The sequence below is a fragment of the Lepisma saccharinum genome, chromosome 27, assembly GCF_977018435.1.
Source record: "Lepisma saccharinum chromosome 27, izLepSacc3.1, whole genome shotgun sequence".
Lineage (NCBI taxonomy): Eukaryota > Metazoa > Arthropoda > Insecta > Zygentoma > Lepismatidae > Lepisma > Lepisma saccharinum.
The window spans coordinates 58,559,403-59,051,643 of NC_139255.1; the positions used below are offsets into that span (position 1 = coordinate 58,559,403).

Below are 492,241 nucleotides of genomic sequence, written 5' to 3' on the forward strand. Positions count from 1 at the left end.
AGTACACAGCTTTCTAACAAATAGGGTCGCTTATGTCACTGTAAATGGAGCGATGTCATACCCCATTTTCCCTTACTCTGGCGTTCCACAGGGTGCTGCTTTATCACCATTACTCTACATACTATACGTTGCCGATATGCCAAAACCCCCACAAGTTTCTATCTACCAATTCGCTGACGACACCGCATTTCTCGCCTGTTGTTCAACCATCCAAGCTATAAACAAAACTCTCCAACCAGCTATAAACTCCTTCCAAAGATGGTGTGACACATGGCGTCTCACAATTAATGCTCTCAAAACACAAGCATTGGTGTTTCTGCAGACAGGCTGTCGCTCGAAGATCCAAAGGAACCCAACATTATTAAACATCAAAATACGGGGAACTCCAATTCTGCCTGCCACCACTGCAAAATATCTGGGAGTCATATTTGACTCCAAGCTAACCTGGAAACCTCAATTGCTCAACATCGTCCAAAAAGCTACAAATCGTCTGAGCTTGCTCAAACGGCTAATTGGAACATCCTGGGGACTCAACTCCCAGGTTGTCCTACATACCTACAAGGCTTTCCTTCGACCAGCAATTACTTACGGCCACACTGCATGGATATCAGCGCCAGACTCATTCTATCACAAACTACAAGTTCTGGAAAGACATGCTCTTCGTTTGGCCTTCAGAGTAGTCCTACCAAGTCCTACACGACTACTGTACGAGCGAATAACCTTTCCCGAAATCACAACCCACATCGAAGCCATCCGTCACAAATATATAACTGGTCGAATGAACTCGCACCATCCACAACTTCTTAGCACAATGTACGAAGATGCTCTACACGACTGCCTTCCCACATACCACTGCATACCATTACAGCATCTCTTAACCATGTACACCTTCCTGATAGATCCACAGCATCCTGACTACCAGCTGTATAATATCCATCATCCTCCGGAACTACGGCACGTGATATATCCAACACATGCCGCACCATAGCAAATTATTACTTTCCTAACAGAAGTAATTTTCCCACTACTGCATAAATAAGATCTAAGTGAACTACCCTCAGAATAAGTAAATATGTACCACTTCATTACTGAAAACACTTAGACCATCACCTTGCAAGGGAAAACATTTATGGAAACAATTCACTTACCAAAGAGAAGGTGTACCCTTCTAAATGGAAAACGAGGACAAAAAAAAAAAAAAAAAAAAAAAAGTGTCGCAGAAAAACAAGCACGCATCTCACAAAATTTAAGGTTCACAGTTGAAAGTTGCGTTTTCCGCCTTCAATTGTCAAGTTAAATGTGAGTCAACTGTATTTTTATTCTAGAAACTAAGTATTAGTACTGAATTGCGATATATCTCATGTGTGCAAGAAGTGTCGCTCAAGTATTTTCACAAGTGTTCCAAATGTGTAAAGTGTACCAGAAGTGATCAAAAGTAGTTTCTGCAGCACACTTCTTACACACTTTTGGGATACCTTTATATTGGAAGTACTTCTTGCACACTTCCTGTACACTTCTTTTGGTGCACTTTTTGTACACTTCCTGTACACTTTTAGCACTTCGTGTACACTATTGAAGCACTTCCTGTACACTTCTTGTGCACATTTAATGTGTACAAGAAGTGATCAAAAGTAGTTTCTAGGAAGTGTCCCAAAAGTGTGCAGAAAGTGTATTTTTTTTTACAGTGTAACGTTACGAGGCGTGAATAATGATACGTTAAAGTTGAAAGGTCAAACCTTAGTGGATTTATCATTGAATGATGTATTGTATAAATTGCCGGTTATATTGTGTGAAGAAGAACTGCGTTATCCGTTGATTGGATGTTCATGGCTTGACAGTATTCATACAGGTTGGAGGAACTTGTTAGCACAATGTAACACAATGTTCACAAATACGGGGTCCGAACAAAATGATAACGCAGATATTAATACTAAAATACCGGAAAGTGAAGGTTTGAGAGTACAGCTGGAGAAGAAACTTGACCAGAAAGAAAAGGAGAATAAAGAAGAGCATCTGAGGCAATTGGCTCAGAAGGCGAGAGAAGAGAGAGCTGGAATTCGAACACAGGCAATGGGAGATAAGGATGATGAATCAAGGGAAAGTGACCAACTGCGATACAAGAGACATAAATATATGACTGAACGGGAAAGGCGAATGGATCGCCCACCATTTCTTGGATCACGGCGGGGCCGAGTAGAGAGGAAGAGACTTGACAAAACTTATCTTGCATATCTTCCGAATGATCCAGTCTGGGTGCAGACCCCGAAAGTAAATTCTCCGAAGCATGTACCAGGGATGGTATTGTCTAGAGTTGGCAACAGCCTGATATATAAAGTGCAGTTGTTCGACGGATCGACACGAACGGTACACGTCAGGTGGCTACGAAAACGTGAGTGTGAACCAAACCCCTCATCAACAGATCTACCTGATCCAAACCATGAATCGATACCAGAAGGACAGCCGGAGGATGCAGAGGGAAGAGATAACCAAAACCAACCATATACAGACGCTGGGCACACCCCAATCAGAAGATCGAATAGACTTAGGAGACCTCCTGATAGATACAGTGAGACCAGCACTTAAAACAAAAAAAAAGAGACTCCAGGAGGAGATGATAGACGCATGATAAGAGGAAGAAGAAGAATATGTATTCTATAGCATGTTATTGATTGGTTGTTATAGTAACCGTGTGTAAGATGTACGTGAATGGCTTCCATGTATTAAAGTTATATTGTTTAATTTGAACCTACGTATTTTGTATGTCTTGTGCATGTATAGATAAGAACTCACACAACAAAACAAGGCTTACAGTCAGAACGTGTTCCAGCTTGTCATCGGTAGTAGACAGTTTCCGATGTGAGTTTAGTCGCAGTCTAGGTGTGATGCCCGTTCGTCCCAAAGTTGATTTACTCGCGAGTAAGAGTTAAAATAGAGTTAATCCACGAATCGGCTGAGGACATGTTGCACCAACAGAAACCCCACAAAACTTGGAAGTAAAAGAATCAACTTTCCGTCCGAGTAAAAGTGGAAGTAACCCAATAGCAGTGCAGTAATGGCCATGGGCATCCGGAAGGGGGGGCAAGGGGGGCCGTGGCCCCTCCTGGAAAATGAAAGTCAACCAAAAATTATATATTTTTGACATATAATTCCATTTCAGCCACAATAATATGTGTCAATTATTGCATGAATATGATAAATTCAAATTTAGCAATGTTTTCTAAGGGAACAACACTATCATTTAGAAAAATGTGTCTTGCTTGTCACCTCCTGGGAAAAAAATACATTCCTTGCCCCTACCTGGAAAAATTCCTCCGGACGTCCATGGTAATGGCTGCCACCTGCAACCGGCAATGTATCACTTAGAAATTTCAAAACAAAATAAATGTTTGATCGGAAGTAATAAACTCAAGCCATGCACATAAAATATATTTTACTACATACGCATTTACTGTGGACATTCAACACTACAGAGTTTGTAAAAATGGATGACAAATTGACGTCATCACGCAGTGTATTTTGGGAAGAAACAGCATGAAGCTGGGCAAACAGATTCGCAGAAGGTTACATAAAGTAGAACTGTATAATATGTATTCATGTCCAGATATTATTAGAATAATTAAATCAACAAGACTTAGGTGGGCACGAATGGGAGAGGAATGAAGAGTGTACAGGATTCTTGTTGGGAAACCTGATGGTAAGATACCAGTACAAAGGCCAAGACGAAGATGGAGCTAAAGGAAATCGGTAAGGATGGAAAAGATTGGATTGATCTTGCTCAGGATAGGGACAGATGGAAGGCTTGTGTTGCTGCAGCCATAAACCTTCGGGTTTAAGAAGGCTAGAGATTTAGGCAGCGAGAAATTTGCTATATTTTACACGTACACATTCTTTATATATCTGGAATCACTTTGGCACCCAGAATGCTTACCTGGCAGGTTTTCAACGCAGGATTTCAAAAGAGGGAGGAGTCTGACTACAATATTTCCTTAGTAGGGGAAAACACTTTTTGGGGCGCTCTAAGTTTGTTCCAAATATTATCTTTTTGTCCGTTCTGCTCCCCACCTGCCTCGATACCCAGGGTGACCACACCTCTGCCACAGCTGCTTCGTGACCTCCAACATTTCTACGACTATCTGTGACTAAGGACATGTGCAATGATATTGTACCATTTTAAAACCATGTTTTATTTTTTCATCTCAGTGTCCCCTTAAAAGACACCGAACACCCTGTAATTACGTAGATTGTCAAATGCCCAACTCATAGGTTCGGAGCAATTAGCCCAATCATTGTCTTATCTAAAAACTCATAACTTCCTTTGCAATTACTACCTTTTCGGTTTGCTGAACAAGTATTATGTCCTTGCTTCCTATCAGTTCGGGCTTAAAATAAGTACCTGTGCTTCTGCGTTTCGTACAACCTTTACTTACTAACATTATCAATTGTCTGTCCACATCGTAGAGGGCTTTTTTGCGCGCCCTATGTTGCGGCACTACTTTCAAAAGCTCAAACAGAAACGTTCACAGTTGCAGAAAAACTTAGCTCATCTTCTTTTCTCAAAATTTTGCAGGACGTAGACCATTCCGCACTTGCCCCCCCTTCCCCTGAGGTTACTGGAAAGAGTTAATGTACTTCCAATGGTGAAATTGTAGAGATATTTTATAACAAAACGAATTGTTTTCTATGACTTACAGACCGTAAGTTACACCAACTATTATTATTATTATTATTATTATTATTATTTGAAGTACGGTTACATAGTGGACACAAAGTCGCTTTTCCCAATCATTAATTTCTTCATTTATTGGGAAAGCGACTTTGTGCCCACCCTGTATAAGCTTCCAGTCTATTTTACACTGATTATTTAACTATAATAAATAGCTTTTTGTCCTACATGAATTAATGTTAAGTATACAGTTATGCAAATTGTATATAGATATACTAAATTAAATAAACTCCATTGCGCAACAGCCCTTGAAGGGCCAGGGACTAACAGAGCGGCTTTTTATTGGGTGACGAGTGGTCAGAGCATAGAGTCCAATCGTCACTGTTTTCTGGCTTTCGTGACCGGAGCCCGTTACTTCCCAATTGTCCTCACGACGCTGGGTCAACGCCGAAATTTTGGGGCAACCAACGGGAATCGAACCCTGGACCTCCCGAACCAAAGACGAGAGCGCTAACCACTTGGCTACGCGGGAGCCCATATAAATATACAGAATATGGAAATTACAAATGTATGTATTAAAAAAGAACATAAGTATAGTAGTAGTAATAGAAATGTAATAATAATATTAATAACAACAATAAAAATAACAATAATGACAATAATATTCATAATAATAGAAAAAATTCTGTGGCTCGAACCCCCCCCCGGAAAAAAAAGTCCTGCGAGCGCCTTTGGACCCATACATATGTTTCTGTGTGTGTGTGTGTGTGTGTGTGTGTGTGTGTGTGTGTGTGTGTGAGAGAGAGAGAGAGAGAGTGTGTGTGTGTGTGTGTATATATAGATTTAGATCTTTCTCCCCCATTACTCATCAATTATTTTGCACCCTGTCTTGACTACATCAGTGGGTATTTCTCATTTCTTTCTTGGCCTCTCAAATGGCGCAGTGGTGGCCAAGAGGTACCGGGTTCGAAACCTGGTGGAGGCACATAGTAGTTCTGATCCCACTTTAAACTGTAGGTCCAGTCCCAATTAGCCTTACTGTGCATAAAGTGGACTTAAAACACCAAAGCAATCAATACTTTCTTCCGCTTCCATTCTGGGCAGCAAACACATGTTTACTGCCGCTGGAAATCTTCCCTCGGTGCAGAAGAAACAACAACAACCGTGTTTGGAAAGTTTGGGGTAAACAAACATCGTCCACTTTCACCCTTTCCTGCGGAAGAAGCCTCGTGGGAAAGGGTGAATGTCCATTATCTTAAAATGGTCAGGTAAGCGACGTGAGGTAGGTTGCTTAAGTAAAGGAGGACATTCATTTTACCTTTTCGTGGTAGACGAGACAGTCGCTGAATTCTTTGAATTCTTGTTTTGATCCTAACCACTTTGTGCCTGCACCGGGTATCGAACTGTCGCTGAAAAATTTGCATGTGTCCTCTTTTACAACAGTTACTGCACACCGTGTCCCTTTGTGTACATTAGTAGCATAGGAACGATTTTGATTTTGATAGTAAAAGTATATACAGAAGGTCGTTTCATGTCCATGGTAAGAAAGTTAGAACCCACCTGACCTTAAGAAAAACCATGACGCCACGAGCGGTGGTGCTCCACGTGATACCCCTGTCTTGTAGCAATGGCCCTGCAGCGGAGTTTCCATTGAAGGAGACTGCGTTGAAGAACACATTGGTCCAAACGATCATATTCCTCCTGACGAGCTTTCCAAAGACCCTCAATTGTGAGGAGCCGTCTGCTTCCCAAGGCTCGTTTCAACAACGGAAACCCACAGAAATCCATGGAAGAGGCATCGGGGGATTTCACAGGAATGTCTGTAAAGGGGATTGCATGAATTCCCGTTTCACGTGCCATCCGGTGCCGTATGACTGGAAGCCTTGTCCTGGTGGATGACAACACGAGATGTGTCGCTGCCATAGAGAGAAGGAATATCATATCTGTAAAGTGGCTCCAAAATATTCGTCTGGTAATAGGCTGCATTTATTTTAGCCTTTTTTATCACTCTGCGCAGTGGAAGTTTGCCGTTATGGCAGTAACCACCAACAACCATGAACCCGCGTGGAAAACTTTCAGCTCATTCACGTACCCACTCAGATCGACCTCTTGCATCACGTGGACGATAGTAGATGGCCCTTTGATTACCACATCCCGGCAGATACATCCATGCTTCATCCAGGGACACCACATACTTCCAGCGGTCCCCTGCCAGATGGCGTTCGTAGAGCTTCCGACTATCGGTCTTTCTCTCTTGGACATGTGAGGCACGCAACTTATGATCTTGAGCCTTGTGCTTCCGCACAAGTTGTAAATCTTGGGCTATGATGCAATTTACAGTTGCAGGGAAACATTGCACTCCCTGTGCAATCACTCTTTGCGTTGCAGGGTTTTCACATTGCACCAAGGATCTCACTTTCCGCACAACATCGGAGGAACGCTTGGGCTTCCGATATGTCAGAGGCCCACTTTGAGTGGTTCCAGCAACAGGTACGGTGCAAGCTTTATGGCGATTCAACACTGCATTGATGCCCTTCTTTGACACATGGAATGCTTTCATGTGGCACTGTTTAATTATCTGGCTATAACTATAACCAACGTCGGAAAGGGCACAGATGTACTCCTCCCAAAAGACTGGAATTTTTGGTGCCATATAAACACTCACTCACACACCAACCATCGTTTTTGCAAGTCAACACACAGTACTTTCGTCCTACTGGCTCTGGCTGATCTGTGCTATGCCTACGTGCTGCTCCTTGGTGATCGAAATCGTTACCATCAACGTGAAACAACCTTCTGTATATACGTATATATATATATATATATATATATATATATATATATATATGTGTGTGTGTGTGTGTGTGGGGGGGGGGTGTGTGTGTGTGTGTGTGTGTGTGCTGTATACACACACGTATACAGTGCCTTTGTTTTGGCTGTGGGCCGAGGTAGCGCATAACATGGTTAAGATGCCGGCATTTTCGTCCCGTAACGTCTCGCTTAGTTACGCACATATCTTAAGCATGTAGACAATTATACGAGGATCATTGTTGTTGGAGTGTCAACATGTATGAGAAAGAGACATCAAAGAAGATACGCACTTAACTTCGTTTAGTAGTTCAGTCTCTTTATGTGCAGGCGAAAGAGTCCATCCTACTTTATCTTTTTTCTTTTTGTGTTATTTACTATTTACTATCATTACATCTATATATCATCGTTTATATGTAAGGTGAAGCTCATATGTTTTTCCCTGGTTATTTTCTTGGTTATCATGTGTAAGCTCTAACCCAAACTGTCAGGTTAATACTCTATACTTCTCTTTCATATCTAATCTTATATTGGCCTCCCCCATGGCGCAGTGGTAGCGTCATTGTCTTGTAATCAAGGGGTCCCGGGTTCGATACCCGGTGGAGGCACAAGTGGTTCGGATCCCACTTTAAACTGTAGGTCCAGTCCCGATTAGCCTTACTGTGCATAAAGTGGACTTAAAACACCAACTCAATGGATCTAATCTTATATTAATTTTTATATTACTGTAACACATAATATCATAGTATTGTACCTTATGAATTCTGCTGATTGCATATTTTGTGTACCAAACAGTGTTATAATACAAGACACTGTAAGTGGGCATTTGCCTGTAGTGTCATGTATTTAAATAAATAAATAAATTACAATCATTCAGTGTAATCTCCTGCTGCTGTGTGAACACGTTTCCAAACATCTGGCAGTCGTTGGATGCCGTTGAGAGCTCCCGTTCGTGCCAGTGTGCTCAGAGACCACCCTGTGGCCGGAATAATGCTCGGGAAGTTTGTAAAGCGTTTTCCCCTCAGCGGTTCCTTCATCTTGGGAAGCAAATAAAAGTCGCAGGGACTCATGTCAGGAGAATAAGGTGGGTGCTCCAACGCCGATCATTCTCCAGCAATCTGCGAAGTGCATCATGCGACAACTGACAAGCATATACCAACAGCGTTGCCACTACAAGAAAAATGTCCGTTATATTTATATTGCATAATGAGTACTAATCTGTGTTATAAGGGTTCTTCAAAGTTGTTCACGCTCTATCTCGGCCCAGAGCCAAAACGAACGCACTGTACATATGTACATGCATGTGTATATATACACAACAAGAAATGTATTAGTTCACAAATGAAGCAGCTGTCAAAAACGCCTTTGAGGAGTTTCTTACAGTCCAGAACGTTGAACATCTACGGAGGTGGCATTAATGCACTAGTATCTCGTTGGGTGAAGTGTGTAACATCTTTTGGTACCTATTTTGATTAATAAAATTTCCTTTCCACTGAGTTACCGTTATTTGAAGTTTCACTACCAAATCTGACATTCATGTGGAACAACTTAATAGAAATTACAAAGTCCCCTTATTCAGAACTGAGAAAGAATTGAAGGATTATGAGAGAAATGAAAGCTAGTTCATGCCATTGTGATTAACTAATACAAAGAAGCCTTTAAAATGTTAAGTGATAAATAACTTTGCTAAAAAATTACGATTTGTATTTTAGCTTAAAATCCCTTGCTTACAAACTATAAGTGTCTGGTTATAAGAAATTTGAGTCAATGAACTTGAAAATATTTTGGGACAATTCTACGAAAATCATATTCTGGAAGATAAATTCATATGTTGCCTTTGTATTCTTCATTAATTGTACAGGAGATGCTTGAATTGCAAATGATAATATATACGTGTATATAGAATGACATAATTAAAATGTACATATGCTGATATATCATTACATGTTTACAGAAGGGAATGGGGTTGAAAGGAAATGAGACAGAAAGAGGAAAACACAGTTGCATGATTCCTGGTCTTCAGCAACCAATGGGCGGCGTGATTGGCACCAGGTTGTCCGATGTATCTTGAGGAGCTATCGGAGGGTCTGTGCTGGGTTTGGGACGATTTACGATAGCTCTTTTCAGGAGTGTCCATGCACTTTCGATGCAGTTAAGGTTGGGGAATAAGCTGGAAATGGCTGCGATGCCCTTATCATCATCCGTTCTTGCAGGAGCCCAGAATCCATCGCATCGCGACGTCTGGCGTCTGACTGCCCTCCTCCGGAGTGGGTGAACTAAGGTCGGAATTATTTCAGCATTGTCCCCGCATAAAGCGGCTCTGGGGCTCACCGAGCCTCAAATCAATGGGTACCTGGGGACAACCGGGTAAAGGTGGCCGGAGCGTGGTGCTGATGACAGCACCTCCAAAATGGTCGAGATCAAGAATGTGTGTGGGTCCTACGCCCCACAGCCCTATCTCAGGCATGGTGCAAAGTACACGGGGTATAGAACTTAGGTAGTATAGAACTCGACGGTGGGGATAGAACTTGGCATTGAAAATTTGCTATTAAAATCCACTCAGTGCCGTTGAGTTAAGCCGGCTTTAGACGAAAGCATTTCCGTTAACATTTTTTGCTAGCATAAATGCTATGTAAATGCTTCCAAAAATCTTAGAACAGGTAGTGCTTTACACGAAAGCATTTTATGGAACATTTCGGTTAGCTGTTTCAATTACAATGTACAATACATGCAGCACGAAAGGCACGTCGATTTACGCCGTCAATGCTGATTACAATTGAAAAAGCTAAAATATTCTTTCATACGTGTACGGTAAACGTTACAAAGTATGTATTTAATCAGCGCCATTCTTCTCTACCTAAAACCATTTAATACGAAGCGATATTCCTCTCGGTTGAATAGTTATCGTCGTTTAAAAGTGTGAAGTGATACGTTGTTTACATCTCACGCGGCCGCCATTACAACTTCGCTCGTGACCTAGAGCTCGCCTCTGATTGGTTACGCTACGTAAAATGGTACGGACCGAGCCAATCCTTGAGAAATGCCATGAAATATGCCATGGCATCTGATTTCTCGCTTTACACGGTAGCATTTCTGTCATGGCGTAAATGTTAAGGAAAATGCTTTCGTCTAAAGCAGACTTTAGGCAACGCAGCCAACATCTTGCAGAGAAGCGAACACTTCAGGATGAAGATATCCCATTTTTAATGCCGGTGAGTGTACGCTGTCCCGGGAAACTCTGGAGCAGGCGAACGAAAACAAGTCCCTGCGCAAGTAAAGTGTAAATCACCAACCCTAAGACCTTCTGTAAACAAACCGTCTCACAGAGTCGATGTATCACTGAACACGGAGACCTTCTCGCACGCATAGAACTCGCCATGTTGAAAGTGGCACTATTTCCTTGATGTTCACATGATTTTTTTTTTAGACAATAACCAATGTTATAAAATATCATTATGTACACAAATATCTAAGCTCATTGAAAGTTACAATGTATATTCCTACAAAATGTTCACACTTATCTTGCCTTGCCATGTCACCAAGTTATTTTACGAAGTGCACTATATTTGGCGGAACAAAAATCGTTATTAGGATGCTTGTCAAAGTTTCCAACCGCAATAAATTTACGAACTTTCTTTGTCTTGTTTTGATCATCATCATCAATATATTTATTGGACTTACAGCATTGCATATGGCTCTTTATGCCAATTATATATTTTATTTACATAAAATCTACAAACAAATTTCTAATACACTCCTATCTATATTAAACCTTAGAAATATACATTACCATGTTATATCATTTTGTCTAAAAAAATTGCAAGTAAAATATATTCAATTCGCATGCAAGAAAGAAGTCAAATTTATGCGAAATGATTACTGGTGCAAAGAGTTAACCATAAAGGTGAGACAATAAGTACAAAAGAAAGAGCATTGGGTTTAAAGTGAGACGTCATTTGCGGCAGCGTATCCCATACTACAAATTGGCCGTTGTTTTACCTTACGTAATGAATCCTGTAACAACGCTGGATTTTCGTGTGGATTATTTTGCTTCTATGAGTTTTGTTTACAGAAGGTCTCAGGGTTGGTGATTTGAACTTTAGTAACGCGAGACAGCTCGACCAATGGATGCGTATGAAGGGAACTGAGTGCATGGAGGAGGAAAAATCTGGTGGCCACCAGCCGTTTGGAGCAGCACGCACTGCTTTCTCCCCTCCTCTACCCTCATGCGCGGCCCTGTTCCACAGATTTTATAGACAGAATGCAGTAAAATAAAAATTTAACCCCAGAACACTACCGGACGTAAAATTTACGTATCCTTTGCGCTCAAATCCTTCCCCTACCTCCCACCTCGCACCCACACGCTGAAGGTATTGATTTAGTTTGTTATGTTGTGCACTGTACGTCAGTTTTACGTAGCTGTAGTAAAACGAGAAAAATCTTTCACGTAATTTTGGCATTTGTAAATTCGATTTGGATAGTTAGATTTTGAAAACAAAAGTTTAGAACCATGCACTATTTTCTTGTAAGACTTTGAAATTACATTCGTTCCTTATATACAGCGTTATGAATATTATTATTGTTTGCTTTTCATTGTTTGAACTTTTCACCTTCATTCTTAATGTACGAACGGGCTTGTCAATCAAGACCTTCTCTAAAAATATTCTATGTTTAATAAAACCATGTTTATACATTTTAAAATGAAGAATAAAACTCCAATATAAGGAAAATATAATGTTCACAAAGAATCGTCATTTTGTTCTCACGATGTAGAGGTTGTTTTAAAAATCGATTCCTTCATGTACGTGAAATTTACGTAGCGGGAGTCGGTCTGCAGGTAACACGACGAATCTAGAGCAACTAAAAGTGGTCGTATCGCATGAGGACAAGATAAGCAGAGTCCTCTGGTGTTTCCTCCGATTGTTCAGTCAAAGGGAAACAGGTACTTGCGAACCTTGACCCTTCTTGCATCCCTGAAAGATAATTAAATCCGCTTCCGAGAACCGTCCGTTTTTTTGTAAACAATCGCCTTATCGGGCGGGGGAAAATTGTAGTGTAATAAAAAGAGCTGCGTGTTGCTATCGGCCGTCGTATCGCTTCCATGAATCGGGAGGAGGGGCCATCGATTTCGAGGTCACAATCCTCGCTCGGTTTGTGTATCGCGAAAAAACTCGCTTCTGTTTTGTGCGCAGAATGACTGGCGACGTGGATTGATTATATTCCCAGTGTATAATCAAAATGTATCATATTTTCTTTTCTTAGTCTGAAGTACAGCTGTCCTACATAATCATAATATAAATATATTACATATCATTTACATTATATATATACAGTATTGGTCAAATTATTGGACTCATTTGTTTAAACAATTAAACAGATAATCTCACTTTATGTAGAGAAATTTGAGATTTAATGTTTTGTGATACACATTGCATTGTTATACACACTGCAAGTATACTGTCAGTACTTCGTGTGACCACTTTTGGCTCTTTTCGAGCCTTTTAATCACTGCTTCTGTACAATTCCTTTATCACTCATATTTCTAAACTTCAAACCACGTGGTTTATGAAATTACATGTTGCACCGGAGATGCAAATAAAGAACCCCCTTACAACAATCAGAATTAATATTATTTCCTTTCTAATAACCAAAAAAATAGCATAAACAACACGGTAAACAATGTACGTATTGTTCAAGGCATTTTTGCAAATGTGCAAAGAAACATGCTGCCACCTATTCTTGGGACAGAGCATAAGATTATATCGAAGCAGACAAACAGTTTAATCCCATAAAAAGTTATAACAATCGTCAAATTTATTTAGTTAGAACACTTTCAAAGCAAGGAAAGGTGCTTCTTTTATACAATGAGTCCAATAATTTCACCAATACTGGATATATATATATATGGTATTATATTATTATTATTATTATTTAAGAGCAATAAGCAGAATATGTTGAAAGTTTAGACTGAGAATTATGTGAGGCTATTAAAAGTTTCAAAGTTATTGTTCCATTTAAATTCTGATTCACCCCTGTAGCGATATTCATTACTAAATTTAATTACTCGTACAAAACTGGGTGTGTTCAATATCAAACTGTTACTTTAATTATAACGTTGGCAATATTTAACCATATCCAATAACATAATTATAGATAAGGTAAAGTTCCTCGTGCATATAGCATATGCTATGAAGGCACATTTAGAGGATATGTGGTAGGCCTCCACACATTCTCGATCTCGGCCACTTTGGAGGTGATGTGATGAACACCACGCTCCGGCCGCCTTTGCTAAACCCTTTGTATTGTCTTGTTTTCTTCTTGCTACAATTTCAGTACAAAATGGTCTTTCAGCACTGTATCCGAAAGTTTAAGTAAATAAATTAATGACTTCGGTTTCTTTTCGATGAAATAATACACATCCCACCTCTGGTACAGTGGGATTCATTAGTATTACCGTGCAAATTGTCCATCACCATGTTCGTGCACTTTATTTCACCCAACAAGAGCTTCAAGAATTAAATGAAAACTCAAAACAAGCTGTTGACAACTTCTGCACCAGCATACATAAAAATCCATCGCATAAAAACACATAGGATATAAGAGAAAAATTAATGAACATAGTCATGGACAATTTGCACGGTAATACTCATGGATCCCACTGTACCACTGTGTTAGTGGTATGCAATTAATTTTAGCAGGTAATTTGCAGAGCCGTAAAATGTGCCGCGTGTAAGGAGCCTAGGTCAGACACACGTACGCGGATTAACTATACTGCACTGTCTTGCCATGGGAACATTAGAGTCTGTCAGTGAAGGACTTCGCCCTCGAGAAATCACTGTGTCACAGCAGAATCATCCCTGTCTTCCGGATCGAAGTCCAAGTCTCGAGCTTTGGATCGCAGCTGCCTTCCTTCGTGTGTCACAGACCTCCTGTTTCCTACGGAGTCCAGTTCACCCTTGCTACGAACTGGCTGCAACTTTGTTTACTTAAAATTGGTGAATCACTACGTCTCTCTTCCTTCAAGTTGTCTCTGGGTGTATTTTATTATCTGTTCTTTAACTGTGTGTGTCTCGTTCCGTGGGCGTCGAGGTCCATCGCTCCCATCCTCCTGCCCATGGACATGGTTCACCTCAGGTTGGACAAAAAACAATGCTTGTTACTTTTATTGTTAATAACGGAAATAAAGTTTAGTTAGTTATTATTCGAACAGAATAAAAAAAGTAAAAAGAATCAAAATAATAGTGTAAATATATATACTCTACCATTTGAACCAAAGAACAAATGCTTTCACAATTTTTTTTAAAAAATAAAGTTTTATGTGAAATGTCGCACAACATAAACACTATGACTAAAATTCCCCCTAACTTTTTCTTGAACGAGTTGTGTCAAAGTTAATAACAACATAGTATAACTATGCATTTCAGTACACTAACTATATGAAATGTAAACAGATGTGCTCTCATCTTGTGACTCAAGTGGAAAATTGTCCCCAAGGTTATAATAATAATAATAAATTGGAATAGAATTTGTTTATTTTTTTATTAGTTTATAATAATCATAATACATAATAATTATAATTGTTGTTATTATTTCTGATATTCAAGTTTTCTCAATGTTTTCTCTTCCCCCACAAAAATTTATGGCAGCGACGCCTGTTTCTCCTTCTTCTCTATCTATGCTCGTCTTTTTCTCTCTTTCTCGTTTATGTGTATTTCCTCTCTCTCTCTCTCTCTCTCTCATTCTGTGTATTTCTCCTTCGACCTTCAAGTAGAGTCCACGTGCATTCGGAACATCTCCAGCTGACTGCGCGAGTCTAGCCAGCGAGCCTACGAGCAGTGTACAGCGTGAGCATTAGAGTTAGCTATAGGCGCAGAGTAGAGATGACGTCAGCCGTTCACTTCTTGATTGGAGGCGTGTTGAGTTATGACTCGCTCCCAAGGTGCAAGCGCAGAACGGCCAGAGCTGTTACGGATATAATTTCACTCTACGCAGCAGACAGAAAACCTCTCTTTGTGCGTCTCGCAATGTGAATGTGTGTGTGTAAGGGAGATAGAAACAAACAGAGAGAGAGAGAGACATTGGCCAGTCAGATCCAGGATTCGAGAGTCCGATATTTATTTCTTTACGAAGAAAACTTCAGCCCAGTCACCTGTTGGCAACTTCACACCGAAATCATCAGTTATGAAAAGAATTGGAAATTCAGACGCACGAAACTGTTTACAACAAAATATCTGTAAATAACATCTCGATTCCTCACATTGTGCAATAAGAAAACTTATGAAACAAATAGAAATGCAATACGAAGTGATATTTTGCAATAAACGTATGTACCAGGAAAAAAATAAGAGATAACTTGAGAATATCATATCTGACGAGATGAAGAGGAAAAATTGTAAACATTTATTTACACTCTATAGGGACGATTGCAGGTAGGCGCATCCGGCCTCCGTGGGGGAGTGGTTAGCGTATCGGGTTACGAAACCAGAGGTCCCAGGTTCGAATGTTATAAACTAATAAAGACTAACAAATGTTTATTCCAAATGTATTATTATTATTATTTGTATTGTTCTTGTATCCTTAGGGAGACTCTTCTGCTTGATCTACCAGATGACTGAGTATACAGCACAACTGCATGTTTATTATTACTTTACATGTCATGCAGTTGCCATCTCCGTGGAGTGGTTAGCATATCGCACTGCGACGTCAGTGGTCCCGGGTTCGAATCCCGGTCTGGGCATGGGTTTTATTTGTGAGCCTCCCTTCATGAATTTCATCATCATTCATCACTCATCCTTATCTTCGCGATTAGCCAAAAGTGGTAGAAGTGCAAAGTAAAATAAACGAGGTGAATCAGTCATACAGTTACTGTACTGAAATGCACAGTTATTCTGTTCTGTTATTAACTTTTATGCACCTCATTGAAGAAAAACCTTTAAAAGTTTGGGGGTAGTCGTAGTGTATGTTGTGTGACCTCTCACATAAAACTCTGATTTTTGGAATATTGAATGCTGTAAAATCATTTTTCTTTGGTGTATAGAATATTGAAATATAAACTGGTTCTTACTTCAATTTTTCTATTTAACGAATCTGTATTTTGTTATTCTGAACACACCTTGTTATTTTAATTGTTAATAACACGTATATTGTGATTTTTTGCAACTTGAAATGAACAATGTCAATTCCCGGAGGGTCGACCCCCACCCCCTCCTCCCGACGCCCATGACCAAGACAGCTGCTTTGTGAGATAAGGCTGTTATCAGTGGTGGAATCCGTTATTGTTACAAGTCGTGTGAATACATACTGCAAGACCAGTCGAAAGGCGGAAAGTAGTGCCTTGCGAGCAGGACACGATGCAGGAAGTGGAGACTCCCTCAAATGCTGATTGCGAGGCCAAGGAATGCTCACAGTAGCCGGGTTCGTTGGTGTAATGCAACGGTTCATTCACCACGGACGCCTTTCCATACATTGTGATGTTGCTGACGTCCCAGGACTAAAGTTCCTCATCAACAGTATCTTATTACAATTTATTACAGAGGAATTTGAAGACGTCAGGCAGGGCCGGAGCGAGAGAGGCAAGGGGGTTTGAAGCCTCGTCATGAACACAGGACGCCATTCAAAGCTTTTTTCTTAAGATAACGAAGTCAGAATATGCGATTGGAATAGGTATATCCTCGTAGCTGGAATTTATGTTTCTTAAAGTAGTACTAATAGTAAATTTTAAAAGATGTTCTTCAGACATAACTGAAATATTTTTAAATATGCTAAACTCTTTTGAAATTCAGAAATGCAAATCACGAATCCTGAAATATAACCTACATTATTTTTCACTGTGTCTTTCTTTGTTTCCTCATTTCAAAATTTGTAGGATATAAACATCACATAAAATATTGGTGCTTCGTAGTGCCGGGGGAGAGGGGGGTACGAGGAGGGTGTCGAAATATGTAGCTACGGTACTGATATCGGGGTAAATATTACCAAAGGTTACAGTTTTGTATTAACATTTTCCGCTCTGTCATTTCTAATTTCCACTTCGGTTAAGATTAAGGGGACAAGATACGATTGTGCATTTATTTCAATATCGCCCAAATGAGCACTGCTACTAAAAAAAACCTGGGTGTATCCAAAAGTATGAATTTCTCTCCATGTTGCAAGTGGAAGCGTTTTTTTATGTTGATATTAAGCTAGATAGGACCTTTAAATAATATGACGAATAAGAATTTTCGGAATCCCATGTATTCCTTATGGGGAATTAACTTCAACATCAAGTTACGGCTAATCAAATGGGAGTTTCGACTTTTCTGCTGGGCAATCACTTCTTCAAACTGCCCCCTTCCCGTTGATATCATTTTCTACTCCATCGGAAGTTTGATATTCCCAAGATAACAAATCAAATAATAGTCCCATAAGCCCTATGCATTTCTCCTTGCCTCTTGGCAGTGTTGCCAAACCTGGTGAGCATAAAAGAGCTAAATTTCACCTTAAATTGAGTTAAAAATTACTTTCAAGGAGTTAGATTTACGAAGTCTGGATAAAGTTTTTCCTAGGGTAATGTTAGTTGTCAAAGGGGTGGGGCGCTGCTATTACCGTTAACTCTAATTTGATGACAATTTATTCTTAGTTTTCACCATCTAGATCCGGCGGCATTACCCATTTCATGGTCGTACGAAATCGAAAATAAAGGATTCCCTAGTAACAATATTATGCCAATTTCACGTCAACACGGCGCTATATAAAAAAAATGACTTGGGATTTAAGAGGGGGTGGGGTGACGCAGCCAATATAACAATATCACGTCACGTGCAAAATGTATAATTATGACAAAAGTTGGTCTAGGTGTATGCCGGAACCAGTGATGGTATCATAGTGGCGCACGGGGACAGGCGCCCCAGTTCACAGGCAAACGAGTGCACGAAAGAGCCAGCTCTGGCTCCAAGAGAGCTAAGTTGGCAACACTGACTCGGAGGGAAAAGCCGGGCGTAGACTGTCAAGGATGAATGACGAACTAATGAGTGATGAAACAAACTCAATTGTACATGCACATCTGATCTGGAATCGAAACTCGGACGTCTCGCGGGGCCTTCCCGAAGGCGCAGTGGTAGCGTCGTCACCGGATCCCACTTGAAACTGTAGGTCCAGTGCCGATTAGCCTTACTGTGCATAAAGTGGACGTAAAACACAAATCAATCGAACATCTCGCCTTGTAGCGATAAGGTTGGCTATGAGTATGTATGGTAAAGCAAGGCAAAGTTCCTCGTCCACATAGCACTGTGGGGTTAGGGTCCCACACATTCTGGATCTCAGCCATGTTGGAGGTGATGTGATCAGCACCACGCTCCGACCGCCTTTACCCCCCCCAGTGTTGCCCTCAGGTGCCCATTGATTTGAGGCTGGGTGAGCCCCAGAACCGCTTTTATGCGGGCAGACGGGCGGAAAAATTCCGGCGTTAGACCACCCATCCCGGGAATCGAACCCGGTTCTCCCGTGTGGCAGTCTGATTAATTTATTGAAGATTATCATTTTTGTTATTTGCGCGAAGAAGATAAATTTAGTGGGGTGTAAGGGGTACCTTCCACGTAGGCGCCCAAAAGTCAACCTCACTTCCACGTAGTGCACCCTGGACTAAAGACTAACGAGGCTCTGGCGACTGGCACTATGGCCAGTATAATTTTGTGTGTGTCGTCCTGTTTTTTGTCTTTGTGTGTGCTGAGTGCCCCTTTACAGCCTCAGCTTTTAACAGAAGTCAGAACATTTTAAATTTTTTTTATGCAACGTTAGAGTTGTTCTATGTCATGGTAAGGGGCTGGTCCCCGTATAATGTGACGGGAGCAAAATAGCCTAAGTGCTCACGCTCCCAAAATTTTAAATTCAAATTCTAGTCAAAATTCAAAGATAAATTTAGTCCCTCAGATTGTGGAAACATTGATTGATAGTGCCCTCTTTCCTGAGCACGCCCCTGCACATAGCCACCCTCTCTCATTACAGCTTGCAGATCATGCGACACACTTCTTTTAAGTGACCTTGGAGCCAGTGGCGTGCGGTGACATTTAAAATAGGGTACGCAACAAGTGGCCAACGGAAATGAATTATGGGGGCCAGAACCCCCCCCCCCTCCCTGGCCATCATGTTATTCAGAAAATAACTTTTTTCTACAATTTGATAATGGGAAATTTCTCATCCTTGTATCAATATCCAAATGTAACGAGGTAAAATATATGTATGATATTTTATATTCGCAAATATATTCTGATAGTAGCTACGTAGAGTCCAACAATTCAACTTTGATTATTTCCTTCATGCAGTGCGATGAACATTGAACGGGAAGGAAATGGCTCAATCATTTTCCGTCCTTTCAAATTTCATGTAATAAATTTGATAAATCTCAGTATCCTGTACTATTTCACTTCATCTTTCGCAGAGGAAACCAACGAATAAGGCCAACAATAAAGTTTCACTGTTTTTCTACTCAGTCAATCACTCAGTAGAGATATTTTTTCTTCTTCTCAAAAATCAAAATGACTAATATACTGCTTACCATCCTTCACAACTCCTGCCTGAAACAATTTTTCCAAATCGGGAACAGACCTTCCATTTCGGATTGTCTACACTTTTTTCGTAAATTCCGAAAATCCCTTCTCCAGTATGTCATCAATAACTCCCGGTCCCCCTATTTTATCACTTCACAGCACCGACAAACAATAGAGATCCTGTAATGTAAATAATATGAACGAAACACTCGCTGCAAATTTCACACGACAGAAGAAAGCAAACGTCAACTTCCCACAGCACGTTGTGTCCGGTCCGCTATGCCCGAAAACCACGCGTTCTTGTGGACGAATGAATCGGAGTTGCCAGTCGACAAAGTATTTTGTAGAAGGGAGATAATTAAGGACAAGTAGAAAATACGTCAGCATACATCCCAGAACACTTCAAAAGCTAAACTACCGTACATCACTTTGCAATGTCTGGCGGAAGAAGGGGGGCTCATTCTAATCCCATTGTAAGCATTGTGTTTTATTATGTTTTTCTTTTATCATTCATTCATATCGTTGGGTCAACAATCAACACCCATGCTATGGAACTCAAAGGAAATGTTGATTCCGAAAGGAGATAAACAGATACTCTCATACTCTGAGAATTGTGCAAAACTTGCAAATCGTTCACATATTTTCCCCTCGACACAGTGACAGTCCATTCTGGTCCTCACCTCCCTATACGAAAAAAAAAAACTTGCTAGTGTAACTTTAACCTCACATAAATATTTTATATGTGATAGTTTACGCGTATATTAAATATGATCTTCCACCACTACATATTCTTGCCCTCCTGTCTGATTCCTGTATCACTTTTTATAATGTATTTTTATTGCAACCCAACAGTGATCTATCTACGCGTGGCTGCTAAATGCTAGTAAGCTAAGCATTCCAGAAAAAAATATGTTGACTACTGTCAACACTGCATACGCTGTCAAAATCTTGGGTACCCTCGATGCTTAGAACCTGGAAAGAAGTGGGAGAGAGGGTAAGCGCGGGCAGACCCAAACACGTGGTCGGGCTGATATGAGCCAATGGGGTTACCTTCCGAATTTCTAGGGTACCAAGCAGAAGAAACAGCGTCTTTCTGCGGAAATCGGCAGGAACGCGGATCGGGTGGGTGTCGGTCACAATCGGGATCATTCGGGACTGCCTTCAGGAAGGCAGCAGCGTGTTCGTGCGGAAATCGGAATTTCTTGCAGTGGAACTGCTTTCGGAGCGATAATTGTTGAATTTTCATGTTCGGGGAAGACGAAAAAATGTTTATTTTTTCTTACGGTGTTGTGGGTACGCAGTGAGTACCTTGCGTATCCTGAATGCACGCCGCTGCTTGGAGCTGTTGACGTGCTTCGCGTTCTTATCACTGGTCTCGGGATGCAGGAATTCGCCGCAACGTCCCGGAGGAAAACAGCTTCTCGTCTCCTGGCTCTTCCCGCGAAACAAGGATCCGTGGCCAAGTACAGAGAGAGGCACGTGGGGATTCTTCGAACTCACACCGGAAGTTCCACGTGGGCGAGACGCGTCGCAGATTCCAGAACGCATCTCGTGCGCCTGAAGTTTTCAGCCAGCGACGGTGACGAATTTTTGCGATGCGTTGTAGAAATCGCGTACTATCTGATCGTGACAACGATGCTGCGTATTTAGTCGAACACCATGTAAGCGCCAGATTAGAAAGTAAAAATAGATCAACACCTTGCTTATATTTTACAGGACGAAACGTTACACGACATTCGTTCATGGAAAATGAAACTTAGTCAGTTTGAAGGAAGGCTGTGCCTGTGGTTAGCGCATCGCGCTGCGACGCCAAGGGTCCCGGGTTCGAATCCCGCTCGGGCTTGGTTGTTTGTGATTCACCCATTTCATCACTCATCCCCATCTTGGCAAATTACACGAAGTAAAATAAACTAAATCAATCAATTAACAAGTGACTAACGTATACACTCACCTCACTACTCCGCCAGTTTGTTTCTTTATACAGCATATTTGCAGAAGATACAAGTGTATCAATCAATATACGCCGTATAAAACTCACCTTACTACTAACGTTGTTGTCCCTACACCGCTCATATAATCGAATCAGTATGTATGATCATGGACGTCCGCATGGGGGGGGGGCAAAGGAGGCATATTTCCCCCCATAATAGTGATGGTCCCTCATACAACACTGCTTCAGTCTGAAATTATCATATTAATTCAACGCCCTTATAATAATTAACATAAATTACCGTGACTGAAATTAATATTGAGTTGAATATGTAAATTTTAGGGTGGACATTAATTTTCCGGGGAGGGGGGGGGGTTGTTGAACAGCGGTGAGTGTGGGACTCGGATCTTGCCAGTTGATTCCGGGTTCGAGTCCTAATCAGGGCATGGATGTTTGTTTATTTCATCAAATCATTATTCACGCTCATTACTTTTATGTAGTAGGCTACTAGCTGATTGGCCGGCGTTGCCCGGGTATTTATTTATACCAATCTTCTATTAAAGGTGTCCGTGGGAGAAACATGGCGATCTTAAACCCACTCCGCAGTACTTAATAGACTGCCCTTGTGATTTGTTGATTGTCATCGGGAAAGCAAGTTTGTCTGTCTCTCTTAAATGTCATCGTGAATGTCACCAATTAGCATAGCGACTTCGAAAACTATGGATTCGACACTAATGTAGGTCATTTTTGACATTTTGTTTATCACCCCCTCTCACCCCCCTGCCGATAGGTGGTGAACTTGGAGTTGAACGGCATTCAGAGTGTCACTATTCATCTTAGCAACCCCGAAAACTATGGATTCCACACTAATATCGGTCGTTTTCGATTATTTTTACATGTCACCCCCTTCCCACTCCCACCCCTAGGGGTGCCAGGGGTGTCTTACCCCTACAGTATTCTTTCCAGATTGCAAGTGGTATGTCTCTCCAGGCGTTCGAGAGTTACGCCGGAACAAACATACATACATGCATTTTTGTGTAGATTTTCAGCGAAAAATGCAGGCTCGACCAGGACTCGAACCCGGGTCTCTGGCAATCCGTGCCATTGCTCTACCACTGACCTACCGAGCCGGCCTGGCTTCCCCTGCATTTTCGCTGGCGCTGTTTTACCTGTGTGAAATCGTCTCTGCGAGTGCTACTGCAACGGGATCTGTTGCCTTTGAAACACTATAGACGTCGACGTTGCCTGGTTCCTCCCAGCGTAGAGATGTCAATCAGCATTTTTAGCTGGGGAAGCCAGGCCGGCTCGGTAGCTCAGTGGTAGAGCAATGGCACGGATTGCCAGAGACCTGCGTGCGAGTCTTGGTCAGGCCTGCATTTTTCGCTGAAAATCTACATAGTGTGCCTAATTTAAAGAATGCATTTTTTATATATATAGATTTACTTATTTAAAGTGGCCGCGGTGGCTCAGTCGGTAACGCGACTGACTACCATGCTAAAGGTGCCGGGTTCGATCCCCGGCCGGTTCAAATCCCGGAACTTTTCTAACGTTGGAAGCGGCCCCGGCGCCCACCCAGCATCGAATGACATGCATACCTGGGGGAAACCCTGGGGGGTAAAGGCGGTCAGGGGCGTGATGCTGATCACATCAACCCCACTCACGACCGGATCAAGAAAGTGTGGGGCGTTACCCCCACACCCCCTATACGCCTTCATGGCGTGGTGTGTCCACTTTAGGCACAGACAGGAAACTGGACATACAGGTTAAAGTGTAACCCTCTAACATGTTTTTTTTTTTCCCGTCATATCTTTTCGTTATTTCTTCTTCTAATCTATTACATTGTTGTAACTGGTATGCATGATTTGCATTATTTCTACGTATCTCCATTGTAATTGGAGCAAAAGCTCTGTTATACGTCATAAGTAAGTAAATAAATATGACGTAAGAGTGTAAACGTCACATCCACGTAGTACACCCTGGAATGCTTTCTAGTTCTGTGGGGCTTAAGTTGTGTTTGTCATTATCCTTTCATGAATTTCATCTCATCAGTCGTCATCATTCATCCTCATCTTCGCGATTATACGAAAGTTGCAGAAAAGGAAATTAAAATAAATAATTAAATGAATCAATCACAGCTATTAGTTTCGTTTTTGGTCTGACGAGGATCTGTGACAGGATTGCATGGTAAGCAGCTGATTGCATCACCCTTCGCTCGATTAGGGTTGAAAATACGACTACAGCACCAGAGGATTCTTCTCTTTGTGGTACAGCAGTATTATTTCAGCAAAGATCAATACAGTCGAAACAAGAAAGATTCGTTTCAGTGCATATTTTGTGCAAAACCAACAAGGAAAGACTAAACCAATGCAGTTAGTGCTATCGTTAAACGTAAGTGGAAAAACGAGTATGTTGAGGTACTTGCAAGAAAAGAATCGTAAAAATATGTAAACGCCAAAGAGCTGAGATATCGAAGGCGAGGGCATCTTGCCACTTATGCTCTCATGTTTCTTCTTATCAGGCAGGTTAACAACTCTTGCTAACGCTGCTTATCTGCGCCTCTGATATTGGGTTCTTTGTGGATTGTCTCAAAGCACTGGCAATGTTCCCTCCTGCATTATTTGTGCATCTTTATCTTATCTGTACTGATTAATAAGAGAGTGATGCACGCGGTGCAACGTCAATAAAATGCATTGGCCTGAAAGTATGGCGTTACCAGGCATGTGTCTCAATAATAATAATAACAACAATTATAACAAATAAAATTGAAATGATAATATCTAAATATGCAAACTAATTCATGTTCTATCGTTATTATTATATGAAAAGGAAGAAAAAGGTGGTATAAGAATAGAGACAGCACTTTTTCATTATCTAGTGGCCGCGGTGGCTCAGTCGGTCTGACTACCATGCTCAAGGTCCCGGGTTCGATCCCCGGCCGGTTCAAATCCGGGAACTTTTCTAACGGTGGAAGCGGCCCCGGCGCCCACCCAGCGTCGAATAACATGGGTACCTGGGGGAAACCCTGGGGGGTAAAGGCGGTCAGGGGCGTGATGCTGATCACATCACCCCCACTCATGACCGGATCAAGAAAGTGTGGGGCGTTACCCCCACACCCCCTATACGCCTTCATGGCGTGGTGCTATGCACAGGGGAACACTTTACTTTTTTTTTTTTTACTTTTTCATTATCTTACGTGATAATGTGGGACTGTGATATGATCCATATTTTTATGTGACGTCACCACTAGAAAATATGTCACTGGTATAGTCTTTGGTGAAAGAAAGTGTAATTTTGGTGTGAATGTGTATAAATTGTACCTTATTTTCATGCGTATCGGTAGTTTAATATTTATTGTAAAGTAGTATTCTGTGTTTATGTATTTATAAAAATATTAAGAAATGCTTTGTGTGGACTTTGTATGGAAACCTATGTAGATGTCGCTTTTGTTGGTAGCATGTTTTTGAAATTAGGAAGTGGTTCATCTGTGTTTAATCTGTGATCTTGAAGAAAATTATAAAAGCGAGGATTTCGCATGAGAAATGAACATTCGCCGCAGATCATCGACAGAATTCAAACCCAAAAGAACTGCTCTGTTGTTGTACATACCTCTTGGTTGGTGTGGTAGTTCGGGGCATAAGCTAGCCCTATGCGACCATAGGTACGCCGATAGCTACGCATTGAGGTTATGTATTGTACTTGAGCCAATACACCGATAAGGTAAAATCCTTATATTCTTTTGAATTATATTTTCTTTATAATTGTAAAAAAAAACAATAAAAGATCTTTCCATTTTATCTAAGGTAGTAATGTAACTTTATTTCTCTGTCCTGTGAAATATTGTCGCTCCCTAACACAATTCCTGTACCTGGGAGTCCGTAGCGAGTCTCGTCGTCATGGGCGTCCGGAAGGGGGGGCAAAGGGGGACCGTGCCCCCCTGGAAAATGAAAGTCAACCAAAAATTATGTATTTCACATATAACATTTCATTTTAGACACAATAATATGTGTTAATTATTGCATGAACACCATAAATTCAAATTTAAGCAATGTTTTCTTAGGGAACAACACTCTTTTGGGGGAAAATGTGACTTGTTTGTGCCCCTTGAAAAAAAATACCTTCCTTGCCCATGGAAAAAATCCTGCGAACGTCCATGCTCATCGTTTACCGACTAGTATTAGACAATTATTGTTATTAATATATGGAAAGCAAACAAACACATTTTAATTAACTTTAATTCAGGAATAAAGGTCTACGTGCCAACTGGACCTACAGTTTAAAGTGGGATCAGAACAGCTGTGTGCCTCCATCCGGTATCAAACCCGGGACCCCACGATTACAAGGCGACGACCCTTCTACCACCCCTCCCTGTGCCTTCATGGCACTATGCAATGCTCATTTATCAGTGAAGTCAATCACGTGCCTGTCATTTCCGATTTGTATCTGAATGACCTTGAAACGTAAAACTCGAGGCCACACTTGTCCATACCTGTAGCTTCGCTTCCCCCTCACAAGCGCCAGCAACCCTTATCAAGCCCCCACCACGTGGTACTCTCCTCTTTTCTAATCTAAACCCCGAACTTCCGGTGAGCCGGGAAGTCGGGCGCCCGCACAGCATCACGTGCATATAACGGTGGGGAATCAATGACGTATGCGCATGCGCCCAGGCGATGCAATCCAGTGTTGCCACATGAAGGGAAATTTCCCTTTTGCAGGGAAATTTTAAGGTCATTTGACCACATTATTACAGTTTATGTTAATCTCGAATTTCATATCCACATTTTTATGTTATTTATTTATTTTGCTACTCCAACTTGTTTCTGCTCCTTTAAGTTTATTGTGCATTGCTGTTATGCATCTTTGGATAAATAATAACGATGATGTCATGAGGATTAACAATTAAAGGGATTCCTGACCAGGATTCAAACCTGGGACATCTGATCAGGAAGTGATGAAACTGAAATGTGAAAGAAATTTAGAATATTTTTTATTCAAACGAATAACGAATTCAAAGGTACTTAACTACGTACTACTACTGCTTCCACCACCACCACTAATAATGCTGCTACTACTACTACTACTAATTATTATTATTATTATATAATTTATTTAGGGGAAGGGAAAATTTGGTGCTAAAACGGAAATTTTGCCCCTTGGAAAGGGAAATTGTGCCCCCATATTGTGGCAACACTGATGCCATCCTATCGCATCGCATCGCATCGCATCGCTCACTTCGAAGTTATGCGTAAGTCGATGAGGATGATCGTGAATCAGCGAAGAAGTCGAAAGAATGCATCACTCATCATCGGAAACTTGTTCATAGCCCAGTATAATGTGCCCTTGTTCCTATTTTACGAGGTTAAGTCAAATTAAAGACTTAAAATTAAGACAAAAATTACAGGACAGACTGTAAACAGCTAAAATTTACACGAGGTATCGACTCTGTTATTTACAAAACGACAAGGTTGCAATCGAATGAGCTTCATAACACCATTTTTGTCATTTTAAAGATGACCCCAGTGGCGGCGATTAGGAAGAGTCGCTTTTGCCCCCACACTAGGCTAAATCTTATACAGGGTGTTTCCGGGCTGATGATACAAACTTTCAGGGATGATGGAGAAGGGCACATGTAGCAATTTGAGATAAGGAAACCCTGGTTCGAAAACGCCTTAGTCGAAAGTTATAAGCGAAAGTCGGTCTATGAAGATGTAATACTTTTAATACCTGCACAAGTTTCACAAGCTGCTACATTCACAACAGTTGTTCAAAGTGGCGTCCCCCAGCTTCACTGCAGGCAGGACATTGTCGCACAAAGTACTGGCGTACCCGTTGGAACAACCTCGGGGTCGTTCGAACAATGTCACATTCAGCGAGAATTCTTGCCAGATCCTCTTCAGTCTCGACGGGTGTCTGGACAAAAGTTTGTGCGACGATGTCCTGCCTGCAGTGAAGCTGGGGGACGCCACTTTGAACTGTGAATGTAGCAGCTTGTGAAACTTGTGCAGGTAATAAAAGTATTACATCTTCATACACCGATTTTCGCTTATAACTTTCGACTAAGTCGTTTCCGGACCAGGGTTTCCTTATCTCAAATTGATACATGTACCCTTCTCCGTCATCCCTGAAAGTTTGTATCATCAGCCCGGAAACACCCTGTATACGAGGGAATGTAAACTGTCTTTGCCGGTTTGCCCCCCCCCCAGTTTTGTCACTTGCCCCCCTAGTTTTGGAACCCAATTGCCGCCACTGGATGGCGCCTCCTGCATTCACACGCACCAGCGAAGAGCAGTGTTTTCTAGCCGTGTGGAAGCCTAAAACTTATAGACATTCTACGGCAATTCAATGTGTCTGTGCATGCTTACCACGCCAGCAAGTTTACAAATAGAGGAAGGAGTTCGACAATGACCTCAATCTGCATGCAGATGGGTGGAAAGACCTTCGCAGTGGCTCACAAGCAGTGATGTGCCGTAAACTATACGTTTACGTCTACATGCGTTGTCTACACGTAATCTACGCGTAGATTACATTGGGTTGTAGTTTACATAGATTACGTGGACAATCTAAAGTGCATTAAAATTAATTTTGAAGGGTTTCATGAAAGAAAAGTGACATTTTCAACTATATTGGTTGCTAACGAAATGAAAAGAATCCTATTTACAACAAAATTTATCTTCTCTTGTATCATCAACTATGGAAGAAGATAAACAGTATGCAAAAAACAACAACAGATGGCAGTCGTGAGGCAAGAGTGTTTTTTTTCCCCATAAAACACTAGAATATTTCCTATCTTAGGTTTCTTCCTAGGTGTGAAATTGTTCGAATTTGGAAGAAAGAGTATGAAAAGTTCTCTTCACACATTAGCAACTGATACGCAATATAATTTTCTTTTAATTCCACGGCGCCCTTTGCTAAGTTATCACCTTTCGCCATGTTGTTTACATAGATTACATAATCTACGTGTATAAAATAGTCTACGTGTAGAATGTAGACTATCGTTGTTTACTCGTAGACGCACATCACTGCTCACAAGTGACTGCACATTGATTCCAAATATTCTTCTTGAGGTATACAGCCACTAGCTGACTTGATCAGCAATGGGCAAACTTGCAGCAAACGTGCAGCTAACTTGTGCAACTTTACAGGCAGAAATCTACTAGATAAAAAACAAAAAATGGAGTTTTTCATTTGATAGTACGCCCCGTATACAACATAAAGTTAATCGAGGGGTCCCGGGTTCGATCTCTAGTAGAGGCACGTTGCACAGTGAATGGCAGTGGCGGCGATTAGGGGCTGCAGTTGGCCCCCTCCCCTACTTTTGCCACTTTTGTCCCCGCACCATGCGAAACCATATCTATCAAGGGGAGTAAACTCCCCCCCCCCCAGTTTTTTGGAACCCAATCGCCGCCACTAGTGAATGGCATTCCACTTTAACCTGTAAGTCAAGTTCCGATTAGACTCTGTAGAATTACAATGCAAACTTTGTTTCTGACGTCATTTTTCAATCAAATTTGACAGAGTGGTTAGTACAGAGCACTACGAACGACGCCAGGGGTGCCGGGTTCGATTCACGGCCTGAGCATTGTGTTATTTGAGTGTCCCTTCATCAATTTCATCATATCATCCCTCATTCTCATCCTTGCGATTATTCAAAAAGGGGCAGGAAAGCGACGCTAAGTAACAAAAATCAAAATCAAATACTTACAGCAGAATTGATCAATTTTTCCGTGAGTTTGCATAACTCACAGGATAATTCAGACTTAAGAAAGTGTAGCGTGGGTAAATCATGTCTAAATTTCAGATTTCAAAGTTTTTTTTTCTCATTTTGCACTTCTTTCGCTTAATTTCGTGGCATTCAAAAACATGTAAAATTACCACAGTCGGTTATTTCACATTTCGTGTTTCCGTCAAAAACGAAATATGCATATATCTAATTATCACCTATCAAATAGTTTTCCGTTTTTTTGTAATACGAAATGAGTGATGCCAATTTCTAGGCTGAGGCTTGACCCCTCTCCCGGGCTCCACCAATGGTAAAAATACGTCGCCGCCTTGGAATCAAGGGGTCCCTCGTTCGATACCCGGTGGGAGCACATAGTGATACGGATCTCACTTTAAAACTGTAGGTTCAATCCCTATCTGTGCATAAATTGGACTTAACCGTAGCTTACCCGTGTCGTACGAGAAACGTACTTACCTGAAGGGGGCTCAGGCCCACACTTTTTTATTACTATTATTTTATTATTATTATTCTTGAATCACTGCTTCCTTTGTTGGTTATATATTCGCAGTTATTTATTAATTTTACTAATTACATAGGTAATTACCATTATGACACGCATTCAAAGATGGCGTCTGATAGGCCCACCTAGTGCATTTTGCCTCCTATTTACATTACATTTAAGTTTTTATGAACAAAAGTAATGCAGAAATATTGGGCACACCCTAGGGAACAGTCATTTATTTTCATTTTTTTCTAAAAGTTTTCAGTTAAATCGAAAAAATAGGGGTGGTCGGCCTGACAGTCCCCCCTTAGGGGAAACTAGGGTTAAGACAAGAAATCTAAGTTCGATCCCTCCCCCACATCACGACAATCACGATGAGCAATAGAATAGAACCAGGTAATTACGTACATAACCAGAGGCGTCTCCTGAACGCATGCGTCAATTGTGGGAAAAAGGACAGCTTGCTCTGCGACGACATTAATGAGCATTTCTACATTCTAATTTCTTCATATAGGAGAAGTATTTATTTTACACGAGAGCGCTCAACTAAGATTATATGCCATTTCTTGGATCTGAAGTGAAAGGAAGTAATAATTCTTTTCACACAATTGACGCATGCGTCACTTCAGATCCAAGAAATGGCATATAATCTTAGTTGAGCGCTCTCGTGTCAAATAAATACTTCTCCTATATGAAGAAATTAGAATGTAGAAATGCTCATTAATGTCGTCGCAGAGCAAGCTGTCCTTTTTCCCACAATTGACGCATGCTTTCAGGAGACGACTCTGAATAATGCATAATTATTATTATAATTCACCTTTGCAATAGCGACAAGAACTTAAAATAATATTCTGTTTAAACTATCCTTTGATATTAAAATTCAATTAACAATGGGGCGAAGCACTTTAAAACAGTATTATATCCACTGTCCTGTAAATGTATATAATGAAACCAGCTAATTAAAATAATCAGGACTGCTCAATATTTAGAAAAAAAACAAAATCTAACGCCACTCTTCCGTTGGGCACGGCATTGATTTCTACCCTACAAAGTTTTCTGCCCGAAGAAACTGAAGCTGACCGGTGAAGAAATCAATATTAGTGAGAAGTCGGTTAATCATAATCACCAACGTGAATCCTCATCATATTATTATGGGATTTCTTCAAATACATTTTTTTAAATCAATGGATATCCTGAGTCTGACTTTCTAAGGGTTTGTTTCTGGGTAGAACCCAATGTTCTGGGAGTAATATTTCACCAGTGCATAGTTGCCAACTCTAGCGGAAGTTACTAACACGAGATCAGAACCTTAGAAATTTGTCCGATAGACCGAGAACTTGTAAATGAAGGTGCATGTGTCAATTCCATCCTATTCCGCCAATCCAAAATAAATAAATCAATCCATATTAGGCGGGACAGTCCCTTTTTTTGAGTCTATGCCCCAAACGGGACACCAAAATGTCCCTTTCTGTGACAATGACTTATCGGCATAGAATTACTGCAATAATGCACCTTTCTACTACTGCTATGAACAATGGCATTGCATTTCAATGCCAACAATGTCCCACATTCCGATTTTCTCTAAATATTGGAGTTTCCTCACTGTTTACCTAATGTCCCCACCGAACTAGTGTTTTCGTACGAGAATGGTTTCTGGACAAGTGACAAGTATGCTCTTTCGTTACAAACTTTGAAAGCTATGTTGATAAATAAGGCGAACTTTAATCACACGTGTGTAAACGTTTTACAAAATGTTATTTGAAAAGAATGATGTGCTGAAGAAGATCCTTTCATGGGTAAAGTATCAAGAAATGATTTCTAATTATAACGGACTGCTTGGTTGGAGTGCAGTGTTTATTCCCATATTATGTACGTTATTTACACTGTATTTATTTATTTATCTAATTGGTTTTCAAACAAAGATATTTATGACGAAACAGATTTGAGCATGCACTTTTAAAGTGAGTTGTACAAAGCTTTGTTCTTCGATGTATTGCTTCATACTCTAGATCAACATGAACTAAGTTTAATAGTTTTAACTTTAAGTGAACTTTTGAGATCATACTACATTCTTCAATGTTCTATGGATATAATATATATGTGTGTGTGTGTCTGTGTGTAGAAATTGCCGGACTTCTGTTTTGTTTTACGTACATTGGTGTTTTATTTCTATTATATATGATTAATATATAATAAATATATACAATCAATAACAATCGTCTTTATTAAAGAAGTTGTGTTTCGGCCTCTTGGGGTGCTCTTACATCCAACCCTTGTCCATAGGAAAGTGGAAAAAGAGATTTTTTTTTTAAAAAAAAATATGAATAATAATAATAATACATATATATATACTATGTGTGTGTGTGTGTGGAATTAAAATTATAGTGGTAATATTAAAGAGGAATAAAATAAGAGAAATAAAATAAGAGAAATAAAATAAAAATAATAATGATAATCTTATTTGAAAATAAGATCCTTAGGAATATATTTGGACCTAAAAGGGATGAGGAGACAGGTGAATGGAGAAGGTTACATAATTTAGAACTACATAATTTGTATTAATGTCCAGATATTATTAAAATAATTATATCAAGAAGACTTAGGTGGGCAGGCCACCATGTGGCACGAATGGGAGATGAAAGAGGAGTTTACAGGATTCTTGTTGGGAAACCTGATGGTAAGAGACCTGTAGGAAGACCAAGACGAAGATGGAGGGACAACGTTGAGATGGACCTAAGGGAAATCGGTAGGGATGGAAAAGAGTATATAGATCTTGCTCAAGATAGGGACAGATGGAAGGCCTGTGTTGCTGCAGCCATGAACCTTCGGGTTTAAGAAGGCTAGAGAGTTAGTTAGTTATTATTAAAGAGAAGAAAATAATAAAAATAACCCAGAGAAGTTGAAGATTTTTTTCTATTGTGGTCCCTTGACTAGTTTTGATAAGAATTGTTGCATAAACCATGCCAAATTTTCAAATACGGGACTGGTTCCGTTTTTTTTTAAAAAATTGAGAACCTAATCATGTTCTTTTTTTTCCGAAAGGGGGGCATTTCTGACATGTCCAGTAGAAATTGCCGGCCCCCATAGCGGAGTGGTTAGCACATCGCGCTACGACGACAGGGGTCCCGGGTACGAATCCTGGCCTGGGCATGGATGTTTGTAGGTGTCAATTCGTGAATTTCAACTTATCAGTCATCCCCATCTTCGCAAATTCGCCAAAAGAGGCAGAAGAAGCGAAGTAAAATAAAGCAAATCAATCAATCAATCGAGTAGAGATTTTCGCCAACTCGGCTTGTAAACCTCAAGAGTTCATGTCAACCTAATGGTCGCCTTTCAGCCCCCTCGGGGTGCCTCTGCTCGAACTGTATGTGGGAACCTCACGAACGACACCAACACAGTCCATTGAAAGCATGAAGTTTTAATAACTCCAACGTGGGAGGGGGAGGAAGAAGTTAGGGTCGGACCGGAACTCGCAGCTGCCGTAATGACTTCCATCTCACAGAGGTCTCTGTAATCGCTCCTCGCAAAACTCCTTCAATGCCCTTCTTGCCTGAAGGGGGAACTTGAAAGAAGGCAGCAGGATTTTTACGATTCTTCTTTCACGCATTCGCTGCCGAACCAGTTCCGCGTACCTTCTCCCTTCCATACCTTATCCTTTTCAATTACCCACCATTCGCTACTGCACGTGATTCGGCTTCATCCAAAGGACCTTGAGATGCGCGGTGCATGCAAGCCTCGCATTGGAACCGTGCCAGCAACGAACGTAAACAGCTCGCTTCTAATTGGATTCGCCTGGGTTAGCGGGTACATCCACGAAATATTTGCGATTCTACATGTGCAACATAGTAAATGCAACATTTCCACATGGTTTCCGCCCTGAAATAACAGTGGCACACTGTCATCCTACGTGTTGATGATAACACCAATATTTTTTTTTTTGCCGATTCTCGAGAACGTATTTACAAACCCTATAAGCTGCAGAACCAGAGGTACATAACACTTTCTTATTGGCTGTGTGCACCGGAAGTGTTTATGTTCCGTGTCCATTGTTCCTTGCTTCTTCATTTACATCAAAAGTATGGAAAAATTAGACTTGTGATTATATAGTAATAAAGTTTGTAAACAGATTGTCGAAATTATGTTAAGAAATATACGTTTATATAATAAAATATAATGTTTAAAATGCTATACGTTGAATATACATAATTTTCTGAATAGTCATTGGCAGTTATAATGTTTACACTGATGTGACTTTAAATAGAAAAATCATTCACTTCAAGAAGAGTTCTGATTTCTGTCTTCTAAAACATTAATGTAAATAATTTTGCTAAAAAATGAACCTTAGTATAAATGGGATTCTTATCTTATTGGGATGGATATCTGAAATCTACACTGTTAATTTCAACTCTGCCATCTAGCGTTAACTTGAAGGAACGCTGCATCAACTTCCGGAGTGGCAGCCAATCAGTAGCCAAATAACGCTGGAGGTTCTGCAGTACTATAGGGTTTGTAAATACGCTCCCCGAGAGCGGGGTGGGTGTTATAAAATTTGAGCCCCTAGGTTATTCTTTGTTTTGGGTTCTGCCAATATTATTATTATTAAATTTAGTTATCATGGTACCTCACTTCCACTATATTAACACTTGTAAACTTTAGAATATACACACATCTTATTAAAAAATTATTGATTAAACTTCGATAAATCAATGCACTCATATTTAACAAAAGAACACTCGCCTAAAACTGTTTCTTTCTGGTTTTCGTGGCACATTGTGCGAATTAACGGGGGGATGCCAGGGAAACACCCCCCCCCCCGGCGAAAGAAAATAATTTTTATTCCTGCCAGGGGTGTTTTTATCCCCCATAAAGAAGGTGGAGTTGAAAGCATATATAACTATGTAACATTCACAACCATAGGCGTAACTTGGCGGGAGAAAGAGGGGACACTTGCCCCACCAAATTTTCGGATTGATTAAAATTTACAAGTTAGGGAACCTGAGGTGCAAGGTAATAAAAAAGGTAAAGTACTTCCCTGTGCTTAGCACCACGCCATGTATAGGGGGTGTGGGGGTAACGCCACACACTTTCTTGAGTGGGGGTGGTGTGATCAGCGTCATGTCCCTGACCGCCTTTACCCCCCAGGGTTTCCCCCAGGTACCCACGTCATTCGACTTCCAACGTTATAAAAGTTCCCGGATTTGAACCGGCCGGGGATCGAACCCGGGACCTTTAGCATGGTAGTCAGACGCGTTACCGACTAGCAAGGTAATAAAGAATATTTGTGATTTCGTCACAGTCATTTAGCAAATAATCTTGGACGCTGTTTATATCCGATGGAAAACTTTTCGAGTCTGTCCCCTCAACATTAGGCCCAAGTTTAATTCTGCCTCTCAATATTAGGCCCAAGTTAAATTTTGTCCCCTCAAAATTAGGCCGTTTTATTCTGCCCCTTCAAAGTTAGGACCCACAAGCTACGCCCATGAACACAACTAAAAACCCATTCGCCTCCATTAATGGTCCAGTCATCAAATATTTCCCTGCCGAAAAGTATGCAGCCTTGTGAATTAAAGAAAGACACCATTCTACAACGGATCAACCTCACCGAATATGTATTCAAGTGTTTACAAGACGGTAGGTTGAATGAAAATGAAGGTTGAACCTAACAATGGAAATTTGGAGTAGTTGTTGCTGTTTCTAGTTCCATAGATCTTTTTGTGTAAGAGTTTGGGATTTCGTAGAGTGTAAATGCAGGCCCGTAGCTAGAATTGATATCCAGGGGGGATCACAGGTTATCAGGAGGGGCTTTGTAAACCAAGTCCATTTTTCAAAAGTTTAACAGTATTAAATGAAGGTAAATTATGTGTGTGTGTGTATCTGTGAAGGGGGGGGGGGTCATTTTAGAAACATCATACAAATACTACATTTTTTTTATATCTTTTAAAATATCACTAGAAGTGTCAATTGACTGCTACTGAAATCATCCCTTACTTACTACAAACTCCATAGTACTTTTGATGATACAGATATTTATATCACACAAGAAAAATTGACAGTTTTCAATCATAGTGCCTAGCGTACATTCCACCCCCGGGTGGAAACAATAAAACTTCCCTTCGTTCTACTAGGGCCACTATCTATATTTTCAGCCTTGGCAACACTGATTGAAGTTAGGCGCAACTTGACGTTTGCACGGAATCGTCTGGCATTATTGACCATAACGTACTTCAAATGTTTTGTCAATAGCTTCATTTGTGTTGTTTATGTTGCCTTGGAGATTGCGCGACAACAATAAAATGGAATTAACTCGTGAACATTTTCGTGCGATGATTTTTTACGATTTTCGACGTGGATTATCAAGACAAGAGTGCATCGATCAACTTACTTCCACGTTTGGCGATGAAGCCCCATCCTTTGCCACTGTGAAACGCTGGTATAACGAATTTAATCGTGGCCGCCATTCGTTCACCGACGAGATTCGCGAAGGTCGTCCAAAATCAGTTGTTGTTCAAGAAAACATTGATGCTGTGCAAAACCTAATACTGCAAGATCGTCACGTGACATACTGTGAGATCGAGGCAACCATAGGCATTAGTTCCACCAGCATATATAAAATATCACATGATCATTTAGTTGTGAGAAAGGTATGTTCTCGTTGGATCCCACACAATTTGACAAAAACTGAAAAAGACGCTCGCGTCAATTGGTGCAAACAAATGCTCAATAAATACAATCGTGGTGCTTCAAAAGACGTATATAAGATTGTAACAGGTGACGAATCATGGATATATGCATACGAGGCGGAACGTAAACAGCAGTCGACTGTATGGGTGTTTCAAGATGAACCCAATCCAACAAAAGTTGTTCGCGCTCGAAGCACATCGAAACAAATGGTCGCCTGTTTTTTCGGGAAAACTGGTCATGTGGCAACTGTGCCGTTAGAGGAACGTAGAACGGTCAACTCTGAATGGTACACAACAATTTGTTTGCCAGAGGTCTTCGGTCAAATACGGAAAACAAACAAACGCCGTCGGATCATTCTTCATCAAGACAATGCCAGCTGTCACACATCTCGTCTAACAACCGACTTTATGAACAGTCAAAAAATCGAATTGATGGGTCATCCGCCGTACAGTCCTGATTTGGCACCCAATGACTTCTTCTTGTTCCCGAATGTCAAGAATAAATTGCGTGGACAACGATTTTCGTCGGCGGAAGACGCCGTTGATGCGTTCAAAAACCATATTATGCAGGTGTCTCAAGAAGATTGGAAAAACTGCTTTGACAAATGGTTCGAACGAATGCAAAAGTGTATTGACCATAAAGGAGAATACTTCGAAAAACAATAAAGCAGTTTTCAATGCCAAATTCCTGTTTTCTCATTGTTAGGCTCAAAATATAAATAGTGACCCTCGTATGTTGACCTTTGATGCAGATACTGAGGGGATTTGGGCCCCCCTGGCCCCTACCTGGCTACGGACCTGTGTAAATGTACGAAGTGTTTCCACGTTATGTGTAAATGTTTCCATAAGATGCAATGACCTCACTGTTCCACGGTACTTAGAACTCCAAGCCAATCGTTTAGTTAACTGACTGTTAACATGTACAAATTGGCATACCCAAAAAACATACTTCCCAATCCCAAAATGAGGTTACAAATACGCCACTGAGTGAGAACAACCCCCCCCCCCCCCCGAAGCAAAAAGCTTTATTCATACAGCGTGTAAGCATATAATATGAAATACTCGAATCAATATAGTGTGCAGATTTTTCAACTCATTAAAAACAGCATAAATATATACGTGTGATATGTGTGTGTGTTTAGGGGTATTAGCCCAAAATATTTTAATACAATTACAAAAAGTGGAAATTTGCATTACCTTTTGGAACTTCATTTGAAATTATGCTATACTTTTTCATTAGAAAATTACACAATTTCCCTCTTCGCCTCACGAGATAGAAACACAAAAACGCTATATTCTGTGGCTTAAAGCCGTGGTGAGCAAGATCCGAGTTCGCTCAGCGTTGCTCTCTGAGGGAAACCGGGTGCACGAAATATTTTCAGCTGGACTGTGCTTCGGTGGCCAAATATGTTAACTCTCTCTCTTTCGGTTCATCTCTCACTCTGTCTTTTTCTTCGAGGTGTAGGTGTACCAGCCATGGAGGTGGGCTGGTACACCTAACGGCAAAATAAACAGTAGGTGAATTATCCATCACCATTTTCATTCGGTCTGTATTACACAATGTGATGATAATGAATTGAAATAATGACGTCAATAAGCAAAGGTCAATGCTTGCTTCGAATCAACATAGTTTCATTCCTTAAAACAATACAGGATGTAGAATGTAAATAGCGGTAGACAATTTGCCTACCATTATCTTTGCCGTTGACTGTACAATTCAATGGCACCATCGGAACTTCAATTTTCGATCGAACTATATATACCTGGTATAAGGAGCATGGTACAATTATATTCTTTTGTGGTGCATTTCGGTACAATTCGAATATATAGTATTTAATTTATATTTGTTGTTGTCGGGTTCCAGGGAAATGCGCCGGCGCCCGTGGCGGAGTGGTTAGCACATCGCAGTACGACGGCAGTGGTCCCAGGTTCGAATCCCGGCTTGGGCATGGATGTTTGTGAGTATCCATTCATCAATTTCATCATATCATCACACATCCCCATTTTCGCAAATTAGCCAAAAGGCACAAAAAGCTAAGTAAAATAAAGCAAATCAATCAATCAACAAAAGGCACAAAAGCGAAGTAAAGTAAAGCAAATCAATCAATCAATCAACCAAAAGGCACAAAGAGCGTAGTAAAGCAAATCAATTAATCAACCAAAAGGCACAAAAAGCGTAGTAAAGCAAATCAATCAACCAAAAGGCACGAAAAGCGAAGTAAAGCAAATCAATCAATCAATCAATCAACCAAAAGGCACAAAGAGCGTAGTAAAGCAAATCAATCAATCAACCAAAAGGCACAAAAAGCGTAGTAAAGAAAATCAATCAATCAATCAACCAAAAGGCACAAAGAGCGCAGTAAAACAAATCAATTAATCAACCAAAAGGCACAAAAAGCGTAGTAAAGCAAATCAATCAACCAAAAGGCACAAAAAGCGTAGTAAAGCAAATCAATCAATCAACCAAAAGGCACAAAAAGCGTAGTAAAGAAAATCAATCAATCAATCAACCAAAAGGCACAAAGAGCGTAGTAAAGCAAATCAATTAATCAACCAAAAGGCACAAAAAGCTTAGTAAAGCAAATCAATCAATCAATCAACCAAAAGGCACAAAAAGCTTAGTAAAGCAAATCAATCAATCAACCAAAAGGCACAAAAAGCGTAGTAAAGCAAATCAATCAATCAACCAAAAGGCACAAAAAGCTTAGTAAAGCAAATAAATCAATCAATCAACCAAAAGGCACAAAGAGCGTAGTAAAGCAAATCAATCAACCAAAAGGCACGAAAAGCGAATTAAAGCAAATCAATCAATCAATCAACCAAAAGGCACAAAAAGCGTAGTAAAGCAAATCAATCAACCAAAAGGCACGAAAAGCGAATTAAAGCAAATCAATCAATCAATCAACCAAAAGGCACAAAAAGCGTAGTAAAGCAAATCAATCAATCAACCAAAAGGCACAAAAAGCGTAGTAAAGCAAATCAATCAATCAACCAAAAGGCACAAAAAGCGAAGTAAAGCAAATCAATCAATCGAATCCAGGGAAATGCTCCCGTTAAAAGGCACAGATGAAAACTAAACACATCATGAGAGCGTAATTTTAATCCGACACCGACTTTAATCTGGAGGAGGAATACAATGGGGTTGACTCGTATTGTTGACACAACAAAGTTCACCAACAGCAAACACCAGCGCTGCGGTTGTTGTTCTTCGCAGAAAGCCTCAAACAATGGAAGGTTTTCTGGCTCGGTTTGTGACAATCGCGACTTTTATCTTGCCAGAATGAATGTATTTCTCGGCCGCAAAGAAACATTGCATACTACACAAATTGCTGCTTCTCAAATAGAATTTTCCATACATATAACGAATTTGTCTTCGGGCACAGGCTGCATTTGACAGCACGTCCATTGGCGTTGTACCGATTCTTGAGTATGGTTCATGTATTTGGTCAATGGCCTGTTTGTAATCAAGGATCGGCGATAGGGTTCCAAAACCGAGGGGGGCCGGCAAGGTGACAAAACTGGGGGAGCAAAGACAGTACAATTCCCTTTGTGGATAAGATTTAGGATAATGCGGGGCCAAAAGTGGGGGGCAACTGCCTCCTTTCGCCTCACCTAATCGCCGCCACTGGGTCGATGGTTTGTTACCCGGTTGAGGCACATGGTGATTCGGATCTTACTTTAAACTGTAGGTCCAGTCCTGATTAGCCTATCTGTGCATAAAGTGGACTTTAAAAACTCAAAATCAATTTAATCTTTCATCCTCATCGTCGCGATTAAATCAAAAGACACGGCGACGTAAAATAAGGAAAATACACGAAATACTGGACTTGCTCTCAAACGATCACGACAGATAAATTCCAGGTGGGTCGATCAGGAGGTAGTGAACGGGCATTGGTTAACGATTAATGACTTTGTTGGTGTATTAGAAAGTGAGAGTTGCTATATCTTAACGAAAAAACGCTCGACTTGTATCGAGAATCGAACCAAAAAGTGGATCCTTGAATCATACTATTTTCTTCTTTTATTCGTATTCAGTTCATTAGCATGGAAAAGAAATGCTGACGTCAGCTATGCTAATTACGATACCTTGGGAGCATGGTCCAGGCAAGGAATGGATGTAGAATTTCTCCCGCGTCCTGAATAGGCCAAAGGCTAAGTAAGCAGCGGAAAATTCCCGTCGATGTGTCATGCCACAGGTGGTAGCCCTGCAGCGAGCGTATTGGGTGCAAGCGCTTTGCTTCGAATATGTAGGGGAAGGCCACGAAAGTCTAAACATCTCAAAGTTGTTTTATTCTAAAATTCGATTGTATGTAATTAATGCCTTCGTAGTTCGCAGTGATGTTTTTCAAGCCCTCATTTATGTAATGGAAGAAGAGATTGGATGATGTAATAGAGGGGCAACTCGCGAAATCTTACATGGCTTGTACAGTGGGGAGCTCGGCAAATTGCCCATGACCATTTTAATTATTTTTTTCTCTTACATCCTGTGTGTTTTTAAGCGAAGGATTTTTATGTATGCTGATGCAGAAGTTGTCAACAGCTTGTTTTGAGTTTTCTTTTAATTCTCAAAGCTCTTATTGGGTCAAATAAAGTGCGCGAACATGGTGATGGACAATTTGCACGTGAATACTCATGGATACCACTGTACGGTAAACGCGAGTGTCCGTAAGGGGGACAGGCGGTTTCTTAAAAGCGAATGCTAGGTGCAATATACACGCAATTTCGACAACTTGTCAATTTCACATCATTCAACCTCACTGAAAGCATGTATTTCGTCTTTATACCCAAGTTTTCTGCCTCTTTGTGCTAATCGCTGCTATGACGATGACACTTGCATGCCTGGCGGAAAATACGCGACTGTACAGCGTGTTCATGTTGCGTATCTAATCTAGGGGTCCCTGGTTCGATACCCGGTGGAGGCACACAATGGTTTGAATTACACTGTAGGTCCAGTCCTGATTAGCCTTAATGTGCATAAATTGGAATTAAAACACCTAACTCAATCATGTTGCGTATCAGAGGATGAGAATTTCTCATACGTAGAAAAAACTCCGAGGCGAACTTACTTACCGTATAATACTTACGGTGGGCGATTTCAACCAAACTGAATCCGCAGCTTGTGCGACAAGAAATGTGCACACACACTTTTCTCCGAATTGAAATCTTCAGTCTTGTAGAGAAGTATACCCAATTGGTTTTCCAAGTACAGCCAACAGCGAAGATAATAGGCAAATTTTCCATATTTTCATTATTTCTTTATTCCACATCCTGCGTGATTTTAAGGACTGGAGTTCCTTTTTGGAAATCCTCTGCTTATTGACGTTATTACATGATCAACACCTTGTGGAAAACAATGAAAATGGCGATGGAAAATTCAACGATTACTTTTGCCGTTGGGTGTTTCCAGATTTCGCATAATTGTGCGAAGTTACAGACAAACACTATTATTTCTAGGAAATAGCTCTGTTGTTACTATGATACCCAAGCAAATTCTACTCATTTGCCCAGTCATGTATAAGTTGTTTTGAAGGTTACAGATATCATCTGTAGGGACTCTGAGTGGTGGATTTTTGATCTCGTTACAAGTTTCCGGGATAGGGATGTGTTCCGTGCGAGCACCAAACATACTCATCGTCGCGATTAGCAACAAGTTGCATAAAAGCGACGTAAAATGATAAAAAATATATATATACTGAAGGTACAAACTCGATTTGCCTATTCGAGCATAAAGTGAGCTTCAAACCAACTTCGTCTTCTTGAGTGTAAGAAATAAGACATGGAATTTTTTTTTTACAAAAAGGAAATGGTGCACACATGAACATGAGAAAGCTGGCAGTGAATCTGGCAGTGAATCTAATTATGTACGTGTATAACCCCGAATATATGCTTTCCTGCATAGTACTTGCATAATAACATGATTAACACTGCGTAAAAATAGTGTGGGCAAGCATATTGCTTTTATGTTATTCCAAGAAAATGAAAATATATTCAAGGATAGTAGTAGTAGATTCCGACAGAATTTAACAGGTTTCATTCTTAACAAATGATACATTCTAGTATTAATTTCAGTTGGCAATATGCCAATAAAATTTCAAATGAAACTTATCGCTACTAAACAAATATGGTACAAAAGACTTTCCTTTTTGTTAAAAAAAATCCTAGACCAGACAGTTTGTTGTGTTAAAGAGATTGTACATAAAAGTAGAACATGACTGGGCCGTTAAAACATTTTTCAAAAACCATTTCGTGACCCCTACAATTATATATCCTCGCCCCAATGTCAAAACCACAAATGTGCAAATTTTGACGGTTTCACCTACTACTTGACTACTTTGTGTCGATAGCTAACGCTACGACTACGCTAACTTAAATGGAATAATTCAAAATCATAAGCTGGTACATATTTTACCGGACAATATTTATCCACATGTAAAAACTTTTTCCCTGCACGTTTATTTCTCACAAAGTAAAGATTTACCACATTTGTGCTTTTGGCATTGGTGCGACGATATCAAAATTGACCTAAATTTGTTCAACTTATGTAAGTATTATTTTATTTCAGCGTTGTTTCCAAATAAAAATGTCATAAAATATAATTAATCAAGATTCGGTAAAGAACGAGGAATATGTAAAAAATTACAGACTTGCGATTTCGTCATGGCATGTTCAGGGTTCGAGCCCAGACCTAGGCGTTTTATCAACTTCATATCATTATTAGATCTTTACGCGATTAGCCTAAAGAGCACAATAGAGATAATAGTCGATAATCAACTATTCCAAAATATTTAAATAGACAAGTTTCGGTTATTACTAACAGAGAACAGACATTTTTCTTTCGCTAATCCCATTGCCATTGCGAATTATAAAAAAAATCGTGCCAATACAACCACAACACATGCTAATATTGACTTGCATTGGCTTTTGGGAAACGAAAAAACTCTTAAAATCAAGAACCCAGCTTCCTCACGGAGCTGTTGCCAAACATGGAAGGAGAAGGCCTGCTTTCCCTGCGGAAAATGCCAACACGCAGTTAGAAGTTACAAGCCAATTCACATGAGCGAGCACACATAAGCTTTTGACAATACAAACGTTCTTCCACGCGTAACTTTCCCTTGCGCCTCGCCTCTTACGTCACTGCTGGGCGGGATATCAGCTGTTTCCAGCCCAGGGGGGACCCGTACTCGACAAATTTTTTTTGCGATACGGCGTTGCCAAGCTGATTGAAAGTTGTTCCGAACAGAGCGTTCTCCTTCCGATCACTTACTTCCACAGCATTAAATAAGTATGTCAAGTTTATTTTCTATCAAAATATATTCGTGCACATGAATTTTCTTCCACACGTCTCTCCATTGGTTAACAAGCGTCATTGCAACGCAATAAATACTTGTTATAAATACAAGATCAAACTACATGTAAATATATTTTATATATATATATATATGCAACTTTTGTAAATATGCTACAAATGAACAGTCGCTGATCGAAGTTTGTTCAGATTTTGCTTACTAAAATGGGCAAATGTTACGATATCAAAACGAGCTTAAACATCGCCGACTCAAATGTGCCCAGTTGTTAGCACGATATATCTACATTTTGAAAAGAGAAGTTAACGTTGAATAAATTTAATTGAACAATTTTCATTACAAATATAAATTATGACCCTGAATTGATTTTAGACATTCTTGTTCTGTTTGAAAACGTTTAAAAAACCTGCATTTGTTATCACTGTTAAATAGGAAAATTGTGATTGTTCTTTCTTCACTGTTTTAATAAAATGTTTGCTTGCTGATTATCAAAATACGAACTAGCTAATGATACCACGAAATCACAACATATGGAACGGAATAATGTTACAATGTCTATGACTGGTCATGCCAACAATGGAGGGTGATTTATCACTTATTCTTGTCTACTGTGCACAGTTTCCAGCACTGTCACGTCACAGAATCACAGTACACAAACCTTCTAGTTCTTCCTCTCTTAGGCCTAATGCACTGCTGTTGTCCCATTCGTACAAAACAGCATGACTTCAACTTTGTTTGTGGTCTGAAAACTGAACACTTTTTCTCTGCACTTTTCGGGGTAAGTAAACATTGCAGAACTTTGGTGGACCAACAGTGCGTGCAAACACCGCCGTCGCCCGGCGGGAACTTTTTGCGAGGGCGTCTTGTCGCCGAACTGTTATTACACAACCACCGAACACAGGTCTTCGAGGACGAAACACTGGCACTGTCTACATTGTCACTGCCAACTGGCATGGAAATGAAAACGAACACTTGATGCTCACCTGTTGACCGAGAGCACTTCCAAGGGGTCGCAGTGGAGACCCCCAGCGGGGGATTACAACCCCGACAGGTTCTGGTGCTGCTGCTGGAAGCTCTCGAGGTGCTTGTTGATCTCCCTGTGGAGATGGTCGGGAAGAACCCCAACATTCGAGAACAGAGATCGCAGGACGTTCAGTTCTTCGGTCAGGAGTTCGATCCTCTTTTGCAGACGGTCGTTCTCTTTCAGCAGTAGTTTCACTTTCTCCTCCGTCTCTCGGGAACGGACCTTTGCCTTCTCTCGCGATTTCCTGACGGCGATGTTGTTTCGCTCTCGACGCCTCCTGTACTCGTCGCTCGACTTGTCGACGCTTTTACCTTTCTTCCCGCCGCCGATGGACCTGGACGCGTGGGTCACTGCAGAAAGCGCCTTCAAGGTGTGGTGCGCATCTGCTCCGGGGACCGTCGTTGGGGTGAGGGTGGTGAACGTCGCCGAGTAACCCGATGATCCGACGGACGCCGCCAGTCCGGGGGAGTACGACGAGGAGTAGGGGACGGGTATGGCTCCTGTGGGTTGCCCACAGGACCGGAAATCCTGGGGATCAATTGGTTCTTCCTTTATGGGCACGGGGGTTTCAGCGCTGTAACTTGCACCAGAATGTACTGGCTGGGGCATATACGCCAAAGTAGTGCGGGGGTAGTTGAGGGAGAGATGCCCGCCGCTGGAAGTAGTTGTCGGGGCCACGGGCCCGTTCCTCACTCCTACTGGATGCTGGTGATGCGGGTAGTCCGTTTTCGATGCGTTGACGTGCACGGGTTTTCCGGTACTGTCCAAAATGTCCGTGAACAACCCCTCGCTGAACTGGGAATCGTCGATCAAGTTTTGAAGGTCCAAAGATATTTCTGGCGTGTTGAGGTCTGCCAGTTCGTTGTTATTGCCCCCACCGACACACTGATCCTCCACACCACTCTGCAGGTACGATAACTGTTTCGCCTTGTTCAGCGCAGATTTTTTCACCACTTCCGCGACGCTGCTGTCATACATCTGTGGTGAATCCATGCCTACATAGCATACTGACGATCCAACAGAATCACTAGTGCTGCTACTAAAATCGTCCAAATAATAGTTGTTGTCCAGCCCGCACTGAGTACGTAATTCCGTTAAGGTAGCCGTCGTGAAGCACGTCGCCTGTTACGGGCGATGCAATTCGAGCGAAAGTGAAAACTGTTGAACAAAACGCGCACGCTTTACTGCGACTCACTACGACGCACGTATCACTCGCAACTTTCTCCACTGCCAACTACAAGGTTCCGAGTCTTGTCGAGCTATGACGAGAGCGGAGTGAGTTCATTCTGTATAAGGAACAAGATCGGAATCGATGTATTCATCCGCCTCGGAGCCACGAATGTTGACTTGCGCGAAGATAACGCCGAGCGTATTCCGCACTGGCAATCGGTGGAACTACTTTCTTCGGTCGACTTGCGCGCGGAGAGGAGTGAAGAGCGATGACGTCAGTCTCTTCTACGTCACGGTGACGTAGAGCTCTGGCGTGCAGGAATGTTCCCGAAGGTGGGGGAAGAGGGTCCCGTGACGTTCTATTCAAGCACGTATGCGCCGTACTTTTTTAGTGTTTACGGATGCGCCCGCCATCTGTTGACGCGAATTCTACTTAACGTCAAAACTAGCTGCGAACGAAGATGTTTCTTGAAAAACAACAGCAGTGATTTTACGCTCAGCGAAAGGAACATCTTAGTGACGATAAACATGTCACTGACTCGAGTAATACAAGTCAACATATAAAGTACGAGACATTGGTGTGAAAGTGTTCCGCTTCGGAACATTCTTTATGTGCAGAAATGGTTCTATGAGAAAGAAACAATGATGGCTTTAAAGAAAAGGATTATTAGTATTAGTACATGATATTGGAGAATAGCAGGATAGGCTTTTGGAACGAGAAGGGGGGGGGGGCGACATCATGTTGACATGATTGATGAAGAGATCGAATTGATAAAGGGACAACTACACGAAACGCCTATGCCCTTTCTCGGATTCAAACCCAGATCCTTCGGTAACGAGGCAATGAGTCTATCTGTAAACACACCCACTCAACCAATTGGCATATAAAAAGATGAAGATTAACAAATCAATGCATTTAAATGCTGGAAACTCAAGCCATTATCAATTATACGTACAGGGTCCTTAGAATTGACATTTCCACAACGCTCAATAAATACGTTTAGTTGGAATGTACTTGGTTTTCATACTTTCAACAATGAGGACACGTATGTATTGGTGCACGAGTGGAAAAGTAACATTGTAGTCCAGTGGCGGATCAGAAGTCACAGTTGGGAGGGACGATTTTCAGTTGGGCCTCTCACCTCACCGAAAATAAATTCCAACTTACAATTGCACTGCTTTATGTAAACAATATATAGTACTGTAAGCAGGAAACAAGCCGATTTCCATGTTCTTCATATTAAGGTATTGTTTTGCAAAAAATAGGATCCAGGACTGGAATAAGTTTGTTATTATTGTGTGCGGTTATGATAATTCCTCTGTCACAGTAAACTGAAAGATCATATATGAGGAATATCTATGGATTTGTGGATAAATAAAGAAAACAAAAACGTATTTCTTAAACAGATCTCGGATTTGGTCCCATTTTGAAGCATATTGCACAACGGTTCGGACTCATATTTAAACTGTTCATGAGCATAAAGTGGACTCAAACGAAACTCTAAAAATATTATCGAGTCTTTTAAACTTGGTGATAAAAGAACATTTGAGTCTTCAAGAATATTAAGCATGATGATATATTCAAAAGCATGCCAGTTCGGCTGTTGTAGCAGTGATGTGCAGTAGACTATAAGTTTACGTCTACATGCGTTGTCTACACGTAATCTACGCGTAGATTACATTGGGTTGTAGTTTACATAGACTACGTAGACAATTTAAAGTGCATTAAAATTAATTTTCAAGGGTTTCATGAAGGGAAAGTGACATTTTCAAGTATATTGGTTCCTAACGAAATGAAAAGAATACTATTTACAACAAAATTCCTCTTCTCTTCTATCATCAACTATGGAAGAAGATAAATATTATGCAAAAAACAACAACAGATGGCAGTCGTGAGGCAAGAGTGGTATTTTCCCCATAGAACACTAGAATATTTCTTATATTAGGTTTTTCCCTAGGTGAGAAATTGTTCGAATTTGGAAGAAAGAGTATGAAAAGTTCTCTTCACACGCCAGAAACTGATACGCAGTATAATTTTCTCTTAATTCCACGGCGCTCATTGCTAAGTAATCACCTTTCGCCATGTTGTTTACATAGATTACGTAATCTACGTGTATAAAATAGTCTACGTGTGGAATGTAGACTATCGTTGTTTACGCGTAGACGCACATCACTGTGTAGTAGTCTCGCTCCGCGGGAGTCTGGTGCGGGGCACATACATCTCCCAACAGTTAGTAAAACTAATTGCTAATGCAAAGAGCTCTAAACCTGGGCCTCCTAACCTCAAATTCCGCTTAGTTCTAATAATGCATATGTGTTTAGGGTAGGAGGGCCGGCGAGCAATTACTTGAATTTAATTGAATTAAAGCAGTGTTGTTAAAGCTCCAAGAACCCATCAATTCTAATGTGTTCTATTGGGTTGCTCTGCAGGACCGGTCCAAGTTGTATTGTTTCATCGAAAGAAGCTTCCTGTACCGTATTTAAATTGATCCGCTAAAAAGGTTCCTGGACCGAATTGAAATACTTTACAGATAAAAATGTTCTTTACGGTCCAGAACCTATTTGCGCTTGCTGATTTTCTCTCCTGGACCGGAATTGAATTTATTTAAAATTCCTGGACCTTTATCAACCCTGAATTGAAGTGTTAAGTGTACGTTATGCACAGATAGGCTAATCGGGACTGGACCTACAGTTGAAGTGGGATCCGAAGCACGGTGGCTTTACTGTGGATCGAAACCGAGATCTCTTGATTACAAGGCGACGACGTTACCACTGCACCATCGGGAAGGCCCATAGCAGTTAGTTTTAGTGACCGTTATAGTGTGGATGTTCCCGCACCAGACTCCTCCGCTGTATGTTGGCATTTCTGGCAACACCCTGAAGCCGAACCTGATGACCTATCGGCGCATCAACGTTCGTAGCGATGGACGTCAAGAGGAGGAAAACAAGTCTTATCAACCGGGACAGCCGAAGAGTAAATACCTGCGTTAACTCCCAGGGGTGACATGATGTGTGGCCTCGTCCCAAAAACTGACACACTGTCCACGGAACAGCGTTGCCAACCTCCAGATGGGAAAAAAGCGCTGTTTAATCTGTGAAATTATGCAAGTAGTGATAAATTGTGATAGGATTTATAAATATAATTATGAATTATTAGTATTATTAATAATAGCAATTTATAATTATAATTCTTTTCGACAGAGATGACTTCAATATTGGACTAGAGGAAGTTTGATTGATTGATTTGCTTTATTTTACTTCGCTTTTTGTGCAACTTTTGGCTAATTTGCGAAGATGGGGATGAGTGATGATATGATACACTCACAAACATAAATGCCCAGGCCGCGATGTGCTAACCACTCCACCACGGGGGCGGATGATTCGTCGACTACAAAGCGGAACATTTGTTCATATGTGCCACACAGTGGCGTGTACTGAGTCCAAAATCTTGGCTATCTCAATATGCCACGTGGTCCTAGGCTATGAGTAGAAATAAATTTACCAACTCCTAAGAAATCAGGTTGCCAACTCATAACAAATCAGGTTTCCAACTCATAAGAAATCAGGTTGCCAACTGATCAGAAATCAGGTTGCCAACTCATCAGAAATCAGGTTTCCAACTCATAAGAAGTCAGGTTGCCAACTCATACGAAATCAGGTTGCCAACTCATACGAAATCAGGTTGCCAACTCATAAGAAATCAGGTTGCCAACTGATCAGAAATCAGGTTGCCAACTCATCAGAAATCAGGTTTCCAACTCATAAGAAATCAGGTTGCCAACTCATAAGAAATCAGGTTGCCAACTCATAAGAAATCAGGTTTCCAACTCATAAGAAATCAGGTTGCCAACTCATACGAAATCAGGTTGCCAACTCATACGAAATCAGGTTGCCAACTCATAAGAAATCAGGTTGCCATCTCCAGAATCAGCATCATCATCTCACTGATATGAATAATATTATTTAGATTTCTGATCGATTTTTCTCCTGAATTTTATTCTCTAGACTTCAGGCTTCGCAGATAGCCTAGCTAGCGTAGAATATACGCTCCTGGTGCCTCATAACTTCCTACCATTTATTGCCTTGAAATGTTCCCCGCGAGGTAAACTGGGGAAAATAAAGAAAATATGAAGAGAAGAGGGTGTGATCGGACCGGGAATAAGAACTGGATATAATTTTATTTTCAATATCTCAAATTATCGTCTTTTGAAATTATTTTTTCCCCTCCCAGAGAAGCAAGTATAAAAATTATGCTAGATTTTCCCATTATGCAAACACGTGGTGCTAGGTGCCACCGTAGCTAAAATTGTGCTAGATTTAGCATCATTATGTTAGGGTTGGCATCAGTGCCATGGGAACCTTTCAATACGTTTAGGTTCACTTGTGCCCACGTGATTTTCCTTCTTCCAAAACCAGTTCCATCTCTCCGGTAGAAACCGTCAGGTTGATTAGGGTCTTTCCTCCACTCCAAGTGCTCTATCGAAATACAGAACCTACCAGGACTAAAATGGAAGTAATAAATAAGAAGCCAGGAACTAAACACAGCACAATCCCTTTCTCTTATCGCAACGCGCTTATCACCACGAGACCTGGGGAGTGGCGACGTACGAATGCATTCTGGACACTATGGCCTTTTTGATTTTCAGGAATTTCGTGTAACGTGGTGCTGTACAGCGATTTTTACAGCTACTGCGGAGACCTTGGTGGGATTCCGATATGGACCACGTTTTATACATAGTCCGCGAGTTGTAGACAGTGGCGTGCCAAAAGGGGGGGGGGGTACGTTTACTTTTTTAAAGTACTCCGCCCTCATTTTGCCATTTTTCCTGCCTTGGACGTTCTTGTTTTTAGGAATGCTAGACCGAAAGGGGGAGGGGTCGTGAGCCCCACCGCCCTAAAATGACTTTGAGATCTTGTTTTAAGTCCACTTTTATGCACAGATAGTCTAATTAGGACTGGACCTACAGTTTAGAGTGGAATCCGAACTACTATGAGTCTCCACCTGGGATCCCTTGACTACAAGGCGACGACATTTCCCACCGTCCCAAAAAGGTAAGCAACATAATTGAAGCTCAAGTATTGGAAATGAGGATTGTTACATTATTGTGCTACAATTTTGTACTAAAATCTTTAACATATAGTAATAACCCGTGCCTCTCCAGCCCGTAAGGGCCTTGGGCTATCTCCCGACTGACAGTCTTCCTCCCACAATCCTACCTAGAGGTGAGTTCTTGTACCGGTAATGGGGTGACGTGGGGTCAGCGCGTCGAACCCTCAGCCGTCGTAGGAGATATCAGAGACCGGGTCACGCTACTCACTCGTAGCTCCCCAATTTCCTCACGATGGTGGGGTGCCACCGGTCCTGTACACAGGCCGAGAACCCGGGCGGACTCGAACCCATGTCGTCCCGCAGCCAGTCCAAAGCACAACGCCTTCCACCGCAGGGCCACGGAGGAGGACTCTGTAACATACAGTGCATAGTTAAAACAGGAATGTGGGCAAAGTAGCAAACAATGTAATAGCAAAATTTAGAACATTTCACATGTGCAAGGATGTAATTTGATGATCATATTTCCATAGTTTTCCAGCAAAAGTTTGAGCCTTCGGCACAATCCGAGTGTAGCACATGTCTGACAGCCATAATGAACAGAATACCATAGAGTAACATGTGTTGATCATGATATTCATCTTTCACGGACATTAAAATATCAACTTACAAGGAATCGTTATTGTTAAATAAACGTATTTCAAGATTCGAAATCGTAAAATTAGTATTTATTCAGTGAAACTAGATTTGCGTACATCCGAGTGAGGATCCCGAAAGAAATGAGGGGCAGTGACATTTACTATTATACTAAATGCTGTTCAATAATTTGGGAAAATATACTAGCTCTATTCGTTTGCAGGGGGTACAGGTTAACCAGGGGACTTTGTCCCCTATGTTGTCGTGCATAGCTCTTAGTATTTCTGAGAACTGATAAATTCTCTTTCGTTGCTTTAGCCTGCAGTGAACTGTAGCCTAATACAAGAATTAAAAATCGACCAGAATTAAATTTCAAGCAACTTTAATTGGAAGATGAAAGATAAAACAGCGATGAAATAATTTAATAGCCTGTGTAACTACTAAGCCAACAAAAATGTACATGTCACAGTTATATATACACACACACACACACCACAAATCTCCATTCAAAATTCTTGAATAAAACCAGATTTTTGGATGAAAACCCTCCTTGCACCCTTCGACATCGAAAATGCTGGATAAATTTCTGAAACCGTCTTGGAAAATTAAGGCATGACCCGCTCATTGAAAATAAACATATTTCAACGAGTTTGAACCGTTCAAGTTTACATATGAACCGATCAAGCTTATTTCAGTTCAGATTCGCTTAGAGGGAAAGAGTTTGTGAGTCGAAATTAATTTGATCCATTTCCCCATTTATTTGACTTCGCTTTTTGTGCCACTTTTGGCTAATTTGCGAAGATGGGGATGAGTGATGACATGATGAAATTGATGAATGGACACTCACTAACATCCATGACAGGATTCGAACCCGGGACCCCTGGCGTTGTAGCGCAATGCGCGAATCATTCCACCACGGGGACCGCCCCCTTACTTAGACAGCCTGAGTGCGTTCATAGTCGAGCCTATAAGATGTTCAAACCTTAGTTTGCCAACGCTGCTCATATTTTGATTCATACATATGCCTATTTATTTCAATCGCTACAGAAACATGGGGATTTTTTTAAAAAGTAAATGCTCTGTAGTTTAAACTCAAGATTTGTCTGATCATAAGAGAACTTTGCTTGTTGTCTAAAACAAACACACGTTCATCGAGATAACAGAACTGCGACTCATCTAGGAGCGATAACTACTTGCTGAGTCATCCAGCGACCAGCATTTTTCGTCGGTGTGTTGTTTTTTGCGTTCTATTGCGCAATAACAGCGCAACCTGCCTTCATCATTCTCCTGCCATCTGTTGTCAAAATAGAGAACCTCCAGCGGTTTGCTTTGCGTCACCTTGCGTAATGAACGGAGATGTTTCAACATGCTCCACCTGCATTCTGCACAAATGAATTTCTCTGCCATCTGTGAGCGCTTGCCGCAACTAACTGAATGTTCATGATGTGGAATCTACCACTTGCAACTGTAATACGCAATGTTTTAAAATACAAGCTGTAATGTAAGAAGGACAGCAATCTGAGATAAGAAAGAAATAAAATGTATGTTACCAGAGTTGTTAAAGCTCCAGGATCCCATACATTCTAATGGGTTCTATTGGGTTCCGTAACAGGACAGAATCCTTTTTTCTCGCACAATTTAAATTCTGTCCAAGTTGCGTATTCTTTCATTCCAATATATGATATAATACCCTATTTAAATTGATCAGGGGAAAAAGTTCCTCGACCGAACCAATCCAGAACACATTTACGCTTCCTGATTTTCTCTCCTGGACCGGAATTGAATTTATTTAAAATTCCTGAACCTTTAACAATCCTGTGTTACCCCTTAAACAGAAAGAAACATTGCAAAACTGAAAATAAAAATTAAACTATAAACATACGCTACATACAAAAATATACAAGGTTTTCTCTTATTTTTAGGGGGATGAGCCTTCACACGCAGTCACGTGATTCTAATGCCTCTGGTGGAAACGTTTTCTCATTATTTTGTTGGGCATGGCAGTTAATTGCCGCACGGTCACCGGTATACGGTTGTGTTGCACATATCCTCTGTTGATATATCTATTTCTTGTTTCAATTACATTGAGCAAAGATTCAAAATGTCAATCAATTAGAAAATACTTGTGATGGTTTTATTAAATACTAGCTGATTATCCGGCGTTGCCCGGGTATTTATTTATCCCAATCTTATATTAGACAGGAAAATAATGAATTCTAACTATAGTGTAAAATGTAACTAATTTTAAATGTGATCGCGAATGTCACAAATTTGCTTAGCGATTCCGAAAGCTATGGACTCGACACTAATATCGGGCGTTTTCGCAACACAGAGTCATATCAGCCTGAATGTTATACAACCCGAGAAACACTATCGTTGTGCGGGATTGCATAGAGTCACGGATGTCTGTTTGTGCGGAATTTAATATCGGTGGTTGTCGATTATTTTTACATATCACCCCTTCCCACCCCACATCTAGGGGTGCAAGGGGTGTCTTACCCCCAAATATTCTTTCCAGATTGCAAGTGATACGTGTACCAAGTTTGGTTGAAATTGCTCCAGGCGTTTGAGAGTTATGCCGGAACAAACAAAAACACCCTCCCACACACATACATATATTTATATATACAGTGCGTCCATTTCGATCTGCAGCCGAGAGATCGGGAGAAACGTGGCGGGCGGCGCTGACGGAGATGCCGACAATTGAGGCCTGTAATGCCCGCTTATTTTTGTGGACATCTTGCAAAACGAGCACTAACCTGTGTTATAACACGCAAAAGTTCTTCTGTAATTCTTCCAAGTTCCACCCTTATATACACAAATAAATACGCTTTAGAAATTATATTAAGAGCCACAGATAATACTCTGTAAAACATTTTAATCATAGTTTTGACCAGTAACGTCCTGCTTAAGTTTATATCCTTGAAAGAGTTTTGTGTCGATGGGGATCGTTTGGAGGTTTCGAATGTGCAACACTGTATCAAGATTACGCTGCAGACGAACCGTTAAAAGCTAATGGTGTTCGTGAGCTTCCTTGCAATCCGAAATCTCCTAGCTCAAGTTTTTTGTTCCTTCGCGACTACAGAGCTGTGAATATAGTGGCAGGCAGATGTAAACCAAGAGCGTGTTAATTTCGTACTGTGCGTAAGAGTGTTATTCTTGGTTACTTGCCGTTACTTGTTTGTGTTATTGCAGTGTGTATGTGTGTTGTGTCAGTCAGACGATTGGAATGCCAGCCGCAAGGTTCACGTTAGAACAAAGAATTTTTATGTATGACACTTACGTGAAAACAGACTCGTGTCGAGACGTGTGTAGGCAATTTGTACAGAAATTCCCCGGCGTTTCACCTCCACATAGAGATACGGTTAGACGTCTTGTCCTTAAATTACGAAAAACTGGATCGTTAAATTTTAAAACACCTAAGCAAAAACGACGGATTCTAACCGAAGCAAAACTCGATGAAATTGGTGCAGCGTTAGAACGTTCTCCAAACAAACCTTTACGCCGTGTTTCACAGGAGATGGGCGTGTCAAAATCATCAGCACATACAGCCACTAAGCTACTAAAATTAAAACCGTACAGAGTTTCTATAGTGCAAGAATTACGGCCCCCTGACAACGTAAGTAGAGTAAATTTCTGTAATTGGGTTTTGCAGAATATTGTAGATGGTATTGTTGATCCACAGTTAATATTTTTTTCGGATGAGGCATGGTTTCACTTGCGTGGTCATGTTTGTTCACAGAACAATAGATACTGGAGCACTGAAAATCCCCGAATAATACACGAGGTTCCGTTACACGATGCAAAAATTGGTGTGTGGTGTGCTGTAAGTGCCAAAAGAATAATAGGGCCTATATTTTTTGAAGACACAATAAATTCAGAGAGGTACCGCACACAAATACTCGCGCCGTTTTTTCAGTTGTTATCAGATAATGAGAGACAATATGGGTATTTTCAACAAGATTCGGCCACAGCCCATACCGCCGCTGATTCTTTGGACGCTATAAGGGAGGTGTTTGATGACAGAATAATTTCAAGAGCTTTATGGCCTTCACGTTCGCCAGATCTTACCGTATGTGACTATTATTTGTGGGGAACCTTGAAAAATAGAGTCTACCGAAATAACCCTCATAGCATCGACGAACTAAAAGACAATATAAGGGCAGAACTAGGAAGAATTACGGAAGAAGAACTTTTGCGTGTGAATCAAAATTTCATCAAACGATGCCAGGAATGTGTGAATGTAGGTGGACATCACTTTGAACAACTCTTATAACACAGGTTAGTGCTAGTTTTGCAATATTTATATAAATGTCTGCATATGTCCATAAAAATATGCGGGCATTACAGGCCGCAAATGTCGGCACCTCCGTCAGCGCCGCCCGCCACGTTTCTCCCGATCTCTCGGCTGCAGATCGAAATGGACGCACGGTATATTGTAGCGTGACGTCGGGTATGGTACGGGATCGAGTCTCGCCAGGATATATATACAGAATAGATTACTTTTGATATCTTGAATCTTTGTTCTTATTAATAGTGAGGAGAATTTGTCTTGCATTCGTATTTTACTTGTATTGCGTATATGCTATTGGTATACATATATCAGTCCAAATACGTAAATGTTCTTTGGAATGTACCATAACGCGGTTACTCAATATGCATCATGCATAATCATGGCGATTTTGTACTATTTTGAAGTTTCGGCAGCGTATGTTGCCATGTCTTTCTTTTGGCCTGTTTCATGGCATGGTTTTGGATTCGTTTTGATTTTGCACCTTTCGCACTGTCGTTCTAATCGGCCATTTTGACTTGATTTGTATACGGTAACATAGTTCACAGATTTTAAGGAATATGCATGTTGTTATTTATTGTTGCTTTGCTTGTTGAACTTCCTCAATACTACCTTGGTAACTTAACAACTATGACAACAATACGATACCTGAGCTCTGTTTAGTTATATCTACGAAACAGCTATAAGCAGAAGCTAATCTAAGAAATATTTTTTTGCTCAACAAAAACTTCTTTTGGTTTCTCACGTCAAATTTTCGGGTAATAACAAACAGCCATAATGCATAATATAAAGTTATCAGCAGTTGTTATTCACACGATAGAGAGCTTAAAGAATGCAGGTGGGTCCACGGCTATTGACGTCACCAACTACGTTCACAAGGAATATAAGGCAAACGTCTCCAAAGCAGTGCTGCAAAGGGCAGTTCAGCAAACCCTTCTTCGAGAGGTTCGAGATGGCACCTTGGAAGTCAAGCGAGGGAGGTATAAGCTTCGTGGGGTCGTGAAAGGCAAAGCTGCGCCTCCAAAGCGTGGTGAACCGTTGGAGAAGAGAGTGAAGAAACTCCTAAGATACAAGCTGGCTTCTGTAAGTCTCACACGGCGACGCAGAAGATCACAAACATCAGAAAAGAGGAGCGAGAAGCGAAGAAGCAACAGCAAAAGCAGACACAGCTCAGAAAACGAAGGCCACGGATCAGCAAAGAGAGAGGGTGAAAAGACAAAAGGAAAATCGTGCCCCTGCAGCTCAAAGGAAACTAAGAGGAAGGAATCGCACCATCGAGCGAAGTCCAAGAAGCGAGTGACCTTTAAGGACAAACGTGGAGAGAAACGCAAGAGAGGAAGATCAGAATCGAGTTCCAAGAGTAGATCGAAGTCATCAGATCACGACACAAAGAAAAAGAGCCGGAAAGAAATATGCAGAGAAGTCAAAAAAGACAGATCGAAGTCTAGATCCAAAAGTAGATCAAAATCGCCAAAACGAAGAGAGAGGTCGAGGCACGGACACAAACGCAGGGAACATTCCGAAGAACGCGAGAAACCACGACACAGATCGAGAAGCAGAGGAATATCAAAACATAGGTCCGAAAGTAGATCAAAATCGCCAAAACGTAGGGAAAGATCCAAGCATGGACACAAACGCAGAGAACACTCAGAAGAATCTGGGAAACCACGACACAGATCGAAGGACAGAGAAACATCAAAACACAGATCCAAGGGTAGAAAAAGCAGGCCTAAACACAGATCACGACATGGTTCCAAAGACAATTGCAAGGACAAATCAAGATCCAGAAGTCCATCGAAGTCTCGCAAGCACCATTCAGTGAAGAGGCACAAATCGCCCAAACGACACCAAAGAAAGTCTCGGCACAGGTCGACAAGCAGCTCGAGGTCCAGATCCAAAGACAGGAAGGGGAGGTCAGGAGGCAAACGAAAGAGAGAATGGTCGGAATCAAGATCTAGGAGCAGGTCGAGAAGTCCAGGAAAGCGTAAGTCCCGATGCCGACTTGTGTGCGAACCAGATGGAAAATCGAAGCATGCATCAAAAAGCAGAGAACGGCGCAAATCCAGCGGAAAGTCAAAGCACAGATCCAAGAGCAAGTCTGATCGTAAGAGAAGCCATTCAGAGTATAGAAGAAGAGGAAGGAAGAAGTCAAAATCTAAATCCCGTTCAAAAAAGGCTAAAAGATCATTCACACCATGTGTTTGCTGACACGGTGTCATGAAACAGCGCCCTGCCTAAACAGGATTTATTGAACATATTTCAGATGCTTCCAGAATCGCAGAACTTATTCAGCTTAACTACCATGTATAATTTTTCTAACGAAACACTGTTGCCTATGATTATTCAATAAATTTCTCCAGCATTTCGCTTTAATTACTAGAATTTCATTAACCTTATAATATCTTGCAAATAAATCAACGTCAATTTTCAGGCAAACAAAAAATGATAACATTTGGGTTTGCGTGGCACATTTTAAATTCCGTAGCATATTATGACCTGAAAGATAAAATTTTATTTAAACCTAAAGTTCACCATCTTAAATTTAGGCGTTTGGGCTTCCGAGATAAGACAAGTCAACATAGGTTAGATGTGAAGACTTCTTGCAATGCAAACTATTAAACGTTGTGTATTCATAAAATATTAAACTTCAAGAAATAAGTTGAACTGTAAACATCCAGTTTAATGTACTTGACCTAATTCCATTAACTGTTATTAAGCCGCTAACAACTCGATAGAAACGAGACATGATAGATTCGATATTTTTTACGATTGTCTCACAACTACAGTAAACCCATTCCTTTACACATATACTTCCATATAACTTGCACGGTTATGACTACACAATTGGTAAATTATTATTTTTTAACACGAATATATGTCAATGTTGTTTGAATATTTCAATCTCGAATTGCCGATGAGAATCAAGAGCGGATCGTTGTTCATTGCCGATATATTTAGGTTTTATGAGTCATAACATATGAAGTTGATGACAAGACCACATTATGGACTCGTCGTTGCCTTGTAATCAAGGGGTCCAGGGTTCGATACCCGGTAGAGGCACAAAGTGGTTCGGACCCCACTTTAAACTGTAGGTCCAGTTCCAATTAACCTTACTGTGCATAAAGTGGACTTAAAACACCAAATCAAACAAAAAAACAAACACATTATGGACTAAAATCATAATATTACAATTTTCAGGGTATAGAATCGTAAGAATTCTCAAAGATTCTTAATCCAATTTACTTTGTTTGATTGTGTATTATATTAGCGGTTTATAGTTTCTATAATGATGGTTATTAATAGAAAGCAAGAATTAATTAAAATCTAAGATTTAATAAAAACATTATAACTATTTTGTAATCTCTTTTCCTTACACACACACACTTTTTGGGTTTGGCCCCTCCCTAAAAAATAGTCCTGAGCATACGGGCCTGACAGGGGGTGAAGTACAATGTTGCTAAGTTTACGAATTCTGGGCTTTGCAAATTTTCATGGCGGTCAAAGAAGTTGAGAAGTGTACCTTATTGTGCTTTGTCATCGCTGGATCTCCCGATGACCGGACGCCTCGCCTCTAATTTCTACATCCATAAAAAAAAAAAACTTACACCCCAGATGATAATTTTTGGAAAACCTCTGACCAGTAAAGTCATTCATTAGAGTACGGGTGGGGAGCTCAAAGGCGATCGATATATTTTCAGGTGGACTTTGCTTCGGTGATCATATCTTTATTTCTTTCATCCTTTCTTCATATCTCTTCGTTTCCCCCTTTCTTACTATACCTGTCTCTCTCTTTCTTTCTTACTCGGTTTTTCTATCTTTATTCCTTCCTCTCCTCCTCTTTAACTTTTTCCTCCTTATCTCTCTATATTTCTTCCACAATTTATCTTTCCATGTTCCTTTCTTTCATCCTCTACTCTATAGGTGTGTTTCACCTACGTCACAAACTGTTGCATTGTGGTAAAATTGGCCGCAAATATAGCGGCTGTGTGCATCCTGACGTCACATGAAGCCCACCTAATGCTTTTCTTTCTCTCACTACACCTCGTTGTGTGGGCGTGATACTAACTTCGCTATAAATATTCTGAAATTTCTCATATGGATTGGCAAAGATTATTTTAAGGTTTACTTATATTCATTTATTTATGGCATAGGCGGAGTTCTGGAGGGGCCAGGGGGGGTAGCCCCTTCAACTTAAAAAAGACTAAAACAAAATAACTAGTGTTGTCCACGGGACGAGACGGGACAGGCTTTTAAAAATTCGAGACGAGACGAGATTGACCATGTGTCATGAGACAAACGAATATTTTCGAGACGAGACAGCATTTCCACGAGACGAGACAGGCCAAAGTCTCGTCTCGTGGGCAACACTAAAAATAACACATGATTAAGTTCAGTTACTACATTTTTATTATGAAGCCATACCGGAAATCTTGACGTTTGGCATGATGGTATGTGCGGTAATTGCGCCGCAATAGCTTGTCTTAGACGATTTGATTGAAGTGTACACTTTGAAGAAAGAAAAATGTAAAATGACTTTGTGTTGAGTCAACAGTTACTGCTGAGGCATCAAAAGAACTTTTCAATTTAATTTTTCTGAAATTTCTGAAGCTTACTATTGTACTGTAACTTTTTAAAAGTAATATGAGTATTGTATCAATAAAAAATTAATGAAATGCAAAATGTAATAATCGTACTGTTTTGCTTCTTTTAAAACTAACAACCAATATACTAATTAATATTTGTTTACTTAAGCGAGGAAATTTCATATTTTCAAATCTAATGTTTCTTTTTATTTCCGTGGGAAGGCCTCCGGACCCCTTATAAACTACGGGATATGCAATACCAGAGAGTTCATATGCTTCTCTCAGAGTCTGGACCCCCCAAAGGAAAAGCTCAAACTCCGCCCATGATTTATGGCTTCTATTATACCTACTTGTCTCGGACGGACAATTCAATTAAATTAAATTCAAATTTTCTTTATTGAATGTAGGGTAACCAGACGTCCTCTTTTACCCAGACATGTCCTCTTTTTTGGGTCCTAAAAAAAAATTTACGGGAGGATTTTTAGGAAGATGGGGAAATGTCCTCTTTTTTTTGGGGGGGGGGTGGTATAGACAACTGCTTCAACTTCAAGATTCGTAACAAAATTTTATATTTATAAATATTTGTTAATATTGTTTCTGTGTTCAATTTCAAAGTAAGAAATACAACACTCTCAGTTGCAAGCGCAAGGACAAGAAACTTTTCTCCCAAAAAAGAATTAATAGGTGTTTATGCAGTCCATTCTTATGTAATATTCTCCATTCCAGTGTTTATTCATCTCCTTTAGGTTCAACTATTCTCGTAAGTTCTATATTTTCAAAAAACTCTTCAACGTATGTTCTTCTTTTAAAGTTAGGAACCAAGTTTCACAACAGTATAATACTACCGTCATAGTAAATAAATATTAGAATATTCAAACATTTGCCTATAATGACGCCTATTATTAAGTTTTACTGAAAAGGTGTAAAATTATTTTAAAGGGCGAGGTTCAGCCTGTTGCTGTTCTCCAACCTAACTCGTGTTCATAAACCATTTTTTTTAAAAAAATCGTCCATCAGCCTCCCTCTTAATCAAAAAGGATACACGGAAAGGCACCAGCCACCAGTTACGAAGAATAAATAATGTCCGTAATTTCCTCGGTGACCGATTGCGTCATGTGGTGAACACACGATCGTTAGACGGCCCCAGGTTTGAGTAGGCGTTGAGACGGTGTTCTTTTCTGAGAGTCCCTTCATAAATTGTTTCTTACGTATCATTCATCTGCATCGTCGCTATTAGCCTAACGAGGGAGAAAACTGACCTGAAATATAAATAGTGAACGTTGTTTCTAGAAGTGTTTAACTTTAATTATAAGTTCCATTTGCGTTAACATCTGTGTGTACTACTTAACTTTCTTTTGCCAAGTTATTTTGTTATTATTCAACCCACCCACCAAAGATAATAATAATAACGACAGATTCCAGCACCATGTCTGCCTATAACGAAAGTGTTGGGTACCGAAAATAGCCTTGATGTAGACCCAGTCGAGTCCTTACGTATCTTAGCGTCTGCTGTCTCTCAAGGCCATCTAGTGTGATTTCGTCACGGTCAAAAATGATGGCGAAAGGAACAGGAGTGCGTGAAAACAAAGGGGATTAGTTGCGTATAAGTGTATGTGATTTACTTTTCAGACATGTGTACGTCAAGTAACAGAGAAGAAAGTTTTCGAGTACGTATAAATTCTATATAAAATTACATTACCATGTCAGTAATGCTTAAAAAGTATGTGTGTGTAGTATGGTAGCAACCTTGGGCAAGAAGTGAGCTCGTCACTGAGGTGTAACAACAGGAGAATGCTTCTGCATTGGATTTAATGTAATAAATAATTATGTGACATTTCTGCTCCCAGCAAGTAAACGTAATGACTAAAATTTATATTTAATATTTATTGCAAAAAGTGATTTGAGTATGGGCAGTGTAATTACTTGTCAATGTAATCGGTTGTGATAGAGCTTTCAAGTGTTGTGAAACAAAATATTTGTCTTTTTTTACCACGTGTAATAGATGGTAGATTTACTTTGCTTTCGTATGCGTGTTTTTATTACAGAAATGGTGGATTTTTTTATTTTTTATGAATGACAAAGCTTTAAAGTAGCCCACATGATTATTAGGTCAGTGAACTGTGAGTGGAAAGTTGGATGTTGACCTACAGTCATTGTCAAGAAACATCATTACTGGGAATGTTTAGTTTATTTAGCAGACAATATTATGATACGGAAATTAAAACTATATATATTTTTTTAAGAATGGGGAAAAAAGATATGTTACTTGTCACCATTGATGTCTGTTATTTGTGGTTAAGAATGAAAGAACATTGCTTTACATAATAATACTAATGAAACAACAAAAATACCATAGTAATTATGAGGCACATATGATTACCAGAATATTATTTTGAACGTTAACATATTATAAAATTTATTGAATCAGTCAGTAGTTATTTGATAATTAAAACAAACATAAGACATTTGCAATATTGAAAATTAGTCATGTTTCATGTCTTGTGGCTTTGTAATTTTGTAAATTTGGGGTACATTTATGAAGATTACATTTTTAGGAATGATATTGTGCTTAATATAAATTTTATTGATAGACAGTGTAATTTTGGCATGGTTTGGCACAACCTATGGAGCTTTTTTTTCCATCACATGTATAGGAAATTGCATAAGAACCAAATGTAACTGCTCTATGTCATCACTAACATATTATTATTAGTCATGGGATAGATTAATCAGGCAATATAAGCATTTTACTAATCAAAGTAGCATGTATAATGGGTAACAGTTTCATACATCGGAGAGACATTTCTTCATTTTTACAGAAGAAACTACGGTAAATATACGATAACGCCTGGACACCTTTCACTCCTTTATTTCCTTAATTTTACCACTGGTAGTTACCTATTTTGCCTTATGGAACATTCTTTAAGATGAATTTATGCCCTTTTCCATAAAATACTGTCAACTTTTCATATTACGATTGATTTTTCTGTAATAGACAATATGGCGTGCACTCGTAATGGATCATGGCACGTCATGACGTGCAAGCTTGTGTTTTGTCGATTTTCAGTGCGCAAACAGTGTTTCAAACCTTCATGACAGAAAATTGCATACTATTTCGATATGTTTTTCATGTTTACCTCCACAAACCAAGCACGTTAGCCCCAAAAACCATTGACGTTAGCCTGAAAATCCATCCATGGGTAGCCCCACAAACCATTGACGTTAACCCCCAAAACCATCCACGGCTAGCCCAACAAACCATTCACACAAGGTTAGGTTAGGCCTGTTAGGTTATGTTCCATTAGCACTCATTTCACTCCTAAATTCATCAAAAAAAAAAAAAGCACAGCGAACATAGTTAAAAATAGAAATTTTCGTAAAAAGAAGGCACGTTTGGAAACCTTGCAGAGATCGCGTTACTTTCAACGCTCTCGCCATCTGCACGCACACAATGGAAACAACGGCATAATGTGGCAGGAAATGCCAATTTCTTACGTAAAAAGTGATTAATTCTTGTTCGGCAGCATTAAACTACGAAGTTTTTACTTTCCTTGAAAGAAAATACCTCCAAGAACGTCCAGAATGCTAAAGAAACTCATTTCAGTAAGTACTTTCTCCTGTAAATTTGAAGAAATCCGTCCGGGTGATATCGCTTATTTACTGAAACTACTTATAGAAATGAGTTTCTCTAAGGTTTTCATTGTTAGTTGATGTATTTTCTTTCATCGTGGTATGTATTTGACTGGGAAATCATGTCAGTGTTTCCAATATCTTTTTTTTTAACTATGCTTGCCTAACCTAACATAACCTAACCTTATCGGAAATGGTTCGTGCGGCTATCCGTGCATAATGTACAATTTGCACACGTGACGAACACAATAGTAGGTATTTTTAGGTGAAGAAGGTTGGAAACGATGATATTCGAAAACAAAAGTAAGCAATTTCGCACCGTTACTTTCGTTCGGTAGCACTTAGAAAAATGCGTTATTTTAGTAGAAAAAGTGTTTCGTTTTTGTGTAAAAAGCATAATGGCACCTTGAACTATGTTCCGCGATACACAATTGATAAGTACGAACCATGCAAAACACAAAATATCCGATTTTAATGTGTCTCCGATCTATGAAACTGTTACCGTATACTGTATTGCACCTTGGTTTTATGATGTGAGTGTCCATGTGGTTTCTTTTTAAGAAACATTCATCTCATTACATACTTTATTTGAATAAGTAGGTTAACCATCCACAAAGAACATTTGCAGTTTTATATCCATATTAACAAAAAAATTAAAAAATATCAGTGCATCCCTAATTATTATTATTTATATTTTTACAGGAGAGAGAAGAATTGAAGTAACATTTCTTGTGCTGCATGCGATACCATTACGATTATCCTCTTTCAGAACTAGAAACAGAAGTTTGTTAAATTGCAGTGTAACTTTTGTGTCAGAAGTGAACGTGGCTAAATCAAAGATTATGTCTCCGAGGCACAAGGACCAGAAAGGAGGGCATGGACAGAAGAAGAGCAACTCGAATCCTAACAGCGAGGAGTACCGTCGCAAGAGAGAGCGCAACAACCAGGCTGTTAAGAAAAGTCGCGTGAAGAGCAAGATCCGCACACAGCAGACGCTGGAGAGGGTGCAGCAGTTGAAGCAAGAAAACGAAAAACTGGAGGAAAAGATTAAACTGCTGACGAAGGAGCTTAGCTTCCTCAAAGACTTGTTTTTAGCCCATGCCGGTAAGTTATCCTGTAAGCTAATTTCTGATTTTTAATAAGCTTGCCTACTTACAACTACAGAAACAGTGCATTATGGCATTTTATGTAATTGATTTATACTTGTGACCAAGTGGTCCTACAATGACAACTACATAAGAACTCCACATTACTCTTTATGAAAATATTGTGCATGGAAAAGTTACTTTGCGAACAGATAATGTAAATATATATATCAATAGATATGGACATTGAATTTTCGCGATGCGCGAAATGTGAATAATATAAAAAAAAAGATGCAATTTTGAACACACTACACGCAACTACACCCCCAATGATGAAAAATGCATGAGTTTTATTTGCGAAGTAATGCGAAATGTGTGCTTTTTCGCGAAATAACCGTGAAATGTCATCAATTTAAGTACACGAAAACCGGCAATCGAGGATTTTCGCGCAAACTGTCGATTTGTAACGAAACGTTTGCCTATAGTTTCCTACCACTTGCAGCTGAAGAACGTTTTATCTTCGATCACATCAGGAAGATGCTGCAAATTGGAATTTCCCATGCACATAATCTCAGTTCGAAAACTTCGCTCCCTGTCAAGCTGCATTCCTTTCTTCCTCCGAATGTCTACTCAACTTCCAGTTTCATCGAACTTGCTAGCTGTAGCAGCGATAAGATTAGTCTGTTCCCCCACATCAAGGGAAACAATGGTGTCATTTGTGTTCAGTCATGAATGAATTTTGTTTATCATCATGTGATTTTGAACATGTGTTTGTGTATGTGCAGTAGTGATTATTTTATTTGTTGGACAGCAAGGATATCCTTTAAATACATACAATGAATAAGTCCCTTGAGGTATGCAATTTAGAAATAAAGTGATTTGTTTTGATGTTTTCTTTTTGGTTGGACAGCTAAGTACTTCTGTATGTGTACAGTATATAAAAATGAAGTAGTTTATCAATTTATAGCTCTTTTGGTCCTACTTTACTATACCAGAGACACCTGTCAATGATTTATTTCGCACTTTTTTACATTACTAACGTACTATTCTGCATTGCGGAACAATGAAATTAGGTGAAATAATAAATTTCTAAAGAAAATAATGTCTATTTCTTACATTGAGTACTTACTGTTCTTCCTTATTTCCACACAATATGGCGATAGCTTACCCGTTCATCACGTGCTGTGCCAGTGTTTTGTCGATTTGGAGTGTGCATGCAGTGCTGCAACCTTGTTCACCGAAAAATACCTAAATTTAAAAAAAAAAAATTAAAAACACTTAACAAAATTTTTCCACGAAAAAAAAATTCAATTTTTGACATAAGGAGTAATTATTAAACCATTGACTTTAGCCCCAAAAACCATCCACGGGTAGTCCCAAAAACCATTGACGTTAGCCCAAAAATTCACGATAGCCCCACGAACCATCACGGGGACGAGGTATGCCTACTAGGTTAGGTTAGGTTAGGTTCCATTAGCACTCCTTTCGTTCAATTTAGCATATACAGACAACGACACGTCATCTAATAGCAAAAAGATGGTGTGGGTTGAAACACTGACTATGGCGTTTACGTTATCAAACACATGGAACATTGTGCTCTCATGCAGAAAGCAAATGACAGCAGCAACAATGGCACGTCGGAAAGAGATTTTCGTAGAAAACCATATGCATTCGCATTAAAATGGATCAAAACTACATTACCGAACATCAACAATGCTACAGAAAATGATTTGCGTAAGTACTTTCTCCTGTAAATTTGAAGAAATCCGTCTCTGGTATAGTAAAGTGTTACCGCTCTTTTGTACGTTGTTTCCTCTCATAATGAAAAAGTGTGTGCCAATTTTTTTTTCCACCGCTGGTATATACCGCTGATCTAACATATTATTTACCGCTCTCCTCAGTTTTTATTTACCATAAATTTGTCTCTCTATCAATAGATTTACGCAAGGTCTGATTGTGCAATTCCAATGCCATCATGACTCTCACACACAATTTTTACGTGTATCTGTGCTACCCTTGGCCCTCTTAACCCCCTTGAGAAAGTGAAATATTTTGCATGGTTTACAGTGTGGCCTCAGCCCAGTTTTCACCATATTTTTTTTTTGTCAGAGAAACCCAGTCAAAAAGTGTTGTTATTTTTTTCCCCCAAGAAAATGTTGCAAAATATTGCTTTAGATCATCATCCTTTGCCGTTTCCTGTCTCTGGCTGGGTCAGCATAGAAGTCAAGCCTCCATTTTTTCCTGGTCTTCCACCACTCCTCTCTTTCCACGGTGTTCCAGTCTTGTCCCCTTCTCCGCTATCTGCTCTTTCCACCGACATCTTGGTCTCCCCCTTGGCCTTATTCCCACTCCTTGTACATTGTAAGCTCTTACTGGTAGTCTTTCTGCATCCATGTGTCGGAACCATCTCATCTGTGCCTGATCTATTCTGTCCTGAAGCTTCACCACACCCACTGTCTGATCTCCTCATTCCTTATTCTATCACTTCTAGTCTTCCCCAATATACTCCTTAAAAATTTCATCTCCACGTCCTGCATCTTTCTTTTGTCTCTGTCTGTCATTGTCCAAGTCTCTGCTCCATACGTAATTATTGGCACATAGTATGTGTTGTATATTACCTTCTTGCATTTGATAGGTACATTCCTGTTCCATATTATCTTCGAATGCTTTGATAAGAGTCCACCACCCATTTGTCCTCTTCTGTTTACCTCCTCATCTATTCTTCCACTTCTCTCAATTATGCTTCCTAGATATTTGAAGCTCTCCACGGTAACAGTTTCATACATCGGAGACACATTTCTTCATTTTTACAGAAGAAACTACTTACGGAAATGAGTTTCTCTAAGGTTTCGAACATTAGTCAAGGTATTTTCCTTCATCGTGGAATCTTTATTTGACTGGGAAATCATGTATTTTTCAATAGAAATATCTCACCGACGCACAATTGCCATTGCTTTCCTACGTGAACCGGATGTTGCATACGTTTCATGACGTAACCCCCTGTCAGTGTTTTCAACTCCCCTCCTTTTTTAACTATGCTTGCCTAACCTAACCTTATCAGAATGATTCGTGCGGCTATCAGTCAGCTACCCATGCATAATATACAATTTGCACACGTGACGAACACGGTAGTAGGTATTTTTCGGTGAGGAAGGTTGGAAACACTGATATTCGAAAACAAAAGAAGCGATATCATTCGCAAAGTAAGCGATATCGCACTCTTACGTGCATTCAGTAGCACTTTGAAAAATGCGTTATTTTAGTAGAAAGGGTGTTTGTTTTCGTGTAAAAAGCATAATGGCACCTTGAACTATGTTCCGCAATACACAATTGATAAGTACGAACCATGCGAAACACAAAATATCCGATTTTAATGTGTCTCCGATCTATGAAACTGATTCATGATGAAAGTTGTGCAAATTACTCACAATTATAATATTAAAATATATTAAAAACTTACGTTTTGCGAGTATCTATACTGCTTCTGCTACGTTTCGGGACGCCACTGCTCCCTTCTTCAGGCTGTTCACTTTTAGGTTATACTCAAATTCATAACCTCGTCGACCTTTTATTAGGTATAGGATATGGGATTGGTTAAGTGTGTGTGGTTAAACAGTACATACTTAACACCCATAACAGGTGTGCGTCAATTTTACCATGCTGTTTTCCTGATTAAAACTGCCCCTTGTAACGTTAAAACTTTTAAAACTAAATAGCCACGGCCCGCGTGTGCTGCAATTGCAATACTTCCAAGTTTTCCTCGTAGAGCGTGAGGCCGGGCGCCTCCCCTCTCCTTCCCCTCCAGTCTTTCCCCCCTCTCCCCCCCCCTATCCAGTTCACGCAAAGTCAAGTGAGAATTCCTCTTCCATTTGAGCTTGGCGTGCTACTTCCGGGGTTACGTTAAAACCTATTTTTACGTATTCCTTCCCATCCCACTTTTTGAACATTTTCCCCCACATCTCGTCGATATTCCCATCGTCTCTGTTTAATTTATTCTCTCTTCCCTTACAAATATATGACCCTTCATATACATTCCTTCTTAAAGGTTTTTCTTCTTCCCTAAGCACTTTCCGTTTGGTGATAATGTGGCCTTCGTCAAGGATATGTTCGGAGAGCCCCGTTTTGGGAACCCCCTCTCTTATATCTTTGTCATGTTCTCCCCACCGTACATTCATGCTTCTTCCTGTTTGACCCACATATTCCTTCCCGCATTGGCAAACTATTCCGTACACCCCCTTCATCCCTCCCTCATTTATTTCTTCCTCTTGTCCATCTTTCTTATACCCGGTGAAATGCTTTTCCAAAGTTTTTGGAGCTCGCATCCCACACCTTACACCATATCCTCTTACAAGTCTTTCAATTTTTTCTGATATTCCGGGAAAGTATGGAATGCCTACATATTTATATTCCCCCTCTTCGTCCCTAACTTATTCTTCTTTTCCTTTATTGTCTTTCTTCCTTTTATTCCTTTCTAATTCTTTCCCGTATGTGACTTTAGCTTTACCTAAATTCCCCTTTAACTCTTCTTCTCTGTACCCGTTCCTCTTTCCTATTTTCATTACCCATTCTATCTCTTTACGCAAATCTGCTTGGTTGTTACATAATCTGTGAGCTCGTAAGAAGAAGTTTTGAAATACGTTATTCTTTGTTCTGTTGGCGTGGGCCGATTCTTTGTTGATGTATAGATCTCCCGATAATGCCTTATGGTGAACCCCTGTGTAAATTTTCTTTCCTTCTAAACGAATTGCCAGGTCTAAGAAACTAATCTTACGGTCACCCATCTCCTCTTTAGTAAATTTTATTCTTTCCTCTTGCTCCCCTAAGTTTACGAATAGTTTATCTACTTCCTCCTCCTCACCAATGACAAGGATGTCGTCTACATATCTGCCGTAAAACTTAATTCCCCTATTTATTAGGCTAAGTGCTATCTTTTCGATAAAATGCATAAATATACTGGAGACGATTCCTGAGACTGGGTTTCCCATTGCTAGCCCTTCTTTTTGAATGTACATTTTCCCGTTTCCCCAAAAATAGTTAAACCCCGTACACAGGTTAAACCATCTAACATATTCCCATGCCTCGACGACATGTATACCCCTACTCATCAACCATCTTTGCAATGCGTCGGCAGCTTTTTCTCTAGGAACACTGGGGTATAAATTTACGACGTCAAAGCTCACCACGCGATCAGAGTTACTAATTTCTAGTTTTTCAATCTCCTCTTTGACGTCCTTGGAGTTCTTAATACTAAATTCTGTTTTTTCCCCCACTCTTTTAATCCTTTTAACTAGGGTTTTAGCAAGCCCGTAACCCGGGTGGTTATACATAGGAATGATAGGTCTAAGAGGAATCCCTTCTTTATGTGTTTTTGGGATTCCGAAAGCGGTTGGGATTTCCCCCTTTTTACACCCCTCTTTTAACTTTTTCTTTTCTACTCTTGCTATTGTTATACTGGTTTCTATGCCTTTATTAATTTCTCGTCTTACTCTTTTTATCGGGTTCGAATCTACAATCTTAAAATCGTTGTTGTCAAAACATTCATCTAATTTCCTCCTATATTCTCCTTTATCTATAACAACAATCTTATTTTCCTTGTCAGATCGTATAATGTGCACATTACTGTCTTTTGCCCATTTTTTAACCTTATTCAACTTTTTTATGTCTTCCTTATGTATTCTTGCCTTGTTAACGTTCCCCCTCCCGTTCTTTACCCTCTTGTTATTCTCTTTTCTAATCTGGTTTTCTATGACGTCATGAATTTTGCGTCTTACCTCTTTCTTATCTTCTTTGTCGTCAATTACTGATATTATCCCTTCCGCTGCTATAATAAATTCCTCCTTTTCAATCCTACTTTCCCCTATAGCGTATTTTCGCCCTTTTCCCATAATTATCCTCATTTCCTTGGGAAGTTCCTTCTCTGTTAAATTCATTATGCAACCATCGGTTTTCTCTCCACTTTCTCTTTCCTCCCGATCTTTCATCCCTATTTCCCTATAACCTCCTAATTTCCCTTTAAGCTTCTTTAATTTATTCTGAATCTTCGTTCTATGGTTATTTTTTGCGGCTTCAACGTATTTTTGGTGCCTTTCTTCAATCCTACCCCATACCGGTCCTTCTAGCAAGACGCCAAGCTCTAGATGGAGTTCTAAGCACTCTTTGTTCAACTTATTGATCGTGCCATATGTTTCCCTGATACGTTGATTTATCATTCCTATTTGTAAATTCTTTTTCTTTACTTCTCCTCCTATTTTCAACGGTTTAAAACCCCATCTTAGAAAGTTCGGGATCACCCCCAACCTCTTACACTCCTTGAGGAAAAATTGTAAAATTGTAAAATTGACGCACACCTGTTATGGGTGTTAAGTATGTACTGTTTAACCACACACACTTAACCAATCCCATATCCTATACCTAATAAAAGGTCGACGAGGTTATGAATTTGAGTATAACCTAAAAGTGAACAGCCTGAAGAAGGGAGCAGTGGCGTCCCGAAACGTAGCAGAAGCAGTATAGATACTCGCAAAACGTAAGTTTTTAATATATTTTAATACTATGAAACTGGTACTGCTCTCCACTACCCTCAACTCTTCCGCATCGATCTTTATTCTTGGTTCATTTCTGTCTCTGTTTCTTGTTGTTATTAGCACCTCACTCACCTCACTGCTTTTTATCAGTGGTTCTCAAACATTTTTATCATTAGACATTTAGTTACGACTAAGGGGTACAATGTACCCCTTCCACAAAGGTTTTCACCGAATAGTGGGTTTTGGGGATTTTTTGGCTGCCTGATGGTTGGGGCGTTTTCGATATGTTGGAGACATGTATATGCAATAGAGCAAAATGGCATTCAGGCTGTATGCGGAAAATGGTAAACAAATAAACAATAGAATCCTGCATTTATTTTTTTATTGGGTGATCCTACGTTTAAATTTTTATGATTAGTTACAAAAACAAAAGTGTGAAACACATGTATGCTAAGCAGTGCATAACAAACTTTAATTTTCATATATTTTTCCCAGAGGTATTGAAAATGTATGTGCCTGCATAGCCTGACACAATTTCTTGATCTTGTGTTCCCTAAATATATAGAAATTCATATTGTGAAGAAACTAATTGAATTAAGGTTCTTTTTAAGGACATATTTTGGTATATCTGGCCATTTCTACTTAATAAAGCATATTTTGATGGATTTTTGGGCATATTCAGCATATTTTTGCTTTTTCAAGAAATATAGTCATTTTGCAAGTGGATTCGTTCTTACTCCCATGCTCACTCGAGGTTTTTTTTTACTGCCGCAATTTTTTTAAAATTTATAATTGGAAATTTACAGAAAGTATTCATTTTCATTGTGCATTTCAACTCATCAGGGCCCATAAAGTGAACTAAAAATATTATGTACATATATATTTCAGCATCAGTTAGATATTGATGTTTGAAACAGTCTAGTTATAAGGCCATATTTTTTCAAATTATAGTGCATATTTTGTAAAATTTTAGGTCATAAGAACATATTTTATTTTACATATTTTGGTGATTTTTAATCAAAAATCCTAGCCCTAGTTATTACGTAACTGCGAATTTACGTAAGTTGCGTATTACGTAACATTTTTAACACAAAAATGTAAGAAGTTACTTTGAAAGTGAAACGTGTTACACAAAACCGGTAACATGTTCAAATATGCCCCATTCATAGAACCATGAATATGGCACATTTGAACAGTGTCTTCTTCTTATTTATTTTACTGAAAAGGAAATATTTAACTTACTTACTACCTTGACATGCATGATCTTAGCTTTCAAAATGCTAGAATCAAATTTGAAGCATTTCAGTGCTTTAGTGAGTGTTGTTCCCCCTGCACCAAAGGTCTGTAGTAATCAAAATTATGTTGCTGTTTTTTCCGATATTTTTAATAACACATTTCTCTGGAAATACAAACTTTCATGAACACTCACAAAGAACACCCATGCCCGCGCCTGGATTCGAACCTTGACTTCTAGCGTTGTCACATGCTGTGCTAACCACTCCACCATGGAGGTCGACTTTTCACAATGAGAGGTCAGTGTGTCGCTTCCTAAAACCACTCATCAAACCATACCCAGCATTGTACTTCTATTTCGTGCTTCAGAATATTTCCAGCCTAATTTCCGAGCAAAATCGTATGCAAATTGCTGTTCCGTTTCTCTGTGACCGTTCAAACCATCTTCAGCCTAAAATGATGCACTGCATAATGATTGTTTTCACCATTTGAAATCACATGCAATGCTTCACTTAATATTTTTATGAAGAACTTATGTGGAATTTTGATCACTGTTCAAATGGCTTCAAACGCACTGTTCACTTATGCCCTAAAAGGGTTGTTCACAATAATAGCACACAAACTTATACATAAGCAATAAGAGCCTTCCCGATGACACAGTGGTAGCGTCGCCGCCTCGTAATCAAGGGGTCCTGGGTTTGATACCCGGTGGAGGCACATAGTGGTTTGGATCCCACTTTAAACTGTCGGTCCAATCCCGATTAGCCTTACTGTGCATAAAGTGGACTTAACAACACCAACCCAAACCATAAGCAATATCTTGCCTAAAGGTTGTTGTTTTATTTCAACTTTTGACGAGAAAAATTACTTTTCAGGGAGTTATCACATATTCTCACACTGAATGTTTATTACACGATTGACACGCACCTTCTGCCTTTATGGCTTTTTGTTAGTCTTGTTATAACCGTTTTATTGGACTTCTCAAAGGATTCTTAGGGTTAGCAGGTCCTAGCCCTTGCGTGGTCTGTGGTGCAGGATTTATTTTTCATTATCCTATATTGGTTAGGGATACAAGATCATCCATATCTCTTACTAGGAGATTTATTTAAACTTCCGATGATATACAAACACTTTTTTTTCAAACAGACAGCACCTGATACAACTTGTAGGCCTAAACCTATTAGTTGTACCTAGGTTTATAACCCTGGTCTTTTTGATGATGCAGGTGAATGCCTTATTCAGAGTTGGGTTTGTGGAATATCTGCCAAATGGAGCACAAGTACACCAGCCAATCCGAAGATTGAAGCAAGATATTACCCAACGTCCCCTGAACCATCAACCTTTCGGCAACCAGGAGAATGTCCCGTAGGCTTACAAAAGTTTAGCTCTTTTATATCACAATTTTGTTTACAATTTACCAAGGTTACTTCATAGTTGTTTTATATTTCCATAGTTTCAGCATATTTTCCTGATTTAAGTTAAACAATTCATTACCTATTGTAACATCAACAGTAACATTTTTATGGAAAGAAATTAACAATCTTTAGAGAAAAGATTCAACACTAATTCTTAACAACATAGACTGAATAGTTTAGTGCTTAAATGGCATGTGTTGACAGGGGCGACATGATTAAAGGTCCAATTACTAGCAGGCAGTGCATCTGCAGTGCTGTCATCTACTCCTACTGCCGTCAACTCTGCTCAGTTTCTTCCTTTGGTAGGAAATTTGCAATGTTCAAGTGTGCACCAGTTTCCCCTAAATTTTCGGAGCGCAAAGAACTGAACTCAGGGATTTGATAGATTCCATTGGTCCCAAATCTTGCAGTAAAACTTTTAAATCATATGCCATAGTGTAGGAAAGGAGTGGTGGTAAAATCACAAATGTTGTATTTATGATAACTGCCATAAATGTAAAGCTTGCAATTTTTACAGTTGCAAGACAACTTGAAGGATAAGTCTCGCATTGTGTAAGAAACACACATCTCAGCAATGTTAGGGAATAACTTGAGCTTTAAGTTTTTAATAAAGACTGTGTGTTTTTTTTATGGAAGAACGAGAGTAAGTCACCAATTTTGAGACCACAATAACTGCAGAAAATATGAGATTGTTAGCAGAAATGAATCTCAACTAAATACACCCCAGGAATAATTTTGTTTTGAATTTGCATTTGGTCAAGCCATTTAAAAAGTGTGGATGAAAAATGTATTTTTCATATGCTGAGATAGATTCCAAATTCTGATGGTACTTTCAAATCTCTGTCTAAACTACATTTTTTTTATATTAAGAAAAGAGAGACTTAAGAATTTTAGGGCATCACTTAGGCATGTGTGGGTAACATTGGGGACCAAATTGAGGGTCCATAATGTTTTGACCATGGGAACTGCCATTTTCAGAGCAGCCAGACATTTTGGAGCACAGATACGGTATTCCATTTAGACTAAATCAGCCAAGACAATTAAGTATGGCAGACTTATAATTTGGCATGGTTAATACATGGAGATGGTATTTATGCTTGAAACATGGAGAGAAATAATGGGAAAACACAACTTACGAGAAACTTATTTAATGGCTTATTTCCAATATAGACACAACATCCCAAGTAACCAAAAGTGGTTGGCCAACGGTAATTTTGGCCATGGTTTTTATGTTGGGTCAACATATGGTTTTACTACGTTGGGCCAGCGTACAGAAAACTAAAGAATGGATAGGTTTGTTTTCTGATATATATACATAATTTATTGTAAGGCTAAATGTAAACAATAGTTCAAGAAGTTATTTATGAAAATAAAAAGATTCACAGCACTTTCTCAGTCACATGGTATCATTGTTTTCAAGGCACCATACCTTTAAGTGGTAGCATAAGAACCTTATAGAGTTTACACAGTTTCCACCTTGCATAGAATTTAGTCTTCACGTAACATTGCTTAACCACATTCACAACAATATCTGTAAGAATGCTCTTGTTCTACTACAGCAAAAGAGATTAACGATAAGCAATTCCCAATACATCTTTCATCCATGGTGGCTGACAAAGGACTGCTGAGTGACTGCAAGTTAAAAATAGCTTCTATTTTAATTAAAAATATATTATATTTCCAGTATTGATGTGACTGAAATATACCAAAAGAAACACTGTTACATGTCACTTATTTTACACTCTAGAATTTTCAGCATTCTCTTGAAAGTTGTCTTACCATTAAAAAGTTGTTTATAAAACTGATTTTGACTCACGTTTCCATGGTTGGGCAAATGTTGGCCTAACGTAAGACCAACGTCAATTTGCCAACCAACATAAAGCCAACCTTTCCCACGTAAAAATTGACGTTGGCCAAACGGTGGTGGTTACTTGGAATTGCATTCACAAAATAATTTGTTTCATAAATTAAAGTTCAGAATGGAATATTCACTAAATTTATTTTTAAAATGCTGCATCTTGAAAAATATACTTTAGCATAGCGCTTCTAAAAATGGCTTTTTTTTGGACAACTGATTCCAAGAGAACATGTAATGGGGTCCCTGGTTTGAATCCTAGCGTGGGCATGTTTTTGATTGCCCATTCATCCCCATTAGCCAAAAATGGCATAAAAAGCGAAGTAAAATAAAGCAAATCAATCAAATCACTGTAAAAAAAGTTAACATTATAACCAGTGCTTGTTTGTTCTGGGAAGAAACGTTATCGTACTATTCAAGTTGTTTTGTTATGTTATTGTGTTCATCGTAAGAACTACTCAAAATTGTGTTATGTTCATAAACGATGATGCATACAAGTATACACATACAAACACATTTATGCATTTCTCTTCTCTTAGTAAAATAAAATGTTATTAGTGTTATCCTCACCTGTAATAAGGTGCCAGTATGGAGTACCATTGTGTACTACCCCCTGTAGTATGGTTGTTAGATAAACCGAAATAGTTTGCATAATTACAGAAAATTTCGAACTCCCCCTGGACATTTAATTTTCTGATGTTACTTAAAATGTTGCTTTTTACTCAACACACGGACACAACACAACTTCCGAGGGAGGATTATACTGGCATCAGACTGCAGCGTCAACAGAAAGGGAAAGAGAGTGAAAAAAAAACAGACTGTAGCTTGCGACTGTTGCAGACCCCTTTCACTGGGAAAGACAAGCTCTGATGCCGGGCCGCTTTCCGCCAAGTCTCGTAGCGAACTTCAGGGAATTCTCTGTAATAGTAAAAAGGATACATTCTTTTGTAATTTGAGTATATAATACCTTTAGAAGTATACTAATGAACAAAAAAGACAACTGAAACATAGTGTGTAGTGGTGTACCACGTGGTACCGACAAATTTTGACAATTGGGCCTTTGTCCATGCATCCACCCTGAATCCTTAATTGTCGGACGTTTCTTATAATGTTGCTTTTTACTAATTTTTGCTTGTAAAATTTATTTTTTCCAAAAAGATGCAGCAGTTTAGAAGCTATAGGCACTTCTATAAATCTAGCCCATAATTACAAGGGTCGTTCAAGGTTGACCGGGCTTTTCGTACGTAAAAGATCGATGAATAGCTGGATCATGATGAAACGTGCGGGTGACGTAATGTATTCCTTCGCGAGTAAATAGCGCCTGGCATGACGTATTTCACGCATGCACAGCAGTTGCAGCGAACATGGCGGCAAGCAGTGTGTCTGTGGCTATGGAGCAGCGGTGTGTAATCAAATTTCTCGTGAAGGAGAAAGTGAAACCAGCTGAGATTTTCAGACGATTGCAAGCACAGTATGGTGAACAAACGATGTCGCGGACAAGAATGTACGAATGGTGTGAGCAGTTTCGCGAAGGACGGGAGCTGGTGACAAATGAAGCGCATGGACACATTTGCCCGACTGCAATCACACCAGTGAATATCGCACGTGTTGAGCAAATGATTCTTGAGAACCGGCGAGTAACAGTGCGGGATATTGCTGCCGAGGTGAATATCAGTGTCGGGAGTGTTGAGACAATCATTCACGACCACTTACGCTTCCGCAAAATCTGTGCAAGGTGGGTTCCCCGCCAGCTGACATTCGATCAGAAGTGGACACGCAAGACGGTCTGTGAACAGCTTCTGAATCGGTTTCGAGCAGAACATCACGTGTGATGAAACATGGTTGCACAATTCAACCCCAGAGACCAAAAGACGCAACATGGAGTGGCGGCATAAAGGTTCCCCGCCCCCCAAGAAAAGCAAAATGCAGCCGTCCGCTGGAAAGATCATGGCAAGTGTTATCTGGGACATGAAGTGCTCCATGTGGATTTTCTGGACAAAGGGAGCACGATTAATGCCCAGTATTACTCCACATTGTTGAGTGGTGCTGGACGAAAGTCCATTCGCAAGAAAAGGCCTGGGATGTTGTCTGGAAATGTCATTCTTCTCCATGACAATGCCCGCCCTCACACGGCCAATGTGACAACAACAACTCTGGTCGACATGCGCTGGGAAGTTCTGCCCCATCCCCCCTACAGTCCAGATTTAGCACCCCTTAAAGACCATCTGGGAGGGAAGAAATTCACGACAGACGAAGCACTGCGGAGCGATGTCCTCCAGTGGCTACGACAACAACCAAGTTCTATCTACGCCAAAGGAATTCGGGCCCGACCCTGTGGCCGAGTGGTTAGCACATTGCGCTGCGACGCCAAGGGTCCCGGGTTCGAATCCCGGTCAGGCTTGGTTGTTTGTGAATGTCCATTCATCAATTTCATCATTTCATCACACATTCCCCCATCTTCGCAAATAGCCAAGAGGCACAAAACGCGAAGTAAAATAAACTAACTCAAATCAAAAGCCAAAGGAATTTGTGAGCTGCCAGAACGATGGCAACAGTGCCTCGTCAGTGAAAAACTGACATAGTTTGGTGTTTCTTCTGCTACCTATTTCCTCTGCAGAAATAAAAGTCCCGGTCAACCTTGAACGACCCTTGTATATAGGGTAATCAAGGGGGAAGAGAGGACTTTCTCAAACTTCGCTTGTTGATAGTAGTAACAGTGAATATATATTGTTTTGTAATTTGAGTATATCATACCTTCATGTGAATACGAAAGATGAGAAAAGACAGAACTGAATTATCATGTGTAGTTTTGAAGAAATGGCACGTTAATTGCTGCCGTGTGCTGCAGCTGCTGCAGCTCCTCAACGGAAATACAGACGAGGTTCCCAGATAGACCATTCGGATGATAAAGGTTAAATAGTTTTTGATTCAGTCAACTGAAACAATACAAACTGAATGTTACTACCAGGAAAAAAATTATTTCATTTTTAAAATATATATTTTCAACATAACCTGGAAAAAAAAAAAAAACAGTTTTGCTGAACATTTTCGGTTGTTTTTAGCTTGCGGAAATGTGTTATTGTGAAGTAAAGTACGTGTGTTACCTTACTGTGAAAAAGAACAGCCCGAAGGCTTCGCACAAGTGAATATTGCACCGAAGAAGGCATTCCACAACAGCAGCTATAATACTCTGAAATGTCAGGTTTTTACATACGTGGGCCATACTTTGGGATCAAATATCTCCGCCATTTGTGTTTTCCATGCGATGAAACCAATTTTATCTTATGTAAAATGTCTAAATCTGTCTATTTAAGAAAATTAACAATTCTCGAGGGAGTATGGTGGGTAACGGCCCTGAATCAATTTCTGTATGAATGTATTGAACAGGTATTTTGATGCATAATGAGTTTTTAAATGCACTTTATGCACAGATAGGCTAATTTGGACTGGACGTACAGTTTAAAGTGCAATCCAAACTGCTATGTGCCTCCACCACGTATCACACCAGGGACCATATTATTACAAGTTGATGGAATTAAGATTTTACTATCCTGCACCTGTATGCTTACGTGGATATGTCAGATTTGGTGCTGTAAGAATTTTAGAATTGTTAGAATACCATACTCCCATTTCCAAGTGAAAGGAATACTTCAGATAGTAGTAATAGTTTATTAAATGGTAGAAAAAGTACAACAGCCTATACTTTGACATGGAAAACAAGATGAAAGAAATATATTTTTTTTGACACAAGCCTCCATGAGCATGGCCAGATATTTTTGTAAGGATGGGATCAGTCCATTGTTAAAACTTCATGAGTAGAATTAATAGCAATAATAATAATAATCATAGTTCTGATTATTATTACACAATAATAGCTATTGTAAACTAATAAAAGTAATGTACCAAATTTATGATTACTTCAGGAGTCTTTCCAACTCTATCCACCGGATGAGTGAATATCCAGCACAACTGTTTTCGGAAAGTTCCTAATATTAAAAAGGAACTAAGTTACACTTACTGGTACTTTAAAAGTAACTGTAACTTACTTTTACAGTTACTTTATGCTAGAAAATTTCTTGCAAAGAATTTCGTACAACTGATGATCATTAATTGGAATAAAATAAATATATGAAGACTTACTTGTGTGTTTTTATGCTTCTTGTTGGTACATAATATAAGTGGAGGCAGAAGGTATTTCTGTAGGGAGGGTACAAATGAGCAATCATTTCTTGGGAAGGAGGGAGGGGTTTCAGTTCCAAATACAGAAACCACTTTTCCAATTCCCAATAACAATAAATGACACATGTTTTAAATTGAATAACGTCCCACATTTTAACTACATGCAGCACTTGAAGTGAGGGGGATGTGGGGAGAATGGTATCTCAATAATTTTTACAATGCATCCCCAGCTACCCCTAACATTCCCATCTTGTCTCTTCGAAAACGTTACGGGACGGGACTTTTGAAATTAGAGACGAGACGGCTCATGAAAATTCTCATCCCATCTCGAAAAAATACAAACAAAATATTTAATCAGTTGCAAATTTACTCAGAATAAAGTAGTTTCCTTGTTAACCCAGACCAGTGTTTATTATGCTTAAAGAAGGGTATCCTACAAAGAGTAGTGAATGAGTACTTAAACTTATTTTTAATAATCTTTCGAAACCCATTGTTACTTCCCATTTTTCAATTTATTCAAGGTTAATACTTTTATGGTGTGATAGTAGTCCAGATACAAATGCAATTCATAAAATATCAATTCAGATATAAATGTTTTGTGAAAAAAAAATTGTGATAGAGAATGCGCAATTTAAGAAAATATTGTAAACTGTACAAAGAAAAGTGCAGGTTTGCTTTTAATATTTTTTTTATTTGTTTATCCTTTTAAAAGTTGAATATTTTTTTTAACACCCTTAGAAACAATTTATGAAGCTTTTATTACAGAAATAGATATTTAGCAATAGTAAGAACAAGAAATCCTTTCTTTTGTGTAATGAAGCAAGTATTGCAGTTCTGGATAGGTTTTTGTGTTCGCACTAAGCACATTTAAAAATAAATATGTATTGCTCCCAGTGACAAGTGTGGAATTTAAAGAAGAAAATAACTTGGGGAATATAATATTTTTGACTACTATTAAATTTTGTATTCTTATTGCAGTAGTAATGTGAATATGTATATCATGCTCTGAAATTTGTGACATGCATATTGTGCAGTGGTTCAGATCCTGGATGAGCAAGGGTATAGCCCATCGTACAATTACCATCCAATAAGAAGGCGTAGCCCGTCGTTCGCTATACAATTCCATTGTGAATGAATGATGGGTGATAATCGCACTGCATCCCTTGTGCACATATGTCATAACTACATCTCGGATTTTAGGTTTTTTACCTATTTTTTCCTTTGCAGGTAAAGAACAAGTTTCATTAAAAAGTGCAACAACTGCTGAAGTTTTATAGTGCCTAAAATAACCTATTTTACTTGTTAGAACCTATTTTAGGTTTATATGCCTAAATAAAACCTATTTTTAGGTTTTTATAATTTTTCTTAGGTTTTAAAGGATTTTTACATCTCTCAGAGGTATTTAAATGAAACAATCCAATGACTGGCGAGTTTGAATCATGTTTTCTGTCGATTCCTCTCCCCTCAAGTCTATGATGTTTTTCATAGCTCTAAAGAAAACAAAATATCTGACGCCACTGTTACCTGCACACAGTGGCTGTGGTTAGAGGGGCAGTTCCCCCCTACCTTTTGCCCCCACACTAAGGACCCTTAATGCTAAGCCTTGGCTACTAAGAGAAAGTAAACTGTTCTCCCCCCCCCCCTCATCCTTTCCAGTTTTGGCAACCAATTGCGTTTACTGCCTGCATAGTCCAAAGTGCAACCTTCTGATGTGTGTGGTCTTGCAAACTTTTGCGTCAGTACGGTCCTTTTGTGGCATTCACACCTTGCGAAGTAATGTTTCAGCATTCAAATTTGCACCAGTATGTTTCAGTTAAAAGTTAATTAAAAGATAAAAATAAAATCGAGCATCTGTTTTACCTAAATTCACGCATAATTCCCAGAGTGAATTATTCACGCATTATTCCCACAATTCAAGGTATTCCAAGTGAGTAGCCACCCTGATATTATGCAGCATATTATTCATAAATAATTAATTTTTCTTACCAATAAGTAACTTTTGCTAACTGCACGTAATAGGGGACTATTTTGAAAATGATGCATACAAATGACAATTTGGTTAGAAAATTAACATTTGGTTTTTATATATACCTTCTAAAATTTCTTACAATTCTTCTGATTTTTTTTTTAACGATTCTATCTAGTCAGTAATTTTCAGGAATGTTGTATCATTTAAGTGTTTTGGAACCTACTTCAGGATTTTTTGATCCTAATTTAATATTTTTAGAAACTACTATCACCAATAAAAAGAAAACAGTACACAAATACTAAAGCTTTACGAGTACAAACAGCCAGCCCACTTCGAAACACGTATTGCACACTAAACATTGTGCACCGCTCACAGTCTGTCCAGCAAATGTCTGACATGAATCACTCGACCCCGCCGGTCAGCTGTTGCCACTTGGCAGTGCTGCCCTCACACAATGGCAGAATTTACATGTACTACACACCTTATCTTAACATGGTTATACTACTTCAGAATTTTTTAGGTCCTAATTTAATATTTTTAGAACCTATTTCAGAATTTTTAGAAGCTAAAAATCCGAGGTGTAGTTATAACCACATCTTTCAAATTTCAACTGCTAGATGTCACATTCGTTGCTGAATTTTACTTGTACTTGTGTCAAATTAAATTGTACTTTTGTTTGTACTCTTGAGAATAACATTTAATAATTTATGTCCAGATTGTGGAAATTTCTTATAATGATTCCCGTTTAGTTATTCTAGTCACTTTCAAGAAATTCTTATGTGAGAAAATTTATACAAATGTAACATATATATGTGGAAAGAGGAATTGTAGATTTTAGGAAATAAATGTTAAATAATACCACACTTTTTTATAAACACCAAAAAAATACTGGGGAAAACTAGTTTTTCTAAGTCACCCATCTGGAAAGAATTTTAAGCTGCCCGGTGGAGGCACATAGTGGTTGGGATCCCAATTTACACTGTAGGTCTAATATTGATTAGCCTTTCTCTACATAAAATATGCTTAAAAATACACAGATCATCAAGCACCAAACTAAAGCTATCGATTGAGTTCCGATTAGCTTATGTGCATAAAGTGGAGTACCTCTCGGCATCGTGTCTCATCTTCATCATGGTGGTAAGTGATAATTTGATTTATCAAAAGACCACTGTGCCTAAGTGGCGCATCATGTAGTTGAAATTAAATGTGCAACTTTATTAAAATCTCTACTTTTTTCATGTTCCCAGCATAGTGACATAATTTCATCGCGAAAGGCGTATTTCATGTTTACGCCCAATATAGGATCGACACAGAAACATAATTACTGTATAAAGAAGCCATGGTAGCTCAGTCGTTAGGTCGTCTGACTACCATGCGAGATACCTAGGTTCGATCCCTGGTGGGGGAGAACTGGGATTTTTTCCACCCATTCAAGTGGATCTGGTGTACAGTTGGGTATAGTTGTCCCCCATATGTGCCCCCCCCTGCCCCATGTTATATGGAAGTGGGTTAGTGAGGAAGGGGAGGACATGTAACAATGTATTAGTGCCGAAAGCGAATTGAACATGGCACTACTTTGGTTGTTATGTATTTACACACATGGGGACAATTGTACCCCAAGCATGCGACTGCCATTAACTTTGTAATATTACATCATTTTGAAAGAGCAGCAGAAATTTACAGCTGTTTGAAAGACAAGGAAATAACCTTTTGCACGCTTGAACAGTATAATTCATATTGTATTTCATACCTTAAAGATAGTTAACACGTTCTCTGCCAGGGTGGTTTTAACAATTCCTTCCTCCTACGTCAAATTGGTTATTGGACTTTATTGTGCAAATTCCTAAATTTTGCTTTTTTTCTGTAAAAAATAGAACAGCCAGAACACTTTTATGTGCTCTCGACTTGCCTTGCCTTGTCGGTCATGCTTATGCGCATCATTGTTATACATGTGACTGACGGCACGCTAGGAAAACATAGTGCAAACAACATGCTTCGGTTATAATGAGCAAAATCTTGATTGGTGTACGACAGTTTCGGTCATTATGACCGATGTGGCAGAGAACGTATTAAAGGGTTCACCATGCCACTATACTAGGGATGGCCAGATCCGGATACTGACGGATCCGGTTGGTTCCGGATCCTAAAATTTTTCGGATCCAGAATTTTCAGATCCGGATCCGGATCCGGTACTTTCAGATCCGGATCCAGAACTTTTGGATCTGGATCCAGAATTTTCGGATCTGGATCCTGAATTTTCGGATTCGGAATTTTCAGATCCGGATCTGGAATTTTTGGATCCGGATCCGTTTTGCCATCCCACATGCGCTTCTTTGGAAAGTAAGAATGTGTTTATAACATATTGTTACCTGTTAATATACATATATATATAATATACATACATACACACACACATATATATATAGTGTGTGTGTGCGCGTGCGAGATTTGTAATTAATTAATACACTTACAAGGGAGGTCTAAGTCTCCCCCTCCGATTTCCATGAAACTTGGCAGGTCCACCCCTCAAATGTCAAGATGAGGAGAAATTGAAGTAGGGATCTGACCCCGAAACCACGTAAATAGGGCATAGGAAGAAACAGGGGGCATAGGGTCTCTCTATACATTCAAGAAATTCAAGGAGGAGGTTGAAGACACATTCAAAGTTGTGAAGTCCGACCTGCAGATTTTAAGGAAGGAAACGGCAGAAAATGCCATCAGAATCGACGACCTCGAAATGTACTCTCGGAGAAACTGCCTCGTCCTGCATGGCGTTCCTGAAAGATCGAACGAAAATACAGACTCCCTGGTACTTGACGTTCTCCACAAGAATCTAAACTTACAACACATCACTCTGGAGCACATCGAAAGATCTCACCGCCTTGGCCCTCAAAGAAGAACCGCCGCCGATGCCGTCCGTGAAGGAAGGAGGCCCATCATCTTTCGTCTGACCAGCTACCGCACCAGGGACGAAGTTTGGAGGCGGAAGAAATCTCTGAAAGGTACGAAGCTGCTCATCACCGAATCCCTGACGTCCGTGCGACAAGATGTGTTGCGGAGGGCAAAAGACCGGCACGGCCAACGGAACGTGTGGACCGAAAATGGAAGAATTATCATACTCTTACCGACTGGCCGGAAAGTATCCGTCACAACACTAGCGGCACTTGACAACATGAAATAAATGCGGGAGGAAAAGTAAATTTGCAATAAGGATTCATGAGTGTATGTTTAAATAATGCAACTGTGTGTGTGTTGTGTATTATGTGTTTTTATTGTGTACAAGCGCGTGAAACTATTTTATCTTTGCGTATCAATTTTTCATCCTTGTGCATACGTTCCGTCCATGTGAGTGTCTTTAAATTTAAATCTAATGGAAGTGTATTATTATTTCTGTGTTCACTGCACCTGCCTTTCATCAGCGCTACTTTTATGGTAAGTCAAATCTTTTTTAAACTAATTATATATGTAATCTCTTTTAAAATGTGTGCTTTCCATCCATTTGTCAGCACTTCTAAAAACCGTAAGCAATATTATGGCTGATAGAGACGATTTGTGTAATGTAAATCCGGCAACGCCGACGTCGAACTTCTTCAACCAACTTTGCAACATTTGTATCTCTCCGACAAACAGCAACAATGGCCTTTCCTACTTAACTGCAGCGCTACAAACGGAAACGGTTTATCCATATTCTGGGCCACAGCTGAATCTTGCACCCGGCAGCTTTAACGCAATTCATATCAACGTGCAAAGTATTCTCGCTCATTTCCTAGAAGTAGAAAATATAATTCAAATAAACAAAGACGTGCATGCCTTACTGGTCTCGGAAACATGGTTGAAGGAGAGTCTTTCGGACGATCTGGTGCATCTTCCGGGATTTCGTTTATTTAGGAAAGACAGATACGGAAAGAGGGGAGGGGGAGTGGCAATTTATTTGCGCGAGGACATCCCTGCCAAAATTATCTCAAAGTCGCCCGATGCCTATGACGGTTCATCGGAATATATAATCCTCGAAATCAGTATCTGTCAACAAAAACTCCTCCTGGCGGTAGTCTATCGTCCACCTTGCACTCGCCTTGATAACTTCGAGAACGACGTTGCAAACTTTCTACCAAAATATTCACACACGATCGTTCTGGGAGATATGAATACCGACCTATGTAGCAAAAAAGAAAAGGTTATAGAATTCCATGACACGTTATCTGCTTTAAATCTTTCCATATGCCATTTAAATCCAACCCACCACACGGCCACTTCCGACTCATGGCTTGACGTCATCTTGGTTTCTGACGAAAATCGTGTAACGCGCCATGGCCAAATACCAGTGCCTGGAATTTCATACCACGATTTAATTTACGTGTCCTATTATCTTCGCGTTCCTATATATAAAGCAAAACAAGTTTCATATAGAGACTTCAAAAACATTAACGAAGCCCGCCTAAATGAAGACGCTGCCCTTTTACCATGGCATTTAATCAGTACGTTACCTACAGTGGATGAGCAAGTTTCATTGTTAAATAGCTTTATCCTCCAATTGTATGATAAACATGCTCCAGTCAGGAAGAAGCGTGTTTCGCGTCCCCCTGCTCCCTGGCTGACGGACGAGTTGCATCGGCTTATGGCGATGCGTGACAAAGCGTACACCAAATATAGGAAGGGGATGAAGGTTGGTGATCATAACACATCCATCTTTGAAAATTACAGAATCCTGAGGAACCGTTGCACCCAGGAAGTACGAAAATCAAAGCGCCGATTCGCGTCTGAACTACTAACATACGAAAGCAAACCTGACGTCCTCTGGAAAAAATTGAAAATACTGGGAGTTGGGAAGCAGAGAAACCACGAATCCATTAATAAATTTCCACCGGAAGTATTGAACGATCACTTTTGTGATCTTCCGATCGTCGATGATAATGTGAAACACGAAATGATTCGTAACATTGAAACACACTCCACAACTGCTCCAAAATTTTGTTTTTCTTATTTTTCGCCAGAACAGGTCAGACAATTGTTACAGAAGATAAAGTCATCGGCCATAGGAGTAGATGAAATTTCTATCCTCATGATTAAAATAATTCTCTACCACGTACCTACTTGCTCCTATCACTCATATTTTTAATTTTTCTTTAATTACCGGCGCATTTCCCTCGTCTTGGAAACTCGCCCTGGTACGCCCTATACCTAAAACAACATAATAAACGTCAACGATTACCGACCAATCAGCATCCTCCCAGCCTTGTCTAAAGCCCTAGAGCATCTCGTCAGCGATCAAACCCGGGACTTTCTAACGCGAAATAATTTAATAGATCCTCTTCAGTCTGGCTTTCGAAGTAACCACAGCACTTGCACGGCTCTTGTCAACGTAACCGATGACATGAGGCTAGCCATGGACAATAAGCAACTTACGATTCTGGTACTTCTAGACTTTACAAAAGCTTTTCAGACAATTGATCATGAAATTCTACTCGCTAAATTATCATCGATATTCAATTTTTCCGACTCCGCGGTTAATTGGTTCTACTCCTATCTACAAGAACGTCAACAATGTGTCGTTGACCTATATGGAAAACCGTCGTGGAAAAACATTCCATGTGGTGTCCCTCAAGGCACTGTACTCGGCCCCCTCTTATTTGCTATGTATATAAACGACCTCCCGACGGTGCTTAACTGCTGTAAATACCATATCTATGCCGACGATTTTCAGTTATATTTCTCTTTCCCCCCGCAAAAAATACTGCATGCAATAGAAATTGTGAACAATGACCTTAAACAAATAAGTACTTGGTCTGCACACCATGGCTTACATCTAAACCCGACTAAAACCCAGTGTATTCTTGTAGGTTCCCCTAGAATTTTGAGCAAAATAGATAAATCTAGCCTCCCTAGACTGAACGTAAATGATATTCATCTGCCCTTCTCCACTACTGTTAAGAATCTGGGTGTGATACTCAACCACCATCTCACCTGGGCAGAGCAAGTTAACTCTGTATCTAGAAGAGCTTTCGGTGCATTGCATTCACTCTATCGGCTCAAAAACTTCCTCCCTGAACGCATAAAAATTAAACTGGTCCAGTCTCTTGTATTTCCCATTGTTGACTATTGCGACATTGCTTTCTTGGATGTCAATCACGAGCAAGCTAAACGACTGCAGCGAATTCAAAATGCCTGCATTCGTTTCGTTTTCGATCTAAAATATTCAGAGCATTTGACATCGTACTTTGTGAAGGTCGAGTGGCTTAAATTAAGCGATAAACGTAATTTTCATAAGTTAATTTTACTGTACAAAATCCTCCAATTAAAAGACCCGCAATATCTCTATAACCGATTTCAACATCTTTCCGACTTTCACAGCCGCAACACCAGATCGCGCGAAAGGTCTCTGCTCTCCATTCCACTCCACAAATCCAACTTTTATGCAAATTATTTTACTGTTAACTCAGCAGGCCTTTGGAACAAGTTGCCACCTGAAATTCATGTCTCTTCCTCAATTGTGACGTTCAAAAAATTGTTAAAGTTACACATATTATACAATGAAAATTAAATGTTTGATTTCCCTAATAATATGGCGGGTGCAGAGAATGATAGAAGGACGTAAGGCACAAAAATTATTTAGCGTAATAGTTAAGATGAATTATCGTCAAAGTATATCGTTTTGGACTGTGTTTTAAGTATGTGTAATATTGGACTGTCCTTAAGAAAGTGTAGTGTTATGTATATGCTTGTACGTGTGTAAGGGCAAAAATATGTATGTGTGTGTGTGAGTGTGTGTGGCCGTATTTATAGGTTAGATTACCTTTCTTATATGTAATTTTTCTTTGTATTTTTTATTTCTCTGTAATTTTTATATTTTTTTCTTTATTTTTTTCAATATTTTAATTATTTCATATTCAATTTTTTTGTAAACATGGTCAAGTGGAAGAAAAGGATCCACAGCCTTAACTTCGCCATGTAAAAGGAGACGAAATAAATAAATAAATAAATACACCTGTCAAATTTCATGGGAATCGGAGGGGGACACAGGGGTCAGATATTCCCCACGTCTATTCGTCCTCATCTTGACATTTGAGGCGAGTTTTGCCCCCTAAAACCGTTTTTTAGCTGAAACAAAAATACACGTATTTCTTCCATTGCGCCCCACTATACACCTGCCAAGTTTCATGGAAATCGGAGGGACACAGGGGTCAGATCCTTACTTCAATTTGTCCTCATCTTGACATTTGAGGGGGTTTTGCCCCCTAAAACCGTTTTTTAGGTGAAACAAAAAAAACACGTATATCTTCCTTTGGGCCCTACTATACGCCTGCCAAGTTTCATGGAAATCGGAGGGTGACCCTTAGATAACCTCCCTTATTAGTCTTACACTTTGTAATTATATAACACTGCATATATTATAATGTTTTATTTTAATTTGTAAAACTGTAACTGTAGAACAATTGTATAATTTTTGTATAACATTTCTATCTTGTTATATGTGTTAAAGGTTTCATCCTGGAATGGAATGTCTCACATTTATGTGTGTTTTCATTTCCAATACATTCGAATGAATACATATTCGTTTCAATGGCATTTACAAAATCACCTCTGACATTTTATGTTAAACAAGTAAGATTATTTTTGTGTACGAGTGTCTTAGCCGATGCGTAGCAAAGTATTTTAGGAACAACACTTGAAAAAAATTCTTGTAGGACTAACTAATGAAAAATTTCTTTGTAATCGAAGATCATAATACCTTTTAAGGTGTGGTAATATTATAATGGGATTGAGATACGAAACTCTCGGATCCGGATCCAGATCCGAAACTTTCAGACCCGGATCCGGAACTCTTGGATCCGGATCCAGATCCGGAACTTTCGGATCCGGAACCAGATCCGAAACTTTCGGACCTGGATCCGGATCCGTAAATTTTGGATCCGGATCCGAATGGATCCGGATTTTTCGGATCCGGATCCGTTTGGCCATCCCTACACTATACAGAAAATGACATTTCTGTAGAAGTGTTAAGATGAATTCCTGTGTTGCAGGTTCCACCCATGGAGCAGGCATGGACAACATGGATCTAGAGACATTCCTAGTGGCTGAGCCAGGAGCGAGTGTGCCGGACATCCTGAAGGGCAGTTCACTGGAGAACGAGAGCTCGGAGGCGAATCGAATCCACACACTGCAGGCTGGTGAGAGGCTTCACTTGAAAGAGGAGTCGGAAGAACTCATGGATTTTCAGTACAGAAGGGCTTAGCAGGACGGAGGTGTGCAGGTAACATATCTAGAAATACATTTCGATCAGGGTCTGTGTATACTAACGAATTGTCTGAAATGCAATGGCAGTTATGTGGTGTATTACGAGGGCTGCTGGAAAAGTTTCTACAAACTACCACCAACAGTGGCGCTAGTGTTTATGTTTAAATTATCTTTGATTGTTTGTTTAAGCCTCTTTGTTTATTTTTCACAGCAGTTTGAAGTAGTAGTTTCGTGTGAGAAATGGAAATTTCTCATGAACACTTTCGGGCAATGATTTTTTTATGATTTCAAATGTAGCTTAACACCGAAACAATGCATCAAGCGACTTCATTTGGCTTTTGGGGATGAAGCACCATCCAATTGGACTGTGTACAATTGGTTTTCCGAATTCCAGCATGGTCGCACATTTCTCAGTGATGAATTTTGTGAAGGTCATCCATCCATGTGTGTTGTTGCCAGTAATGTTGATGCTGTGCATGAAATGATTGAGAGAGATCAGCATGTGACATACCGTGAGATTCAGGCATCCTTGAATATTGACATGAAAGCAATACATACGATTTTGCATGGTCATCTGAACGTACGGAAACTTTCAAGCCGTTAGATCCCACACAACTTGCCCAAAGCTCAAAAACAGGCTTGTGTAAATTGGTGTATAGAAATGCTCAAAAAATTCAACTGAGGCAAGTCAAATTTGGTGTACTACATCGTTACAGGGGACGAAACTTGGAACTATTCATACGAACCCGAAAATAAACAGCAATCCACTGTTTGGGTGTTTCAAATGAGCTGAAACCAACAAAAGTTGTTCGTTCGAGGAGTGCTGCCAAGCAAATGATTGCTTGTTTCTTCTGTTATACCGGGTATGTGGCAACAATAGCTTTAGCAGATCGAAGGACTGTAAATACTGAGTGGTATACAACAATTTGTTTGCCAGAGGTCATCAATGAATTGCATAAAACAAACCCAAATCGTTGCATTATTCTTCACCACGACAATGCCAGTTCCCACTCAGCACACCAAATTGTTGATTTTTTGTCCAGTAAAAATGTCGAATTAATGAATCATTGTTCGTACTCACTTGATTTATCACCTAATGACTTCTTTTTGTTTCCACACATGAAAAATAAGATGCTTGGGGAGCGATTTGTGTCACCTGAAGCAGCTGTTGATGCATTCCGAACAGTGGTTTCTGCAGTATCAGAGTGGAGAAAATGCTTTTAAATGGTTTGAGCATATGCAAAAGTGTATCGATCTTAAGGGTGAATACTTTCAAAAACAATAAAGCCATTCCCAGAATTTCACATGTCTTTTTCATATTGATTGCAGAAACTTTTCCAGCAGCTCTCGTATCATAGTGATCATTATACTGACTCAAATCTTGCTGCAGCATTTTTCGACTATGGAAAGGCCTTCTGTCCCCGTTGTTCTAGCTTGTTGATCATGCCTGGCAGGAAGCCAAAAACACAAGACTACACCTTCTCCTAATGCTGAAGCCCAATGGCATTATTGGCAATGTTCAACCACCATTTACAACACAAACCTAAATGTGCCACACATTGAACACAGTAGGTTCCTATCATACATTGAAGAAACCTGTACTTTTAACAGTTCACTAGTTTCTATTTTAAATATGAGAGTCAATTCCAAGTAATACAGTGTGTCCGAGAAAAAATATACCAATAAAGAATTTAAATAACTCAACAATCGTTAACGATAGAAATATCAAATAACGTTTATTTGGAAGAGGGAAGAAAGGAATTTTTTTTTTACCACCAGAAGGGAAAATATCGTAACATAATTAAGCGCATGTGCTGCTTTGTTCGTGAGTAGTATGTACAATGGCACCGTTTACTGTTCGTCAGAAAGTTGAGTGCTGGTTTTGGTTTGCAGAATTCCTCCTCCTGTAACGGTACAAAGAAGAATCAATATGGACAGGAAGCACCAGAACGTCATTACATTGTTAAGTGGCATAAACAATTGCTGGAAACAGGGTCTTTGTTGAGGAAGAAAGGTAGTGGTCGGAAGCATGTGAGCAAGGATAAAGTGGTTGCAGTTCAGGAAGCTTTCCAGAGAAGCCCGCGTAAATCTGTGAGACGTGCTAGTTCTCAACTTCAAATTCCACGTTCTACTGTGCATGATATTGTACATAAAAGGTTAAGGCTTAGAGCCTACAAGTTACAGCTTGTTCAGAAACTAAAGTGCAGTGATAAACCCGCTAGGTTTGATTATGCTAGTGAAGTGCTATCACGCATTGATGATGACAATGAATTCCTGACACGCGTAACATTTTCAGATAGGCATAACTGTAGAATATGGGGTGAGCAGAATCCCCATGCAGTTATTGAACATGAACGCGACAGTCCAAAGTTGAATGTGTGGTGTGGTTTGACACGAGATTCCGTAATTGAGCCCATTTTCTTTGAGGAAGCTACAGTTGCAGGTGCAAGTTACCTGCAAATCTTGCAACAGTATGTTGTACCTCGTATACCTCATGGGTACATGTTTCAGCAGGATGCCCCCCCCCCACATTATGCCCATTGTGTTACTAACTTCCTTAATAACAATTTCGCTGGTAATTGGATTGGGAGGGGTGGACCCATTAAATGGCCACCACGGTCACCAGACTTGCCTCCTTTGGGGTTATGTGAAGATTATGGTTTACCAAACATCTGTGCAAGACCTCAATGATCTCCGTGAAAGAATTATCAATGCATGTGGCTCCGTCACTCATCAAATGTTGAAGAACACTTGGATGGAGGTTGAGTACCGCCTTGATGTTTGTCGCGCCACCAAAGGAGCACACATTGAGATCTACTAAGGTGATTTTTTTTCTTGTTCTTTGGTTAAAAAAAATTCTATGATTTTCTCTTCCAAATAAACATTATTTGACATTTCTGTCATTAACGATTGTTGAGTTATTTAAATTCTTTATTGGTATATTTTTTCTCGGACACACTGTAGTAAAAGCTCATTTAGCCCTTTCCAATGCAATTTTTCTGCTACCCGCGTACTCCCGAGCTCTTATTTATTTTGGGTGGGAACAAGGTTGGGAGTGCATTACTTGCAATTAACCTACAGTTTTACAAGAGACGAACATAAATATGAACTCGCGTAATGATTTTATTATCTATTTTAAGTTACATCAATTTTTCCTACTAACACCGCAGAAATATAACACAGGATCATTAGAGCTGAGCCGATACCATGACCGATTCCTTCCGATACTGATACTTCTATAATTCGAGTATAAAATAACAAAGGCTAGTTACCGAGTCATACTAACTCGTCACATCACTTGGCATGTATCTAGAAATATATTTGGGGAGCCAGTCCAAGCCAAATGTCTCAGAAATATAATAATAAAAGTGTTTCTATTTAATATGTTAATATAATTATAGGTCGATTCGTAATAATACGTAAATTAATTAATTAGTACTTAATTTCTCCGATAGGTATGGAGTATTGTTGTATGTAACCACAGACTAAGAAACGGAGGAAAGACAACATTAATACCTATTTTGTTCTTTGTTTCTTGACTAAAAAATTTTGTTATTACATAAATAATAAAAGGATGCTATAAAATCAGAGATATAACAGCAAATATTCATCATCTAGCTTACGTGTAGTTAAGATCGCTAAAATTTGTGTAAAAACAACTGTCATGCCAAGAAAATTAATGTCAAAGAAGTATAAATTGAATATATATTGAATAACAAAAAGAATGATGGTACGTCCATTTGATGAAAAGTAAAGTTCCTGATAAAGATTTTATGTACATTATTGTAAGTAGTGGTGAACATAAATCTTTAGAGGGGCCTCCCGATGGTGTAGTGGTAATACTGTCGCCTTGTAATCAGTGGATCCCAGGTTCGATACTCAGTGGAGGCACATAGTGGTTCGAGTCCCACTTTAAAATTTAGGTCCAGTCCCGATTAGCTTCTTAGTATTGTCATTCAAAGCCGTATGTTCCCATTCTAATCTCGGCGGAAATAATTGATTGATTGATTTGCTTAATATTACTTCACTTTTTGTGCCACTTTTGGCTAATTTGCGAAGATGGGGATGAGTGATGACATGATGAAATTGATAATGGACACTCACAAACATCCTTGCCCAGGCCAGGAATCAAATCCAGGACCCCTGGCATCGTAGCGCAATCTGCTAATCACTCTGCCATGGGGGCCGGCTTTTGGCAGAAATAAATAACCCTCATTGGCTGATACCGGCAGTCAAACAAAAGACTGACACAGAAGGGAAGAGGACAAGAAGAAATTGCTGAATCCCCTTCCTGCTTGAAGGTAGATAAAGCAAAGCTAATTTCACTGCGACCTTCATCCCTCTTTTCCAAGAACTCTGTAACTACCTGACCCGGCATTAGCATGGCGGGTGGTTTAAAAACACCCACCTATCTTACGACCATGAGCTTCAAGCAAGAATTGGCAATAAGTGGTTAATTCCTACAGCATTAACTAAGCAGTTACATGCCTTCATGGTCAAGTTTGGGTTCAGCTTTCACTTACCCATGCCTTTGATCTTGCCATCTGCTTCCCAGGAGGGTGGGGGTTTATCCAGTGTTTCTAGGGAAATCTATGGAACTTCCTGTGCTGGTCTCCCAGTCTGTCACAAGGAAGGGTGAACGAACTTTTAAATAGGACAAATGTTGAGACAAGCTGCTGCCTTTGCCTGCTTTTCTAGTCACTGAAAATCTTTGGTATCGGTAAAAGAAAATCAACCGATACTCACCGATGCCCTCACCGACACTCGGCTCAGCCCTAATGATCATATGTTCACATCAAAACACATGGACTGCCGAGAAACAGAAAGAATACGACCTGCACCAGCGGCGGTCAAATGGCAGAGCCATCGTGTCACGGCACTACCCTCAGAAGAAACGCATACCTTGCCAAAGTATTGTTAAATTAATACATTATAGTGTGTAGACAAGGAGATTCGTATCTCGCAATCAGTCAAGCTCATGTGGGAAAGACTTGGGCCAAGCTGATGACGGCGTGGCATCGCCAGCTGTTTCGTACCCTCGCAAGGCAACGGTCCGAGCCATCCAAGACCTAGCCTAACCAAGTTGAAACTTGTGCAGAGGGTTGAAGAAGTCTCAGCGGGGAACAAGGTGGCAGGGGGAGGGGGCTAGTCATAAGGCACCAGCCGAGCCCGTTTTCGCTTGGCACGATGAGGGACATAGTTGCCACCTTCAGAGATAAGTTGCTAAATATGAGTGATTTGTAAGACCTGTTGGAAAGTAATTCATGAGAAAGGTACTATCTACTTTTTTGCCTACTTTTGGAAAAACAAACATCGTATTTATCCAAAGTGAAATGAACATTTAGATATAAGATAGATGCGTCTAAAGGGCCATCCAGACTTTATTATATTTTTTTAAAAGTAAAAAATCCTATGGTGATGCGAGTTTCCTTTGACATTTCAACAATTTCTTTTACAACAAATGTCTAGGATTTTTTCGACGTCCAGTTGGCATACGTATGTATGGGGGTGAAGAGGGTGAGAGGATTTCTTTGTCCCTTACTCTTGTAATTGTTGTGTTTTTAGGGAAGTGTCCTGTAATGTATAAAATATACTTTAGTGAGTGAAGATGAATCGGATTAGTGCGTTATTACTTATTACACACACTATCTTCCACGTTACCAAATGAGGATAAACTAAAAGTTAATCGTCATGGCCAGTGATGCAACCACAAGGAGGGGGGCGGGGACATTGCGAAGGTGGTGTTTTTATGTATATATATATATATATACAATAATCACCGTTCCTCCACCTAAAACTCTGATTTCACAGTTGCCATCCACACCAACAGCCATAACACCATCTTCAATAACTGTTTCTGTGTTGCCATAATCAGTCTTGCCAAAAGGGTTAAGTAAAAATCAAAGAAGGTAAAAGGATGAGGATGTAGATAAGGTTTGAGGCATGGCAGGTCCCCTTGGGATGGAGGGTAAATTTGCCAGTGGCCGTGTGCACCTGGGGCGGTTGCATTTATGGGCAAGGGGGTGTTGGATGTGTGGTGAAGGAGTGTTGTGGACCAGGATGTTTTGGACGGGGGGGGGGGGGGCATTTGAAAACCACTCTGGTTTTGTCGAGAAATATGTTTTTGGTTTCAGGATCACTGTGGAGAATTGGGAGAAGAGAGTGTAGTGTGTGCCTGATTTTGTTGAGGTGGGGATGATATTGGGTGATGAGTGCAGGTGGGTTGCTGGCAGCAGGTTTCTTGGTGGTAGTGGTGTGTTAGGCAGCTCGCGATATTTGCTTGGTGACCAGGATGGAGGGATATCCATAGTTGACCAGGACCTGGTGTAGGCGGAGGTTATAATTCTGGCAGGAGGTAGGTGAAGTGTTCAGGCGCTGTCCCCTGAGGTCCAGAGAGAATGGAATAGCTTTTTTTGTGTGGAATGGGTGGGAGCTGGAGAAGTGTAGGTATTGCATGTGGTTGGTGGGTTTTATATGGATGGAGGTAGTCAGGTGTCCTCCCTCGATGTGCACGTCCACATCCAGGAAGGTGAACTGGTTGGGGGAGTGCATCCAGGTGAAGTTTAGGGAACGGAAGTGGTTAAGTTGGTCCAGGAAAGCTGACAAGGATGGTTCTCTGTGTGTCCAGAGCATGAAGATGTCGTCGATGTAGCGGAGCCAGAGGAGGGGTTGGGTCGCTAAAAATTCTTGCTCAAGTTTGCCCATGAAGAGGTTTGTATAGGATGGGGCCATTCTGGTACCCATGGCTGTACCTCGGATTTGTAGGAAATTTTGGTTTTTAAAGGTGAAATTTTTAGAAGTGAGGACAAGGTGGGCTAGGTGGGTCAGAAAGTTGGTGCTGGGGTTGTGAGGTTTGGGTCTGCTATTGAGGTAGAATTCTATGGAGCGGAGGCCATGGGAGTGGGGTATGTTGGTCTAGAGGGAAGTGACATCGATGGTGGCAAGGATGGTATTTGGGGGCAATGGTGGGAGGGTGCTGATTTTCTGGAGGAAGTGGTTGGTGTCACGGAGGTAGGAGGGCAGAGCTTTCACAAGAGGCTGGAGATGGGAGTCAACAAAGGTTGAGATTCTTTCTGTGGGTGAGTTATAGCTGGACACAATGGGTCTACCAGGGTTGCCAGGTTTGTGAATTTTGGGCAATAGATAGAAGGTGGGGGTGCGGGGATTGTCAGGTATTAACATGGCTGTGATACGAGCTGTTAGGCCTTCAGGGGGGCCACGGGTGTGGATGAAGTCCTGGATTTTGTTGAGGTGTTCGGTGGATAGGTCAACTGTGGTGGGTTTGTAGGTGCACTACCCATCATTGTAGATACGCCGGCCGCTTTTGACCTGCACTATCTGTTGGCTAGAGTCTGTACAACACGAGGACGTACATGTTGGACAGGCTCCGACACCTGAGCAGGCGAACAAACTCATAACATAAACTTAGCAAGTAACTGGTGAGGCGTGATTTTAATGTAACATTGTTTCCGTCGACTGTGGGAAAGTGGAGAAAACGACTGGTTACATCAAATTGTTGTTTATTTTAGTAAGCTCGGGCACGGGACACTTATCTGAAATAAAAAAAAATGAGGTTTTAAGTTTAATATACCATTCACCATTTCCCTCCACATTGTACAGTAATGCACTGTATTTACTTGAAACGTGTAGTCATATTTCTGACTCACTCTGTATATGTTTCTGTAGTGTTACATATTATTACTATTACAGTTAAAGAGTCATATTTTTGCTTAGGTGGAGATACGTTTTGTGAACCACCACAATTTTATTAAGGCATAGAAGGACCTTGCATACTCCGCGAAACCATTCAGTACTCACTTGTTTTGCTTTAGCAGTACTCTTTGCATGCATTCTTCTGGTAAAACTTTCAGGCTGATATGATAAGTTCTGAAGGCACTGTCGTTGGAACAAAGGTTTCTTCTTCTTGATTGTAACATTCCTCAAGGAACTTGCCATTTTCTTTCTGGAAGATCTAAGTACTGCACTGACTAATTCCCTGGATATTATCGACATAGGCAAGCACATGTTCTCCTAGGATATTATAAATCTTGAATAAATTCTATGTATTTTTCAAGTATTGAATTTTTTCATGTTTGGTAGAATTCAGTTGTAAATTTGAATATACAGTTGAACTTGTCAACAGTCAACAGTAAATAATATGTATAACTGAGAATTACTTACAAATCAGATTTAGATATCGTTATTAAAATACTGTAATTGTATCTATTTTGAGGAACACGATACACGTAATACAGGTTATTTCTGTCACAAAGTGGTGAATTAACGAATCTAAAAGTTAGCTTCTTAAGTTTTATGTGTATTAGCATCCACTTCCAGTATAAATTTTACTTTCTGGTCAAAAACTCAATGTGCTGACCAAGGCAGAATTTATTTTATTTTAAAACAAACTAAATGTTACGTTTCAACCTTCTATCAAGGTCTTCTTCAGACTCTGTACCAAATACAAAAGAAATAAGGTACACAAAAATAACTCCCCTCCAGACACAAGATTATTAGAAGGTAGTTTATCTGGAACATTCCTTTCCAGGTGTTCCAGCAGGTGGCCTTCTGTCAACTGTTGTTTCACCTGACAGGCAATTTAGATAACCATTTCCTTTCATCTGGAAGGTGGTTGGACTCTTTATCTCACTCTCTTTTTCCTTTCTTTCTTCATTCCTCTTCCTTCTTTTCTCCTCCTTCACTCTTGTCCTTTCCACTCTTTCTAACACCTTCCATTCTATGTTTATCTTCAGTCCCCCATTCCAGTTCATTATGTCTTCTTCACCTTTCTTCTCTATTTCCTTGGCCTCCTTCCATTTTCTCACTAGTATTCTCTTCTCCCTTCCTATCTGCTTAGCCTCATCCCACTCTATGTCATGTCCTGTTTCTCTCGTGTGCTTAAATATCGCATTTCTCTCTCTCTTTTAAGTCGTACATCATCCCTATCTTCTTTCAACATGTCTTTCAGCCTTTTTTTTCCCTCCTATGTACACACACTGACATTCTTTACACTTCATTTCGTATATAATCTCTTCCTTTTCTCTGTTTTCCTTTATCTTGTATGCATTCTTCGCTATTCTTAAGATGCTTCATCCTCCCTTACTGTAAGTTTTAATGCCCGCTTTCCTAAGCACTTTGCATATCTTTTCGGTGGTCTTCCCCATACTCCTTATGCCAAACCACCTCTCTTTTCCTTTCTCTTCCTCTTCTCCCCTGCCACTTTTCTTCCTTCTTCTGTTTATGTCCTGTTTTGTACCTTATTTCAATTGTACTTGGTACAGAGTCTGAAGAAGACCTTGCTAGAAGTTGAAATGTAACATTTTTTTTTTTAAATAAAATAAACTCTGCCTTGGTCAGCATATTGAGTTTTTGGTTACCATGGAAACTAGGCTTAATGGTGTTATTTCTGGTGAAGCATGTATCATTTCCTCCATTCACTGAAGGAAACTCTGTTCTGTTTTTATTATGGAACACTCCAAACGTCAGCTATCGGCATCTATTTAACGTGTGTACTTTTGTATTGCGATTACGTAGAAAAGAAAATGTGTCTCATGTTCGGAACAACTGCGGTAATCTTTCCCTTCTGATTTCATGCCACCTGTGCTTGCCTTCTCTGCGACATCGCTGTGCCACACTCGTATTTCTCGCAACTCGAGACCGACTGCCTCTTATTTTGTTTCGTATTTGAAAATCCCCTTGTGTTGTTGTAACCACAAGAAATGTTTAAATAAGATTTAAAAGTTACAAGTTTAAATTACATTTACCGGGACCTACAGTAATTTATGTATAAAACAGAATTACGCAGAGCTGAGTTATGTATAAAGCAGTTTTAACTGTATTATATCTTGTGGTCGCAAGGGTAACCTGAACCTGAAGTTTATATTTGCATGCCATAATATGGTACATATCAGGGTGGCTACTCGCCGGGAATTCCTTGAATTCCGGGAATTATGTGTGAATTATTGGCTCAAGGAATTATGCGGGAATGCTACTTGAATTTTTCTCTGCAGACATGAAAAATTACAACTTTTTTAATCCAAATCCTATTCACATTTTATGCAAATAAAATTTTTTGTAAAATTTTCTTGCTTGCTTCGCTCGCAATTCCTCCTTTTCTTAGTCTTATCAAGTTTATAACCATAGCTAGGGGGCAGTGGGATTCAGCCATGGGGGCCAAACTATCTAAATGAAAAAAAAATTGATTGATTGATTTTGTGGTTTTAAGTCCACTTTATGCACAGAAAGGATAATCGGGAATCGACCTACAGTTCAAAGTGGGGTCCGAACAACTGTGCCATGTGTTCAAAAAATAATTGAAATCGTTTGTTCGAACACAAATACTTTAGCACCAACTTCTACCCCCTTTTTGCATATTTTACGAGGATAATAACGTCTTTGATAATACTACTACTACTAATAATAATAATAATAATAACAACAACAACAATGTTGGTCCGGGCAGGTTCGAATCCTGGCTTGGGCATGGGTGTTTGTGACTGTCCTTTCATCAATTTCATCATATCACTCATCCCCATCTTCGCAAATTAGCCAAACGTGGTACAAAAAGCGAAGTAAAATAAAACAAATCAATAATAATAATATAACATTATTATTAACAATATTTTATATTATTAGTAGTATTAGTACATTTATCCTGGCACTTTCTCCCCACCCGCTCAGACAAAAATCTGTGGCCGCACCTCTGATTGTAAATAGAAACTCAGCACCTTAAATTAAATATTTTAATTGAATTATAATTTTTGCATGGTGGAATCACATAGACCCTTTATATTATGAAGATATTTGTGTGTGGATGTTGAGAGGTGGTAGGTAATACGTAAGGTTGAAATAGAGAAAACATCTGCTTGAATTTTTGGAGAGTTCGCCTTGAAAACCGGGAATTTTACTTGAATTTTATCATGGTCCTAGAGTAGCCAACCTGCATATGTATGCAATCCCTCAGAGTATCTGTTACTTTGTAATTAACTTTAAAGAATAGAATTGAAGCTACTCTTACAATTACATTCTAGCAAAAATGAAACAAGTAAAACAACAACGATGTGAAAACACTTATATTACATGTTAGCATGGTGGTACATAATTTGGATTTTCAATTAATTGGTTGTGAAGCATACAACAATAACAAGAAAACAGTACACCTCTCTTTCTGCACAAAAGGCAAGAGTTCTCGTGAGCTGCTTCTTGAAATAGTACTTGCAGGGTCAAACAAAACTGCAAGCAACAACTCACTCTGGTGCAAATAAGAATGCTTTTGTTAAAAATAACACAAAACACAAATTTTGCAATAATCGTTGATATTATTCCTTCCTTTTATTTATTTATTGAAATTTCCAGTACAGCAGAAGCCATTTTAAACCAGAAATAAACAACAGTAAGACAATAGACTAAGATTAAAAACACACAAAAGAGGATAACATAAAATAAACACAAATAAACAAGTCAAAACAGTACCAAGGTAAACAGACCAGTTTCACAAAAGCGTTACTTATGTACAATTTTTCCTATGTTGGTGATAAAAATGAATATTAAGTGTATATATCTAGTATTTTGTTTGAGATGATATTGAACTGATTTGGTAGCCTATGGAATAGTGAATGTTGTTTGAGTGAGAGCCTGGGAGTTGTAGTATGGAAGGTTTCCATGGTCCGTGTTTTATGTCTAGGCACTCTGAGTGAGAGTTCGTTGAGTATGATGCTGTATCTTAAGTTTCCATTTATGATCTTGTATAGCAATTTCATATCTGCAACGTATTTACAAGTTTCTGGAGTATTAATGTGCAGATTTACATGCAGATCTGTCTTAGGCAGGTGTCTCAGGGCAGGCACTTTATATCGAACGATGGAGAGGAAAAAGCTGAGAACACTCTCGATCTTGGAGGTATGAGAATGGGCAGCCATGTTCCAGATTGGTGAACAATATTCTAGAATGGGGGACACAAATGTCTTGAAGTAAATGGAAAGTGCTTTCGGGTTATTGATTTCGGTGAATCTGTAAAGTAGGCCTAGCATACGCATTGCCTTTTTTGAATCTATGAGGATACCTAGATCTCAGTATTGTGCTTCTTTTGCTAGAAGGAGGTCGGTGAGGGTATAATTGCCTTCAAGAATGTTTTGTTTCATTGAAATTCTTATGTAAGAGCATTTCCATCGCTTACACTGAACTTGTGTGCGTGTTTACTACCCCACCGTTGTTCACATACACCATCTGGTGGCTTCTTTCGAAAGTACATTCCATACACTTTCAAACGTATATCTTAGATTTTTCGTGTTATGCCCCGTTCGCGAGAAAAAAAATAGTTGCCATGACTTATGACTTAACCCACGTATAATTGCATGAAATGGTAATATATATATATATATATATATATATATATATATATATATATAATGGAAGCTGCTTAACACATCAAGGACACCATCACATCACGAGATAAGAGACCAAATGTCCGTAAAAACCTGCGTGCCTGCATTCGTAACGGAGGTGCCCACTTTGAGCAAGACGTGTAATGTTCTTTAATTGTATTGTTCATTGATTCCATTCACATGAAGATGAATGAAGTATTATTTCTTGTACACAAATGTGTATGTTATCAACATTTGTACCTTGTTGGATAGCAGATGACACAAGGAAGTAATTAAAGTAATTTGTACGCTTCGTGTCATACCATTTTTGTTATTAATACGTTGCCAAGTAAACTAAGAGTGCATTTTTTTATCATCACTTGTAAGTTTAGACCCACCCATTAGTTACATGTGATTGTTATTTGGGAAAAACTTTTTTTTAAAGGAACCACTTATTTGTTAGCTATCAGAAAATGCTGAAATAAGTTCCATACAATGAGCAGTTTTTTCTCAATTCATCTTTTTATGTGCAAAATTTTCATTTTTTAAAAAACAATTGAAATTCGATTATCTCAAACTACTAATTTTCGGACAGGGTATCATATGGTCAAATTTATTGCAAATTGTCTCGACTACAACCCCTTTCAAGGAATACATCTAATTACCAGTCACCCTGTTTATTTTTAAAATAACAATTACAGTATATATTTTTTGATGTTTGTGTGTTTTCTGCATTATGTGTGTAATTAAATCAGAACAATAAACATGCCATTATAAATTTTTGCACTGCTACTAGCCGAATTTTAAAATTGCAGCAATATGGTAGAGTCGCCCTATATTAGAAAGTATCATATAGTTAGTCGTGCTCTTACCAGTTGAGCCTTCTTTACGAAGGCTATTCTCGGTGCAAGAATTAGTTACTTTTAATCCAGTCTTGTATTAAGTAATAAATTCATCACCATCCTTTGCCATTTCCTGCCTCTGTCTGGGTCGGCATAGCAGTGAAGCCTCTCTATTTTTTCCTGGTTTTCCACCACTCCTCTCTTTCCACGGTGTTCCAATCTTGTCCTCTTCTCTGCTATCTGCTCTTTCCACCTACATCTTGGTCTCCCCCTTGGCCTTGTTCCCACTCCTTGTGCATTGTAAGCTCTTACTGGTAGTCTTTCTGCATCCATCATCTTCAAGTAATAAATTAAATACTTTAAAGTCACATTTCATAGCTTATGTTAGTTGGATTCAAGGCTTTGTTAGCCCGTATTTGAAAAAGAGCTAGCTCTTGAGGAAAAGGAGCTGGCACCTGAATTATTTTTAGTTTTGTCTACTTATGGGTGTAATTATAATAATAATAATAAGAAGAAGAAGAAATTTGGAATAGAATGGGTTTATTTTTATTAATAATACTTATTATTGTATAATAATACAGAGCATTCCCTGACATTCGCTAAGAGACTCTGCGGCAAGTGGCCCGGCATCAGCACTTGTCTTTCCTGCTGAACGGGTCCGCGACAGTCGCTTATATTAAACCTTGTAAAAAACTTTAGAGTAACAGGGTCAGTTCTGAATAAAAGTGGAAAGAAAAATGGGGAAATAAAGTATACAAAGTCAATCCGCACACCATCTGTGAGTTAAGAGAGTATTGTATGAAAAATCGGGAGAATTACAGTAGACGAACTTGCACGTGTAAATGCCAATTTCCTTCGGAGATGCCAGGAATGTGTTGCAGCAGAGGGACATCATTTTCAACACCTTCTGTAGTCAAGGTTAGTACACAATATGAAAACTGTAATTTTAATAGCCGACTCTAGCGTCTGTCCCGTTCACCGGGAAAGACAAGCGCTGACGCCGGGAAGCTTGCTGCCGAGACTTGTAGCGAATGTCAGGGAATGCTTTGTATTTATAATCACGATAATAATCATTATTATTGTTATTGTTCTTACTGTTTCGAGCTTTATCAACGACGTGACCTCTTTTACAAACATTTCTGTTCGTCCACTTCAGTGTTAGTTAAATCAGTGTTATTGATTAGATTTTGAAATTTCTAATTGGTTAGTTAAAAAAACAAAGCCTTGTGTGGATTTCTTGCATGGTCACCTTCTTTTAAGTTTATCTTGTACCATAGTGTGTCTCAAAACATCTATGTTGTCTCTTTCAGGGGGAAGTGAACCAGTCCAACGTAAATTTCACTGTGAAGAAGCATAGTGACTACTGTTTGTTTTGGATCGTACAACACATCAGAAAATTTGATGTCTGCACCTTTTCTATCTACCTAATAATGCAAGTCTTTATAAACGTAAATACTTCCAAGTTTTGCATTTAATCGTCACTACATCATGTCATTGTTTAGTGTTTTTTTCCTGCCTTATGAACTATATAAGCAGCATCAATTATTTTCGTTTAGCATATTACGTAGAGCAATTCATAATAAAGTAGTCCATAAAGAGATGAAATATATCTACAAGGAAAATATAGTGCAGTATAATCGGCTGTTTGGTTTTTGATTATTCGTTTCAGTGGAATGTTTTTTTTAGTACAAAAAGGACAAAACCCAATATTGTTTCAGTGTATGCTACAAGCTCTTCCATTGAAAATATTTTTATAGTGTAGTATTAAGTATGTCTTATATGTATAAAAATCTTTCAGGAAATCTTTGTGATTCATTGTAATTAATACTATTCACTTTGCACATGTAAATGCATCATTTATTTTTTGTAGGGAAAGCTTTGTTTTTACCTTTATTTGTTTGTGAATGTTTTCGTAGGTTTAGTATGTTGTAATAAAAAATAGGAGTGTTAGATAATTATCATTCTGATTGTATTATATTATAAAAAATACATAAAAATTGACTTACTGCCCTTTAATCTCAAAATATGAACACTGAACATGTGTCTGTAACAATTTTATGATTATGGAAGTTCAAAAACAAGTTTTACTTATTAATGTTGATTCTTTCTTAGCATAATTGTTATTACATGATGGAACTTAAGGCATTCATTGATGCTGTGAAAATGGCTGAAATGCTATTGCGCAATCCAAACTTTTTAATCTTTATGCTGGTGTTCTAATCAACACTGGGTATTGTAAGAAATATGACATTGGAAGAGAGTACCATATTTTACAAATAAAATTGTGTAAAATTGCAATATTTTTAATGTATTACAATTACAGGTTTACAAACGTAAGTGCTGGTTAGTTATAAGCTTGGGATACATCTTCTATTGTTATTATGGCTATGGTGAGAATTATCAAAGTTTGAATGTGAAATGATGAGGATGAATCAGATGAAATAGATGAAGGGACAATCAGAAACATACATGGACAGCACACGAGACTCGTATAATATGCATTTCTGAAGTTATTTCAGCAGTCAACATTTCTCAATCCACAGTGTCAACGGTGTACCGAGAATACCTCATTGCAGGCATTACCTCCACTGCGGACAGCGCCGACCACATCGGCTTAATGACCATGACCATCAACATCTGAGCAGTATCGTCTGTGCTATCATACAAGCGACACTGGGTGTAATCACATCAACAGTTATTGAGGAATGTACGAGAGAAATGTCTGTGAGGTCAGTTAGCGAAATTTGATGTTGATGGGATGTGGCAGCAAATTACCGACTAGACTGCCTTTCCAATCAGCACGCAATTGGAAGCAGCACCTCACTTTGGCTCATGCACACATTGATTTTACCATAGATGATTGAAAAAAACATAGCTTGGTCAGGATTCACGATTCCAGTTGGTACAAGCTGATGGTAGGGTTCGGGTGTAACGCAGGCAGACCCCATGAGGCCATGGACCCACGTTGTCAACAAGGACTGTACAAACTCCTGCTGGCTCCATAATGGTGTGGGGCATGTTTATTGTTTATACGGCATGGTTTGGGTCCTCTGGTCAAATTGAACCACTCATTGACTGGGAATCGCTATATTCAGCTGCTTGGTAACCATTTGCAGCCCTTCATAAACAACAATAGGATTTTCCAGGATGACAATGCGCCATGTCACCGGGCCATGATTGGATTGAGGAGCATTATGGACAATTCCAACGAATGATTTGGCCACCTAGATCGCCAGACATGAATCCTATGGAATGCACATCATCGAAAGATCCATCGTGCACTAGATCCTACACCTGCAACAACGACGCAATTATGTGCAGCGATCGAGACTGCATGGCTGAACATCTCTTCAGGAGACTTCTGCCAACTATAAGAGCCCATGCCATGCCAAATTACTGCACTTGGCCGGTCTAAAGGAGGTCCCACATGATATTAGGTAGGTATCCAATTACTTTTGGCACTTGAGTGTATGTCTCTTCATTTGTAGCAAAGTCATTAATAGAACAAAATTGTCTTGCGACAAAAAGTTCAAAATATACATTATATGGCATTATGAAACGATTCAGATGCTTTGAATACGAACAATATAACACCTTCATGGAGTGTTACTTGTTTTAACCAATGCCGAGAATATTTTTTATGTATTGTAATGGAGTTGTAGAACATACCTTAATTTTAAACTTATGAAAGCACTAAACACTTACCATTTTTGCTGGCGTATAAGATGCACTTTTTTCCTTTAAAAATAGGTCTAGAAATTGGGGTGCGTCTTATACGCCGATACTTGGTTTTTCATTACCTTCATTTCTGGAAATTTTCTCTGCATTGACTTAGGCAATTTCTTTTTTGCTTCCTTGCGGTGTGCGCTGAAGAAGATTAAAATATATTCTTCCCTAGTTAGATTAGTTAAGTTGAAAGTAGATTTACATATTACTTTCTATTTGAAATACTGTAAATTAATTATAAATTCAGTGATAACGATTTTGTTTCCTTAAAAATGTATATGCCGGCAAATATGGTATTTCCCAATTTTAACAGTTTCCGAATTCCAAATGTTTCTGCATTACCCCGAATTTAGCATACTACATCATAAACAAATCGCATACAATAACTTGTTTTTTAAACAGTAAGTGTATTTTGATGTTACTGTAAGGGAAATGTTACATCGAAGCGACACATGTCGCTTGGGATCGAGCCAATCAAGAGGCAACTTTTGACACCGCAGCGGTATGACATGCCCCAAAAAGCTGCGTTCAGTTGGCGAAATCAACGATGACGTGTGACTTGGAAACTAACCTACAGAAATGAAAGCAACCTTAAGCGCCAAGGTGACACAACATGCTGCACGTGTCACTCGAACTGGGCAGTTTTCTTAATATCGTGCATCGTGTCACCTTGGCATGTTGGTCGCACATTCGCAGTGTGTGCTTTTGTACAGGCTGAAGGTGCCCTTGTCGCTCACGTGCCACTCGTACAGGACAGCGTTTTCCAAATTTGCCGCTTCGGTCTGAAACCTCCTTTACACAAACTGCAATATAGTGAGCAACACACGAGAAAATGCTTAGATCCTATTTCTCGATAAAACAACAATAAATTTAATATCCATGGAATTGTGCAGCATTTACAATTTTCACGCTTGTTTCTGTTTTTGGTTCTTCGGTGACACCCTTTACTTCAGAGCATGAGTTGACCATGTCCGTTTAGAGAAGCCAGCCTCCGTAGCGAAGTGGTTAGTATAGCATGTTACGATGCTAGAGGTTCCGGGTTCAAATCCTGGTCTGTGCAGGAGTGTTCTTTGTGAGTGTCCCCTTCATCAATTTTTTATCATATTATTGTATTCCTCATCCCCGTGATGAGCCAAAAGTGGAAGAAAAGTGACATAAAATATACCAAATCAATTGTGTGGATAAAACTACACATTTTAGGCAATCCATGTACACACACTGGGTTATGCAAGACTTTTCCATGCATTACACACTAAATTTGGACTAAAACAGTAGTTACATATTAATATACTGCAAATTTTGTGGTTTTATGCCTATTTTTGAGTGCATCGTACAGATCCTGACGCCAGTGCAAATTTTCTCTCGCACATCGGTAGTGGGCAACCTCGGATAGTGGGATTAGCACAGTGAAGAATTGCTTCTCGCATGTAAGTAAATTGGCTGTGGTGCGTGTCAGTTTATACAACAGATATTTGATTTTCTACTGTGAAGCTGTTTAAAGAAGCCCCTCCTGGAGTTCAGTTCTTACTAAGGATCCATGTTAAGGGGAGGAGTTACAGTTACGCACCAATCGTGCATTTATTTCAATATCGCCTGAATGGGCACTACAACTAAAAAGAAACGAGAAAACTGGGTGTATCCAAGAGTATGAATTTCTCTCCATGTTGCAAGTGGAACCTTTTTTTTTATGTTGATTATTAGGCTGGACACGATGTTTGAAAAATATGATGAATAAGAATTTTCGGAACTCCATGTGTTCCTGATGGGAACATCAAGTTATGGCTAATCAATTGGAAGTTTCGACTTTTCCACTGGTGAAATGCATCTTCAAACTGCCTTCTTCCCGTTGATATATCGTATTTTCCTATTCCATCGGAAGTTTGATATTCCCAAGAGAACAAATCAAATAATACTCCCATAAGCCCAATGCATTTCTCCTTGCCTCGTACAGCCATCCTGGCAGTGTTCCCAAACGTGATGCGCATAAAGGAGCTAAATTTCACCTTAAATGGAGTTAAAACTGACTTTCAAGGAGCTAGAATTAAGAAGGCTGGACAAAGTGCCTCCTAGCGTAATGTTAGTTGTCAAAGGGGTGGGGTGCTGCCAATACCGTTAACTCTAAATTGATGACAATTTATTCTTAGTTTTCACCATCTAGATTCGGCAGCATCACCCATCTCATGGTCGTACAAAATCGAAAATAAAGGATTCCCTGATAACAATATTATACCAATTTCACAACCAGTGATGGCATCATAGTGGGCACGGGGGCAGGTGCCCCAGTCCACAGCCAAACGAGTGCACGAAAGAGCCAGATCTGTTTCCAATAGAGCTAAGTTGGCAACACTGCCACGCGCGTAAGAGCTTAGGAAGAGCCTTGTGGAAACTGTCCCGCAGTGTTCCTCAAGAGTTTCTCCTCGAGTTTGCGATTTGCAGCCCAAGCTGGCAAACACCTGGAAAGATGGCCTGTCGTTCGGAGTTCACCAGCGACAACAGGAAATGCTCTCACGACAGTGGCAGTGAGGAATCAAACCATGTATCCTGTGGCCATGTTGCTTTCTGCCTCCAAATTTGTTGGAGGTTTACTGACTGGCATCACGGTAAGTTTAGTTTGCGCAGCAATTTTCTGAATTTTTCAGTGTCTGAAGTGGAACATGCCAATGAAAATAGACACGTGCCAAATAAATTCAGTGATATTGGACAGAGAAACTGAAGATTCCATTACAGTGCCGGATCTACAAGCCGCAAAACCTCGCAGTCGCTGGGTGAAGGGACAAGTTAAGCCTTTAGGGGCCCTCAGCCATTGACATAGTAGAGGGTTCGTATATGCGTATGTAAAAAATAAACGTAGTTACTGCAGATTGCAACAAATATATCATTTTCCAGGTGTGAGAAAATAGTGCATAGGTATATATAAATTTTAAGTTCAATTCAATATCGCGGACGTCCGCTTGGAACAAACCAATGTGGTTCACTCTAAACCTAACCTGTTTCTATCATGACCAATTGTACCCATCCTAACTCCTTTACTTTTTATAACTTTTGAATCACCCTCTAGGCCGTTATATGTATGCGACTTTGTCAACATGAGATCAAGCATTACACACACGCATTATATATACACAAGGGTTGATCAAATGAAAAGGTACGAAACGTCGTAACAAACGAATCGTTTATATAATACCGATGCCGCGATGGGAGAACGTAGCGTGATATGTAGGGGTGCGATTGGAGTCGCCACGCGGCATCGGAGCATGCAGGGGAACGCGCATGCGCAGGAGAGAGCAGAGGCTCCGATACAGAGCGCCGTCCCTGTGACGCGGCAGTGCGTGTTCGGACAGGATGGCGTTAACATTGGCAAATTCGACTGTTGAGGAGCAGCGAGGCGTTATCCGTTTTCTGACAGCGGAAGGTGTTAAACCTTCCGATATTCATCGCCGGATGGTGAACGTTTACGGGGAAGATTTGTGTGGCAAATCAGTGAGGAAATGGAGTGCCACACGGAGGGTGTGGTTCTACTCCATGATAACGCACGTCCACACGTATCCAGGGTCACACACGCGGAACTGGCCAGGTTCAAGTGGGAGCAGCTAGACCATCCGCCCTACAGTCCGGACTTATCCCCCTGTGACTTCCATGTGTTTGGTCCCCTGAAAAAGCATCTCAAAGGAAAGCGCTTCACCTCGGACGATGAACTCAAGGACGCTGTGAAGGAGTGGGTCGCGTCACGGCCAAAGGAATTCTGGGGAAAAGGAATCATTCGGCTCGTTCATCAATGGGATCAATGTGCTCAGGCCTATGGAGGATACTTTGAATAAAGTATTCATTTACACCAACAGTGTCGTTTTGTACCTTTTCATTTGATCAACCCTTGTATATACACACACACCGAGTGGTCCAAAAGTCCCGGAACGGTCAGATATCGTGAGAAATACACATCGAATCGGAAAACGAAAAAAATACTTGTTGACTAAGTGAAAGAAAGCTATTCAATGATATCATACTTGATTCCCCACCCCTGGGGTGGGGGCAACTGTGAAATATTAAATGGAAACCCCCATTTTGTGTTGAGAATCGGAAAGATTCTATGATCAAATGCAGATTCCGAATCTGCAATGGCTTTCACTCTAACTCAATTAGGGGCAGAGAAAAAAAATTGGGTTTTATGAAATTTTAACTTTTTTGAAAATTTAAAATTTGCATATATCCGTCCCTAGTTGAGCTAGGAGGATGGTTGATAGCTCGTTGGACTCTGAATGAAGTCCTCTTTCCGATTCTACAATACAAAATGGGGTTTCCATTTAAAATTTCACAGTTGCCCCAGCCCCACCCCCCGGGGTCGGAGGTGGTGAATCAAGTGTGTTATCATTGAATAGCTTTCTTTCACTTATTAAACAAGTATTTTTTCGTTTTCCGATTCGATGTGTATTTCTCACGATATGTGACCGTTCCGGCACTTTTGGACCACCCGGTATATATGCATATATAATATATGTGTGTGTGTGGAAGGGGCCTTTGGTAATATTTTACGGGGGGTCCCAAGATTTGTACATCCGACACTGTTCCATTAATTAATTAAAAGTATTAATTAAAATATTCAAATTAATTAATATATTTTTATTACATGAATAGCAGGTACGTATCTAGAAATATGTTTTTTGGGGGTCCGAACCAAGTGTATCATAAGAATAGTTAATTAAATCGCGGTGTCTCCCGGCGCGAAGACCGCCTTTATGGCAGTGACCCTCTGTTGCCGCGTTTATCTGCGAAGGAGAACTCGCGGTCAAACATCCAAATTACGCCCACTGCTTGGGCAAGAGCCGACAATGTTAAAATTCCCCCTTCCCAAAGCAGCCAGTAGGGTAACAGGATTTTGTCAAGATTAACGTTCTGCGCTGTGATTGCACACCAGTTCTTAGCTTGACTCGACTGTAGATCCAGTCATTGTCAATTAATTTAAACCAAATTTTCTATTTGTGAACAAGACGTAACCGAACTAATACTTTCTACGATTATGCCGTAATTTATTTATTGATACTAATTTCAAAGGTACAGAATTTAAAAATTAGAAATGCATAGTGCATTCCGTGACATTCGCTACGAGACTCGGCGGCAAGCGGGCCGGCGTCCGGGCTTGTCTTTCCCGGTGAACGGGTCCGCGACAGTCGCACGCTACAGTCTTGTTTTTTTCGCTCTCTTTCCCTTTCTGTTGACGTTGCAGACTGACGCCAGTATAATCCTCCCTCGGAAGTTGTATTGTGTCGTTTCCGTGTGTTGAAGATCCACAAAAGTTTACAACAAAGGATTTATCTGGTCGAGTGTTACTTCGGAAAGAAGAATTGTGAAGTGCGACGACGTTTTGCTACGAAATTTCCTGGTGTTCCCGTTTCACATTTGACCACTACTATATTAAACCTCGTAAAAAAAGTTTCGAGTAACAGGGTCAGCCTGCGATTTTTATTTATGGGAAAATTTAAAAAATAAAGTATACAAAGACAATCCGCACACCATCCGTGAGTTAAAAGAGAGTATTGTACGAGAAATCGGGAGAATTACAGTAGACGAACTTGCACGTGTAAATGCCAATTTCCTTCGGAGATGCCAGGAATGTGTTGCAGCAGAGGGACATCATTTTCAACACCTTCTGTAGTCAAGGTTAGTACACAATATGAAAACTGTAATTTTAATAGCAGACTCTCGCGGACCCCGTTCACCGGGAAAGACAAGCGCTGACGCCGGGCCGCTTGCCGCCGAGTCTCGTAGCGAATGTCACTGAATGCTCTGTATTTACGAGCAAAATGTTTCGAATCAGCGCATCGACTTTTTAAAAACTAATTAACCGGGCCACGGGATCACGAAGGTTCAGAACCACTCGTGTATAAGGGGATGCAATCCAAAGGCTATAGAGGTGACAGAAACGGTTGGATTCCATCTCCTTGAGGCTACGGGCAGGCCTAAATGATAGTAACGTAGACACACATTAATCATAAATAGGAGAGAAAGAAATTATTTTTGTATCCCAATAAGAGAAGCAGTCCTACCCAGGGACGTATCTAGAAATATATTTGGGGGGGTCCGAACCAAGTGTGTCAAAATAATAATAAGGTTTAAATTAAAATAATTATATTAAATTAATTAAAATATTCAAATTAATTAATATATTTTTTTACATGAATAGCAGGCACGTATCTAGAAATATGTTTTGTGGGGTCCGAACCAAGTGTATCATAATAATAGTAATAATTTTTAAACAAAAATATATTAAATAAATTTTAAAAGTATTAATTAAAATATTCAAATTAATTGATACTATATTTTTGTTTCATAAATAGGTGGAGATACGGTATAAGGATAGTGTATTCATTATCTACCTTATGTGTAGTTAAGGTCGGCAAAATTTGTACAAAAAAAGCTTCCCTGCCAAGTAAATTACGTAATGTCAAATAGATAAAGAATTGAATATTTATTAAATAATTAAATAAAAATATTGTTAAATCCAGTTTATATAAGTAAAGTACCTTGTAATATTTCATTAACGTTATGATAAGTAGTAATACAATAAATCTTGCATACATCTTCTTTGGTACTGTCATTCAAAGTCGTATGATTCCAATAAATTCGGCGGAAATAAAGAACCCTCCATTAAACAACAAGCATATTTTCATTATTTAATTAATTTTTTTTCATTATTTAACTTTAGTACTTAGCAAGCCCTTCGGGGAGGGGGTCCGGACCTCCCCTCCCCTAAATACGTCCTAGATCCTAACTTGTTTCAGTATTCAATAATGATATCGTTGTTTAAAACACCAAGTTAGTCCCTGACTGACTCAGAAAATACCTCTGTGGAATTTATGACCTTCTTCCGCCTCTTTACGCATTTCCCACATTTGGACTTTCTCTGGGCTCTAGCAATTATCTACGAATCAATCGAGTTGCGATCATTTGAAAATTAGGCGTGAACGAAACAAATGCGGTAATGACAAAGCAGACCGCCGAACGCACATTAAATCATTCCGAAGGCTTCCCAGGGCTCCCTGTTTTGATCACGAATACAGCCAATGGCAATGTTCAAGAGCTGAAGTCGCACAGCTTTAAGATACCGACTATACCTGCAACCTGTGTCCTGTACATACTGATACAGCTCCCGCTCAGGAGATGATCTTCAACGGAAGCGAGCAGGGTCTCCGAAAAACTGGGTCGCCAAAGGACAGAGAGTCTCCGAAAGACACCGTCGGCAAAGGACAGGCTCTCAAAAGGACAAGTCGCCAAAGGACACAAAGGACAGGTTGCAAGACGCTGTCTTTCGGAGACACTGTCCTTTGGCGACGCTGTCTTTCGGAGACCCTGTCCTTTGGCGACGCTGTCTTTCGGAGACCCTGTCCTTTGGCGACGCTGTCTTTCGGAGACCCTGTCCTTTGGCGACGCTGTCTTTCGGAGACACTGTCCTTTGGCGACGCTGTCTTTCGGAGACCCTGTCCTTTGGCGACGCTGTCTTTCGGTGACCCTGTCCTTTGGCGACGCTGTCTTTCGGAGACCCTGTCCTTTGGCGACGCTGTCTTTCGGAGACACTGTCCTTTGGCGACGCTGTCTTTCGGATACCCTGTCCTTTGGCGACGCTGTCTTTCGGAGACCCTGTCCTTTGGCGACGCTGTCTTTCGGAGACACTGTCCTTTGGCGACGCTGTCTTTCGGAGACACTGTCCTTTGGCGACGCTGTCTTTCGGAGACCCTGTCCTTTGGCGACGCTGTCTTTCGGATACCCTGTCCTTTGGCGACGCTGTCTTTCGGAGACCCTGTCCTTTGGCGACGCTGTCTTTCGGAGACCCTGTCCTTTGGCGACGCTGTCTTTCGGATACCCTGTCCTTTGGCGACGCTGTCTTTCGGAGACCCTGTCCTTTGGCGACGCTGTCTTTCGGAGACCCTGTCCTTTGGCGACGCTGTCTTTCGGAGACACTGTCCTTTGGCGACGCTGTCTTTCGGAGACCCTGTCCTTTGGCGACGCTGTCTTTCGGAGACACTGTCCTTTGGCGACGCTGTCTTTCGGAGACACTGTCCTTTGGCGACGCTGTCTTTCGGAGACCCTGTTCTTTGGCGACGCTGTCTTTCGGAGACACTGTCCTTTGGCGACGCTGTCTTTCGGAGACCCTGTCCTTTGGCGACGCTGTCTTTCGGAGACCCTGTCCTTTGGCGACGCTGTCTTTCGGAGACCCTGTCCTTTGGCGACGCTGTCTTTCGGAGACCCTGTCCTTTGGCGACGCTGCCTTTCGGAGACCCTGTCCTTTGGCGACGCTGTCTTTCGGAGACCCTGTCCTTTGGCGACGCTGTCTTTCGGAGACACTGTTCTTCGGTGACGCTGTCTTTCGGAGACGCTGTCTTTCGGAGATCCAGTGCCGGATCTACAAGCCGCAAAACCCCGCACCACGGGGAAGGCGCCCGGAGACATGTAAGCCTTTTTGGCCCCTCAGGCATTGACATAGTAAAGGGTTCGTACATTCGTATGTAAAAAATGAACATAGTTACTGAGGGGTTCAGAAACGAGTACAATATAGTATATAGGTAACGGTAAAGTTCCCTGTACATATAGCACTGTGCCATGAAGGTGCTATATTGGTATGTGGACTCACATATTTTCGATGTCTGACATCTTGGAGGTGATGGGATCAGCTCCGGCTTTACCCCCCCTAGTATAATTTGATTTGAGGCTGGGTGGGCCCTAGAGCCGCTTTATGCGGGGACAAAGCCGGAAAAATTCCGACCTTAGTTCACCCAGCCCGGGTTTTCCTCGTGGCAGTCAGACTAGAATCATATCAGGCTAGAATTTCACGACAAATGCAGTGCTGAAGGTTTCTCCAACCCATCTTTAATCAGGATGAATTTACTACTGCATGATTGTAACAAATGCATCATTTTCCAAGTGATAAAACATACAGATATCACATCACACCCTTCTCATTTAAAATTTTTTAGTTGAATTCATTGTGGTGGCCACCAGTATGGCGGACGTCAGCTTGGAACACACCAATGTGGTTCCCCTTAAGCCAAACCTGTTTCTATCATGACCAATTGTACCCAGCCTAACTCCTTTACTTTTTATATAGGTGTTAAGGGACTTTTAAATCTCCCTCTAAGCAGGGGCGTGCCGTGAATTTTCGTGATAGGCAAGCGATGGGTCAGTTTTTCATTTCGGCCAATTACAACTTTTTCAATTGTAATACAGGGAAGTGTAAGGCTAAATTTGGAGCCAAATTACCAAAAATTTGATGTTGATGAAAACTTTTAGGAGTATATTAATAACATTTTTATGAATACTGTGCGAAGTGAGAGAGACCGGCTCCCGTGGCAGAGTGGTTATCACATCGCGTTGCGACGCCAGAGGTCTCGGGTTCGAATCCTGGCCTGGATGTTTGTGAGTGTCCATTCATCAATTTCATCACATCATCACTCATCCCCATGTTCGCAAATTGGCCGAAAGTGACACAAAAGGCGAAGTAAGATAAAACAAATCAATCAATCAATCAATTAAGAGAGGGTTATGACCCCCCCCCACCAAGCCCCCCTTCTGTACGTCACTGCACGGGTGTGATTTTGGAAATGTTCATGTCTTTGCATTGCATTATTGAAATTACTGAAGTCATTGTGGTCTGAATCGTTCCAGGTTCGAACAAAATTATTTATTAATAACATTGCTACTGCATAACCATGCCTTTTAATGAAAGGGCCTGGATTCGATACTCAGTCGAGTGCTTTGGATCCCACTTTAAACTGTAGGTCTAGTCACAATTAGCATTTCTGTGCATAAAGTGTACTCAAACAAATTTAAACATATTATTTTTACAGAGACATTTTTAACTGCTTAATGAAAACTATCCCGTTTTTCTTACTTGTTTTGGTTATGAAAATTCAGGACACAGTCTCTCATGATTCACCACCTCCAACTTTCCCTAATCTAGTCCTTACCTGCACCACTACAAGGCCCAAGATTTGTAGATCCCGCACTGCAAAGAGAGTTAGAAAAGAACATGATGCAAAGAAAGTTATCAAAAGGACAGGTCGGAAAAGGACAGGTTTCAAGGAAAGTTGAAAAAGGACAGGTTGCAAAGATACTTCCAAAAGGACATGTCGCAAACGGACAGGCTGCAAAGGTAGTTTTCAAAAGGGGAGGTCGGAAAAGGACAGGTTACAAACAGGGGTTTATCCAGGATTTTTCCCTTGGGGGGGTGCTGGAAAATTTTGGGGGGGTGTAAGTTTGGGGAAGTTAAGTGCATATTTTGGACCGTTTTAAAAATGTTCGCCCTAATTCAATTTCTTCAAGGATGTTTCTAGAGATTAATCACCCCCTCCCCCCACCTCCCTTCCCTTCACGTAACATTTCAGAAGAAAAAAAGATGTCAAATACAGGAAAAAATGGAAAATAGATTAATGTTAACATTTCAGTTTAACGTTTCGAGTATTGCTTTCCTTCCGATAATGTTCAGTACTTGATTTAATCAATCGTTAGACAAAACACAAGGGATGACGTTAAAAAACACAAAATTTTAACATATTATTACCAGGAATCATTTCATGCAATTCTTAAGCTAGTTATAAAGAAATTAGGAACACTTGCGCAATATTTTAACTGTATTTGTATCGTTCTTGCCGTAGGTGTAACTCGGAGTTCAACTTGGGGGTGCCAAATTGAAATATCAGTAACAATGCATTGCATGGGTGTGCTTGCACTTGCCTGTCTGAAGTAGTAGTAATAAATGCAGATATAATATGACTTAAATAAATTATGACACTGCCAGCGAAGCGAGCAAGAAAATTGTTAGAACTATTTCTTTGCAAACTGAGTATGCATATTATTAGTTAAACATAGCGACAGTATCCCATGATGTTTACTCTTTACAATCTTGCTTTGCTCGTTCGTTGAAGACTTCAATACGAAATTCCTTGACCGATTTAATTCAAAAGCAATATCAGGTATCTATCAAACGTGCAGCCCAACTTCCCACTATATTTTAACGTCTTCATGGCCATGCTCTAAATATATAGAGTTTCATTACTTTATTTCAGTTTGTGAATCATCGTTTAAACAGAGATTTGAAAACACCAGCAGAATTTGGAACTCACTCGCTACATAGAACTATTAAAATTATACATGCATATTTTCTGTTAGAACAGTAGGGGGCAGGGGGCAGGGGGCATGTGGTGAGGTAAATAGGAGCAAAGCAAGATTGTAAAGAGTAAACATCATGGGATAATGTCGCTATGTTTAATTAATAATATGCATTATACCCTTACAAAACTTTGGAAAATACGCTTGGCGCTTTTGAGAGTTTATCTTTCAAATACTAAATGAGAGACTCTAGGGAATTAGGAGTCACGTGCCTCTTTGCCTTAAAAGAAAACGAAATAGCATGTGCAAATAAACGCATGGCATGTTAACTGCAAAAGGAAGAAAATGAATTTTTACTTCAAAATTGAGGCAATGCTTAATTTTATTTTCAATTATTTAAAAATTGAATAGCATTTATTTCACTATCCAACACAAAGAGCACAATGAACCAAACAAATTTTCTCTCTCCACGTTTTCCAGCAGGCAGTGGCAACTGGCAAGTGCCGTCGTGCCCTCACTGGTGTGCCTATGGTCAGATATAAATTTGGGACATAATGTAAATTAAATTTCTTTTATGTTTAATTCCTTACACTCAGGCCCGTAGCCAGGAATTCTTTGTGTGGGGGGGGGGCAAAGTCAATTCTAGAGATGCAAATTTTTAATATATTGTGTCGGTCGCATTGACAGATATAGCAGGGTACACAGAGGCACTTGACACCTTCCCCAAAAGAGATAAGTAACAGAAAAGAGATAATATCTTGAAACTGCAACGGACAAAAAAAAACTTCGAGCAACATCAAATGGTATTTTTTCGATAATGACCTTTCCAGATTGCCAAAGAATATAAAGTTTAACATAAATAGGCTAATAGGGACTGTATCTACTTGATATTTACAGGTTGATAATGTTAATAGACGATTAATGGGCCTCTCTGAAGAACTGATTAAGGGAGCCCTTTATAAATCATGCTTCATAATGATTCCCTCTAGTTTCCAGTATGCAAGATTTTTCCACACAAAGGAATCAATGGAATCTAACGAGAATCCAACAACCCCATTGTGTTCTGTTATGCAAGAAAAATCGAATTAATTAAATAATAATGATTACATATTATCTACACTTTGATGAACTATGTAAAAATTTGTAATACTTTTTTTTTGTACTTGCTAAAATATGGGTGTCCAACACTGACTCTATTTCCTTCAAAGGGGAGACTCTTGCATCACTACAGACAATGTTTGGTTACTGGTTACGTTAACAATTTTGCAAAATATTATGTGAATTGTATTATATTATAGTTGAAATACATGTTTTGACACCTGACAAACAAATAGGAATCCCTTGATTGATCAATGACTTCTTGGATTACAGTGTCATCATTAATATTTCATATTAAGTTTCATAGAAAGAAATTGTTTTAATAGGGCGCTAATAATTTTACGGGGCACTATGGCATTCTCTTTAACATTTTTTTTCATATAGATCGTTTGGTTCCCAGGGCTGACTCCCACCGCCCCATAGCTATGGCTCTGAACTTGGACTATAAGAATAGAAGGCATTGCGAGCGAAGCGAGGAAGAACGTTTTACGAAATGTACTTTTATTTGTATAAAATTTGAAATCGAGAGGGGGGTAATTGCCCCTTGCAAGTGCCCTTGGCCTTCTCGAAGAAAAATGCAAGAATCTCGTAAAACATAATTCCATCATGAGTATCCAATTGTCCTGCTATTCTTACATTCTCCTAGCCTTGTTTTTTTTTTTTACTTCAATGTTTGCTTCCCCTAGAATGGACTTCCTTCCAAGGTCAGGAGGGTGGGGGGACAATGCCCCCTGCCGCCCTGTGGTTGCGGCACTGTTTATGAGTGTCTCTTCATCAATTTCACATCATCATTCATTGTTGCGATTAGCTAGAAGTGGCAGAAAAGCAACGCTAAGTAACAAAAATCAAATATCCACTCCCTCTCTCTACCACATGAATCACTATTACCAAAAAAGAAATTTTTCCCTCTCAATCCTGATAACGACTTTATACTGAATCCCCCACACGTTTATAAATCACAAAATCAATAAGTGTCTTTGTTATGTTGCTAGAGTAATTGTAAAGATTAGTGAGAATTCTAGGCGTTCTGTATTTTTCACAGGGGTGGCAAAGCAGGCTATCAGGGGGGCAGTTGTCCCCTGCCCCCTCTAGCTACCTACGGGCCTGCTTACACTTCCTTTGCTTCCTCTGAAAAGTTGAATAAACTTAAACATGTCATTATGTCAGTGAACGGACTAGATACAAAGAGAAAGACAATCTTTACTAAAGCTATATCTTTGCAAACTGACAATAACTTTAATTTAATAGGGTACCAGTAATTTCACAGGGCACCACGACGTTAACGTTTTTCTATTTTTATCTGTTTTGCTTGTTCGGCACCCCATTTGTACTTAGCGCCCAGGCAAGCACCACACGTGGACCCTCCCCCTTTTACAACTCTCTTTCTAATAGTATCGTAACGCAACTTTATTTTAATTTCTTTTACAAAGGTAAGGACTCTTGGAGCCACAAAAATGGTCATCAACTATAGACGTGAATGAATCACTTAGGTTCTTCATGAAATACTTGCCATTTTATATCGAATACTCGGTCAGAAAATTTTATATTGGTACTTTATGAATATCGGTTGGAAGAAATTATACCTACATATAGTGTCACTGATTTTCTACTCACCACTTTCGGTTTCTTTCTGTCTGGTTTTTCATTTTCTCTATCTTCTTCGACAGTTTTACAGTCTAGTTTCAGACATTGTTATACACTAAACAGAACGACAACACACGAATGGAGATGCTACACTGAGACTGACCTAAGGCCAAAGGCATTTGACTGTTCTTTTCTCTACCGCTCCAAAATCATTCTTCTCACCAAGTTACAGAAAATAGTGTTGCTAACCATAGTAACAGAATTCACTACAAGGAGTCAAACCTGTATCTTTTAATTTCTTCCCTTACTTTTATCGTACATTTTTCACATGAAAGAATTGAAAGGAAAATGTAACAAAATGTAAATTTCATTGACTCAGGGGTTGAATAATTGAATTTACGAATCTTAACGTATTTAAGAAATATATAAGGTATTCAAACGCTGAACTGTCAACACTGTGCGCGGAATGTGCTCCCTGTAAGGAGGGCGAGAGGTGAGAGTTTGACATTTTCCAGATGGCAGTGTCCCTTCCCCAGAGCTGACCGAAGCCTTGTCAAGGGAGCTAGTGTTTCCAGGAAATGGCCATGCTGCACATTCCACCCTCCTTCCTTGACACTTTGGTTTCAGTTGACCGAAAGGTCCATTGGACTATGCTCCTTTCTGTTAATGTTGAAGTATTGTTATTCTATTGTTGATATAAACATCCATATTTACACCCCCCCTGTAGGGGGGGTGTTCCACTTTTCTGCTTGGGGGGGTGTTCACTAAAATTTGGGAGGGTGTTGGGGGGGTGTTAGGGGGGTGTGGATAAATCACTGGTTACAAAGATAGTTGCAGAAGGACATGTCGCAAAAGGACAGGTTGCAAAGGGACATGTCGCAAGAGGACGGTTGCAAAGAAAGTTTTCTACAGGGCAGGTCGGAAAAGGACAGGTTGCAAAGAAAGTTGCAAAAGGACATGTCGCAAGAAGACAGGTTGCAAAGAAAGTTTTCAAAAGGGCAGGTCTAAAATGGACAGGTTGCAAATAAAGTTTTCTACAGGACCGGTCGGAAAAGAACAGGTTGCAAAGAAAGTTGCAAAAGGACATGTCGCAAGAAGACAGGTTGCAAAGAAAGTTTTCAAAAGGGCAGGTCGGAAAAGGGCAAGATGCAAAGAAATTTGCAAAATGACAGGATGCAGAGAAAGTTTTCAAAAGGGCAGGTCAGAAAAGGACAGGTGGCAAAGAAAGTTTTCAAAAGGGCAGGTCGGAAAAGGACGGGTTGCAAAGATAGTTGCAAAAGGGCAGGTTGCAAAGAACGTTCTCTACAGAGCAGGTCGGAAAAGGACAGGTTGCAAAGAAAGTTGCAAAAGGACATGTCGCAAGAGGACAGGTTGCAAACAAATTTCTCAAAAGGGCAGGTCGGAAAAGGACAGGTTGCAAAGAAAGTTGCAAAATACCAGGTTGCAAGGATAGTTCGAAATGGACATGTCGCAAGAGGACAGGTTGCAAAGAAAGTTTTCAAAAGGACAGGTTGCAAAGATAGTTGCAAAATGACAGGTTGCAAAGATAGTTGCAAAAGGACTTGTCGCAAAAGACAGGTTGCAAAGATAGTTCCAATAGGATATGTCGCAAGAGGACAGGTTGCAAAAAATGTTTTCTACACGTCAGGTCGGAAAGGAACAGGTTACAAAGAAATTTGCAAAAGGACATCTCGCGAAATGACTGGTTGCAAAGATAGTTGCAAAACCAGTTACAAAAGGACACGTCGCAACAGGACAAGTTGCAATGATAGTTACAAAAGGACAGGTTGCAAAGATTGTTGCAAAAGTACAGGTTGCAAAGAAAGTTGCAAAGTGACAGGTAGCAAAGATAGTTGCAAAAGGGCATGTCGCAAAAGAACATGTTGCAAAGAGAGTTGAAAAAGGACTGGTTGCAAAGATAGTTACAAAAGGACAGGATGCAAAGATAGTTGCAAGGGAAATGTCGCAAAAGGACTGGTTGCGAAGATAGTTGCAAAAGGAAATGTCGCAAAAAAACAGGTTGCAAAGATAGTTACGAATGGGTAGGTTGCAAAGATAGTTACAAAAGGACATCTTGCAAAGATAGTTGGAAAAGGACAGGTTGCAAAGATAGTTGGAAAAGGACATCTTGCAAAGATAGTTGGAAAAGGACAGGTTGCAGAGATAGTTGCAAATTGACATGTCGCACAAGGACAGGTTTGATAGATAGTTGCAAAAGGACATGTCGCAAAAGGACGGTTGCAAAGTTGGTTGCAAGAAAAGATGTCGCAAAGGACAGGTTGTAAAAACAGTTACAAAAGGACACGTCGCAACAGGACAAGTTGCAATGATAGTTACAAAACGAGGACAGGTTCCAAAGATAGTTGCAAAGGAGCATGTTGCAAAAGTGGTTGAAAAGTGACAGCTTGCAAATATAGTTGTAAAAAGGCATGTCGCAAATGGACATGTTGCAAAGATAGTTGAAAAACGACTGGTTGTAAATATAGTTACAAAAGGATAGAATGCAAGGATAGTTGCAAGGGAATTGTCGCAAAAGGACAGTTTGCGAAGATAGTTGCAAAAGGAAATGTCGCAAAAGGACAGGTTGCAGGTACGACTGGACAGGTTGCAAAGATAGTTACAAAAGGACATGTCGCAGAAAGAACAGGTTTGATAGATAGTTGCAAGAGGATAGGTTGCAAAGTAAGTTGCAAAAGGACAGGTTGCAATGATAGTTTCAAGAGGACATGTCGCAAAAGGACAGGTTGCAATGATAATTACAAGAAGACATGTCGCAAATGGACATGTCGCAAGAGGACAGGTTCCAAATATAGTTGCAAAACAACAGGTTGGAAAAATGGTTGAAAAGTGACAGCTTGCAAAGATAGTTGTAAAAGGGCATGTCGCAAATGGACATGTTGCAAAGATAGTTGAAAAACGACTGGTTGCAAAAATAGTTACAAAAGGACAGGATGCAAAGATAGTTGCAAGGGAAATGTCGCAAAAGGACAGGTTGCGAAGATAGTTGCAAAAGGAAATGTCCCAAACGAACAGGTAGCAGTTACGAATGGACAGGTTGCAAAGATAGTTACAAAAGGACATGTCGCAGAAAGGACAGGTTTGATATATAAACTCCTCACAAAAAGTTTGGAATATAAGAAGAAAGTGAAGAAATGGGAACAGAGACATTTATTGTAGCAAGAATGATACACCCTGTGATAGGACAAGTGCAAAAATAGAGGACAAGTGACGATGCCAGCTTGCCAAGTTCACCAAAGCAACCAAATATAGTGAACGAAAAACAACCAAAATCAAGGGAAGGAAAAAACGTTTTCCCTATGAACTGTGCAAAACGGCCACAGTGTGTGACACACATAAAGTGAGTCCCTCAATAATGTGTATGGCCTCCTCTTGCACTGTGCAGTTCCCGCACACGTTGTGGCATCCCAGAGATGAGTGCATCGATGGCATCCTGTGGGAGACGGTCCCATTCAACCTGGGCAGCCTGGATGAGGTCTGGCAGTGATTGCGGAGGCTGTGGACGACGTGAAATGGCTTGCTTCAACATCGCCCACACATGCTCAATGCAATTCATGTCCGGGGAGAGTGCTGGCCAATCCATACGACGAATTGCCGGATGCTTGCAACAAGTCCTGCAGGAAATTGGTCACTGGTGCTCCACGATGTGGACGTGCGTTATCGTCCACAAAGACAAAGTCGGCACCATACTGGTAGCGAAATGGAAGCACGAAAAGCCGTAGCACTTCATCCACATAGCGTCGAGACGTCAACCGCCCTTGCAGTGGAATGAGAGGTGTCCGTCGCCCGTATATGATACCTGCCCAAAACACGATTCCACCACCACCAAAGGGATGGACTTCTTGCACATGCTGCTGCCTCCCGTAGCGTTGGCGACGTCGCCAAACACGTTGTCGTCGCGTATCAGGCCGCAAACAGATCCTTGTTTCATCGGAAAACATCACATGCCGCCATTGTTGCACATCCCACCTACGATGTTCATCAGCCCATATTCGTCTGTTCCGCCGATGGTGAGGTCGCAGTGGCACACGTCTCAGCGGCCTATATGACCTTAGTTCGACACTATGCAAACGATTACGCACAGTCTGGGTCGCGATACGAACGCCGGATGCTTGCAACAAGTCCTTTTGCAACTCCCGGGCAGTCGCTGTTGGCCTTCTAATGCAGTCACAGTAATGTATGCATCCTGACGGCGTGTTGTCAATCTTGGACGACCACTTCTCGGCGTGTCTGATACACTGTTCGTGTTCCTGAATCGTTTCCATGTTTTGGATACCGCTCCTTGGGTGACCCCGACCACACGTGCAACCTCCGCCTGTGTACGCCCTTGTTGCAACAATGTCACAATCCTGGTGCGATCAAACTGCGTTATCACCATCGTTAACGCCAGATATCCATTTAACGCTTGCACTGCTTCGAAGACACTGGATTTGACATGCTGCGTGACGGCCAGGTAAACTCGGCCGGTACTAATAGGTTGTACCACATTGTAGATGGCGCTAGCTGTTGCCCGGATATGCACGTAAGTAGTAGAGGAATACGATAGTGGATGTTGCTATTTAATATTCGCAATTTATTTGCAAGGGTGTTAATTAATTTGCACGTATTTATAACTAATTTGCACGTACTTATAACTAATTTGCACGTACTTAGAACGCATTCGCATGTACTTAGAGTACTTTACATTTATGTATTTGCTTATTTATAACTTTTTATGAATATATAATTATTTATTTTATGAAAAATATGCATATAAAAGGTAATTAGAGGTACTAAACGCTATGCATATGTTTTTATATTCATTACTGCAAAGTATGTAAAGTATAAAATGTTAATATTAATGTTTATAATATTGAAAATAAGTTTTCTATGGTTTATGAACTGCTATGAACGGTGGTAATGGGTGTAGGTACAGGTCCAATTACGATTGGGGACGTCCCGGTACTCGAATCCGCGATATGCAACGTTATTAATTAGTACTATGCAACAATTTCATTATGTTATGAAACACGGTGGTTTCACACGCTAGACAGAATACTGTCTCCGAATTTCGACTCGGCGGTGAAGGTAGACGAGAAAGGAATTTGGGGAGTGTGTGTTCAAGGTCAAATGACGTCAGAACGTCAGAACAAAGAAGGAACCTGATTGACCAATCAGAGAACGCGTCGGTAGATTTTCAGAACCGGTTTTTTCCAAGGTTAACCAGTACGCAATAACAGGGGAAAGGTATGCAATACTGTAGGGCAGGGGAGGGATTCAACCAGACAACAAAGGATGTCTGGTAATGCGCAGCAAGGGTCAAATTTTTGAAACTGTGCGTCGCTTGCATGCTAGAACATGTTTCTGTCTAAGTAGGCCAGGGTTACTGAGAACACAAGAAAAAAGGATTTTTGGATACCCAATTAGATTGGAGCGAGAACATTAATTTGAACAAGGAGAACGAAGCGTAGGGGTTTATTATCTGTACTATGAAGAAAGAAGAGCTTTCAGGGACTGGGCCTACAGTTTTCACTATTTGCTTTTATCACGGGGTATCGAACCTAGGACCCTTTGATTATTGATTTAGGTAGTAAATGTATGTCACTGTGTGCTATTTAACATATTATTGAGTTGATTTTTTTACCAAACTTTGACATTATGTCAAACATTTTCCCAGCTTATCCTTATTTTTTCTCAAATAACACAATTTCATCTATTCAGGCAACATTTTTATTAAAATGTCTCACAAAGACATTTTTCAATTTTTAACTTATTATTTTACAACTTTATGTTAATTTTTTACCAAAATAACACTATACTATTCAGGCAACATTTTTTATTAAATTTTGGACTCCCAAAGACATTTTTTTCAACTTTTAACTTATTATTTTACAACTTTATGTTCATTTTTTACCAAAATAACACTATACTATTCAGGCAACATTTTTTATTAAATTTTGGATTCGCAAATATATTTTTATAACTTTTTAACTTATTATTTTACAACTTTATACCTATTTTTACCAAAATAACACTATTTATACTATTCAGGAAAGAATTTTAGTTACATATTCGACACACAAAGTGTGTGTTCTCAACTTTTATCTGTTTATTTCACAAATTTATACCGATTTTTACCAAAATAACACTATTTATACTATTCAGGAAAGAATTTTAGTTACATATTCGACACACAAAGTGTGTGTTCTCAACTTTTATCTGTTTATTTCACAAATTTATACCTATTTTTACCAAAATAACACTATTTATACTATTCAGGAAAGACTTTTAGTTACATTTTCGACACACAAAGTGTATGTTCTCAACTTTTATCTGTTTATTTCACAAGTTTAGCCTAATATTTACTCAAATAACACGATTTGAACGTGTTTTTTTATTGCATTTTGGACACACAAGCACTCACACACACACATACAGAGAGAGAGAGAGAGAGAGAGAGAGAGAGAGAGAGAGAGAGAGAGAGAGAGAGAGAGATTTCTTTCCAAGTTTACAGGATTATTCTCCAAGTTTACTCAAATAACACAATTTAGATGTGTTTTGAAATAAATTTTGTACACATGAAGTGTGTTTCGTCAAGTTTTACCCTTTTATTTTACAAGTTTAGGCTTAATATTACTCAAATAACACAATTTAATCCAGTCAGGAAGGATTTGTTATTATATTTTGGATGCACAAAGAGATGTTTTCACCTTTTTTACTGATTTTTTCCAGGGTATGTATTAATTTTTATTTATTTTGTTTTGTATTATATATACATTTACAAATTTTTAACTTAGAGTTTAGTATTTATTTAAATCTTTTCAAAAACACTAAAGAAAAAGTACTTTTAGCTAAAATGTAAGCCACAGAATATATTATTATTATTATTATTATTATTATTATTATTATTATTATTATTAGGGTTTACTGGTTTCCACTATGCTATTTTTGGTTCTGTATTTCTATATGTATTTCTTTAGGTCAGGTTACGCCTGCTATGTAGGAAAGTTTGTTTATTTTAGAGTTTGCTGAGTATTTTGTTACTTTTATACTAGGTAAAGTTTCCTAAATATATCAGGTAGGGCTCCATCCATATACTTTTGTTTTTTCTGTTTGGAGATGATGCGATCAGCATCACTCTCCATCTGCTTTTTATTTTATGTACCCAATATTATGTTGAGGCTTAGTGAATTCTAGAGCCTATTTATGCAGGAGAGAGGGCTTGAAATTTTTGATCTCAGATAACCCACAACTATTTGTCAGAGTATTTTAAAGGATATTTTATATTTATTATGTGCCACTAGAATATCAAAGCTTGCTTAATTTTTATGTCTGTAACGCTGTTATTGTATTGTCACGGTATCTAGTGACATGTGAAACGCAGTTCGATATAAATTATTTTTTGTTTATTGATTCATTTTATGCACAAACATGAAAGTGTGAGGTTTGATTTATTTTGTGAATAAACTTGTATCCGAGCCAGACGTCGGGAGTTGGGGACGAGTTTTTCTTGAGTGACAGTCGCCGCTTAGAACATGACATATTTGCACCAACGCGGAGATAAGGGAAGATTATTTTCGCCGCTACCGGGCTCGAGTCGCAGCAGGCGTTCGAACCCATGTTTACGGATGACCAGGAAAACCAGCTGGAGCCCAACTCTGCAAGGATCCAGGACGCGTCGCCGACCGCGCCTTTCAAGACAATGGGCAGAGGTCATATCCATCCCCTGAGAAAGCGAAGCGAAGCCACCTTAGCGTGGGTTTCAACGGACGAATTTGAATCTCTTATATATATGCGGTGCTACCATCCCAGAAACAGTTTTTACCCGGATTTCATAGAGAGAGCATCTCCGCGCTACACTCTCGCGTGATTATTGTTTTGTGTCCGTGAACTTTGTTTCCTTACGTACCGTGAGCGAATTGCGGATAGAGAGTTACCAGTGTGCGCCTTATTTTGGTGAAGATTACGCGGTGATTTCTTTTTCGCCAAGCGTTAACTACATAATCATGGGCGGCTAAAGGAGATTGAGAAGGGAGTCTGTCGACTTCCCTGACCCCGCAACGATGCATCGCCATCTTCCGATGAAGCCAGTCAGCCAACGCCACAGACGACACCAAAGCCAAACACTGCCCAAAGCCCGAAGGACGTTTTCAGAACGACGCCGATCGAAGCCCGTCACCAGAGAGAGAGATTGAAGGACGACTCCAGAACGACGCCGATCGAAGCCAGAGGGAGAGATTGAAGGACGACTCCAGAACGACGCTTCCAGAACGACGCCGAATCGAAGCCCGTCACCAGAGAGATTCCGAACCGACGCGTGACCACGTACACCCGACGCTAGTGACAAGAGGAACGCCCGAAGTACTAAGGAGGTGCAAGTACACCAGATCGTCGCAATTATTCTTCGTCGCGATCGACCTCGGAGGACAATTTCGCCACAAAGGAACCGTGTGCAAGTCCCGCGTCCAGGAGAGATGAATGACCACGCCATGTAGCAGAGTCTGGTACAGTATACTTCAGAGGGTCTCATGTACATGTAAACGTGCGTCGTTAGTATCAACACCGTACAGTTAACGCCGAAGTCTCACTTATTCGCAAAGTTACGCTGGAAACCCCGAACCTAACTTCCGTCTCTGACAATTTTTGGTATTGTAGTAAAAAAGGGTTATTTCATGTTCAGATGTTCTAATTTAATTGTCTGCATTCAGGGCTAGAAGCTCCATTTCATTTCTTTAATATTTAGTATAAATTGTCAAAGTGTGCTCCATGTCTTGTGTAACCGACCGCCCCGTCGCGCCATTAAATTTGTCAATAGTTGACTGATGAGTCCTTTTTAATTGTGGAAAGCGTAGTTTTTTTATTGCAAGGTCGTGCGCATGAAGTAGTATTATTTGTTGCATAGTGGTTTTTAAGGTAATTTTTGCTCGCGCCGACGATTGATTAGTGTATTCCGGCAGCTGGAGCCAATTAAGTTTTTGCATCACTATGTAATTGAGTAGTTGTTCTCATTGGACGAGAGAGGCTTGTGTGTAATACCCCCGTCCGAGAAACTTGTATAATGTCGTGCTTACGACTCGTACGTTCATTCGAACGAAAGATTTAACCACGCCGACCCAATTGTCTTAGTTAACCGCTTTCCGAGGGCTGGTGCTTAAGTTAATTTTAAAAGAGCACAGGAGCTGGCAGACAAATGCCCTAAATTCACATAAAGGTTTAAAAATTAAAAGGAATGATATGTTAATGAGATCCATGACTTGTATCCATACTTCACATGTAAAAATACCTCATGTGTGTGAAAGAGAGATAGCGTGAATGTTGTGAGAGTGAGGAGGCTTTGTAAACAGTTGTCGATTGCAATATTTTTTTGTTGTTACAATATATATTAACTTTTTTACCGTTCGTCAGTGTTGTTATTTGACGTTTTTCAGGTACCGGATATTATGCTATTAGTGTTTTATGATTGTTCGAATCTACATATCAAAGGTAAACAAAACAGTGTAACATTTCAAGGTATTAATCTCCGCCTCGCAATAGTATGACAATAAACGACCGTCTCAGTACCGAACTTGATAACTGGACCGTGAGTCACGACCGGTTTCCCGTACGCATAACGACGTTTGGCCCCGTGCCGGGGTATGATTGACACGTCATTTCGGGGACCGTGAGTGCACTCGTTACAGTATTTCTAGCTAAGGCTTACTGGATAAAGTACACGAAATGTTTATCATTTCGACTATTTATCTTTATACGAGGCCAAATTTTTAGTGTAACGAAAATTATTGTGTGTCTATAAAGACTGAAATTCTTTTACCGAGGGGTCCACAACTGGACGCTTACCAACATTGTTTTTTTCTTTTTTAAATATAACCATTTATCAATATATTGACAATTCACAGGACAAGACGAAGTTCACAGACGACTGACTATATGAACCATAGGTCCATTTGCTAAACTTTTTTCTATGCTAGAAGAATAATTTAGCCTTATAGCCTTTTTCAAGGTATTTTTGAAGTATTACTGGTGTTTTGGGTGCATCAACACTTGGGTTATTTCCATTTGGTTTATTATACGAGGCTACAATTACTATCTGAACACTGAAATCCTCAGATTGAAACTTAAAGCTTAGGCTGTAACTAGAGACTTAGTATGTATATCGACAATTTATAGGACAACACGAACCTTACAAAGGATTGTAGGTGACGTAGGACCAGACGCCTGAGCTTTGTTAATCTGCAAGAAGCACTTACAGCTAATATTACGAGGAAATGAGGTTGATTTTTACTGTTTCACAAGAATGCTAACTTTTATACACCCAATATTTGCTTTTTCAAGTAACTACATGTGCCAGAAGCACTTACAGGCCAACTCTAACTAGACTTCGACTTATTCTATATCAGGTGCTAAATTTATAAAGAACTATGATTGTGTATATTTCTGAGGAAGTACGGAAAAGCAGATTACCCGATTGAAGTATCTGAAAAACAGATATTTCTATGTAAGTATATTTTTATTGACTGGATTATTTAACAGATCAAACAGGAAGACTGCAAAATTCATTAAATGTAGTTCTATCGTATAGGTGGTTTCAGAGATATAAAAAGAACAAATATAAGATTTGGCTTTTTTTTGCTTTTGAGGCTAATCGCGACGCTAAGGGTAAATGGCGAAGAAATGTAACGGAGGAGAAACACTCTCAAAAGTTATGGTCTGCATGTAAATTAATACCACAGAGATATTACAGAAGGTGTAGGTTCTACCACCAGAACTTTTCTATTATAATAATACTGGTTATGCTGTACTGTTAGTTAAAGATGCTGATATTTGAGAAACCTAAAAGCTTATTTGCAAAATTTTAAGATAAATAATATAATCTGTTAGACTGTAAACATATTTTATATCCATTCTGCACAGGATCCGATGACAAAATTTAAAAATTGTAATCGCCCAGACAGAGACTCGAACCCTGGACAGATAGGTTAAAAGCCTAACGCTATACCAACTAAGCTATCTGGGCACAAGGTATTTTTTTTGAAAAGTTAGTTATGTTAAGAAATATATTGAAACATTTGAGAACACTCTTGGTCTGGTTCGACAGAGAAGGAGACAACATTTCCAAATTTTTACAGACTGGGTGTATTTTTCCACTATAGAGGCCTTCACTATATGTAATTCGAAACGCTAAAGTTCAGCTAGCTTCCAAAATTGAGGTAAAGATTGTGTTTGACGAGATTAACAAGTTACAATTACCTATATCCAGTTACGGACAAATAAAGCTAAAACTCTCAGATTTAGTGTACTAGCAAAGTTTTAGTAACATTTTCTTCACTTTAGTACAAATACCAAACAAATAGGTATATTTTATTTATAATTTGACAAAATGTACTAGTATTTAATTCACAAAGGTAGGTAAAAAAACAGTATTTTTAAAAAATATTGTTACTGCCTTCAAATTTTATGTTATTTAGCCACTAACAACTGGTTTACACTGTTTGGCATCCTTTAAATAGGAAAAGAAGGAATTATTTGTTTAGTATTTTTACTACTTTATATTTATTTAAGAAAACAATTCTACAGTTTAACTTAATTTTTAACAAATTGTTACTAATTTATATATCAAAGTTATGTTATTTAGAGTGTATGAAGGCGTGTAAAGTTAATATTTGTACTTATCAGTGCAACTAACAATTATATTTTACACACAAAAGATAATGTTTACAGTTAAATTACTTGAATCAGAGAATAATATTTTACAGTAATTGATTCATTCAGCACTAGTCAGTACTTTTATTCATTAGAAAGTTTTCTTAATTTTCTATTACGCATGCTATTTTGGGCTATTTTTAAAATGTATTTCAAGGGCAAACTGGTTTAATTTTCTGCTTATAATGCAAAGTTGACATAGTTTTCGCACAATGCATTGTACATTTGTTATATCCTCTACTTACAATCCAAATATTATGCTTATTTAATGTATAACTAACTAACTCTCTAGCCTTTTTTAAACCCGAAGGTTCATGGCTGCAGCAACACATGCCTTTCATCTGTCCCTGTCCTGAGCAAGATCTATATACTCCTTTCCTTCCCTACCAATTTCCTTTAGGTCCATCTCTACATTATCCCTCCATCTTTGTTTTGGTCTTCCTATTGGTCTTTTACCATCAGGTTTCCCAACAAGAATCCTGTATTCTTTTTTTTCCTCTCCCATTTGTACCACATGATCTACACACCTAAGTCTTCTTGATTTAATCATTCTAATAATATCTGGACATGAATACAAATTATGTACTTCTAAATTATGTAACCTTCTCCACTCATCTGTCTCCTCATCTGTTTTAAGCCCAAATATTTTTCTAAGGATTTTATTTTCAAATACTCTCAATTTATGTTCCTTTTTCAATGTAAGGGACCAAGTTTATTTACTGTATTTATCTTTTATTTTTTGTAATTAACAAAAATTAAAAGCTTATACTGTAGTTATTATATATTTTCTATCAGCTTGTAATTAACAAAAATTAAAAGCTTATACTGTAGTTATTATATATTTTTCTATCAGCTTAGTTTGAAATTAATATTATTAGTTATAGTCTTCGATTTATAACTATATTGCTTTTTTTATCAATTTATCTAAGAGTACACGCAGACAAACATATGTGTACACACTTTTATGTACATAGATATGCCTTTTTTCAATATTTTAGTATGAATATTGCATTTTAGCTATTCAAGCAAGGTTGGGAAAAGTAGGATTTCTGATAATTTGTTGCAGGATTTTGTTGTCCAAGTATAGATGAGAACTGAGCTGGGAGACTGTTTTGAACCTTTTCATGAGAGTTTGCATGTGAACTGTATGCAAATTGAGCACTATTGACTGTGCATGCTTCTAAGTTTTGCTGTTATTTCACATCAACTCTGTGAGACTGTAGACAGTTTTCCCATTTCAAGTAGTTTTTATTGATTGTATTTGTATACGTTTTGGGGACTTAGCAGTTTTATGTTATGAGCAGCGGCGGCTCGTGACTTTTCAAAGATGCGTGCTACAACTGATGCTGTTTTTCATGTACTTATAATGCCCCCTACCCCCCCCCCACCCACACATACGTGCCGGCTCTGTGGCCACGAACGTTAAGTGGTCGACTTTCGATCTCGCTATCGAAGTTCCGGGTTGGAGTCTCGGCCAGGGTATGGGTATTGTTTGTGAATGCCCCTTCATTAATTTCATTATTACAAAGTATTACAAAGAATACCCATACCCGGGCCGAGACTTCAACCCGGAACTTCGATGGCGAGATCGAGTGCCTTTAAATACAGTGCTGTTGTCAAGATGTTGTTTAACAGCATTGTCTAAACTGCTGACAAAATCAAGGAGCCCTAAAAATACCCCAGGTTTTGCGGAGGAATCTGTTTCATCGTGGCCGGCCACGCAGGGACAACTCAAAAGCTCCACAGTGATGCAGTCTATGATTTTTGACAAGACGTGGCGATTTTTTCAACTTGTTCATTATGAGATTCTAGATAAACGTGGCTTAACTGCGTTGCTATGTTGACAGTTCCGAGAGAGACAAAATTTAACTCATTATTCATGTGCTTTTTGCTTTCACTATGCTTTCTCATATATTCACATAAATGTCCTAGATCTTTTACCCCTCCTTCAGACCACGAATCATTACTTCCAAAAAGTATGCAAGAAAAACAGAATAATGCATTTCGAATTTGACACCCACAAAGCCATGGTTCACTATATTACAGTTTTCTATTAAATCGCCTTTTATGCGTAGCGTTCTTACCTCCCTTTGCATTTTGCGATAGATCCAAATCTGGCAACGGCCGTCCTAACGCTTTTATTTCCAACTTTTCTTCAAGTGTTCTTGAAGAGAAAGGTCGCTGCAACAAAGAATCCACAGAATTCATGGTACACTAACACACACACACACACTCACTTTCACTTCTAACAACAACAAAAAGCTAATCCTTCATAACAATGACCACCACTTCACGCGCCACGCGATTTTAACACAATGAACCGCGCGGAAAATTTTCGGATCTGGAAGCCGGGGAAAAATGACGGTACTCTGTAAGTTTGTTTCTTGACTATTGAAGTGCTACATAAACACAAGGAAATATGTAGCATTTAGAAACAGGCAATTTAGATAAAATATAAAATTAGAATTTCCTGAACATAAATTACGTAGCAGAATCCACTTTCGGAAGCAAAAAAGGCACGGACTATAGTTTCAGAGTTGCAATCTTTACAACTTACCACCGAAATAGATTAAAGGCTAAGGGGTAGTGTCAATTCGTGTTCCAACCTTTTTGCAGGTGCTGCAAATGTATACGACATGCTACAAACATTACATAACTCTACACTGATAACGTACAGAACGTTTGAAAATTACATTAAGAAACGTTGTTCTGACAGAGGCAATAGGTTGTCGTAGACTTTCTTCTTATCCTGAGATGGCACACTTACCGTGCTGATTCCTCCTGTAGCACGCTAGCAGACGATTTTTCTAGAGCCGGGACACTATCCCCCGTACAAATCGAGGAGTGGGGGTGTACAGTACATAAAAAATTCAAAGTACATTGTTAAAGTCAAAGTGTGTTAAAATTCAATTTTTGAAAGTTAAAGTTTTAAAAATACAATTTTCTAAAATTAATAATTATAATAGTATATTTTTGTTAGTAGAAGTTTTGTATACTAGGGCAAATTATTTTGTTGTTAATGTAAAATTTGTTAGTTACTGTAAAATTAAAGTAATTAAAAATCAATTTTTCAAAGTTAAAGTTTTAAAAATACAATTTTCTAAAATTAAAAATTATAATAGTACATTTTTGTTAGTAGAAGTTTTTATACTAGAGTAAATTCTTTTGTTGTTAAAGTAAAATATGCTAGTTAATGTAAAATTAAAGTAATTAAAATTCAAAAAATAAAAAATACTGAACAAATAAACAAATAAAGATCTAAGAAAAAAGCAAACGACCTATGTCAAATTCAAGCAGCAAGAGAAACACAGAAACACAGAAACCAACATGGCATCCAGAAAGAGAAATCAATAGTCACACCCATAGCACAGTTTAAAAAACTACATAGCTGAAACCTTAGAGAAACATAAAACTGCAAAGACAATATATCTAGATTCTTCCAAGGCATAGGATAGAGTAAAAACATGGCTTGCTTATGGACAAACTCAACAACATAGGAATGAAATAGACAAGCAATCCTTTTTTCAGTAGAAAATTCCAATTACTCAAGTAAGCTACATCATACGTAGTACATAAGAAGAGCAAATTAACATCATCAGCAGTAAACCATCATGCAACTTCTACCTGCTGAAACAACTAAGTGAGTATAATTTATCAGAAAAATGCCTACATTTCAGCCTAATTTACCTCTACATTAATACCAGAATACTAAGGATTCAAAAGTGAACACTAAGAATAATGTTCAGACTAAAGTATAGGGCATCTTGCAACGGATTATTACTCCCTACATCTACAAGTCAATAACAATTATTCTAAATACTACGAACTTGGACAAAATATAGTCAAATACACAACACAAGAAGGAAAATAATTACAAGTAAAACAGCAGACACTCAATATCTCAAAACAATCATGTAAAAATATTCTACAACAAACTGCCTCATAACATAAAACTGCTAAGTCCCCAAAACGTATACAAATACAATCAATAAAAACTACTTGAAATGGGAAAACTGTCTACAGTCTCACAGAGTTGATGTGAAATAACAGCAAAACTTAGAAGCATGCACAGTCAATAGTGCTCAATTTGCATACAGTTCACATGCAAACTCTCATGAAAAGGTTCAAAACAGTCTCCCAGCTCAGTTCTCATCTATACTTGGACAACAAAATCCTGCAACAAATTATCAGAAATCCTACTTTTCCCAACCTTGCTTGAATAGCTAAAATGCAATATTCATACTAAAATATTGAAAAAAGGCATATCTATGTACATAAAAGTGTGTACACATATGTTTGTCTGCGTGTACTCTTAGATAAATTGATAAAAAAAGCAATATAGTTATAAATCGAAGACTATAACTAATAATATTAATTTCAAACTAAGCTGATAGAAAAATATATAATAACTACAGTATAAGCTTTTAATTTTTGTTAATTACAAGCTGATAGAAAATATATAATAACTACAGTATAAGCTTTTAATTTTTGTTAATTACAAAAAATAAAAGATAAATACAGTAAATAAACTTGGTCCCTTACATTGAAAAAGGAACATAAATTGAGAGTATTTGAAAATAAAATCCTTAGAAAAATATTTGGGCTTAAAACAGATGAGGAGACAGATGAGTGGAGAAGGTTACATAATTTAGAAGTACATAATTTGTATTCATGTCCAGATATTATTAGAATGATTAAATCAAGAAGACTTAGGTGTGTAGATCATGTGGTACAAATGGGAGAGGAAAAAAAAGAATACAGGATTCTTGTTGGGAAACCTGATGGTAAAAGACCAATAGGAAGACCAAAACAAAGATGGAGGGATAATGTAGAGATGGACCTAAAGGAAATTGGTAGGGAAGGAAAGGAGTATATAGATCTTGCTCAGGACAGGGACAGATGAAAGGCATGTGTTGCTGCAGCCATGAACCTTCGGGTTTAAAAAAGGCTAGAGAGTTAGTTAGTTATACATTAAATAAGCATAATATTTGGATTGTAAGTAGAGGATATAACAAATGTACAATGCATTGTGCGAAAACTATGTTAACTTTGCATTATAAGCAGAAAATTAAACCAGTTTGCCCTTGAAATACATTTTAAAAATAGCCCAAAATAGCATGCGTAATAGAAAATTAAGAAAACTTTCTAATGAATAAAAGTACTGACTAGTGCTGAATGAATCAATTACTGTAAAATATTATTCTCTGATTCAAGTAATTTAACTGTAAACATTATCTTTTGTGTGTAAAATATAATTGTTAGTTGCACTGATAAGTACAAATATTAACTTTACACGCCTTCATACACTCTAAATAACATAACTTTGATATATAAATTAGTAACAATTTGTTAAAAATTAAGTTAAACTGTAGAATTGTTTTCTTAAATAAATATAAAGTAGTAAAAATACTAAACAAATAATTCCTTCTTTTCCTATTTAAAGGATGCCAAACAGTGAAAACCAGTTGTTAGTGGCTAAATAACATAAAATTTGAAGGCAGTAACAATATTTTTTAAAAATACTGTTTTTTTACCTGGATATAACTGTAACTGTAACTGGATATAATTGTAACTTGTTAATCTCGTCAAACACAATCTTTACCTCAATTTTGGAAGCTAGCTGAACTTTAGCGTTTCGAATTACATATAGTGAAGGCCTCTATAGTGGAAAAATACACCCAGTCTGTAAAAATTTGGAAATGTTGTCTCCTTCTCTGTCGAACCAGACCAAGAGTGTTCTCAAATGTTTCAATATATTTCTTAACATAACTAACTTTTCAAAAAAAATACCTTGTGCCCAGATAGCTTAGTTGGTATAGCGTTAGGCTTTTAACCTATCTGTCCAGGGTTCGAGTCTCTGTCTGGGCGATTACAATTTTTAAATTTTGTCATCGGATCCTGTGCAGAATGGATATAAAATATGTTTACAGTCTAACAGATTATATTATTTATCTTAAAATTTTGCAAATAAGCTTTTAGGTTTCTCAAATATCAGCATCTTTAACTAACAGTACAGCATAACCAGTATTATTATAATAGAAAAGTTCTGGTGGTAGAACCTACACCTACTGTAATATCTCTGTGGTATTAATTTACATGCAGACCATAACTTTTGAGAGTGTTTCTCCTCCGTTACATTTCCTCGCCATTTACCCTTAGCGTCGCGAATAGCCTCAAAAGCAAAAAAAAGCCAAATCTTATATTTGTTCTTTTTATATCTCTGAAACCACCTATACGATAGAACTACATTTAATGAATTTTGCAGTCTTCCTGTTTGATCTGTTAAATAATCCAGTCAATAAAAATATACTTACATAGAAATATCTGTTTTTCAGATACTTCAATCGGGTAATCTGCTTTTCCGTACTTCCTCAGAAATATACACAATCATAGTTCTTTATAAATTTAGCACCTGATATAGAATAAGTCGAAGTCTAGTTAGAGTTGGCCTGTAAGTGCTTCTGGCACATGTAGTTACTTGAAAAAGCAAATATTGGGTGTATAAAAGTTAGCATTCTTGTGAAACAGTAAAAATCAACCTCATTTCCTCGTAATATTAGCTGTAAGTGCTTCTTGCAGATTAACAAAGCTCAGGCGTCTGGTCCTACGTCACCTACAATCCTTTGTAAGGTTCGTGTTGTCCTATAAATTGTCGATATACATACTAAGTCTCTAGTTACAGCCTAAGCTTTAAGTTTCAATCTGAGGATTTCAGTGTTCAGATAGTAATTGTAGCCTCGTATAATAAACCAAATGGAAATAACCCAAGTGTTGATGCACCCAAAACACCAGTAATACTTCAAAAATACCTTGAAAAAGGCTATAAGGCTAAATTATTCTTCTAGCATAGAAAAAAGTTTAGCAAATGGACCTATGGTTCATATAGTCAGTCGTCTGTGAACTTCGTCTTGTCCTGTGAATTGTCAATATATTGATAAATGGTTATATTTAAAAAAGAAAAAAAAACAATGTTGGTAAGCGTCCAGTTGTGGACCCCTCGGTAAAAGAATTTCAGTCTTTATAGACACACAATAATTTTCGTTACACTAAAAATTTGGCCTCGTATAAAGATAAATAGTCGAAATGATAAACATTTCGTGTACTTTATCCAGTAAGCCTTAGCTAGAAATACAATAACAGCGTTACAGACATAAAAATTAAGTAAGCTTTGATATTCTAGTGGCACATAATAAATATAAAATATCCTTTAAAATACTCTGACAAATAGTTGTGGATTATCTGAGATCAAAAATTTCAAGCCCTCTCTCCTGCATAAATAGGCTCTAGAATTCACTAAGCCTCAACATAATATTGGGTACATAAAATAAAAAGCAGATGGAGAGTGATGCTGATCGCATCATCTCGAAACAGCAAAAACAAAAGTATATGGATGGAGCCCTACCTGATATATTTAGGAAACTTTACCTAGTATAAAAGTAACAAAATACTCAGCAAACTCTAAAATAAACAAACTTTCCTACATAGCAGGCGTAACCTGACCTAAAGAAATACATATAGAAATACAGAACCAAAAATAGCATAGTGGAAATCAGTAAACCCTAATAATAATAATAATAATAATAATAATAATATATTCTGTGGCTTACATTTTAGCTAAAAGTACTTTTTCTTTAGTGTTTTTGAAAAGATTTAAATAAATACTAAACTCTAAGTTAAAAATTTGTAAATGTATATATAATACAAAACAAAATATATAAAAATTAATACATACCCTGGAAAAAATCAGTAAAAAAGGTGAAAACATCTCTTTGTGCATCCAAAATATAATAACAAATCCTTCCTGACTGGATTAAATTGTGTTATTTGAGTAATATTAAGCCTAAACTTGTAAAATAAAAGGGTAAAACTTGACGAAACACACTTCATGTGTACAAAATTTAATTCAAAACACATCTAAATTGTGTTATTTGAGTAAACTTGGAGAATAATCCTGTAAACTTGGAAAGAAATCTCTCTCTCTCTCTGTATGTGTGTGTGTGAGTGCTTGTGTGTCCAAAATGCAATAAAAAAACACGTTCAAATCGTGTTATTTGAGTAAATATTAGGCTAAACTTGTGAAATAAACAGATAAAAGTTGAGAACATACACTTTGTGTGTCGAAAATGTAACTAAAAGTCTTTCCTGAATAGTATAAATAGTGTTATTTTGGTAATAATAGATATAAATTTGTGAAATAAACAGATAAAAGTTGAGAAAACACACTTTGTGAGTCCAAAATTTAATAAAAAATCTTTCCTGAACAGATTAAATTGTGTTATTTGAGTAATAATAAGCCTAAACTTGTGAAATAAACAGATAGAAGTTCAGAACACACACTTTGTGTGTGGAAAATGTAACTAAAAGTCTTTCCTGAATAGTATAAATAGTGTTATTTTGGTAAAAATAGGTATAAATTTGTGAAATAAACAGATAAAAGTTGAGAACACACACTTTGTGTGTCGAATATGTAACTAAAATTCTTTCCTGAATAGTATAAATAGTGTTATTTTGGTAAAAATAGGTATAATGTTGTAAAATAATAAGTTAAAAAGTTATAAAAATATATTTGCGAATCCAAAATTTAATAAAAAATGTTGCCTGAATAGTATAGTGTTATTTTGGTAAAAAATGAACATAAAGTTGTAAAATAATAAGTTAAAAGTTGAAAAAATGTCTTTGGGAGTCCAAAATTTAATAAAAAATGTTGCCTGAATAGTATAGTGTTATTTTGGTAAAAAATTAACATAAAGTTGTAAAATAATAAGTTAAAAATTGAAAAATGTCTTTGTGAGACATTTTAATAAAAAATGTTGCCTGAATAGATGAAATTGTGTTATTTGAGAAAAAATAAGGATAAGCTGGGAAAATGTTTGACATAATGTCAAAGTTTGGTAAAAAAAGTCAACTCAATAATATGTTAAATAGCACACAGTGACATACATTTACTACCTAAATCAATAATCAAAGGGTCCTAGGTTCGATACCCCGTGATAAAAGCAAATAGTGAAAACTGTAGGCCCAGTCCCTGAAAGCTCTTCTTTCTTCATAGTACAGATAATAAACCCCTACGCTTCGTTCTCCTTGTTCAAATTAATGTTCTCGCTCCAATCTAATTGGGTATCCAAAAATCCTTTTTTCTTGTGTTCTCAGTAACCCTGGCCTACTTAGACAGAAACATGTTCTAGCATGCAAGCGACGCACAGTTTCAAAAATTTGACCCTTGCTGCGCATTACCAGACATCCTTTGTTGTCTGGTTGAATCCCTCCCCTGCCCTACAGTATTGCATACCTTTCCCCTGTTATTGCGTACTGGTTAACCTTGGAAAAAACCGGTTCTGAAAATCTACCGACGCGTTCTCTGATTGGTCAATCAGGTTCCTTCTTTGTTCTGACGTTCTGACGTCATTTGACCTTGAACACACACTCCCCAAATTCCTTTCTCGTCTACCTTCACCGCCGAGTCGAAATTCGGAGACAGTATTCTGTCTAGCGTGTGAAACCACTGTGTTTCATAACATAATTAAATTGTTGCATAGTACTAATTAATAACGTTGCATATCGCGGATTCGAGTACCGGGACGTCCCCAATCGTAATTGGACCTGTACCTACACCCATTACCACCGTTCATAGCAGTTCATAAACCATAGAAAACTTATTTTCAATATTATAAACATTAATATTAACATTTTATACTTTACATACTTTGCAGTAATGAATATAAAAACATATGCATAGCGTTTAGTACCTCTAATTACCTTTTATATACATATTTTTCATAAAATAAATAATTATATATTCATAAAAAGTTATAAATAAGCAAATACATAAATGTAAAGTACTCTAAGTACATGCGAATGCGTTCTAAGTACGTGCAAATTAGTTATAAGTACGTGCAAATTAGTTATAAATACGTGCAAATTAATTAACACCCTTGCAAATAAATTGCGAATATTAAATAGCAACATCCACTATCGTATTCCTCTACTACTCACGTACATCACATGGTGTTCTGCCTGCATTCTTTTCTCATGTTTCCAACTACATTCCACCCGCACTGCGCCCTGCCCATGTCCTCTCTCCCCGACAAATGGAATATTCCAGACTTTTTGTGAGGAGTTTAGTTGCAAGAGGACAGGTTGCAAAGATAGTTGCAAAAGGACATGTCGCAAAAGGACAGGTTGCAAATATGGTTGCAAAATGACATGTTGCAATGATAGTTGGAAAATTACAGGTTGCAAAGATAGCTGCAAAAGGACATGTCGCAAGAGGACGGTTGCAAAGATAGTTGCAAGAGAAGATGTCGCAAAGGACAGGTTGTAAAAACCGTTACAAAAGGACACGTCGCAACAGGACAAGTTGCAATGATAGTTACAAAAGGACAGGTTCCAAAGGCTGTTGCAAAGGAACAGGTTGCAAAAATGGTTGAAAAGTGACAGTTTGCAAATATAGTTGTAAAAGGACATGTCGCAAAAGGACATGTGAAAGATAGTTACAAAAGGAGTGGTTGCAATATATTGTTACAAAGGGACAGGTTGCAAAGATAGTTGCAAGGGAAATGTCGCACAAGGACAGGTTTGATAGATAGTTGCAAAAGGACAGGTTGCAAAGATAGTTCCAAAAGGACATGTCGCAAAAGGACGGTTGCAAGGATAGTTGCAAGAGAAGATGTCGCAAAGGACAGGTTGTAAAAACAGTTACAAAAGGACACAGGTCGCAACAGGACAAGTTGCAATGATAGTTACAAAAGGACAGGTTCCAAAGGCTGTTGCAAAGGAACAGGTTGTAAAAATGGTTGAAAAGTGACAGTTTGCAAATATAGTTGTAAAAGGGCATGTCGCAAATGGACATGTTGCAAAGATAGTTGAAAAACGACTGGTTGCAAATATAGTTACAAAAGGACAGGATGCAAAGATAGTTGCAAGGGAAATGTCGCAAAAGGACAGGTTGCAAATATAGTTACAAAGTGACAGGTTCCAAAGATAGTTGCAAAAGGAAATGTCGTAATAGGATAGGTTGCAAAGATAGTTGCAAAAGGACATTTCGCAAAAGGACAGGTTGCAAAGATAGTTGCAAGAGGACAGGTTGCAAAGATAGTTGCAAGATGACAGGTTGCAAAGATAGTTGCAAGAGGACAGTTTGCAAAAATCATTGCAAGAGCACATGTCGCAAAAGGACAGTTTGCAAAGAAAGTGGCCAAAGGACAGGTTGCTATTGTAGTTCCAAAAGGACAGGTTGCAATGGTAGTCGCAACTCGCAAAAGGACTGGTTGCAAAGAAAGTTGCAAAGAACATGTCGCAAGCAGGGACGGCGACAGGGGTGGGCAAGGGTGGGCAAGCGGCCACCCAAAAATTCCTGTGCCCACCTTATTGCCCACCCAATCAAATTCACTAAATACATATACTTAGAGATATGTGAATGTTGCAATAAATAAGTGTATTCTCGTGTTCATTACATGTATATTTTACTAATGAATATTATCTATACCCTACTAGAAATGTTCACATATCATCATCCCATAAAAAGCTCATTTAACTTTGTCATTAGAAAGCAAAAGGAATTACTAGAGATCTTGAAACAAGAAAACTGTGACCAACTGAATACTTCTATGATTAGAAGCAGCTAGTGGGCTTAGGATGCGCAACATTATGGAGGGTATGGTCAAGATGAGATCAGGATTTAAGGTGAGCTTGAGGGCTGCCGCTCCGGGCCTTCACGAAGAGTTATAACTGAAACTGTGGAGGGGATTTGGATGGGGTCTTGGTGTTGTAAGCTCCAGGTCTTCACATATATAAATCCCAGCCTGCGTATGATTAAAATAATCTCTAAATAAACAAATAAAAACCTTAGCGTTGCTTCCTTCAGCAACACAATAAATTATTTCGACTTTTTAATTAGGTCTACATTGAAATTCCAGAAGTGTATCTTTCTTTATTTCATTACAATTTTTATATTTATATTTTACCTGTCATTTTGAAATATGTACATGGTATACAAAATAACAACTTTGTATGCGTTCTACTAATAAATACTAATAAGAAACAATCACAATAACCAGTACAATACGGAGGTATATTAATTTTGATGTAACAGTTATGTGGGTTTGGAAAAATCAACAGAATTATTGAATTGATAATGGGTGACTAATTCTATTTAAAAATCCTAGTTCCACACATAAATTTTGCCTATTAGTTACGAAATCATGCGATTTTTCTTGTGATTAACTTACGTAGAATTAAAAAGAAGGGGTTGGAAGGAAAGCTTTGTTTGAGGGCGTCAGAGAACTAATCAATCACGATGAGAATGGGTGAAACTGTAGAAGCATCCGAGGTTCAGCCGAAAGAGTCAGCAGAATCTGTAGATGCAGACGATGTAAAGAAAAAAGGTGTCACGAAGTATCCATTAGAAAAATTTGTTTCTTTGTTTTGAAATCCACTTTTATGCTCAGATAGGCTAATCGGGACTGAACCTACAGTTTAAAGTGGAGTCCGAAGCAGTGTGCATTGTGCTTCCACCAGGGGAGGGGGCAGTAGAAACCAGAACCTCTTCACTATAAGGCGACAACGTTATGCCATTGGGGAAAAAATATACAGAAATAACTTACAGGGAACGTGTTATATTAACACCATCATAGGCGTAGCTACGGGATGTGCCGGGTGTGCCTAGGCACACCCTAATGGGCTGCTTTATCAAACAGAATTAAAGACAGATATTTCAATAAGAGAGAAAATAAGCGGCAATTTGTAAGAAGTTGAAAATGTCATTACTTTTTACAAACGTGTGCATTATCGCTGATGAAACGAGTGTCTATAGTTTTTCGATATTTTGATGTCATTGGAGAAAGAAGATATTCACTGCATTCTACTCTATACTACAGCGCTTTTCTTCTATACCTGTCACAAGCTGCACGTGTGAGAGAGAGCTTTCTCCAAGCTTACCCAAGTTAAAACTAAATTAAGAGCAACTCAGAAGCAGGATAGATTGGAAGCCCTGTTCTTGCTATTTGTGGAACAGGAAAAAGCTTAGCCTATTGATGTAAATGAAGTTATTGATGAGTTTAAGAACATTGTACCTTTTGACAGACGTCTCTTGTTATAGATGACGTGTATTTTGATGTATTTGTTTGTAACATTTATGAACATTTTTTGTGTGTGTAATTTCTATGCAATTTAATTTTTTCTACTACATATATTCAGAAATTTTCAACACTGTCATTTAGTGAATTTATATTCCTTTACACACATCAATGAAGTTAAAGAGCCAAGTGATTGTTTTGCAAAATATGCTATTAAAAAAGGTACAAGACCTCATTTTTTTTCTTTGTGCAACCAATATAAAGTTCTAGCTACGCCTATGATCAGCATAAGAGATGCGTTCATTTAAGAGGGTGTATTGCCAGAAACAAATATTTAACATTTTCGGAAAACAACGTTATTGTTTACGGAGTTAGCTGCCTTGATCCAAGAATGAAACAATGTGAAATTGAAACTACCACCTCAACTTTCGAAGGAGTATGAACTAATGAAACTCCACTTTTGGAAGAGTAAGTAGTTGCTGATTCGACTGATTTGTTCTACGTGAAGTCATTTTTCTGCTAATTTGGCTAATGGTGACGATGAGGTTCAATTGTGATTAGGTGGAAGTGACGAAGGGGTGGGGGAAACAAATACAAGCAGACATTGAAAATGCAACCCCCCACAAATTATTGTTTTGACTGTGGTTCCAGGCGCCAGAGACTCGTTCGCCTGCAAGTTTCCAGGGTATACTGCGTAGGATAGAGGTTGACATTTGAGCGCTTTCGGAAAGATCACGCCATACAACTCAAGTCGTCTGTGAAAAAGAGATGAATTACCGGGTATGGGGATCAAATTCGATGAATTCGTCCAAGATCACATTCTACAAAATGTAAACTATTTGTTACCTCAGTGCATGTGTTCATCTAACCATACGTGTGTAACGAAAACTTACTTCAGAAAACGAATTACAACTTAGCCAACAAAATTTTTCAATGTTACTTGATTATTACTTTTGGACGATATTTTGTCAAAATAGTCTTTCATAAGCCTGGGAATACTTTATGCAGAATAAACAAAGAATTGTTTTTTCCGTGTGTGTTTACATTCCCAATAAGACATTAATTTTAATCCAAATATCCAGTTGTCGCGAATTGAAGGAGGAGGGGGAAGTTCACCCGCCACATTTTGCCACTTGTTGCACCCGCACTAAGACTTTTCTACCAAAAAAGTAAACTGTCCTTGCCCCCCGGCACCCGATTGCCCTAACTTCAAATATTCAGATACATTAATCAGTTGTAATAACCTTGTAAGCCAACAAAAGTGATCATTAACCCCTAAGTTTCAGTTAAAAACTCATATGATGAAAATTATATGATCAGGAACATGCATTTAAATTACGAAAAAGTAATTTAATCCTTCACCATTGTCTACCATCACACTTTTTATCACTGTCGCCTAATGTAGGTATGTGCCTTGTATTTTTGCACTTGAAGGACAAAATGTTAAAGATAAAAAAAGTAAAAAAGGTAAAGTGCTCCCCTGTGCATAGCACCACGCCATGAAGGCGTATAGGGGGTGTGGGGGTAACGCCCCACACTTTCTTGATCCGGTCGTGAGTGGGGGTGATGTGATCAGCATCACGCCCCTGACCGCCTTTACCCCCCAGGGTTTCCTCCAGGTACCCATGTTATTCGACGCTGGGTGGGCGCCGGGGCCGCTTCCAACCTTAGAAAAGTTCCCGGATTTGAACCGGCCGGGGATCGAATGCAAACAATTCACATTTATTTCACTACATTGACATGAAGGAAAGAATGTGATTAGAATATATGGCTGCGCACTTCCTTGAAATAATTGTGTCCATCGGAGATAAAGAAGTGGAGCAAGATGCGAGAATAGATTAGCAAAGAAAGAGGGAAGACACCAAACACACACACACATACATGTGATGTTAAGAGAAACATTTGAAGAATGGTTCGAGAGAAAGTGAAAGGGAGAAAGAGGTAGCAAAGAAAGATATAAGAAGCCATTAGGGAATAAAACAGAAAAGATAAAAAGGAAAGGGAAAAGAAGTGAAGGAAAATCGGGAGTGTAAGACAGAAGGGGATACATATGCATGTATGTCCTATTCGTACATATACGTGTCTTACATGCCTATATATATATATATATATATATATATATATATATATATATATATATATATATGGCCTTACATTTATACCTGCCTTCCTGTGCATAAAGTGTACTTAAAACACCAAATCATTCAATCAAATCAATCAATCAATTTATACCTGCCCACCCTAATCTATCAATATACAACTTCTGCCCAGTGCCCACCCGGTCGAAAATTTCTGACGCCACCCCTGGTCGCAAGAGGACAGATTGTAAAGATAGTTGCAAAAGGTCGAGTTGCAAAGGTAGTTGCAAAAGGACGGTTTGCAAAGACAGTTCCAAAAGGACATGTCGCAAGAGGACAGGTTGCAAAGAAACTTTTCAAAAGGGCAGGTCGCAAAAGGACAGGTTGCAGTAAACATACCATTTCAAGGTTTTTCAAAAACTGTTAGGAAAACGCCGAATGTTCACGAAGAAATTTTACAGTTTGTTGTTGGGGATAATACCGCAGAAGGGATTTCAAAGATGATACAGTTGCTGTGCTCTTCGCGTTTTGTCTTGTGGCAGACGGAAGGTGTAATGTATTATGTATTTTGTGCCTTCATTGGTTACATTGAAAAGGTTAAAAAATGTGTTTTTAAGGGCAGGATGATTTCATTTGTATTTCACTACATAGTTCAATAAGAATGAAACGTGTATCTGAATGTTTACACTGTACAGTGGGATCCATGAGTATTACCGTGCAAATTGTCCATCACCATGTACCCGTGCACTTTATTTGACTCAATAAGAGCTTCAAGAATTGAAAGAAAACTCTAAACGAGCTGTTGACAACTTTTGCACCAGCATGTATAAAAATTCATCGCTTAAAAACACATAGGATGTGAGAGAAAAATTAATGACAATAGTCATGGACAATTTACACGGTAATACTCATGGATCCCACTGTACGACCACTTTCTTGGAGTAGGAGACTTAAAAAATATCATCACGGACGTCCAGTGGGAAGGCAATGGAGGGGGCAGCATCCCTGGAAAATGAATGTCAAAAGGACATTTCCAAAAGGACAAGGTTGCAAATATAGTTACAAAATGACAGGTTCCAAAGATAGTTGCAAAAGGAAATGATGTTTCCGTATGCATGCTTTGTGGGGACTACCCATTCATTCATTGACTCTTGCATAGAATGTGGTCTAGTGCTACAATTTATATATTGTACATATTTGTGTGTTTTATATAATCCCATGAAGTTAATTTTTTGTGTGGAAAGCACCTATATTCTTACTTAAGTAGGTTAGGCTTGTTACCATTTTACATGGGCAAAATAGTTCCAGAAATAGCGTATCTTTTAGTGTTTATGGATTTTGAGTAGGTTAGGTGTTAATTTGATTTCCTTAGTGTTCGAGCATTTTTGTGATTCTGACGTGAAGCAGTGTTGCAAGTGTCAATGGTTGGGGGGGGGGGAGACTCTGATGTTGTCAAGTCTGGAAGGGAGCATGTGTTGATATTCCGTAAGATTCTTATTTGGAAATACATATGTATTGTAGCCATATGCAGGGGTAGAAAAGCAAAAACTGTGGTAGCTCAGTTGTTAGGGTGTCTGACTACCATGCGAGAGACCCGGGTTCGATCCCTGGCAGGGGAGATTTTTTCAACCTGTTCAAGCGGCTCTGGCACCCACCCAGCATCGTATAAAGTGGGTACCTGGAGGAGGTAAAGTTGTCCAGGGGTGTGGTGCTGATCACATCACCCCCAGCTCGGCTGGTATCAAGAAAGTGTGGGGGCCCTAACATCACACCCCCTATACACCTTCATGGCCTGGTGCAAAGCACAGGGGGCCACTTTGCTTTTTTTACTTTGTGTATTATAGCCATATGCAGGGGTAGAAAAACACAGGTTGCCACAGCACCTGAAAATTTTCATCTGGAGTCACAATTTTTTAGATTCAGTTCTAAATTTTATTCTTTAATATTTCAAGGTTTCCTTACTGAAATTTCCATTACAAAAAAAAAAAAAAAAACCTCGTGCAATATATTTTTTTTTATGCTTGTGTGTGTTCTGCATCATGTGTATAATTAAATCAGAATAGTAAACATGCCATTTTAAATATTTGCACTGTTGTCAAATTCAAAAATCTGCAGCGAATAGTCGAGTTGGCCATATATTAGAATGTATTGCATATTCACGCTGTTACCAGTTGAGCCTTCTTTATAAAGGCCACTCCAGTGCAAGGATTAATTACGTTTAATTCAGTTTTGTATTAATTTGTAAATTAAATGTTTTAATATCACATTTCATAGCTTATCTTAGTTGTATTCATGACTTTCTTGGCCTGTATTGGCAATAGTAATAATCAGCGATCGGATTTATATGCAAATACATAATTATGTGTGAAGTTGAAATCAGTTACATTTTACATATCATGGCATGTAGATACGAAAAATCCAGTTTTTTTTCTTTGTGCAACCAATATAAAGTTCTAGCTACGCCTATGATCAGCATAAGAGATGCGTTCATTTAAGAGGGTGTATTGCCAGAAACAAATATTTAACATTTTCGGAAAACAACGTTATTGTTTACGGAGTTAGCTGCCTTGATCCAAGAATGAAACAATGTGAAATTGAAACTACCACCTCAACTTTCGAAGGAGTATGAACTAATGAAACTCCACTTTTGGAAGAGTAAGTAGTTGCTGATTCGACTGATTTGTTCTACGTGAAGTCATTTTTCTGCTAATTTGGCTAATGGTGACGATGAGGTTCAATTGTGATTAGGTGGAAGTGACGAAGGGGTGGGGGAAACAAATACAAGCAGACATTGAAAATGCAACCCCCCACAAATTATTGTTTTGACTGTGGTTCCAGGCGCCAGAGACTCGTTCGCCTGCAAGTTTCCAGGGTATACTGCGTAGGATAGAGGTTGACATTTGAGCGCTTTCGGAAAGATCACGCCATACAACTCAAGTCGTCTGTGAAAAAGAGATGAATTACCGGGTATGGGGATCAAATTCGATGAATTCGTCCAAGATCACATTCTACAAAATGTAAACTATTTGTTACCTCAGTGCATGTGTTCATCTAACCATACGTGTGTAACGAAAACTTACTTCAGAAAACGAATTACAACTTAGCCAACAAAATTTTTCAATGTTACTTGATTATTACTTTTGGACGATATTTTGTCAAAATAGTCTTTCATAAGCCTGGGAATACTTTATGCAGAATAAACAAAGAATTGTTTTTTCCGTGTGTGTTTACATTCCCAATAAGACATTAATTTTAATCCAAATATCCAGTTGTCGCGAATTGAAGGAGGAGGGGGAAGTTCACCCGCCACATTTTGCCACTTGTTGCACCCGCACTAAGACTTTTCTACCAAAAAAGTAAACTGTCCTTGCCCCCCGGCACCCGATTGCCCTAACTTCAAATATTCAGATACATTAATCAGTTGTAATAACCTTGTAAGCCAACAAAAGTGATCATTAACCCCTAAGTTTCAGTTAAAAACTCATATGATGAAAATTATATGATCAGGAACATGCATTTAAATTACGAAAAAGTAATTTAATCCTTCACCATTGTCTACCATCACACTTTTTATCACTGTCGCCTAATGTAGGTATGTGCCTTGTATTTTTGCACTTGAAGGACAAAATGTTAAAGATAAAAAAAGTAAAAAAGGTAAAGTGCTCCCCTGTGCATAGCACCACGCCATGAAGGCGTATAGGGGGTGTGGGGGTAACGCCCCACACTTTCTTGATCCGGTCGTGAGTGGGGGTGATGTGATCAGCATCACGCCCCTGACCGCCTTTACCCCCCAGGGTTTCCTCCAGGTACCCATGTTATTCGACGCTGGGTGGGCGCCGGGGCCGCTTCCAACCTTAGAAAAGTTCCCGGATTTGAACCGGCCGGGGATCGAATGCAAACAATTCACATTTATTTCACTACATTGACATGAAGGAAAGAATGTGATTAGAATATATGGCTGCGCACTTCCTTGAAATAATTGTGTCCATCGGAGATAAAGAAGTGGAGCAAGATGCGAGAATAGATTAGCAAAGAAAGAGGGAAGACACCAAACACACACACACATACATGTGATGTTAAGAGAAACATTTGAAGAATGGTTCGAGAGAAAGTGAAAGGGAGAAAGAGGTAGCAAAGAAAGATATAAGAAGCCATTAGGGAATAAAACAGAAAAGATAAAAAGGAAAGGGAAAAGAAGTGAAGGAAAATCGGGAGTGTAAGACAGAAGGGGATACATATGCATGTATGTCCTATTCGTACATATACGTGTCTTACATGCCTATATATATATATATATATATATATATATATATATATATATGGCCTTACATTTATACCTGCCTTCCTGTGCATAAAGTGTACTTAAAACACCAAATCATTCAATCAAATCAATCAATCAATTTATACCTGCCCACCCTAATCTATCAATATACAACTTCTGCCCAGTGCCCACCCGGTCGAAAATTTCTGACGCCACCCCTGGTCGCAAGAGGACAGATTGTAAAGATAGTTGCAAAAGGTCGAGTTGCAAAGGTAGTTGCAAAAGGACGGTTTGCAAAGACAGTTCCAAAAGGACATGTCGCAAGAGGACAGGTTGCAAAGAAACTTTTCAAAAGGGCAGGTCGCAAAAGGACAGGTTGCAGTAAACATACCATTTCAAGGTTTTTCAAAAACTGTTAGGAAAACGCCGAATGTTCACGAAGAAATTTTACAGTTTGTTGTTGGGGATAATACCGCAGAAGGGATTTCAAAGATGATACAGTTGCTGTGCTCTTCGCGTTTTGTCTTGTGGCAGACGGAAGGTGTAATGTATTATGTATTTTGTGCCTTCATTGGTTACATTGAAAAGGTTAAAAAATGTGTTTTTAAGGGCAGGATGATTTCATTTGTATTTCACTACATAGTTCAATAAGAATGAAACGTGTATCTGAATGTTTACACTGTACAGTGGGATCCATGAGTATTACCGTGCAAATTGTCCATCACCATGTACCCGTGCACTTTATTTGACTCAATAAGAGCTTCAAGAATTGAAAGAAAACTCTAAACGAGCTGTTGACAACTTTTGCACCAGCATGTATAAAAATTCATCGCTTAAAAACACATAGGATGTGAGAGAAAAATTAATGACAATAGTCATGGACAATTTACACGGTAATACTCATGGATCCCACTGTACGACCACTTTCTTGGAGTAGGAGACTTAAAAAATATCATCACGGACGTCCAGTGGGAAGGCAATGGAGGGGGCAGCATACCTGGAAAATGAATGTCAAAAGGACATTTCCAAAAGGACAAGGTTGCAAATATAGTTACAAAATGACAGGTTCCAAAGATAGTTGCAAAAGGAAATGTCGCAATAGGATAGGTTGCAAAGATAGTTGCAAAAGGACATGTCGCAAAGGGACTGCTTGCAAATATAGTTACAAAAGGACAGGTTGCAAAGATATTTGCAAAAGGACATGTCGCAAAGAACTAGTTGCAAATATAGTTACAAAAGGACAGGTTGCAAGGACAGTTGAAAAAAAGAAACAGGTTGCAAGGACAGTTGCAAAAGGACATGTCGCAAAGGGACAGGTTGCAATTGGACAGGTTGCAAAAATAGTTGCAAAAGGACAGGTTGCAAAGATAGTTGAGAAAGAGCATGTCGCACAAGGACAGGTTGCAAAGAAAGTTGCAAAAGGACATGTCGCAAAAGGACATGTTGCAAAGCTAGTTGCAAAAGGACAGGTTGCAATATAGCTAGAAAAGGAGATGTCGCAAAGGACAGGTTGCAAAAACAGTTACAAAAGGAAACGTCGCAACAGGACAAGTTGCAATGATGGTTACAAACATGGACGTCCGTAGGATTTTTTCCAGGGAGGGGCAAGGAAGGTATTTTTTCCAGGGGGGCCCACATGGCATATTTTCCCCAATAATAGTGTTCATTCCTCAAAAAATATTGCTTAAATTTGAATTGATCATGTTCGTGCAATAATTAACACACATTATTGTGGCTGAAATTAAATTATATGTGTGAAATATGTAATTTTTAATTGACTTTCGTTTTTCAGTGGGGGCCACGGCCCCCCTATCCCCCCTTCCGGACGCCCATGGTTACAAAAGGACAGGTTCCAAAGATAGTTGCAAAAGGACAGGTTGCAAAGATAGTTGCCAAGTGGCAGGTTGCAAAGATAGTTACAAAAGGACATGTCGCAAATGGACATGTTGCAAATATAGTTGCAAAAGGACTGGTTACAAAGATAGTTGCAAGGGAAATGTCGCAAAAGGACAGGTTGCAATGATAGTTACAAGAGGACATGTCGCAAAAGGACAGGTTTGAAATATTGTTGCAAAAGGACATGTTGCAATGATAGTTGAAAAAGTACAGGTTGCAATGATAGTTTGAAAAAGGACATTTCGCAAAAGGACAGGTTGCAAAGATAGTTGCAAAAGGACAGGTTGCAAAGATAGCTGCAAACTGACATGTCGCAAAAGGACGGTTGCAAAGATAGTTGCAAAAGGAGATGTCGCAAAGGACAGGTTGCAAAAACAGTTACAAGAGGACACGTCGCAACAGGACAAGTTGTAATGATAGTTACAAAAAACAGGTTGCAAAGATAGTTGCGAAATGACAAGTTGCAATGATAGTTGCAAACGGACATGTCGCAAAAGGACATGTTGCAAAGATAGTTGCAAATATAGTTACAAAAGGACAGGTTGCAAGGATAGTTGCAAGGGGAAATGTCGCACAAGGACAGGTTGCAAAGATAGTTGGAAAAGAAAATGTCGCAAAAGGACAGGTTGAAAAGATAGTTGCAAAGGGACTGGTTGCAAAGAAAGTTGCAAAGGACATGTCGCAAGAGGAAAGGTTGGAAAGATAGTTGCTAAAGGACGAGTTTCAAAGGTAGTTGCAAAAGGACGGTTTGCAAAGATAGTTGCAAAAGGACAGGTTGCGAAGATAGTTGCAAGAGGACGGGTTGCAAGGATAGTTGGAAATGGACGGGTTACAAAGATAGTTGGAAAAGAACAGTTTGCAAAGATAGTTGCAAAAGGACATGTCGCAAAAGGACCGGTTGGAAAGGGACTGCTTGCAAATATAGTTGCCAAAGACATGTTACCGAAGGACAGGTTGCAATGATAGTTCCAAGAGGACAGGTTGCAAAAATAGTCTCAAAAGGAAATGTGGCAAAAGGACAGGTTGCAAATATAGTTACAAAATGACAGGTTCCAAAGATGATTGCAAAAGGAAATGTCGCAAAACGACAGGTTGCAAAGATAGTTGCCAAAGGATATATCACAAAAGGACAGGTTGCAAAGAAATTTGCCAAAGGACATGTTACCGAAAGGACAGGTTGCAATGATAGTTCCAAAAGGACAGGTTGCAGAGATAGTTGCAAATGACAGTTTGCAAGAAAAGTTGCAAGAGGACATGTCACAAAAGGACAGTTTGCCAAGAAAGTTGCCAAAGGACAGGTTGCAAAGTCATTTGCAAAAGGCAGGTTGAAAGGATAGTTGCAAAATAACAAGTTACAGAGAAAGTTGCAAAAGGACATGTCGCAAGAGAACAGGTTGGAAAGATATTTGCAAAAGGATAGGTAACGAAAGGACAGGCTCAAGTGAGGACGGCAAAAGGACAGGTTGGAAATGCAGGGTAACGTGGACAAATTGCATAGTCGCAAAAAGACTTGAGTCACCAAATGCGGAATCCGAAACAGAAAGCGTCGCGAAAATACAAGATCAGCAAAGCAATAAACGATGTATCCATGTCTTTTCTGGTCTCTGTCTTTTGATGGTCATGTCATTTAGGTTTGGGGCTAAATTCCATTGAAATATCTAAATTCTTCTGTCTGCATTGAAATGACATTCTCCAATCTCTTTTATGTGTGTTTGTGTGCGGAAGGGGGATACACGTTCCTCGAAGAGCCAGCAAGTCACTGCCAATATCTATCTCTTGGCTGCTACACCGTGTGCAATTATTGAGCTAGTTCCGAAATACGAAATTACGAACCTTTGAACTCTCAACTGACACCGCACGAGAATTTTTTTTAGCTACAATTGGCAGAAAACAAAAAAAAGCGAAAATTTCCGTTTTGTTTAAAAAGTCGGCTTTTTATTGAAGAAAAACATCCATTCAAAAAAAGCCGACTTTTTTGCAACTTGTTTGGATTATTGCGGGAACTTTCCTTTTTATGCATCAATATCTTGCATAGTCCTAAGTGGTGTGCCCAGGATTTTTGAAAGGGAGGGGTTAAGTAGACGTTTTTTAGTAATCGGTTCTGATTTTGCCATTTTCCCCTGCCTTTGACGCTTTTTTTTAGGAATGTTGGACCAAAGGAGGGTTTATGACCCCCCCCCCTTGGTCCTAGCCGGTCCTAGGGAGGGGTAACTCGGGAGCTCGCTTGAATGACATGGCAAGGTAGATTATTGCAAGATTTATTACTAGCATTCCCTGACATTCGCTACGAGACTCGGCGGCAAGCGGTCCGGCGTCAGCGCTTATATTTCCCGGTAAACGGGGTCCGGTATGTCCACACTCCGATTTGCCTAAATATAAAAATAATAGATTTTTTAGTGTGCTCGGTCAAAGGCTAAATTGAATATCATTTGAATTATTCTGGGCTGATTTCTTTGACAATTTTCTCTTGTGCTATTTTGCACTCCCTTTGTTGGAAAAATTGGTTCGTCAATTGAATAAAATGCAAAAAGGTGGCCTTTTATTTGTGATAAATTTAATTTGTAGGGTTATTTGAGTGCATCAACATATTGCTATAGAAAGCACACTGTTGGATTCCGCCACATGGACTATTCTTCAGAACTTGATAAACTACTTTAGATAAAAAGTTATCCGCGTGTAATCCCCTTAATCATAATCTAGAAATTTCTAAATCTTGCATTTTGTTTTCCACGAGTTGATTAGCCAGTTTGCAGAAGTAAAGTAACAATAGTTAATTTCTTCGTTTGCACCTGATTTTTATGAAGAAATAATTTCTCGGTGGAATTTCGTTTCTTAAGTATCCCATTCTGAAAGTAAAATGACTACAAATAATACATTTTGACTGAAATCAATCAAATTATATTTACGTTTTGTTTCATCGCTTGAATTGTATGGTTAATGTCTTTTAGGCAGAAAAAATATAACGGGAATTAAATATTAGAGCATGGGAAAGAAATGTGATTAAGAGAAGAATACCAGAAATAAAAGTACTTTCTTCTGCAAACAACACACAAATGATAAAACAGAATATCTCGCAATATACAGCTATCATCATATCGTTTTGACTTCGAGTACGCACATCGCGATCCTCCGTAGCAGCTGTTTGGGATGGTTGTGATTCCCAGAATGCATCAGTGTATTACCCACCCTTCGTCAGAGAAGTGCAAGTCTTATGCCGTGCGAGTAGTCGGGTGTTCCTTCTGTGTTTATGTATGCTTATCCGTAAAAACGGTGGTGGTTGTGTCATTCCGATGGATGAATGGTGTTGAAAGTTTTGTGTTTGTGTGTAGATAGTATATTTGTGACCAGTGTGTAGTATTATTTTTTACAAAATAGGGAATCTTGCCGATAGCGAGAGGCAGCGCGACACTGATCGGTGCTGCCTAGCCACCATATTTCTTGATAACTGGCCCGATGTCATGGGTTGTTTTGGAAGTGGGGGCTCAAAAGCGGACCAAGACCAAAGGAAGCGGGAAAAGATTCAGAACAAAAAAATAAATCAGCAAATACAGAAGGATAAACAGATCTACAGAGCAACTCACAGACTCTTGTTACTAGGTAAATACCGAACATAATATAGTACGTGGTAATCGTTTAGTCATGTCAGCCATATTGAGCTGTTGAAGATCTTCCTGTTTGTAAATGATGTTCTAATACAGATATTTCTTTTTCTTAAAGGGGCTGGAGAATCTGGGAAGAGCACAATTGTTAAGCAGATGAGGATATTGCATGTCGACGGCTTTAGTCCTGAGTAAGTCTGTCGCTTGTCGGCCATTCTTATTCTCCCGTAGTTACTGCTAGATGCCGGGTGTGGACGGCACCCAATTAATAATGAAGCTTTGCATGATTTAGTTGTTCTGTTTGATTTAAAGTAAATATATGAAAATGACTGTGCGTCCTGCTGCATAACATAATGTTATATTGGAGCAGATTCTTGGAACGGCACCTGTGACCAGACCAATGGTCGTGGCAGGATGCGATCGGGGGGGATGGTTTGAAGGCAAGGATGACATCTAATAGCAATAGATAAATTGAAAGTACATGTTAGCTTGAAAATTTCGTTGAAACACAGTGGCTGATCTTTTTATTCGATGTTGACATCGCAAGAACTTAAAGTACATTGTTTTTGCACACTCAAAACATCACTATCTCAACTTGTGTAGCCGATTTTTGCATATATTTAGCATAATTGGATGGGTAATTTTGTTTTCTGTAAGTTAGTGTGCGGAATTTGGCAGACTTCAATCCTCCTCTTCCAATAAAGACTTTTAGATATTGTTAACATACTTGGAAAATTACATAGGGAACTCATAATAGTGGACTGACTGCATGAGGTGTGACATTAGTTATTTACAAATTATTGTGGTTATGTACTACAATCTATGTCAAACACAAAGACATGCTTTAATGTTTGTTGTGAACAGGATATAAAGCTTAGTGTCGACATAAATCCGAAAGGGATGAAGTATTTTTGGTAAAACTGTCAAAGCCGGGAATCGGATTTCTTTAAATTTACAGGAGAAAGTACTTATGGAATTTAGTTTCTGTGTAATTTCGGAAGGTCGTAGAAGTTTTTTCTCGAATTTTTCAATGTATTTGGCTGCTAATTCATGTATTTTTCTATAATAATGTCTGTCCGATGCACGAAAGCTGTTGCTTGCATTTCCATCCATGTACTTGAACCAGATGTTGGGAGCATCTGATGACGTAATCCCTGGTGTTTCCAAACACAAAGTTTTTTCACTATATTGCCCAACCTAAAGCAACGTAACCTTACCGTGATGGTTTTTGGGGCTGTGCGGGAATTTTTTTGTTAAGAAGGTTGAAACACAACGCTAGTCAAGATTTGCCCGCCATTTTGCATGTTCAGGAAGCGAGAAAAGAACAAACAATAATTACTCGATATGTTGGCAATAGATACGAATTTCGTTTAAGAAAGCAAAATCCCTTTTTAAACAATCTTTCGCAATGCAGAATAAGCAAGTACGAATGTAAACAATTACCGAATGAACGAGTTACAGCCGATTCCCGGCTTTGACAGTTTTACCGTTTTATTTCCCATTATTGAATTTTCAGGTTTACTAAAATTCACAGTTAACTTTCTGAGACCTGAGGAGCAAAGTAGTGAGTAATTTTTATGATTTCGCAAGTGCAACAGGTATTTAGCAAAATAGTATTTGGTGCTAATTATCCATCTCATGGGATGAAAAGCTTTTATATCCCCTCCAATTGAAAGCCCAAGTATGATTCCACCCCACCAAAGTTAGGTCCTGAGTTACAACCATGATCTGCAACATTCTGCTACTTTAAAAAAGTTCTGCATTCATTACCTGTCTGATCTCGGGACAACACCTCTCTTTCATTCATTTCGTCATTTTTCACATTCGTACTTGTCTATTGTGCATTGCAAAACATTGTTTAAGACAGTCCTGGATTCTGACTGAAGTATGATTTTCACATGTTACAGAGGATAAGAAAAGCAGGAGCGAATTTACAATACCAGAATATTACCAGATTTCGTTCATATTTCGCATAGTCAATAATTTAGGGCTCCTAATCACAAATCTGCAGTTAATATTTGGCGGTCACGTGTAGAATTTCGAAAAAAAGGGGGTCTGTGATTGCAACTGACAATGCATGATTGCTCATTATTTACCGGAAGATTTTGTGTTTCCAATACTTAAAAAACGAAATATACATTCCTGATGATTACTACGACCCCAATTTTCAACTATGTTTTTCTAACTTAACCTTACCGTGAATGGTTTGTGGAGCACCGTAAAGAAATGTCAGTTTCGTAACACCTGAGCGACAAATTTTAACTGCACAATCGTGATCAAGTGTCCTAAATTATTGACTATGTGAAATATGAAGGAATGCCCTGTATTATTAATATGTACCCAGCTAGAAGTTACTAAAAAACTTACGAAAGAAAGAACTTTATTTCCTACCTTCAAAGTTGCCATCTTCCTCACACCACACAGATTACTGAACAACAAACGTGGTTTCCATGCTTGAATACGGAGAACGATCGCGGTAATTGAAAAGCTTATTTTACAACTTCTACACGTCATGCCCACCTGTTAACCTCAGATACTTCATCGGGTCTATGTATTTCGTGAGTATAAGTAGTAGGATAGAAATTACAGCAGTGTCCGGTATTGTGTGAATGTAATTTGAGAAATGAGTTTGCTAAAAAAGTAGGTTGCATAAGAGATATTACTTGCAAAAGTTGCAGATGTTTGGGGCACTTTGTTTTTTTTCATTTGAAAAATGAGGCAAGGAAAGTGCAGAAGTACTTTCTTAATGTGTACATGTACTAACACCACCATCTTTTCACATGGAAAAATCATCAAATCTAACCATCTTACTCGTGTAAGTGTATAGCAGCGAATTCTTGGGGTAACAATTAAGAAATTACATGTGTAGATATGCAGAAAATTTGTGCAATGTTGGGGAGCCTTATGTATATTCAAAAGATTAGATTCCTGCAATTTGAACTTGGTCCTGAAAGTAAATATTTTTGTGCAAAGATGCATTTTCCGACTTGTTACTTTTGCACAGATGTGCTCATGGAGCTTTTAAGCTTTTTCATATGCAACCTATGACATTCCTGTGGTACTACTTTGAAAAGTCTTCTGTTCGTTCTCTCCAGTACGTGGTACAGTTAGTTCAACCCAGCTTCCAATTTTTAGATATGGTCTTCATTTTGTAAGTACCAATTACATTATGCTACCTGCCAGGATGCACATCCTGGTAAATTTCTTATATCCGGAAAACTGATTTCTTCAAATTTACAGGAGAAATTATTTACCGAATGCAGTTTCTTTATAGTTGTGGAAGTTCAGGGAAGTGTTTTCTTGCATTGTTCATTGAATTTTGCCGGTTAATCATATTTTTTTCGATATAAATGTGTGACCGATGCACAAAAGCTGTTGCGTCCATTTCCTCCCAGCCGGATGTTGCCTGTGTGTGATCACACAAACACGGTCAATGACTGTCAGTGTTTCCAAACACATGTTTTTGTAACTGAAGTAGGTACATTTCGGCAAATGGTTTGTGGGGCTAAGTGTCAATGGTTCGTGGGGCTATGCGAGAATCGTGTGTGGTGCTACACATTTTTTTCTAAACCAACTTTTAACTATTCTAACCTAAACGTGACCCAACCTAACCTTACTGGAAATGGTTCGTGGTGCTATGCGTCAATAGTTTGTGGGGCTACGTAGGTATTTTTGGGTGGGGTGGAAACACTGCATGCTGAGTACGGTAGGTAAACTGTGCCCGCTATTTTGCGTGTTACCGAAGGCAAAAAGAAACGAAGAAAACTTACTCGATATGTCGCAAATAGAGCTAATTTCCGTGAAATAAGTGAAATGCCTCCTTCAACAATGTTTCTCAATGCAGAATACGTAAGTACAAATATTGAAAATAAATGAACTAGCAAATTTCAGCCGTTTTCCGGAGATAAGAAATTTACCCACATCCTCTAAACCTGCAATGAATACTTATTGTGTCCGTCTAAAATGATGTTTTCGTATGCATGCTTTGTGGGGACTACCCATTCATTCATTGACTCTTGCATAGAATGTGGTCTAGTGCTACAATTTATATATTGTACATATTTGTGTGTTTTATATAATCCCATGAAGTTCATTTTTTGTGTGGAAAGCACCTATATTCTTACTTAAGTAGGTTAGGCTTGTTACCATTTTACATGGGCAAAATAGTTCCAGAAATAGCGTATCTTTTAGTGTTTATGGATTTTGAGTAGGTTAGGTGTTAATTTGATTTCCTTAGTGTTCGAGCATTTTTGTGATTCTGACATGAAGCAGTGTTGCAAGTGTCAATGGTTGGGGGGGGGGGGAGACTGATGTTGTCAAGTCTGGAAGGGAGCATGTGTTGATATGGAAGTCTTACAGCAAAATTCCGTAAGATTCTTATTTGGAAATACATAAGTATTGTAGCCATATGCAGGGGTAGAAAAGCAAGAAGCTGCGGTAGCTCAGTTGTTAGGGTGTCTGACTACCATGTGAGAGACCCGGGTTCGATCCTCGGCAGGGGAGATTTTTTCAACCTGTTCAAGCGGCTCTGGCACCCACCCAGCATCGTATAAAGTGGGTACCTGGAGGAGGTAAAGGTGTCCAGGGGTGTGGTGCTGATCACATCACCCCCAGCTCGGCTGGTATCAAGAAAGTGTGGGGGCCCTAACATCACACCCCCTATACACCTTCATGGCCTGGTGCAAAGCACAGGGGGCCACTTTCCTTTTTTTTACTTTGTGTATTGTAGCCATATGCAGGGGTAGAAAAACACAGGTTGCCACAGCACCTGAAAATTTTCGTTTGGAGTCACAATTTTTTAGATTCAGTTCTAAATTTTATTCTTTAATATTTCAAGGTTTCCTTACTGAAATTTCCATTACAAAAAAAAAACCTCGTGCAATATATTTTTTTTATGCTTGTGTGTGTTCTGCATCATGTGTATAATTAAATCAGAATAGTAAACATGCCATTTTAAATATTTGCACTGTTGTCAATCAAAAATCTGCAGCGAATAGTCGAGTTGGCCATATATTAGAATGTATTGCATATTCACGCTGTTACCAGTTGAGCCTTCTTTATAAAGGCCACTCCAGTGCAAGGATTAATTACTTTTAATTCAGTTTTGTATTAATTTGTAAATTAAATGTTTTAATATCACATTTCATAGCTTATCTTAGTTGTATTCATGACTTTCTTGGCCTGTATTGGCAATAGTAATAATCAGCGATTGGATTTATATGCAAATACATAATTATGTGTGAAGTTGAAATCAGTTACATTTTACATATCATGGCATGTAGATACGAAAAATCCAGTTTTTATTTTCCATATTTTTTACATATATTAGGTTTTGGCTCATATTTTATATATTTTAGTTATTGTTACATATTATTTCAAAATTTCAGTACATTTCTCAACATATACTCCATTCCATATTTGCGCAATAACTGCATGTCCTCGTGTGACCAAGAGAGTTGGGTGAATTTCTTGCAAATAACTGACAAATGAAATACACTTCCATTACTTCGTGTGATATTGAATGCAGTTGTAGTCGATACAAATCCATTTTAAGAGATAACAGAGGGAAATTGACATTCAAACACTTACAACAAAATTTTGTTATTAATTTTTTGGACACAGAAAATGAAAACATTTTGTTATTTTACAATTTATGTTAATGTAAGCATACTGCATTTTATGTAGCTCTCGTAGTGTCTTATGTTATTGAATAGGTTAATTAATTTTAACTCCTTATTTTGGTGAAAATAACTAAATTTGCATTTACATATTTACCTTATTTTTACTACATATAAATCCGTTCCCTGATAATAATGATGGCTCCTGACAAAGAGAAGCTGGTGCCTGAATTATTCTTATTTTCATCTACCCCTGGTCATATGTAAAATTCAGCTTTGCCTTCTATTTGTTGTAGGGGTGTGCGGGACAGATTTTTTTGGGTCGGGATGGGAAATTTTTTAAATCCTGATATTTGGAATGGGATAAATTCAGAATTTCCTGAAGCTCTCGAATTCTACACGTCATTTTCACCTTACGTGATTGTTTTTGCATTTCTGGAATAAAAACTAACAATTTATGATAAGTTCCGGACACTTACATTGCAGAAAACTACTAGAATTAACGACTTTTTAAAATGATCATTCGGTATCTCTTCGACTGCTTGGAATCGCGAAAAGTCCGGAAATTTTTTTCCCAATCCTGGTCCCAACTTTTCGGGATCCTGCACACCCCTAATTTGTAGTGATTTAGTACTGTGTATAACTGTGCTGCTGTCGTATAAAAACACAACAGTAAAATTGCTAAGCCAAGCGTCAAGCTAAGTTTGCTGCAGGTTTTGTGAATCAATCCATGCGAGAACTGAGCTCAGAATCTGCCAGTCTTGCCTCAACTGCCGAGCTACTTACATCGTAGACACTGAGAAAGTCCACAGTATTGCCAATCGCAGAACACATCAAAACCTGCATGCATGTCAAGCGGAATGTATTTTTGCTTCTCCTTGTCTCCTGAAACATAAAATTTTAAAACTACTTTCTGTGTCATTACTTAATATAAGTGTGAAATATCTTCGAAACATGAGAGCATGTGTGTATATTTCAAGCACACAAAAAGAAAAATAATCAAAGATAAAAGTAAACAACGATAGGCCCCTCTTGAATTTAATGACAAATTATTGTTTTTTGTTTTGGAAGAAATACATTTATGAAAAACTTGGTTGCTTCGTTCGCAATACATCCGTTACTGTAAGACATACGTACTTCCAAGTTATATCACCAAAAAAGCATGATTTGTTATTGGTTATAAATACAATCCGGTGTCTGTTGCCATTACTCTGGTTTCAATTTCAACTCTGGTGGTATCCTTCAATGTTTGATTCAATGTACGCCCCCCTCCCCCGCCGAGTAAAAGCACGTCTCGTCCAAATAATAAACATGTTTCACGGCGATATCTTTTAATACAGCGGAGATTCTTTTGTCGTCAAACCAACAAGCAATCGTTTCCTCTTGCTAAACTGAAACCGCAAATTCATTCAACACCCGTGATACAGTTCGTGCGCACATTGACGGCAAATCACCTCATGCGCTGTTTTACTTTGATCTTGTTGTCGCAAGAGTATTATGCATTTAAAACAACTTGCTTGACTGTGAAGAGCATTTCCCTTCGGATGAAGCCCAAAATAACACTAGAGTAAAACCGTGCGCTGAACTGGAAATTCAGCCATTCTTGCAGCTGTATAGCACGATTATTAATCACAATAAACGTAGGGTTAAAATAGTGGGATGTGCAACACTAGTATCACAGATTACACACACTCTGCAACGCATTCAGTCTTGCTTGACTTGCTCTTGTGCTTCAACGATTCTTCAGCACAATAGCGATCATAGTTGGCGAATTTGCGGATCCAAGTTCGTCTGCACAGTGATTGCAACCGATCAAGTTCATACGTGCCAATGGATGTATTATTTATATTTAGTCTGTATTTTACAAATTAAATAACTGTTTTCTTGCAAGTATGCATTGTGTCGCAATAGAACCCGTCTCAGTGGAACTATATTCTTGCGTGCATGATTGGATCTACATATGTGAAAACCTGCTTGAAACTTAACTTGACGCTTGGCATAGCTTCTGTGGAAGAGTGGTGAACACAGTGTACCAGGTTCAGATCCTGGGCTGGGCATGGGCGTTCTTTGTTGAGTGTGCCTTCATCATATCATCACTCATCCTCATCTTTGCAATGAGTGTCACGAATGCAAAGTTAAATATGGAATCAACCAAACAACAGTACAATGTGTGTGCAGGGCAGCACAAGGCCATTGACCTCGTAGCAGCAGGATATACATTGGGATTGAAAAAAGGGCGAGAAGGGGTTCTTTTAGTTTACATTCTCCGAGGGCACAGGAATCATGGCACAATATTTTTTAAGTTACAGCTCCAAAGAACTGCCAGCATACGAGCATGACTATTTCTGCAACCTGACTTTTGAGAAGAAAGAATGAGTTTTAAATTACTTTTTTTTTTTTTTTAAAAAAAAAATACTGTATAAGCTTCAAAGATTATTTCATGCCTGATAACCTAATTTGAAAATGCTTTCCTCAGCCTCCTATATATCTTTCAAAACACATATATTATATGGATGAATGACCATTTCTTCATCTTGGTATGTGTTTTTTGGTTACATTTCCATAACCTCCATTATGTGTCATCCCCTGCCCTTTTCTTTGACTTTTGTCAGATTGTGAACCAAATTTAATATGTGGTGACATCACCTTGCTTATACAAAAACATTTAGTTGATTTTTTACTCAAAGAATTCTATAAACTGGCATAATTAAGGTTGAATATTTTTAACTTGTGTCAACTCTCACCAAAACTACCAATATAAATGTTACATTTTATGCACTGTGGTCTAACATTTTATATATAGTGTTTTAAAATGAAGATAAGTCTTTGTGATGATCACTGTATGGTAACACAGTATTTCAGATTGCATTATATGTCAATAGCCCTACCATATTTTTCTTTTGAATCTTAAACGGTACCCTTGACCCTCTGTACCCCCTGGAGAGAGTGAAATATTTTGTTGTTTATGAGCATTTTCAGTTGATTGTTTCCACAACAGCAGCTATAATTTTACTTAGGTTAGGGTTGCTAGGTTTGGTACTGATAGTTATAATTCAATGTGTTTTTTTGCTATTTTAGCATGCATACAAACAGTTTTTACTAACAATTAGCAGCAAAAGAACTCCGAAATTGCATGCTTTAACTTATGTGACCCATACTTATGGGTCGAATATCTCCATTATTTCAGGGTGGCTACCCATCGGGAATTCCTTGAATTTTGGGAATTATGCGTGAATTTTTCTCCATAGACGTGAAAAATTGCACCTTTTATTATTGCAAGTCTCATTGAGTTTATACATATTTATTAATGTCCTGAACCAAGTTTGCACAGTTTAGCCATTATTTTTATCCAGGAAGAAAACGAAAAGAAGAAAAACTGCATGGAAAATGATACAAAGTAAAAGAATTGAGGGAATTATGTTAGTGCCCTTTGCATAACAATTTATCTAACCGACTAAAAATTATTGAAAACAGATATCTTGAAGTTGGTTAGGTAAATTTCAGTTTGAAATTGTTATACAATTAACAATTTTCTTGTAAATTAATTTATCCTGTATCGTTTGTGAATTGTGTTTGTAGATGTATTTCGAAACTAAGTCTGTGAAATGACAAATGTAAACTCTGCACCTTAAATTATATATTTTAAATATATGTTTTTGTGGCCTTGAATCTTTGGAAAGTTCACCTTGAAAACCAGGAATTATACTTGAATTTTATCATGGTCCTTGAGTAGCCACCCTGTATTTGTGCTTACCTAATAATCCATCCCCCCAAAAGTTGTTCTTTGCAACCCACTTCCTTTTTATTAATATATTTAGCAATTAAGGCTGAAAACTTTATAAACTTCTGTAAGATATGAGTATCCCACTATGTCTTTCTGGATATAAAGATGATGATGTTTTGAATGACCATTTCTTCATCTTGGTATATGTTTTTTGACATACATTTCCATGAGGATGTAATAGGTGTATGATCTTAACAGTCCAAGAGACAAGTTTGGCATGGTATCTACAGTGGTGTTGATATCAGTCGTCATCATCATCCTTTGCGGTTTCCTGCCTCTGGCTGGGTCGGCATAGAAGTCGCCTCTCCATTTTTTCCTAGTCTTCCACCACTCTGCTCTTTCCACTGACATCTTGGTCTCCCCCTTGTCCTTATGCCTACTCGTTGTGCATTGTGAGCTCTTACTGGTAGTCTTTCTGCATCCATCCTCTTCATGTGTCTGAACCATCTCATCTATGCCTGATCTATCCTGTCCTGAAGCTTCACCACACCCACTGTCTGTCGAATCTCCTCATTCCTTATTCTATCCCTTCTAGTCTTCCCCAATATACTCCTTAAAAATATCATCTCCACTGCCTGCATCTTTCTTTTGTGTGTCTGTCATTGTCCAAGTCTCTGCTCCGTACGTAATTATTGGCACATAATATACATGTTATATATTACCTTCTTGCATTTCATAGGTACATACGTGTTCGGAAAGTTAATTTTTAAAAGGTTACTTGCTTTAAAAAATTAACAGTTACAGTTACTCATTTTAAAAAGTAACTCTGTTACAGTTACTTTCCACTGGAAATTTTCTTGCAAACAAATTATACAAGTCAATTATTAATTGTAATAAAACGAAAGAAACTATCGGATGCTGCTTACACAAGGGGGACAATTATGAGGCCACAGATGAACAAAGTACAGAAACGAGACATACTTCACAGCACACAACTGACTATGGCAAACTAACAATAACAGGAAAGGATCAATCTCCTAATCTCATCTTCCTGCTTCTGGGAAATCCACCCCTCTTCTGAGTTATGCATATTGCTTTAAATTTGAGGACTACCAAACGAAAGATGAAACATGCGATAAACCTGCCACTCTGAAATGCTTGGAACCCAGAGCCTACCAACTGGCCACGGGCAGGAGCCAAATTTAGTTCAACAAATTTATCTTTTCTTCTTCATATAATGTTTTCAAGTATTGATGTAACAAAGGATGGGCTTTTGTATCGCAGCAGAAACTAGTAGTTTATCGATGGTTCTGGTTCACTTTAAGTCCTAAATAATTTACGACACTTACATAGCAACATACATGTCATGAAGTAAAAGTAACTGTTGAAACGTTACTTCCTTCGAAAAAAGTAACTCTGTTACAGTTACAGCTACTTCGTTTTAAAAGTAACTAGTTACAGTTAACATTTCTTCAAGAAAAGTAACTGTTACTTGTAACTAGTTACTTCCAAACACTGGCACATACATCCCTGTTCCATTTTAATCTTCGAACACTTTGATATAGTCCACCACCCATTTGTCCTCTTCTGTTTACCTCCTCATCTATTCTTCCACTTCTCTCAATTATGCTTCCTAGATATTTAAAGTTCTCCACTATACTCAACTCTTCCGTATCAGTAGTCTGTTTCAATTTTGCGAACTGAAAACATTCAAATAATTTGAGGAGTAGCAAGCTGCATTGTTATGCTAGGCGTTCGTTACTTTGGTAACTGGTGAAGTATTGTTTTTTCATAAGTAATGAAGATGTACCCTTGACCCCCTGTACACCCTGGAGGAAGTTTCCTGTTTGGAAACAATTTTTCGTAACTTGTTTTGGAAGAGTAGAATTTATTTTATGAAGAAATAATTAGTCTGTTACAAAGACACTAATTGTTTCTTTGGGAGATGAAACCTGTTGTGACTTGTTTCGGACCAAACGAACCGATACATGCACATTTTACTTTGGTTCATCAATCAATTAAAGTATTAGATAGGAAAATGTTTCATTATTGGGACGTTAACATTTTCCGTTTATGAATAAATAATGAATGTAGATTTTTCTGTGCATCCGCTTGTCTGTTATTTTTAATATACCAATAGTACTATATCTATGCAAGTCCCTGGCATGAAAGAGTGCAGTGGGGTTAATTTCGGCCAAACTGCATTCTGTCAGCACATCAGGTCTCATCGCCACTGTTTTCTGGTTTTCGAGACCAGAGACTGCTATAGTGGAACCACCAGCAAAAAAAATTGTGCAGACCTGCGACGGATGGGAGGGGGAGAGTGGAGCATGCTTCCTTATGGCCCGAGCTGAACGGATCGAGGGGAAAGTGCACAGAGGAATTTAGCCGAACGTTGTTTTTTTTTTGTTTGTGGTCGCTCTATACTTCTTCTTTTCAAATAGATCCCCAGTTGTCGTTATGGTGTATAATGTGCATCTGAGCTGCCATACCAATTTTTAGGTACTTTTTGCTACTTTCCCATTCCTTAAGTCACGTCACTTTCCACCCATGGTTGACCATACTACTGTAGACAACAACCACTTTTTTTTTTTTTGCTGAGGCAGTGTTATTACATACCATGTGGTGTCAGTTTACCAATTTACCATTTCAAGGTCCTCAGTTATGGGAATTGAACCCAGAACCACACCAAAAGCAAGATTGCTAACCAATTAATGTACCAAAACCATAACCATTGTTTCTCAACCTATGGGGTGCGACCCACTACTGGGTCCCGAGGGGTCGTTTGGTGGGTCGTGAAGTCAGGCTTAAATTTGTTTAATGTCTTAAAAAAAGCTCTTACAGTTAAGTTACTAAGATATATTATTTTAACTATTTAAATTCAACTCGTAGACTACGTTTCTGTTATTCACGCTTTACATTGCCTTTTTTTACTGGCATCTCTCTGATGTTTAACTCAAGGGAATCGGATTAATTGTCATTTTCATTTTGGTTGCAGCAATGCCGCATGCCGACTTAGCATGTCACTTGATATTTCCGACCGCTTGTGTGTGTGTATGGGGTTACAAATAGGTGTCAACTGTCATCATTTCACATTTCAATCAAGACTGCTTGGATTACAAAGCTAACCGCATGTGAACAAATGGATTGCGGCACAAAATTTGCTGTTTTTTATGTCAATATTTCATTGCCTTGATATCCTAATACAAGCATTTAATGTTTATACTATCCAACGAGGGTCATTCGGAAAGTAACTTCCATTTGGGTATAAAAGAAACACCATGCCATTGTGAGAGTTTATATTATATACAACTGAAAGAGACAACTCTAAGCTGTATTTTTCTACATAAGCACCGTTTCAGTTGGCACACTTATGATATCTGCGAACAAGGTTTACAATACCCAGAACGTTGAGAAGAAATGAAGAGAAACGACTCGAAGCTTTTGAAATGTGGACATGGCGAAAAATGGAGCGTGTAAAATGGACAGACAAGGTAAGAAATGAAGCCGTACTGAAAAGAGTTGGTGAAAAAAGATCTATACTGGAGACCATCAAGAAGAGGAAAAGAAACTGGTTAGGACACTGTCTAAGAAGAAACTGCCTGCTAAGAGATGCCTTGGAGGGAATGGTTGAAGGAAGAAAAGTCCGTGGAAGAAAGAGATATCAGCTTATGGATGATATTAAATTAACTGGGTCGTATGCTATTACGAAGCGTAAGGCAGAGAACAGGGAAAGCTGGAGATTGCAGTGAAAAACCTGCCAATTAGGCAGAAAACAATGAATGAATGAATGAATCAAAGAAATCTGCCGCCTGTGCATTCAGCTATGCAGTAACACTGTCCTTGAGCAACTGTGTTTTGGGACAGAAAAGGGATACTGTTTGTGGAGTTCCTGGAACGAGGCACGACAATCAACGCCCAAGTGCATTGTGAAACCTTGAAGAAATTGCGACGAACATTTCAAAACAGGCGTTTGCCATGGTTTGTGATATTTACATCCTACAAATGTTGAAGTTACAAAGAGAAAAAGTCCTTCAATATTAAAGTGTGGGGCATTACCCCCACACCCCCTATACACCTTCATGGCGTGGTGCTAAGCACAGGGAAGCGCTTTACTTTTTTTTTTACTTTTTTATATTTAAAGTTTTGTAGTTGCAGTTTTTTTTAAAGTTATTGTATTTAAGGATATTTCAGTTGTCTTAGTGCATGGGCGTAACTTGGGGTGGGCGTAGAGTCCGTTGTCTTAGTGCATGGGCATAACTTGGGGTGGGCGCAGAGTCCATTCCATGCAAATGATATCCAGGATGATTTTCTAAAGAACTTATATTTGCAAAATCACAATAAGTACTTTTTATCACTTTGCTCCTCATGTTCCAGAATTTTTAAAAAAAACATCTCTTTACTTAATTTTAATAAACCTGACATTTTTTGGGGGTGGGCGGATTGCACCCTTGCCATCAACAAGTTACTTAAAAAACATACTGTTCCTACTAGAAGAAGAAAGGTTAAGAATAATAATACAAATATTTTTAAAAAAGCTTTGAATGGCGCCTTAGGCTTCAGCCACCCTACGCTACCTCTCGCTGTTGGCCTGTGTAATCACGTTATTCCTTTGTTTGATTATGCCATAATTTATGAATTAACATTTAATTTCAACAGTACATATTACGTATAAAGTTTTAAAAATTAGGAGATTTGTTCCTGCCTTTTTCCAATATACTGCCACTCAATATTTATTTATAATATATTTATCCCATTGCAAAATCCCATGTTTGGAATTCCTGTTTTCAATTGAATCCTCCAATGCATGACGTCTCTTCCAGAAACAAAAACCTTGAAATGTACAAGATTGGGCTAAGACTGTAGCAGGATTGTTAGAGAGAACATCAGCAAGCGTAAATGGGTTCGGGACAGTAAAGAACCTTTTTATCTGTAAAGTGTTTTTATTCGGTCCAGGAACCTTGTTCCGGACGAATTTAAGTAAGTGTCGAGGAATAATTTTTCTGGATCAATTTAAATTCGGCCCACAGGGTGGCTACTCACCGGGAATTCCTTGAATTATTGGCTCTGGGGATTCTGCTTGAATTTTTCTCCATAGACGTGAAAAATTGCATATTTTATTAATCCAAATCCCATTGAATTTATACAAGTTTATTAATGCCTTGAGGCAAGTTTTTTACAGTTTAGCTTTTACTTTTATCGAAGAAGGAAAAGAAAAGAAAGCTGCGTGGAAAGCAAGACACATTTCTCGCAATCCGTTTGGTTTGTTAGTGTCTTTGCAGAACAGTCTATCCGACATATGGAAGATTATTACAAGATAAGATATCTTGAAGTTGATTGGGTAAATTTGAAATTCTTATACAGTTAACAATTTCACGTAGATTACTACATCCCGTAGCATTTGCGACTTGTGTTTGTAGATGTATTTCTAGATTGAGTATGCGAAATGGCTAATGTAAACTGCGCATCTTAAATTGAATTGAATTAGAATTTTTGGACACATTGGAATCGCATAGATCCTTTGTATTGTTAATATATTTGCGCGCGCGTGCGTGTGTATGTATGTGTGAGGTGAGAGGCGGTAATACATAAGGTTGAAATGGAGAAAACATCTGCTTATACTCTTGAATTTTTGGGAACTTCGCCTTGAAAACCGGGGATTTTTCTTTAATTTTATGATGGTCCTAGAGTGGCCACTCTCGTCCAGAAACCTTTTTCAATGGGGCAATACGCAACTTGGACCGAATTTAAATTGTGCTGGAAAAAAGATTTCGGTGCTGTTGCGGAACCCATTAGAATTTATGGGTTCCTGGACCTATACTGTACAGGATGTCTGATAAGTCACTCTCTATTTTTAAATTGTTATAATTTCTTTATTTATTAACCAAATGGTTTAGAAATAGTATTATTAGAAACACCATTCCTTGAGGTTTTGTTTGACATCCTGTTAAGGCCTCCCCGATGGCGCAGTGGTAGCGTCGTCGCCTTGTAATCAAGGGGCCCTGGGTTCGGATCCCACTTTAAACTGTAGGTCCAGTCCCGATTAGCCTTACTGTGCATAAAGTGGACTTAAAACATCAAATCAGTCAGTCAGACATCCTGTTAAATCTCCACATAAGCCACAGCATTAAGCATTATCCATGCATTTCCTTGAGCGAACTGGTACGTTCGATACTGCTGCCTGCAAAAAGTTTCGTGGAACATTGTTTATGACATCGGATATTGTTGCTTCCAGTTCATCCAAATTCCATGGCTTAAAAGAGAGATGTTTCTTAAGAACATCCAAACGTAACATATAACTTTCACGACGCAGTGATTTCTTAGGCCTCCTCGTGAACATTTCAGGCACTCTGTCAACATTCTCTGGTGTCCTCGAAGTTGATGGTCTTCCTGATCTCCTTGCATCGTCGACACTGCCTGTTGTTGGTAGCTTCTTACCGCAATTTTTAATTGTTTTTGCATCCAGTGTTGCATGGTTCCCACGTTCAGGCGTCCACCACTGTTGTACTCGTACCACAGATGCCCAGACCTCATAACGCGCTGCTATTCTGGCCCGCTCTTCAACACTCAACACAGGCGGCATTTCAACTGAAACAAAAGAAAAACTCAATGAATGGTGAGTATAATGGTGCAAGTTTTAACAAAATCGATCAGTAAATACAGAAATTATAACAATTTAAAAATAGGGTGTGACTTATCAGACACCCTGTAGTATGCGGGGGGGCCGCCCACCGGATTTCACATTTGATAACTCGGTATTATTGAGGTTCAGTTTACAAGCGACAAATGTTGGGCATGGCGGCTGACTGCCTGGTTCCGAATTTCGTCTATTCCGAACAACGCTGCGTAATAAAGCTGGACTGTGGGGCCTTTTTTATTGACGTGTTCGATTTATGCATTGTCCCATACTTTATAGAGGTTATTAATAAGCATGGCTTTTTTTCGTCGATATTTCTCGACATTACTGGCGCTGTAACGTTGCTCATGACAAAGTAATGAGCGTTTGAGTAATATATTTTTAGATTATGTCCGCCGGATCCAGTGAACTTTGCTGTTATGAGAGTTGGCTTGTAATAAAAGTGAAAGCCCTCGCGAAGTTTCAAAATAGCATAATTTGGTGCGTGTGTACAGAAGCTCTTTTCTTTCATTTACACCACGCACCTGATTTTCTTCTTTCTTTTTTTCTGAAGTAGGTATTCTACCACGAATGTATGTGTTTATATTTTGCAAAGCTGTTTCATTCAACACCATTTCTGATTGAAATGTAACCAACACACTTGAATTTTTAAACCCAAAGTTTTTTCTTTGCTAAAGCAACCGGAACTTTCTACCTATCCCTATCCAGGTCTCTTATCACTAGGGGTGCCTCCCCGATGGCGTAGTGGCAACGTCGTCGCCTTGTAATCAAGGGGTCCCGGGTTTGATACCCGGTGAAGGCACATTGCATAAATTAATTGGTTTATTTTGCTTCGCATTTCTGCTACTTTTGGCTAATCGCGAAGATGAGGATGAGTGATGATATGATGAAATTTATGGACACTTACAAAGAACACTCATGCCCAGGCTGGGATTCGAACCCGGGCCTCTGGCGTCGAATCGCGCTGTTATAACTACTGGCCACTTTAAACTGTAGATCCAGTACCGATTAGCCATTCTGTGCATAAAGTGATCTTAAAACCAAAAAAAACCTCTTACCACTAAGCTTTCTGCAGAGATCCTCTTCCACGCTTGTCATATGACCTGTCCATGGATTCGTCTAGTTAGTTCATCTATGTTGATCACAAATTTTCTGTCGCTGTTTGAACTGTTGATTAATTGTTAAATGTGGGCATTATACTTTCTTGACATTTAGTATTGATGTGTTTGTTTAATTATTAATCTAATTGACAACTTTAACTGATATTCCTAAACCCGAAGGGTTATTCCCTGTCGTGCTGGAACTAGTTAGGTCGTGGTTGTAATTCCCTGGTGATGATTTTTCCGATCTGGTCCCTGTATAGAGGGGCTTATCCAGCCTCGAGTCAATGAGTAGGTGCGACCACGGGGGTAAAGGCAGCCGGAGCGTGGTGCTGATCACGTCACTACCAGATGTAGATATCGAGAATGTGTGGCCCTACCCCCACATCCCCTAAATGTGCCTTCTTGGCATGGCTCTACATGCACGGGGAACTTTACCTTCTAATTTAGTAGGAAATGTCGATTTGGAGTTATTTGTCTCCCAGTGTGGTGTTTTTAATGTATCATTGTGTGTGGATTGCAGTGAAATTAACCTTATTTTTGTAGCATTATAGAAATCTTTCTGTTGTCAGTCACCTCCTCCCCTTCATTCCAGTGAATTCAGTGACATATAAAGCATGTACAGATGAATTTATATTGTTATATTTCATCTGCAATAAAGTAAATTTAATGAACAAAGTTGTCGGAAAAATGTGGAAACTTGATTTTTTATAGTATGAAGTGCTTAATTTTTCTTTTGTATCCAGTGTTATAATTGACCCTTCCCCAACTCCGACGTAACAGCTCGCCATCTTCCTAGGAACATTTGCCTTCCCAAATGTCTTTCGAAACTTTCTTACGCACTTCGGAATCAAGGAAAGATGCTGCCGTAAAACAGCTTGCGGGAAGTTATTTATGGCGCTGGGAATTCATAAGCAACCGAGGAACTAAAGCGCACGGGCTATAGCGTTAGGTAATTCCACCACTCTTAGTCCTCTGCAAACACAATTCTCCTACAACCTGTTTCGCATGCCCCTTGGAATATGTACACCGTCTCCCATCAGAAATCTTAACTCTATGGATGGTTGTTATGTCCACGTGTGAAACCAGGATTTTTATCTTTTCTTTATCTACTGCACTTTCTTCTATTCTTGGTAGACGCTCTCAGCAACTCCTTTTCTTATGATGTCTAGAATGAGATTACGTACGAGGCGTGATCAGAAAGTACAGGGACTGGTTGTGTAGAAAAGAAACTTCCCAATTATTGTTACATTCCCATTCATTTCTTATTCCCAATTATTGTTACATTCCCATTCATTTCTTAAACCACATGTGGCGTGTATAGGGGTTGTTGAACCACGTGTTCTGTTTTAGTAAAAAACTGCTGAATGGAGCGAGTTGTTTGCGCTGGCGCATTGTCGTGAAGCAAGGCCCAATGCCCCAGATGGCGAGGAGCAAACTTTGCAGAGACACGTGTTCAAAAATACAGTTCGTAATTTTTTGCCATTATAATGCGTTCACTTCTTGAGTAATCTAATGCATGTAGTCGATTTACAGGACCCTGTTGTTTCACACGAGCCACCGAGTCTTCGTTTGTGGTCGTTGACTGATCGGTATCCACAGAGTCCCAACCTCATTAGAATCTTTTGAACCATTCCGACGTTCGAGCAGCAAAAAGGGTTTTCGTAGCCGTTTTCGCGACGTTACACGAGTTTCCTTCCTACATTCTGCACGTAGAACGAAATGCGACGCAGGGTCAAATCCTTGTTCCTCCTGGAAGGGTTCCGACTAGGGATGGACGATAGCGGAAATTTGATATCCCGATATATCGTCACAGACGATACAATATTTTTTCCGTATGGTGATATCGGCTATATATCGTCTCTACGATATATATCGTCAAATATCGTGACGATATATCGCCTGTACGATATTTTTTCAATAGACGATATGTCGCCCAACACTAGTAATAAAGCGACCTAAACCTATCACGCGACTGTTAACATGTTCAGCGTTAACCTTTGTTGTGCCATGAGAGGAGTTGTGCAGAGTCTGGAAATTGTTTGACCTCACCTGGTGTGGACTTCAAAGTTTCATATTCCTAGTGGAAATCGTGTAGCCAAATTTCTAAGCCAGTTCACAAGGAATATACAAATAAAATAATACATCTTTCTTTTGCGGACCAGAATCAAGTTGGTAGGTGCAACCAGCACGAATACAGAAAACAGTAGTTTACAGTGTGTGCTACTAAGGACGTAACCCCCCCCTCCCAGTGGCGTGCCCAGGATTTTGAAAAGGGAGGGGTTTCATACATTTGTTTTGGTAGTCAGACCTTAGTTTGCCATCTTTTCCTAACTTTGATGTCATTATTTTTTAGAAATACTGGGCCAAAGGGTGGTGGGGGTCATGACCCCCACCAACCACCCTCTTGAGCACCCCACTGCCCCTCCCCTCCCCTCCTCTTTTCAATTTTGTGGTCAGTGCCTCATGTTCTAATCTTGCCATGCCTGAACTCTGTCATTTACAGAAGACTAAATAGACGCGATAGCGAGAATATCCCCGTCTCATGATATAGAGAGTAGCCAAGTTGCAAAATGATCAGGTTGTTGGGTAAAATTGATAACTCTTTGGAATTGTTCTGAAAGTGTCATTTTCATCAGAATTTCGTGAATTGCCCGCCTCAGAACTTTTATGTTCCACATTTCAAATCTTCGTCTCCTGCTTCCCTCTTTATCCGCAGTTTTTCTTTATATGGCGTCAACACAGAAGAAGTAGCGTGCTCAGGATTTTCGAAAGGGGGGTTTTGGTGTACGTATACTTTTTTTTAAATAGTCGTCATTTTGCAATCTTTTCCTGCCTTTTGAAAGGGGGTTGACCCTCACCAACCCTCCTTGGGCACGCCACTGACCTATGGTGAGAACGCTCTCATTATAGGTCGGGACCTTCTAGGCGAGAGTTCATCAACGTCCCCAAAATTAAATGTGGGTTGTAAGGGGGTCTCCCTTGCACTTAGTACACCCTGGACGCGGTGGCTCAGTCGGTAACGCGTCTGACTACCATGCTAAAGGTCCCGGGTTCGATCCCCGGCCGGTTCAAATCCGGAACTTTTCTAACGGTGGAAGCGGCCCCGGCGCACACCCAGCGTCGAATAACATGGGTACCTGGGGGAAACCCTGGGGGGTAAAGGCGGTCAGGGGCGTGATGCTGATCACATCACCCCCACTCACGACCGGATCAAGAAAGTGTGGGGCGTTACCCCCACACCCATGGCGTGGTGCTATGCACAGGGGAACACTTTACCTTTACCTTTTTACACCCTGGACTGCATTTTGCAGACTAACGAGGCTCTGCCGTCTGGAAGTGTGTGTGTTGTCCTTGTTTGTGCTGAGTGCCCCTTTACAGCCTTAGCTCTAACTCGTCAGAATATTTTAGTCTCCGACATTACAATTGTGTTATTAGTTATATTTTAGGTAAGGGGCTGGACGGTTTCCAAATAGCCTAATTGCTGACGGAACCCACAATTTTGAATCCAATAAACCAGTCAACCAAAATTAAATGCAACGCAGTAAGGTTGAAATGAAGTCACTGTAGATATTGCCTATGCCATGACGGCTCAATTTGGCACCTATCGGAGACGATGTGATCAGTATCGCGCTCCGGCCGCTCTGATCCGCGAATCCTCCTAGCAGGACCTTGATTTTCGCAATGCCCCTGATGAAATTGTTGTTCTTGCCCTGTCAAACTTGTTAGAGATGGTACCGATGGTACAGTTCTCGCTTTCATGGGCGTCGCAAACAATTTTTGTAGGGGAGGAGGGAATCAGACTTTTAATTAAACTTGAAGAGAAGAAATAATAATAATAATGCCCATTATCGAATAAAATAACTATTACAAACTTCGCAATTAGACAAAAGTGGCAGGAAAGGGAAGTAAAATAAAGCAAATCAATCAATCTTCTACTCGATTCACCAGTTGAGTAAATGTCGAACACAACTGCTTTATATATATATATATATATATATATATATATATATATATATTTCGTGCGGTTCACGTTAGGAATATGCATGATTATTCTATTTTGTTATTATTATTAACTTTTGCATACGTCGTTCTAGAATAAACTTTAGCCATGACCGCCCACATAAAACTGTAATCTTTGGAATTTGGAAAACCCTGGAATGATTTATTCTTTGGTTTAAGGGCATGCGATACAATTTCCAGGGGAGTCTTCCCAAGCCCTTCCGTCCATGGCAGTGTGCCAACTTAGCTCTATTGGAGCCAGATCTGGCTCTTTCGTGCACACTAGCCGGACCCTGTGGCCGAGTGGTTAGCACATCGCGCTGCGACGCCAAGGGTCCCGGGTTCGAATCCCGCTCGGGCTTGGTTGTTTGCGAATGTCCATTCATCAATTTCATCACTCATCCCCATATTCACAAATTAGCCTAGAGGCACAAAACGCAAAGTAAACAATTGGTGCGTAATTGTATCTCCTCGCCTTAAAAGGTAGAATATGAAAAGATAAACTGGTTCCTGCTTGTACTTCGTCATTCTGTTCGAATACCAACTAATTGAACTTTCTTTCTGCTGTTAACAATAAAAATAACAAGCTTTCTGTTCTTCTGTAACTTGAAATGAACCATGGCAACAGCGGCGGCGACAGGATCAATCATCAAGGGGTGCCGAGAGGGTGCGATGTTGAAAATAAAGGGCAAATTAAACATGCATGTGTGCTTTAGCCACTACATCAAATACCAAAGAACTTTTAGTGGGTTTCCACGAAAATATGCCAGTGAAACTGAAATTTGCTAGTGACTTAATTAATTTTTCTTGCTTGCTTTTTAATAATACTCCTCACGAAAAGTTTAGAATATTGTTAGACAATAGGTGATAGACACGGCCTTGGAATGCAACAACACATGGGACCTGTCTGGTGGACGGTCTCGTCTTTTTGCCAACATATGCCACTTGCCTATCACCTATTGCTTAATATAACAACATTCCAAACTTGTTGTGCCTAACGTAAGAATATTTTAAACTTTACACGCGTAAATTGACATTAATTGTAAAACAACACAAAATGTGTTTCATTGTCTGGTTCCAAAACGGTGAGTTACAAAATCGTTGTCTAGATATTATCAATAGTTTTGTGATTACATAAGTCTATTAAACTATTGATAATATCTAGACAACAATGAAAGAAAACTACATGAAAATTCACGTCAATACTCTAGAAGGAATTCTAAGCTGATGTAATGTTTCATATTTTGAAATATATGCAAGAAGTTTTTCGAATGGAGAGGGAAATTTGAAAAAAATCGCCCATTTGCATGCGAAAGGTCCAGCCGAACCTTAAAATGGACTTATATTGTCCAAAACTGCCTTCAATATCGCAAGGAGTAATGGGAGTGTATTTCAAATTTGTCAGTTATTCGCAAGAAATTCACTCAACTCTTTCAGTCTCAAGGGGACATGTAATTATTGCGCGAATATGGAGTATATGTTGAGATATGTTCTGAAATGTGGAAATAATATGTAAAAATGAGTAAAATATGAGCCAAAACATAATATATGTACAAATATGGAAAATAAAAACGGAATTTTTCGAGTCTACATGCCATGATGCGCAAAGATAATACAAAACATAACTGATTTCAGCTTCATTCATAAATATGTATTTGGGCCTCCCCGATGGCGCAGTGGTAGCGCCGCTGCCTTGTATCAAGGGGTCCCGGGTTCGATACCCGATGGAGGCACATGAGACAGTGGTTCGGATCCCACTTTAAACCGTAGGTCCAGTCTCGATTAGCCTTACTGTGCATAAAGTGGACTTAAAACGCTAATTCAAACCAATAAATATGTATTTACATATAAATCCGTCCCCTGCTTATAACAGTATTTTTGGCCTGGTGCCGCCCCTAAAAAAAAAAGTAAAAAGTGCTCCCCTGTGCATAGCACCACGCCATGAAGGCGTATAGGGGGTGTGGTGGTAACGCCCCACACTTTCTTGATCCGGTCGTGAGTGGGGGTGATGTGATCAGCATCACGCCCCTGACCGCCTTTACCCCCCAGGGTTTCCCCCAGGTACCCATGTTATTCGACGCTGGGTGGGCGCCGGGGCCGCTTCCAAACCTTAGAAAAGTTCCCGGATTTGAACCGGCCGGGGATCGAACCCGGGACCTTGAGCATGGTAGTCAGACGCGTTACCGACTGAGCCACCGCGGCACTGGTGCCGCCCCTGCATGCAGTCTACCTGATCGACACACATGCTCGGTTTCGTCAAAATTCGTATTCTAAAAGTCGTAACGAGACGTAACAACGCTGTTGTTTTGAATTACGCAACATTTTTGCTGCATTGTTAGCAAGCTTTTGCATCGTATTTTGAAAGAAGTGATAATTGCGATAATGGATCATGTGTGTACCGAAAGCAAAATCCATAATAGGCTGGAACTAAAATATTTTGCATCGTATAGCCTACATGGTAAGCATGTATCCTATAGGTAGGCACCTTGATTTCGGGTATTATACCCCCCCCCCTCAAATAAGGTCGCGTTTTAATTTTAGCACATTTTCCTGCCAAATATACCTACATTTGTACGTTTATTGTGCTTTTTATCTAGTATTGTATTTTAAATTGAAGGTCTCACAGCCTACGCTTGTTCCTTATTATTCATGAATCAATTGAAACTAGATTCCCTGCCGCATTTTCCAATTGGATTTGTAGTAGTTATGTAGTACTGGTTCGTCTCCTAGTTTTCGCACCACACTATATTTGTTACCGTACTTGTTGGTATACATTTGTTCCCACAAGGCATTGCGCAGAGCAGAAAAGCTGAAAGGATGGACGCTAGATGAACGTTGTAGCAAAATAGATAGTACTGTTATTAAAAAATAAAAGAAATAAAATTAAAAGAATTTAAAACATGGGCTCGAAAGAAAATACGGTAATCGATGTACACTCAGCAAGCTTTTTAATGAACTCTGGTATGTAAGTACGTACATGAGATTCGCAGGATAATTTTTTTTTCAAAAAAAAATATATTGTTCAACTAAATATGTCAAACATTTAATACACTGGTAATAATAAGGATGTTCATTATCAGGTAATCACATTTCTCGTGTACAAATCTCATCGCTTTGGAATAATTCCTAAATATTAATGAACACGAATGCACATGCTCTGTTTTTTTCTTTCATCGGGCAGCGAAGAAAAACAACACTCGGAAAGCACAGACAAAGAAACTTTGCCAAACTCGCAGATTATCGTCACATGACTTTCTTTCAGATTTTCTGTTACACAGAATCTAGCTGAGAAAGCCAGTTGCAATTATAACACGGTCTAGTCGTCAAAACCAGTCCAGTGCCAACTAGGGCTTCCTACTGGAAATCCATTTCCGTGAGATTCGGCCTTTAAAACAAAGAATCAATTCAATGCAAGTACACCGTTGGATGCTTTATGTAAATTGAGCGCAGACATCTCCTCGGGAGCTTTCTCAAGACACCTTCGCAAATAATCGCGTCGTTCCCTTGCTTCATTGAAGCGACATTCTCATTGTTAATCCCTGTGGCACTGCTTCGCAATCGCATCGCGCTGCTATGTAAGGCCGTAAGCCGTCCGCGTGATGATTGTCATACGGCGGGCCGTCATCGTCCAACAGCTACTGGGCGGAGAAAGTTCGCTGCTTGCATAAAGGCTCGTGCTTTCGCCACTTTCTCCATAAGGCACCGCGTTACCTGAATGAGCACGTCGTCTACAGCCAAAGCACATTATGGGTAGGGACGGCTTAAGGGCAAGAGGGACAGTTTGTGTCCAAGCTGACGCCAGGGTCTTAAACTGCTCCTCCCCCACTGCGAGCTGGGCAAAGAGAGTCTGTGCACTGGATGGTCGTACGAGGGGGAGAATTTGAATTATTTATTTTGGGTGCGTTAGCACTGATGCTATTTTTCACCCGTGACACTATAAGGGGTCCAGCCCCTTATCATAACAACAATAAAAGCGTGTTTGAAAACTAAAATTTCCTTACCTTGGTTAAAAGCTGAGGCTAAAAAGGGCACTCGGCACAAATAAGGACAAAACACAGGACGACACAGCCATGGCCAGTCGCCAGAGCCTCGTTAGTCTGCAGTCCAGGGTGTACTACGTGAAGGTGAGGTTGACTATTGGGTGCACTGCGTGGAAGAAGCATCCCTTACACCCCGAAGGGGAGAAAACATGGCATTACGCTCATGGGAGTGTTCTTCTACACAGAAAAACACACGAACGGAAAGAGGACAGCCGGAAGAGTCGAAACTTAGCCGTAACATGAAGTTGTGTTTTTTTCTGCATAAGAAATACATGGGATTCTGAAAATCCTTATTCGTCGTAATTTTCAAATATCGTATCTAGCTTAATAATCAACTTTAAAAAGCGCTTCCACTCGTACCATGGCACAGTGGGCCAGAATTCTGAAAATGGGGACAAAAATCTGAATTGATGAACTTACGTTGTCAGTATTTCTAATAAAATAATATAATACATAAAATTCATTAAATGATTCAAATTCTGTAGTTATTCACACGATAGAAGTGCAAAATAATAAAGTAACATGTGTACAAAGAATGCCCTGTGCTCATGTACTGAGAACTGCAGTTTGTTATATCACATAAAATCAGTTAAAACCTGTGCTTGTTGACATGAACACTAAGAAATGTCCAATCGGTAGAGCGTCTGACTGCCAAGCGGGGACTCGGGTTGGATTCTCGAGGTGGGTGATCTACGGTCGGATTTTTTTTCCTGCATAAAAACAGTTTGGGTTTACACAGCATGTAATAAATGTATACCCAGAGGTAACCGAGGAGGGAAGGGGCAGCATGGTGCCGATCGCATTACCTCCACAAATGATCGAGATCGTGAATATGTTGAGCCTCCACATTCCCCCATATTCCTTCATGGCACGGTACAGTGGGTACGATGATTTCCACCTACCTTACACTACGAAATAAATTTTACTAAAGTACATTGTGTTCATATACTGACTGAGATAAACCTTCACTTTCATTGTTAGTAGTGGATAGATTTTCAATTGGTCAGGCAGATTGTTGGGGTTCATCTCGCACGCTGTGATGTCGAGCAAGCGAGTGACGTCTTCTTGTAGCGTGCGTGATTTCTTGGCAGCCAAAGGCTTGATGTAAGTGGATCAGACGAGATAAGCAGATGATGCTTAAGATCTTCGGTGGTTGAAATTTGGGAGCTCTCGTCGGAATGTCGTTCTCTGATGTTCTTTATTCTTGCTACTAGAATCTCCTCAGAGAAATGCCGGCCGGAAAAACAGCTGCTGAAATGGCATCTTGTGTACGTCATCCGGCATATAATACCAGAAATATTCTGTTACAAGAAGTTTCACAGTTTCCAACGCATATTCGTACGGTGACTTGACGATTGTGTTTACAGAATAGTTGCATTATTTGATTAACACCTCGTTGATGCCTGTAATTTCCACTGACTTTTTTTTAGGATCCTGAAAGAATTGGTGTTGTGTTGCCATCATTAGAGGTGCCACCATCTTCTTTAGGCTTGTCAACTAAAATACCCATGAAGCGTTCGGTTTTCGGGCTTTCGTTTTTGCTCGTTTTCTCCACGAGCCTACCCTCTCTTGAATTCGATTCGATACGACATGTCAAGTAAGAAGTCAAGAATCAAATCCATGCACCTTAGGATTGACAGTCAGTACTGAGAATTTGCCCTTCTTTGAGTGATCTTGTCAAATTTGTTTTAATTTCTGTCGGCCAAGCGCCACAAATGTAACTCACCTGAGCAGATGAAATACCGCTCGCATTGCAAACTAATGAAAGACGAACTGTCAGACTTTCCCGATTGCCAGCTCTCTGTAATGCAATTCTATTTCAATGCAGACATATGTGTCAGTGTTAATCCTCATGCAACTGATATTCTTTTTCCATTTTGTAACTGCGAAGAGGCACGAGTTGGCAGCCAGTTTTCTCCTGTTGAATTTATAAGACCCATTGAATCATTCAGCATAAACATCTTCATCCCTCAAATCTTAAAAGTCAAAGGGAAGAAACACACATCATTGTAACTCAGCTGAAAACAGCATCTTCTAACAATGCCCACAATTCAGTAAATTAATTCATACTCCACCCACAGAAAGTACTTACCTTGGCGATATGTAGAGTTGAGTTGAGTTGGTGTTTTAAGTCCACTTTATGCACAGTAAGGCTAATCGGGACTGGACCTACAGTTTAAAGTGGGATCCGAACCACTTGTGCCTCCACCGGGTATCGAACCCGGAACCCCTTGATTACAAGGCGGCGACGCTACCACTGCGCCATCGGGGAGGCCCTGGCGATATGTAGAATATGTGCCACAGAAGCCCACACATATAACGTTCTGATAATTCGACACCAGTCTCAATAGGTGACGACTTGCCCATCTTAAATCCCCATTTATATTAACACCTGGATGTATTTTTTTCTGTTTGAGGCAGCCCCTTCATTGCCCTACAGGAAACTAATGGTTTAAAGGCTCTGCTTTAAAGTAGGAATTTCGATTTTTGTCCCCATTTTAAGAATTCTGGCCCACTGTGCATTGGGGAGAAATTCGTACTCTCTTGTTCACCGTTTTCTTTTAGTAGCAGTGCCCATTCCGACGATATTGGAATAAACGCGCACCTGGTGCGAAAGTGTAAACTTCACCCGGGCGAGGTGGACGGGTTCGAATCCCGGAATGGGCGTTCTTTATGTGTATCCCCTCATCAGTTCCATCACTCATTTAGCCGAAATTGGCAGAAAAGCGAAGTAAAATAAACCAAATCAATCAATCACTCCCCCACCGTTGCCGTGCAGTCTAAGGTGCAAGTTTTGGGCTCCGGCTACGGGACGCGGATGGAAGCTTTAACAACATTTTTCCTAAGATTTCGGCCACCCACTATGACCATAGCGAGGAAATTGGGGAGCTACGAATGATTAGCATAACCCGGCCATGGAAACCTGTGGGTTCGTCGTGCTGACCACACGTTGCACCATAACCTGTTGGATGATCGCCCACCTCTGCAAATGGGGGTGAGGCCGGTAGTCGGTAGGTAGGCATTGACCCTCAGGAGCTGTCGAACCACGGGTTATGTTATTTATTATTTAAATCAATCAAACTGTTTCGATTCGGTCTTGTCTATAAATCTTACAAAACTCGAGACGAGACTCTGCACTAGTAAATAATTATGATATTTGAAATTAAATTATTTACTTCGTTACTTATTTGAAGTGAATATCTGCCCGAGTATTTACCGTGTGCAGCGTTGTGCTGAAACGAAGGTCACTTTCAGCGAATCGAACGTGCAAATTTCCTTGCTCGAGTTGACAATTACACTTGGCAAATTTTCAAGGCAAACGCATTCATAGGATGACAGAGATGTTTTGTTACTTTTGTAAATCTGAGTAACATTCCAAAAGTAAAAATCAAATCGTGAAAATTAAATAAAAGTTACTTCAAAAATGGTTCACTACACAGAGAAAAATGTTTGTTTGGATTAACCAAAAAAATGGTAGTGGTGAACAAATCGTTTGTTTAAATAGGCATCAACCAAACAATTGTTCACCAGTACCAAAATATTTGGTCAAGTTCTATTTGTTTGTCCTAAACAATTTTTTGGTTAACAAAACCAAATATTACTTTGGTAAATCTAACAAAACATAGCCCATTTGTTTATGAAAACCAAATAATTTAGTCAAAATTACCAAACTGTTTGTTAAATAATTTATTCATAATTACTTGTTATTATGTGGCTAAGTTTAGCTAGGGTGGATACTAGATAGTTTGTAGATACTAACTGATCTCAAAATACACATTCAGAATAGAAAGCTCACATGAACTAACAGTTTTTGGATCGTGTTTTTCTTTTCTGCGCCACACTTAGCTTTTACTTATATAGTCTAGAATCAAAAAGGTTGCTCATGGGAGATTCATTTTTATTCACTGCAGTGCATTTTCTTCTTTAATTTGTAGCTTTAATGTTCACATATCTTTCGAAAAGTGTTAAAGCACAATTTTTCACTATGATTACAATCAAAAGTACCATTATTTGTTGCACAAAAACTTATGTTTCTTCTACACATATTGACAGAACAATCTAGCGGCCGGTGTACGAAACTCAGTATAAAGTAAGTATATTCTGAGCTTTTTTTCAGAATATTAGGTTACACAACAACATAAAGACTCGCTTCGAGTAATTATCTACATGAATTTCAATTTTCGACAAAGGATTTTCATACTACACTCGACGAAACTCGACGTTTTGTTTCTCTGTACTTACATATGTATCATTTTGTTTACGAGTACCATATTTCGTCTGACCAATTTTTTTGGTATTCTTAAACAAAATTATTTAGTAATTACAAGCTCAACCAAACTTTTTTGGTAATTCCAAAGAAACCAGTTTTTTCTGTGTATATGAAACAGACACCCATCTTACAACTGATCAAAATTAACGCTGCTTCACAAGAAATACCCCCCACAAGAAATAATTCCCTCAGCTTAATGGGGGGGATATTGATTCCACCTACTCCGGGAATCGAATCGAGGTCTCCTGCGTGGCAACCAGGCTCCCTACCGACTGACCACCGCGACTCCTTCCCCATAAAGGCCTTCGTTAAATACAACACGGAGGTCTAGAAACGCCCCCTGAAGGAAGACATCTTATTAATGCAAAGAATGTACTTCATTTTTATTACGTTTTTGACATTATTAGCTGCACCCCCCGAGATATATGCTAAAAGTTATTGTAATTCGAATGTTGAAGTTGTAGCGACATTTTATTACAAATGATTTTTTTTGTGATTGACAGGCTACAAGATAAAGCAATTAACTGGCATGTCCAACAAAATAACGAGAGAACGTTTCGTCTCTTGTGTTTCATATCTGTACATTGTGAAAAAGTACAAAAAAAGAAATAAGTATTCATCAAACAAGTTGATAGGTGTTTATGGAAAGAAAGCAAGGCGAATACAGTTTCTATTTAAATGGCTGACTCAAATCTAAACTGCCGGCCTCCGTGGCAGAGTGGTTAGCACATCGCGCTACGACGTTAGGGGTCCCGGGTGCGAATCCCGGCCTTGGCATGGATGTTTGTAAGTGTCCATTCATCAATTTCATCACTCATCCCCATCTTCGCAAATTAGCCAAAAGTGGCACAAGAAGCGAAATAAAGCAAATCAATCAATCAAGTGTAAACTTGTCAACAACACCAAGGTATTTGCAATTTAATTTCAGTTTTTATGATTTGAAAATTAATAATAACAATATAATAATAAAAGGTAAAATATAAAATTCTGTGACTGAAGGTTAAGATGTGAAATATCTTACTCTGCCCCCCCCCCCCCCCCCACGAGAAAAAAAATCCTGGGGGCGCCCTTGATTTACGCTGTATTTAAATTTGTAGCAGTTGTCCTGTACGCGTCACCGAGGAAGCAGGGTGTTGAAAAGAAATCTCGGCGTACTGAACCGCTCGAGAAAATCGATTCCGTATACTTCATTAATTGACCGTTAGCAATATAATTAGAGTTGATAATAGTAATTATGCGCGTTAGATTAGAAATATCCTGTTTCGCAGCGCCAGACATCATTATCAATTAAGAAGCGTTTTTGGTGTCGGGCAGATTATGCTATGCGCGTCACGTGAGAGGATGCTTGAGCACATAGAGGACAGGAAGTGGCGAGCAGAGGAGGCGCGGATAGCATGAGTAATGGGCCGAGAAAGCGGGGCCTGGTGGGGAACATCCACTCAGCTTCCTACAGTACGGCACGGAGGGCGACGTTGCCTTGCAGCCAAGGGTTCCGGCGTCGATTCCCGGTAGAAGCGCTTCTCGGTGGTTTATATTCGAATCTAAACTTCGGGCCCACTTATTTTACCCTATCTCAGGAGTGTATATTCCAGGCTGGCTAGGCTGAAGCCTAGAAAGTAAAATACTGAAGTAAATTCGATTAGAAACTGTGAATTAACCTGATTTCAAAAATAAGATAATAGCGATTCTGAAGTTGGCAACGTGAATTCTCAGGAATTGGCAACGTGAATTCTCAGGAATTGGCAACGTGGATTCTCTGGAATTGTCAACGTGAATTCTCAGGAGTTGTCAACCTGACTTCTTTTAGGAGTTGGCAACCTGACTTCTTTTAGGAGTTGGCAACCTGACTTCTTTTAGGAGTTGGCAACCTGACTTCTTTTAGGAGTTGGCAACCTGACTTCTTTTAGGAGTTGGCAACCTGACTTCTTTTAGGAGTTGGCAACCTGACTTCTTTTAGGAGTTGGCAACCTGACTTCTTTTAGGAGTTGGCAACCTGACTTCTTTTAGGAGTTGGCAACCTGACTTCTTTCAGGAGTTGGCAACGTGCCTTCTTTGAAGACGTCAAGAATGAGCCTAGTCTTCTCCCCTCCTCCATAGCCTAGGAACAGGTGTCATAGTAAGCTAGTCCAGGTCTTAGACTCAGCATACGCCACTGCCCCATCTGTACAAAAGTGCATAATTTTGCCGATTTTTCAACTTGGTAAGGTGCCCCTGTTCGTGTGCACACATACCATAAAGGCATGTGGGGTGACCTCCACATATTCTTGATCTCTATCATAGTTGAGATGATGTGGTCAGCATTACGCTCGACCGCCTTTACACCCCAGGTACCCATTGATACGAGGCTGGATGGACCTCAGAGCCGTGCAGAAACTGAAATCACTGGTCCAGAGTACTTAAATTGATTGAATGATAGTTTATTTTACTTCGCTTTTCTGCTACTTTTGGCTAATCGGAAAGATGAGGATGAATAGGGATGAGATGGATGAAGGGACAATCGCAAGCACATGACAGCACACAGGAGCCCCTCGGAGGATTATATTGGCCATGAGTCCAGACGCCATAGTCTCGCTAGTGTGCAAACTGCAGTTCAGGGAGGTTGACATTTGTGTGTCAAGGACGACACCTTTTTTTTTAAGCTGATGCTCAAGTGTTATAGGAGTTCCTGTTCTTCTATGTGCATTCCAGTCCTTCAAGTTAGTCGCGACTATGAGGATGAATCATTAAGTGAATTGATGAAGGCAAGCATGTGTCGTTGAAGAGAGAGTCATTTGGGAGGTTAGATCGATCGTAAGTCTGCAACCCAACTCGCTCCGTCATGTATGAAATTTCCAGGGAGTTTTCAGACCGAAGCGACACGTGTCTCTTGGAAACGAACCTTCAGAAATAAATGAAAGCTTTCGTACCGAAGAGACAAGGCAAGCTGCACGTGTCGCTTGTCGTTCAGACTGGGCCGTTTTCTCGACAGCGTGCATCGTGTCGCTTCGGTCTGAAAGATGTCGGAGGAACGAGATGCGCAATCTGAATTTCAGAAACTGTTAAAATCGGAAATAACGAAGAGAAACGCCTCCAGATGTATGCGCATGGGATTCGTTTCTGTCCGTCTGTAACATTGCGCTTGCGCTGTACACAATACTCGCAAACACATATTTCACAATAGTGTTCGTCCAAATGGTGTTACGTAGACGCGAAGAGGTGGGGGAGAAGTTGGAGGCAAGAGATCGGTGAAAGGCACCCTTCCGACTTACCTTTACAGTGGTCACACTTAGATCGAAACATATCAAGAAATGCTTTCCATAATTGCCGAATGGTTTGAGCTCGATTATTTCTCTCGACTCGAAACTTGATATCTCTCCTGTTGGGACTGAATAAAATAAAAGGGGGAACCCCCTGACTAGCTTGCCTCCGCCCGCATACATTCAGGTGTATGTGCTTTTGCCCTGGTGCCTTTAAATAAAAAAGAAAACAGGACGTCAGTTTTCTCTGAATTGCGGTTCCCCAATTTATCTCTCCACAAACCTTATTTGTGCGTAGATGTAAGTGAATACAATATGTTACAAAACTTAATTTTAATCCTGGCCTATTCTGGGACACAGAACAGGTCGTTTACACACTCATTTTTGTACTACCTATTATTATCCTTTACCTGTCAATAAGCAAAGGAAAAGCCAGGCGAGTTTCAAACTATCAACTTCCGTTTCTATAGGCAACTACTGCAGTGGCGACACGAGACTTTTTGTCGCGGGAGCGCCACATGTTGAAGTAAACATTTATTTTTATATTCATTCTTATTGCGTGATCCAGACAAAAGATTTATTAGCCAGTAATATAAAGTTTAAATATGTTAATAAACATACATTTTATTAATTGGGATGCTCATTGAAAGTGTTAAATTTTAGGTTCAGACCTCCACGATCCAGGGGTTATAGAGTACAGGGTTGGCCCGGGTGGGCCCAGTCCAGTTTTCCCCACGCGGGTTTTTTCAGAAGAGCCCACCTTGAATTTTTCCAGAAAATGTTGTAAATTATTGCTTTAAATAATTGAGAGGTTCTAGAATTGTCAACAGTTTGAGAAAACTTGTGAAATAAAGGCTTAGCCAAGCTTATAATACTCAATATAATTAATTTGATAGAAGTCACAGTGGTTTTTTTCAGGATATTTTTCTCAAATCATGTTAGAAGTTGACTTTTAACAGAAATAATGCGAACTTATATCCAAGAAACAAAAATCAAAAGGGTCTGAAATATTTGGACACTTTAGATATCAGTCACTTCCGTATGTGGGCAAGCCACATAGTTTCACCTGTGACGATCAACTTTTGAAATACATTTTTCATTTTTCCACCATTACAAAGGAGAATTGAGTACATTTTATTGAAATGTGAAAGTAGAATAAAGTTAACTCTGCTATAATTAAACCAAACATTTTTCGAATGATTCATTTCATTTTTCAAAATGTAGTAGGCTATGTGCGCAAATGATCTGTTTTCTTTCGAATGCCTTGCACTGGGACAGTGACCCCTCCCTCCCTCCAGTTCAGTGCATTGATTGAACGTAATGGGTTGCTTGCCCATGTAGGTTAAATGTTATTTGTGGTTAGGAGCTCTATACCCAAGAAGTCTAGCACACTCATAATCTACCACAATTACTTTTTCCTTAAAAATAGGGGGTGTGGGGTACTCAAATAAATACAATGCATACGTATATTTTCATATTTTGACCATTTTTGACTTTTTCAAACCTTTTTAGAGACTACAATTCCGAGCTTTGTGTATAAAACATTCAGGAGCATTGTGACATCACTTGCTCTGTAAATTCACAAGAAAATTATCGAAACATAATGCATGATTTAGGAGGAGCATGGCTGGGGTGGATGGGCAAAGCAAGACAAGTCATCTACTTAGTGACCATGATGACATGTTTCTGCAACTAGAAAACTTAACAGACTGCAATGGTATTACATGTGAGTGAAATTGAACAATGTGTTTGAAGATGGTGAACGAAAAACTGATTTTCCTCATATTGCACGCACGTTCTCTTTCCCCCCCAAACTGTCTACAATGTATTTTCGGAGTATATGGAACAAAACTCAGTCATTGTAGATAATTCGTCGGTCCGGAATTTTGCAGTAAAACTTTTAAAATTATATTTCATAATTTAGGAGAGGACTGGTGGTAAAATCGCAAACATAAATGTAAAACTTTTGAGTTGCAATTTTTAGAGTTACAAAATAACGTAAAGGATTGGTGTCATATTGTATTTGAGAAAAAAATGTCACCAAGTTTAAAGATGGTAGAGGACAGACTGATTTAACATGCCTTGCGCAAGAGCTTGAAGGTATGCAAATATTTGAGGTTTGATTTTCGTAGATTAAGAAAATCAAGTCTCAGCTACGTTAGGACATTACTTGAGCATTACTCTGTAATATAGTGTGTGGTTTAGTAAGGGTGGGGGAAAGTCACCAATCTTGAGCAAATGTAGAGTTTTTAAGTTGAAATTCATGTCGCAAATAGATACACCCAGGGAATGATATTATTTTGCATTTGCATTGTTAAAAGCATTTCTAGATGGTGGATGAAAAATTTGTTTTTCATATTCTGAGGTAGCTCCAAATTCTGATGCCACTTTCAAATATCTGCCTAAACTACATTTTTGGACATAAAGAATGGAGACTTAAACATTTTAGGGCATTTCTAAAGCTATGGCTTGACAAATTAATTCTTTGAACAATATAGTGCATATGTATGTTGGGATCCAAATGGGGACCACTAATGTTTTGTCCAAGGAAACTGTTAGTTTCATAGCAACTACATATTTTGGAGGATGGATATGGTATTTCATTTGGATGAAATCTGTGAAGACAATCAAATATGTAAGCCTTATAATTTTGGCATAGTTAATACACAGAGGAGATATTTAAACTTGAAACATCCACAAAAATAATGAGAACACAACTGTGAACAAACTGTATTGAAGCTGATTTAAAAGTGTGTGTGCAGCTACCACATGTTGTATAGTAGGTAAAGTTCTCAGTGCATATAGCACCGCGCCGTGAAGGCCATTCCGCCACAGGGACTGTATTACCATTGGGACAAACACAAACATCCACGACCGAACAAGGATTCGAACCCGGGACCCATGGCATTGCAGCATGCTGTGCTAACCACTCCACCACAGCTATCAAGTATTAGTATAGTATTGCAATGTGCAACCCTGGGAACTTATCATAGATCTTTTAACTGTTACGCCGTCCAGCAAGAGTAGAATCAAACTGTTGGTCAATTTTTTCAGAACGTAGTATTTTAGATAATTTAATCATTTGTCCCGGACTGTGGCTGTGAGGTTATGCTTTGGGCTCCGGCTATGGGACGTGTGCAGGTTTGAGTCTCCTTGAGAAATGTAACAGCTTTTCTCATGAGATTTCGGCCTGCGTATGAGAGTGGTGAACACTCACCATCATGATTAAATTGGGGATCTACGAATGAAAGGCATAACCAGTTATGAAAACCTATGACGACGACTGGGGGTTTGTCGTGCTGACCACACGTCACGCCCATAACAGTAGGATCAGGTGGGAGTGCTGCCAGCCCTAAATAGTTTGTTGCGGCATGGGTTATGTATGTATTTAGTTTAATCATTTCAAGATGTGATACCTTGATTGTCAATTTTTAACTATGTTAACAGAAAATATTATTAAATAGTTTTTGATTCAGTGAACTAAAACAATACAAATTGAATGTTCCGATATATTACTATCACGGAAAAATGTGTATCATTTTTTGAAATATACGTGTATGTATTTATTAACATAACCTGAAAGAAACCAATAAAACCCAGTTTTGCCCGGGTTTTATTGGGGTTTATCTGAAAAGAAAAAAAAAACACTCCCGGGCAAAATGCCAACCCTGATAGAGTACGCTTCGAAATTAGAGATCCTGGGTTTGAGTCGTGTAAGGTTTCGCGTCATGTTTGCCTAAAGAGGGTGGGCCTCGCCCCTGATGTGTTGTCGCCAATGGCTGATCCAGAAGTTACAGTTGGGAGGGGCACATTTAAGCTGTTTACTTCATCCCACCATGAATCGATTCTAACCTACAGTTGGACCGTTTTACATAAACAATATATCGTACTACAAACAAGAACCAAGCCTATATTTTTCAGAGATTAGAGCATTAAATTGCAAACATAGTTGTCCAGGGCTGGTATAGTTGATTTTTCTTGATGTCGTCACATTCCTCCCATTGTCACGGAAATCGGAACGATCATGTGAGGAGTAGATTGATAGATTGAATTGGTGTTTTAAGTCCACTTTATGCACAGTAAGGCTAATCGGGACTGGACATACAGTTTTAAGTGGATCCGAACCACTATGTGCCTCCACTGGGTATCGAACCCGGGACCCCTTGATTACAAGGCGACCACGCTACCACTGCGCCATCGGGGAGGTCATGTGGGGAGTAGAGTCAATAAACAACGTAAAGAACCTATTCTATCAAGGATTCGATCCGAATTTGAGGCATATTACACAGTGGTTCGTAACCAAATTTAAACTGTAGGTCCAGTTCCGATGAGCCTATCATGAGCATTAAGTGAACTTTCCTTAGAAAATGTATTTTCAACCTGTTGGCTGCGGTGGCTCAGTCGGTAACGCGTCTGACTATCATGCTAAAGGTCCCGGGTTCGATCCCCGGCCGGTTCAAATCCGGGAACTTTCCTAACGATGGAAGCGGCCCCGGCGCCCACCCAGCGTCGAATAACATGGGTACCTGGGGGAAACCCTGGGGGGTAAAGGCGGTCAGGGGCGTGGTGCTGATCACGTCACCCCCCCTCACGACCGGATTAAGAAAGTGTGGGGCGTTACCCCCACACCCCCTATACGCCTTCATGGCGTGGTGCTATGCACAGGGGAGCACTTTACCTTTACTTTTTTATTTTCAACCTGTTAACCTTTGTGATAAAAAACTGAACATTCGAAGCTTTAAAAATATTAGGCACAACAATACAGCGTGTATCATAATAGAGAAACAACTTATCAGGTTTATTATTAAAGAAGTATCTGAAACACAAAAATGAGGCTTGCTGTACAACAGTGAAAAATGTATTTCAAGTTTTGTTTTCATGCGCAAGACTTTTGTAAACACTGGCATTCTGGCGCTGGTTGAGAGAAAATGGGTGACTTTCACAGGTGCAGAAAAAGCAGTCTCTGTCTTTAAGTTCCCAGGCCTTCTGCATTTGGGGTTTTGTGAAAGACAATCTTATGTGCTACCTATGCTGCAGAATGTGCAACAGCTAAAGGAGAGAATAAGATACGCCCTTGCTTTGGTGGACGAGGAGTTCTTGGAAAAACTGTTGAAAGAACTAGAATTTAATGGGATGTGTGTAGCATAACTGGTGGAAGCCACATTTGTAGACATTTATAGAAACTTGAAATGTTACTGATTGATACACGGCAAATATCATTGTTGTATTCCATATAGTTTACTCGATATAAATTCTTAGTTGTTTATTATGATACACCCTGTATATCCAAAATCCTGGCAGTTGGGAGGGGCCGTCGCCCTTCCTGTGGATCCGCACCTGGCTTTTCACGTAAGTACCGAACGCGCTTCTTGTCCATTCCTGAGACCGTGCTTTCTTCACGAACCTCGCATCTCCTAAGGTGTTGACGCTGGCCTGGGTCGCGAGAACTAAACCCGAAGCCCCCGCCTGACCCCTCCGAGTGGCCATTAATTTCACTTTTCTTTCCCCTCTTCGCTCCACTCCGCCAGCTCGGTTTATTGATAAATTGCCGGATCGATACTGTGAAGTTCTATTTTCGGCTCTGGTTACGTAACACTGAAGCTGCACTGAGCACTGATCAGTGTGGCCTACCGTGAGCGAATTCCTGCGCTCTTCCCTTTTGTGCGGGGCGGTCGATTTCATCTACCCGACTCGTATCTTTGATGGGAAAAAGCAGTACTTGCCCGCGTTCTGCCACGGTGGGAATTTCGATCCTGCAGGGTGCATCTAAAGTCGTCTTCGGTTAGCCAAAAGAGCCGCGTAGAGCTCTCGTGCGCGACGTCGTGCCTTTCCTGTGCGGGAGCTACCACTAGTTTCTCGTGATACGTTTTCAAATGATCTGTCGCCGACTTCCGTGGCGGAGTGGTTAGAACAGCGCGCTCCGACGCCAGGAGAGACCGCTTCTACATGGGCGTTCTTTCTGAGTGTCCCTTCATCAGTTTCATTACAGCACCCATCCTCATCGTCACGATGAGCCAAAAGTGATAGAAAAGCGACGGTAAATAACAATCAAATGGCCTGTCTTGGCACAGCGCGCTACGATCCCTTTGTGAGTAATAGTTAAGTTCTCCGTGCATATAGCACCGGGCCATGAAGACACAAGTAGGGGATATAAGGGTAGGACCCCACGCATTCTCGATCTCTGCCTCTTTGGATCAGCATCACGCTCCGGCTGCCTTTACTTCCTAGGATTTCCACCAGGTACCCATTTATCTGAGGCTTGGTGAACCCCAGAGCCGCTTTTATGCGGGGGAAAGGCCGTAAAAATTCCGACCTTGGATCATCCACCCCGGGAATCGAACCCGGGTCTCCCGCGTGGCAGTCAGACGCCCTACCGACTAGACCACCACGGCTCCTCCTTTGTGGGTGTTTCTTCATCAATTCCATTATATCAACACTAATTCTCATCGCCGCGATTAACCAAAAGTGGCAGAAAATCAATGCTAAATATCAACTCGAATCAAATGCCCTTTCATGCGCTCCGATGCCAGAAGTCCCAGTTTCGATACTGTCATCTACTTCATGTTTCACCATCCATCTTCATCGTCACGATTAACCAAGTAGACTGGAAAGAGACTTAAAATAAGAAATAAAACGTGGCACGCGACCTACATCTTGTCAGCCCCCTCGAGGTCTTTGGATGAAGAATTGTGTTCCAGAAAAACCTTTCAATAAATAGGCGAAAGGAATATCGATGAGTCGTCTATGGTAGTTATCGAGTACACTTGGAGATAAATCTAGGGACGGGCGAAGCAACCGTGCGTGTTGCAGCGCTTCGGGGGAGGGGCGGTAGGGATTGTCAGAGGCGAGACTTGGCGGTGCAGTCTTTTCCCACCGTCCTCTGTGATTCTAATCAGTTATCGCTTTCAAGGTGGAGTGACCAAGTGACGTAACGACCGGGAGGAGGAAGTGTTGTCGCCGGGAACGGGCAGAAGACGTCAGACACGCATTTGCATATGCGCTGCGCGAATCTTCCTCTATTCAAACACAGCTTCTGGCCTTTCACTAGCATGTTCTTTATACATATGAATGGCGTTGCTTTGGCCGACCAGCCGCTGAGATGCTGGGGGTGTTGAATCTGAATCCCGGTTACAGCATGGGTTGTTTGTCAGACAAGAGAGTTAGGGAGCGAGGCCAAGAATGTGGGAGAATGCGAGAGAGGATAGGGGCATGGAGAATGAGGGAGGATCAAGCAGAATGAGAGGAAAGAAAATGCCTATCTCCTCTCATTCTCACTTTTCATCTCCCCCCATCTCTCGCTCCCTCTGTCTCTCTCTCTCTCTCTCTCTCTCTCTCTCTCTCTCTCTCTCTCTCTCTCTGTGTGTGTGTGTGTGTGTGTGTGTGTGTGTGTGTGTGTGTGTGTGTGTGTGTGTGTGTGTGTGTTTAGGTCCACATTACGAATAAACGGAACATGAATGTACACTCACCATCAATAAACATTGCCCTCCAATATGTTGCCAAACTCTACGGCAATAGCAAGTCTAAAATGGAAAGTTCCGTCTCCATCCTAGTTAGGCAACACACACACCACCATGCAGCATCTCAGAATTTAGGTGTCCCAGTTCTAGAGGCATGCATATTTCGTTTTTGACGAAAACACGAAATTTGAAATAACACATTGTAATGTTAATTTTTCGTGTTTCTGAAAGGTGAGAAGTGCATTTTCCTACCCTGTTTTGTCACGAAATGATGTGAAATGAACTGAAAAATGCGAAATAGACTCTTAAACACGAAATTTACAGTTTATTTACTGACGCGACACTTTCTGAAGTTCGAATTATCCTGCGAGTTATGCAATTCACGGAAAATTGATTAATTCTGCTGTTAATATTGGAGAAGAAAAAATGGACCCCTTTATACAGGAATAAACTTAATACTGTGGTTACTATATAAATGAGCTATTAGAGGGGATATGTTCATTTTGTATAATAAGTGCAGTTTTTAAATCAAATTTAGGATTATTGTCACAATTTTAAAACAAAAATATCATTTTATATACCGCTTTTGATCTGATTTTTCACCGCTATAACACCGAAATATGATTTTATTTACAGCTTTTGAACCTGAAATTGGCTCTGTTTTTGTACCGAAATTTTGCTTTTTTTTTTAAACCAAAAATATGTGCCTGTACCCATTTCTCTTAGGTAGGAGTACTTCAATGTTTGTACATGGATGCTTTACGCAATAATGAATTATACGAGGGGCGCGCTTGTCGCAAGGTAGAGTCACGTTTTCTCTAGTACGTCTTAACAGGCGCGAGATCGCCCGTCTTGTACATTTTATAATATTGCATTAGGATAACCCTGGCACCGTAATCACTTCAAAAGGAGTACCCTTTTCTAGTAGCTCGACAATCGAATTTTTTATAGCATCCATTTCGGTAGATCTGTTCTCCAATCAGAGAATAATACTACTGGGGTATTCCATGTCAATGGCCCCTGAATCTCAATTTTTGAAATCAAATGAAATAACTTTATCTTGAGAGCCAACAATCTTAAACTTGCCATTTCGATAAAAAAAATCAAGTACTATGCATAATTAAGTTAGAAGGTACCGTGCGTCCGATTCCTTCAGAATCCGAGAGATCGAGAGAAGTGTGGCGGGCGACGCTAGCGGAGATGCCAACATTTTCGACCAGTAACGTCCCGCTTAAGTTTACCCTTGAAAGCGTTTTGCTTCGCTCGGAATCGTTTGGAGGTTTCGAATGTGCAACACTGTATCAAGATTACGTTAAACCGTTAAAAGTCAGTGGTTTTCGTGAGCATTGTTTGCAATCTGAACGCTCCAAGCTTGAGTTGTTCTTTCCTTCGCGACTACAGGTGCCCTGGACAGGGATGTGAATGGGGTGAGGATCAGACCTTGAACCAAGAGCGTGTTAATTTCGTACTGTGGGAAAGAGTGTGGTTTTTGGTTACTTGCCGTGCTACTTCTTTGTGTAATTGCAGTGTGTGTGTGTTGTGTATAAGTGAGGCGATTGAAATGCCAGCCGCAAAGTTCACGTTAGAACAAAGAATTTTTATGTACGTGGACAACACTTTGAACAAATCTTATAACACAGGTTAGTGCTCGTTTTGCAATATTAATATAAATATCTCCATGCTAAAGATATGTCCATAAAAATAAGCGGGACGTTAGTGGTCGAAAATGTCGGCATCTCCGCTAGCGCCCCCGATCTCTCGGCCTCGCAAGGAAATGGACGCACTGTATTTTACATATTGTTCGTAACGTTTTGATTTACTCCTGTTTTGTATTGTGACCCACCCGTGACACCAAGAAACAATTAATTTCTCCTGTAACTGTTAACATTTCCCCTTCAACTTCACTAGAATATTCGAAGGTGAATTATCGTCTCTCTCTCTTTCCTAAATAATTTATTTCTCATCCTTTGAAAACTCATAGACATTTAAATATTTTTTTTTATTAAGAGGCAGTGTTTTATCTGTCCCACCCATGACACAAAATGGTTCACTTATAGTTATAAATCTGGGAACTTATTTTAGGGCAAGGTAAAGTTCCCCGTGCATATAGCACCGTGCCATGAAGGCACGTAGGGGATCCTCGATCTCGGCTGATGTGATCAGCACCACGCTCTGGCCGCCTTTACCCCTCAGTGTTGGCTCCTGGTACCCATTGATTTGGGGATGGATGAGCCCCGAGCCGCTTTAATGGGGACAAATTCGAAAAAAAACACACCCCTGGAATCGAACCCGGGTATCTCGCGTGCCAACCAGACACCATCGCGGCTCTAGTATTTTAAGGTTAGTTATGGTTAATCAACAGTGTTCAGTTTCATAATTTATTACACAAACTGTAAGAAAAAAATTGTTTAACTATAAGTATTTTAATGTCAAACATGTAGTCTGGGCAATGGAATACCTCTACTCTATTGACTCAACAAAATGTAAGGTTTTCGTGTAGGATGGAAGCATTAACCCCACAGGCTACAAGGTAGCCGAGACAGAGGATAGGAACACGAAGTTTAGCGTTCCGTGGGTTGGCAACCTCGCTGTTTGCCTGGACCAGACAAGCTCGGCAGTCAGTTGGCGGCGGCCGAATGAGTAGGAGGACGCACATTCGTCTGATGAATTCAGCTGTTGTGCCAGAAAGGAGGGCATCCTTCTTTTAAGGTTGCTACTATCTAGACAAACATATGCGGTTGGACATGGTCCACGACAGGGCGTATATTGTGGAGGTTAAGTTTTCATTTCGTTGGAGGAAGGGGGATGTTTTTCTGGTTGAGTTGATTAGAACGTTTTGTCATCCATTCGGGGTGCGAAATCCTGGGGAGGGCCGGGGGAAAGGGGGGGAGGGATTTAGCCGCCACCAACAACGTTGATGTCGAAAATCCCTTCACCAAAAATTTTTGTTTTTCATTTCAAACAGCATTCAGTTGTCACGGGCGGGGGAGGGGGGGGGGGCACGCACACTACATTTTTGATTAAGTAACTATTCTGCTGATAGTTAAGCAACAGTTTTCTTGTAGTTTCTGTGCAATAAAATATGAAACTTTAGACTTGATTTAACCCTTAAAATACTTTCCCAGATTTGTAAAGTTAACAATTTTGTGTCAGACGAAACACTGGCTCTTTCTTCACTTAGTAAGAAATTTATTTTAATTTCTGTGAATTGTCAAATGATGAAAAGTAAATTATTTAAGACCAAGAGAGACTGTAATTGACTTTGAATATTCTAGTGGAGTTGAGGGAGAAATGTAACAGTTAAAGGAGAAATGAATTGGTTTTTGATGTTAAGGGTGGGACACAATAGAAAACGCAACTAAATCAAAAAGTTAATATAGACGAATAATATGTAAATTACAGTGGTTCAATTCCTTGCGAGGCCGTGAGATCGGGAGAAGTGTGGCGGGCGACGCTAGCGGAGATGAAGACATATTCGACCACTAACGTCCCGCTTATTTTTATGGACATATCTTTAGAATGGAGATATTTATATTAATATTGCAAAACGAGCACAAACCTGTGTTATAAGAGTTGTTCAAAGTGATGTCCACCTACATTCACACATTCCTGGCATTGTTTGATGAAATTCTGATTAACACTCAAAAGTTCGCCGTTTTTGCTTAGGGGTTCTAAAATTTAACGATCCAGTTTCTCGTAATTTAAGAACCGTCTATCTACCTGGAGGTGAAACGCCAGGGAATTTATGTGCAAAATTGCCTACACACGTCTCGACACGAGTCTGTTTTCGCGTGTCATACATATAAATTCTTTGTTCTAACGTGAACTTGGCGGCTGGCATTTCAATCGCCTCACTTACACACAACACACACACACACACTGCAATTACACAAAGAAGTAGCACGGCAAGTAACAAAAAACCACACTCTTTCACACGCTCTTGGTTCAAGGTCTGTTCCCCACTCCATTCACATCCCTGTCCAGGGCACCTGTAGTCGAGCAAGAAAGAACAACTCAAGCTTGGAGCTTTCAGATTGCAAACAATTGACCATTGCAAAACCATTGACTTTTAACGGTTTAGTCTGCAACGTAATCTTGATACAGTGTTGCAAAATCGAAACCTCCAAATGATTCAGAGCGAAGCAAAACGCTTTCGAGGGTAAACTTAAGCGGGACGTTACTTGTCGAAAATGTTGGCATCTTCGTTAGCGTCGCCCGCCACACTTTTCCCGATCTCTCGGCCTCGCAAGGAATTGGACGCACGGTACCTTCTACTATCTAACTTAATTATGTTTTAACACTTGGATTTTTGTCCAACAGACAGTTTTAGATTGTTCACTCTCAAAATAGGGTAATGTTACAGCCTTGCATTTAATTTTAAAAATTGAGATTCAGAGGCACTTTCGCATGGATACTAAAGATAATATCGGAAACACATGAAAAGCAGTGTGATTTGAGGTGTTGAATGCTTTTTCTCTTTCAAGAGACCATTAACAAATCTATACCCATGACAATATAAGTACAACAAAGGACATTGACTTATAAGAAATACATTTACTGAGCTGTGGTCTCACAAAGGTTGAGAACCACTGCAACATGCTGCCAAAATGCATCACTACTACTCCGTGACCAGGTTTAGCTGCCATTTAATCAAATTATACCTGATGTACTGGAAAGCCAGAATACAAATATATTTTACTGAACACAAGATATTATGTAAAGAGATTTGATACTAGATTTTCGAAAGGTAGAGTAGTATTTTCTTTTTTTGCTACTTGTACGTGTTCGTATAACAAATTCACTAACTAACTAACTAACTCTCTAGCCTTCTTGAACCCGAAGGTTCATGGCTGCAGAAACACAGGCCTTCCATCTGTCCCTATCCTGAGCAAGATCTATATACTCTTTTCCATCCCTACCAATTTACTTTAGGTCTATCTCAACATTATCCCTCCATCTTCGTCTTGGTCTTCCTACTGATCTCTTACCATCAGGTTAGCACATCGCGCTGCGACCCCAAGGGTCCCGTGTCAGGCTTGGTTGCTTGTGAATGTCCATTCATCAATTTCATCATTTCATCACTCATCCACATCTTCGCAAATTAGCCAAGAGGCACAAAACGCGAAGTAAAATAAACTAAATCAATCAATCAAACCAACCATCTTCTTTCCTCTGCCATTTGTGCCACCTAAGTCTTCTTTAAAAATCCAGGGATCTCCCAAAATTGTCCCCGCCCGGAGATCCGAATGGGAGACTATTTTACCTCCGGAATATTTTACCTTGGGAACATCCATGGCCTCATGTTGCTAATTCTTGACATGTCTTTTTATACAGTGCAGAGTTGTCAGCTCTACGCCTAACCCCCAATATGAATGGAGGACCGCACCTGTCGTTTGTCAGCGGATCCCGCAGATCTAGCTAGGAGGATCACATTGTAGTCCACCAACCGTACCCCACTTCGGCCAATTGTGGGACGCTCATAGAGCCATGACAGGACAGCTCTGTAGATCCCAACAGAGCAAAATGTTGACCATTTCACTTTGTTGGTTGACTAACTGCAGTGAACAAGCCACTGGGCGATGGGGTCGTCGTATTTAAGCATTGAAAATCATATGATATTATTAGGTTTTATTAAAAACACATACAAAACTACTCTAGTTATGTGAATATGTTTATACTATTTAATCTATTTATTAAGCATACCGAAATATAACACTCAGAAAGAATCACCCATTTAAAAAAGCCAGCTTTTTTGAAAACACTGTGTTTAGCTACGAATTTCATATTGTAAATTGTATGTTATATTTAGAAATGAGTGTCTTATTTTATAGTAGGGCGATAAATAACATAATAGCGGAAGAGGTTATTAGGATGTATACGGATAAGTATACAGGAATACTGCCAACTCCTGTATTTTCATTGATTTGAAACACTTTTGTGAGAAAAGCCAAAAAGAGACGCTGAAAAAACTCCGCCTTCCCTCTCTCCCCCCTCCCCAAAGTTTTTTCTACGACCACTTTCTACTTCCTTTCGAAGTGGTTACTTTCATTGGCATGTTGCATTTTGAACATCGAAAAATCTGAATCCCAAAGGTGCGGTGTGATATGCATTGTAAAAATTGGGGTTGGATCTGTCAAACATTTTGAAAACAAGTTTGCAACAAATATTCTCAAATTTAAGGAGAAAATTGTTCACATCAAATTTATCCTGGAAGAACCCAAAATTATACTTGAGAGATCTTTTTTTTTTTTTTTTTTGTCGAGTACAGAGTTTTAACGAAAGTTTGACGTGGTGATTTAAGGCAAGAAAATGTCGAAACTTACATGATGCTTTTCAGAAGACCCCATCCCCCCTCCTTTCAAATTAGAATCATAATATTCAAATTACCTGATAATGACCTCCCGTTTTGACATGAGAAGAAAAAACTTTTTTGTCGCAGTCAACTTTCGGAAATAAATATGTGCCTTTAATTTCTGCCAATACTCGTCTGATTGTTTCAAATGATTGTTAATTTTTATGTAGAACAATTGTATCATTCTGTAATATTACTGATAATGTATTTTTCCTCTTTACAGGGAGAAAAGACAGAAAATAGAAGATATTAAAAAGAATATACGTGATGCAATATTGGTAAGTTTCTCATGCATTTATTAAGATCTTGTTAGTTTTATGTTCCTAAATTAGTTTTATGTTCCTAAATTTGGAAAAGTTTTCAAAAAATCTTAATTGTGCAGGAATTTTCAATTCGACCATGAAGGAAATTCAATACACAATTATTTTTCAACTTTTTGACCTTCATATATTTTTATCAGTCATTGTGCACATTCTTTCAACAGGGCTCCCGCGTAACCTATCGTTCGAGTTGTCCCGGGTTCGATTCCCAGTGAGAGACCCCAAAATTTCGGCATTGACCCAGCGTCTTTAGATTCTACTTGAATGGAATCAGTAGTGTGCTCCGTGGAGGAGAGGGGGCAGGGTGGTGGTAATAATTACTGCACAAATCCATTTGTATTGCACGTAATCTTCAGGTATCACTTAATTTTTTCCCCTCAGCTTCATCATTTTAAAGAAGCTAAATGCCCACATTATTGAAGTACTATAACCTGTCCCAGCTAACTGTGGAGCAAGGCTGCGCATAGCGTCAAGAGAAGCGAGGGAAATCTATTGGCCAGAGCGAAGCAGTACACACTGCTGGGAAGGCAGTCGCTTTTCCCCACTCCACACAATTCCGTTTCTCTCACGTGTTCATTGGTGGAGTTGTCTCGGGCCCCTACTTGCAAAGAGATTTATTTTCGTTTGCCTGCTCCACAGTTACCTGGGACGGAGTATAGACTGTTTTTTTTTAAAAAAATTTACAGACCGTGTTAAAAATTTTGTAGGTCATTTGTTTATTATTTTTGGAGAAAATACAGAAGGTTGTTCGGGATCTCTGGTGACGATTTTGAAAGCCGCTGGCGGCGCTGTTATCAACGTCAGTCCGTCCAAACGGTGCATGCTGAGTCACTTCAGTACCGAGAACGCGTGTGCAGAGTGTTGTGCCATTTACCTACAAAGATGCCGAAGAAATTGAACCATACTGGGAGGGCTACATAACAGCCCTTTCCGATGCTAAATATAGCTATTCGGCAATCAAAGGAATGTGCAAGAAGCGTGGTTTTGTGATATCGAAGAACGGGATTGGTGCGGTATTGAACAAAAAAGGTAAAGGCCGACTGGGCCTAATTCCACAGGGGAAGAAACAGGCAAATCCACGAGCAGCTACGAGTCGTACACCGGACATAGTGAGAAAAGTGAAGGCCCTTGTGTCAGGTGGTAACCCTGCCCCCCAAAGGAGTATCGCACGTAAGTTGGGAATGTCTGTGTCAACAGCGAACACCATAATCAAGAAGGACCTGCAACTAGAAATGCGGCATAAGCGGCGAGTTCACAAGCTGTTGCCTCGTCACATTGCGGAACGTCGCACGAACGCTAGAAAGCTCTATGAGACCTATCTTGCAGGAGAGAGATGGAAAAATGTGGTGACATTAGACGAAGCATATGTCTACCTTAGTGACTGTCACAAACCCCGCGCGATTTACTACCGCCCTCGCGACAAAAACCATTATCAAACATTGTATCGAGAATGCCAGGAATGTTTTCCACGGGATTTCATCATCATCGCTGGATACTGCTATAATGGCAAGCTAGCAATTCGCTGTGTAGCTAATAATGTGAAGGTGAACTCCACGTACTATCAGGATGAGGTTTTAACACCCATTTATAACATAGATATCCTGACACTGTATGGGGGGGCCAAAAACCAGGTCTGGGTGCACCAAGATAAAGCATCCAGCCATACCTCCCGTTCGACTCGTCTGTTCTTATAGCGAATGGAGGTGGAAACTGGCATCCGTGCAATTCCTTACAGCGACATTCCGGTGAAGGCGCCAGATGGGTCACCCATGGACTTCTGTACATTGGACTCCTAAAACGGGCCTTAGGAAAGAGACGTCCACGCACTCTCAATGGCCTTTGGAAAGCCTGTCAGGAGTCGTGGGAAAAGTTGGACACAATAACTCTTCGGAAAAGTCTGTTGCAATGGAAATTACGTTGTCAGTCTATAGCGCGGAGTGCTGGTTTTCGAATTGAGCATGATCGTTGGTGGCGACATGGGTTTTCATGAACTTATCACACTTCCAACATTGTCCTCAGAGATCCCGAACGACCTTCTGTATTAGGATATTGACTTCTGTGCCCTGGTTTCCAAGTCATAACCCCGGAGTCGCCCAATTCGAAACAGTGGATAGTATTCCATTTCGGAGAAGTGTCCTTATAGTCCAGGGGCATATGTCAATATTTCTATAGTCCGTGGGTTTTTGAATGAAGGGCTATCGGTAATACGTTGCTAGTGTTGTGCACAATAACGCACTACTAGGTGTTTTGCCCGCAATTGTGGTAGAAGGTCTGTGTGACGTCATAAATCGAAGATAGCTACCGCTTCATGCACTAACTAAGAAAATCCATCATAACTCCTTTAATAATGGTTTTTTAACTTTTTTTATATATAGGCCTACATGTTTTGTTCAGAATTGAAAAAGGAACAAAATTGATGCTCACAGTTTTTTCATTTCTCGCACTGTCATGGAGATATATCTAGTGAAACTATTTCGTGCCCTTTTCTGGAAGGATTCTATGCATATTTTACACTTTACTTGACATTGTGGCGTATTGCCTGTGTGACATCATACATCCAAGATGGCTGCCTCTGCAGACATTAACAAACAAAAACGACCTTATCTTCTTAACTCCTTTAGGAGTAATTTTGACCATTTGTAAGTTTGTTTGGTTTTTACACGAAGGGAAGACATGTGTATGGAGGATGCTTTCATTTGGAGGCATGCAATCATGTATTACAATGTGTCAGAAACCATAGACTACATGATGTCCGAAATCCAAGATGGCCGCCTTGGAGGTTCTGCATATGATATAGGTGTCCATGTCCTGATGTAGAGTTCGATTATCACAGTTTTCCAGAGGCATTTTCTTTTAATAATTAGAAATTGAAAAATATTATTACAATTTTTATAACTACAGTAGTGTCCAAAAGTTAAGCATAACTAAGATATGAGAAAATGTTTTATTAATAAAGTGACAGAACTGCATAAAACGTAGTGAAAATTATTCAAAACGTTATATGGTATACAATAGAGTAGAATGCATGAAATTAACATTTTTTTTTTTAGTGCAAAGAAGCACATGCAAAAATTAAGAAAATAGACTATACTCCCTTGACGAAAAAGATGCTTGTATGGGGTGAAGTTATCCCTAACAACTACAACCGTTCAACGACGTAGTACGCTATTTACAACATGGTTCAAGAGTTCTACGAAGCAGCTGGTGGCCAGTCCATGCGGTAGATTTATTCACCTTCAAGAAAGTCATCCACCAATTTGGTTCAATGCGCACGTGTATTATAATCTTCTCATCCTTGAAGTGTAAGTCTGAGCCGACTGCGCCTCTGAAAAGTCACACATGTTGTTGGAGTACATCCTTTCTGTGCCTCTGGGCAGTTGGAGTTCCTCCAGCAGAGACGTGCAGCACTATACGTCCATTGAGCATGATGTCTTCCCATACCAGTATTCCATCTCTACCAAACTGATCCCTTTCCACGATATTCCTTGGATTAAATCGTGATCGAGGTTCTCTCCAGATGAATGTGTGACGGGAATCATTTTGCAAACTGAATGTGAACTGATCTGTGGAAGAGCACGTTCCTCTGTTCGTTCAGGGTCCAATTTCGATTATGCTGACTCCACTGTAAGCGGGCCCTTCTGTGCACTGCATCAAGTGGGACACACACTACTGGACATCTCACATAGAGACCAGCTGTCCTTAGTCTCCAGTACACAGTTTGGCGAGAGAGACTCTAACCCCTGAGGTGGCTGCAAGATTTGAGGACAGTTGTCTTGCAGGCATCGTCTGGTTTCGTCGTGCAGTTAAAGCCAGATATCGGCCCCGTTGTGGCGTTGCTACTCGTTGACAACCTTGTTCTGGCCTACCGTGAACATCTACTGTGTCTTGGAACCGTCGTCAAAGCCTGGAAATGACTGTGGCACAGTCAACGCTGCCGTGACTTCAGTCTGTTTGACCTGCTTCCAGACGTCCGATGATTCTTCGCTGACGTCTTTGTGCCATGTTCTTACTGTACATTGAACACTTTACCAAGAGATTGTCCTCCGATTACAATGAACGGTAGATACAGAGTGAGGCACTCTTGTTCTGATATGTTGTGTTTTGTTTACCTTTCAATCACGGGCCTATTTGACACTAGCAGTACTGTTGTCTATGCGCGTAAGGCGAGTTACACTCCTTGATGATTATTTATGGTGATCGTGCAGATCTTCCCCTTCCATTTATCTACTTTATGGACACTACCGTGTTATGGTAACATTCTCTGGAGCTCTAGGCAGTGTCAATATGACAGGAATGATCTTCTTGTCATCCTAATTTTCTCTTTTCCCATCAACAGCCTATTGAGATCGGTAGATTTGGACTATCCTTTTCTACTTTTATTTTACCCCAATACTTGGAAATAACTCCTTCTGATAAGAAGTGTGAGGGGAACTTTGGTTGGAGCAAGGCGTAAGCCTTGAACATCCCTTTTCGCGAACAGATACCATCGTAATTTGCCGAAATATTTGATTTTGGTGTCATTCAAAATCCTGTCATCATATTCGGGGTGTAAGAGACGCCCAAATATCAGCCTCACTTCCACGAAGTACACCCTGAACTGCATTTTGCAGACTAACATTGCTCTGACGTCTAGGGGTATCGTCGTGGCCTTGTAATCAAGGGTTCCCGAGTTCGTTACCCGGTGGAGGCACATATAGGGATTCAGATCCCACTTTAAATTGTAGGTCCAGTCCCAATTAGCCTTACTGTGCATAAAGTGGACTTAAATAAAACACCAACTCAATCAATCAATCAATGCTCTAGCGTCTGGACCCATGGGACTTGAGTTGTGTGCTGCCCATATGTGTTTGTGATTATCCTTTCATCTATTTCATCTTTGAAATTAGCCAAAAGTAGCAGAAATGAGAAGTAAAATAAATCAGTTCATTCTTTCATCTTCTTCATCGAATCCAGGAGAACCAAGATTTGCAAGAGATTCAAGCACATCATCTTCTGCGCCATCAAATGCGTTCAATAGTCACTTTCTTGCCGCCTTTGCAAGTACAAACACAAACTGGCATACCAATAATAGATACGCCTAGTGTGAACGCTGCCGCCAAAGTGACCCTCACACCTTTCACCAGGAGGAGTTACTTCCAAGTATTGGAGTGAAATAAAAGAAGAAAAGAAACATCTAAATCTACCCAGCCCAATAGATTGAATGGAGATGGAAGAAAATGAGGATGACAAAAAGATCATTCTTGTCATATTCACACTATTTAGAACTTCAGAGAAGATTACAGTTGACATATGGTTGCGGAAAGAGGAAATGTTCATTCATATGCCGGGATCAGTCCCTGCGACGTAATGAACTGTCTCTTTGTAGTGCAGATGAAAAAAATTGTGAAAACAATGACTTACAGGACAAGAGACTCAGATCATAGTGACGAGAAATTTGAATAAAGTGACTATATTGATGACATGATATTTCCCAAATGATTACAACCACTCTCAATCTTGATGACAGGTGAGCTGCTTAAATTTCAAAAGACAATGCGGGATTCACAAGCGATATTATTACTCCTTTACTGTAATATATATAAAAATAGTAATGATAATGAAAATAATTAATATTTTTCACTTGTTTTTTTTATTAACAGAAAATGCCTCTGGAAAAATCTGATAAACAAACTCAATATCAGGTTATGGACAGGATTTCATGTGCAGGACCTCCAAGGCGGCCATCTTGGATTTCGGACATCATGTAGTCTATGGTTTCTGACACATTGTAATACATGATTGCATGCCTCCAAATGAAAGCATCCTCCATACACATGTCTTTCCTTCGTGTAAAAACCCAACAAACTTACGTTAGGAGTTAAGAAGATATGGTCGTTCTTGTTTGTTAATGTCTGCAGAGGCAGCCATCTTGGATGTACGATGTCACACAGGCAATACGACACGATAGTAGGCATCAACAAAATATCACAGGCAGTAATTTCCGCCCTTTATATGCCAGAATGTCAAGTAAAGTGTAAAATATGCATAGAATCCTTGCAGAAAAGGGCACGAAATAGTTTCACTAGATATATCTGCATAACAGTGCGAGATATGAAAAAAACTGTAAGAATCAATTTTGTTCCTTTTTCAATTCTGAACAAAACATGTATCTATAATTCCCCCCTAAAAAACCACTATTAAAGGAGTTATGATGGATTTTATTAGTGCATGAAGCGGTAGCCATCTTGGATTTATGACGTCACATAGACCTTCTGCCACAATTGCGGGCAAAACACCTGGTAGTACGTTATTGTGTACTACACTAGCAACGTATTACCGGTAGTCATATATTCCCTTCATTCCAAAACCCACGGGATTACAAATGCCCCTGGACTATTACCTCTAGACTATAGTATTACATTATTACCTATAGATATATGACATTTATTTATTATAGCATGTGCATTAATCTAATTTAAAATATACTTTTAAGCGATCAATGTTACCACGACAATAACAATATAAAAAATAACAATTTAAATGATACCGATTGAGCCCATGTCTAATAATATTAAACACACAAAGTCGTGAACATCCTAGGGCTTGTAATCAACAGGTTGAGGTCGTTCACTATCAATTGATCTATGTGTATAAAGCGAATGTAAAATTGAAATTAAATAATACCGGCCAGTAGGGGCACGGGGACTTGTGGGACATCCTGTACAATGTTGAGCCTGCTCTGGCTGCCGCGTTCTTTACATGGATGTCATTGCCTAAACGCATTTCATAGTCTGCATTCTCTATACACGGTGTCTACCAGTTTTAATTTTTCTGGAAATGTTAGTCACGTTAACTGGAAAAATAAACATTTTTGTAATAATGTACTACAGAGCATTCCCTGACATTCGCTACGAGACTCGGCGGAAAGCGGCCCGGCATCAGTGCTTGTCTTTCCCGGTGAACGGGGTCCGCGACAGTCGCTAGAGTCGTCTATTAAAATGACAGTTTTCATATTGTGTACGAGGGTCACTATTTATATTTTGAGCCTTGGCAACACTGATTGAAGTTAGGCGCGATTTGACGTTTGCACGGAATCGTCTGGCATTATTGACCATAACGTACTTCAAATGTTTTGTCAATAGCTTGATTTGTGTTGTTTATGTTGCCTTGGAGATTGCGCGACAACAATAAAATGGAATTAACTCGTGAACATTTTCGTGCGATGATTTTTTACGATTTTCGACGTGGATTATCAAGACAAGAGTGCATCGATCAACTTACTTCCACATTTGGCGATGAAGCCCCATCCTTTGCCACTGTGAAACGCTGGTATAACGAATTTAATCGTGGCCGACATTCGCTCACCGACGAGATTCGCGAAGGTCGTCCAAAATCAGTTGTTGTTCAAGAAAACATTGATGCTGTGCAAAACCTAATACTGCAAGATCGTCACGTGACATACTGTGAGATCGAGGCAACCATAGGCATTAGTTCGACCAGCACATATAAAATATCACATGATCATTTAGCTGTGAGAAAGGTATGTTCTCGTTGGATCCCACACAATTTGACAAAAACTCAAAAAGACGCTCGCGTCATTTGGTGCAAACAAATTCTCAATAAATACAATCGTGGTGTTTGAAAAGACGTATATAAGATTGTAACAGGTGACGAATCACGGATATATGCATATGAGCCGGAACGTAAACAGCAGTCGACTGTATGGGTGTTTCAAGATGAACCCAATCCAACAAAAGTTGTTCGCGCTCGAAGCACATCGAAACAAACGGTCGCCTGTTTTTTCGGGTAAACTGGTCATGTGGCAACTGTGCCTTTAGCGGAACGTAGAACGGTCAACTCTGAATGGTACACAACAATTTGTTTGCCAGAGGTCTTCGGTCAAATACGGAAAACAAACAAACGCCGTCGGATCATTCTTCATCAAGACAATGCCAGCTGTCACACATCTCGTCTAACAACCGACTTTATGAACAGTCAAAAAATCGAATTGATGTGTCATCCGCCGTACAGTCCTGATTTGGCACCCAATGACTTCTTCTTGTTCCCGAATGTCAAGAATAAATTGCGTGGACAACGATTTTCGTCGGCGGAAGACGCCGTTGATGCTTTCAAAAACCATATTATGGAGTTGTCTCAAGAAGATTGGAAAAACTGCTTTGACGAATGGTTCGAACGAATGCAAAAGTGTATTGACCATAAAGGAGAATACTTCGAAAAACAATAAAGCAGTTTTCAATGCCAAATTCCTGTGTTTTCATTGTTAGGCTCAAATATAAATAGTGACCCTCGTACTAACCTTGACTACAGAAGGTGTTGAAAATGATGTCCCTCTGCTGGCATCTCCGAAGAAAATTGGCATTTACATTGCAAGTTCGTCTACTGTAATTCTCCCGATTTCTCGTACAATACTCTCTTTTTTTAACTCACGGATGGTGTGCGTATTGTCTTTGTATGCTTTATTTTTTAGATTTCCCAATTTTCTTTCCACGTTTATTCAGAACTAACCCTGTTACTCTAAACTTTTTTACGAGGTTTAATACAGTGGTCCTATGTGGAACGGGAACACCTGGAAATTTCGTTGCAAAACGTCGTCGCACTTTTCCACAATTCCTCTTTCCGAAGTAACACTCTAAAAGATAAATCCTTTGTTGTAATGTAAACTTTTGTGGTGCCAAATTAAGCCACAATCCTCAACACACGGACACGAAACAACACAACTTCCAAGGTAGGATTATACTGGCGTCAGTCTGCAACGTCAACAGAAAGGGAAAGAGAGCGAAGGCAGGGAGAGGGAAAAAAAGAGACTCTAGCGTGCGACTGTCGAGGACCCCGTTCACCGGGAAAGACAATCTCTGACGCCGGGTCGCTGCCGCCGAGTCTCGTAGCGAATGTCAGGGAATGCTCTAGAAGTACGTTTTTCAAAGGAAAAAGAACAAGCAATTTTTTTTATTTGTTTTGGACAAACTATACCTCAGTTTGATATATTGAATATTACCTGTAGTGACAACAGAAATTGTATATGAAATACTCTAGGTAAAGGGGTTAATTTTTAAGTAGAAATATACTGCAGTAAATGGCTCTTGGTGTTTACCACTTTCTTGTTGCTATTTTTGGGTTGTGTTTGGTTGATATTAGGATTAATAGATTATATTACTAAATTTCACTACAGTTATGTATTTGCAATAATTGTTATGATTTTTTCTTTGTTTACTAATGTAGTAATGCATGGCAAGTAGTGTATGAAATCTCGCCCCTGATGCCCTTAGCTAACAGCCAATTGCTGTTCAGGTTTCCTTCTCGTTTTTTACTTTTAACATGTGATGTTTAGTTAAAATATAGTAACCTTCCTACACGCATGTTTAAGTACAGAAATTGCCTCAATGATTTTGTCTGGAATTTTTTTTTCTCGGTCTGGAAAAGTCTGGGAATTTTGTTTATACAAATTTGTAGAGACCCTGTACGATGTTTATTCGTGTAAGAGCATCACTAATCGGGCTTCGCTACCAGTTGCAGTGCAAGAATATTATATTCCTGGAAAGTCAACATTTATTGAGGCTGCTTCGAATCCTTATAATACGCATTTACGCCCAAATGAAACCCGTTCGAGCCTTAGTTTATCAACTCGATTGCTTTACGGTGAAAATCACTCGCATGTTCTTGTTCCCAGGAAAGTGCCGAATATATAATACAAACTGCCTGTGCGCGCAGATTTCGTCCCTCATCGTGAGAGAGTGATTGCGTTTCCTCGGACGCGTGATCCTTAAAGGTGTTCTTAAAGCATGTGCGTGTGTGCTTCAAGGATGTACGTGATGTCGACCTGGTTGTTCAAGCTTGTTGGTACCTTTACGATTGGCCTGCAATGTGCCTGGCATTCTTGTCACGAAAACGCAAAGCGCATTGTTTTGGGAAATTTCATTTGGTTGACAAAGTTCTCGGTGGACTCCTGCTTCACGATTTGCGTCAATTCATTTGCTAATTTTTATTGTATTCCTTTTTAATAATCTTTTACATAGATCCCATTTCTAACTCCGCTAATTAAGGTAGATGATCCAAGAACTTGAGAAATATACGAGGGTGGTCTTAAAAGTTCTCGGCCTAAGAATGAAAGAACGAATTTATAATTTCAATTCTTCAACATATTCTCCACTAATATCAAAACACGCTCCAACGCAATTATCCCGATCCTGAAGTCTGTAAAATACATATCTGCCGCTGATTCGATGGAAAACAATGACCAGATAGTTTAGGTAGAGATTAGTTTCGGAGGGAGCCAAATCTGGGAATAGGGATGTTTCAACAATTCGTAGTTCAAATCCCTTGTTTTTCCATTGCCCAAACATTTTTGTGGGTAGTTGCATTATCTTGATGAAAGATGATTTTTCTCTTTATCTATTTGGTTTAAATTTTCTGTATTCTCCAGTTATTTTTGACCCATTTGAAGATCCAACTTTAAACTGTAGGCCCAGTCCCAATTAGCCTTTCTGTGCATAAAGTTGACTTAAGACAACAATTCACACAAATTCCATTTGAAGATAAGGAAGAAATAAAATCGCTTTAGCATCCCAAAAATGCCGATGACAACTTTCCCTGCCGATGGAACCGACATAATGTTTTTCGGGGGCCGACAACCGGCTTCTGTCAACTGTTTGAACTGTTGTTCTGTTTCTGGTTTGTAATGGCGAATCCAAGTCTCGCGCATAGTTATAAATCGACGCACAAAATCAGTTTTATTCTTGTTAAAACGCTTCAAACACTGTTCAGAGATTTTCGTACGAATGCGTTTTTGAAGTGCTGTTAGCAGCAAGCACGCAAAGTTTTTTTCCGATATGCAATTCTCCATGCAAAATATATCGTGCACGTTCTTTCGAAATACCCCATCAATTTTACGCACTTCAACTGGCCGGTCATTTGATACCATATCATGTATACGTATTTGTTCAATGATTTTTGCTGTTGTACTTTCGGTCGTTCTTCACGTGGATATCCAAAGCTCGTTCGGCCATGTTTAAATTCAGCATCCCATTTTTTGTTGAAGAACTTGGAATGGACTTGCTTTGGCGTTAAATCTGCACGGTATGCAATTTATTTTTTTGTTGAAATTTCCAGTACAGCAGAAGCTATTTTAAACCAGAAGGAAACAACAGTAAAACAATAGACTAAGATTAAAAACACACAAAAAAGGATAACATAAAATAAACAAATGTAAACAAGTCAGAACAGTACCAAGGTAAACAGATCAGTTTCACAAAAGCATTACTTATTTACAATTTTTCTATGTTGGTTATAAAAGATGAATATAAAGTGAATATATCTATTTGGTTTGAGATGATATTGAACTGATTCGGTAGACTATGGAATAGTGATCGATGTATGAGAGAGCCTGGGAGTGGTAGTGTGGAAAGTTACCATGCTCCTTGTTTTATGTCTAGGCACTCTAAAGTGAGAGTTCGTGGAGTGGGATGCTGCATCTTAAGTTTCTATTTATGATCTTGTATATCAATTTTAAGGAATACGCAAAACACATCTGCTTCAGGCAGCTGTAGTATGCAAACTGATAGAAAGACTTGCAATTTTTACGCTTATGTTTATGACAGATGTACCAGCGTAGAAATATCTTGCTTACATCATCACGATGTATGGTCCAGAACTCTATAGACTACCCTCGTACATGTAGAAAAATTACCAAAGTAAGGCCTAAATGACCGAAAGTATAACTTTAAAATATATTGGCAAAAATTAAAAAGTATGCCTTTGCACATCGTTTCTTTTGCTGTAGGTACCCTTTACAACATATCGTTGACATTATTAAGAGAATATAAACTGAATTGATATTTTTGAGAGGAAAACAAAGAAAAATTTACATGTTTTTAAAAGAATGGAAATAAGACAAAATAGATTTTGCCAAAATATGGCCACGATCATAAGAGCAGCATATTCGTGTTCCAAGAAGGTGGAAACGTGCCGTTTAGTTTCGAACGCCATTTGTTGTTGCCCACCAGGAAATATTTTGTTGGAACGCATTTTACTGGCTTAGCAAGACACCTGCACAAACACTCGCAACGTAGTACCGCGAGTAAAACACAAATTTCACCTTGCACTCGTGCAGCAATTAGGCCTCTCCGTCGGTGGTGTGGTAACATCGTCGCCTTGTAATCAAGGGGTTCCAGGTTCGATATCGGTGGAGGAACATTGTGGTTCGGATCCCACTAAACTGTACGCCCAGTCCCGATTAGCTTATCCGTGCCTAAAGTTGACTAACCAATGCTCCGAAGTTCTACAATAATAATACTAATATAAACCCGTGGCACAACAGCCCTTGTGTGACAAGGCCTACCGATCAACTGCCGGCCTCTCTCACCAGAGGTGGGAGATCATCCAACTAGTTACGGGGTGACGTGTGGTAAGCACGACGAACCCTCAGTCGTTAGGTTTCCATGACAGGGTTACGCTACTCATTCGTAGCTCCGTCATTTCCTCACGATGGTGGATGGCCACCGGTCCCATACACAGGCCGAAATCTTAGGAAAAATTTTGTTACACTTTTCTCAGGAGACTCGAGCTAGCGCGCGTCCCGTAACCGGAGCTCAAAGCCTGGCGCCTTAGGGCATCACAGCCAGGGGTCCATGTAACTGAAATAATCTTTTTTAAATACCTTTCGTTTCGAAGAACCACATACGTGTATATTTTTAGAAATTGATCTAAAATATTGAGGACAATCTTTGTGTGCACTTTCCCTCCCTCCCTAGAATTTAGAAGTCATGTGAAAGTTTTAAAAAAATACGAATATTTTTAAAATTGTTTATTGCGGCGGGCCCAGTTACAAGTTCAAGATATTGTATTGGTGCTCAAGTGCACTGCATAAATCCTAGTAGTTATTTCCAGCAACACACTGTATATTAATGTATTCTGCTCTCACAGTGGCCATTTGCGGCAGATCATGACTTGCTAGTACTCTTGTGTAAAAGTAATATTTTCCAGTAATAGTGTTTTATCTTTGTTTCAGACAATTACTGGTGCGATGAGCACGTTGACACCGCCCATTTCACTGGAGAAGCCGGAAAACCAGTTCAGAGTAGACTACATCCAGGACGTAGCCTCTCAGCACGACTTCGATTACCCTCCAGTAAGTACCAACCATTTTCTTTCTTTAAGGGCACGACCTTTCCGGCGGCGAGATGAAGGAGGAGATGTCTGTGCGCTGGATGGTTGTAGGAGGGGATGATAATTTAGCATTACGCTTTTTGGTGTATCGTTTTACTTGTTCTCTTGGGAATACCAAATTTCCGACGTAGAGAAACACTTGAACGTAAAGAGGACACGTCGAAGATTTTGTTTGTGGTAGGAAAAGTCAAAGCTTGCATTTGATTAGCCGTAACTTAAAGTTGCTTCTCCATAAGGAATACATGGGAATCTGTAAATACTTGTTCATCATATTTTTTACAGATCGTATCTAGCCTTATAATCAACTTAAAAAAACAACAGCTCCCACTTGCAACAATTCGTACTCTGATGCGAAACCGTCGTTCTTCGCCTTAAATTAACACAAGTTGTACGCAGTTTTGATACACCATATTTTATTTTCTGTGTCCATGAATCTCGAAATATAAGAATGAAGATGAAGTAAACGAAGCAAAGAATGCATTTTTTTTTGGAGGGGGGATGTATCTACTCATTTTGAAGAGCTCTATTTTAAGTCTGATCGACGTAGGGTAAACCACCTTATTATTGCCAACCCTCCAGTTATTGGCACTGAAGCGATATTAAGAATTTATAAGAAGTTGGGAACACGGTTCAAGGCTATGTGACACCTCTATCTAGAAGAAAATTAGATTTTACGTTCAAACCCGTGTGAAGTGCCAATAACTAGGTCATTTACTGTATTTTTTTAAAGTGGATTGGAGATATGCGATTCCAATTTAACATGAAGAGGGGGACTTCAAATAAAGCTCTTCTAATGAGTGGTTACGTTAAAAGAACACGTTTTTTGAATTACGTACCTCTTCTCGTACGACGATATACCGGGTGTTCCATAAATAATTGAGGGGTTACAAAAATGTATTGCAAGTAAACTATATTGAACGTTAATGAAACCAGTCCAGAACGATTGAGGCTTGTTAAGGGTTGACAGGAGCTGAAAAAATCTGAAATCTAAAATTGAAAAATTACACCACCTTAGAATTCCTTATAGAACACTGATGTGAATTTTCGTGTAGTATGCTTTCACTGCTGTCCAGATATTATCAATAGTTTTTTTAATAGACGCACGTAATCGCAAAATTATTGAGAATATCTAGATACTAGTGAAGGCAAACTACACGAAAATTCACATCAGTGTTCTAAAAGGAATTCTAAGCTGATGTAATTTTTCAATTTTAGGAATATCAAAGCGGTTTTTCGAATGGAGAGGAAAATTTGAAAGGTTCAGACGAGCCTTAAGCTGAGAGTTCACATCCCTGCCGCCAGGCGACACTCAAATCACCCACTTCACTCAGTGTTTTGGGCAATGTTTTCGTCCCCAAGATCACCGGACCTTACACCATGTGACTTCTTTTTGTGTGGTTTCATCAAAGATTGGGAATTCGTCCTGCCGATGCCGCGTCATGTCGCAGCGATAGACACTATTTGAATTTGAATTTAAAATTTTGGGTGCGTTAGCACTTAGGCTATTTTGCACCCGTCACTTTATACGGGGTCTTGCTCCTTACCTGAACTAAAATATAACTATAATAACATAACTAACGTTGGAAGACTAAAATATTCTGACTTAGGTTAACAGAACTAAAATAAGCATTACTATAATGTGTTGTAACTAACTAACTAACTAACTACCTAACTCTCTAGCCTTCTTAAACCCGAAGGTTCATTGCTGCAGCAACACAGGCCTTCCATCTGTCCCTATCTTGAGCAAGATCTATATACTCTTTTCCATCCCTACCGATTTCCTTTAGGCCCATCTCAACGTTGTCCCTCCATCTTCATCTTGGCCTTCCTACAGGTCTCTTACCATCAGGTTTCCCAACAAGAATCCTGTGAACTCCTCTTTCTTCTCCCATTCGTGTCACATGGCCTGCCCACCTAAGTCTTCTTGATTTAATCATTGTAATAATATCTGGACATGAATACAAATTATGTAACCTTCTCCACTCACCTGTCTCCTCATCCCTTTTAGGTCCAAATATTTTCGTAACTAAAATATTAAAATATTCCGACTTTGGTTAAAAGCTGAGGCTGTAAAGAGGCACTCAGCACACGTAAGGCAAAGACACAGGACAGCACACAGACCCTCTTTCGTCTGCAAAATGCAGTCCAGGGTGTACTACGTGGAAGTGAGGTTGACAATTGGGTGAACTACGTGGAAGCTCGCCCCGATGGACACTATCGACAGGCCCGTGTTGATACGAGTGTGGCACACATTGTCACCCGTGGTGCACACATTGAATATTTGTAGGTGTCAAATAAAAACTATTTGAGTTTCTGTTTCATTCTGGACTGGTTTCATTAACGTAAGTTCAATACTTTACTTGCAAGAAATTTTTGGAACCCCTCAATTATGTTACTCGCCTGGCCCCCACACTTTACATCCGCACTCGAGGTTCGGTACTCGGCTCTGATTTGTCTAGGGCAATGCACGCAGGGCCGGATTAAGACGAAATTGGGCCTGATGCTTCATACCGTCTATTTTTTCTATACAACTAACTTTCAAGGTGAAAAATTTAGTAAGATTTATTTTCAGGTTAATATAGCAAGAGAAAACTGTACAGCTTTCGAAAAATTCTCGTCTGTTTTCATGTGGGCCTATTTCAGGAATGGGTCTAATGCTGCAGCATCAATAGCACCCACCTTAATCCGGCCCTGAATGCACGTGGGTTGCAACATAATTATATAATAAACTACAAAATACCAAGAGACAACGGATAACCTTTGCGAAACCTTTTTGATCAGGGGGATAAATTACCTTGTCCAGCAAGTGTGAAATTAAAAACATACATTTTTGGATATTTTCTAAAGTTTAATTAACGTAAATTTAAATGTATACAAGTCGTATCCGAACGTTAATTTCTCTTAATTTTGATGTTGGAAATATCTATTGTTTGTACCTGGATGCTTTACATTTCATGAATTACATCTGGAGTCCGCTTGTCACAAGGTAGACTCGCGTTACTCCAAGAAACGTCTTAACAGGCGCGAGGTCGCCCGACGTGTACATTTCTCAACACTCCACTGTGACAAGGCACTAGGCTGCCCGGCGCACCGTAATTACTTCCAAATAACATCCAGTACAAACTATCTTTTACCTGTAAATCCGACACCAAGGCACTAGCCTGCCTGGCAATCCAGTTCCTTCCAGCATCCGTTACGGGAGATCCGTGCTCCGATCCGAGCTGACCGAAGCAAAAACAGCCTCTCCCTTCCAAGTCACAGTTCCAACAGTTGGTTGACGTCTGTTGCCAACGGCCCTTCTTTCAAAAGTTTTGATCTTTAACAGCTAAAAACGCCCGCTTTGTTCCAAGGGCAACAATTATTTATGAAACACCCGGTATATTCCGCATGGGACTCTATACAATATCTTCGGGACTACATCCTGAGTCGACCATTCAACATGGTGGTCACCGAGGCGGCTACGAATGCAATAGCGGTGCCAGAAAGGGCAGAAATGTGACACACAAGAACCCTTGACGAATTCTTCTGTGATACTCTTATGTAGACAACCACGCCTGCCTTCGCTGTTGTCTCCCAATGAGGCTTGTATTGCAAATACTTTTCCGTTCATCGGTTTTATCGACGGCTTCTGTTCCTTTGGTGTCTCGGTCGCCGAAATTGAAATTGGTATTTGATATCAGTGACGTCATGTGTTGGTGGCGTGGTCGAGGATCTTTTATTGGCTACATCCGTTTTCCCATCCTTTAGTCGGCAATTGGCGGCCAAGCAGTGCGAGATAGCTTCCAATGTGTTGTACGTGTTTTGCATGAGGCTTTTTCCTTTCGCACGTGGTTGGAGTGTCGATGCTGGGCGTTTGACCCTGCCACTGTACACATCACACACATCGTTGCCCGGCCTTAGATGGAAGGCTGCAACGTCATACCTAACTGACGAGCTTCGAAACTTAAGGCCAGGAGGAACAGTTTCGGTGGAAAGACCCTAAACCGCTTTTACCCCGCGACGAGCTGGATGGTTGTTAGAGGGGAAGAAAAACATTACGCTTGTGGGAGCATTAGTTTACTTGTTCTCTTGGGAATACCAAACTTCCGATGGCGTAGAAAAAAGCATGAACGCAAAGAGAACACATTGAAAATTTTATTTGTCATCGGAAAAGTCTAAAACTTCCATTTGATTGATTAGCGTAACGTCTTCATGAGAAATGCATGGGATTCTGAAAATTATTTTTCAAACATCGTCTCTAGCTTAATAATCAACTTGAAAAACCGCTTCTACTTGCAACTTGGGGAGAAATTCATTGCGATATTGCAATAAATGCACGTCTGGTGCGAAACTGTCACTTTGCTTAACCTCGTGAAGTGCGTGTCGTACTCGGGATGGGCGGATCCTGATCTTTCAACGCCAGGAGCCGGGATTCGCTGGTACAGTTCCGCTACCGAGTCTGTTGTCTGCGACCCGTTGTTGCCAAACGTATGTCCGGTGCACGCATCCCGACTGACAGTTCTGCAGCAAACTCCCTGAATGGGGCTGGCAAGTAAGATAGTTTCTCATCCCGTGCTCTCTTAGTGTTAGGCGATCTCGCTTATCGCACGAAACTAACACCTTTTTGGTCAATCCCCGCCCTTCGTCTTCTGCCGTAAGCGCGGAATGCTGTCGTTAGGTTAGGCTTGCTGTTTTTCGTGGCTCGGCGATTGATTGATTGATTTAGTTTATTTTACTTCGCGTTTTGTGCCTCTTGGCTAATTTGCGAAGCTAGAGATGAGTGATGAAATGATGAAATTGATGAATGGACATTCACGAACAACCAAGCCCGAGCGGGATTCGAACCCGGGACCCTTGGCGTCGCAGTGCGATGTGCTAACCACTCGGTCCTGGCTCGGCGAGAAATACCGTGCGTCCATTTCGATCTGCAGCCGAGAGATCGGGAGAAGCGTGGCGGGCGGCGCTGGCGGAGATGCCGACATTTGCGGCCTGTAATGCTCGCTTATTTTTACGGACATATCCAGACATTTATATAAATATTGCAAAACGAGCACTAACCTGGGTTATAATTCATCATCTGTAATTCATCCAAGTTCTGCAATTATATACACAAAAAAATACGCTTTAGAAGTGACGATAAGAGTCACAGATAATAAAATATTTTAATCATAGTTTTGACCAGCAACGTCCTGCTTAAGTTTATATCCTTGAAAGAGTTTTGTGTCGATGGGGATCGTTTGGAGGTTTCGAATGTGCAACACTGTATCAAGATTACGCTGCCGACGAAACCATTAAAAGTCAATGGTTTTCGTGAGCTTCCTCGATGAACTCGATGAAATTGGGACAGCGTTAGAAAGTTATCCAAACAAACCTCTACGCCGTGTTTCACAGGAGATGGGAGTGTCAAAATCATCAGCACATACAGCCACTAAGCTACTAAAATTAAAACCATACTCTTATAACACAGGTTAGTGCTCGTTTTGCAATATTTATATAAATGTCTGCATATGTCCATAAAAATAAGCGGGCATTTCAGGCCGCAAATGTCGGCATCTCCGTCAGCGCCGCCCGCCACGCTTCTCCCGATCTCTCGGCTGCAGATCGAAATGGACGCACGGTATATTATTTGTGCTAAGAGGCCTAAATCGAACAAGCTTAACCTAACAACGAAAGCATTTAGGCTAATATCAGGAGACGAAAGGGGTTTAGACCAAGAAGGTGTAGACCCCCGTTAAGGTGACAACGGGGCCAGATTCGTCTGGCGTAGATAACCGAGCTCTGATTGGTGGATAAATCACGTGTTGTCTCCACAGTACTGTCAGTGGACGGAAGCACTCGCGTGAATGCTGGTAAGGCCTGTTGGGAGACGACAGACCACTCGGCCGCGGGAACGCACCAGAATAATCTTTCTTACCTGTCGTGGCTACCACCAGCTATAGCTGGACCACAGACCAAAGAACCTGCGTCTCCTGTGCATAGTACTCGCGCGTGTAGTTGAGGGGCAGAGTGGAGCAGGTTCCTTATGGACCAAGTAGAACGGATGGAGAAAAAGATGCGCGAAGGCTTTTGGCAGAAGGTTCTTTTGTTTGGGGTTGCTCTATAGGATGCCTCTCCGATAATGTCATCGCCATGTAATCAAGAGGTTTCAGGTTCAATACCCGCTAGTTGGGATCCAACTTTAAACTGTATATCCAGTCCCGTTGCATAAGATGGTAAACTATATATCCAGTCCCGTTGCGTAAGATGGACTTGAACCCAAATCTCAAATTCAGAATGCAGCTAGTAATTACATACACAGAAGCCAACTTGTGCAAAAATCGACTTCCTTATAAGTGAAAAAAAAATGAAAGGGTTAATGACGAAAACTTGAATGTTGGAGCGGACCTCCTTGACACTGACGTATTTTTCTTTACCGTCAACTTGTCACGTTCTTGCTGTTTCAAGGCGAAATGCACATTTCTCTGGTAAAAGTCTTCTCGCGCTAGGAAAATAAGGGAAGAGAGCTTGCCAGGAGCAATTTATTGGGATTGCAGAACTCTCCAGAATGTTGCCCAAACAATGAAGGTTAGAGTAGAGGCAGGGAGGAAATGTTCCTAGAAAAAACAACAACTTAGTACCACATTGAAACTTTCTCGTGAGAGAATTTTGCCATTAATGGAGCCTCGCAGGCTCTTACGGTGTGCAACTCGTTATTTCTAATTTTTAAAAAAACAAACCAACAATACAGTATGTATAGATAGGGTTTGTCCGGAAAGTAATGAGATTGGTCACCGCACGGCGCTCCAGTCGCCAACAGCGCGTCCGCCACGAGTGGGATTGGTGGTGTTGGTTCTGGGGGGGGGGGGTAATAGCTAACCAACGCTACCCGGATCAGTCGCTTCCGAAGTCTGGTAGAGTAAGGGTCGCTTATCGCGCGAACCGTGTTTAAAAACGACGTAGAGATTTTTTTGGAAGCTCAAAATGCAGCGTTCGCTTGAGCAACGATACGCCATTAAATTTTGCTTCAAGCTTGGAAAAACAGCTGCAGTTACGTTCATCATGTTTAAGGAGGCCTACCAGGACCAAGCCGTATCAAGAGCCCAGGTTTTCCGTTGGCATGGAGATGTCAAGCAAGCGCCAAAGTTCGGAGTGGCACACCAAGGAGTCCCCGCGCCCCAAAAATGCAAGAATGTCAAAGTCCAGGATCAAGACAATGCTCATTGTCTTCTTTGACAAGAAAGTGGTGGTACACAAATAATTTCTGCCTCAAGGGAAGACTTGTCAACGCCGCTTACTACGTGGAAGTCCTCAAACGCCTGCGAGACAGTCAATCGGGTCCGACCGGAGAGTACCAAATGCTGAAAGCTCCATCACGATAACGCGCCGAGTCACACCGCGTTCGTTGTGACGTCATTACTGGGTAGAATCGGTGTTGCCGCAGAAATGTACAGTCCCGACATGAGCCCAGCGGACTTTTTTCTATTCCCCAAGCTCAAAACAAGCTTGAAAGGTCGCCGTTTTGACGATGTTTTGGCCATCCATGCAGCAACGACGTTTGTTCTGAGGGGGTTGTCGGAAGCTGACTTCCAGGAGGCGTACGCTGCTTGGAAATCGCTCTGGCAGCGGTGTGTCGATATCTACTTTGAAGAATTTTAACAAGTACCAATTGGATCAACAAATGTTATTTCCTGGACCCAGTCTCATCACTTTCCGGACAAACCCTGTATTATGCAAGCAAGAATTATATTTCGTAAATTGTCAGCGTTTCAATGCTCCGATATTTACTTCTCGGCTGAACCTTTTGACCAACTCCAGGGCAGCTATTTTTTTCGAATCTAAAAACTGGTATGATGTTACAAAATCTGAAAATTACATCTTAGAATTCCTTCTAAAGCATTCACCCGAATCTTCGTGTGGTTTTCTTTCAGTAGTTTCTTGGCTACGTAAATCTATTAAACTATTTATAATATCTAGACAACAACGAAAGCAAACCACACGAAGATTCACTTGAATGTTCTAGAAGAAATTCTAAGCATCACGTCCATGGAGTGTCTGTGTTGGAATCCTGGCCATCGTTGCAATTAGCAAAAGTGGTAGAAAATCGATGATTTTCCCCCTCCAGAATTGATCTTGGATAATGCAGCATAAATAAAATTTATTCACGAAGTAACCTGAAATTTATAACTGGTTTGTCTGTGAGGAATATAATATGATTAACTTTTATTTATTACAAATGTATTTTGTTTATACAAATACGGTACTTATATGCGCTGTTATTATGACAGGATTCTTGTTGTCTAATGCAACGTATTGAATTCTGACGAAGTAGTATCAAAATGATGATACCTGATGTTTCCTTTTTAATTGATATGATGCAGTTTGTATCATGTATGGAATATTGCAGCCCCGTAGCTAAATTCTGTGAAGCAAACCCCGCATAACGAAGGAGAAAGTGAGAGCGCGAATTGGCAGTTACCTGTAGTCATCCCCCCCCCCCCCCTTCACGAGTTCATTGGTCGAATCCTCTCGAGTCGCCACTTGCGCACGCTTCAGATATACCCGGGACAGTGTATGCATATTTTGGCGCCCTAGGCAGGATTGCGGCATGCTCCCTTCCTCCCTACGCACTACGAATCACCGGCATTTTTTTTTGTACGTTCTTCAATATTTTCTTGTGACGTGCTTTGTGATATTTTTACTTCCTCCAAAAATGAAGAAAATCTCAACAAGGCGAGGAGATACAGTTACGCACCGCACCGTGTGTGCATTTATTTGAATATCGTCGGAAGAGAAACGTGGGGGTACAAGAGAGTATGAATTTCTCCACATGTGGCAGGTCGAAGCGTTTTTCAAAGTTGATTATTAAGCTAGATACGACCTGTAGAACATAACTATTAAGAATTTTCGGAATCCCATGTATTCCTTATCGGGAATCAACTTCAGCATCAAATTACGACTATCAAATTGGAGTTTCGACTTTCCTGCTGGGCAATCACTTTTTCTAACTGCCCTCTTCCCGTTGATATAATTTTCTATTCCATCGGAAGTTTGATATTCCAAAGATAACAAATAAAAAATTACTCCCATATGCCGAGTGCATTTCTCCTTGCCTCCTGGCAGTGTTGCCAAACCTGGTACGCATAAGAGAGCTAAATTTAATCTTAAATGGACTTAAAACTGACTTTCAAGGAGATAGATTTACGAGGTTCTTCCTAGGGTAATGTTCGTTGTCAAAGGGGTAGGGCGCTGTTATTATCGTTAACTCTAAATTGATGACAATTTATTCTTATTTTTCACCATCTAGATCCGGCAGCATCACCCATCTCATGGTTGTACGAAATCGATTTGGTTGATTGGTTGATTTGTTGTTTGAAGTCCACTTTATGCACAGTAAGGCTAATCGGGACTGGACCTACAGTTTAAAGTGGGATCCGAACCACTTGTGCCTCCACAGGGTATCGAACCCGTGACCCCTTGATTACAAGGCGAAGACGCTACCACTGCGCCATCGGGGAGGCCCGTGTACGAAATCGAAAATAAAGGATTCCCTAATAACAATATTATACCAATTTCACGTCAACACGGTGCTATAAAAATAAGTAGCTAGTGATATAGAATGGGGTGGGGCGATGCAGCCAATATAACAATATCACGTGTCGTGCAAAATGTATAATCATGGCAAAAGTTGGTCTATGTGGACCTGAACCAGTGACGGTATCATAGTGAGTCATGGGGACGGGCGCCCCAATTCACAGGCAAATGTGTGCACGCAAGAGCCAGATCTGGTTCCAGAAGAGCTAAGTTGACAACACTGACTCGGAGGGAAGTGCCGGGCGGAGACTGTCCCGCATGCCCTTAGCTATACTTAAAGATTCAGTGTTTGCATTTCTGACTTAAAAAAAAAAAAAAAAAAAAGTTTAGAATATTTTAGATATGTCTTACTGTCTGAAGAACATATTTAACAACGTATAATTACCACTACTTTGGGAGACAAAATCCAGTAGTGTGTTACCAGAATGTAAATGTAAAAAAATCAAACAGTAAAACCTCGTTAATCAGGACAAATGGGGGGGGGAAGTTGACCGGTTTAACGAAAGTCCGGATTAACTGAAAACCTGAAAGAACAGCAGAAACTGCATTAAAACTCCGTTTATAGCAACAACACACGTTTATTATGGTGCATTTAAAATGCATTCCTGTGTCAATGCGGCTTTTTCCCGAAAGTCTGCGGGAAACAGAATTTAATCAGTGGTTGATTCTCTTTTCTTTGGGAAGTTCTCCCATTGACGTTGGATGTACGTATTTTTAGCCGTTACGGAGCAATATGACGAATGCTATTGTTGACTTCTAGCCACATTTAAAACCTTTTCATTTACTGTAATACAATGTGCAGTATGTTCTCAGTAGATAAAAGTTTATTTAAGAATATTGAGCCCTGTTTGAAAGAAAGTAACATCGTTATAAGCTATGCATTACACATTATTGTAAGTAACGTTTACCAAAAAAATATTTGTTGCCCCCCCCCCTTTAAGAAAAAGAAACTTTGACTGGCGCTCTAGGCTTCAGCCCCCCACCCTGGAAGATTGGTCGAATTAGATTTATTTTACGTCATGCATGGAAGAAAATAGCATTATTTTCACGCAAGTGTGAAGCAAAACTGTATTTATTTCTCACGTTGCCCGCAATAATGTTTTTTTTTTTTGTTTTCTTTACAGGAATTCTATGAGCACACGGAAGTGTTATGGAAAGACAGAGGCGTGCAAGCGTGTTACGAAAGATCAAATGAATATCAACTCATTGACTGTGCAAAATAGTAAGTATAAGTTTTTGTGAAATTTCTATTCCAATTCTCTTTTCCGTTTGCGACAACGTGGTTCTAATTTTAGCGTTGCCCATAATGCGGAGCACTTAGCGACTCGCTTCGTGAGCCAAATCATGAAGTCTGAAGGAAGCCGCCAGGAATGCTTCGCTGTATGCGAATTTCCTTATATTCTGGGTGCGCCAAAATTAGCATCGTCGCTGCTGACACATGCACTGTGTCCAGATATGTTAGGGCGTCCAAAAAGTGCATGTCGAAAGTTGTAACTTTCTATGGTATAAACACAGGGTTCGTCTAATGCAGTAAAACGCGCCTGTTTGTGGAGGGTAATTTTGTCTAGGTTACAAAATTGATCTTTTGGCTTTACAGACCCATTTGTCGATTCATCTATTTCATTTTTTTAGACACTTACCCCCGTTTTTTTTTTAAGGATTCATGTTACACTGGATAAGTTACCAGGCCGTCTTTGTTCCGGGTTTGATACACCACCTGGTCAGGGATTTATCCAGAATTTTCCATTGGGTGGGGGGGTGACGTTAAATTTTGAGCCAAAATGGCCATGAATTAGGCTTCTGCGGAAAATGTAGGGGGTGTTGAGGAAATTTTGGGCGCGGTTGTTGGGGAACTGGACAAATCACTGGACCTGGGCATCGATTTTTTTGCTGTCACGTAATCAGTTTCATCTAATTAGAGCATTCCCTGACATTCGCTACGAGACTCGGCTGCAAGCGGCCCGGCGTTAGCGCTTGTCTTTCCCGGTGAACGGGTCCGCGACAGTCGCACGCTGCAGTGTGTTTTTTCGCTCTCTTTCCCTTTCTGTTCACGTTGCAGACTGACGCCAGTATAATCCTCCCTCGGAAGTTGTGTTGTGTCCGTGTGTTGAAGATTGTGGCTTAATATGGCACCACAAAAGTTTACATTACAACAAAGGATTTATCTTGTCGAGTGTTACTTCGGAAAGAGGAATTGTGGAGAAGTGCGACGACGTTTTGCAACGAAATTTCCTGTGTTCCCGTTCCACATAGGACCACTATATTAAACCTCGTAAAAAGGTGTAGAGTAACAGGGTCTGTTCTGAATAAAAGTGGAAAGAAAAATGGGGAATAAAGTATACAAAGACAATCCGCACACCATCCGTGAGTTAAAAGAGAGTATTGTACGAGAAATCGGGAGAATTACTGTAGACGAACTTGCACGTGTTAATGCCAATTTCCTTCGGAGATGCCAGGAATGTGTTGCAGCAGAGGGGCATCATTTTCAACACCTTCTGTAGTCAAGGTTAGTACACAATATGAAAACTGTAATTTTAATAGCCGATTCTAGCTGTCGCGGACCCGTTCACCGGGAAATACAAGCGCTGATGCGGGCCACTTACCCCCGAATCTAGTAGGTAATGCTCTTATTAGTATTACCATGAACTGCAACTGTACGAAAAAATGCTACATCATTTCGGATGTTACAGCATACTCTTGGGCATATTCATACATAAAGGGCAACCTGTCTTGAACCCTGGACTGCATTTTGCAAACTAAGGAGAGTCTGGATTTGTTGTACTTATGCTGCGGTTGTGATCAATTTCGTCTTACCATCATACCTCATCGTCGGGAATAGTTAAAAGTTGCAGAAAAGCGACGTAAAATAACCAGATAGCACTTTATTTTAGCACTTCGCGAAGCGTACCAATCAAAAGCGAGGTCGCGGGTTCGAGTCCCGGCATGGGCGTTCTTTGAGTGTGTCCCTTTATTGATTTGATCATATCATCATCATATCCTGATATTCGCGATAAGCCAAAAATGGTAGTAATCCGAAGTATTGATTGATTTATTTGGTTTATTTTACTTCACTTTTCTGCTCGAACCCGAGACCTCTGGTGTCGTAGCACGTTGTGCTAACCACTCTGCCACAGAGGTCGGCAGAAGTGCGATGAAAGAAACAAATCAATGAATCGATCAGAAGCGAGATCTGCACCACGAGCCGAAGATGCCAGTCAGAAGTATTCCGAGACAACCCGCAAACGTTGTAGTTTTATCTGACGCTACTTAATTTCCTCAAACGAACGTTTTCAACATTGGGCCCATTCGCTGTGTGGTTACTTGAAGCCCACGTGATGTATTTTCCCAGTCGCAAGCAACAAGTTTCGGCCAACATGCTGAAATAATCCGTCCCCAACGCGACCACGGACCTCTCGGAATCGCATCGCTTGCTCTTCTGTATGGCCGAGCTAACGTGTAAATCACGAATCTCCTCTGAACGGGCGAGGGATCGATTTCTGATTGAGGCCTTATCCTCGCCTGATCCTGGCTGGAAAGGAGTGGCCGAGACGAGGCCCCACCCATCTGCATCACGTGATCGCCTCCCGTCCCGCGCTTCCGTCAGGCTCGCAATTTTGTGTCCCCGAGTCTGCTCATGAATGGAATTTATGTAAATGGAGGTTCTGGGTTCGACCAGGGGCGGCTTACGGGCCGTGCGACGCGGGACCCTCCTCGAGAGCATCAGAACTTTAATTTTGATTATATAAACGTTGATATATGTTTCAAAAGATACCAGATATTTGATATTGGAAACGAGAACACAGGATGGAAAGAGAAGTTTCATAAAAATAACACAGGTGGCAGCACAAGATGAAAGAGTAGATATAAATTGTTGGAGGATAAATATCGATTTACTGAAAGTAAAAATATGCTAGAAAGATGTAAAACAGATAAAGCTATGAATAAAAAGTAGATAATAGATGGAAAGGATAATACGAATGGTTTTAATCATTTAACAAGTTCAAGCCTATAGTCAATTGTTAAGCAAACTCATACGTAAAAAGAAGCTATCAAACTAAACGGAAAATTTGACTATATAAACATATTTTTTTTTTTTGTATTTTGTTACGTACCCAATAGGACCAAGTAATGTAAATAGTTTGCCAAAGAAGAATAGAGATGGCAGCACCAGGCGTGCAGGGTTAAGACTTGGCATAATATATGTGAATAACTTTATAAATAAGAACAAAGCAAATTGGAAAGATGAAAAACAATAGAATATATTATAAGAAGACAAAGAATAAATATGAAAGAAGTAAATTAATATATATATCTTATAAATGAAATCAATGCACATGTAAGTTAATATGAAAATTAAGGAAGTCAAAGCACTGATACAAGTTTGTGTCTTTGAACAGATATTGCATCTGTTTCGTTGATTTACCATTCCCGTAGCGGAAATTTTGTTTACATCAGTGGCGAGCGCGTTCTGATCGACGCCCCACAGCACTTTTTGGTTGCGCGGTTTAACCGTAGCACCTACTTGGATGCGCATGTCAATCGGCTGCACCAAGTATACACTCTGTTGTACCTAGTTAGTGGTGGCGCGTTCCCGAGGGAGGATATTAGTATTATTCCCAAAGCTTAAAGGAAAAGGTTGGAAAAGTATAAAGGAATTCGTTAAATAGTCAAAACCTAAATTGAAATTAAGAGGGAAGTCCAGATCCTCCATATTGAGAAGGAAGTCCAGATCCTCCACATTGAGAAGGAAGTCACGATCCAGATCTGCCCATTATGAAGGAAGTACAAATAAAAGAATATTGAGATGAAAATTGACTGTAAACAAGAAAATTATAGAAGAATGTAGCTTATCATGTAAAATTCTTACTCCATGTATCCTGTGTTTAAATAATATATTCGTTTAAACGTCTCCATTGGAAGGCATCCTGTCTGGGTTCGTTGTCTACAAAGAACCCTACCCTGTAGATAAGCTAGCTGAGTTTTAAGATTAAGGTTTATGAACCTTTGCACCAAATGAAGGTAGCAATTTATTTTGAACAACGTTGAATAATATTTATTCTCTTGAATAACAGCAGTAGTTCAACACTTAAACTCCGTTGCCGTCATGTAAAAGCAGCACAGAAACCTGGGAAGTCAGAGAACCTATTTTGCCAAAATAAGTGGAAGGATTGCAACGAATCCTTGTTCCTAGTTGCGGCACCGATCAGCGTGGAGATAGTCTCCTCATGGCAGAAAGCGGCTACCACAGGATGCACTGCGATCACGAATGACACGCGTGACAGTCTTGGACAATGGCGGTCCTTCTTGTGTGAGGATTATTTCCGGCTCCCAGAATCGTGGGCGGCGAGTTCTTGGTATTGCAACATTCCCTGTAAAGATAGTCAATGGATTTCTCATCTCCTCTCGTGAAACATTTTCAAATTCAGCAGCTGCAGTCGATTTGCAAATGAACAAAGCTATATATGGAAATTTTTCAGCTGTAGAAATTCACATTGCTAAACCAATCAAGAACAGAAGGAAATATCTCCTTTGTGTCAATCCATAGGAAGTGGTCCAGCACATAGGCGTCGGCGGAAATTGTTGCAGGAGGGAGGGAAAAGTTAAATAGTACAGAGCATTCCCTGACATTTGCTACGAGACTCGGCGACAAGCGGCCCGGCAACAGCGCTTGTCTTTCCCGGTGAACGGGTCCGCGACAGTCGCACGCTACAGTCTCTTTCTTTTCGCTCTCTTTCCCTTTCTGTTGACGTTGTCGTCTACTGTAATTCTCCAGATTTCTCTTACAATACTCTCTTTTAACTCTCGGATGGTGTGCGGATTGTCTTTGTATACTTTATTTTTTAGATTTCCCCATTTTTCTTTACACTTTTATTCAGAACTGTCCCTTTTAATCTAAACATTTTTACAAGGTTTAATATAGTGGCCCTATGTGGAACGAGAACACCAGGAAATTTCGTTGCAAAACGTCGTCGCACTTCTCCACAATTCCTCTTTCCGAAACACTCGACAAGATAAATCCGTTGTTGTAAACTTTTGTGGTGCCATATTAAGCCACAATCTCCAACACACGGACACGACATAACTTCCGAGGAGGATTATACTGGCGTCAGTCTGCAACGTCAACAGAAAGGGAAAGAGAGCGAAGGCAGGGAGAGCGGGGAAAAAAAAAAACAGACTGTAGCGTGCGACTGTCGCGGAAAGACCAAGCGCTGACGCCGGGCCGCTTGAAGCCGAGTCTCGTAGCTAATGCCAGGGAATGCTCTGTATATAACCGTTTTTGGGTACATTGGAATCAGAGGCGTCCGGTCATCGGCAGATGCGGCGATGACTTAGCAAAAGAATAAAAATACCGCATTTTAAAAGATTTTAGAGAAGTAAAAAATAAGCCAGAATATTCTCATATTTGTGCGAAATAAGCCAAGCGACACCATGAAACGGCTAGAAATACGCAAGGGATTCGCTAAGTTTAGCGCATCGAAATTAGAGCCCAGTACTATTCCCTGTGGCCAACACTCGCGCTACGTGTTTAATATTGTGTTCGCTGGCCCAGGTCATCGCAGAAAATGTGCGAATCTCTATATCTGCTCGGAGGACACCCGACGACCGCTTGAAGGTCTGGTCATAAAAGGCCCTTTTCTTTTTTCAGCTCCCATGTTTACGGCAGGGTTTCTCTGACGTCATCAGGATTAAAAATTTTCCGAGTGCTATTTCCATCATTGTAAACCATGCAATGCAATGATCTAATACACTCAATTAGTGATGTAGTCAGTGAAAAAAAAACAAATAGACTGAAAAATTCAGACTTTCTTTCAATTTTGTTAGACGAACCATCTAATGTTAACAGTAGGTCTCAATTGTCAACTGTCTTGAGATCTCTGCATGAGGAGGAAGATTTATTGGTTTTACTGATGTGAGTACCGATTGTATATCCGACGGGTTATGTCAGGGCATTTAGCTGATTTACCAAAGAAGGTCCAGAACGGGTACCCGAAGGCGTTAGTTACGCATTGCTACGCGCAAGTATAGATATAGTGCTGTCCCAGGGAATGAATGAAATACCATGTATTCTTATCCACTTTGCCACAGAAGATCGTTAAAAGAAAACTAAATCACGCTTAGTTAACACAGTTGAACAGTACAGGGAGCCAATAATTGACTTTTTTTCCTAATATTTGGTAACAACTGAAATGGACCGAGCAGGTGCGCACAGCGTATGGATTTGTGCACTTTTGGCAATGCTTTCAAAGAATAGTTTTACTGAAGACATTTTCTCCTTTGATGAAAAGTTTCTCTCGGTTCATCGACCAGGTGAGTTATGGAGAAGATTCCAAGCTATCGAAAGCTTGGAGTATTTTTGGCGTTTAGTGAGGTTAAATATTGTGCCCCTCCTCTTCCAGGTTGGAAAGATCAACCCTGACCTTTGACAAGTCTTGGGATGACTACGTAAAAATGTCACGCTTCGCCACTGATTGGAATCGCAAAGAGTTAATACAGGGTGACAATTAATGAACTATATGAAATAAAACCGTCACAATTTCTGAACGGTTCGCGTGATGACGTCCAAACTGCGTGGCTGGCCACAGGGCATGATGGGAATTCGTATGCGTATGCGCACGCAACGTGCCATTTGCAAGTGAAAATGTCACGGTACAGCGTGCAGGAGCGTACATCACTTGTGAAGGACTATTATGCGAGCAATAACAGTCCGATTGCGGTGTGCAGGTGTACAGAAATAACCCCAAAACCATTGCCGAGCTGAAAACTGCCATTCAGGAGGTCATCGACAGCATCGATGTTTCGACACTTCAGCGGGTCATGCAGAATTTTGCTGTTCGTCTGCCCCACATCATCGCCAGAGATGGCAGACATATCGAACATGTCTTAACCTAAATCCGAATGTCTGTAGTGCCGTTTACATGTGCAATACAGTTTGTGTACTACGTGGTTTGTCACTAATTTCCGTTTTATTTCATATAGTTCATTAATTGTCACCCTGTATTTAGGCGTGTGTGGGGTTTGAGAGGCAGTAAGGTTCAAATAGGAAAAGAAAAACATCTCTTGTACCCTTCAATTTTTGGAAAGTTCGCCTTAAATTTTATCATGGTCCTTGAGTGGCTACCCTGTTAATAAATTAAATGTTTTAAGATCATATTTCAAAATGTGTAGCTTTATTAGCGTGTATTTGTCGAGATGAAAAAAAAAAAGCTGGGTCCAGAGAAAAAGAGGCGACGCCTGAATTAGCCTAGTTGTTTATTTTCTACCCCTGCGTCCAGCCATGCTTTCGAGCTCAACCCACTTCCTCGCGCGAGTAGTAATGGGGTTCCGTGTTCGATTACTGGTGGAGGATTTAATGAGCGGTTCCCGTTGATGTTCATAAACCGAGGCGTGGATGATTCGTATTTGCAGCTAATAGTCACACGCTTTGGTAGCCTCGTGTGTTCCTGCCGCAGCGGTTTGTGCTTCACTAAATATTTTACGGCCGAAGCGACACGACTCGTTGGCTCTTCTCATTAACTGTAGACCAGTGGTTCCTGAGAAGGGGTGCGATGAGAGGGGCGACTCTTTTCACTCGTTGCTTGTCCATGCTGGGATAATAAATAGTTTTATAAGTGACGTGATAGGGGAACGGCTATATTACACACATTCGCTCACTGAAAATAAATATGGGCTACCGAAATGCATTTGAAATCTGGACATATTTTCACAGTTCTCTTCAAAGTGGTAGTACAGTCATGGACATTTCTGGGTTGTAGCGATCCTATTGAAACTCAGTGCGTGTCGCTCTGCGCTGAAAGCTCCCTTCGTATTACTCTGGTGGCAGTTGTGTATTTTAGAATTCACAGTAATCTTGTCCCAAAAATAAATTTTCTCTCTCGTTACGTACAATATGTGAACTAATTCGTGCATTTCTTCTGAAGATGTGAAAAAATGTAGTATTAATAAAACGCCAATTGTATATATTGTATTACTATTACATATTAATTGTATAATATGTATTACTATTGCGTATCAGTTCAGAACTAAAAACAGGGAAATATTTTAAACACTGTATAAATAGCGTGTCCTCCGCCGTGCGGTCTAAGGCGCTGGTCTTTGGACTCCGACTGCGGGACGGCATGGTTTCGAGTCTGCCTGGGTTCAGTCTCTAGGTTCTCGGCCTGTGTACAGGATCGGTGTCAACCCACCATCGTGAGGAAATTGGGAAGCTACGAGTGAGTAGCGTGACCCGCTCTCTGATATCTCCTACAACGTCTGAGGGTTTGACGTGCTGACCCCACGTCACCCCATTACCGGTTGAAGAACTCCACAACTCTAGGTAGGATTGTGGGAGGGAGACTGGCAGTCGGGAGATAGGTCATGGCCCTTCCAAGGCTGTCAAGCCACGGTTTGATACAAGTAGCGCACGGTTTCTGACCATGAAAACTCTGAAAAAACGAAACTGAAATTTCATTTTAGGATTCCTGTGAAGACAGGAATTCCTAAAACAATACACATACAAACCTATTACGAGACATAAGTTAACAGTGGAAAACAAACTCGTACGCCTGTGAAAAAGTGGTGTTTTATTAATAACATATTTTTTTTGACATGTTCAGCCTTGGAGACAAGGTGCGAGTTGGTTAACATTTATGCTGTAATTCTGGAGCAGGACTTGTTAAGTGGTGCTTTCGATTATACTCTAAGCATTTCGTTGTTGTATGTGACCTATTTCTAGCACTCAAGTGTAGTACAGTCAACGGCAAAGATAATGGTAGGCAAATTGTCCACTCCTATTTTCATTACCTTTTTTTTTCCTACATCTTGTGTTGTTTTAAGGAATGAAACTATGTTGGTTTGAAGCAGGCTTAAGTCATTATTTCAATTAATTGTCGTCATATTGTGTAATTCAGACCGAATGAAAATGGTGGTGGACAATTCGCCTGCTGTTTCTTTCGCCGTTGGGTGTACAATACTGTATACGAGGGTTATTCTAAAAGTCATGGCAACTGTTTTCTCTTGAAAATGCTGCAAAACTGGCAATTAAAATACACGATGTGTGCAGGCAAATGTGTCGGGGGGTGGGGGTCCGAACGAAGTGTCTCAAAATAAATAATAGGTTACATTAAAATAATTGTAATTAATAATAGCATTAATTAAAATATTGAAATTAATATATTTTTATTACATGAATAGATAAAAAGACTGTATAAGGATAGTGATACAACAGCATGTATTCAGCTTACGTAAGGCTAAGGTCAGCAAAATTTGCAAAAAAAAAAAAAAAAAAAGAGTCGTATGATCCCAATATAATCCTTGGCTTCCAATTAGTTCGGTGGAAATAAATATCCCTCAATTAAACAACAAGTATATTTTCGTTATCTAATTTATTTTATTATTTTCATTATCTAATTTATTTTATTATTTTCATTATTTAATTTTAGTACTTATTAAATCTTTCCGGGGAGGGGGTCCGGATCCCCTGCCCCCCCCCCCAAAAACTCTCCCAAGATTTTAAATTTTCGATCACCATTTTTGTGTCTTAGTAGAAGTTCAAGCAAAAGTTTTGTAGAAATTGGTTCACTCTCACGACTGATCAGACATTCGCATTTATTTCTGATCTTAGGGAAATTAAAGCTCCTAGATTATAGATATTGGTTTTATGTTGGATATATTGTGTCATACTCGCACATATACACACACAATTTCTGTCCTGAAAGCCGGGCGTGAATGAAGGGTATCTGTTAATGTACAAGGGTCGTTCAGCATTGACAGACATTTGAGCATAAAAGAGCGGCGAATAGCTAAACTGCCGGAGGATGTAGCTTAATCCTTCATGAGTATTGCGCATTCCCTCCGATGTAGTTTGCACGTGCGCAGCAGTGTTAGCGATAATGGCGGCAAGTAGTGTCTGTATCTGTGGAACAGCGGTGTATGATCAAATTCCTTGTGAAAGAGAATCTAAAGCCAGCTGAAATGTTGGTAAGATTGCAAGCACAGTATGTGGAACAAACTATGTTACGGGGAGAAGTGTACGGATGATGTCAACAGTTCGGCGAAGAATGATAATTGCTGACGAATAAACCACTTGGATGTGTTCGCCCGACTGGAACATACAAGGCAGTGGTTCCCAAAGTGTACGCCGTGGAGGACTTACGGGGGCGTCACGAAATGTTCCAATATTTTCACTGAAATGACACTTGTTAGCCTACATGTGGCATATTCAATCATTGATGTTATTGTTCAAAATATTTTCTTATTTAGTACTTTTTACACATAAAATGTTTCTGAATTTGTAATATGTGTTAATTTTTTAACTTAAGACAAGCTAACCAACCACACTAACTGAGCGTTGCAAGTGTTTAGATAGACCTAGATTTTGATGTGGGCGCCACAGAAAAATCTTGAAACACTAAGGGCGGCGTGGAACGAAAACGTTTGGGAACCGCTGATATAAGGTGTTACAGAATTCATGTGAATTTTTTGGAGAAAGGGTCGGAATTAATGCCCAGTATTCCTGCAAATTGATGAAGGCTGGTGTACGTAATGCCATTCGTAAGTAAAGACTGGGAATGCTGTCTTATGTCATTCTTCACCATGACAATGCCCGGTCTCACACGGTCAATTTGACAGCAACATCTCTCGGCGAAATGTACTGGGAGGTTTTGTTTCGTGTCTTTACACTCCGGACTTGGCACTCAGTGATTATCAAATTTGTTCGAGCCGCTTGAACATATGCGAGGGAAGATATTGATGACAGATGAGGCACTGACAAAATATATCCGAGGCACTGACAAAATATATCCTGCAACGTCTACGATAGCAATCAACTTTCTTCTATGCCCAAGGACTCCGGGAACCTTACACAATGATGGCACCGGTGCCTGAATGCTCAGGGGGATTCCTTTGAAAAACTCACATAGTTCGGTGCTTGTAGGACTTTCCAATTTTTTTTTCCCTAGAAATTAAAGTCTCGGGCAACTTGGAACGAACCTTGTAGTTGGTGCTCTTGGACCACCAATATGGATACCGTGAACGTTACACTCGTAATGAAGAAGAGAAGTGGGAAGTCGAGCCAGTGAGAGCATTGCTATCTCGTCGCTTCAGTTCCATACAGTGGCGTGCCCAAGGAGGGTTGGAGGAGGTCATAACCCATCCTTTGGCCCAGTATTCCTAAAAAAAAAAAAATCAAAGGCAGTAAAATATGGCAAACTGAGGGCTGACTACTAAAAGAAAGTATACATACCCCCCTTTTTTTCTAAAATCCTGGTCTTGCCACTAGATCTTCAGTTTGTATATTTCGAATTTTTGTGCCGGCCCTGCGTTCTGGGGGGGGGGATAGTTGCCATGACTTATGCCCAACCCTCGTACATGTGTGCGTGCTTTTGCCTAAATGAAGGGGGTACGCCACACCCCCTGGGGAGGAAATGCGGCGCGTACAGGTGGTCGGCAATTTACCAGCCGAAAGGTTGCACAAGATCCCGCTGCAGTAATGATCGCTCCTCCAGGACGTCTGAGCCTTCCCCTTCCCCATACGCTATTGATCTTGAGCCAATCTCCGCTCTTCCAGTAGGTCGCCCCCATGCTGAGCCAAACTGGGTCGGTCCGAACGTAACCGAGTTGCCCCGAAGTGAACCGAAACTCACCCTCTTTGGCCGAGGGAGGTAAAGTTATTTATAGAACGGCCGCACTAAAAACGGCTTTAGCAAAGCTGCGAGACGCGGGGAGGGGAAGGAGTGTGCAGAAATAAACATGCGTCCTAGCCAAGGTCATTAAAGATTATGTGGGTGCAAATGACTGAGGGAGCCTACTTCCATTGAGTATGTACCGGGATACAATGTGCCGGAACCATGGTAGAGTACCTTTGGCGGTGGCCTTGCCGTCATGAGAAAGTACATGCGCACTTTTCAAATGTGACTGTCGAAACAAGAATCATCGCTTGCAACTATTGTACATTCACGGACGCTAACAATTCCGTCGACTCTCAATGGGATCGTTACAACCCAGAATTGTCCGTGACTGTACAACCCCACAGAATTCGGCGATATTTTCGCCCTTCCTGGACCATGGACGGAGGGAAGGGAGGTTGAACAGGTCCGTCGACCCACGCCTAGAAATTTGCATGGTTCATTTTAAATTAAAAAACAAAACAAAAAGCTTATTATTTTCATTGCTAATGACAGAAATAAAGCTCAGTTTGTTAGTATTTGAACAGAATAACCAATCGACAAAATTTAGTGTAAAATACAGGAACCATGCATTTCCGTATTCTACCATTTCCAAAAGTAAATAGTTTCACAGTTTTCAAAATTCCAAAAATTAGTTTTCCCTCACTTTTGTGTGTAAATGTTCGTAACAAATTATAATAACTATGCATTTCAGTACGCTATGATTTTTTTAATATTTTAAAAACAGTTGCTAAATAATCACTCATTCCATGGGCCAATAAGTACCTGTGGGGTGGGGGGTGGCTAGAGGGTGGTGTTATGTTGTGATCACTATTTTTTTGGTGTGGTTGACATCGGGAATGTACCGCCATGTGTAGCATGGGCGCCACAGGAATTTGTTGTATGGGGGTGTGTCAGGTCATTGATAAAACTTGATTAGCAGAAATAATAATTATCATTAGCATGGATATAATTGCTATTTTACAATAACTATTACAAACTAATAAAAATAAAGAATTTGTATTCCAAATTATGTTTATTGTTTTTCGAACGAGTATTCCCTGATGATGAGGTCAATGTATGCGCTCGAAACGTTGGAAGCCAACAACGTCTTAACCTGGCTGTTAACCCGAGAACACTTGTTCAAATCACGTCGCCAGGAAAGCTACAATTCCTATTTTATTGTTATTATTTTATAAATGGGGGAGACTGCAACTCGATCCACCAGATGAGTGGATTTGTAACACAACTGTTCCCCATTATTTTTTTACATTTCATACAGTATTGTTATTGTATTTTGTTATTCATCATTTTTGCACACTTCGTTCAAGAAAAGCCTTAAGAATTATGGGGAATTTTATTGATAAACTTCTCTCACATAAAACCATAATTTTTAGTAATTTTGGAAACTAAAACCCTTCATTATGTGGATTAAATGGCAGAAGAAAATATACCTGGCTCCTGTATTTTGCACTAAATTTTTACTATCTAATAGTAGTAGTAATGCTGTTTTTACTTTGGTTTTTCTGTTCGAATACTAAATAAATGAACTTTTTTTCTGTTACTAACAGTAAAATAACAAGCTTTCCGCTTTATTGTAACTTGGAATGAATGGTGCCAATTTCCAGGGGGTCGACGATACCCTCCCTTCCCCTCCCAACGCCCATAATGTGTAGGATACCAGATCACAACCAGCCAACATATTAAACACTGTCCCAAAATATTGGGAGTTTAAAACTGTAGGTCCAGTCCTGATTATCCTATCTGATGATGAAGTGGCCTTAAAACAAAGTTCATTGTGTGTGTGTGCACATGCCAAATTTTTACCATGCAGAAATTGCACAATATGCAATGTAAAACATTTATGCACTGTGAAACCTAGACTTCATTTCCTACATATTTTCCACTCAGTTTCTGACTTCAGCATGAGTGTTCTTTATTCAAGTTCTTCTTGTTACTCTCTGGTAATTTTTCCAGAATTTTTAGTCTGCATATATATATATAATATGTATGTGTGATGTGTAAGAATACTGTCATATGCAATTATATTTTTATTACCAAGCCATGTAATTAACATTTAAACAATCACGATTTTTCAGAACTGATTCATTAATTTAAAAAATATCTGTTCTGATTTCCCAAATAGTTCACTGAAATACCTTTAACTTTGAAAGAAGTGCATGTTTAAAGCAGTATTTTTTACGATTAGAAGTCCAGGGTGACCACTCTAGGACCATGATAAAATTCAAGTATAATTCCGGGTTTTCAAGGCAAACTTCCCAAAAACGCTTTCTATATTTCAACCTTACATATTACCGCTCCTCACCCCCCCCCCCCCACACACAAATATAGGTTAAACCATATAAAGGGTCTGTGCTATTCCAATGTATCCAATATTCTAATTCAGTTCAATTGAACGGTATATTTAAGGTGAGGATTTTGCATTTGCCATTTCCTGTACTCAGACTATAAATGCAGCTACAAACACAAGTCATAAATGTTACGGTATATAGTAATCTACCAAAAATTGTTAATTGTATAACAATTTCAAATTTACTTAATCGACTTTACCAATCTTTACTAATCTTCGGTCTAATAGATTGTTCTGCAAAAGACACTAACAATGTAAACGGATTGAATTCTGTTTTCTTTTCCTTCCTCGATACAAATAAAAGCTAAACTATGAAAAACTTGTCTCGGTGCATTTATACATGGATTAATAAAAGTTGCAATTTTTCACTTCTATGGAGAGAAATTCAAGCAGAATCCACGCATAATTCCCGGAGCCAATAATTCATGCATAATTCCCAGAATTCAAGGATTTCCCGATGAGTCACCCTGAAGCCGTTACATCATAAATGTGTGATTTGGTGTCTTTGATGTGTATTCCTATGTTCAAATATTATATATTTTTATTTTATCATTGCAGCTTTCTAGACAAGGTTCACATTATCAAACAGCCAGACTACACACCTACTGAACAGGTAATCCAGAAATATTATAAGCCTTTATGTTTTTTAATGGGTGGAATGTAACAATACTGGAGTGTTGCGAACATTAATTAGCAAGTCAAAAAGTTATATGTAAATTATATGTAGATTTTCGTATTTTAAAATTTAAAATGAAATATAGCATTTAAGGATTATATTGAATGAAATTTGGTTTCATGAAAAAAAGTTTCATAGCACTTTTTTTTGGATGAAAGTATTTTTTTTTAAATGGAGAAGTGGATGGTATAAAATCAGCATGTCAGCTGGTGTATTTTCCAGTTTCAGTTCAAATGTGAGCAACTGGTATTAATCACAAATCATTCTATTTTATTTGAACACACTCGTTAAAAGATTAACACACATTATTTCAAATTTGTCTTATATCCTGGCACCACCCAATAACATTTGTACTGAATTTGAAATATCACTATTGAAGGTTGCATGTGCACTTAATGGTATTTGAAGATGCTCAGTGAAAGTTTAAGAAAACAAATTTCAACATTGCTTTCTTGTCTATTTCATCTGTTAATTTAATTGTACCTGGTGAAAAATCATTCACCACCATGCTATTTAAGGTTGTGTGTGTTTTTATCTTCGTGTTTACTTGAGAAAGTTCTGGGAAACCAGGACGAAACATCGCAGAAAAAATAAAAACCTGAACATAATACACAGTGAATAAATAACAAGAGAGAAGAAGAAAGAAAAGAATACATGAAAGTATGAGCATCTATGTACACAATATCATCATCTATTGAGTTCTGCAACAGGACAGGAATATTTTTTCTCACACAATTTAAATTCAGTGCAAGTTGTGTAGTTTCATTTCAATATGGAACTTGTTTATGCAAACTTTAAGAAGAATACAACACCCTGACCCCTAGCTACATCTTTTAAGTGTGTCGTGTAGTGTGTGTTAACATGTTTGCAACCAACAATATGTGTGACGTGATAAGAATAGTAACAGCAAAAATTTTATTTATTGTACCATTGATTCTTGTATTTGAAATGTGATACATATTCAATTTAGCACATGTCAATCTTAATGTTTTGCACCATAATCATATAAAAATTTTATCGTAACTTAAGCCGGTCCCTGTGGCAGAGTGGTTAGCACATCATGCAACAATGCCAGGGGTCCCGGGTTCGAATCCTGGACTGAGCATGGATGTTTGTGAGTGTTCATTGATCAATTTCATTATTAAAATTAAAAATGATGCAGTATGTTACTGTTTTAATATCTTGAAAATGTTTATTGTTTATGTAAATATATTGTTACTCACAGGCATTATTTAATTACAGGATATCCTGAGGTGTCGAGTTTTAACTTCTGGAATCTTCGAAACAAGATTTCAAGTAGATAAAGTTAATTTTCAGTAAGTACTGCTTTCTTTCCCTCAACTCCTGGTTCGTGTGGAATAGTAGAGAAACATGTTTCTTGTGCCAAGATTTTCAGTTAAGATTTTCCCAACTGCTTCTATATTTACAAGGGTGATTAAAATGAAAATCTAAATTATTTATTATGAGGCAAATTAGGAAATGCAGAAAATTTATACTTTCATCATTTTTCAACGTAGTCCCCATGACTTGCAATGCACTTATTCCAGCACCTCAGAAGTGCATGGTTACCTCGCAAGAAGAATTATTTTGGTTGTGACTGTAGCCACTTGTGAACAGTGGTTTTCACCTCTTCATTGCTTTGGAAATGCTTGCCTCCCATCGCCTCTTTGAGCCTTCCGAACACATGAAATCACAGGGAGCAGCAAGGTCTGGTGAGTAAGGTGTGTGTGTGTGACACATTCAAATTTCATATCCTGGATTGTCACAACCATTAACTGACAGTATGCAGTCGGGCATTGTCACGCAGTAACAATACACCTGAAGTCAGAAGTCCTCGTCATTTACTTTCGATTGCAGGGCGAAGGTGATTTTGGAGCAGATCTAATATCCAAAATGGCGGCTATTTCCTTTGCAGTAATATGCCTGTTTTCCTTCACAAGCTCTTCCACTGCGGCGTTGTTTTTGTTCGTCACTATGCTGTGTGCCTGGCCCGTTCGCAGGGCATCCTCCACAGAATTTACACTGCTTTTAAACACACCACTTGTACACTTGCTGCATGGACACACTTGAATCACTATACTGCACTTTCATCCTGCAATGAATTTCAAGTGGTTCAACACATTCACTACTCAAAAAACATCACAGATCGCTGCTTTAACACGGTGAATTTTTGCATGACGCTTCTTTCTTCTTCAGTGTTGCAGCATCAAGTTATTCTTTCATCCACAAGGATAACACCTGCCAACTTACAAATCAATCGTACAACTTTTCGGAATTTTATTGCACTTTTAAGGTTTTCATTTGAATCACGCTCGAAAAACAGATATGCTTGGTGTGATTTGCTTCTCGCAGTCGGCCGAGAATTTTGATGCACAATTTGATGAATTTTTTCAATATTTAGCCAGTTCTACTTGTTATTGGCTGCCTTGGTCTCTCTTCATCAGTGACGCTTTCTCTACCCTCAGAAAAATACATTTAATCAATTTCTACACTGCTGTTTCTTCATGGCATTATCCCCATAAACTTGGACTAACATGTCCCATGCGTAGTGGTAGCGTCGTTGCCGTGTAATCAAGGGGTTCCGGGTAGAGGCACATGGTTCGGATCCCACTTTAAACTGTAGGTCCAGTCCTGATTAGCCTTACTGTGCATAAAGTGAACTTAAAATGACAAATCAATCAATAACTTGTCCCTTATTTCACCTCCCCTTTTGACAAGTTTAACAAGAAATTTAGTAATGTTTGTTCATTTCTCCAATTCATGCTCCAACATTATCACAAGGGCGCACAAAAAAACATGCAACAACAATAATGAACGCGACTCGGCAAGACATCGTCACACGTCAAAGATGAACAAGGTTATGAAATCTTACTGAGCTGTTTGTACAGTGGTGCCAATGTATGAGCACGGTGACAAGTTCGCAAACTTAATTATCAAATCTCATATGTGTGAGGTTCTTTTCAATGATATTAATCTCTGTAACCAGATGATGCAGATAGGTTGTGCCAAGAAAGTAGACTGGTCACATCACCCCCACATTCGGCCATGATCAACAAAGTTTTGGGCCCTAACTCCACACCCCCTATACCCCTTCATGGCATGGTGCAAAGGACAGGGAAGACTTTACTTTTTTTTTATTCATAGAAATTTATATAACCCTTATTGATGTGCATTTGGATTTTTTTCAAGGGACATGCACATCGTTCGACAGACCTGCTCATAATAATTGTTTTTAACCCCCCCCCCCATGTGGACTTCCTTGCTACCCTGCTATATTAGGCTAGTCTCCCTTGGTATTATTTTGTCAGTGGAAGTCATTGTTAACATTATGCAGTCTGTGACAAGTTGTTACCTTGTGAATCAAAGCTTTGTGATATGTTATGTGAATGCTGTTTTTTGTGATTGTTTTTTGTGTACCATTTCATTAATTGAGTACTACTCGGTTCGATACCCGGTGGAGGAACATGGCACAGTGGTTCGGATCCTGCTTTAAAATTATGTCCAGTCCCGATTAGCCTTCCTGTGCATAAAGTGGACTTAAGGTGTCAACTTGTGTGACAAATAACTTCTTGAGAGTTCTTCAGCAGGGGTTTTCATTGTGAGCATGAACAGCCCAACATCATACAGTACTGACGTTACACATTCATTGCCATAAAAAGCCTTCATTCTCTGATGAATGTCAATTTGGGGACACATTTTCTGCAGGTAGAAACTCGGTCACCACACGCAGTTTCAGGTGCACCGACATAGAATGATTACATGTGTCATTAATGCTTAAAAAACAGATTTCCTAATATTTACTAATTAATCTGTTCCATCCCAAAATTTTCTTATAAACCAGTAATTTACGTGCCTCTGTTTTTGTAACATAACTTTGTTTTTTTCTAAGCTAAAGCCCATGTGTCATTGTCACATGCATAATTTTTTGAACTGAATGATAGTTCAGGTTCATTCTTGAAACGTTTGCTATTTTGGATTGGATTGACACACAATTGAGATGAGTTTAATTTCATATTTGCACTGCATTTTGAGGATTCCTGTCATGAAGACATTTCTTGAAGTTTTATTAGAAAGGGTAGAGAAACCCATTTAGTTTCAAATTTGGAAAAGTAAAATTGGGGCAAAGAGTATAAGTAAAATATTTTAACCGTTAATTACGGTATTAGTAATCAACATATGACAAATACTGTAGAAGACATTTATGGTGGTATTTTTTTTCAGTATGTTTGATGTTGGTGGCCAGCGGGATGAGAGAAGAAAGTGGATCCAGTGCTTCAATGATGTGACGGCAATTATATTTGTCACAGCATGTAGCAGTTACAATATGGTTCTTCGAGAGGATCCCAGTCAAAATAGGCTTAGAGAATCACTGGAGCTGTTCAAAAGCATCTGGAACAATCGGTAAATATTAAGATGTCTTAATTTTGCAATGGAAGTTGTTTTGAACATGTGCATATATATATATACCACACAGGTGTTTATGCTGATGGTACCGTAATTTAATATGTCTCTTTGGGATCATACTGCAACTCCAGAAATGTTGAACCAACTTCGTGTGCATTTTTACTTAAGCATTAACCCTTTCATTGCTGGAACTAAATGGTGTCTCAGAAATATTTTCGTTTTTGAATCTGCCCCCTGGGGCAATTCGCACATTACGGAGAAATGAGATAGATCGCAAACGCTTGGCAACATTGTTAATGTGCGTTTATTAAAAATAATGATTCTTATGTTGTTGTGCGTCGTTTTTACCGGCATCATTATAACCTGGCAGGAATGAGAAAAGTCCCAAGTGCAAATTTAATTAAATATTGGGTAAGGAAGTTTGAAAACACTGGAAGCACTATGATGAGTAAACTGCAGGGACGTCCAAGGTCATAAAGATTGAACAAAAACGTTGACCGTGTCCGCCAATCTGTTAGTGAGGATCCTTGCCAATCGTTAAGACTGCATGCAGCATGTTCAAGAATAATTGAATGTGAAAACAACGGTCACCATTTGTCCAATACTCTTTTCCACAAATAAAAATTTAATGTTTAAGCTTTCTCTTGGTAATAAATTTATCTTTATACAAAAAATTTAAGTATTTATTTTAATAGTTTTAAAAACGAAAATATTTCCGACACACCTATTATAAATACGGAGAAACTAGTACTCACTTTTATCCGCGAAGCTGTTTTTTCTTCTTTTTCGATTAATTTCAGTGGCCACTGCCACCATCCTCGTTGGAACTTGCTGCGCTGTTGCTTGGCGTGCATCTTTTGTTCGTAGTTCTCTGGCTGCCGTTAGGTGCGCTGTTAGGTGCGCCGTGCATCTTGGTGCGTCGTCTGCTATTTCCGGGTGATTACTGCTGCAGTAGTGGAATCCAAGTGTGGTGTGCTTGCCCGCTATCGATGTTTAGTTGGTGCGGGAAGTGCATTATGGCATGCGTTTCCTTGATTTTGGTGTCTATGAGCGTGTGGGCAGTGTGTTTGACTCGAACCTTTTGAATTTTATGGCTATTGTATTTGATACGTCTAGCAAGGCCAGTAGTGGGATGGGCTTTTTTCGCATCTGCTAGGTGCTGTTGGATTCTTTCATTGACAGATCTGATGGACCTGCCGATGTAATGAGCCTTGCATTCACACTCTGCATCATATACACCTGGGTTGTCAAGGGGAGAGAGGAAATACCGTTTGTGCTTGTTCAGTTTATCAGTTATTTTGGAGTTGGGTTTGTGCGCTACTTTGATGCCAAATGGGAGAAGGGCTTTGGCTATGCGGTTGGAAGTGGTGGGATGGTAGGGGAAGGCAAACCATTTATATTGGTCGCTGGGGGTTGGTTGTGGCTGGGCTGTTTGTGGATGGGTTGATTGTGGTAGGTTAGGGTGTCTGACCTGTATTTCCGCCTTACTGCACCAAGTGGAAAGTTGTGATTCAGTGTAGCCATGTTTCAGGGCTATTTCTGTGATGGTCGCTATCTCCTCTCGTAGATCCTCTTCTTTGCCACAGTAGGAGAAGGCTCTTCGATAAAAGTTTAGCCACACATTGGCTTTTTGCTTAGGGGGATGGCTAGAGAGAGCATGTATGTACTGGTTGCCTGCATCCGGTTTTCTGTAGACGGTGGTTGTGAATTTGTTAAGTGCACGGCTGATGGTGATGTCCAGGAAGTTGATCTTACCAAGTTTTTCATGCTCTACGGTGAAGTTGAGCCTGGGGTGGATGCTATTTAGCTTGTTCACTAGGAGGTTGAGTTCTTCTGCCTTTTTGTATACAACTATTGTGTCGTCCGCGTACCTTCCATATCGGATGTGTTGTAGTTCTGGAGTGTGGAGTATCTCTTTTTCAGCCAGGTGCATGACGATGTTGGCTAAAGGAGCTGATAGCGGGTTGCCCATCGCAAGGCCCTCGGATTGGTTGTAGAATTTATCTTCAAACTGAAAGTAATTGTGTTTTAGACAAACTTCCAATAGCCTGGTTATCTCTTGTACCTCTAGGGCCGGGATTCTGTTAGTTGTCAGCCATCTTTCAACTGAAAGCAGTGCTAGGTCTATGGGGATTGAACTGTACATATCTACTATATCAATGCTGGCTAAATTTGCACTGTCAGCTTGCACTATTGAAGTTACCAGATTTTTAGCATCGGCACTGTTGCGGAACACATATGTTAGTTTGTGGTTGAATTGAGATATTTTGTTTTTTAGCCAGTTTGTTAGGTGGACTGTGGGGTAATTGAAGCCAGCTATTATAAGTCGCATGGGGATTCCAGGTTTATGAGTTTTAGGAATGCCATAGGCAATGGCAGGTGAAGGGTGGGGGTTGAGGAGGAATTTGTGGTCTTGTTCAGTAAGTATGGCACTAGATTTCACTGCATTTTTCACAATTCTATTGTACCTGTCTGTGGGGTCTTTTTTGATGACACTGTACGAGTCACTGTTTAGTTTGTCTATCACTTTCATGGAGTAATCACCTTTGTGCATGATTACGAACTGGTTTGTTTTGTCAGACTTTAGACACCAAACATCATTGGTGTTCAGCCATTTGCCAAAATCGGAGAGTACAGAAGAGATCCATCATCTTATATATCCACTCCACAAAACACATGAAGGTGCCAGTTCTTATCCGAGACATTTCCTGTCAGGAATGTCAGGCTTAACAGTGTTACCACTGCAGAGTTATATATCAATCAATTATTCTTTTTGGAAATATTAACTGAGAATATTCAATTTTGTGGGCATGTAGAGTAAACTCTTAGAAACTGAAAGGAATAATTGTACACTTATTCCTATTCTTGAGTGGCATCTAGAGAAGGAATGTAAAAGGGTGCAAACGATCAGTGCTATTTCATCTCTCTAACCATATGACTACAGGAATCCCAGAGACGTCCAAGATGGGATCTACCAGCACTGGCTTACAGAAGAGTACAGAAGAGATTTCTTGGTGCACTGGGTTATGTTTTTTTCATAATAAATCTGTCGAATCTCTCAATCCCCAACAAATTCAAAGAACTCCTTGCCTACGGTGATAAGTTTAATGTACAAAACAGTAAGCCACCCACCCTCGACCTCATATGTGCGGCAGAAAAAGCAGCTTGTTTTGCTCCCAAACCCCAAGATTCGGAAAACATCAGAACGTCAGCAGCAGGAATTTTTCTAAAAGTGATGACCAACAGTGAAACCAGGAAACCTAACCCAGTGCACCAAGAAATCTCTTCTGTACTCTCCGATTTTGGCAAATGGCTGACCACCAATGATGTTTGGTGTCTAAAGTCTGACAAAACAAACCAGTTCGTAATCATGCACAAAGGTGATTACTCCATGAAAGTGATAGACAAACTAAACAGTGACTCGTACAGTGTCATCAAAAAAGACCCCACAGACAGGTACAATAGAATTGTGAAAAATGCAGTGAAATCTAGTGCCATACTTACTGAACAAGACCACAAATTCCTCCTCAACCCCCACCCTTCACCTGCCATTGCCTATGGCATTCCTAAAACTCATAAACCTGGAATCCCCATGCGACTTATAATAGCTGGCTTCAATTACCCCACAGTCCACCTAACAAACTGGCTAAAAAACAAAATATCTCAATTCAACCACAAACTAACATATGTGTTCCGCAACAGTGCCGATGCTAAAAATCTGGTAACTTCAATAGTGCAAGCTGACAGTGCAAATTTAGCCAGCATTGATATAGTAGATATGTACAGTTCAATCCCCATAGACCTAGCACTGCTTTCAGTTGAAAGATGGCTGACAACTAACAGAATCCCGGCCCTAGAGGTACAAGAGATAACCAGGCTATTGGAAGTTTGTCTAAAACACAATTACTTTCAGTTTGAAGATAAATTCTACAACCAATCCGAGGGCCTTGCGATGGGCAACCCGCTATCAGCTCCTTTAGCCAACATCGTCATGCACCTGGCTGAAAAAGAGATACTCCACACTCCAGAACTACAACACATCCGATATGGAAGGTACGCGGACGACACAATAGTTGTATACAAAAAGGCAGAAGAACTCAACCTCCTAGTGAACAAGCTAAATAGCATCCACCCCAGGCTCAACTTCACCGTAGAGCATGAAAAACTTGGTAAGATCAACTTCCTGGACATCACCATCAGCCGTGCACTTAACAAATTCACAACCACCGTCTACAGAAAACCGGATGCAGGCAACCAGTACATACATGCTCTCTCTAGCCATCCCCCTAAGCAAAAAGCCAATGTGTGGCTAAACTTTTATCGAAGAGCCTTCTCCTACTGTGGCAAAGAAGAGGATCTACGAGAGGAGATAGCGACCATCACAGAAATAGCCCTGAAACATGGCTACACTGAATCACAACTTTCCACTTGGTGCAGTAAGGCGGAAATACAGGTCAGACACCCTAACCTACCACAATCAACCCATCCACAAACAGCCCAGCCACAACCAACCCCCAGCGACCAATATAAATGGTTTGCCTTCCCCTACCATAGCCAAACTTCCAACAGCATAGCCAAAGACCTTCTCCCATTTGGCATCAAAGTAGCGCACAAACCCAACTCCAAAATAACTGATAAACTGAACAAGCACAAACGGTATTTCCTCTCTCCCCTTGACAACCCAGGTGTATATGATGCAGAGTGTGAATGCAAGGCTCATTACATCGGCAGGTCCATCAGATCTGTCAATGAAAGAATCCAACAGCACCTAGCAGATGCGAAAAAAGCCCAACCCACTACTGGCCTTGCTAGACATATCAAATACAATAGCCATAAAATTCAAAAGGTTCGAGTCAAACACACTGCCCACACGCTCATAGACACCAAAATCAAGGAAACGCACGCCATAATGCACTTCCCGCACGAACTAAACATCGATAGCGGGCAAGCACACCACACTTGGATTCCACTACTGCAGCAGTTATCACCCGGAAATAGCAGACGACGCACCAAGACGCACGGCGCACCTAACAGCGCACCTAACGGCAGCCAGAGAACTACGAACAAAAGACGCACGCCAAGCAACAGTGCAGCAAGTTCCAACGAGGATGGTGGCAGTGGCCACTGAAATTAATCGAAAAAGAAGAAAAAACAGCTTCGCGGATAAAAGTGAGTACTAGTTTCTGCGTATTTATATACTACCGCGTCTCTCTTTTCCCAATTATGAACACCTATTATAATAATATGTTCTGTGAAATACATAACTGCCATGTTGAACCTGCATAGTTTAATAAAACATTCAAATGCTGACCAAGGAAAAATTTATTGTATAAAAATTACATAAAAAACATAAAGTTTCCCCTCTCTAACAGGGTCTTCTTCAGACAAAGATGTCAATAAATTGATGTAAAGATCCAACCATCATCTTATATATCCACTCCACAAAACACATGAAGGTGCCAGTTCTTATCCGAGACATTTCCTGTCAGGAATGTCAGGCTTAACAGTGTTACCACTGCAGAGTTATATATCAATCAATTATTCTTTTTGGAAATATTAACTGAGAATATTCAATTTTGTGGGCATGTAGAGTAAACTCTTAGAAACTGAAAGGAATAATTGTACACTTATTCCTATTCTTGAGTGGCATCTAGAGAAGGAATGTAAAAGGGTGCAAACGATCAGTGCTATTTCATCTCTCTAACCATATGACTACAGGAATCCCAGAGACGTCCAAGATGGGATCTACCAGCACTGGCTTACAGAAGAGTACAGAAGAGATTTCTTGGTGCACTGGGTTATGTTTTTTTCATAATAAATCTGTCGAATCTCTCAATCCCCAACAAATTCAAAGAACTCCTTGCCTACGGTGATAAGTTTAATGTACAAAACAGTAAGCCACCCACCCTCGACCTCATATGTGCGGCAGAAAAAGCAGCTTGTTTTGCTCCCAAACCCCAAGATTCGGAAAACATCAGAACGTCAGCAGCAGGAATTTTTCTAAAAGTGATGACCAACAGTGAAACCAGGAAACCTAACCCAGTGCACCAAGAAATCTCTTCTGTACTCTCCGATTTTGGCAAATGGCTGACCACCAATGATGTTTGGTGTCTAAAGTCTGACAAAACAAACCAGTTCGTAATCATGCACAAAGGTGATTACTCCATGAAAGTGATAGACAAACTAAACAGTGACTCGTACAGTGTCATCAAAAAAGACCCCACAGACAGGTACAATAGAATTGTGAAAAATGCAGTGAAATCTAGTGCCATACTTACTGAACAAGACCACAAATTCCTCCTCAACCCCCACCCTTCACCTGCCATTGCCTATGGCATTCCTAAAACTCATAAACCTGGAATCCCCATGCGACTTATAATAGCTGGCTTCAATTACCCCACAGTCCACCTAACAAACTGGCTAAAAAACAAAATATCTCAATTCAACCACAAACTAACATATGTGTTCCGCAACAGTGCCGATGCTAAAAATCTGGTAACTTCAATAGTGCAAGCTGACAGTGCAAATTTAGCCAGCATTGATATAGTAGATATGTACAGTTCAATCCCCATAGACCTAGCACTGCTTTCAGTTGAAAGATGGCTGACAACTAACAGAATCCCGGCCCTAGAGGTACAAGAGATAACCAGGCTATTGGAAGTTTGTCTAAAACACAATTACTTTCAGTTTGAAGATAAATTCTACAACCAATCCGAGGGCCTTGCGATGGGCAACCCGCTATCAGCTCCTTTAGCCAACATCGTCATGCACCTGGCTGAAAAAGAGATACTCCACACTCCAGAACTACAACACATCCGATATGGAAGGTACGCGGACGACACAATAGTTGTATACAAAAAGGCAGAAGAACTCAACCTCCTAGTGAACAAGCTAAATAGCATCCACCCCAGGCTCAACTTCACCGTAGAGCATGAAAAACTTGGTAAGATCAACTTCCTGGACATCACCATCAGCCGTGCACTTAACAAATTCACAACCACCGTCTACAGAAAACCGGATGCAGGCAACCAGTACATACATGCTCTCTCTAGCCATCCCCCTAAGCAAAAAGCCAATGTGTGGCTAAACTTTTATCGAAGAGCCTTCTCCTACTGTGGCAAAGAAGAGGATCTACGAGAGGAGATAGCGACCATCACAGAAATAGCCCTGAAACATGGCTACACTGAATCACAACTTTCCACTTGGTGCAGTAAGGCGGAAATACAGGTCAGACACCCTAACCTACCACAATCAACCCATCCACAAACAGCCCAGCCACAACCAACCCCCAGCGACCAATATAAATGGTTTGCCTTCCCCTACCATAGCCAAACTTCCAACAGCATAGCCAAAGACCTTCTCCCATTTGGCATCAAAGTAGCGCACAAACCCAACTCCAAAATAACTGATAAACTGAACAAGCACAAACGGTATTTCCTCTCTCCCCTTGACAACCCAGGTGTATATGATGCAGAGTGTGAATGCAAGGCTCATTACATCGGCAGGTCCATCAGATCTGTCAATGAAAGAATCCAACAGCACCTAGCAGATGCGAAAAAAGCCCAACCCACTACTGGCCTTGCTAGACATATCAAATACAATAGCCATAAAATTCAAAAGGTTCGAGTCAAACACACTGCCCACACGCTCATAGACACCAAAATCAAGGAAACGCACGCCATAATGCACTTCCCGCACGAACTAAACATCGATAGCGGGCAAGCACACCACACTTGGATTCCACTACTGCAGCAGTTATCACCCGGAAATAGCAGACGACGCACCAAGACGCACGGCGCACCTAACAGCGCACCTAACGGCAGCCAGAGAACTACGAACAAAAGACGCACGCCAAGCAACAGTGCAGCAAGTTCCAACGAGGATGGTGGCAGTGGCCACTGAAATTAATCGAAAAAGAAGAAAAAACAGCTTCGCGGATAAAAGTGAGTACTAGTTTCTGCGTATTTATATACTACCGCGTCTCTCTTTTCCCAATTATGAACACCTATTATAATAATATGTTCTGTGAAATACATAACTGCCATGTTGAACCTGCATAGTTTAATAAAACATTCAAATGCTGACCAAGGAAAAATTTATTGTATAAAAATTACATAAAAAACATAAAGTTTCCCCTCTCTAACAGGGTCTTCTTCAGACAAAGATGTCAATAAATTGATGTAAAGATCCAACCATCATCTTATATATCCACTCCACAAAACACATGAAGGTGCCAGTTCTTATCCGAGACATTTCCTGTCAGGAATGTCAGGCTTAACAGTGTTACCACTGCAGAGTTATATATCAATCAATTATTCTTTTTGGAAATATTAACTGAGAATATTCAATTTTGTGGGCATGTAGAGTAAACTCTTAGAAACTGAAAGGAATAATTGTACACTTATTCCTATTCTTGAGTGGCATCTAGAGAAGGAATGTAAAAGGGTGCAAACGATCAGTGCTATTTCATCTCTCTAACCATATGACTACAGGAATCCCAGGGACATCCAAGATGGGATCTACCAGCACTGGCTTATGCAGGATTTTTTTGGAAGGAGGGGCTGAAATTTAAAAGGTAGATATTACAAAGCTTATTTCTAGGGGGCAGCATACACAATAAGATATTTCGTATATTTAGAACTTTATAGTCCCCCAAATGGCAATTGTGGGTCATTTTAAGGAAAGGGGATGTAATTACCACTGGGTTTTCCTGAGTTCTTTATTGCTTTTGTTTTCTCAAAATTTTGGAGCCGGTCCCCGTGGCAGAGTGGTTAGCACATCGTGCTATGATGCAAGCGAGCCCATTTCAGCCTCCGAAACAGTAATTTTTTTAAAAAATAACACAGTGGTTAAAAGTCCAAAACCAAGAATGAAGGGATCCCGGGTTCGAATAATGGTCTTGGCATGAATGTTCAGGAGTGTTCATTCATAAATTTCACCATATCATCACTCATCCCCATATTCGCAAATTAGCCAAAAGTGGTACAAAGGCGAAGTAAAATAAAAGCAAATCGATCAATCAAGTTGTTGAATGTTTGGGGCTAAGTGCATTTTCTTTCTTAACAGGTGGTTGAGGACGATATCCGTGATACTGTTCCTGAATAAGCAGGATCTTCTAGCAGAAAAAATTAAAGCAGGAAAGTCTCGGTTGGAAGAATACTTTGCAGATTTTTCTCGATACCAAACACCTACGGATGCCACTGCCGAACAAGGGGAGGACCCTGAGGTTGTCCGTGCCAAGTACTTTATCCGAGATGAATTTCTGGTTTGTATTAATTTTTTGTATTGATTGTTGTAAAAAAAAAAACCTATTTAGAGATGTGTGTTATTTAACCCTTTTCGGATGAGCAACGGGCAGAGCCCACCATCGTGCAATTTCTGTCCAATAAGATGGACACTACAACTTCACACACTGAAAGTTTTGGCCTTCTCAACAATTTCTCTCAATTTTTTTCTGTCCTGGATGCACTTCCACGATTTGTTGATCTTCATATCTTTCAGATCCTTAATAACATCATCTATCCATCTGTTTTTTGGTCTGCCTTTTGCTCTTGATCCGACTGGGTTCCATCTGTATATCCCTTTAACTAACCTTTCCTGTGGCATTCTATGAACATGTCCAAGCCATCTTAGTCTTTGAGATTTGATAAAGTTTATTATGGTGTTATTTTGAATTATTCTGTTTATTTCAATATTATTTTGGATTCTCCAAGTACCATCATCTTCTTTAATTGGGCCGTAGATTTTTCTTATGACTTTTCTTTAAAATACTGATAATCTTTGTTTGCAGGAGTCTTTGAGTATCCATGTTTCCTATTATGGTGTAATAAAGCCTCAGTTTGGCACTCTTTGATATTTGTTTACTTTTGAATAGCTCTAAATTGGCATAGAAAGTTTTGTTTCCGGATACAATTCTCTGTTTCTTCTTCTATTGTGTTCACTATTGATCCTAGGTATTTGAAGGATTTTTGTCTTCTATATGATCATCATCTGTGGTCAGGTCTTCCATTTCACCTTTACCTCTCGCACATCTTAGGTATTTTTGTTTTTTGTGCATTTCTTACAAGGCCAATTTGCTTGGATTGATGTTTCAGCTGTTGAAATGTTTCAATTAAGGATTTTTTAGATCTTGCTGCAAGTGCTATGTCATCTGCATAAGTGATGCATTGTTTTAGTCTCTTAGATCCAAGTGTTTCATAATTGAATTGTTTTTCTTATAACAAGGGTCACCTTGTTTCACTCCTAGCTCTACTTTAAAATTCTTCAGTAAGTTCATCGTTTATTTTGACTCTTGTTTTTTTGTTATTTATGGTCAGTACTATTAGTCTTATTAGTTTGTATGGAACTTCGTATAATTTCAGGGAGTTTATGGCCTCACTTCTGTAGACTGTAATCAATAAATATGTTGTGCAAGTCAATGTTGTATTAATGGCATTTCTCAAATATTTGTTTTACTGTAAATATGTTGTCTATAGTTGATCTACTTGCCAGAATCCCATTTGGTGTTCTCCTGGTTTGCTTTCAATAATCTCTGTTAATCTCTTATTTAACAATAAGGCAAATATTTGGTACCCTATGTTTAACAGTGTTATGGGTCTATAGGTGTCACAGTTTAGTCTGTCACCTTTTTTGTATATCGGACACACAATTCCTTCGTTCCACTGCATTGATTTTTTCCCATATGTTTAATATCAGTTTATGCAATTTTTTGTTTTAATGCTCTACCTCCTTTCCTGATTAATTCTGGTGGTATATTGTCTGATCCTGCAGCTTTATTTGCCTTTAGATTTTGTATCACTGCGCATATTTCATTCCAGGTCGAGGGTTGTAAATGTTGTTCATCACTTTCATTTTTGTCCATTGGTACTTGCATATTCATTCTTATTATATATGCTGCTAAAGTATTCTTTCCATCGATTTAGGACTTTCTCTTTTTGTCTAAGTTTGTATATCCGTCCATTCTTCATTGATATTTCTATTTTCCATGAGATCTTTCAATTTCTCATAGTGCATTTTGCAGATTTGTTGTGTCCCACTTGATTGTTTGTTCTATTTTTTCTTGTTGATTGCTGGTAATGTTTATTTAGGTTGGCTTTCACAAGGAAATGGTCAGAGTCAATGTTAAGGCCTATCAATGTTCTTACATATTCAATTAGATCCGTTTTTCTGCTATTAATTACTATATGGTCAATCTGATTAACAGTACTTTGGCCTAGGGATGTCCATGCACCTTTATGTATTTGTTTATGTTGGAATTGTGTGCATAACTACCATACTATTTGCATAGGATTTCTCCATTTCTGCTTGTTATTTCATGTAAAGTATGCTTCCCTGTTATGTTATTGTATATTTGTTCCTTTCCTAGTTTTGCATTAAAATCACCTAGTGTCACTTTTTGGTGCACTATCTACCAGGTGTGCCGGTTAATAATTCTTAATTTCGTTGCTGGAAGCAAGGGTTGGTGCACAGTCTTAACTGTTACGTCAGTGTGTTGCCAGGACAGTACCTGTCAAAATGCCGTGGATGTGCAACCGAGTGCGAGTGATCATGATATTGGGTTTGTGTGGGAAACATGTTGACCTTCAAACCAAAAAAGGAGCATGTGCGGCACGTCCTGCTTTTCTTGTTCAATCAAAAGAAAAACACTAGTGAAAGCCATCATATCCTTGTGGAAACGTATGGTGACAATGTCCTCACGCAAGACACGTGTGTGCGTGGGTTTCGACGATTCAAAAGTGGTGATTTAGACTTGAAAGACAAAGATCGCCCGGGCCAGCCAAACAAATTCCAAGATGCCGAATTGCAAGCACTGTTGGACGAAGACGATATGCAAACGCAACAACAACTGGCAGAGAAGTAAAATGTTGGTTGTCAAACCATATCTGATCGTCTGCATGCCATGGGAAAGATCCAGAAGGCATGAAAATGGGTCCCACATCATCTGAACGACAGACAAATGGAAAAGCGAAAAACTGTGTGTGAAGTGTTGCTTTCTTGGCATGAAAGAAAGTCTTTCTTGCATCGGATAGTGACTGGAAACGAAAAATGCATCTACTTCGAGAACCCAAAATGCAAAAAGTCATGGGTTGACCCAGGACAACCTTCAACATCGACCGCAAAACCGAATCGCTTCGGAAGGAAGACAATGCTGTGCATTTGGTGGGATCAGGAAGGTGTGGTGTACCATGAGCTTCTGAAACCAGGTGAACAGTGAATGCCATTCGCTACCGTCAACGACTCGTCAATTTGAACCATGCATTGATAGAAAAGCACCCAGATTTGGCAACAAGACACGGAAAAGTGATTTTGCAGCACGACAACGCCTCATAACACACAGCGAAAGGCGTCAGAGACACCATTTCTGCACTTGGCTGGGAATTCTTGCCCCACCTGCCATAGTCACCAGACTTAGTCCCTTAGGACTACCATTTGTTTTCAGCGATGTCACTCACTTTCCCAGCAACACTTCAACAATTACGAAGATGTCGAACAATGGTTTGCTGACTGGATCACCTCAAAATGTGAACGATTTTTCTGGAAGGGCATCCACAATTTGACCTACAGATGGGCACAATGTATAGCTAGCGATGGCGCATACTTTGAATAAAGCATTTGTTACCTTTCTCCCCAGATACACTTGTTTTCTTTCAGATCAATTAAGAATTTTTAACCGGCACACCTGGTAGTATGTTTTCATAAAAATTGCTCTTTTATTTCTTCGGTTTTATCCTCTCTTGGTGCATGTGCATTTGAACCTTAGGATCAATAACCATTGCTCCTCCACCCAAAAGGACTTTACATTTGTTACCTATCAACTAACTTTCTCTGGCAACATTGTACCGATGCTACCATTAGTATTCTGTGCACCTGTACTACGTGAATCTGTGCACCTCTTTCTTCTCGACTGACAATGCGTTAACCCTGCGAAATATCAACCTATTTCTTTTCATGTGGTGTTTACTGTCTCCTTCATCATTTGTATTTATCCACCCTTCTGGCACTTTTTCTCACCTTATTCCTGTGATTAATGTTATGTTGTTGTATTTGTTTTTAATTCTTAGTTTGCATGTTCTTTCATTATATGGTACAAATTAAATGTGTTTGCATTCTTTTCAGTACTACGAATCCAGTACAAGCCTATCCTGTTATCTTTTGTACCGCTGTAGTATACAGTGAAGTCCTTCTTGTTACATTTCTCCTCCATCTAGTTTCTTACACAGCAGCTATCTCAATTTGCATTTTCTTGATCTCTTCAGCTAGTTCTTGCATCTATCCTGGCTTTAAAAGAGTCGGGACATTCCAGGTTCCAATATAAACCTTATTCTTGTTCAGTTGTACTCCCTTCTTTCGGCATCCATTAACCTTTTGGCGCCCAAGGCCATTTTCACGTAGCCTCTCGGTACCGAGCCGATTTTGAACAAAATGCAGAGTTTCAATTAAATGAGTGTAGATCGGAGACTAATTGCCCTAGAGATATGAGTGATATACCGTTGTACGCAGAATGAATCACAGATTCAGACGATATATAATTTATGCACATTCGGCGTACATATGGAGGGGGAAAGGGGGAAATCCCCTCAAAAATACTTTTCTTAAAAAATTGTGTCCCCCCCCCGAAAAAAGGTCAAAATGCACAAAATGCAAAATTTATGCAAATTTGGCATATATATGGAGGGGGAGGGAGAAAACCCCCAAAAATTATTTTAAAAAATTGTCACTTCACCCAAAAAATGTCCTCGCACTTGGGCACAAAACGACACCTACGCACAACATTCACGGACGAAAAGCTAGAATGTAGTGAAAAATGAGCGGCGATTCTTGCAGCTGCTTGAAATTCTATTTTTAGACAATGCAGGATAACCCCTGTCGCAACTTGTGGACACTTGTGCTAAAAAAAAAAGGTTTCCTTCAGCGTGCTTCAAAATTCCATTCTCACAATGCAGATTCAACAACCAGTCTTCCCCCTCCCCCACCCTGCACCCCCTGCATGCACCCTCACGGAAAACTTTCATTTTGACATTGGATACTGATAAACAAGTTTCCTTCGAATGCAGTTAACAGACGGGAGTGAAAAGCATTGCTTTAGAACAACATAGCCCGTCTTCCTTTATCGGCAAAAATTTGACGTTGAAAAGAGCCTCAAAAGAGAAGTACCTTTTCCCGCCTTTTCCCCTCCATTTTCATGAAGGCAAAAAAAAATGCAAAAAACCATTTCTGTTAAATACATGTGTTAGGAACAATATGAAAAAATAAAATTGAAATTCTAGCCAAAAATAGAAAAGTTATAACGTAAAAACTTCGACCTTGACACAGCTTCTCGATCGAGATGCTTGGGACAGTGAGGGTTACATTTGGGTATCTTGTTCGAGACGCTTAGGCAAAAGGTTAATCTGTCTGGCTTTTCTTTGTTGAGTCTTTAGAGGTCATACTTTTTACAGTGTTAGGGTGCCAACCTCATGCCCAACCCCCTTTACCTTGGAGGACCTGGTTTTTTTTTAGGGTTATCTCCCTTTGAGGGATCGGCTTCACCATGCCATGGAGTTTCCCCTTTCCCTTGGTTTTCTGTCAGGGTTTTCCTTCCCTTAGACTTTGAGGATCCCTCCTCACCACAAGGCAGTGGGTTCCCTCTTTATTTTTAATGGCCTCCCCGATGGCACAGTGGCACAAGGGGTCCCAGGTTCGATTCCCGTTGGAGGCACATAGTGGTTCGGATCCCACTTTAAACTGTAGGTCCAATCCCAATTAGCTTTACTGTGTATAAAGTGGACTTAAAACACCAACTCAACCTTTTTTTTAACTTCAAGAGGGAGGGTTGCCTCTTCCGCCATCTGCACCATACCGAAGGTTGAGGTCTTCGCCGTAACCCTAGCTAGGGGCCCTTACAAGGTACTACCATCTGAAACTAGATGGACCAAGGTTTTTTTAGAGGTGTTACTCTGTGTTCTCCACATCCGCTGCCCTTGAGATGACCATCCATCTTCTTCCGCCTTTGGAGTCGAACTAGCTTGGGGCCCCGTGGTCGCCACTCCACGTACTTACTAATAGTAAGCCTGTGATTCACTATAAAATTCCATTGTCAATGGAACTGCAGACTTGACAAAGTCCACGACATGGGGGGGGGGGGGATCATGCAACTGTCTCTTCTCCATACTCAATTTTGCCAGGTCCTATTTGAAATGCTTTTCTACTTGTGTTTGCAAAATTAGTTCAGTGTGGGTACTGTTGGTAACCTGGCAGATGTACCTCAGCATTATCAACTCCACTACCTTGAAGGTGTGTTGTTTTAGCTTGCCCAAGTAGTGTACCCCCACAGGGTGTGTGAAATTTAGTATCGTTGTGGCCAGAGCAGCATTGACAGATGTTTCCTACATCTGACCCAATGGCACCATTGAACATCCAAGTGGAAATATGGTGGAGCAGCTGCAAATATCCTAAAGCTGAGTCATAACTAGGGAACGGAACTTTATGTGCTAAAAAACTCAGAAATATTTATTTTTTATGTGTCATAAATGTTGAAAATATGTGATAAAAACAGGAAAATATGTGATAAAAACAGGAAAATATGTGACAAAAATAAAAACATTTGGTAACAAAAACAAACTATAACATGCATTTTAAACACCTGAAATTAGTTTCTAAATGATTACCTCTTAGCGAGCAATTTTTTGGAAGAGTTGCAGTGGATCACCATAGTTTTTTCCAAATTCTCCATTGTAAATCTGTGACGATTATCTCTAAAAAGCATCTTATATTGTGAGAAAGATCGCTCCACGTCACAAGAAACAATTCTTGCATATTTGAATCACGAAATGTCACTAACGCTTAAGTTTTCCAAAGCTTCCTCTTCCTCTACTTCACTTTCCAAAACACATGCAATTTGGCACAAAGTTTGAAAACCTTGTTTTTTCCCAAAAAATTCTGTACATTTAGACACTTAGATCCAGTGAGTTCTTGCAGTTTCGATTCTACTATACGGACTTTAACAATGGAAGCTGCCAAAGTGTTCGCGGACGATTCAAGCTTTCATATGGAATTAGAGAGAATGGACAGGTTTGTTGAGATGTATGCCAATTCGACTTTTACGGAGGGCTCCATCAACAGTTCTTGCAGAATTCTTCTTTGTCGAGATCATTTACAACAGATACAATTTTTTCAAACTTCTGGGCATAACATCTGCATCCAACCAAGTGCCCCATCGTGTAACTACAGGTGTAGGGGGAAGGGGAACCTCAGGACATTTTTGTTTAAAATTGTCTATTCTTCTAGCCAACTTGATAAAAACTTTCTTGCCATTTGAAACCAGTTTATCGACATTGGGATAAAGAGCTCTTATCTTTTCACATATTCTCACGAGGAGAAGAACATTGTCAAATGTTATGCCTTCCGGCCACAATAGCTGCATTGCTTCATTAAAAAGCCTTGCTATCATTACTTGTAGCCAGCCCCAGCTACTACTTACAGCTATTTTCTCCCAATAGGATCGTAGGCGAGGTGCCAGAAGTCTGCCAGCGAGGGTGTTCAAAGACAAAACAAACCTAGCACTCTCGATATGAAAGAGGTGCAGAGTAGCCTATAAACATTTTTCCTTCGAGGATTTCGAGGTGGATGAAGTCAATGAGCGATTTTATGTATTTAAAATGAAAATTCGCAAAATATGTATTTACATACGGAAAACTGGAAAATATGTGTTTTTATGTAAAATAAAATTTGCTGTGTTGACATATAAGGCTATAATCAGAATTTTGGCAAAAATGAGGGTCTGTATCTTATCGCAGAAAAAATATTTAATTACCTAAAGTTCCTTTCCCTAGTCATAACCCATTCTGGGGTTGAACACTTCATGACTGTTCATGGCACAAAGTACATTCACTTTTCGTAAAAACAACAATAAACACACAAACAGCACAATAAAAACACTTTAGGAGTTGTTCCAAGCTTTCTGTTCCATCTCGGAATCATCATCAGGGCTGGTCGAGAGATGACAGAAGGGACATGGACTGGAACTTCAACCACGTCCCTTCCATCGTCTTATCAACCAGCCCTGATGATGATCCGAAGATGGAATCTAAAGCTTGGAAGAACTCGTAAAGTGTTATTTATTGTGCGATTTGTGTTTTTTTTTTGTTATTTTTAACAAGTATGTTGCCGGCACATGATGTAAGAAGTTTTTGCTGTTATACATTCACTTTTGTTGAGTCGACAACGACATGTGGGTTTTCTGTACCACAGATCTTAATATTTTGGCGATTGACGTTCCCGCAATGGTGAAAGATTGCTTCTTTGCCAAGCACTAGCCTTCCAGCAGATATGTCGCCTCCTAATCAGTTCGGTGTGAAAGTTATGGCATTTTTGTCATCTTGTCTTCTGATGTCAGGGCATGCAGGAGTTCTGTTCCATGTGGCTTACAATGCAGTTGCCATTTTCACCATTCTCGCTACAGGTCTTTTTTTGTACCATTCTTTGTGAATCAGGCTCTTGTTCTGGTGGCAATTGGAGTCTCTTATCTCTAGCCTCTTGCTTATCCAGTTTGTTCTTTCCCAGTACTTGAACATAACAGCAGGACATGTAATATGACTAAAAATCTTATTTCGTCACATGCCAGAAACATTCTTGTTGAAAACCCTGTCCAAGCTTTTGATTGATTGATTGATTGATTTGCTTTTTGTGCTACTTTTGGCTAATTTGTGAAGATGCGGATGAGTGATGACGTGATGAAATTGATGACCCATAAACATTCATGCCCAGGCCAGGATTCCAACCCAGGACCCCTGGCATCGTAGCACGATGTGCTAAACCCCTCCACCACGGGGACCAGCTCCAAACTTATGACTCCATCTTGCAGTATTGTTATTTGTTTTGTGTGTTTTTTTAACAAGCAGGACACGTATGAGTTTCCTTTGACAAGCACCTTGCAATTTGTGGAAAAGGAGGTGAATTTGACATGTTAAATCTTTTAGCTTCAACTTAACTTTTCAAATATTTTTATGGTTAGAAGCCCTTTCACTACTCTATTTTGTGTCAGAAGCCTATTGTCTTAATAAAAGGAAATTTGGCTTTATTCCTTTTCTTTTTGTAAAATTTTTGGTTGTTCAGGGTTGATTGAACCAATGATCTGTTAGGCCAGTAGCAAATCTCTTATCCACATTAAACACTTTCAGCAGTAACAACAAATAATGCAAACACACACAAACATGATAGTGTAAAAACTAGGGCTGAGCCGATATATCGGTATCGATTGGAATTCATCTACCAATACTTTTCTGGCATAATGGTCTTTCACTGGGTCCGCAAAAATGCCGTGTAACACTTTTGAGGAGTCTAATTATCTTGAAAATTATTCAAAATTCAAACTTTCTTCTTATTTTGCACCAATTTTGCAGGGTAGTAGATAATATAGGTACTCACGTTTTCCACGAAGCTGTTTTAAGTAATTTTCTGTTAATTAATTTCTATTAATTGACAACGAATTCCAACTAGGATGGTGGCAGTGGCTACCGAAATTAATAGAAAATTACTTAAAACAGCTTCGTGGAAAACGTGAGTACCTATATTATCTATTTTCATATTCAGATGTAATTCTTGAATATTCTAAAATAAATTTCTTGGTAAATTGATGCATACAGTGATTAATATCTTGAACAAATTTTTATTATTGCAATTTTTAAGTATCGGTAATGGTTAGAATCTGTAAGAATATCGGTATCGGTTCAAAGTGGTATCGGCTCAGCCGTAGTAAAAACATTAACTGATTAGCACTGAAACATTGTTTCACATTTTCAGACATCTAAATAGCCAATCAAATCAACTGTCAACAGCCAGGTACACAAAGCTGATAACTCATTCCTACAAAATTTTTCAACCAAAAGTCTTAATCGCTAAATTCATGCAGTGACCTTTTTTAATGGTATTATTGTATAATTAGTGCTTATATTGTGACGTGCATACATTAATTATGTATTTCACATTTCTTTCAGCGTATTAGTACAGCAAGTGGGGATGGAAAGCATTACTGCTACCCTCACTTCACTTGCGCAGTTGATACAGAAAACATCCGTCGTGTGTTCAATGACTGCCGAGACATAATTCAAAGGATGCATTTGAGGCAATACGAATTGTTGTGATGGCCTGGAGGGAAAACATCTTCTATTGGTGTTAGACTATGTTTCCGATGGGTTTCACAAGCTTGCGGGTAAGAGGGGGGAAATTGTGTGCTATATTCCCATTCCTGGAAGTGTTGGTAGGTTTATTGGCACTCACTACTTCAGCCTTGTATAAATGCAGCAGCATAGATAGGTGTCGTGACGAGAAAAATTCAAAACAACTAGTAGATTATCATGCACTTCCATTACTGTTCCCAGTGATGTGCCAAAAGTCTTCGTAGCACTCGCGGCTCAAAACTTGGCGCCCTGTACACAGTGTTCTTGTAAGTTGTGTTAGGATATCATTATCTTGGCCAAATCTGCATCCTAAATGGTAGCCCATCAATAGGAATTGAATGCACATGGGCTTTTGCTGTACCTAGTAACGGCCACTGCACAAGTACCAGCAATTTAACTTGTCAAATACTGCATTTTTTCCTGCTTGTTTGGTAGCTGAGGAATAATGCGAACTGAGACAGAAGAGTTTAAACAAGCACGGCTCGGCTGTCGAAACATTAACAATACCAAGCTATTGTGTGCACAAATACATTATATTCCGTACGGGCACCAGGTGGTGCTGTCTGCTTCTCAGTGCTCCCTGGTGCCGTATACCATTTCCCTCCCCCCTGCTTACCTCCCCCTCTCTCAATGACAGGGAGGGTATGTGCGAATATCCAGTGTAAATACTTCACTAGTGTTTAAGGTAATCAGAAAATAAATGACAAAAGACGTTCACGTGTATATAAAAGAAAAAAAACTGCATAGACGTTACACTTATGTTTGTATGTAATCTCATGTTGCATATTATTTACACATACATGCGTAAGATGCACGCACACATATATATGTGTATATATATATCTGTATATCTATATATATGTGTGTGCGTGTATGTATATTTTTTGGATGGTGGTTCAGTTACCCTGTTACTGCAAGGGAGTCAGAAACGCAGACGGTTACTTCAGCGTCTTCTCTAATTGTTCCCGCAACATGCGAGTGGAGTGTTTGTTGGAAAGGATCAGCAAAGTGTGTGTGGATTGCAGAGTGAAAATCGTACAAAGTGAAAATGGAACATTGTTGAAGCGTAGCGGTACTCATTGTTGTTGGATGATGAAGTGAGAAGATGAACCGAAAAAAAGGACTGTCTCGGCGAGACTTGTGAACAGTAGCAGCACAAACATGTTGTATTTTTTTTTTTTAAATAAACTGTAGATCTGAAACTTGCGTCTTCGTTAATGTGCTCATGTAATGCTTGTTTTCACTGATCATAATTTATCTATTTATTTCCGTTTTAGTGAGGCTACTAATTTATGAATGCTGTTGAATGTGCCTTTATTTTATATCTATTTCATTTTAATTTATTTAAAGATATATTTTTTTAATAGATGAAAATTTTAAAATGTTGCACAAAAAAGGAACTTGTATAGAGCATCTTGATAGAATCAGCACATTTATTAGAACCAAGTCATCAATGTACCTTTCCTGTTATAATGATGTTGATTATTTGTTATTTGTACTTAGTTCCCTTCTGTTTACGTGACTGTTTTGGGGCTGTATGTTTGTACATAGAAATTCAGTAAATATCAATGTGCCAAGATGAAGTGCTAGGAAATTGCAACTAGTTAGACGTGCTAGCATGTTCTGAATAAATGACATGGTTGTTGACATGGGATTGAATTGTACGGTAAAGGAAAATGACAGGCCACGTTTTGCAGCTAACATGTTGTGGTTTATAAACGCTAATGCAATGTAATACCACTGAAAATGCATACCTAAAGATACATACATATATATACATATATATAAAAGTGTATTTGTAGTTGTGGTGAGAGTTTTAAATATATGAGAAGTGAGAGTAGTAGATTTATTGTTTTAGTGGTCGCTTTTGCAATGGTAAGAGATTTCAGATTTGTGTTGCTAGTCTTTTTTATTTATTGTTTCTCATCAGCCCTTCCTGCGCAAGTGTGTCTGTGCTGAATGTAGTAATTCTCGTCTCCCCAGTTGTTTTTTAGAGAATATTTCCTGTTTATTTGCACAATATATATATATATATATATATATATATATATATATATATATATATATATATATATATATATATATATATATATATATATATATATATATTAAAATAGAACTTTCCAAAAATGGAAGGAAAGGGGAGCTCTGTTGATCTGTTTCCCAAAACATTTTGGAACTTCTTGATGATGAAAAGTTCCTCAATGTTCGGAAAGTACTGAAGATTCTGCCAAAGCACTTTATTCTGTTAACTGAGATAGAATCACTTCTAAAATTGTAAAATACTTTTCTGTTGTTGAATATTTTAATTTTAAAGCAAGCAAAGTTTACTGTTACTAGTGTAGATTAATAGCTAGAGCTCTTTCACTAGGTGAATTCCAGTTATTGTGGACGTGTGTTCCCAAATTGGATGTGCAAGTTGAAGCAAAATCAAAAGAATCATATTTGTTGATATTTCTGCTGCTACTGTTGCTTATTTTTGTGTTATCTTTGTGCTAATGAGAAGAGAACGTGTTGAATATTCAAGTATTGTTGCTTGAAGGAAAAAAATGAACTGATTTTGTTACGGTGGAAGGATGAATTTAGAATGGACTCTGAAGATTTAATGCTTTTTGTCATTTTGTACAAAGATGGTTTGTCCTGTAGTAGTAACTATTTGTTCTGGATATCTGTTGAAGCAAAGTATAAGTCAGCAACTCGGTAATAACTCAAGACGAGGACTGGATGGTGGCTTATCGTTTTGTTTCAACCTCAACCCAGCTTGTATTAATTGATGTGAATTTTGTTACATCTTTCTTAATCAGTCTGCCATTCTCTTTTAGGTGAAAACAGTTATGTGTTAAAAAGTTTCTAGTGTAAAACAAAAAGGGAATAAAATAAATATAGTAACAAGAAAAGAAGATGAATTGTCAGGCCAACTACTCAAATCCTGTGTCAGCATAATTATGATAGCACTATTTCTGATGATTAATTTCAACAATGCTTAATGATCACTGTACATTGTGTAATTGTGAATAAATTTACAGTGTCTTATTTACAAGAACAACATTGGTTGCGTATTATTTGATGATTGATATTTTTTGTGTTCATGTTCGTCCTAGAGCGGATAGGCAGGACAACTAGTGTCTGGGTGATTGCAAACCCCATGAGGACAGACAGGACATGTGTGCTGCTGTTGTCATGTGACTAGTTTTCACATTTTTCCGAAGCATTCCTGTTTTCTTTCTTGTTTATATTTTACAAGTCTACAATAGGGTGCTTGATATTTCTTCTAAAAAGTAATTTTGATGTATTAAACTAATGATCAGTCATAGGTGAGAGCCGTGCTCACTTCCAATTTTAATAAAATGCCATTTTGAGATTGTTTTAAGTATTGGCCTGTGGTGCTCTCTAGCTGACTTTTAGTGCGTCACTAATGACCTGATCACATTCTAATGAGAAGACGTAAATGGCCATTGTTGTGGAAGGAGTGTACCCACATTTGTTTTTATTTAGATTTGTGCATTAGTTGGTCAATAAATCTACGCTGTTTCTGGCGAGTTTTCATATCTCTATGTTTTGTTGTGTTAATAGAAAATGCACAAAGTATCCAGGTGATTTTGTATTATATCAGATGGAACTGCTCCACAGTTCAAGGCGCTTTCTGTTTGGGCTCATAGTTATTCGCTTCGAGGATGTATTACGCTGTTTGAAAACAAATAAACATTTTGAAACAAAAATGTAATAGAGGGGATATAGTAATCAGATCATTTGAAGTAAATAAAATCAATTTTAAAAAATTAAAATGAGCTGAAATATGCATGAAAGGCAAGGGTGAGCTCACCTGTGACCAATTCCGGGTTAAATTAAATTGATTTTTTAAATTCAAATCAGTTTGTGATTTTAAAAAAAAATAAAAATGCATAAAGCTCCTTGTATGTTTCCAGCACAGTATATATAAATTAGTTTTTCATTATTTAAAATGTTTTCCGATCATCTCTCCTTTCATTACTCAATATGTAGAGGATTCTGCCACATTACTCTATATGTTGAGGATTCTGCCATATATCAGACACATTTCCATACAGTGAAAGTGTAATTTCTATGTATTAGTCTGTTGTGTGTGCTTAAGGCAAGGATATACAGTTACGTACCATGTGTGCATGTATTTGAATATCGTCAGAATGTGCAATGCTGCTGAAGAGAAACGTGGGGGTACAAGAGAGGATGAATTTCTCCACATGTGGCAGGTCGAAGCATTTTTCAAAGTCTATTATTAAGCTAGATACGACCTGTAAAAAACATGACTAATAAGAATTTTTGGAATCCCACGTATTCCTTATGGGGAATCAACTTCAACATCAAGTTATGGCTAATCAAATGGGAGTTTTCGATTTTTCTTCTGGGCAATCGCTTCTTCAAACTGCCCTCTTCCCGTTGATGATATTTTCTATTCCATCGGAAGTTTGATATTCCCAAGATGATAAATCAAAAAATACTCCCATATGCCCAATGCATTTCTCCTTGCCTCCTGGCAGTGTTGCCAAACTGGTGCACATAAAAGAGCTAAATTTCACCTTAAATGGAGTTAAAACTGACTTTCAAGGAGCTAGATTTACTAGAGTAAATGCTAGTTGTCAAAGGGTTGGGCCGCTGCTATTACCATTAACTCTAAATTGATGACAATTTATTCTTAGTTTTCACCATCTAGATCTGGCAACATCACCCATCTCATGGTCGTACGAAATCGAAAATAAAGGATTCCCTGATAACAATATTATGCCAATTTCACGTCAACACGACACTATAAAAAAAGTAGCTGGGGATATAAGAGGGGATGGGGCGACACAGCCAATATAACAATATCACGTCACATGCAAAATGTATAATTATGACAAAAGTTGGTCTATGTGGGTCGGAATCAGTGATGCTATCATAGTGAGGCACAGGGGTAGACGCCCCAGTTCACAGCCAAAGGAGTGCATGCAAGAGCCAGATCTGGCTCCAAGAGAGCTAAGTTGGCAACACTGACTGAGAGAAAAGCCAAGGGGAGATTGTCCTGCATGCCTTTAATTTTGAGAACAGCATAAGGGTGACCAGTATTAACTGGGACAATCCCATTTTTTAGTCCCTGTCCTGATTTTTGGTGAATAAAACCACCAAAATGTCCCTTTTTTGTGACTGACTTATCGGCATAGAATTACTGCAACAATACACCTTCTCTACTATTACTATGAAGTATGGCATTCTTGGGTAGAAATTATTTCAAATTTCAGTGTCAACAATGTGCCATATTCCAATTTTCTTAAAATATTGGGGTTTCTTTGTTTACCTGGAACTAATGCCCCCACTGAAGGAGTGTTTTCATGCGTGGATGGTTTGTGTACACACCCACTTTCAGTACAAATTGAAAAATATGTTGATTAGTAAGGTAAACTTAATTCAACCACATGTGCATAAAGTTTTACAAATTGTTATTTCAAAGAAAGCATGTACTTAAAATTATCTATTCATCGGCGGTTGCAGTGGGTGGAGTGCAGTGCATATCACCAAATCATGGAAATTATTTACGCAGCATGTATTTATTTATGTAACCTTTATCGACTGTAGCCCCTCATGCCTGTAATCCCGTTGAAACCGGGAAGTTAGTAAGTTGGTCAGAAAATTAATGAAGACCTAAAACTAAATGATGGCGATGGATCAGTATAATCATTTCTTTACGGAGAAATTCCTTTTCTTGCATTTAATTCCCATATTTTATTTTTGAAATAATGTGGAGAATTTAAAATAATATATATATATATATATATATATATATATATATATATATATATATATATATATACAGGGTGTTTCTAAAGGTCGTTTACAACGCTTGGGAGGTGATTCCTCACACGAAAACAAGCAAAAAGTCTAAGTTCCATTTTTACGACTGAGGCTTCGTTTCCGAGATAGGAGCCTCGCAAAAGGTGACAAAGTGAACGTCACACCTAACTGGGACGAATACTATCACAGATAGAGAGGCGGTTCCAAGGGAATCATAAAGGAATCGTATGTGCTCAGTCCGGAAGTCACTATGAAAAGTTCACTGCACACATGCGCAATGGAGTCCTCAAAGGAATTGGGGATTTCCAGCAACAACGATGCATGGAAAAGGTATGTAACGCAGCAAGAAGGACCGTGACAATGAGAAATGCGTTCAAGACAACACATCCCGACCTCAAACATCAAAACATGACCACCGAACACAAAATCCGAAAAGTTGAGCACGGTTGCATACCCCAGTTACACGCGAGGAATGAACGAATCATGTCATGTGGCATACGAGAGACAGGAGGAGGGAAAGAAAAACACAATATCAGATGATTGCGACAACGTGTATTTTTACACGCGACAACTACGTAATATCCCCCCCCCCCCCCCCACACACACACACAACAAACAACAAATGCTACAATATCTTACGCACAGACAGTCCGTGTCACTGTACACCAACTGAAGATGTCACTTTCACCACACAAAGGGGGTGGGGAGCAATACCAAAAGTGTTCGCACGCGATCATTGTGACGTAAAAGAGACCAGTTTTGGAAGAGCTGCACAGGCAAGTCTGGCTCTCGTAGTCTACGTTTGACCTTCATGACTGCTGTTCCCGCGAGAGGAGCTCGAAGGGTTGCTTCTCTCCGGCAGTCGTCCCAATCGTGTTGCAGGTGCTGGGATATGATCAGCAGTTCGCTCTAGGTTGTCATACGCATTGAAGAGTACTAGTATGTTGCATTGAAAGAAGTTGACGTGGTGGAGTGGGCAAGTCAAGTATCTCAACAATTGGTCTGTGGTGTTCGTACGGTGATACGGCCAATTTGTGCAGTGTGCCAGTGTTAAACAAAAACAATACTTTGCAGTTCCAGCTCCCTATTACACAGATGGCTGCGTATACGACCCAGCAGCTAGCAGACATGCATCTCATGTATGGGGAGGCACGTGGTAATAGCCGCGAGGCAAGGCGTCTTTATGGATAACGCTTTCCACATAGACGTTTACCGTCTCACACCTTCTTTCAGGTAGTGGACAGTCGACTGCGTGAAACAGGGTCAGTGTTACCACCGCGACAAGAAGTTGGAAGACCCCGAAGTGTACGCACACATCAGTTTGCATAAGATGTGTTAACAGCGGTCGCAGAACATCCTGGCACCAGTACGCGAGTGCTCGCTCGGGCACGAAACACGTGTCATGTGAATGTTTGGCGAGTGTTGTCAGATGAAGGAATGCACCCTTTTAAACTGCAGAAAGTACAAGAACTGTTACCTCGTGACTTTCGCCCTCGTATGGAGTTTTGCCAATGGTTGTTGCATCAGCTGGACACAAACCCTCACTTCGGGGCAAACGTATTGTGGACAGATGAAGCCATTTTCACCAGGATGGATGTCTTCAATAGTAGAAACAGTCATGTATGGGACTTTGACAACCCACATGCACTTTTTGTGGCCCATCACCAGCACAGGTTTTCAGTGAATGTGTGGTGCGGGATAGTACATGATCATTTAATTGGACCATACATTCTCCCTGTTCGCCTGAATGGTCGCACGTATCATGCATTTCTTAGTGAGGTTCTGCCTGAACTGTTGGAGACCGTACCTTTGGCACTGCGGCAAGAAATGTGGTACCAACACGATGGTGCACCAGCTCATTTCGATCGTAATGTACGACATTTCCTGCATGACGTGTTTCGCAATAGGTTCATTGGTAGGGATGAGCCTGTGCCTCGGCCACCGAGGTCGCCAGATCTCAACCCTCTCGATTTTTTCTTCTGGGGAGAAATGAAAACCCTCGTATACGACACACCTGTCACATCAGCTGAGGACCTCGTTGCTCGCATCAACGTCGCCGCCGCGACGGTAGCAGATACACCTGGCTTGTTTGCTCGTACTCGACAATCCTTGATTCGTCGCTGTCATCTCTGCGTAGAAGTAAACGGCAGACATTTTGAAAACCGTCTGTGATTATTGCCCTCGGCAAATACCAGTGAGAACACTTTTGGTATTGCTCCCCACCCCCTTTGTGTGGTGAAAGTGACATCTTCAGTTGGTGTACAGTGACACGGACTGTCTGTGCGTAAGATATTGTAGCATTTGTTGTTTGTTGTGTGTGTGTGGGGGGGGGGGATATTACGTAGTTGTCGCGTGTAAAAATACACGTTGTCGCAATCATCTGATATTGTGTTTTTCTTTCCCTCCTCCTGTCTCTCGTATGCCACATGACATGATTCGTTCATTCCTCGCGTGTAACTGGGGTATGCAACCGTGCTCAACTTTTCGGATTTTGTGTTCGGTGGTCATGTTTTGATGTTTGAGGTCGGGATGTGTTGTCTTGAACGCATTTCTCATTGTCACGGTCCTTCTTGCTGCGTTACATACCTTTTCCATGCATTGTTGTTGCTGGAAATCCCCAATTCCTTTGAGGACTCCATTGCGCATGCGTGCAGTGAACTTTTCATAGTGACTTCCGGACTGAGCACATACGATTCCTTTATGATTCCCTTGGAACCGCCTCTCTATCTGTGATAGTATTCGTCCCAGTTAAGTGTGACGTTCACTTTGTCACCTTTTGCGAGGCTCCTATCTCGGAAACAAAGCCTCAGTCGTAAAAATGGAACTTAGACTTTTTGCTTGTTTTCGTGTGAGGAATCACCTCCCAAGCGTTGTAAACGACCTTTAGAAACACCCTGTATATATATATATATATATATATATATATATATATATATATATATATATATATATATAATATATATAAATCAAATAAGGTAAAAGGAAACACTCACCGGACAGTAGGAAAATTCAAAATTTTCGCTAATTTATAGCATCATCGGTGTGAGAAGAACCAGAAGACGGTTCCGGTTCCGTCTTCTGTTTCTTCTCACACCGATGATGCTATAAATTAGCGAAAATTTTGAATTTTCCTACTGTCCGGTGAGTGTTTCCTTTTACCTTATTTGATTTTTACTTAGCCCTTTTGGCCCTCCTTGCTTTTATCCATTATATATATATATATATATATATATATATATATATATATATATATATATATATATATATATATACACTTACGTGAGTGAGTATCGTTAAAAAGTCTTGTAAACGACGTTTCGCGGAGCTATGTTCCGCTTCTTCAGGTTACTGCATTGGAAGGAACGTGACACACGTCTGCATCTGCGGTCATCAGGACCGGCAGAAGGGGGAGGGGGGGTGCCACCGCCCAGAGTGGCAAATTTTCAGGGTGGCAAAATTGGAAGAGAAGAAAAAAAATAAGCCTATTGGAAACTTGAAAGCTATAATATTATATTATATTATATTATATAGCATGGAAGTTAATATATGCCAACCCACCGTACTGAAAGGACATATCAGTAGTCTCACTATAAAACCACTGAGTGCCACAGGCTCAGTGTATTGGAAACCAGTTGTGTGGCTTTACATTCCTTTGCTCACTAGTTATCTGGTGTGACTACTCCACGTAATGTAGTGAGCAAATGTCTTCAAAACATTAATCTACGATTTGTTAGATGCTGTTAGATGATTTCTTGCAAACATATCAGAGGTTTGAAAAAAGCAGGAGTGATGAAAAATTTGAAAGTTTCTTAGACTCCACTTGGTAACCTGTGAGTCCCGGTTGATGAGAGAGAATTGGCATCAGATTTAGATATAGATGATCCAAAGATAGGCAACACTGTACAGGGCCGAAATCGAAAGAAGTAGTACTTTCAGTATGATGAAACGGTACAAAGTTCATTTTTATTACCAGATCCTAGACAATTATTTTAGCTCTAAGAGAATTACTTGAGCAGCGTAAACATTAGTGATTTTTTCAATTTCGTTTATGATATTAGTAAGCATAAAGACATGCCATCTGATCTTCGAAAAGGAGCGGCATCTGCCGCCACAGCCCAGGGCAGCAAAATGACTAGCGCCGGCCCTGGCGGTCATTCAGCCGTTTGGGTGGTATGGGAATTCAGCTCCACTTTTGATATTACCAATATTACCTGATAACAGTAACCTGAATGCTCCGTGAAATGTCGTATACAAGACATTTTAACGATACTAACTCATGTAAGTGTTTATATACGAGTGTCACTATTTATATTTTGAGCCTAACAATGAAAAAACAGGAATTTGGCATTGAAAACTGCTTTATTGTTTTTCAAAGTATTCTCCTTTATGGTCAATACACTTTTGCATTCGTTCGAACCATTTGTCAAAGCAGTTTTTCCAATGTTCTTGAGACACCTCCATAATATGGTTTTTGATGTGTCTTCCGCCGACGAAAATCGTTGTCCACGCAATTTATTCTTGACATTCGGGAACAAGAAGAAGTCATTGGGTGCCAAATCAGGACTGTTGGCGGATGACCCATCAATTCGATTTTTTGACTGTTCATAAAGTGGGTTGTTAGACGAGATGTGTGACAGCTGGCATTGTCTTGATGAAGAATGATCCGACGGCGTTTGCTTGTTTTCCATATTTGACCGAAGACCTCTGGCAAACAAATTGTTGTGTACCATTCAGAGTTGTCCGTTCTACGTTCCTCTAAAGGCACAGTTGCCACATGACCAGTTTCCCCGAAAAAACAGGCGACCATTTGTTTCGATGTGCTTCGAGCGCGAACAACTTTTGTTGGATTGGGTTAATCTTGAAACACCCATACAGTCGACTGCTGTTTACGTTCCGGCTCATATGCATATATCCATGATTCGTCACCTGTTACAATCTTTTGAAGCACCACAATTGTATTTATTGAGCATTTGTTTGCACCAATTGACGCGAGCGTCTTTTTGAGTTTTTGTCAAATTGTGTGGGATCCAACGAGAACATACCTTTCTCAAAGCTAAATGATCATGTAATATTTTATATATGCTGGTGGAACTAATGCCTATGGTTGCCTCAATCTCACAGTATGTCACATGACGATCTTGCAGTATTAGGTTTTGCACAGCATCAATGTTTTCTTGAACAACAACTGATTTTGGACGACCTTCGCGAATCTCGTCGGCCACGATTAAATTCGTTATACCAGCGTTTCACAGTGGCAAAGGATGGGGCTTCATATATATATATATATATATATATATATATATATATATATATATATATATATATATATATATATATATATATATTAAATATAAATAGTGAGTAAACTCACAAACTCAATATGTGTAATGTGGAGAACTATAATTATCAGGAAAGAGTCCTTATGATAATTACAGAAAAATTCCACCCCTGCCTGGTGCACTATCTTCGCATGCCAAGCCACTGTGATTCATGTAGGGAAGCATAATTTCAGGAGCACGCTCCTCCGTAATGGATACAGCGAGTCCGGCCTCACGCAGTGATGCCAACCCTAGTGGTGCTGAAACTAGCACAATTTGAACTATGTTGGCACCTGGCATTTTGTGTTTGGCATGATGACAAAATACAGCGTCACATATACAGATGGGGGACAAAATAATACGAACACCTGTGAAATTAGAGAAAATCTTTATTAATATGGGGTTGGACCACCCTGTGACTGAAGTACACTTTGTATGCGACGTGGGATGGATGCATAGAGGTCATGCACAATGTTTAAGGGAATATGGAGCCATTCTTCCTCCAGGGCAGTCTCCAATTCCGAAAGTGTGGCTGGAGCCGGACTTCGAGTACGCAGTTTGGACTCCGAATATCGCCACAAATGTTTTATAATGTTCAAGTCAGGAGACTGTGGGGGCAATTCACGATGTCCCACGTCATCGTCATGTTCTTCGAACCATGTTTGGACAGACCCAGTAGTGTGGATAGGAGCGTTGTCGTCTTGAAAAAGCGGCCGCTCCCCAGGAAATAAAATCTGGACAAAAGGATGGAGATGATCCCCCATAATGCTCCGATAATGATTGGCGTTGATCTTCCCATGGAGAAAAACAAGTGGGCCCACACCGTGCCAAGATATCGCACCCCATACCATAATGGACCCACATCCATGCTTCACAGTTGGCAAGAGGCAGTCAGGATGAACGCATCTCGGGGCGTTCTCCACACATAAACGTGCCCGGTGGTCTTAAATAACGTGAATGTTGATTCATCAGACCAGATGACTTGTTGCCACTGCTGTGGGGACCAAATTCTGTGAGCTCTGCACCATTAGCGTCGCTTGACAGCATTACGTGATGTCACCAATGGCTTACGAATTGCCACTCTGCCATGAATGTTTGCAGCATGGAGTTCCCTTTTGACAGTTTTGGTTGAAATGGGGTCCTGGAGATGCTTGTTCATTTCAGATGTTATCTCAGATAACAATTGCTTGTGCTTTCGGGCCACTATGCGCTTCAACACCCTCCTATCCCGAGCAGCAAGCTTTGTCTTTCGTCCACTGTTGTGCTTTGAAGACGCCATCTTACCTGGTGTTGTGTACGCTGTCATAACGGCTGATACTGTGTTCCTTGCACAATCCACAGGGTTTGCGGTTTCCGTCACCGTGGCTCCAGCTGAACGTGCTCCAACAATCATGCCTCTTTGTAACTCTGTCAGGTCTGACATTGCATCGACTCTTGAGAGCGTACGATAGACGAATGCACCACCAATGACTGCAGTTGACAGACTAATACCTTCCCCTTCATGGCCACTAGCTGGCAGACTTCAGTGCCAGGTAGTGCTGCTGTACTGCTGGTGTGAAATGTGGCATACTTTTTCACAGGTGTTCGTATTATTTTGTCCCCCATCTGTAAATGAACGTTCCTGTCAGACAGATAAATTAAATTCCAATGAATAATTATATACAAAGGCTGTCGCAAAGAAGGTGAGACAGATTTTTTCCTGGCCTGGCAACACTGCCTATGGTTTCGGCAATAGTCGCATCGTGTAGGATGACTCGATGTTTCCAAGTTTAAACGTTTCGTTCCAATTAATGTTTACAGCATCTAGACAAAAATTTTGAATATGAAAATTTTTGTCTAGATGCTGTAAACATTAATTGGAACGAAACGTTTAAACTTGGAAACATCGATTCTAAAATAGAATTTCTTGAGAAAAATCTCGTCGACCTGTTTAACGTTCACGCCCCATTACGAACGGTTAGGGTGACGAAAGAGCCAGCGCCGTGGATAACGGATAATCTTAAGCTGCTCATGAAACTGAGGGATGGTGCGCTGCGTAAATACAAGTGAAGCAAATTAATTTTACATTGGGACGAATATAAAAGATTAAGAAATTTTACCACCTCTGTTATGAGGCAAGAGAAAAAAGCTTATTTTTCTTTTATTGTAAATAACAATAAGAGAAATTCAAAGAATATGTGGAATAGCCTGAAAACAATTGGTATCGGTAGCAAACGGAGCGCGGGAGAACTTCCGCCTCACCTGAGCAGTCCCTCTGAAATTAATAAACATTTTGCAAATGTCTACGACAGTGTTCCTCGAGACAACGCCATTATTGCAAAGGAGTGCAAGTATTTCTTAGAGAACTGCTTTCAAAACGATGCAAAAGAATTATCCTTTCGCCAGGTTCAAGATTCTGAGGTTGAAAAGGCAGTGTACAGCATTCGATCAAATGCTACAGGAGTGGACAACATTACGTGCAAAATGCTTAAACTGGCCCTTCCCTTCATACTTACGGCACTCATGCATACCATAATTTTTTGTCTGAAAACCCGCCAATTTCCAAATGCATGGAAAGAAGCTCGAGTTATTCCGCTCCCCAAAAAGCAGACGTTAACCTGTCTAAGCGATTTAAGACCAATCAGCATTCTATCAATATTTTCGAAAGTCACAGAAAAGATAGTATCTATACAATTAAAAGAGTACATTGCAAAATATAAAATCTTACCTGATTCTCAATCAGGTTTCCGTACTTCTCATAGTACAACCACGGCATTATTATCTGTCACGGACAATATTTTACGTTCGATTAACGATAAAAAACTAACTATACTAGTATTATTAGACCTTTCTAAAGCTTTCGATCTTGTCAATCATAACCTTCTCCTAGCAAAAATGAAATACTACAGTTTTTCGAAGCCTGTAATAAACTGGTTCCAATCATATCTACACGAAAGAAGACAAAGGGTTTTTTACCCTGCCGACACCGGATCATCACCGATAACATTAAACGGAGGAGTCCCGCAAGGTTCCATTCTGGCCCCCCTTTTATACACCTTATACGTCGCTGATATATCAAAGACCATCAGCCATTGTAATATACATTGTTATGCGGATGATACGCAGTTGATGATATCATCATCACCATCGGATTTGTTAAACAAGATAGATAATCTAAACAATGATCTACATACCCTTAACAAGTGGCTCACTGCAAATGGGCTCACAATTAAGCAGAATAAATGCGTATACACAATTTTAGGCTCTAACTATTATCTTGAAAAAGTAAATTATGATACAATTAACATCAAAATTAAAAACCAAAACATAATTTATGCACCATCCGTTAAAAATCTGGGCCTTACTTTTGATCCCAAATTTTCCTGGTCAGCGCATATCTCAGCGCAATGCACAAAAGCACTAACAATAATGAGATCACTCTACAGGAGGAGAGACTTTTTCACTAGAGAAACTAAATTATATCTTATCGAAACTCTAATATATCCTAGCTTCGATTACTGTGATGTGGTGTACGGCACGAATTTAGAACGTAAAATATCGAACAGAATACAAAAAATACAGAATTCTTGCATTCGTTACGTTCTCTCGATCAGGAGAAATCAGCACATCCTACCCTTGCTCAATACATACAAAATCCTTAACATGTCTAGGCGACGCCTCCTGCATCAGTGTTCTACAATATATAAGGTATTAAAATTGCAAACACCTATCTATCTCCACGAGAAACTGACATTTAGAAATTCCATACATCCATACAATACTAGAGGTCGGCGAAAAATAGACATTCCCCGCCACTCTGCTGTCAGTTTCGAAGGCTCCTTCTCCCTCTGGTCTGCAAAGGTTTGGAATGCTCTTCCCGATTATGTTTCTTTTGCTACAACACCCAAAAACTTCAAAGAACAAGTCATATTATTTTTATTGCAAAGACAACAATTGAGTATTAGCTCGTACGGCTGAGCAACAGGAATCAAGTAATGTAAAACCATGTATTTCCAAACACTTATCTGACACAACGAATATTTCAACCTGTGTGCATGCTATTTTAGTATCGATCTGGAAATTGCGTATGTACACGTGTGTATGTGTGTGTGTGTGTGTGTTAATGTATCTGTCATTGTATCCTCTTATAATTTTATTATTTTTCATTTATGTCGTATTCATTCATGTTATGTTATTTGATTTCAGTATTATTCAGTATTATAAATGTACGTATTGTAACTTTTATTCACCAGAGTTAGGTGGTAGAGCAGCCCAAGGCTGAATCTTGCTCTGTAGCAAATAAAAAGCCTTTTCAATTCAATTCAATTCTGTTTCTGTAGCAAGTTGTCACATGTTGCAAAACCATGTTAGTGAGCAGCTGTGTTGATTTACGTGGAATGTGTTTCGTTTACCCCTCCAGGTTTTTGTGTATAACATTGCTTTTTGCGATGAGTATTCAAGATGAACAGCGACATGCCATAAAATTTTGTTGGCGTTTAGGGAAAAGTGTTGCAGAAACATGCAATGTTTGAATAGGCAAATGCCGATCAAGACAGACTGAGTAGAACCACAGTATTACCAAGGAGTCATTGAGACTACTCCAGCACGTAGCAGAAAAGAGGCTTCATATTGCACCACGATAACTCACGCCCGCATACCGCGCGGGCTTTTCAGGATTACGCGACGAAGAGAAAAATATAAATTTTCCTGCATCCAGCAAACAGCCCGGACCTTGCACCCTGCAACTTTTGGATATTTCCACTTTTAAAGACCACTTTACGTGGTCGTCATTTCATGACGAACAAAGAAGTGATCACCGCAGCGCAAGTTTCTTCAGTTCGCAATCTGACGACGAATGTCAGATGCCTATTTTGAAAAAGATGTACATCTACTCAATATGGCTGATTCTGAATAAAAATTTTGTGGTTTGTAATTTTTTTCGTTTAATTTTAATGACTTCTGGAGGGGTCCATGTACATGCTTGTCTTTTAACTGCTACGCAGTCATGACTTTTTGATGTATTGCGCTCATTTTGGTCTCAATCAGCAGCTAATGAACCAAATTTTCACCCTAGTACATTTTCTAGCCAATGGAGGCTACTGTTTTCCTATACAGGAATTAGTCTCACCTTCTCTGTGACAGCCTTTGTATTTGGAAAAAATATGTAGATCTTATTTGTGCGGACATGTTTCAAACAAAAGGTAGCATGCCAATCCAGCCACACCCTGGTCCACCATCTTCTTTTAATCTTGATCTTCCCTTACTTAGCTCATGAGGAACATTTTATTGAAGGAAATTGGCAGATAGTTGGGGTCACGCCTTTCCTAATCGTTGAATTTTCTCCAACCCTTTCAAGTGATATATTGAACCCATTGTGATTAATTTAATGGGGGAAATTCCAAATTTTTTGTAACTATAGTAAATAATCAATAACACACTTCACAACTCCCCCAAAATAGATGCATAAATTTAACTTATAACCTAAGTCATCGATCTGAGCACAATTTAGTCACATTTAGCATAATTTAAGAATTTAATCAGCATGCTTTTCCTGATTGGGAGGTTGGCAACGCTGGATGCATGGTACAATTCTACACTTCACGTCTGTTTCTTGTCAGGATGGGGTCCAACTGAGTGGAAAGGGGAGGTAAGGGTAGATGATGATAAACATAAAAAAGGCAAATACTTGTCCTTGGCAGTGGCGAAGCTAAGGCGTAAATACTGGGTAGGCTGAAAAATCTGCTTATATTTTTTTATACAGCAGGTCCATGCGTCGATTCTTGTTGGTCGCAAAAGTATCAATTACCCTTTCCTTGAAGCCTTGATCAATAGAAAGTTCTTTAACCAGGTTTTTTTTTTCAATGGCTATTGTGCTGAGAGAACTTAATCTTTCATTTTTAATTGAATTGCGGAGATAATTTTTTTACTCTCTTGAGGGTGCTCATACTTCTTTCAGAGGAAGCTGTTGTAACAGGGAATTTTAAGACCAACTTGATAAGTTGTGTTACTTCTTTGTAGATTGTTTGAAGATCATTGCTAACTATGAATTTTAGAAGGTCTGCAGGAGGTAAATGCTTTTCTTCATCAGCATAGATATTCTTTAATTCATTTTCTAATCGTTCTTTGTTGAAAGATGGATATGTGGAGAGAAGGTTATTTAATTTCATCACAGGAAAATTTAATTTATATCCCCCAAAGCTATTTTGGTCTAGCATTTCAACAAATTTTATCTTTTCAAGATCTCCAAAACGTATTTCCATTTATACAGTCAGTGTGTCCAAGATTTTGTATGTTAAGCATCTGAGAGCCACGAAGTCTTGTTCACTTACATATATTTCACTGCAAATCTTCTTAGAGTTTTCAACATATAATTTCACAGTATTATATTTTTATAACATAAATACACTATGTGACACACACACAAACACACGCGCGCATGCACTTGAAGTAAATTAACATTCAACAATGCAGCGCGTGAACGACACATTTTGCACAAGAAGACTAGAAGCCCAACAGGTCGGTTCTGAGGTTAGCTGCTTCCACCCAGCGAATCGGCAGTCCCCTCCCCTTACACTCCCCTTCCACCTACACAGAGCTCACGCTGTAGCTGCATTTAACGCGAGGCTTTTCGTCAAAAGCCTCACAGTTCGGACCGATCGCGCTCTTCTCTTTCTGGTCTGACTGACGAGATATCTGGAAGGAGCGGCGGAACCAAACGTTCGGATTACATAGTTTAATTCGTTTTAACGAACTTTGCTTGTTACAGGGTACAAGAATATTTTAATTTCAACATTTTTTTGGTTAGGCTAAGCCTCAAAAGCCTCATAGGAGCTTCGCCACTGGTCCTCGGGTAACCTGAGCATCGGAACATTGAAGACTGCCACTCAAAGGTCATCTGAAGCATTAAATTACAACAAAATCAAGAAAGACACACTTCAAGAGTAACATTTCAGGTACGTTGATAAGTGCAAAAATATGTTGTTACGATTTTAAAAATAACTTTAAAGGTTTTTTAAAATGTGTGAAATTTTAATTGCAATTTTTCATTAATCAGATGAAGGAAGGCCCGGAGGAAAATAAAACATTTCCCTCATCTCCTCCATTTAGTCGAACAAGTTTGGTTTAAAGTTCACTCTATTCTAATCGAGACTCAAGTGGAATCCGAACTACTTGCATATATGCCTCCATGGGGAATTGAACCCTCTACTCCTTGAATTACAAGATGACGGCTTTAACCACTAATTTACACCATTCTTTCTTTTTATTCCTTGTCCGGTCAGTTATTGAACAGCAGTCGTGATGCGAAAGTGTCCTGATTCCTTGGGTTAATTTGCATGTTCTTTTTCATTATAAGAATTGTTGCTAATAGGTATAATTTAATTAATAAATCTAGGAGATGTGTACATTTACCAAAAGCCAATATTATTTTCTATTGACCACGTAAATTATGAAGACATCGGAGATTCGGTACCTTCATTTGTCGTCAGACAATTGTTTCATTTTTTTAACGTCCATATCAGAACTATATAGCACCACATAAATCAACCAATTCACACAGGAACACGTCTGATAATGTGTTTTCCAAAAGTAGAACAAATAGGTAGATCCTGTTCATCAAACTATCTCTAAAGTGTGCAAAATTGGCTTTCTTCCAAGCACATTTGTCATTGTCTGCAATAACATACGTAAATTAGAAAGTATTTAGAAAAACCTTGTGCATTTTTTTCACTAATTTTATGTTTGTGTGGGGTGCAGCATAAATAAATTGAGTTGGCGACTTTGTGCGTGTAGTGCCTAATATTTTTCTTGTACTGAGATTGAGAGAATATGATATCTTTTATTCTGTGCAGGCTATATTTTCCATATTTTAACAATAAAACATTGCTTCTTGTAAAAGAAAATCACAACCATAACAACATGAACTCACAAGCCAGTGCGTACCCTTCCAGCGACCCCACATTTCACCACTGCTTGTGAAGGACCTTTTTGTTATTTAGTGCTGTAATATTTCTTATGAAGATTTCCTATTAAGGCGAAGAAGGACAATTAGAGACTCTCAGAGGTTTGTGGGAACACTGACCAAGGGAACGGATGAGGCGTGGCCCTGCGAGAGCAGGCCAACTCCACAGCTGCCTCCCTCGTCCACTTAACGCCCAATATAATTTATGACTGTTGATGGGAGCGAGGGACACCCAAACAAGTCCTCGGTCAACTTTCTTGCAATCTGAGAAGGAAGCCACCAGATGGGGCCAGAGAGAGAACTTGCCCTGAGATAACTGGAACAAGTTCATGAAATTTAAATTTTGAGTTTGTGCTGACATTTCTAGACTTTCGATTTCGGTATCCAGAAAGTGCAGAAATCATTTACGGAAGTCTGAAACTGACTTTGACAATACACGCGATGGTATTTTCAATTATTTTTTTTTCTACAGTATCTTTCGACACGTAAAATCATGCATCAGGGATACCATGAAGGAGAGCAGAGAAAGTGATCTCCGTATGTTTTTCTTTTATAATAAGACCTCGATTCTTTTATAATAATAATGGACTCAAATATGAACTTTTCAACAATAAAGTATTATGAATTCAATTACAATTTTATGATTTGTAAAATAATAATATTAATATACGTAATACATATTTTCTTAACGACTGAAAGTCAAGACATGGAATCTTACTCTGCCACTCCTCCCTCCGCAGAAAAATCCTTCGGGTGCCCTAGGTCGTCTGAGGAATGAAATGAATTAACTTTACTCCTATTTTTATGTGATAAATCAAATAATAATGTATTTATGGTTTTGGGTATTGTTCAAACCCCATAGCCTACATTACAGTTTACCAAAGTCTCCAACGGGGAGACATTATCGAACATTATGTCTCCGTTTCGTCTCGATTTTACAAAGTTTGTCTTGTTCGAGGTCCTGTCTCTATTTTCAAGAGTTTTCTCATTGGAATTTTGAATATTAAGATGTAACAAACTTGTACCAATCCCTTCGAGTTCTGAGATTTCGTGCAACTTTGGTTTAGGTTAATTTTTCAAAGGCCACACATTCTGATTAACCAACTATCCAACGAGACGAGAGTGTCGAACAGTAAGTCTCAGTGTTTTCACTCTTTAGAGAAGCACGTGTCAACTTTGGTCTCGTCTTGGAAGTCAAGGAAAAGTTCCCTGTGCATGTAGCACCGTGCCGAGGAGGAGCCAGGTCACTGGCACTGTCACGCTTAACCAGTCCATTGTTCCTCAAGGACTCATCGGTTATGACGCACAAGCAGCTACAATCAGTACTCCTTGAAAAGCATAGTGTATGAAAAATACAGGAAAAAATCTGACAAAATTTGTCTATTTGTGGATCACTGTATGAATCTGTTTGAAATAGTTCCCTTGTACGAAGAAAAAGTAAACATAGTATTCGATGGAATTCTGATCATTTCCAAAGTATTTCCATGATGGAAAGTAAATTCGGCAAAATACAGAGCATTCCCTGACATTCGCTATGAGACTCGGTGGAAAGCGGCCCGGCATCGGCGCTTGTCTTTCCCGGTGAATGGGTCCGCGACAGTCGCTTATATTAAACCTCGTAAAAAAGTTTAGAGTAACAGGGTCAGTTATGAATAAAAGTGGAAAGAAAAATGGGAAAATAAAGTATACAAAGACAATCCGCACACCATCCGTGAGTTAAAAGAGAGTATTGCACGAAAAATCGAGAGAATGACAGTAGACGAACTTGCACGTGTAAATGCCAATTTCCTTCGGGGATGCCAGGAATGTGTTGCAGCAGAGGGACATCATTTTCAACACCTTCTGTAGTCAAGGTTAGCACACAATATAAAAACTGTAATTTTAATAGCCGATTCTAGCGACTGTCGCTGGCCCGTTCATCGGGAAAGACAAGCGCTGATGCCGGGCACCTTTGCGCCGAGTCTCGTTGCGAATGTCAGGGAATGCTCTGTAGTAGTATGCTTGAAAGTAGGAAATGTAAAGTATATTTTTTTTTTCGTTTTAAACATACGTTCAGTGTGAAATTCACATTTCAGTAAAAGCAAAATAAACATTCAGTACACAAAAACCTGTCTATTTATCGTCCGAAATCACATAGCATCCCAAAATTATCCGGACATTTTGTTCAGGGAGATTTAAAAAAGCCCTGTGAACAAAATAACACAGTTTTATTTCCCACCCCACCACTAATAAATCATCGTTCTTGAAGCAGAGAGGTCCCATAGTTTAATCTATATTATGCGGAAACGAAAAATTGCAATGAGGAGAGGTACAAGTTACAGTAAAACAATTGTTAAACAATGGTAAACCAAATAAATATGGATATAATGTAAATACATAATTACATAATTATTATAATAACTCCATGCCTCTCCTGCATTCTGCCCGTAATTTTCCAGGCTTGTTCAAGTACGTTACTGCATATTACAAGAAACTGTATATGTTTCCTGATTTTCTACCTGAAATCTATTCCCTGTTGTCTGCTTTGTTTTTCTACCGTCCCTACTTTTCAGAGCTTCAAGGACCTTCTTGCCTGTCGCGAATCCCACCATGCAAGCTTGTTTACTCTGGAGGACCCTTCAGAAATATTTTTCCTCTAAAACGAACATGTGTTTCTCATTCGGTGACCAGTAGACAGACCTCTTCTCGCCCCTCCCCCACTACCCTCTTCGACGAGCCTCGAGGGGTGAAGACTGTGCCCGCCGACTGTAGCAGACAGGCAGAAATTTAACATTACGCATATGGGAGAATTACTTTACTGGTTCTCTTGGGAATATCAAACTTCCGATGGCGGAAAAAAACATATGATGGGGTAGAGGATCCATTGAAGATTATATTATCCTTAGGAAAAGACAAAACTCCCATTGGTTTAGCCGTCACTTGAATTTAAAGTTGCTCCTCCATAAGGAATACATGGGATTCTGTAAATACTAATTCATCATATTTTTCAAAGCCGTATAAGGCGTAATAATCAACTTAAGAAACCGCTTCCACTTGCCACAAGGGGAGAAATTCATACTCTTCATTTCTGGCAGAGATCTTTTTAGTAGCATTGCTCATTCCGACGATATTGGAATAAATGCATGCCTGGTGCGTTATTGTCCCTCTTCGCCTATTAAGTTACATAATATAGAGTGTGTTTCAAAATATTTTTCAATACTTGCACTTGCACTTGACATTATGAAAAAAAAATTAACGCTGCCTTCCACCAGTTACGAATGCCACTTTTCGGTGAGAAAAATATGTATAAGAAATTATTGAAGGGTCATTATTACATGTCTGATGCCATGTCAATCTGTCATCTACGACTAATATTCGTCATATACTGTATTTGAGGGTTTTATAACTGCCGATTATGTGTGTTAGGTGAAACAGTGCCATTTTAGGGACATATCACCTTAGATGGCAACACTAGCAGGTCGAAATTTTGTCAACAGATGCAAGCAACATGTGCCTAAATAGTTGTTAGCAGCTAAAAGTTTTAGATGGCAACACTAGCAAGTCGAAATATTGTCAACAGATGCAAGCAACATGTGCCTAAATAGTTGTTAGCAGCTAAAAGTTTTAGATGGCAACACTAGCAAGTCGAAATTTTGTCAACAGATGCAAGCAATATGTGCTTAAATAGTGGTTAGCAGCTAAAAGTTCTGAATCTTCGCGCAGATAAAAAGCTTCAACAATTTAGAGTACTTGCAAAATTTACATATGTGCAAAACCAAATAATCTAGTCACATTGTAAACATGTCACACTATACTTTGTGTATTTTCAGTAGAATTAGGTAATATGTTTGTAGAAAATAAAAACTTGAAATAACATTTGATTAATGTTGTTCCCTGGAAATTCCTTGTTGTGCTTGCATCAGCCAGGTCCTGCACCTATCTGAGCATGCACAGGGCAGAACAAACTTTTGACTGTTAACAGGAAACTCAAGAAAGAAACTTCCCTTCACTCACAATTTTTACTTTTTCAAAAAGGCACAGAGTAGTATGCCTAGAACTATGATTAGAACACTTTAATTAAACTATCACATTATTTTGTTTTTGTCTTTCGAAGGCTACTAAACCATACAAATCTGTGCAACATGGTGTTTCATATGGGTGCCACAGTGCAGGGGTGGCTCAAGATAAAATTTTCACCCGGGCAAGGTGGATTTTAGGCACCCCCCCCCCCCTTTATGAATTGCCATATACCAGGTGTTTCAGAAATAGTTTAGGGGTTGCAAAAATTGCAAGTAAAGTATTGATGTAAGTTAATGAAACCAGTCCAGAACGAATGAGGAATGCAATCATTTTTTTTTACACCTGCAAATGTTCAATATGTGCACCACTGGTGACACTGCACACATCAACACGATAGTCTACTTCTTGCCACACTCGCATCTACATGGGCCTGTTGATAGTGCAGTGACGTGCGGTGACGTCGACACTTGGGTTAGCAGTCAGTGGCGTGCTCAAGGGGGGGGGGGTTGGTGTGAGTCACACCCCTTCTCCCTTTAGGGCCAGTATTCCTTCAAAAAAGAAGAATGTCAATAACAGGAAAAGATTGCAAAATTATGAATGAGTACTAGAAAAAAGTACACGTAACCCCCACCCACATTCGAAAATAAAAAACTATTTGATTTGACTCTAAGCCAGAGATCCTGGGTTCGAATCTCGGATTGGCCATTTGTGTTCTTTGTGTGTGTTCCTTCATCTATTTTGTTGTACCAAAGGTGGCGGAAAAGCGAAGTAAAATAAACCAATTTGAGCAATCAATCAATGATTTGATTTCATTTTTGTTACTTAGCGTCGTTTTTTTTGTCACATTTGGTTAATTGTGAAGATGATACGATGAAACTGATGAAGGGACGAGCACAGGGAACGCCTATGCCCGGGTCGGGGTTCGAACCCGGAACGCCTGGTGTCGTAGCGCGCTGTGATAACCACTCCCCCGCGCTTGGTTGATTTGGTGACAGGAAACAAAACACAACACACTTTTTTGTAGTTTCTTCAATGATATTCATTTGACTTTTTGAGTTCTGAGATACATTTTTCATTCCAAATTATTTCATTATTCACTGCAACACATAGGACAAGAATGCGCACTCATCACGGGTTCGAATCCTGGCCTGGATTGTTCATATGAGGTCCCTTCACCAATTTCATCATATCATCACTCAATCCTCATTTTCGCGATAACCAAATGTGGCAGAAAAGCGAAGTAAAATAAACCAAACCAACAACAATATGAACACGCGTTCTCTTGCCCAAATAAATACATCCGTATTTATGACTGTTACAGGCCAATATATTAGTATATTTAAATAAAACACTACTAAAACGAGAGTCAGAGAGAGCCTGAGCACATATTTGTAATTTAATCATTATATATTCCATATTTGAAAAAGGAAAAAAGAAAGAAAGAAAGCATAACATTATTGTCTGCACATAACACGTTCCCATTTTATAAACAATAAAACTACATCCCATATTATACATACACACATATTGTACAACGTGTAAAAGGTTGTGTAAATACAGAGAACATAAGTACTGCAGAAAATTTTACCCTGTGTTCTTTAGAGGATTTACAAAAAAATTATGAGAAACCAATCCCCTATCTGTCCTATAGGAGATAGACTGGGGGACCTGAAAGCCTGGGCTTTCAACCATTGCAGCGGGGAGCGTGGGGGCAAGGGAAGTAGAGGTAGAAATCTTCCTTTTCCTTGGGCCGGCCGTTTCTACCTGGAAACTGGCCTGGCTGAAGAAGAGCGAGCTAGGGTATCCGGCCTGCTTTGCCCGCGGAGAACACCGATGGACGAGAAGCGCGTGGAAAAGAAGGTGTTGCGTATGAGCTGTGGTGGCTTTAACAAGACAATAAATATTGTGATTTGAATATAATTCGAGATGTGAGATTGATTGATCTATCTCTGCCAGTAGCGTACGCAGGATTTCATCAAGGGGGGTGTTATTTCGAAAACTTTCTACAAATTCACATTACCATTGTTTTATTATACTTTAATTAATTAATTAATAATAATAATAATAATAATTAATAATTCTTATAATTAATTAATTAATTGGTTTAATTTCTACTAATGCAGCTGCTATTTATGAAAGAAATAGAACAAAATTACATTTCTTTTGTTTCTTTGTTACAAAATAATTGTCTAGTCAACGGTTATTTGTCCATAAAAAGAAGCAAATATATTGGATTTATTGAAATAATCGAAATGTGAAACTCATTCAAGGAGCCGCGCTGGTCTAGTTTAACAACTTCGTGGGATATCCGGGTTCGATTCCTGGAATTGGTTGGAATTTATCCAGCCTTGTCTCCGCACCCAGCTTCATAGCAATGGGTACCTGAGAGCAACCCTGGGGGATGAAGGCTGCCGGAGCATGGTGCTGATCACATCACCTGCAAAATAGTTCGAGATCGAGAATCTTTGGGGATGATGATGAAGCGCGAGAATACGTGTTGCTAAATTCCACTGAGTCTATGTTTTCGTTGAGAAGTAAGTTTATAGACATTCCAACACATTTATCACTTCTAGGTGATTCACAAAGCACTTCTTCAACATTATTTAATGATGTGGATGTAGACTCAGCATAACTTGAGAGTTCACAAGGGGATGTGAAATCAGTACCGGGAAGAACGTTTGCAATAAGGTCGACACACTGCGACGAAGCAAGGAATTTTCACAATTCTCGCGATAGTCACTGCGCGATTTTGCAAAAAAATTGCAAAATTGAACTTTGCGTCCACTTAGATTGTGTTTGGAATGTTGTGTTTATCTTCATGCTGCATGGGAATAATAATTCAAATTATTATTATTATTACTGTCGCAGATCTTTGACTGTGATAAATTAGCCATTTTTAATTTTTTTCTACAACATTTTCCATAATATTTCAAAAGCTCAAGGGGGGGGGTTTAAACCCGGTAACCCCCCCTTGCGTACGCCACTGATCTCTGCTAGACTAGCTACTCCTCAGTGCACGTCACTGTGATAGTGTCTATCTCTGCAATGATATGCTCCCTTAGGTCTGCGATATCACATGGCATCGGTGAGACAAATACCCTGTCTTTGATGAAACCCCACAACAATAAGTCTCAGGTTGTAAGATCTGGTGATCGTGGGAATCAAAACATTGCCCAAATCAATGTGAGTGATGTGGGTGATTTGAGTGTTGACTAGCTGCAGGTATGTGAACTTCCAGCTTATCAAAACATACACGCACAAACTGTTTGAGTTTCTCTTTTGTTCTGGACTAGTTTCAGTAACGTAAGTTCAATAGTTTACTTGCAATAAATTTTTGTAACTCCTCAATTATTTCTGAAACACCTGGTACTTATGCATTAGTAACTTCAATTAATTCTAGTCAACAATAAATCCAAGTCTTTTTGAAACAAAACACACCCGGTGGAGGCACATAGTGGTTCAGATCTCACTTTAATCTGTAGGGCAAGTCCCAATTATCCTTTCTGTGCATAAAGTGGACTTAAATATATACACTTGAATAATCAGAAACAAAATTTTGGTGCTAATCAATGAGGACACCCATTGTTTGGCATTCCCTCCTTCCCCCTGAGAATGGCACACTGGGCATTTGCTTTGGCTGCCTGGCCCTATAACTGCCCCTGCCACAGTGGCAAATAAATGTAGAATGCTTGCAACAATACATAGACAGCAGCAGGAATGGGAAAGCGTAAAGTATAGCAGAGGCTATGGCTTAGTGATACTCCCCCTCACCCTTGTGTTACTAAAAAAGCTGAAAAAGAAGAAATTTCAGCATGTAATAATAATAAATTAATAATACATTTTCTTTATTAAGCGGGTGAGGTTCAGCTAAGGGCTGCTCTGCCACCTAACCCTTGTGCATGAAAACAATATTTTATTGTGAAACAACAGACATTTAGTGTTTTAAAATTTTATTTTACATATTACATTGACCTTCTGTATGAAGTTTGATACACCTTCAGGTATTCCCAGAGAATTAAATCACATCACAAGCCTTGCTGAGCCTTGGCCGCAGGAAGTTGCGTTACATCTGTGCATAGTGATGAGATGTAAGCAACCGTTTACTGCGAATTGAATCCATAGGCGTGCATACGGGGTGGCAATTGGGGCAGTTGCCCCTCCTAATACACTCACTTAGAAATTTTGTGTTGAGAAATTTAATCACCGCTATTAAACAATATTTTTCTCTATAAAATATAGATAGTTCAATGGTCCCGGGTTCGAATTCCATCCTGCACATGGATGTTCTTTGGGTAACAGTTTCATGCATCGGAGACACATTTATTTCTTTATTTTTGGAAGTACGAACCATGCGAAACACAAAATATCCGATTTTAATGTGTCTCAGATCCATGAAACTGGTAATGTTCTTTGTAAGTGTCCCTTCACTAATTTCATCATTCATCCTCATCTTCGCAATTAGCTAAAGTGGCAGAAATGCGAAGAAAATTTAAATCATTCATTCATTCACGCTCTTATGTCATGTAGAATTGTTCATTAAGGTCATAAGGTAACTTTCTGAGAGGGAAATTGTCCTATGCTATTTTCAGTCATATTCTTCTCCCTTCCGACGTACTTTTTTATAATGGAATATTGGCAATGCTAATACAGAAGTCACCAACTGCTTCGTTAGTGTTCTCTTTGAAATCTTAACTTTCGCATTATATAAAACCATAAACAATGACGTAAACTCGGGGTGGACAATTTGCCTGGTGATATTTACCTCTCCACTCAAGACAAAAGAAGGAGGAAAGTATTTGTAAAGGAAAGGTTCAAAAGGAGGGATATTTTTACTGGTAAGTACAATATTTACACACGTTTTTCTATGCTTGTATGTTTTTTATTTAAAGAATTAATTTAAACTGGTGATGTTTTCATTAATTTTCAGAATTGTCGAGTCAGATTAAGTTTTGCTCCAGTTAGCTCCTAATGGAATCTCATTCAAATTATTATGGTAAAAAATTTACGGCCCAAGTTCCTTTTGTTTTATTGCGAATTCATCAAGCTACGGATGCAATTTTTACATGATTCGATTTCGATGTACGTCACATACTGCGGACTTTTAGCGATTACTTAAGGTTTTGTTCAATATATGCTTTCGTGGTTAGGTTAGGCAGGTTAGATTTGGTTCGGCTAGAGTCTAGTTTACGTCCTTCTTGCACGTTTACAAAACCATGCTAGCAGACAGCCGGCGCTCCGGCATCTCGTAGGGTAAGTAAGTTTTTCTTTTTACACTTTCTGTCACTAACCATTCACGGGAACGAGGTATGCCTACGAGGTTAGTTTAGGTTCCATTAGCACTCATTTCACCCCTAAATATGTGCTTCATCATCGAAAAATGTCCTCAGTACGTTCAATTACGCATATCCGGATAACATCGGTTTTTCTCAATTTTCTCCTCCAGGAAATTTTTCCTCACCTTGGGATTTAGTTTGTTGAATTCCTTATGAAAAGGACGTAAACTAGACTCTTACCTTTGGTTCCCTTTGCATTAAAATAAAGTCCCTAAATGCATTCTACTAAGGTTCCGATTTACTTCTACATTCATTCCCACGCTTCTACGATATTTATTGTCGCTTGTCGACAGAGAATATCTTGTCCATGAGAAGACTGCAGAATATGGGCTGCTTAGGAGCAACGTGGTTCATAAATTTTTGGTAACGTTTTGTAGTTAGTAATCGGGAATAGTAAGTTTTGGTAACAGTAGTATAAGTCGGAGACGGATTTCTTAAAATTTACAGGAGAAAAGACGAGAAAGTACTTATGGAATTGTGTTCTTGAGGACTTTCTGAAGCCAGAGATATTTTTTTTTATAATCGTGCTACGTATTTTGCCTGTAAATAAGGTATTTTTCGCCAATCATGCATCTCCGTTGTGCGATAGCTCGTGCTGCCATTACCGTCAACTACGTGAATCAAATGTTCCATGCGTTTGGTTATGTAACCCCCCTTACAGTGTAGCAACCACGCGGAAGTTTGACAAGATGATGTGTGAGCGTTTTGTTTTTTTTCCAATAAAAGGTAAGACTCTCTAGTTTACATCCTTTTCCTAAGGAATACATGTCATATATCGTTGGAAAGCTTATTTTATAAGGAATTCAACAACGTAAATCCCAAAGCGAGCAAAAATTTCATATCGAGAAAAACCGATGTTGTCCGGATATGCGCAATTGAACGTACTGAGGTATTTTTTAGATGCTGAAGCACATATTTAGGGGTGAAATGAGTGCTAATGGAACCTAACCTAACAGGCCTAACCTCGTAGGCATACCTCGACCCCGTGAATGGATAGTGGGGCTATCGTGAACAGAAAGTGTAAAAAGAAAAAGGTACTTACCCAAAGAGATGCTGGGTGCCGCACCACGATCGCGCACCGCGAATGCAAAGAAGCAATCACCATGCAGATAAGGACGTAAAGTAGAGTCTAGCCTCAATTTTCGCTTAAAAACCTTTTGTGAATAGTTTGTGCGGTATTTATCGGTACATAAGTTACCTAAGTTTTAAGGTGCGGAAATTTTTTTTCTATATAAAAAAAACAAAAACGTGTACAGGTTGTGCGGTATTGAAATCGTAGCAACGAAGGAAAAGGCATATTCCTGGACAAATCTAGTGAAAGCAGAAAATGCCTATGTTGTTAGGTAGCTAGGTTTAGTTCACTTAGCCTAAATAATAATTAGTCATTGTATTTATGCTAATGAAACCTAACCTAACCTTGTAGGCATTCCTCGAAGAAATAATGAAAGGAACTGTGCGTAAACAATATGGACACGAACGAATGGGGAAATGCATTGCTTTTAGTAGCACGAAAAACATTTTTCATTGTATTTATGCTATTGGAACCCAACCTAACAGGCTTAACCTAACCTTGTAAGCATTCCTCGTCTGAAATAATGAAAGAAACTGTGCGTCTGTGGGTGGAATCCGGAGTGACAAATCAACTCGAATGCCGCAAAACGAAGGGTCTCACTTATCGCACAACACTTGAGCGCATAAACAATATGGACGCGAACAAATGGAGAAATGCATTGCTTTTAGTAGCAGGAAAAACATTTTTTACGTGCAATAATATAATAGTAATCGGAAAAGGAACACCGGAAAATGGAAGTAGAAGGTACGTACTTTCTGGGAATATAAATTTTGTTCGTCTATTTAGAGGAAAAAAGCAGCCCATGTTCTGCAGTGAGACAGGTAATTTTCAAGTTGTTTATTTCAACATAAATAACTTTTTTCGAGTCCAAACAGTGCTCATTACTTTAAGGAAGGTTCAAATTTCGTGTGACAATGATTTCCAAAATTCTGCGATAATTAGTCTTTGTGCTCGGAGAAATCATAAAACAATCGGAACTTTTACCGGTTCGATACCCAGTGGAGGCACATAGTTGTTCGTATCCCACTTTAAACTGTAGGTCCAGATTAGCCTTAATGTGCATGAAGTGGACTCAAAACACCAAATCAAATAAAAAATGGCAGTCGTGGGTCATTTTAAGAGAGGTATCCATTTACCACTCTGGTTTTTCCCAACCTCTTCGAGGTTTCCTGCTGGTTTCCCTAGCGATGCCCACCTCCCCCCATTGGTCCGTCAAGGTTCTGAATGTGTTTCGCCCTCTGGAGCTCTCAGTAGTTTGTGCCCCGGACATGCTCTTGGGTACATTTAGGGCACATTTTTAATCAGACACACATTATATAAACATTACCAATACATACAAAAAAAATCACAATAGATCAACAAGATATGTCATTGAAGTAATATATGCAACAAATGTTTTATTCCTAAGTGTACCTGTGCATCCCGATTATATAGTGGAACCACAAGCAAAACAACCTGGGCACACCCGCGACTCCTGTGCACCGTACTCCCACGAGGAGGGGAGGAGGAGAGTTGACCATGCTTCCTTATGGCCCGAGCTGAAGGGAAGAAGGGAAACCTGCACGGGGACTTGTCGGCCAAGGTTTTTTTCCTTGTGGTCGATCTATAGTAGAACATTCTACAGGATGAGGCAAAAGTCCTGTACCACCCTTTTAATTTGAAAACTGCTTGATGAAGGACGATGAAGCTTTGGATATGGGTAAAGGGGGTGGGTCCAGTATGCCTCATGGTGGCCATCTTGAATGTTGAAGTTTACATTGGGCATCCTATAAGATGTGCTCTAAGCATTGCCCATTCTGTGCCACACAAAATGCAAGAAGTTTCCATCAGTCCTCATGGACATGTAATAACACCGTAGGGTCCACAGAGTCGCACGCTTGCTGGACCTGGTGCTGGAAGATGTCGGAAATCATTGCTTTTGTCTTGATAAACCATGGCTTTAAGATGGCCCCAAAGGTAAAAGTTATAAGGTCCAGAGAACGGGGTTGACCACTCAGTGGATGTAGCTGCATTTGAATTTTATAGGGGTGCCACTTCTTCAAATGCAACATCTGGAGTATGGATCTCTGACTGACTCCTGCCACTGGCCCCAAATGTCAAGTTTTGGGCATTTCGGCCTCTTGACGAAGGGTGCCACGAATGCCATTGCTGCTTCCTCGTCGGCAGCGTCGGCCATCCACTATGTTCTCTGTCGTGCACGGATTCTATCTCTTTAAACTTCTGGATTACACACAACAGTGTGGTATGTGAGATGCCATCTCTCTCTGGATGTCTGGCGTCGAAATCCTCTGCGACGGCCCTTGCACTGCACTTATCACAACAGGTTCAATTCCTCCATGGAGGATTAACACCATGTTACATCACATGGAATGAATAATCTCACATTACACCAAATGTGAACTTTAACTGTCAAAATATCCTCACCAAATAAAGTTAGGGGAAAATAACTGCATATTGTTATTTCTGATAAAACTCACATCTTAAATGACGTGCCACATGACCCCCTTCCCATTTGAAAATCTGGAGGTAATTCTAATGGCATACTGTTCCCATCTCTTGTGCCCCCACTCCCATTATTCATTACTCACCCCATGTTAAAAATATGTAAATGAGTTTAGAAAGGGGTGGCAACCTAAAGTAAACTTGATAAAAGATAAAGACGGTGATTTTCTAGCTGACCCAAGCGATATTCTAAATAGATGGAAGAACTACTTTAATGACCTTTTAAATGTCCATGTAGGAGATAAATCAGAAGTAAATGAAGTCCACACAGCAGAACCTTTAGTTCCAGAACCTAACTTGACTGAAGTTAAAGATGCTATTAAAAGGCTAAAGAATAACAAAGCACCTGGCATTGATTTAATACCAGCTGAGTTAATTAAATATGGTGGAAATTCATTAATATGTCAAATTCATAAATTAATTTGTTTAATATGGAATAAAGAAGAAATCCCTCAACAGTGGAAAGAATCCATAATTGTTCCTGTATTTAAAAAAGGTGATAAAATGAACTGCAATAATTACCGTGGAATTTCTCTACTCTCAACAACATACAAAATATTGTCTAACATTCTTTTAACAAGACTAACCCCATATGCTAATGAAATTATAGGTGATTATCAATGTGGATTTAAACGTAACAGATCAACTTCAGATCAAATTTTTCACATCAGACACACACTTGAAAAAAAGTGGGAATATAATCAAAATGTCCCATCAGGTATTCATTGATTTCAAAAAAGCATATGATTCGGTCAAAAGAGATAAATTATATAATATATTAGTAGAGTTTGGAATACCTAAGAAGCTTGTTAGTATGATAAAAATATGCACCAGTGAAACAGAAAGTAAAATTCGTGTAAGTATTAATATGTCTGACAAATTTACAATTCATGATGGGTTAAAACAAGGAGATGCATTATCTCCATTGCTCTTTAATTTTGCCTTAGCATATGCTGTTAGGAAGGTAAAAGAAACTAAAGAAGGACTAAAATTAAATGGTGTGACTCAGTTGTTAGCATATGCAGATGATGTAGACTTACTAGGGGATGATGTGATTACAATTAAGAATAATGCTAAAATATTTTTCAAAACTGCTAAAGAGATAGGTTTGGAAGTTAACAAAGAGAAAACTAAATATATGCTTACAGGCCGAAACCAAGTGTTAGGTAATAATCAAAATCTAATTATTGATAACAACTCGTTTCAACCAGTTTCCAAATTCAAATACTTAGGAGTAATATTAACAAATTAAAATTATATTAAAGAGGAAATAAAAAGTAGGCTTAATTCAGGAAATGCATGTTACTTCCCTCTTCATAAACTTTTGTCTTCTCGTTTAATATCTAAGAAACTAAAAGTTAAAATATACAAAACAGTAATTTTGCCTGTAGTATTATATGTATGTGAAACTTGGTCCCTTACATTGAAAGAGGAACATAAATTGAGAGTATTTGAAAATAAGATCCTTAGGAAAATCTTTGGACCTAAAAGGGATGAGGAGACAGGTGAGTGGAGAAGGTTACATAATTTAGAACTACATAATTTGTATTCATGTCCAGATATTATTATAATAATTAAATCAAGAAGACTTAGGTGGGCAGGCCATGTGGCACGAATGGGAGAGGAAAGATGAGTTTATAGGATTCTTGTTGGGAAACCTGATGGTAAGAGACCTGTAGGAAGGCCAAGACGAAGATGGAGGGACAACGTTGAGATGGACCTAAGGGAAATCAGTAGAGATGGAAAGAGTATATAGAACTTGCTCAAGATAGGGAAAGATGGAAGGCCTGTGTTGCTGCAGCCATAAACCTTCGGGTTTAAGAAGGCTAGGGAGTTAGTTAGTTAGTTATGTTAAAAATATTGAGAGGATAAATTAGACTTTTTATTTTTCTCCGTGTATTTCATTTAATATTCCAGTTGTGTCATTTCTTTCTTTTGCAGTGACCTTTGAAACATGTATGGAAATCCCCATAGAAGATTTCTGCAATCCATGATGAGCCGTGGCATGGTTACCTGTGAAGAGGGAATGAAGATGATGGAAGACTTTTATAGTATTGAACAAAGTAAGTTATTTACATTGATGGATATGAATAGGCTATGTTGCTAGAAAGTATATGCTAAGGCTGGATGTGTCTTTTCACCATTGTCTGGACATTGTTACCCCTGTCAATGAACCGACAAAGTTGTGAACATTTTGTTATAAAAATCATCCCTCCAAGTATGTAATTAGAATCATAAAGAAGCTGTCATATTTTATTTTGTTCTTCGCAAAATCATGGTTAAATTAGCTCATAAATTTTGCTAGGATATTTTTTTGATAATGCAGTGGAACCTCGACTTTATATTTTTCAGGAGACTGTTAAGTGTGAAATATCATTATGCTTTTGTTTAGAATTTTGTTAAAATATGGAGGTGTTCATTATGGAAGCTGTATGTTAACCCCTTAAGTGTGGAATTTGTTGAAAAGTCGCTACTTGAAAATGCAGGTTTTTCGTCAAATTCAGTTGAACAAAATTTATTGAAATAATACACGAGGCGTATATATACGCCCTCCGCATTGTGCTCCTGTTTGTTTCAACTATATTCGATTTACTGTGGCGTATATAGTCACACAGACGTTTGGTGAGATAGTTCTAACTGTAGTAGAAACAAAAAATAGTAGCAAGAGAGGAAAAAGAAGAAGACAAAATGAAAGAAGAAGAGTGGAAAAATTTGTTACTTCTTTTTCTGCCTGGATTGTCTCTGTGTTCTCGACCTATGTATAGGACCGGTGGCAACCCACCATCATGAGGAAATTGGGCAGCTATGAGTGAGTAGTGTAACCCGGTCACGGATATCTGCTATAAGGGCTGGGGGTTTGACGTACTGACCCCACGTCACCCCATTATGGTTGAAGATTTCCACACCTCTAGGTAGCTTCAAGAGCTGTCGAGCCACAGGTTACAAGGCAAACACAAATTAATAGACACAATTGTGCTTGGTGTATAGTTAAGACTAATACAAATTAAGTTTACATAAAAATATATAAATATTCTATACACGAGAAATGACAAAATATAGGACCCAAAAAGCTTTTTGTACACCTGAAAATGCTATGTTTGCACACCAGTGGCAGCAATTAGGGAGGGCATTGCCCCCCCCCCCCCCCACACACACTATGGCCTTTAATGCTAAGCCTTGTCCATCAAGAAAAAGTAAACTGTCTTTACCCCCCAGTTTTGGCACCCACAGGGTGGCTACTCATGAGGAGATCCTTGAACTCCGGGAATTATTGGCACCGTAGTCCATATTCCGTAGACGTGAAAAATTGCAACTTTTATTAATCCAAATGCAATTGAATTTATACATATTTAGGCAAGTTTTTCATAGTATAGGTTTTATTTTTATCGAGGAAGGAAAAGAAAGCTGAGTGGAAAATTAAACAAAATTCTCTCAATCCGTTTACTTAATTAATGTCCTTTTGCAGAAAAATCTATCTGACAGACGGAATATTATTGCAAGACACGATATCTTGTAGTTGATTAGGTAAATTTGAGATTTAGATTCTTATGTAATTACCAATTTTTCGTAAATAGTATATCCCATAGCTTTTGTGACTTGTCTTTGTAGATGTACTTTGAGTCAGAGTATGTGAATGGCAAATGTAAACTCCGTGCCTTAAATTAAATATTTAAATATATATGTATACCATATAATTAAAATTTTTGGATACATTGATATCACACAGACCCTCAATATTGTTAATATATTTGTGTTGGCGGTGAGAGATCAAGGAAAAAGGAACAAAAAGAAACACAATTTTTGTACCCTTGAATTTTTAGAAAGTTCACCTTCTCCAGGAATTATGCTTGAATTTTATCATGATCCTAGATTGGCCACCCTGCACCCAATTTCCACTACTTTCGCACACTACTGCCCCCTAGCAGAGAAACGAGTTATAGCATCTGTGATGAAAGAAACTTGTACATTTCCACTACCTGTTGGCATGGTTTCATCTCTTGTATGTGGATTTGCTACTGCATGGCCAAACTTAGAAATCCTGGAGGCACTTATGAAACTCGTTGGTATTTTGGTTTGGGAAAGTTACAAGATGAAATGGTGCCTTTTAGAAATAAAAACATTTCATATGTATGCCATTTTTATAGTTTGTAATAAAATTAATTGGTAGTATTTATTTCATTTCAGATCCTCCTCAGAATGTAAATTTTGAATCATTCCTTCAAGAAATTAATGCCAAGATTCGACCTTTAAACATGGAAATCAAGCTTGGTTTTTGTGAATTAACGGGAAAGAGATTTTATGCTCTGATTGTAACAGCAAATAATGCTATAACAAGGTTAGTGTTGCTCATAGTTCATGCTTTATTAACTCTTTCTGTTCGTAAGTTAGACCTGGACCAACATTGATATTTTGCTATTCCACTTTTAAGTTGGACCTCATCAGACATGGTAATCTGTGCCTCTAAAGCTCATTTGTCGTACTGAGTCCAACTTCCAGGGCAAACAGCACACTGTCGGTACTAAATGAAACTAAATTCACATTTGACATCATTGAATATCTTCCCCCACCTGTGCAAATATGTATTATTTAGGTTTGAATTATGTTGCTTTGATCTAATTATTACGAAAAATGATGATCAGTATTTTGTTTGTAGTAATAGAAATATGTGACTCTATTTTTGTAAAAAAAAAAACTTGTTAAAAAATCCGCACTATATCCCCCTGAATATTTTGAAAGCTACCGTACCATGCTGAAATATGCAATATATTGAAGGTAAAAATATATGCTTCTTATTCATCCAAAACTCTGTAATAAAATTAAAGAAATATTTTAAAGGTATTTTTAATCATCAAACTGTATAGAATACAAGTCTATGTTGAAGATAAAGGATATTTTTACTTATCCAAACTCTACACTATATAGCCAAAAGTCACCAGACACCCAAGTAAACGTGATGGTAGTGCCATGGTCTGGGACTGTATTTCCTGGTTTGAGCTCAGGCCATAGTTTTGGTCAATGGCTTGGTTTGATGTTTTAAATCCACTTTGTGCACAGTAAGGCTAAAAGGGACTGGACCACTTTGTGCACAGTAAAGCTAATCGGGACTGGACCTACAGTTTAAAGTGGGATCCGAACCACTATGTGCCTCCACCAGGTATCGAACCCGGGAACCTTCGATTACAAGGCAACAACGCTACCACTGCACCATCGGAGAGGCCCTTTTGGTCAATTCCAACGTGAGGAGTGGTGTTTATGAGGACGTTTTAGACAATCTCTATCACCACGTTAATGCCCCTCCCCTGTCCATTGCATTGTGGTTTGAGGACAATCAGGTGGATGTGCTTAGCTGGCCCACTCAAAGCCCTGACTGCAACCCCATAGAACATCTTTGGAATGAACTGGAGCGTCGGTTGCCAGACCCACTTGACCGAAAACCACCTATGAAGTATTCATGAGGCTACAGGACGAGTGGGAAAAAAATCCACCAGCAATATAGCAGAACTTAGCGGAAAGCCTGCCACGAAGCGTAAATGCTGTAATAATAACAATGGGAGGTCTGACATGTTATTGGTTACCTGGCTGGTGTCTTTGGAATGAACAGCACTGGGTGTCCGGTGACTTTTGGCTGTATAGTGTATACTCACTAATAATTTTAAGTTAAGACTTGTAAGCAATAAAAATTATTGGTAATAAATAAAAACTTTAAAAATGCAGAAAACATTTCAAGTTATAAAAGGTAAAAAGGTAAAAAGGTAAAGTGTTCCCCTGTGCATAGCACCACGCCATGAAGGCGTATAGGGTGTGTGGGGGTAACGCCCCACACTTTCTTGATCCGGTCGTGAGTGGGAGTGAAGTGATCAGCATCACGCCCCTGACTGCCTTTACCCCCCAGAGTTTCCCCCAGGTACCCATGTTATTCGACGCTGGGTAGGCGCCGGGGCCGCTTCCACCGTTAGAAAAGTTCCCGAATTTGAACCGGCCGGGGATCGAACCCGGGGGTTATTTCAAGTTATATCATATGATATTCTCATGGTGAGTGGAAAGGATTAGGTGTGTTCAGTTGTTAAGTACCAGGTGGTTATAATTAAAGTGACGGTGTTCAGAGTGGTACAGCACGGGCTGTAATGAGAGTAGCAGTCTGAAACTTCGTAGATATGCTAATGAAGCAATGCGCTCGCGAATTATGAAAAAAAAAATAATAGTTCCAATTCTCGCCACCAGGGTAAAAAACGGCGCTGTAAGCAGTCAAAACGTGGAATTTTCCATAACTCTGACGTCAAAGTCGGTGAAATTGCCTAACCATTGTGTGAGCTCCCTGGTTGTTGTTGGTGACGCTTGTTGCTTTTTCCTTTAGTAATGTTCATGTAATTCGAATAGTGAAATTGTAGCGATATTTTATTACAAAGAGTATTGTTTTCTGCGATTTATAGTGTTTTTCCTGTAACTATACCAAGTTTTGACTGCTTACAGCGCCATTTTTTACCCTGGTGGCGAGAATTGGAACTATTTTTTTTGGCATAATTCGCGAGCGTATTGCTTCATTAGCATATCTACGAAGTTTCAGACTGCTACTCTCATTACAGCCCGTGCTATACCACTCTGAACACCGTCACTTTAATTATAACCACCTTGTATATTATACTCAGCGACACTTCATATTCAAAGGGTCACATTCTATATATATTATATGTGGAATTTGCATAACACGGGTAATTACATGTTTGAACACAACTCAATTATTCCTCATAGCTATCTAATTTTTAAACTAAATTGCACAAACTTTCTACCTCCTATAAAAAAGAAAACATCCACAATATAATTTTAGTTTCTTATCCAAATTTTGCCGAGCTCCATGGTGGAGTGGTTAGCTCAGCATGCTGATATGTTGGGTCCTGGGTTCGAATCCCAGCCTATGCATGGGTGTTCTTTGAGAGTGTCCCTTCATCATATCATCACTCGTCTTCACGATTAGTCTAAATTGGCAGAAAAGCTACGTAAAATAACCCAATTCAGACAATCCGTTATCCAAAAAAGCTTCAAGAGTTCGATACAATTTAAAATAATTCTGACATCACTGTTGAAGCAGTGTGCTCTTCGCACTCTCAGCTTTTCAAATTTCTAACTACTACTACTCAAATGTACTATTTAAAATGTTTCCAGGATGGGGAGGGTAGGTAAAAGTAAATACTTTTGAAGTGTAGGTGTACACAGTGTGTCCAGCTTAAAAGTAGAATAAAAGAAATATTAATAACTTGTAAGTTTATTAATATATTTTCGTACAGTTTTCTGTACGGTTCAAATCCGGGAACTTTTCTAACGGTGGAAGCGGCCCCGGCGCCTACCCAGCGTCGAATAACATGGGTACCTGGGGGAAACCCTGGGGGGTAAAGGCGGTCAGGGGCGTGATGCTGATCACATCACCCCCACTCACGACCGGATCAAGAAAGTGTGGGGCGTTACCCCCACACCCCCTATACGCCTTCATGGCGTGGTGCTAAGCACAGGGGAACACTTTACCTTTTTTTTTTTTTTACAGTTTTCTTCTACCTATAGAGTAACTCAAAAAGTTTTTTTACACACCTAATTTACCTTGGTATACAATGGCATGACAGATGTCAAGCTCTGCACATGTGTTGTACAGCATTAATGACATCGCATTCCAGATTGAGGCACAAATGTGATGTCGTAGATCAGGAAGCTCACGATCTCGTGTTTCGTACACTTGAGACTTTACGAAACCCCATAGAAAAAAATCCAACAAAGTTATGTCCGTAGTCCATACAATAGTAGTGCACTATTATGTTTGGAGCATTATTGAATGGATAACTTAAGGTGAGGAGATACAGTTATGCACCATGTGTGCATTTATTTGAATATCGTCGGAATGGGCAATGCTACTGAAGAGAAACGTGGGGGTACAAGAGAGGATGAATTTCTCCACATGTGGCAGGTTGAAGAGTTTTTCAAAGTTGATTATTAAGCTAGATACAACCTGTAAAATATATGACGAATAAGAGTTTTTGGAATCCCACGTATTCCTTATGGGGAATGAACTTCAACATCAAGTTACGACTATCAAATGGGAGTTTCGACTTTTCTGCTGGGCAATCACTTCTTCAACTGCCCCCTTCCCGTTGATATAATTTTCTATTCCATCGGAAGTTTGATATTCCCAAGATAACAAATCAAAAAATACTCCCATATGCCGAATGCACTTCTCCTTCCCTCCTGGCAGTGTTGCCAAATCTGGTGCACATAAAAGAGCTAAATTTCACCTTAAATGGAGTTAAAACTGACTTTCAAGAGCTAGGTTTACGAAGTCTGGATAAAGTGCTTCCTAGGGTAATGTTAGTTGTCAAAGGGGTGGGGTGCTGCTATTACCGTTAACTCTAAATTGATGACAATTTATTCTTAGTTTTCACCATCTAGATCCGGCAACATCACCCATCTCATGGTCGTACGAAATCGAAAATAAAGGATTCCCTGATAACAATATTATGCCAATTTCACGTCAACACGATGCTATAAAAAAAGTAGCTGGGAATGTAAGAGGGGGATGGGGCAACGCAGCCAGTATAACAATATCACGTCACGTGCAAAATGTATAATCATGGCAAAAGTTGGTCTATGTGGGCCGGAAGCAGTGGTGGTATCATAGTGAGGCATGGGGGCGAGTGCCCCAGTTCACAGCCAAACGAGTGCATGCAAGAGCCAGATCTGGCTCCAAGAGAACTAAGTTAAAAACACTGACTTGGACGGAAAAGCCGAGCGGAGACTGTCTCGCATGCCCTTAAAAGTCCATGCTGCCATTGAGACAGCATTCGCAGATGGCAGAGAATGGAGGCAATGATCGAAGGGAAGAGGGATTGCATTAAATAACAGGATTCGGAAGGATCCCTTGAGTGACACATAAAAGCTTGTTTGGTAAGTGTAAGTTTTTGACGAATACACAGTTGTTTGTTTTGTCTGGATTTTGCTGATACACCCTGTATGTATCATCTCCAAAGGCTGAACATTTGGAACCAGAAGGAATATGGCCCCTTATCCCCATCTATAAGTACCATCCCAACACTGGTACACACAGCTTTGTAAAGATGATTTATCAACAGCTAATCAACAAATAATGCCACCCCTACTTCTGTCACTAACACTTCGAAGTACACTAATTTATTTTAGACATCACTGGTGGGAAAGTGGATTTTTGTAGTTTTTTTGCAAAAAGAGTAATTTCCAGTTTTGGAATGACCTTGATTCAAGATGGCAATAAATATAGATTACTTTTGACATGGAGAATAAAAAAGTACAAACTTGGAAATGAAAGATTGCATTAAAATTACTATAAAAGTTTACTAGAGGAATCTAAATCAAATTATATGAATAATCCCTATGGGGGAAAAAGCATGCAATGTTACCATATTGGGTATTGGGTTAAAACAAGGAGATGCATTATCTCCATTGCTCTTTAATTTTGCCTTAGAATATGCTGTTAGGAAGGTAAACGAAACTAAAGAAGAACTAAAATTAAATGGTGTGACTCAGTTGTTAGCATATGCAGATGATGTAGACTTACTGGGGGATGATGTGAATACAATTAAGAATAATGCTAAAATATTTTTCAAAACTGCTAAAGAGATAGGTTTGGAAGTTAACAAAGAGAAAACTAAATATATGCTTACAAGCCGAAACCAAGTGTTAGGTAATAATCAAAATCTAATTATTGATAACAACTCGTTTGAACCAGTTTCCAAATTCAAATACTTAGGAGTAATATTAACAAACGAAAATTATATTAAAGAGGAAATAAAAAGTAGGCTTAATTCAGGAAATGCATGTTACTTCTCTCTTCATAAATTTTTGTCTTCTCGTTTAATATCTAAGAAACTATAAGTTAAAATATACAAAACAGTAATTTTGCCTGTAGTATTATATGGGTGTGAAACTTGGTCCCTTACATTGAAAGAGGAACATAAATTGAGAGTATTTGAAAATAGGATCCTTAGGAAAATATTTGGACCTGAAAGGGATGAGGAGACAGGTGAGTGGAGAAGGTTACATAATTTAGAACTACATAATTTGTATTCATGTCCAGACATTATTAGAATAATGAAATCAAGAAGACTTAGGTGGGCAGGCCATGTGGCACGAATGGGAGAGGAAAGAGGAGTTTACAGGATTCTTGTTGGGAAACCTGATGGTAAGAGACCTGTAGGAAGGCCAAGACGAAGATGGAGGGACAACGTCGAGATGGACCTAAGGGAAATCGGTAGGGATGGAAAAGAGTATATAGATCTTGCTCAAGATAGGGAAAGATGGAAGGCCTGTGTTGCTGCAGCCATAAACCTTCAGGTTTAAGAAGGCTAGAGACTTAGTTAGTTAGTTGTTACCATATAACTGCTAAAACTGTGTGTGCTGCTGTTGGATGAGTGCCTCCCCTCCATATGCAAGTACTTTGCAAAATTTCATTCAAAAACTTTATTCAGGAAGATTTGCTCCACTTCTGCAGAAAAAGAAATTCTCTTCCCAAATTAAGATATCCAATAATTTTATGATAGGTGTATGCCCATATCAGGTCCATGAGTCTCAAGCTGGAATAGCCACACATTAATGAAAAATTGAGTGACGTTATGAAAGTTACTGAGAGCATTATTCAGAGTGAACAACAATATTTTTCCCGTGTATGTTTCTTGCATGCGTCCAGTTTCCTCCCCTAAATTGATTTTCCTGTCTTTAGTCATCAGATCTTTAGATGTTATTTCCGATTTATCTAGAGATATACGAGGGCTGAGCCATAAGTCATGGCAACTATATTTTTCGTTAAAGAATGGTATCACAATATGATCATATTGTCTCGGAGAACATGCCACCCGTAGTATGATAGCAGTGTGATGAACGTTATTGTACAGATGCAGTGGTAATTCATTGTTGAGTCTACCACGATTCCATAGCATTAACAGCACTCGTGAATCAAAATAGCCGTTCTTTGGTAGAGAAATTCCAGAGAATGCCGCAGGGAGCTAGGGTAGACTGTGGAGAAGAGTATCCTAATGTATTATGCTCCTCCTCTTGTGTTCTTGTAATGCTAACATATGCTTTCTGACTTATAAACACACGTGGCACGATGCTATCTTTAAGAATGTTTTGCTCTCTTTCCTATCCTACACCTGGTACAGATGATCTGCATTGTTCATACATTCCACAACACAATACACTGCCCCTGGTTTCTGTGTTGTCCCGCATTCTCGAAAGAAAGAAAAAAAGTCATCATGACTTATGCTCCAACCCTCGTATATTCAACAAGTTGTGTTTCATTGGTGTTTTTATCTGATATTCATAATTTTCATGTGCTTCACTTGTTCTTACCAAATAAGTTTGGATACCATTTTTGGGGTAATATTTGTCCACAAAAGACTGTGTTTATTTGCATATGCTTAATTTCTTGTTATTTATAGGGCATCTATAGCTTACGCAGCCAATGAATTGGAGCTATTTAAGAAGATAATTGAGGAAATTGCCACGTCAGAGGATGGACACATTTCAACAACAGCCTGCCTTAATCTTTGCAGTAGACTCCCAAAAGATATGAGTAAATCAGAAGCACAGAAGGTGATGGCAAAGTTTGCCCAGGATAAATGGCTTATTCAGGTAAGATGCAACAATTAAAGGTTTCTTCACTATTATTGATGTTTGCTTTCTGCATTTCACTAAAAGAAATTAACATGTTGCATGTTGTACATATAACCTTTGTCAGAAATGTTCCAGTAATGATGTACATGGAGGGAGCTTCCTGGGGAAGATGGTTGACCAATCGAGTACCGTGTCTGCTGTGTCCATGCTGCTGGTTGACTGTTGCTAGCCAAGCCGGGCCCTGTTCGAGCCCCGTTGTAACGAACCCGTCTCATCACAAATTGTACGAGTTGCCCCCTCTATTTTTATGACCTTTTAAGAATCTAAGAAATTGAGAATGAGTTCCACCTCTATTTTGGAAAACTTACTTTAGGAATATACTTTTAATAGTTTATTTCTTCTCCACCCTTTTTCGCTAGCATCGCAGACCCTATATAATAGCAAAAGCTTGGCTGGCAAGTTAGTTAGGTCTCCGCCTGCGGGCGAGAGAAGGTGTGCTCCACTTCTGCGAGAGACCAAACACCAGAAAGGGAGAAGGACTCTGCTTTCGGGTGAGAGGAGGTGCTCTCCGCTCCGGCGGGACACCAAGCACCTCAAAGGAGACTCACTCTGCCATATCCAGCGAGAGACCAAGAGTAGTAAGGGCTCCACCTTCGGATGAGAGAAGCTGAGCTCCGTCTCCGGACGAGAGACAACAGATTGGAGGCTGTCCACTGGTCAGAGAATCCGCTCCATCTTCGGATGAGAGAAGTTACGCTCTGTCTTAGGATGAGAGAAGTGAACTTGGCACTGCCAAGAACACACTCTACCCTCAGGTGAGAGAGTGACTAATCAGCTTTCCTTTACTTCCCCCCCCCATCCTCCAACCGCGAGGTAGAAATTTATGCTCTAATAGGAATATTATTTTAGGAGATAGATTAGTAACTGGTTTAATATGTAAACGTTAGGTCCCTATGTATCAAGGTAAATTGAGAACGGACTAAGTTTATCCATTGTATTTCTGTGTCTAAAGTCCTGTTACCTTAATTTAAACTCATAACCTCTCTGTATTAGTCTAAGTTTTCTTTCTGAACTTTGTTGTTGAATAAAATTTTATATGTTAAAGTCAATCCTGTGTATCGCTCTGGTCAAGCCTTTGGCTACCTTTTTTAACTGGCAACATTCACCCGAACCCTGAGAGCAATTTAGAGTCTCATGACACCGCTGGAGGAAAAGGTTATCATTATGGGTAATCTTGAAACGACGGTAGTGAGAGAGATCTATCTCTGCCTCTGCCGAAGTGGGGCAAGAACGTTTCACCGTGTTGCAATGAAAATTATCTTTTTACCCATGAAGGGCTGTTGCTTCTTTGATGATGCAGTCCAAGTAGTTTTATAATTTGGCTATAATTTCTGTGTTGGAAATTCTTAATGAAGCTTTGGTGTTCTTTGCAGTGCTGTTATATTGTTCTCCCTGTCAGCCCAATGTATGCTTTCCCACATTTCCAGATAATACGGTAAACTCCTGGTGTTTTAAGTCCTAAATTGTCCTTCGGGTTCTGTAGTATGCTTCTGATCTTCGGTGGTGGTTTGTGAATGGTTTTTATATTGTGTTTCCTGAGAATTCAGCTTGTAATTCTGGAGAGATTTCCAATGGCTATCTTCTGGTTGCTTTGTCCAGGTTCCCTGGAGTGTGAATTCCCTGGTGTGTCTTTGTTCCCTGATGTGTCCGGATTTCCTGGTGTGTCCAGAAATATTGTTAATGAAATGTGATTTTCGAGTTTCATACGAACTGGAACCTGCTGAAAATTCTGTCTACTTCAAGTTGTAATAAAAATAATTTGTTAATCAGGATGAATGACAATTTTTATTTACAGCCAATATGTTAAGCTTGACACACTACATACAACATTACATGTAATAATGAAGATAATATTTCATTTGTGGTTTCTCTACTGTACATGTACAGCAAGTCTACTGAAGATGTTTAGTAGGAAACCATTGAATTTCAGTAGATTTCCAAGAACACGATAGAGTACAATTGATAACAGTAGATTGTGTCTACTGAAGACAGTAGAAATTTCCAGCTAATTGGGACTGGGTCTAGTCTAAAATGGAATTGGTATCAAACCAGCAAAGAAGAATCTGAACCATTACAATAACTAACGAAAATTGAGTTCAAGGTTCACCAATTACAAGTGTCAATGATTATTAGATACATTTTCGAAAATCTTTTCATGCCTTGAACTTGGCCCAACTTCTAATTGATTACTGCTACATTTGTACATATTAATTTGATTCCTGACTAAATGCACATGCTACAAAGACATAAAAGATACGCCTACGTGTTATGTTCTTTTTGCAGAACAATTTTAATGTCCCATGTTGTAGTGTTTGGATTTCTCCGCAGACAGTCATTCATTTACTGTTGCCAAGGAATACCACCACCACTTGGCAAACAAAAAACACATTATTTACTAGCAGCTATCCTCACATATAGCAGCTTGGAGATAAGTGCTAAAAGCACCAAACCTGACGTACCTAACCTACTCATATATGCATCTAATGGCAGAAACATACCAAACTTAACCAGCCTAACCTATTCACATGTTTAATGTATTTATGCGTGTATAATGTGCACCCTGGTTTTTGGTGGGGAAAAGTGACTTTTTGTAGAAGAAATTAATCAACACACACCCCAGCCTTCCTTGTGCATATGGCATTCCCAAAACTCATAAACCGGGAACTCCTCTGAGAATCAACCCAGTTCACCTGATCAAATGCCTCCTCCAGAAACTGACCGCTCACAATGACAAACTTACCTACTGTCTAAAGAACAGCCTTGAAGCAAAACAAAATTGTCACCTTCTTCGTCAAAGCCAACAACTGTAAACTAGCCAGCATAGATATGTGGATATGTACTCCTCTATTCCAATCAGCCTTGCACTTGACTCAACCAGAACATGACTCCTCAGCAATGGCACGCCCCCATTTGTAACTGATGAAATCTACAACCTCCTACAAGCCTGCCTCACTCACAACTATTTCCAGTTCGAAGACGGTTTCTTCCACAAGACAGGAGGCCTAGCGAAGGGCAACCTTTTCTGCACCCCTATCTAATATTGTACTGCATGTGACAGAGAAGTCAATACTCACCCAACCAGAGTTTGCACATATAAGATACAGAAGAGGACCTAAACCATCTTCTAACTGCCCTCAACAACATACATCCTAACATAAATTTCACTGTTGAAAGGGAAGAAAATGGCCGCCTCAACTTTCTCAACCTAAGCATCCAACGACAACAAGACAAATTCATCATGTCCGTATACAGGACACCAGGTTCGGGCACCCAGTACGTCCATGCCAAATCCAACTACCCAGCAAAATGGAAAGCTGGAGTATGGATAAACTTCTACAGAAGAGCCTTCACACACAGCTGCACAGAATACGACCTCCATGATGAAATAGCATGCATAACGGAAATAGGACTAAACAACGGTTACACCGAACGCCAGCTATCCATGTGGTGTGCAAAAGCAGAAGCCCAGCTCCGACACCCGCGAGGCAGAGAAAACACAAACCCAAATAGATCGCTTTTCAATACCACCCCACTACATCTGGCAAATTTGCCAAGGCCCTCAAACCTATATCCCAAATCGGAAGAGCACTAACCAATTTCAAGAACTACTACGTACTCGCAAAACGTAAGTTTTTAATATATTTTAATATTATAATTGTGAGTAATTTGCACAACTTTCATCATGAATACGTACCAAACTTCCATCCCCAGGTGTCTACAAGGTCACATGCCAATGCCCCAACACCTACATTGGCAGAACCATCCGCGCTGTCCAAGAACAGATTAATGAACTCATAAAAGATGCTAAAAAAGACACACCAAAAATCAGGCCTTTCTCAACACCTCCACTCCACTAACCACACCATCTCCTTCATATCCATACTTAGCCAACCAGCTCTGTCAAAGAAACCCATTCTATCATCCAACAGAAACCAGCACTGAACCTGGACAATGGGCAGGCACACCCGACTTGGCACCCCATCCTCAAAAAGATCACCGACCAGAAAAAGAAAAGATGCGGTGCACATACTCGACCCCCTCCAGCCATGTGGGGACCAGGAACTGCACTACCACCACTAGCATGGCCCAGCCCCCAACCACCACCCGGCAACGCCACCTGACAACTGGAAGCAGACGACACAAACCAGGATACACACTCCAGCGCTGCCTAACGGGAGAAATTGCAACTGCCGCCACCCGGGAACAAACAAAGTAGTGATGCGGTACTATCTCCACTTCAGACGCCGTACCCTTTTGTGAATGAAGACAGTGGATCTTCGTACTTAATAGGATTCAACCATTAAATTGTACAACGCGTAAGAGTGAAATTTCTAAATTTTAAAATTACATTACAAAGTGAAAAATCGTGGTAAATGACCCTTAAACTTTTATACGTGGTTTTGCTCATTTCCTCTTTACTTTTTCAAAAAGAACTTCAAAATATACTTTTTCCATGACTAATGTAACATTTATAAGAGGCACATTCAAGACCCTCAAGCTAGCAATTAGCAGCACAAGATTTCTTCCATTAAGGCATTTACACACTCCATGTATGTCATATTATTTTGCCAGTAATACATTTTAATTATTATTTTCTTTTTCCTTATCTTTTCTTTCATCCAAAGTACCATAAAAATCAGAACATTCCTTCATTTTGTGATGAGTTTATTTCAATTGCATTGCACATTAGTGTCACCATCTTGAATGGAATACTATTGCCATATTCAGAAACTGCAGAATTTAAGCTTTAAAATGATATATAACATGATAGGGTTCTGTAAACATGAAAAATCAATGCCAGTGTCTCAAAATAATGGAATGACCCTGTACGGTTTAATGTTAACTGTCTGAATTATTCCCTACATAATACTCACCACAGTTTTTTGTGGCAAAAATTTTGGAAAAAAGTGTGCATTATACATGAGCAAATACTGTATTTCTGCTATCAGATGCATACACATGTAGGTTTGGTGCTTTTAGCATGTATCTCCAAGCTGCTATAGCAGTTGTTAGCTGCTCATGTATTATCTATGTGTAAAACAACCACTCGCATCACATTTGCTTACCCTTCAATTAACTGAAATTTCATCCAATGAGAATGCCAAGAAATGCTGAGAAGTTACACACATCATCATTCGATACATTACAGAATATACCATGTATATTGGCTTAGTAATCACACAATAATGAAAGAACCATATGGGATTCATCATCATCATCCTTCACCGTTTCCTGCCTCTGACTGGGTCGGCATAGAATACAAGACTACATTCCTTTCTTTCCACTGTGTTCCAATCTTGTTTTCTTCTGCTAACGTTCTCCTCTATCTGTTCTTTTCACTGTCATCTTGGTTTTCCCCTTGGCCTTATTTCCGCTCATTGTGCACTGTAAGCTCTTACTGGCAATCTTTCTGCATCAATATCAATATGTTTATTCATCATTAAGCATTACAATAATGGCCTCCCCGATGGCGCAGTGGTAGCGTCGTCGCCTTGTAATCAAGGGGTCCCGGGTTCGATACCCGGTGGAGGCACAAGTGGTTCGGATCCCACTTTAAACTGTAGGTCCAGTCCCGATTAGCCTTACTGTGCATAAAATGGACTTAAAACAACAAATCAATCAATCAATCAAGCATTACAATAATGCAATAGATGTCATCATTGGTACAAATATAAAACATAATACAAGAATAGTATAAACATACAACTATTAGACATACCTAATACAAGAATAGTACGAGGGCCACTATTTATATTTTGAGCCTTGGCAACACTGATTGAAGTTAGGCGCGATTTGACGTTTGCACGGAATCGTCTGGCATTATTGACCATAACGTACTTCAAATGTTTTGTCAATAGCTTGATTTGTGTTGTTTATGTTGCCTTGGAGATTGCGCGACAACAATAAAATGGAATTAACTCGTGAACATTTTCGTGCGATGATTTTTTACGATTTTCGACGTGGATTATCAAGACAAGAGTGCATCGATCAACTTACTTCCACATTTGGTGATGAAGCCCCATCCTTTGCCACTGTAAAACGCTGGTATAACGAATTTAATCGCGGCCGCCATTCGCTCACCGACGAGATTCGCAAAGGTCGTCCAAAATCAGTTGTTGTTCAAGAAAACATTGATGCTGTGCGAAACCTAATACTGCAAGATCGTCATGTGACATACTGTGAGATTGAGGCAACCATAGGCATTAGTTCCACCAGCATATATAAAATATTACATGATCATTTAGCTGTGAGAAAGGTATGTTCTCGTTGGATCCCACACAATTTGACAAAAATTCAAAAAGACGCTCGCGTCAATTGGTGCAAACAAATGCTCAATAAATACAATCGTGGTGCTTCAAAAGACGTATATAAGAGTGTAACAGGTGACGAATCATGGACATATGCGCTCGAAGCACATCGAAACAAATGGTGGCCTGTTTTTTTCGTGAAAACTAGTCATGTGGCAACTGTGCCTTTAGAGGAACGTAGAATGGTCAACTCTGAATGGTACACAACAATTTGTTTGCCAGAGGTCTTTGGTCAAATACGGAAAACAAACAAACGCCATCGGATCATTCTTCATCAAGACAATGCCAGCTGTCACACATCTCGTCTAACAACCGACTTTATGAACAGTCAAAAAATCGAATTGACGGGTCATCCACCATACAGTCCTGATTTGGCACCCACTGACTTCTTATTGTTCCCGAATGTCAAGAATAAATTGCGTGGACTACGATTTTCGTCGGCGGAAGATGCCGTTGATGCGTTCGAAAACCATATTATGGAGGTGTCTCAAGAAGACTGGAAAAACTGCTTTGACAAATGGTTCGAACGAATGCAAAACTGTATTGACCATAAAGAAGAATACTTTGAAAAACAATAAAGCAGTTTTCAATGCCAAATTCCTGTTTTTTAACTGTTAGGCTCAAAATATAAATAGTGACCCTCGTATAAGCATACAAATATAAGACGTAATACAAGAATAGCATGTGTCCGAACCATCTCATCTGTGCCTATTCCTGCTCTTCTAATTTCCTCATTCCAACTATCAAGCTGTGTCTGTACTTCTTTAAATCCCACATGGGATTATAAAATAAAAATAAAAATGCTTTGTCCATGTATTCTTTATGTTATTTATTGATTGATTGTTCAAGTTGGTTTATTTAGCTTGACTCTTCCGCCACTTTTGGCTATTCATGAAGATGAGGATGAGGGATGATATGATGATACTCACAATAACATCCATTCGAACCCTGAACTCTACATTGTAGCATACTTTGCTTACTTGTTTAGTTTTACCCTAGAACGCTTTGGTGCATGTTATGTTTTTGTGCAACAAATTAATCTGTAAAAAATCATGTTCAAATACAATTTTCTCTCGTGTATTAACTATTTTAAAAGTTATATGATTTTACAGTAATTGCTACTCAAATTTTTAACCATTAAAAAACAAGTAGCATTACATAATTAAAAATCATCGCATGAATGCGCTGATGGGTTGCCAGTAGAGGAAATAGTGTTTTTTGTATATAATAGTGATACCCCTAATGTTTTGCATGCGTGGAAAAACCAATGCTCCCTCAGCTGAACCAAAAATGCTTACCTTCATTGATTTTACAAGGTGGCGCAAAAGTCATCACCTGATTTTCTTAGCCTATAGTTTGGGTTTTAAATTAAACAAAGTAGGTTTTTTTGTGTTATTTATTGATACTTGTAAGTTTTATGTCCTCAATTGTTAAAGATAACATCCAATAAATGACCACCATTTGAATTGATGCAAATTTGGTGTTGGAAAGAATCTTCCGGGAAATGTTTTCAATTTCACATAAACCAATGACTTCAAATATCAGGATGTCGAATGGTGTGTGGTGTAGGCGCTGGACGATGGGGAAAATGTTGTCTAAATTCTCGTTGTGTCAAGATTACAGATAGATTAGTCCTTAAAAATATTGTCACATTTTTTCCACATTCTTGTGGTGTATACTTATTCATTTTCGCACACAATAAATTTCGTGAGTATCTTCTATTTAACCCTTCAAGCCGGGAGTTAAATACCCATCAGCCACTGCGAGAGGCGGTAATTTTAAATCACCAAAACAGCAATTTTCTCATAATGTCACAAAATTGAACATATCTTAAAAACCATTTGCTCAATTACAATGAAATTTTCAGGACTTGTAAACCAAACTTCACTCTACATAAAAATGTATAAATAATGACATTTATGCTATAATAACAAAAATAATAATAAAAATAAAAATTTACGTGTTGCGCTTACAAAGTTCTCCTTCTGTCTTGTGTTCTTGTTAGTTTAGAAGTGCAACGTTGTGTTTTACAGTTTAAAACATTTTTCGAAACATAGTCCTACTTCACAATCTGAACACCAATAAATACTTTTGAACTAAACCCATAAGCATAAATATTCCCAGAAGAAGATATATTTCTTGCATGGTAACTGGTTGCCATTTGCGCATTCGTGAACGTGGTTTCAATGTGCATGGTTGAATATAAGTGTTCGCATATAAGTTAGTTTCTCTGACAATGAGTTCTACAACTTCTTTGTCAAATAATAACAAAAAGGCATCAAGGACATTATTGACTGCTTTTCGGGGACCACAAAATCCACAAAACGTAAGTTTATTTGCTTTGAAAGAGTCGTCAACTTCTTTCCAGTTCCAGGTTACATTCGATTACGCAACAGGTGAGGATGTATTGCCATCTAATTCGCTTTCACTATCACTGACACTATCTACTTCCTGTTCTGCATAGTTTACTTCACTTATGAATAAATTGAACCTTCACTGTCACTTTCCTCTAAAAGCGCACAAATTTCGTCCGCTTCGATGCCCTTTATCCGCTCTTGCGATGCCATTTCTCAGATTTTTTTTTACGTAATGAAGTGATGCAATCTCACGTAATTTCATGTAATTGGAAGGAAAACCAACAGATGGCAGCACATTGCAGTCTACTTTTGAGTTACATGCATTTTCGTTTATGTGTGAAAACAACAGATGGCAGAACATGCATCATTTCGTCACTACTACACGGGACGTATACGTGTACGTCGAACCGCCTCTAGAAGCACTATGAGGGTCCGTACACGTGTACGTTGAACAGGCCTGAGGGGTTAACTGACAAAACACTGCTGATATAAACAACAAGATGTCAAAATAAAGGTCAGTTCAAATAGGGTGATGACTTTTGTGCCACCTTTTACATACTTTTACTTTGTCCCGTCATCACTGCTTTAATAGCTATTATCACAAAATTGCATTGATAAGTCAATTTTTATCTTCCTCATAGGTTATATTAAGAATACTTTGTTCATAAATATTTTAACTGTGCAATGCTGAAGATTGAAGCAAGTTTTTATGATTCTGTGGAAGGCTCAAAAATTAGGTTTTGTTTTATTAGGTTGCCAGTGGCGCAATGGCTGGTTCAGGATGGCTACTCACCACGAATTCCTTGGAATTCTGTGTGCATTATTGACTCCGGGAATTATGCGTGATTTTTTTTTCCGTAGGTGAAAAAAACTGCAACTTTTATTAATGCAAATCTCATTGAATTTATAAATGCCCTGAGGCAAGTTTTTTAGTTTAGTTTATCGAGGATGGACAGTGTCCTTTGCAGAACGATCTATCTGACAGACTAAGATTATTGCAAGACAATGTATCTTGAAGTTGATCAGTTAAATTTGAGTTTAAAATCCTTATTCAATTAAGAATTTTTCGTAGGTTAGTATATTTCATGTGTAACATTTGTGACTTGTGTTTGTAGATGTATTAGGTTAGTCAAAAAGTAAATGCAATGTTTTTCTTTTCTTCCGTATGTTGGCTGTACAGCTTTCTGCGCTCGCAAGCCGATAGATAGTATCGTTGTCTTTGTCTGTGGCAGGTTACAGCGTCATCACTTCAGTTCGCTCTGCAGTGTTGCCAAGTAAACATGGCTGCGCCACTGCCTGTGTGCACCACAGAAGAACAGCGTCTGTTTTGTGGTCTGAAGGTGTATCAGGAGCTGAAATCCATAGAAGACTTTCAGCACAATTCGGTGACATTGATTTACCGCTGCAAAGTGTTTACCAGTGGATTGAAAAGTTCAAAAGCGGTCGAACAAGTGTGAAGGACGAGGAAAGAGCAGGTCGTCCGGCCAGATCCACTACTGATGACAACATTGAGCAATTTGTGAGCTGGTTTTGAATAACCGACGAGTGACTGTTGATTAAGTGGCAAACCATATGCACGTTAGTCATAGTTCTGAATGAGAAATTACCCATAACAGGCTCAACTTTCATAAAGTCTGTGCGAGATGGGTCCCTAAAGGACTCACTGACGAGAACAAGCGAAATCATGTGAGAATCTGTCAGCAATTATTGGACAGACATGCTAACGAAGGTGAAGGCTTTCTGAAACGAATCATCACTGGAGATGAAACATGGATCCATCACTTCGAACCTGAGAGCAAACGCCAGAGCATGGAATGGAAACACCCTGAATCTCCAGTGAAAAAAAAGTCAAGCGTCAACACTCTGCAGGAAAAGTGATGCTCACACTTTTTTGGGACTCAGAAGGGGTAATTATGAAACATTATGTCGAAAAGGGGACAACAATAAACAGTGAACGATACGGTGATATGCTTTCGAACAAGTTGAAGCCTGCAATTCGAAGCAAACGACGAGGTCGATTGTTGGAAGGAATTATTTTGTTGCATGACAACGAGCGTCCTCATACCGCCGCCAACACCGCTCAAACTCTTCGGAATCTGGGCTTCGAGGTGTTAGAGCATCCTGCATACAGTCCCGATCTAGCTCCGTCGGATTGCCATCTGTTCGGTCCACTTATAGATGCTTTAAGAGGCCGTCGATTCGACACAGATCAACAGGTGAAGGAAGCGGTGCATACGTGGCTTGCTGCTCAACCAAAAACCTTTTTTTTCTCAGGGTATCGGAAAGCTTGTGGAACGTTTGACCAAGTGTATTGAAGTGCAGGGGGACTATGTTGGAAAATGATATCGTTGTAAGTTTTCTATTGTTGCTGTGAAAAATTTTAAAAAATGATTGCATTTACTTTTTGACTGACCTATATATATCGAGTCTGAGTATGTGAAATGGCAAATGTAAACTCTGCTCCTTGCGAGGGACCTAAAGGCAATTTTGCACTAACTTTTCGATAATATGTGGCAGCACCATTTCTCATGGCAACCGAGTGCCATGTTGCCAGATCTATGCATGAATCAAGGGTAGGTACTGTTTGTCTAGAAAGTTTATGCTTGGTTGATGGTGACGTTGCAAGCAAACTCCAAATATTAAACATTTTAAGGTCATGTGTGTGACTGAACACACCAGTACCACGTCAAGTTTTTTTTTTACTAAGATATTCTCTTTCTCGGGGTTTAGCTGATGGCCTAGGACATTTTAATGAAAATCAATGAGCATAACAAAAGTATTTTCTACAAAATGATAATTCATTTTTAGTCTCTGTACTCAACAACTTAACATAATATTTGAACTACCTGAATCATAACTAAGCATGCGCTGGTTCAACTCCAATCCTTGTACAAGTTTACGAAACACTTAAAATCCACTTTGCACAACAAACCAAAGAATATCGAATATTTTCTTCATCTTCACTGCAAAGATGTTTTCATGGTGGCTGATACAGGATTTGAACTGAGAAGTTTTATGTCCAATACACTTCCCAAGTCCAAATCCCGTACCATGCCTTGCATTCATTCTCTTGAGTCGATGAAATCTCAAGGAAGCCAGAATGAACTTTGAACTGGAGAAAAATAAAAAAAATACAGCTTACATATGGTTATGAACACGTAATCATAAAAACAAACAATATATCTTTATAAGTGTTTGTGTGTTAGTGTCAGTTAAGTGTACTGTTTTGTACTAACAGATAATATGTACTCTATGTGCACTATGCCATAAATATGCTTTATAAATTAAGTAAATGCTTGATAAATTTATGGATGGAAAAATAGAAATAAACAACATCACAATGATTGTACATAACAACTGGTAAAAATATATAGGATGAGTGGTGCTTGTATTGTGAACATTGTGAATTTATGATTTTGTACGATTTAACAACCTTAAGTATCAGTGATTTCATTCCTGCCCTCAAGTAAGGTTTTCACTATTTGTACCGTTCTGTTTTCCTTTTGTCACATTACAGTCATAGACACCGTAAGCACATGTTTTCCGCCAATTATGTATGTGCTGCTTCTTCCCATCAATCTGTCTTCAAGCACGTTCATTGATTAATTTTTTGATTTGTTGTTTTTTACTTCACCTTTGTGCCACTTTTTGGCTAATCACGAAGATCGGGATAATCAGCGTAGGCAGCGTTATTTTTTAATTTTTTTTTCTGATATTCTTTATAGTTCCCGTGAGAACCAGCCAGACACTTCTTTCATAGAATTTTCGTTGAGGGTATGCATTTGTTGAATATGTCATACACTATTTCATAAAATTTGCCAATGAGCATCCCAATTCACAGCTCTCATAAAACTAAGAATGCGGATTTTTAAAAATGAATAAAGTTATAATTACCCGTCTGAAGTTAGTTTTTTCTGATAGATTTAAATTCATTTAATGCATATATCTTCTTGATGACTGTCTTCCGGAATGAGAGGATCAGATTTCCCTTGTCACTACTATTAACATTACATACTTAATTTAATGTTCGTTCGTTATCATTTTTTATGTCATTGAAGTTATATAGTTGGTAGTGACATGAAATGGTTCAATTTTGTCAAATTTCATTTGAGAATAAGAGATTGTGCTGTGCCCCTGTTATCTGAGGTAAAAAGGTAAAAGGTAAAGTGTTCCCCTGTGCATAGCACCACGCCATGAAGGCGTATAGGGGGTGTGGGGGTAACGCCCCACACTTTCTTGATCCGGTCGTGAGTGGGGGTGATGTGATCAGCATCACGCCCCTGACTGCCTTTACCCCCCAGGGTTTCCCCCAGGTACCCATGTTATTCGACGCTGGGTGGGCGCCGGGGCCGCTTTCACCGTTAGAAAAGTTCCCGGATTTGAACCGGCCGGGGATCGAACCCGGGACCTTGAGCATGGTAGTCAGACGCGTTACCGACTGAGCCACCGCAGCCACACCCTGTTATCTGAGAGAAATTATAATCTACTATGATAATAAGGGAGGACTCCTGTGATTTGATGGCTTGATAAAAGGAACTGGACACAAGTTGACTAGTATTTTGGGGGAAATAGACCACACAAATGTACATATTTGTTTCGCAAATTTTTACTAACAACTAATTTATCAGAGGGTCAATTACTTAAGTTTCTTATTTCAAGAGCTCCAAGTATCCTATTCACAAAAAAATTGTACATCACAATCTGATTGAAACAAAATACACAGTGTCTGACACATTTCAATTATTAATAAGTTGGAAGCTAATGTGTGGGAATGATCGATAGATAAACTCAAAAAGTTTTATGTTTTCTATTAGTACTCCTTTTGTCACACGGAGAATGTCAACACGATAATGGATTTCTTCTCAGTTTCGGGTCAGCCATCCACGGTGGCTATTGAATAGTTTGTTTTGGATTTCAGTGTCGACATTGCCTGGTTTGTCTTAGTGTCAACATGTAAATTCCACTAAGATTTGGTACACACAGGAGATGTACTATATGTAGTAATTTCATCGAAAAATTCAGGCTCAACCAGGAGCTCGACAACATTCACTCACCACAATTCACTGCCATATACTGACCAATTCTCTTTTGCATTCCCTTCCTTTTTTCTCTCTTGAATGCAAGTTGTGGCCAAAACATTCTAAAGGCAACTCAGAAGTTCATAATTTTAGGAAACGCACACATTGACAACAGCCACTGACAATGGAACTTAAAAGTAGCTTGATTTTTGATAGACTGACTCTCAGAACATGAGGACTACAGTATTCCCATGCTTCTTCCTATCACCTGTGCAAAATAATATACAGTAATTTTAAATGGTTGTTATTAAAATTAATATATTGTTTTGCATCCGTAAGAAGCGAACTTTTAAGAAGAAGCTATTACAGGATATCTATGTTCTTCTTAAAGGTTCACATAACCACTTTTTGTAGATGCAAAATAATCTAACACAGTTATTTTTAGTCGTGTTTATTTTATCTGCGACATTTCATCCTGGTTTCCCCCAACTTTTTTAAGAAAAAAAATAAAATAAAAACCACTAAAAATAACTATGTTAGATTGTTTTGCATCTATTACAGGGTGGCTACTCACTGGGAATTCCTTGTATTACATGAATTATGCATGAATTATTGGTACTGGGAAGTAAGTGTGAATTCTACATTGAACTTTTCTCCGTAGACGTAAAAAATTGTAACTTTCATTAATCCAAATCCCATTGAATTTGTACGTATTTACTGATGCCCTGACTGAACTTTTTCACAGTCTAGAATTTTTTTTATCAAGGAAGGAAAAGAAAAGAAAGCTGCGTGGAAAATAAAATAGAATTCTCTCCCCTGTTACGACAACATCAGGAGAATATGTGGCAAAAATTATTGACGTTATTCGGAATGATCACTGGGTCAGCATTCGAATGAGAGCAGTGATTTCTTCGATTTCAACAGGAATTTGAGGTTAATAAGTTGCTAGAGTTTCATTTTTGCCATTTTACGGCAACAGAATTGAGGACCTACATCTTCAAGCACTGCTCACAGACTAACTATGAGTGACAGCGACCCGGGGCTTGAAGGTTTATTTCCCGTGCATGCACTCCCCACTGCTGCACGTATACTTCCGACAGGGTTGCCTGTCTCGTTTTTCTTTTACCAGGTTTGATACCTGGTGCAGGCACATGGCACAGTGGTTCGGATCCCACTTTAAACTGTAGGTCCAGTCCCGATTAGTGGACTTAAAACCACAAATCAATCAAAACAATCTTTTTTCTTTTAGCCAGACCTCATTCTAATGTTGTCCCAGGTTCGATTCCCGGTGGAGGCACATAGTGGTTCGGATCCCACTTTAAACTGTAGGTCCAGTCCCGATTAGCCATCCTGTGCATAAAGTGGACTTAAAACAACAAATCAATCCAATCCAATCGTTCTAATGTTGATGTAGTGTTTGTCAACTGCTTTGTTGGCATTTTACTTCAATTTCCGAAACTCGACTTTGCATAAAATTAAGTGAGTGAATATGTTGATGTGCAATTTGGCTCGTAATATTTTTTCATCCCATCTATATATTGAGGCACACAGAACCTGCAGTTAACTCAAATTTTCGGTAGATTTTTTAACTTATTATATGTAACAGATTTAACTTTCTCGCCAAATAACATTTGTATATTATTTTTCAGCACAATGGTAAATTATATCTCACTGTGAGAAGTATTTTGGAATTAGAACCTCATCTGCGAGAGGCATATGGTGAATATTTGCAGAACTGCCCTCTGTGTAATCAGCTGGTGTTTCAGGTATGAGAATTTGAAATTTAAATTATTACACATAGTTTATTGACTTGAATCTTATAAATTCCTTTTAACAAAGATAAGCTTACAAGTACGCTTGGTTCCAATTGATCTGGAGGAGTCATTCAAAATAATGTAGGAGTCGCATAAAAACACAGTTTTTCATTGCGACATTTTAGGAGAACACACACTCCCTTCATCATTTATTTTTAGTTTGATTAAAGATACAGTTATAACAATGGTTTAAGAAATTAAAAGAATATATGTTGTCAGTGTTACGTTGTTGTAATATAACAGTCTGTTTCATTATTATTTTAGATAAAAAAAATCTTGTGTCACAACGAAGAACTGTGTTTTTATGCTTGTGATAACTAGGGCCCGGGACTTTATGTTTTATAAAACAGTAAAAAGTCATATAAATTGGAAAATATGTCATGAAAAATTACAAATATGTCGGAAAAATGCAGAAATATTTCCAGTAAAGCCAAAAATATGCACAACAGTACTCTCGAATTTCTCCCATACCCAATAGAGTAGAGTAGGGGCTGTAATGTACCTAATGTTATTTTTACTGATTACTCTTATAACACAGGTTAGTGCTCGTTTTGCAATATGTCCATAAAAATAAGTGGGCATTAAAGGCCGCAAATGTCGGCATCTCCGTCAGCGCTCCCGATCTCTCGGCTGAAGATCGAAATGAACGCACGGTACATTTAGATATACTGATTATAATGTGCCCATATTGGAAAATTGGCTGAAGGCATTCATAAAATATTTACGAACATATATATGAATTATTAACTGTAAAAATAAGTAAAACTATAATAAACATGAGACAATATATTAGCCATAATATAACAATGTTTGTCAAATAATAATAATATGACACAGCAAAGTTATGGCCAACTCGGGGGTCATTACATTCTCCTCATTGTACACACAATTGAGTAGTCTATCAATTTACACCCCTTTGTATATTGTTACCATTTATTATACAGAATAATGTCAAAAAATATTTGTTTCACTGCTGTTTGTTTATATGTTCCCAGGTTCGATGCTTGGTGGTTCAGATCCCACTTTAAACTATCTGTGCATAAAAGTTGGCTTAAAACAAAAACTCTTAACCCTACATATATCAAATTATTTAGCTGTACATGCATTTCTTAACACTTTCATGCAAAAATCCTTCCCTCTTGAATTTTTGAGTTTTTCAAAATGATGCCCTGGAGGCTGCAAATGGTGCTTTTTGTAGACTTTCTCAGCCCAGTGGATAGGAACCTGACCTCTTCCAGGTTTCCTGCTGGGGTCTCCTGGAGACCCTGGGGTCTCCTGGAGACCCTGGACATGTTCTTGCATAACCCCCCCCCCCCCCAGTCATGTGGTGCGCCCATTTTCGTTTGCCAATCAACAAATCAACATAGGGGGTGGGGAGAAAATGCCAAAAAAATAAACTGAAAAAATGGACACTGTATTTGGATCTGAATCCTCCAGATTTCTTTCTCTTCCCACGCCTCAAAATCGCTTTGAAAGGTCAGAGATTTGAGGATATTCCGGACATCCAACGGAACGTGACGAGGGTCTTGAACACCATCCCGAAAGAAGACTTTTCTAAAAGTTTCCAGGACATGTACAGCCGTTCTCAATGGTGCATAGCCATGGGAGGGGACTACTTCGAAGGACAGTAAGATAGGTTTCATTAAGAATTCATCTACTTTCGATATTCAGGATCATTCACCGAACTTTATTGTCAGAGGTTGTATTTTTGAAACATAGTGTTTAGCTAAATAATCATAAAAAAAACACTTCCACTCGTAAATCTCTTGTCCAGTTGGCTTTTTTTTTTTAGTAGCAGCGCCCATTCTGACAGCATTGAAATAATACATGCATGAACCATGCTTACATATCCTGTTTATTTAAGTCGATGAATTTCAATGACCTCTGTTACCATCCACATCAGAACTTGTAGCAGTCTGTGCTGTTAAACCGGTCCCCACTTCAGTTTCAGCACAGACCAAAACCCATGGAACAAGTTCTGATGTGGATGGTGTCATTGGTCACTAAAATTAATTAACTAAACTTTTAGTGTATGATCAGAAAAAGTTATTGCAAACTACACATGATATTTCAATTGTCTTTTTTGTTCATTAGTACACACATTGTTACTATTATTAACAAGCTGAGTTTGAGAAGGTCCTTTGTTTCCCTCTGAGAATTATTGGATAGGTCTTATAAAATCAACTAGAACTCCTTAATGACTGCTTTTTTCTGATACAAAAGCAACACAAAATTAAGGCTTTAAAAAATGTGTACTTTCCTTTTTTTAAGTGATCTTTTGTCATGCTTCCATCCAAATTTTGCCCATCCAACGTCCCTGGGTTTGATTCTCGGTGGAGGTACATAGTGGTTTGGATCCCACTTAAAACTGTAGGGCCAGTCTAGATTAGCCTTACTGTGCATAAAGTGGAGTTAAAACACCAATCCAATGTCCATATGGCCACTGCTACAAGTGAAATTCCAGATTTTTTCTGAAGCTGGTAACACTGCTGTTCTTATACATTATTATTATTCCTCCCATATATAAAACTATGACTTGTGTTTTTGTTCATAAAAGTAGTAGATGGCGGAGTGGTTAGCACATCGCGCTACAACACCAGGGTTCCCAGGTTCGAATCGTGGCCTAGGCATGGATGTTTGTGAGTGCCCATTCATCAATTTCATCATATCATCCCCATCTTTGCAATTAGTCAAAAGTGGCATAAAGCAAAGTAAAATAAAGCAAATTAATCGATTAATCATAAAAGCAGTAACAAAAAGGTAGAATTTGCAGGTCTGTAATTGTGTGCATTGGTGTGCCTATATTTGATGATACTGACAAAGTATGATTAATCTGCCCCATTCATAATAATAATAATAGAGGCCACTGTGAAATAAATTTTAAATAGTCATACTTCTGGTTTGAATACAAGCATCTGAAAGGAGAGGTCATAAGCACAAAACTTTAATATAGTTTTTAAACATTTCCTTTTTTTTATTTTTTTTTTTATTAATTACTCTTTTTCTGTATAGAGAACATGCAAGTAAGGGAAACGCATGTCAAAAAGTTTTGATGTTTTATATGTTAATGTTTCAAAAAATTGAATGTAATATGAATTTGTAATGAAATACAATTTGAAACTTTTCAAGTTTCAATACCAAAATAACAAGTTCTCTTCACCAAAATGAGAAACATTCAAAAAGTGTCTAGTTTTCTTTACGAAAATGAATGAGAAAAATTACGAGTTCGAATCACTACCTTCACTTAAGACGAAGATTAAACTCGCCATCCAGGGGAGATGGCAGAACAAGTTCCACCATTACCGCTCGCCTTCGCACAGTCTTGCTCCAGCTATCGAAGAGAGACCTCTTCGAGAGGTTGCAGAGACGTTAACTGAGGATAAGCACGCTCGAACGTAGGCTTTGTGTTGCCTTATTGACTGTGGTCCTAGAGCACGCTACAGGATTTGTGCCTGTGTGAAACTGTGCTTACATAGGACGTGAATCTATGCGACCATCATTCATCCCCATCGTAGCAATCAGACAAGACTGGCAGAAGATTCCTCCATCGTGACTTCATCACCATCTCATCACCCACACTCGTAGCGATTAACCCAGGCTTTATTCAGGTATTATTATTATAACTTATTTCATTTTTTTTACACTTTGGAGGCACAAGTGGTTCGGATAAAGTGGACTTAGGACAATTCAATCATCATCAACCACTGTCGTTGCGATTAACAATTATCATCACTGTTACATATATCTCATTTCTTTAATTTTAACGAAACCAAAATATTCACTACAAAAACAAGAAGCAAAGATGGTTTAAATAAAATTCCATAGTTCATTTTTAAAAAAAAGAAAAATACTTTTATTTAATACAATAACAATAGAAAAAATAAGACAATCAAAATAAATTTCCAAATCTTATAAAAAAAATAACAATAGAAAACACACAGATATTTACAAATCAAAGAAGACAAATTATACAATACAAGAAACAATGAATATAAAATAATAATCGTAGATAATAATCAATAAAAAATAAACACAATTGAACACACAAGAATATTATTTAAAAAAATATTAACACTTCGATGGTACAAATGAATCAGCAAAAAAATAACAACAACAATAATAATAATTAAACTAAAAAATTTACAAATCTGCCCCTCCTCTTCGTCAATCCTCACCCACCCCCAGGAAAGCACCATCAGTCTCTCGCATTCTTTCGTCCCCCGCTTCTTTGAATATCTTGAATTAGATGTTGGCCCATCCTGACGATGCTCCCCCGGCAGCTGCCAACCTTACAGTTGAGGCGCCAACCAGGATTTTGGATTGTTCTCATCCCCTCAGAGGCAAAGTAATCCTGCATCTGCTTCTTGGAGTAGGAGTGCCTCGTCGAGTGTTGGGGAACTGTTGTTGATTCCTTGCCACACTCTGGGCAGATCTTCTGCAAAATACAAAGAGGGAAGACAAAGGCATGAGTTTAACACCGACATGCAGAGATTTATCGATTTACAATTAAATACAGGCACAGAACAAACATTTGAATTTCTACAAATTACCCACCTTGCACCTTACATTGTTGTTCTTCTTTTCCAGTGCGGGTAGAGGTGAGGGTGCCGGAGCCTCAAGCTGTTGTTGCATTTGGTGTGGCTGCTGTGTTTCTTGTCACTGCAAAGACAAAAATGAAAGAAAAAATAGCTGTAGAAACGGCAACAACAATTTAGAAGATTGCACACACGAAAATACACGTGAAACATCTTCGTCACCTGATTGAACTTACAATGCCTCGAGCTGCTCCACCAACATGGTCTCTGGTTTGGGGATTTGAAGCTGCCTTTCATTCTTCTCCAGCTCAACCAAAGCCCCGTTAATGGTGTCTAAGAAGGCTAGGTCCTCGATGATGAGGCCTCCAAGGACCGGTGTTGAAAGGGTTGCCGTCGGCAGCATAGCATCGTTCCTGTTGGAGAAAAATGGCCTTTCGTTTAATGACAAGACATCGTTATGCATGTCGCACAAAATAACACAACAAACAACACATTTTAAAAACCACACACTCGCCTGAAATCCATCTGGAGATTTTGATTTCTGGCTTCCTTTCAGCTTCAAGTTAAGCAATACAATGAAGGGAAGAAGATAGGGTTGCCCAAGGAAGATTTCCAGTTCGAATTTAAATTACGAGGTCATTTATTGGTCAGTCAAGCAGATTTACGCGACTGACTGGCCGAAGAAGAAGAAGAAGGGTGGGGGGAGAAATGTAGCTGGTCCCTCAAAGCAGGTACCCGAGAACCATGCAAGACCAGTTTCCCCCACCATCGAATGTCGAGAGTGTCCCTTGCTGTGGGGTCCATGCAGAAAAATGCCTATTTGTCAACTTAAAATGAAAGATATCGCTAACCCCTAAGCCAGGGTGAAAGGGGAAGGACCCAGGAAGATAACGTGAAGGTATCATAACCAGGAGGTTGAGGGTTCGAATCACGGGAAAAGTTTGATTCTCGATTTGAAATTGGGCGAAAATGCTAAATTTACACTATTTTTAAAAGTGAATAAAATATAAACGTGTGGAAGAAAAGTTTCAAATATTGAAAATCATATTACATTCGATGTTCTGAAACATAACATATGAAAACTTTGTAAGTTAATGAATTATCATTGCCCTATTTAATAAAGACGTAACATTTGTACTTTGCCATGTATATTTATTTATACATAATTTTATTCAAAATGTTTTTTTGGGTTTGCGATTCTTCAAATTTATGTCTGAATTTTTCATGTAACAGTTTCTGTACCAGCAGTAGAGGAATAATTATTTTTTTTATTGCCAGGGTCTTTCATGTGCGTTCTGTGGAATTAAAAGTCACAAACACTGCCTAGAAAAGTACTTCCAGAGGCGTTCCCAACCAATGTGTCCTGATTGTCATAAAGATTGGCCAAATGCAGAAGAATTGATGAGAGTTCCTGAGGAAGATGGGCCATCACCATCAATTAGACCAAGGCGATAAAGTTCCTTCATTGTTTTGATGAGTTCTATTTTGAAGTGCATTGTTATTCTTCATTTTTTACTTGTTTCTATTGTATATGTTGCTCTTAAAATCCCACAGCATTTTCTAACCTCGTATGTGTGTGATAAAGTTTTTGTATTCAGTAATGCAATTTACAATGTACCTGAAGTAATTTCAATAAAACATACGTCTGTAGACTTAATTTCTTATGTAAATGCAAATCCACATTAGATGTACATTTGAACCATGATTTTATGTTCCTGAATTTAACATTTTCCAGCATTATAAATTTAGATGCTCCCAACATAGCAAAATGTTATAATTCTCAATTTTACATTTTCACACATTTTAAGCTTTTCTGGATTGGTTCCCTGAAAAAACGTAAAATCCATGTTTTACTGTGTATCTATCAATTCCAATGCTTCACTGCCACCATCCACAAAATACTATTTCACAATCTATTAATTGCGAGTTTATAGCAAATTTAGCATACTCATTTACAGGAGTTGGTTTACTAGTTGTTCCAAATCCAGTGCTATCAGTTTATTTTCTTTAAAACTTGTTGCCAAAGGTAGTTAGCCTCTTCTTGATCTATGAAGGGTGGAAAATTGAATTGAGCTTTAAAGTTTTAATTGAACATGACCACTCATATCTGATGATGGGAACCCTGTTGGTCAGCATTTTAATATTTTATTAACATGGAAACAAGGCAAAATTTATTGTAATAAAAATAATCACTAAAAACTTAACTTTCCATCCTTTAACAGGGTCTTCTTCAGATGAGGATTCACAATAATAATTTATTTATATCTGAATTCTTCTTCACCTGAAGAAGACCCTGTTAGAGGGTGGAAACATTACGTTTTTAGTGATTACTTTTATTACAAGAAATTTTGCCCTGGTCAGTATTTTAATGTTTTATTACACATATCTATAAAATTTTCCTAAAAATCCAATTCTCAAATCCAATTTTGTATTTTTTTAAAAATTATATACAACTTAAAAACAAGCAAAGATAACTAGTAAAACATTATAAATGATTTTTAGATACCAATAGTTCGTTGATCAAGTATCGAAAGCAAGCATTTTGAGCAGAACTAAATAAGCAATATACACATCAAATGTTCTACTGCAAATGCGAAATAACCTGACCCAACCTAGCCCAGAAGCCACTGCCAAGGTTTTCCAGTTTAACAACATTTCGTATTCGTATTCACTGTTAGTTATGTGAAACTTTAAAGTAGTGTGTTCATAGGTACTGAGAAATGTTGGAGAAAGAAAACAGGCCAATCACCAGCCTGTGGGAAAAGTGAGATTGAAAGAGTACTCCAGCTGGGTATTTACAATTGCATTTTGCATAATTTTAGAAATACGGATATGAGATGATGTTAAACTAAAAGATATAAACATTGGCTGTCATTCTTCAAGCTGCATACTGAGTACAAGTGGTCTTCGTGGTGTAGTGGCAGCATGCTAGACTTGTGAGACAGAGATTGTAAGATCGATGGAAGGCTAATGACAGAACTGGAAGAGAAGCAGCAGTGGCTGCTCCTTAGGCGGCAAATTGTGCAAATACCACATATATCTGAACTCGCATTGTAAGTGTAGTGAATAATACTTTTACAATGTAATAAAAAAAAAGATAAAGTGTTCCCCTGTGCTTAGCACCACGCCATGAAGGTGTATAGGGGGTGTGGGGGTAAGGCCCCACACTTTCTTGATCCGGTCGTGTGTAGGGGTGATGTGATCAACATCATGCCCCTGACCACCTTTACCCCCCAGGGTTTCCCCCAGGTACCCATATTATTCGACGCTGGCTGGGCACCGCTTCCAACGTTAGAAAAGTTGAACCGGCCGGGGATCGAACCCGGGACCTTGAGCATGGTAGTCAGACGCGTTACAGACTTAGCCACCGTGGCTCAGTAATACAATGTAATACAAAGCAAATTACTTGGCGAGCATTTTCTGCACAAAATGAATGAACATCTCTCCTTGTGGTGCTGCACTCGGCTTCTGCCACTTCAAGGGGGCATTCTTTTACATGCATTTCGGGCATTCTCATACATGGCTTTTCTTCTATTCCAGTGTATATGGGCAGTAACTTGTTGCAGACTGATTGCCATCACCTCGACCTCACAGTATGCTAGTACCTTACAGGAAGGTAAAGGCTTCTGGCAGAGTGGGCAGTGTCAAGCTAGGAATTCCAGCTTCGAACCCTGGTCAAGGCATGTACTTATCTTTGTGATTGTCCTGTTCATCCTCGTAGTTTTGATTGGACCATTAGGTACATAAATGATGTAAAATAGAATTGGATGGAAACAGCTAGATAAACATATTACTTTTGATGTTCCTTTCAATCAAGTCATCTGAAGTTTGAGACTCCGTGGAGGCACATAGTTGTTCGAATCCCACTTTAAACAGAAAATCCAGTCCAGATTAAAAACAAGTTTCAAATTTTGAAGTATGGTTTGATATTTTCTGAATATTTTACTTTGCTTTATTTTACTTTGCTTTTTGTTCCACTTTTTGCTCATTTGCGAAGATGGGGATGAGTGATGATATGATGGACACTCGCAAACATCTATGCCAAGGCCAGGATTTGTACCTGGGACCCCTGGTGTCGTAGCGTGATGTGCTAACCACTCCACCACAGGGGCCGGCAATAGCATAATATAATCAAAACTTTCATTTCTAAGTTCAGTATTGGCATATCGTTACATATTATTTTTAATGTATATGAAATTATCTCCAGAACTGTAAATAATATATGGTTAAGATCTCATGGAAAACAAGCTAATTTGCTCCAAGTAGGCTTTAAAAAGCTTTTAATCCGTGGAAGGTTAATAGCAAGCACCAATGTTAAAAACAGGTGGCCACGTGTCTGACAGAAATGCTGGAATGGACTTTGACCTACATGACCAACATTCTGATCTAAAAATAGCACTAAACTGTTTGTCTTGTCCATACCTATCTTTTGATATGTTACATACTATATTCGGATGACTGTGATTTGACCTTTATGGGTCACAATATCACCTTGAAATGACTTTCAAGGTCAAAATTTTTAGTGCCTGACCTATGGCTGACTGATCTAGCATGAATGCCAATTATTAACACTCCATGCAGGTAAAATATTTTTTAAAGCATTTTTGTATCTTGGCTGGCCTACTATCACTGAAAGCATTTAATTGCCAACTTCTTTTCCACATTGGGATGACATTGGTAGGCTAACGAGGCTCTGGCACCTGTGATCAGAGCAAGTATAATCCTCTGCAGAAGTGCATTTTGTGTTGACTCCATTATGTTTGTGATTGTCCATTATTTCATTTCATCTCATCCCCTTGCGCGATTAGTAAACAATTACAGAAAAGCAACATTAAATAAACAAAAATAATCAACCAACACTCATAAAAACACATTACAATAAGATGTAATTTCAATTTAAAATTAATTAAAAATTATATAAAACAAAAATTTTATGTTTCATATAGTAGAGAACATTTTTTTTTGGATTAAATGTGACAGTTCTCAATGTTCTTTACATCATAATTCAAAATGTCGATGTTACGTGGCGTGGAAAGTAAGCAACACACCTACATCTATGTGGTATTTCTAGTTGTGAAAGACAGAAAGTGATTCTCTCTTCAATTGTACAAATTGCTTGTTTTAATACTTAATGGAATCTCTGAACAAGAAAATCAATTCTGGTCAAAAACTGTGGTCTCTGTGAGCTAAAAGTGGATAAACATCATAGAAATGCTTCTCCCATGTATTCAATATTTATAACAATATTGTGTACTGATATTAGTGGTAATTTGTGAGTGTTTTAGGGCCATTTCTCAAAAAATATAACTGTGTGCCAATGCAAACAATGGTTGATATATTGAATACTGAAACCAGTTATATTTTTAATATGGACAATATTACTTTTCTCATTTTTTCATATTATGTTGAGCATGTATTGATTATGCTGTGTATCAGTTTTCATTGTGGTAAAACCTGGGAGATACTATCAAACAATTACCCGAAGTGAAGTGTCTTTTTCACCACAAAATATTACATTATTTAAAGATTTTTCTACTTTCTGAATAGCTAATAGTGGTAATACAGTATACTAATTTCCTGTTAGGACTGTCCTCCTCTCCAACAATACCTAAATCATCACAATACTCCACATATGTTTCCGAGATATGACATGTTTTGTTACATGGTGCGTTCGTTTGTCCACCCAATTTCTGAAAATGTTCAAATTTTCAAAAATTTTTGTTGGACAAGTTTAATATTACATATTTGTCACTATGGACTATCAGTAAAAAAAAAAAATCTATAACTATGAAGCAACATTTTGTATTTCAATCGGGTGATTTCACATAATGACCCAGATATAAAATGCCACTTTGGTGTTAATATGGTGAACAAAATCTTAAGTTTGATTTAAAAATCCTAAGGTTCTCTAACTTCATGGAGTCTTGTAGAACTGTGTGCAGAAAATTTATGTTTAAAATGAATGTTGGATAGAGAAACTCTTGTTCTTAGTAAATCTCTCCAAGTACAGGGCTACCACAGAAAGACCATGTTCCTTTAACAATATATATAGGGTGATCGAAAAGTTCCCGAACCCAAACTTCAATTTTTTTTTTCGCCGGTCCTTATTACGATAATGTCAAAATTTCTGTGGAAGCTGGTTTGCGAGGGTCTTGGCTGTACACGACACAAGAGATGGCGCTGGGGAGTGGCGCTAGCAGTCGTGGCGAGGAAATGAACTATGAGCAGTGATGGTAACAAAATAATCAGGTAAACCAAACCAACAGTTAATCTAAACTGTGAAAGTAAGGAACAAGTGAACCTTACCTGCGTGATCGTGTAGATCTTTCTCATTGGATATCTGGGTGGATGTAGGCACATCACAAGAGATGCTGAAAGTGTCCCCCATGCTGCAGCATGCGTATGCGACTGCACATGTTTCGTGCTACGTGATGCAGAATAGGCACATTAATTGCAGTAATGCACTGGGCAATGTTGGTTTTCAGGGTATCTAAATCGTTGGGATTATTTTCGTACACTTTCCCCTTGAAATAACCCCACAAGAAAAAATTGGGTGAGGTTAAATCAGGTGATCTTGCCGGCCAAAGCCCTGATGAAATCAGGCGGTCATCAAAAAATTCACGCAGAAATGCCATGGTGGCATTGGACGTATGGCATGTTGCCCCGTCTTGTTGTAACCACACATCTCGTTCAGCGGCGTCCAAAAGTGCGATAAACTGCTGTATAATGTCCTGGTACACAATAGAGTTCACTCGGTTTTAAAAAAAAAATCGGTCCAATAATTCGTGATCTGGACACAGCACACCAGACACCAATTTTCTGCGAGTGGAGGGGGACCTCGTGGAAGATTTGTGGATTTTCTGTAGACTTAAAACAACAAAACACACGCTCCTCCACCGACAAACTCATCCTTGCAACTGGCGTGATTATTTTGTTACCAGCACTGCTCGTAGTTCATTTCCTCGCCACGACTGCTAGTGCCACTCCTCAGCGCCATGTCTTGTGTCGTGTACAGCCAAGATCCTCGCAAACCAGCTTCCACAGAAATTATTACATTATCATCATTCCGACCGGTGAAATTATTTTTTGAAATTTGGGTTCGGTGACTTTTCGATCGCAGTGTATAACAGTTTCTCTGCTGGCAATCAGTTCCTGCCAACATAAGTTCTCAGACTATACTCAACAATTTTAATTACATCAATTAGTGTCCATCCCTCTAAGACCAAGTGCCTGCCAAGTAGCTTTATTCGCCCTTGAAATTACCGTAGAGCCTGATTTGATGTGTCACATCACACCCTTTATATTGAAAATTTTTTGGTTGAATTCAATATGGCAGCCAACAATATGCCGGACCTCTGCTTGACAAACACAATTATTTTTCCCCCTGGACCTAACCTGTTTATTTCATGACCAATTATAGCCAGGATGACTCCTTTACATTTTATAAGGGATGTTAAGGGAATTGTGACTCACCATAGAACATTGTAATGAGGCTTTCATCAGTCAGACAGTTACACATATTATTTTGTATCTCTTGATCCCACTGGAGTCCTGGTTTGATTTTTCAATATGGTTTAGAGTATGGCATGGGGTGCCAAATATATTTTTTCACGATTTTTGGATTTTTTTTTTTTTAGATTTTCAAGGTCAATATTTTCTTCTTCTCCAAAGGTAGGAAAGCTTGTTCAATTCCCTGTACAATGAACTTTATTTGAACTTCCTAGACGAAATAGAAGCAGAGTTACAGCTCTTTTAGGGTAGCTGAACGGGCTCAGAAAGGGTAATTTCTTCGAACTTTGACCTTGAATAAATTGACAATTACAAGATGCACGAAACTCAAAATTTTCAGTTAGTACCTTCCATGCATAGTTTCAACTCACCTAATTTCACGAAAATCTGAGATGGTCAGGTTGTGGGCTGTGTTGATTTCATATGGAATGACTCTACTGCATGGTGTCCTGCACCTGGAACAATAATATTTATTTTGTTTTTCTTGAAGGTACCACATTAAAAAAAAACTCAAATAAAACATGTTAATACTTTACGAAACTAACCCTAAATAATTTAGGGACACTCTCATATTCTCAATCTGGCCCCAGATACCCATTGATTTGAGGCTGGGTGAGCCCCGGAGCTGCTTTATGCAGGAATAAAGCTAGAAAAATTTCGACCCTAGATCACCCACCCTGGGAATCAAACTGTCTCCTACCGACTACACCACTGTGGCTCTCAGGGTTACTTTGTACACTTCTCCAAAAGTTACTTGACTGCCCTGAAAGTTTTCTAAGTCCAGAAATAGTTAATTTGGCAACACAGCTCTTGAGAACGTGCAGACAGTAGCCAACTCTACTAGGCGAGAAACCCTGTGGTGAAAAATTATTTTTAATAATATGAAGTCAGAAACTATAATTGCTCAACATATTAATAGAGAACAATACGGAAAACTCAAGTATGAGGAATAATTTAAAACCAGGTGGCGAAATGTATAAATCATTCACCTCCTTTGAGAATGAACTTCCACGATCCAGCAACTGAAAATACATTTGTGTTTGGCGTACATAAGATTCTTTAATATTGGTGACTAATTTTATTTTAAAAGCACAGATTAAAGCGATAACAGATGGTAGCAAGGGAATCTCAAAGAAGGGTTCACACAACGTGTCTTAAGTTTGAAGTAGGAAAAATAAATTTATCATAATTAATTATTTAATACATCGCCAAAGTTGAAAATGATAGTTGTGCTTTTCCAATGACAATATATTCGTTTCTTGACGAACTTGCTAAAAGGACCATGCCAGGAAATTTAAATCTACAAGTTACACTAGCAAATGCATTTAAAATTCACGAAACAACAAGGAGAAAAATAAGCCATAAAATTAAGTAACATGTAACAAGGGCAAAAACTACCGAAACTGACTTAAAAGCCAAACGAAGGCCGACAAATGCAAAGAAATAATGCTTTCTGGTTCTAGCTGAAGGCAAATGGATTTATAGTCGGTTTAGCATTGTTGTGTAGGCTCAGAAAAGAAGATGATTCTTCATCAACTTCCGAGCCATAGTCAGCACATGTCTTGTAGGACCAAATACTATCTGTTGGAATACAAGAACAATTTACGTATTTTTTGATCCAAATTGATGAATGTTAGTGCCAGATAGAAGAAACGAATACGTTGAGCTGATGGAAACTTTCGTCAATTTCAACACTGAATTATTTTTTGCGAACATTTTGAAACAAAATCATTCAACTTCATTACTAAACTCCATACTCAATGTGTCTACACAAGACAGACACATACACACTACACAGCACAACTACTACACAAGACAAACACAAATACACTAGACAGCACAACTACTACCCAAGACGCACAGAAACAGTCAATATATTAACTTTAACATAGTTCTTTACATAACAAATAACTGATAAACAAAAATATATAAAAAATAAAACATGAACTCATTAGAATAAATATATAATGGAAAACATAACAAAATGATAGAACATTCAACGTGTCAGAAGAACATAATATGTAACATTTCACACACAAACACATTATTATAGACAAAGATCACCAGATCGCACACAAAACGCACAGAGAATAAAGAAATAATTATTTCTAAGGTCAAGAGACAACACAAAACAGACAAAAACACACTAGACAGCACAACTACTACACAAGACAAACACAAAAAACACTAGACAGCACCAGTGGCGTACGCAAGGGGGGGGGGGGTTACCGGGTTTAAACCCCCCCCTTGAGCTTTTGAAATATTATGGAAAATGCTGTAGAAAAAATTAAAAATGGCTAGTTTATCACAGTCAAAGATCTGCGACAGTAATAATAATAATAATAATAATAATTTGAATTATTATTCCCATGCAGCATGAACTTTTCTAACGATGGAAGCGGCCCCGGTGCCCACCCAGCGTCGAATAACATGGGTACCTGGGGGGTAAAGACGGTCAGGGGCATGATGCTGATCACATCACCCCCACTCACGACCGGATCAAGAAAGTGTGGGGCGTTACCCCCATATCCCCTATACGCCTTCATGGCGTGGTGCAATGCACAGGGGAGCACTTTACCTTTTTTTATGCAGCATGAAGAAAAACACAACATTCCAAACACTATCTAAGCGGCCGCAAAGTTCAATTTTGCAATTTTTTTTGCAAAAAGTCGCGCAGTGACTCTCGCGAGAATTGTGAAAATTCCTTGCTTCGTTCTTATTGCAAACGTTCTTCCCGGTACTGATTTCACATCCCCTTGTGAACTCTCAAGTGATGCTGAGTCTACATCCACATCATTAAATAATGTTGAAGAAGTGCTTTGTGAATCACCTAGAAGTGATAAATGTGTTGGAATGTCTATAAACTTACTTTTCAACGAAAACATAGACTCAGTGGAATTTAGCAACATGTATTCTTGCGCTTCATCATCATACTGGGCGAATTCCATAGGTAAAGGTAATGTAAATTCCCCCGTGCATATAGCACCGTGCCATGAAGGCACACATAGTAGTGTGGTGGGCCCCAAAGATTCTCGATCTCGAACTTTTTTGCAGGTGATGTGATCAGCACCATGCTCCGGCAGCCTTCACCCCCCAAGGTTGCTCTCAGGTACCCATTGCTATGAGGCTGGGTGCGGAGACAAGGCTGGATAAATTCCAACCAATTCTGGGAATCGAACCCGGATATCCCACGAAGTTGTCAGACTAGACCAGCGTGGCTCCTTGAATGAGTTTCATATTTCGATTATTTCAATAAATTTAATATATTTGCTTGTTTTTATGGATTTTCTTCACACTTAAAATGTCTCACTTATCATATACAAACAACCGTTGAAACAAAAGAAATGTAATTTTGTTCTATTTCTTTCATAAATAACAGCTGCATTAGTAGTAATTATTAGTAGTAATTAAACTAATTAATTAATTAATTATAAGAATTGTTAATTAATTTATTATTATTATTATTATTAATAATAATTAAAGTATAATGAAACAATGGTAATGTGAATTTGTAGAAAGTTTTCGAAATAACACCCCCCTTGATGAAATCCTGCATACGCTACTGGACAGCACAACTACTACACAAGGCAAAAACAAACACACTAGACAGCACAACTACTACACAAGACAAAACAAACACAACACAACTACTACCCAAGACAAAACACAACACAACTACTACACAACACACACACAAGCACACAACAACTACTACACAAGACAAACACAAACACACCACAGCTACTACACAAGACAAACACAAACACACCACACTACTACACAAAACAAACACAAATACACCACAACTACTACACAAGACAAAAAACACACTAGACAGCACAACTACTACACAACACACATGGACACACAGATGCAAACAAACATTGATTTCTAAAGAGACGATACAACACAAAAAACACAAACTCAATATACAGTTCAACTACGTATACAACACAGAGAAACAAACATTGGTTTCTAAGGACATAAAACAACACAAATAAAGCAGATATACAGCCTTACAGAACAACTTCTAAGGGTAACAGACTCACAAGTATATCAATCTAAAAGAACATCAAAAACATTAACAAAATTATCCAGGAACAAGATAAAAAAAACAATAAGGAGATGAGACAGCACACACAAAACAAAATGCATAAAATAAAATCAAAATACAGGCACACCACACACCTATACTCACTTCATCCTGGGAACCTCTGGAACCAGCAGAAGGAAGCAAACAAAAACAACTCTAAACAGACACCACATGTACCACAGCTACCATCCATGGACAGGTGTTTGTGAACACACACCCACACACAGAGAGAGAGATAGAGGGAGAGAAGGAAATAGAGCCAAGGAAAAAATGAGTGTGAGAGTGAAATAAATGATATAGAGAAAGTTACAGAAAAAGAGAGAAAGAGGAGAGAGAGGGAGAAAAATAAAAATCAACAAAAGGAAAACAGAAACATACATTTCTAAGAATAGGACACAACACAAATAAGAAGCTAACACAACGAGACGTTCAACTCCTACGTACAACACACACACAAATAAATCACCATGCAAGAACATTTCCATTCATAAGAACAAAATACAATGCAAAAAGACACAGCAGAATGGACAACACCTGGGAACACACACACATGCATAAAATTCAACATAGCAAAAACATGAAAACAACAAACGTAAACATTTAGAAATGAAAACAAATATAGATATGAGCAGTACTTAACAAGTACCCGATTTTTGCCCAGAAGACATGATATGGACATTTTGAATAATAGAGTTAGAAATGAGATGCTTCTAAGTTTTAATATAATCAATGTAATGACACCTTGGGTTAATTTCTGTACCATAAGAAATATTTATCCAATCTGTTTTTAGTAAATTCACTCATATGTACGAGGCGTATTTTTAAAGTAAGTACCGTTTTGAAATTCTGCCGCTGCAGCGCTGCGGTCGGTGTCCCGTGCATGCACACTGTGTACCTACATCTGTTGGCAAGCCACAGATGCTATTGCGGCAACAATCGATGGTGTATACATTTGCTTTTGCGTATTTAAAATGCCTCCGCCGATGAAGTGTGAAATACGCGCTGTTATTAGTTTTCTTAGTGCTAAAGGCGTGAAAGCAGTTGAAATTCACAGTCAGATTTGTGAAGTGTACGGACAAAACATTATGAGTGATGGAATGGTACGCAAATGGGTAACAGCTTTCAAAGATGGCCAAAAGAATGTTCATGACGAGGAACGGAGTGGGCGACCCTCAGTGATCACTGTCGATTTGGTGCAGAAAGTCGATGAAAAAGTGAAAGAGAACAGACGCTTCACGATTTCTTCATTATCAGAGGAGTTCTCTGAAGTTTCAAGAAGTGTTATCTACGAAATTGTTACCGAACGCTTAAACTATCGAAAATTGTGCTCACGATGGGTACCAAAAATGTTAAATAAGGTGCACAAAAGCAAACGTTAAGGTAGCGCCTTGACTTTTCTTGTCAAGATCTCATTGCATCATTTGGCTGGGAACAATTTGATCATCCTCCATACAGCCCCGATCTAGCACCCAGTGACTACCACGTGTTTCTGCAACTGAAGAAGCATCTCAAAGGTCAGCGCCACGATGACGACGATAGCCTCAAAACGGCCATGTTGCAGTGGCTGTCAACTCAGGCGGCAAACTTCTATGACGACGGAATACAAAAGCTTGTTGTTCGATATGATAAGTGCCTTAATATTGGTGGCAATTATGTGGAAAAGTAGATAAAAGTGTGGTCTTTCATGTAACAATAAAATTGTTACAAAAAGTTTACTTGTTTTTGTACATATCAAAACGGTACTTAATTAAAAAATATGCCTCGTACTATTAAATTAAAATATGATGGAGAGTGCAATGAAATAATGAAAATAATCTGTGGCATTTTTGAAGGTACCATCCCAGCATTCACCTTTGTAGATGAAGGAAAAACCACAGAAAAACCTTCGTCAGGATGACCAGCAATGGAGTTTGAACTGTTGATTTCTCAAATTTAAGTCTTCACGTAAATGAATAGTAAAAGCAACTAATTATAGGTTAAACATTTAAAAAAGATGTACTAGACTTTTTCCTTTTCCTTACCTTTCAATATAGTGATGAGAATGGTCTGTTGGGAATATGGACATTCTGTTGTGCTGATCCCAAGATTAGATGCAAGGGCAACATTGAAGCTCTTGGGTAAGCTGTAGTCCATTGGTTCAGATCCTGCCAAAATCTCAGATTTTGTTTCTGGAAGAAGAAGAAAAAGATATTACTGCCAGAAGTGAAACACGAATAGAAGTGACTACTGAAAGTCGTGCAGTGAAATAAGAAGATAGGTTTGATCCATTAGCGTCAACATTCACTCAAGCCTTGTTTTCATCTACAGGGTGGCCACAAATTAAGGGGGCACCTTTTGTATTAATTAAGCTAGTATTTATCTTTCCTTTCTATCATTCTTTACACGTATGTGTACCAATAACATGTAGTAGTTATGGTCCCGGATATAGGCCGATAAATCAATTGATTGGAAAAGATCGATGAAAGATCAATTGATGATAAAGAGCAGTGAACAAGCAAGCATTGTTTATTTTTGGATGGAGGCCAGAAATGGGCGGGGTTTGAGATATGGGGATGGGTTTTGATTGGTTTGTGGGGTATGGGGAGATGGTGGCGTGGGATGGTAAGTGAGAGTGTTGCCCGAGAAAGGTGAAAGGTTACAGATGAGAGTTTGAAATGACGAAATCAGGATGTGAGTGTGGGACTGTTGGGAGATATGGAAGAGGGTAGAACAAAGGAGGTATTGTGGAAGGTGTAAAGGTTAGAGATAAAGTTCGTTGTATGTTTGCTGGAAATGTTTGTGCGTGTTTATCGATAGTGGTGTCATTGTATGTGTGGTTGGTATAGGGTAACGACCGATGGAGGGAGAGGTAAAAAAGGAAAAAATTGTGGAGAAACAGGGAGTAAATAAAGTAAATAGAAAAAAAGTACAATTTGCGTTAGAGGATAGTGTGTATAGTATTCCGGGGTGGGAAGAGGATAGGAGGGGTACGTGGGCGTTGGACGCTTTGCGCGAGAGGATGCGCAGAGAAAATAGCTGCGTGATAAACAGGGAGAATGAGGTATATAAGGGCGATAGATCTGTTTATGTTGACCTGTGTGGCCATCGTCTTCTTCCAGAGATCCAGAGACTACCTTTCAGAGTCGGTTTCGAAGTGATCTAGCAGGTATATTACGGTATCCGGAGGTAAGTATAAAATGGGTATAGTATCGTGGATGATGAAATTTATAGGAGGAATGATCGGGATGACTTCATCTCCTGATCGATTAGAGAAACCGGTAACTAGACAGAGTTCTCGTCCGTTACCGACTCCTCCACAATCACCACGATCATCGATACGGTCAGGAATGTTGTCGAAAAAAGAGACATATGTGAATGTCCCTAAATATTTTACGGAGAATGAATTTCGAAAGGTGTGGGAAGAAAAGAACGCTGCCCAACACGGGTATGAAAAAATTAAACGTTATAGAAAGAACAGTATCGATGATGCTGGTGAATTGTCGAGGAAGAGAAAACGTGATATGTATAATAATGTAAAGTGTAATCCTATGTATGAGTATACAGAGTGTTCTCCCGAAAAGACTGTTGTAAATCGGAAATATTTGGAAATCAGAATACAAAATTGATTATTTTTGATGCCCCTGTCAGGTTCAGAGAATCCTTTTTAATTACCGTCTACAATCAAAATTTAGTGTCTGAAACGTTTTTGGAAGTTGAAAATAACGGTTTTCCGATCAGTATGCGTTTCATTAATAATCGCAGAGTTGGTTTATGTGAGACACACTATCTGTTCGAAAGAGCACCTGTATACGGACATCTGTCGTACGGTATGTGGACAAGTCGTGTAGCTAGTGAAATAGTGACACACGGATACAATGCAGGACATTTTATTTTAGTATCAGGGCTTTCCTCATCGGATTGCATCTGTATAGAAACAGAATTGGAATTAAATTCGGAGTATTTAGATACATCTGAGTTACATGCTCCTCCACGTTGCCGGGCAACAAAATATATCATGATGGCAAATGAAAGACTGAATTGCGAACGTACCGATGTCGAATTGACACGGTACGAAAATTTGGAAAATCTGCTGAATAACGAAATTCCTCAATTATATAGGGTCGGGTGCCACGGTAAGTATATGATGGTAGATCATTGCGATGTTGCAACGTTAATGCAGATATTTCGGAGAGAGTACCGAGAATCTGTATTAACACTGGGGGAGATATTCCGTTGGTTTAGATACAGTGTGACCCCTGAGGACCTGATAGGTGAAATATTAGGGGTAAAAGGTCCTACATTGGATCTGGAAGAATTATCGGATTATTGTTACAATCCATTACGACGAGATGATGTAAGAAATAACTATTTTTTTTATTTCTAGCCTTCATAAAGTAGAAGAAAAGTTTACCAGAACTTTGACCCCACCTCACTGTGAATTCCCTGACATCATTGAGGAGACCGATACATCAGAAGTTGAAGACGTATAAAAATAAAAGGTGAGAAAAAATATTACCTATATTTATTGATAGGTTATAAATCACCATCCTCTTCATCGGTGATATTGATAATAGAAGGCGTAGCAGGAGGAGACGGTGACGCTGCAGCAGGAGAAGGTGGCGTAGCAGCAGGAGACGGTGGCGTAGCAACACGAGGGACCGGCACAACGGCAGGAGGGACTGGCACAGCGGCAGGAGGGGGTGGCACAGCAGCAGGAGGAGGTGGTGGTGCAGCAGCACCATTCCGGACGAGTTCCAGAAGAGGTTCCGGCAACGACCCGAAGAACCGAGCAGCTCGTTCTTCGTGGTTAAGACGGAGTCTGAAAAAAAAAGAAGGGAGTTAGAATAATAATATTTCATATTCACACAAATCTGAAAATTACGGAATTTGTATAGGTGGGGGTGATGATTTAATAGATATAATTGAAAAAAAATGATATCACCTTTCCTTGATCTCGTCGATCTCTGCCTCCAACTCTCTTCTAAACTGTTCCCGCCTGGCGATGAATGTTTTCGGTAACGATACGCTGGAGTATTTCCACCAAACGTTGTCCGACGCCCTCCAATTCACCGCTTAAATGGTCACCGACTGCCTGCTCCTCCACGTTGACCCCTACCACTCCATCCGTGTACCGACGAAATGCCCTCTGCAGGTTTCGGATTTCTTCCTGCACATCGGCGTTAGAAGGAAGGCCTCTAAAAGGGCCAACCCCCCGATTGTTCTAAAACAAAAATGTATAACTGTAATCAAGGTGTACGTGCGATATATCTAACATATTTTCTTTATATTTTCAGATATGGCATCCCTACCATTTGAATTCAATGTATTGCATGGGAATCTAAAAGATACAGAACATTCCGGGGAACGAAGAAATCTGTGGAGCAAGGTCCAAGCTCGTCAAGTGGAGAGACAGATCGCATGCTACATAGATTTCTGCGAGGAGAACGGATTAGCAGAGAACCTGATGAAGAACCTGGAGGAGGTCTGCTGTGATATGGAAGTCCAAATCGATACGCTCACTAAAATGTTTAGTTACATATCAGAAAAAAAGAACACGTCCCCAGTATTTGTGGATTTTTTGGAAAATGTAAAACAGGCACAGTATGTGCCTTCTCATTTATCCCTTCGTGTATGTTTTGAAATGATGGAGGTTTTCAAAAAGATTCGAAAACAAAAAACGGAGGGGACAAAAAAGAATGATGAAAAGGAGATGGAGAGTAAAATGTCAGAACTTCTAAAGGAAAGAAAATTGGACAAATAAATACTAATACCACTAATACACTAACACTTTTGTCCTATTTTCGTTTGTCTAAACCCGAAAAAATAAATGAGAAAGTGTATAGGTGATTTAGTAAATGAAATGTATATAATTGCAGAGACCGGTTTTGTATATATTGCAAAATATAACTAGATGGATATGAAATGTTTATAATAAAATATATTTAGAAAATATGTTATTTTTATATTAATATGAAATACCTGTATGTTAGTTACGTTTTTCTCATAATACATTGGTGACAGCTGTTTTATAATCAGAGTTCCGGATCAACTATTCCATAAAAATGGTTCGAATCCTATTTTAAACTGTAGGTCCGGTCTCCATGACACTATGGCGACATGTCTCATAATTAAGGTCCCGGGTTTGACACCTGGTAAAAATACACAGCAATTCGAACTCTTGATTTTGATTGGTTGTTTAAAGTCCACTTTATGCACAGTAAGGCTAATCGGAACTGGACCTACAGTTTAAAGTGGGATCCGAAATGTGCCTCCACCGGGAATCGAACCCGGGACCCTTGATTACAAGACGACAACGTTACCACTGCGTCATCGGGGAGGCCTAGCAATTCGAACCCCGGTGTAAACTGTAGGTCTAGTTGTGATTAGTCTTTCTACATAAAATAAGTTTGAAACAGACAAACATGCAAATTACTTACCAAGTTTCCATTCTCCATTTCTGTTCTGCTACAGACGGTAAATGTGAAGAAAGGCTGTTATAAATATTCCATATATATTGACGGTATAGTTTGATCCAAATTTTGTAACATCCTCCGTGTATCATTTAAAGGTTAGCGGTCAAATTATAATTGGGAATCAGGAAACATATTTTACAAGTTGTTTTGACATTCTAAAGGTTATAGAGGTTACGTAGCAATTAGTGGGAAACCTATTTTACAAGCTGTTTTGACGTTCTCTGAAAGTATCTCTATGTATCATTCTAAAGGTTAGAGGTTATGTAGCAATTAACAGTCTCGAGAAGAATTTCACAGTGATTCTCTGTTACATTTGAGAATATTGAGAAATAATGAAGGAGTCGATAAACTCTCGAGTCTTTTTCATTCTCCGGTGTTTATAAATTCTGTGTTTCAATATGTCGGTAGACGTAATGTTTAAAAGTTAAGGATGAAATTGTAATCAACAGTTTTGAGATGAGGGCTAAAGGTTTACAAGAAGAATAAACCCTAAGGAGGTTATTTGCGGTCGATCTTTTACGAAACTACACAGAACAGACACTTTAAAAATATGGAACCGGGTTTTGTGTCAAATTATGTTTATTGAAAACCTGGGCCGGCCCGGGCCCCTAGGAAATGATGAATAACGTTTGGTGAAGTTATCATTGCATGTTGAAAACCAGGGCTGGTCCGGACCCTTTGGGAAATGGTTAATAGCCATCGGTAAAGTTATTCCTGTACGTATGTTGAAAACCAGGGCCGGTCCGGGCCCCAGGAAATGATGAACAACGTTTGGTGAAGTTATCACTGCATGTTGAAAACCAGTGTCGGTCCGGACCCTTTGGGAAATGGTTAATGGCCATCGGTAAAGTTATTCCTGTACGTATGTTGAAAACCAGGGCCGGTCCGGGCCCCAGGAAATGATGAACAACGTTTGGTGAAGTTATCACTGCATGTTGAAAACCAGTGTAGGTCCGGACCCTTTGGGAAATGGTTAATAGCCATCGGTAAAGTTATTCCTGTACATATGTTAAAAATCAGGGCCGGTCCGGACCCCAGGAAATGATGAACAACGTTTGGTGAAGTTATCACTGCATGTTGAAAACCAGGGCCGGCCCGGGCCCTTTGGAAAATGGTGAATGACCTTTGACCTTTTTTTTTTGTTCAAATTTTCAAATCGTTATATCTCCGTGCCTAATTGAGATAGAAGAATGATCGATAGGTCGTTGAACTCGGAATGAAGTCCTCTTTCTATTGGAAAAGGTTTCATCATTCTAGGATCAACAGTTTCCTACTTTCTTTATTACCAATCGAAGACTCCCCTTCCGACCACTCTACTAAAAAGTCTCGATGTGCAGATTCCAAATCTGTAACGGTTTTCAGGTTAACTCGATCAGCAACGCGACTATGCCTTTTTGAAATGTTTAGGTTTTCTGAAATTTTGCCAAGTTTTAGGTTATCAGACAATTCGACCTCTGCAATTGTTGTTCTATTTTATTAGAAATATCTTTTCATTATCAAAGAGTTTAACCTTGTTTATAGATAAGCACCAGGAAACCGTTACACATTTCTAGAAAGTTTACAAAACAGTCAGTAAACCGTTAGATAAATCATTAAAACAAAAAAGGGTCGTAGATACCGGAAAGATTGTTACTCATTTCCTGGAAACTTATAAATCAGACAGTAAAACCGTTAGAATCAGTATTGTGATGCTGAGGCATATAACATAGACAACCTCTTTCGTGAGTAGTTTCCGGAATGCTATTATCCTCCTATCATGGACTTACGGTTATCTGCTGACGAATTGTTAGTGTTATATCGTAAGGGGTATTATAAAACAGCTGACCAGTTACGAAAACTACTGGCGTACATTGCACAAAAGATAACTGAAGGAGAGACTGTCTCTTTAGTTGAAGAGTATGATCAATTACTACGGGCGGTAACAACAACAACAACTACACCCGAACATTTCAGAAAAGGAGCATCATCGCCACCTAATATCCACACATCCGATACTGCATCATCTCAAGGAACTTCAAGGAATGCCGTATCCAGACCAGACCCGGAACCTCTACCTGGACCGTCTTGGAGAGAGGACCCCTTACCGACAGCTGAACAGTCACGTCAGAATATTTCTGAATCAGATAGAAGAGGTAACAAAAGAAAACGTAATACAATACCTCGTGAACACATAGGAAATATATTGTTACACAATATTCAGGAACGTGAATACCCTAAATTTCGTTCCAAGGGACAACGTGTGGAATTCAGTTTCTCACATCCTCCAGAAAATGTTGACCCTCACAGTTGAATTCGTCAAGGTGTTGAAAACCTTCTCATCTATGTGAAAAAGAATGCTAAGGACGGAGATAAAATAGGTTTAACACTATCTAACATATCCGACCCAAATGTAAAAGATATTTATATCGGGTGGCATAGAAGTGATCAGTTACATAGTGATATGGTATGGACTGTTATGCATAAAATACTACAAAGTGCAAAAACATTTTCAAGTACAGACCGTCTAATTTTGCGGGCTGACCGTGTTGATATACCTGTCGGAGGAGGAGGAGGAGACGGTAAGCGTGCCTATTGTTTACCAAATTATATGCTAAGTACACTGAAGAGAAGTGTTGTCAGTGTACCAAATAGAAAAAAACCTCTTTGTTTATCTGAAGCTCTGGTTATAGGGAAAGCCTATGTAGATAAAGATCCATCGTATACACAATATAAAAAAAATAGAAATCTTCTTAGACCTGTTTTTGAACTAATGCGAAAGGCAGGTGTAAATCTAACAGACAATACGTGTGTCGGAAGTGGAATTCCTGAACTCAAAAAATTTCAACAAGTTCTTACAGAATATAAAATCACTGTATACAATAACCTTCGTGATGTTCAAGATATTCTTTTTGAAGGAGAGGTCGAGAACGTCTCCAAATACATATATCTTCTATACGACAGTACTCGACAGCATTACGATGTTATTGTGAACCGTGTTGGAGCTTTTGCAGCAAAACAGGAATGTCAGGGATGTAACGAACTTATATTTCGTAAACCACATATTTATCAGTGCAAACAAATGTGTTCCATGTGCCGCGCAATCCCTCCATGCGTACCTGAAACAGGAGTTTATAAAACATGTCAAACATGTCACAGGATTTTCAAAAATGAGAAATGTTTTACAAATCATGTTTCTACGTTATTTCGAAACGGTACAGTATGTAGTGAAATCCAACAGTGTCCTCGATGTTTTAGAATTGTTCTCACAAATAATTCGTATGAGAAAGTACATAGGTGTAACATGAAATACTGAACTGTCTGTAACTGTGTGAAACCTATAAATCATGTGTTACATGTCTATTCCAAAATCTAAACAGAATTTGAAATTTCTATTTGTGTTTTATGATTTCGAATGTTATACTGATATTCCTTACTGTGATAAAGAAAAAACTTTTCTTCATGTTCCGAATCTTATTGTGGTACAGACAGCCTGTCATGCATGTCATGACAGAGGATTTAACAGTTTCATGTTCTGTTTGTGGTACAGGACAGTTTATATTCTGGGATGATCCTGTAGAAACTTTTCTCTCCTATCTCGAACTGCAACATAAGTTTTCCAATATAACTATTTGTGCATACAATGCACGAGGTTATGATTGCACGTTTATATTGAGAAAAATGTTGGAAAAAGGGATGAAACCTCATATAATCTTGGATGGAACCAAAATCATCAGTATGACGTACCAAAATCTCTACTTTATCGACAGTCTTAACTATGTTCAGACGAATCTTGCAGGATTTTCAAAACTATTCGGTCTACCAGTACAGAAAGGATATTATCCGCATTTGTGGAACACATACAAAAATCTAAATTACATAGGACCTACACCTCCTCCTTCTGCATACGGATATGAATATATGAAAACAATTGAAGATCAAACAAATTTCATGTCTTGGTATGATACTGAATGCAGAAAAAATATGCCTTTCAACAACAAAACAGAACTACTCCAATATTGTATTAAAGATGTTACTCTGTTAAGACAAGGATGTCTGAAACTGAGACAGAATTTTCTGGATATATGTAAAATAGATATTTTTAGAAATTGTATCACTATAGCATCAGCGTGTTCATTAATTTACAGACATAAATTTATGCCCACTGACACTATAGGAATAATTCCTAAAGGAGGTTACCATCATGCAGATAAAATGTCAAAATTTCCTTTGAAATGGTTGACCTATGTTGAAGAACAAAATCACATAATACTTCTCCACGGTGGACGTACTCGTGAAAAATATGTTTTAGGAGGACGTTATAAAGTAGATGGATATCACGAGAAGACAAATACAGTGTACGAAGCGCTTGGCTGCTTCTGGCACGGTTGCAGACGATGCATATCAACAAACAGGGATATGTATCCTAAAGATATCCCGGAAGATGAAAACATCCAGGAAAATGACGGTCAAACCAATAGTGACATGCTAAACACTGCAGCTTTTAGATACGAAACAACATGTCGTAAACTTGCAGCTTTACGTTCTGAAGGACACCGTGTTGTCACAATGTGGGAATGAGATTTTGATAGAATATTAAAGACTGATCCTGAACTCGATAGACATCTATCTACACACCCTATTGTCTGCTGTATTCCTTTAAATCCGAGAGATGCCTTATATGGTGGAAGAGTTGAAACAGTCAGAACTTATTACAGAATCACGGAAAATGAGAAATTACAATACAACGATTTTACAAGTTTGTACCCTTATGTGAACAAATATTGTACGTATCCTGTAAGGCATCCTACCATATTTTTAGGAAATTCTATTCCTCCAGTCGACGAAGTTTTAAACATGGAAGGACTTGTTAAATGTACAATTATACCCCCTACAACCCTTCTCCACCCTGTTTTACCCTCCAAAATAAATGGGAAACTGATGTTTGTATTATGTAAAGAATGTGCTATCACGCTAAAATGTGAAGGTATTTGTGAACATTCAGATGAACAGCGTGCACTTTCAGGAACTTGGGTTATCGCAGAAGTACGTAAAGCTTGTAGTTTAGGTTACAGAATGTTGGAGATGTCGGAAGTGTGGAAATATGAAACATCTATGCACAATCCTGTTACACAAACTGAAGGACTGTTTGCTGAGTATGTCAACACATTTTTGAAAATAAAACAGGAAGCCAGTGGGTGGCCTACTTGGTGCCAAAACAGAACGGATAAAGAAAAATACCTACAGGACTATTTTGACAAAGAGGGGATTTTATTGGAGGAAGACAATATTGAGATCAATCCTGGAAAACGTACTTTGGCTAAACTTTGTCTTAATTCTTTATGGGGCAAATTTTGTCAACGAGATAACCTTTCCCAAACATCAATTATCAAGGAGTCGAAAGATTTTCTCGATAAAATGACTGATCCTAATGTAATTATCGGAGGAGTTATATTTATCAATCAGGATACTGTTATAGTAAACTGGAAATATGTTGAAGAGGCTATCACCCTGAACAGAAAAGTAAACGTTCCTATTGCTGCTTTTACGACGTCATGCTCGTTTGAAACTGTATGAACTTCTTGAAAAATTGGATGACAGAGTATGTTATTGTGACACAGATTCGGTGATTTATGTAGATAGTCCTGAAATGGAATATCATCCTCGAACAGGTGATAAATTAGGGGACCTCACCGATGAATTGAGTAATTTCGGTCCCGATGCAATTTGTGAAGAGTTTGTCTCAACAGGACCAAAAAGTTACAGTATGAAAATTAAAAAACCTCTTTCTGAACCCCAATATATCTGTAAAGTTAAAGGGATCACTTTAAACACTTCCACATCAAAATTGGCCAATTTTGATACTATGTGTGATATGATGAACAATGAAAAATCTGACGTTACAGTAGAAAATATCTTTAGAATTAGAAGAACAAAACAGTTTCAAGTTATCAGTACAAATGAAAAGAAATTGTTCCAGCCAGTATTAATGAAACGTTTTTTTGACCACCAACATTTATCATTTCCTTTCGGATACCGTACAGACTAGGTTATAAATATATCTGTAATACTGTAATAGGTATTGTAATAGGTTTTAACCTATAGGTCCAAAGTTCAAGTTTTTGTTCCAGTGTTTTTATATTGTATACTTGTATTATATAATCTTGTACAAAATAAATATAAAATGTATTAATAGTCTGGTAAACCGTCATTTTCTTTCAGGTTCCTGGATACAAATATGTAAAATTTTTGCTTAACATAAAATGTTTCCTAAACTTATCCATCCTTTTACAATGATGGTTTGTGGAGCATCAGGAAGTGGAAAAACTACTTTTGTAACAAAACTTGTCTATTCTATTTTTTCTTTTGTTGAAAAACCTGTTAAAAAAATAGTATGGTGTTACTATCAGGAAAATAGTATCCCAAAAAATATCGGTGATGTGGAATATCATAAAGGAATTGTTAATTGGCAATCATGGAACGGAAAAACTCCCACCCTTATAGTGCTAGATGATCTTATGATGGTTGGTGAAGGAGAAAAAGTTGCAGACCTTTTTACGAAAGGTAGTCACCACAAAAATATTTCAGTTGTTTTTATAACACAGAATCTTTTTCACCAAGGAAAAAAATGTAGATATATTTCTTTGAACGTAAAACATTTTGTTATATTTAAAAATCCACGAGATATGAACCAATTTATTGTTTTTGCACGGCAGCTTCAACCTCATCGCATGAAGGAACTTGAAAAAGTATATATAGATGCAACAATAGAACCTCACAGTTATTTGTATATTGATCTTTCCCAGTCAACACCGGATCCTTTACGTTATCAAACAGATATTTCTAATACAGATCATTCAACCATATATCTTCCTCAGGAATGCCTGAAACCTCGAGATGAAGAAAATGAGGAAGAGACGTACCAAATTACGTTCTAAACAGAATATTTCTTTTAAAACACATTCACCTTTTTTGCACATATTGAAAAATTCCCCAACAAAAGTTCGTAAAACATTATTGAAAAGTGCTCAAAAAAAAAAAAAAAACAATCAGTTTTATCAGTGAATGTTGTCTGAATGTTTTAAAAGGTAATATAAAACTTCGACCGTCTGTAAAACATCGTCTAACACCTTACAAAACTGTTTCACGTAGGCTTGTAAAACCTAAAGTAGATATCGAAAAACGAAGAAAAATTCTTGTTCAGAGAGGAGGGTTTCTACCCCTACTTTTAGGATCTCTACTATCAGGTCTTCTCGGAACTCTCATTCTACATTAACAATGACACCTGTTTACAAAAAAATGATTGTTCTTTCACCAGAACAATTGACACGTATTCGCGGTTCCGAACAGTCTATAAATCAAAAATTATCTATTCTGGATAAAAAAAATGAACGACATTTTTAAAATGAAAAATATACCAGATGACCAAAAATGGCTTCTTTATAGAAAAGAATTGGATGAGTATTTATGGTTGAGTCGAAAATCGAAAGAACCATTAGAGATTCCTATTATCCAGGATAATGGTGATTCTAGTATTTCACCAGGATCAACGTATTTTCCTCCAAACCTGGTAGAAACATTACCACGTAATACAAGACAGCAGTTAGAAAATATTATTGATGAGTATCAATCTACAGCCCAACGTCTAATCGAAAAAGATCAGGAAAAAACGCTTCCGGACCCGAGATCTTTAAATTTTTCATCGTCATCATCACCAACGGAGATTCCTGGTCCGTCTCGTAAACGAAAACCGGCGAAAAAAAGAAGAAAAATGTTGTCTTACGTGTTTCCAGAAAAACTTCACCATTTTTGAGAACACCTGATGCATACAAATTCGTTCCTTTAAGAAAAAGTCGTAGACAGAGAGACCAATCATGGGAGTCCCTAAAGTAAAACATGATAAAATTCTTGCTAGAATATATTACGATCCTCAACACAGAGCCTCATTTTCATCTGTGGACCGTTTATGGAAAGCTGTACGAGATAGGAATATAGTAAAAAATTGGTTAATGCACCAGGAAACATACACTCTCCACAAAAGTGCACGAAAAAGGTTTCCTCGAAACCATTATAATGTATGGAACATAGATATGCTCTGGGAAGCCGATCTTAACGATATGACATCGATACAAAAACATAACGACGGATTTAAATATCTCCTAACAGTGATTGATGTATTTTCAAAATATGCTTATGCATTACCCCTAAAAAATAAAACAAGTAATTCTGTAACTGAAGCTTTCAGAACCATTTTTGAACAAAGCAAAAGAAAACCTGCCACATTACAGACAGATCAAGGAACAGAATTTACGAATTCTGTGTTCCAGAATTTTCTGAAAAATGAACAAGTAGACTTTTCGATCGCAATTAACCACCCTGTAAAAGCAAGTATAGTGGAACGTTTTAACCGAACGTTAAAAGAACGAATGTGGAAATATTTTACAGCAAAACAAACAAGACGTTACATAGATATTTTACCTCAACTTCTTGAAGGTTACAATACTGCGATCCATCGTTCCATAGGAAGGGCACCTCAAGATGTAAACGAAACTAATGTTTACACAGTGTGAAAACATCTTAATAGACACAACAACCGTATCTCACACACAATTTCAGATTTGAAAGTTGGGGACATTGTGCGAATTTCTGTTTTTAAAGGACATTTCGAAAAAGGATACAAACAATCGTGGTCACGAGAACTTTTTAAGATTCATTCCGTCGTTCAACGGCAGCCGGTACCTGTTTACATATTGGACGACTTAGATGGTGAACCTGTAAAAGGAACATTTTACAAACATGAGGTTCAGAAAGTATATTCGAATCCTGACGAAGAGTATAAAATTGATAAAATTTTAAAAACACGAGGTAAAGGTAAACATTTAGAATACCTTGTTCGTTGGCTGGGTTATCCTTCCAGTTTTGATTCATGGATCAAGGCATCATCGCTAAAACCGATATCGAACAACTAAACCTCAATATATATCGAAATATATCACCATTTCGAATCAGTGAGTTCTTCTTGTTCAGTCAGAATGGATGATAATTTCTATATCTACCTCCCATCGTCTTCATCAGAAAAATATTTTCCAAACAACACATTAACTCATTTTACTGTAAAATTAGCAAAACGTATCGATCTGCCTCCAGATTTGTGGGAAGTCGGATTAGCAGAATTATATCATTCAACTCTTTATGATAACGTTCTGGAAACAGATTCAGGACAACTAACATTTCCTGTTCGAACATATACAAATGTTGAAGACTTGATTTCGTCGATCGTAACTTCCCTTCCCGATAATCGAGAAATACGAAAATCTGTGCTTTACAAATTCTGGCATCTACTGGCTGACCAGCAATGGAGTTCATTCGAGTCATCTGTTTCTACAGATAACACACTATATATTAACGATCAACCGTTTTATTTTCCTGCAGCTACTTATACAATAGATGATCTTGTTTTTTTTTCCTGAAAACCAACCCTGCAAATGGAGCTGTTCCTACTCATCTTCGATTCTATTTTAAAGCTGCCGTATATAAACACTTGTCCGAAACAGGAATGCTCGACCCTGAACCCAATGTCTCTGTAGACAATACAATAACACCTATAGATTTAACAGACGACTATGCTAAATTTCGATATGACATATTAAAATATATCTATTCCTCGCACGTAATATCTAATAACGTTGTCGATAAAAATCCTTACATATTTGTATATTCAGATATTGTAAAACAGCAGTTGGTCGGTGAAAAAATGATACGTCTTTTACGTCTTACTCGAAAACAATGTTCAGAAGTAGATACCACATGTACGATACCTGTAGCTCATCACACATTCAATCCGATTCACTATGTTTCTCTGGATAAAAGTTCTTTCGAAACAATAGAAATTACTTTAAACGATCAAAAAGGAAACTTTTTACCTTTAAGAAACAGTTCCGTTCCTACTATCGCTGTTTTACATTTTCGTAAAAAAACAAAATCCTTTTAAAAAACCGACAAAACACTATTTTCTCAGTCTATATTGGTAAACGAATGAGTCATCATGAATTCCCAGGCAGAATATTACACAACCCAAATACATGGAGGAATCGGACCCATTTTTCGTTCTAACAGAATTCAAAAAGGAAGAGGATTAGGTTATCTTTTTGCTGGACTTTTCAGAATGGTGAAACCTCTTCTCTGGAGCGGTGCAAAAGCTATCGGAAAAGAAGCTTTAAAAACTGGTGCTAATATTGTTACAGATATTGCAACAAGTCAGCAGACTCCGAAAACTATTGTTCGTCAGCGAATACGTGAAGCTGGTCAGAATATTAAAACTAGAGCACAACAAAAAATCGATTCTCTGACAGGTTCGGGTATAAGAAGAAGAATTGCAAGAAAAAATACTCATTCGGTGTTAAAACATTCAGGTACCCGTGCTAGAACCTCGAGAATCAAGAAAAACGTACATCCGTAAAACGTCGAAAAACATCGTCGAAATCTAGGAAAACACGTAAAAGAAAAATCAGACAAAATGTCAAAGTCAGAGATATTTTTACATGATGATACAGAACAGCACCTGGATGATTTCACAGTTCGACCTTTTTCAGAAAAAACATACTATTCCGTACAAACCTATTGCTTCCTTCGATAACCAGAATGTAACTTCGTTTCTCGAACCTGTCTAGATTCGCTTACAGCTGAAGATGATTAAACAAGATGGAAGTCGTATGAGTACTCTGCCGCCCAATAATTTTTTTTGCTGGACTTTTCAGAATGGTGAAACCTCTTCTCTGGAGCGGTGCAAAAGCTATCGGAAAAAGAAGCTTTAAAAACTGGTGCTAATATTGTTACAGATATTGCAACAAGTCAGCAGACTCCGAAAACTGATTCTCTGACAGGTTCGGGTATAAGAAGAAGAATTACAAGAAAAAATACTCATTCGATGTTAAAACGTTCAGGTACCCGTGTTAGAACCTCAAGGATCAGAAAAATCAGACAGAATATCAAAGTCAAAGATATTTTTACACAATGATGCAGAACAACACGTGTATGATTTCACAGTTCGATCTTTTTCAGAAAAAACCTATTCAACAAAATGTCGAAAAAACCTACACTGTTACCTACAAACCTATTGCTTCCATCGATAACCAGAACGTGATACCGTTTCTCATACCTGCAACAGCAACAGATTTTCTGGATCTTGCATCTGTTTATCTTCGTTTACAGGTGGAGATGGTTAAACAAGATGGGAGCCGTATGAGTGCTTTGCCGACCGATAATGCAACCACAAAAAATTGTGGGGTAGTAAATTATCTTCTCAATACTATATTTTCACAATGTAACGTTGCTATCAACGGTATATCTGTAACAAATGCTGACAACAATTATGCATATAAATCGGTTTTTGAAGTACTTCTCAATTACGGTACCGATGCTGCAAATACACATCTTATTAATGCTTTATGGTACCTGGACACACCTGGAAACCAAGATAAAATCACAACCAATAACGAAGGTTTCAGCACCCGAAAAAAAATTTCCAGTACGTTCCGTCATCAGGAAATCCTATGGAAGTAACAGCCGAAATGGAACTTATGGGAAAACTCCACATAGATTTTTTCAATCAGTCTAAATATCTACTCAATGGTGTCGAAGTACGTATCGAACTTATCACGTGATGCTTTTTATATCTGGGGAGATCAAGATTCACCTAGCGTAAAAATAAAAAATTTAAAAGCTGCTCTCGAAATAAATCACGTCATTCCGACTCCTAGTATTAGTTTCGCTATAGACAGAGCACTTTCTTATGGTCCTGCACATTATCCGTTCACAAGAAGTATTATCAAGGCATACTCTTAACGTTGCAAGAACGCAGCAGATTTCTATCGACAATGCTTTTCAAGGTCCTTTTCCGAATGTTATTCTTTTTACTATGGTATCCACCGCCAGCTTTCTCGGAGACAGTAAAAAAAAATCCGTTCGACTTTAGAAGTTTTAACCTATCTTCTTTCCATCATGTAAAAAATGGAGAGCTCACACCTTCTGAACCTTTACGAATCAGTACAGGAGGAAATGGCGGTTTAGTAACACGTGCCTACCAAACTCTGTTTTCCGGCACAGGTATCCATCACAATAATTATGGACATCAGATCACAAGGAAGATGTTTGAAAACGGATCATTTTTTCTGATTTACGACCTTACACCAGATTTTTCAGGAAACGATACACACATCAGTCTACAGGAACAAGGTACCTTAGGAGTAAAAATGCAGTTTTCTCCACAACTGTCGGAAAATGTTACCTGTCTTCTGTATGCTGAATTCGAAGTGACCTTGGATGTGACAAAAGACAGAGGTGTTATCCTTCACTGATAAACCTAACACTTTTACTCTATAAATTTGGTGTGTTCCTGTTTTCTGCCACAGAAACCTACCTGTATCGTAATAGAAAAAGACTACCGTGTTTGTGTACTTTATTATAAACGTATCCGACATGAACACATCACAGATCAGACATATTTTATCTCACAACTGTTCCACCAAAACAATTTTTTGTGGTGTTTACCCGAGAGATCTTCTGCCTCGAACGTTCTCCACCCCTGCTTTGATAATCGCAAACACGGATACTTCCGATTCCAAAAGAACACACTGGGTTGCCTTCTATTTCGACAAAAACAATAAGGCAGAATATTTTGATTCATACGGTTTCCACCCCTATTACCCAGAATTCATAACATTCTTGAACCGTCATTCCTCTGTCTGGACTCACAATAACACCCCCTTACAAGGAATATTTGCTACAACTTGCGGACATTACTGTTGTGTATTTGCTTATTATAAAGCACATCACGTCACAACCAGGGATTTCATCCGGATATTCCCACCGGGTGTCAGTAAAGATGAATATATTTTACACAGTTTTCGTCAGATCTTCAAATGTTTACCACATTCAAAGTATCCTAAAGGAGCACAAGTGTGTCGTTCCATCAAACCAGTTCGGGAGTGTATAAGGTGATTTCTATATAAAATATGTATGATGATTCTGCTCACTCTCAGTATCATCTTGACACCTTTAGTGAAAACATCATGGACCCGGTCAAAAATTCTACAATGGAAAAACATGATCAGCTTCTAGACCATATTACTCATAAGTAAAGCCCGGATTTTTATGTAATATCAACCCCTAAAATATGTACATAAATATGTAATAAAAATGTCTGAAATATGTAAAAAATATGTAAATTCATAATGAAATATGTACTATAAATATTTATTCCAAACGTTACTTCCTATTTTTGTTACATTTTTTCCTCACAAAGGGATATGTTTATTTCAAAAAGACTTACAAAAATTGAAGTTACAATATTACAATGCTTACATTAAGTATTTTTTATGTTCTTATAGAGCAAAAATATTAACCACAATTTGAATATATTCAATATTTAATATACAATGTCACCAGGTACCATTCAAAATGTTCAGTAGTAAATTTTCGTTGTCCAAATTTTTCACTCAAAAAGCACTTACAAAAATTCAGGTTACCTTTGATCTTGGGGCAGGCACTGTATTTAATTATTTAACTTACAATATGTTACCAGGTACATTTCCAAATGTTCAGAAGTAAATGTTTGTCGCCGATCAGATAATATGTTCTTGTACGCAGAGAAACTTCTCACCACGTCACAAGAAGTAACCGGAGCGTACTTCAGGAGGTGAATGTGGTCGGGAGAAATATCATTGGGAGGGTTAACTGTTTCACCATTGAGAATGCAGCTCACTGTAAATAAGCTGACGTAACCTGGGTTTCTTTCAGTCACTGCGTCAAATTTTCTTCGAGCTTTCTCTCCCACATCTCCTCCAACAGCAGACAGTTTCTTTCTTGCATCCTCATATATATCCATGGCTTCCAGGAGAGGAAGCCCAACAGTTTCAAGTTTTTTTATGCTTGTATCAATCCAACCAAAATTGCTGTTTATGTATGCCATATCGCAAGCAGGTTTGGTGTCCTTGAAGAGATTTTGAGCAGTGCGTACCAATACAGCTGAGTCCGCCGAAAATGAGTCAAGCACAGATTTCACTTCTTCAAAATGTTCGTTGTAAAACTTACTTGTCCGGATCCAAGTGCCCCAACTAGTAAGAATAGGTTCCGCAGGAAGTGGTACACCTGGCAATTGTTCCTTGTAAACTTGCACACGTTGTGGTGCCTTCAGAAACACCTTTTTCGTGGAAGAAATAAGTTGGTTGACTTCCAGGAAATTGCCTCTCACCTCCTCAGCAATGCGTTGGAGAGCATGTGCCAAGCAAGTAAAGTGGATCAAGTTAGGATAAAACACTTTAAGTGCCGTAGCAGCTTCTAACATGTATGACGCACTGTCTGTGAACATGAGAAGAACTCTCTCTTCTTGTACGCCATCCGGATACAACAATTTAAGACTGTCATTCACAAATCGTGCTATGGTGGAATGATTAGTACGCTCTAGAACTTTGCATGCAATGAGATGTGGTGTAGATGGAGAATCAGCAATTAGCGTTCCAACAATGAAATTACTTACATACCGCCCCAAAGCATCAGTTGTTTCGTCGATGGAAATCCACACATAGGAACTGCCTACTTCTGCCCTAATTGATTCTAAAGTTTCTTTGTAGGAATGTGGAAGATATCGCTTTCGAAGGGTTGACTCGTCAGGAAGTTTACGGCCACAATATTTTTCCAGAAAATCCCGGAACTTCGGTACTTGAATTTTATACCAAGGGATGTTTGCTGCAATCTTTGCTTCGCACATTTCCTTGTAAAACACACTGAATGAAGAATCCTCTTGCATCTGGGTTAGTAAAACTTGCTTCTTTTCACTCCGTAGTTGTTTGTTTTTCACATGAAGTGAAGTGCGAACATGTTGATCTAATTGAGACTTCATAGTGCACCCAACTTTTTTTTATCGCACACTCGACAAAAAATAACTTTACCATCCGTAGCTATCGACTGCTATCCAAGATCGCAACTTTTGAGATAACGAGGAGGTAGGCGGAGCCATTCCAGCTTTCTACAGCTAAAACACTGTTTAAATACTGAGGCAAGCTCTTCTTAAAACTCCAATGGTTAAAATGAAAAGGCGACGAAATATATATACAAAATTCTACGGTTGAGTTAACAATACTTCATTCAAGATTTGTCGCCGCCGGCTGCAAAAATCAAAACGATCACAACAATGTACGGATGAAAGGTAAGTGCCTCTCAGCGTTGTACTTGCCGCCTTCCATTGTTGGTTCTCTTCGTTCGCTGTGTGTTGCTTGCCGCTCCATGTTACAAACTGGAAACTTAAACACTGTCGAATCTTGATGTAATTGTTACGATGCGGGGAATCATGTAATTGTTACGATGCGGCGAATCAACGAACTGCTATGTACGTACAACGAAGGCAAATCGCACTTTTAAGTTACTATATTTTTTAGACCTGGAAATGGGGAGGGGAAGTGAGAAGATACTTTTTTAACTAGTAAGGCAAAAGTTCATTGGATTTTCCTCTTAAGGACTGTTTTATGTAAAAAATATTTCATATCTTAGGAATATGTAACATTTAGTAAAATATGTAATATAAAACTTCACTGTGACATCTCTACTGACGTAATTCGTCAATATATTTTAATTCCACGCTTGTACATATAAAGGAAAAAATATGTAATTACATAGAAATCCGGGCTTTACTCATAAGGATGGTGTTTCTAGATGTAGAAAACGTAGACGTCTGCCCCTACCAAAATTGAGATTCCTGTTATAAAAACTGAACCGATCGAGAGTGAACCGGATGTGACAAAGGATTGTGATTTCATAAAAATACGTAAAGAAAACAGTTCTTCCCAAAATAAAACCGAATGTTCGGAACTGCACAACATAGATGTCTGTTTGGATCTTTATCTTGCAAATATATACTTTCTGAACACCGAAAAAACCAAATATGTAGCAGTAGGATTCGAAAAACAAACACCTTTCAATCTGGTATGGGAGTTTTCGCAACAAGGAAGATTATCCGTACGAATTAATTCTTCACAGATTAGAGAATTGTGTGTTTTGAAATCTGATGTACTTAATTACATCGAAACAGGTCGACGATTTAATAATCTCGTCACAGGGAATGTTACTGTCAGTGCTGTAAATATTTTCGGAAAACGTTGTATTTCCATGTATCAACATTCCTCACCGGATGCTTTTATTTTTACACCCCCGGAACTACATTTATTTTTTGTGAACTTTTCACACCCTTAAGAAAATTAATGAACGAATGTTATCATAAATTACAGCCACATATACAGACTTTTGTGCATTGTATCGAAAAGAATATGTTTTCAGAAAGAAAAGAAGTACCGGAAAATCTGATAAGTCATTTTCACGTTCTCTGGTACAACGAATTGATGATTGAAATATATCTTCAACACAATCTTGGACATTCATTGTTATTATAAATAACTTTATTATCCATTATGTATTTTTACTGTAAATGTATATCTTTATATGTATATTATTAAATTGTAAATAAAACATTTGAAAAAAGGTTAAACATTTTTTATTTTTCTCTATTACAGTAGAAATGGTACATTTTCCAAACATTTTCAACTGCACAGGTTTTGTTCATATTTTTTGATTCACTATGTTCTCTACATTTCTTTTTCTCTACCGAAAGTTTCACTCTCTCCAATTTTGGACACCCAAATTCTTCAATATTATCTACGGTTAACGTACTCATACGTTTTTCTCCAATACATTTTTCCAGCCATTTAGCTTTTTCAGTACCTTTAACACACATATTTTCATTTACAAGTACAGAATATAAAAGATCTCCTAACTTCTCATACGGTACCCAACCATTTTCCCAGGAGAGTCCGTGTTTGTTTGCACGGAGCCAATAATTCACACGACGATATTTTTCACTTAACAAATGTAGACCATATGGAGGTTTTACTAAATAATCAAATGTACATTCAAAAGGAGACTTCAATATTCCGACTTCTTTCCACACAAATTCACCGGCTTTTCCTCGTAAACCTTGAACGTCCAAAAAACATACATCCATTGTTCAACAGGTAAAAACTGTGAATGTATTTTTAATAGATCCACGACATATAGCACACTTATCGAGTTGTGAGGCACAGGATCGACAACTGACAAAATGTCTGCACGGGAGAAACACTATAACGCAAACATTCAAAAAACAGATTTTACAAATCATTACAGAATCTGCATTTTTTTAATAGCTCTATTTGCAGTGTTTTTTCTATTAGCACAATATTTACATTCGGCCTTATAATTTAGTAATGCAACACTTCGTATAAAACTTCAATGGGGCACTGATGCCAGATGTCCTATAACAGGACAATCTTCCGGTGTCCAATCACAAAATCCATAAAAACAATATGAACACAGTACTCTATCACCGTGGCTGAATAGTAACATCCTGCAGTCACTAACTCTTCAGGTGTCTGTTGTAATCCTACAGGCCACTTTTCGTAAGTTTTGTATCGAGAATCGACTGATAGGTAGTTATTACAATGCCCCGAAAATCGGTAGCAGGGGTAACTGAACACTTTCATAAATCAGCCAAAGAAAAACAATCTGATACAATAGGTGATGGGGTTCCAGGTATTGGTGATAACGGTACCGGCACAGTATCTTCTACATCACTATCGAACAGAGATCTGGAAAAACCAAGACGATTCGAAGATATCACTGGAAAACAGGGATGTCCTTCTAATTAACGTAGTAGAGAACGGTTGCAGGTAGTACACCACAAAATAGTTTTGTTCACTAACACGGCAAGCCACTCTTTCACTCTTCGTTTTAAAGCTTTAGCAATCTCATCTTCATCCTTCCTCTGAATGAGTTCACACGAACATTTGTGATAGGGAAATCCTGTTCTCCCATCCGTGAACTTTTTTCTTTCCACTATCTCCTTCAACGTCTCGCAGGAATGATGGACTGCTTCTCCCGATCTATTGAACAGGTAACATCCGCACCATGGAGCTTCACGTACCGCTACGTACATAAACGGGAAATGTTTCAACACTCGCTGTACAGGCTCACGATCGGTATCGACATCGCCGCAGGATTCTATAACTTCCCAAAACTCTTCGTAACTTATCTCGTAGAAATTCAGAGCTTTCTCCGGTAACGTTATGCAATACTCTGCCATTGTGACACACTCTCGTTCTTTTATACCATCTACATATATATATACCCTTCTTCCTATTACGTCATTTTCCTTAAACATGTCCAAATGAATACTTCTTGTATTCTTAAATTAATACAACGATCTTTGAATCAAATGAGTCAGCAACATTTTCCCGGCTTCTCAAAGACAGGTTGTTAACCTCTATACCAAATGAATCACCAAGTTCGAAAACCTAAATCAACCTCTGTACCGAAAAACAAACATAATAAATAAAAGAAAACAGTAAAGCATTCCCCCATCCATTATCTAGAACCTTTTAACCTCTTATCTATCTCAAACTCCACACATTTTTGGAACTCTGCCAAATAATAACAATGCCTGCTTGTTCACTCGAAAATTAACCCGAGCAGGGAATTTCCGGTCACGTGACTTTCACGTGATTTTGGCGGGAAATTCTTAGAATCGACCCGAATCAACAATTTCCTATCACGTGATTCAGACAGCATTTTCTAAACCTCAACCTCTTATCTATAACCTTTCACCTTTCTCAGACAACACTTTATTCATCATTCAACTGACTCAGTAATTTCCTGTCGAAATCAAGCTCGGGAATTTCCCGTTACGGGGTCAAAAAACTCTTCAACCAATCAAAACACAAAACACCTATGACGTCATCATCTCCTCATCCAAACAACCAATCAAAACTCTCACCCATATCTCAAACCCCGCCCATTTCTGGCCTCCATCCAAAAATAAACAACGCTTGCTTGTTCACTGCCCTTTATCATCAATTGATCTTTCATCGATCTTTTCCAATCAATTGATTTATCGGCCTATATCCGGGACCATAACTACTCATGTAGCTGAAGTTCAGCAACAAATGCTGCAGGAATGTGGACCTCTAGCACTTGAAAGTGACGCTATCTCAAGAATCAACAAGTTATTTCATGCCACTAGTGTTTCAGATCTTAAAAATCTGGTAAGCCAAGAACAGATAGAAGGAAAGCCAATTACATTGTAACGAGCTCAGCGTGTGCTATAAATCACAAACGGAGTCTTGATGCCTAATGTGATGAGTATACTAAATTGGAGCAAACTATTATGTCAAACTTTCCAATTTATTTAAACGCTGAATTCCCAGTTATTCACCCCCTGAAATTCAGTGCTACCCATTTCATCGGTAGCGCTGGTTGCGGTGACAGTTGAACCACGTGATCAAATAATATTAGGCTAACTAAACAATAAAATCCAGATTACTATCTTGCACGTTATAATCAATTATATAATATCCCCAATGAATAAGATAAGGCTCACCACAAATGTTGTTTTATCCAGTAACTAAAGTACCACTTTTCTGCATTACACCCTGTATAAGAGACTGAATCACTAGTAATCTGACTACCTGCAATCTCTAACAGAAAGAATCAACACGAATTCACCCTCCAAATAGCAATTTATCATCATTCACCATACCACTTCAGGCCCTCTCTCCCATACTTTTGCACCTGAATAAATATCAACTGTGGTGTCTGAGGATCTGAACTCAAGTGGACAGAACTCTATACTCTATTCGTTTTCATCATCCCTCCAATTACCAATATCTTTGGGCAATAGTTATACCCCACGCGATCAGAGCAAGGTGAACCCCCCCTCTGAAAAGTAACATTGACATTAGAACATCTGTGACCATATGATAATACACTGAGGAAGTTTTTTTGGATAAATGTTAACAGTATGAAATAAGATAATATGAATATTTATTTTACTAAACAACAAATAGAATAATATCCAGCCCTTATGACATTCGATTTACCTGTAAGACTTTATGAGCAGACAACATGCAGCTACATTCAGTTTGTATTATGATTTCTTCCCTATGTCAAACGTTAGCCATAAAATAAATCTGAATATCAGCTGACTAAGCTGTATTCATTTGTTTTTGTATCTCAATACAAATAACTCTACTATTCTCTTAATCATACACGTGAAAGTAACCCACATTGCTTGAACCTACAAAGGTTGTTACATTCTTAATGAATCGTAATTTTAAAATAGAACCATATCTGCATACATCACAACCGTTCATGCTTTTAACAGGCCTAAAAATCCTTACGTCCGTTGCAACGTTTTACCTTTGTATATATGACAAAATTTTGACAAAATTATTATGACAAGAATTGTATACACAAAGTAAGAAAAATTAACGAATATTTACATTGATCAATATACACTCTGCAGTTTCTGATCAGTTATGTATTCATGCCAAGATGGCTAGCCCATGCCCCGATTTTCCGCTGAAATCAACTTTGTGATGCATACCCAATTTATGGTCATAAAATAAACACAATGTTGCTAGCATGTTTTGCGAAGCAGGTAGATTTTGCTGTAATGCAGATTATCCATCAGATGTCTGTGAGCACTTAGTTAAAGAAAAGTTTTGGTACTTACAACCAATCCTGGTACTACGATCCAACGATCACATGGCAAAACAAGTTTTCAAATATCTGTTCAAACCTGGTTTTGTGCACAAATATTCGACGCGTCGCGTGTTTACCAGTCCTTCATGTAACATAAGTGCCATTTGGATTGCATGGCAAACCTCTAGATGATTGGATATTCATCACCAGATGAAGCCATATTTGCCCTCCATTTCTCCTTCACGGTCTAACGAACCACTTGAATCGTTCCTTCCACCCGTTCCTAGAGAATTGATTCCGCTCATCGATTCACTTTAATAAATTTCGCCCAAAAGTAATCATAAATCACTGAAGAAAATCAAAATAAATACATAGAAATAAGACCCTTGTGACATCGTTTGTCATAATTGGCACCCAACAAGAGGCTGAACCCAATCAATATACATCAATATTCAACTTCCAACATACCAACTCACTTAATTACATGTCAGTATAAAGTATAGAACAATTACATTTGCACAAAATTCACATCACATGGATTATGACCAATTATTTACACAAAATATCCTTAAAGCGTCGTGATCACAAGAGTTCCCACATAAGAACAGAAGTTCAATTCGCACTGGTCACCCTTTACTCATGCTACTGAAATGGTACTGACTTATGATTGGAATCCCCAGTTGTGCACTGTCCTGCCGCAAGGTTGTGCCCACTTGACCGTTCAGTCTGCCGCTGGTACTAGCCCACTTGGACCACACAACCGTAGAAGCCACCATGTCAATTTTCCTTCGACACTTAATCTCAGACATGATTGATCAATTACTATAAACAAGATTAAGATTAGGCTCATTATTCCTATTGCCGTCCTAATCGCGCAAACCACAATCAATGTTCCCGCCTGACACTTCCAAAAGTACATCCGCTTACTACCCCATAACCGTTGGAGTGTAAACTATCTGAAATCTGCCATAAATTCCCCAAAATATCAGTCCCAACCAGAACTAAAAAAAATGATTGCAAAAAGCAAACAACCAACATGAACCTCCTGTACTCAAGAATAGCAAGGCGAGGAAGAGGCAATAGGAAGCAGTCTTTTGTTCTGGCCCGCCACGAACTAGTACCAACTTGGCAAACTTGCTCGCCGCAGGCACTAACTCACTTAGCTCATATGATCTAACCTGCCTACGCCCATTATACTCATTACCGTTCTGAACCCAGACCATGGAATTTTTCTTACTCACAGGAATCCATGAGTTTCCTCTACTCCAACCAGATTCATATCCTGCACTTTCATTACCCAATATCTCAATTTATCAAAGGAACACTTCCACAATTTACAGTGTTCAATAGATTGATTGTCAACTCTTTCCCCAGTGACACAATCTACTAAGAACAATACATTTATTCAGTATGAAATAAATGTTTTATTTTAATATGAGGCCTCAAAGCCCATACATATTATTTTTAATCACTTGCCATCAGTTTATATAATAAAGTGATCACCTAGATTACCTACTCAGGTTTCATTAACAAACAATTACGAGAAAATTTTATCTTTACACCAAATAAGTGTTCGGAAATATTTCCTCTAAAATTTTGCACATTTGGTCTGTCAAATAGTCAGGAAAATGTTTTCTCACAAACGCAATTCTTTGTTTGGACAAAATTCAGCAAATTTAACTGAATCCGTGCAAGGAGAATTAACTACAGGACAGAAGCTACATCAATCTGATGACGACCACCCCATAAGCACATGGCGATCCCATTCTGTCACCAACTGTACAACTATCATTTTTGTTAGCTACAAATACTCGAAACAAGTCAAGAAATCTATCATGAGTATACCAAAGATACGTTTTAGTAGGATTTGTGTTTTCACACTATGATGCAAGTTTAGATAAAATAAATTTTGTCCGCTAATAGATACTGGCTACCCTCGGGTGGCATAACTCTGATACCCCCTACCATCACCAAATCACTTAGTTCTTGTAAGCAAACCCTTTACAAGACGTTAATAAATTTCCCTAAAACCTGAATAGATGCTCCAAGATGATCTCATGTCAGGACCAAACCATTTCTTTCTGGCAAATGCCCTCTCGACACTATAATCAACATGTTTCCTTCGTGTGGAGACACTCTTTGAAAGGATGAACAACTACGACAACTAGTGCTCCTGATGCTCCCTTACGTTCGTTAAGAACCCACATCAATACAATTATTACCATAAGAAATTTGCTCCAATCGTAATAAAAAGAACTTGCACCAATAGCAACAATACTTAGAGAGAAATTGCCTGCTCCCTGGAAACGAAAGTAAACCTATAGTATGAAGTTTAAAAAAAAAAGATTCATAGTTTGGTTCTAAAAAAAATTGTTAACATTAATATTGGAACAACATACTCGCATACATAAGTACAGTTTTTAACGTCTTTTTTTTATATTCTGGAATTGTGAGTAATATGCACCAAACCTACAAAATGCTATCGCCCTCAAGGCCAACATAACTCGTGTCATTGGTTAAATTGAGCCACTTTTGTGCGGCCATTTGACTGATATAATTTTTAAAACATAATGTCATCGAACTGGCTTCAAAATAAAAGTACAGCTGGCAGCCGACGAGAAGAGCGCTGGCAGAAGAGGTGTGACGTACTGCCAGGCGACTCCACTCTTTCGCGTGGGGGAGGTGCTCTTCCGCCAGAACTCTTCTCGTCAGCTTGACAATGACCCGCCAAGAAGAAAACAAGACTTCCTTCTCCCCGACCACCTCCAACCACCCCAAATTCTGCAAATGAACCTGACCCTCCCTTTCCCTCTGTGCCCCGTCTCCCTTCATTCAGCGATCTTCTCGTCGGCTGCCGGCTGTACAAGCATGGCGATATCACTTACACAATTTGTTTAATTTCATTTCAAAGTTTGAGCGCTCTTAATGAAAAACCCTTTATTAGGCGACAGTGATTACTTTTTTGTAATTTAAATGCATGTTCCTGATCATATTATTTTCATCATATGAGTTTTTGACTGAAACTTTGGGGATAATGATCACTTTTCTTGGCTTACAAGGTTATTACAACTAACAAATGTATCTGAATGTTTGCAGTAATGGGAATCAGGTGCCAAAACTTGGGGGCAAGCACAGTTTACTTTTTTGGTAGAAAAGTCTTAGCATTAAGAGGCCTTAGTGCTGGTGCAACAAGTGCCAAAATGTGGCTGGGGGTACCCCCCCTCCCTTCGCTCTGCCTAATCGCCGCCACTGGATATTTGGATTAAAATTAATGGCTTATTGGAAATGTAAACACACACACACACGGAAAAACCAATTCTTTGTTCATTCTGCATAAAGTATCCCCAGGCTTATGAAAGGCTAGTTTGACAAAATATCGCCCAAAAGTAATAATCAGGTAACATTGAAAAATTTGTTAGCTAAGTTGTTATTTGTTTTCTGAAGTAAGTCTTCGTTACTCATGCAGGAGTAGTGATACACATGTGGTTCGATGAACACATTCACTGAGGTAACAAATAGTTTACATTTTGTAGAATGTGATTTTGGACACAAGTAATTCATCTCTTTTTCACAGACGACTTGGGTTATATGGCGTGACCTTTTCGAAAGCGCTCAAGTGTCAACCTCTATCCTGCGCAGTATACCCTGGAAACTTTCATCTTGCAGGCGAATGAGTCTCTGGCACCTGGAACCACAGTTAAAATACTAATTTGTGGGGGGTTGTATTTTCAATGACTGCGTGTATTTGTTTCCCCCATTCGTCACTTTCATCTAATCACCATTGAACCTCATTGTCACCATTAGCCAAAATTAACAGGAAAGTGACTTCACATAGAACAAATGAGTCGAATCAGCAACTTACTCTTCCAAAAGTGGAGTTTCATTAGTTCATACCACTTCGAAAGTTGAGGTGCTAGTCTCAATTTCATAGTGTTTCATTGTTAGATTAAGACACAATGAACAATAAAGTTCAATACAACCTCTTAAGGTGAAGAGGGGCAATTATGCACCAGTTGTGCATTTATTTCAATATCGTAGGATTGGGCACTGCTATTTATAAAAGGGATTAGTATGCAAGAGAGTATGAATTTCTCTCCATGTTGCAAGTGGAAACTGTTTTTCAAATTGATTAGTAAGCTAGACACGGTGTTTGAAAAATATGATGAATAAGTATTTGTAGAATCCCATGTATTCCTTATGGGAATTCAACTTCAAGTTACAGCTAATCAAATGGGAATTTCGACTTTTCCTACTACTATGACATGGTTCAATCTGTCCTTTTTCCGTACATGCACTTTTCTACGTCATTGGATGTTTGATATTTCAGAGAGAACAAAAAAATAATGGTCCCATAAGCCTAATGTATTTCTCCTTGCCTCCTACGACCATCCTGGCAGTGTTGCCAAACCTGATGTGCATAAAAGAGCTAAATTTCACCATTAATAGAGCTAGATTAACGAAGGCTGCATAAAGTGCCTCCTAGGGTAATTTTAGGTGTCAAGACGGGTGGGGTGCCTGCTAATACCGTTAGCTTTAAAGTGATGGCAATTTATTCTTAATTTTCACCGCCTAAATTTGGCAGCATCACTCATCTCAATAATCCACTGATGATCACATGAAATCGAAAATAAAGGATTCCTGGATAACAATATTGTCATCTTCACCTTAGCCACCGGGCTATATAAAAGTAACTGGGGAAGTAAGAGAGGGTGGGTGACGCAGCCTATATAACAATATCACGTCACGTGCAAAATGTACACTCGTAGCAAAAGTTGGTGTTTGTGGGCCGGAGCCCATGGTGGCATCATGGTTGGGCAGGGGGCGGTTGCCACAGTTCACAGCCAAAACAGCGCACAAAAGAGCCAGATCTGGCTCCAAAAGTGCAAAGTTGACAACATTGATCGCCAGCTGCCGCAGCGAGAAAGGCACAGTGGAAATTGTTCCTCTCGCCCATAAATGAACACATCTTCTATGGTGATAATTAGAGCCCGGAAGTTCAGGCATTTATTTTCGTTAAAATAGGCAGGCAAAAAGGCATTTATAATGTGGAAAATAGGCACTAAAAATGGGAAAAAAGGCAAAATAAACTGAAAAAGGCACATTTGAAAGTCACTTACTTTTATCTATAATTTCTGGCAAAATGTTAATGAAGCATACATGAAACAAGCAAATGTAGCTGGACTCATTTCGGTAACAGCATTTTTACCTTTTAGAATATCACAAATTGTTTTCAATTGTTTCAAGTCATCATTTGCACTCACTACCCATTTGCACTTTTCCACAACAGCTGACCCCTTTTCTCCTGACACTTCCATCATCTGCTGCATAGATTCCTCGAAGATTTTCATGGATGCTATAATTGTAATTGTCTCTGGCAATGCACCATAATGTGCAAAAGTAAACTTGAATAGCACAGGAGTTTTTTCACTTCACGAATTGAAGCCGCTTCATTTTCTGGAAGAGCATCGATCACCTCACTGATTTTTTCAAAGTGGTTAGCATAATATATAGCTGCTGATATCCAGGTTCCCCATCTCGTCAAGACTGGTTGCGGAGGTAAACTAAGCTCAGGTGCAACTTCCTAAAATGTTCGGGTTCGAGAGGGAGATTTCAGAAATATCTTCTTTGTGTTCGAAATCAACCTGTCCACTTCTGGGTGCAACACTAACTTTTTCGGCGATTCTGTGCATTGCGTGGGCTACACATGTGATATGAAGCATGTTCGGGAAGAGAATTTTCAATGCTATGGCAGCCTTCTTTATATAGGGAGCTGCATCACTGATAAAAAGTAACATGTCATCATGATGTAGTACACCATCTGGCCCGAGCAGAAGTAGGGAATTTGAGAATAACTGAGCTATTGACGAACCATTGGCTCTCTCTAGTTGTTCTGACGTGAGAAGAAATGACGAGGATTCTCCGCATGTTGGGTCCATAGTTCATATGATGACGTTGGCTATTCAGCATCCCATAGCGCCAGTACTTTCATCTGTTTAAATCCAAACCTTCTTTCCACCAACTTCAGCACGAATTCTTTGCAGAGCTTCTTCGTAGCAGATGCTTAAATATGTTTTCCGCAGCGTAGATTCCGACGGCACCGTTTCTTTAGTGTATTTCTCCAAGAATTTCCTCAGTGACTTGTTTTCCACTTTCCAGAAAGGTATCCCTGCTTCCATGAAAGCTTTGCACAGTTCAAGAGAAAACTGAGATTGCCTGTTGGATGAAGTGCCCACTGTTGAAATTAGGGATATCTTCTTCTGTCCAACCTTTTTGGCAACTGCAGATTTATGTTTTGATGTTGACACATGCTGAGATATAAAAGTATTTTTCTCATGGTTGAATGATTTTTCACATATCTTGCAGAGAAGAATAGTACCATCTGTCAAAAATGTGCTTTCACCAAATTCATGCACGTAACCATGTAACTTACCACTTAATAGCACACTAAATTTCGGCAGGATGACAACTACACGATCCTTTCCTTCCAAAGTGCAGAACTAAACTAAAGATACAGAACTTGATTTTGGAATCCATGCAAAGGCCCTTGGGCATTAGTGCTGTTTCTTGTCAATAACCTCCTGACACGGACGCTGGACGTGATGACGTAATTGTGCAGGTGTTCTGCAACAGGTTTTCAGCAGTCAATCATTCACAAGGACATGTTAACGAAAAAGGCAATATCTTAACTCAGCATGAAATACTATTTTTTTTAAACACACTTTTCTCCTTCAGCAATGTTGAAACATACGTGAGTTCAATATTACTTAAATAAGGCGAAAATTATTCACATAATAAACGGAAAAAAAATAAATGCCAACAACGTTTTTTGGGAGAAAAAAAAATTTCAATTTTCATTGAAAAAGGCAAAAAAAGGCATTATAATTAAAAATAGGCAGTGGGGTCCCAAATAGGCAAAATAGGCAAAATGAAAAGGCTTCTAAAACATTCGAAACAACATAAAAAACGTATATCCGGAAAAATTTTATCAATATATGCAGTAGATAAAAAGAGGCATTTTGCCAAACTTCCAGGCTCTAGTGATAATATAACACGTTCCCTGTGAGTTATTTCTGTATATTTTTTTCTCCAATGGCATAACGTTGTCGCCTTATAATGAAGAGGTTCTGGATTCTACTGCCCCCTCTCCTGGTGGAAGCACAATGCACACTGGTTTGGACTCCACTTTAAACTGTAGGTTTAGTCCCGATTAGCCTATCTGAGCAGAAAATTCAACTGAAAACAAATCAACAAAATTTTCTTATGGATACTTTGTGACATACCATTACTTCCTTACTTCATCTGCATCTACAGTTTCTGTTGACCTTTTTGGCTAAACCTCTGATGCTTCTAAAGTTTAAACCATTCTCATCGTGATTGATTATATGAAGCGCTTTTAGAAGCAATATCGGGCGGGTGTGTATGGCGATCAACCAATGGCAGGAGTGCAACTTTGTACAGTTAGGAGACTGCGGGACGGAAGTTAAAAGCCGTGTTCTGTATTTTTCTTGCGCGCAAGAAGTTTTCATAAAACTCGCCACTTTAAGGTTCATCATAAGATGAGGCAAGACATTTTGAACCTGTCTGTCCAAGTCCCATGAATTTCCATCACCTACAGCCGAAGTTATCGTTCCTTGAAGAAACAAGGGAAACATCACCTTTCATTTCCTTCCACCCATTTTGTTCATTGCCACCGTGTTGACGCAGCCGAGTTGTTGTGTCTAGGGAAAACTGTGGGTGTTAAATTCGTCTCGATATAAACAATGACCCTTCATTGTTCTGGACGTTCTTGAATATTGAAAGTCTGGGTCAGTTTGAGTTCAGCATTTTCGTAGCAAGGCTGGTGTAAAATTATTCACTTATCGTTCACTTGTGCGCCACGAAGAACAATTTGTGAAAATATTAAATACAGCCCTTTCGTGCAATAGTGTGTGTTCCGTGTGTTCTTTTTATTTTAAATAATGTCACGCTCGAAACCTAGCACCACAGACACCAAGGGTGCAAAATCTAATCATTAACCTCCAGGAGAGTGACTCGGAAATGAGTGAAATCAGTAACATGGAGACTGAGGAAAACGACGAGAGCAGTGATGATGACCTGGCAGTTCCTTTACAATAAATACCTTCAAGCTTCTTTCAGGTATGGGTTTCTCGTATATGCTGCAGTGATATGATATTATAATCCTGTGTAGAAATATTCACTATATTATTTCACTGTACTCATATATACTGTGCATGCATTATCAAAATAATCGCAAATTTTCTGTCCTTCCCTTGCACTAGCAGTTAGTTTGGCAACAGCACAGTAGCACTGGCTGGGTATTGGCTAAACTCATGTTCCTTCTAAAAGCGTACGCCGTATAGTTCTGTGACGTTCTCAAAACATAGCTTTCTTCCAACCTCCTCTTCTTTTAATTCTATTTAAGTTAATTACAAGAAAAATCGCATGATTACGTAACTGATAGGCAAAATTTAGGATTTCTAAATAGGATTAGCTACCCATTATCAATTCAATAATCCTGTTGCCTTTTCCAAACCCACATAACTATTACATCAAAATTAATATACCTTGGTAATGTAGTGGTTATTGTGATTGCTTCTTATTAGCATTTATTAGTAGAATGAATACAAAGTTGTTATTTTGTATACCATGTAGTAATTTGAAAATGACAGGTATGTAAAATATAAATATAAAAATTGTAATGAAATAAAGAGAGACACTTCTGAAATTTCAATGTAGACCTAATTAAAAAGTCGAAGTAATTTATTGGGTTGCTGGAAGGAAGCAATGCTGGTTCTTTGTTTATTTAGAGATTATTTTAATCATAAATAAACAAAGCCGGGATTTATATATGTGCCCACCCCTGTCGCCGTCCCTGTTTTGATAGAAGTGCAGTTCATCGTATTCTCATTTTGGAACTGTGTAGTTACAAAGATGCATAAGTCTTTCAAGTAAAACATGAGTGAACTTATAACAAATTATTATACTAAAAATAAATGTAGTGCAATGTTTGAACTTGAACGAATTGATTAATTGCCTGTTAGACGATGCAATTAGATAGTATCGTTAATGCCCTCTTTAGTAGCGTGATTTGTGCAATATTGTAGCAAGACAGTATGTACTCTAAATTTTGCGATCGTCTATTTTACCAGTTTCTAATTGCCTAATTAAGTGAAAAAGTGTGTGCGTAAATAATAAGTTCGTAAAGAATTGCATGGGACATAATTAATGCACCAGCCTTGATATACGAATTATTGTGTGACGTAAAATGAACTAATTGATCATGAACTGAAAGATTAAACTTTGTTGCTGTTAATCGAGTAAGAAAAATAACGGTGGTGTAAAAATAAAGTAAAGAAAAAGAGCCATCCCAAATATTAATCTTCTTATTAATCCTATTAACACAAAGAGCATCTTGATAAAGAAACTCAAATATTTACAAAAAAGATGTGTACATTGATATGGTAGTAATATTAACTGTTGAAAGTTCAAATTGATTTAAGCAATGAACAAATTCAATGATAGATATTTATTATGCACGTGTATGAATGACATTAATTACCGTGTTTGTTAAAATTGCTTGTTATCAATTACCAATTAAATGAAAATTGCTATCATGCATGACGTTGAATTGGACGACATTAGTCCCAATATATTTGTTAAACTTGCATCATTTAAATGATTTCAACAAAAATAAAAAAGGTTGAATGTAGTTAGATTGGATGTAGTTAATGGTAGAAGTAGTGTAGTGTAGTTAATTTTAATTATGCTAGTTAGTAAATCTAAACGTATTTCTATCTTGAGTGATGACTTGCAGTTCTATTGATGTCTACTATTTTCTGTTTGTTTGACTCCAAGAAGTGTTTAGATTGTCACGACGCTTACGGCGTAGAAGTGGTTCTCAACAGAGAATCGAATACTTCTCAACCTAATTTATTGTACATGTTACGTGAATAGTGTTGACCATGGCATTTTATGTTTCCACAAATGTTTATGACACCCACATTACACATTACACACCGTATTTCAGTTTTGGCTGGCCTGGAATCTAATGTTGGACCAAGCGAACAATATTTCTTGGACCATGTATCCATTTCAGGGAAGATCAGGGATGCACAGCTCACAAACATTCAAAATGAAGAACAAGAGTTTCAGACTGTTAGAGTAAACTTAATTAACAATGCGAAGGTGTACATCACAGAAAGATTGCAATCTATATCAACAGATGCGATTGCATCTCTGCATGTTTTCTACACCTTGGGTTGGCCTCCCAAAGAAAATATTCTTCAGTTTTGGATAGAAGAAATAAAGAAGCTCTACATGTACTTGAACCCGAGCCTTTATAATGAGAAAATGGATGTTCCTGTTAGCAGAGTGGACAGAATACAAACTTTTGTTTCCTTCTCTGATTTTGAATCAGACACTGGAGAAGATTCACAGTGAGGAGTGTACAGCAAGGTTTCCAGATTTTGACATTTTGTGCTGTTCTACCAGTGAGCACAGTCATATGAGAGAGGTTTCAACTGTCACAACAGACTCAAGACTATTTACAGGAACTCTCTGAAGACTGAGACACTGGATGATTTGCTCAGAGTTTCTGTAAATGGACTTCCCTGTCCGAGTTTGACCCAGCACCTGTGATTGATAAGTGGTACTTCAGTGCAGAACGACAACGCTACACAAACATTAATTCCTAAGGTATGTTCTTTTTAATAATTACTCATATTTTTATTATTTATAAATATAAAATAGTGGCAACCAAAGATTTTAGTCCGGTGACTAACTTCAAACTTTAAATTTCATACCCTGGCCTACGGTATATCAGTTTCATACAGCGTGGTCCAAAAAGGACTTTACAACTTTGTAAGTGCAAAAAACTGTATCTGGAAATGTTAGAGAACTGGATGTGGTGTAAGGAAATACATTAAGTTTTGGAATAGTACTGAATTCCATCACCTTAAGCACCAGTGGCAGTTCCACTAAAAATAGCCACTTTCACAGGTCAAGAGAGAGCTCGCTGTGTGTTTAACTGCATCCATGTCCAACAAGATGGAGCACACACCTCATTAAAGTCTGGGACACCCCAAATAACCGATTTCCAGGTCAATGGATAGGTCGAGGAGGGTCAATTGCATGGCCATCTTGTTCACCTGATCCAACACCCCTCAATTTTTACATTTGGGGTTTCATTCATCGACGTGGAAATTGGTTACTGAGGATATCCAGATTTCCGTGAGGTGATGCACCATCATGTTGGAAGTGCATGTGGCCTTCAAACCAAAATGCACAGTGAGCTCGATCTTGGCTTATGAAACCAGCCATTTTTAACGTGTCCGAATAAATTTTTATAAACCTACAAAGTTGTAAAATTCTTTTTGGACCACCTTGCATTTACAAGAGTATCGAATTCAGTGCAATATTGTTATTTTATGACTAATAACATACAACAATGAATTGGATGATTTTGCAACACTGAATATTGTTGCGTCAAAGGTAACATGTGACTATCGCCATCTTCCAGCACCTGCTTTACCATTCAGTTATGATGGAGTTGTCGAATGAGGCACAGAGCACATTCACTGTAAAAACATGTTACAAAAACAATGGGAATATTCCCTGGCGCATGAGATCACAGGATCTGCCCATGTGAAAGCAAAACTCTTCCAACCACCAACTCCAAGCACCCTCAATCAACTTAAAAATCAGACCCAGGAAGAAATTGCTCAAATTCCTGTGGCCATGCTGCACAATGTGGTGTGTAACCTACCAAAAAGACTGATAGTATGTGTGGAACGAAATGGAGGTCTCTTATTAATGTTATTTCCATATAAACAAAAATGTAACAACTGTGTTTGTATTTCATCTTTACTGAATAAAGTAGTTCATTTTCTATGATGATGTACATTTTTCATACTATGGGAATGAGACATGCGGTAAAAGATAATTAAGGTACTCACGTTTTCCACAAAGCTGTTTTTACATTATTGTCTATTAATTTCGGTAGCCACTGCCACCATCCTCATTGGAATTCGTTGTATTGTTGCTTGGCATGTTTCTGTTGTTTTTCCCTAAATCGCCGCAAGGTGTGCTGCTGTTGCCTGTATGTCTGCGTATATGTCGTCTGCTGTTCACTGGTGTTAATTGCTGCAGTAACGGAAGCCAGGCGTGGTGTGCCTGATCACTATCTATATTCAGTTCATGGTTGTAGTGCATGATGGCATGTGTTTCTTTGATTTTTGTGTCTATGAGAGTGTGTGCTTTGTATTTGACATGTACTTTCTCAAATTTATGGTTGTAGAATTTGATATGCTTGGCAAGTCCGGTGGTGGGTTGGGCAGTTTTTGCATTTGATAGATGCTGCTGAATTCTCTCACTGATGGGCCTGCCGCTGTAATGAGCCTTGCACTCGCATTCAGCATCGTAGACACCTGGATTGTTGAGGGGGGAAAGGAAGTACCGTTTATGTTTGTTTAGTTGGTCAGCTATTTTGGAGGTTGGTTTGTGTGCTATGTAGATGTTGTAGGGGCGAAGGGCTTTGGTAAGGCGGTTGGATGTGGTAGGATGGTAGGGAAAGGCAAACATGTGACGAGTCACGGTACATGATCTGCCAGTCAGATGGACACGTTTGGACCCTGTGGATGCCTGGCGGTCAGCGTTTGCCAGAGTCTGTTGTAGTAACAGTGGAATTTGGTGGTGTGTCGTAATGGCGGAGGTGTTTTTTCCTTGGTTTAGATTTGGACTCTTAGTTTTAATCAATGGATTGATGACCTCTGACATGTACCATGAAATTTTAGACAATAACATGCCTCCCACGCTGTGGCATTAGTGTGGAAGAGGCCCCTTTTTTGTATGAAGATAATGCTCCTGCCCACACAGTCGTCAATTGTGTCAAGGTTTGAAGGAAATCAGGAGGAAGTGCTTAACTGACCTTCCCAAAGCCCTGAACCCAATCAGATATCTTTGGGATAAGCTGCATCATCATTTGTATGCCAGACCAACTCGACCAACAAACACACATCAACTACTCATCATGCAACAGGAAGAATGGAAACAAATTCTGCCAGCAGTTTACCAGAACTTAGTGGCAAGTCTACCCCGAAGGGTAAATGCTCTAATAACAGCAAAGGGAGGTTTCATACCCAATGAACATGACTGATGTCTTGGAATTAACAGCAATGGATGTCCAGTGACTTTTGGCTATATGGTGTGCTCAATTCATTTCAAATAATAGATACTCGCTACACTTAAGTACAAAAGTTTTGTATTTTTGATTAATTTATTGAAAATACGAATTAATCTATATGGTGTGCATGTGTGTATACACACTCTATATATATATATATATATTCCACACCAAGCAAGCCATCCCATTCTCCCTGGCCCTCAGGGGACAATGCATCAACACCTCCCGATAGAACTACAATCTCTACCTACACCAACACTTAGTCAATCGTGGATAATCCTTTCACCATGGTCACCAAACAACAAGATGAATTTACATCTCTATGCTGGGTGGAACCAGGCAACGTCGACGTCTACAGTGTTTCAAAGGCAACAGATTGTGGCAGCACTTGCAGAGATGACTCCACACAGATAAAACAGCAGCGAAAAATTAGGTGAAGCCAGGCTGGCTCGGTAGCTTAGTGGTAAAGAAATGGCACTGTATGCCAGAGACACGGGTTCGAGTCCTGGTCAAGACAGTATTTTTCACTGAAAATTCTACATAATGTGCGTGTCTAATCTTAATTAAGCTCACAGTTGTTTTCAAATACCCCCTGCTCCCCCTCCCCCACTCACAAATGCAAAGCCCCAGGTGGAAAAACCCTCTACCCCAAAGGAACCTGCCACACCTCTAAGCTCATCTATATCCTCACGTGCAATATTATTATTCAGTACAAAGCATCATTAATAAATATATATATATATATATATATATTTCAAAAACAAAAAAAATTATATACTCACATTGGTCTCCGTGAAACTATTCCTAATCGTCTGTATCACTTGCACACCCGCTCCTCAAAAGTCAAAGAGTGTTAGATGGACGACTTCAGGTTCTGACTGCAAATAACGAATGCATTTCAATTTAAGGACTAAATTCTGAATGTCCCACATACACATAGATATTAATAATTACAAATATTCTTAAGTAGTTGAAACTGTTAGCGCTATCCAGAGTTTTTTAAAAAATCAAAACTTCTCTAGATATGAACCAATACAATTCGATCAGTGTTGTAAATTAATCTGTAGTTTACTTCACATTGTCTACCACAATGCAATGTAATCAACACTGCGTACATTTTAAAACTGGCTCCGAACATAAATATGAGAAATGTTACAATATAGTGATCTGCACATTTAGTACCTTATAACAAATGTCTGTTTGTGTATATTGTTGTACCTTGTTGTTCAATTCTTGCATACTTATACTCCCCTCCCTCCTCCTCTTCCCCTTCCCTACCATATTGCGCGTTTGTCTGAGGGAATTTTTTGGCGACAATGTTATTTCACAAGGACTATGGCCCGCCAGATCTCCTGATCTTTCAAGTCCGGACTACTTCCTATATTTTTTTTTGAAAGAACTGAAGCACCACATCACTGTTGTCATTGAGAATATCACCGCAGAAGTACTTCATAGGGTTGCTAGGAATATGACAAACCATCTGGACATGCGTATCCTGCAAGAAGGACGTCATTCCCAACATTGCTGTAAGGCACTAAATGCCCAGATCACTATATTGTAACATTTCTCATATTTGTGCTTGGGGCCGGTTTTAAAATGTACACACTAGAGCACTGCATTGAACCACTTTCATTGCTCAAACTCGATCAAGTCTCCCACGTTTGAATATATAGAACATCAAATATCATTTCAATGTGACAATAATCGTACAAATATGTGTAAAACTAGTGCTGGTAGTTCCAGCCCATAATCATCTATTTATTTTCATATATTGCTATGTATTGGTATTATAGATTAAATTACATTTGAACATGGAGATGATGACTATGTTTACTTTAGTTTCAATTTCTCTGCGTCTTTCATTTCACGGAGCATATTTGTAGGCCCACTACTACAGACAACTTACTGTTGTACATGAACTACTGGGCTTCTAGCGTATACTGATCGTTTGCCTGTTCGAGCGTTATTCGCTCGAGCGAAGAAACAGTAAATTCTATAATCCATCTAGTGTCATGTGTGGGAACTATTAGACGATCGAGCAAAAAAGCATCGATGCAACACTCTGGTACCCATTGTACTTGTACATGACATGTGGAAAACACATTAAAATGTTTATGTACAGTCACATCACTGCTTAACAGCAAATACCTAGACCTGGGTTTGATACTGGGTGGAGGCACATGGCACAGTGTTTCGGATCCCACATTAAACTGTAGGTCCAGTTCCAACTGGCCTCCCTGTGCGCAAAGTAGACTTGAAACAATTCAATCAAACACCAAATACCACCTTCACATCAACAAAATCACACACACACCCTATGTTTTTTTCTCCCACACTGATTCTGACGTTAGATACATGTATCCAAACAAACCCAGAGTTGTTTTCAAGTGCCTCCCTACCCTGTATAACATCCTGGTCCACTATACTCCAGATTCACACTGCCATATGCAAATTTACCCCCCACCTCACCTGAGGCCGTGTCCGAAAGGTGCAAGATCGTACTTCGGGAATGGTCTCGCAGTGCTGTCTTGAAGTCATGGACTAGAAGTGAAGATCTTTCGAACTGCACTTCGACTGCAGCACCAAATACGATCAGTAGATATAACTGAGGACGCGTTAGTTTTCCACATTTTAAACACTTGTTTTTCACCATAGATTTCACATAGCATTTGTAAATGTTCTAATACATACATTTCCACACATTAGAAGTACTGCAACAAACATCTTGCTGCCTTTCTACCTCCGCGATTTCAAACAAATGAACAACAAGTCCACTTGTCACGTGACCAAGCCTCCAAGTTCGTGTGCTCTGTCCTGTGGTCTCGATACGTCGTGAACTTGACGCTTTCAAACTGTACTAAGTGACGTCACTTCCGTTAAGACCATGCTTCAAGTATGTACTTTGTATCTTTTGGACAGAGCCTATGACATCTGTAGTAGCTTTTATTGAGGGAAATCTCCACAATTCTCAATCTCAGGATCAAAAAAGTTAAGATTGTTTTACTCCAAACAAATCACCCTACATTTGTGTCTTTGCTGTTACAAGGTGGGGCAGGGGGGGGGGGTGGAAATTTCGGTGGCGAGAACTAAAATCAACGACTTAACGCAATTGGCTAATGAGCCCCCATCCTAATGGCAATCATAAAAACAAACTTTACTGACCTTCCTTAAAAAACTAACTTTTACTGAACATTTTTCAGCCCTGGTTATCACCAAATCCTACAAATACATGTACCAATTTTACTAGGGTGACCAGATATTCTGAAACGAAAAGCAGGACATCCATGGATGCAAACGCGGGGGTGGTCTTTGGCAAAGGAAAAGTCTCCCGAAATATTACACAATTTTCTTTAATCTGTACTCTTCTTCATTTTTGTTATTTAATGTTGCATCAATGAATATGAGTGATGTATTCATGATTGGACAGCAGGATCCCAGGCATCCTAGCGTTCAACCACTCCGCCACAGAGATCTTCCCTTCTCATATATTTCCCTTTCTCTCTCTTTTTCGTTCCACCTCATGCTTATCTTTTTAATTTTACAGATCAACCTTTGTCTCTCTTTCATTCTTATTGTTTCCTTTTCAGTGTGTGTTCCAGGGGTCCCAGGTTCCAATCCTGGCCTGGGCATGGATGTTTGTGATTGTCAATTCATCAATTTCATCATGTCATCACTCATCCCCATCTTTGCAAATTAGCCAAAAGTGGTAAAATAAATCAAATTAAATCTTGTGCGTGTTTTCTTCCTTACTTCCTTACCATAAAATATCATACATTGTGAAATAATATTAAATTATTAATCAATACTGATAATATATTTGTCTCTTGCCGCAGCCGAAGTAATCATCTCGTCAATGCATCAAACATGGAAATCCCCAGAATTGGGCTATTTTCAATTTTCAAAGTGCCACTGATATGTTTTTAGTTATCACTTCCATATCATATTATGAACAGACATCATGCAATAAATATAAGCTTTACAGTAAGAATAAGGTCGTAAGCGAAGCGATCGTCAAAATTTTTAAATGTACAAGTACTTCTTTGCAAAATAACAATACTATTAATTTAATAATAAACTAATAAAATTTACTGGTACTTTAGAAAAAAACATTCTGGTCCATTGTACATTTCACATATATATATACACAATTAATCACTTTTAACAAAAAAACACAAGCAGCAGACACACAAGTAACAGGAGGAAAAATTAATTCCGAGGTTTTGACCCTCATTACAGAATTTGTCGTTATGGATCAGTCAGGAAATAAGAGATGCTGGGAATTAGTCGTCTATGCCAAGAGAACAATTTATCATAAAATAAAATAAATAACCAAGCTGCACAAACTACCAGGCTGTGAAGATTCTGATACAGTGTGCAGGTTTTAAAAGGAAGCTGATATTGAACACCAAGGCAATATTAATAAACTAAGAAAAGCTAGCAAAAAAACATAATATTGCCGAACAATGACTGATTCACACTGGGTCACAGTTGGTCTAAACCAGTGGTTTCCAACTTCAAAAGGTCCGAGGGCCAAAATTATATCCAGCAGTTGATTGGTTTGGGAGGGGGGATTAAAAATTACAAAAATTGTAAGTACTGAACTGAGAATGTAGTACTTACTTTCGCATGACCTAAATTTCTAAAATTAGGCATTAAAAACAATGGAATCACAAAGCAAAATTGTATAATTACAATTTATTTCACAAAAACCAATACTTATGGATGAATTGAAAGAAATGAAAAACACACCATACAAATAAGAATCCTTCATAGTAAGTGTTCAATGTGAAAATTGAGGCCGATATGCTTCTTTTATTAAAGTTGGAATGTCCACTTCAATTTCTGTATTTGAAAGTCTCAGAAGGTGAAGCAGTGAAGAATCTACCAATCGACTTCTGTAGCGGTTCTTGATGAACTTCATTGAAGAAAAAACCCTTTCACATGTGTATGTGCTGCCGAACATGCATGTCATTCTTTGTCCAAAACTACTAAGGTTTGGAAAGCGTTCGTTTGAAAGGTATTTGAAAAACTCTGGCCCCTTTTCTTGGCTAGTTTAAAGGAACACATCGCCTTGCAAATCACACAATTCAAGTTGGAGAGAAGCTTCTTATCCTTCGATGTTAACGCCAAGAGGATTGCTAAATAGCTGGATGCTGCTTTAAGTTCTTCAAAATCTTTAATCTGGAGTCAAACTCATCCATTATTTCTTTAATATTTGCACTGAATTAAAAAATGTCCAGTGTTTCTTCATCATCTGCTACAGGTTATTCCTCTCCAAAGTAACGTTGAAAATCTTCAGTTTATTACGAAACCCATTTATGTTTCCCATTAAATCTGGCACCAGCTGGTTTCTTTCCTGCAGTTTCAAGTTCAGTTCGTTCAGATGATCTGTGATATCTGTTATAAACGCCATACTCTGAAACTGTTTCTTCAGTAAAAATGGAACGTATTTTAATAAAAATACATAAAATTAATGTATTTTCCAAACTGGCTTCGCGAGCCACCAGTTGGAAACCCCTGGTCTAAACCAATCAATTATGCGCTAGTGTATTAGTTTTCCATAAAAAAAATGCTGCATCCTTTTTGTTGAAGCAGCAGCTACAAATGTAAAATAGGCAAGAATTTACAATACCGGACCCTTCTGTAATTTCTATGCTACTACTTATACTCACAAATAATTGGTTGCGATGATTTATCTGAGGTTAACATGTTGGGGTGAGGTGTAGAAATTCTTCATTAATGTGTAGAACTTGTAAAATAAGCTTTTCTATTCTCGTAATGATTCTCCGTATACAAGTATAGGAACCATATTTGTTGATATGAACAATTGACGTTCGCAATTAGTTACGCTGTCTACAGCATTGCCACACTGTTGATTTCATTCTTGAAGAGCATCGATCGTGTAAGAATGGCGGAAGAGAACAGTAAAAAAGTTGTTGATTACAGGTAAGTTTGGCAACAATGCATCGATCGTAAAATTGCAGGATACGAAAATGGAGTCTTCGATGAAGAAGGTTTGCCATTAAAGTGCTACGAAAATAAGATTTTTTATCAGTTCGTTATCACAATTAATGCAAGACAATCAACAGATAGCCCCACTGACCATTCTCGGTAAGGTTAGGTTAAGCAAACAGTTAAAATTTGGGGTCGTAAAACCATGCACAGGTAGCCCCACAAACCATTGACGGATAGCCCCACGAACCATTCACGGTAAGGTTAGGTTAGGCAAGCATAGTTCAAATTTGGGGTCATAAATGTCAGGAATGTATATTTCGCTTTTAAGTATTGGAAACGCAAAATCTTCTGGTAAATGATGAGCAATCGTGCATGTCTGTTCCGGTCACGGACCACTCAATTTCACTTATTTTGCAATTTCTACACGTGACCCCCAAATTTTAACTTCAAATTCGTTATTAGGAGGCCTCAATTAGTTAGTATGCGAAATATTACAAAAATTGGGGAGGGGTCCGGTATTATAATTTTGCTCTGTAAAATATATTAGCAGAATAAGTATGAAAGCTATTGGACACACCTTGACAGCCTCTTCAGAAGGTAGTCGCAAGGTGCTTCAAGGAAAACATTTGAAGTTCTTCTTCACTCTCCGAAGGTGTGAGAAAAAATATGGGTGCTGAAAAAAAAAAATTGATGTTAGGTACAATGAAACTATTTTTTATTGATTACTAACATAGCTGTATGATTTATGACAGTATTTTATTCAAAAAATTAAATTGGACCAATATAAAGTTTGCAAAACAAATATAAATCATGAAGATTCATTGGCATACTGTAATACAAATTAAAAGTGTAAGACCTTTATGCAGTTATAGATAGTATCAAGCAAACATTATTTCAGTTTTGTACATAGGGTATAGCATTTGCTATACCCTATGCAACAACTAGCTATATTTCATCATCATAAAAAAATGGGCATGACCAGGTGTTGACAATAGCAGAGGGCTAATTTCTCCTACGAAAAACCTACATCAACTACTAATTATATTTGAAAGGTTGATTTGTCATTGCTGTAAAATACATGTGTGCCATATTCTTGATTAATATGATACACTACAACTGAAAATTATTCACCTGGACCAGGGTTCCCATGCTTAAAACAACTTACAGTAAAGGTGATCCTCAGAGCCCATGAGACTGGGGAAAATTTGCATTGTTTATTAAAAAAAATATTTTTAATATGAATATTTTTCTGTTTTTAGTTTGTGGAGATGCATCAGTGAAATAATGCTATTTATCATGTCATGCTTCCGTTAATGACACGACAGTAATTTTACATTTTTGAAAGGTTAGGTTAGGAGTTAGATTTGGTTTGGTCCTCTGAGCATTAAAATAAGTCCCTCAATGCATTCTACTAAGCTTCCGATTTACTTCTACATTAATTCCCACTAGTCTACAATACTTAAAGTCGCTTGACAATGGAAAATACATTGTCCATGGGAAGCACACATGCTTGCCTGGTAATTTTTAAGCTTTTTTTTTTTTTTAACATAAATAACTTTTTCGAAATCCAAACAGTGCTCATTACATTAAGGAAGGTTCAAATTTCATGTGATAATGATTGCCAAAATTCTACGATAATTAGACTTCATGCAAGGAGAATTTTTTAATAAAAATCATAAAACAATCGGAACCATTACCCACATTGTAATCAAGGCATCCCAAGTTCGATACCCGGGGGAGGCACAGTGTGGATCTTATTTTGAATTGTAGGCCCACTCCCGATTAGCCTAACTGTGCAGAAAGTGGACTCAAAATCTCATTGCCAGTAGTACTAAAGTTACGGTAAAGATTAGATAAGCCGAAGACACATTTATTGAAATTTACAGGAGAAAAGCCGAGAAAGTACTTACGGAATTGAGTTCTTGTGGACTTTCTGAAGCCGGGGAAATTGTTTTTTTGAATCGTGCAACTTCTTTGGCCTGTAAGTAAGGTATTTTTCGTCATTCATGCATCTCCGTTGCACGATAGCTCATGCCACCATTGCCGTTGACTACGTGAATCAAATGTTCCGTGCATTCGGTTATGTAACCCCCTGTCAGTGTAGCAACCAAGCGGTAGTTTGACAAGATGACGTGTCAAGGTTGCGTTGTGAAAATGTTCCGGGATATTGAAGACCCAAGATATTTTTTAATTGAACATGGAATGTCCTAAATGTTCTAGTATATGTAAGCTACACATTGCACGAGATGCAAAGTGGCTCTATATGTGTACGAAAGTTTTTTTCTTTCTTTAAATTTATTTTTCTAAATTATCCTAACCTAACCTTCCGTGAATGGTTTGTGGAACAATTTTCGATTGAAAACGTTTTGTGAATAGCTTGTGTGGCATTTATAGGTTCATAGGTTTGGAAGCACTGCACATCAGCTGATGACAGACAACGTGAGTAAAGATTTGGCTGCCAAATTAGCAATGACAAATAAATAATTATAATGTTAGAAATAACGTTTTTTCATGGAAAAAAAGTGATCCAAAGTTGAAAAATGTTCTGCTATGCATATGAGGTAAGTAGAAATGATTTTTATTTGAAGAAAAAAAAGTTAAACGTGTCTCCGGCTTATCTAACTGGTACCCGGGCTATTTTCAGTAGCAAAATAATTACCCAAATTAAAATATAACACTGTCCTTTATCTTATTGTGTTATATTCATTGGCAGTGTTGCTGAACTTACTGCTAAGAAGGTATTTTAAATTAAAAATGGGTATGACCACTAGTCACAAGGTAGTGAGAATAGCAGAAAGTGCTGAAGACCAGAAATTACATGATCAGGTGTTGGAAAGTATTTACCAAAGTAATTTTAATGCTAAGAACCCTAAAACTGGCCTAACGACGAATGCAGCACCAGTTCACATCAGAATACCTTGCAGTGTTCTTTCAACTTCATGATGTGCAGAAAAGAAGTACTTGTCTCCTGAACGAAAATAAATGCACACCAATGTAAACGTCATACACATCAACAACTAAAGAATGCACATATCTGTGTAGCAGGCCAGGTTCCAGATCATGCACATGCATTTTAAAATCTGGTAAAAATAGCTCAAAAGCTAGCCTCACCACCTGGTGAAAATAATCACACTGTTATAATATATAAGTGATTTCAGTTGAGATTAATGAGGATAAAAAATTACGTTTCACCAGATTTTAAATGGCGCATGTGTATGATCTGACAACCTGGCCTAATACATGTATGTGTGCAGTCTTTAGTTGTTGATGTGTAAGAGGCTTATGTCGGCATGCATATATTTCCGCATGGACAACAACTACAAGTAATTTTTCTGCACACTATGAAGTTGGAAAAATACTGCAAGGTGTTCTAATTATGAATTGGTGCTGGTAATACATGACATAAATATGAAGGGGTATGGCATTCCTTAATGCTTTCATTGTTAGGTTAGGCAGGTCACTTTTAGGGCTGTTAGCATTGGAAACACTGCACATCTGCTGAGAATACTGCATATCAGCTGACGACAGACAACGTGAGTCAAGATTTGGCCGCCGAATTAGCAACGACAAATAAATAATTATAATGTTAAAAATAACGCTTTTTTTCATGCATATGCATATGAGGTAAGTAGAAATTATTTTTATTTGAAAAAAAAAAACGAGTTAAATGTGTCTCCGGCTTATCTAACTGGTACCCAATACGGTCTCACTGCAGAACATGGGCTGCTTTTTTCCTCTAAATAGACAAACAAAATTTATATCCCCTGACAGTACGTACCTTCTACATCCATTTTCCGGTGTTCCTTTTACGATTACTATTATATTATTGTGCGTAAAAAATGTTTTTCCTGCTACTAAAAGCAATGCATTTCTCCATTTGTTCACGTCCATATTGTTTACGCGCTCAAGTGTTGTGCGATAAGTGAGACCCTTCGTTTCACGGCATTCGAGTTGATTTGTCGCTTCGGATTCCACCCACAGACGCACAGTTTCTTTCATTATTTCAGACGAGGAATGCTTACAAGGTTAGGTTAGGCCTGTTATGTTCTGTTCCAATAGCATAAATACAATGAAAAATGTTCTTTCTGCTACTAAAAGCAACGCATTTCTCCATTCGTTCGTGTCCATATTGTTTACGCACAAGGACTAATTATTATTTAGGCTAAGAGAACTAAACCTAGCTACCTAACAAAATAGGCATTTTTTGCTTTCACTAGATTTGTACGTTGCTACGATTTCAATACCGCCCAACCTGGACACGTTTTTCTGGTTTTTTTAAACAAAAAGAATTTTCCGCACCTTAAAACTTATTTTTCCCGATTACTAACTACAAAACGTTACCAAAAAATTATGAACCACGTTTCTCCTAAGCAGCCCATATTCTGCAGTCTTACCCCAAATACCATTTACTTACCTTACTGGTGCCTCTAAAGTCTCTTCTTTCACGTTTAATTCGTTTGTTAAACCATACAAAACATTTTACTTTCGAATAGTTGTAGCTACACCGCCAGCACAGAAAAAAAAACACAAGCGTTCTTGTATTCGTGTTCCCATAATGAGCAATTCTACATGACAAATAAATAGTTCATTCCATCATGGGGAAACCTATTTTTATTTTAACGAGAAATAGTACATATACTGCTAAAAAAAAAGGGTCTGTATAACTGCTACAACAATTTTCGTCATCTTCATCTTCTTCTAAGGGACCCAACTTGCCTAACCTAACCATCACAGATTATTTACTACTCCAAAAAGCTACCAGCCAATGGGAATGCTTGAAACAGTTGTAGCAGCAATCACTACCTAAAAAAAATAGGGGATCAAAGGAAAACAGAAAAAAAATAGATAAAAATCATGTACAGGTTCTACGAAATTAGTAATAAGATGTGTTTTATACAACGTATATTCATATACATGTAGATTGAATTGTATCTTCTACAAATATGCTGTATAAAGAAACAAAAAAATACCTGTAGATTGAGGCCGAGTCCCATCCGGGGACTCAGCCTACCTCCGTTGTCCGAATTGACGGCAGACGTGGAGAAGGAGGGGAGAGGTGCAAGGCGCTACAGATGCACGCTTCAACTCCCTGTGACCCTGCTCTTGGCCGGCATATACAATGTAAAACTCAGTGATTCTGGACATTTTATCGAAAAGAAGAAATCATATGCCACATTTTTAATATGAGTATTAAATAGGTAGAAATCATTGTAATGTGTGGTTGACGTCTGCCTTCTGCTTTCTGCCTGCGTCCCAGAGCACGATAAGTGACGTTTGGGTTGACACCTGGCGGAAAAAGTGACAACCGTACTGCAAGGGGAAATGCATACCTGCCTAACCTATCCACGTATGCACACAATAGCTTAAATAAACAAAATATAACTTACCAAACCTATTTACATGCTTATTTATGCTATTATATGCCTATGTGGATAGGTTAGGCAGGCCAGGTTTGGTGCTGTTAGCATGTATTTCCCAAGGTGCTAATGCTGTCCCTAACCGCTCGTCAAGGGGACATGCAGATTCGGACGACTTCGACGTGACTTCGGCGGCACACGATGGCAACGAGAGAGAACGGGACGAAGCGCTTGCCAATCCGGGCACGGCCAGAATCGTATCATCTAAAAATATGCTGTATTAAGAACCAAACTGCCGGAGTACTAATTGAGGTAAGTGTACAGCCAACAGCAAAATAAATGTTAGGCAAATTGTCCATCGCTATTTTAATTTGTTTTATTCCGAATCGTGTGTTGTTTTAAGGAATGGAATTCTGTTGATGTGAAGCACATATTGTCCTCCACTTTTTTACAGTTTCATTTAAATTCGTGATCATCATATTGTGGAAAACGGTGATGGACAATTCGCCTACCACCTCTTTTGCCGTTGGGTGTACGTGCAGCCTAGCTGCAATGCATCCCAGACATGCTCAATAGTATAATTAGTATTTAAGTCCGGTAAGCATGCAGGCCACTGCATAGGCTCGATTCCCTCATCCTCTACCATGTTGTCTACCAACAGAGCTCTGTGCGGACGGGCATTACCGTCAATGAAAAATAACTCATCAGCCATCACCAATTGTACCTGCGTATGGAATGACATGAGGTTTGAGGATCTCGTCCCTGTATCTACGGGCTGTGTCAAATTGCCATTTCGGATGATGTAGAGATCCGTCCTTCCACCATTACTGATTCCAGCCTACACCATCAGTTCACAACCACCATACTGGGATGTTTCCTGCACAAACACAGGGTTGTGGGGTGTTCCACCTTCCTTCCAGATTGTTACTCTGAAGTCTGAACCATGACTCATTGGAGAACAGCACCCGCCTCCATTCGGCGCGCCCCCAATTGCAATGCCCTTCAACCCAGTTTCTACGGGCCCTACGGTGTCGCAGTGGCGGCTGGCCAAGTGCAACAAGTGCAGATGTTTTCACCTAATTTTCAAATTAATATTGACATTTTTCATTTGCTTGTTAAATTAAACTATTTCCCAGCAGAACGCACACGATAATACTCAAATAACACGCCGCTCGGCGCTACGCACGTATTGAGTTCGTCCCAACCCAAGAGCAAACACCGCTAGGTTGCGGAAAACTTAGCCGGTTGTCATGGCAACAGTGACGTCACCTAGCGTTGGCCTTGAACGGGTGTCGCCTTCTAGATGAAGCAGTTCTCTCGTCGGAGAAAACATCGCATCCAGTGCTTGTGGCAAAATCTTCGCGTTCTCGCGAGATCTTGTTCCGCGTGTGTGTTTCGCGTTTCCTATCGTGTGTTGTGTTCATGTGTTGAGCTGTGGTTTCTACAATGAACCCAGTAAATGACTTAGTGTGTAATTTGTTGCAGACACCATTTTCCAGTTGGACGGATGAAGACAAAAAAGACGTTTTAAATTGGGGGCACTGGCACTTACTATTTGTTTTCATTGCCTATAAATATACTTCTTCACCTGTTATTTTAGGCACGAGCCGCTACTGCGGTGTCGTGCGGTTAATGGCACCCACGCCATGGACCTATGTGCATAGAGGCTACCTTCACGTAGACGACTGCGGATGGTTTGAGATGACACTCCTGTAGCTGTGAACAGGGAATGTTGCAGCTGTGTTGCATTCTGTAGCCCGTTTCGACGGGTTGTCAACAGGAGGTACCGATCATCTCTTGGTGTTGTTGCTCGCGGACGGTCTTGACCTTGGCTTCGTCGCACATTTCCTGACCTTTGGAACCGAGACCACAGGCTGCAAATTACACTTGTGATACTCCAAGGGCAGCTGCTATCACTCGCTGTGTCTGTCCGTCCAGCTTCCATCCTTCCTATGGCACTCCATGCCACGGAGTCTGGCAAATCGTGCTGTTGCGGTATTGTACCACTTGCCCACGATTTTTCACGAACTCCTGCAGTGTCTGCTGGCTGGCTACTGGCATTCCCACAACTGCACACTTCTCCCGTCTACCACCCTTCGGACAGGGCACTCACCTGCAGACAGCACAAATGCCTGAGTCACGTGTCTTCATACACAAATCTTGCTGTTTCATGTCAAGGAGCACTTTCACGCCCATCTTCGTTCTTCGTGTCATTGATGACACTTAAACAGTGGCGTAGCAAGGGGTGGGCGACTTTACATTTCATGAATTACATCGGGAGTACGCTTGTCACAAGGTAGACTCGCGTTACTCCAAGAAACGTCTTAACAGGCGCTAGGCCGCCTGACGTGTACATTTCTCAACCTCCACGGTGACAAGGCACTAGGCTGCCCGGCGCACCGTAATTACTTCAAAATAACATCCAGTACAACTACCTTTTTACCTGTAAACTGGACACCAAGGCACTAGCTTGCCCGGCAATCCAATCTCTTACAGCATCCGTTTCGGGAGACCTGTCCTCCGGTCCTAGCCGACCGAAGCAAAAACAGCCTCTCCCTTCCAAGTCTCAGTTCCAACAGCCGACCTCCCCTACTCTCATCTGGGAGTTTATATACGTTTGGTTGGCGTCTGTTGCCAACCGCCCTTCTTTCAAAATTTTTAATCTTTAACAGCTAAACTGCCCTTCTTTTGAACGTTCGAAACACGAAGCAAGAACAGAGAGCTACATGGTATTTATACATGGAATAATACGAACCTAAAATTGCATAATAAATTGATTTACACTAATCACATATATATATGTTTATACACTTGATTACCCAATTTAACATATTAATAAATATTTCAATAAGAAAAAAAACACTGTTGCCCTGACACGGGGGCAGGGTAACAGATTCCCCCTCCCCAGCGTTACAATTCAATCTGAAATTTAAATTTCAGTCTATGTGAATTGTCTTAAAGTTTCTGAGAAAAATCTAAACAATGTATCTGAAAAAGAAAGTTCACTGATAACGTTATTTTGACTACACATCACAACCGTCTCTCTGAAACAGAAGAGTCTCGATTTCACTTCACTAAATATCGTATTTCCACACGGATTCTTCCTCCGGGAATCCTGGAATCTCCTGGACATCTCGGTCATCTGGTCATCAGGACTGTTCCTAGGTGCAGACGTATTCAGCTCCTCCACCTTCCAACGAACATGTCCGGCTCCCGCTCTAGGGTCGACTCAGCCTCCTTCTCGGTCCATCCGAAGAACCCCCGGCTCCTTAGTCCCCTAGTCCTTGCGTCTGGGACTTCTGCAGTACTCGGTTCGACTCCTGCAGAATATCAGCTTCAAATGCTTTCAAGGTTCTATCGTTCGATTACACGACCCGATTTTAAAATGGCTTTTCCATTTTTCATCTATAAGGAAACTTTCCCTTCCTTTTCCGGGCATCGAACTGCCATCCTTCAACATTCTCTTAGCAATGAAAATCTCATTTCCTCGTGTGCAGAATATTCATCTACTTTTATCGGTAAAAGGTTTACATAACATAAAATCCAACAGTCCGTAATTTAAATCTTACATTCACATGAAATAAATTTACCAGAACTCAAATGTGTAGCGACAATAAATCAGGAACTTAATTACAACTGTACAAACAAGAAGTCGGTCACTCGGCTTCCTTTCCATCATTTTTCACAGCCCTTCTACCCCCTCCCCTTGAGATGTATTCTCAGGGTAGAAGTTAGGGACGAGTGCTTTCCCTCACACTTCTCAAATTTCTTCTCGGAATGACCTTCAGCTGGTCAACGTTAGCCAGAACTCTCTTCCCCTCACCTTCCTTTTCCAAAACAACATTATTTGGAGTAGTGAAATTCAGAATTCTGTAGTTCCCTTTGAATTTCGGGAAAAAGCACGCAGTTTGCTTATTAAAAGCAGACGAAATCCTATGCTCTTGAAGCAGTACTCGATCTCCGACACGAAGATTAACCCTTCTTCTGCCCTTATTGTAGGCCCTTGACGCCTTTTGCCTCGTCTTTTCTTCTTTTTCTCTTGCAAATTCGAAAGCCGCGCCCATTCTTTCCTTTAACTGTATGACGTAATCCATCTGTCTCTCCGCCGTGACGTCCTCCTCGGTTCCATCTTCCCTCTGAAGCTCCATTTTCCGAGTGTCATGCGGTGTGTACAAATCACGTCCAAAGAACAAGAATGACGGTTTCAATCCAGTCATCGAATTCGTTGCATTATTAATGGCAAAACTAATCGCGTCCAAGTTTTCAGCCCACGATGAGTGTTCTCTGCAAAACTTTCCAAGTGCTTGCTTAATTATCTTAATCGCTGCTTCTGATTTATTTCCCTTCGGTCTATATGGCGTAATATAGACAGGCTTGCAATTCACAGAACGCAACGTCTGTGAATACAGTTTGCTTCGAAATACACTCTGGTTGTCACTGACAACGTATTTCGGGAATCCTGACTGAAAACAGTACTTCAAAAATGCTTGCGAGATCGTCCTCGCCGTTGTAGTTCTAAGCGGTGTCAAACTAATGTGCCTTGAGAACTCATCTTGAATGACTAAACAGTACTTGTATCTCCCTTTCGTACTTGTAGGCAGTGGTCCAAAAATGTCCAGAAACACTTTGTATCCAGGCGCAGTAGATTTCCTCGAGTTCATAAAGCCCATCTTTCTGCTGTTGTCAGGATTATACTGAAGACAAGTGATACAACTTTTGCAATAGTTACTGACATCTTTGACTACTCCATCCCAAGTATAATTCTCTAGGACCTTAAACAATGTCTTTCCATGTCCTAAGTGCGCAGATAATAAATCATCATGCGAAGATTTAAGTACTTCATACTTCAACTTCTCTGGTACCCACAGCTTCAATCTGGAGCTAAACGGTGGATAAAGTCCAGTGTTTTCGTCAACGAAACGGTAAAGCAGTCCATCATCGTCGAGACAGGAATGTTGCAGATAAAAGTCAAATTTTCTCTTCTCTCGAGAATCCTTTATTTCAACTTCTTCTCCATTTAAACATCCAATTAATTTCGACAAGTAAGGATCACTCTGTTGTTCTCTTTTCCACATATCTTTATCGTTAAGATCTACGGGCGGCGAAGTTTCTGTCTGTCCGTCCGTCTGTCTTCCATTTACAGTGTTGCCAGCTGCATCTGTAAACATCGCTTCCGTTTTCCTTTTCTGTTTCCGGTCGAATTTCTGACACACTTTGCCTTCGACTTTAGGAATATCATGATGTTCCATTATCGTCCCATCAGGCATCTCTAATCTGAAATATCCTTCAGGCTTGATGTCCTCTATCGGATAATTCTCTTCTGCATCCGAAGATCCAATGTAATTCTCCCTCTCAGAGAATCCCGCTTCGATCCTCGACAAGTAGTCAACCGCTGTGTTATTTCTACCGGCAATGTATTTTACTGTAACTGGAAACCTGGTCACCCTGTTTATCATTCTGTTTATGTGACTCGGAATCTGAGAAGATTTCAAGATGTCCACGAGCGCAGAATGGTCAGTGTAAGCTATCACTTCCGGTGCTTGCAGAAAGTAATATTCAAATTTCTCCAGACCCATGGTCAACGCAAATAACTCTTTCGCTGTCACAGAATAAGAACGCTGAGTTTCAGACAGCTTCTTACTCCCAAATGCAACAGTCTGCAATTTTCTCGTTTTGTCGTCCTCCTGAGCGACGATATAGCCAAGCGCTATGTCAGAGCAGTCTACAAACAAGTGAAACGGTTTCGAAACGTCAGGAATCTTGAGATCAGGGCTATTTACAATTGCATCCTTCAACTTCTGCAAACTCTCTTCTTGTTCTTTTCCCCAAGAAAATTTCCTATTTCCTTGTAACAAGTCCGTGATCGGTTTGGATATCTTTGCTTGGTCCTTTATGAAATCTGACAGAAAATTTAAGAAACCTACTAGTCTCCTAACTTGCTTGATATTTTTCGGGCGCTGCAATTGTTCTGCCTGTTTCCTCTTACTTTCCGCACAAGATATGGTATTTTCTGAAATTGTAAACCCAAGAAAATCAATTTTCTTCCTGAAGAGACGCGACTTTCGATAACTAATCGTCAGTCCATTGTCTTTCATCTTTCCCAGGACAGAATCCAACACTCTCAGTTGTTCTTCCTCGGTAGCGTTCCCAATCACTACGTCATCATAATAACATATTGCATCAGTTTGATAATGCTCTCCTAGCGTCTTCTGCATCAGTTCTGCAAGGTGAAAAGGTCCACTACGACAGCCATAAAATAACCTTTTGTATCTAAACGTCCCCATTTCTGTCAAGAAACCTGCATATTTTCTTGTATCTTCAGAAATCTGCATATTTGCAAATGCAAACGGAATATCCAGAACTGTAAATATAGTTCCCCCAGAAAGCTTACATATTGTCGACGTAATATCAGGTATTTCTCTACGTCTAGCCTCCAATCTCTTATTCAAGCCTTTGCTGTCGATGATCACTTTACATGTGTTATCTCTCTTCACATGAAGGATAGGCGGTGAAAGGTAATCTGTGTCACCCCTTTCAATGATCCCGTCTTCAAGCATCTGCTCAACAGCCTGATTCATTAATTTCCTCTTTTGCTCAGAAAGTGGCCTAGGTTTCGCTCGGAACGGCTTTCCGTTATTCACATCCAAACGAACCTCATACTCCTTTGCTAATCCCGGTTTATCTTGAAAAACATCAATATGCCTTCTCAGTATGGCAATCAACTTCGGCTTGTTTTCCTCTGAGATATCGGTACCCTCCATCAGCATGGCAATCCTTTTCTCCTCGTCAACCCCCTCCTCTTTGATGTCGCTGCTACGTGTCTCCGCTCCGCAAGCAGAAACGTTCTCTCGGACTCCTTCGACTCCATCCGTGGTCGAATCCAGTCCCCTTGAACCAACAGCATCAACGCTGTCACGTGTCGACGGCGAATCAAAAGGCACGATTTTCGAAAGATCAGGCTCAATTGCCCACCCGTTACGATGAATCATGGGTATAAGTCCCAGCTTAGCCATCAATGTCCTTCCCATTAACATTTCATGATTAGCATTAGATAACACAAATATCTGATCCCGAGCCTTGTGTCCGTGAAACTTAATATTCACGTAAGCGCTCCCCAAAGATTCCACATTTCCTTCCGCAAGTATTACTTTTGTTTTGAAACCCTTCAATTTCACTCCATTTGTCTTCATTTTCTCGAAAACCTCCAAAGACACAAAGTTATTGGACGACGCCGTATCAATACATGCGTGTACTTCTACATTAGCTACGTTGCATAAAACGATAGGTTCCCTTATCTCTTTAACATTTACATTGTGAGGTGAAAAATTTTCCTTTTGTGTAAAATTTGCTGTTTCCACGCCACGAACTTGACAAATTCGTGGCGACTCTACGAGTTTTTTGTTGTTTCCTTCCCACGTTCATTAATCTTGATTTCCCTACGGTGATTTGAAGCTCTGCAACCTTTCTGTCCACAAGTGTAGCATAATTTATTTCTCTGGCAATCGTCCTTCGAAAAGCGGTTCTGTTTGTTTTCATCCCTCACCGCAAGGCGCGAGGGTGGAGGGCGCGAAACCACATGTTCAGCCCTCAAGCGCTCGACTTTCGGGCGGTCAAAACCAATGCTCACAGGGTCCAAGAAAATATCAGATTTCTTTCTCCCCCTCTCCTCTTCGCATTCCTGGTTAAATGACTTTCTTAGCGACAAGCTGCGAATTTCGTCTTCCGAAACGAAAGATTTGAATCTCTGCCTTTCCAAAAACTCCGCTTGTAGTTCTAGGGCGTACTCGCTCAATTCTCTCATAGAAGTGAATGTCTTGTTGTACAAATAATCCCTAAATACCGGATTGCAGTGCGATTTCACAAAGTCAATTCTCTCCTGCGCAGAAGCCGAATTCCTTATCCTACTAAAATGCCTGTCAACTTTGCGAACGTATTCCGCCAATCCCTCGTTAGCAAGTTGAAACCTTTGCGACAAAAATAACTCTGCTTCTCTCTGATAATCCAATCCATGAAAAGCCTGCAAGAATTTATGCCTGAATTGTGAAAAATCACCGAACGGTTCCGTGAACAAGAACCACTCCCTCGCTTCATTTCGCAACGAAAGATGAATAAACTGCTTCAGAAGATCATCTTCAGCAATTTTCAGCGTTCTCGCGTAATCTTGAATCCTATCCAGATACGAAAAAGCATTTTCCTTCCCTACATTTCCCTCAAATGTCGGAAGCGGCAAACGAATTTCCTCCATTGTCACTCTTGGAACGCACCTCTGTTCCTCAACAACAGAAAGTTCTGACGCGGTCGTGCTGGACCTACTCGAGTTACCAAGCGACATTCTTGTAACTTCCCCTTTTCTGTTTCGCAAGATCATCGGTTCGATCCTCGTCCGTTTCTCTCCTTAACTTTCAAAGCAAAAATCTCGTTCAATATCCTGCGACAAGACCTCAAATAACTAAGTTCAATCGCGGACAGAGCCCCCAAATAAATAAGTTCAATCCCGGACAGAGCCCACAAATAAATATGTTACTAGCCTGTCCCCCACACTTTACCTTCGCACTCTAGGTTCGGTGCACTTCGTACTCGGCTCAGATTTGTCTAGGGGTATCTTTCTTTGTACGACAATGCACGTGGGTTGCTACAAGTCAACATAATTATATAATTAACTACAAGAGACAACGGAAAACCTTTTGCGAAACCTTTATGATCAGGGGGATAAATTACCTTGTCCAGCTTGTGTGAAATTAAAAACGGAATTTTTTTTTGTATTTTCTATAAGTTTAATTAACGTAAAATTTGAAGTATATACAAGTCGTTTCCGAACGTTCATTTCTCTAATTATTTATCGGGCCAAAACTCTAATTTTTGATGTTGGAATCTCTATTGTTTGTACCTGGATGCTTTACATTTCATGAATTACATCGGGAGTACGCTTGTCACAAGGTAGACTCGCGTTACTCCAAGAAACGTCTTAACAGGCGCTAGGCCGCCTGACGTGTACATTTCTCAACCTCCACGGTGACAAGGCACTAGGCTGCCCGGCGCACCGTAATTACTTCAAAATAACATCCAGTACAACTACCTTTTTACCTGTAAACTGGACACCAAGGCACTAGCTTGCCCGGCAATCCAATCTCTTACAGCATCCGTTTCGGGAGACCTGTCCTCCGGTCCTAGCCGACCGAAGCAAAAACAGCCTCTCCCTTCCAAGTCTCAGTTCCAACAGCCGACCTCCCCTACTCTCATCTGGGAGTTTATATACGTTTGGTTGGCGTCTGTTGCCAACCGCCCTTCTTTCAAAATTTTTAATCTTTAACAGCTAAACTGCCCTTCTTTTGAACGTTCGAAACACGAAGCAAGAACAGAGAGCTACATGGTATTTATACATGGAATAATACGAACCTAAAATTGCATAATAAATTGATTTACACTAATCACATATATATATGTTTATACACTTGATTACCCAATTTAACATATTAATAAATATTTCAATAAGAAAAAAAACACTGTTGCCCTGACACGGGGGCAGGGTAACAACTTTCACGCCCATCTTCGTTCTTCGTGTCATTGATGACACTTAAACAGTGGCGTAGCAAGGGGTGGGCGACAGCCCTGGCCTCGTGCCTAAAGGGGCCTCGCGTCCAATGGGGTTGATACGAAAAATATAATAAATAGAAGTGAGAAAAAATATGGAAAAAGATTAATTTTTGTGAGCAATAAAATTAAAACATTCTGTTTTGATCTGGTTTTAAATTTTAGTTAAACGTTATAATTAGGCTGTACAATTGTAGAGTTGCGATGTTATGGTCCAAAGTAATGGAAAAATCAACTCACCGATATCCCTCGCCTTCCGATCCGACAATCAGCAACACAGTCGCTTACAAACAAAGGTTGTTACATGGCGTACCAAATCAAAATGCACCATCTGGAGTCCACAATGTGTACTAGTGGTGAATTGTGCTGCAGGATTGCTACAAGTGTGACATGCCATTAAAGATCAAATTAACATGTGCTCACTTGCAGCAAACTTATGTGGACTTAAATGGCAAACTCATATTTTTTTTGCACACTTAGATTGAACTTGCATCCAACTTGAAGCGTCAGGTAAGTCTTGTAACATTAAATCGAATCTAGTGTACACTTGCAGTTAACGTACGTGCTATCTGGTGTACACACATTTCCATAAATTAAGGATCATGCCACATCAGACACAAACAGCTATTTAACGTGCACCAATCTGGTTTACATGTGACATACAACTGAAAACAAGAAAACACAAGAAACCAACAATTATGGTGGAAAGAAATTGTAAAAATTAAAAAAAAATAGCAAATGTAGAGCCCGGTAGAGCCACACGATAATTGGTACGCCTTCACTATTATTATTGATTGAGTGATTAATTTGGTGTTTTAAGTCCACTTTATGCACAGTAAGGCTAATCGCGACTGGACCTACAGTTTAAAGTGGGATCCGAACCACTTGTACCTCCACCGGATATCGAACCCGGGACCTCTTGGTTACATTCTCTATTATTAGCTTTTAACATTTCTGTGGAGCGTTCGAACTTGAGTTTGTGTTCAGGGGTGCCAATCATCTTGTCGCTCTACATTGTTGTTTCCAGTTGTATCTCGCATATGCAGATCAAATTGGTGCGCGTTAGATAGTTAGTTATGTGTGTCTGATGTGCCATGATCCTTAATTCATGGAAATGTGTGCACATGGAAGAGGATAATTAAACGACTTCTCATAGATACTACAAACACACACCCTACAGGGTCTGCACTAAAAGTAATATCAAAGTGTGTATAACATTTTTATATGTCAGTGCTATTCAAACTGTGCGGTGCGCCTCCCTGGAGAGATCCGTATAGGCTATAAAAACAGAAGACAAAATGTCAATGATGAACATCGGAATGGGAGGGCAGTTTGTGTGGCAACTGAGACAGTGAAACAGGAGATCGACCAGAAAATCCGTTAATTTAGTACACTCTCCCCTGACTTAGGGCCGAATCACACGCAACTGGATTTCCACCTGGAATGCCCTAGTTGGCGCTGAACTGACGACCTGTGTGAAAATGATGGCCGCCCTGCTGGCTGCTTGACTGGTTTTGAGGAAGGTCGGTATGGAGTCCAATAGTGTGACGTCACAAGCAGACGACGAGTTGAACTGAGTCTTCACAAAGAGAGAACGTGTTTTCTTCCTATTCCATTCAATGTTATTTTCCTTCGGAAGGGGTAGCTTTAATTATTGCGACAGCAGTTAAGAAACAAAATTATGATGCGTATCGTACATCAATGTGAAGATGAGATTTCGGAGAAAACGTCTATATATAACATATACCTTACAGATGAGAATGTAAAGAATAAATGGAGTAGGAAATCGAGTAAAGCGAATGCTTCAAAAGAAATCTCAGCCAATGGGCGCCGTCGGTTCAATCGCCTGAGGCTACTGATTTTCCATCATCCATGGCGGCAGGGTGGCCGACTTGAGATCGGGTGAGTTCGGGTCAGCTTCGGCTGTGCCCGGAACTGGAATGTTATGAAAATGCATGATTTTCTTACTACATTTATTCTTTACATTCTCATCTGTAAGGTATATGTTCCTATAGACGTATTCTCCGAAATCTCATCTTTACATTGATGTACGATACGCATCATCATTTTGTTTCATAACTGCTGTCGCAATAATTAAAGCTACCCCTTACGAAGGGAAATAACATTGAATTGAATAGGAAGTAAACACGTTCTCTCGTTGTGAAGACTCAGTTCAACTCGTCGTCTGCTTGTGACGTCAGCACCAATGGACTCCATTGCTGCTACAAGCACTTTTTTGAAACAGCAGTAATCATTACCTTTGAGGAATAGGCCAAGTTCTAATTGCAACTGGCTGTTTTCGACTGGATTCTATAGAACAGCCAATTAGAGCGAAGTTTGGCCATGTGAAGATAAGCTGTGAGTTTGATAAAGGAGAGGTTTTCTTGTCTGTGGTTTCCGAGTGTTTTTTTTTTTTGTTCGCTTTTCGTTATCAATAAAATAAAAAGTAACAGAGAAGGTGTGCATTCGTGTTCAGTTCATTAACATTTAGGTATTTATTCAAAGCGATGAGATTTGTACGTGACAAATATGATTAGCCGATAATGAAAATCCTAATTATTATAAGTGTATTAAATGCTTGATAGTTGAACAAAATACATTTTTTAATGAATGAATCCAATGTATGAATATGTATACCCGAGTTCATTAAAAAGCTTTTTCAGTACACATTGATTATAATATTTTCTTTCGAAACAATTTCTAGCCCATACGTTTTAATTTTTAATAACAGCAGTAATTCTCCTAGAACGTTCTTCAAATCGCTCGTCCATCTTTATAGATTGTCTGCTCTGTGCAATGTCTTATGGGTACAAGTACGTTAACAAGTATCGTGTAAGGCGAACGAACACTTCCAGATGGGTAGCCACTAGCCAGTCCAGCGCCAAATAGGGCATTTCTGCTGGAAATCCAGTTCCGTATGATTCGGCCTTTAAACAATTGTCTCCGTACTGAACCTTCATTCTGCTGTAAATTTCAGAAGGTTTCACTCCATCTGACCACAAAAACTAATAATACTTTGTTGCTCTTTCATGGTGGCCATATTGTACGAGCTACTGCGCAGGCGCACACTGCTCGATCATCACACCTTAATGGTATGTTGCTGAGGAACCATTTTGAGAACCGAAATAAAACATTTTGTTGTACATAAATCTCCATGAAGTTTAGAATAAAATTCCTGTTATTTGCTGACTTCTCCTCTGAAAAAATTGGTTTATCGACGGTAAACGCGGTAATGGAGAATAGGCCAACGCACTGGTGTTATGTTTTGCATCGAATAAAATTAACTTCCGTGCAAGCTTCTTCAAGGTCATATGAATGAGTGAGACCAACATCTTAATCTTACAAAAGCAGGCCACGGCGGCAGAGAAAGAACAAATGCCAGGGAATAATGAGCCACAGAAGTCATAGCCATCTTAATCTACGACCTGGGCGAGTCCTTCAAGCAGCCTGTCATGCTTGATGTGAATGAAAATGCTGCTCATCGCAGACACTGCCCCCTGCTTCTTTCCAAATTAAATTCCACAACCTTTCTCACCGCACTGGAAGCTCCTGCTGACACCTTTCACCGTCGCTGTAAGAGACCTCTGTCGGGAAGGTAATGAAGTTATTGTGGCTAACTCTTCGCCTGGGATGGAGAAAAACTCAACCGTAATGCAACCTGTTCCGGAAGGTTAGGTGTCGACACACAAAGCTTTCGGCACTTTTGAAGAAAGTTTGCTTCTGGGACAAAGAAACAAAAGTGTTGATCACGAATCCGTAGCACGAATTTGAAAACAACCCTCGGGTAAGTAGTTTTATATAACAATTTTATGATGAGGAGGCGCAGAGGAAATTTCATGTTCATGTCGAAGAAAATAAGCCTAGATTAAACTGCTGCTCTCATTAAAGTCTGTTGTGGACGTATCACAAGCAATTATTGCAGCACACTTTTCACTAAGTTTTGTACCAACAAGTTTTGAATCATGATCCCAAGAAGATACTGCCTGAGGAAACAGAATTTGTTTTTTCTGGAAGGAAATTCAACGAAATGTTATTGTTAGATAAAGTAATGATAGTTTATTTCTCTAACGAAGTCATTAATTAAATATTCCGAAGTATGTAAGTAAATTATAACAAACATTTCTTTCAAATAACTCATATTATGTATTTACATGTGACTTGATTATTATATTCCAAAGGTCTTGTACAACTTAATCAAAAAATGCACAAAGATACTCAGAATTACGGTAATTTACCAGGTAAATAACGCTTGAAAGTGCTGTGACTATCGGTGAGCTATTTTCTTCAGAATAATATTTTAAAAAAAAACTTTCCAATTTTGTTTGAAAATGATACATTTACTATATAACGAGTACGCAGTAAGTCAGTTTAAAGTGTAACGTTCCATATTTGGATAAAAATATCAAGATTTTATCTCTTACATTTGCAAATGCTTCTATTATGTTTCTTGGACCAATGAAAAACAAATAGAAATGTATAGTAGGCTTGGGTTCTTTGATGATTTTTTAAAAAATGTATTGGACATTCTGTGGATCATTATGTTGTGATTATATAGCATATCTGTACTTTAGACTAATTATTATTTTTCTCTTTTCTTTGGATACTGGAGTGACACCATTCACTGGGGTTCGAATCCCTTCACCTATGAAATGATTTGACTAATGTAGACCAACTTAACATATCATACTCCATTGCTGTACTGGTTAGCTAAAATATTATCAGGTATTAAATGCTTGCTTGGATCATGAAATATTTCTCGTATTTAAGTCTTGTTTGTATCATCATCACCACAAGCCAAAAAGTAGCAGAAAACTAACGATAAATAACATAAATACAGGCTGACGCAATACAGTGTCATTACAAGAATCTCATTCTAGTTAATATAAAAATTTCATTTTCCATGCATTATCTCCCTATTGAAAAGAATTCAAACGAACTTAAACATATTGTACAGCACTACTGTACAGCTCAATTTATCTATGTTCTGGGAAAATTAAAAAAAAATGTTTCTATGATGAATGGAACACGATCTTCTCCTCAAGTTTAAGGAATCGCGCTTAGAGTTAGCAACTCTGTGTAAGGAGGGGCCACAAATTTATAACAAATTACTATTTGGAAGATTTGATACTACTACTCGATTAAGCTTCCCTTTTTTTTAAATGAATTAAATACGCTCACCATGAAATATTTTTCATATTTTATTCCAACTTCACGATAAATTTGGAAGTTTACAAATTTGTGCGAGAACATTTACAACGAAAAATAAATCATACGAAATGTGTAAAAATAAATTTACTTGATGTTCTTTAAAATACGCGACCAAATTAAAGCATTCGTCGCATAAACCTCGCCAGTCTAGTCATTACAAATGCAAATTTTTCTGAATCATCAAAACATGCCGAAGGCTTGTCTGACCCTGATTCTTTCCTATTTAATATGGAAAGGGTGATGAATTTTTTGTCTCCTTCATATTCAGGTTGAGAATCGATCTGATATTCAGTTTAGCTACTAGCAGTGAGCAGGGTGCAAAATCATTTAAAACTGGTGGGGGGAGAGAGATCTTAATCTACATATACATATACATTATACAATATACATATTTATAATGTTATTAAGAGTAAAAATAAATTACTGAATTAAATTACTAAATTAGTAATTAAAAATAGTATTATTATTTATTACACACAAAGAAATAAATGTACTTTGCACATACAACGAATGAGTTGCTCTCTACTCTATTTTCGAACGCTGTCTTTTCAACTCCAGATATTAAATGCAAAAAAACCAGCGTTACACACAACTGTTACCTTTATGTATATCAGATATTATAATGTAGCAAACTACTTCCTTTACTAACTCGTCAAAGATGTTAATAAATTATGAAATAGTTGAAGTGGTTTCATTATGTATAAGTTTTTATTTAGTTTTTGCTTTATGTTAATATAAATCAATTAGATTTCATAGTTATTATGGTTTTGCATTCTTGTTTTACTTTTATTGTGCGTATTGATGTAGATTTGTTAATGATCTCTTAAGAATACACTAATTTGTGTATGTATTCAATATTATTCTTAGTAGGCTACAGTATAAATTGAAATTAAAAGTAATTCTTTACCTTTTGTTTGTTGTAACAAAAACTCTCCCCGCCGGAAATTTTTGGTGGGGGGGATTTTTGAGGCAAAGATTGTTGGTGGGGGGAAAATCCCCCCTTCCCCCAGGATTTTGCACCCTGCCAGTGAGTGAACAATTGTTGAAGTCAACTGTTAAAACATTTATTCTTAGGCAGAGGAAACAATATTATAATAACATAGGCAAATAAATACAAATGAACATTGCTGTTGGTTAATGGAGATGTAGATAGATGTTGGTAGTATTACTATTTACCTACTTAAGACGGCTTTAGACGGAAGCATTTCCTTTAACATTTTTGCCAGCATAAATGCTATGTAAATGCTTCCAAAAATCTTGTAGCAGATAGTAATTTACACGGAAGCATTTCTTGTAAAATTCGATAAGCTTTCGCGATAACAATGTATAATATATACAGCACGAAAGGCACGTCGAGTTACATCTACCGTGAGTTCAGGTTGTTTACAATTGAAATAACTAAAATATTCGGTAAATGTCTGTTATATCGGAGACACATTTCTATCGAATATTTTCAGTTTTAAATGATTCGTACTTACCAATTGTGTATTGCGGAACATAGTTGAAGGTGCCATTATGGTTTTTACACGAAAATAACTTCGATTTTTCACATTACGAGTAATTCTTTTGGGTCCTTTCTTCCGTTGCGGAACATACAATATGGCACGCACAGCTGTGGATTATTGCGCGTCGTGCTTGTGTTTTGTCGATTTGGAGTGGGTATGCAGTGTTTCAACCTTCTTAACCGAAAAATACCTACTTTCGTGTTCATTATGTCATCACAAACCATTGGCGGATAGCCCCAAAAACCATTCACTAAGCATTGACGGATAGCCCCGAAAACCATTCACGATAGTCACAAAAACCATTCACGACAGCCCCAGGGACAATTTCCGCCAAGGTTAGGTTAGGTTGGGTTAGGTTAGGTAAGCATAGTTAAAAAAATTAAAAAAATAAAAATTCTTATAAAAAAAGGCACGTTTGGAAACACTAGCGAGACAGCGTGACTTTCGACGCACGCGCCATCTGTAGTGTTGCCCACGAGACGAGACTTTGGCCTGTCTCGTCTCGTGGAGTCTCGTGGAAATGCTGTCTCGTCTCGAAAATATTCGTTTGTCTCATGACACATGGTCAATCTCGTCTCGTCTCGAATTTTTAAAAGACTGTCCCGTCTCGTCCCGTGGACAACACTAGCCATCTGCAGGTACATAATGGAAACAACGGCATAAAGTTGTCGCTTTGCACAAAATGCAAGTTTATTATATCAAAATGCTTATTTCTTGTTGTGCAGCATTCTACGGTGAGAAAATACCTCCACGAACTTTCAAAATGCTACAGAAACTCATTTCCGTAAGTAGTTTCTTCTGTAAAAATGAAGAAATGTGTCTCCGATATTACAGACATTTACCAAATATTCTTCCAAACATGTACTGTATACGTTATAAACTATGTATTTAAGCAGCGCCATTGATTTGTACATAAAACAATTTAATATGAAACCTTATTCCTCTCGGTTGAATATGCCTATTAATATTACTGTTATAAAAATGTGTAAAACATGGTAAGTGATATTTTCGTAATTTCTGAGTTAATTAAGAAAAAAGGTTATGAGAAGCTATACTGTAGATAAATTGTTTTCGTGTTGTGTTTACCAATTTCAGAAGGCTTCACTGAGTCCAATGCAAATTGTATGACATGGCAATTTCACTCGAAAATTGAAGGATGGCACATTTTATTTTGTAACTAAAAAAATACCAAAATGCCACTTAACATGTTTTACACCCGAGCCCTTTAATTAATAAAAACAATTATTGGAATATAGATATAACAGAATGTATTCATTATCTAGCTTCAAACCCAGTTAAGTTCACTAAAATTTGTATAAAACAGTTCCCTTTTTTGGCGTCGTTTCTGTTAACACTTTCGGCTGCTTACCGATGCACCCTGGGTTCAGATTTCACCAGAAGAGGTTTCCGCAGTGCCCGAAAATGAAAGAACCAATTATAGGAGTAGGGCTTGAGAGAAGACAAACATATAATCTTCTACATCATAAAAGAAACAAATGCACATTTCGAGTAACTAGAAAAAGAAAGTAGGAACTGCATAACGGAAATATCCTGCTTGCAGTATTTCTTCCGACGAATGTTTCATTAGTTTAAAACTGGGTTAAGTGAACGTTGTTTACACTTCCGAATTGACATGTTTTCTTCTGTCAGCACAATATTCTCATTTTCCTCTTGTATGACGCCGAAAAGCCGTTCTACTTGCTGGAAAATTGCTTTTTAATTTCGTGTTCGTGATTTCAGCTGAATTCCCATGCATTCCGCCTCGACACAAGAGCAAGGCTTGTTTCGCCTTTGTTTGGTTCATCCTGCTTTTCTCCCCTTCCACAGAAGTCTTTTTGTGTCTGCAAAGAAATAACTGAAAGGAAACAATCTTCGTGCTGCCTGACCACTGTTACAACTTCGTAGAAGCAGCCTTCCTTTATTATAGTTGTTAGCGGAAACACAGTACACTAACCTACAGACCCAATACGTTGCTCTCGCTGTGCGTTGCTGCTACGTTTGTAAATTTTCAGCTCGTACAATATTTTTACACTTGCACAAATAACCGTGAGCCACCATGCCGTGTTGAATGAACGATCTTGCTACCAGGCAGGCACACATCTAGAAATATGTTTCTGGAAGGGGATTCGATTGATTGATTGATTTAGTTTATTTTTCTTCGCTTTTTGTGCCTCTTGGCTAATTTGCGAAGATGGGGATGAGTGATGAAATGATGAAATTGATGAATGAACATTCAAAAACAACCAAGCCCACTCGGCCACAGGGTCCGGCAGAAGAGGGTTCGAACCAAGTGTCTCAAAATAATAATAATTAGGGCTGAGCCGATACCATTTTGAAACATACCGATGTCGATACTCTTACCGATTCCCACCGATACCGATACTTGAAAATTCCAATACAGTAAATCCTCGTTAATCCGGACTAATGGGGGGATAAGTTGACCGGTTTAACGAAAGTCCGGATTAACTGAAATAACCTAAAGAACAGTAGAAAGTGCATTAAATTTCCGTTTATAGCAAGAAAAAACACTTATTATGGTGTATTTACAGGGCATAGGCCTAAATACACTATACAGTACAGTAAAATGTAAAGCAATACTGTGCATACAATGCAGTACGAGGGTATTCCTGTGTCAATGCGGCTTCTTCCGAAAGCAGTGCCCTTTTACCTGTTCGGATTAATCGAAGTCCGGCTTATCGAGGTTTTACTGTAATTAAAATTCGGTCAAAATATTAATCAATATTGGTGTAAATATTCTTCTCCAATTACATGCATCAATTGATATTTAAGAGAATTACAAGAATTACATCAGAATATTAAAATAGATATTACGTAATCACAAAATACAATTTGTTATGCAAAATTGGTGCAAAATTAAAATAAAGCTTGAATTTTGCATAACGTCCAGGATAATTAGACTCCGTGAAAGTGTCGCGCAGTATCGGTATCGGCTCAGCCCTAATAATAAACTAAAATAATTATAATTAAATTAAATCAATTAAAATATTATTATTTAAAATATGCAAATGAATTAATATTATATTATTATTACATGAATAAGCAAAAGGACGGTATAAGAATATTGATATAACAGCACTAGTAGTTATGGTCGGCAAAATTTGTAAAAGAACAAACAAAAAAAAACAGCCCTGGCAAGGGAATTAATGTAAAAAATAAGTCATGTCTACCAAGAAAAAGGAAACTGACCACCCACATCAGTTTTGGTACCCAATCGCCGTTACCGACTGCACTATTTTGTGACTGTCCTTGAGTACGTTTTAATCCTCCTCTTTATAATCTGAACTTTAACACAAGTAGCACTTATGTTTACATTTCGAACTGTATTGGGAGAACTATGTGCGGAACTTCGGTAACAAAACCATTCGATTGAATATTCCTGTTATAAGGTCAGTTGTTAGGTGCAGGAACTAGTAGATATCCACCGATGGTGTTAAGTTTGTGAAGACATGCTAACATCCTCGTCTTCTTTTCCCCCGATATGGGCGATATAATTAATTTTCTTCACGTTAAGAATGTTACATGAAATAGAGTTCATAGTCTGACAGTGTCCGTTTACAAGATTTCCATAACTCTTTCATAACTTGTTTTTGCCCCCCGATCTCTCCACGAATCAAGATCTTTTTCAGGTCATGAAAACTCCCGCAATTCATCCCCCGGACATGTCATCGACTTATGACGTGTATTGCTTGTACAGCAATGGTTATGAAAAATTATTGGTATCCTAAGTCCTTCCTTATTTGGAGCATCTTTCGTGACGGGTACTTGAATATTCTGGACTAAAAACATGCAGCTTACTCATTTTTAATTTAGGTATATGCTTACTAGAAAGTTTCTGACTGTTAAAGACGTTCAGGGGAAATACACAACCTTCATTATTCAAGAAGCAGCGCAACAAGCTTCGATAGTAATAGCTGTGTTAAAGGGTGGATAAAGACAAATTCGCAAATTGAACAAAGCATGTTATTGCATGTTTGATACCTACTTGCTTTTTAAAATTACACGTTGAGCATGTTTCAGCGGCGCTAGAGGAATTACCATAAGGCCAAGAGAGCCTCCATGAATGTTGTGGTTAGATGAGACTTGATGTTCTATTATCCCGTTGGAAAATGTCAGGACGATTACACTAAGCCCTGTGATAATGCAAGTAGAGCTGAAAGCACTTATCTCTAATTTTGGGTTGAACAACAGCTGTAAGAGGAGTAAGAATAAAACGCAAAAAGACGGCGATTTAAAAACTAGTTTAATCAGATGCAATTGGTAGCTTTCCCAGACTTGCAACACGAAGCAGCAGCGGAAGACCGTGTTTACATTGCAGCCTGTTAATCCACAAAAAAGTGAGACAACAGCAGCAAACAGGAAAAAAAGGTGGTTGTTGATTGCGTAGCGTTATGTGTGGTCACACTTCTGGTGGAGGAACCAGAACCACGAGGCCAATCCGATCAAGCAATAAAACGCGAAGGGCGGTTCAAGGCAGTGAGTCTTTTCCCCTCACATGAAACGGTTTTCTAGAATAATGGGGTGAATAATTAGTATTAGTAGCTTATCATTTGGATGAAGCATCTAGCGATTAAGATAAGGCATAACTTAACACCACATGCCATCATTTCGGTAAGTAATGAAGTCCAGTTTCGGCATGTGCTTACTGTTTTCCTCTATCTTTCACCACATCATGCGGCTTTTTCAGGAGTTAAGACAATAATAGTTATAGTGTAAAACATGGGGACGTAAGTTGGGTGAAAAAAGGTTAAAATGGTAAAAGACAATGCAGTGCCCTGTCACTCCTTCCTACTCCATCTCTGGCTGGCAACTTACCGTCTTATTGAATATGGCTGCCTGGTTGGCAGAAGTAACGATGGCTGCACTTCCTGTTGGCAATTTGTTTGTTGTGGTGTGACTGTCGTTTATTTTTTAGGATTCTATACACAAACACTGCACTTTTTGTTCGTAGTTTTCTCCAACAATAATTGCCATCCTTTTGTAATTGTCCTGCATGTCCATTCATTTCACTCCCCTCCCCTTGTTTTAAACCTTGACTTTTCTTGTCTTATCTCCTCACATGATTTGGTGGAAGCTAGAGGAAATCCAAAACTGGGCTTCATTACTTAACCCAGTGATTAGTTTGCAAAATCTAAAAATCGTATCAAAGAAATTTGAATAAAATGCTTACCTTACCTCACATAGCTCCATGTTTTTACGATTCATCTTCATTTGAAGCTTTCTATTCCCATCACATCACATCTAACTGTTACAGATCTTCCCCAAGATAATGCAAGTCACTGAGCTCCAAGCGTCAGCGACTTACATTCGAAAACGTAGAAATGTTGAGCGTAATCGAGTGTAACAAGTTTATGGAAACCCAGTAAATGCTACGTTTACTTCCTAAATACTTGTACTTTATGTAACTATGTATGTTATTTGCTACAGTGTTCAATAAGGAATGTTAATGTAACTGGCTTAGACCTGCATAAAGACATTTTATGAGCACTTTTTTTTTTTGCACCTTTTTGGAAATATTTTCAGAACTTTTTTTTTCTCGACCATAATTTTGCACTTTAAAATCCGTTTCTAAGTAATCAGTGAGCACCGCGAAACAATTACGGCCTGTTCGGAGCACGAACCACGTAGAGGTCGCTGGAACAAGAAGTTCATGTGATGCCTCAACCTACAGGCCTGTTAGACTCCCGCGTCTACCAAAGACAACGTCTGAGGAACAAAGTGTATCACGCGAGTAGCATGTTCCTTTCGAGAAAAGAGTCATGCAAGTTCTTGTGAGGCACAGTCGACAACCAAACAACAGGTCGTTAAAGGAAGAAAAAGCATGTTCAGGACTCGTTGATGCTGTGTGGGCGTTGCTCACTCGAGGTTCACAAACGTCGACAAAAAGAAGTCGAACCACGATAGAGGCTTCTGTGTCAAACGTAATACCTTGTTGTCTGCACTTAAAGTGACAACAGATGTGTATTGTTGGGGTTGAAGAGAGAAAAAAAATTGGGTTGTCAATGTTGGTCAACGGAAAATATGTCTTTTTTCACCTCATACCCCAAATCGCATATTTATTCTTCTTTCACATACCCAGCATTCATAGATTTTTGAACCTATCTTCCAGACCAATTATATCATAGTGTGGCCCAGAATGTTAAGTGAATGACTCAACGGTCTCTCACAGACGAGTCCGATGATCTACTAAAAGCAACTAAAATTTTTGTTGCAGTGCGATTTTGAGAGTAGAGGAAGAACAAGTAGGTGCACAATATAACTGTTTTCTTATCAACAATCAACAATGCAAAAAAAAAAAAAAAGAAACCACGTACACTGAGCTGTAGGCAATTATCGAAAACGCCACCGGAATAAACAAAAGTAGAAACAATTCTCAACAACAGGGGTGCCCACAGGGGGGGATTTTTTCCTTAATGTAATATAAAATTCAACATTTATATATTTTTCCAAAATAAATGTAAAGACGTTTACACCTTAGGTACACCATATTTAATCCATTAGATGAAGATAATGAAGTATTTAGAGGTAGCGATGCCCACAGGTGGGTTTGTGAACTCACGTTATGTCCAAGCAACTTATTATTATTTTTGGGGGGTGGGGTGAGGGTGGGACGATTCTTGTGATATAAATTTGATGTGAAACAGTACAAAATTTGGCACAAGTTGAATTACGTTATTAACTATCCATTGCTGTTACATAAATAGCCAATTCTAGACTGCCAAGGAAATTGTAACGGGTAATATTATTATTAAGGAAGGAGGATATCCAACTCTTACACGTGGATTCTGGTGGGGGACTGAGGATTAAACGTTGGGGGAGGAGGGGGCAATATCCTATTTTGCTTTAGCAAGTGAAATTTGCACTTAAGATGAAATCCATGTAATTATTTCTATGGATTACTAAAAAAATGTAATTACCCCAAGCAGAGGGGGTGAGTTCTTTGAACGAGGCACCTTATTATATTCTCCTCCCGGTCTAGGGTTCTGTAATTTTCGATCTTAAGTTGTGTAAGACTTTGTGTTACATACCTAAATTGTGAGTTATTAAAATCTTGTTCTCTAACCACAAACACTGTCTAAATCTACATATTTATATAATTATGACACTTAAGATTGCTAGCTTTCCGTTATTTAGAAAATTTGAACCATTAAAAAATATGGACAGTTTAACAGGCTATTGTATTAAAATAAAATGAATTATTACGTATTCACCCAAAATATTTTGAGGAGTAATGCATCCACGGTCTAGCTGGGCTCTGTTTAAGGACGGGCAGATCAAGTATAGTGTTAAAAAAAGCTTAAAAAAACGTTGCTTTCAGTAGACACGCTATGGTAATTAAATACTTCATGTAGATTACTACATGATTTGGGGGGGGGGACGCAAGACGAGATTTGGGGGGGGGGGATGGGCACCCCTGAAAGAAAGCAGCCGCTGATATTTGTATAGATCACCGCCACTACAAGGAAATTAAATGCGGTTTCTCTTTCAGGACGAATGGGTTGCCTGTTGCGTACAATAATAGCGGTATCACTTCAATACCTAACAATCAACGCTCAAAGTGACGACATTGTTTTACTAGCATAACGAAATATAACATTTCATTAGGTTGAAAAATAGGGTGCTGAAGGTGGCGCGGAAAAAATTAAGGGGTACGCAAGCACCCCTTCGCACCTCCCTGGCCCTGGCGCCACCCCTGCCGAGAGAACTCTCTCCTTGAGGGAGGGAGGGGGGGGGGATGTAAATGATGATGAAGTACATCAAAGGGCACATACAACTAATTCTGAATGGATTCGAAACCAGACCTCTGGTTGGCTGCTGGAAGGAGATCGACGCTGGAACAACTGCGGGTATGTTATTGTCAGGGGGTGCTCGTTCGGCGGCGCAGATCGTATGCGCAGTTGTCCGTGGATACATGACGTCATCATCGAGAAGCTCGGCGCGGAAAAGGCTGGTTCCTTATGCAAATATTGAGATATTTGACAACGAATATCTTCTAAAATATAGTAACAGGGGAAAAGTTACAACTTTTACTGTTAAGATTCATCCTTTCTAATCAATTTATCACAAAGTTGATTCAAATGTGTAAAATGGTTTTCAAGAAATCGTGTTACGAAGGTACCCCTGTTTTGTTCTCTCCAGGCTTCCAATATAAGGGAGTTTTAACTTAAGCGCGTTGGATTTCTTTTTGCTCTATGTTTTCAAATAAGATTATTTTGTTCTTGTCAACTGAATTCATGCCTAAATGCTATGGAAAGTTGTGAAAACTATTATCAGAAAACTAACGGAAGAAATCTAAAATATCACAGCCTTTCCAGTCGGTAATTGCGTAAGTAAACGAAAAGACAAGATTGTTATAAAAAATGCGGGATTGCCCATTTTTGTGAAAAAGGCATTGTGCGAGATCTAAAAGCAGAACATTTTAATATTGTATGTAAATGTAAGGGTGTAATAAACGTGACTACTTCCCGTAAAATATCACTGCACTCTCCACGTTTCTCTTCTGTCTTTTCTTTGGCGCCGTCAATAGCTTCAACACGTTGTTTTTTTTATATATATTTGTCACATATTTGTTTTAATTAGTATTCTGCTCGTTCCGCCACCTGAACGCAGCAGCTAGGGCTCAAAGGGCAGTGCAGTTACACCGGAAGAAGGCTCGGAAATGGCAGGCTTCAGAAGTTAACTCATCCAAATTAAATTAAATAGGTATGTGCTCTCTCTAAATTTAGACATAGTTCACAAATAATTTGATTAAAAGTTTTAAAAGTATCTGTTTTATTTAATAACGTATTAATTGGTGCAATCTTCTCCAGCATAGCTATAGACAGTGACCACACTACAAAGGGGGGGGGGAGGCAGGAGAATTTCTCTCTCTCTCTCTCTCTCTTTCTCTCTCTCTTATCTGCCCCCAGTATAACGACAAAAATAAATAAATGAATGAATGCTCTTTTAGCCAAAATATGCATTTTTGTGTCGTATGTAACGGAATAATAAACATGATTGCCCCGGGAAAATATGATTTACCCCTCCATCTTTTCTATTGCGCAGTCACTAGTTACAACATATTTTGATTTCTATTGTTCCCACATATTTATTTTAATTTTAGTATTGTGAATCATATTCCACTGTGTTACCTCACGTAGCCACCCCCCCCCCCCCACACACGCGCGCGTATGTACGATTTCAGTTGTAAGTTTTAGACTAAGCTTGTCAAATGTCCACTTATATCTTTGTATTCTTGAGCCATTTAAAAAGAATCATTTCGCCCCTTCTTCTGGACGATGTTTTCCCACTGGAAGCCCCTTTGCAGTTCGAGATCCGGGCCTATAGCCTTCCCAAGCCACAGTCTCCTCCAAATACTGTCCTGGCCTCATGAAAGAAAAATATATGTATTGATACGAAATATTAATTTGACTTGGCAGTTTCTTTTTTCGAACAGGAATAAGTTTTAATTTTTAATAGCTTATAAATTTACACTAGCAATTTTGAGTAAAGGTTTTACGTAACCCTAAAAGTACATTTAGAGACTGCAAGGTCAACTCTCGATATTTCAGATATATTAATAATTTTCATCACAACGTCTAGTAATAATTATTTGTTACTTCAATAACCTCCTCGCAAATGTTTCTCGCATATTAAAACGTAGATGCCATATGATCGTCATTTTCTGTTTATTTCCTTGTAATGCTGACCTCCGTGGCGAAGTGGTTAGCACAACACTTTACGATGCCAAGGGCCCCCAGGTTCGAATCCCCGCCCGGGCATGGGTCTACTTTCCTTTCTTCAATTTCATCATATCATCACCACACATCCTCATCTTTGCGATTAGCCATATGTGACAGATAAGCGAAGTAAAATAAACTAAGTCAATTAATCAATTATTTTTTAAAACTCTTTCATTCTTCTTTAGCATGTCACGTTTTTGTTAAAATTATATTACGATTTGTAAAATGAAAATTCTAAAGGAGAACACGTAACTTTCTTTGTAGCGCATCGGTCAGAAAGTTTCAGGAATATGGATTTTCAAAATACATTTTTTCACATGTAATTTGTCCCCTTTTAAAAGTAGCGCGTTTTCAATTATGTTACTAATCATTAAAAGGATGCCTCAATACCATCTTGGAGGATGACAATTAATAATTTTCCCCTCCTAAAAGTAATAATATACTTTCGCTCTCTGAATCTCCCATATAAATGCTAGGGGCCGTCTGCTTGAGCCGAGCTCACTCCCTCTCTGGTGACGTCACGCGTTCGTGCAAGATCGGCAATCTTCGGATGGCTTTACCTAATCTCCATCTACCTTGTGTTATTGTTCTCAACATCTGTAACGGAACATTTCCTACTCGCTGGCAACACTTCAAATTGAAAAAAACAAAAATGTGTTAGGTGACCAGGTTGCTGGGTATGCTGTTACAAGAGGTCTCCATTTGACTTAGCAATCCCGTTCTTGGAGCAGCAATATCCCCTGGTCACGAGCTCTCGTGTAACAATGCAGAACAGATGGACTGTGACCGAAATCCGGTGTTCCTCCATAAACACCGAAAGGTCAACCTCGGTGACCCTCGCAACCTCATCCTGCACGAGTTTATCCTTCGCTCCCCACGCCCTGTTCGGGGCCATTACCTGCCACACACTATTGAGCAACACTGAAGTGCAGCATGCACTTCTTCTTCTTCTCTTCAGCGTAGTGGTCCTTCTTAAAATAAAACACAACAAACCGGAATGTCTATTATCGATGCAACAGGCAGAAACATGTCACGTTGGCCCTTTTTTTTTCGCTTGCCGTGAATCAAGCTATCACGCTCTTGATGGAACATTACAGAAGCTGTAAGCTGCTCGTCAAGTCAACCTTGCAGCAGGTTTTCGCATATGTAGTTCCAAACGTGCGCGCAAGAACATAGTTCCACTGAGACGGGTTCTATTCCGACACAACTGCATACTTGCAAGAAAACAGTTATTTAATTTGTAATATACAGACAAAATAGTACATCCATTAGCAGGTATGGACTTAATTGGTTGCAATCACTGTGCAGACGAACTTAGAACCGTAGATTCGCCAACTGCAATGTGTAGTGCGTTGAAGAGACACTGAAACTTTAGAGCGAGTCGAGCGAGACTGAATGCGTTGCAGAACGCGTGCAATCGGCGATACCAGTGTTGCACATCCCACTCTTTTAACCCTATGTTTATTGTAGAGCGGCGAGAATGGCTGAATCTACTGTTCAGCGCGCGGTTTTACCCTAATGTTATTTTGGACTTCGTCCGAAGGGAAATTTTCTTCAAAGACAAGCAAGTTGTTTTGAATGCATAATCCTCCTTGCGGCAACAAGATCAAAGTAAAACAGGGCGTGAGGTGATTTGCCGTCAATGTGCGCACGAATTGTATCACGGGTGTTGAATGATTTGCTGTTTGAGTTTAGCAAGAGGAAACGATTGTTTGTTTTTTGACGACAAAAGAATCTCCGCGGTATTAAAAGATATCGCAGTGAGAAGAAACATGTTTATTATTTGGACGAGACGTCCTTCAACTCGGTGGGTGGGGGAAGGGGGAATAAAACATGGAAGGATACCAGCATGCAAAACCACGCCAGGGCTGAAGAAACCAACGATGAGGGGAAGGGGGGAGGCTTATTGTTTCACCCACTGGCGGCAATGAAAGCTTTGTTGAAGGTGCATATTTACTGTTCCGCGCAAAGAAAGGGAAGGGTGATTATCCGCAAGAAATGGACAGACCAAGATTTGAATCCTGGTTTAGTGAAGTGATTCATAAATTGAAACCAGAGTAATAGCGACAGACAATGCACCTGATTGTATATATCACCAATAACAAATCATGTTTTTTTGGTGGTATAACTTGAATTGCGTGTGTCTTACAGGAACGGATGTATTGCGGACGAAGCAACCACGTTTTTCATAAATGTATTTCTTTCTAAACCAAAAAAAAAAAAAAATTGTCATTAAATTCAAGAGGGCCTATCGTTGTTTACTTTTATCTTTGTTCATTTTTATTTTTGCGTGCTCGAAATATACACACACGCTCTCATGTTTCGAAGATATTTCGCATTTATATTAAGTAATGACACATTTATTAAATAATCTATGCGCAGAAAGTACTTTTAAAATTTTATGTTTCAGGAGACAAAGAGAAGCAAAAATACATTCCACTTGACATGCATGCGGGTTTTGATGTGTTGTGCGGTTGGCAATACTGTGGATTTTCTCAGTGTCTGCGATGTAAGCAGCTCGGCGGTTGAGGAAAGACTGGCACGGAAGATTCTGAGCTCAGTTCTCGCGCGGATTGATACATAAAACCTGCTGCAAGGTTGACTTGACGAGCAGCTTAGGTCTACTGTGTTACAGTGTTTCCTGTCCACCCACTAGATGTACCTACAGCAGCGACGTGCGGTGACCTCGGCACTAGGAGTAGCAATTGATTATGTCTTCAAGGCATCACATATACCCCACCCCCCACCTTCAAATGTATATATTTAAGTGTTGTTTCAGCACGGACGAAAGAATTAATTATTTCATAGAACCTAAATTATAGCATTATTATCCCGGGGTGGACGATCTAGGGTTTGAATTTTTCCGATTTTGTCCCGCATAAAGCGGCTCTGGGGCTCAACCAACCTCAAATCAAAGGGTACCTGCGGGTAACCCAGGGGGGAGGGGTTAAGACGGCCGAAGCGTGGTGCCGATCAGATCACATCACCTCCGAAATGGCCGGAAATCGAGAATGTGTGGGACCCTACCCCACATCCCCTAAAAATGCCTTCATGGCACGGTGCTATATGCAGGAGGAACTTGACCTATGCACGCAAGCAGGCACGCACACGCAGACAGGGAGATTTAAGAAAGCGCTCTCTCAAAACAATAAGAACTTGAAAGAAAGGCATTGAGTTCAAATTCCGAATACATTGTGAATGTTCATGACTTTCCTCATCGCTACCACGAGTTCCTTAGCTATTTTTATTGTCACTTCTCAATTAAAGTTCAAAAACCAGAAAAGTGACATGAATGGCAAAATGTAAATTAGCACAGCGAGAAAACTGATAAAGAGATTTTGTGTGCGTAATTTGACCCTTGAACAGTTTTTCACTGTACTTAACACCCATCCCTTCACTAATATACAAATTTTAGATTCTTAGGCTTATCAAAATGTATTGATGAGTTCTCTAAATTAAAGATAATACTTCTAAAACGAAAAAGTTTTTTTTTCTACGTGATGTCCTTCCTTACGGAAGAAATTGGAAATGTTTCCACTCACTTTCTCATTTCATAAATAATAAGACTTGAAGCCATAATTATACATAAATACAATGCGTAAGATTTGTGATGTAAATATTGGAATAACACCCCCGAGTTTCTCGGTCGAAATGAAAGGGAATCGAGGGAAACCAATCCTCTACCTCCTATGTACGCGATAGACTGGGCTACCTGAAGAAACGGGCTTTCAACCATGGATGGCTCTGGCCAGAGGAATACAACCAGAATTCCATGAACAGAACATTAGTGTGTAGGAAAGTTGGAATAAGTGAAGTATTATCCATATAAATAATATGGTTATATCTTACCTACGCTACGATGAATAGCACAGAATTACTAAGGAAGATTTGTTTTAACCCAAAGCAATGCTATTACGATTCTTACTTGCTACGGAAGGGAAACTCCTGCAACACTATCAAAACTATTTTACAAAATATTTTATGCATTGTTAGAATTGGGTTAATTCTTCTGGTGGTCAAAGAAGTTCCTTCGACACAGATATACAAATAGGAACCCCTTCATTAACTAAATGATTATTTAATAATTGAGAGATTTTTCAGCAACTTTGGCTAGAAATCGCAAACGCGGTGTGAGCCAAAAATAAAGAAGAAGAACAGAAGAAGAATTGAGAGATTTCCTTTACCTAACACCTCCCGCGCAGCTGAGACCTTGCACGTGTGTGTAAGGAGTGTGTGTGTGTTTGTATAATATAATTAACGTTTCATTTTTGCTCCTCCCTTTATAAGCAGTGGCGGTGATTAGAGGGGGGGCACATTGCCACTTTTTGCCCCGTCAGTATGGTAAACCTTATCTACCAAGATGAAATAAACTGCCATTGCTCCCCCCTTTTGGAACCCATTCCGCCACTGCTTATAAGCATACACAAAATTGACCTTTCGTCATGACTTTATGGGTTCCACTCAAAGTTAGCAACACAGAACACAGGGTGCATGCATATTGTTTGAGACTGTCAATACGAATTGATTACTCTATTCCATATTTTATGTAAAAAGAATTTCATTTTCTTACACTTTCTTGGTACAAATCATGTAACTTGACACTATTGCCATTTTTTTTAACATCGGTTGAATAAATTATGTATCCTAATAAACTACCCAACACAACTTAATTAGGTTTGAAGTTCGAAAAAACGACCTTGAGCTTTTTTTCCGCGATGAAAAATGGCTGTTCATTGAACGTGAAATCTGCCAAGTGTAACACATAACTTCCATTTGCATAACTTTTAATAGTGTCTCACTCGCTCATAACTTGATTCTGGTTATTTATGTCGGACGCCAGTTTTCGCCTACCGGTACCTCTCAGCGAAAATCAATTAATCTTCATCATTCGAAACAGGAACTTGATCTTCGAAAGAAATAGGAGAGGGATAGATTAGCACCGAAGTGTCTGATAATAATCTGCCCTGAATCGTCCCTTCCTTCACTTTCCTCTCCCCCCCTTACTCTTTGTCTTACTAATTACACACTAATGCATATTTCATGCGTGGGTAAAAAAGAACGTTACCTGTTTTGCTTGTGGAAGAAGTCGAAGAACAATAAATGCATCTGGTCGATTTCTCCGGTAACTTTTATCGTTTTATTGCACCTTGCGTTTAAAGGGAACATAGATAACATGCTTTCCCTTGGCCTTGATATATGAGACAGATCAAGATACAAGATATATAACCTTGTAGACACGTTTTATTGAATCACAAACACATAGAAATGAGGATACATCAAATGAAATAAAAATAAAATGGCTGGCGAATATTTCACCATTGGCGAATATTGGCTGTCAAACATTAGGCGTGAAGAGAGAACGAATTACCAATTATAACAAATAATAAGGAAATTTTACGAAAGATTTAACGTAATAACTATCTCTAATTCGTCAATTCTAGACAAAGATTTGATTAAAAATTCTCAATGAACTGCTCTCATAGAATTATAAGGTACTTTGTGGTGTCTGCTAACAAATGAAACAACTTGAGTGTCATCCCAGGCCCCGTATTTTGATGACATTTCATATTTTAACGGTGCAACGTAGACATTGCTAATTAGTACAGAAATCCTGAACACTCTCCTTAGGTTGCAGAAATGTATTTTTTTGGGGTAATTTTTTGATCATTTTTTACCATTTTTAAATTTTTCGGTCATTTTTTAAATTTTGCGTCATTTTTTAAAAAAAATTGCGTCATTTTTAGTTCATTTTTTAAAAATTTTGTGTCATTGCTGCTCAACAAAGCCTGTCTGAAAATCGCGAAATGCAACATTGTCGAGTTTCTTATTCACAGTCCGTACAACGCACCAAAGGTGAAGAAGCAATTGTTAAATTGTTTGTCTTGGAATATATATATTATTTTCAATAAGCAGATTGAGTTTTGTACAAATTTTTCGGTCATTTTTCAAAGATTTTAGGTCATTTTACAGAATTTTTGTTGTCATTTTAAAGGTCATTTTTCAAAGATTTGTAGGTCATCAAAATCCGGCCCCTGGATGACAGGCTGAATGCATGTAAAGCAAAAAAAGTGCGTTACGTGTGTGGCACTTTAGAAATGCAGCAAATTTTGACTTCATTTGTCTGTGAAGCATAGAGGCTGCAGATGATAGTAACTTTTATTGGTGAAATGTGTAAATTATATGCATTCACAAACATCTAAACCTTAATGCAGTTGAAACAATAATAATTTCCATATTAATTCATTTTGTTATTAACTTTTTCGTGGAATGGCCCTGCTACGATCAAAATATATTGATCATAGCTTTTGATTACGTACTTAACTACAAATACAGATTGACGGCTAACACAGACGATTTATATGGCATTATTATGCATATAAAACAATTTTATTAATTTTCCAAGATCTCGAGATATAACTTGATGTTAATTGTTGCCTGTAAGACACACTCAGATGGGCCAGTCCATAAGATTTATGTTACATTGCCTTATTAGGTGTTATAGTGATTGCTCAAAGACGACCGTCTTTGCCAGCCGCTGAGGAACCTTTCTCGTCATCCTACAGGCAGATGGGTGAGGGGCAGTCCAAGGGAGGGCGGGGGGGGGGGGTTGCCCAGTTATACGGTTCGCGAGGAAGGTCCCGTGGGTTCCTCAACAGTGATGCCAACTCTAGCATAATGGTTCTTAACCTAGCAAAATTTGAACTTCATTGGCACCTAACACTGTGTGTTTGGGATAATGGAAAATCCAGCATCATCTCAAAAACGGGCGTCCCTGGGAAAAAGAGAAATTGAATTCAAATGAAGATATTTTGAGGAAATATTTATTTTTAAGAAAATCTCCAGATCTTGTTTGTACTTCTCTAGCGGACTTGTTTCAAACCTCTTGTTTTCATCTTTTCTTTATCCTCCCCGATTTAACAAGGGAGGAACATTTCATAAAAGGAAATCAGTAGAAAGAGTTGGAGGTCACAAATGAAACAAACGGACGCCGTTACCAGTCATGGAATTTTCTTCAACTTTTTTCAAGCACTATGCTAAACCCATTTTATTGAATGGTCAAAATTCCTAATGTTGCTTAACTACAATAAATAATCAATAACACAGTTCACAACTCCAAAATAGCAAAATAAAATTGAACTTAAAACTACTACAGTCATCAGAAAATGATGATAATAAATTAATAATAATTGTATAATAATAATAAACCCTAGCATAAGTTTATCACATTTAGCGTAATTTTGAGTTGAAACAGCACTTTTTCTTATGAGGAGGTTGGTATTGGCAAAGCTGTTCTTAATCCACACATGACAGGCAGGGAGGGCCCACAGCTAACATTACAAATCCAATGGCTAATCCAAGGTACAGGCGATACATGTCACTGTGTAATTGAACGCATTTTCGAAAACTTTCCTCGGTCTGTTTACCATAACTTCTACACCCCAAAAATTCCACGAGTCGCCACAGCTCTAGATTCAGTCCCGATTAACCTATCTATGCATAAAGTTGACTCAAAACAAAACTTCAAACTCCTGAACTATCGAGGAGGGTAAAGTTCATAGGCGTGCGCAGACCCTTTGATTAAGGGGGAGGGGGGCAAAAGCCTTGATCAAAGTTGACTCGGAGAAAGAGAAACCTCATTCCATCTCACTATTTCATTGCATTGTACTAAACAGCAGGCGCGTCGCCTGATAATGTTCGCATGAGCACGTGAACACTCATGTATATGCCTTAAATTAATATTAAATGCACATACACATACGTATATTAATTCGATAAAATACTATGTTTGATGTACAAGTATATACACACAATTTACTCTGACACGACATCTTTCACGTCTGAACACAATTTCTGTGTGTGTTGCATAGAGCTGACATCTAAGGGGCTGTTGGCCACTATACCCCGAAGATGTTCACTTCGCTGTGCGAACACTGATGCAAGCGGGAACACTTCTTACGTTCGGCACCAGAGTGCAGCATTTACAAGGCATGTCTATGGGTACTGGAAAAGGTCTGTGCTACACAGTTGCAAACTTTAGTGAGAATTCCCTAAACCTGGCGGATTTTAAGGGGGAGGGAACAATTTCCCTGGGTCCTTCTTGTTTTACTTCAAATAGAGCGTGATTTTGGGGGAAAATTGTTGAAAATAAATTGAACTTTTATGCTCACTTTTTCAATTGAAGATGAAGTTACAAGGAAGAGGAGTAAATCTGCATTCAGTACAGTATTGTGAACACTCGTATGCGAACTGCACGCGACGCCACTGCTAAACAGGGGCGTATATCGTTTGTGTCCGGACCCACCGAAAATCACTCTTATTAGAAGAATTCCAGCTTCCGTGGCACCAAAGTTCTCTGTTCCCCTCCCCCTTTATTTTCCTTCTCTGTGGTTCAGACTAATTTACATACATAAAAATGATTTCGTACAGTAGATTCAAAACATCTACACATAATTTATTCATTTCCAGTGTGTGACCAAATTATTCTGCGACCACATACATGTAACACAACTGGGCTATAGAATAAAATGGGTGAGTCTTACATAATAACAAGTAATTTGCTGGAGAACGAAGTGAGATCGTCCAATTACATAGGAAATAAACCCGCCGTTGTTGCTTGGAACTTTCGTCGGCTTGAAAATACTTTATCTTTTCAAGAGAATAATATTGTTTAATTTTGAATTTTGGATTTGAATTTAAAATTTTGGGAGCGTCAGCACTTAGGCTATTTTGCTCCCGTCACATTATACGGGGGCCAGCCCCTTACCATTACAAATAACAACTCTAACGTTGCATAACTAAAAATCTTAAAATCTTATGACTTCCGTTAAAAGCTGAGGCTCCAAACGAACATTCAGCATACACAAGGACAAGAAACAGGACAACACGCACAAAATTATACTGGCCACAGTGCCAGTCGCCAGAGCCTCGTTAGTCTTTAGTCCAGGGTGCACTATGTGGAAGTGAGGTTGACTTTTGGGCGCCTACGTGGAAGGTACCCCTTACACCCCTAATATTGTTTAACAACGGCAATACGATTTCTCTACACTGAGAGTATTAGGAGGGGCAACTCCTCCCCTTGCCCCCTCGTGTCCCCGCCTATGGTACAGTTGTAGTTTTGCCACATACATAAACTCACCGTTGAACGGAAAACTAATGATGAGAAACAAAGCGAAGCGGAAAGTTTAAAACAATAACGACAACACCCCAGCCATACTTGTGGAGCACCGCTCCTACTGACTGTGACTGGTAGCTCTGCTTTGACCCAGAGCCTGAATGTTTTCTCCTCACCCATACGATATGACTGCGCATGGAAATACCGGTCTGCGGTAATAGTTTCCTTTTACAGCAACTTATTTACAACGCGTCGACTCTTAAAGCGAGCAATAAATCTCTAACCGCACAGGAGACGGAACTACAAACGTTAGCTGAGGCCTTGACATACAATTTCCGCTCTTCTCTGCATGTGGCCACATTTTCACGTCAACGGCAAACATGGAAGATAAAGAGGAAGAATAATTAATTTAAATCGGTTTCATAACTCAAGCAAATTCACATGTATGTAGTCAGGTTCATCGAGACTGGACGTACAGTTAAAATTAGAATCTGAACCACAGTGAAATGTACCTATAGGGGATCGAACTCGGAACCTATTGATTGCAAGGCGACAATAACTAAACCATCGTTTGGTTTATGCACTCAATAAATCAGATGACGATTTTAACTTTAAAAACCTTATTGTTGCATTTTTTCCCTAAAATTGTGAAAATACAACTTGCTCCCTCCTGGGACATCAGCAGTCAATAAAAATCTACTGCACACATCCAAGAAATTCAAAAATTTAATTTCCATTTAAAGCATAATAATTTATCTTTTGCACACTATTGACTATGAGTACATATAACCGGTAACAAAATTTGTTCTCCTTCTTAAAATTTTCACAGTTCATCTGTGTATCACGTCTTATATCTCAGTCACTTACTAAAGATGTATCTGCTTTTTGTTACGAAAGTTTCCATTCTTATTTTAGAAACTGCAATATTGATACAAAATATAGTTTTGTAGTATTTTAAAATTGAGTATAATAACTGAAGCCACAAAGTAATTTATTTACTATTAAACCATTCCATCGCCGCATTCACTAGACTTAGAGTTGATTTTATCACATCATAATAGTGAATATTTATTAATGCAACACAAATATGTCCATTAGATTTTTAAATGTGCCGGACCCTGTGGTTAGCACATCGCGCTGCAACGCCAAGGGTCCCGGGTTCGAATCCCGCTCGGGCTTGGTTGTTCGTGAATGTCCATTCATCAATTTCATCATTTCATCACTCATCCCCATCTTCGCAAATTAGCCAAGAGGCACAAAACGTGAAGTAAAATAAACTAAATCAATCAATCAATCAATTTTTAAATGTAAGGCTGATCATGACAACTTATCTGATTGTTGTGAAACTGAGAGCATGAACCTGCTTATTCAAAACAATACTTAACCATGCATAAAGTATTCGTTATTGTTGGCTAGAAGAAAACCTTCCTAGAACTCGAAAACTTGCACTGTTGCATAATCCGTCGTAGCTGATGAGCTGTTTCCAAAAGTTCACATATATGATACGTTTCGTTTCACTTTTTCAATGAATGTTCTTTGTACAGAGGGGAATTTGCCTGCCATATTTCACACTTTCCCTCTTTACTGTAACTTTTTGGCTCCAAAATTCCCCGTTCTTGGGAAAATTTCATGCTGGGAATAATGCTGATAGGGAATTTTACCAGAAGACTGGTTTCGTTCGAGGTACTCTGTGCGTTACCTCGCCTCGCGAATTCATCAAAGAAGCCGGGTCAAGTTGCGAAGTCTTAAGAAAAAAGGATGACAACTCGTAACAGCATAAGCAAGTAAGAATTCACCTGGGATGTAATGAAAAATTAATTTAAATATCTGTGATAGTGATGCGACCAATATAATAACGGTGTGGTGTAGAATGCTAGTGCGTCACAAAAAGGGACGAAGCTGTATTAATACTTGTTGAGATGTTGCAAATTCGTGAATTCCAACAAATAGTTAAATATGGGTCTTGTCTGAGGAACAAATTAAAAGATGATCCTAAAGTGGCTTGTTCACGAGAACACCAAAGCGAACAGCAGAGTATTTAGGGAAACCAAGAGGATGAAGGGACGTGTTAGTGCGACATGGCTGGAGTTGCAACATACATACAGACAGTGGCGTCGCTAGGCCCATTTTGGGGGGGCTTCAGCCCCCCCCAATCCCGCGATAAGCCCCCCCAACTTTTAGCTATTATTACATACAGTATTTCGAGAAAACATATTTGAACAATTGTTAATGCAGGAACATACCTCTAGATACAAAAAATTACCTGAAGAACTTGACATACACCATCACATCCATAGTACATTTAATGAACGCCATTCCAAAAGACATGTTTCCGAACTTATGCAGAATGTTGCAAATTGCAGTGACAATTCCTGTGACATCAGCATCGTGTGAGAGATTTGCTGTTTGAAGATAATCAAGACATTTTTGCGTAATAGTATGGGCCGAGATAGACTTTCCGCACTTGCAATACTGGCCATAGAAAAGGAAGAGTGTCATGAATTGTGTGTGGATTGTGTTATTGATAATTTTGCAAGAAATTCGAACCGCAGAGTACAGCTGATACATAAAGACATAGTTCACCAGCATTATAAAAACAGGACAAGAATATCCATCTGTTTTCATAAAAATTAATGCAGTAAGTCTATGTTAGTTTTAATTCCTTATGCTTGTTACATAAGGAATTAAAACTAACATGGGGCGTTACCCCCACACCCCCTATACGCCTTCATGGCGTGGTGCTATGCACAGGGGAGCACTTTACCTTTTTTGTTTTTATGCTTGTTACATATTATTGTCTTATTAATCACTTTGCTATTTTCAAACATTAAAAATATTTACAATAGTAGTAAGTCATGTATCTGGTTGCAGCCCCCCCAAAGTAGATGGCCTAGCGACGCCACTGCATACAGAGCATTCCCTGACATTCGCTACGAGACTTGGCGGCAAGCGGCCTGCGTCAGAGCTTGTCTTTCCCGGTGAACGGGGTCCGCGACAGTCGCTAGAGTCTGCTATTAAAATTACAGTTTTCATATTGTGTACTAACCTTGACTACAGAAGGTGTTGAAAATGATGTCCCTCTGCTGGCATCTCCGAAGGAAATTGGCCTTTACACGTGCAAGTTCGTCTACTGTAATTCTCCCGATTTCTCGTACAATACTCTATTTTAATTCACGGATGGTGTGCGGATTGTCTTTGTATACAGTATTTTTAGATTTCCCCATAAATAAAAATCGCAGGCTGACAAATCGGGGAACCTAGACGGTTTTTGAAACACCCGTTTCTTGTGAGAGGCGGGCGATAGATTTCCGAGGAGACTGTTCTTACCTTTGTCCTATCTCATTGTGTTTTTCCTCAGTAAGTACACGTGGGTTTTTCTTTCCACTTTTATTCAGAACTGACCCTGTTACTCTAAACTTTTTTACGAGGTTTAATATAGTGGTCCTATGTGGAACGGGAACACCAGAAAATTTCGTTGCAAAACGTCGTCGCACTTCTCCACAATTCCTCTTTCCGAAGTAACACTCGACAAGATAAATCCTTTGTTGCAATGTAAACTTTTGTGGTGCCATATTAAGCCACAATCTTCAACACACGGACACGACACAACACAACTTCCGAGGGAGGATTATACTGGCGTCAGTCTGCAACGTCAACAGAAAGGGAAAGAGAGCGAAGGCAGGGAGAGCGAAAACAAAACAAAACAGACTGTAGCGTGCGACTGTTGTGGACCCCGTTCACCGGGAAAGACATGCCCTGACGCCGGGCCGCTTGCCGCCGAATCTCGTAGCGAATGCCAGGGAATGCCCTAATACAGCTTGAGTTCTCATCTTAACTGTGGCCTTGTGGTAGTGGTTTTTCATTCATAAAACTATCTATTTCTTAATTTTGCAACTATACCTAAGGAAAAGGGAAAAGGTGAAGAAAAAGTCAAGAAGTTTGGATTTGTTCTTTTGGTCGACAGCCAAAATCATTTTAAGACAGTTCCTATCGTGGGGAGCAGCAATGCTCAAAGGGGAGGGAAGATGATAGATGGACTTTCTTTATTTTACTTCGCTCTTTGTGCCACTTTTGGCTAATTTGCGAAGACGGGGATGAGTGATGACATGATGAAATTGATGAATGGATACTCACAAACATCCATGCCCAGGCCAGGATTCAAACCCGGGACCCCTGGCGTCGTAGCGCGATGTGCTAACCACTCCGTCACGGGGGCCGGCAGGTGTGGTGATGCTATTCTCCCTTCTATGAAAATGTTTATAAAGCATCCCCCACTAGGATAATTTGTATAACATCCTCCACCCACTACATTTTCCCCATGTCAATCCATACCAGTATCCCTCACCTTTCCCCAAACATATAACTTGCTCTTCAATCATAAAAAACTCATATTTACCTTTTTTATTATTGTTGTTTTAAAAATCGATAATTAACAAAAATCAATCAATGAAACGCGTTCTACATACACTGCAGTTAGGGTGATGATTTTTCATTTAAATCGTGTTTTAAAAAAACACGCTAAAAATTGCTGGCATGGTTTTTGGCACCAAAAAAGGTAAAGTGTTCCCCTGTGCTTAGCACCACGCCATGAAGGCGTATAGGGGGTGTGGGGGTAACGCCCCACACTTTCTTGATCCGGTCGTGAGTGGGGGTGATGTGATCAGCATCACGCCCCTGACCGCCTTTACCCCCCAGGGTTTCCCCCAGGTACCCATGTTATTCGACGCTGGGTAGGCGCCGGGGCCGCTTCCACCGTTAGAAAAGTTCCCGGATTTGAACCGGCCGGGGATCGAACCCGGGACCTTTAGCATGGTAGTCAGACGCGTTACCGACTGAGCCACCGCGGCCACCATACATATAGATATACATATACATATAGATATGTTCTTTTAATAAATATAAAGGCTTTTTATAGTAAACGGCCCTGTAAAATATTTGGACAGTTTGATTAAAGCGAATAAAAAAATATATGTAATTATACATTTTTCTTTTTCTGATACTGTATATATGAACTTATGTTTGTTGAGTGTCTTAATGAAACTATAATACATAAGTTCAGTAACTTTTCTTCCAATGAAAATAAAACATTCTGAATGTACTCTATAATTGTTACTTAAAATATTTTTTAAAGCCTTTGTAGCTGAATTTTACCATTTTTTAAATGATAGTTTGCAAAATATCAGTTGTCATGTTCATTTAGAGTTTAATGATAATGACACTATTTGTTTTTTTAACATGATTAGCATTTTATATACTTTTCTACACAAAATGTTTTTCTATATTTGCCTATAAAAACAAATGAATTTTCGATCAAGAGAATTTAAGTGTGTTTAGTTTTGTATAATACACTTACTTTCGTATGAGTTTCATCCCATCTGTACATATATTTTATTTCCTTTCTATTCCATTCTTAGAGCCTAATAAACACTATTAAATGATTACTAGATTAATGTACTTTCACCAAAAGTGATTCTGATATCTATAATACCCTTATGTACATTATTCTATAACTTATATCTCTAAATCAATTCACCATGACTGCAGCCCAACAAAATTAACCACTCCTTTCCCTCTGCGCAGCTTGATATTGGTGACGTCATCATATTTCTCACTGAGGAAGTTTCGTATTTGAGAGGGAAAATTCTAGTGCTTGTAAAATTCCGATAAAAAGACGTAAATTCAAGCATAATTTTTGCTCTACTGAACACATAAATGTTATAGTTGTGTGCAATTGAAAAAAAAAGTACATAATTGTTTTTTTCATTCATTCCACCGCATTCCTTCCTAGCAGAGGAACAGTCTATCAGTCACATGGCGCTGTTGATAATTGAGCACCATTTTATGGCAGGCGAAGGTTGCGTTGCAAGGAAATAGTGGAAGGGGGGAGGGGTTCGAGACTTGTACAGAGAACCAGGTTAATTGAAGCATATAAAGAAAGGCATCAAATCCAGTTCTGTTCTGTTTGCGTAAAGAGACGTAAGACTGCAAGGCCGCCTGGACATAACTGGAAGGACGTTGACCCAAATCCGGCAGTGTTGCCACATGAAGGGAAATTTCCCTACTTGTAGGGAAATTGTGACCGAATTTTAAGCCAAAAGCGTCGTCGCCTTGTAAACAAGGGGTCCCCGGTTCGATACCCGGTAGAGGTTCATAGTGGTTCGGATCCCTATTTAAACTATAGGTCCAGTCCCGATTATCCTTTCTGTGCATAAAGTGGACTTAAAACAACAAATTAATCAATCAATTAAATATATATATTTTTACGTCACTTTTCCTGACCAAGGCATTATGTAAGCATTATTAACCATTATTTGTAAATACGAACATAGATACCACTAATACTTATTATTATTTATTATCAGCACTTAAAGTAAACTTCATTATTATTATTATTATACCTATGATTTTTTTAGTCGAAGGCAAAAATTAGTCGAAAAAGGGAAATTTTGCTCTTTGCAGAGGGAAATTGTGCCATCAGATTGTGGCAACCCTGAAATCCGGTCGTCCACCACACCTGACGCTGCTCGTCTTCGTTCCACTATTTTTCAATGAAACCGTTACCCCGTGGAACATGCATCTCTCCACTTCGCACACACACATTCACACGTGGACCGGCGCTTCTCCCCTCCGTTGACCCAAATGGAACCAACAAAAAGAAAGACGCACCTTGCTATAAAGATTGTTCCTAATTAGGATGAGGATTTTTTCCTCTTGTTGTCCCTCCTGAAGGAAGCGACGTTGCTGCTTATGTTCGTGATATAAGCACAATAAATTGTCTACGGGTTAAGGTCCAAGAGCCACCGTGTTTCTCGGCCACATGCTAATTCACAGTTTTCTTTCTCTTCTTCTTATACTTTTTCAAAAGATTCATCGAACAGGGTTTAATGGTGTTGCAGGTATTAGGGCGTCTACCAAGCTAAGATGCATAGGCATGGCTTTCCCATATATGACTCTTTTGTACGAGTTAAGAGAGGTTAACTTGAGTTATGCACCAACGTACTTAGAGATCTGCTCATCGAACAGCATTCATATGCAAATGAGATTTTGCTTCCATGTTAAGGCATTGAACGTCTGTGCTTAAAATGCACTGACTCAAATAGAATGCCAGCGAATTACTAAAGTCACGGTTTGAAGAGGGAACGTTGGTAAGTACACCCTACGGTGAATTACTGCAAAATGAATTCTTGCAATCGATCTTCCTCGAATGCTACTGTAAGCAACTTCTTTCGAGAACGGAATTTCATTCCCAATTTTTTCTTATGCTCATTTTGTTATTGCTTGAAAACGTAGTATGATCACAGATTAATGTATGATTACCATCACTGTAATTTATTTAACTGCGTGCAACGAACAACTTTTTAGGTGTAGTCATCAATATCATTATTCATTACAATTCATGCAACATAAGTAATATTTTAAGGTTTTGTAAAATGTAATTCTCATTCTTGTCATTAATTTGGGTAACATTATCGTATGGGTGAAACGGATTCCCTCAAATTTCCTTCAAATTTACAGGAGAAAGTACTTACGGAAATCATTTTCTTGAGCGTTTTGGAAGTTCCTGAATGTATATTTGATCCATTTTAATGTGAATGCGTGTTGTTTTCTTCGAAAATCTCTGTCCGACACGCTGTTTCTGCTCCCGCCATTTGCTTTTTGCATGAGAGTGCAATGTTCCGTGTGTTAAGACGATGCAACCCCGTAGCCAGTGTTTCAGCCTCGCCGTGTTTTCACTAGAACCACCTGTCGAGTTCGGAACAAGCCATTTTTCCCGAATGGGTGTCACTTATCGCACAACATTGTAGCAACATTGTGTTCCGACGTCACAGGAGAGAGCTGTTTTTACAATTTATCTTTGTATTTATGCTAATGGAACCTAACCTAACAGGCCTAACCTAACCACGTAGGCATTCCTCGTCTGACGTGAATATTCAAGGTTGCAAGATTGTTGTGCGTAAAGGAAGAGAATTAACGAATTACGAAAGAAAGATGGTTCCGACCCGAATGGGTGTCACTTATCGCACAACACTGTAGCAACATTGTGTTCTGACGTCACAGGAAAGATCTTTTTCATGTTAGGCAATACAAGCTAACGCGTCTCTTAGCGAAAATAATAATTTTTCTTTGTATCTATGCTAATGGAACCTAACCCAACAGGCCTAACCTAACCACGTAGGCATTCCTCGTCTGACGTCAATATTCAAGGTTCGCCGTGTTTTCACTAGCATGAGAGCACATTGTTCCCTGGGTAAGATGAAGTGAACCCCGTAGCGAGTGTCGCATCAAAATGACGTGTAGAGGATGCGCGGTGAAGTTGTTGCCAGGTGTTGAAAATGTTGTTGATTTTGTTATTCAACACGGCATTTTGAAGGAAGAAATGGAATGTGGAAGATGTGGGAGTATATGCAAACTACACATTGGCCAAAATGGGAAGTGGATATATATGTGTACAAAGAGAGTCTACGGACACGGACGTGGAAGGTTAAAATTCAAAAGATTACCCTGTGGATTTAAACAATTTGCTCGAAACGGCACATTTTTGGGAGGAAGTAAACTTCCTGTATCGAAGATTATAGTCTTTTGTAATATGTGGCTATTTTTGCCTTACCCAAGATGTGACATCATACGATATGAACTAGACATGGGGCCAAATACAGTTGTGGACTGGTCGAACCACTGTAGGCAAGTGTGTGAGGAATGGGTAATTGCTAATTCATCCCCAATAGGAGGTCACGGAGTCATTGTAGAAATTGATGAAGCCAAATTTGGAAAATCGAAGAAATGTCTCAACAGACGTGCACGTCCTCTTGACGGACAGTGGGTTTTTGGAGGGATAGAGAGGGGGAACGCTAAACGTTTTTTCATGGTTCCTGTAGAAAACCGAAGCGAAGAAACTCTGCTGGATGTCGTCCGGAAGTTCATCCTTCCTGGAACAACTATCATATCAGATTGCTGGAAGGCATATGTGAACTTACAAGGAGCCGGCTACAGACATCTGAGAGTTAACCATAGTGTGGAGTTCATCGATACAGCGGCAAGTGGACATGTACATCAAGAGAACCTGCAGCGAATGATGAACGAAGACATTCCTGTTCACTCTCAGAATATAGAGAGAGCTTGGCGTAATGTTCGACATTCAATCCCAGTCTTCGGACGGAAGAAATACCATTTCACGGGCTACTTATCTGAGTACATCTTCAAGAGCAATTTTCCACTGGACAGAAGAATGCATGAATTTTTTAAACAAGCCGGTAAAATGAAGTATATGTAAATATACAAGAATGTTGAAGCTCGATTTATATTGTGAATGTGATCAAACTGAAGTCATATAATTAAAAAAGAAAGTGAAATTGAACACGATTTGAAACTGAAGTGTTTGTAATTTTTCATTTTTTTTAAAAAAAAAAAGTGAAGTAATATAAGTAAGTAAAGAAGTGAATTTTAATGTCATGAAGTGTTTTTATTTTTTAAATTTTCTTATTTTGCGAGGTATTAGCATAATGAGATTTTTCGGTAAACGAGATTGCAACACTTCATAAATCGACAAAACACTCTCAGAACGCACCCTAAACCTGTACGCTCTCACGACCATAATGTGTTACAGATTCGAAAGAACAAGTAACAGTAAGTACTCGTACATAGAATAAATAGACATTATCTTAGTTAGAAATGCATTATTTCACGTTAAGAAATGTTCCGCGTTCCAAAATAACACGTTAGCAATGTAAAGAAGTCCCAAATATATCATTTATAGGTGTCTGGGTAACATTACAACCAGTATGCTATCGCCCGCCATAATGTGTTACAGATTCGAAACAACAAGTAAAAGTAAGTACTCGTAAATAGATAAAATAAACATTATCTTAGTTAGAAATGCATTATTTCGCCTTAATAAATGTTCCGCAACGCGTTAGCAATGTAAAGAAGTCCGAAATATATGATTCGAAGGTGTTTCACCCATACGATAATAGTACCTTAATTTGATCTTAATATTATATTTTTGTTGTAATTGGCAGAGTGAAATTTTATAGTTAATATTTTTTTTATCAAAATAGCACTTTTTAGTCAATTCTTGTACGAGGATATTGAGTTAGAAGCTAAATTGGCATGAGTTTACAATACCGGACCACTCTCCAATTTCTATAAAATTTCGCCTACTTACTAATTTCGGTGTCCTGATGACGTAACTGTAGTTCATATTTAGCGGTCGCTTGTTAAAATTGTACATTTACGTCTAGAAATTGTAAAATAACCTTGCGATTTACCACGCTGATTGTCCCTACACAGCAATTCGGAACCATCTTTCTTTCGCAATTCGTTAATGGTCTTCCTTTATGCACAACAATCTTGCTGACGTAAGACGAGGAATGCCTACGAGGTTAGGTTAGGCCTGTTAGGTTAGGTTCCATTAGCATAAATACAAAGAAAAATTAATATTTTAGCTACGAGAACTATATATTGTCTTACCTGTTGATATCTTCATGTTGGGAAAATGGTGTCTTCCGTGGAGCTATTGTTCTTATGGTAGGGTTACGTTATGTTAAGAAAACATAGTTTATTTCGTTTTTTTTCTCGATTTCCATACTTGACCGCCAATTATTACATGCAGATTCGTGTTTAGGAGTTCACAATTAGTGAGTAGGCGACATTTCATAGAAATTGGAGAGTGGTCCGGTATTGTAAACTCGTTCCGCTAAATTTAGGAATAAATAAATCTACTTTAGTAGTAAGACTGAGTGTTTCAAGAGGATTTGATAACATTAGCAGAATTGTTAGCGTACATAAGTTAGATAAAGTAGATTTTTCGAACCTAAACATTGAAACGTTCAACGAGTTTCATTTAAATACAGGTTATCATTAGATATGTCTGCTGTTATGAGAATATCAGCTGGAAACTTGTAATTGCTCCCAAAAATTGATGACGTGTCCTTAATTTGTACCATCCTCATTCCAGTCTGACTTAAATCAACCACTATAAAGCTGATGCTACTAAATTGTAGCTAAAGGGATGCCAAAAATAACTTTAAATTATGTCATTTATGAGCATTTAATCCAGCCAGACATTTAAACATATACGATAATATTTTGAACGTTTGCAACATAGAGAATATCGGTTTTGTCTTCGTTATCTTTAAACGCATCTCTCGCTACTAATTTTGATCAAATGCCTTGCCTATAATAGCAGACCAATGTATTTCAACACGTGTATTGTGACCCGTGTGTGAAGTCGCTTTGTCGTGAATAGACATTGGATTTTTAGGTTTTAAAAAGTGTTCTTTCAGGTTCCTAAAATAAGCTCTAAAAATCCTAAATTAGGTTCGAAAAATCCTAAAATAGGTCCTAAAAATCTTAAGGTAGGTTCGAAAAATCTTGAAGTAGGTTCAAAAAAACTTAAAATAGTTCAAAATTCCTGAAAAATGCTGAATAGGTAAAGTCACCGGCAATGAAAATGGGGCACCTATATCCTGCATAACGTTATGTGTGTTGCCTAACCTTACGGAGATGGCAGAACTTACCATTCGAAATTTGCTATTGAAATCCACTCCGCCGTACAGTTAGGCAACAATCTCGTTTCATGTTATCCACAGTCAAACTCCGCAATTTTGCCTGCGAGACTCATCTTGTATGCTGAAAATAATCTTTCAACAAAAACATAGTCAATGGTGCAAACTTCAATGCTGAAATGTTGGTTTGGAAGGCGTGAATGTCACAAAGCACCGAAGTGACGCGAAAGTGAGCAAGACCACCACTTTGGATTGTACAGGTAACAGTGGCACCAGACATTTTGCTTTGTTTAGAGCTTTAAAAAATCACCATGGACTTGGAGGAAGTACCTTTGTAACGACCGCCATGTTAGGCAGATTTCAGTTGTATATTGGCATTTATTTTATTCGTATACTTTCAAGTTAAGAACTTGGATTAAATTATTTATACTTAATTGTTTTCATAATTCATATATATATTTACGTTTTATCTTATATTATGCGCGTATTTTTGCAATATTTATTCAGAATTTATAGGCTAATAATTATCCCAAATAATATATGCAACGTTTTCATTGTTTTTCAAGCACAAGTTAAATACATTTCTTCTTAATATCGATTTTTGTTCAACAATGTACAAGATTGAAGTAATTTGTCTTTGTTATAAACTAAATCTTTATTTAATCATTTTTTTATGTGCAAGGGCAAATATGATTTATTTGATAAAATCAGTTTAGTTATTTCTATATAGTTTAATATTGTAATATTATAGCAAAGTATTTCTCCCTCGTTTTCAATAAAATATCGTATTCCTATTAGCTGTTTATGTTAGGAGTGGGGGAACCACGCTTCGTGTTCTTGACGATGTAAAAACTTCCACGTTGGCATTTTTAATTGTTGCCAACCCTAACTTTAGCTTACTATCGCTAATTAACATCGATTTGTTATATAAATTATCAGTTTTTCTTGTGTTATTTTATGTTATGAGTTTGTATTGTAAGTTAGAACAATCGGTTATGCTGCGCCTCGCGCTTGAGGTAGGCAGTTGAGGTCTTGCTATTAACTGTGAAGGCGATGCGCGGACTCTCGTGTTCAATAAATTGCTTATCACTGCCTGCGAGCGTGCATGACCCAACAAATTATAACTTTTAACATGTGCGAATCAGTATGTACGCGCGCGATTCGTGATTAAAGATTTTGGACATTTTAATTATAAAGTATTTGGAATTTTATTTACTGTCACGTGTCGCAATTCGGTGGTTTCCTTCCTGGAGGAATGAGGATCGCCTTAATCCCGATCCCTGGGTGAGAACTGGTGCTCCCAACTGACCAGCCGGAGCAAGGAGCGGTGTGTTGCCAATTCGGATCTCCATACCCTGGAGTTACGAGGGGTGGCACGTTGCACCTTTCTAACTCGTCCTAACTCGTCATTGAATTGTTTCGTGACCAAACAAAGCGAATGCCTCTGTGTGACATAAAAAACCTGTAAAACCTTTAAAAATATATAAAAACCTAAAGAAAGGCTTGATTTAGGCGCATATACCTAAAATAGGTTCTAACAAGCAAAATAGGTTTTTTTTTAGGCACCACTTCATCAGTTGTTGCCCTTTTTAACGAAACGCTGACATAACTTATTATTTCTTATATACATTTAAAGGAAAAAATAGGTTAAAAACCTAAAATTCAAGGTCTAGTCATGAAGCAGAACCAAAACGACAACTGTGGTAATCTCTGTTCGTAGGCGCAGCAATGATGTCGGTTGCGATGCGATGCGATGCGATGATGTCAAGCACGAAGGCTTGGATCCGACAACAGGACCCAGCGTCCTATGAAATGAGACAGGCATCATGAATGAACCTCGTGAAGCGCTGGGAAAAATGCCAGAACCAAGGAAGGGACTATGTTGAGAAGTAGTGTATGAAGTATCCTTTCACGCGAGTCCGTTTGTATTCTGGAATTTGTAGGCTTTGTATTTTTTTTTCAATCATCCCTCGTATAATGATAAAACCTAGTGGTACATCAAGTGTTATTTGAATTGTTAACCCTTTTTCAAGAGATAAAGTACAAAGGAAGAGGAAAATATAGTTGAACCAAAAAACTAGTTTGTCTTTGTTTTTGGTGAAGTATTCCACACAGTAGAGTTCAAACAACTCCTGTCTGGAAAACAACTCAGGTATAAAGAGGCTGTTGTGTACGTGACCTGCCTCGTTATGCCGTCGTCAACAATAACGCTAAAAAGAAGACAAAACCGGCGATTCTCTTATGGAAAGCAGGGTGGCTTGAAGAGGCGGTCTTGACATTAATGGTACACCTGCTGAGAAGTATCCTTGCACTTTCAGTTCGGGCAAGATAACTTGCAAAGAAGGAAGTGACCTACTGGCAAAGAGCAAACTTACGGTACATGGGCTTCCCTCAAAATAACTTTACTGTGCTCCAAGGATGTAGGGTATTTGTTGCAGAAATTTACAATAAAATGCGTATATTTTTAATTATTGATTGATTTGACGTGTTAAGTCCACTTTATGCACAGTAAGGCTAATCGGAATTGGACCTACAGTTTAAAGTGGGATCCCAACTACCATGTGCCTTCACCGGGTATCGAACCCGGGACCCCTTGATTACAAGGCGACGACGATACCGTGGTATCTTATAGGATATCATTTAAATATTACGGCGCCAAGGTCCCGGGTTCGAATTCCGGACTGGGCCAGGGTGTTCTTTGCGAGTGTCCCTTCATCAATTCCATCATATCATCACTCATCCTCATCTTCGCGATTAGCCAAAGTGGCAGAAATGCGAAGTAAAATAAAACAAATCAATCCATGAATCAACATAGTCTATCGCATGTAATTTATGTACTTTACATAACTTATTGATTAGTATAATAGTACTGTATGGCCTTAACACTGCCAAAAAATAAAGCAAATGATAATAATAAATTTAAGTGAAATAACATATTTGATAAACCTTGTAACCCTTCTCCAAATGTGAAACTTTCTTGTGTCATTGACACCTGATTATGTCACATTTTAATGAACTCTACACTTTATTGTTATATTCACAAGTGAATATTTTGAAGCGTGAATAATATCTTTAGAGGAAATATATTGACGTTTATGAGAGCATCTCTATCGCATACGTTATGCTAATATAATTTCATATTCTATTTAAGACAAACTTGAATACAATTAAAAGCGGGAAAAGAAAAACTCAAAATTTTTCATTTTCACGCTCCAGATCGCAACATATATGCATTTAGTTACTTGAAATGCCAGGAATGCGTTGAACAAAGCAACCGGATATCTTGACATGTTATTTCGCTTCACTGAAGTGTTTCTAGATGGCAAGGATAGAGCAACAGAATTCCGCTACGAGGGCAAAAACAATGATCGTATGTAGGCTCCACTTGTGATGCTGGACGTGTGAAACACAGACAACGCTCAGGTGTAGAAACATGGACACATGACGCGAAGGGTAACGAATGACACGCTTCTGTCTGTAAAATTGCTCTGGAAATTTTAAAAAATGGCTGGTAAGCCTTGATCCTGTTTCAGAGAGTAAAAAAAATCTTGTCAAGCAGCCTTAAGTTGAAGTACTCGCATGTCTACTGGGAAAGATAGAAAAAGTCATGCATACACAATTAGCCTGACGCCTACATGTAGCATCTCCTTTTATAGACAGGTGCAGGGTGCGAAATCATTGAAGATTGGTGGGTGGAAAGGAAGATCTTAATCTACACACCACACACACACACACACACACACACACACACACACACATATATATATACAAATATATAAATATTTATAGTTTATACATATAATACATATTTATAATAAAAAATATATAAGTAAATTCATATTTAAAATTCATTATTATTATTATAATTATTACTAAGTATATAGATATACTTTTATACATATCAGATATTTAAGAAGTAGCAAACTAATTTCTTTACTGACTGGTTAAGGATGTTAATAAATGACAAAATAGTTGAAATATTTTTGTTATGTTTTAAGTTTTTGCTATATATTAGTATAAACCAATTAAATTTCATAGTTATATTTGTCTGGCATTGTTATTTGACCTTTATTATGAATATATTAATATAACATATGTTATTGGTGTAAGATCTGTAAATGGTGTCTTGAATGAGAGAGAGAGAGAGAGAAAGTATGCAACACTCACAAACACATTACTTTGTGTGTGTTTTCGATACTATCCTTATTAAAGTATATTTGAAGTAACAATAATTGCTCGCCTCATGTTTATATAACACTCTCCCCCCAGAAATTTTTTGGTGGGGGAATTTTTGAATCCAAGATTGTTGGTGGGGGAAATACCTCCCCCCAGGATTTCGCACCCTGGACAGGTGCTTTTACAAGAGTCGTTTGTCATCCTGTATCTGATATATCTTTCGAAGATGTGGTTATGGACTTCAAAAATCTAGCACTAAATGAATCAATTTCCTTATTGTTTGCGCAAGGCGTTCAATATTTTATCAGCACGCATAACCCTCCTTGGCCGTGCGGTCTAAGGCGCTGTGCTTTGGGCTCCGACTGGGGGACGGCATGGGTTCGAGTCCGCCTGGGTTCTCGGCCTGTGTATAGGACCGGTGGCTACCGAGGAAATTGGGGAGCTACGAGTGAGTAGCATAATCCGGTCCGGGAAATCTCCTACAACGGCTGAGGGTTCGACGTGCTGACCCACGTCACCCCATTACCGGTTGAAGAACTCCACCCTCTACGTAGGATTGTGGGAGGGAGACTGGCAGTCGGGAGGTAGGTAGGGTTTTTACCAAAACTATACACAATACAAACAAAACATTATGTACTTAAATAATAGCCCACGTTTGTAGTTTTACGCACCGTGCGAACTAACATTTATAATTTGAGGAGGGGGATGCTCACTCGGTGGCGTATTTGTGAATTCATTTTTGGAGGTAGTTTTTTTTTTGGTTGAGTGATTGATTGAGGTTGCGTTTTAAGTCCACTTTATGCACAGTAAGGCTAAACGGGACTGGACCTACAGTTTGAAGTGGGATCCGAACCACTATGTGACTCCCCTTGATTATAAGGCACGGTTTTTTGTATGCAAATTTGTATGTTACCAGTCAATAAACTAAAGTAATGCCTTACAGATCTAAGGACCTTCGATCATTGCTTCTAACCTTGGTCATTAAATCTTATGATAACGTTTATACGTAAGTTAGAAACACTTAGTATATTTAAATTCTAAGAAAGTCCAAACTCCTATACAAAAAGAGATATCGAACTACAGAGCATTCCCTGACATTCGCTACGAGACTCGGCGGCAAGCGGCCCGGCATCAGCGCTTGTCTTTCCCGGTGAACGGGTCCGCGACAGTCGCTTATATTAAACCTCGTAAAAACGTTTAGAGTAACAGGGTCAGTTCTGAATAAACGTGGAAAGAAAAATGGGGAAATAAAGTATACAAAGACAATCCGCACACCATCCGTGAGTTAAATAGAGTATTGTACGAGAAATCGGGAGAATTACAGTAGACGAACTTGCACGTGTAAATGCCAATTTCCTTCGGAGATGTCAGGAATAGGAATATGTTGCAGCAGAGGGACATCATTTTCAACACCTTCTGTAGTCAAGGTTAGTACACAATATGAAAACTGTAATTTGAATAGCCGACTCTACCGACTGTCGCGGACCCGTTCACCGGGAAAGACAAGCGCTGATGCCGGGCCGCTTGCTGCCGAGTCTCGTGGCGAATTTTAGGGAATGCTCTGTAGTACTAACCTGTGTTATAATTAACATATTATATTAGTCAATGATATATATGACAAATTACATGCTTTAAAACAATAACAAAGTATTTTTTTCTGGGCACATTTTACCCAGCGTGCGTGTGAGAAAACTCTCTTCTTACAGTGGTTTCTTTCTAATTTTTTCTGAACTTTAACTTTGCCTAATGAAACAAAAATGTTCACTTTAATAAAGCTAGGCTATTCACTGAATATATTATTAATTATATGCTTTGAAACAATTAAAATTCGGGCTTAAGAAGCAATTTTCTTCTGGGTATTTTTTTACCCAACGCTCTTCCTGTCGGCTTAACAATGGCAAGAAAACAACTTGCAAAGAGAACAAATATGTCCATCAAAATTTCATCCAAAAGATGCCGGGAATGTGTGAATGCAGTTGGCAACCACTTTCAACAACTATTCTAACACAGGTTAGTACTTGTTATGCAATTATAAATATAATTGTCTGCATGCTAAAGATATGTGTGTTAAAAATAAACGATACGTCACGGGTCGAGAATCCCGCGCCGTCTGCTTTGAACGCGCTATCTCATAATAAACCATTTCATTACACATTTACAGCATTAGTTTCGACTTGTTAAAATATTTTGTGAGAATATTGATTACCGAGGATGAAGGAGAAGCTAGTATACAAGGCAGTGTCATTGGCGCTTGATGTCCGCTCTTGTACAAGTCCTGTAAAAATTGTTCTCTGTGTTTCATAAAGTTTGCACTGAAATATAATATGGTTCGGAGTTTCAATATATTCACCACACAAACTGGTGAAGGCACTAAGTTCTTCTTGTAAAGGTGAACTGGAGAGATTGTGTGATTTAACCTGGAACTCTGGGAGAGTCAAATGTGTTTATACCAATATTCCTTTGGAATTATTTCTTGCATAAAATAGTACACCTTACCGCACTGAGTTCCAGTATTCGTCCACAAACGTTGCCAGTCGGTTAAGTAATATTTTTTAACGTGTAATCCCAAACCTACAGATGGAAACTTTATTGAAAACGGCCGTTGGATTGATTCGTTGCATATTTTGCCAAAGTACCTGCTCGAACATTCTCTATCACAACGGAACATTTTGATTGTTATGAAGTGCTTGAAACAGTAGAGCATTTCTCCACGGCGCTAGTTTAAAAATGCAATCAACATTTTTTTTTAAACATGAAATGTCTCTGAAATGTAGATTTCATTGTCAACCTAACTCCTAGACTTTTATAAAAACGGGACAAATAGTGTTTTTTAAATAATATCGACGAAACGACCGGACCACGCCTCTAAAAACGGGGCTTTTTGATGTTATTTGATTTATTTTATTTTCCTTCGCGTTTTGTGCCTCTTGGCTAATTTGCGAAGATGGGGATGAGTGATGAAATTGATGAATGGACATTCACAAACAACCATGCCCGAGCGGGATTCGAACCAGGGACGCTTGGCGTCGAAGCGCGATGTGCTAACCACTTTTTTTTTCTCATTTTACACTTTACAATTCTTACAGTTTCTCAGTTTCTTATCATCTGGACAAACACAAATACCCATGCCTTACCCGGGACTCGAACCCGGAACCCCTGGCGTTGTAGCGCGCTCTGCTAACCACTCCGCCACAGAGGTCGACCTCCACTCAGCCACAGGGTCCGGCCCTGAAACGGAGCTCTCCTGGACAAAGCGGGACGTATGGTCGCTCTGCTATAAGGGAAACCAGTTTCTAAATTATTAACATTATGAATGATGAAGAGGTGTCAATATCAGTATGATGATGAAATATTAAATGTGCAGATAAGATCAGATGTCAAGCTTTCATGAAAGGAACGGATCTTGGTGAATATCTACGAGACACGATACGCTTGGCTTGTAGTGATCCTATCGAACAGGTTTGTCTTCACAAAACAACAAAACAATGTCCCGTTAAATTACGTTCGGTAGGAAATCGGACTCCATAAATGATTGAAGCCTTCAACAGAAACAAAACTGACGTCAATTAACGCAGATGGCGAAGATATCCGGTAAGAAAGTTAAAAAAATATATCTTTTGACGCAATAATTTTCGAGGAAATACTGAATAGTGGAAAAATACAGTTAACGTTTTTCAAACCCCTGTGGAATTCTCTCTCATATTGCTTTATGCGTTTCCTACATAATATACAAATAAATGGCTGGTTGGAATCAATTGTCTTTATAAGTTTGCTGTATTTTTTTGTTATCTACAAACAACACAAAAAAATAAGTGGGGCGTTAGTACGTGGAGGGGCTGGAAATGTTTTTTCATGTGAACTAGTCTTAGCCGATGGCTACGTGTTGTGAGACCTGCGAATGTTCTATTTCTGCTTCCTTAGTACTTTCTCTTTACTGGCGTTTCCCAGTAGTTCCAAATGAGAATTTAATTATATTATAATAATTACATATAAAATTATGTTTTGATTTATAATCATATTCATCCTTTGACATTAAGAGTAATCATGAAATTACAAAGAAAGTGCCGAAATAAATTTGAAATTATTTAAAATATAATTTGAAATTACATTGTTATTATTATTATGCTACAAGTAAATAATATTGCAGTATTTGATCATATGTCCTATAAAATAATTTTGTAAGACAATCTTCGCAAATATGTACAAAGACAATATATCTACATAGCACGTATTGTACTGTACAGTGCGTTCGTTTTGGTTCTGGGCCGAGATAGCGCCTGACATGGTGCATTTTCGTCCCATAACATCTCGCTTATACATACGCACATATCTTTAGCATGTATACAATTGTATTTTAATTGCAAAAGTTGCTCATGCGCTATCGGCCCAGAGCCAAAACGAAGGCACTGCACTGTTGATAATGAAAACTTAGAACAATATCGTACACTTGCAAATAAATACATTTAATTTTAATTTTTACGTGTAGTATTAAAATATATTTATTAGTTTTATTTATATTTATGAATTAATACCCCTAAACTCCAGTTTAAAACCTATATGTTGTTGTAGTTAACGTTGGAGACTTTGCCCCTTATGTCCCTCCGAAATGACGAATTATGTTGCAAAGCTCTTATTAAAAAAATGTTCACTAAATTGATTTGCTTTATTTTACTTCGCTTTTTGTGCCACTTTTGGCTAATTTGCGAAGATGGGGATGAGTGATGATATGATGAAATTGGTGAATAGACACTCACAAACATCCATACCAAGGCCAGGATTCGATCGCGGGACCCCTGGCTTCGTAGCGCACTTTTCACTAGAGCCAATCCCTGAGCTTGCGGGTAGATTCCTTTCTTATTCTACGAAAATATAGTCTACACAAATATGAGCAGATATTCATGTCTTCCAGTCGGCCCCCGTGGCGGAGTGGTTAGCAGAGTGCGTTACGACGCCAGGGGTCCCGGGTTCGAATCCCGGCATGGATGTTTGTGAGTGTCTATTCATCAATTTCATCACACCATCACTCATCCCAATCTTCGCAAATTAGCCAAAAGTGGCTCAAAAAGCGAAGTAAAATAAAGCAAATCAATCAATATTCAGATCTTCCGTATGATGCAGAAAATCGGTTTTTGTACGCCATCTTGAAGACCAACTGCCCAAGGTACAAAGCTGCTTACGAATTTCAGCGTAACAGCTCTGCAGTCACGACAGTTTTATCTATAGGGTAAAATGTGTACTATTCTACCCTAAGTTCCTTCCTAAAGCAAGTATTATATTGTATTTTAAAATTCCGGTAACAATATCTTCATAAAAATAGTCCTAACAGAGATTCGAAAATATCTGCAGAATTTGCAATGCCACATAGGAAAATTGATTACTTGTCCGCTATCTGCAATACCAGATCAGTCATCCCTAAATTTTCTGCAGATATTGGTAAAATTATTGGTATCATACCCTCATTTCAATTAATATAGTGTTCCTGGGTTCATATCCTTCCTAAAGACCTTAGGTCAATGTCCTACCCGATGCCAACATGTCTTCCACTGGGCGATAAGTAAACACTCGTCTGTGTCCGTCCTCTGCCATGGACACAGGTCCCTTTCACCAATGACACTCGCAGCGATTGTTTCAAATACTCTTAGAAAGTTGCGGTTGAAGCGGCTGGAAGTAGACGTAATAAGGCTTCACCCCTTAAATAAACCTTTTTGCCTCGCGTATGATGAATATTCCTCCTACGGATCTTTTAACTGTGAATATGATACCCAAGGACACCTTCCGTTGTTTATCAATAGTCGTTAAGCATTCACTTTCTTCCTCACATACAGCTGTGTTTGTTATAACCAGGATCGGATTTATATGTAAATACATATTTATGTATGAAGCTGAGACCAGTTATACCTATTATTTTGTATTATCTTTGCGCATCATGGCATGTAGACTCGAAAAATTCTGTTTTTATTTTCCAAATATTAGGTTTTGGCTTATATTTAGTATATTTTCGTAATTTTTACACATTATTTCCATATTTCAGGACATATTCGCGTAATAACCTCATGTCCCCGTATGAACGAAAGAGTTGGGTTAATTCCTTGAGAATAACTGACAAATTTGAAATATACTCCCATTACCTCTTGCGATATTGAACACAGTTTTAGACAACATCAATCCATCTTGAGAGACAACAAAAGGAAATTCAAGTTCGAACACTTACAACACAATTTTGTTATTCATTCCTTTGAAAACAGAAAATGAAAACACATTTTGTGATGTTTTAAAATTAATGTCAATGTAAGCGTACTTCGTGTAATGTCTTATATTACGAGTAAAAAGGTAATTTTTTACAATTTTAATTCCATATTTGGACGGGTTAAAGTTACAGTGTTGTAAGTCATTTTTTGTTATTTTAAAAAAGAGTCTGACTCACACCACTTTCCTAATCAACACAACAGCTGTTTCCTTTATCATTAGACCTTAAACTGTCATATGTTGCCAGTTGAATGAATCTCTGACTTACTTCACGTTTTCTGTTAACAGATTGACTTATCTCGATCTGGTTTCTGTGTCAAAGTATTTTTTTTAAAAAAAGTGACTTACACCACTGTAACTTTAACCCGTCCATTTAACTCCATGTTTTGGTGAAAACAACTAAATATGAATTTACACATGTAGCTCATTTTTACTACATATAAATCCGTTCCCTGCTTATAACGTCTCTGATTTCGTACGAAATAAATAAAAGAAAATAGGTTTGACTCGCACAAACCCTGTTTTTTTTTGTGATTTTTCTGCTTTACCATTTAGTAATTATTTCTTGTGCCAAGTTGAAATTAATAAATACATATAGTTTTTTTTAAAGCAGAAGAGTTAAAAAATGATAAGGATTAAATACATATTGTCCACTGAGAATGTAAATGTTATTTGTCAAATTTTTCATTTTTTCAGGAGAACCCTTTAAAGCATAGTCCTCCTCTGTGGCCGTGCGGTCTAAGGCGCTGTGCTTTGGACTCCGACGGCGGGACGGCATGGCTTTCAGCCCGCCTAGGACCCACCATAGTGAGGAAATTGGGGAGCTACGAGTTCGACGTGCTGACCGTACGTCACCCCATTACCGGTTGAAGATCTCCACACCTCTAGGTAGGATTATGGGAGGGCGACTGGCAGTCGGAAGATGGATTATTATTATTGTGATATATTTATAGAACCCTTGTCACCATTAAACTGAAAGTTTGTATCATTGCAAAGTCTGATATATTGAAGCCTCTCTAAAAGGAAGTAGTTGTTTCGTTAGGTACTTATACTGTAATTAATAATTGAAATTTTCGATAGAACAATTGCACGCCACACTAGCTTTGATTTGAGAGTGACAGTGTTCGATTACCACATAGAACACAGCATTCTGGAAACGAGATGGAGATGAAACAATGTCATTATAAATTTGTCATTCGGTAGCAAAGTAAAATATACAATTCATATTTTGGGAAATCTGACACGTTCTAAGCACCTTTACTTCACGCGTCGTATTATTATACTATTAATATTAACTTAATAATACTCAGCGGTGAACGATGAGACTCGGTGAAGTACACAGACTCTTCTCAGGTACAGGGGTAGTGTTAGGCAAAGACAATATTCACAGCACAGAGAAATAAAACCACATTACTGCAGTATGTATAAACTGAAAGGTTTTATTCTATATTTATTGTAATTATAGTGCAAATATACTTGAGACGAAGGCGAGGATTTCGCTTTGTCGATGAATTGACTCAACTAAAACGCATAAACTCAATGCGTGGCTATCGGCAAGCCTATGATCACATAGACCTAGCTTGCGCCCCGAACTACCACACCAAGAGATATGCAATGATAACTGAGCCAATATTTGCTCTTTAGCCTTTTATTTCCAAATTACTCCTTAGGCTAGCTTTATTATTTAACGTAGAATGGTTGCAGTATTGTGCATATCATCAATGCATGGCTATCGGCGTACCTATGTTCACATAGGCCTAGCTTGCGCCCCGAACTACCATACCAGGATGTATGCACAACACCGAGGAGTTCTTTTTAAGTTTAAAAGCTTCGACGATCCGTGGCGAAAGTGTGATGATTCTTACGCGATATCCTCGCTTTTATACTATTTTTGAGAACACAGATTAAAGTACAGATGAATCACTCACTATCTACAAAAGGATACTACAACAAAACTGACATCTATACATGTTTAGAAATACAAATTCGTATAGTGAACTCTCGCAAACATGAAGATACATTAAATTACCCATAATGTAGCATAAAATACAATAAACATTAAACAAAAGATATGCATTACTAATAAGGCGCAATATTACATAGAATAACAAGGAGGTTACGCTTTCTTTCACAAAATAAATATATTAGTGACACATTTTCTACTGATGACGTCACACAAAAATATGGATCATATCAAATCAATCAATTACTTTGAATGCACTATTATTCAAATTTGTTGTCTGTTAACAACAAAAGCAAGAACCGAAGATCACTACTACTTCTAAGCATCTCCCACAAGTGACTGACGTTAGAATGCAAATGATTTAACTCGTACTCGGATGGCGCTTGTGGTTGGTTGAGGAAATTGTCTTAAGGTTTCATTGGCTGTTGAAGTTTGACCAAAAATACTATGAATATATCAATATTGGTTGTGCGAAGGCTTCACATGATAACAGAGATGAAACAATTGCATCCTTAATAGATCACAGCGAAAATATCTCTATTTGTTTACAATTTGGAGATAGAACATTTACATTCTCAATGGACGATATATAAAATGTAGGAAAAGAGGGTTTATAAGTAGGTTTCATTGGGGTATTTCAAAAGCTTAGTCTATAAAGATTGGTTGTGTGATTGAGCTGAGAAAAGTGGTGGAGTTCTATGGAGGAGTAAAGTTCCTGGAAAGAGAAGACGAAGCCGTTCGCATTAAAAAAATACAAAACATATGAGGAAACTCGCCTGATTTGACGTGGAATCCATCACCCATAACTAACGAACTTTCTGGCCTTCTTAAATCCGAAGGTGTATGGCTGCAGCAACACAAGCCTTCCATATGTCCCTATCCTGGGCAAGATCAATCCAATCTGTTCCATCCTTACCGATTTCCTTTAGGTCCATCTCAACGTTATCCCTCCATCTTCGTCTTGGCCTTCCTACAGGTCTCCTACCCAACAAGAATCCTGCAAACTCTTCTTTCCTCTCCTGCCCACCTAAGTCTCCTTGATTTAATTATTCTAATAATATCCGGACACGAATACATATTATGCAATTCTAAATTATGTAACCTTCTCCACCCACCTGTCTCCTTATCCCTTTTAGGTCCAAATATTTTTCTAAGAATTTTATTTTCAAATATTCTTAATTTATGCTCCTCTTTGAATGTAAGGGACCATATTATGTTCACCCATATTATGGTCAAATATGTTTTGAGCTTACAATGGGATGTAAGTGCACTTGAAACTAACTTTACAATGAAATGTTCACAGTATAAAATATAGACCTGGTCTTACATATTCTGAAAAAAAAATCGGCATTCAAAATACTTTCAGAATCACCTATTGATTTTAAATCATCCGATTTTTTTCTAGAAATGCTGGCTGGTGAATGAAATGAAATTGAGATTTATGAAGCAACATTCTCGTAGAAACACTAACGCCCACGCAAGACCTCGAATCTGGAACCATGGGTTGGGAGATCGTGAGTTCAACACTCAAAGAGAAGTGACGATACTTTCTACAATAATAAAACTCTATAATTTAAGCGGAGAAAAATGTTTTGAAGGTGAAACAGTTTCTCAAGTTACACGATCCTATTTTGGTAGAAAAATAGAGCCCTGGGCAGGCACGTATTTAGAAATATGTTTCGGGGGCGGGGTCCGAACCAAGTGTCTCAATAATAATAATAATAATAATAATAATAATAATAATAATAATAATAATAATAATAATAATATTTTTTACAACAAATAAATTAATATTTTATTATTATTACATGAATAGGTAAAAAAGACGGTATAAGAATAAAGATATAACACCGCATATTTATTATGTAGCTTTACCTGTAGTTAAGATCGGAATAATTTATATAAAAACAAGTGCAATGAAATTAATGTCAAATAAAAAAACAATGTTAGATGCAATTGGAGAAAAGTAAAGTTTCTGATTAATAGTTTATGCACATTATTATGAGTAGTAGTGTGTATAGATCTTTGTAATGTCATTCAAAGCTGTATGATCCCAATATAATCCTTGACTTTCAATACGTTCAGAGGAAATTAATAACCATCTATTATACAACAAATGCTAAACAAGCATATTTTCAATATTTAATTTTAGTACTAGGTAATCCTTTCGTGGGGGAGTCCGGACCCCTGGACCCTCCCCCCTAAATACGTCCTTGGCCCCGGGGTAAGACATTTTAATTTTTATCTGTTTTGCCACGATTTTACTTTACTTTTTTTTTTTTTTTTTTGCCACGATTTTCAAATTTCTGATGAAGGAGTTCAGAATGGAAAGTAAAAAATAACTACCTTTACAGTGAAACCAGCTTCCTAGACCCCTGTCCTCTTCGATTTCATTAATTTCGTATAAGACAACAATCTGTTGTGTAACATAGCCCTGACGTCCGACAGGAAACTGGCTTGAGTAGAAAAAAAACGTGTGCACGAAATCACTGCTGGGACAAGGATGTCATGCAAACAGTCCTTCAATTGCTCTAGCGGAATTTTAATTGCCTCATAAAACTAGTTGACATCTATAATGATGACGTTAATGACAAACAACCGGCAATCAGTTTGAATAACAGTTTCTACGTGACGAAATTTCCATGCTTATCGGCTATTTTCACTTGGATTCTTCAAATAAACAGAAAAATTGAAAATCTTGGGTATAAACTGCGAAATGTAAATTTTATGTTGATGGAATTTGATATGAGATTTGGTTATTTCCTTTCGTAAAGTTGCTGATTTGCGAATACATTTTTTATGATATTTTATATTTATATTGTGTTATAAGAGTTGATCATCTTCGCAAATTAGCCAAAAGTGGCACAAAAAGCGAAGTAAAATAAAGCCAATCAATTAATCAAACAAACACCTACTGATTGAATGTACTTCCTTTTTAAGATTAGCCCCAAGGCTCCAGAGGATTTAAGTAATATCCAACCTCACCGATAAAAAATGTATTCATCCTCTGGAAGCGATTGCGTCCAGGAGATATTCAGCTTAACTTCCTGTTAGACAACCACGTTGAAGCTATCCGGTTACAGGGAAATTCCTTTGGCTTTCGTTTTCAAATGTTTGCAGATCTCAGCACTGGTACTTAGATTTTTTGCTCACAACTGCGATCGTTGCTTTTCTTATTCAAAACCTGTAATTTCAAGTATCAATACCTACATGCATATGCAGCGAGAAAGTTGCTAAACTGTCATTAAATCTCGACAGGATCTCTGTGTGCCGCCCCCTTGTTACATGGCATGCTATTTCATTGTGAATGTGTCTTCTACTTGTTCAAGAGAGTTAGTTGTTTATTTAGTGGCTAAGGAATGACTGTTTAAAATTATGTAATTATCAGGTTCCTTGTCGCTTACTTATTTTTAGAAAGAAAGAAGGAATTAATTGTTTATGTAAGAAATAATTAGGGGAAAGTACCCAAATTTCGCCCACTTTTTCTTTATTTCACACAAAATGTACTGAACTAAACATGACAAGTAAGTAAGTAAACACGACAAACAATAAACTAAGTATACACAAGAAATCAGTGCGAAAAATGTATTTTCCCAAAGCAATATAAAACTATGCGTAGTAATTAAAAGAAAAAGGCTCCAAATTTCGCTCACTGCGTAGTTTACATAGGTAAAGGTAGTAGTTACAAGTAATGAAACCAAATAATAGGCAATACAGTAATAATTAGAAGTGCATGACACCATCCGCATTTGGTTTTAACTGCAAGAAAAAACTGGAAAGGCTCTTGAAGTCAGAGCACGACTCTTAACCACCAAAAAAATGTGTATAATACTGCTCATTACTCACAAACCATGGCCGTATTTAGAGGTTTTTTTTTAGGGTTCAACCCCCCCCCCCCCGAAACTTCTGGCATGTTAGATTAATGGAAGTTCAGAAACCAAAATTTGTAATACATTTTCAAAAATGTATTCGCAGTTTCACAAAAATACAACACGGAGACAATCCTGAAATGATCAAGCTATAATTTTCAAACATTTTGAATTCTGAAATTTGAGCGAAACGGATTTAATTCTCAGAATAGAAGCCCACCCGCGACTTTTTTCACTTCTGCTGTTCTCTTTTCAGTGCTGTTCCTGGATCAGACTAAAAATTCCCTTGTGATTGTCCAAAATTTCCTGTTCCAACTTTAAATCACCCTTTATAACAGTTCAAACCTAGGATATCCAGCTTCGTAGTGCATTACGTTCACTTTCTTCGACCCAAAGGTTTGATATACTTGTAGTACATACATTTAACCTGTATGCCGTCCTATAGAACAATATGAGCATCAGAAAGTGGGATCGAACTGGTCCATAGGACCCCCCCTCCTCACAAATTGACATCGATTATTGCAAGTTACAAAATAGCAGAACGTTTGTTAGTTTTATTATTAATAACGGAAATAAAGTCCAATTAGCAGCCTATTCGAACAGAAAAACCAAACAAAACTGCGTTAGATCGAAAAATTGAGCTTACAATACAGGCACCAGGTTGTTTGACCATTTAATAAAAAGAATAACTGATTCCACAGTTTTCAAAATTCCAAAAATTTAGTTTTATGTAAATGATCAAACAACATAAACTTTATAACTAAAATTTCTCTCTTACTTTTAAAGCTTATTTTTAGGTATCTAAAATTTAATAACAAAATATAAGAACTGTGCATTTCAGTACAACTATGAAACGTAAAAAAATAAATAAAATAAAAACAGTTGTGCTGCATACTCACACTTCTGATGGATAGAATAGAAAAAGTCTCAGCAGCCATAATAATAATAATAATAATAATAATAATAATAATAATAATAATAATACGCTTGGAATCAGTTTATTATTATGAAATTTTAATTATTATTTAATAATTATTATTGTTATTATTTCTATTATTCAAATTTATTACGATGCCCATGGCAACAATTATGAGTGACCCCCCCGAATTCTTTTCCTGCCATGTCACTAACAAACCATAACAGTATAGAACTGACCATTTCCTGTAACCTTCATAAAACGTCGGAACCTCTAAAAACACACTTCCAATGGAAAAAACAACAACTTCGAAAGCCCAATGGACACACACTATGCAATCTACATTTTTCAATATCTCACAGTTGACTGCTTTCACACTAATTCTAACGTTAAGACCTTTGGAAGTTGTTGACAACTCATACAAGCTGAAAAAAATCTATTGGGCTAAATTAGGCTACTAGGCGAAATTTTGTTACTTTCCTCGTCCACAAAACGTACTGAAAACGTCCGAGCAGGACCGGATTTACCTCTTTGCCGGCCCTAGGTCAAACAAGCTCTGCCGCCCCCATACCGTTTTTCAAGAATGAAAAGAAAAAATCATTATTTTCTGTATTACTATTTTTACTATTAACGGCATGCAGTATTAATTAAATGATAGTTACATACAAAAAATGTAACAAAGCGATATGACATAAATTATATAAATTACATTTTAACATTTACCTTGTATTTTAGAGAAGACTTTTATTTTTACTTCATTTAAGTGGGCTCATCAACGGCACTTTCCTCACTTTTTCCCTGATTACATTTCTGTATAAAATATAACTGATTTTCGGAACCTTCTTCAGAAATGCTTCCTTTTTTTCAACTTTCTCCGCTTTTGTCTTTTTGTATTGTGACCCACTGATTCTTACTCTTTGATCACTCATGATGAGTGTAATGACGTTTTAAACTTACCCCAAGAAACGCACGTCGGACACTGACACACGCGAGACGCCAGACACCACCTACTTCTTGAATAATATTCTCGAGCAACTAACAGTAGAATAGTACAATGCGAAACCCCTTTAATAATGCTTGCGCCGAAAGTTTAATTCTCAACAATTCAACGCGAATTACATGCTTTTGATATGCGGCCAATGCCAGCAGTAACAAGGAACGGCGTTCCTGGAACGCAGCCAAGCCGGTGTTGTCTTTTAAAAGCAAGCGGCAGGCTCCACGTTCTTGTCGCAATCGCCGACCCGGTTCAGCACAATACTGTACATTCTAAACAACAACGTCGGTAATTAAAACAACAAATTAGTAAATTAGTTAGGAGCCCTGCTAGCCTTTCTCTCTTAAGAAATATTCTTCGTTAACTTATATTTACAATACAACTGCATTAAGTCATTCCATTCGTGTGTCCGGAGAAAAAAAGAGGCAATCCGAGAATTAGGCATTCCTTATAAATTTAAAACAAAGTTCCGCTCTAGGCACGGGCCTATGAGGCCTATTGGGAAATCCGGGCCTGCGTCCGAGGATGATTTGATGTTATAACACGGCCAGATTGTGAAATATTGCAATCATTTGTACATATTATGACGATAGATCGCAATAATATCTGTTGAAAACGAAATAATCATAATAGGTTTTATTATTTTCGAGTATTGCAAGTTTTTCACGAAGTCTTGAGTCCATTTCTTTAGCAAATCGAACACCAATTGAAGTAAAAGCATACCGAAAAGTGATAATCAGGGAACGGATTTATATGTAAATACATATCTTCATACAATGCTAAAATCAATGCTATTGTGTATTATTTTTGCGAATAATGGTATGTAAGCTCCAAAAATGCTGTCTTTATTATCCATATTTTTACATATATTAGCTTTTAGCACATATTTTATACACGTATTTTAGTTATTTTTACATATAATGTCCATATCTTCAAACGTTTTCTGCCATATATTCCATTTTCATGCTAACACTACATTTTCCTTCTTGTGTTAAATACCAAAGGTTTACAATTTATCTGTATTTTGTTCGTTTTGTATCGACTCTGTTTATTTTAAAACTTGGCAATAGACAATCAATCTGTCATTGTAACATTCTTGTCAACAATAGACAATGTTAGATCAAGCTTTCACTGTGAAATTCATTGCATATTTTAAATATATTTACATTATTATATGTGATATTAAACATTTGGGTCAATATAAATCTGTCTTTAGGTCCAATAGGAGGTTCACGATTCAGCACTCAAAAGAAATTTTGGTAATCCATTTTTGTGTTTGGATTTTGTATTACAGTGTTCATGTCATGTAAGGCTAATATATTTTGTTGAGCTAGGTGAGCCATTTTTGACAATTGCAAGTCCATATTTAATTCCATATTTTGATTTAAATAACTAAATATACATATCTTGCACCTTTTAGTACATATAAACCCGTTCCCTGGTGATAATTAAAGAAACAAACGGGAAACTCATTGTCACATTTCCTCATGAGCATCTCACAGCGAAGCCAATTTTCTCAGGTGTCCTGGGAGAGGTGTATCTTCATGCTCCTCAATTTTCTTTCCCACCCCTGTGGTTAAGAACCCTACAGAGACTGGAAGTTTGAATCACACTCATTCCAAAGAGTGCGTCTTCATTAATATTCCTGTTTCGCTGTCCTCTTCCTTTGCTCTTGGTTCAGCGGGGCCATCATTTCCGAATTAAATTAGAGGGTAATTGGGGCACGGAGTGTCTGTGCCCAGTTTTTCATACCTTCCCTTGGGGCGCCAAGGACAAGTTCCCATTGTAAATGGAGATGGCTTTCCATTGGAGACGCATGTATTAAATAAAGTAGCTATTTCTTAATCAGGTTCTTGACAACTGGTCAATAGAAATCACGGGTAATAAATGCATGAAAAAAAGCTTCTGAACTAATTGCGAAGATGTACTGGTAGAGCTTGTCAGCTCTGGGAAACTTTCTACAGATCAAATGTCGACTGGAATAGTTTCGCTTCATTGATTATTCTGTTTCTAAGTCGCAGATTAGGTGAGCCGATCGTAACCTGGCCACACAAACACGCAGAGAAAGAGAGGTGGTTTCAGGATTCGTGAACAAGGAGTACGATAAGCAAGACAGCGCCCCTCCCCTCCGTACTTATACAGAATGAAAATCGATTACACAGTTTCACACCGTCTTTTATATATTACAATACCTTTAACACTTGACGTGACTAATGTACAATTTACTGCAAAATCGAAGCAAGTGCAAAAGCAAACCCATTTTTGTTCACATTGAATTTCAATAAATTTAAAATTTCCTGTTTTCCCGTTGATCCATTGATAATTTTGTACGATAAAAATTTCCTCATGGATTTCTATTCTAGTACTTTAGAATGTATTATACCAGCTGCGCAACCACGAATTTTTGTCGGGGGGGGGGGGCAAGTGCCAGGATAAACATACCAATAATAATAATAATGCTAATAATAATGTTATTGTTATTATTGATTTGCTCTATTTTACTTCGCCTTTGTGCCACTTTTGGCTAATGAGTGATGATATGATGAAATTGATGAATGGATACTCACAAACATTCAGCCCAAGCCGGGATTCGAACCCGGGACCAACATTATTATTATTATTATTAGTAGTAGTAGTATCAAAAACGTTATTACCCTCGTAAATTATGCAAAAGGGGGTAGAAGTTGGTGCTATAGCATCTGTGTTCGAAGGAACGATTTGAATTATTTTTTCAACACGTTCAATTTCACATTATTAATGGAAAACAAGCACGCAAACTATTTTTGAAAGACAGAAAATGCTTGATAAATGCATTCCTAATATTATTTTTTACATTAACATGTACAGAGCATTCCCTGACATTCGCTACGAGACTCGGCGGCAAGCGGCCCCCAGCGTCAGCGCAAGTCTTTCCAAGTGAACGGGGTCCGCGACAGTCGCTAGAGTCGGCTATTAAAATTACAGTTTTCATATTGTGTTCTAACCTTGACTACAGAAGGTGTTGAAAATGATGTCCCTCTTCTTCTACACATTCCTGGCATCTCCGAAGGAAATTGGCATTTACACGTACAAGTTCGTCTACTGTAATTCTCCCGATTTCTCGTACAATACTCTCTTTTAACTCACGGATGGTGTGCGGATTGTCTTTGTATACTTTATTTTTTAGATTTCACAATAAATAAAAATCGCAGGCTGACAAATCGGGGGACCTAGAGGGTTTCTGAAACACCCGTTTCTTGTGAGAGGCGGCGGATAGATTTCCGAGGAGACTGTTCTAACCTTCGTCCTATCTCATCGAGTTTTTCCTCAGTAAGTAGACATGGGTTTTTCTTTCCACTTTTATTCAGAACTGACCCTGTTACTCCAAACTTTTTTACGAGGTATAATATAGTGGTCCTATGTGGAACGAGAACACCAGGAAATTTCGTTGCAAAACGTCGTCTCACTTCTCCACAATTCCTCTTTCCGAAGTAACAAGATAAATCCTTTGTTGTAATGTAAACTTTTGTGGTGCCATATTAAGCCACAATCTTCAACACACGGACACGACACAACACAACTTCCGAGGGAGGATTATACTGACGTCAGTCTGCAACGTCAACAGAAAGGGAAAGAGAGCGAAGGCAGGGAGAGCGAAAAAACAGATTGTAGCATGCGGCTGTCGCGGACCCCGTTCACCGGGAAAGACAAGCACTGACACCGGGCCGCTTGCCGCCGAGTCTCGTAGCGAATGTCAGGTAATGCTCTATATAACTTTCATGCACGGGTATGTTTCACACATATGCGGAGCGACGTGGACACTAAATTGTGTACGTATTCAAGTTTTCTTTAATACATATTATATATTTACAACATATACTATTTAAATACATTACACAATAAACACTTCACAATAAACCAACAGCAAAAATGACATAAATTGTCTCCCTTTGCTCAAAACAATTATTCATGCATTTAAAACAAAATCAATGAAGACAAATCTTATTTCTCTGCTCGAAGAACTGCGAGCGAAACGAGCAAGAAAATTTTTGGATCCAATTTTTTTGCAGGCTGAAATCAATATTGATATAATAGGGCGCAAATAATTTCACGGGACGCCAATGCATTCTCTCTTTTACAACTTTTGTGCCTTCCCGATGGTGTAGGGGTGACATCGTCGCCTTTTGATCAAGGGGTTCCAGGTTCGATACCCAGTCGAGGCACATTGCACAGTGTTTCGGATCCCACTTTAAACTGTAGGCTCAGTCCCGATTAGCCTTTTATGCGTAAATCAATCAATCAATTTTACAACTTATTTTCATTTAGATGGATCGGCGTCCAGGGCCGACTCCTGCCGCACCCTAGCTACGGTCCTGAACTTGATAAGACTAAGAATAGCAGGCGAAGCGAGCAAGAAAAATTTACGAAAAGTAATTTTATTTGCATAAAATTTGAAGTTGTGGGCGGTAATTGGCCCCTGCAGGTACACTTGGTCGTCAATGTTTCCCCCCCCCCCGAACTCATTTCCGTCCAAGGTTGGGCGGTTGCAATGCCTCTGCTCCCCTGTGGTTGCGCCACTGCATTATATTAAATTTTTCCTAGCAATTTTATATGTAGTATCTGTATGACGATTTTTTTTATAAGTTTAATAATACAGTATAATTAACGTAAGAACTTTTTGGAATATACAACACTAGTAAAAAGGATCCCATATTATATATGCTTCTAACGAAACTATTAACATTTAATTATTAATATTTAATAATTAAATAATGTAATAAATGTTTCTATATTGTTAATGTATTTTGTATTTGTTATAATAAAACCTAGTACATGATACGAGGTATTACATACAACATTTTTTCAATATGAGTTCCGAAAGACAAAAGTTAACTTATGATCGATCATTGATTTCTGTCCTCCTCTCCAAAATATTACCATCCACCTTGCACTCTACGGCTACGTTCTGCCTTCATGTCACCCCGGCGTCCGTGAAACAACAGGGGGTAAGGCCGTACCATCGTACCCCCCCCCCCCCTGGAGCTGCCGGTGGAAATGCTTCAATTATCACGTCTTTTTGCACTAACACTTCGTCTTCGCTTCAGCTTTCTTCTTGTACAGAGCATTCCCTGACATTCGCTACGAGACTCGGCGGCAAGCGGCCCGGCGTCAGCGCTTGTCAGGGAATGCTCTGTAGTATGTAAGAAAAAATATATTTACATATAATGTTTTATTTGCTAATCAAACTGTTCAAATATTTTGCTATAAAAATTATTTTTATATATATATAAAAAAACATGTCTAGCCTATATATATGTGGTGCCAAAAACCATAGCAGCAATATTAAGTGTGTTTTTTAAGAAAATAAAAAACTGATTTAAATTTAAAAAATCATCGAAAATGATTTTTATTTTTGGGTTTTCTTGAGTTCTGTTATCACGCGTAGATTAGAAGGACAATAATTTTTCCAAAATGGCTGACTGGCTCACAAAAAAATTGCTACTAATTTAAAACCATTTGCAACTCCATATGCTAGCCACAATACATAGATGTTGGCAGGGGTGTCTGCAGGGGACAATAACAATTGAACTTTTCTAACACAATAAGTAATAAACGATTTCAAAAATATGTTATGTAGTTGATCTACCATTTCTATTTCTATTCACGAAAAATGGATTTTGGGTATTTAAGGCCATTTTTTCTGCCTGTAAACGAAGATCGGGATATGTTAATGGTGAATACCAAATGGTCCAACGGTAATTGCTTGATTCATTAAAAAAAAAAGAATTCTTTGTTGTTGTAACCACTATGAAAGAAAGGGTAGTTCAAAACAGGCATTATATATATATTTTTTAAATGACTTCAATTCGAAATGGCGGCCATTATTGTTTCATCACTTTTCGCATTTTTGGTAGTTGCGGACAGTTGCGAAAAATTTGATAACTCAGCTAAGAAGAATTACAAAAAGCTGGGGTTAAAAACATTGTCTTCAATACACTCAAATTTGTGTATACTGAAAAATATAGTTGGGCCGCACAGAGAATAAAACCCAGGATCCCTTGATTGCAAAGCGATAGTGTAAGACACGAGGGCCGCCTCGGTGGTAAAACACGTTGAATTGTATACTCAGTAAGGTTCTGGGTTCAAATCCCGGACTAGATACGGGTGTTCTTTGTAAGTGTCCATCGCAGACTTCATCTAATCATCACTCGTTCTCACCGTCGTGATTTTTTAAAAAAAATAATTTATAGTTTCTGCGGACGTATTGGCTACAGCTCTATCTTATCTCTACCAAACTTAGTTTAAACATCCTTATACCTGGAAAGATGTATTCAAACTTCGCACTTATATTCTTCCTCAATAATAAACTATTATTATAGAAGTTTAGAGTAAAGGCGCCTAATATGAGGATGGTCCCTAATATGAGATAGCGGCCGATCTCGCATATGTGGCGCCACAGGCAATCAATGACGCATCAGATAAATAGCACCTGGCAACTCTGTTAGTCTCTGAGAAAATGTGCTGTGGTCGTTGAATAGTGTAAATGTGGGAAGTGTTGGAAGCATTTTGTCAAGGCAGAATATTTTGCAGAGGTGGAAAACATTGCGGGAGACATAAAATCATTGATGTACCGTTAAAGGTAATGGATTTTTATCACGTCACGGCCATGCTTCAAATTATGGTCTATTATTAGAGTTCTTGATAGCATAAAACACAGCATTAGCTTATGGATTTATAAGATGAGTTTCAATTGGATTTATGAGCAGCCTTCACTCGCTTACATGCGAGCCTTCAGAGAGTAACTCGCCTCACGGGTTACGCCCAGATCCTTTCATCACCTGCGTGGAAGTTCCGACTCCTTGCCTAGCAATCTACGCTATCGTATTTGCAGCACGTACAGTCATGTTCAAAAAATCTGTCGCGTGGATTTTTTCTAAGTCCAACGTCTTACGAAATTATGTTGGTAGCTCTGAAACAAGGCAGTGTTGTGAAATATACGATCCTCCAATCAGAGTGAAGTTCGATTCGGAGGAGCAGGAGGCGTGACTCACGGTCTTGTCCACAGGAAGTTCAACCAATGCAGCATTTCCAAATATGAGATAACGTCCCCATTGGTTAAAAATTGTTTCAGTAAGGCGAATCGGCAGAAAGATTGCGCAAAAGTTTATTTTGTCGTTTTAATGCCTTTAATCGTTTCAAATTAGTATTAAATTGTCCCAATTATAATCATGAGCTTAATATAATGTATTCATGTATGTGTTTGACAATCATATATCACTCATTAGAACAATTTTCACATTGTTTTCACTACGTGAGATGACATTTCATTTACATTTACAATAAAATAGTGGTTTGGGTGTAATAACAGTTTTCATTAATTAATTTATAGATGCATTTTTATTTGTTGAGTTAATGATTAGGTTAATTCGTTATTTCTCGCGAAAAGAGGGACCTGACTGGAACTCGGAAAAGGACACACCGATTACAAGACGTCGATACATTACCACTTGGTCTGGCGAACGCCAATAATAATGAGGGGTTGTAGGAGTGGGAGAGGGGTGACGGAAAGTAGAAAATAAATAGTATTTTTGGGGGTATTTTATGTTATATTTATACACATACAAACCTAAAAATATTTATTTTGATACATGTGTGTGGGGGGTGGCGAAGGGGGAAAAGAGAGGGACAGAAAGATATTGGGAGAGATGGGACGAAGAGGTGATTGTGGAAAATGTTTTATTTGACGTTCAGTAATAAAAACAATCAAATCAATGATGATTATCTTATAAATACCATATTTAATGTAAATTTGTTTTAAAAATGGGGGCAGGGAGCTGTTTGTTTTACGTTCAGTGCAGGATAACAAGTGGAGACACATAGGGGTTCGTATCTCACTTTAAACTGTAGGTCCAGGCCCCATTAGCCTATCTGTGTATAACGTGGATTTAGAATTCAGTATAAAATAACGTCGATCTAGTATTTTGGATTTTAGATGCTTTGAGACCACTAAAATTTCCAATTCTTATAATAAGAAACCTGTCCTCATATTACCATTTTGAAAGAGAGAGAGTTAATTGTATAATCTTTCGTTGTTAGTTTCAAAGAAGACTAATTCAAATAGTAACAATGGGAACGAATAAAGCTTACGAAAAGTTTTTGCTACCGTGGGGACTTGAACCTACGACCATTAGAGTGACAACCCAGTGCGATAACCACTACCCCACGAGTTCGTTCCTTCTTACGGCATGATTATGAGTTAAGACCAATTCGTTCAATATGCATTAGAAATATAATCCCCACCCGCCTCTTATAAACAACACACCCAAACGCTCCTTTGTAGCAAATGAAATAAAGGTGGTATGAATGTCAGAAAAGATTTAAGCAAAATCTACTATATTTACGACGCAATCGTTTTACATGGAGAGGCTACAGCTTCGAGAATTGAGGTTGTGGTTTGACTGTAATTGTAGGATACCCCATATCGATAAGCCAAGGCTCTAGTGTGCACTAGATTGGTTCATTTGTAGTGACGTGCTCAGGAATTTGTAAAGAGGTATGTGAATATAAAAATGTGTTAATGCTAATTTTTTAAACAGTGAACTCATAATTTAATATCTCTCTGTCCATCTCATTATCCTACTTAGGAACTAATTAGTATTGCAGGAGTCATACTGAAAAGAATTCTCACGTGACAATGACGAGAAATTAGATTTACGGAAGGAATGGTTTTCATATTTTAAAACCTCGAAGGGCCATGGGCTATCTCCCGACTGTCAGTCTCCCTTCCACAATCCTACCTAGAGTTATCTTCAACTGGCAACGAGGTGACGTTGGTCAGCACGTCGAACCCTCAGCCGTTATAGAAGATATCTGAAACCAGGTTACACCAGTCACTCGTAGCTCCCCAATTTCCTCACGATGGTGGGTTGCCACTGGTCCTATACAGATAACAGGCCGAGAGTCCAGGACGACTCGAATCCATGCCGTCCCGCTGCAGTCAGAATCCAAAGCACAGAGTCTTAGACCGCACCGTTACAGAGGAGGAGAGTTTTCATATTTTGTTTCTTATAAATGTCGACAATACAGTAAATATATTACGCACCAAAAATTAGTGTAAAAAAATACCCGGTTCTATAAGAGATTCGAACCTTCGATCTTCACTCAACTAGGCCGCTATTTTTAACAATTTCCCATTTTCTCACTCAATAACCTTCGTTGAACGTTTGTCTTAAGAGTCGTTAGCAACCTTGTAAACCTTATTAACCTATCTGCTGTTTATCACAAATGTATTTTACAACCTGGAGTACATTTTGATGTCTGCAATTTAGAACTTGACTTTCGTGGTAAGTAATTCTCTACAGTCTACTATAATAAATAAATCAACGTCTACATGTCTCATATTTTGTAAATGCGAAATGTCATTGTTAAATGTTAGAAACTATTTCTTATTCCACCGTTAGTTCCAGATTGAGCCACAGCATTCTGGAAACCAGCGTGAAACGTGTTTCCCACACTTCCAAGGTCAGGTGAACCCTTATCAGTTGCATTGGAAGCCTGTGAACATGTTACTTCATACGTCATGGTACTGTGGTGGATTTCTTCCCCTTCACCTTTTACCTTGAACGGAAGTTATCCCCGACTGGGCACGACGAATCAATCACAGAAAAGCAGACTGTCTAGTAAATCGCATGCCATGTATTATTTTGAGCTCCTAGGTTTTGGAAAGTGAAATATAAAAAAGTATGTAACATTAATTCATAATGGTTGACTTCTTTGGGTATTATTTCATGACTCTTTTCTACTTACTCCAATGAAACTTTTGTCTACTGTTTTCAGTAGATCAATAGGTGTTTTGAAACATCTACTGTGTTCAGATTTTCAAAAAGATATAAATACAAAAGAATAATAAGGGGGTATGAAATTAATATTTACAGCCAAAATATTAAACTTAACATATTATACACTATACGGAATAAATTAATTTCACTTGCAGTTTCTCTACTGTACTGGTTTCAGTAGATCAATAGGTGTTTTGAAACATCTATGTTAAGATTTTTTAAATTTGAATTACAATTTGTGTGCCTGAAAACTTAGGGTATTTTACACCCGTCACGCTATACGGGGTCCAGCCCCTTATCATGACAAAAATAAAAGCGTGTCTGAAAACTAAAATATCCTTACCTGGGTTAAAAGCTGAGCCTGTAAAGCGACAGTCAGTCAGCACAAACAAGGACAACACACACGCAGTCCTACAAAGATTATACTAACAGTAGGTCCAGTCACCAGAGCCTCGTTAGTCTGCAAAATGCAGTTCAGGGTGTACTACATGGAAGTGAGGTTTGGTTTAAATTTTAAATAGATATAAAAACAAATTGTTAGTGAGGAGGAATAAAAAGTTATATTTGCAGCTAACATGCTGAGCTAAACACACTACAAGGGTGTAAGGGATGACCTTCCACGAAGTATGTACACCCAATTGTTGCTTCCACGTAGTACACCCTGGACTTCAGTTTGCAGACGAACGAGGTTCTGGCAACTGGCCCCATGGTCAGTATAATTTTCTGTGTTGTCCTGTGTTTGGTCCTTGTGGGTGCTGAGTGCCTCTTTACAGCCTCAGCTTTTAACCGAATTCAGAATATTTTAATATTTTAGTTACAACACGACGGTACAGTTATGTTATTTTAGTTCTGGTAAGGGACTGGACCCCGTATAAAGTGACAGGTGCAAAATAGGCTAAGTGCTGACGCACCCAAAATTTTGAATTCAAATTGAAATTCAAACACACTACATGCAATATTACATGTAGTACTGAAGAGAATATTTCACTTGTAGTTCCTCAACTGTAATTACACATTAGGCCTACTGAAAGTGTTCAGTAGGAAATCGTTGATTTTGAGTAGATTTCCGAGAGACGCAGAAGAGTACTACAATTGATAACTGTAGATTCTGTCCACTGTAAACAGCAGAAATTACGTAGGTTTATAACGACGATGAGAATGAAACAGAGGTAAAAACAATGATAATGAAATGCAGAAGCGACCTGGAATTAAACAGGAACGTAGAATGTCTGGCAGCGAGACGCAAGAGTTGATCAAGCGATTGTAGCATCAAATTTAGCTTAGAGCTCATAATTGATATTTCTACATGAGCTCGACATACAAGTTACATACAATGAGAGAATTGAATTGAGTTTACATCTCACGTGATATGAGTCGAAACTATTGTTGCACATTGAACTGTGAAGTGAATCAATATTCAATTCGATTAACTAGTGAATGGTGATGTGCTGAGATTTTGTAACGAGATGTGCCAAATGGCTGACAGTATAATAACTTATGGACACATTGATTTAATATATTTGAACAATCTTATAACGTACGATTTTGCATGAAATTTTATTACTTGAATCTACATCACTTCATTTCAAAGGCTACAAGGTATTTTATGCGTTGTAAAATTCTGTGTTCGATTCACCGTTCGGTTAACTCTGCGATTTTTATTTCTAATTAAACCGAAAAAATATTTATTGCATTTTACTTATTACGAAAATTCGTATATTATTTGCTTTGCGAAATGTAGAGAATATATTGTTTTTCATGCTTTTTACAAGAATACAACTATGCATGGTGAACAAAAAATAATGTAATATAAATACTATTCACAAAAGGATATCAATAGTATTTATTTGTTTCGTTTCTTGATAATTTTCCCTAAAATGAAAATGTATAACTTTCGCTGTACATGACATTTCGTCGAATATGACACATGGATCATTTTTATGCAAATCCTAGTAAAATGATGAGAAATTCAAAAACATATTCTGAAAAATTATTTTCAAAAATAACATTGAAAAATCATTAGAAAGGAGTGTTATTTTTTAAAAAATATATATAACATTTTTATTACTTTCAATTATTAATTAAATACAATACTTAATTGCTATATATAATAATAATAGGGGTAATTGAACAGAAGTCAAACTTATAATCTTCGGCGTGTACCAGGTAATACTGATAGCCTATCACCGAACCACTTTAGACTTTACCATCATACTAGGAAATTACTGGCTAGTGCACGCTGGACCCTTGCCATACGAATATCTACCCTACCCCCACAAGAAGCCACGTCACAACCTCAATTCTCGAAGCTGTAGCCTCTCCATATAAAACGATTGCGTCGTAAATATAGTAGATTTTGCTTACATGTTTTGTGACATTCATACCAACTTTATTTCATTTGCTACAAAGGAGCGTTTGGGTGTGTTGTTTATAAAGAGACGGTTGAGGATTATATTTCTAATGCATATTGAACGAATTGGTCTTAACTCATAATCATGCCGTAAGAAGGAACGAACTCGTGGGGTAGTGGTTATCGCACTGGGTTGTCACTCTAATGGTCGTAGGTTCAAATCCGCACGGTGGCAAAACTTTTTCGTAAGCTTTATTCGTTCCCATTGTTACTATTTGAATTAGTCTTTGAAACTAACAACGAAAGATTATATAATTTACTCTCTCTCTTTCAAAATGGTAATATGAGGACAGGTTTCTTATTATAAGAATTGGAAATTTTAGTGGTCTCAAAGCATCTAAAATCCAAAATACTAGATCGACGTTATTTTATACTGAATTCTAAATCCACGTTATACACAGATAGGCTAATGGGGCCTGGACCTACAGTTTAAAGTGAGATACGAACCACTATGTGTCTCCACTTGTTATCCTGCACTGAACGTAAAACAAACAGCTCCCCGCCCCCTTTTTAAGACAAATTTACATTAAATATGGTATTTATAAGATAATCATCATTGATTTGATTGTTTTTATTACTGAACGTCAAATAAAACATTTTCCACAATCACCTCTTCGTCCCATCTCTCCCAATATCTTTCTGTCCCTCTCTTTTCCCCCTTCGCCACGCTCCACACACATGTATCAAAGTAAATATTTTCTTAGGTTTTATGTGTATAAATATAACATTAAATACCCCCAAAAATAATATTTATTTTCTACTTTCCGTCACCCCTCTCGCACTCCCACAACCCCTCATTATTATTGGCGTTCGCCAGACCAAGTGGTAATGTATCGACGTCTTGTAATCGGTGTGTCCTTTTCCGAGTTCCAGTCAGGTCGCATAATGTTTCAAATTCCAATTTAAATGTATCCCGAGTCATGATTAGCCTATGTGTGCAAAAAGTGATGTTAAAACTAACTCTTGGCCTCAATAATACAAGTTGTGTATTTTCGTTCAGCTGTGGTTCCCTCTTTTCGCGAGAAATAACGAATTAACCTAATCATTAACTCAACAAATAAAAATGCATCTCTAATTAATTAATGAAAACTGTTATTACACCCAAACCACTATTTTATCGTAAATGTAAATGAAATGTCATCTCACGTAGTGAAAACAATGTGAAAATTGTTCTAATGAGTGATATATATGATTGTCAAACACATACATGAATACATTATATTAAGCTCATGAACTATAATTGGGACAATTTAATACTAATTTGAAACGATTAAAGGCATTAAAACGAAAAAAATAAACTTTTGCGCAATCTTCCTGCCGATTCGCATCATTGAAACAATATTTAACCAATGGGGACGTTATCTTATATTTGGAAATGCTGCATTGGTTGAACTTCCTGTGGACAAGACCGTGAGTCACGCCTCCTGCTTCTCAGAATCGAACTTCACTCTGATTGGAGGATCGTATAATTCACAACACTTCCTTGTTTCAGAGCTACCAACATAATTTCGTAAGACGTTGGACTTAGAAAAAATCCACGCGACAGATTTTTTGAACATGACTGTACAAGGCATTCCTCATGCTTTCGTGCAGAAAGAGTCTCAACTCACTATCTGTATGGAATCCTACAAAGAAAAATGAAATTTAATTTTGAAAATAACCGGCTACGAAGCAATGTTTTCTTTGGCATTATTGAAGCTCATAACTAGAGACGGATTTTAAAGCGGACAAAAATACTCTAAAAAGGTCAAAGAAGGGAAAATTATTGCGAAAAAAGGGGAATGAAAAAGGATTTTAGTTTATTTTTGCATTCCACTATAATAGCCTATTATTTTAAATGAAAGCACGATTTATACCATTCATATGTAAAAATCGATACATTAAATTTCGTATCAAGTAAAGTAAAAGTTGAAAGAAATTTAGTGTAGTATCCATTTTATATATGAATGGTATATATTGTGATTTCATTTAAAATAAATAATATTTCACACTTTCAACTCAACAGGCGTGCCGCTTACAATGCGTAAGCCCAGATCGCATTGTTGCAACAATCGCTGCAACGTACTCCCAACACTCATTGATTGATTGATTGATTTGCTTTATTTTACATCCCTTTTGTGCCACTTTTGGCTAATTTGCGAAGATGGGGATGAGTGATGATATGATGAAATTGATTGATGAATGGACGCTCACAAACATCCATGCCCAGGCCCGGGACCCTTGGGTTCTTTCTTTCCTCTAAACTGCACCAAATAAACAATTGTTGAATGTTTTGTTCAGGGAAAATACAGTCGTACCAAATATTTGATATCTTGCCAATAAAGAGACCAAGGAAGATTTTTTTTAAAGAGGGAAAAAATGGAATGTAGGCTACAAAGTAGTCAATGAAGGAACCAGAAAGGAAAATGTTTTAAACAAAGGGAAAAAGATAATAAGGGCTGAAAAAGGGAAGCAAAAGGGAAGTGAAAACCATATAGTGTTGTTGGTGGAAGATACGCGTAATTATCAACATAGTTATTTATTCCGTGATCCGCGTTGAAAAATAAAAAAAGGAATTCCCTATAAAATCCGGTCTCTACTCACAATATTCCAGGGCTCTCCCTGATGGCACGGTGGTAACGCCGTCGCCTTGTAATCAACGGGTCCCGCATTCGATACCCGGTGGAGGCACATAGTGGTTCGTATCCCATTTTGAACTGTAGGTCCAGCCCCAATTAGCCTATCTGTCCATAAAGTGGACCTGAAACAAAAATTCAAACACACAAATTCGTAATATTCTAGAGAAAGATTGAGCTAAAACTGCAGTGGTCGAGTGGAAAAAACACCTGTCATTGATCCCTTGGAATGTTATGGTATTTATCCATTATTATTTGACAAATTGTATCTGGTTTTATAGCGAGAATATACTTTTGAAGTATTCTGGTTGATTTAACAAACAATCAAAAGTTATTTCACTCAACACATTACAGTAGGGAGGAAATTCTAAATCTAATGCTTTACATTTGTGTGATTAAACCAAACAAAAATACATATCTTTGAATCTTACTTTTATTATATTTCCCCCAAAAATTCAAAACTAGGTTTTTGGTGGTCTGGACACACACACACACTTCATAGATTTATGAGAGATTTTAGAAACACGTACTCACACACATAGAAATACTCCTAAAACACTCCCGTCAATGGTCGCGTGGATCGCTATTGTCATAGGCGCCGACTCCATGGGGCTTGGGGAGGTTCGAGCCCCCCCCCCCCAATGTTAACGATGTGAGGGCAGAGCCCCCCAAATAATTTTGCTTAAGAGGATCTAATGTATTATTTTGCTTCTCTTGTACAGTTTACTCTGAAATGTGCCACATGAACTTAACTTTAAATACACATTTGAAATGTTCTAGACCATCAACTTTGGGGGTCTGAGATCGCTAAACCATCAACTTTGGGGGACTATGACCAGAGACAGCAAAACACATGACTTATTACTATATACTAAGTATATAATTACGAGTATTGTTAACATTTTTACTAAAAAGAGTTTCAAAAGAAGATGTGCATGAATTAGGAGAGTGGATGGGACGTTGGGGTTACAGATGGCTCTCACATGACATTCAGAACGAGATCGTTGATATATTAGGGAGATCTGTTTTGCGCTCCGTGGTAGTAGGTATTAAAAGTCGGGAATATTTTGCTATTATGGTTGACGAAACTTGGGACATATCCATCCGTGAACAATTGACATTTTGCATTCGAACTGTAAATGAAAATTTTAATATTTTTGAGGTAATTCATGGGCTTCTACGAGATTCCGAACACTGAGGCCAAAACTTAAAAAAGGAAGGGAGTGATTTATTTCAGTGATCAGAGGGCCCCCCATAATGTTTACAAGTCAGCGCCCCTGGCTATTGTGCTCCATTTAATTGAAATGTGAGCTCTAATAACAAGTGAACAATGGATATATTTCAAATAACGGCTGAAGGAACACAGTTCCTGAACTGTTCTAATGTCGAGTGTTGCCAAACTGCAGTAGCATGTGAAAATTTATGAGTGGGTCACTATTGTGATCCACGCGTTTTCATTCTGTTGCACATTCGCTTATTCTCTCATAATTACTGATTATGTCAAACTACACCTCTGCGGAATAATTCTCCATCATAGAGAAAATAATACTGGGATTTAGGAAATTCGTGTAGCAATAATGAATTTTTAATCTGCTTATATTTTTGTTCAATTTCCCACTGAATTTGGTGCACGATCATAGAGAACTTGGAAATTCGTGAAGTGAGATGACCACAACAATATAAGTTTTGGAGAGAAGAATCTAGTGATATACTCAGGAGCGGATAATGGAGGAGATGGCGTAGAAGTTATAATGGAGAAAAATTACAAGTGTCAAAAGTTTCATGCAATATAATCATAGGGTTATTGTGATCAAGGTGAGATTCGTACAGGTCTGTTCACTAGAAAGATACCTCCCAAGTATGTGCAGTAATGTGTTGAGAGGCAGTCTCCAAAACGAATCCCTCGTCGTTTACAAAATTGGCCATAAAAAGGAAATTAACGGCAATCATTTCTGTGCTGGAGCACCTGTGGTTTACTTGCAACTCACGAACTGTGTCTAAAGTAGCTCTCCTACACTTTTGACTTTTACGTAGCTAAAGCAAGACTATTTTTTTGTTGTCCTATCAGATTCCATCCATGAATACTGGCGCTATCTTGACCGCACAAAGCATCAATAATAACAGGTATAGTGTATAAACCTGCCTCAGAATCTAATTATTTAGTATCTGCATTGTTTATCTAGAACGGAATGTTGATTATGTTTATTAACTGGGCCCCATACTTGCTTGTTATATCACCTCGGATCGAAATTGACAGACAATAAGCCAATTACAAGTGTTGCTATACCCATTAAGTTACGCCTCGTAGCAGTGGATGGCGTTTCATGCATATGTAGCGCCTACCAAGAAACGGGCTGCTGGATGGAACACAAACATCGATTCCTATCGCCATGCGTGCCAGAGCTGTTCATGAGAATAACAAGAAGAAGTGGATTTGGACCGGAGAAGATTACAGGGAAGAAATTCCCAGAAAGTTGCAACCACATTGGAGAGAAATCCTCTTCTTTGGTTTTGTTGGGAAAAGAGCATTTCCGCTGAATGTGTGAGAGAACGCTCATTAAAGTCTGAAGGTTAATAAGGAAAGTTCTTATCGATACCGCACTAGGAAGAGGTGGATGCAGCAGGGGTCATCGGGACGTTGTTGAATGGAGAAAGCCAAAGTCATCCGAAGATAATAATTAAGGAATGAAAAGTGGGGCACGCCCCAGGAGAGAGGCTGTGCTCTGGAGATGAGCAATTAGTGAGAGCGCTTTGAAAAAAAATCAACGTCCGACTATTCGATCCAGCACATTCAACCTATTGTAAGACGCAAGAAAATATAGCAAAATCGAAGCTGGAGTTCGAACCAAAATGCATAAACACCATGCCCTGAAGATTGGCAGAATAAACACCAAAATGATAAAGAAAGTTGATTTTGGTATGCAATTTAGAGTGTAATTTCAATTCCGACATCGGGGCCATCACCTTGAGCCGAATGGAACACTTCCTATACCCTGTCCCTGGAGTCTCTGTAGCGAGCGAACGGAAGCAAGTGTCTGAGCAAGTAGTGACGCCAGAGGGCTCGGCCAATGAACAAATGCGAGGGAACGGATTGTGTGGAGAGGAAAATGCTACTGAAGTTACCAGCCTTTCCAGCAGCATATACTCCTTCGCTCCGCCCACTAGCTTTCTCTCGTTCTCTATCTCCGTTATGCGTGGCCTTGCGCCATACATTACCGGGATGAGTATATAGCTCCGGCTACAAGTAGTTCCCTGCACTTCTTGACTCTCTCTCTCTCTCTCTGCACTCTCGTTGGTTACACGGTGCAACACCGACCCGTCCACTTCGTTGATTCGGTGCCTGCACGGTTTTCACCAAGTTCTGGAGCGGTGTAGCGTGTGGTGTATGATCACGTGGTGCGTGCTGACTATGGCCGCGTCCGAATCGACAGCAGATGTCGCCTAGAGCACCCTTTCATCCGGGGACTCATGCTACCTCCGTTGTCCGAAGGGTCTGCCTTGTTTCACTTCACTTCTGCAACCTTGGGTTTTTGACGTCAGACGAGGAATGCCTACGAGGTTAGGTTAGGTTCCATTAGCATAAATACAATATAATTTAGGCTAAGAGAACTAAACCTAGCTAGAGTAACCTAACAACGTAGGCATTTATCCTAAAATTAAGAAACCTTCTCCTGTGACGTCAGAACACAAGGTTGCTCAAGTGTTAAAGTATTGTGCGATAAGTGAGACCTTTGTCCGAATTGGCGGCAGACATGGAGTCGGAGAGGAAACGCGAACGGCGCGATGGATGCACGCTCCAACTCGCTTTGGCCCTGCGCTTGGCAACCATATTGCATCTTCCGCTTTGCGGAGACAACGTTTACTGAATAGACGATGTAAAACTCGGTGATTCTTGGACATTTATCGACAAAACTGAATGTAGAAAAATTGAAAATGAAGAAATCACGTCACATTTCTAATATTAGTAGTAAATAGGTGGAAATCATTGACGCGTGTGGTTGGGGTCTGCCTTCTGCTTCCATACTGTGCGCCTGCGCCCTAGAGCCAGTGTTGCCAATCTCCGAATGCAGGATTTCCCTTTTACCAGTGTAAAATTTCCCTTTTTCGACCTAAATTTCCCTCGATTTTCAAAACACATCTGAAGCTGTATCTTTGTATTACTATAACTGTTAATCAGGACCGTACATAAGGGGGTTTACTGGGTTCAAACCCCCCATTGAATAAAATACTAGAAACTGATCATAGTTTCATAATATAATTATCCTAAAATAAACATTTGAATTTAAAATGAAACACTATTGTATGTAAAAAATCCCCAAACCAAAAAAAAAATTCGTCTGCAGCGCAATGATTGTCGGACTTTGAAACCCACCCATTGTCAAAGTTAGCTAGGGGCCTGCTGTTAATATTTTTCTTTTGACGCCTGTTTTACCTGAGGAACAAACTTTATTATTATTATTAAATATTTATGAAAATCATAAAAGTGTGAAGTAATGGGCAGCCACTCAATACGAATTTTTTTCCACATGTTTCCCAGATATATTTTCATCCGCTGATAAATCCCCACGACATTTTCCAACCTTTTTGGGAGTTGCAGGTAGCTTCCTATCAGTCACCTCTTCCATTCTCCTTGCAAAGACACAGGACACACAAAGTCACACACACAGCCACTAAGACACGTTCTGAAATGATGGATGGAACAAGAAAAAATGAAAATCGCGTCCCAAATTATTTCCAGGTGCAGCGCGGCTCTTGGCTTGAGGCCTTTCTAGGAAACGCGACAAAAATAAGACTGACCGGTCAAGGTCATCTATAACAGGGAGAAAGAAAGCTTACTGAAAAGTGTCACTGTTACTAACTATTCATTTGGAAAAAGTACACGCTGAAAAAAAAATATTTTCGAACTTTTTAAAAGAATGAAACGAAAATGTGAGTTTAAATTTCCCTGTTTTTTTAGCTATTTTTCAGTAAATTTCCCTTTTCCCTTTTCACCCTCAAATTTCCATGTGCCGAGGGAAATTTCCCTGCTTTTGGCATCACTGCCTAGAGCGCGGTGGGTGACGTTAGTGGCGATACCTGGCGGGAAAAATGACAACCGTACTGCAAGGGGGCATGTAGATTCGGACAACTTCGACGGCAAACGAAAGCAACGGGACAGAACGGGACGGAGCGCTTGCCAATTCGGACACGGCCTAAGTTTAAAGCAGCAGACAGACATTTGTTGAATCTTCTGAACTTGAACACCGATATTCGTCTACTTAGTTGAACGTCATTTCCTTGCACCAGCCTGACACCGGGATACACCTGCACTACACCTACTGTCAGAAAGTTCAGCGAACTAGACGGAAGCATAATATATCTCTACTGCACAGGAAATAGTGCAAAATAGATAATCATCAGTGATTTTATTTGCTCTTTAAGGAAAAGTGGATATATTGATACAAGGACGTTGAAGTGTCAAATCTCTTCCTCGAAAAAAAACATGGGAAAGTAATGAAAATTCTACTGAAATGACCTGATCCCAAATTGTGTTAACACGAAAACCTGGTAAACAGTGGTAACAAATGGGTCGTGGGATCAATACAGGGTGAGGACACACAGTGTCTTTAAATTGTAGGCCAAGTCCCGATTAGCCATTCTGTGCATAAACTGAACTTAAAAACTCGAACGAAAATCTATCACATCCATTTTCTTTTTCACCCTTTCGTAAACTAACATTGCGCCTGATTGGTCTTTCCATTTGTCTGTTCGTGTCAACAATCGAATGAATCAATATCTATTTATCGAAACTACTATAGATGCAGAGAAATAAGTTCGTAAACTTAAATAAATATAACGTGCTGTTGTAATGAGATTTTTAATACTTCCATTGACCCGTCCTCCAGTCTGTCAATGGGAGAAAAAAAAATGACAACAAAAATCGTCCTCATAGAGATCAACCCCTAACAAGCAGAAGTAGAAATATATTTTACGGACAAATGTTGACAATAAATTGGAAATTTCGGATAACACGACTGTTTCAAAGATAAAATATTGTGTAATTAAATCGTATTCAAATGTTATTAAGTCATCCAGAGTAAAAAAATCTATGCAGGTATGATTTGTAACCATGGAGAATTTCGCTTACGTAGTAATTTCAGCTTCGATTGGTCTATTTCCATTACAGGGTGTCTACCAAAATAATAAATCTAAAATTCTTGAATTTGTTACAACTTTGTCTTGACCTTTAACGTTTTTCTTGACTATTTTTTAAAAAATTCTTAACATTTATTTACTCGCCCCTTACTTACGTATAATTGCAAAATTAAGAGAATATATTTTTTTAATCAATGGAAAGCCTCTACCACAAGATAAAACTAAAGCTGTACTTTAACAAGAGATTTAGACTTGCTTTAGATATTAATGCATGTAAAAATTAAAGCTTCAGACTTCATCCTGGATGGGGAATGGCCACATCACTTTATTTAATATTTTCACAAAATTTATAATTCATACATGAATGTAATTATTAAGAAACGAAGTGAACAAATCATAACCACAACTCCATACAATTTTAGATTTCCAAATATATAACTTTAACAAATCCTAGTACAGGTATATAACAATGTAAATTCACTATAATATAAAAAATAGCAAAAATTCTTGATTTTTTTGACCTAACTGTTAGGGGGCAACCCCCCCCTCAAATGTCAAGATGAAGACAAATTGACGCGGGGATCTGACCCCTGTGTCCCCCTCCGATTTCCATGAAACTTGGCAGGTGTATATTATCTTATTGTATTGTTTTTTCTGAAGGAAAATACCCGTTGTACATGATTCATAAAATTGTCTTACTGGTTTTGGATTAAGATTTCTCGGTCTCTGCTTGCAGTGGTATGTTAGCATTCTTCTCCACTAAAAACATAAACATGACTTTACCGAGTATTGAAGGCTAAGATGTCATGCGAATATGCCTGAAGCCTAACATTATAACTGGACATCCGATTGTATTACTCTCTGAAGGAGTTTCCAACCAGTTTTTCTCTGTCAGAGATGAGAGTATTACATTCCATACATGCACTGTATGTCCCTTCTTGCCATATCTAATTTCAGAGTGTGTAATTATTGCACCAATTTGTCGCTTCCGGTATTGTCGATTTATGCTTCGAGTTTATGTTCCTTTGTTTTCTTTACTGAAGCAATTAACGATTGTTTTCGTATTGTAGACTTTTCTAATAAAATGGCTGTCGTAAAAAAAGATAAAGATTTGTGGCAGTTTTGAATTGTCTCCTCCTTTGAACGTGTGAAACTAAAAATACAAATTACATTCACCAAACTCTACAAATATATTGAATGGCATCTAGCACAAAACTATTAATAAATTAATAAAGAAAATGCGGAGAAATTTTCGAAAAATAAATTCAAAATTTTGAAAATGTTTTAAATTTTGATTATTTTTGGATTATGAATTCTCTGAGTATTTTCTCAGTTCAGTATCATTTAGAAGCAGAGATAATCAAAGAGAAGCGAACTGTTTACGCTTATTACACCCTCATACGTTAATACACCCTCAGTTTAGCATTCTAGACAACAGATTTTATATTGTCCAAAGTGTTGGTTCGCCATTTTAAAGCTATTTATATTTCAATAATATCTACATCAGCAAATATTCATCCAAATACTCTGTGCATGAAGATTCACATCGCGGTGATCAAATAATGTGAATATTAAAATGTATTTCATAATATTCACATTATTTGCGAATACATTTTAAACTCAAATGTCTTTGCTACGTGTCAGGGTCATTAAAGCTGGACGACATTGGCACTGCCCCAGTCTTGTGTGATTCCAATGTATCCAAACATTGTAATTCAATTCAATTAAACTGTATATATAATTCAAAAAACATAATTAAGTTTACATTTGCCACTTCACATATTCAGGCTCGAAATACATCTACAAGCACAAGCTACAAATGTTAATCTACTAAAAATTATTAATTGTATAAAAATTTCAGACTCAAATTTACCTAATCAACTTCAGGATATCTCATCTTGCAATAATCTTCCCTCTGTCAGATATTGTTCTGCAAAGAACACTAACAAAGTATTGAGAGAATTCCGTTTTATTTTCCACGCAGCTTTATTTTTCCTTCCGTGACAAAAATTAAGAGATAAACTGTGGAAAACTGGCCTCAGGGCATTTGTGTAAATTCAATGGGATTTTTGATTAATAAAAGTTGCGATTTTCACGCCCACGGAGAAAAATTCACGCAGAATTTCCGAAGGCAATAATTCACGCAGAATTCACACTGTTCATATCGGAAATGTCTTCCGCTTCCGGTATTGAGTTTAACCAAGATACAACCAAAAACTATAAATTTATTAACAATAATAACAACAATACTAAAACAAACTAATAAATCAAATATATTACTGTGAAAATAACAAACAAATAAAACATACATGGTAAACGATTTTGTTGAAAAATGTTTTATCTTCTGCATAACAGTAATTTGTCCAGGACAACGCGTACAAATGTAGTGTTTCCAGTAATATGGACTCTTTTCTGTCATAATTTCTAAAATAATTATATGAGGCGTTTGTTTGTGATTTCCAACTCGTAAAAGAGCCACGAATGAGGTTATGAATCATCCGATTCCGATAGAGCTTTTGGAGCCTTTCTCGTAAAACGTGGTCTCTCTCGGATCACGAAGCGGTCTTTCTTCCTGTTCACTTCCCGACAACTATTTGAGTTATTGCCTCGTAATTACGTGGAAAGTAGCCGGAAGGTTAGATAAGCTCGGGGACAATTGGCCGTTCTCCTTTCTTCCACTTTCTTGATTCGGCGGCTGCATCTTCCCTGCCGACCGTTCATTATCGACAATAAACTCGTTATTTGTTAACAAGCTTCTTTGTGGGTCACGGAGGGCTAAGAGCATCATTAGACACGGAGTGCATCGCCACGGCCTCTTATGGAGAACTTCATGAGGAAGGCTCGGAAGTTGAAGAATACCCAGAAGAAAATTGCTTCTTAAGTCCGAATTTTAATTGTTTCAAAGTACGTAAATAATAATATCTTCAATGAACATCCTAATTTTATTAGTTTTCAACATTTTGATTTCATTAGGGAAAGATAAAGCTGAGAAGAAATTAGAAAGACTGTAAGAAGAGCGTTTTCTACCATAATGTAAGGACACACGCTGGGCAAAAAATGCCCAGAAGAAAACTGGCTTAAGTACGAATGTTAATTGTTTTAAAGCATGTAATTTGTAATATCTTTCATTGATTAATATAATTTTAGTTCTGAACATTTGAATTAAATCACACAGTTGATAAAAACGAGAAAGAAGTAACATATTCAAATACCAAAATGAAACTCATGTTTTTTTCTGGGCCTTGAAAACAATGCTAAACCTGATATCATTCCGTTTCCCATAACTTAGAACCAGAAAACATAGTTTTTACTTTACATTTTTCGGCATTTTTTTTTTTTTGCTGTTAGGTCATTTTTAGCATTTTTTTACCGTCTTTCTTCAATTTTTTAGGTTTACTTTTCTTCTCCCTTGTTGTATCGCGAATTTAAATGCATTTGCTAGCATAATTTAATTATTTAAATTTCCTGACATGGTGTTTTTAGCAAGGTCGCCATTAATAAAAAAATATGGTCACTGGAAATGCACAATATTATTCTAAACCCAAAGTCTGGAAATTGATTAAATAATTTAAATAATTAATTGTGGTACATTTATTTCTCCTCCAGCGGTAGCGAAGTGGTCTTGTAATCAAGGGGTCCGAGATTCGATACCCGGTGGGGGCACTGATTCGGATCCCACTTTAAACTGTATGTCCAGTTCCGATTAGCCTTACTGTGCATGAAGTGGACTTAGACAAGCAACTCAATCAAAACTTAAAATACATTGTGTGAAGCCAACTTTGAAGTTCCCTCGCTAGACACTATAATCGCTTTAATCTTAGATTTTAGTCACAACCTAAATACATTATAATCTGTTGTACGCGAAACACAAGTGTATTTTCAGATGCTGACCGACTACTGTATCGTGCAAGGCTCATTCTGAATGGAGGTGAATGACCTTACACAGAAAAACCTTGAAGTTAGAATAATGGAAACTATATCAGCACTTAATTGCTTATTTCCTTCAGTAGTTTAAAACACCAAACAACGAGTTTTATCTAATTACTCAAATACTCTGTTGCAATTTATGAAAAAAATCAAGCATTCATTCAGGAGCGAAAATTATTTTTGGGTCATTTTTTGCCATTTTAGGTCATTTTCAAATAATCTTAAGATCATTCTATACTACAGAGCATTCCCTGACATTCGCTACGAGACTCGGCGGCAAGCCTCCCGGCGTCAGCGCTTGTCTTTCCCTGCGAACGGCGTAAGCGACAGTCGGTAGAGTCGGCTATTAAAAATTACAGTTTTCATATTGTGTACTAACCTTGACTACAGAAGGTGTTGAAAATGATGTCCCTCTGCTGCAACACATTCCTGGCATCTCCGAAGGAAATTGGCATTTACACGTGCAAGTTCGTCTACTGTAATTCTCCCGATTTCTCGTACATTACTCTCTTTTAACTCACGGATGGTATGCGGATTGTCCTTGTATACTTTATTTATTAGATTTTTTTATTTTTAGATTTAAGAATTTTAGCGGCTCTAAATGCTGTGGTTTTTGAAATACCTGTTTCTTGTGAGAGGCGGGCGATAGATTTCCGAGGAGACTGTTCTAACCTTTGTCCTATCTGATCGACTTTTTCCTCAGTAAGTACACGTGGGTTTTTCTTTCCACTTTTATTCAGAACTGACCCTGTTACTCTAAACTTTTTTACGAGGTTTAATATAGTGGTCCTATGTGGAACGGGAACACCAGGAAATTTCGTTGCAAAACGTCGTCGCACTTCCCCACAATTCCTCTTTCCAAAGTAACAGTCGACAAGATAAATCCTTTGTTGTAATTTAAACTTTTGTGGTGCCATATTAAGCCACAATCTTCAATCTTCAAGACACGGACACGACACAACACAACTTCCGAGGGAGGATTATACTGGCGTCAGTCTGCAACGTCAACAGAATGGGAAAGAGAGCGAAGGCAGGGAGAGCGAAAAAAACAGACTGTACCGTGCGACTGTCGCGGACCCCGTTCACCGGGAAAGACAAGTACTGACGCCGGGCCGCTTGCTGCCGAGTCTCGTAGCGAATGTCAGGGAATGCTCTTAGTTTATTATTGTTGCAAAAGCCTTTCGAAAAAAATGTTTTTTAAATCTTTCATATTTCTTGTAACTGATATAGTCACCAGCGATAGAAATGGGACCAGTGCCGGATCTACAAGTCGCAAAACCCCGCAGTGCAGGGGAGCCCGGAGACCAGTAAACCTTTAGGGGGCCCTCAGCCATTGACATACTGTAGTAGAGGGTTCGTATATGCTTATGTAACAAACAAACTTAGTTACTCAGGGGTACAGGAACGAATACAATATATACAGGTAAAAGAAAAGCTAAATTTCCTGTGCACATAGCACCGGCCATGAAGTCACATTTAGGGAATGTGGGATGAGGGCTCCACATATTTTCGATGACGGCCACCTTGGAGGTGATGTGATCAGCACCAGGCTTCGGTCGCGTGTAACCCCTCGATACCATTTGATTTGAGGGTGGGTGGGCCCTATAGCAGCTTTATGCGGGGACAAAGCCGAGAAAATTCCGACCTTAGATCCCCCACCCCGGGTTTCCCGCGTAAAACAGTGTACTATTGTATAGCACATAACCCCCTTCCCATTTAAAAATTTTGAGTTGGGTGGGTGTGTGTGGGTGTAGGTAGAAGGGGCCTTTGGTAATATTTTGCGGGGGGCCTCAAGACTTGTAGATCCGGCACTGAATGGGACACCTTATAGATCCTAAAATTCTCGCTTCCCTGCAAGGTGGTATGTGTGTTGCCTAACTCTATGGTAGTGAAAGAAGTTGCCATTGAAAATGTGCTATTTAAATCTTCTTATCGCCGTACGGCTAGGTAACACACATAACGTCTTGCAGGGAAGCGAGAATTTCAGAATTAGGTGTCCTATTTTTTTGCCGTTGACTGTACACTCAGATTCATTGCTACTTGTAGTTTTATTTCTGATTGGACAGAAAAAAAACAAGGCTAGGAAGGATGGAAGAAATAAGTAGGAACCAAAGAAAAAAATATCCTAAGAGATGAAATGAGCGTAATTGTGAATATCAGGTCTAGTTTGTACAGAATGTAAGAAAATTCAGGCAACCGAGATTTTGAACGCAACTTTTGTACAAAAAGCGATAGACATATGAAACTCACACAGGGTTTTAACTTTGTCTATGTGGATATTTTTTAAACATTAATCAAGAAAATCATGCTCTTCATGAACGTTCAGTATGCGGAAAAGGTTGCTAATGTGCAAAAAAGTTTTTGTACGAAGTAAAAGGAAACGTGGATAAAAGACAGCTGTGGAGTCGCTTGCAAAACTTTTCGATGTTTGTGAGAGTATTTATCGAATTGATAAAAGAATGATAATTTTTTTTACGCATTTTATGCATTTATGAAGTTAATTATGGCATATTCACAACACCACAAATATCACTAATCTACGAAAAATTGTTAATTGTACAAGAATTTCAAACTCAAATTTACCTAATGAACTTCAAGATATCTTATCTTGCAATAAACTTCCGTCTGTCTAAAAGATTGCTCTGCAAAGGAAACTAACAAAGTAAGCGGATTGAATTCTGTTCTATTTTCTACGCAGCTTCCTCGATAAAAATAAAAGCAGGACATTTATAAATGTGTAAATTCAATGGGATTTGGATTATAAAGTTGTAATTCTTCACGTCTACGGAGATAAATTCACGTAGAATAGCCGGTGAGTAGCCGCCTTGTGTAAGTAATATATAAGTGCATGTGTGTGTGGGAAAATATATATTTATCTCCTGCTACAAGCATTTAGGTAACAGTCGTGACAGCAATATTGAAAAACGGTCATCTGACCGGAAGCCTAATCACTTCGTGAAAGTCATCAGCCTCGTTTCTGGAGCTGTACAAATTGTGGAATCGCCAATCTGCAACATCCAGGTTTCTGCGTTCGACGTCAGGCTAGTTTGTTACGAAAAAATAAAAGTGTAACGTTTGAGTCGCTTGACAAATGAAATGGAAGTGTACCAGGTTAAGGGAAAGCGACTCAACGCAGCAGTAAGCGTGATTCTGCTGCTCCTTTGAATTTCTTCCTCACGCACCGTCGCGACCGTTAGCGAGATGCAATTAAATCCGATATGAATGTGATCGTATCCCAGAATGAAAATAATGAATGCACCGTAAACGTGTTCTGCTGTGAATACTTCTGCGACAATAAACAACCCTAAGGTATGAACCAGATCATGTTATGCTGTTTGAGGTGCGTAAGCACTTTTCTCGGTAATATCTTCACTCTGATTTCACGTTACTCAACTCCAACCATCTAATGTGCAAATGCCAGTATCAGTTTTATGGCAGGATAAACGGTGATATGTGTGATTTTCCTTCATGTAAACGCACTCAATAAAAAGCACCCATTCATAAAATCTGTTCATTGACAAGAATGCTAAAGACACCAAAACATGACTCATTCCACACACTGTGCGACGTTTCTGCAGTGCAGGGTGCATAAAACTCATGATTTTTATTTTAAAAAATCATTCTTGATGATTTTTTATTTAAATCGATTCTTTCGATTTTTATAAACAACACGCTTAAAATTACTTGTATGGTTTTTGGCACTATACATACACATATAGGCTTTTTATTACATAAATATTTTTTCTAGTAAACCACCCTGTAAAATATTTGAACAGTTTGATTAAACCAAATAGAAAATTATGTGTAAATAAGCATTTTTCTGTTTCTGATACTGTATATATTGTTGACTTGTAGGTAAAAATTAGACATGTTTCCCCCTTCCCTTATTTTATTTTAGTACTGGGATGTAAGTAAGAAAAGGTACTAGCGAGAGGTTGTATAACAAGGCTCAGACCATTCTAAATTTCGGAGTGACGCCTCCGTCCTCCAGGTACATACCTGCGCTCTGTCTTCCTAGATGTTGACTCACTAAAACCAAATCCAAACTGATCTCGAAATTTCCTTCCGATCTTGTCAGATCGGTTCGGTTGCTTCGCTATACAAATTCCAATACCTGTCGATTCATATCCGTCTGTCAGGCTGGTACTTTCCACGGACGAGGCAAGTAATGGAATTTGTAAGGTCTGCATTCCAAACCGACGAGAACATCCTGTCTCCGTAATGTTTCGTTTCAAGTACACCTTCTAATTTTTACCTACAAGTGTGTGAATGAAACTATAATAATTTCAGTATTTTTCTTCTAGTGAAAATAAAAAATTCTGGATGTACTACTATATAATTGTAACAAAATATTTTTTGTAGTCTTTGTAGCTGAATTTTGGCAATCTTTTAATGATAGTTTGCAAAATATCAGTTGCCATGTTTATTTACAGTTTAATGAAAATGACACTATTTACTGTTTAACGTGATTAGTATTTTGTATATAATTCTACACAAAATATTTGCTATTTTAGTCTATAAAAATTATTGAATTTTAAATCAAGAGAAATGTCAAACAACTCACACCATTAAATGATAGGCTATCTTGAGTCTTGCTTGGAGATTTTTCTGTATTGCTCCTGTATAAAATCGGTTTCGCAATGTTAATATATAATGATAATACATTTTAAAAACAGATGCAAAGAGCTTCAAAAGAAGACAAATATTGTATTTATAGGACTACCCAACAAAGAGAAAGTTGTTTGACAAAATTGAAAATAACGACTTTTTGAGAAATTTTGAAAATCTGAAAATTAATAATTGTGTTTAAAACCTTTCTGCTTGCACCCTACTCAAAGATAAAAATCGTTTGCAAAACTAAAAGAAAAACAAAAAAAAACAGTTTTTTTTGTTTTCACGAAGATAAGAAAATAGAAGGCTTACTCGAAAATAAAATTAGTTAGCATAGATTAACGCATAATTGAATAAGCTAAATTTTGATGTAACTCGTTTTAATGTACCTCTACTGGTTAATTTTTAATTGGAGTCCAAACTCTAGTATCTATGATTCTTGATCCGATAGTAGCTTTTATTTGAGAGCTGCCACTGCTCTATCTACCACACAGAACACTGCCTTCTGGAAACGAGATGGAGATGAAACAATTGCATTATAAATTTGTCATTTGGTGGGAAAGTAAAATAAATAATTCATATCTTGGGAAATCAATCAACTACTTTGATTCCACTATTATTCAAGAAAAGTTGTCTGTTAACAACAAAAGCAAGAACCGAAAACCACTACTCTTTCTAAGCATCTCCAACAAGTGACTGAAGTCAGAATGCAAATGGTTCAACTCGTACTCGGATTGCGCTTGTGGTTGATCGAGGAATTTGTCGTAAGGTTTCATTGGCTGTTGGAGTTTGAGGTCTCGTGGGCCGTGGCTGCTTCCAAATTCTGAAGATGGACGAAAAAGACTCTCAATACATCAATATTGGTTTTGTGAAGTCAACAGATCATAGTAGAGATGAAAACAATGCATCCTAAATAGACCACAGCGAAAATATCTCAATTTGTTTATAAATTTGGAGATAGAACATTTATATGCTCAATGGACGATATCACATTAAGCTTATCTATCATTGGCCCTCAAGCGTCATGTAAAGAACATTATTATAATTAGTACTACAATGGCGATGGTGCGGGAATAATTTTCTTGCTCCAAGTTTCATAAACTGAAATTCATGTTACACATGTTGCCTATATTACTTGCAAGTATATGGTTTGAAATCGAAGATAAAAATGTGATATGAAAGAACTGCGCTGCGACTAACATGAGTTTAAAAAAAAACGCAACGACAGGATCTGCAGAAAGAATGTGGATGGGCGAAACAATTGACAATAGATCAAACTGGTTCTAGAAAAGAACAAGAAAATATGTGACCATGGACTTGGAAAGAGGGAAATGAACTGTTATCGTGCTCGCTGGAATCCGTCTCCAATTATCTACAATCGCGTTAATTTAGAAAGAAAGAATAAGTTATGGATTAAAAATTGTTATTTTCAGAATGGAAAACATCAACAAAAGGTTTCGCGTGAAAGCCATTCAGATATTCAGTGCAATCGTTTTGGCTCTGGGCCGAGATAGCGCGTGAACAACTTTCAACAACTGTTATAACACATGTTAGTACTAGTTATGCAGTATAAATATTATTGTCTGCATGCTAAAGATATGTGCATAAATTAGCGGGACGAAAATGCCGGCATCTGCGCCATGTCAGGCGCTATCTCGGCCCAGAGCCAAAACGAACGCACTGTACATGGAAAACAAGAAGCAGACAAACATTCAGATAGATGCAAAATATCACAGCGTATCATTTTTGTCAAAGGGTAGAAATAAGTGACGATTCTCTATTCACTTTATGCACAGATAGGCTTGTCGGGATTTACAGTCTACAAACAAATATTTGCAAATAATAATCTGATAAAATTACATGACACATTCAATGTATTTATGTATTCATAAAATGGGAAAAATATAAATTCTGCTTATAGTTATGGAATATGTAGAGTTGTAACTTATATAATTTCATAAGTAGTAAAATTTCCCAATGTCTTTTGTGACAATTACGAAAGTATTTGTTTTTGGAAAAATCTATTTAACAATTCAAAAGGAGAGAAAGTCGGTAATATAACTTTTTGAAGCAGATTTTATATCTTATCAACCAATCGACTACTTTATACAAATGTACCCCCTACACACCGTGTCATTCCGAAACTAAAGTTTATCTTATTCCATCGTTTCACACTCATTCTAAACAGTTTGAAAATGTTTCCAAGAGCGCAGGTGAAGTAACAAGTACCACAACGTAAGGTTTACAGTGGTTTGAATTCATTTGGGAAAAAAAGTTTGCAAAAACTCTAGTTGAGCTGTTAGAAAATAGCTTCCTTTGACAGCAGCACCTTGCATCTGCCAAATTATTTGAAGGGGGAGTACAAGGGGTACAACTCGGATATGCGGATTTAGGGGGCTACGGTAAAACAAGTCTCTGCTCAAGTAGTGACTCACGAGGACTCGACCAATGAAAGCGTGGGAGGGGAACTCTGTGCATGAAGAAGAAAATTCGGCTGTTCATCAAGCAACTACTTTACAGTTAAGAGTTAGCCGGTTCATAAAGTAACTGAGTAACAGGTAGAGTTACTGTAAGTTGCATTTACATAACTTATACTTTCTGCTGTAAATTTTCTTTGAATCAAATTGCACATTATGAATGATCATCAATTGGATTTTTTTACAAAAAATATATGAAGAGTTACATGCTCTTTATTTATGTTTTTGGTACACAATATGTCTTCATGTACTAATATTATTACAAGAACAACAAAAAGTAAGATGAAACAAGTCATTGAAGACTTCATGTGGAATTAGAAAAAACTAATTGCAATAAAGCGTGGATGTTCTAAATTTATCATGCAACGAAACCTAACTTCTTTGCCTTAGGAGATTCCATTTCACCTTAGCATCCGGAGAAGACACATAGTTGGAGAAAGTATTTGCCAAATTTAGCTCTTGCTCCACGCCACAAATTTTCAAGTTAACAATTTAAGTGTTGTAAATTATCAGTATAAGAAACTTTTTATAATGTTGTTTCTAATGCAATGAAGTAACTTTGTTACCGTTGTAGCTAATTACTTCTAAAAGTAGCTAATTACAGTTAGAATTAAAAAGAAAAGTAACTGCTACTTTGAAACACAAGACGTTTCACTTTCATATTGTTACAATTACAATGTTAAGTCTAAGAAAGTAATTCGATCTGTGTAAAAACCAACAATCAGATGAGGACCATTGGATCAATATCCTGATCCAGCCAATGTAATGGCATAAATCAGAGGTTTTCAACTTTTGCAGCACTGCCAAAAACTGCACGCACCTTCTCCCAGTAATAATTATAGATAAATACATACGAAAACTGAAAACAACACAAAATCTCATAATGTGTTTCTTTACTGTTGATATTCAGCTGGCTTACAATTTTTTAATGTATTAGCTGGTGTCAATGCATTCAGCTATTCGCTATTCATGACAAAAAAGGATAAGGACAGATAGTAAGCAATAACGGATAATAGATGTTAAAAATAGGCATACAGATACAGAAATGTTTGGATTTCTTCATTTAATTATAGTTCTGCATTTTTCAACAACTTGCTCAATGCACAAAAGCAATCCTTCTCTTACAAATCAGCAACTTCCTTTTGAAGGCTGACACGCAGTGGCGTGCCCAGGATTTTCGAAAGGGAGGGATTACGTACACTTTTTCTGGCAGTGAGGCTTTATTTTGCCAGCATTTCCTACCTTTTAACGTTCTTGTTTTTAGGAATATTGGACCAAAGGGCACGCCACTGCTGACACCTTACCTGATAGGTGCAGAATTCCCCTTTTCCTTGTAGAGGTATATTCAGAATATTCAGTTTATGGAAAATATCAGAAAGGTATGCCAACGTCTGTATAAAGGCACTCTCAATTAAGGTTTTGGCATGTTTCGTTCTACCGTTAAAAAACACGGGAGATGACATTGCTGTGGGAGAACCAAGGTGAGCTGCAGTAATACAGAAAAATATATTTCTTATGAATACATTTTAAATTTTCAGAATTGTTTTTTTTTCGGAAGTTCTCGCGCCTCACCTGTGCAACTTCGGCGCCTCCGCCGCACAGTTTGAATACTACTGCCATAAA

General features: G+C 38.9%; 6 protein-coding genes and 1 non-coding gene across 8 annotated transcripts; 5 read left to right on the top strand and 2 right to left on the bottom strand.

Moving 5' to 3' along the window:
* Positions 1 to 8,004: 8,004 nt before the first annotated feature.
* Positions 8,005 to 8,079, top strand: TRNAT-UGU (transfer RNA threonine (anticodon UGU)). Its single transcript has one exon. It is a non-coding gene; the product is annotated as a tRNA-Thr (tRNA).
* Positions 8,080 to 43,410: 35,331 nt separating this feature from the next.
* Positions 43,411 to 46,427, bottom strand: slbo (CCAAT enhancer binding protein alpha slow border cells). The gene has a single exon (XM_083113045.1). The coding sequence runs from the start codon at positions 46,143 to 46,145 to the stop codon at positions 45,165 to 45,167; it is 981 nt and encodes a 326-aa protein (XP_082969171.1). The 5' UTR covers positions 46,146 to 46,427; the 3' UTR covers positions 43,411 to 45,164.
* A 10,550-nt stretch (positions 46,428 to 56,977) lies between these two features.
* Positions 56,978 to 58,647, top strand: LOC145980047 (uncharacterized). The gene has a single exon (XM_083113028.1). It carries the CDS (start codon positions 57,074 to 57,076, stop codon positions 58,502 to 58,504), a length of 1,431 nt encoding a protein of 476 aa, XP_082969154.1. The 5' UTR covers positions 56,978 to 57,073; the 3' UTR covers positions 58,505 to 58,647.
* Positions 58,648 to 62,020: 3,373 nt separating this feature from the next.
* Positions 62,021 to 106,166, top strand: LOC145980086 (uncharacterized). 2 transcript variants are annotated; one of them, XM_083113084.1, is made up of 4 exons: positions 62,021 to 62,546; positions 65,212 to 65,613; positions 90,788 to 91,009; positions 105,516 to 106,166. In XM_083113084.1, exons 2-3 carry the CDS (start codon positions 65,352 to 65,354, stop codon positions 90,997 to 90,999), a joined length of 474 nt encoding a protein of 157 aa, XP_082969210.1. In that variant the 5' UTR covers positions 62,021 to 62,546; positions 65,212 to 65,351; the 3' UTR covers positions 91,000 to 91,009; positions 105,516 to 106,166. The 2 variants fall into 2 exon arrangements, with proteins under 2 accessions (XP_082969210.1, XP_082969209.1); XM_083113083.1 differs by having other exon boundaries at positions 62,024 to 62,546; positions 90,788 to 91,017.
* Positions 106,167 to 157,885: 51,719 nt separating this feature from the next.
* On the top strand, positions 157,886 to 269,078 carry Galphas (G protein alpha s subunit). Its single transcript, XM_083113480.1, has 10 exons — positions 157,886 to 158,312; positions 158,433 to 158,505; positions 204,974 to 205,028; positions 218,074 to 218,193; positions 228,905 to 229,002; positions 243,354 to 243,408; positions 244,714 to 244,787; positions 247,693 to 247,872; positions 256,942 to 257,140; positions 266,850 to 269,078. Exons 1-10 carry the CDS (start codon positions 158,174 to 158,176, stop codon positions 266,994 to 266,996), a joined length of 1,140 nt encoding a protein of 379 aa, XP_082969606.1. The 5' UTR covers positions 157,886 to 158,173; the 3' UTR covers positions 266,997 to 269,078.
* A 25,729-nt stretch (positions 269,079 to 294,807) lies between these two features.
* On the top strand, positions 294,808 to 332,369 carry Nse1 (SMC5-SMC6 complex component Non-SMC element 1). Its single transcript, XM_083112949.1, has 6 exons — positions 294,808 to 294,928; positions 300,942 to 301,063; positions 303,186 to 303,336; positions 310,451 to 310,643; positions 326,018 to 326,134; positions 331,996 to 332,369. Exons 2-6 carry the CDS (start codon positions 300,955 to 300,957, stop codon positions 332,170 to 332,172), a joined length of 747 nt encoding a protein of 248 aa, XP_082969075.1. The 5' UTR covers positions 294,808 to 294,928; positions 300,942 to 300,954; the 3' UTR covers positions 332,173 to 332,369.
* LOC145980002 (uncharacterized) lies at positions 330,283 to 391,708 on the bottom strand. The gene is made up of 10 exons (XM_083112948.1): positions 391,362 to 391,708; positions 389,022 to 389,117; positions 383,272 to 383,367; positions 346,815 to 347,519; positions 344,341 to 344,487; positions 342,425 to 342,440; positions 338,598 to 338,681; positions 330,954 to 331,130; positions 330,737 to 330,841; positions 330,283 to 330,617 (listed from the first exon to the last, which is right to left on the bottom strand). Exons 4-9 carry the CDS (start codon positions 347,155 to 347,157, stop codon positions 330,745 to 330,747), a joined length of 864 nt encoding a protein of 287 aa, XP_082969074.1. The 5' UTR covers positions 347,158 to 347,519; positions 383,272 to 383,367; positions 389,022 to 389,117; positions 391,362 to 391,708; the 3' UTR covers positions 330,283 to 330,617; positions 330,737 to 330,744.
* Between the last annotated feature and the right edge of the window lie 100,533 nt (positions 391,709 to 492,241).

Bases quoted from the DNA above. Each gene is read 5' to 3' on its own strand.
- Nse1 (XM_083112949.1), top strand. From the start codon at position 300,955: ATGTATGGAAATCCCCATAGAAGATTTCTGCAATCCATGATGAGCCGT. The intron at 301,064-303,185 runs GTAAGTTATTTA...ATTTCATTTCAG, and splicing joins CTTTTATAGTATTGAACAAA to ATCCTCCTCAGAATGTAAAT. The intron at 303,337-310,450 runs GTTAGTGTTGCT...TGTTATTTATAG, and splicing joins GCAAATAATGCTATAACAAG to GGCATCTATAGCTTACGCAG.
- LOC145980086 (XM_083113084.1), top strand. From the start codon at position 65,352: ATGTCTCCGAGGCACAAGGACCAGAAAGGAGGGCATGGACAGAAGAAG. The intron at 65,614-90,787 runs GTAAGTTATCCT...CCTGTGTTGCAG, and splicing joins CTTGTTTTTAGCCCATGCCG to GTTCCACCCATGGAGCAGGC.
- slbo (XM_083113045.1), bottom strand. From the start codon at position 46,145: ATGGATTCACCACAGATGTATGACAGCAGCGTCGCGGAAGTGGTGAAA.
- LOC145980047 (XM_083113028.1), top strand. From the start codon at position 57,074: ATGCATAATATAAAGTTATCAGCAGTTGTTATTCACACGATAGAGAGC.
- Galphas (XM_083113480.1), top strand. From the start codon at position 158,174: ATGGGTTGTTTTGGAAGTGGGGGCTCAAAAGCGGACCAAGACCAAAGG. The intron at 244,788-247,692 runs GTAAGTACTGCT...ATTTTTTTTCAG, and splicing joins GTAGATAAAGTTAATTTTCA to TATGTTTGATGTTGGTGGCC. The intron at 247,873-256,941 runs GTAAATATTAAG...CTTTCTTAACAG, and splicing joins AAAAGCATCTGGAACAATCG to GTGGTTGAGGACGATATCCG.
- LOC145980002 (XM_083112948.1), bottom strand. From the start codon at position 347,157: ATGAAATATTATTATTCTAACTCCCTTCTTTTTTTTTCAGACTCCGTC. The intron at 344,488-346,814 runs GTAATATTTTTT...TTCTTCTTCCAG, and splicing joins TAACCTATCAATAAATATAG to AAACAAAATCTGAGATTTTG. The intron at 330,842-330,953 runs GTAAGTTCAATC...TTGTCTTTGCAG, and splicing joins GTGGAGCAGCTCGAGGCATT to TGACAAGAAACACAGCAGCC.